General features: G+C 41.0%; 3 protein-coding genes across 6 annotated transcripts; 1 reads left to right on the forward strand and 2 right to left on the reverse strand.

The window, feature by feature from the left end:
• Nucleotides 1-7,592: 7,592 nt before the first annotated feature.
• SUGCT (succinyl-CoA:glutarate-CoA transferase) lies at nucleotides 7,593-486,240 on the reverse strand. Of its 4 annotated transcripts, none has more exons than XM_074943246.1 (14): nucleotides 485,889-486,240; nucleotides 478,105-478,156; nucleotides 477,936-478,009; nucleotides 472,181-472,266; nucleotides 471,651-471,701; nucleotides 464,374-464,494; nucleotides 428,613-428,704; nucleotides 407,635-407,778; nucleotides 379,814-379,909; nucleotides 286,009-286,080; nucleotides 275,462-275,559; nucleotides 245,499-245,601; nucleotides 69,573-69,636; nucleotides 7,593-9,621 (listed from the first exon to the last, which is right to left on the reverse strand). In XM_074943246.1, the coding sequence occupies exons 1-14, from the start codon at nucleotides 486,064-486,066 to the stop codon at nucleotides 9,458-9,460; spliced, it is 1,395 nt and encodes a 464-aa protein (XP_074799347.1). In that variant the 5' UTR covers nucleotides 486,067-486,240; the 3' UTR covers nucleotides 7,593-9,457. The 4 variants fall into 4 exon arrangements, with proteins under 4 accessions (XP_074799347.1, XP_074799349.1, XP_074799350.1 ...); XM_074943249.1 differs by lacking the exon at nucleotides 7,593-9,621 and adding an exon at nucleotides 14,401-14,455; XM_074943247.1 differs by lacking the exons at nucleotides 7,593-9,621; nucleotides 69,573-69,636 and adding an exon at nucleotides 232,975-233,301.
• LOC141981612 (uncharacterized) lies at nucleotides 393,888-395,558 on the reverse strand. Its single transcript, XM_074943245.1, has 2 exons — nucleotides 394,970-395,558; nucleotides 393,888-394,389 (listed from the first exon to the last, which is right to left on the reverse strand). Exons 1-2 carry the CDS (start codon nucleotides 395,550-395,552, stop codon nucleotides 394,040-394,042), a joined length of 933 nt encoding a protein of 310 aa, XP_074799346.1. The 5' UTR covers nucleotides 395,553-395,558; the 3' UTR covers nucleotides 393,888-394,039.
• Nucleotides 486,241-490,408: 4,168 nt separating the features above from the next.
• MPLKIP (M-phase specific PLK1 interacting protein) lies at nucleotides 490,409-497,336 on the forward strand. The gene is made up of 2 exons (XM_074945312.1): nucleotides 490,409-491,024; nucleotides 495,889-497,336. Exons 1-2 carry the CDS (start codon nucleotides 490,650-490,652, stop codon nucleotides 496,090-496,092), a joined length of 579 nt encoding a protein of 192 aa, XP_074801413.1. The 5' UTR covers nucleotides 490,409-490,649; the 3' UTR covers nucleotides 496,093-497,336.
• Nucleotides 497,337-513,726: the final 16,390 nt, after the last annotated feature.

Genomic DNA, 513,726 nt, shown 5'->3' on the forward strand with positions numbered 1-513,726 from the left:
TGGGAAACAATTTAACATTGGAAGGCATCATTGCTTATGTAACAACCTTATTTTAAAATCAACAAAATGCCCCCACAACAGAGACAATGGGTTCAATCTATGTAGAGAGATATGGTCCCCATTATCAAAGTATCTGAGCACCTCACAATTTATCCTTACAACAACCCCTTTACACACAGGGAACTGAGACAGTTCCAACTCTGGGTAGGGCTACCCTGCAATCAGAGGTATGACTGCAGCACGTATAGACCATAGGGTGATCAGACAGCAAATGTGAGAAATCAGGACAGGGGGTGGGGGGTAATAGGAGCCTATATAAGGAAAAGACCCAAAAATCGGGACGTCTGGTTACCCTATATAGACATAATCAAGCTAGCTTTGATCTAGCTTGCTCAAATAACAATAGCAGTGAAGCCACAATGATATGGGTTGTAAAAACCCACCTGGGATCCTAGCTATGTACTTGAGTGGCTACCCTGTCCTGAAGTCCATGCTTCCATGAGGTCACTGCTATTGATACCTGAGCTAGCTCTACCAAAACTAGCTCAGGTATGGCTATAGGTGCTGCTGTCACACCTCTGATAGCAGTGTACACAGACCCTATGTGACTTGCCCAAGAACATACAGAAAGATCTGTGGCAGAGCAGGGAATTTAACCTTCATCTTTGAAAACCCAAGCTAGCACCACAACCACTGGCACAGCCTTCTTCCCAGGGGATGGGTTCTCAACTGGCCGGTGTAACTCCATCAAAATCAAGGGATCTATGCTGATTTACATCATCTGAGGATCTGGCCTTTATCACTTGTAATAAGTTTTCATCTCCTTTTATTTGAATGAGTCAGGCTCCTGGCCCCTTTTCCCTATCCAGGCTGCGAAGAACAGCCATTGATTTCACCAGTAGTTACTTGTATTCTGCAGTAGGAGGTAGGCAAAGCAGTGGGCAACCGAATTCCAACCTGTAATATTTTAGGTCAGTCAAGTAATGAACACTTTTAAATCACATGATGCTTACTTTTGACAGTGTTTAATGAACATGCACCTTTACCTTTCATACCCAATGTATTCAAATGTATAGTACACAACACAAAAGAGCAGCCATCCCAAGCTCTGGGCACCCTTGAAAAACTCTTAAAAATACATCTAATAAAATACATTGACTCCAACATTTATCCACCAACAACACTAACCAAGCAGTAATATAATGCAACAGACCTTGAACAAACATTGCTAACAAACCACCACCAGAATTCCCTTCCAACCTCTCCCCAACCTCACCCCACTCCCAAATCCCTATAAGTCAGAGAGTAGAGATGAACAAATATAGGCTGTTCCCAACCATGAGGAAGCAAACAAAAGCCTGAATTTTGTGTTTTACACACACACATGCACACACCCTACACGTTGCCAGCTCTCCAATGTTAACATAAATCTCTGAATATTTGGTGTTTTTCTTAAATCCCCAACTCCTGGAATCAAGTCATCACATGAGAATTGGAGCTTTCATTTAAAAAACAAAACAGAACAAAAAGTCTCTTAATCCACCCAAATTTCTTGTTCTTGTCCTTGTGGAGAAAAACTGGAAAATGTGATTGAACTGGAAAATGTGTACCCTAAAGGCTCAGAAACTGGAAGGCAAAGAAAAAGAACCCAAAATGTTTTATTTAATAAATATCTCATAATTTTAAAGCTACTCATGATTATGTTAGGCCTGCCTCAGGATATTTGAATGCTTGGTGCTGGGAGTACTGAGCACACTTCAGAATTTGGTATGCTGCTCACAACAAATAGCAGACTTCCCCCCATTCCCAGGAAATATTTGTTAGCAGAGTCTTCTCATGAGATCTCATATTAATATTACCAGTAGTTCATTACCTCCACAAAATATTTATACAGCATTTATTAGGACTTGCTTATTTTAAAAATTTAGGAGCACTATCTGCAAAAGCATATCTTTTCCACTGACATTTAAAAAGATGTAGCTCAACATAAAGTAGTTTTGAACTTCATCCAGTTTTTACCTCTTTAAAAAAAGAATGAGAGAGAGAGAGAGAGATGCTTTTAAGGTTTCCGGATGAGGGTGTAGTACAACATTAAAGTCTTTCCCCTGGGAAGTTAAAGCAACGATGGTCTGTGTTCCTGGAATGTCTCTGATTACTGCATAAACTTCCCCAGACAGAAAACATGTTAATAGTTTGACTATAAGCAAATTACCAAATTTGGCTTAATCAAAAGCTACAAAAAATGCATGATGTTGACTTAGGGCCTGTTTCGAAGTCCACTGAAGTCAATAGGAGTCCTTCCATTGCCTTCAAAGGGCATTAGATCACGCTCTTAATTTCACAGCACTTACAGCACAGAATAGAAATGTGGCATTCTCTAATGCCTTTCAAACTCAAGGAGAACCAAAGTGTTTTATCAGCTAGAGGGTAGTTTAGAAAACAGAAAGTTTCTATAACTGAAGAAGATTTAATTGGAAATGTACAAGAGCAGCTGAAGGTGCAAAGGAACTAGAGCAGTCAGAGAAGTAGGAGGAGAACTAGGAAAGAAAAAGACCACAAAATCCTACAAGAGGGCAGACTGTGAAGGAGAAATGGTATCACAGGCAACAGACAGGTTAAGGAGCACACTGGAGTAAAAACCCTGGGACTTGGATAGGAAGTAGTCACTAGAAGTCTAGGTGACAAACATTTCCTTGGAATGGCATGGGCAAAAGCCAGACTGGAGGGGATCTAGGGGGGAATTAGAGGAAAGGAATTCAATGCAATAATTTTAAAAGGTTTGTTCAAAGAGCTTAGAATTGAAAGGAGAAGGAAGATAAGGCAGTAGCTGGACAGACAAGAGGTGTTGAGGTCAGTTTTTTGATATCGGGGGATAGAGATTTTGTGATACCGAGAAGGAGGAACAAGTGAGAATAAGAATAAGGAAGATTAGCAGCTAGAAGAGGATTGGCGTTAAGGGGACAGAGATAGAAAGTAAGGGCTGGATTTTCAAGAGTTCAGCACCCATATTTGAGAGTAGACTTTTCAAGAGCTCTTGGCTCTTATCTAGGAATTAAAATAAGAGGTCAGATTTGCAACACAGCTTGGCACATTAGCTATGAAAATCTGTGCCTAGAAAAGACAACTCAGAAGGAGAGACTGAAAGATTAAAGTATGTTGGGAGGGAAGGGATGAAGGAAGCTCAAACTGGATTTTATCAACTCCCCTGTATTACTATTTGCTACACATGCTTGTCACAACATGTGGTATACTTCATCCAGTGCACTCAATGCCCCAATAACAACTATGTGGGTGAAACTAGACAATCACTATGGTCTCTAATGAACTCACAGAAAAATGATAAAAGACAAAAACAACACATTACCTGTGGGTGAACACTTTTCACAAAGTGATTACTTTATATCTGACCTCTCACTACTCATCACCGAAGGAAACCTGAACAACACCTTCAAAAGACGAGCCTGGGAGCTTAAATTCAGAACTTTTCTAGATACTAAAGCTCATGGACTAAAAAGGGACACTGAATGTATGGCTCATTACAATATATAATGCATTTAAATCCCCTCCACACCAGCTTCCTCCTCTCTCTATGACTAGTGAGGTATTAATGAGCCACTTCACCTTGAATGGTCCCTTAAAATGTGTGTTAACTATTTATGCTATATAATCTGTTCCATCTTGTTTTTAGCTGTGACACTCTGAGTACATTATCTAGACTTCAAGAAGAGCTCTGTGTAAGCTCAGAAGCTTGTCTCTTTCATCAACAGAAGTGGGTCCAATACAAGATATTACCTCACCCACCTTGTTTGCTATTAAATCAGATGCTAATAAATGCCTATCACAAAGCACATGATGCAGTACAAGGCAAAATATACATATTATTTTTTCATTTCTATTGTGGTCCTAGAAGATACTTTTAAGCAGCTTTACAATGAGCATCTACAAAATACTGATTGGTTTCAGAGTAACAGCCGTGTTAGTCTGTATTTGCAAAAAGAAAAGGAGTACTTGTGGCACCTTAGAGACTAACCAATTTATTTGAGCATAAGCTTTCGTGAGCTACAGCTTTATTTATTTGCTTATGCTCAAATAAATTGGTTAGTCTCTAAGGTGCCACAAGTACTCCTTTTCTTTTTTTGAAAATATTGATTGTAAGTCAGCTACATTAACAAACATCTGAACAATGTTTTAAAACAAAACAAAGCAAAAAAAAAAAAAAAACCATCTCAAAACCCTCTTAGCCCCTTCAAGAAAAGAACCCAACAACTTCAAGAAAAGCCTATGTAAAAAGACAGGCTTGGTAACCAGCCCTGAATGTCCTCAAACCTAGTTTCTGTTGGACCAAAGGAGAAAACAAACTTCATGGGTGAGGTCCCATCCCAAGAATGCCTTGCATCTACCCCTCCCCCCGCAGCCAGTCAGGCAGTGCCCCTGGTTTGTCAGTGTCTGTAGACGGTCTTTCTAAAACTATTGCATGTCACCACTGAGTTCTGTGATAAAGGCCCTCTGGAGCCCAGCCTTCCCAAACAAGTCAAATCGATAGTTACTGATGGACTGAAATGACTCTGTTGTTATTCCTGTTGCTTCTCCTCCTTGAACTACAGCAAAGTCTTTATAGAGGTATTCAAAAAGGATCCCTCTCTGCCCAAAATTCTCTCTGAACAGACTGAGGGTCATACCTGCCTCTTTCAAATCTTTGAGGGGACACAGTGAGTCAGCAGAATTACTCAGCAGCATAAGTGGTCAGACAATGGGTTTTACTTCCATTGGGTAATATTTTTTATTTACTTTTCAGCAAAAAAAAATCTGAAACTGAAATTTTCCAGCTGAAAACTTCAATTCAGAAATGCCGATGTTTATGCCTCGTGTGACTTGTAGTTTAGGTGTCTCGTGATCCCATTTCTCCTTTGTTCGGATTACATTTCCCATGATGCAACATGCTATCTCCCTTTGACGAGCTGCAAATAGTCCTATCTTACACTCTCTCTTCTCACTGTAGATCAGATCATCACAAGAGCCTTTTAAGGATGACAATGTAGCACACAACTCCTCAAACAATTTACACTATGCTTCTAATGTGTTTTTTGTTAATTGAAGGTTAACTGGCACTTTCTAATTCACTTTTATTTATAACCCTAGAGAATAAAGCAAAATAAAAATTAACAATTTGGACCCATCTCAACCGATGCCCCTCTGCCCCTTAAAAGCTTGAAACAAGAAGAGCTCTTGTTGCAATAGTTTCATGGGTCCTTGGCCTATGTGATCCCAGGCACTTTCCTCACACATCTGACCCCAACACCAGTCAAAACAGACTTATATAATAATTGATTGGTTGTCAACTTTAAAAAGGTGACTACATCACCATTTACCAGTGTATTTTTTCTGACTGGTCAATAGCATGCAACCTGCATGTAGGGAGGATACTTGATCCTGCAGGAACTACTTGGGGGGTGGGGGGGAGGGAAGGGATCTAGACCACCTAATAACTGCACTGTTTAATATCACTCATATGAAATGTGAGCCGCAGTTCCAGAATTCCTGAAGTTTGAACGTACTTTACCTGTCCTCCATCTTTTGGCATATAAATACATTTTAATGCACTGCTGTAATGTCATGGAGGCTAGAGAATTCACTGCATCTTGTCACTGAGCTAATTTTAAAATAATAATCTTGGCCATTTTATTTGTGAAGCTATAGGCTCCCTTTCCTCCTTTGGCTGAACAAGCTGGGAATCTACATTGTATTAGGAGTGGGAGAGCTGCACAATGACTTAATGAGAACTCCCTCACATAAACACACTGCATGCTTTACCTTGCATTGCCTGGCTTACAGGAGATGAAGTGACCACAGGGGTAACTCTGGCTGCTATTTTAGACTTACCAGTCTTCAATAGTCTTTTGAGCCTGATCCTACTTCCATTAAGAGTCAAGGGCAAACTCACGTGGATCTCAATGGAGCAGGAGCATCTTCTTTTTCAATACCTGAGGAACAAGAAGTGGACAAAATGTTTTGCACATAAGCCAGAAGTGGAGATACTGACTTTTGCCCAGGTTACATGAAAGATTAGGAAAACATATTTTTCCTCAGTGTATTTTTGCTGATTTTATTCACCATTAGTGAAAAAGAAATGTTCACATCACCCAACATCAAGGTACATCATGTTTTGCGCAAGTTCAAGTTTGCTCTAGCTACTGGACTTGAAGCTGGACTTAATTCAGGGAAATCCTATGGCCTTTGTTAGGTGGGAGGTCAGACTAGATGATCACAATGGTCCCTTCCGGAATCTATGAAGTTTCCATGTGATTTTGGCTCAAATGGGATTTGAACATAGGTCAGACATTAAGTAAGGATAACTGGGTCAGATTTGGTCCTCCTGGTCACTACTCACAAAAGGCCCAGGCCTGAAGGTCATACTTAGGCAAAACTCCCATTGCAACACTTACTTACTTCAGTGCTTAAATTAACAGCAGTCACACCTCACAGTAGTGAACAGCTGTATCTGAGCTAAGTTTCGGACTCATTACTAGGTAGGTCTGCCTGCTTTTCTGCAAAACAATCGTGCAGAAGGTTAATCAGCTTAAAGCCAATACCATGGCAGCAGCAGGTTCCTTTCCAATGTAAGTGGAGAGAAATAAAAGCACTAGCAGCCTTGTCAGAAGGAGCTGTATACAGTCATGACTAGCTACTTACCTATGTTCAAAATTGCAGGGATCTAGTTTTATTAAACCTCAGTTCCTATGTAATGATTGATTTCTACTTTCGCAGAACAAAGGAGAGCTGTTTAAAACTATGTATCCGTTGATTTCTACTCTGCATATATTTGAGAATTGCTTGGAAGAGTGCAGTGTATTTTCATAAATAATCTTTGCGTATGTTTGGGGTCTTTTAAAAGAAAATGTTGCTACTCCAGTGACAGTGGGCAATATCAAGACAATTGTCTGATGGGACTTCAGACAACATAAAACCCTGGGGCCAGATCCTGCAAGTGTGAGCTCAAGGGTTGTAGCAGCAGACCTCTGAGGTTTATGGGAGCTTTGTGGGCTCCTAGACTTCCAACTACTTAAAGACTTTTAGCCACATCAAGTTTTCTGGTCTTCCAACATGTAGATAGTTAGTTTCAGTCTATTTATTTACAGAACCTCCTGTGACTTCTCTCCCAATAAGCAGCAGTAACAGGATTAGCACTGTCCTTGTTGAACTGACTACTGCAAGTGAGGCAAATCATGCCTCAGGTTATCTCCTCTGAATGTCTGCTATCTGAATGTCAAAATATTGGTGAGGAAAACACTTAAAAGGGGAGCAAAGAGAAACTGTGTTGGCACATTGGAGCAAATACATTGAAGTTAATGGGCCAGATCCTAAGCTGGTGTAAATCAGCATTATACTGTTCATGTCAATGGAGCTACACCAATTTGCTCTAACTGAGAATCTAGCACCTAATTCTTTCCATAGCTTGGTACACCCCTGAAAAAAGATCCCTTAGAAAGCCTTGAACTAAACTGAGTGTGATTTTATGGTATCTTATTTATGTATTCAGTTCGTAGAAAAAGGAAAAAGAATGGGCCTCAATAAGTGGAAACAACACATTTATTTGTAAACATGATTTGATAGTGTGAAATAGTTTGCAGCAATAAACAAAACTCAGTTTAATACCAGATTATCCATTTTATCTGAAGCTCACTTCAAATCAGTGTTTCTCTCAATAAACTGGCTGATCTTTTTGAACTAAAGGTGGATTACATGGTAATACCTAGCAACCCTTTTCCCAGATCCTAGTTCTACCCCTATGGTCTCCCTGTTCGTTTGGCTCTCAGTGCACACTTATTTCTATATTTATTTAGGAAGTTACTAGTCCAGAATCTCCTTATGCCTTTAACACACGAGCAGAGTGTTAGGTCTGGTGCCAGGAATGCAATACACGAAAAAAAATGACTAGGAGAAGATCTGAAAAGAAAGAACACAACAAAACAAGCAAGCAAATGAACCAAAAACACAGAGCTTCAAAAACGAGCAACCACAATATGCATTTCAACTTGGTTACATGATAACTTTTTTTTTGTTCCCAGAAAGTAATATACGGTTGTGAAGTTCAAATGTAATACAGAGGATGCTGTTTGTTAAAGTGGAAAGAAAGTGACAGTCTAGTTATAATGCCAGGCCTGTTTCCGATACGTCGGGGAAAATATGGACATTATTTGCCGAATGTCAGTTTCGGTTACTTTTCTTTAGTTCTAGGAATAACAGGGCATTGCCTCACTCCACTAATGCACACAACAAAGCTGAGAACGTTCCCAAGCAGAGTTTTCTTTAGTTGTAAATTATATGCTTGGATACTGAGGCATGGCATTTCTTCTGTGGCTGAAGAACTGCCAAATCAATTTGTATAGAAGAAGTGACTTTTATTTAATCTCTTGCTTGGTATTTATTATGGGCCAGATTCTTTCACCCTTATTCATAATAGTAATACCTTACTCTCTGAGTAGATCTACTGAACTGAATTTGACCAAGGCCAGTAGAATCCGGCTCTGTTTTAACCATAGACATAGGCCTGAGCCAAAAATCTGGATTCAGATCTAAATTTTCCTCCTAGTAAAATGGAACTGAGGTCATGGCCATTTAAAGAGATGTGGAGCAGCACACAGAGCCATACCCAAACTTCCTCCAAACTTTGGCACATGGCGTACAGATATGTGGTTCTGGTTTGGCTCCACATCCAATTAAAAATACTGAGAGCCTCGTTGAATAAAATCACAAAAGACCAGTACCATTCATTCATGTTTTGACTCTCAACTGGGCTTCGAAAATGCTCTTTACATAACTGGAAAAATGTAACAGTCAAGGTTTATTTCTGCTACACATTCTGGGATTGCCATAGCAATACTATGTAATGTAAAGCAAATATTTACACAACTAAACATGGGAATAGAAGTCAGTTTTACAATAGGCACTTCAACGAGGTTTAAATTAGAGATTAACAAAGAGCTCATGTGCTCAGAATTCTGTTTAAAATCAATCACAGGGGCCATCAATTTGCTCACAACTTTGATTTCATGCTAAACTGTTTTAAAAAGTAGCTTATGTGCAAATGGAGATCACAGCATGCAAGTGTTTCAAGGATCTGCTTCTTTTCACAGACTCTGTCTTTCAGGGGACAACCATTTGGGCAATTATCATGATTAAGATAAGAATTACATTCCCCAGACAAAAATATAGGAAATGATTAGCCACATAGGATTCTGTAATCGGAACATTTACCCCCCCCCCCACACACATTTCTTTCATACAGTAAATACCGGATTGCTTTAGTTATGTCAGCGTTAGATTCATTCTGAACACAAGGAAGAAAATTAAGAATTAAATTATGTCTCCTCCTTTGAATTTCCTTGGGAGACTTGCAGGGATCCAAGAGAAGAACAAGCAACATGAACTCAGCATGACAGATTAGAGTTAAAACTCTTCACTTGACTTCATGCTGAACAACTGCACCAGTCCTGAGAAGTTCCTCGATGGCATTATCCTCATACCCCAGTGCACTCTTCAGTACCTCCACCGTGTGCTGTCCAACAAGAGGGGGAGGCTTGGGCTTTGATGCACTGAATTCACTGTATCTGACAGCTGGTCCTGTAAAAGAATGGTCATCGGGAGAAATTATCTGAATGACTGATAACACGTGCTAGCATTTAATGCTACGTTGGACTACTTTGTGTTGCTTTATGTGATGGTTATCCAACAAATATTATATTTGAAAATAAGCTTACCTTTTAAAAATACATTTGTGTTTATCGAACAAATTCCACATTAAAAGAACACACCCGTAATCCAGTTGTATGTCATTCACATGAATGCAACATTAATTCACTCAGGGCTCAGTCCAGTTGCCCATGACTAAACTGAAAGGGAGTTTTTCCATTGATTTTAATGGGAGTTGGGAGAGGCTCCAAAACACTTGCACCTGAAGTGTCACCATTTGAAGGTAACTGGATGACTTTGGAAGTTGGCAATGGTATACCAGGGCCTTTTACTTCTACTCTCTGTTCAGTCGTTACTCTGATGATTGGTTGGTGCCCATTGGGTAGTCAAATGGTGCTCTCAATTTAGTTCCTCATGGACAAATGCCCAAATAACAACTGGCACACTTATTGGCAGTCTCAGCACAGAGGCCAACACTGAATGGGCATGAAGAACAAATGACACTCTCCCTCTGAGGCCTGAATTGAGGTGTATTTGCAGGGAAATGTACAATGGCACTTCTAGCATCTTTGTATCTGCTCTTTGGAGAAATGAAGGATGCTAAATTTCCAGATTGACCAATCCAAAACTTTTCTTCACTACAAAATTCAACAATGATTTTTTGGATGATTTCCCAAAGGACATCCTCTGTTCACAATCGTATCCTGTATATCACATCACCGTAACAGCTGACAAGCTGCATCGTGCACAGTTACTTCTCTGTTATTCTGCATGTAACACTAATGCCTCCATTTAGATATGTAAAGAAAACCACGTAGCAATTTATCACCCCAAACTCGGTCCTTTTGACTTAGTTCTGAAAGGAACATTTGCATGAGAAAGAGGAAAGACATAGTGAAACTTATTTATGAAAACTATTCCAAAACAATAATTGGACACAATTTTTCTGATGACTTTCCCTTCCCTTTTTTTGAACAGAAAGAACTCATTCTTAGGTGCACTGAGTGTGAAATCTTAAGGAAGTGTGAAGGGTAAGAAATTGGCATGAGGACACCTTTCTGCCAACTCTTAGGGCTGGCTGGGGTCTGAACCAGCCCCAGTATAAGGTATAGCAGTTACAGGGCTGCTCTAACTTGTGCTAAATGAACAGTTCCCTAAGCACTGTTCCACTCATCTGAGCTTGCCAGAGTATGGCATGCTTCAGTCCTGCTATCTTTCGCTCCCAACATGCCCCATCCCTGCCTCTGCACTATTCCAACATGCCCCTAAATGGAGGAGGATGGAGTCAGGGTCATAAAGTCAACACACTGCAATAAACGCAGCTCTCACGCTTCTTTTTAATAAGCTCAACAGATTGAGCTCTTTAAGTATCTCATTGTAAGGCATTTTCTCCAGCCTCTCAAATAATTTTGGTGGCTCTTTTCTGCACCCTTCCAAAATGTCAACATACTTTTTAAAATGTGGACAGCAGAACTCTATGCAGAATTCTAGTATTGGTCTCACCAATACGGTATACAGAGGTAAAAATCAACTCCCTACTCTTACTCATTACTCCCCTGTTTATACACCCAAGGATAACATTAACCCTTTTTGCCACAGCATCACACTGGGCGCTAATGTTGAGTTGTTTATCCACTATAATCCCCAAATCCTTTCCAGAGTCACTGCTTTCCAGGATACAGTCACCCAACCATTGTGGGTGACCTGCGTTCCTTCTTCCTGGATGTATGATATTGCATTTGGTTGTATTAAAAGGCATTTTGTTTGAATGGACCCAACTTAGCACACTTTATGACTGGTCTGTGTTCATCGTTATTTAACTCTCTCCAATCATTTTGTCATCGACAAATGTCGTCAGCAATTATTTTATATTTACTTCCAGATCATTGATAAAAACATTGAATTGCATCAAGAATAGTCCTGATTCCTGTGGAACCCCACTAGAAACATCTGCATTCAGTGATGATTCCCCATTGACAACTAATTTTTGAGATCTCTTGGTTAGCCAGTTCTTAATCCATTTAATGTGTATTTTATTGATACTGCGTAGTGCTAATTTTTAATCAGACACCTTATATTATATTACTTCTATGCCATTACCTTTATTAACCAAACTTGTAATCTCATTGAAGAATGAAATCAGGTATGTTTGACAAGACCAAATTTTCATAAAACCATGTTGACTGGAATTAATTATATGCCTTTAATTCTATAACAATTGAATCCTGCATCAGCTTTTCCATTATTTTACCCAGGATTGATGTCAGACTAACTGGCCTGCCTTTTCTGACTCCTTATTTTACCAACTTCATCTAGTAATAAACTGATACAGTTGTTGAGATTTTTTTGTTGTTCCTAATATACTTTAGGAAACTCCTTCTTCTTGTCCTAAATCTGCTAGCCATGAATTTTTCCTGGTGTCTTTAGCTTCCCTTATCAATTTTTTACATTTCATTACTTTTAGTAATATTGATTGTTTTCTGGTTCCTCTTTTCTCCATTTGTTATGGTGGCTAATTGCTGCCTTCATTTCTCCACTGAATCAGGATGGACTTTTATCCTCTTTCTTGACTGTGTAATTTTGGCTTTTGGGCCATCTAATGCAGTTGTCTTAAAGAACTCCCAATTTTAATTCTCATTTTTCTTTCTATATTTTTCTTCGAAGTCCATTTTGTTCATAAGTTTCCTCATCTTTGGGAGAGTAGCCCTTTGGAAGCACCAAGCATATATATTACTGAATGGGACTATCTTCTGTTTGCCTATATTAAATGTAAAATTACAGTCCAGTGATTAATTAATATTTAGCCATCATAATGAAGTTCAAATAGAATTGCCTCATGCTAGGAACAATACCTTTTGTATTAGAAAATGATCATCATAATTTTTAGAAAATCTTATGCTGGCTCAAACTCTAACCTGGCCTTATGGCATGTCGAAAGAGCATTCACAAGCAATCATGCTGATTTAAATGTCCAAATGTGGGATAGGAATGCCCATTTTGGTTACACATTGCAAAACTAGGCTCTTAATTATGATAAACTGCACTAGGTGAAAGATATTTTACGGAAGAGAAGAGTGATTATATGTGTGGGCATGAAAGATAACCAGAAAGAACCCAAAGTGATATTAATCTAATGTGCTTGATCAGAGAGAAGAGTATATTGCATACCAATGTCTGCTTTTAATTTCTTACAGGTTCCAGATGTTAGACAAATGATCGATCCTAAAATAAGTCTTTGAGTTTCAGTAACTACATAATTGTTTGCATGCAAGTATACCCTTCTCCAAATCCAGCCCTAAGGCCTTTCTAGCCCCACATAAATCACGCATTTTTCCCTTCCATTTTATCAGCTCTCATCCATAAACACAGCAAATACAAAATGTTCTGATATGTATAGCAAGAATAACTACTTAAGATTCTAAGTATAGTTCTCCTCTGAAAAGTGATTGTAAAAATGACGTTGGGGTTCTATATTTATTGTCTCTCCATGACTTCCAGCAGGACAGTTTGTACATTGTGTTTTTGGATCACAACTGACTAAAAAAAGGGAGAAAAAAATGTAACATTTTTTCACTGACTTTCAGGGCAAATGTACTCAGTTGACAAGTAGCTAGACTTTTATCCTATCTTCCAGCCTTGCAAATTCAACTTGGAGCTGAAAGTCAACCAGAGTTCTTTCCTTCCTGTGCATCGTCACTAGTAATAAAGGTTCTACAAACAAATCTTTGCTGTCAATGACACCTGTTCAAAACCCAAAGCCAGCAAAGGGTGTGCAGAGATGTTGCTGAGTGGCCCTAAAATAAGAACATAATAAACTGTCTGACTAAATTTACTGAAGAAGAAATACCATCCGGCTCTGTTCTGTAGGGATAACAGAAGTGGCAAGCAGCACTGGTCAGGAATTTTCCAAAAAAACTGTTTTTAAACAGAACATGCCAATTCATCAAAACTGAAATGTTTCATGGAAACGTTTCAATTTTGACAAATGTTCACCGAAAGACAGGCAAAGATTCCAACAGAACTTTTCCTACCATGCAGTTTCTGTCAGAAACCTGCCTAGTTTCCTACAGCTTGCCTGGTGGGCTGTTGGAGAACCTGGAGATTCCAGGGTCCGCAGCTCTGGAGAATACCCGCTAGGTGGACTGCCTTGAGGCTGGGGACCCCAGGACTTACAGGCTCCCAGTTGCAGAGCCGGGAGCCTAGATGCCTTGGCTCTAGCAGGGGTCTGCAGGACGTACTAAAGATCCTGAAAGCACTGAGAATCCAAGCCAGAGAGAGGAGTCAGGGCAACCTGGGGTCTTCACAGAAGTCGGGGCAGCTGATTGCATCATTTCAAAAGAAAATCAAACCAAAACTGTCTGATTTTTCTTAAATTAAACTATTTTGATATTGGAAATTTCAAAATGGCTAGTTTGATTCTGAAACAAAATCAAACCTTCCTTTAAATGTCAGAATTTCTCACAGATAGTAAATTCCAAATTTTGACCAGCAAAAATTATAAGTAGCAAAAAATTATTTCTCTCACTTATGCCAACAGTTCTGATTCTGAATAAACACATGAGAAACATAGGAAGATACTAGTTTTACATTGCACTTTTACATAGCAGAAATGCCCTATGACTGCAAAATTTCTTCATGCACAAAAATCTGAAAAGACTCATAGGACTTACGTAGTTAACTGTCTTCTGTTTTCACTTCTGTTTTTTGTCTGTGTAAATACTGATGATATTTTAAAACTGTGGTAGTCTGCATTGACATCAGTGGGCTTTATATAAGAACCATAAAGAAAGAAAAGAAAATGGATACTGACTAGGGCTGTCAATTAATCACAGTTAACTCACGCAATTAACTAAAAAAAATTAATCGCGATTAATTGGACTTATAACAATAGACTACCAATTGAAATTTATTAAATATTTTTGGATGTTTTTCTACATTTTCAATATTGATTTCAATTACAACACAGAATACAAAGTGCACAGTGTTCACTTTATATAATTATTTTTATTACAAATATATGTACTATAAAAACGATAAACAAAAGAAATCGTATTTTTCAGTTCACCTCATACAAGTACTTAAGTGCAATCGCTTATTGTGAAAATGTAACTTACAAATGCAGATTTTTTTTGGTTACATAACTGCACTCAAAAACAAAACAGTGTAAAACTTTAAAGCCTACAAATCCACTCAGTCCTACTTCTTGTTCAGCCAATCGCTAAGACAAACAAGTTTGTTTACATTGACGGGAGATACTGCTGCCTGCTTCTTATTCACAATGTCACCTGAAAGTGAGAACAGACATTCGCATGGCACTTTTGTATCCGGCGTGGCAAGTTTTTCTAGTCGGCGTTTACCTGCCACATATGCTAAACATTCATATGCCCCTTCATGCTTTGGCCACCATTCCAGAGGACATGCTTCCATGCTGATGATGCTTGTTAAAAAAATAATGCATCAATTACATTTGTGACTGTACTCCCTGGGGGGAGAACTGTATGTCTCCTGCTCTGTTTTACCCACATTCTGCATATATTTCATGTTATAGCAGTCTCGGATGATGACCCAGCACATGTTCATTTTAAGAACACTTTCATCGCAGATTTGACAAAAACGCAAAGAAGATACCTATGTGAGATTTCTAAAAATAGCCTCAGCACTCAACCTGAGGTTTAGGAATCTGAAGTGCCGTCCAAAATCTGAGAGGCATGAGGTGCGGAGCATGCTTTTAGAAGTCTTAATAGAATAACAGTCTGATGCGGAAACTACAGAACCCAAACCATCAAAAAAGAAAATCAAACTTCTGCTGGTGGCATCTGACTCAGATGATGAAAATGAACATACATCAGTCTGCACTGCTTTGGATTGTTATCAAGCAGAACCCATCATCAGCATGGAAGCATATCCTCTGGAATGGTGGTTGAAGCATGAAGGGACATATGAATCTTTAGTGCATCTGGCACATAAATATCTTGCAACGCCAGCTACAACCGGGACATATGAATGCCTGTTCTCACTTTCAGGTGACATTATAAACAAGAAGCGGGAAGGATTATCTCCTGCAAATTGTAACCAACCTTATTTGTCTGAGTGATTGGTTGACCAAGAAGTAGGACTGACTGGACTTGTAGGCTCTAAAATTTTACATTGTTTTATTTTTGAACGCCTTTTCTTGGTACATAATTCTTCATTTGTAAATTTAATTTTCATGATAAAGAGATTGCACTACAGTACTTGTATGAGGTGAATTGAAAAATATTTTTTTTTATTTTTACAGTGCAAATATTTGTAACCAAAAATAAATATAAAGTGAGCACTGTACACTTTGTATTCAGTTTTGTAATTGAAATTAATATATTTAAAAATGTAGTAAACATCAACAAATATTTAAACTAAATGGTATTCTATTGTTTAACAGCATGATTAATCACACAATTAATTTTTTTAATCGCTTGACAAACCTAGTACTGACATTAAATAATATTTGTTGTTATTATTATTATTTCCATAGTGCCGAGGGGCCACAGTACATGCTAGGCACTGTAGAAACAGACACCAGAAAGACAGTAATCAGTTTGATGACAAAGGAGTTTAAAGGTATTCCTTAATCCCAGACACAATCTAGTCATCATACGAGATTTTTACAAAAACAATATTCTTTGGTGCAAAAACCCGCTACATTTCTGAGCTATTCTTAAAAGTGGCTGCATGCCTGATTTCAAGAAATTGTATAAATGCATTTATTTTACATAAAAACAGGCAAATTATATACTTAAAAGTTTCATGTGATTCTGCAGATTACTCTAAAATAATTCAGGAAAACTGGTACCAAACCAGAAATTCTAAAGCCAAACCAGATATAAGCAACACTAAATTGTAATATATACCAAGTTATAGCATTTTTAAGGATAAAAGGCGGCGCTTTCCTCTAATTTGTAAATAGGGACTTCTATTCTCTTTTGCTGTGCAGTCAAATTGTAATCTAAGAATTTGTAAAAATCAGATGTTCAGTATAGAGAAAACCAATATATCTCAGTATCTTCTATAGAAAGTTACATTACAGACTAGGACTACACAAGAAAATTACACAGTAACCATAAAATATATGCATTCCTTGATCAGTTATTATTTGGTACATCATTAGTCATATGGCATTGCATTTTTATATTGTTCTAAATTTAGCTACATCCATTCACAGGGGCTACCTATGATCTATCATTAATGATCCCATGTTCTTTCCTCATGTAAAATTCCACTTGACTTCAGTGTCAGTTAAGAGTGGGTAAAGGCTGCAGAGTTAGGCCTTAGCAATCCTAGAATCCTAGTGGACATCGTTGCCAACTCTTCAAAGAACTAGATTCCAGAAATCAGACCATCAAATGCTATACAAATGTTAATTAAACTCACCTCTGAGGTAATGATTACTACCCCTTGAGGCACAAACAGGTGAATTGTCTTGATCAAGGTTACACAGCTTCAATGGGTGCTGTGTTGGTGGGTTGCTGTGCCCAAATGCAGCAGAATGGACACACTGGATTGAGGTCCAAAAGGGAGCTGCAAGTAGAATACAGGAATCCTGACTCCCAGCCCCTTGCTCTAATCACTACACTACACCTCAGTGGACTAGTATTGTGTAATAAATGGACAAGACCACGTGAAGAAAAGAGTGAAGTAAAAAGAGTTGCTTAGAGTAGACTTTCTTTTTTCTTTTAAATTAGGATTTAGGTGCCACATTTTCAGCCTCATGTAAACACAAACTAACCATTTCTTTTACTACATCTGAAATTCTGCACTACAGCTGCTTTATTTTGACTTCTTTGGCACATTGCTAAGATATACGCTGAAGATACTGCTTAATCTTCAAGGCTTAATAATGCAACAATTAGTCAAGCTTTTATATCAGTTAAAATTACGATAGCTACAGTACTAAGCTGTCTCACAGTCCTCCCCAGTACTTGAACTCAACATCACCATAATAAATTCTATTTATTTGACGCCTATCTGCCATAGAATTCCAGGCGCCAAACAAAGCAATAAAGTTAAGACACATCAAACACATTAAAACATAAGATAAAAACAGATAAAACCACTGAAACATCATCATACCATAGAAAGGGCCTTAGAGATTTAAAATTAAGTGTCTATTCAAAAAAGGTTAAATATGTGGCACTCCTTGGAATTTGTCACAGGGCATTTCTGAGATGAAGGACTGCAGAAGCAAAGATAAGACCTGTCTAAGTCATAGTTTGAGCACCAAAAGCTCCATTTACCTGTATTAGTGCAAGCAACAAGAGATAAAACCCTTCGCCATTCTGAGCTGGTACACTATATAGGCTGCTGGATGCTCAGTAAGATAATTCTGACTCAATTTATTACTGGTATTAGAAGTGAAAGTTAGATCCTTAAATTGAAATCCCTTCAGAGATGCAGAGCAAAGTACATAGTAGTTAATAAACAGAATCACCTTCATTTCTTCCCAATAAGTAACCATGCTGTAGCATTTTGCACCAGCCACAGGCACCGTATAAGAATTTTTCTGCAGCCCAGGATACAGCATATTGAAGTAGCCTCAATTGCACAAAGGCAAACATAACTGAAAACCACAATGCCACAACACCAAACCACGAGCGAGAACTGTACAATAGCAAGCATAATGAATATTCAGCTCAGGTATGGGCTACAGTCTGACAATATTTTTGAAGATGGTAAAAATCAGCCTTGACTGCATTTCAGTATCTAACATCTGCCCATGATCTAGATATTATACTGCCTTTGTTTCATATTGATGACCCAAACCTTACAGAAATATAAGAGAACTAAAGCCAAAACAGGCTTGAGGAACACTACACAAAATTCCATGACAGGACTGTAACACCATGACACTACACAGGAAAGCAGGCCTCTTCCACAGAATCACCTTAATGTCAGGTTTTAGAACCTTGCACTAAGACAAATAACTTCATAACTCAACAAATAACTCATGCTGGAAGGTGGGTCCCACTAACTCCAACCCAGGATGTAAGAGGAGTCAGAGCGTTTTTGAAGCAAAGCAAATCAGTGCCTGGGACAGCCAAGCTTAAGAAAATATTTAGGTTGAGGTTTGTGATTATTTGTTATTATTTAACCGAGCAATAAGGACAAAGGCAAGAGAGGGCCAGATCTGGTCCACCAGGCCTTCTGTTTGGCCCACCAACCTGTTCCATCCTGCTTCTTGCTAAGGGCTCCGCTATAGGGATGGTCCCACTACCTGGCTCTGGCTCACCCTCGGCTCCAGCCCCTGCACTCTCTGCTGGTCCCAGCTGCACCACCCCCAAGTTGACCCATCTCTGAGTGCTTTCCCCTAGCCTCCACCCAGGCAGGCACCTACTAGCTCGGAGGACGCTCTGCAGCCATGGTGAGAAAAGGGCTGCGTGGCAGGGGAGCACAGGGGACAGAGCCACCAGCAGCCCCTGGCCAGCTAAAGCCAGGAAGTGAGGCCACCCTTACAATGGCGCCCCCAGCAGGTAGCAGGAAGGAACAGCTGACACCCAGCAGGCCAAACAGAAGGCCCTCACTGAAGGCAGCTCTAGCAATCCCTTGCCAAGTGGCCCCTTTCCTGCCCCGGGCCCCTACTGCAGAGTGTCCTCTGAGCTGGCAGGTGCTGGCCTGAGGAGGTGAGGTAGGATGGGGAGGGGCGCTAAGGTGTGGGTCAGAGCATGATGATGATGATGATGCAGCTGGAACTGGACAGCAGAGCTCAGGAGCTGGAGTTGCCAGGAGCCTGAGGCAGAGCCAGAGCTGAGTAGAGGGGCCATCCTTAGTCAGAGCTGGAGCCAAGTAGCAGGGCTGTCCTTACAACAGACTCCAGCTGGGAGAAGGAGCCGGGTTCAGGCAGGAGGAGGCAGGGACAGGATGGACTCTGCGGGGAGTGACCCTCTGCTGCCCTGTGCCTCTCCCAGCTCCCCCACTGCTCCCCTCTTCCTCCCATCTCTCCTCCTCAAGCAGCACTAAGGAGGCTCTTGTCTCCTGCAGCTACTCCCCTCCCTCTCACCACCTTTGGGACTGAAAATCCTGACTACCCAAATGTGCATGAGGGACACACTACTCATTCGGATAATCAGGATTTTCAATTAATTGGAATTCGGATAAACAGACTTTACCTATACATAGCATGATGATAAACTGAAGGAAAACAAACTGAAGTGCATTTCCAAACATGTCCCTGATTGGCCTAGCAGTCTGCATGCCATGCAAAAGTCAGCCAAAGTGCCATCTTTGGCACACGTGGCATAAATTGCCAATCCTTGCCAGCTAGGTGAAGAATTGGTGTGCTTTCATTAAAGAGCAAGCACCTGGCAAGCCTTTTGGCCATGCAAGATTTGGACATTGCCTTATCTGGACACCCAGAAAATGTAATTGAATACCATTGAGCTAGAGTATCAGAATCTGCAGAAGAATCTACCAACTGCAAAAACTTCCTCATTACTCTGCTTGCACAGAGTGAGCACAGCATTTAAGACACTGACAAGGTCAGTCTCAGCTCGGTATCCACAACAAAAGCCCAGTGAAAACTGTCATCTATCTATATATGATTTCTGTCTACACGTCCCTCAACTTCACACTTAACCTTGACCAAACAAATTATTAACTTATAAACAAATAAGCTTATAATTTCCAAAACAACAAACTTGCAGGATGAAACACTTTTCAGTAAATGAACCCGAATCATGCTTGCACCAGAAATTAAAATCCTCAAGATTAAGGACCCACAGGAAGTCCAATATCACAACTGGGATGAATTCATCAAACTGTTAAAAAAAAATTCCCAAATCCTATGTAGTGGTCTCAACACCAAGAATTTCTGAAATTTTGGTTTAACATTTTATGCAAGGGACAGGTTTCAGTGGGCCTCATAAACACTGACCACTGTTGGAAATGTAATGCCTTTGGTGTCCCTGTATCAAGAATTTGGTATGAGGTGGGTCAAAGGACCAATTTCATATTGGATGCTAAATTGGAGCCCTCCACCCTAAGTTTTGTTCCTAGATATATTCCTGATACATGGAGGTTACCTGGTAACAAGATGATGTGATTCCATCGTGTAGCTTTGGTTGTTAAAAAATTAATCCTGAAAAAAAGGAAAAGTCTCTCTCCACCAAACATTGACGACTGGCTCTGTGATATGGCTGACCTCAGAGCTAATGAACGACCAGGATTCCACAGAAAGGGCGTGCCCAAAAAATTCAAAATGGCAGATGTTTAAGAGGTCTATGATTAATGCAGATCCTGCAGATAGATATATCACTTCCACTCCCCGTCCTTTATCCTAACCCTCTTTACTTACATTATGTATTATGATGAATCTTGTACTTTGGTATATTTGTTGTATTTGAAAAAAAAATAAAAATGACAAATAAATAGGAATAGATGCTCAGTGCAAATAATTTACCCATGTTGGGCACATTCTCCACACTCAGGAATGATTGCCAAACAAATGGATAACCATATCATCCACTTTTCAGACATGAATGATAGATTAATTAAAAAATCTTGGTTGGGACCAGATGGAAGACACTGGGCATTCAAAGTAGCTCAGAATACTGAAGACTCACCCAGACTAAGCTTGGGTGCCAGAACATGTCTTTTTTTCATTCTCAGCTCTGGGCTTTTTTCTTTGTCGACCGTAGAGTTGAAACCCACTCTCTGACCAAATCCATCACATCTTTACACTCACTGCCTTAAAATTCACTTATTCCAAAAGTCCTTCCCCTTTAGTCCTCTTCTTAGGCAAATGCTATCAAACTAGATCACTGAAAATCTCAAACCCCTGAACTGAGTGGATGTGAAATCTGGATGCAAATTTAGTGTCTTGCACCCATCTCTAATATCTACTGAGTATGGATCACTGGTCCCCAAACTGTGGGGCACACCCCCCTAGACAAACATTCGGGTAGGGGGGAGGGCACGCAATGGAGTCCAAGCCAGCCCACAGAGGGTGGGGAGGGAGTTCCACACAGCTCCGCTCTGCGCCCAGCCCAGCTCCAACCCCAACTGCAGCTCCACTACACCCCGCCCCCTGCCCAACTCCAGCCCCAGCCACAGCTCCACTCTGCCCCCAGCCCAGCTCTGCCCTCATTCCCTCTCTGCCCCCTGCCCAGGTCCACCTCTAGCCCCACCTGCTCCCCCATCCCCAGTTCTGCCTCTAGCTCTGCCTTCAGCCCAAGCTCCACTGCGGAGGAAACCTTGGCTGTACAGTAATTGTCGGGCAGGGGGCGCAGCCAGATAGTACTGGTAAGGTGGGGTATGACAGAAAAAGTTTGGGCACCACTGTTATAGATTGTTCAAATTGCAAAACCATAATTAACAACACAGCGTTACTTGAAAGAGACAAGTGAATCATGAGTTCTGATGCAGCTAGCATTGGTCATGGTCAGACACAGGACACAAGGTATCAGACTAGCTAGTCAGATCATTTTTGGATGCCTCCATCACACAAATTTCAAGACATCCATAACACCACGACCAGACATGAAATACCAGCAGTTATATACAGTATGCATTGTGGTACCATCCATAAATAATACTGAACTGTTTCAAAAGTCATCAATTTATAAACACCTTCAGGTTTTTTTTTTATTTTTCCTCCTTGATAAAGACCTTTTTGAATGAAATGTCAGGATTTTTGCCTGTTGTAGCAAATAAACATATTACAGTAAGTTATTAACTATGTTACTTGCTTTTGGTTCAAATATGTCAAAGTAATTTCCTGTGAAAGCCGGACTTTGGTATATTGATTTTATGTCAAAAAACTTTCAACAAATACCATACACACACACATTTTTAAAATATAATTTAATTGCAGAAGTGACACAGAAGCACTGTTAGTTTTTTGAAATTGTTCCTTACAAGTGACCTGCAAAGGAAAAACAAATCGGATTTTTGCCTTTTTTGAAGATGAGCTAGAAGTTTTGGGATTTTTGTCAAAGAAAAAAAAAACTTCTCCTTTTTGTTTAGATTAGAAATTATTATTTTGTTTATGATAACATCTAGGGATCCCATTGAGAAACTGAGACAGTTCCATAAAACATTTCAATGTTGAAGAAATAGCATTTTCTGACAGAAAAAAGTTTAGTCAATTTTTTCAATCAGCTATAGTCTTCATCTGTATAGCAGCCAACAAATTCTGATCATTCCAAGTCTTCACTGTAAATGACAATCCGCCAACCTATCCAAATATGAGTTTCATGGAAATTCTTGGAACTGTATGTCCAAACAAGACAACTGAATCTGACTGAGCAGCACTCACTCTTCCATACAGGGTGGATTGATTTAAAATCACCAAATAGAAAGCCTCAATTTAAATGATCAATTTTAATTGACTTTCCCATTTGTACTTCAGTTATAAAGAAAGGTGCATTCCCATTGGTAGATATAACCATTAAAATATGTTGATTTACAACTAAATAGAGCCTTAACACTAGGCTTGGTACATCTTTTTGCTTTTTTTGCTATTTCAGTGACTGAAGATGATGCTGATGACAGTATTACGCCTTGTGAACTAAAAAGGCCAATATGCAAGTGACAGTCCTTTCCGCATGAAGTGCATAGGTAGCTTAATGCCAAGGAAGAGATCACAATTTGTGCATGCTGAGTCTGCTGCTCTTTATGACTTGGCCTCTTTGCCTCAAGGTCCATACGGTGATTAATCTCAGACTGGGTAACTCCATTGTTGACTGTTGCTGGCCAGCGTGATCTATCTGTTGTTGTTAACTCCCAGCTGTCAACGTTGCACTCTTTCAATTTATGCTTCAGTGCGTCTGTGACGGGGCATTTGCCCCACACTGGCCTGTAAGGGGTGAATGTAGTCTTAGGGAGGCTGCACAGAAAGCAGCCAATAGAAGAGGGGTTGCGAGGAGCAGCCAATCAGGGCTGGGCAGGCCCATATAAGAAAAGCTGCAGAGCAGAGCAGCTTCAGTTGCTCCCAGGATGGAGGACTGGCTGCCTTGCAGGAGGAAGAATCTTGGCGAGAGCAGTGCTGGGCAAGATTAGGGAATGAGAGAGAGCTCCTGGCTGGCTGCAAAGACTGGCATGCTGAGGCTCTGAGGTAAAGGCTGAAGAAGGTGCTAGCGCTGCAGGAAGTGGCCCACAGAAAGGTACTGAGAGTTTGGAGGGTAAGCATCATGTGGCTACCATCTACAGGGTCCCTGGGCTGGGACCTGGAGTAGTGTGGGGGTCTGGGTTCCCCCCCTCCATCCCCACTTGCCACTGGGGAAGTGGCTGGACTGTCAGACTGCGTTACGTTCCCCCAGAATGGGGGAGCACAGAGTGCAGCACAGCAGGAGGGCTGTGTCCTGAAGAGGACATTGTGGTCCTTGGAATGACACAGGTCCAGGAGCAGATGTGACATCACCAGAGGAAGGTGCACTGGCTAACAGAGCTAATCCCCAGGACAGCCATTAGAAGGTACTGCAGTGGTGAGTCACACCATGTCACAGTGTCCGTGAAGTATTTCTTCTGCACACCTTGTATGCAGTTGCCCACTTTAAGTTTGCCATACAGCAACTGCTTTGGCATTCTGGTGTTGTCCATTCTCAACACATGACCAGTTCAGTGTAACTGATGTGATAAGCATAGCTTCAATCCCTGTGGAGCAACTACATTCCAGAACCTCATTATTGGTAGCTTTATCCTGCCATTTGTTGCTCAGCGTGGCATGCAGATGTCGTAAATGGAATTTATCTAGAGCTTAATGTGATGCCTGTAGTAGGTCCAGGTCTCATATGCATACAACAGGTTGAACAGGACAACTGCTTTAGACTTTTACCTTGGTTTGAAGCTTACTACCATTTTGCTGCCAGACTCTGCCTGATTCTCTGCCAAATGATGAACTGGTTTGTTGACATGACTTATCAGCTCCTTGTCTATGGTAATATCATTTGACAATATAGCAGAATCTGTAACAGCATTCAGCTGTGTGTTGCTGATGATGTCTCTTGGTTTTGTGTAGGTGTTGTGGGGCATGAGTGCCCTGTCCCATTTTGGGGTGGAGTAAGGGTTGCTATAGCCTCGCAGCCAAGTCTGTGTGACCACTCTGGGTCTTGGGGGTAGTGTGGTCTGATGGCCAAAGTCAACACGGCTGCCCTTCTTCCGGGGTGGGGTAGCTTTATGACCGGAGTCAATATAGCTGCCTACTCTACTGGGGCTGTGTGGCCTAGCGGCCTGAGTCAATAGGATTGGTGAGGTGGGATGCTGCCCCAGGATTGGCGGGGGCCAGGGTAGGGGGACCCGGGCTCTCCACTCCACCAGGTCCCAAACCCAAGGCCCTGGCGGTGGTGGGGTTGCCCGCTACCAGCTCAGCAGGGATCCTGCCAAAACATGCCAAGTTAGTCTCCGGTTCTATAACCGATTCTTCGCAAATTTTCCCTGGGTCACTTTCTACCCATTTCTCTGCGGTGTGCCACCTTGGGGTTCCCATGGTCAATCCTTCTTCTGGGGCACCCAGACTCAGGGGTTCATGGGTCATCACCATCCAGCTGGCCTCTGCGTCCTGAAGTGCCAGTGGTCCTTCCGTAGGGGCCTGCAGCGCACCTCCTTTCTCTCCAGCTGTCAGCCCTGAATGAGCTGGGCTGCTCCCTTTTATACCTGGTCTCCAGCCAAAGCATTCCCAGCAGGGCTGAGGGGGCATGGCCTCCTCTCTCCAGAGAGAGGAGTTAACCCCTGCAGTACCAGTGAGGGGCATCTGCGCCCCATAACAGTAGGGATTCCCTGAAGCAGATTGATATATCCCCTCTGTCTTTTTTTCAGACTGTCATTCCATATCTTTCTGCAGACTCTGTGAATCTGTCTGTAATCAGTATTTCTTCTAGAGTATGTGCCTCTAGAGCACAGCCATCATCATAAAGCAGCTCATGAACAATTGCCTCAAACACCTTCATGGAAGATCACAACTGGTTCTGACTAAATAATTTTTTAGCAGATCAGAAATGTGTCCTGATACCGACATTTTGGTCTCTTGTAGCATCATTGGGCACTGATACATAGCAGAGATTAAACAAGAGTGGATCAATTACGTAGCCCTGCTTCATACCATTAGCAATAGGAAATGGGTCAGACAGAACATCATCTATGCAGACTTGTCCAAACAGTCCATCATGAAATAGCCTCAGAATGTTGATGAATTTTTCTGGGAGATCAAAGTCACGTAATTGCCAAATCCCAGGTCTACTGACCATGTCAAATGCTTTAGCCAGGTCCATAAAGACAGTGCAAAGGCACTGTTGCTGTTCTCTGTATTTCTCCTGCATCTGATAGGCTGACAAATATCATGTCTGCTGTTTCTCATGTTGGCCTAAAACTGCATTGTGATTCCAATAGCACATTATTAGCAATGTTATGTAGCAGATTAAAGAGTATTCTGGTCAGACCCTTTCCAGCAATGTAACAAGATACCACAATAGTTACCACAATTGGACTTTTCACCCTTCCTCATGTATATGGTGACGACGGTGGTTTCTTTGAAGTCTTGCAGTACATCTTCAGAAGTCCATATATTGAGGAGTCCATGCAGTCACTTTAGCAGGATCTTGTGTCCATACTTGAATATTTCTGCAGGAATGTCATCAGATCTGGGAGCCCTGCAGTTCTTTGTGACAATGGATGGGGCTGTGTCCATGTTGTTGTTACATGGGGGCTGATCCACTACTCTTATTAGTACCTCATCTGTGGTGTTGGACCTTGTGTTCAAAATATCACTGAAATGCTGTTGCCACATCCAAAAGACCTATCCTTTGTCAGTGATCAGGTTTAGGCAAACAGCACGCTTCAAAGGCACTGTAGTGGTATGTGTGGGACCACACATGTCTTTCAAAGCAGCATAGAAGTCTTTGGTCTTATGACAGTCATCATACCCCTGGATTTCATCTGCCTTGGCATTCCACCATTGATCTTGCATGTCTCTAAGCTTAGATTGGAGGTCATGACAGTTTCCTGTATGTTACAACTGTGCTTACTAGGACATAAGATATAAGAATTTGACAATGTTTTTTTTATGTTCATGTTTTTTTAGTGAGTAACTGTTGAATTTCTGGATCATTCTCATCAAACCTATCTTGATTACATCATTTTGTGGTACCCAAGATGGTGAGAGCAGGTTGATGTACAGAGCTGCAAAAAGTTGCCCACTCACTGTTTACATTAGCACTAGTAGTCAAGCCAGCAGGGTCACAAAAGTAATGTTAAAACAGAGCTGTCCTTGTGTAGCTTCATCTTTTATTCACTTTAAGTTGAGCCACCTGACTGGTTTAGATGATGACTTGCGACACACTGGTCAAATTACTAATAGAAGTTGGGAGTGAATCATGTAATGGTCTCTCCAGCAGTATGCCTGTGCATGGCTGCAGGGACTTGTACATCGTGTAGATCTTGCCAGCGGACGATGACGTAGTTGATAAGATGTCATTGTTTGGATATCCATGACGTTTTCTTTTTGTCTGGGAGGCAGAAAGAGGTATTCGTGATTGCTAATTGCTGTTTGATGTCCTCACTAAGTAGCGGAGTTCCATTGCTCTTCTCTCCCCCAGTCCCATGCTGTCCAGTGGCATGGTGCCACATTACTGCATTACTTCCAACCCTTGCATTAAAGTCCCCCATGATAATCAGTTTATCTGATGCTGATAGATATGATAAGTTTGTCTAAGTCACTACAGAATTTTTTTTTCTCATATTTGGCATTTGTCATGGTCAGAGCATAAGAACTGATGGTGGTTATGTACCACTTATGTTTCAATGGCAACTGTAGAACCATAAAATAGATGATCACCTATGCCTTTAGGTAGACTTTCAAGCTTGGAAACAATGGAGTTGTTAAGGCAGAGCCAACACCCAACGGTTGTGGCTCTGAAGATGGGTGACGCTGTCAGAAAAACATGTACCCTGCACCAATCTCTGTGAACTGCTCTTCGCAGTGAGTCTGGTTTCACTGAATGTGGTAATGTCAGCCCTATACCCGGCGAGTTCTCTTGCAACAAGTGCTGTGCCTCTCTCAGGTCAGCTGGTGCTAGGGTTGTCGCTTAAAATTCTAATATTCCACAAAGCTGTTATAACTGGTGCTGTGAGCTGCCTACTTGCAAATCTGCGACTACAACTACCATCTTCATCATGCCTGTTGCTTCACCACTCACCCATCGTCAGACTTTCCTCCATCATCAGAACACACGCATGAATTGGTTTTAATGGTAATGGCTTGAGTCTCGCCATCCATGCTCTCTCACCTATTCATCTGTGCTCCAGTGGCATGCATTCACAAGACTATTGGCAGGAGTTAGGGTATAGTCCGGGGTGGGCAAACTTTTTGGCCCAAGGACCACATCAAGGTTGCAAAACTGTATGGAGGGCCAGGTAGGGAAGGCTGTGCCTCCCCAAACAGCCTGGACCCCTCCCCCTATCCACCCCCTCCCACTTCCCACCCCCTGACTGCCCCTCTCAGAACCCCTGACCCATCCAACCCCCCCGGCTCCTTGTCCCCTGACCACCCCCTCCCAGTCCCCTGACTGCCCTGACCCCTATCCACACCCCCACCCCCTATCCAACCCCCTGCTCCCTGTGCCCTGACTGCCCCCTGCCCAAACCTCCACCCCATCCAACTGCTCCCTGTCCCTTGACTGCCCCCCGGGACCCCCTGCCCCTTATCCAACCCGTCTCTGTCCCCTTACCACGCTGCTCAGAGCAGCAGTAGCTCGCAGCCATGCCGCCACACTGCCTGGCAGGAGCGGTGGGCGAAAGCGCCGGTGGCGCAGCGCGCTGACACTGCAGGGGATGGGGGACAGCAGGGGAGGAAACGGGGGCTAGCCTCCCCAGCCAGGAGCTCAGGGGCCAGGCAGGATAGTCCCGTGGGCCTGATGTGAGCCACAGGCCGTAGTTTGCCCACCTCTGGTGTAGTCTATAGCTGTTGATGCGGAATCATTCCATGTGCTTTCTATAGTAGCAGACAACTGCTATGCCTATATCCACTTGCTCAGAGGTGGTTTAGAGGTTTGTGGGGCCCTGGCCAGAGCAAGTGGGGGCCTCTCTACACACCTTCTGCCAGCTTGCCCTGCCCTGCGCCCTCTCCAGCCCAGTGGAGTGGGTCAGGGCACAGGGTGCCCATTTTTCCAGGGAGTCCCCAATTGGTCAGGGCCCCTGGGCACGGGCCCCCTTGGCCCAGTGGCTAATCCGCCATGCGCTTGCTGCACCATTGTAGAACATAACACTCCTATTCACCATTGAAACCACTGAGGTCTTCACTACCAACCCAGCAGCTAGAGGCATGGGCTAGCGAACACTGGTGGGCATGTTCACTACACCTCTAGGGCCCCATGCTGCTCTTTTTGCTACCTAGCAGGGGACCCTATCACTCTATATAAATTTATTAAGAAATTATATAGCTTAATATTTTCAGAATCTTATTTATTGGACATTTTAGTATATGAGAAAATGGTGAAAGATATATTGCTTATTTACTAGGTAATTAACTTTTTGCTCATGATTTATATCAAGCTGCATTAGGATGGTAACTGGAATTTACATAAACACACAAAACAGCATATAAAATGTTTGTTAAACCAAACAATCTTAAATGTTTTGGATACATAAACTTCGCTTATCAAAACATGATTGACATTTGGAACTAAATTGTAATTAGCTTAGGCCGTAACATATTGTCTATCGAATTCAGATTAAATTTTAAACAGCCTTATTTTTAAAAAGAAAAACATATTATAATTTAAATAAAAAAATTAAAAATTGGTTTAAATAAAAATCCATTTTTTATTTTAAAAAAATCATTGATATTTTACCCACCCTGATTCCCACACATTTGCAGGAGAACCACACCATGTAGTACCTTCCATAGCAAACGAGGAGTGGTCTGGATTTGATGTTTTGTTTTGAATTACTTGGGCTATTGTATATTACATTTTTAGTTATTTCTGGGTAAGGTGCTCAGACTCCTTTAGCATAGGCTGCTAAAAATTTTGGCTGAGATTTTGAAAAGTGGTTAGTGATTTTTGGAAGTCTTTGTTTTTGCGTGGCCAACCTGAGATACATGAAAGGGGACTGATTTTCAGAAAGTGCTGAACACCTACCCACTGAAAATCAATCTCCTTTAAGATGTCTCAAGTTGGGCACTGAAAAATTGAGACACCCAGAATCATTAGTCACTTGTAAACATCTGGGCCAAGGGTTTCTTTTTGTTAGCAGAAATACACAAGCGGTGATAAGGTCCTTTGAGCAAGCAAAATGAAAAAACACTCAAGCAGTTCTCTCAGACAGCTTGCATTCTCCTGCTACCTCCTATTCCAAACAATCATCTGTTTTATTTTCACTTTAAATTCTTAAAAGAAGACACAACATTTGGATCTGAGCTTTCGAAGTGTGGTAGGGAAAGGACATATTCCAGATTTGGCCCAAATTCCTATGAATTTATAACTGACAATTTGGTCACTACTGTCTCAGTCTGAAGGAGAGAATTGTTTTGACTTTCCGTTGCCTCCTGCCAGTCCCTGACATGTGATATTCAGCTCATCTAGTTGAAAATATCAAAGCAATATGGGGTACAGAGAAACAGCCTTCAAACCAAGTAGCCTTCAGTTTGATTTGGGAGTGCGGTACAGTTACCAACTTTGGTTGGACAAGTTAATCACATGACATTATCTTTAATTAAAGATTAATCTTTAATTCCTGGAGTGGAGAGGCAGGAGGGGGTAGGGGTGTGCATGTGAGAGAGAGTTATAGGCTGCTTCTATATCTAAGTTCTTGCGGCTTTCAACATTTGCCAGCCTCTCTTATGTCAGATAGGGATTTCCCCTGCAAAGAGTGAAAGTCAGAAATCATCTCTCCTCACCCACAAAAAACTAGTGGGGGATTAAGAAACAGAAATTTAAGAGCCAGACACACCCAAGAAGAGGAATGAGGCATAAGGTTAGGAAGCCGTCCAAAGCTCTTTTACCTATCCCTGTATTACAACTAAAAGACACTTTGTGCTCAAGAAGACAACTGAAAAGCTTGGGAGCCAAAATTAAAATCAGATTGAAACCAGCCACGCATAAGCAATATCCCATCTCAAATACGCACATATCAGTTTCATTAAAAATTCCCCTTCCTCTGTTTTTTTCCATCTCCTGATATTTTGGCCATTTCACTTACTCCCCTTTAACTGTGAAGCACAGTGCTTTTACTTATTTTTTAATTCTGAAGCTCTAATCTTAAGCAGCAGGTGCTGGTTTTTAATACAATTTTTCCATCACTGAATGTCTGGAAGTATCAGCAGCACCTTCCTCCCACACACCCCATCACCTTTGATCCTTTGCCACTTGCACTTGTGGGTTTTCATTTTATGGTATTTCTTTTGTTCTCAAGAATCTGCTTTTTCATTGCAATCCCTTCAATCTACATCCCCACCCCACCACTTAACCTCATACAATTGGCAAATGCTTTCTCTTAAAGGTTCTAATAAATATTATTAAAGCCCTTAATGTCTCCTGCTTCAACACTAAAGGCCTAATTCTCATTTACACTAAGCTCTGGTCTACATTACAGGGTTAGGTCAAATTTATAATGAATGCGTCTACACAAGCAATCCCGTTGACCTAAAGGGCTCTTAAAATCGACTTCTGTACTCCTCCCCGGCAAGGGGAGTAGCGCTAAAATCAACCTTGCTGGGTTGAATTTGGAGTAGTGCAGATGCAAATCAATGTTGTTGGCCTCCCAGAGCTATCCCAGAGTGCTCCAATGTGACCGCTCTGGACAGCACTTTCAATTCCGATGCACTAACCAGGTACACAGGAAAAGCCCCGGGAACTTTTGAATTTCATTTCCTGTTTGGTCAGTGTGGCGAGCTCAGCAGCACAGGTGACCATGCAGTCCCAGAATCGCAAACGAACTCCAGCATGGAGCGAACGGGAGACACTGGATCTGATTGCTGTATGGGGAGAAGAATCTGTGCAGGCAGAACTCCGATCAAAAAGAAGAAATGCTAATATATATGCCAAAATCACACAGAGCATGATGGACAGAGGCTACAACAGGGACACACAGCAGTGCCGCATGAAAGTCAAAACTCAGGCAAGCCTACCAAAGATAAAGGAGGCAAATGGTCAGAGCACCATACATGCCGTTTCTATGATCAGCTGGATGGCATTCTACCACTACCCCACCACTGTCCGTGGACACCTGCAAGGGGGGGGGAGTCTCACGCAACACGGAGGAGGATTTTGTGCATGAGGAAGAGGAGGAGGAGAATGTGCAGCAGGCAAGTGGTGAACCCATTCTCCCCGGCAACCAGGACCTTTTCATCACCCTGGAGCCAATATCCTCCCAAGGTGGGATCCCCGGACCTGAAGGCGGAGAAGGCAGCTCCGGTGAGTGCACATTCATAACTACAGTACAGGGTTTAAAAGGAATAGTGTTTAATGTTTGATTTGCCCTGAAGACTTGGGATGCATTCGCGGCCAGTACAGCTACTGGAAAAGTCTGTTAACGTGTCTGGGGATGGAGCGGGAATCCTCCAGGGACATCTCTATAAAGCTCTCCTGGAGGTACTCTGAAAGCCTTTGCAGAAGGTTTTTGGGGAGGGCTGCCTTATCTCGTCCTCCACGGTAGGACACTTTACCACACCAGGCCAGTAGCAAGTAGTCTGGAATCACTGAAGCACAAAGCATGGCAGCAAATGGTCCAGGATTTTGGTCTCATTCAAGCAATATTCGGGCTGTATCTTTCTGTGTTAGCCTCAGGAGAGTGATATATTCATGGTCACCTGGTTGAAATAGGGGAATTTTTGTAAGGGAACAGTAAAAGGACCCCGTTCATGCTGGGCTGTTTGAGCTTGGCTAAAAGGGATCATCTCATAGCCAGGCAGCGAGGGGAGGGTTGAAGGGATCATCCCAAATAGCCACGCGTGGGGTGGGGGGAGGTGTGTGCTGCACATCCACCCGAAAACCACAGCCCCTCCTTTTAAACAGCAAACCCAAACGGCATTGCTTGCTTTGGGAAAGGAGGATGCTGCAATTTGAAAACATTCCCACCTGTTATGAAGGCATTAGAAGCCAAACCTGTGTACCCTTTGGCTTACCATGGCTGCCTGGAAACCGAATTCTGTTGCCCAGCTGTGTATGATGTGTCACCATACCAGCAGGTGCCCAATATAAAAGGCAAAATGTGACCTTGTACCTAAAGCACATGTGCTGTCTGCTGTGAATTGCTTGATTCACTGTGAAAGAGTCTCCCTTTTGTTCTCAGAAATGTATCATCTTAAAATTTACTCTCCCTTTTATCCCCCTGCAGGTATGAATGTTTCTATGCTCCCCCATCATCTCCATCCCTAAGGTTATCACAGATTAGAAGGCGAAAAAAACATACTCGTGATTACATGTTTTCCGAGCTCATGCAGTCCTCCTGCACTGATAGGGCACAGCTGAATGCATGGAGGCATTCAGTGGCAGAGTCCAGGAAAGCATTAAGTGAGCGTGATAAGAAGAGGCAGGATGCAATGCTGAGGCTAATGGGGGAGCAAACGGACATGCTCAGGTGTCTGGCGGAGCTGCAGGAAACCCAACAAAAGCACAGACCGCCACTGCATCCACTGAATAACCGCCTGCCCTCCTCTCCAAGTTCCATACCCTCCTCACCCAGACACTCAAGAACACATGGCAGGGTAGGATCCAGGCACCCAGCCACTCCACTCCAGAGGATGGCCCAAGCAACAGAAGGCTGTCATTCAAACAGTTCTGATTTGTAGTGTGGCTACAATAAGCAATGTGCCCTTGTCCTTCCCTTCTCCCCTCCTCCCCCACCCCACCCAGGCTACCTTATCAGTTATCTCCCTTTTTTTAATAAAGAATGCATGGTTTCAAAACAATAGTGACTTTATTTCCTTTGCCAGCTGTAATCGAAGGGGGGAGGGTGGTTGGCTTACAGGGAATTAAAATCAACAAAGGGGGCAGGTGTGCATCAAGGAGAAACACACACAACTGTTACAACATAGCATGGCCAGTCATGAAACTGTTTTTCAAAGCCTCTCTGATGTGCAGTGCGTGTACCTGTGCTCTTCTAATTGCCCTGGTGTCTGGCTGTCCAAAATTGGCAGCCAGGGATTTGCCTCAACCTCCCACCCTGCCATAAACGTCTCCCCCTTACTCTCACAGATATTATGGAGCACACAGCAAGCAGTAATAACAATGGAAATATTGGTTGCATTGAGGTCTAACCTAGTCAGCAAACAGCGCCAGCGAGCTTTTAAATGTCCAAAGGCACATTCTACCACCATTCTGCACTTGCTCTGCCTATAATTGAATTGCTCCTTACTACTGTCCAGGCTGCCTGTGTATGGCTTCATGAGCCATGGGAGCAAGGGGTAGGCTGGGTCTCCAAGGATAACTATTGGCATTTCAACATCCCCAACAGTAATTTTCTGGTCTCGGAAGTAAGTCCCTTCTTGCAGCTGCTCAAATAGCCAGGGTTTTTTACTTGTGCATACAAAAACAGGAACCAAAATAACCCATCTGTTTTATGTCACACCTTTAGTTACTTCAGTACAAGTCTCACTTTGGATTAAATGTGTCCTCTTTCAATTTAATTTAAATCAGTAGAAAATCAATTTACGTTAAATTGAAATAGGACATATTTAATCCAATGTGAGAAGGTCCACATGCAGTCTGCAAACTGAGATAACTAAAGGTGTGAATTAAATCTAATTTAGTCATTTTGGTCCCAGTTTACATGTAAACAAGCCCTTAGTGCTATAATAAGTGAACTCTAACTCTGGTTTGAGTAACAACTTAATTTTTGCCTGTAGGTTCCTCCCAAGCTCAGTTTTATTCAATGCATTAAAGTGCCAAGTATTTACTATTGTCCAAAATTATCTCCCTAGTCCTGTGCTTTAATTGGGTTTACAACTTTTTTTTAAACTTACTAGTATCCTTACAGTATCCGATTACTATAGGAAAGCTTCTTTCTATTCTTTTGCACAAACATGCAAATTGGAACATAGTTCTTGCTCACAAAGAAACAACATGCTGCAGAAATGACTATATCCCTCTCTCCTAATAGCTCGACATTAATTTGACTGAGAACACAATACTCAGCCTAATAAAATATGGACCCATATTGTGAAGCAGTATATCACAAAGGCTTAAACAACTTTCTGCTAACAACATTTTAATTGAGCTTCTCAGTCTTAACAAGGCAGCCCAATTTCAGGAAGCCATACCAACTGCTTTCTTAATTCACGAAGCACAGAGCCTATTTTCTGCATTGGGAGCACGCAAAAGTGTTTAAAGCTAACTTAAAGACCTTTCATAGATTATTTCGATTCTCAGGCTGATTTCTAAGACAGCTGTTCTCTGCCTGATTCAATGTACAGATTTTATTTTAACACACTCAATATTCCCTGGTTACTTGCCATATAACTGGATCTTACAGGTGTAGGGCATGTTTGTAATGCTTGTTCATCCACTTGCAGGGGGGAAAAATCATAAAATAAAATACTTTATGTCGTTTTCCTGGATTCTAATGTTTTCCCCCTAACTTTCAGATATTGTCTCAATTGAAGAATGCCAGGAATTACTTCACCTCTTATATATGTACCTGTTACAGATTATATTAATTTTAAAATTAATTTCAAAGACAGCTGTTATTTTTGCTTATAGTAATCCTTGATGGTATTCCTTTAAAAAAAAATCTTAAAGAGGAAGAGGGACTGCTTTCTACGATATGGGAGCATTTAAATCTACTCTGTATATTTATCTATTACAGTTCTCCTTTTACAGCTTCATTCACACTTAATATAAAAAAACTTAATAGGAGGAAAAAGGTGACCCTCTTCTGCTTTATTTCTTATGGGTGTTTCTCCATGGCAAGCTGGATAAACACAGAGCACCCAATATAAATAGAAAAATAAAAATAGCTATACCAGCACAGACCACACGTAAACCTAGTCTTAGAGGTAGTATGCTCTAGTCACAGACAGGGAACTGGCCTGGGACTCAAAAGATCTGAGTTCTACTCCTGAATCTGCTGCTGACCTGCTCTGTGACCACGAGCAAGTCACTTCATCTCTCTGTGATCCTGTTTCCCATCTTGCACTTTGTCCTTTCTGTTTAGATTGTAAGCTTTTGGGGGTAGGGACTTCCTATGTGTTTTTATAGTGCCTGACACAATGGGCTCTGATACTTATTGGAGCACTTAGGCACAAATGTCAAATGTCAAATACATAAATATAATAGTAGTCTATCTCCCAAAGTGGCCAAACCTGCTTCAGAGGAATACAAACCATTTTCCCATTCCATATCTGATCTGTTGTGTAATACTCTCCTAGGAGGGGATTTTTTTTTCTGATCCCAGATAGTCTGTCTTGTCTGTTTAGGACCTGATGCTGCAATTGATAACGTGTGGGCAGACAGCCTTACAATCCATTATCAACTGCAGAATCATGACCTCAGACTGTATGCTCTTTGGGACAGGGGCTGTTTCTCACTATTTTGTATAAAATGTACATTAATTTGTTTTTGTGGTGCCAACCACAGCGGGGTCCTTATTTTGTTTGGGGGGTTTTAAGTGCTACTGTAAAACAAATACAATTAAATAAATAATAGCAGTAAGGGATTATGGAACAGTTAGTGATGCCAACACTGTTAAGGGTGAGTTTAGTTGTTTACTTCAAACACTGATTCATCCTTTTTGTAATGAAAGAAGACAACACTGTCTCTTCTCCAAATGAGCAGCACAGAATATGTGATCAAAGAGTGAATTTGCAGAGGACTTTCAAGTAAATCTCTTAGTTTATGAGTTAAAGTAATGTAAAATGGACCTTTTAAGAAACTGTTCTGTTTGAGTATCATATTTTCAGGGCCAACTAGCCAAAAAATGGCTGGTTACTAACCCGTTAAACTTTTCATATTTTTAAAACTCATTGAAAATTTAGGGAACAGGCACATTACAAGAAATTAGGCTGTACTTAAGCGATGTTATTAAGATTACTGTATCTATTTTTTATATTTATAGTCAATAGGTTATACGTAGCGTTACACTAGAAGCCACACAACCAATCATCTTCATTCCTCTTTGGGTAATTTACATACTGCAATTTTTGGTTGAAATGCTCAGCTCCAAATATCAGAAAGTATCAGTAGGGCTAAACAGCAAGATTGGCTGTGGGAGAAAATGGAGGAGGCTGTGGAAACAGATTGGGGAGCCAGGAACAGCTGGTTTATTTGGACAGGCAGAAAGCTCTAGCTTTAATAAACCCCTCAACCTCCCCCCATGCCTTCAGACCCTGTATTCACAGAAACCTCTTCTGCTGTCCCTGCTCTACACTACCTCTTATCTTCCCATATCCCATGACAGCCCTACCAATCCCATGCCTCCTGCAGCCCCTACAGAGCTTGTCCTTCGACCCAAGACCGCCTCATATCCCTCTGACCACCACCCAATTTTCCACTCTCTTTCTGTGTCAAAAAACCCCTGCCTCCTCATGCAAACCTACACTCTTTACCCTTATTCTCCCATGTCCCATTGCACACCAACCTACTGCCAGCCAGCCTCACCAACACCCACAATATCCCCTGCTGTTATACTTGCTCTCTGATATCTCCAAAGCCCTACTTCCTTCTCCCCCTCCCAATATCCAAACCCTGCCCTATCACCCCCAGGATAGCCTCTACCAACCAATATCTCCCATATCCCCCTGCTCAGCATTCCTGCTGCCCCAGCCCTTACACGTACCCCTGTCACCCACCACCCCTTGATTCCCGCCCTTACCCACAATGTCCAACAATCTCCCTTTCCACCCACCATCAACTTCTATGCCAACCTCCCACACACCCCCTACCCAGCTCCTGAATACACAGCCAACACCCTCTGCTGCCCACACCTCCCCATTCCGACACCACTGCTCTGCTACACATTGTTTAAATAAGCCAACCAGTTTCACATTGCTCATTCAAAGCAATGTGTGAGACTGAGTGAAAGACTACCATTTCTGGCCCAAATGAATCTTATTTTCTTCATTTTTATTTTCTGGCCTACTTAGGTCTTTGTGGCTTGGACCCATCTCTATTGTTAACTAAACAGACTGTACTTTACAGCATGTACTGTAACTGACATGTCTTAAACGGGCATGGGCAAACTCACCAAAGAATTAGTGACCCTTAAAAGCGTCAGGATCATCTGAATTCATGCTGCAAGATGAAATGCCAGCTGTATTTACAAAGGCATGTTTTTGTGTAGACATCTAAAGGCTGACCTCAAATAAAAGTAAAAACAGATTCAGATCAAGAAATCAAAAGAACAAGGGGAAAACAATGGATGCTTGGATTGAGACTGGGCTGCTTTTCACACCCTTCATTTTTGTTTATATTATTTTTTGCATTATTCACAGAATAAATACTGTAATGAAATTCATTTATTCCAGACGGATGAAGCAACAATCTGTTGGTGGTACTGCAAGACTTTTTTTCCTGTACTGGGTTTGAGAAATAATATCTCCATCTCATCAGATTAATCTGATTGCTATTTGTTTCTATGTGACTCAGAGCAACAGTGAGACCCAACATCAGTATGCATTTTCTTAGCCCAGCAAATGTACTGATTTTCAATTAAGTAGTGGTTACATCAGCTGCTTTTAAGTAAGGAGTCTTGGGGCCAGATCCACAGCTGATGTAAACTGTCATAACCCCACTGAAGTCAGTAAAGCTCTGACAATTAACACCAGCTGAAGATCTATCTCTCTGAACTCTATTTCCAACAGCCAGTAACTCATTCTCCTTTACTTTAACTACCTTCATAAATTTTACCTTAAAGAGCAACTTTTTATAGTGTGTGCCTGAAATATATATATATATATATATATATATATATATATATAAATCCTACTTAAAGTGATCAAAAATGATAAAAAAGCAGATGTAAATTGTATTATTTTAATACAAAAGATTTAGTCTCTAAGGTTTTCATCAAATTAAATGAAGGATCAAATTAGCCAGAAATGGAATGGAAAGCACTGAGATATATTAACACTTTTATATTCAGGTCTCAAGTTTATTTCTTGTGACTAATTTAGTGTAAACTCTAATCTGAACTGGCACAAATATTGTGAGACTGTCACTCCCATGGGTCAACAGTTTCAAAATTGACTAGTGATTATGGGTGCCTTAACAGAGTCTGTTTTTCAGAGGGGGGGTGCTAAGGATTTCTGAAAATCAGAATGTCTCAAACTGAGCACCCAATACTGAGTGACCCCAAAACACTAGACACTTATTAACATGATGTCTTGGTATTTCCAAAAGAAATGCACTTGATATTCTACAGGAAAGGCAATATCATGGTATTTGCATTCTGAATTGGCATCAACACAATGACGCCGTTTCAGGGAGATCCTGTAGTTGCAGGTAGAGGAGTATGTGAGACTGGTAGGAAAAGAAGAAAAAGAAAATGAGATACTGGAAAGACAGAAGGAAAGAAAGAGTAGAGAGAAAGAAATAGCTCAGTAAAGTAGACTTTAGCAGTATTATTGTTGATGCTTGTTCATATCTGAATCCTGATTAAGAAATGTGAAAATGAACAGGACTATCATCCTATCTACTGTGCATATAAGATCATATGGACAGCTTCTCCGACTTCAGCTTGTGCATAAGGCTGTGAATATATTGCATTCAGCCTCTTTCCAAGATTCAGAAATCCTGAATTAAGTGAAAGAAGCAGAGGGGTCTGTGGTTTATGAGGAGATTGGCCTGCAAGATGTGATATCGCTCCTATGTGTAAATCAAATATTCTCTGTGATGTGTCCCTTATACCAACTCGCTGTCTAGAACTGCCAGAAACAACCTCAGAGAAACATAAATCATCATACATAAGAACAAGTAGTAGTAAAAGTTGGTGTTTGTTCTGGGATGAAATTAGTACAGTTTTTTTGGCCCAGTACTTCAAATATACTTAGTGAACTTTTATATTCAGTTTTGGCACAAATTAATCCTATGTCACCTCAATTTTAGAAGTTAGACACGACCATCTAACAACAACAAAACTAGGACTCACATGGGGTGTATAACGAAGCTTTAATGATAACAGAAGGGAAACTAAGAATTTCACAACCTTAACAGAGAGTATTTTTCTTTAGGCAAGGAAAAAGAGTGTTTCATAGGGCCTGCCTAGACTAGGAAAATAGATCCTACCTAAAAACGTGTTAGCCAACAAGTTTCAAAACACAGTTTTAAACACAACCTCTTTTCCTAGTCTAGACATGCCAATAGTTTGCTGACGGCTGATCTTGAGGAGCACTGAGATCAGCAAGTCCTACTGAAGACACTTCCTATTGAGAGTAAGATCCTGAAGGAGTAAAGAATTAATCTTTAAACTAGCAATAGTAAGCTATTACTATTAGATATTAGATATTAATGTTGCAAGCTAAAACAACAAAGGGACTGATCTAATCCTGTACATTGCAGTTAGGTCTTTGAACACCCACTGTTACACAGAATCTTCCTTTATGCAAGGACACATAAAACATAATACTATCGACTTCAACGCAAGCAGCTTGCAAGGGATTTGCTACAGGGATTTATTTGCAACAGGTAACGTTCATTGCAGGAACACAATGCTAGTCTTCTACAAAATACTTCCACTGCATTTTCTATCAGAGGGTCAGCAATAGGTCCTTCATGCCAGGATTTCCTAAAATTAATAAATCTACTGCCATAATCCTTGCTGCCTCTACTGACAAATTTAATAAACTACAGGCTGCAAAACTCTGGATATTATTGGGATTTCATTTTTTTTCCGTTTTGCTTGACCAGCTTTACAGAGTAGCACTTCTGAGACATGTTCAAGTGGTATAAACCTAATCCTCAGCAATTTCCTTTTTTCTCAAAAATCTTATGAATAGTGAAGGGTTTCAAATAGCAGACAAGAGTTGCCTTTTTTGTGTATGTGTCATTCTCGAGGAAATGTACTTTGATGCACTTGAAAACTAACATTTACAAGAGATTCACAGAACACATTCCTAACTAAACCTCTTAAAGTAGAACAAGGAAAGGATCCCTTCAAGTCTGAAGTACAAGACAGGGCAGTGGGAGAGCAAGAGAAGGGGGGACTTAGAAAGCTTTATCGTTAACTTCAGTGCGGCAAGGATTTCTCCCATTGTTTTTATTCCCGTTTCTGCCACAGATTTCCTGTGTCCACCTAAACAAATCACATATGGTCTGGTCAAGTGAGGTCAATAGGCCACTAGCATTTTCGGTTCTTAGTTCCCTTATTCTTAAAATGTTGGTGATGACACTCAGGTCTGGTCTACACTAGAAAGTTGTATTGGAAAAATTTGTATTTTGTTTTCATAGCCTGGCGAAAGATCACACTTAGTTTTACGTCCGACCCACAAATCCCTCCATATCTGATGGCACAGTTATTCCCCTTTCAGATGCAACATTAGCCTCTGGCTGGTGGTGTTATATTGGCACAGTGTACCAGCGTAGATGCACATATACCTGTACTGATATAATCAGTCCTTTGGCAACAATCCCACAGTGCAATGTTCCCTTAACTAGTGATCTGCCTGGTGAAAGCTTTGAACTCTACTGCCCAGGGGTCACAGTGACTGGAAGCCTGCCTCCCATTTAAAAAAAGACCACCCATTGGGTTCCTGATACCTTTCTCACAAGCACTGAAAGCATGGTTTCACCTCATCCTTATGCTATCGCATGGTAAAGGAGGTCCTTGATTTTCTAGGGATGTGGGGAGAGGAGAATGTGTAGGCGCAACTACACTATCATTTTTTATTATTCCAAAAGCAATAAAGGGATAAACAAAAACCTTTGCTCAAAAACTGAATTAAAGTGACAGAGAATTCTTTTTATGTTTAGTTGTCTGAAAGGAGGTATTGAGAAGATCTACTATCCGTCCTTAAGCAGGCAGAAAAACGGCTCCAAAATTCCTTAAACACTGTCAAGCAAGCAACACTTAAAAAGCTGATCACACGGGGATGGTTTTCATTTTGTTGCACATCCAGATTCAAGATCAAATATTACACAAGCTCCAGAAAACTTAAGAAAATGCCCCAGGACACAGAGGAAACAATTAGTGTGTGTGTGTGTATGTGGGGGGGGGGGGATTGTGAGGAAAGAGAGATGGAGTATTCAGGGGAGGTCCTCATGTCCAAGCCAAATACAGTAGAACTAGTCAGTGATTCAGCACAAAAGTTCCTTGGCAGACCAGCGAGGAAAGGCAAGACTCCAGCTGAGCCACACAGAGAAACAAAAATGCGATGCTGCATCAAAAGGGCAGGACTTGAGTTTGCAACCTTTAGAAAGGGCTTCCTCAGTTTAGTTCTCGGCATTCTGAAAATAATCATCTTGTTAACTCATGGTTCCTTATCAGACGCTTCAAGCTGAAGTTGGTTGACTCCTCAGCATATTTATTTTTCCCACCCAAACTGGTTTGTTCCTGTAGGGTTGCTCATGCAGGCTGAGCACTTTGGAAAGAAAAAAGGAGCAGCAGAGCCCTTTTTTGTTTTGCATTTTTGGGGCAGAGAAAACCATGCTACTCAAATACCCACATATTGTCGGAGAGGGACTATTATGAAACCTAGGGATGAGAATGGAGAACAAGCTAAAATGTCTACACATTTTAGTGTGTGTAGAAGAGAGGGTGGAAGACAGACTGGAGAGGTTCTCGAATGGAGCTGGATAAAATAGTATTTCAGACAGCGGCAGTAGATAGCATGTTCAATGAGCTTGGAAGCAAAAGGGACAGAGGAGAGGGATGTGAGGTGGGTATTTTTTATGATGGGGGAGACCAAAATATGGATGGAGTGTGACAGGAGGAATGTGAGAGGGTGAGGCAAATGGTAATGGAAGAGGTAAGAATGGGGGAAGGAGAATACAGGGACTAGCAGGGGATAGAGTTGTTGGGACAGATAAAGGGGGTAGAGGATGAAAGCAGCCAGAAAGCCTCAGTTTCAGTGAAGGGGAAAAGGAGATGGAGACAGTGGCAGGGTGGAGCAGATTCTCAAAATCAGGCCCCTTTAAAGGTATCTCAAGTCAGGTATCCAAAAATCGCTTTAGAAAATCTTGCCTAGTTTATTTAAAATATATTATCAACCATTTGTAAACCTGAGGCAAATAGAAAAATGAAATTTATACAAACAATGGTATTTATGCAAAAAATTGTTTCTGTCATTAGATTTGCATTAGCTCTCATATCCCGCAAGTATTAAACTTTCAACTGGAAGCAAATGAGAACAATTCTCAGCCACCTCTTTATAAAAAGCCTTCAATCATTTGTAATGTTTTCTGACCAGTAAATAACAGTGCTGCTTCACTGAGCTATTTAACTCATATTACTTACAGCTGGGGACAAATGAGGAACAGTCATTTTCTAAATGTAAGGAGGCAAAAAAACAAACAAACCCCAAACCCAAAAGAACACAATACCCGCATCCAAACCAAATTAGGTTAGGATTTCTCCCCATTGGTTGGAGGAGATAAAAGATAACCTTTTCAACTTTTACTTTGCCTTGCACTGCATTTATATTTTCAAATGGAAGATTTTGAAAATGGAACTTTACAAGTGTTAATAGGTTTCAGTCCTATCTCCACTGCACTAAGACTAAATACAGATGGAACCACTGAAATGCCGCTGCAGTTGGAACGTCTGTGCTGACTTTTAAGATAGCACACAGGGGCACTTAAAAAAAAAGATCATATGGTGCCAAATTAGGTAAACAGACTTATGAGAAGGAATCTCTGCAGGCGTTTGGGGTGGGGGAAAACCTCAAAATTCACCTCTTCCTGCACTTTCCAGCCATTTCCTTCCTCTCCCTTGGGCATTGAGCACCCTTCCAGTGGCAATATAGACCATAGGATGCAGTAATAATGGCACCTCCCCACACATGTCGGGCCTCAGACCAGTCATAAACTCATTGCCCATATTCATATCCCAAAGCCATTCCTTCTCAGACAGTGGTGTGGAGAGAGTCACCTCAGCAGCCTCCTCTTATAACTGATTGTATCTGAAACCCTAAATATTAGGCACTTCCTAGAAATAAAGAAAAGCAAACAGTCCCTGCTCCAAAGAGCTCACAATCTAAGGCTCTGTAAATAATTACACACACAAGTAATGAGGTCAGTGGGATTACTCACATGTGTAGACAAGTGTTTGCAGGTCCAGGGTCTAAATTCTGACCTGACACTGATGTCAGACAAAATTCTATTAAAGCACAGCATATCCCTGTTGCCTCCCCAAAAGCAATGGAAATTTGTCAAATAAACAAACAGTACGGCTCTCTCCAGTAATAGCTTACACCCATACTGCAATGCTTGGAGTGTCAATACTGCCGGGAGGTTTTGGAAGGGGAGCGTGTGTATGTGTTAAGGGGAAGAACAGTAGTTCCATTGTATTCAGAACCTTCTGCCTTTACTTCGTTCTCTCAGTTTCAAACATACTGCTTTCTGATTTTTCTTACTTTATATGATTATTTGCTGATTGATCATTTCTCTTAGTATTGTGCCCAGGGCCGGCTCTAGGTTTTTTGCCGCCCCAAGCAAAAAATGTGCTGCTCCAAGCGCCGAGAGCATTTTGGTGCTCTTTATCTCAAGACCTGACAACTCAATACAAAAAAAAAAAGGGGGGGACGGGGGTGGCCAGAATGCCACCCAAGCGAAAAGAAAAACAACAACAGGGTGGCCAGAATGGCACCTGGAATTGTGCTGCCCCACGCACGTGCTTGCTTTGCTGGTGCCTAGTCTTCTCACCGATTTTGTGAGGAAAATTCTATTTTTCAAACCAGAAAGGGTGTACATGCAGGTACGGTAAAACGTCCAAAATCCAGGTGGTATCAAAGAAAGGCTAGATATTGTACTGTACAGAAAAGGCTAGATATTGTACTGTACAGGCTGCCTAAAACATCGCAGAAAGCATCTATAGCCCACTCAGAATAATACAATAAATAAAACAATAATACACTGCACATGTCTCACACCTCTCACACCTCCTAGATCCTCGGATCATATTATAAGCAAAAATTAGCAAGGTACCTCAATATATCAGGGTGTCAGAGTAGTAGTATTATCCCCATTTTAAATCTTGAACATCAAGAGGTTAAATGATTTTCCTAAGGGCATGAGAAGCCAGAAATACAACATAGATCTTCTGAGTAGGGTGACCAGCTTTTCAAAATGCAAAAAATGGGACACATGCAGGAGCCACACCCCCTTCTGGGGCCCTGCCCCCTGCTCCTCCTCTTCCCCCTGATGTCCCGCCCCATGGCCAGGCCAAAAGCTGGACCAGGCCAGTGGTAAGAGCTGCCCAGGGAGCCTGGACCCTCCATGTGCCCTGGGTGCCCAAGAGCCCGAGGCACGCTGCCAAGGGTGGATGGAGGGTTCAGGGCTCCCTATACTGACCTAGGCTACCTGGGCAGCTCTTACTAATGCCCGACTCTGGCTTCTGGCCTGGGCAGGGCGGGGCCTCAGGGAGAAGAGGAGAAGCAGGGGCCAGGGCTTCATGGTTAGTGGGGGCTAAGGTCCACCTCACCCCCTCTCCGCCCCCCACTGGGAAGAGGTTGGCACCACCCCTGAGCCTCAGGCAGGCGCAGAGTGGTTCCACGGGCATTTCAGGACAAATGCTGTTTCGGAGTCATTCAGCCTGGGACCAGGACTTGAAATGTGCATTTCGGGACTGTTCCTCCCAATTAGGGGCAGGTGGTCACCCTACTTCTGAGACCTATCCTATTCTTTACTCAAGAGACCATCCTTCCTCATAACATGCAACGAAAGGGCACAGGAGGAGCCATCACTTTACTTAACACAAATAATTAGGGTGCATTGATTATAGGCATTATAGCTGCAATTTCAGTGTTGCACAACCTGCTAAAATTATAGTGAGATCCAGTGGTTTTGTATAGCTCCAGTCTCAGGGTATGAGCAATATATAAAAATTAAATGACAGCATATACTGTATACATATCCTCAGTTAATTGTGTATATCATGGTAATTCTGACTATCAGTAGAAAATTAATATCTCTCAGCTGTGGTGCTGGCTGTGGTTTTAGTTTGTTTTGCTTTTCCATTAAGGAACCTGGTATTTGTGGCTGACATTTTTATTGCATTAATGGCCGGAAACAATGTGAGAAGAATGCAGACAGAAGTGGAAAGCATTAACAGAAACATTTAAAACTATTGCATGGACACTCTAATTATGATGGTGAGTAACAGACATGTAGCTGAAGAGGGCAGGTTCAATGAATGGTTCAAGTGTAGTTCCATATATTTAGTTTGAGCTTCCACTTTCAAAAAGTGCAAATATCTCTTTCTGGAAGTTTACTGTTTGTAGTTTAAAAATGTATATAGACTATTTCCACTCAGTTTTGCAATCTACACTGTAATACGACAACAGCCTTTTCCTGTTAAGAAGGCTAAAATAATATGGGCCAGATCCTCAAATGGTGTAAACCTGTATACCTCCATTGCGTAGTCTAATTTTCAAAAGCACTAAGCACCCAAAAGCTCCCACGGATGTTTGTTGGATGCCTTAATAGCCGAAATTTAGCCTTCTATCTCTGCAAATTCTGGCTTGAGTTTTCTAGCCATTATGGTTACAATCTAAGGCACAATGAAAATTTAGGATCAACATGTCACATTCAATTTGTTAGCAAGATAAGTAGCACAATAAATACTCTAGTGATTGTGTTGATTCATTGCCACCCTTACTTCACTACAATCTACTATTTTTGATTTTTTCTTGAAGATGTGGCAGGATTTCTAGTTTGCCACAAAATACAGCGGTGGAGTGCAGCCACAGAATTTGTGAACAGCTTGCCAGAGTACCCACAACCTTGCCTCAGACAATGAGAGCCTCATGCAATAACCCTGAGAGTCAACAGGAGACTTTCCTTTGTCCTCAATGGGCATTGCATGAAGCTATTGCTTTTTTGGTGGGTCACCATTCTAGAGCAGCTGATATTTTATCAGTATGACAGACACTGGAGGTTTTTTAGGGTTTGGCGGGTAAGGGAGCACTGGTGGAGTAGGGACTGTGGGTTTTTCAGAAGCAGAAGAAACTTTTAAAGTTGTTTTTGCAGTGATTAAATTTTAGACATATCAATCTTGACAGAACCCATTCAACTAAAACAGGAAAGCAAGTAAATATCAGGCAATAAGTCACACCTCTGACCCTATACACATTTATGCAGGTGAGTAACTTTACACTCGTGAGTAGTCCCATTAAACTCAATGGGACTACTCACTTTGTGTAAAGTTACCCATGGGGCAGGAGCGCTTCCAGGAGGAGGGCCTCAATTTGTACCAGAAAGTAAACATCTCCTCTGAGGTAGCTAACAGAGGGAGAATACATGGAGAAGCAAGAACAAAAAGACTTTTAAAAAATGAGGCATTATACAGAAAATAGATGAGTCATGAAGATGCAAAAGTGATTTATTAATACCAGAAACCTAGCCAATGAGGAGTGCAGAAGAATGAAATTAATGCCAGTACTTCAACAATGCTATCAAACTATTTGCTTTTGTGAACTTATCACAGGAATTATTTCCTTTCCTCCCATTTTGAACATTTATTATGCAATTAGACGTCACTTTAATAAACTGCATGCATGCCTCTGATAACTGTTTGCTCAAAATGCTTAGAACTTTTCAGTTTTTGTTTTAAAAAAGAAACACACTAGGAACTTCAAGTCCTGCCAATTTTTCCTCCCTGCCAAGTCCTATTAGCATAAATGAATGGTTTATTTTAAGAAATGCCTGATAAATTACTCTACACAATCAGTAATGAGGGCACTGTCAGCAAAGGAGAATCATTTCCAAAATTTACTTGGCACAAATGAGTGGTTGACTCTAGCTTACAACCATGTAAAATTGGCTCCAGCCCCTCTTTTATTCCATAAATCTGCCTGACCTCTTTGGGGGTGGGGGTAAATTATTCTATCGAAAGGGAAGTTGGGGCAAATTTGCTTTTTTTCTGCATTTGCTTTTTAAAAAATGGATATATGCATGCTTCCTTTGTACAACTATTCCCATACCTGCATCTATTCAATAGCTTGAGATAGTCCTCCTAGGCCACTATAATAGGTAGCATATTAAATACACTCATCCCTGTGCTTTTAGGAGTCAAACCAGAAAGCTAAGAGTGATATACTATCTGGAAAATGAAGGCGTAAGCACTTCCAACTTGCTTTAGTTAGACTCCTAAAAATATTCCAGCAATTAAAGCCAATAATCTTTCAGCATTTCTTATAAAGATTCTCTAGTTATGGTCCTTAAATGATTTATTAGTCATTCCTGTGAAATTAGTTACATTATGGAAAACCTTTCAGATAATTATAGATGTTAAAAAGACTTACTAGATCATTTGTCCATCCCTCTATCAGTGCAATATTATTTCCTATTTTTTAAATTTTATTTTTAGGGCTTTGTGCAGTCTACTTTTACAAGTCCCAAATGATGGGGCTTCCAACACTTTCCTTGGAAGACTATTTTACAATCTTATACATTTCTATTTAAAATTTCTAAAAGATTTCTAACAAGGTCTGTGTAATGTTTGCTGCAACACTACATCAAAACCTTGTGTGTTTCTTAGTAGGAGACAAAAGTGTCTAATGCAATTCATGCCACTCATATTTTGTGTTTAATGTGAAAAATCCTTAATGTTTAGCCATACATTAAATATATGGTTAAACATTAAGATCCAGATACAGTGTCTAACACAATACAGTATGCAGGCAAGCAGTATAAAGTGCAGATGAAGAGAAAAGTCCCATACGCCTTGTGAAGTTACACAGTAAAAGGATATGCACCAACTGCTACCCCAGGGATAGGTTGTGAATCCCATCTTGCTTGTCAACACACAGCTGCGGTATTGTCAATTAGAATCCATACTACCTTTCTTTCAACAACAAGAAGAAAGGCCTAGAGAACTAAACAGATTGTCCTGAGCTCCAGGAGACTGTTACGCAAATAGAATTCTGGAACTGAAGTGCCACGCTGACTGACAAATCCAGAATCCAAGCTCCCCCATCTGTATCTGGCAGTATCTGTAACTATTATTAAATTAGTGACTGTAGAAGAGAAAAGGGCCCCCACAAATTACACTGTATTTGCCATCCTGCCATTGCAAAGCTTTTGTTAAATGAAGCAACAGGGTCAAAGGCTGCCTCAGTGCTGGTACCCCTGCGACTGATAGAACTGCTCTCTTGCAAGGTTTCGGGGGATGGTGTCATTTTTCTGTGCCTGGGATTTTTAGGCACATAAACGTGCTTGTCCAAGGAATGTATACATATTAAAATGTAGTCTGACTTTTAAGAAAAGCTCATCTCTGCATAAGTGTAGCAGTGTGAAAGAACAAGAAAAGCCCTATTCAGAGACTCTAATTCTCTCAAGCTTTTTCCTCTCCATATTAAGCAGATTCCAGGCAGCTGTCTAATGAAATGTTTCTTTCTCCAGAGTAGGGTTCTGAACATGAAACTTTTACTTAACCTGTTTGAAACATATACCACATTTTTGCCAGAAAGTGCCAAGTCAGACACCTTCCTGGGAGCAGCCTGCATCTGATCTCTTGGGACTAGAGAAAAAACATTGTTTTTCATTTGTTTAGTTTATTCTGATATTCAGAGGTACACAGTAGGTTTGAAATGTCTATGGGGAGAATTTCTGATTTTCCATATGTTTTGTGAGAGTCTATTTTAACTAGTTTAAGGGTGCATAGTTCATCTATGAATCAGAGCAAACTGTGAGCCCCAACTCAAGTACTAAAGCTCAGGGCTCCTATGAGTAGCTGTCTGATGACAGGCTCTGAAAGGGGAGGTTTTAGCTTCACAACACCTTAAAAACTCATCTTAACGTGCAGCTCTGCACTGATTTCACCTGCCTGAGGGTCTTGCTCCCCCAGAGTCTGATCTTTCTCCAAACCCATTGACTTCAATGGGCTTTGGATCAGGTCCTACAGAGATGGGGCAGGATTTGTTATAATGTACCAAAGATGCAGATTTTCCAACAATTTAAAATTATTTATGCAGAGGAACATTCTGAGATTATTCTTTGCAAACACCATGAAAACTGAGTATAAGAGAAATTATGGAAAAATAAGTCCCTGATAACAAGGCTACTATACAGACAACTTTGTGTCACTCAGTAACACTACATACTGGCCTCGCTCCTTAGGTCTGGCTGAGATGTTCATGGTGCTGACTGTTAACAGCTCCTAAAGCAAGAAAAAAAATACCAGAAAGATAACTGCCCTTTCCCAGATATTTCTGCAGAAGTCTTTCCTGTAGGCCCTGATGACTTGTTTCTATGACCTCCCAGTCCATCTAAAATTATATACCTCTTGTTGGCTGAAAGGGCCATCTGCCAAGCGAACGTAATTTCTTTACCACTGCTGGTCCTGGGTAGATCACTACAGTAGTGAGAGAAATAGAGTTTTGTTTCCAGGATTGATCTTGGATCAGATGCTTTCCCAGTGCAGACGGACACCACTCCCTCTGAGCACCAAAACTCCAGTATGCCTCCTCACTAGTGATAAACTACTGATTTCATACACATCCAAGGGTGGTGGGCATTCAAATACAACAGATAAAAATAGTCCAATCAGAGGGGGGTGTAAATGAAGACCTTTTATATTTCTAGAATAAAGGAAGAATTAGAAGAAAGTTTGAAACTCTCAGAATTGAGAGGTAAAGAACATATCTTCTGATGTAAAATTAACCACTTTCCTGTTGACTAATTTGCACGTATGTATGTCAGCCAAAAAGAACCTTTGGTGCTGCCCCAGTGCAATGATGGAGTTCACTGGAATGTAATAATATAGATGTAATGTGTCTGTACTACAGATGTTAGAATTGAAGAGGATTAAAGAAAAAACCTTACTGAAAAGGTTGATAATATAAAACTTTTTTTCAACTAAAAAATTATTAACGATACACAAGTGTTAGGGGTCAAATAGATCCATCTGTGGAAAAAAATGGTAATTTAAGAATACGTACCGTTTACTGAGAACTGAACCAAAAGTGTAAATAAGTTCTACTGTTTAATAGACTTTGAGGCTAAAGTATAGATGACCTTAATTCACACTGTATGTGATTTGGATCTCTCCCTAAAATATATATAGTAGGAATAGAAGAAAAAACCCATTGATAGGAATTGGATGTAGGTTTTTTATCATTTTTGTGCAGCATGTACACTAGCATAAAAAAATACTATTAATGCCATGTCCCAAATTTCATTGCATGGCAAGTGGTCACAAAAAAGTGTTAAGTGCTCTTGTAAAATGTACATTATCTTAATGATTTGGCTTTTTTCCACTGGAAAGCTTTTCATTATTACGTAGATATGAATCAATATAGTTGTCTTTTTTTTTTATTGCTGACTAAATATTACTAGTAGGAGAGCACGGCTGGCAAGCAAACTGTATATCCATTATATCTTGAAGTTTAGGACAAATCTGCATTCTCTGCCAATGTGCCTCAATCATTATGTTTCAAAGTTGCACTATTTAGAACAGATTGGAAATATGAGACTTGTGGAATAAGCCAACATATAATCAAAACTCATAAGCATGCACAATATAATGTTCTTCCTCCCTTAAAATGATGGTTTAAATATCATGACCACTGGATTTGCGGGGAGGAGGGGGGGAGGGAGAGCTGGGTACTGATTATGCTATGCAGATATAAATCTGAGTTTCATATGACAGAGTAGTATTAGTGCAGTATTAAGGCTGAGAAATTAAGTACTCAAAAATTGAGAAATTTCCAACTCAAACACTCAAACCAGTACTCTTGTCTTTTGTGTGAATTCTTTAAAATATGGTCCCTCTTTATATCACTATGTAAATATCAAACAATACCATATATAACGCAGTGTATATTATTTTATATGTATATGCATACTGTAATTTTTGTACCATACTGTATGACTCAGTTAAGTTCATCACTGAATATTACTTCTCATTAACTTGTAGCTAATTTAAAAATTCAATCATATGTACAAAACCATTGAAAACGTTGCCTTAAATCAGCCAAAAATTCTACTACAAAAAACATTTTTCTCATATATATATATATAGTCTACTGAGGTTATTTTTTTACAATACAATTAGCCTGAATTTGAAACTTATTCGCAACTTTCTCGGGCAACTTTCTCTTCAATAATGCAATCTTTAAAAGCCAGTAGCAGCACATGTAAGTTCCTTGATGCTATTTGGTGGTGAATATTTGAGACCCTGTTTGTAAATGAAGCTATGTCAAATTATATGACAAAACCCAATTCTAACTGGATTGATGAGGCCTAGTGGTCCAATTTCACAGCTCTCTTCATATTTCACATGCACTAATGCTCTCAAGCTGAAAGACCAAAAGAAAAAAGTAGACCCACCAGAAATAGGTTGAAGAACTAAGACACTGGACTGAGGCCTGGTCTATGCCTAAAACTTAGGTCAACCTAGCTACATTACTCAGGGCTGTGAAAAATGTCATGCCTTGTGTGACACAGTTAGCGCGACCTAACCCCCACTGTAGACGTGGAGGTTAGCAGAATTCTTCCTTTGACCGAGCTGCCACCTCTTGGGAGGGTAGATTTACTACAACGATTGGGGAAACCTTTCCATCGCTGTAGTAAGTATCTACACAGCAGTTGTGCTGCTGTAGCACTTGTAGCATAGACATGTTCTACCACTGACATGCTATGTGACTTTGAGCAAGTGGTTTCATCTTTCTTTGCCTCAGTTACCTCATCTGTAGAAATAGGGATAATTATACTAATGTCTCTTTATAAAATGTTTTGCCTTCTATAGATGAAAAGTGCTATATCTGATATGAGCTAAGCATTATTATTGTAAGTATAAATGTAATCTTTTTATATAAAACTTATATTATATGATGAAATAAATGTTTGTAAAATAAAATATGTTTCTGTTTTCTGAAATGCACAGCTGTCACCATCATCCAATTATCTGCATTATATACACCAAGAGCACCTAATTCTCTTCTCACACCAATGTCACCCTGAGATAATTCTCTTGACATCATTGGTGTTACCCTTGATTTGAATTGGTGTAAGTGAGAAGAGAATTATGCTCAGACTTTGTAAATATACTTTATGTGGCACTTTGACTCACTTCTGGGTGTTCCTAGGGAAGAGAACAGCAGACTTTTAGAACTACTTAAAAACCTCTAATCATATTTCATGCCCTGCAACATAGCAACTGCCTGCAAATCATCCCCATTACATAAGAGACATAGGACATGTCTACACGAACACTTACTGCATGGCAACCTGAGTGTAAATCTATAGCGCCTGACATCCCGTGTGCTAGCTGTCCGTGTGGACCCTGCTGCTATGCACTGAAAGCTCCCTAGTGACAGACTGATATAACAGGATAATTGACTGTCAATAATTTCTATTTCAGAGTAGCAGCTTTTTCTGTGAGGTAGCCTCTCTACATACCCACTTATGAGATGGGCAGAGGTGAAAGTAAGCCGGTCGGTCCGGTATGGCGTACTGGTAAGAGCTGGTACACAGCCAACCATACTGGCTGTGCCGCTGATGAGTGGGGCCAAAAGGGGCAGCTTCCCTGGGCTGGCAATTTAAAAGGGCCCCAGGCTCCTGGCAGCGGCTGGAGCCCCTGGCCCTTTAAATCGCTGCCAGAGCCCCAGGGCTCCTGGACGCTGCTACTGCTACCATGGGGCTCCAGCGGTGATTTAAAGGGCCTGGGGTTCCCGGCTGCCGCTACCGCAGCCAGAGCCCTTTAAATCATTGGCAGAGCACCGGGGTAGCAGTAGCTGGGAGCCCCAGGCCCTTTAAATCGCTGCCAGAGCCCTGGGGTAGCGGCAGCAGCCGGGAGCCCCAGGGCTCCAGCGACAATTTGAAGACCCCAGGGCTCCGGCCCTTTAAATTACTGCTGGAGCCCCGGCGTAGCCTTAGCAACGGCCAGGAGCCCCGGGCCCTTTAAATCACTGCCGGGCCGCACTGAAGGGCTAGTTGGGGGAGTCTGGCCCCAGCCCAGCCCCTTCCACCTGAGGCCTCGCCCCTTCTGGTTGACCCCCCACCACCACCTTGCTCAGGCCCTCGGCTACCCTGTGTACCAGTAAGTCACTTAAGTTACTTTCACCCCTGGAGATGAGATTCTTAGGCCCTGATTCTGTAAACCCGTTGTAAGGGCCTGTGGAATGCATGGATGAGAGTGGCTTCCCCAAACCACCAGCAGGTCATAGTGCGCATGAACTGATTTCAGCTTCTTACAGTTGCTTTGGATAAATTACAGGTGCCTGTCTCAAGACACCCAACAGTACTGTGCTGCCTATGCTGCCATAGACAATAGCTGCAGACAACCACTAACAAACAAAACCGCTCCATACCTAGGGTGTGGTGGAGGATGGTGATGGGCTGAATGGATGACCAGTTTGGCAATAAAAATCTAGTAGTGTCAGAGCAGGAAATACAGTATAGCTTTCCTCTTCTAATTCCTGTGGGAGTGTCACAGGGCAACTCAGTATCTACGCAGTGTACTTCACTGCCTGGCCAGTTTATATGCTCTCACAGTCACAAATACACACCAGGGTGTTACCCTTTCACCACGTGTGTATTTATTCTTTTTTTCTGATAAAGTATCATAAAATCATAGGACTGGAAGGGACCTCAAGAGTCATCTTGTCCAGTCCCCTACACTCAAGGCAGGACTAAGTATTATCTAGACCATCCCTGACAGCTGTTTGTCTAACCTTAAAAATCTCCAGTGATGGAGATTATACAACCTTCCTAGGCAATTTATTCCAGTGCTTAACCACCCTGACAGTTGGGAAGTTTTCTCTAATGTCCAACCTAAACCACCCTTGCTACAATTTAAGCTCATTGCTTCTTGTCCTCTCCTCAGAGGTTAAGGAGAACAATTTTTCTCCCTCCTCCTTGTAACAATCTTTTATGTACTTGAAAACTGTTATCATGCTCCTCTCGGTCTTCCCTTTTCCAGACTAAACAAACCCAATTTTTTCACTCTTCCTTCATAGGTCATGTTTTCTAGACCTTTCATCATTTTTGTTGCTCTTCTCTGGACTTTCTCCAGTTTGTCCACATCTTTCCTGAAATGTGGTGCCCAGAACTGGACACAATACTCCAGCTGAGGCCTAATCAGCACTGTGTAGTGCGGAAGAATTACTTCTCGTGTCTTGCAATGTTTGCTTTTTTTGCAACAGTGCTACACTCTTGACTCATATTTAGCTTGTGATCCATTATGATCCCCAGATCCCTTTCTGCAGTACTCCTTCCCAAGATATCCCTCAAATTGTGCCAGCTTCTCGGAACTCTGAAGTTAGCTGTTTGCCAGCTCTCAGGCTCAGAACTCTTTGAAGGCGAAGGATTCCGATGAAAGTTTCAGGGATTCACCACTAGATTCTCATGCTGTGATAAGGGACTCCCTAGGCATTAGTTACAGTTTCTGTATTTGTTTTCCCTACCCTCCTTCTCAGTATTCCAGAAAGTACTTAAAAAGTAATGAAATTCAGGACAGAATGGTGTCACCTGATTCTACACTATTGTCCATCCAGACTAGAGCTTCACTCAATCTACCAATTCTTGATACATTTCCCTATAGTCTGTGGAGACTGGAATCAATGACTGAAATGCAGGGGGAGGAGAGAGGCAACTCAAAAGTCAAAAGAAAAAAGAAAAGGAGTACTTGTGGCACCTTAGAGACTAACCAGTTTATTTGAGCATGAGCTTTCGTGAGCTACAGCTCACTTCATCGGATGCATAGCATATCCGATGAAGTGAGCTGTAGCTCACGAAAGTTCATGCTCAAATAAACTGGTTAGTCTCTAAGGTGCCACAAGTACTCCTTTTCTTTTTTCTTTTTACGAATACAGACTAACACGGCTGTTACTCTGAAACCTGTCAAAAGTCAAAGATTCTCTGATGATCGCATGCTTGCTGTCAGGAAATCCTAGCAAAAAGCAGGATTTGAGGAGCAGACCATTAAACTCCTGCTCTCAGGTTTGAAATAAAACAACTAATAAATCCTACAACAGGGTTTATAGGGACATTGATTTGTGGGCATAATCAAAGCCAGGAAGTAAAATTCCCTTTCAGGAATTAAACCACTAATCCTTGATTAGCTATCTAGGAAAGTAGCAGAGGTAAACATACTACCACCATTAAAATCCATGTCTCATCCTTAGCTTCTGTCTTCCCTGGAGTGGCTGGAAACAGAGAAATTGGAATACTTGCCAGAGCTGCCTCCCTTGTCAAAATTACTGAGCCCAAATATGACTCCTGTTGGGAAATTAGAGCCAGATTTTAAAAGACACGCATTTAAAGGTGAATGCACAGAATTGTGCACTGCTTTTATTCATATAAATACCTTGACTGTATGTGAAAAATAGGAATTGGTGCATGTACATGGCTAATGACTTGCTCTGTCATTAAGGAAAAGTCCAACAGAATTTAATAGAAAAGGATCCCCTTTCTATAGGTTTTTTAAAAATCTATTCTAAGTGATTTAAGAATTACATCCCTGCCATATAATTCTATGAGACAGTTCAAAAAAACAATGGGTAAAATTTTCAGATGTGCACAAGTGATTTGAGTCAGTCTCATTTTCAAAAGAAATTTAGGCAATTACGAGTCTCAGTCTCACTGAAAGACAATGGGACTGAGGCTCTTAAGTGACCAGGGGACCAGGCCAACTGGGCACTTTTGAAAATTTAGTCTCTCAATCCCATACATTTGTACAGTACTTTCTTTTAAATCCTATTAAATTACTATAGAATCTTACAGATTTAATTCCTATTAATTTCTGTCAGACTTTTTCAAAAGGCTGTGCTCACACAACAGAAATATCCGCTTGGTGCGCACAGTTGTGGTCTTTATGCACAAATTAGGTCTGTCAATTGAAAATGGGTATTTGCACACATCCATCTTTGAAACTCTCTCACTTAATGTTTTTTTAAATCAGAAAGCCTCTACTGACAACTATTCTTGCATTTATAGTTTCTTACACCATGTTTCTGAAAACAGCTGTTACCCTGCAGGAGATATTAAAATCTCATTCTGTTTTACAGGCTCCTTAGTCAGATTTAGTCTTTACATTAGTTCAAATACAGTGAAGTATTGAAGTAAGCCCTATTTATAGGGGAAACCAGCCACAAACTTTAGGTGAAAAAGACATAGGCCCTAAACTGTTTCAATTTTAAGGGATAAGTGGACACCAACTTGTGAAATGTAATGGGTCTTCATTCCCCTCAAATGACCTGAATCATCTGCTTTAAAATCAAGGGTAAATTGTTTTTACCATTGTTCTCCTTAACCTAGTTTTAAATATATTAAAAAAACACTATTGCATAGTCTAACAGATCTCTCTATTAAGAGAAACATTTTTTCTCATACAGACCCTGATCCCATGCCCAATGACTTTCAACCAACTTTGGATCAGGCTTTTACATTTTTGTCTTGATTTTATCCCTTTGCACATTGTTATACTTCCTTTTACAAAGCTAAATAATTCCTCATCGTTTGCTAGTATTTAGATACTTTGAATATTCGTAGACAGTGGTGCTGGTGCCCAGCGTGACTGGTAGGGCTGCAAGCTGCCCTACACCTCCGCTCCCATATTCCCCTCCAATGCCCTATCTTCCTCTACAGGATGGTCATGTATTCAGAGCAGAAAAACTGGGATACTGTTCAGGGTATTACTTGGAAGCATTTGGTGAGGGATAAAAGAGGTTGGTAGGGAAGTAGGAGAAAAGAGGCCTGCGCCTTTGTCCCTCTCCCATTTCTTCCCCCTTTCAACATGAAAAACTAGAACCCTTTAACATAAAGAGTAGGGTGAGAGAAAACAGTATTTATCCCTCTGTGTTCTCTTCACTGTCTCTTCTAGCCCCAACCTCTCTCCCTTTATCCTAACTTTCATACTACCATCCCCCACCGCTATCTCTCACCACTCCAAATCCCTCCACACCCTTGTTCCACATTGACTCCAACAACAACCACCTGTGCACTCCCTAAAAGCCCACAAAAAAACCCAAAAGAAATGACAGTTAAAAGTTATACAATGCAGAGCTTCCTATTCTCAAAAAAGGAGAAGTGCTGACGACCCCAGGAATTCTGTTATGGGCCTTTCTATGTCAATCTAATGAATGTAGGAGGCACTCAGATATTACAATGGTAGGTGCTGTACAAAACTGGATGGATAGATGGATGGATGGGCGGGCATAAGTACAAAACATTGGGTTTGGAGTTGATAGGTGGGTGGGTAGAATGAATGCATACAACTTGATCAAATCAAATAATCAAAATTCACTGGACCACACAAAGCAACCTAAAGCTTAGAAGCATGAGCACATGATCTATTCTTCTATTCATATTAGAAAAATACACATCTAAGGAAAAATAATCTGAAACACAAATATTTATGGGAAAGAAAAGTCCAGAAAATAGTGACATTGGCATAGACTTTGTGATGACACTGGAAAGCAAATTAAATGTGAGTTTGAAGTGCAACATGACAGCAACACAGGTCAATGAGATTTTTAACCATGCATGCAGAAGCATCTAATATCACCATGCTAGGCAACAATAGTCTTTCTTAACTCTGCTCTGATGGAACCACACCTGGGATTCAGTTTCAGGCACAACATTAATAGAAAAAAGCTGTGGGGAGTACAAGGAAGAACAGCTAAAATGATCGGAAGTTTTGACTGACTGACTAGGAAGAAGGATTTCAAAAGTTAAGTATGTATAACTTGGATAACCAACAAGAAGGGCATAAAGAAGTATGGACAAGTAATAGCTTCTCCACAATTAAGGACAAAATCTGAGCTTAATTTATATACTTGATATTGCCCACCTCTTCCCTATTCAACCAATTTCTGCTAAATCCACAAACATGCCGGATTAACTCTCCTGTGGGCCCGAGGCTATTAGATTTTGTGGGGCCCCTTTTTCCTAATTTAAAACAAAATGATCACCATTATGGCATCGACGCTATTAGTGCTATACTAAATGTGCCTTTTAATTAACATAAAGCCATTCTGTGGTTACATTTCAGTCTTAAAACATGTAGAATATAGTTAAGTTAATTCAAAATAGCTTACTTCTTACCTTAGCACAGCTGTTATATTAGTTTCGTGGGCGCGGGGGAGTTTGGGTGCAGGAGGGAGATCTGGGTTGGTGCAGAGTGTTGGGGTGCAAGAGAGGTTGAGGGGTGTGGGCTCTGGGAGGGAGTTTGGTGCAGGAGGGGATTCTGACCTGGGGCAAGGGGTTGGGGTGCAGGACAGGGTGCGGGACCTGGGAGGGAGTTTAGGTGCAGGAGGGGATTCTGACCTGGGCCAGGAGATTGGGGTGCAGGAAGGGGCGTGAGGTGCAGGCTCTGGCCAGGAGGTGCTTACCACAGGCGGCTCCTGGCCAGCAGCGCAGCAGGGCTCAGGCAGGCTGCCTGCCTGCATGCCATGGCCCCACGCCACTCCCGGAATAAGCCAGTGCTGGCACATCTCTGAGAGCCCCTGGGAGGAGGGGGACAATGTGTCTCCATGAGCTGCCCGCAAGTGCCACCCCCACAGTTCTCATTGGCTAGTTCCTGGCCAATGGGAGCTGTGGGGACGGTGCTGGGGGCAGCATGTGGAGCCACCTCCCGCCCCCAGGGGCTGCAGAGACGTGCTAGCAGCCGGCCACTTCTGGGAGCGGTGTGGGGCCACGGCATGCAGGCAGCCTGCCTGAGCCCTGTTGCACCACTGGACTTTTAGCGGCCCGGAGATCGCAATCGACTGGCAGAGGCTCCAGGATCGACCAGTCGATTGTAATCAATGGGTTGGTAGCCACTGAATTGTATATAATTATGGATTTATTTTTGCAGGGCCCCCCTTAGCCCGAGGCCTTGGGCTGCAGCCTCTAAAGCCTCTGCATTAATCCAGTCCTGTCCACAAATAAAGGAATGTTGTCTTCAGATATTCTGTAGGTCGGGTTAGGTGATGAAGAAGAATTTTTCTATCTGTCTAAGGTAGTTACATCACCCATCATTGCAGTATCTGAGTGCCTCACAATCTAATGAATTTATTCTCATAATATCTCTGTGAGGTAGGTCACTGCTATTATCCCCCAGATGGGGAACTGAGGCATAGAGAAGCAAAGTGACTTGTGTATGGTCACACAGAAAGTCTGTGGTGCAGCAAGAACTGGATCCAGGTATGCCAAGTGCTATGCCAGTGCCCTAAACACTGGAACATCCTTCCTCACCACCTATTAAATGTGAGATGATGTAAGCAAGAGGTTCTTAAATTATGACCCCTTAAAAATAGAGAGGTACCTCATAGTCCAAAATGTCTTCTTGCTTTTTTTATTCTTTTCAAGATAAATACAGAAAGAAAAGAAATAACCTTAGTTTAGTGGACTTGTCCAGTCAAGAGTAAATACAAAAAGGCAAAGTATAATTATTAACATTTTAAATAATAACCTCAGAATGACAAACTGGATTCAATAGCCTTAAATTAGGGTGCCAAAAAAGCTTTCATTCAAAAAAAAGTCTCTAAAATTATTCTATCCAGAGATAGACCTAAACATATAACCAATCACTACAGAGGCCTGTCAATGGAAAATATTAAGACCAAAATGGAAAATTAATCAAGAGAAACAGTACTGTCAATTAAGACACACAAAAGAAATTGGTCGTTCTTTTAATGCTTTTTAGTCAGATTCCAACCTGAGAATAAAAAGTCAGAGAAAATTAAAATCAAGTTTATTTAGATTCATCTAGATGGCGTGAAGAACACTGTACTGCTTTGCCGCTGATTCCAACCTCTGCTAGTCCCTCTTATGCCTCTCCTGTGGACTTCCTAACATGCTCATTTTGCTGCTCAAATCTTTATATTGTACCTCCCCATTATGTAACTTCTATATAGGAAAAACCTCTCTCTCCATTGATACTCTGTACTCCTATAACTTTTTGCAATTAAGTGTAAAATATATGTATGGAAGTGTGTATATATTGTGACAGGGTCAGGCCAGATGGCTATAGGAGAGTAATAGAAGGCAGATACATGAGCCCCAGGCTAAGTAGGTCCCTTTTCCCTGGGTAAGGTAACAGGAAAGGTTCCAGAACAATCAGGAACCTTCTGGAGACAATTAAGACAGGCTGATTAGAACACCTGCAGCCAATCAAGAAGCTGCTAGAATCAATTAAGGCAGGCTAATCAAGGCACCTGGGTTTTAAAAAGGAGTTCACTTCAGTTTGTGGTCTGCGTGTGAGGAGCTGGGAGCAAGAGGCACTAGGAGCTGAGAGTGAGAACGTGGACTGTTGGAGGACTGAGGTGTACAAGCATTATCAGATACCAGGAGGAAGGTCCTATGGTGAGGATAAAGAAGGTGTTGGGAGGAGGCCATGGGGAAGTAGCCCAGGGAGTTGTAGCTGTCACACAGCTCTTCCAGGAGGCACTCTAGACAGCTGCATTCCACAGGGCCCTGGGCTGGAACCCGGAGTAGAGGGTGGGCCCGGGTTCCCCCCAAACCTCCCAACTCCTGGTCAGACACAGAAGGAGTCGACCTGGAGTGTGGGTTCAGAAAAACGGCCAAGCTGAGGGCTGCCATGAAGCTCCAAGGCAAGCAAATCCGCCAATAAGCGCAAGATCCACCAAAGTAGAGCAGGAACTTTGTCACAATATACACACACACACATTTTATATGAAATATAAAGATTTAATCAGTAAAATGAGCACTTTATATAAGTTACAAACACACATACACTTACACCAAAGGACTTAAAAAGCTCAATCTATCTTGCTTTTTGACAAGAAGAGTAAGAAGTGCTTTTGTTCATGGGGAGAAAACACTGCATACTAAAGAACTCTTTAATCCAGAGGAGAAAAGCATACAAAACCCAATTGCTGAAAGTTAAAGCAAGACAAATTCAAATTAGAAATAAGGCACACTTGGGGTATGTCTACAAAGCAAAAAAAAACAAAAAACCAACAACCAAACATGCCAGTGAGTCTCAGAGCCTGATTCAACTGACTTTGGCTTGCACTATGGGGCCAAAAATACGTGTAGAAGTTCAAGTTCGGGCTGGAACCCAGGCTCTAAGGCCCTCCCCTCTCACTGGGTCTCAGAGCTCAGGCTCTAGCCCAAGTCCAAATGTCTACACACACCCCACAAACTCAAGTCAATTGATCCAGGCTCTCAGACTGACTGCTGTAGGGTTTTGTTTTCTGCTGTGTAGCTGTAGCCATATTTAACAGTGAGAGGGATTAACCATTGGGCCAAACTACCAAGGGAAGTAGTGGATTCCCCATCTCTGTATGTCTTCAAATCAAGACCGGATGCCTTATTGTAAGCTATGTGTTAGTCAAACACAAGTTATTGGGCCCAGTGCAGCGGGTAACTGGATGAAATTCTATACAAGAGGACAGACTAGGTGATCTTATCGTCACTTCTGGACTTAACATCTATGAAAATATGCTCACTTTTAACAATTTAAATCCAGCCATTCACTCCACTCCTGGGATAGGGCTGTGGAAAGCTCCTTTTGAAAATGGGGGAAGGGCTTGTTTGTTAGGAAGACATGTGGTGGGAGCATGCAAGGGGACTCGTACAGTCATCCCAGTGTTCTAGGGATTAAGGAAAATTGTCTAAATGTTTAAAACATATTCTGACATTTAATTAAACTAAACTTTTGAATTGACAGTGGATTCCTTTTCTTATCCAATAATTATTAAAGATCATAAAGATATACTTGCAATTTATGGGCGCTGAAGTAATTTGGCTGTTTTACAATGCACCCGAGGCACACATATATATCTTTACAATCACACACCCTGTGCTGTGTGAGCACCTGGCTGTGCTTGGTCACAGAGGAAGGGGATAGGAAAATGCTTTCTGAGCTATTTGAACAGGCAGAGGTGAGGGACTATTTTGTGCAAAACAACAAAAATAATGGTTTTTGTTCCTAAATAAAACTGAATTCCAGAGACACATATGACAGCTGCAATAAATGTTACCTCTGGTGAGAGGATAACACTTTAGACAAAATGGTTGCCTAAATAATTCCGTTTCTTTTGTTTGATTCAGATGTATGACTGAGTGCAGAAAAGTGATATTTTTGTTTATTTGTATCATTGGAAAAGTTTCTAGTGTAAAACAAAGAAAGCCAGATAGTAACTCACTGAAGATGGAGAAAAAAATAAAGAAAATCTTTTCATCCTTAGAAATAAAACCACTGACTAAATAATATGCAGAGTTACACTCATTCACAGGTTTTATTTTACTCAGTACTGTATCATACAGAGTAGGTGGGAGTGCTCTCTTTTGTTTTAAGAAAATATCCGTCTGTCATTTTGACTTCAAAAGCAGAAAGAAACGTGCTATAAAATAACTGCTTTGACTGCCACATATGCATATAACCTAAAGAGAGACTTCAGTAAAAACTCTAAGGTTTGCAAAGAGCAACTTCCAGCTGAGACAAGCTTAACACAAGGGCAGACTCACTACTGGCTCAGCTGACAGAACTGCTGTCTGCAGAACACAAAATTCCTAGTTCCAGTCCATGCCATAGTGATGCGTAGGATGCATGCACAGCCAATCTGGATTCAGGGAAAGGTGTGATGGCCCCCGAGGATGGAAGTCACAGCAATGGGTAAGAGTAGAGTGACCAGATAGCAAGTTTAAAAAATCAGAACATGCGGTGGGAGGTAATAGGTACCTATATAAGAAAAAGCCCCCAAAATCAGGACTGTCCCTATAAAAATCGGGACATCTGGTCACCCTAGGTAAGAGGCAGCTTACTTCTTCTTCCCTAGTAAGTGGGGAAGCATTGATTAAGGTGCACAGGCCATTCTACCATTAGGGGTAGGGGTAGGTGTGTGTGTGTGTGCATTGATTAAGGTGCACAGGCCATTCTACCATTGGGGTAGGGGTAGGGGGTGTGTGTGTGTGTGTGTGTGATCACTTTATAAAATGCTAAGAAAACATGCTGGAGGAGTAAGGAGATTTGCTATTTATTCTTCACTTTAAAAGAAATGCCATCACATTCCAAATTAAATTTTTTTTAAAAAAATCCTTTACTTTTCTGAATAATCCCCAAACTCAGAACATATTCCTTACCTTCCCCACTACCTCATTTCTGGTTTTGCAATCAGTACCAATCTACTGTTTATATATATATTTTAAGATTTTTTTAAAGTATTTTGTGGATAGCCAAGTGAGATGACATACATCATTTCTGCGGAGTTCCTGCAATGGTACTGAATTCCTCAAAATTGAAATCAGCTCTGCAAATGTAAAAGACATAAACAGTCCGTGCCGATGACTAAAAAAGGTGAATGAGGTAACGGTAATGCTAGTGAAGCTGTTTGTCTCCAATGTGCCATAAATAGTGAAGTGAAATTAAAATTTTTCAATCAACATTAGCTATGCACACGCGCACACACAAAAGCACACCAAGAATGTGTGATGAAAAGCAGACAGGATCAGAAGTTCAGGCAGGGGTTCTTGTAGAGAATTGCTGGGATGTTTTATTTTGTTGTTGGTCCTGTAGTGCGAGATCTCCTAGCTGCAGGAAACAATGTATTGTAGCACAGATTTCTTTAATTTCCTGCAAAATCCCTCAATGCAGGACAACACTTTTCAATGAACAGTCTCTGCCATGTATCTAGTCCTACTGAACCTTCCCCCCTTTCCCAACGCTAAAAGATTGAAAAGAAGACGGCATAGTATACAACATTCTGAGGTTTCTGGCAAGTTGATTCAATACAAGGAAATCCCATCGCAGTTTTCTTCCTTTATAATCATCCTGCCTTGTTTTCCTGGGCAAAATAAATAAGTCAAAAAAGCACTTGACACTTCAGTATCACCTTCCTTCTGAAGACAGCAAAATGTTTTTCAAATGTTAATAAATTAAGACTCACAACAACACCCCCGTGAAGTATGTTATTATTTTGACCCAAAGTCGTCTGTGGCACAAAGAAGAAGACAATCCAGATTTCCTGACTCCCCATCCTGTCCCTTAACCAGATGTCCATTATTTTCCCGTAACTGTGATATAACAATTTGGTATCATGGAAGCACCTGTGATGTAACCAGTCCTAGACTATGACACCAATGAATGAATTGGACAGTAGGAACAGGCTGATTATGAACAAAAATAGTCTTCTCTTCTTTTCACACAATATATTTGTAATCCACAATGACAAGAGAAGAAATACAGGAAAAAGGGATAGTTCTACATAGAAGGTTGGCTAATCAGTGTAGATGCTCTGAACATAGCCCCAGATTCAAGTGGGAGGAGCTTTTGTCCTGTTTCATGGAAAAGATTAACCATAGGTAAGGTGACTTGGTTAGCCCACAGAGGCTGAGTCTGCACCAAAAAGGAATACTGCAATGAGTCTGGATCAATCCTTCAAACGCATATAAATGATCTCAAGACACTGAAGGAAGACTGTGCCAGAATGCATGATATAGGACTGTTTCCCTTCACTCTAACTCCAGCCCACTCAAAACTAAGTTGCCACTGTTCAAAGTTTCAAACATATAGCATTACATCAGCAAACAGCATGTTTCAAGGCGCCCCTCCTCATATACTCTCACTTATCACATCCATGATATCTCCAAACACAATGGGGCTCAGTGTTGAACCTGTTGTAGGCCAGCGTCTACCGGAAATTCTCTACTGTAGCCCCATTTAGTTTGACTACAGTATTCACTTCATCATACATATCCTTCTGGCATGCTTCTCCGTTGCAAACTCCACCCAACTAATTCTCCTGGTACACAACTGCACACCTTCTCCAGATCCACAAAGACCACATCCAATTGCCAACTCTTTTCTGTGAATGTCTCTATGAGAATCTGTAGCACAAACATGGCAACAATTGTGATCCTTCCTGGCATGAATCCCTACTGACCTTTCCAGATTTTGACCATGCCACTTAGGCCCTATAACAAAGATGTTCAAGGCAAATAAAGACCACCTTAAAATAAATCTTGTTGGGAAAGTAGGGCTCATCAACCTTGACAGGCAGCTCATCTAGGAGACCGAAAACTCCAATTTCAAACCAATGGTGTCAGGCTTGGACAGCTGACCTGCCAAGCTCATCCAACAGATATGCTCATGAGTGTTTCTACCTTAAAAGGTTAATAAAGTGGACTGTATACATTTCTGTCTGTCCGGTTTAGGTTTTTGTTGTTGTTTTTTAACTATTTTAAAAAAATAGTGATAAAAGGCAAGTTTTTACAGGCCAACACTGTATCTTGGATAATGCAGATGTTGGGAAAGTTGTTATTTGGGCTTTCAAAGTCATATATGAAATATACCATAATTGGACAGATTTGGACAATAGTTCATGCTATAAAAACAAATAGGGGTTGGTGTATATTATACCCCATGTAGCCATTAAAAATACATTGCCCAGTGGCCCACACAAAGCAAGAGAAAATGCTGCTTTGGTGGCAAATGAATTGATGTTCTTCACCAGAAGAGTTTAGGATTAAATCAGATTCCAAGGCTTCCTCAACTTTGTTCACTAGTTTAATTTGGCTGCCCCAGTACCATCCAGTGAGATTTGGGTTTTCCCTTATAGCTAACCTCTCTCTTCCATTATTTTTCTGTCCTCAAAGGGTCTGTAGTGCTCTCCATTCAGAATGATCATTCATTTTCTTAAACATATTTAACTCCTCTTCCAGATCTCTGTGTATCCATCCATCTCACTAGATGCGTATATGGCATCTATGGCTGTGGTAGCTGAGTGCTGAATGAAGATGTTAATTAAGACCAGGTAAAAACAATCAACCTGCAAAGAACCACACATATTTTTATTCATCTTTTTAAAAATTCTCTTACAGCCTTCTGCACAGCCATCTTTCCAGTCAGAACAAATGAGCTTCCTTCTTCTATATCTAAGATATATATCTAAATCTATACAAGAAGATCTTAACAATACTTTTACTAATAGCAGTAGCATGTATGTACAAAGACGTCTTTAAATAAATAGTAATGTTACCACCTGTCAAGAAGTAGAAAATACCAAACTATTAAGTTATTTCTTGACTAAAAGCAACATAAGTGAATACAAATAGATTTCTACCAATTTACCTCCTCCACCACGAAAACCCATCAACACCTGATGTGTTGTTCTAAGTCTTAAATACCTAAAGACCATGGGAAAACATAGAGAACTAATGCCTGCCACCTCTCATTGGCATACAGTATATCTCAACTGGGGACTACAACAAGAAGGAAACATTCAGAATCCTGACTTTAAATGGAAGAAAAACCAAATGTAGTAGCCCTATAAGCAATATTCAAAAGATAATTAAAATCAAGAGATGGGCCTACACCAGGGGTTCTCAAATTGGGGGTTGGGACCCCTCAGGGGATCACGAGGTTATTACATGGGGGGTTGCGAGCTGTCAGCCTTCACCCCAAACCCCGCTTTGCCTCCAGCATTTATAATGGTGTTAAATATATTAAAAAGTATTTTTAATGTAGGGGGGGGCGCACTCAGAGGCTTGGTATGTGAAAGGGGATACCAGTACAAAAGTCTGAGAACCCCTGGCCTACATCAAAAAATTCAAAGGTGAAATCCTGGCTTCACTGAATTCAATGGCAAAATTCCTATTAACTTAATGGAGCCAAGATTTCACCTCAAATGAAGACCCAGATCTGTATTTGAACTCACCCACAGTGTGGGGGTGTGTGGATAAGGGTGTTGGTTCAACCCAATATATATGGTTCAACCCAATATAATAGAAAGACAGAGGCCAGCCACAAAATTCAATGATAAAAATCTTCTAGCATGAGTACTCACTTCTTCCTAATAAGTGTATTGCTGCATTCAAAACTTTGCTTAGCAACACAAAAGACTATCAGTCAAGAACTTCAGGTGTGATGTCTGCTTCACCCATTTTATTTACTAAAATTTGTCTAGATGTGGATCAGAGATAACAGAGATAACACTCCAGTTTGGTCTAGGGCCGATAGCCTCCCCCAATACTATTATGGATATATGTTTTTGCAATATAAGACTCATTGTCCAACATCTATATTGAAAACTGTCTTAAGCAGCTTCAGGTAGAAACCACTCATACAATGGAGGTGGTCTCTATCTAACAGTTGAATATAATTGCACTGGAAACGTCTCAGAAACACTTTTTAATGGATATTGAGGACGGAGTTGCCTACTGGAGGTTGCTTTAGTGCAGTTTTCATTCCAAGCCAAAGATATATCTCTGACCTTAGTAATTGGAGGATGCTCCTAAGGTCTACCACCAACAGTAATCAAGCTCTTAATTTCATTTCCAAGTTATGGGTAGAGCCATACAGTGTCATTATGTTTACCCTCATTCCCCTGCTCCATGCCAAGATAGGAAGTAATTCTGCTTTTCCTGCTCAACTGTCCAATGATCATTTCAGCCATCTGCTTTAATACAAAAAGCCCTTCATAGAAGCCCATCTAAATGGCAAACCATTAGAGAATAAGATGATTTATTTTAGTTTCACTGCACTGTCACGAGTTTTTAGTTTTAATAAAGTCAAAAAAAACCTAAGGATTTGGGAAGTGCTGTAGCTTACCTATGTGAAAACTTTCTTTCTTGCCAGTGCTTTCTATCTCTGCTGACAGACATTAGAACATTCCTTTCATCTCCTTTCTCTTCTTGCAGTTTAACTTTGCCCCTGAAGGAGTATTTTCTTTCCCAGAGATAGATTATGTACTGCATGCAACATGAAAATTTACACACTTTTCCTGTTGCCATCTGCAAGGCTTTTCTACCTGTTTTTTTTTTTAATTGAAACCAAAAACCTTGCTTGCCTTTTCATTTTAGACAGACAAAAGGGATTTAATTTTTTTCATGAAGAGTAAAATATTAAGAGGTACATTTTCATAAATGCTCATTTGAATTGTGGAAACATATCAGAGTATTTTCTCCCAAATTTCTCAATCCGGTGAGGTCCAAATGTGGGACACAATGTGTGACAAAGACCAAAAATGAAGTATACAAAAAAATTATTCATGCAGGAAAACATAAAATGATATGGGGTTCATTCCTCTCAAAAAACTCTTTTCTGTAACCCAGTGTGACTCCAGGATGTGCAACTTAAGAAAAACTTTATGGGTCAAATTATTCCTACAGCTATGTGTGTGCAACTGAGCTGAAATTGATGGGAATTGGATGCATGTATCAGAGGCTGGTATTTGGCACTGAAAGTTTTTACATAAAGAGGTGACATTATAAAAATAAAGCTGAAAGATGCTCTTCATGGAGGGGGGAAAGGGAAATTTGTGAGAAAGGAAGGTGTACGGAAGCAGCAAGATTTGAGTGCTCAGCATTGACCTAACTGTTCCTATTGAAATCAATAAGAGTTTACCATTTACCTCAGTGGAGGAAGACTTAGGCCAACTATGATAGCTTGTCCAGTCTCAATTAGGAAAAACACAAAGGGACTTTTTCCATCTCCTATAGACCTCAGAAACTCCTTGGTAAAGAAGTTAAGAACAGCTAACCAGACTTTTTCATTGCAGAGCCTCTGTCAAGCAAAAGACCGTGCTTCAGGATGAGTGGACCCTTTTTTGTTTTGTTTTTACAAAAAAAAAGGCCTAAAAGCAGAGTTTACGCAATACTCAGAGTAAACCTAAATCAAAAATATATTCATATAGGTGCTTTAATGATTATATTTCTAACAGTGGGGGTTTGCAAACACTATCAAATTCATGTTCATATTTTAGGAGAAGCAAACTACAAAATACATGAACTCGTCCCATACATACCCATTTCCCTGCTACTAGAACAAACATGAGCACAGGTGTCAACTGTCAGTCAAACATCCATTCACAAGACTGAAATGCCAGGACACATCACTTCATTTTTTTTTAAAAGTTCTATTTAGAAAGAAAAATTAAATATTCCAACCTGGGACAGCTATCTTCCCTACTGTTGGATGATCCATTTCCATGATAAGTCCATTGTGCCGTACCTAAAAAAGCACATATATAAACCACAAATACAATTAATTAGTAGACTCAAGAGGAAAATAGGCAACATCAATACTGTCACAAAAAGACATTATGAAAAATATTCATTCACTAAAATTTTCAATTACCTGCAGGCCAACATTGTCAAAATGAAGTACCTTAATGATAGACACCTAAAACTTACTTATATATCTAAATAAATGCTTGAATAAGGTTTTTTGTGTCTAATGTTAAGTACTTCCATTTGAAAATGTTGACCTTATTTTTTTTTTCAGTTTAATCCCCAAGTTGTAATATTATTGAGAATCACTAGAAGGCTTTACTGCAAATATTCTTACTGAATGCACAGGCATTTAGATCTTGGCTCCTGGTGTGCAGAGTTAAGTCCGAGTAGATGAGCTCCCACCATCTTTAGCTTTTAAACCCTTCGGACAGCGATTGGTTCTTTTCTGTGTTTGTATAGCACCCATCACAATGGGGCCCTAAGCCTTTGGGTACCATCATAATATAATTATTTACTACTAATAATAAATAATAATAGGCAGGGAGTGGACAGGAAGTGGACAAAGCCTTGGCTCCGCCGTGACACTCACCCCTTCAAATATGCCAGACAGCAGGGCTAAATCTGCACCAAAGAATAGTAACCGGACATGATAAGCCATGGATTTGACAGGTGGCTCTGCATAGTCACAGATTCACTGGCACTCCCCTCAAACCACCCTCCATGCAGCTGTGGATGAAACCCCTAGTAAGCACGTTTTTAGCCAGTATAGACATTGAATGGTTTCACACGCCCTTGATTATTTTCTTCAGTTTTAAAGCAATTAAGTTCAAATAAGGTATATAAATGTTCGAAAAGAGAGTAGTAAATAGCACCACATTTTTAAGCATTTACCTTACATAAAGATATTAAAGACTTATGGGTAACATATACTCTCCTGTTTTTTCTGCCATTATTCAATTGCTCTTGAACTTGCTAGGGAACAAACTATACAGTGTTCTGCTATTATCCTTTAAGAGGGCTAAATGGGTAATTACACGTTTTTTGGTCTCTGTGTGTGTTTTATATGGCGTACATGACATATACTCTGCCAAGGGTATATCTTCAGTGGACCTGTCATAAATCATAAACAGAATTTTTGTTTTTCCTTTTTATTTTTAATCAAGAAACAAATATCTAATTACCATTAACATAAAACGCTGATGGTTTTTCTAATTCCAAATCCCAAGTAGATGTGTATTTTTCCGCTGGCTACCCATTTATATTTTTTCCATTGTTCTAACACTGGTATGTTAATGACATAATCAGAATTTTTAGAACCATTTATTTTGTTAAAGAAAGTCTAAATATAGATAAGCTCCTGTCAGCCAATTTTTAAATTTCTGATGTATTGACCAGTTTGGTAGTGGATTATCTGTTAGGGTGTGGACAAAGTTATGGTTATGGTCATCATGAGGATGACTAGGAAAATCTCATTGCTAAACAATTAGTGTCAAAAAGTTAGGCCATCTATTTCTCATTTTCAGAGGTTACTCTGTTTAGCTGGCAGTTGGAAGTGCAAAGCATATTTGATGGAAGACATCAGAGAAGGAAAGGCAGTTAGCTACCCAATAATATTCTTGAAAATTCAGCCTCTTTTCTTCTTACTCTTAATAAGGAAGATTTTCTTGATCCATGTTGATTTTGTTAATTCTTTTAAGTCCAAATGCAGCAAAGCAGGTAAGTACATGTTGAACTCAAAGCCAGGAGAACACGCATGTGCTTAAAGTTGAACATGTGCTTGGCTTTATTGAACTGAGGCCTAAATGAAATGTTTAGAAAGAACATTAGCAGTCATAAAATAGCTATAAAACTCTATAAGAACTAGTCAGGGCTAAAGGATTTTTCTCCTCTTCATTGTCTCTAATTTCTTTTTTGGTTAACACAGACCGCTGCTTATAGCACTTGGCAAATTCTTCTCTTTGTGGAATCATATGCCCCTTTTTGCGCTTACGTTAAGTAATAAAAGCTTTTTTCTTTGGTATCAATCTATCTAATTTGTTCTCACTCACACAGGAGGTTTGTTTGAGATGTAGTCATGTTTCCCCCTCATTTTCGTAGTTGATATGGTGTTGATTTTATTATTATTATTTGTGTTCTTGTCACACCTAGGCATTCCAGTCATGGTTGGGGGCTCCATTGGACTAGGTGCTGTGCAAACACAGAACAAAAAGACAGTTCCTGACCCAAAGAGTTTATAATTTAAGTATAAGAAAATTAATATAAATTAAGTATAAGAAAAAAGATAACAGATGGATAGATAGACTGACTTAGGGAGGAGTACAAGGAAACAATGAGATAACAACAGTGAGAGTAATTAATCACTGGAACAATGTATCAAGGGGCGTGGTGAGTTCTTCATCACTGACAATTTTCAAATCAAGATTGGATGTTTTTGTAAAATAGATAGTCTAGGAATTACTTTAGGGAAGTTCTATGGCCTGTGTAATACTGGAGGTCAGACTAGATGACCACAAAGGTCCCTTCTGGCCTTGGAATCTATGAATATTGGTCAGTGTGACAGGCAGTGGTTTCAGCACACCAGCAACCTAACCATTGTCAAGTTTTTTGTAAGCTTCATGGCAAAGGAGAGTTTTAAGGAGGGAGCTCTTCCCAAGTGTCGGAGCGGCAACGTGGGAGAAAGCATGAAGTTGTTCGTTTGAAAATTTAACAAGTGCATGATGGAGGCTGACATCATACGCCTATCAGAGGCAGGAGTCAACATCTCAATACTGAATGACAGATGGCAGGTAGGGTGAGGATAGGCCATGAAGGGCCTTACAAGTGAAGAAAAGTAGTTCACCTTTCATGTATGATACAGAAGAAGGAACCAGGGGAGGAATGCAAAAAGAGGGATGACATGGTCAAAGTGATGGTTTACGGAAATGATCTTTGCAGCAGCATTCTGAATGGATATCAGTGGAGCAAGGTTGTATTTGTAAAGACCAGAGAAAAAGATGTTTCAGAAATCAATATGCAAGATGATTATAGCCTGGATGAAAGTTTTAGGTGTGTGGATGGATAGGCAAGGCCATATCTTATGCAGAAAGAATATGCAAGATTTAGACATATCCAGGGTCCTAGAGAGAGGTTCGAGTGAAAGATGGGCCTGAGTGAGATGCTGAACATCCATGCAGAGATGTCAGCGAGACAGGCTGAGAGTTTTCCCTCTCGGAGTGATGGTTTGTCTAATATGCTGGAATCCTTATCACTCTTATATTTGCTTTCCAGAGTTATTAATCCTCACACCTGCATATTTAGTTCCATCCTCTGTCTCTTTTTTTGGAGTGATGCAATGCTTATCAATTAGCCCCAAAACAATGGAATTGGCCAAAGAGTTGATTTTTTTCTCACAAAGAAATATTGGGGTTTCCAAAATAGAAAATAACAAGGAGAATGACTGAGTCTTCATGGTCTCTTCCCTACAAGCATCCTATCAGTTTTGAGGGTGATCCTTATGGACACATTGTCTCATGAAGCAACAACACCTATCCCCATACCATCCTAGTGAAGGAGCTAATGTTTACTCTCATTATCCATCAGGGAAAAATAAATTATGGAGAAGGAACAAAGGGCCTAATCCTTCACTACGTCACACCTTGCTGTGCTCATTTACGTCTTCTGAAAATTAAATGCAATGTGGATGCCACTTGCTACCATTCTGATTTTGGAGAGTCTTACCCACACTTTGTATTCACTTTGCATAGTTTAAGGCCATGGAAACCAGGCCCAGAAGACATAATTTGGTAGGGTGCTGCCATCCTCAGGCATCTACTGAGTTAATATTACAGTAGAACCACAGAGTTACGAACACCTCGTGAATGGAGGTTGTTTGTAACTCTGAAATGTTCGTAACTCTGAACAAAACGTTATGGTTGTTCTTTCAAAAATTTACATCTGAACATTGACTTCATACAGCTTTGAAACTTTGCTATGGAGAAGAAAAATGCTGCTTTTAACTATCTTAATTTAAATGAAACGTACAAAAACAGTTTCCTTAACTTGTCAAATCTTTATTTTTTAAACTTTCCCTTTTTTTTTTATGAGTACTTTATGTTTAACACAGTACTGGATTTCATTTTTAAGTAATTTCTCTTGCTTCTTTTTTAGTGGTTCATCATCCATAAAAAAAATGCCAACACAAAAGCCCACAGATTTACATGTCCATTCAATAGCACTAAAAAAAATGCTCCAGCAAAACTTACCGGCACTAGTCTTTACAATGATTAAGTACAAAAAAAAGTATCCAAACTTAACTTTCCTGCTTAAGTACAACAGGATAAACTATGTAGACTTGAAAAAATCTTTCATGATACTCTGTCTGAGGTTGCTAACAGGCTTTTTGACTGCCCAGGTGTGTAGCTCTTGAAGCATCATTAGATTTATCGGTGTAGCTTCAGGCTGTTATTCAAGCCATTGAAGACAGGTAGCGAAGCACTCTTCTGCTTGTATGTGTGGAATCTTCTTGATGTTCTCCCCCTCCCTGTCACCATCATTTTCAATGTCACTGTCCGCTTATGCTGTTTCTCGTACCAATTCAATTATCTCATGGTTGCCAAGAATAGGGTATCCGTTCCCACATTTATCCGCGTTTAGCCATTCCTCCTGTTCCTCCACAGTGATATCCAAAAGCTGTCAATCTTCAGAAAAATGTACTTGATTAATTTCCATCTGATCATTATTTTCCAAATTACCTGGTTCAGTGTTATCAATACCGGGCCAAAGTGCATTCCATGAGTGTCTCAGAGACTCAGAGCCAATCTCACTCCAGGACTCAGCACACATGTAGACAGCATCTTTGACTATCAGCTGTTTACGAAAATCTGTGCAAGATTCAAACTGCATTGATCCCAGTAATAATCGTCATAAGAGGTTTCGCTTGTATCAACGTTTCATGTTGTGCGTAACGCCTTGGTCCATTGGCCGAACGAGACTTGTGATGTTTGGAGGCAAAAACAAACACTGAATGCTTCCATCTTCCATCAATAGCTTTTCAATGGCAGGATGAGATGGAGCATTATCCATCAGTAGCAGAGCTCAAATAGGTAAAGATTTTGATGTAAGGTAATCTTTCACAAGTGGAAAAAAGTGTTTAAAAAACCAGACAGAGAAAATGCCTTTATCCATTCAAGCTGTAATAATGGATAGGTAGAGTTGACGTAATGAGGTTTGCAAAGCAGTGAGGTTTTGCACTTTTGTGAATGAACCACAGTGAAAGATGGAGATTCCCCACTTGCATTAGCAATAGCCATCAGTGTGACTTGATCTTTACTGGATTTGAAATTCTTCGCCTGTTTTTCTGAACTGTCTGCCAGAGTCTTGTCTGGAAGCAGACGCAAGTACAGGCCTGTCTCGTTGCAGTTAAACACTTGGTCCCGGGTAAGTTCATGCTGTTCAATAAATTATTTGAAAGTGTTTTTAAATTCACCAGTGGCATTCGAGTCAGCTGTCAGAGACTCTCCTTGCATCCCCAACTGCCGCATTCCATGCCAATTTTTGAACTGACAGAGCCACCCTATGCTTGCTTTAAAATGGTCCTCACCTTTGTCTGGATACATTTCTTGGAAGAGTAACTTTGCCTTTTCTGTAGCCATCACACCACTTATAGGAGTGCCTTTTGATCTCTCTTGCAAACCACAGGTGCATTGCCTTATCAAAAGTAGCAGCAGCAGCATCTTTGCATACAATACACCTGCTTTTTACTGCTCCACTGTCTTTGGCTTCTTTTGCAAATTGCTTTATTTCTTCCTGGCTTTTGTGAATATCAGTGATTTCCCGATGCCATATTCTATTGCTATTTTGCTGATGCTAACACCATCATTGAGGTTTTTTTTAGTATTTCTAGCTTTGTGTCAATTGAAAGTGTGACACATCTGCGCTTCCCACTACTTGCCATTTTGCTTAATCATACAATACAGTGCTTGAAATCATTTCAGAGGCCAGAGAGCTGCCCTCAAATGTGTTTTTACTGCAAGGCCAATAACATGTCACATTAAACTTCCCAAGAAGCCTCTAAATACAGGATAAGAACTAAGGGTGACATTTTCAAAGAAGCCAAAGAGGCTGATTCAGTTGAGGGGATGCTCTTCCATTACTACCCCTGTGCTCTTATTTACCCTATAGTCAGTGCCTTTCAGCTGAGGTAGGGAGAGCTCTCTGCAAAGATGGCACCTGGCACTCAGGAACCTGGGAGCAATACCTGGTTTGCAAGCAGCTCCCTGCTCTACTTCTGTGTCTTACCTTTGGGCTGAGCTGGGCGGGCCTGACCCACATCCTGGGCACTACAAGTGCCAGCCCACAGCTGCCTTTCTCCAGGGCTTGCAGAGGCAGTGGCTGAGAGTCCGCCACCAGTGACCCTCCCTCCCCTGCCCCTTGTGCTCCCAGGGGTGCTGCCAAGACCCAGGAGCACAGCCATGGGCAAAGCTTGGGCCACATCAGTGGGCGCGCGGTGCAGGCTGTGGCTCTTTAAAACAGAGATGTTCCTTGAGAGCACAGCATGACAGCAGCAGCTTGGCTTCAGCAGCTCACGCTCCAGGCCAGGCTCCAGCCACAAGAGCAGCAACTCACACCCCAACGCTGGCAGCTTCCTTGCAGCATCAGCACTTCCAGCTGCGGTAGTTTCTTTCCTGGGCTTGGACTGAGCCATACAAGCTTGTCTCCATCCCAGCTGAAGGGGGGGTGAAAAGAGCGTCTGCGGCTTATAGGAAAGCAATGTAGACCCCAGCGCTGCTCCTGATCTGCCTGCTCAGGCTGCCTTGGGCTGGCAGCGGGGGGTTGGCATGCCCCACTGGGAGATGGCAGAGGGGTGATGAGCGAGGCAGCCCTGAGGCCGATCGTGCACCTGGAGAAACAGTACACAGTGGGCTCAGATCCAGTTCAAAGAGAATGTTGTGAAAGCCCAGATGTGTCTACCTTTAAGATGCAATACAGGTAAAGTACAGTATTTACTTTCTTTGTCTCCACTGCTGCCTGATTGTTTACTTCTGGTTGCTCACTTCCAGTTCCAACTTAGGTGTGCAGTTGACCAGTCACTTCTCAACTCTGGTGTTCGTATCTTTGAGGTTCTACTGTATTTAATATTTTTTGGAATTTCTTCTTCATAGTTTGCTTGCCTGGATCTAAATGTTTTCATATTTTACTACACTAGATGTCAAGTTAGAGTCCTAACCAACTTTCATCTGACCTTTTGCAAATCAAGCTAGTATTAGGAGGAAATCCACTAAGATTATGACTTGGTCAATGACGGATTTTCTTGTGATCTTCTGGCCTTTAGCATCAGCCATTTTATCCCTCATTTTCATAGATTCAGAGATGCTAAGGCCAAAAGGGACCACTATGATCACCAAGTCTGACCTCCTGGGTAACACAGGCCCTAGAACTTCCCCAAAATAATGCCTTTCATCTACAGCGTACCTTTAAAAAAACCATCTAATCTTGATTTTAAAATGACAAGTGATGGAGAATCCACCATGACCCTGGGTAAACTGTTCCAAAAGTTAATTACCCTCGCTGTTAATGATTTACACCTTATTTCCAATCTGAATTTCTCTAGATTCAACTTCCAGCCACTGGATCATGTTATACCTTTGTCTATAGACTGAAGAGCCCATTATCAAATTCTTGTTCCCCACGTAGTCCTATCTAATGGAAATGTGGTAGTCTTAGAAATTAAAGTGTCATCCTCTCTTCTCTCACTATTAGCTGATGAGACGAAAGCATGGTCTCAACATGTTTTTTCTTGTGTCATTCCTTATACCATTTGTCTTGTATCAAAAGCAAGTCTTGTATTATTGCTTCTTTTGCCTTATGTTTAAAAACAATGACTGTTCTTTTTATTTTAATATGAAGGTTTAGGTCATTTGTATTGACCTATATAGTTAAGCCTCTCCCATTGACATGCAACAGTATTATTAAAAGCGAATGTGGCCTATTAATCAGTAAAGGCAAGCTTTGAACTTAGATAAAACATACAATAGATATTCAACAATTCTGCACATACACATTGACTTCAATGGAAATTGGGGTTCCTGAGCATCTCTGAAAATCAAGCCAATTATCAATACAATTCCTGCATTTTTTGTATCATCCCATTTGGCTGAATACGTGTTTTCCTCCGTTCTTCACTTATATTAGTTTTATTTTGATATACACTCCTTATCATTGTACAACTCTGACGCTATGTCTACATGTGGAGCAGGGTGTGTTCAGGGACTGTGGGTCTTGAACCTTGTTCCACAGAGCTCTTCAGAGCTAGCAAGCGCTAACCTGCCACCCAGTAACAAGATAACTGTTGTCAGAATAGGAACTGAGCTCTGACAGAAGACCCCAGTCCTGGAATCTAATTGGCATAATGCTTGGCATCCTGATTGGTTCACAGCTTCTATATAAACCAAGCACAGGAACAGGAAGTTGTCCATGCAACTGGGTTCTCCCTGCTTTAGACTTCTTCCCCTGCGATGCCTGCTGCTGATCTCCTGGCAACCTGACCTTGCCTGCCTCTTTGCACCTGACTTCAGTTTGCCCTCTGGCTTGTCCCGGACTCTGACCTCCTGGTAACCTGACCCTGCCTGACTCCCGACCACTACGTCAGACCACCCACATCCTGGTTGTGAAGGTTTGTGTTGACCACATAGACCACAGGAGTGGTCCTGGAGTCAGAAGCATAGACCTGGCTCACCCTTTGGGAGCACCAGACACGCTTGAGTAGGTTACCCACCTTCAGGTAGATAACCAAACCCTAAAGGCCCATGTCATCCAGTTGACCTCAGAGAACCAATTTTTGCAGGACCATCATGCAGTTGCTTGCTGAAAACACAGCTCATGCAGCTCTATTCCCCAATACCAATGCCATAGGGTTGCCAACCCTCCAGGATTGTCCCAGAGTCTCCAGGAATTAAAGATTATGTCATGTGATTAAATCTACAGGAATATGTCTAACCAAAATTGGCCAACACTACTGCTAGAACGGTTTGATGGCAATACCCAGTGGTCCCAGGGTTTTATAAAACAGTACCGCCTCCTATTCATGATGCACCCACAGTCCTATAATACTGATCATGCAAAGGTGAGCCTGGTTATCAGCTGCTGTTCTGGGAAGCCTTAGACTGGGCCTCCCACTTCTTGGAGTGTGATAGCCCAGTAGTGTCAAACTAGGAGGTCTTCCTCCAAGGCATGTCAGTACTATTGGATAACCACATTAACCACAAACAGCGGAGGCTGCCAAGGCAGGGCACCGTAGCCTCTATGCTGCACAGCTGCGATGCCTCGCAGCCAATACAAATTGGAACAAGGCAGCACAGAGGTACTGTGGGGCCTGCAAGAAGAAATTAAGGATGAATTAGCCCGAGTAGACTCACCCACAAGTCTGGATGCCCTCATGGATCTCGACATCCATATAGACAATCAGTTACTGGAATGAAGAGAGGAAAAAATGGGGGTCTTGCAACTCTCCAGTGCAGGTACCTTTTCACCGCTGCCTTTTGCCATCGACTGCTCACCACCACAGAAAAGGAATGATGATGCCAGCACAGTTTCTGCTTCTACAGCAGTTAGTAGACACCCCTCCATTCCTGACTGCCCTGTTTCCAAGGAATCAGCAAAAAGAGCTCCCCCGCCCATTGGTCTTGACTGGAACGCACCCAGTTTTCCACCCAAGGGCTCCCCATTTGCAGGTGCCAGTCTAGTTGCACATACCCGGGGTACCCCTGCAAAATCCCATTTTAGCAGCCCTCATCAACTCAGGCACAGCTGACTGCTTCATCAATGCAGAGGCAGCCCAAACCCTGCGGATTCCCTGCAATCCAAGATCACTGTTAACCTTATAGAAAATATTAACAGTTCCTCCTTTTCTTCTGGTCCAGTAACAGAGGAAACAGCTCCACTGAAGGTCATGATTCAGGGCACAGAGAAATGTTACAATTTGGTGTGATCCATTCACCACACTTTTCCCTGATCCTCAGTATCTACTTCTTGGACCTCTACGGTCTGCTCATTTAGTGACAAACATAGGAAGTCTGTTTTCCATTGGATTTTTGTAGACTGCAATGCTGGCAACCAGGGCCTCCTGTCCCAGCATCCAAACCTCGAGAGGCTCAGATGGGGGCAGCTATCCAGGCAGAATCTTCCTTTGAAGCTACATCTGAACTCCTCTCAAAATACCAAGACTAGTCCGATGTTTTGGAAAAGAAGAATGTGGAAACTCTACCTCTGCACTGGGACCATGACTGCCCAAAAATACCCTTCTGATGAGTTTATGTTATGTCAGAACCTGAGCTGACAGCACTCTGAGAGTACCTCCAGAAGAATATGGCCCAGTGGTTTATCCGCAAGTTAATCTCCCTGGCTGGCGTACCAGTACTTTTTGTCAAGAAGAAACATAGCAGTCTCCAACTCTGTATTCATTTTCATGCATTGAATCAGATAACTATCAGGAATCGTTATCTGCTACCCCTGATTCCCAAGTTACTGGATCGCATGAAGACTACCCATATATTCACTAAGTTCGACCTACGGGGACTGTACAACCTCATGTGAATCAGGGAAGGGGATGAGCTGAAGACTGCTTTTTGAACCCACTATGGCTACTGTGACTATCTTGTAATGCCCTTCAGATTGATCAACTCCCCAACCACTTTCCAACATTTTATAAATGATGTGTTCCAACACATATTGGACCAATATGTAGTCATCTATCTAGATAACATTGATTTTCTCTGACTACTCTGAACAGCATACAGCTCACCTCCTAGCTGTTCTGCAACGCATCTATCTAGATAACATTGATTTTCTCGGACTACTCTGAACAGCATACAGCTCACCTCCTAGCTGTTCTGGAACGCTTATGGCAGCATGGCCTTTATGCCAAGCTCAAGAAATATGCCTTTGATGTGGCCTCCATGGAGTACTTGGGCTTTCTCTTATCCCCAGAAGGGGTCCAGATGGACCCATGGAAGGCCCAGGATGTCCAAGACTCCCCACAGAGTACATGACCTGCAATGCGCCCTGGTAATTAGCCCATTTTTATCAACGATTTATCCTGAACTTTTCAAAACAAATTGAGCCCCTCACTGCTTTCATCTGGAAAAATACCCAATTCCACTGGTCTCCTTAGGCCCAGCATTCATTCAGCTGAAATTTTGTCTTTCCTACTGTGATGCTGTATGATTGAAATATGACTATGTATATCAATGTTGAGATCACTGTTATACAATTGCAACAAATCTTGTACAAAGTATGTCATCTAAGGTGTCAATGGAAAAGTTATGATTTGCTGAGTATGATTATCCTGTTTATAACCATGTATAATTTTTATCTGAAGTTATAAATATTGACTATGTACTGGCATCCTATATATGTAGTGTATTCCTGGGCAACAATCACCAGATAAAATCTACACTGAAGCCAGACAGCTTTGTGTTGATGACCCATCAAAGGCAACTGACTCTCACAATGGCCCACAGAAGAAACTCGTTCTTCCCAGATGGCTCTTCCTGCAGATACCTTTGCCAGAACATGGATAATAGCTGCTCCGGTGAGTCATCAAAGCAAGCAAGGGCATATGACTGCTCATGTGACCTTGGACTCCATCTTGCACCTGTAATTTTTTACAAATTAAGACAGAGAACATTCCCCACATGGGAGAAGGTATAAAAGACCCTGAAAGCATCTCCATTGTGGCTCTTTCCTGCTCTGATCTCTGGACTATGGACTTACGCTAAAAGAAGCATTCCGATCAATGGACTGAGGACCTTCCTATCTCTTGGAAGTTATCGGAGACTTTACAAGCCAGTAGTCTGTAACATCACTGCTACAAACCTTATCCAAGAGCAAGATCTCACTGCCACACAAACCTTCATATAGAAGCTGATGCCTCCAGTATAGCAATCAGGGCAGTCCTCTCCGAGCAAGTTGGTCCCAAACGAGTGTTACATCAGTGCACTTATTATTCAAGGAAATTAACTCCCACAAAATTAACCTATGAAATTCTTGATAAGGAACTCCTAGCGATAAAAATCGCCTTTGCAGAATATCAACACTACCAGGAAGGAGCTCACCACCCAGTCCAGGTATTCACTGACCATAAAAACCTGGAATTATCTACTTCGTGCAAAAGCCATAAACCAACAGCAGCGTCGGTGGGCCCTATTTCTTCTCACGATTCAATTTTATTATCACCGTGCCCCAGATAAAAAAAATGACATGGAGGATGCCCTGTCACGAAGACACAGTACCAGCCCACAAGGCCCTGTCCAGAAACCATCCCTCATTCTCAAGTTCCGTAATTTTCTCAGTTCAGTTCATCACCAGGATATACTCAGATTGATACGCTCAGCCTCAGGAATTCCGCTTGATGAACAAGCTATTATCCACAAGCAGCTGCATAACTCCCGGGAAGGGATCACATATGTAAGAGACCATATCTATGTTGCCCTGGACCCACAATAGTTGCAGTCCTGAAATTATGCCATGATTTTCCTCTAGCGGGACATTTGGAGCACTTCAAAATCCAACAACTAATATCCCACTCCTTTTGGTGGCCCCGGATGCACCTGATGATGCAGTCATTCGTTGCCTCCGGCAGAGTTTGTGCCCATGCCAAGATACCACACCCTGCAGTCTCTTCCAGCCTTTGGACACCTTATCTTGACTGTGGGCGGCCATTGCTGTAGACTTTATTGTAGAATTACCAGAGTCCAACAATTTTGACAGTAATGGATCACTTCATTCCTTGCACAGGCCTGCCCTCTACTGAAGAGACAGCCCACCTATGGATTATCCATGAAGTCCACCTCTGGAATACATTATTTCCGACTGGGGGGGGGGGGGTCCAATACTCAGCATAGTTCGGTGGGAAGCCCGTCATCTGCTGGAAGTCAGCACATCTTTCCTCTGCTGACCATCCCCAGTCCAACAGCCAAATGGAAAAGGCCAACCAGATCCTTAAGCAATATCTGCACTGCTACATCACTTGCCCCCAGGATGATTGGTCTTAATGTCTCCCCTGCACATAATTTGCCTACAACAATGCAGACCATGTGCATACTGGACAAAGCTTCCCCTCGCCTTTTTTTTTTTTTGCCTACCATGGGTACCATCCCTGATTCCACCTGCAATTACCCATGTCGTCTCCCAACCCAGCTGCCTCAGACCTGATACAGCAGATTCACTGTGCCAAGGAAGAAGTGAAGGAACACCTGGGAAAAGCAAGGGCAGACTACACATGGCATGAAGACCTGCATCAATAGCAAGGCCTCACCTACTCTGTGGCTTTCCACAGAGCATCTCCACACAGACAGACCTGCTTGCAAACTGCACTTTCAATTCCTTGGCCCTTTCAAGATCCTGCGACAGGTTAATTCAGTCACTTTTGAGCTACAACTCTCTGAAGGTTCACCCTTTGTTTTATGTATCATTTTTGAAACCCTGCACAGAAAACACTTTCCCTCACAGGACCTAGCCAGGTCCAGGACCATGAGGAATATGTGGGTCACGAAATTCTGGACTCTGAACAGAAATGTGGAAGGCTTTGGTACCTTCTTGACTGGGAGGGTCCTGAGGCAAACACACTTGGGAACCTGCGGAAAACATACACATCCCCCGCATTTGTACAAGCATTCCATACAAATCACCCCGAAAAGCTTGGTAAGCACCAACCTGCCACACAGTGACCTGCTAACTGTCACCAGGATAGGGGCTGAACTCTGACAGAGGACCCCAGTCCTTGAATCTGACTGGCAGAATGCTGGGTGTCCTGATTGGTTCACTGCTTCTATGTAAACCAAGCACAGGAACAGGAAGTTGTCCATGCAACTGGGTTCTCCCTGCTTTGGACTCCTTCCCCTGAGATACTTGCTCCTACTGCCTGCTGCTGATCTCCTGATAACCTGACCCTGCCTGCCTCCTGACACTTGACCTCAGTTTACCCTCTGGCCTGTCCCAAATTCTGACCTCCTGGTAACCTGACCCTGCCTGACTCCCAACTCCTGCTCTGACCACTAGGTCTGACCACCCATGTCCCGGTCATGACAATGTGTGATTCCCAGCTCATGTAGATATACCCATGCTAGCTCTGCTTGAACTTGCACTAAAAATAGGAGTGTGGTCAGGGTAGCAGGGGCAGCAGCTCAAGTATGTACTTGGCAGATCTGGGTTTGTTCAGTTCAGTGAAAGTACTTGTCACCGTTAATGTTAATATTATAGATCCTAAATTTGTTATTTCTCTTTTTAATTGCATTTTAAGTCTTAACTCTGTGTTCACTCAGTTAAAAAAATTAGTTGGCACATAGAGAGAAAGAGAATATAAGGAAGTTTAAGGGAAGTACCATTAATATTAAAATATTGTACAGCTACCATAACATAAGGTTAAAGTTAACATATATGCAAGTGAGTCATGGCATTCAAAATTAAGGTTCCTATAGGAACTTTCTCTCTGCTCTCTTCTGAGGTAGGGGTCTTTCACTACAAGATTGTAGTGCACATACAGTAATGCAGCATGCCACAAGGACTTTCATAGGTCATCTCTGGGGAGCAAATAAAACATTTATGGTGCCATGGTATTGACTTTATATTTGTTGAGATACTTAGACAGACCCTCAATACCCATGGCATTTCCTATTTTAAGTACAGGAAATACTGAAAACAGCACAGTCAATAAAACTACTATCATGCAGTAAATGTCTCCAAGTTGGTTTGAAGGATCCACATTGATCCTCTTAGATCTTCAAAAGCTCTTGAGAATTTTTGATGCCCAAAGATGGCTTAAGTAATTCTTCAGGGAAAAAAACCCACAAAAAACAAAACCCCTTGGGGAATCAAATATCAAGTATTGAGATTTGTGAGAAAGAAACAAATAGTCAAGGGGTTACTAAGGATCAACAAGAATTTGTCAGAAACTATAAGTACCATGCGCATTTCTTGTTTCGACTTTGGTCCATCTCAATTAGCATGTAATTAGGAATATGATTATCTAAGCAAATGGAGCTTCTCTTTGGTTCATAAACAAACAGCAAGGTCCCAAATTCATCTTAGCTGATTTTTACTTGAGACACATAGCACCCAACTTCCAACAATCAACCACAGGAGGTATAGGAATCAGATAGACTGCAGAATGTAATGCCAGAAAGAAACGCCCACGGGTTTTTTTTGTTGTTTTTTAAAACAGTGTTCAATATGGAGTCATATGTGCTCTGATAGTACTGTTTTATAGTATCGTAAGTTTAACAGAAGGGATTATCAGTGCCACAAAGGAAATGATGTAACAGCCCACTTCATATCTCTGTAGCCACAATATAGCTGGTTGTGAGTAAACGTAATTATTACTCCTAGCTCCAAACCACAAGGAAGTAATATAATTGATTTTCCTGGATCTGCTAAATGAAGAACCATAACCAAAATTACCCAGGAAACAAGTAACAACGTATGGTGTGATCTGATACATCATAACGATATTGTGTGATACACTCTAAAAAACACTTCTCAAAAAAAAAAAAGAATAGGCTTTAACTGATTTGAAATCAACAGTTTTAAATGTCTCACCTTTCCATTTCATTGATTGGCCCGCTGGGTTTTGTATTAGCACAAAGGGTCAACAGGAACACATTATTTTTCATATCTCTATCAAGTCCGTCTTTTTGTCTATGCAGCAGTCCCAAACTTTTCAAATCTCTCTTTATACAGTTCTTTTGTGCATCTAAACATTTTAATCCCCTGTCTTTAAATCTCCTTTATTTCCTTTTTGAAATAGTACCTATTTTTATGAGACTGCACGTTTTTGTTAGCAGCTGGCTCACTTTATTAAGCTCTTTTGGAACTCCTGAACAAATGCAATCTGGTCTTTTTGCTTGTGTCTTGTTACTCTTTATCAGTTTGCTCTTATTTTGACACATCAATTTCTGATGATACCTCATCTTCACTAACTGAAAGGAGTAGGTATAGAGTAGGTATTTCCCTAACATCCTCTGTGACACAAACTGATGAAAAAATCATTGTTTCTCTGCAGCGTCCTTATTCTCCTTAATTGATCCATGTTAGTCCTATTACTTACTTCCCCTGTAGATTTCCTGTTTCTGATATACTTTTTATTTTCCTGGGGTAGGGCCTAGGGTTCTTTTTGCTAATTGCTCTTTACAATCCCTCTTAGCCCTCCTAAAATTCCATCTCACATTATACTTGCCATAGTTTATGCTTCTATTGACTTCACAGGGTTGAATTTTCACTTTCTGAAGGACACTTGTTTGGCTCAAAAAATCCCTAATGAATCTTGCCATATAACCATATTAGATTAATTCCTGCCTTCCGACTCCTCTTTCTTGTTTTGTTCCTTTGTTCTACTATAGAATGCTTAAACTTCCTCTCATGCCGAGTCTGAGGATTTTAGTTTCCTTATTTTTTATTTTAATCTTTTGACTGACTTCTTAATGTTGGGCACTCCTCTCACAGCATTGAACTTAATTATTTTGTTATCATTACTTTGACTTTCAGTGACCTTTAGCCACCATTGTGACTCAATATCAGTTATTTTAGACCAATTCCTATGTATTATTTAGGACTAAGTCAAGAATAGCCGCTCAATGTGTGTGCTCTAGAACTAACTATCCAAAGAAGCAATAATTTAATGTGATGATTTGAGAAACTATTTCCCTTAAACTTGTCCCACTGTGATATTTGACCAGCTGAAGGTAGCTGAAGTCACCCATTATTACTGCCATATTAGACTTAGTTGATTCTTTGATCTCGTTCAATATTTTGCACTCAATATCCGTTTCCTGACCAGACGGCCAGTAGTATAGCCCCTAAGCTACTCCCCCAGCTCTATGACCTAATCTGTCCTTCCTGTACACTTCATAGCCAGGCATTACAATATCCTATTGGTTTTTGTCTTTCCACTATTCTTCCATAATGCCTATGCTGCCAATATCCTCTTTTCTTGCCAAGAATTCTAGATTTTTGTTTTTTGCTTTACACTTCTCGTGTTGGTATATGATCACCTGTAGGATTTGTCTGTGTGTGGGGAAAATGTGTGGTGAGGAGGGGCAGATGTTGGCCATCTGCTTCTTTTTTATTTAACTCTTTAGTCTGACACCCTGTTAGCTTTCCAGAATTTCCCTCCTTCATTTTTGCTGTGATTTCTGTCCCATACTTTACTTAATACAAAGATGCCTTTTGTTACTGATCTCCCTACCAGAAGTCTTTGTGCCACCTGAGTGCTCCTCAACCTCTGTCAGCTTTCCCCAGCTCCTATCTTAAAAAATCCACAAAACCTTGTTAATTTTTTGCCAGAGTGCCAGCAGTCTGGTCCCACTTTGTTTAAAGTGAAGCCCAACCCTTCTATACAGGTTCTCCCTTCACCACAATCCCCTCTTCTGGACACCACCTTTTCATCCATGAACTAAAGTTGCTGAAGTTCTCCCTGTGGTGCTAAACCTCCATATTAGTCCAGAAGCATTTTAGAGGAATTTACCATCAAGATCAAGGACCCAAGAATTCTCCATGTTTCCAGGACCGCTCTCCTATACCTCCCTACTTTATTAGTCCTAAACATATACCTCAACTGCAACCATGAACTCCTCCCCAGTACTCAGAAGTTTATCTAGATGTCTCCTGAGGTCCACCACCTTTATACGATAGGAAAGTCAGCGAGTAGTTCTCACAGTCGAGAGGTACCCAGTTATTAGTATTTCTAGAGATTTAATTTCCTAATACTTCTTTCAAATTAAATTACAGTGGGAATATTTGATTAAGATAATATTTAAAATGTTTTCTGGGTTAATTTTTATTTTTCCTTTGTACTCACTTCTACAAAATAAAAACCAATGAACAAAAGACCCCACACCAAACCGCATCACCAACACTAAAACACCAACATGACAAAACACTAAGAAGTCAGATTAAGTAATCAAAACAGTGCTAAACAATGAAAATCATTCATAACAGTTATAATAGAAACACCTTCACCATTGTCTACTGGGCAAACACATACTTATTCTTAGAGAAAAAGTCCCGAATTCCATTTATTCTCACAGTAAATATGAGACAGCTGCTAAATACGTCTATATAAATCTCAGATGTTTTCATCAGATGTATTGGAAAATAATGATAGTGAAAAGAGAAAGTGTTTTTACTCTAACAGCAGATGGCATACAAGCAAAGGGTCAGTTGTGGAATTCTTTCAGAGAAGCAAATATTTCAGAAGGTTTTGTTATGACAAGCCATAATTTGTTATGACAAGCCATAATTAGTATCTGTGGGGAATTAGAGGGATTTGGAAAACAGGAATTCATAATTTAGGCCAAAATTTTCAAACCTGAATGGCTAACATTAGTCTCACAAATCCATACTTAGTCACCTACATAAAATGGCTTGATTTTTGGGTGCTCAGTGCTTCTGAAAATCAGGACACTCCTATTAAAGCACTTAAACTTAGCTACAGGCCAAGACTTTCAAAAGTAATTATTACAGAGAGTGTCTCATTATTCAGGATCCCAACTAGACACACCTTAAAAAGGCTTGATTTTTAGCAGGTGGATGCTCAGCACTTTTTGAAAATTTGGCCCTTTTGAAGTGTCTCCAGTTGGGCACCCAAAGACTGATGCACACAAAATCACTAGTCACTTTTGAAAATCTTGGCTTTGGGAGCCTAATTTTAGGCATCCAGAGTTGAAACTTTTTTTAAAAAAACGAACATCTTTGGCCAGATTCTCTGTCCCAGTCTTCCCCTTTGGTAAGACTCTGGTGGTACAAAGGTGATGGAATCTGGCCCTGTATCCCCAACTGGGAGTATCTAGCACAAGAGTTTCCACAACAGAGATAGAAATCCAGGGAGGTAAGTGAATGTTGGGTGAGGCAGAGACATGGCCAGAGTATGGTGTGCTTCAGCTATCCTTAACTGGCAGTCTCTTGGGGAAGGTTGCCAGCTGGCACAGGTTAAATCAAGTAAGTTGCTCTAACTTGGACCAGGGAAGGGCAAGGAGTCAGGGGCTGTAACTGGCTCCCTGGTGGACTCCCACGTTATAGCACAGAGTGGAAACCTCGTATAGCTGAGAATCTGGCTTAATAAGATTAAAAATATTACATTTTTTTTTTTACTTTTGTTATCAACACAACCTTGGAAACGAAAACTAAAATGTGATTTTAAAATCACATATGTGCTTCTCTGCTTGTAAATTCTATATTCATGGTAGTATTTATGCAAAGAGAATGGGTTTGTTGCCATCCTGGTACTTTCTGGCTCATGAGTGCCAGCCTGAGAAGAAGGAGGTATTTGCCATCGAAGCACTGGACTGACAGTCAAAAGATTGGAGTTTTATTCCCAACTTCCTGTGTGGCTTTGGGCAAAATCATTGAGGGCCAAACTAAGTCACTCCTACTCCATGTTAAGTAGTACTTTACACTGGCAAAAGTCCTACTGAAGACTGAATTCAACGGGATTATTGGGGAGTAAGGGACTACTCAAAGTAAGAGTAGAACCATCTGGTCTTTAATCTCTCTAGACCTCATTTTCCCTACCTATAAAACAGGGATAATGATACTTAACTACCTCACCGGGCTGTTGTGAGGCTTAATTTATTAACACACATAAAGTACATTGAGAGCCTTGGATGAAAGATGCTATGAAAGTAAGTAGTTGTTATTACCGAGACAAACAGGAACAAATTCTTGTCCAACTGTTGTGTATGCCTCTTTCAGTCATAAGAACTAATAATTTACTGCCACTTCTGGTGGCATGATTCACAAGTTTCTCACATTCCATCACCTGATTGAAATCATTAAAAATATTACATTTAAAATTAAAAGCTTACTTTTACAGTTTGTGTATTTTAAAAGAGTCAACAAATCTAATATAAATGGTAAAAAACAAAAGCCAAGCAAAGAAATACATGCACGCAGATGAGCTGGAGTGGATGAATGTCAAAAATAGCACCATGAAAGGCTTTCATTTTATTTTATTTTCATTCAGATTTCATATTAAACAAAAAATAATTTTCCAGATGTTTTCCTTGTGGAGACAGCCTTGGAAAAGTAAATGGATATAAATGTATTGCTAAGGCTGAAAGGACCCTAGGCTCCAATTGGGCTTCACTCCTGCAGCAGGAGACTGGAAAGGAAGGAAGATAAAGAACCCTGCCACTACCACCACCACCACACATCCTCTGTATGTGCAATGTGTCAGTTACATCTGGGGTGTAGCCCGATGTTTTATAATGCTACTCCTTCCCCAAATCTTCTAACCAGCCATGTGCTGGTCTAATAACGATGGAGATGAATTTATTATGGTTTTTGTGGCGAACAAGGGTTTTCTATAAATGAGATTTTCTGAAGTATCTGCACCGTGGGATATGTCACGTGTTGTTGCGACTCTGAAGTGCAAACTTTAAGGTGTGTCTGGTCAGATACAATTTAGAATAACTGTTATAGCACAATATGCCTAATTTTCCAACCCTTACTCACAGTGAGTAGTCCCAGTTAGTAAGTGTTCCTCTAATAGCTGTTCTGTTAAAGAAATCATATGCATCTTCTTATACGCACATTTATGTTATGGAAAAATATATTTGTAAAAGAAAAACAAGTCTCAATAGTCAGTGAGCCTTGAATACTCATGAACTTACTGCCTGGGCTAACAGTAAGCAAAGGAACCATTAACAGCAGCATTGTACCATTCATGCTAATATTTCATTCTGTTTTTGAGGGTCCATGGGGGCCTCACCTGTTTCTCCATGAACACAGTACATAATCAGTATAGGTTTTCCAATCTTACACACCACACTGAGTTCCCGAGAGCCTGACTTTAAGTACCCCATCCATCTTTCACCTGCTCTGTAACTGTTGTGGTTTATTTACATATCATTCATTGTTTTGTTAGAGCTGGTCTGTCAGCTCAAGGTACTCACCCCTCCCAGAGCTATAAAGCTTGCTCACCCACAGAGGAATGCCACTTAACACTGGCACCTGCTTAGCATTGTAAAGTAAATCCAGATGGAACTGTCTCCCTGCAGACTGTAGTCCTGCTGTGGAGAGAAGACTTCTCTACCTTCCCCTCAGAAGCAGTTCATTCCTATAGAACCTTGAAGTGATCTTTACAGCCCTTTAGAAGACGATCTCTGTGCTCTTAGTTGGAACCTTAGGGTTTGGGCCTAAGTTATAGGCATCATGGAGATGACTGCAATATAAAAACACAGATAGATGAGCTAGACAAATTTTGTGTGGCTCAGCTTGAGTTGTTTGTCTTTTTCTCTGTACTCTGTCTCCTGTTCAACCATAGGAACCAACTGGAACGTTCATAAAACAGTATTTGGTGTGTTATGACCATTGTGGGGCCTGATTTGTACTGTACTTCACTGACACTGACCTCAGGGTCAGCAAGTCTTAAGAAATAGGGGACTTCTGTCAATCTCATGTTAGGTTAAGACCCAGGAGTGAGAGTCCTGCAAGAAGCAGAATTAAGAAGCAAATAATTTCCCTTTATATATCAAAACCTTTCACTCCTATTCATTCTAGCAATGCAGTTCTTATCTGCAGAACTAGTTAAATTTGTAATACCATTTCCATTATAAACCTCTAATTTCCAGGGTTTTATTCCTTAACTATGAAATTTTGTTTCAAATTGCAGTAGGACATATGAGCTCTAAGGACAACCAATGATTTTAGACCTATGAGCATATACATAAGAGGTGATTTTCTGTTTGACAAATTTTTTGAGCTTTACAAATATTAACATTTTAAAAATATAATGGCTTTAAAAATATTAAATTGTATATATATTTAGTCAACAATCTGGACTAGATACCCTATGAGCACTTAATATCAACAGAAAAAGAAAAACAGATCTATTGTTACTATTGGATATTTGACGGCTGAGTATGTAATATTAACGTTTTTTTGATAGATTTTTAAATACACCAGTTCACATTAACTTTTTAGTAGCTCCAAATTTTTCCTACTTCAAAGTCAATGGGGGTTATGCTATTTACCTCAGTGAGACAAAGACTGGGCTCAGGATGATCAAATATGACCAAATTATCATTATTTTGACCATTTCAGTATAAACTAACCAAATAGGCAGCAATAATGTCATTGGCTGTTATAACACACATTTAATATTCGTTCCCAGGCCAAAAAGTCATTACATTGGAGAACATCTATCAATTACTTAGCAGAAAAAAACTTAAGAGAACACTGTTGTTTTCTCAAACCACCCAGATGTTAGGAAGCCTGGAAATTCAAAGTTAATTACATATTTTTAAAACCCTTTGAAACATTCAAAAGTTTGGAAATGAACAATTCAGTTCCCCCCCCACACCTTCCAAACTATGCATCCAGCTACAATTTTGTATGCATGATTCACCATGCTATGCTACACTTCTGCCATATAAGATACCTACTTTTGTTCTATCCTTTAAGAGATCTATAGCACAGACTCACAACCACTGCATCTGGGGCTAAGACTCACAATATTACAACAGCTTACATTTGAACTCCCAAATACTTTTAGGAAATTGTTCTAAACAATTTTCCTAAACAGAGTTGGGCCAACTTTTCCACAGAAATAATTTTTGTGCTGAAGAAATGGTAGCCTCCACTACTCCATGTGGCATGCTCTCTCTCTCTTTCAGGCTAGGCCTACACTCAAAAGTTAAGTCAACCCAGCTACATTGTTGGGGGTGTGAAAAATCCACACCCCTGAGCAATGTAGCTAAGCAAACCTACTCCTGTGTAGACAAGTGCTGAGGTGATGGAAAGAATTCTTCTGTCGATTTAGCTACTGCTTCTCAGGGAGGTGGCTTAACTACGCCAATGGGAGAACTCCTCCCATCGCTATAGTGATTGTCTACTCTGAAGTGGTATGGCAGTGCAGCTGCAGCTGTGCTGCTGTAGTGTTTCAAGTGTAGGCAATCCTTCTCTTTCTCTCTCATTCCCAGTGTACTTCCCTGCCTGCTGCTTCCCCATTCATGGCTTTCCATGTCAGGAGCATGCACAGTTTATAAGATCTACCTCTGGACCATAATTTATATAGATACCACTACTAAAAGATTAATGATTTCACCAATAAACTCCCTTGAACAATGGCACCACTGCTCCCCAAGACCAACAGATTAAAACAAATTTGAAGTTTCTAAGACAAGTTGTACAGGAGTTATGATGGACCAAGGAAAGGCAGGAAATTATTACAGACCTCTTCATTTTTTGAACCCTCAAGCCTCCTGATGTCAATTTACATGAAAATTCTCACAGAATTCTTCTATGACATAAATTCACATATGCAAATTTTCTGATCAGTCTGTTTGTTTTTGAAGTTAAGTGGGTGGTGATTAAATCGGATTTATAATGAAAGACTACCTTCAATCTTAACGATGGAGAAACTAGCCTCTCTCCCTAATACCACAGCTAGGCCAAACACTATGATCAGATAAAATAAACAGAATTGAGTGTAATCTCTCCTACTGAAAGGATTTTTTTCACAGATCAATCTGACTTTAAGCAGAGGTTCGACATAACTGAAATTGCTATTTGTATGTAGCAATTTTGAGACATTTCAGAATTTTCATCGTTCAGTATAACTAGGTTTGGCAGAATTGGATTTTTATTTTTGTATAATTTTGATGAAAAACATCAATGTTTATTTTTAAGCTTTTTTAGATTTTTATCGATTTAACTTTTCACAGTTGCAGGAAATTATAGGGGACAATTATTTAATGAAGTAGATGTTGAGCATCAAAAAGATAAAGTTTTATAAACCGTTAAAACACAAATTGTCAATATCATGTACAAATGTACAAATATCCTTAAATCAACAAAATCATACCTGTCTTTACTATTCATTTGCTAGTCCATTTATAACAAGTCTAATCCAAAGTCCAAATCACTGCGTTTTGACTCTAGTAGATTTTCAAATAGCATCTTTCCTACTTTGCTGATCTGTAAATTTCTATCATTACTGATGGAAATATATAACAACGTTTCACTACATCTGAGTTCACTTTAAGTAGATTCCACTGTAATAAATATCTAGCGCATCTGCCAGAAATGGTTTATCATGTCAAGTCATATGCACTTCTTTAAATATTTCCTTTCCATAATAGCTTTTCATTTTAAACACTGCTATATGGACAGAAAATGATGAAAGAGAATTGAACCATAAAAATTGTATAGAAATGAGATCTCATTTAAACCTGCCAAAGTAAGGGAAATTTAAAACACTGGCCCCTATCCTGCAAATGGTTTCAAAAAAGAAAACCTCTCCTCTGCTGAAGGGAGCAATTTTCAGGATTGGGGCATATGACTGAAATTTCATGAGCTCAACATGTTGTCACAAGGTACAGTAAATATCATCTCTAAACAATAAACTGAGGTACTAGCCTCTGATTCTGCAAAATGAATCTTCTGTGTGTATCCACAACCCACGTGAAGTTCCTTTAACTTCAGTGGGATTCCACGCAGACCACAATGGCTTGTGCAGATTACCACTTTTTGGTATCAGGGCTACCATACATAGACACGACCATGTGAGTAAAGAATGAAATAGCATTAAATCTGAATGTTGTGGTGTCTGTAGATTAAATACATCCCATCAATATCATTTGAATCTGTGGATTTGTATTTTGTCCATTAATGAATGCAGTCTATAAAGCTAATTTAGTTTATCAGATTGATTATCACATCTCAAATTATAATAGGGAAATTTGAACATGAAAAAACTGTCACCCCAAAGGGGAAGTCCTATAGAGCTTTGAGATGTGTAACTGTGTAACAAATATTCTACTATAATAAAAGTGTTCAAATATTAGAAATTGTAACTTTTAAGTGAACCATCACAAAAGACACTGACACAAGAGGAAATATATTTTAATTGTTTATTTTAATTAATGCACTGACTAATAAATATTAGCTACCGCTTAGAAAATAGTCTTAATATAAAATTTGCACTAATGCATTATAAAAGCTCAATATAAAATAGGTTCTAACCCCAGTGCGTCCCTAATGCTATCAAACGATCAGGAGAGTAATTGCCTTACGTGACTATCCTGATGCTTCGTATTGTACATACTCTTGGATCATATACATGCTTCCAAAGAGTTATTGAATATTATATGATGTTACAGGGTCGGGCCAGATGGCTACAGAAGAGTAATAGAAGGCAGATATATTAGCCCTAGGATAAGTAGGTCCCTTTTCCCTGGGTAAGGTAACAGGGAAGGTTCCAGAACAATCAGGAACCTTCTGGAGACAATTAAGACAGACAGGCTGATTACAACACCTGCAGCCAATCAAGAAGCTGCTAGAATCAATTAAGGCAGGCTAATCAGGGCACCTGGGTTTAAAAAGGAGCTCACTTCAGTTTGTGGTGCGCGTATGAGGAGCTGGGAGCAAGAGGCACTAGGAGCTGAGAGTGAGAACGCGGACTGTTGGAGGACTGAGGAGTACAAGCATTATCAGACACCAGGAGGAAGGTCCTATGGTGAGGATAAAGAAGGTGTTGGGAGGAGGCCATGGGGAAGTAGCCCAGGGAGTTGTAGCTGTCACACAGCTGTTCCAGGAGACACTCTAGACAGACAGCTGCACTCCACAGGGCCCTGGGCTGGAAACCAGAGTAGAGGGTGGGCCCGGATTCCCCCCAAACCTCCCAACTCCTGGTCAGACACAGGAGGAGTTGACCTGGACTGTGGGTTCACGAAAACGGCCAAACTGAGGGCTGCTGTGAAGCTCCAAGGCGAGCAAATCCGCCAATAAGTGCAAGACCCACCAAGGTAGAGGAGGAACTTTGTCACAATGAGCATATAAATGTCTTGGTAAAACTGAAATGTCTTTTAGAATTTTTCTTCTCAAAGGCAAATCATTTTCAAAATTCAATTCAATTTCAGAACATAAATATTTAGGTTGGGATTTTCAAAGGTGCCTAAGAATGGTAGGGGCCAGATTTTAAAATATATTTAGGTGCCGGAAGCTGCAGATGGGCTCCTGGTGGGATTGTCGTTGGTGCTTTGTATTTACAAAAGCACTAGGGGAAACCCACTAGGCACCTATCCACATCTTCAGGGACCTAAATACCTTTAAAAAACCTGTCCCTAAGTACCCAGATCCCACGTGGGGTGCCTAACTCCCTTAGTCACCTCTGAACATTCAGCCTTATTCAGTTCAGCAGCTTAGTTCCGTTAATACTGTCACTGCAGAGTTTTGGTGAAAGTAACATAGGACAAGACACCCTTTCCATACTCCAAACCTTGACAAATGAACCAAACACAATCCTCCTGACCTAAATGAGCTCAATACCAAGATAATTGCATCATGAAATAAATATACTATCCCTGTCAACAGGATACAAGAACACTCAAAAATGTTCTGGTCTCCTGCAGGTTTATTCCAGATGGGTTTGAGCATTAAACCAAAGGGAAAAAATGTAAAATTAAAAATGATTTATGGTCCACTAACTGAAGGACGATTTAGCCAATAACTTGAAAAGTCATGAAGAATGGTAATAGTATCTTAATTGTTCCGAATTTTTCCAGAAGTTGTCAGGCTTCCTCTTCATTTACATTTTTGACTTACATCTAATTGAAAATATCAAACTATATGTTACTATCAAGTGTTCAGATGACATTGTAATGTCACAAGGCAGAGTTTCTTTGCATTACAGTAAATTATTGTATATCTGCTTTGGTGGTTTTTTCATAGTCTCTTGTTTGATTTTTCTTTTCATTTCTTTTTCAAAGATCAAAGGAATGTAGAGCTCATGAGACGTGTTGACATGACTAACTGCAAAAGAAGGTCTTTTGTTTCTTAAAGAGGCCAATGGATGCTAAGGCAAAACAAGAACCGACTGAAACTTTCACCCAAAAATCTCCTGGAGCTAAAACCATTTTGGGGATTTAGAAGCAGTTAGTTCATATTTTGCTTTTTCATTTTCAGATGTCTGTGCACTGCTTGGTTTCAGTGGGTATCAGAAAGAAAAGTACCAAAAAAACAAGTGCAATACAATTGATCAGGGACCAAAAGGACTGACTTATGAGGAAATAATAAAAAAGTTGAATTGGTATGGCTTGGCTAAGCGACAGCTTGGGGAACAACTGTAGTTTACAAATACTTGAAGTATGTCAACACCAAGGTTGCAGAGGAATTATTTAGTGTGCTGCATTGGCGTATAGCTAAAGTTAATGGGATGAAAACAAGAAAGGGAAAATGTAGGCTGACTATTAAAAACTTCCTGATGCTAAGACCGACTAGGCTTATTAGTCCCTTCTCCTAAGGCAAGTCACAGGAGCCCCAATGATTTGGATTTTTAAAACTAGAGTAGACAGAACACTATAAAATATACTATATGAAATAATCCCGAGCTGTCAGGAAATGGATTGGACAATCTAATAAATGGTTTCATCTCTAACTCCTAGAATCTATGATTATATGAAAGACCAATACCGCAGTCATTCCAATCAGGCTGAATCGAGATGCATCAAAAATCTTGCAGGAAAACCTCTTCTCATGAAATGCCTAGCCTAAGTTCCACAAAAACAGGTTCAAATAAATTTTGGATAAGGATGGCTTTTGGGATGGTTATCAGAACCAACTGATATTCACCCAAACACCCATTGCTACTGTTTACCAGCATAAATGGTAAATAACTGTGAATAGCATCCCTACATTGTCACTGTCAGGGGAAAGCTCCTTCTTCATGGTCACGTGTTCTCCGGTCTCCCTACTGACACTGCCAATAAAATGCCAGCAAGTCACCAAAGTTGCAGGGCATTTTACAACATGGACTACATTTAATGCAGACCATCAGTGGTAACGACTTCCAGTTATTACTGATGTGGGCTGCATCTGAATCAATGACCTAGAGACCCAGGCATCTAGGGGAAGAAGAGTTTTGTGGCTAAGGAAATGGACTGGGACCCAGGAAACTCAGCGTCAATTCTTGACTCCATCGTAGGTTTCCTGCATGACTTTAGGAAAGTAACTTAATTTCTAAGTGCCTCACTTTCTCATCTGTACAGTGGGGGAAACAATATTCCCCTACCAATCAAGAACATTGTGAGGATAAATTAATTAGTGTTTGTGAGGTTGTCAGACACGGGGAGTAATAGGGTATATGTAAATAACTGGATATATGGAGGTGGTGGGCCTATTCTCTTCAGAAATGCCTCAGTTTTATCAGTATAAGTCATCTGACTTCAGTGGAGTTACTCTGGATTCTCAACAGTAGAGGTGAGAGGAGCCCCCTGAATAAAATTACACTATGCATAGGGCCCTTCATTTTCAGTTTTTATTTTATTTAGTTTTCCCCGGGAATTATTACTAGTGTTTATTACCACCACAACAAAAGCAGGTGAAAATTGGTGCAAAAAATAATTTTTCTGGGTAAATATTGGGGTTTATTTTGGTGTACGGAAAGACGGGGGGACAAGTATTCAGTAGATTAATGCTCTGAATTCCATTCATCAATGCGGTATGCTGCAGAACTAAAACAGAACTCAAAACACAATGCCACCTCTGAGTTTAAGAAAATAATACATCTCTAATCCCCAAATAAAATGTTTCATTTGAATAAACAGTTTACTGTTGTAGACTTAGAACTATTAGCCTATAAATATTTACATTTAATAATTGGACCACACCATTTGCAGCGCATACACTCAATTCATCCTTTTCTCCTGTGTTTTTTTTTAACTTTCGAATACTTCCTAGTGTTCTGAAAGGTATTCTGATACAGATTTTTGTTTTCTTCCCATTTTAGTGTTTCAAATCTTTAAACCGTTATCTGCTAACAGCTTGAAATGTATGTGGTCGGTATGAGATTCATCAGTACATTCAGATGCGCACGCACTTCAGAGCTTGTATGCGTGCCTGTTTGTTTGTTTGTATCTTCTAGACTAATACATAGCCTTACTTAAACAGGCAGCTTTGCATGTACACACAGACTAAAGTATTATTGTAATACATGTATCTCATGCAATGCATTGTATTTTCCTAATAAAACAAGTTATTTTTTATATATTTGAATGATCCAAAGGTAGAATAAAAATCAGAAAAAAAATGACTAATACATTTTGTAAAACACAGAAATTTTTCTATGAAAAATTTTATTTTAAATGGAAAATAAAGGGGCTTAACTATCCAATAAAACTCCATATATTACAGACGTTTGCCATCACTTTTCCCACATTTTCAGTGGCATAGATATTCCTTAGCAGCTTTTCTTTCTACAGACTGCAAAATATTCAAAGGTTTAAAAATAGCATGCAAAGGGTGGGGAAGGAAGGCAGTAATACCTTTCAGAAAAAGGAAATCCCAGTCTGAATGAAGGTTAAGTGAATAAGGTATAAAAGAACAGCTCAGACATATGTTAATCCAGTTTCCCCTTGTAGCACTGAGAAATAGCCCATCTTTAGTCAGGGCTTTCTTGGTTATAGGCAATTGACAGCTAGGGACTGTCTCACTTCTCCCTTAATCCATCAACATATACTGGGAAAGAAAAGAGCTGCCACAGAATGTGTCCAGCAGAAATCTGGAGCTTTTTCAGGAAGGGATCACGGAGGCAGCCCACTTATTTGTCTTGCATAAACTCCTCAATGCAGAAAAGAACATCAGAAGAGTAGGTTGTCATAAGGATATGTCTTTTTTTAATTTGTTCAGGTATTTAAGGCAATTAAGCTTTGCTGAACTTCATGCAGGTAAACCATGCTAAATTGAAAGATTAGTAGCTTTAAGTCACATGGTACTACGAGAAAATCTGGGTGGAAAAGTGCCACATATTTAAGCAATGTCTATGTATTTCTATACAAAGGCGAGAGACAGCCTTAACTTACTTTACAGACTTTTAGATGGTGTTTTGGTGATTAAATTGTACAGGCCTAATTTGGATAGCTGATCAGAGAAGGTGAGATTGAGCTAGTCTTCCTACTCCCAAACTATCATGCATTAACTGCTTCCAGTGTGGGTTAAAATGCCCTCTCTCATACAACCAAAGAATGAGGGTTGGCATCCTTAGCCAAACCTCTCCTACCAAATTCTTGATTCTACCCACTGCTAAATACTACACCCCTCCGCCCCCGAGGAGTAAGGATACAGGCGCGGGATATTTCTGTCTATGAAAAGTTAAGAATTTTCCTCCCCTAACAAGGTCTATCAGCCCTTCTTTTGGCCAGTGCTCAGGTTTACACCAGGAGCTGGCCTCTGGATGACTCTTACACTGAACAACACTGCACTGAACAACAGCCACAAGTTCCTGCGATATTGATGTTTATTGTCACTCTCTTATTTTATTTATTTATTTATTTGGTATGATCTCTTATCATTACTATCCCCCCACTTACCAGGCCTCCAGGCTGCTGTGAAGAAAGTGAAAAACCACTGGACACCTTGCCAGTCTTGATCAGAAGAAAAATGCCTTCCTGATCCCAAAGTGATCTAGCAGATCCACAGCAAATCTGGAAGCCAGATGGGAGGCGGGGGGAACTGTACCAGGGCACTGAGCTCAGGGGAGCCCCCAAAACATCTGTAACTGGGGTGAAATGAAAAGGAGTGGGGCCCAGTGAAAATGATGCACAAGGGTCCCACATTTTTCTTTCTGGGCCTGGTGACAGCTACACCACCTTTAGGACAGGGCAGCTGAGCAACATGAATGGTTGCAACATGCCTGAGAATATTTAACCAGATAAGGAGGGGATATTTGCTGGAGTCAGCTGGCTCCCTCATCTTCATGAACAGTCCAATCGGAGCTAGGGGAGGCAAAGACTCCATTCATGCATTTTGGATAGGAGGAGGGAACTGGGTGGTGGAGCACTCTGATGACTGAAGGTAGGCCTTTCCTTGGACCAAAATTCTGGGGCTGGTCATCCCCCTGCCAGACTGATCAAACCCCTTCTCCACCCTTCAAATATGGGGAGGGAGATTTCAGGAGAGAATGACACCAAAACATATTTTTTTGTTATTTCTTATTCTATTAATCCTCATCATATGCGGTGGCATCTAGAACTGTACTTTATAGGTTGTAGTTTCTGGAACTAAGTCGTCTAAGTTCCTTGGCTACCGAATCGGACAAAAATAAGTCTTTAAAGTTAGATATTTGCTTAAGAGGTTACGGTAACAAAGCTGATATACCTTTAAGAAAAGGGGGATTATGGGTAGATAAAGAAACTGAAGAAGTGGAATGTGAACCGTGGAGTGTTATTCACAGTCTTCCTGTTGACCAAACAGCAAGACAACAGGTCCAATCCTGCTTCCATTGAGGTAAATGAGAGCAGGAGCAAGTCCAGGAATGTGTTGTGGTGTCTCAGTTCAGTCATGTTTTGCAGTTTAGTGTGTTAACAAAGAATATGAGATGGGCTTTTTTAGCGGTATTTTTAAAATTTGGAGTAATAAATAAAATAGATCAAAAGTTCCATTTCATTCAGCAGCAATCATTTAGACATGAGTTTTAAGTGAAGGGTTAAAATATGGACTTGGGGTATGCAGAATATTTTTATCTCAGGTGCCAGGTCTTGACATTAGACTGGAGTGATTCCTTCAGACTGGTCTAAGCTAACCATGACCTGAGTGAAACAACTCAGCAGCCCAAATCCATTTTCCAAAGTACTTATAATTTTCTTTTTGCAGAAGCTGCTGAAATGGTCAGTGCTTACAACCACTGTTAAGCACTGAAAAGAGTTATCCCGAAGTCTAATTAGATCAATATTAATTTTCCAGGGCTTTAAGCCACCCAGCTATTTCAGCTTGAAAAAATATAACTGCAGAATCATTTGATATTTTAAATGGAAAGAACACAAGAAAAATCCCAAATGAAACTCAAATCTACCAATTAATGAGGAGTGAGAAGCAGTCTGAAAGCATAAAGAAACTTTTTTTTCAATCGCTGGAAACTAGCCAGAAATGCAAACGTTTCATTTTTCAGAAGAAAAAAAACATCATTTTTGATGGATTGTGATTTGGAGAACTGTTACCACTATATTTTGAAAATGTATACGTTTATATAGTGAAACACATCACACAATAATTCATCAGCCTCATGTTACTGCTCTGTACTTGTGATGACTTTAGAAGGCCTTTTTTCCTTTTTGTTAATTAAAGCCAAAACTTTCAAATGAATCTGAGAACAACACGAAAACCATATGTTAAAATTTGACACTTGTGTTCAAATTACAATATATAATTTTTCTCTTTAGCTTTGTAGTTATCTGTTAAAAATGTTTCTCAAAAGCATCACAAGTATCAACAAAATATTCTAATACATAAAGGAGACAGGAGTCTAGAAATCAGCAGTGAAAATGACATTAATGGATTTAGCAAGCAAAGGGAGAAAATCTCTAATGGAGGACGTGCAACCTCTCACAAAATATGATTTAAACACAAGCCATGTATCAAAAATTCAACAGCATAATCCATCCATTTAATTCAATTATAAAAATTAAGTACCAGCTAATACATTTAGGTCAAATCCTCCCTTACTAAAGCCATACTCCCACATAAGACAATACATAAAGATTCCAAGATTTGGCCTGCTGCTTTTTTAGCAAAATCTTTTCTTGCTCCTTGAATAACATTCACGAATCCTGAAACACTCCACAGTCATGTCTGCCACCTGTATACACTGACACTTTTTTGGGAGAGTCTTTTTAGCCTGACTTGACATTTGGGTATGAAGCTCTCTCTGAACTCCCAGCACACATTCCAAATATCAGAGGAATTACACTCCGGGGCAAAATCTTAGTTCCGTTGCAGTCAATAGCAAATTCGCACTGGGGTTGTCTATTAATTTTTATTGTCAGAAGGGGTCACAGTGCAATGAAGTTTGAGAACCCCTGCCCTAGTGTCTATGATTATGTGAAAAACCAATTTTGTAGTATTTCCAATCAGGCTGAATCAGGTTATATCAGAAATCTTACCTTACTAGGTCAGGTCAATCTTGTTTAAATTAAATATACTTATCAATAGTTGGGCTTTAGCATGGCTTCCTTGAGAAAGGCAGACATGGATTTTCTTTTGGGAACCAAGAAAATTCTTGGAAGCTTCTAGGGACTTTTTTTCACTTATACACATACACACAACTTTCTACAGATTGGTAATGTTCCAAATATGAAGCTTTATGCATAATATATTTACGGCTTAAAACAGGATTGGTAGAGATATGGGACTTAGTGACCATTCTGAGAGAAGGAAGTTGGCAGCTTGTCCCTTCAGCAATTTGAAGAGTAAACATTTCTGTATCATTCTGCAGCCCTGAAATGATGAGGTCAGCAGCTATTGGTGAAATACTCTGAGACACAAGAGGACCTGCAATATTGGCAGATGTCCTCCTGATTCCTGCTTGCTAGTGCCTGTTGTCACAGTTTTATGCACAAGCACACCAAGGTCATGGAGGAAGTTCGTGGCTATTCTAGAAATCTTTTCCTCTCAAAGGAAGAGTCACTAATGGCATTTAAAAAAAGCTGAAATAATTTGGACAATATACAAAAACATATTACTCTGAAATTTCTGGCACTGGAAGTATTTGAGAAACAAATTCAAAATCAGATCTTCCATTCTTGCTTTAGAACTGTGGGGTTTTTTTTTTAAGAATCAAACCACGCAGTTTTCATATTTGTTCCTTTATTTAGGCTAACCTCCCTGTGCAGCAGGAAAGATCATTCTAACACAGCTTTCCAAATTGCGCAAATGGAGAATCTACACACGAACCTTTACATGTTCCATTGGCATATCACACTGTAAACTTGCCCATATTTCAGTTTGTTTAGGGAGGTTGTGTTAATGTGGGCTAATGTGTAACAGACAGTGTTAACTGTGTTTTAATTCTACGAATTCCTGCAAAGTTCTTTAAAGATAGAGAGGAGTTCTGGGGTGGCAGGGGGAAGAGGAGGCAGGAAGAAAGAAAGAAAGGCACATGGTTTTCATTTTCGGGGGGGAGGGAGGGAATCTGTTATGAAATTCACTTCGCTGCTGCAGGCAATACTGGAGATTAAATGGAAACTGGCTGAACCTTACCTTCAAGTTCATAAAGAACACTCACTCTATAAAGTTTCCTTATAGCACCTTTTTATATAATAAGATTTAAATTCTGTCAGCACGGAAAGCGGTTCATATGTTTTAAGATGTGTCTTACTTTCATGACTTCAGATGCCTTTCCTCCCAAAGGCAGAGATTCAGCTTTGAAGGAAGGTTTGTGTCTGAAGGATGCTGGAGGATTGCCCGAGGAGGAGGACGGTGCACCTTTCTGATGCTTCATGCTTCCAGCCATGGACGTGAAGAAATCTATGGCTGGAAGCATGAGGCATGACATCTTATTTATATCAACCCCAGTCTTCCCAGGCCTGAATATGCAAACAGGACTGAGCACAATCCTTATTATCATGAGTCAATGGGATACTCATGGCAATAAGCACTATACTTCTTCGTAGCAACTGTTCGAAGGATTGGGCTTCATGATGGGTTTTCCAGTGTCATTTATATTTTTGAAAGTTTTTATTGGCATTTTATAGTGTGAACAAAAACAGTTTTAAAGTGTAGTGGCCAAGAGTTCCCTTTCCACGAATCCACCTGACTCACCAGTAAGCTGCCTCTTCCCTTCTCTTCTTTCTGCACCCTCCCAACAACTCACTGAGAGCTCAGTCCTATATGTTGGTGAACACCCAGTGAAGTCAATGGGATTTGAGAGTGCTCAGCACCTCACAGGAGCATTGAGCATCATGCAGAATTGAGACCTACTTTTTAAAAAAATATAAAGACTACAGACACCCATATTAATTATTACTTTTTGGTTATGGTTATTATGGTAATGCCCAGGGACCAACCAAGATTAGGGCCCCATTATGCTAGGATTTGGTGGGCAAACTATGGTCTGAGAGCTGGATCTGGCCTGCCAGCTGTTTTAAGCCAGCCCTCAAGCTTCCGCTGGGGAGGGGGGTCTGAGGCGTGCCCCACTCCAGCTGGAGAGCAGGATCGGGGGCTGCTCTGTGCAACTCCTGGAAGCAAAGGCATGGCCCCCCTCTGGCTCCTACATGTAGGGGCAGCCAGGGGGCTCCTCTCTGCATGCTGCTCCCACCCCAAGCACCACCCCTGCAGCTCCCATTGGCTGGGGATGGCAGCCAGTGAGAGCTGCAGGGGCAGTGTCTGTTGACAGGGCAGTAAAGCTGCCACTTGAGGCAAGTGTCTCCTGGAGCCTGCACCCCTGAGCCATCCCCCCTTACCCTAACCCCCTGCCCCAGTCCTGATCCCCCTCTCACCCTTCAAACCCCTCGGTCCCAACCCGGAGCACCCTCCTGCACCCCTGATCCCCAGCCCCACCCCAGAGCCTGCATCCCCAGCCAGAGCCCTCCTCCTCCCCACCTCCCCCTTCACCTCTCCACCCCGACCCCTGCCCCAGCCCAGACACGCCCCCACACACTCTGAACTCCTCATTTCTGGCCCCACCCTGGAGCCCACAATCCCAGCCAGAGCCCTCACCCCACCCCAGCCCCAATTTTGTGAGCATTCATGGCCCGCCATACAATTTCTATACCCAGATGTGGCCCTCGGGGTAACAAGTTTGCTCACCCCTGTGCTAGACACTGGACAAATACAGTAGTAGACAGTCCATGCCCCCAGAGCTGCTGACAATGTAAACAGACAAGAAAGCCACGTGGCTTAATCCTACAAAAACTTCTCCATGTGAGCAACTTTACCAATGTGAGAGGTTCAATGGGACTAAATTACTTCCACGTTCAACTGGGGCTGTGCCCTTGTTTTTAGAACAAATGCAGGAAATCAAGAGAATTACAGTAACTATTTCTTTTCTCTCACTAAAATCTTTTCTAAATAAAAACCATGCGGATTGTGATGCATTCACAGATAAGGGTTAGTGAAAGCAACACCCAGCTGATGTGAGAATGAAAGGATCTTGGCATAGTAATGAACAATGCTCTGCTACACCTCTAATAAAATTAATGAGGAGCCTGTGTAAGGAAGAACTTCACATTTTGTCTTTAAAAATCTCTTTTACTTCGTTTTACAAAGGCGTTGTGATTCAAATGAATATTTGGTAACAACAAATTAGTAACAATGCATCTTTTGGCTAAGATTTAAAAGCAGGACTGTGCACACCTATGGTCATTAAAGATTTTTTACAAGAATAAGGCTGTTACTCCCTGGACTAATTCCAATTTTGGCAATTACACTAAGCTGACCTAAACTTCCACCTGTCCTTCAACTGGATACAGAAGCTTGCGCTCAGGCTGCCTCCCAAGCTCTGGGACCTTCCCACCTCTCAGGGTCCTACAGCCCAGGCACCAGCCCAAGCCGAAACGTCTACATCGCAATTAAACAGCGCCTTAGTCCAAGCCTGAGTCTGTTGGAATGGGCCAGCCATGAGTTTTTAATTGCAGTGTAGACATACCCTTAGTGTTGACATAGTGTTTTGAACCAAAGGTAGCTGCCATTCAGTTGTGGGGAAAGTGATCCTCCACATAACAGCATATGATTCAGGGAAGCATCCCACTTCAGAACAGCACGTAAAGCACATTTTTCAAGTTAACCACAGACTTATGCCCAAGTGAAGTCAATGTAATGTAAGCATGTGCTTTAGGTGCTTTCTGAATAAGGACTGACTAAAGCACATGCATCTGTGCTTTGCTGAACTGGGATCTTAAAGAACTTTGGGATTTCTTAAGATGAAGAATTGTGCATAAATGTAAGGAATTGTTATTGTCAGGTATTATAATGAGCTCTTTCTGAAGATCTATGCACATCTTCACACAATTAGTGATTCTGTGTGTGGTTTTCAACAAATCTCAAAATTATTTGTTAGGACTACGCTAAAGCAATTTAAAGATTGCAAAGCACAGGCAAATTCGCACTGCCAAGCAAAACAGTTAGGTCAATACTTACTCCTTGTAAAAGTCAAAATATAAAATCAAAGGGCCTGGTTCTGATCTGATTCACACTACTGGAAATTGAGAATTACAACAATGGAGTTACAAACAATGTAAACCAGGTGAGAGTGAATTTGGAATCAGCCAAAAAGTGTTTTAACGATCCTTATAAACATTTTTTTAAACTTGGCAGTCAGAATTGTTTCCTTCAACTGCTATCCTGGTATGCTACATCAATGAAGGGAATGGAAGTTACCAAAAAAAGGAAGAAATACATTTTACAAGTGTCATGTAAAATGTGATATTTATACTGCTTTCTAGCAGCAATCAGCACTGTGCAATGTGCAACTAATTTGCTGGATGTCAAAGATGCTCATGTTTGGCTAACACTTGTTGGCTGATTTTATTGAAAGCTGCATGTCATACCAGGAATCTGTTTGCTTTAAAACGACTGATGTGGGAAGGTGGGCAGTTTGCTTCCACAGATTGAACTAATGATGGCTCCTCTGAGCAACAACTTTCCCCTCTTTTCTAAACGTCTGTGTTCTGAGAGAGCCTAACATTTGAACTGAGAGGGAAGAGTGAGATGATTTATCTCCTTTTAAAATATCTCAGTTCTCTGATAAATTAACCAAAGTAAAAAACAGAAGAGGATGAAATCATACTCGCTATTCAAATTATTAAATACTAATTCTGATCTGAATAAGAACTGCACTTTGCCCTTCCAGCTGAGGATCTGAAAACTCTTTGCTTGACAGAATTAAGCCCCAAAACCTCATGTGATGTAGGTAATATCATTCCTATTTGATTTATGGGGAGAGCAAGGAACGGCAATATTAAGGGGCAGATTGAATCATAAATATGCTGCCCTAGCAGGAACCCTGGGAAGGAACTGTGTTACCAAGTGAGTCACAGTTCCTTCCCTGCTTCCCCCTGGAGAAGAAAGCTCCCTATAGTCCTCTCTTACTTCCCTCCCCATGCAGCCTTGACTCAGCTGATTGACACAGTGGAAGGAGGAGGGGTGAAGCTAAGGCTCCATCCACTCCCCATCCCAACTCCACCCCTACCATCTTGTGGGAAGGGAATACGGGGGATATAGCTGCTATTCCTGTCTCTTTCCCACTCTTACACCCCAGCACCTAGAATTGCAATGAGGGGAACAATAATGAGAGGAGGAGTTGTCTTGCTTCCCCGTGTGGATGCATAGGACAAGGTCATAATCCAGCTCAGAATGAAATGCCAGAGGCCACACAGGAAGTCTGTAGCAGAAGCTGGAATAGAACAAAGGCCTCCTGCTGCACAGGCCTAAGCCTTCACCACAAGACCATCCTTCCTTCCTTGCCCTAATTCTGTGTGTTATTTTCAGGAACATGATAGATTCTAATCTACTCTGTGACCCCATTAGTGCTGCATGCCAGTCTCCCACCCATCTGCAACAGTCTGCCCTGCACTCCCGAAACCACTTCAGATGGCACTTTTTCAAGAAACGCTAATCAAAATGAAATCTCTCTCAATTAATTATCCCTCTAAACTTGCATTCCGATCCCCTTTCAGTAACTGAAAATTACTTACCCTTTGTTCTTCACAAAGCCTGGATTCGGTAATTTTAGCATTCGTTTTATTTGGACTGCTCCTAAATTTAATGTGGGAAGCTCTTTTTTCCTTCTTCTTCTGTTTTGCTAAAACAGGTTAAGTTAGAACCATCTCTTTTCAATCAGGTTTATATCAAGAATCGGGAAGATGAGTGGCTCAACTGTTTATTGATCTCATTATTACAGTGTGTATGTCGTTACTTCTGATACCTAACCCTGTGTCTTACATTATCACCTGATTGAAAAAATTATGATACAACATTTAAAATCAAGAGACCAAAAGGCTTCCTCTCCAAGTTTTTCCAGCTCAACATGCTCCAAAAATCTTTCCCAGTTCCCATTAGATACACATGAGAGTGTTTGCACTTAAGATTAGGAATCAGCTCTTGACCTTCCAAACTTGTATTGTTCCCCGAAGAGTGCTCTCCTTCAAATTCCCCAAAAGGCCATGACCTGCTGTCTGCCTTCGGTCATTTAAAATTAAGACCTTCACGTTTTTTCAAATAAATTCTAAGACTGTTCTTCAGACTGATAGGGTCACATTGTCAGGCTATTTTTTGATATTCTGTATCAATTTTCCTTTTCACAATTTAAGGCCACTGCTTCTGGATTTACCCTCTTAAACGCCCATGTTATCGTTCCCCTGTAATGTCACCATTCACATATTTGTAGATGACTGTCACATCTCCCCTCCAGGAGTGTGTGAAGGAATTGGAAAGGCGACTAGCTGGGCAACTATAGATGAGGCTAGGTGGGGAGAAGGAAGTGAAAAGGGGTTCAGATCAGAATCTGTGTGCCCAGCTCAGAGGGCAACTGCCAGAATTTGTGTACACAGCCTCGCTGGGAACTGAAGAAGTGAGGAAACAGCTGAAGAGCTGGACAGAGAACTGCAGGAATGGACTGAGGAGCTCTGGAGAGCGGCAGCTGGAGATGCTGTTGGTCTGGGAGCTGCAGAAGCAGTTGGTGCAGAGGGAGCTGAGAAAGCTCGCGACCATCCTTGTCCGCTCAGAGAGTGGCAGTATTACAGGAGTACTGCACTGAGAGTAACTGTGTGAAGTGGTGGGTCAGGGGAAAGGTTTACACCACACAATGCCCCTAGGAGTAAGTAGTATTATCTCAATTTTTCAGATGGTGGAACTGGAACAGAGAATTGACTCCAGTACACCACAGGCTTTCATTTTCAGAACTGGGATTCAAAGTCAGAAGTGCTGTACTCAGATTATGACTCTTTCATAGGATTAAAAATATAAAGCACGGGATGTATTAATTAATGTTGAGTTTGTACTAACATATTTTGAATATAGCATATTTATTAATGTGCAACATATATTACTTAAGGGGACATTGCCAATCTGAACTTTTTGAAATTGACTAGCTTTTTAAAAAATATCATTTGTGACAGAGCATTCTTTAAACATTATGGGTGAAATCCTGGCCCCACTGAAGTCAAAGGCAAAACTCCCAAAGACTTCAGTGGGGCCAGAATTTCACACAATGTCCTGAAATATTTTCTAAAATATTTTCTTCCATTTGTATAAGGATTTTTATGCTCACCTGGTTATAAGGATGTTTTTCAGTTACTTAGTTTGTCCCCTGCTAAGTGACCATACAGAAAAAATGTGGGAATAACTACATATATTTCAAATTGTCAAACGAACAAAGTAAACAAACGGCAAAAATAGAGAATTTTATCTGTTAACGTCTTTCAGTTATAGTGACCTTAGGTGCTACCTGCAACCACAGATGTCCAAGATGTTCAGACAGAAGTGTAATTTTGAAGTTGTGGATGATACTTTAATGTATAAGAACATTTTAAAAGATCAGTTTTAGCTTTAATACCTTGCAAAATAACATTAACATTAAGCGGGAGGAAATACCTACTGGGATATTACACTGTGATTTTAGTTAGAATCTAGGTTAGCAATAACCGTCCAAATAATTCACTTATCTATACAAATAGTCAGCTGGCACACAAGTGTTTGGCTTTCTATTTGCCAGTTAAGCAAAAAGCCATCAGAAGCTTCTTTCTAAGAAATAATAGGAGTGTAGAAGAAAAGAAAAAGATCCACGAACACAGGTAAAATGAAAGATCTATTGTCTTTGCTTGCCTATGTGAAAGTTCACATGGTGAGAAGCATTTCTTTTCAGGTTTAAAGTGTAAATATTAATATTATGTTGCACATACTGTATATTGTATAAGGCCCTTCACCCAAGAATCTGAAATCACTTTACAAAAAAAAAAAGCATAAATTAAATTAAATATCGGTTCTCTACGAGGTGAGTAGTTTTACAGCTGGTAAACTGAGACACAAAGAAGTTAATGGCCTGACTTTCAAATGTGCTGAGCACCCAATGCTTTCAATAGGAGTTCTGGGTGATCAGCACCTCTGAAAATCAGGCCATCAGTGATTTGTTCAATATCTCGCAGTGAACCTTAGGCAGAGCTAGGAACAGAACTGATGGACTGAATTCTGATCTGTTACACCAGTGTAAAACCAGAGTAACTCAACTGACATTAACTGAGTCTGGATTTACACTGGAGTAACTAAGAATCTAGAGCCCTTTACCTCCTGACTCTCAAACTCCTGCCACAAACAACAAAACACAACCCTTTTGTGCAGTAGACTCACTGTGCCGATATGTGCCATCTTACAACTGAAACCCTCAAATGTTTTTGTTGTTTCAGTATCCTCCCTTCATCTGCCCCATCATAGCTGCTGTCCAGCATGAGGCTGCTGGTAACTGTAATGAAGTGATGCCGCTGTGGACTTCCCTGCAGCTAGAGATTTTCCAGCACGGGGCAGGTGACTGCAATTTCCATCACATCAGGACAATTACTTTTAGGAATGGAAAGAACCTTCTCCCCCTCCCTCCTTTTCCTCTACCCCTCCCTCTGGTTAGTTTGCACGTTGCAATGCAGAAACGTTCAGATAATACTGTGACTGTGATTCTCAACATAACCGGTGCTACAGGAAATTGAACTGCAAGACAGCAAAGTATTTTCTAAAGGAAACGCTATTTGAAAAGCTAAACCTGGGAAACAGATCATGGAAAATCTTATGAATAAACTCTTGATTCTTTACCTCTTGAGCAGGGAGATGGTACTGTGGTCCCTGTAGAATAAGCTTTCAGAAACAGTCCTTAAACCATGTTAAAATGTAGGGTTTAATTTAATATGAGCAACACCCTCCCCTGCAAACAATGGAAACTGAGAAGTAGGAAAATTGAAACATGCAGTTAAACTGTGTGCACTGAAAATCTCCAGAATATCACAATGGTATTTATTCTTATGGCATTTTCAAATGGCATGGAAGGTTTTCATTTTCCTGAAGGATCTTCCTAAGCCAAAACTTGCTAGAGTAATAAATCATAACTGAAACCATTTCCATCAAGAATAAAAACGTACAAATGAACATAGTAACAGAAAAGGAATATAACACCAGGCATTCAAATGTTCCAATTATCAGTCTGTCAGCTACGACTGACCTGACTCAGTTCCTTCACTCTCATCTGAGACAGATGTGCGCTCATCCAATCCATACTTGAAATGCCACAGTGACACTCATCACAAGATGATTAGAACAAGGATGGCTTGACTACTGGGATCTATTTCTAGCATTGCCACTGACTTGCTACATGACCTTGGACTAGTCCCTTGACCCTTCTGTGCTTTAACTTTCCTATCTATATAAGAAGTTGTGACAACACATGTCATAATGTGAGGCATAATGGAGATCCTTTTATAAAAGGCACAATAATACTGTGAAGTACTATATTATTTTATGCTGGACAATAGAAGATTTTAATGTCTTCACACATACTGTTTTAATGAAAAAAAAGTTACCATTTGTTTATACTGGAATTTTTTTAACAAGCTTTACACAAATATTGAATTGCAAAACACCACAACCATAAAAGAATGTAATGGTGCCTATAGGCGAAGCCCATATCAATGGCTTCTTTGGGAAGTTAATTTATAGCACTGACATCTGGTTGTCACTGAGCTAGTTGCAGAGCTCACTCCAGCTCTGATGGATGTGGATTCACATCTCCACAAATCTTGTAGAACAGGTTACTGCACAGTAGCTGACCTTACGCAATGTGTATGGGGATGTGCTCCCCATATTGAACAGCAGGAGACAAGCTGCTAACACTATTCTAAACTACATCCAAATGGAAAGAGCAGGGGAGCACACGGGAAATATCACCTTTGTATTTAAAACCAGTTGGTGTGTCACTTCGGGAAAACCATCAGCACTACATAACTGGCACCATTGGTTATCTCAGCAGAGATTACAAGTATCACATGAACTGGAGATGTAACTATCCTTTCTATGAGGTGGTCCTTCTAGAACCGCATTGAGGCTCACTGATGGGGTAGCATTGGGAGGCTTGCCCTGCCACTAACTATATGCAATACTGTTATCACACAATCATAGGACTTTTCCAAAGCACTGCATTGTAAAAGATAAAAGATTTACATTTAAGAACAGTAAAATAAATTTAGCCTATGGGCAGATTCACCTGTCTGTCCTTTTGCCCAAGTACGTACAATGCTTCCTTAACTCAGAGGAGTACTGTGAGGCATAATTAAATTTGAAAAGTGATGTTAGAGCTTTGGATGGAGGGCAAGCACTGCTGTATATTACAACAAATATAAAAACAACAATGTATGGATGGCTCATTGCAAATTCATCTTGCTTAATTTTTCAATAAATGAAGAAGGAAAAGGTACAGACTATATATGGCCTTGATTTTCAAGCATAATTAATGAGCTTGGGTGAGCAAAATGAGACACCTTAAAGTGGCCTGATTTTCTGAGGGAAGTTGCTCAGCATTTTCTGATAATCTGGCCCCTTTCAATTACCCTTCCCCCCCACCCCCCCAAATAAGACTCTCAAAATCACTAGTCACATATGCAAATCTTGTAATACACACAAACACACTGTGTATCGTGCATTGGGAGCAGGAGAGGAAAATCAGGCCTTCAGACCCTGCTTGAGGTGTACCCTGATTGCCTGCTAAGGGTCAGGAGAAAATGTTTTCACCCAGGTACAACATCGCACAATTGGATGGTGTAATACGGTGACAGTGATGAGGGGAGGGTTCATTTGCCTCTAAAGAATCAAGCACTGGCCACTGCAGCAAGGTTATTAGACTAGATGCACCTCTGGTTTGATATGGTATAGCAACTCCTATGTTTCTAGACTGACCTGGCTTTGAAACCTGGAATGTCTGGGATGTGAGAGCGAACTAATTGCATAAGTCTAAGTAAGGCCAATACTGCTTTCTCCAGAAGAGCCTCCTATGACCACAGTGAAGATCTCAATTAATCCAAAGGTAGAGAGCAGGTAGGTAAATTAAAGGTAGACAGAGCCAAGCATTTAAAGTACTTGGCAGTAACAGCAGGAATATATAGCAGGCATAAACTGAAATCAAATGGTGGCCCAGAATGACAGGACAAGGTAAATCTGTAAATGTTGTTGTTTGTAATACAAGCTGAGGAGGGAGGATAATGGATAGACCAAGCTCTGATGCCTGGAACATTTTTATAATCAAGAATTAAGTGATACTATCATTTTCCTTTGTGAAAATCTGAAAAAGTGCTATGGTTTCAAATGATAGAGAATGTATCTGTTAATATAAACTCAAGAATTTAAGTGAATTCAGTGCTGGTTAAAGGTGCCAGATTGCCAGTCCTAGAAATACAAGTGCTCTGTTTATCTATGGAAAGGAAACCCACCCTGGATACATTGGCCAACTAACGCCCTGTGTCAAACCTCCTATTTCTGAGCAAGCTTATAGAGATGGTAGCCAAAGGCCAACTACAAGCTCATCTAATTGAAACTAGACAGTCTGAATTCAGTCCAGGAAATAGAACTGAAACTGCTCTGGTAACACTGACTATGAGGCCCTATGGGTCTAGAACACAGGCCAGCAGAGCTACCAGGTAGTTGGCATTGCCAGGCTGCCACCCAACTCCAGCTACAACCAGCTTGCGCTCCACTTCCCATGACCCACTATGGACACAGACCAGGGGACGTTCCACCTCAAGGGTCTGACAAACAGCAGCCCCCTGGCTCCTGATTGGCTCCCTGCCCTACAGAAACCTAAGGGACATGCCAGGAAGTGTCCAGGCAACAGATCCTGTAGCTGCCATGACTGTTCCTGCTCCATGCTCCACAATTCCTGGCTTGAGCTCAGCTTGATTTGTACTTCACCTCTTGACTCTGACCCTTGTTATCAACCCTGGCCTGGAACCTGATTACAAACTCCTCAACTACTCTCAATCTCAGGTTTGCCCTAGCTCTGACCCTTGGCCCTGACTTCCCTTGTTGGGATCCTGACGCTGATGGATGATCTCCTGTTGACAATGGATGAAGAGCAAGCATCCATTCTGATCCTCCTGAACCTTTCCGTAATAACCAACACTCTTCACCATGAAATACTGCTTACTTGCCTGAGAGAGGTGACAAGGGTCCAGGGTAATGTGCTAAAATGGTTTAAAACTTTCCTGGAAGGAAGCACCCAATGAGCAAGGTTAAGGTTTTGTCCTGGTTATTTTTGTCTGTGACTTTTACAAAAAATAACTGTGGATGGGAGAGAAAGGCGGGGGGTCAGGAATGACAGCTGGAGCCCTGTGTGGGGGAATGACCGCCCAAGTCCCACCATGGGGGCGGGGGAACTGACAGCCTGAGCCCAAACACCACGGGGCAAGGGGGATACCGCCCCAGCCTTGGCCCAAGCTGCAGAGTGGGAATGCACAACCCCAGCTTCTGCCCCGGTGTAATCTGCCACAGCCACGTGAGGTGGGGTGCACAGTCCTGGCTCTGGCTGCAGCCATGGGGCAGGGGCCCACAGCCCTGGCTCCAGCCATAGCCATGTGGGGAAGGAAGGCGGTGGCACACAGACCCAGCTCTGGCAACAGCCGTGAGGCAGAGGCCCACAGCCCCGGCTCCAGCCCCGTTTAATCCGCCGCTGCCACAGGATGGGGGCATGTAGCCCTGGCTCTGGCTGCAGCCATGGGGTAGAGCAGGGTGGCACACAGCTCCAGCTTCAGTCACAGCTGAGGGGCAGGGACGCACGACTCCTCCTCTGACTGGCTGTAGTTGCTGACAACTGAAGCCGAAGAAGTTACTGAGGTATGGTAAAGTCACAGAATCCATGGCTTCCATGACCTCCGTGACTAAATTGTATCCTTACCAATGAGTAATAATGGGAAATTGCACCTCCACTATCAACCCCCTCACTTATGGAGCTGTCACGCTGCCTAGAGTGGCTCACAAGCAAGCTCAGGGCAGACTGCTCAGAAGCAGGGCACAAACCCCAAACTGGTTGTGAGTTCTATAATTAGATTTCACCAACCCAAAAACAAGTGTGAACAACTAAAGCACTAAAACAGTCTTGCCATGGAGTCACAGATAGTCCCCTTGGGCATTCCAGTCTATTTTAGCAACCAGGCAAGCTGGACTATGTAATAGATGGTCACTTTACACCATAAATCACAACAATATTCAGGTAACACCCAATCCCAAAGGACCACTCACTAATCCAGGGGTCAGCAACCTTTCAGAAGTGGTGTGCCAAGTCTTCATTTATTCACTTTAATTTAAGGTTTCGCGTGCCAGTAATACATTTTAACGTTCTTTAGAAGGTCTCTCGCTATAAGTCTATATATTATATAACTAACTATTGTCGTATGTGAACAAGGTTTTCAAAATGTTTAAGAAGCTTCATTTAAAATTAAATTAAAATGCTGATCTTACGCTGCTGGCCCACTCAGCGAGCTGCCAGCCTGGGGTTCCGTTCACCTAGGCCAGCAGCAAGCTGAGCGGGGCCTGCGGCCAGGACCCTGGCTGGCAAGGGGCCAGCAGCCAGAACTCCAGACTGGCAGCGGGCTGAGCGGGGCCGGCGGCCAGGACCTCAGACCAGCAGTGGGCTGAGCGGCTCAGCCCCATGCCACTCAGCCTGCTGCCGGTCTGGGGTTCAGTCCATTGACTCCTGCCAGCCAGGGTTCTGGCTGCTGGCCCTGCTCAGCCTGCTGCCGGTCTGGGGTCCCGGCCCTGCCCACATACAGTGGGTACCTACCTTCTCCCTAGTTCTAGCCATTCTCTTCCTCTCTCTCTGCACTGAGCTGAGGGTGGAAGTGCACTGAGCACAGGGCTGGGGGTGAAGGAGCAGGCTGGGGGTTGGGGTGTAGGGTCTGGCCAGGAGCTAGAATGAGGGAGGGGGCTCAGGGTTGGGGTTTGGGTGTGGAGTGTTGGGCAGCTCCTATTTGGTGTGAGGGGTACAGGAGCTCCCATTTGGTGCTCAGTGTGGGGGTGGGAATGTGGGGGGTACAAGAGTCAGGACATGGGGTGTGAGGGGGCTGGGTATGTGTGGTGGGTACTGGAGTCAGGGCATGGGGTGTGGGGGGGGGCTGGGTATGTGTGGGAGGTACTGGAGTCAGGGCTGGGGTCGCGGGGGGGTGCAGGGGTCAGGGCAGAGGGCTGGGTGTTTGTGAGGGGCTGCAGGGGTCGGGGCAGAGGGCTGGGTGTGTGTGAGGGAGGTGCAGGGCTCAGGGCAGGGGGCTGGGATGTGTGTGTCGGGGTGTAAGGGTCAGGGCAGAGGGCTGGGATGTGTGTGTGGGGTGTAAGGGTCAGGGCAGAGGGCTGGGGGTGTGGGCTAGGGTCCTGGGGGTGCTCCCAGCCCCCTGTCCAGAGAGGCTCATGGCAGGGGGCTGGAGGCGATATGCCCTGATTCCCTTCCCCAAGGCCCCGTCCCCACCTTTTCTCCTCCTCCTCCCCGGAGCAGCGAGTGCGCTGAGGCTCTGCTTCTCCCGCTCCCTCACAATGGCCATCAGCTGATCGGCAGCAGGGAGGGAGAGGAGGAGGGGCAGGAACCCTGCATGGCTGAGGGAGGGCGGAGCTCGCCTGCCCTGCAGCAGCAGCCGGCAGAACCAAGCTTCTTCACCCTGCCCCGGGGTGGGGCAGAGAAGAGTGGGCTGGGGTGGGCAGGATTTTTAATGGCACGCTGCTGCCTGCCGGGGTCCCGGCCTGGGTTCAGCAGCGGGCTGAGCGGGGCTGGTGAATGGGACCCGGCAGGCAGCAGCGTGCAATTAAAAATCGGCTCGCGTGCCATAGGTTGTCAACCCCTGCACTAATCCCATGTCAGCTGTACTCAGATCTCAAACCAAAGACAACACATGTAGCCAATTTTGGAATAAACTAACTGAAGACTTATTAACTAAGAAAAAAAATTAGAGTTATTTATAAGATTAAAACAAGAAACATACACACATAAATGAGTTCCAGTCTTAGATTTATAAAAGGTAATATAAGCTTCCATAATAAGCAGCTCTATATGTCCTTTATGGCTGACCCATGGCAAGTAGCATGGGGATCTCTTGCTTAGGTTTAGGAATCTTTGTCCCTCTGAGTCCAGACAACATAAAAATCCTAGTTTCTCCTTGTCAGGGATTTTTATCCCCTTCATCCCAGAATCCAAGCTGATGGGATGAGTTCATGTGCAGACCTCCCCTTCCTGGAAAGAGTGAGGAATGCACTCAGAGGTCCCTGTCCTCTCTTGCCTTTTTCAACACCTACATGCAGCCATCAGGTGAACTGGTCAGATGACATGACAGCGCCAGCAATACGCCTACAACACAAGGTTCTGCCTATTCTTCACCAAATACAACCACATCATTACCACCAAGATGGCCCAGTGCTTGGACACGATTAGCTCACTGAAGAAGAACGGCTGGCTGAAACTGAACCCAAGCAAGGCAGAGGTGATGTCTGTGGGAAGAGGAAAGAATTTTGAAGAATTTGCAACCTTAGTGAAGTATCCTTTGGTTGAAGATACAAATCCAGAAATGAAGGTTACTCATCTGTAACTCATCTCATCTCAAGGTTCTTCAAGATGGACTCTGCATATTCACACTCATGGGATGCTCCGGACCAGTGCAGCCTGAATAGTAGAGCTTTAACTAGCAGTAGTTGCTAGAGTGTTCATGCTCCTCCCTTGCCCCTCCCCTCAGAGAACTTTGAACATTCCAAGGCGAGGGTATAGAAGGGGCATGGTGCTCCAGCTGCCTCAGTGCCTTCCCCTGTGACCCCAAACTCCTTGATCAATAGGATTCTGAGGTAGTGAGGAAAGGTGGGCAGGGACCATGAATATGCAGAGTCCATCTCAAAGAACCTTGGTTACAGGTGAGTAACCTTCATTTCTCCTTCGAGGGTCCTCTGCACATTCCCATTCATGGGATAATTGATAATCAATAACCCAAGCAGCATGGTGGGAACAGGGAGTCCTAATTAAATAAGGACTGTAGAACTGCTTTTCCAAATTTTGCACTAGATCTATATTCTAAATCTAAGGAATAGTGTTTAAAGTAAATGTGTGGTTAGAACTCCACGTTGCCACTCCAGATATTTCTATGAAGGGAACATGCCTAGAAAAAACCATAGACACTGCCTTTTGACTTAGTAGAATGTTTCTAATTCTTTCAGGAAAGGACAGCCCTTTTGATTCATACGTGATGTTGATACACACTCTAACCCATCTACAGAGCGTTTGTACAGAAACAGCTTTTCCCTTATTTTTAATTTCGTAAGCAATGAACTATTTATGGGATTGTCTAAATTGTTTGGTCCTGTCTAAATAAAAGACTAGAATCCTTCTAACATCCAGTGTCTGCAGCATAGGCTCTCCATTGTGAGTATGAGGTTTACGAAAGAAAACCAGCAAAATTATAGACTGAATTACATGGAAGTCTGAAACCATTGTTGGTAAAAAATGTAGGGTATGTAAGAAGACTACCTTCTCTTTATGAAAAACTTTGAATGGTGGAATCAGACATCAACGCAGGCACTTCACGTATACATCTCACAGATGTAATGGCTATGAAAAACAGTCTAAATAGACAAATAAAATAAATCACAGCTATCCAAAGGCTCAAAGGGAGATCTCATCAACTGCAAGAGCACTATATTCAAATCCCAAGGTGGGATAAGGTGTCTTATTGCTATGCTATTAGTAAAAATTGATTTTCCCTCCACACATATGTGGTATACAGATATGACTGAGAGATGAACCCTGAAGACAGTGAGAGATTTGGTTTTTTCAAAGACAGCAGATATTGTAAAATGTAAGTAATAGGTACTGTATATGGATCTATATCGTACATAGAAATCCACAATAAAAACCTTTTCCATTTGTGACTGCAACATCACCTTGTAGATTCCTTTCTAAAATGTAGCAATACACCTGCACCTTCAACGGGCAACTCTTTTCTAAATTCCTACCTGGAGTCCTAACCCCCAGGCTATTAGATGGAGAGACTGAACATCTAGATCAGGGGTCGGCAACCTTTCAGAAGTGGTGTGCCGAGTCTTCATTTATTCCCTCTAATTTAAGGCTTCACATGCCAGTAATACATTTTAACGTTTTTAGAAGGTCTCTTTCTATAAGTCTTTAATATATAACTAAACTATTGTTGTATGTAAAGTAAATAAGGTTTTTAAAATGTTTAAGAAGCTTCATTCAAAATTAAATTAAAATGTAGAGCCCCCCAGACCGGTGGCCAGGACCCGGGCAGTGTGAGTGCCACTGAAAATCAGCTCGTGTGCCCCCTTTGGCACGTGTGCCATAGGTTGCCTACCCCTCATCTAGATGATAAATCATGCTGTGCTGCTGTGACAACAAGTCTGGTACCAGATGTAGAGGTTCCATTAGACCTTTTGACTAAGTTCAGATACCACTGCTGCCTTGGCCATGCTGACACTATTAAAATTACCTTGGACTTGTCCTTTCTTATTTTGTTTAGGAGGGGAATTGGGGGAAATGCATACATCAGGCCAGAACCCCAACGAATTAGAAAGGCATCTGATATTGATTCCCTGTCCCTGCCTACTCTCAAGCAAACATTTTGACACTTTTTGTTGTTGCTGTGTACGGGGAGACTTTGGCAAACCAGTAAAGTGCCTGAAACCACTACGACTTATTGCTAAAAGCAGCCAAGTCACCAGGCTGTAAATTAGCCAAGAAAGCAGGCTTAGCTTAACCAAGGCAGGAGGGCAGGGGGATTTTTGGGTGCCACAGAGAGGGCAGCTTGACCCTGCGTACTTCCTGATAAGAATTGTGTTGAAGTTGCTGATACATTCATCTTACAAGAGCAGGATGTGCCCCAGGAATGTCTATGGGGGCCTCAAGGCTGCAAACTCTGGAAAAACCCACATCTGGTTAATCGATAATCAGAAGAAGCCTCTTGCTTGCCCATTGGAACTGCTTGCTTAACAAGTTTTCTTTAAGGGACATGTCATTCTATTACTTATGTATAGATAAGGGGGAAAAGTTTGAGGTAGTGGGACTCTTCAGGACTGGACTCTCCCTCTGGATGCATCTTGTGTTCCCCATTAGCAGACGGGCTGTCGCTGTGCCACTCGAGAGCCACACTCAGCTTTGGTCATTATCAAGGGTTGGGGGTGTTTTATTAACCTGTTGTGGACGTGTGTATAAGTGCTTGAGACTAAGTAAAGTTTAGCTTTAAGTGAAAGTGCCACTGAGTGTTGGAGGTCTCTCATCCGAAGACGAGGACATGGTGTCACAGATGTGGTTGAAGCCAATACACCCAGTGGTGACCTGGAGCCGGTTCGCACCAGTTCGCGGGACAACCGGTTCTAAAAGGGCTTCTAAATTTAACAACCAGCCAAAAGTGGTGTCTTAGGTGCCGACTCCATGCGTGCTCCGGGGCTGGAGCACCCACGGGGAAAATTTGGTGGGTGCAGAGCACCCACCGGCAGCTCCCCGCCCCGGGCCCGGCCACAGCTCACCTCCACTCCACCTCCTCCCCCTCCCCTGAACGCGCCGCCCCGCTCTGCTTCTCCACCCTCCCCTGGCTTCCTGCGAATCAGCTGTTTGTGCGGGAAGCCGGGGAGGGCTGAGGAGCAGGCGGCAGCTTTGCGCTCAGGCCCAAAGAGGTGGAGGTGAGCCATGGGCGGGGGGGGCACGAGGAGGGCCGCCCGCGTCGCAGCAGGTAACCCGGGGGGGGGAAACCGCTCCCCGCCCGCCGCTTGCTTCTCAGCCCCACCCCCCGGCTTCCTGCGTGTACAGCTGATTCATGGGAAGCGGCGGGGGGGGGGCGCGGAGAAGCAGGGTGGGGTGGGGCGGCGCATTCAGGGGGGAAGGCAGTGCAGAGGTGAGCTGGGGCCGGGGGCGGGGAGCTGCCAGTGGGGGTCTGCACCCACCAAATTTTCCCTGGGGGTGCTCCAGCCCCAGAACACCCACGGAGTCGGTGCCTAAGGCACCAGTTTTGATGTGATCAGTGGGGGGAACAGCCGCTCCCCCTGCTCCCCGCCTAGCTACGCTACCCCACCCCTAGGAGCCAGAGGGACCTGCCGGATGCTTCCTGGGAGTTCCTGGCTCTTAGGGGTGGGGTGGGCACCCACTACGGTGGCCCATGAGACCCTCCTGCCCGGTTCTGGGGGCAGTCAGGGGACAGGGGAGGGGGGTGGGATGGGGCACGGGTTCGGGGGGGGGGGGCGTCAAGGAACATGGGGGGGTGGATGGGGCAGGAGTCCCTGGGTGCGGGGGTGGGCCACGACCCCCTCGTGGGGTGAGGAGGGAACCTGTTGTTAAGATTTTGCAGCTCATCACTGGATACACCTAGCAGCCACAGAAAAATCAATACTGTTTTTTGTGGCGATTTATGGCCTACTTTATAAACCTGTCTTCTGGGAGAAAAGCCTTTACCATAGTCAAATCTAGCGTTGCCCCAATAAAGGGGATCCTCTGAGTTGGGATCACAACTGACTTCTCCCAGTTTACTTATAATCCTAGATTGGCAAAAGGACAACATATTTGTTTTACATGCAATAGGATATCCTCAGTAGACAATGCTTTTATTAAACGATTTTTCGGGTATGGTTAAAACATCCCTTGTCTTCTTATGTATGCTGCTACTATGGACATTTCATAAAAACTTTGGGTGCCGTAGACAACCCAAAAGAGAGGACCATGTACTGAAAATGGTCCTGCCCAACCACAAAATACAGGTATCTCTGATGACAAGGTCTAATTGGCACATGGAAATAATCCAGAACTGAATGAGAAGGCATTAGAGAAGTTAGAGACAACATACGGAAACGATATTTTTTTACGTGGGTGTTTAATTTTCTTAAATCCAATATAGAGCAAAGACCCCCATCTTTTTTTGAAATTATAAAATAATGGGAGTAAACCTTTCCCACTTTAACATTTTATCTGTGTGTACCTTACATAAACATTCCCTTTCCAATCCTCACTTTTGCCTCATGAGGGACACTTACTGATCTGAGCCTTTCATGCCTCCTTAAAGTGATGACTGATGCTACTTCCTGAGCAGAAACATCCGAAGAGTCAAATGATGCTCTCAATTGGTGTTTGGGAACATTCTGTCCTTCCGTGACCAGAGCAGTCACAAATTGCTTATGTTCCTTTGGTAGTGTATTAAAAAAAATAACATCTTTCCCCCAGGATGGTACTGGTACCATAACTGCATCATAGTTTGAAATATGCACAGCTAAAGGGGTGGAAAAATATTCGTGTGGTGTGTCCTGGATGGAAGCTGGAGGTATGTAGGTTAAGTATAGCAGTCAGTAGGTTTCCGGTATAGGGTGGTGTTTATGTGACCATCGATTATTAGCACAGTAGTGTCCAGGAAATGGACCGCTTGTGTGGCTTGGTCTAGGCTGAGATTGATGGTAGGATGGAAATTTTTGAAATCATGGTGGAATTCCTCAAGGGCTTCTTTTCCATGGGTCCAGATGATGAAGATGTCATCTATGTAGTACAAGTACAGTAGGGGTGTTAGGGGACGAGAGCTAAGGAAGCGTTGTTCTAAGTCAGCCATAAAAATGTTAGCATACTGTGGGGCCATGCGGGTACCCATACCACCCAGAAAACACCCTCCAGGCCACTATGGATGTAGAAGCGCTCTACACCAACATTCCACACAAAGATGGACTACAAGCTATCAGAATCAGAATCCCTGATAATGTCATGGCAAACCTGGTGGCTGACCTTTGTGACTTTGTCCACACCCACAACTTTTTCACATTTGGGGACAATACATATCTTCAAGTCAGTGGACTGCTATGGGTACCCGCATGGCCCCACAGCATGCTAACATTTTTATGGCTGACCGCTATACTTACCTACATGCCTCCAGCTTCCATCCAGGATACACCACACGATCCATTGTCTACAGCCAAGCTCTAAGATACAACCACATTTGCTCCAGTCCCTCAGACAGAGACAAACACCTACAAGATCTCTACCAAGCATTCTTAAAACTACAGTACCCACCTGCTGAAGTGAAAAAACAGATTGACAGAGCCAGAAGAGTACCCAGAAGTCACCTACTACAGGACAGGCCCAACAAAGAAAATAACAGAACGGCACTAGCTGTCACCTTCAGCCCCCAACTAAAACCTCTCGAGCGCATCATCAAGGATCTACAACCTATCCTGAAAAATGATCCCTCACTCTCACAGATCTTGGGAGACAGACCAGTCCTCGCTTACAGACAACCTCCCAACCTGAAGCAAATATTCACCAGCAACCACACACCACACAACAAAAACACTAACCCAGGAACCTATCCTTGCAACAAAGCCCAATGCCAACTCTGTCCACATATTTATTCAAGTGACACCACCATAGGACCTAATCACATTAGCCACGCCATCAGGGGCTCGTTCACCTGCACATCTACCAATATGATATATGCCATCAAGTGCCAGCAGTGCCCCTCTGCCATGTACATTGGCCAAACCAAACAGTCTCTACGCAAAAGAATAAATGGACACAAATCTGACATCAGGAATCATAACATTCAAAAACCAGTAGGAGAACACTTCAACCTCTGTGACCACTCAGTAAAAGATTTAAGGGTGGCAGTTTTGCAACAGAAAAGCTTCAAAAACAGACTCCAACGAGAAACTGCTGAGTTTGAATTAATATGCAAACTAGATACCATTAATTTGGGTTTGAATGGAGACTGGGAGTGGCTGGGTCATTACACATATTGAATCTATTTCTTTAAATTAAGTATCCTCACACCTTCTTGTCAACTATCTAAATGGGCCGTCTTGATTATCACTACAAAAGTTTTTTTCTCCTGCTGATAATAGCTTATCTTAACTAATTAGCCTCTCACAGTTTGTATGGTAACTTCCAACTTATCTGTATATATATATCTTACTATATGTTCCATTCTATGCATCCGATGAAGGGAGCTGTAGCTCATGAAAGCTTATGCTCTAACAAATTTGTTAGTCTCTAAGGTGCCACAAGTACTCCTGTCCTTTTTCCTCCCAATGTCACCTAGTCTCTTCCCTTCTTTGTCAGATGGAGTAGAGTGTAGTGGGGCACATTTTGATGTTTGTAAAGTCACTTCTACCACTAAAGAATTTAGAGATGGATGGGTGTGGAACATGGCCATACCCTCTTGGGGAAATGGGTGCAATTTATCATCCTTCTTTGATAAGGGTTGAGGACATGAAGGATTATTCCAGATGGCTTTTGCTGGTTGGCTCAATACCTCCAATAATGGAAGCATAATCCTTTGTCTAGTTGCTGTTCCCAAAATATCAAACAGTGGGTGAGATGTCTCCTCAACTGAAACTGAAGGAATATCTAGAGTGCTCACTGAGCAGTTCAATAACTCATGAAAAGCTGCAGAGTCTGGAACTGACTTAACCCCATCAGTTCTTCCTCTTCTAAAAAAATTACTTCCATGCTATAGGAGACTTATCAGGGCTCACAGATTCTATCAGATCTGTGTCTGTCAGATCCGGAGTGTGAACTTGATCTACACACTCACTTGGAGAAGCCCCATTCCCATACATCAGGAATTGTTGATAAGGAACCAGGGACGGCCAATAAGGCCAATTCATCCACAGTGCTATCTGCCAATCTGGCCAAAACCCCATATTCAGATCCGAATGCATATATCTTTGTTCATATGGATCCACGTCATACAGGTGTCTTTGCTCATAATACTCCTTCCACAGATCCGGACTCCAAATCAAATTCTTTCTCTGATCTGAAATCGTTCTCAGTTCCGATGGAACTAGAGACAAAAATACCCTTGGCTGAACAAGGGAAACTGGAGAAAAAAGTTCTTTTCTGGGAATCCAGAGGGTGTCCTTGGAGTTGGAGGAAAAGCAGAATCCCCCAATCACTCTACATGTCCTTTCCCTTCTGAAGACAGCCATATTTGAAACGATTGGAGTATGATTTCTCCTTGCTCCAATAACATAACTGACTCCACACCTGGTGGATCTGAGGTCAGATTTGATCTATGAACCTGTGTCTGAACAATTATGTGCTGAGGTGCCGTACTATCAGTCACCGGTGTCGCAGCATGCCCTTGCTTCACTGGCTCATTTGGATCCGAGGGTAATGAATCCAAGGAAGATAAATTTTGTCACCTTTCCACAAAGCAGAATATCAGTACTCAGTTCCTTAAATTTGGTTTGTAAACAGAATCCTTCACTCACAGATTGGCTCTCTTAAGAGAGCCTGACACTGTTGAGGGCTGACTACTGACAGCTTCCTGGGTAGATAAATCATTATCTAGAGGATTGGCTAGACACAGAGGCTGACACCTCAGAGGTTTTACTCTGTTTCTGGTCCTGGTCACCAGACCTCTTACAGTCCAACAAAGATGGCTTCTCTTTTTTACCCACAGAACTGTCCTGGACCAATGACGGTCTACGGATCATCTCAGGAGCCTGTTCCCTGCCAATTCCATATGGCTTCTTTCTTTGTTCTTGAGGTAAACATAGAGAAAACTGAGCACTTGGAGGGTGAGTACCCTTCCCCTAAGCATGACAGGCACAGAAAATATGTGTCAGATGCTGGGAACAGTGCTGGACAAGATACACATCTTTTAAAACCAGGTTTCTTTTTTTGTTCCATTAAAACTAACTATACTATTACTAACTATAATACTAAACTATCTATAACTACAACTACTAACAATTACGATTTTAAACTATGTAACTAATCACAGAGCCAACAGGATTCTTGAGCTCCTCACAAAATGTTTAGCTGGTCATGGTTAGAAGAATCTGAAGGGGGAGGAGCACCATGCCCCTTTTATACCCTCACATTGACTATTTAATGATCTCTGAGGAGAGGGGTGAGGGAGGAGTGTGATCACTCTTACGACTACTGCTAGTTGAAGCTCTACTGTTCAGGCTGCACTGGTCTGGAGCATCCCATGAATGGGAAAATGCGAAGTCCAACTTGAAGAACTGATCAGTTTGGTCTATAGTTTAGCACTCTTTGATTCTTCTCACACATTAAGTTTCACATAACAGCATCCACAATAATGTTATCATCTCTGGTTGGGTAGGAAACTCCATCCCATCCTGGCAGACAATGACCTTACGTCAGTTAGTCACACTTTCATCACTTTTTGACCAGACTACAGCAATGCAATATACTTGGGCATGAAGCCTTCAGCACTGAAGGATCTCCACCTGGTACCGTATGCTGCAGCATGTCTCCTCAGCAACAAAGACTACAGCGAGCACATCATCATACCTGTCCTCTGCTCCCTACACTGAGCTTCCCATAGAATTTTGAATCAGGTATAAGGTCTTAGTCCTTTTCTTCAAGGCACTCAATGATCTGGGCCTAGGGTATCTAAAAGACCACCTAAAGTTCCAGGATGAAGACCATGGTCAACAACTTTGCTCCTCTGGCACAATGGAACTCTCAACACAAGAGTAAAGCTCATCTGTGCAGGAGACAGGACTTCTTGGAAACTGGTCCAAGACTGGGGAATGCACTCCCCCAGGAACTCAGGGTCATCAAATCTCACCACTTTGTGCTCCAAGTGCAGACTCATTTCTTTGATATTGCCCTTTTTAACATGAATACATAGCACTACATTTATAAAATCCCCCAAACCTAAACCCTATCAAAACACTCCACTGCACACGGTTCTCCCCCTAAGGAGAGGAGGAGAGAACAAAGAATAAGTGACAGATGTTAGTCACATTGCTTACAACACTGTAAGAAGGTGCTCAGATACTGTGGTAATGAGTGTGGAATAAGAGCCTATATAAAACAGAACAGAACACAAGGGGTAGCAGTGCTAGTTTCCCTATACTACAATATGTCCTGTCTCACTTATGATTAATGAATCCAAATGCACTTTTTAAAAAAAATCTGCATTCCAGCTCTAGCTCACGAAGATCCCAGAGATATTTCCTAGAAGGGAAGCATTGTGTGTTTGTCAGGTGGGTTTGGATCTCATGACCTGCACACCTTTGAACTCTTACACTTATTCTGCACAATCTCTTGTAAATGTTTATTTTTAGTTATTTACAACCATATCTTTATATCACCACCTAAAATCAAGAGTCAGGTAGCACATTAGTTTGTTCTTGTTTACAAAAAAAATAGTAATGAAGGTGGCCCATACATAAATAAATATATGAGCTCCACAGTGTAAACTGCTAAATGATCAATTTGAAACATTTGTTGGCAAAGTCCAGAAAGCCTGGGATATCCTATATGGAATTTAGACAATGATACATGCAAAGCTTCATTTATGAATGTTAAAACTATTTTAGTAGAGTGGAATCAAGAGAGACATCCTTTAAGATCTTACAGCAACATTACACTACTCAGACATTAAATGTATACATGTTAATAGGGCTGATGCATTACATACAATATATTTGGACAGAGTTGTAAGCTAACGTCATTTCTGGTGGACGTGTCCTTCTATCAGATCGCACTGGAAAGAGCTATGCACAAATCCCACCAGTATTATTAATATTAGGGGGGAGTTGGCAGGAGGGGTTTAAACATTCAACGTGTGTGTCTGTTGGGAGATCTTACACCACTACGGAATGTTTCAGGTGAACTTCCCAAATGCTTAAACTTAGCCCTCTTCTGCAGTATGCAAATATATCCTGCTCTGCTGGGTTGGATAGATGCCCTTCTTTGCTCACACTGTGGAGCCCGTATCTAACTAAAACTCTGATAATGGAAAAGGTGACTGCTATGAATAAAGGCCACATACTGGATTTTTACAACATCTGGAGACCCCTCCTGAGAACAATACCTGACAGAGGAGGCTATAGTGCAGAGTCTGGGCTACATGAACTTGTGTGGGAATTTGTGAAATGCTGGATAATATATTTTACAGAAACAGATGTAAGGATACTGACTGATTTAATTTGTCAGAGCTGTGCAAGTCCTTTAGGGGGTCTAGAAGCAGGTACGGGATGGGTTTATGTGAGGTTGTTTGTTTGCAGTTCTTTGCAAGGAATGAAATTATTTTAATTAGACACACTCTCTTGATCAACTACCATGCACCTCAGTTAGAGACAGAAATAGTAAATACTCAGGATATATGGACTAAGAATACAGGGAGGTGAGACAGTACTTCAGTTGTTTTATCAAGAAGACTGAAATTCATGACCAATAAGAACATGTACAGCTATGTGAGCAGAGATTAGGGTAATAAAAACTCATGCTTCACCCCATGCCTCCCAACGGAAGGCACTGCACAACCAGCACATATATACATGCACAGGCATTCTTTTGTGATGGAAGGGAAGGGTGACCAGGAGAAAAAGGGGAGTGAAGAGGAAGTTTAAGCTGTTGCTGACATTAGCTGAAGGGAGGGAGAGTGAATATGATTTGGGGAATAATTTACTTTGGAATAGGAACAAGGCTTGCAATATTAGGCTAAATGTACAGGATGTGTGAGAGAGGTTGCCCAGAGGACTGGACCATACACCACAGCAATGTACATGCACCTCAGAGGTTTTATTTAGCCCAGTGCAATGAGTGCCCAACCCTATACTCCACTGACGAAGAAGGCCAGTGAATACATGCACCTGTGGTGTGAGTATAGCAGCAGAGCTCTGTGTAGCTCAAAAGCTTGTCTCTTTCACCAACAGAAGTTGTTCCAATGAAAGATAATACTTCACTCACCCCGTCTTGCTAATATCCTGGGCCCAACATGGCTGCCACACTGCAAATAGCAACAGTAAAGGCAGAGTTACACTGTCCTTCCACCTGAAGGCCCAGCCAGGATCCTTTCCTAAAGCATTCCCAAATGTGACCTGTGCAGGCGTGAAGATAAGTACATAAAAGCTTAATAAAAAAAAATATTGTGTGGAAGTAGCAACAGCTGCTTACCACAGATGCTTCAGATAATAAAGTCAGTTAACATGACAATAGATCAAATTAAAGTGATCTGATGTGTAATATATAAAATTAAAGTGATGGGAACCAACTAGAAAATTAAGCTCTCTCTCCCACTTACAAGTAAATGACTTTCCTGGTGCAGATGAATACAATGGTTGATCATTTACATAAGAGTTAGAGATGGGCTGTGACAAGGTGGTCACATCCCATAAAAAATACAGTGTTTTATACACCTTCCAATTTTCCCCTTCTCAATTGTGACTCTCAAACTACAGTAATACTTTCCTTTTTCTTCTTTAAATAATTTTCACCCTGTTTAGGACTACATGACTGCTATCGTATAAAGACCTATAATAAAACCTCTGCATTAACAATCAAATTAAAAGGTATATTGGAATTGGAAAAGGTTCAGAAAAGGGCAACAAAAATTATTAGGGGTATGGAACAGCTTTCGTATGAGGAGAGATTAGTAAAACTGGACTTTTCAGCTTGGAAAAGAGACGACTAAGGGGGGCTATGATAGAGGTCTATAAAATGATGACTGGTGTGGAGAAAATAAATAAGGAAGCACTATTTACTCCTCCTCCTAACACAAGAACTAGGGATCACCAAATGAAATTAATAGGCTGCAGGTTTAAAACAAACAAAAGGAAGTATTTCTTCACACAATGCACAGTCAACCTGTGGAACTCTTTGCCATAGGATGTTGTGAAGGCCAAGACTGTAACAGGGTTCAAAAAAGAACTAGATAAGTTCATGGAGGATACGTCCATCAATAGTTATTAGCCAGGATGGGCAGGGATGGTGTCCTAGCCTCTGTTTGCCAGAAGCTGGGAATGGGTGACAGGGGATGGATCACTTAATGCTTACCTGTTCTGTTCATTCCCTCTGAAGCACCTGGCATTGACCACTGTCAAAAGACAGGATATTGGGCTAAATGGACCTTTGGTCTGACCCAGTATGCTCATTCTTATGTTTAAATTACACATAAGAGCAGACAGCAAACCAACCTCTCCAGATATGTAAAAATTTCAACAGTGGAAAAACCTATAACAAACAAGGAAAGGGGAAATTCAGTTCAAATAAGCACAGAAAAATTGGAATCCTCATCTGAGCTATCCAAACTTATGGAAGCCACAAGACCCAGCCACAGAAACGTCCTATTTACCCCTACATAATACTGAGCCTTGGGGCCGACAAAGCATTTGTTTACTTTTGTATCTTGGTAACATAGCACTCTACCCATCTTTGGCCCCATCTATCCATATTGTCTCCAACCTCCACAATCCAAGTGGCTATAAACAATTTTTTCCTGTCCAAAACATTATTCTTTAGAATACTAAAATGATTAATAAGAGATGAATGGATGCAGCTCAGCACCTTGTCTGATCAAATGTCACCTTTTGTGGTGTTTGGCAGTTCTCTTTTCCTTAAGGACACAAGAGGCGACCGTCTTGATCAGACAAGAGGCACCCATGTGCGCATGTTGGCACATAAACACAGACACTCGCAATTTTCAGTTATATAAGTTAGCCAAAAACTGGTTTATTTCCTTCTGGGAGAATGTGTAACTCAAGCCTTTCTGTGTTTGTGATGTTACATTTGGCTGAACACCATTAATTTGAATGATTGTACATGTTACATGTTGGGTGATTAAACATTTTCATGTCAAAGAGGGTGTCTCGTTAATGCTGTGTGGAGGGCTTCTTTCTTCCTGCTGAAACTTGATCTTGACTAACCCTTCACATAAGTAAGGCGCACTTCGTATATGAACGTCTGGGCAAAGTGAGGATGTCTCATGTCTCACAGACTGCATCCAGTGAGTTATTAGCCTATTTATGGCTCAAATGTGATTTCCCATCTGGTATTTATGGGAAAACGTGTTTTTGAAGAACTAACAGCATTCTTAGGTCAGAATGTAACTGCACAAGATTACCATTGCCCTCCAAAAGGTAACACAGTTATACACATACCTGAGGAACTTAAAAAGGTGTGACTTAACTAAAAATGGGAGGTTTTAATGTAACACTGCAGTTATTCACATAGGGCCTGATACGGAGCCCATGGTATTCTGTGGCCCTACTGTTTTCATATCACTAAGTGATAAGGGGGAGCAAGCCTGCCACACAGCAAAGACTATGGTCAGGGGTAGCGGACCACTGTGCTTCATGTCACAGTTGAATAGATAAGTCAAGAAGATGGAATGGAGCCAATGGTTTATGGGTCTGATCCAAAGCCCGTTGAACTCAATGAAAAGAGAACTAGAAGGGGATCATTAGAGCTGACCACATAACAACAATTCCGAATTTATGTTTGTTCTGGAACAAAACAAAATCTTTTTGAATGCTTTTGTGAAAATGAAATTGTGTTCAAATGTCCATTTTTGGATCAAAACCTGAGTTTTTTCATTCAGTTTGGTGTTTGCCTGTATGTCTCTGTTGCCTGGTGGTTAGGACACTGGCTGGGGCAGACACGGGTTCAAGTCCCTGCTTTGCTTGATTCAGAGCAATGTTTTTCATCCCAGATCACTATGAACCTGGCAGAGTAGACACTAGAACCTGGGTCACTCATATCGCTAGCCACCAGACTGTACAGTATGAGAGACATTCCTCCCCCACCCCCAAATGAAATCGTACTCAAAAGCAGTACATTCTGATAAGACAATAAAATATTCCAACACACTATTATCTCCAACAGAAATAATTCTGCATGATACGCCCTCTAAATATGAAAGGATGCTCAGAAATGATGGGTTGCTGACAGCAAGTTATCCTATAGCTGGAATTTACCCTAGCATTTTCTGCAGTGGTGAAGTCAGAACTGGGAGCAGAGTTATTCAAAACTGTGGGCAAAATTGTTACTAAACCCAAAACAAGTATTGGAGGCCTCAGTGCTAAATGGAATGCTACAATGCAAAATAGGGTATCCTAATTTCGGTGCCCCAATTTCAAATTGGTTTTATAATGTGGACTAGACAAGAAGAATGGTATAATATTTGGTTGAACTTCTCTAAAGAAGGTTCTAAACATGTTCTACATATGCAAAGAATTAACTAGTCTACACCCGCAACAGGATTCTTGCAGGAACCATATTACATAGAAAAAAATGATCACTGGTTTGCGATTCACTAAGCCACCAGGTTGATTCCCCTGAACCATTCTAAGTATCTTGAACAAAATTTACTGGCTGGCACAGTCCCTTGCATCAAGACTGGCAGTGTTGATTTTGTATATGCTACACCACTGATACTGTAATTGTCTGAAATACTGAATTAATGAAAAAATAGAAGTTTGAAAATAAAAATCTTATATGCAAGAGATACTCTTGGCAAAACAATGAGGGCTCACATGAACAGCAGGGGTGAATGCTGATAGCCTGTTCTAGTAAAATGATTTATAATACATATAAAAAGAGCACTGCATCAATAAAAAATAAGTTAGCTAAATAAGCAAAAGTCCCATGAAAACTGTGATGTGCACAGACAGACAATTTTATAATTCTGTGTAGAACTAACTATTGTGAAGTCTACTTTTGGCATGTTCTGAAAATCTTTATTGAGCTCTATGCTCAACTGTACCATAGGCAAATGTCTCAAACGTTTTCCTGAATGGAATCTTTAATTTTTCAGTTGTACCTATATATGTATGTGCAAGAAACCAGAATGGAAAAAAGAGAGACAGTGTTATAAAACAACAATCATAAAGACAGCCAAAGGGGAGTTATTCCACTGAGTTAATCAGCCAGGCTTTCATGCCAAGCTACACATGTTTCTGGTCTCTCCCAGTCACTCAACAGCAAGGGATCAAATATTATGGTTCCTTTTCATAGCTATCCCAAACAAGCAAAAGCATAAATCCAAATAAAAAAGGTAAAATAAAATTTAAAAATTGGAACTCTCAGGTTGTATGGTGACCATATGCATCAATTCTCAAAAACACAAAGCAAAATATTCATTTCCTTTTTCTGTTGGAATACTTTCGATTTCTGACATGAGGAACTGTTCCCAGTAAGTGGTAATTTACAGTGACTTTTTATTGCTTAATGTGGAAAATCCAGAGGGGTAAAATATGGGAGTGTAAAGATATTATTCCCAATAATTTGTACAGTTAATCCTAAAAATTTGAAAGGTCTGTTTTTTTTTTTTACAATTAAACAAAGAATGCCATATGGAGTGTTGGGTGCAACATCACCACCACCACAGCTAATATATGAAAAAAAATAACCTCCTGCCTCATGGATGAGCCTTAGTAATTATGGCTTTCAGAGAACAGAAACAGTGTCTTTGTGATGGCACAAGGGAATGGGATGTTTTGTCACAGAAGGATTAAATCTTTATTAAAAACCAAAAGGCTGGGCCAATAAGATTTTTTTAAGAAAGCTTTTCCACTGTGATTCCCAAGCAACATCTTTTCCTTTCTTCCCTCAGACTTTGCGTAGAAGTGAAACTTTTCTTCTGCATGACAGCAGAGTTCTTGGAAAAAACATATAATTCTTCTTTCACTGGGAAATCTGTGTTTCCATCTGACTAGAGACATAAAGCAGATATAAGGAATTAAGTATTCATCCAACTACCCCAACCTCCCCTCCCCTCAGACCGACCTAAGTTTTTTGGGTACACCATTTGCCATTCAGTGCACATCTGAGGCTTCAGCTCCAACAACGAAGCCTATGCTAGATGTAGCTGGATTTTCAATCATTCGGTATGCTGAAAATGAATAAAAACAAGAAAAAAATTCTGTATGGAATGATGGAATATGTATTAAGGTAGTTCATGGCCTTCACCAAATGTCCCACTTACAATGAGTTTTAAAGAAAACTTGAATTTGGGTCTCAGCACCATGGAATAAAAACAGCTTATTTTTTCCCCTCCCGGTTGCCAAATATGAATAAAGCAGATACTATGTAAAAATCATATTTCAGCTCTACTGCTCTTCATGCTGACCCTTTAATGAATCCCTCCTTCAAAGAATATTTGTCCCAAATTCCACATCACATATATCTGGTTTGTTTAGTAGTTTTGTTCTAAAACACTCACCTCAGGTTTGTTTGGTTTTCTTCTTTACATAATTATAACATTGATTTCACCCCAAATAATCCAGTTTAGTTTTTAATTTACTTAAATCAGACAATTTATCTCTCACATGTAAAAGACTGATCATATTTTATTTGGTGAAACGATCCATTTCATCTGGATCAGAAATCCCAGCAGAGGAGTGAGTGCATCTGTTGGAAAGAAATCATCTTCCTTCTATACTAGAAATCATTTATATTATCTGTCTGCACTGCCAATCTAAAGGTCTAAAATGATCACACGCTGTTTGCACCAGGTCTGCATAATGAGGACATTTTTTCATAATTAGGAAAGTTATCATTTAAGGTCAGTAAGCAGCTAATGAAAGGGGAGCTTTTTATTCCCCTTTGCAAACTGTATGCCAGCACTGTGAACAAAAATAGATTACTTTTGTTACTTGATTTATTTCTCAAAAGGAGAGGACAGATGTCAAATATGCAAAGCATGTCGGTAAAGGGCTAGTGTCAGGCCCCATCAATTTTTCAACGAATACAGCGAAGGATTTTGGGGGCTTCCCTCCCTTACCCCCTTTTTTTCCTATTTCTGAGCAGGCAAATGGGGTATTCCTCTGAGTAAGAGGCCCAACCCCAGTTGTCACATTGTCTACTTAACCCTGTAGCTCTATTTCTTTTTAAAGAACTGATTCAAAGAAAACTTTTTTTGGTTTTGCTATGTTCTGATGTCATTTTACAGCTTTGTTTTATTGTTGTACTGCATTGGCTGACATCTTGTGCATGGTGCCAGCAGTCTAATTAAGAAGCAATCTTTTTTCACTTTCTTCTTTATAAAGAAAGAGCATTCAGAGCTTTTGGCCTCTTCCAGAAACCCACTACACTACAACAGTCCTTGCATTTTATACCTCTGATACATGAGAAAATACTTGCAACTGTATTGACCCTTCCAACAAACAAAAGGAGTGCAAAAGGTCTTATGTAACATTAGCAGCAATAGGAAGAGCAGTACTTTTTAGTGGGCCAAAAATTTATAATACACAATTCTTTTAGACAGAACATGTCCCTTTCTCATGTGATGACAAGACTTGTCAGAATTAGATACCATTTGACAACGTAAATTAGCAATTTTTAGAACAAGTCAAAAGACTAGATCTACTCACACTGCCAACTAGCTACCTATGTGGAGGAATAACTTTGTATTTCTTTTACTTCTGCTTTATTGAAGTTGAAGGTAGACTACAGTCTAGTGCATGAAAGACCTTTACAATTATTGCAAATGAGAGGCACTTAGGTACTAAAAAGACACTGGCTGATTGCCAACATCTTGCTACTTGCCAATAACAGGCATGGGACTCTAGTACTGTCACCACACCATATGATAATCCAGTTTAATGCCTGTGTTTAGCCCTATTCTAGGTGTGTGTCACTCCAGGAAGTATGAACTTCCAAGGTAAGGTCAGAAAGTGACCTGAGTTTGTCATTACTCTCACTGGTAACTATAATGTTTTACTTATACAGGATTATTTGCACTAAGCATGCTATATTTTATGTATTCTATGAAAGATCAACATGTCATGACCATTAATGATTAAGTACATTACTGTGCATCTCATAAAAAAAACAAAAAGCTTCCACCATCTTTAAAAGCCTCTTAGAAGGACACGTTTGGGATCTGGGTGTATAAGAATTTCTTCATGTGTACCATGGTAGACAGTTTGAAGATGAAAAAATTGAGGAACTGCATTCTCTTTTGGGGGTGAAGAAAATGCTACACTCCCCTTATCAACTGTTTCCATGAAAGTAGGATAGCATGCTTCAATGGGTCTCTGAAAATCAACGAGGAGCATGTTTCCTAAGAGAGTCATCTCAGCCAGTTTTAATTTGAGACAATACTAACAACATACAGTGGAAAGTCCCAAAGCCCATTTGCCTCCTATTGTCCTGCATCAACTACAGTTTCATACATTTAAATTACAAAAAAATCAAAAATATTTTACTTCTTTGGGGGCAAGGACCATCTTTTTGTTCGGTCTTTGTACAGAGCCTAGCACAATAAATAAATAATTACTACTACCACCACTACCACCACTACAGGATCACTGGGACAGATTTCTGCTCTGTCAGGAAGTTGATTAGATCTAGCTACAATACAACCTCATAATACACATATACACTTCTAGAAGGGGTCTCTATACAGCCCTGATGGTGACCAGTGAGGTCTTATATCAATTTAGAGACTACCATAAAAAAGAGGACCCTCCACCACGACTGCCAATCTAGTGGAGAACCTAAAATGATAGAAGACCTAGTTCCTCTCTGTCCCAAAAGCCACAAGACACTAGAACTTTCTAAGATAGCCAGACTATACCAAAGCTGGCCCCAGTGGATCTCCTTCCCCCTCTCTCCTCCAATATTATTAGGTATCCTAATCCCATTGTCTAAATCCAAAACTGGTGTTCATGGGTAAAACTCTATTGAAGTCACTGGTGTTGCACCCGCTTACATGAAGTCTGAATTTTTTCAGGTCAGCCACATCGAAGCAATAGATAATTTTCCATGAAGTCCTGGAGTGAAATCCAGGTTCCACTGAAATCAATGACACAACTCCCATTGACTTCAATAAAGCCAGGACTTCACCCTGGTATCCAGAATTTGCTGCACTTTCAATGAATAGTAGTGGGAGTGCTGAACCTATTATCTAATGTCTCCCACTCATGAGGCTCTAGAGGGCAGCAGCTTGTAGGCAACTACATCCCCACTGAATGAGTGTACTGTTCTGTTACAGAAAATCCCAGATGGCAGGATGAATCAAACAGCAGAATGAATACCATACGGACTGAGAGAACTATCCTCTTATATTTCAGTCTGAAGGACTATTGTAATCTTAGTTTACAACAAGCAAGAATATTTCCTTTTCTCCTTATGTTATTAATGCTGGACAGTAATAATGTTAAATGTTCAAACAGGCATGTTTTGCACAATCATACCTGCTTAGACAGGAATTGTCTAGAGTCTTGCATAAGTATACAGGAAAAAGAACAGGTTGGTCACTGTAGGCTGAAAAGGGGCAGGACAGTTATGAACACAGAGTTGGAGACAGATTCAGTTTCATTTCTTGAATGCTGTAGTCCAGTCAGTGAGTGTATGGATATAGCCTTACTATTGTCCGTAAATGCTGATTATCCTTATCTGAGGGCTGCTTCATGAGGAGTATGTGCTGCAACTTCCATCAATCAAAGGAAACAGTCAAGAGAGAGTCTGCACTTCAGCAACTATAGTGACTCTTAATCTGTTCCATACCAGGATCTGCCTCCTCCTTTCTCACTGGGATCTAGCCAGCTCATGTGGCAATATGGGAAGGGCAAAGTGACTGTGTACTGGAAGGGTCATAACGCTCAGCCGAGGAGAGCCTACTGCACTCAGAAAGGTCAAACTGCCATTGTTTTACAAAACCAGGACAATGCATTAAATAAAGTACATTTAAAAGTACCAAAATATTTTCATTATGCTAAAGGCATTTTCACTCAGTTAATGGGGGATTAGGTGGCACAATAGGCTAACGTACTACTTCTCCATGGGCAGAGACCTGGGCTCAAGTCTGAACTCAGGAAAGAAGAAAAAACAAATGTTACGGTTTCATTCTATCCCTAGTAGATATGTATCTGTATCACAAAGCCATCACGTAGCTTGATACTATTTCATACCACTGTCAGCTTGTGCTCATAGATTTGACCCATGAGTTGCACAGAATAGGTGTTATAGAGGTTCACTGGTAGAGTTGCATGGGAAATTTGGCACAGAGACTGCCAACTCCATAACTGGCTCTGCTCAGCACTATTGTCAGCCCTTGTTTGTCATGAATGTGACATACCCCGTTTGGCCTTTTTAAAAAATTTTATTTTTTTTTTTTAAAGAGGGCAGTATTTTATAACCACCTATATTTTGTATTTATTAGGTGGCATTCTAACCTTTGTACCTGCACACAATCATGGAAATACAGCTTTGGAAGGGATCTCAAGAGGTCATATAGGTCATATATACTCCAGACCCCCAGACCAAAAAAGCATTTGCCATTCAAGCTTCCATCTGATTTTTGCAAATAGCCCCTATTGTTTGGGTTTTTTTTGTAATAACAGGAAGAACTGAAACCTCATATCCAAACACCTCCAAAACTCTGGAGTGTCTGAAACCAGGATCTAGATATAAATTTTGCAGCTTAAAGCCATTTCCAATTAACAAATTTTATGAATCACTGACAGTTTCTGCTCCGAAAAAACAGCCTATTACCTTTTGATGGTAGCACATGCCCTCAATATTTCAAGGTAAAGGTATTGGACAATATTTTAAACCTTTTTTCTATCTATGTTTTGTGAGTGCAATATCTTCTCTAAACATTTGGTCTGCATATGGAGCGACCTGAGAGTTAATACTGGCTAAAGTGCATCAGACAGGCCTTTAAGTAACACACACAGATGAAGGAGCCAAGGCAAGGACATAAGAAAACTTAAAACCCCTCCTTTTCTTTCTCCATATTGCTCTGGACAATCTGCAATTTCTGCCTATGTTAAGTTAATATTTATTTAATTTAAGGTACACTGAATATTTTGCAGTTATTACATAAATAGAACCACTCCTGAACAATACTCTAAAAACCTTCTTACCTCCCCAGTCTAATCAGGTAAATGCAGCTAATTAATGCCAAGCCTTTCAAAAGTAACTAGTGTTTCAGGGTTCCTTCATTTTAAAAGGGCCTTATTTTCAGAGAATAGGTGCTCAGCATTCATAGCAGTCAAGTTTCAGTTGAGGTACCAAGTGCTTACTATTAGTTCATTATCATTCATCATGCTTTATATTACATCATACTCTCCTCATACATATTGCAATTTCCTATCCTTTTCTTCCATGTGGACTGTGATTTTTTAAAAACCTGGTAATCCCCAAGAGTTGTGTATGTATTCTGCATGAAGTAGCTAAAATTCAGGGCTGACGGGGCCAAGGTTGTTAGGGTTAGATTTTATCTATGGCATATGTGAAAAGGGGGCATTTATTAATTGCACACATATCTCCCCCTGAAAAAAGTACCCAAAACACCTGAGAACCAGCTAATAACAATGCACAAAGCTTCTGTAAGTGGCCTAAATTTTTAATGAATAATTTTTTGGAGACTGCAGTGGCCAGATGATTGTCTTGCTCTGGGGAACAGGGCTGGATTACCCCGACCTTTGCTAACTTCCTAGCCATCTATGAATCCAATTCACAACTGCCTTTCTTGTTTTTCAAAACTCTCCAAGAACTCACTCCACCCTATCTCCCTGACCTCATATTCACCTACTTCCCCACTCACTCACTCAGCTTTCTCCAGTTTTGGCCTCCTCTCTATCTTCTCCCTATGGCCTTGCACAGTTGGGTATCTCTCTTTTGCTCCATCCATCTGGAATGCTCCCCTGAACCACTGAGTCACTTCCTCTTTAAATCTCACCTTAAAGCCTTCCTTTTCTCTTCAACTCATGACTGAAGCATTTTGTGATTCTGTGCATTTAGGACATGATATAAATAACATTAATTGTATAACTGTCCATCAAGATTTGTAGTAAAGTACAACATACAAATATGGGATGTAAAAAGTCACAGGCAACTTTTGCAATCACATATCACATGATAAATGTGAGACTTAATCTTAAATATTATCATAAATGCATATAGAGCATAGAAACTCACTGTCAAAGCTAAGTAGTTTTCTCTACCTTAGAAGATATTCTGAAGACCACAAAAATTAGGGTTGTTTTTTTTTGGAGCGGGGAGGGGGATACAGAAAGATGCTTTTAAATTCAAAAAGGAGCTCTCAACACACACACACATATGTACATAAAGACTACATTAGATTCAGTGGAATCTACATTTAAAAACTTTATTGTATGTTTTGGTGGGGGGTGGGATTTTTTAAATTTGTAATTAGCTGTCAAAGAACAAAATGCCATTTGTGTTTGGAAAGAATGTGTTACTTACAGAGAGTGACTCCTTAAGAAAGAAGCTTTCATCACAGGATATATTCTGTGGAAACATACAGCTTACCTTGTAGCCTGAGCTCGATTACTGCAACTTGATTCCTGTCTTGACACTCAGCTTTCAGCAAAAATTGCCTATTACTACCCGCCGAGCAAAAAACAACACGCAAGCCCTTCAAAAGAAATTTGCAACTATTTTTAATTCACATTGATTTAAAGAATTATAGGACAAAAGCCGAGAAGTATTATTTTCCAGTCACACCACATCATGCAAATACTTACTTTAAATGATGGATTGATGTTATCATGCATTTGGGGACTTTTTACAGATCACACATAACAATCCCTAAACATTTAAAAAGCAACAGTCACCATGGTATCAAGGTGTGATGTGTCAGTTTCTAATAACTGTCCCTTGAATACAGAAGATCAACTAGAGAAAATTCCCATCCGCATAAATATCAGCATTTTCTACTGGGGGGCATTGTTGACATAAATTATCTGAATTTCCATTTAACCTGGATACATGGGATTGCACTGAGTGCAGTTGCTAGAGTGTATTATGTAATTCTCATTTTAAGCCACCTGGTTTCCTGAATCTGAGAGCAATGAGCAGTGAGCAAAGTTTATGGGTCAAACCTTGGTCTCTCTTGTACTCTTGCAAAAGTTACTGAGCCAAATTCTCTCCTGCCAAGATCTGGTTGGAGCTGGAGAGATGGGGCTAGAATCTGGAAGCCAGATTCTGCGAGCTCACCTACACCAGGCTGAGAAATGTATCAGAGGGGTAGCCGTGTTAGTCTGTATTCACAAAAACAATGAGGAGTCTGGTGGCACCTTAAAGATTTATTTGGGCATAAGCTTTCATGGGTAAAAAACCCACTTCTTCAGATGCATGATGCAGATGCATCTGAAGAAGTGGGTTTTTTTGCCCACGAAAGCTTATGCCCAAATAAATCTGTTAGTCTTTAAGGTTAACAAATGGTGGAGCACAGCTGCATTCCACCCTGACACACACCCTTCCTGCCTCCAAAATGGGACTTGGGATTGGCAGGTACTGGCAGATTCTGGCTGCTTTGAATTGCATGAGCACTGCAAAGGAGACAGTTTTGGGGAAGAGAATCTGGTCATACTGGAGTCAGTTGTGTCTGCATGGATGGGTTTACTTGAGGCCAGCGGGTGGCCCTCAACGTATAGCCCAGGGGCAGGCAACCTATGGCACGCGTGCCAAAGGCAGCAAGCAAGCTGATTTTCAGCGGCACTCACGCTGCCCGGGTCCTGGCCACCGGTCTAGGGGGGCTCAGCATTTTAATTTAATTTTAAATGAAGCTTCTTAAACATTTTAAAAACCTTATTTACTTTACATACAACAATAGTTTAAAGACCTCTAGAAACAGACCTTCTAAAAACATTAAAATGTATTACTGGCACGCGAAGCCTTAAATTAGAGTGAATAAATGAAGACTCGGAACATCACTTCTGAAAGGTTGCCGACCCCTGGATAGCGAGAACATACACAAGAATGGATGTTTTTTGTAGTTTGTCCTGAGTAATTGTAAAAGCCACACACAATGTAGTTACTATTTGTACTATGTCATTGCACTATCATGAACCTATAGCTTCCATTCTGAGAACTATATGAAGCACCCTTTCCTCCCTTGCCTTTAAAAACAAGGTATTTATACCCTGTTAATAAACATCTGACATAGCCATTCTCCTTTTTTCTGTTCTTAAAACATTGTAACCCCAATCTATCGTTTCCCTAAACCCATAAACACACCTTCAGGTTGTTGTTTAACAAAACAAAACGACTGGTGGAATCACAAAAAAAGTAAATGATTTCAACCTTTTTATTCACTTTACAAAATTTCCCCAACACGAACCTGAGACGGTGCAGGTGCATACAAAATACTTCTGTTCCGACAAGAGCAGTGTATCTTCATAACCAGTGCTTCACCTAATGATGTGTGAACTAAATGCTAACTGGAATAAAATGAACAAGATATAACAAAGTCCCAGATGAGCGGCATGTGTAGAAGAGGGACTAAGCCATGCGAGAATAAAGAAGTCACAAGGCTGGCGGTCCATGGGGAATCACCATTCCCATTCTTCCTTCAACTTCTAGTGTTACAGGAGCAGGGTTTGCACATAAGCTGGATTTCCAGTTCACAGAGATGCATTAGGGGGTGTGCATCTTAGGAAGGGCAATGGGCGGTCACCACACCGACTGTTGTGACTACAGGCATTCTGCCTACAGAGAACACATATAGGCAAAATGCCTCCAGGAGCATTGAGATGTACATGCAAGAGCAGCAACTGTCAGACCCTTTTAAAGGGTACAGCTTGCCCGCCCCACAGAACCAGGCCACCAGCCTTTGGGGTGTCTAGTGCCACTGAAGGCCCTCCCACTCCCCTGTCCATTCAAGCTGGAGGAACAAACCCTTGTGTAACTCCTCCAGCTTCAAAAATGGGGCAGAATTTGGCCCAGGAAGTAAAAAGTGCAGGATTCACAAGGGGCTGGGCCCTGTATCTTCTCATCCCCTTTGGGCACCAGAATACAATCCTTAGCACTTATACAGCATGGCTCCATACAGCTTGATTAGCTAACTAGCCCACACAGCACCCTTTGGGATAGCTGCAATAGTTACTATTATTATCCCCATTTTACAGACAAGGAACTGATACAGAGAAGCAAGTGACTTGGACAAGACTACACCATAACAACGGCAGAGCTGGGACTAGAATTTAGGAGGTCTGGTTCCCAGACTTGTTTACACAGAGTACAGTAGCTACTTGGAAAAGTTGAATTATCCAGTGCAGTGTATCCAAAATTATGCAGATAGGGCCAGAACAAGCCTCTCATTTGTAGCTTCGTCAATTCTTAATGCCACGAAACCTGATTGTATTGATTTTCTTTTTAAAAATATTTTTAAAAGCCACTTTATATAATAGAGTAGAATTGTCTGTTTCTGTCAATTATGTTTAAAAAAAAAGAAGCTAATCCAAATCCTTTTATGTAACAGTCACTTTGTGGATAGCTCTAGTCTATCTTAGAATATGCCATGCATTTACAGGGCACAGAAACCACAAGGATAAGAATGCCCATACTATGTCAGACTAAAGGCCTATCTAGCCCAATATCCTGTCTTCTGACAATGGCCAGTGCCAGGTGCTTCAGAGGGAATGAACAGTACAGGTAATCATGCAGTGATCCATCCCTTGTCACCCATTCCCAGCTTCTGGCAAATAGCGGCTAGGGACACTATCCCTGCTTATTCTGGCTAATAGTCATTGATGGACCTATCCTCCATGAATTCATCTAGCTCTCTTTTGAACCCAGTTATATTTTTGACCTTCACAACATTCTCCGGCGCAGAGTTCCATGGGTTGACTGTTCTTTGTGTGAAGAAATACTTCTCAGATTTAAAGTTCCCAGGTATCTTTTTCCCCATGGCTTCAAGCTCCCTGTTTGAAGCTTCTGTAGCTGTCTCTGGGATTCAGTCTGTATCTTTACTCACTTCATGCTTCACCCAGCAAAGTAAAGTCTCCCACTTACGGCATTCTGTGTGAGTGGCACCTGATGGTGCCAAGAATACACGCAAGAAACACGAAGCAATAGACCTCAGCCTATTATAGGACACACAGGTGGTGGTACATTTTAATTTATATGCCCTTTCCTCTTACCCAGCTTGATGCTGACTCTCTAACCTGGTGTTTATTTTCAGACAAAAACTGTTTGTGAAGTTCATTATTTTGCTTATTGTGCAAGAAATAATTTAGATTTGCAATTAAAATGTTGAATGCATCCTAGGACTTGTGAAGTTGGTAACAACATTTCACTCTTGAGAAGCTGGGTTGTGACCTTTTAAGGGAACTTCAGCCAGAACTTTTACATCAAGTTAACACTACTGGGCAAAAAAACCCGAAGTAATTATTTTTGCAATAGCCATACAGTAATGTTTTCTCACTGAGTCACCCTAGAAACCTAAATTAATTTTCTGCATACTTGTTACTCTATGCCTTTGACTCTTAACTTTTTAAATCCATCTAAAAAATAACCAAAACCTTGGCAGACATGATTCTTTAACTCTTTGTTTTGCAAGATCCTCCACAACTTGCTTCAGAAATAAAAGTTTCTTGTTAAAGCTGAGATAAGGTGCAGTGGAAAGGGTGTGGGGAAGGGGGGAAGGGAGATGACATTTAAAAATGCTTTTTAAAACACCAGATGTTGCAGAACCAACAGAGTGGAACAATGTATTTGATTTATCAAAAGAAAATGGTTGTTTGTCTACATTTTTAAAAACTCATGGGATACTTTTAAGGCACTTAGTTGTGGTCTTTCTGTGTGTGAAGAACATAGCAAACGCCCTTATAGATTTGATATTTAAATGACATGCACGACAAGGGAATCGCTTGATGTGGTTCAGCATTTGCTCTTGTTACACTCTGTTCTGTCTATAAACATTCCAGCTGTGTGAATAATATAAAAACTATGTACAAGCCTTTTGCCATTCTTAGTGAATCTCTCTGGTGCATTTTTCAGTTCTATAAACTTGCCATGGACATATCACAAAGCAACAGTGAAAATGTACTATTGTATAGTTCCAATGGCAGATGTGGGCAGCTGATGAGAAGATTCTGCTTCCTAACCATACTAGCTTGTGCCTAGAATTTCAGCTTAAGAGAATTTAGCTGGAGCCTGACAGTTATTTAAACTTTACCTCTCAGAGGTCTGAGGAGAATCATTTCTCATATTTTTGTCAGTGGGAGAAAACCTCTTTCTCCACATATGCACGTGCATACACAGCCGTTCCCTCATATCAGTAAAGAAAATAATATGTCCATTTAAAACCAATCCATTCTTGCAGGTTTTCAGAGCTGTGGCTGACATTTCATGGAAAACTAACAGATGTTTTGTTTGGAAACAATTCTGCTTACATATTATACCATTTCTATATTTCTGTAGGAGCATTCTGAAGTGGTTAGGAGACAAGAGTCAGGAATTCTGAGTTCTATGCCTGCTCTGACATTAACTCACTATGCACCCTTAAACATATACTTAATCTCTCTGTGCCTCAGTTTCCTCATCTGTAACTCATGGATAATAATAAATACTTAGCTATCCCAGGGGCATGTCGTGAATTTCAACTGTGAAATGTGACTACGCAAAAACTGCACCTTCTTACTCAATACAGCTACTCATACATGAATTCAGATGGACTAGGCACCACATGAGCCGTATTCTGAGGGTTTAATGGAGATGTAAGTGGTAGCATATGCTGTGCTTGTGTGGAGTAGTGAATTTCACCCCCTGAGGATATTGGCCACGTGCGCTAACTTTAGTGGCAAAAATTAATTTTTCCTGATTTTGCTCCTATTAAGTGTACAGAACCAACATAGATAAGACAGTTAGATGAGGATTCCATTCCATCTTGTCCTCCTTCAACACATTTATTTATTATGTTTCAATCAGTCATCCCTATTCAACTACACTCGAACAAATGGGATTGCACGGCTATCAATGAGGACATAATCTGAAGGCAGTAGGAGACAATGAAACTTGAAGAAAATTGCGTTGCAGCAGTGCAAATGAGGGGTGTTAGCAGGACCTTTCTGACTAGTGACGGATCAGATGAAAAGAACCCAATTAGCTCTCAGAGCACAGGTTCAGTTATCAAGGAAACAACCCCACATACTTTTACTTCTAAAGTGAACACATTTGATTAGGAGTCGCTGAGGGAAGCAAACATGAAAGTTCCCAGTACCATTTTTACGATCACTTTTCAGAGTCCAACTGCACTTAACCATTTGTAAAATACTGGGAAATTCTGAGATCAAAGGGAATGCAGAAGGTATTATGATGCCCCTTCTTCGGTTTTTAGGCCATTTGCATGAAAACTATCTTCATTTCTTAAGAGATCATCTCCTGCTTATGCCCCCAAATGTTTGTGTTTGTAGCATAATCATTTCCATAGCAAATTATGAAAAATAAAAGGATTATGGCATAAGATGAGGATACAAGAAGGAGCTGGTGAAAGATTAAGAAACACAAGATGCTGGGGTTTTTTTAAACAAAAATCTCCTACCTTAATAATAACGAGGAAAAGAAAAGAAAGAGATACCATATGATGCATATACGAGTTGAATTTCTTTAAATTGAGGGGGCTGGTTTTCACTGGATGCCAGACTAGATAATGTATGCATTGGCCTGTGCTGGAGCTGCTCATGTGGCTATGCTCATGGATGCACTGTGCCACGTGGAACTTCCTCACCCGCAGAGGGAACAATCCTGCTGCTCCATCCCCTTAAAAGGGTGCCCCATGGTCCCCCTTTGTACCCAGCCATTTCCACAGGCGGGTGTGGAGGGAAGTAGGGACACTATCTTCTCCTGTCACTTGTGGGGTGGCTCATGCCCTCGTGGATACCAGGAGTGAACTCCTGAGTGCTGAGACTGTAACTGTTTGGCCTCAGGTAAGCAGCTGGCTTTGGGTGCCACTCCCTAGCACACTCATACGGGTCCGATCAAGTTCTGATATTAAGGCTTTGATTCTCTGCTAAGAAAGAGCAGGGTATAGATGGTCTGTCATGGCATAGATGGTCTGTCATGCCCTCTTAATTCCCAGTCTCACCTATGCCCTGTCCCCCACATTCCACCTCCTTCCCCTCACACCAGGGCTTCCCCCACCATGCTCCAGCTCTTCAGCAGCTCCGCTGCTGGCAGCCTACTGAATCACAGAGGAGAAAGTAGCTCGGTCAGGGGTCTCAAACTCAAATGACCAGTACATTGGCCCGAGGGCCGCATCACTGACCCCCGCCCCCTGTTGCCCCGGCCCCGCCCCCACTCCACCCCTTCCATGAGGCCCTGCCCCGTCCCACCTCTTCCCACCCCTTCCCTGCCCCCAGGGGGTGCAGGAGGGGTGCAGGGTGCGGCAGGGGGCTCAGGGCAGGAGGTTGCGGTGCAGGAGGGGTGCGGGGCAGCAGGGGCCTCATGGTGCAGGAGGAGTGCAGCAGGGGGTCGGGGTGCAGCAGGGGGCTCGGGGCAGGGGGTCCGAGTGCAGGAGGAGTGCGGGGTGCGGCAGGGGACTCAGGACAGGGGTTTGGGATGCAGCAGGGGGCTCAGGGTGCAGGAGAGGTGTGGGGTGCAGCAGGGGGCTCAGGGCAGGGGGTTGGGGTGCAGGAAGGGTGCAGGGTGTGGCAGAGGGATTGGCTGCAGGAGGGGTTCGGGGGGCGGGCTCTGGCCTGGCGCGCACCGCAGGCAGGGCAGGCTCCCCACCTGCCTGCCATGTCCCTGCGCTGCTCCAGGAAGAGGCCGGAACCTTGGGGGGCCCACAGGGGTCTGTGTGTTGCCCTGGCCGCGCCTCCAGGCACCGCCCCCCGCAACTCCCATTGGCTGGGAAAGGGGAACCGCGGTGAATGGGAGCTTCGGGGGAGGTACCTGGAGGCACAGCCAGGGCAACACACAGACCCCTGTGCCCCCCCTCACCAGGTCCCAGCCGCTTCCGGAGCAGTGTGGGGGCAGGACAGGCAGACGGGGAGCCTGCCCTGCCCCCGGTGCACACCTGGCCGGGCCGGAGCCACTCTAGGTAAACGCTGGGGGGCTGCGGGAAGCTGATAGGCTGCAGAAAATAACCTGCGTGTTTGAGACCCCTGAGCTAGGTCCTACGCTGCTTGCTTCTTTATCCAGGTGTAGGACACCAGAGAGAGCAGGAGAGGAGTGCCTACCAAAGCATGTCTTCTCGCCCACAAGCAGCCAGCCAGCCTAGCCCAGGGGGAGAGAGGGAAAAAAAGAGGAGAAGCTGAGAATCAACCACCAGTTAATGGTCCCTGATCTGGCAACTGCCCCCTATATCTGCTGGATATAGCTAGAGCACAGCACACTCCAGCCATTTCTCTTTCTTCTCCCCAATACACTCCTTTGTGCCAGGGGCTGCAGGGAGTGGAACACAGGAGCTGGCAATGCCTGCTGGGGACACCTCCCCCCTCTCCCTCTCCACCCCCCGCCACACACAGTGGGAATCCAGGACTGAGGACTTGTGCTCCATTCCATTCTCCGTTGCACTACCTGAGTGACACAAAGGAGGGTAAAGAGCAGAGAGACTGTGGGTCCCCTGATATTTTTGTTATCAAATGTTTGGCCCTCAGGATGAAGGGGTTGGACATCACTGAGTTAGATTAATGTTTGTTCTCTGAACCAAATCCTGTTCCAACTGAAGTCAATGAGAGTTTTGTTGTTAACTTTGGTGGGATCAGAATTTGCCTGCTAACCACAAACATGTCAGGAATAACTGTATCACCCAATCTCTTATGTAAAATTTAGCTATAGCTAGTACATGCCACAGATGACTTCTACAGTTTGCGCTGGCAAATGCTGCCTGCTGGAAGGTGAATAACAAGAACCTTAATGCTGTGGGGTAGATAAGTCAGCTCAATGTCGTCACAGCAGTGCCTTTCTCAGCCACACTGGAGACAGAGAATTGGAAAAAGTCTCAGAAATTCTGCACTTTTGGGTTAGTGGAAATTGATTGACAAGGCTACGGAGACACCATGTATGTTTTCCTGGAAGAAGGGCGTTGGCTGCGTCACGTAAGCAGAGCCCTTATTGGCTGATCCACAAAGGAGCATTAGAATCAGCTATAGAGACACCAAACTTTGGGACAGATGCAAGTCATTGTGATGGTATGTACCATAAGTGGGGAGGAAAGGACACAAGAAGTGGGAGAGAAGAACAGAAAGTGAGAGCCCTGGAAATTGGGTTCCTTCTGTAGCTGCAAGGGGCTTAAAATAAACACATGCCAGGCAGAGTCTGCCTTAAGAACTTTGCCTACTGGCAGCTGACTCTAAGGGAGATGAAACCAAGAAAACAATTGAACAAACAGGGTATTAAAAATAAAAGGGCAGGACTGGGTTGGGAGGCTGAGATCTGGGGAAATGGAGCTTTTTGCTCTTGTTAGCCTACCAGCATGACAATGTTGGGTCAGGAAACACAATGATTGCAAGCAAAGAGCGACTGGTTCTTTGGGTTCACCAAACATGTAGTTTTACTTCTTGAAGCCATTTTCAAAGTGATAGGAAATGGGAACTAGGTTGTGAAAAGTTCACCAAGGTACTGCGCATGCATTTGCGTATTGTCACCACTAGTGAATGTTGCTTCCTGTAGCAATATGAATTTGGAAAGGCCCATTCTTCCATCATTGTGCAAAGAGATTTATACAGAAAGCTCCTGTTAGCATATGCCAATCTGAAGGGAAAACAACACGCTAAGACTCTCAGGCCTGGCCTACACCTAAAAATGTTGCCGGCATAGCTATGTCAGTTAGGAGTGCGAGAAAACAAATCACACCCTGAACTGACACAGCTATGCCAGCAACAGCTCTAATGTAGATGCAGTTATACTGGCAAAAATGTCCTTTTGATGGTGTAGCTTATTCAGTTCAGGGAATTGATATAAGCTATACCGACAAAAGAACTCTTTTGCCAGTATAAGCTGCATCTCCACTAAGAGGGCTTGTGGTTATAGCTGTATTAGTAGAAAATGCCTAGGAAATGCCTTAAGACATTCCACCAACAATGTTAATTAAAATGGGAAAAAGTCATTGGGAGTTTTGCCATGGGCATTAGCAGGGCCCAGAATTTCACTCAGTAAACCCCACTAACAGTACCAACACCCAGCTCAATGTAGGTAGTTTGTCCCAGTTTTCCAGAAATCCACATGTGCAATAGCACATGCAAAAATATCCCATATTTGCATGGATGCATTTGCCCCAACTGTGATCACAAAGATGTCAAATGTGCATGCATTTTTGTGCCCTCCGCTCTAAATATCAGGGCCTTAATATTTGTACAACCCTTTGAAATTCCAGTAAGCGCTATGTAGGTGCTGTGTATTATTATTGTATTGATTTACTTGTTACAAGCCTAGAAAGATACCCAATGTATGTCCACTACTTCACAAAAAGGTAGTTTGTTGACTGAACTTTTGTTTAGTGAAGTGGTAGAATGACCATGATAGAATGCGTTTTGTGCTGTGATGTGGGTGATTTTCAAATGATTTCTCTTCCTAAAAGATCATGGATGTAAATATTATGCTTTTGAAGGTACCATATTGTGAAAGCACTGTGAGCTGATGGTTTCTATTTATCCACTAAAGAGAATATGGCACTATATTCGGTTTCCCTAACTAGTCTGACTAACAGAACTAAGGGCTCTTGGTTTCTAATTCCTATTGTAATGTGGACACCTGTTTATTCTGTACTGGACAGAGGCCATTTCACTTAAGCCAAACAGATGATAGACAGTAACAACTTTTGCTTACTACTGACTCAGGATGCAATCTTTGTTTCATTGATGTCAATATGAGTTTCACTGGTGGCTTTAACAGGAGTATGTTTGGGCCGTAGGATTACATTTGTACCAGTCACCTAGAAGCTAGTGGTTCCATATCCCAACACAAATTACCCTAAGCCTTACAGTTCTTGCAAAAAAGATTTTAAACACAGTTAAATAAAACACAGACCTCTTCAAATGATATCCTATGATTAATCACAGGAAAGGTGAGCTATGGTTAAAAAGAACTGTGCCGGTATCCTTGGAAATTTTAACATGGTATGCTGGCAAACCAAACATCATTGAATTTGTTTAAAATAAATAAATAAAGCCCCTAACATCAAACAGTCCTGTGCATTTATCTTCAGAGCAGTGTATTACAGGTGACCTCTATAGATTGGAAATAGGATTACATTAACAAACCTTTCACTTTAAAGTGGTGGATGATGCGAGATGAAAGGGTGCTCTCCCTAACGTCTTGCAGTGCTACTGGCTCAGGTTTAAAGAAAGTATGCAACCAGGTATTTGAGTCACATTCTAATCTGTGATACTGACATGGATGTGAAAAGCAAAAGCCTTTGAAAACGATACTTTCATATGATGAAAAAAATCTGGAGAGCTCTGTGCAAAAGGGTGTGAGAAATGTGAAGGGGAGTAAAGATAAGGAGATAAAGGAAACCTTTACAATGAACACTGCTGCATACTTATGCCATCAACAGTAACTCATGTCTGTAACTGTGTGGATTCAAATCAGATAAATTGATATTGGAGTTTGAGGTTTAAATTAAATACCAGTGCTCAGTGCCTTCTTGTTCCTGTAAAGGTTTTAAGAATGTAGTTGTGTTCACTCCGGGAAAGGCATGGAGTTACATGACTGCACTGTGTTTGCTGAACTAAATGATTACTTATTTGCAGGTTTCGAAAAAAAATTAAATTAAAGTATGCTCAACCCTGATATTTCCTCTTGACCTGGCCATTTACCCCACTGCGTTTGCTTACATAGCCTTGTGTGTTAATGTCACAGAACTCAATGAATTGAATCTCTTGTAGTCAGATTTGTTTTTTTCCATCACTGGGAAATGAAGGACGTGTTACCCTGCATCCATCCATCCATCTTCTGGTTTATATTGTGCTTATCATTATTATATAGTGCTCATCACCATCCCATCAGAGTGCCTTCCACTTAGGATCAATAGCAACTGCAAAGCCCCAAATGAACTTCATGGAATCTCTGGCTCTTCTCCCTTCTCAGGGTCAAAAAACTGCTTGGGGTAGGGTTGTTTTGTTTTGAGTGGAGGAGGTGGTAGGGGGTTGGGAACAGAGATGGGTGATATAAATCTATTCCTAGACTAATTCTGCCCTTGATTACACTCAGTTAATCCTAATGAAGTGACTTTGGATTGACTTCAGTTTGGATGTATGGTGTAAATGACAGGAGAATTTGGATCCACCATGTTTCGGAAACTGATCTAGCATCACTGAAGTAAGCAGAGAATTTTGCCATTGGTTCCACTGGGAGAAAGACTGAAGCCTAAATTATGCAACAAAATATCTAAAGAAACCAAAATCAAATCCAGAATATCACATTGTTATTTAACCTTCTGTGCCTACAATAATAGGCACCAAAATGCAATAATTATATGGTCATGGAAACCATGCTGTGCTATCAATCTAATGGAACTATTTAAAATAAAGAGTCTAACACAGAATTATCCAGCTACCCTCGTTACCCTCTCTGCACAATACATCACAGCACAGAATGGGTTAAACAAACATTCAGAATCAACATCAGCTCTTTGCTGTTTACCAATTATATGAAAACCAGTTCTTAACAGTATTATACAATACCATTCAATATTTTTAGAGGCTTTGTAATGTCCCATGCTTCAGGTTCTACAGTAACTTGGCAGAAAGCCAGTCTCTGGTTCTCTTTAAAAAGAGATGGGACCCTGTGTTGCCTGATGCTTCCTTAATTCTTCATAGTTTGAGTTTCCCTGGCAAAGATTTCAAATCTGACCACAACAGTTAAGGAAAAAAAGCTTACATTCTACTATAAAATATACAAATCAGGAAATATAGACAACTAACAAAAACAGTTTCAGTACTACTTGATGAGAGGATATTTTTCCCCTCCAACATTCCAGTAATGTAAAACCACTGTATAGAAAATCATTTTTCAATTTCAGGAAACATTGTTACTGGCTGCCAAAAGTCGATCCATATAATAAGAACTATTTGCTAAAGCTGAACACCTGCAGTTTTATAGAAGGCCTCTCAGGACAGCTGTAACTAAGTATTCCAGTCTACAGCAGCCAATCACAACCTTAAAACTTTGTCTAAGAAACAATGCCTTTTGCTAGATGAGCTGTGTGTCTGTTTGTGAGTGTGTGTGTACATGTGCATATACACACCCTTTCTGAAAATGACAGAAAGTGCCCAATAAGTGAAAGCCTAGGCTAGTGATGCAGGCCTAAAACAGTCCTAAGAATATGGTTGCTTGCTCTTAGAAGGTTCTTGGAATCACGCCAGAATGCTAAGAGTTCGCACCCTACGAAAAAGGCTGTCAGGCAAATATGTGTACATTACATGCATTCCCAATGCTAAATTAGGATGTAATTGTTTTTAATAGTTCAGGTGAAAATGACCAGCATAAATTAAACACCTCCCCACAACATACACAAATCGCATACCCCAAATCAACCTGCTCAACTAACTCTACTGGGTTCCACAAGTGAGAATCCTGTCAAGCCGAATCTTTAAAATTTGACTAGACTCTTTCCTTATTCAACAAGTGGGTGACTGCATTGGCACAGAAAAACAGTAGTAAGGGTGAGGTGCTACCACTCCTTCATACACAATCTGATAACGCGGTTTTATTTTTGGGTAACATTCAGTCCCAAGCATCTAAAAACCCATGCATGCTTATGCATTACCAACATGCTCCCAAGCCAGAGAGCACACACAAGCCCACTTGGACATATGCATCAGCATGGGGTTGAGATAAGGAGAAGCAGTGAGAAGGACAGCTCCCTTTTCTCACCTTGGCAGGGGAGCAGTGACCCTTCTGCAGCTCACCACCCTCTTTTGCCAGCACGGTGAGAGTTCTCTCTTCAGTTTCAATCTACTTTCACCGTTAGTCATGAAGTATTTTGCATGCACAAAGTGCATGCACACTTGGTACACAGATGTTTAAAAATGTGGTCTTCATTGTTTTCTGAGTAACTGAGCCACAGAGAATCAATACTTTTAAACTTGCCAAGAAAGAGAGAGATGTGTAGATAACTAATGGAGACACTTTTCTTAGATTTTGCTCTTTGGAGATGAGCTGAAATGACAGTTGCCACTTGAGGCATCTGATCTTAGACTCTCACCACCTGCATAGGAAGAGGTCATGAGTAAAGAAAAGCTACAGTGCCGAGGGTTATTTCCACCCTCCCACAGGGTAAAAAAAGAAAACTAGCTTTGAAAATATGTTTCTGAGAGCATACAATTTTGCCAGCTGCGACAAGGCTGCATGTCACACTAAGGACATTTAGCATGAATTTCGGATAAACTGGAATTCAACCTGTAATAACACACTGTACAGAATTCCCTGCAAAGAGGAGGGTCTGGAAAAATCAGTTGAGAAAAGCACAGAGAATGAAGTTAGACTTAGACATACACACACAATGGTTTGGGAGTGGAAACAAAAAGAAAAGAAACCCAAAGAGCTTGAATCACCAAATGGTTTTAACGGGTGTTTACAAAACCACAAACAGCATAAATTCCTGAATTAAAAACATAAATTCTCCATGATTTTACTTCTATGTAAACAAGACCAGTTCAGCTCTTATCTCATGTTAGTAGACTGAACATTGTGCAGATCTTACTAAGTTAAAGTCTGAAATAAATGTTAGCTGCACTGAAAAGAGCGTGGTCTATTCCTTGGTTGGCTGGAAACCTGAAACTTCAGACGCTTGCGGATCTCAACCAGCACTCCATGAGCCAAGGGGTCACTTGAGCCAATACACATGGTGTGGTTAATGGCAGCATTTGAAGCATGAAAACTGTTTCAAGGAAAGTTTCACTAAGTTCATACCTTGACTGAAGGCTGGCCTATCAGGATTTGCCCTGAGCTCAACCATCAGCTGCAAATCGATAGTGCAGACAGGATAAACCAGATAAATTGTGATTTGCACCCAAAAACCTCATCCTAGTTTCCAGCAGGGGTAGGCTCTCCACCAGTGGAAATCTTGTTTATACCATGAGCTTGTAGCACTTCAATTAAACTGGCAGCTGGCCATTGATGGCTGAAATTGGGGCAAATTCCCAGTACAGACAAGGCCTGATAAGCAGCTGAAGACTTGAAAAGAAACCACACATACAATTGATTCTATTTTGTAGATATTTTTCTTTGCTATTTATTTCTCTAATGTTCAGCAACTGTTCATAAGCTGAATAATGCTGCCGCTCTTCAAATGATGTAAGATCACATAGTCTAAGTTTCAAACTAATCACTTGAGATGAAATCTTGGCCCCACTGAAGTCAATTGCCATTTTTTTCAAGGGGACCGAGATTTCACCCTTGATATTTAGGAAAGGTTCAAATTCAGGCGACAGTGCTACTCCAGATAGGCACTGGTGTAACAAAGCATAGAATCTGGAATTCAACCTGAATTAAATAAATACGTCATTTATCATTTTACTGTATAAGTCAATAGTTTCTAGTGAGCTCTTTTTTTTATAAACTTTGTGTGTATGTACATATTCAGTCCACCCAGCTCCCATATTGTTGTGCAGTGTGTGGTACATCTGTTAGCCACCACTCTGTGCTTCTGAGGTGGTTACACTTTTTTTTCTCTTCTGAGAAAGGATCACAGAATTTAATAGAAATTTTATTACTGTATTATTATTATTAAACATTTATATTGCCTACAGGCCAACCAGAGGAGGGCTCCACTGTGCTAGGCACAGTACAAACACACACAAAATGAGAGTCCTTGCCTGGAAGATTTAAAATAATCATCTCTATAGATTTTCTTTTTAACAATTACATCCTTGCTGTGGAATCCTATAGGCTGGTTCCAAAAATCCACAAACCACCACCACTATAGAAAAGATATATTCTATTCTATTGGTTACCCCAGAATCGCACAGTTGTAAATTAACATAAATCATTGTCATTTATTAATTTTGTGTACGCTGTCCAATTATTTTCTCTCTGAAAAGAAATGAGCCACTCCTTGAGTCCAAGTGAAGTAAGAGCTTGGTATGTCATTATATCAAACAAAATTAGAGAGAAATCTACTCACAAATGGCTCATTATTCCAGAGACACGTGTGTCTGAAAGGTTAGGTTTAAACAAATTGCTCTTAACTATGTACAAAAAACCACCTTTAATGAAACATTAAGTTCTATTTTTTAATCACACCAAAGACAGGAAATTCAGAGCTGATGTTCCCACAGCAACCTTAACTCTGTCCCATTGTGTACATTCATTACAAAAGAGTCTTTCTTTATATGATCACACAATATATGTGAATAGAAAGTGATAGAACAACTACAGTTTGAACAAATCAGGAGCACATTGTTAAGATTCACTATTGCAGTGAAGCGTTTTGAACAGTTCTCCCCATGAGTAAGAGTTCTGAATGTTGTCAAGTGTACACATTCACCGCATGGTAGTATAGAATAACATCAGTTTCCTTCAATCAGTACTACTTATTCTCTCTGCCTGTGTCTGATCGCTAGTGCATGTAAACATGTGTATGACTATTTGGAGACACATCTCTTACAAAATCTATCTAAAGGACAATGCACAGCCTATGTGATTTTCAAACCTTGAGAACTCTTTATTTCAAAGCACCTTTCTTCACACTAGGCCATATCACAATTCTTCACTCGGGATTAAGATATTCAGCAAGGTATTCATGGGACTTCCATGACTTCAGTGGGACTACTTCTGTGCTTATAGTGTAAGTACTTTGCTGAGTTGGGGCCTAAGTACATGTGATGCGTGAGTTGAAAAACAAAGCAACTTTTGACTACTCCAAATGAAAAAATACATCCAGCTGAATTCTGTAACAAAAGAAAGGCTTTTTTACATCCTGAAAACTCAAAAGTTACCTAAGACATTTCATGAACTATTTAGAAAATGAGTTGGGCTGAATCCTCAGGTACGCAGAATCTATGCTCAGAAAATCTGGATTCTGGGGAGGAATGGAATAAAAGTGGCTTTGAGAGACTTTATACCTCCCAATGATGGGGACAGCTGGGAGCAATTTTGGTCCCTGGTGTAAGAGAGAGCAACCTCAGAGCCATTGTCCTAGTGGGAATTGCTGCTATTCAGCATGGTCTGGTCAGTCTCCCAAGCTCCAGCATCCCTCTAACATGGGGTGGAAAGGGCTGGAAGGGGATGAATACCTGCTGAGGATTCCTCAGCTGCCTAGTTCAAGAAGTTTTAAGTTCTCTTCATGCCTCCGGAGTCATGTAAAGAAGACTTTCTGTGGGCCTGGCCTGGCCCCATATGTCTGGAGGACATGAAACTCAGCATAAGTTTCAACGTAATAGGTAATTTTCCTGAGAAAGTTCAACGGAAACAAATTGTTTAGAATAAAATTTTAACAGAAGTGCCCATGCTATGACATACACTATCTGTGAGGACTTAAAAGGTGATCTCAGGGGGAAGAAATATTTTGAAAGTATTGAGTTGAAGGATCTCAGCCCATAGCACGAGTGCTCAACAACTCACATGATGGCGCCCTCGTTTATAGAATAAACTAAGTGACCATTTCCTAGATAAAGGAAAAGAGATATGCCTGGCAGAACTTCCTGCAGTGAACTATTTGGCTCCCTCTTATACTCAGTAGATTTTTACAGCCCATTGTGTAACAGCTTGTCATTAGAAAACACAGCCAGTAGTGCAGCATAACATGAGTCGCTCAACGATACACATGCAAAAATGTGCTAATTTCAACTACCTTTAGTCATTTGGAACCACACAGTACATTTTTCTTGACCTAAATATGGAACTCCCTTTGACCTTTGTGGGCATTCTATGCACAGCTTGAGGGCCCTTCATTTGTTTTTTATTCTGATATTTCCATTTACTTCCACAATAAAATCCAATACAGACTGAAAAACTAGCCCCTGATATAAATATTTTAATTGATGTCTGTATTCCACCATAGATTATTAACTTGTAGCTGGTTTGCCTACAGAGTCATTATTTGTTAAGCACTGTCAAAGCACTGTACAATACAAAAGGAAGGTGCAGTCCCTGCTCTGAGCAACTTACAAAAGGCAGACAATACAGTTCAGAGACATGGATGGCCAGGGTTCCTGAGGCCAGATATGTCTGGAGAGAGAGAGAGAGCAGATCTGGGGTCTGATTCCACTAACTTCAATGGGCTTTGGATCAGGCTATTGTTACACAAGGGGGAAGAGGCTGTTCTAGGCATAGAGGATGGTGTGAAGACAAGAGTTCAAGAAAAGCAAGTAGTTAGGAGGGAGACATAAGCAGGAAAAAGGAGTGAGAGGAGGATGCTTAGGTACCCAAAAGGTAATCAGGACCTAATCATAAAGCGTCTCTGTGTCATCCCTTTGCCTGTTTCATTTAAGATACATTTACATCTGAAATAAGTTATCTGTAAACTGAAGTGGACCAACAAGGCTTGCTTTAAAGTATTTGATAGTCACAGAAAGTTGTGTGTGTGTGTTTCCTCTGTGGTGACAGTCACCAGTTTTCTGACTCCCTGAAGTGAATCCAATATTAAGTCAAAATCTATGTAACACCACACAGAAAGGTAACAATCAACAACATTTACTATTAAAAACCCCCCATCACATTTAGAGCACAAACTATAGCAATTCAAGATAAGTGGAACAATTTACTAATACTCAAATCTGTTTTAGTATCCTTTTTGATTTTTACAATATGGAATGAGGTTATTTTTAAAAGGCAGAGTTGTTTTGTTCCTTCTTTTATGTTCTTACTAACATGTCTGCCCTACACAGTTCTGTGTTCGTGTGCATCCTTTATAAGTAGTTGTGGCGTAGTAGTTTCAAGCTGTATGTGCTTCAAGGTAGGGAGAGTGTCTTCATTTGTATTTGGCAAGAGGTGAGTATACTGCAGACCCTACTGTCATCTAAAAACTAAGTCGGAGAATGTTTAATACATGGGACAAAATACAAGCACACTAGAAGCCACTAACAAGTTCAGGCAAAAGTATATCCATGTTTTTAGAGATATCAGAAATTTAGTGAGGTATTCAATGTGCCTATAGCTTGAAAAACTGAGGTCTTTACTCAATATTTACTTTAAGCCATTTACTTTATTTACTTTAAGCCAAAACTAAGTAAATACTGAGAATCAGGCCCATAAAGAATAAACTGAGTCCTTTATCTACATAACATCTTGCATTAAATCAGCCTCCTCACTGCAATCTCTAGGTTTCAATTCAATTTAATTCAATAAAAGTGTATTGGCATGACAAGCTCTACTAGTATTTCCAAAGTGTCAGAAAATGACAGACCCTCAGGTGTCTATCAGGGTTGATTCAACCTACCCAGGACAGGATCATAGACAGACTCATAAGCACTGGATCAGCTTGACACTGGGGGAATACATTTGTTGATCACTGTTTTTTTTCCTACCTGTCCGTTCCACTAACAAATGATTGGAATGATTTTTCAAAACATTAGGTAGATACTTTCAGGCTTTGAAGACTGAATTCCTTCTCAGAGGAAGGACAAGAGGATTTGCCTATAATGAAGTCTATTGACATGAAACCAGATATATATTTCACTGATTGCCAAAATTTCTATTAAAATGGCTATTTACTATTAATTTATTCCTACTCACTTGTGATTGAATCATAAAACTCCAAGTAGGAACAGACAGACTAAATAGTAAATTGAGTAGCTTGCTCAACCTTACCTTTGGCCCACTGTAATGCATTCACCCTTTGGGCAATAAAATATTAACCACTTCACTCCTGGTAAAGGTTCTGACTTCCGTGGGCACTGGATCACATTTTAACATCGCAGGAATATCGGGCGCAAACACATATCCAAAAACTGTTCTGAGATACAAGGTATGTGTTGATATGAGAGGAAGAACTGTCCAGTGGTTAGAGCACTAGCTGGACACCGGGGTTCAAGTCCTTGCTCCTCTCTAGACTGCCTTAACCAAATCATTTAGCCTCTCTGTACCTGTGTTCCCAATCTGCAAAATGGGGATAATAGCATTTCCCAACCTCACAGAGCAGTTGTGAAGATAAATACACCAATGATTGTGAGGTGCTTAAACACTATGACAATGGGGACATATGAATTTTTAGTCCACAATCCCTGTACCTAAGTGAATTCATAGTCACATGATTTAGAATGACATACTAAAGGGGCTGGGCTGAATGAAAATAGAACTTAAAAATAAATTTATTTTCTTGCGGAACTTTTTTTATATTTGAATAATTTTTAACAGAGTAACAAATGTTGTATACCATTGTTCCCTGAACCTCAAAGAAAATAATTAATCCTCTAATAAAAGTTAAAGTGGCTTAAATGTGGAATACTTGCCTGCTAAATATTTTTTGAGTATCCTTCCTAGTAATAAAATTTACTTTCTATAAAAGGAGATGTTTGGATGTCTACAGATGATTTGTAGAGGTTCATAAAACAATACATTGTGCTGTGATTGGATAATGAAAGGGCTGGCAGGGAAACTGGGGGGAAAAGGAAATATTCATCCTTGTTCTACATATTGCATCTATATAAAATCTACAAGCTGGTCCTGCTCTGTCACTTCTGTTTTATATGGATGAACTGGCATCATATCTCATCTGAAGTGGAAGGAGGAGAGGCTGGTTTTATTGAAAGGCAGTTAAGAAGGTATTCTGGTGATTTGGCTCAATAAAAGAACAGCAGGAAAGTAGCTTGAACCTATCATTACCTTGCATCAAGGACAGAGGAAGGAGAAGGAAGGAGGAGGAAGAGTAGGTTAACTCCATACCATCAGCTGAATTATCAATAGTAGTAAATAGAGTAGTGCTCCTAGGTTCCAGCTGGGATGGGTCCTGCTGTGTTGGGTGCTGTACAATTTCCACCTTGGAAAGCTTACAGACTAAAATACAGACAGATAAAGGGTCTATATCATGTGCCTTTACTGGCAGTCCACTGAGAAAGCTCATATCCCCTTAATGAGCAGTTTAAATGGAGATGACAAGTTGGAACTTGGCAGCTTGCTAACACAGCAGGGTTATGAGCTGATGAAAAGTACCACGGAATCTTTAAAGACCATTAGTAACTACCACCTTGGAGTTTTTTTTATCTCAACAGAAAAACAGTACAGCTATACAGTGTCCACTGACCCCACACCGGAGCATTGATTCAGCACTGACTCAGGGCAGGAGAATACTGTGTAAGGAATCTTCCAGAACCATTTTCTGCAGCTACTAGATGTTCCTTGGAGCTCTTGTGTGCAAGCCCCGACCCAGCTCAACCCTGTTTATCAAGTGAAATTTAATGGAAAAGTGGCATATGTGACATGGATGCATACTACTTAGTGTGCTGACTATGGAATCCAACGTTCTCACTGAACAAGAACTATCTGCTTGTTCTTTCTTCTGGGGACTGTACTACACATACTTCTAATGAAAACTGCAACAATATTCTGGAAAAGCATGCACTAAAGCCCTCTAGAATTTATGATTTGGGGCCCATATTATAAACTGATCTGGCACGTCTGCCTGACTTACAAGCTATACTTCTGTTGTTCCTTTGTTTTGGTTTGGAGGTTGGGGGGGGGGTTTGGAATTGCTTTAAACCCTGTGCTAAGGTACAAAATATTCAGCATCTTACCTCTGGCTCAGACAGAGGAGAAATGAGAGTAAAGTCCACTCAAGGGCTTTTTTAAAAAAGGAAGAATTAAACAAGGAAGCCGGTGCTCTGATCTCAAATAAATCACTAGATCACAGTATTTGAAAACTCTTTTCCGTAGTGGTCAGAACTAATGCAGTGTGTAAGTAAAGGTGGGAAAATATTGTAGTTCAAATAATAGAAAATGTGTTGAGCAAATGAGATCTACAGAAGAAAAGGAGAATGGACATGATGGAAAAATATGTTCATATACATATATTGAGTCTGAACAAATGTATAGATCTGAAGGGAAGTCAGGTAATTAATTATGTGTTAAGATTGGGAAGGGCATAACCAGATAAGGATTAAGACAAAAAAACAGTATTGTTTATATTCCACAGAGAGTTTGGTCCTATTATATTTTAACGTCTGATATTTGTTATTAATGTTATTATTGCAATATGAAAAAGTAAAACATACTTCAACTCTTTTTTTCTGAATCCATTTTTTAAATATTAAGAATAACATAACACACAAAATCATTTAGTCAGGTCAGTAGTACCGCTTAAATGAAAATAAGGCAAATTGGATACTGGGATGCATCCATGGAAAAAGAAAAAGCTTATCTTTTATTCTGTGAATCTATTAAGCCTCATGTAGAATGCTGGGCCAACAGTACTGTGTCCATTTTTACCAGCTAAGGATCTGGTCCATTGTGTTTATCTGTAGCCACATTTTCATAGGGCAGCAATTATTGCCCTAGCAGAAGATTCTATGTATTGGGAACACTGGATGAGTGCAAGGAGCTGCCAAATTGTGAGTGGCACATCCAGGAGGAACTCTGGCTAAGTCCTCATATAACATTGTACTGGTTCTTGTGTGTAGGCAGCCACTCCTGTGCCCTCTTTCAAGACTCTACCTGGCAGCTGGGTCATGCGAGTGCCACATGACAACAACCTGGAAGCAGCACCACTTCCTTTCAGAGAGAGCCCCAGCTCACCCCATCCCACTCTCCTTACATAGATAGCAGCTGTGTAGGTAGGCAGCAGCAACTGTGTAGCAGGCAGAGTAACAGGGAGCAACAGCTGTGATTCCCTAATGGGATGCTGATCCTCTGTGCAATCAAAATTCCAATTAAAGAATACTTGACTTGAGGAAACTACAACATAACAGTGCATGCAATTCAAGGAAATACTTAAGGTGACACACAATGACACAGTTACTCAAAATCCCGAGGAAAACGAAGAAAGTGAAAAGCAATAAACAGTTCTTGCTGGAAATTGGGTCAGGTCTGCAATGTAAACAATAAAGCACTGAAATTAAATAGGGAATTAGGGTACAGCTTCTGCATGGTATATCATTCAAAGATTATTAAACAGATGGAATAAGTTGCCCAGTGAAATCATCAAAGTAAATGATACAGATGAGTGTAAAAGATAATTAGACATTTTTTATGGAAATTGGGGGTAGGGGCGAGGACTCAAGAATATAGTAAACACAAACCAGGCAAGTGGGGTTATACTAAACTTAAAGGAGAGGCTTCTTGTTCAAATGTGCTTTTCCTGGCCAGAAATTCCATTTGTCCATTACTGGTGATTAAACTGAAACTAACTCCTTATAGTCTGAGAATCTATTGGTACACATTATAAGCACAATAATCATTACCCCTTAAGTTAAGATGATCCATAGCTGCACACAGAAAAACCACCACAACCATCAACCAACTGCATATCGTATGTGACTAAGAACAGAACCCCCAATATTCAGTTTCCAAAGCACTGGCTTCTCTAGCCACTAAGCCAGTAAAAGGAACCTTACCACATGGTAATATAGACATCCACTGCAATATTGATACCTAGGTCCAATGTATTCCATCTCATGACTGTAGTAGAAATGTATAGGCACCACACACAAGCCAGTATATATTTCAAATACCTTGATTCTGTTCCCAGCTGCATAAAATATCTTGAATACAGACCAGCAATGGCTGAGCTCCCCGAGCAAGCGACCAAACAGAAAAATCCTTCCACTTGGCGAAATAAGTTGCCCTAGTAAAGGGCTTCCTGCTGCTTAGTAACACCTGCCCAACAGCATCAGAACAGTGTTCCTCCTCCTCATCATTTAGCCACGTACCATCCACTCTATGAGATGTTGAGTGCTGAGCACTGGATGCAAAACTCAACCCTGTCAGTAGGTCAGGATGAAGAGTAAAAGATATGGGAGGCCAAACTGATAGACTGAGAAAGCTGGAGAACCAACACTGACTAAGCTAGAACAATGAGAATCAGTTTGGCATGATCCAGCTTTGACTTGAGAATGCCCTGTGGGTTGATTGGGATTGGAGGGAAGCCATACATCGGACTTGACTCCCAATTAACGTGGAAGGCATTGGTTAAGGAGCCTGGACTGAGACCCGCTTGACAGCAAAACTGATGACACTTCTTGTTGTCTCTTGTTGCAAAGAGATTGATAATTGGAATATCCCATTCTGCAAAGATGGACCTCAGCATACTGGACTTCAGAGACCTCTCGTGATTCTGGGAGATATTCCTGCTGAGGTAATCTCCCAAGTGATTCTCGAGCAAGTGAGTGCCAAGTGAATCTCAGGCAAGTGAGTGGCTGTGGGGATGATGTTTTTCCTGGTGCAGAACTGCTACAACTTTATTGCCTCTGGATATAGCTGGTTGGAGAAGACTCCTCCCTGCTAGTTCACAAAATACATTGTAGTGGTACTGTTGGTGAGTACATGAACTGCCGTGTCCCTAATGTGATTCCCGACAGCATTGTAAATGGCACGGAGCTCGAGAACATTAATGGGGAGGGAAACTTCCTGTTCCAACCACAAGCCCTGAATCTTCAATGCCCTTAGATACACGCCCCAACCTATTGATGGGACATCTGTACTATTGTCCTGGTTGGCGGGCAACGCACAAAGGGAAAACCTGGGCATACATTGCTCTTTGAACTGTCCACTCACTGAAAGAAGCCAAAATCTCCAGAGGCATTCAGGCAGACCTGTCCAACAAATGATGGGTGACAGACCAACTCCAACCACACCATGTTCCGCCTCAAGCCCCGCCCTCCCTCCCCATCTATGCTGAAGCTGGCAGGCCCGCCACTGGCGGACAGGGCAGCCTAGGGTGGCAGTTAGGCTGGCTGTGGGGAGGGTCCAGCACTCAGGCTGGCCCATGGGGGAGGGGGCGAAAGAGGGTCTGGCGCTTGGGCCAGCCCAGTTAGGCTGGCTGGGGGTCAGGCCAGCGGCCTGGGGCCAGTGGCTCGGCCTGGCACTGGGGCCGGCCCAGCACTGGGGGGTCTGGCTGGGGTGGGCGGCCTGGCACTGGGGGGGGCTGTCCGGCACACCTGGGGTGGACGGGACGGAGCTCCTCTGGCCATGGGGGCGGAGGGGGTGGAGTGTAGCTCAGGGCTTCTCCAGTTGCAAGGGATGTGGGGGGTAGCTCAGGCATCCTCTGGCCATGGGGGTGGAGCCTCAGATCTGTGGGCTAGCCTCTCTGAAGTGGGGATTCACCAGCTGCCAAATCAATGAAGTCATATCTGGACAGCAGCGCCTGCTTATTTGTAATGCATGTCTGCAATGATGAAGACAAATTTTGCTCCCCATTAAATCCAGATTATTGGACTCTTTGTCCTTAGGTGTGGATTTATATCTCCTCAGTCATGGCCTGTCATTTACTGCTGTTATCACAAGAGAGTTAGGAGCTAGAAGAGATTAAAAACACTCAAACCCATCATGGGCATATAATACAAGTTTTCAGAATGCTTAGCTGTAGGTGGAAATGAAGTTAGGATATTCCAAAGGGACTTGGAAGGCTTCAAAAGGGTTTAATTTATCAGGAGACCCACTCTTCCTGGAGCTGAGGCCTGGAGGATATCCGGCCACTTATGCACTTCTACACAATCTCTGTCTGGATCCCCAAAGTGAAGCCTTATGCCTGAAAAAGTCCTGGAATGACTTAATGTGCTCAGGCACCAGAGAGGAAGAATCTGGTATTGCACAGTCATTCAGAGAAGAAGAAGAAGGGTGCAGGGCCAGTGGAGGCTTCTATGGGGAGGCAGGTTCCTGCAGGAGAGGCTCAGTGTGGATTGGCTCAAGAAGAATGACCTCAAACTGGGCCTGTACTAAAAAAGGCTTGACATAACTTTTGGCAAGTCACTTAAACTCTCTATGCTTCAGTGAAGGATATGAATGCCTATGCATCTTTACAAAGCATTTTGAGGTCCTTAGAAAAATAAAATCTCTACAGCGCATTACGTGCAAAATGTTATCTTCATGCTGTATTATTCTTCATGTATTGTTATAGTCAGAAATTATATTTAGATGCTGATAATTTCATCATTTCTGGTACAAATTCAGTCACATGTGGTAAAGCACATACAGGACCTCATCCTGCAAATGCACATTAACAAATTATGCACATGCTTAACTTTACTAATATGCGAAGTCCCATTGACTTCAATGAGACTACTCTCATTAAAGTGGTAGCACATTTACAGGATTAGGGAATTAGTTTCTTTGATTGACATTCACCCCCACAAAGAGGATCTCTGCACAAGACCTATGCACCATATCCCACTTAAACCCTCAAAAGAGGTCTTAATTTGGATTTCAATGAGGCAAAGGTCCTGTGGAAGCCTTCTGCAGGGGGTAAATTTCACCCTAATGTAACTATGTGTATGCTAAGTCTCCAGCTAAAAATTCAGGTCATTTTAAATTTTTCAATGTTAAAACTTTTATTTTCAATTGCTATTTTTTTAACCAATTGAACCCTCCTTTCTCTGGTAATACAGCAATGTGAATAATCCAAATTCAAGTACTTAATTCAACAACTGTAACCTCTTTTTCTATCCTGCAAATTTCAATGAACAATAAAAAACCTCTCAAAATTCTCCCCTACTGAAAATTATTTGCGAGAAAATTCCTACATGAGATGTAAATCATTTGCTAGACATCCCTTGTGAGTATCTGGCACGTGAAATTTGAGATGTGGTTAATTTTGATTGGACTCCAAAGTCACATGGTTTTGTTTCTGTTCCCTAACTGAAAGGTGCAATTCTTAGCATCCAGCACAAATACTTACATTTATGTGTTCAAATCTTACTTTCTAGGAACACTCTCCTAGGCCTAGATTGGGAGTAGGTCCTGGACAGTTACACAGAGGGTGAGCAAAAAGTTTCCCCCATTTACACAGCTGCTCACAATAATCTGATCCAGGGAACACAGGAACTACTTGCTCCTGCTTCCCACCCACTGGCCCTGGAGCTTGGAAGGGATGGGACAAGGCCCCCCCCCACCATCTGCACCAGCCCATTGAGCAGGGCCAGCTAACACAAAGTCGCACACCACATCTCACCCTCCCATCCACGTGCTAGCATTTACATGAAAGGCTCACTCTCCTCGAAGCATCATCTCTTTCAGTGCTTCTCCTCCGTAGTACAGTCCCACACCACCCCCTACATAGGGCGGTGCTTTAAAATCTCAAGTTTGTCCTTAATATTATGTTTGCTTAGAACTCACTATTTCTACAAACATTCCTACAAGTCAGCTTGCTGAAAATGAACATTAAAGGGGCAAGGGAATTTGGTGTTTTATTTAAATGAATATTTTTTTCACTGTCCCTGAATGGCAGCCTCCAAAATATCTGAGAGATTCTATTAGCAACATTGGAGACTTGCAGAAACGGATGCAGAAAATAGAATCCAGAAACTTCCATTTCAAATGCCTGCTCCATTTCATGTGAAACTGCCAGTACAATCGTTTAATCCCTCCAGCACTTCAGTGGAAAAATCACAGCATGCAGCTGGATGCAACATCCAAGGCCGCTCCTTCTTGTGTTTTTTCCATTTCTGGCAGCGGACTGTCATACATACAGCATCTGTCCATTTCTACAGACCATAGCTGTACATTCAATTGTACTAAAAGGGAAAAAGAAAAGGAAAAAAAAGAAAGAGAAGTTCAAAGAGCAATGAAAAGCCAGGACTCCTAGAATGTTGCAGGTGTGGAACTCCAGATCACAGCTAGCTATCCATGCTGCAGGAAAAACTAAACTTAGTTGCAGAATTCTGATATCTGTCTACTTCTAACGGAATGACACCTGAATTACAAGAGTTTGATTATGCTACCATCAAAGGTTCTATAAAAGTGATCCTCAGTCTGGTCCATGAGCCTGAGATTTGCGGGTAGGAGGGGGAGGAATAGCTATCCTTCAGGAAAAGGCATTATTATTATTAATACAGCAGCATGAACGTGGGTTAACCAGACACAAAATACTGTATTCAAGACATATATGTATGGATAAAGCATAATTTTCCTTTTCATGTGACAGGCACATTTTTTCCAATAAATATCCAAATGTCATATAGTCCAGTCAAAAACCTCCTTTTGTGTATGGTGGAGCTTTGACACACTTGAGAATTATGGTCAGTAACTTGTAGGAAGTTATACAAAGAAAAACAAGTAGAGAAGAGGTCCTTAAAAACTTGTTAATTATTTTAGAAAATTAACCAAAATTTCCAGTTATTCTAGTAGCAACTAGAGAGGCTCCAACTAAAATATTATCCCCTTTGTCTGAGGCACTGGGCAAACACATAGCAAGAGACAGCCTCTGCGGTGAGGAGTTTACAGTCTAAATAGATGAGACAGACAAAAGGGAGGGAGAAAGGAAATAGGATTATCCCATTTTACAAATGAGAAACTGAGACACAGAGAGAGTAAGAGACTTGCCCAAGGTCACACAGGAAGTATGTGGCAGAGCTGGGAACTGAGCCCAGATCTTGGTCCAATACTGTAACCACATGACCATCCTCCCACCCTAATGTCCACAGCATTCATATTATTTCCTATAGCAACAAGAGGGAAATAACAAAGAAATTCTGCAGATGCTGAGGTAACTGTATTTATTTTATCTTAAGGAAAAGTGGCAACTATTTCAGTGCTACGACTCTGGTAAATGATGAGGAAGATAAAAATGGCAACCAAGTGCCAAAAACACATGGATGTCTGACTGGTTATTGTGTATTGTGCCATGTTTTGGTGATGATGCAAAGTTTAAAAAAATCAGACCCCACTATATCTTTAATACTAAAAATGTAACTGATGATTTACCAAACCCAGCTAAATGTAACTAACAGGAAAATAAAAGCAATTAAGAGTGTTTCTCTTAAGATTTCACTTGCTGGTAGAACTTCCTATGGCTCTAAATGAGTATCCAAGTTAGATCAAAACAACCTAAAGCTAATGCAATGACAGCCTCCTGTTTAGTGTCCATATACAGATCCAGCAGCAGTCTAAATCACATACCCTCTTTTTGCAGAGAAATCAGATTATGCCTGTTACTTTCTGCTCAGAGTTGTTGGCTGAATGTGTTTCTGTAAACCTAAAAACTTATCCCACTGCCTTACGATAATGAATAACAAATAATTCATTTTATTTATGTAGTGCCTATCTGCCAATGGCATTCTTGGCACTTCACATAAAAACAAACATACAGATTAAAGAGACAAAGAGTCACACATGATTAAAAACAGACAGCCAATTAAATGCAATTTAAAACAAACATGCAGCCATTGTGCCATGGTGAAGGACTTAAAAAGGTTTTAAAATGTGATTTAAAATTCCATGATTTTTCTTAAATCAAGAGGAAACACAGGGCTGCAGAAATTAAGACCCAACTACTACCCACTCTGCTGCTAGATTGGCTGAAATAACCAGATACTCTTTGACCTTAGATAGATGTAGGAAACCTAAAGCTCAGAGAGGTAACCAGAAATCAGTCCATGAGGGAGTTGGAAACTGTATATCTATGCTTGGTAAAAATGGCACCTTCGCAGTCAACAGATCTGCACCTTGTGTATAGGCGGATCATAGCAACTGACTTCAATAATGAACTAAGCTTGTACTATTTTTTTACTGCTGTTAGTTCAGCAGAGACAATACAGCTAAGGGTATTTCTTCTCTACAGAGTTAGCTTAGGTGACTGGCACCTTGGCCTGAGCACCCGGTTTGCCTAGCTCAAAGCTCAGGTATGAACAGCTATGCTGCAAAGTCATACCCAAGTAACTCTGTCTTCACAGGTGCCGCCCTCACCCATGCATGTCACTCTGCCTTCTGGGGGCACTCCCAGGTTCTTTGTGCTCTGGTAAGATGAGCTGCTCTGTGATTCTTTCCCAGTGAAGACCTACCCTAAGAGGGTGTGTGCTGGAGCTTTTCTTTATTATGCATCATTAGCAGACTTGGTTAACTAAGTGACAACTGACAAGCCAAATTCTGCCCTCAGTTATGTGCACTGTAAACAGCGGGGGTGCAGATGTGTAACTGAGGGCAAAATCTGAAGGCAATTGGGCTACACAGAGGCCTGGAGAATCCTTACCATTTGTGAAAATGTGAAAGAAGCAAAGATCCCAGATTGACAGTCAGGACCCACTTTCAGCTTAAAGGACTGCCAGTGAGGAAAAAAAATAATCTTTTTACTTCTAAATGGAGCACATTTGAATACAATGTTGACTGGTCTTTAGCAATTCACTATGTTTTCTTCAACATGGAATCTTATCATTTCAAAATCAGCACTGGTTTTTCAGAGTCCTTATAAGAAAGTTAAGGGGTGCAGGATTCAGAAATGCATATCTATCATACATTTTTCATGGAGGTGAAAAAAAGAATCCACTGTACTGCCTGAAACCTAAAGGTTTGTAAAGAGGACATAAAGGATCACTATTCTCCAATTACTTAAATAACTACAAAATCCCATAAGTTAGCTAATTCACCAGTGCTAAGTGGAAAAAGAAAGACTCATATTTTACTCAGAAATAACCCTGGGTGGTTACCTTGAGTAACCCAAGGTCTTCAGAGCACTATCTTTCCTGTGTTTGCAAAGCCACTGAGTTTGTTTTAACTACTGAAAGTCAAACAAACCCGATGCTCAAGCCCAAGCAAAAGGTGAACCCTTATTTCTTTGACAAACTGGGAAATTCTTTTCAGTACCATGGTGTTTTGGGGCCTCCGCACTTCTTTGCATTTCCACTATACTCTCATTACTAAACTGTAAATGAAGGACAATACGTTCCTCTGAAAATAAACTTTCTAAACAGAAAAAAGGAAAACAAATTTAATCTGAAAAACAAAATCAATAATCCACAGAAAATAGGTTGGTAATGAAATAGGACAATTATTACTCTGTTTGCTCATTCCTACCAAGACTTGTACATAGCCAACACTTCAGTAAAAACTTCAAGAAGGAACTGGAGATTCACTTCTTGATAAGAAGTGCTGGTATTGCCATAGGTACCTGAAGTATAATAAAATAGCAATAAATAATATTTTATACTTCTATAATATCCTCCCTCCAAGACTCATGTTGTCAAACAACTGTAGTTGGATTTAAAAGGTGGCTGGATAATTTGATGAGCAATGACAATGTTGTGGGTCAAATTTCCAGGGAGATTGAGCGGGATCTCTTTTTGAGAAAGCAAATATTTTCATGCATATTTTTGAGAACTATCACCTGAACACAGAGATGCTGGATTCTATCATTTGTTCTTTCATTCTATCATTCTATCTTTGTTCTCACCTATGTAGGTGAGAAAATGCACACTTGTTAGTCTCAGCGGAACAAATGGGACTGGTGTGTAAAAGTGAAGGAATCTTTCATCTATATATATATATATGCAGAAATGTACCTGTTCAGGTGTTTGCATATGCAAAGCTGCAATCACACAAAAGGAGAGTGAGTTTTGAATATCAGACCCTAAGAATTGTGTACACTAAAAAAAGAGTAATCAAATATCACATGTCAGGGGGTCAGAGATGATCACAAAAGGGATCAAGAAGGGATTCCATCCTCTCACCTTCCCAAAAAACTATAGTAGTATATACCTGGCAAACTCCTGTGAAAGCAATTGTCACTTTCCTCTGGATCATGAGTTATGGGTCACTGGCAGAGGCAAAATATCAGACTCGATAGAATACTGGCACAATGTGGTGCAACAAACCATAGTTCTGATGAACTAACTCTGGCTCTCACTAACATTGGTGTAAAATGATTTACATCACCATTACACTTACTGTGAGATCAGAATCAGGATGCTTATTTTCTTAAAAAGAACAAGTTTACTTTTTCACTTCGGGCGGGGGGGACATTATAGACCAATAAGAAGATTTAAATTAGGAAACCCATACACGCTTCCTGGAGCAATCCCAAAGTATGTCTGGTGCGGGGAGCTTTTACTTCCTTTTTCTAGCCTTTTCCAGTCCCTGTGGATTAGGATGGGCAACGAACTATTTTGCTTTTTAATGGAGGGTGTTGAACTGAAGAACTTAACCATAAAGACCAGCTCTTATTCTTTTCAACGGATAATTGTGCCCACTTAAGAGGCACCAAAGGGACACTGCGGGGAGGGTGGGAGGGAGAGCAGTAAAAAAAAAAAAAAGGAGTGAAAGAGAAATATATCCCTTTTCTTTTCTGAAAATCACCAATGCTTCAGAGTTGTTGTACTGAATCACCTCTTGGTAGCTAGACATTGTTGCCAAAAAGGGCTGCTCACTGAAGTGTTTAAAAAGTGACTCTTTTGTAACCAAGCTTTGAATTATTTAGTCTGTCCCCCAACAGAAACAAATGAGCAAAGGGCAGTGGTTATTTAAAATAAATGAAGACAAAGAAAAAGATCAGCATAGGAGGATTGGGTCACTTGCCTCAGTCAGTATCTCATACCACGTCAGCTCATAAAGGGAGGTAGGGATCCCCCACACACCCCACACCCAGCAACCTCTGTGAGGGAAACAGAGAAGAGAATGTAATTGTTTCCCTTCTCATTGTACTTGTTGTTAAATCATGATGCCAACCACATGCTGATTATCTCTTGTGTTACATAAAGTGCTCTCCTATGGTGCCAGTTGCCTGCCGTGTTGTCTGTATCCTGTTACATAAAGTGCTATCCTGTACTGCCATGTGCTGTGCCAAAGAGCCGTTCTCTGCTACCATGCTCCCTGTCTTCAAAGCTCAAATGCTCTTTGTTTCCCGGTCCGCCTCTGCCCACATCTTAGCAGCCGCCTAATGATTCAAACCAAACAAGGCAACTTCTCAAGAGTGATTTTTCAGTAATGCTGAGAAATAAGGAAGAACAGAAAATAATTATTGTTTGGTTGCAGGAGGGGTTGGGTGGGAGGGGAAAGGAGCTGTGAGAAAAGACCTAATAAAGGCAGAGCCATTGCATGGCCCTTATAATCTAGATAGATATGATTATGATATGATAGATATGATAAAATGATTAGGGGTCTAGAGCACATGACTTATGAAGAGAGGCTGAGGGAGCTGGGATTGTTTAGTCTGTGGAAGAGAAGAATGAGGGGGGATTTGATAGCTGCTTTCAACTACCTGAAAGGGGGTTCCAAAGAGGATGGCTCTAGACTGTTCTCAATGGTAGCAGATGACAGAACGAGGAGTAATGGTCTCAAGTTGCAATGGGGGAGGTTTAGATTGGATATTAGGAAAAACTTTTTCACTAAGAGGGTGGTGAAACACTGGAATGCGTTACCTAGGGAGGTGGTAGAATCTCCTTCCTTAGAGGTTTTTAAGTTCAGGCTTGACAAAGCCCTGGCTGGGATGATTTAACTGGGAATTGGTCCTGCTTCGAGCAGGGGGTTGGACTAGATGACCTTCTGGGGTCCCTTCCAACCCTGATATTCTATGATACTATCAGTTTTATATAATTTAAGGACCTTTCTGATAATAGCTATCTCAGCACTAAACAAAACCTGTTCACAGAGCAGCCATTCTAGTTGATCCGGGTGCCTGCCATATCATCAAAATGACACAGGAGTGTTGATATGTTATGGGAATGAGAGCATCATTCAAGAAAGAACACATCTAGAAGCAGATTTCACCTGACTGTAGGCGAAGAGCCAATTCACACAGTACAGTATAATGGAAACTGCTCTTTTGGGTGACCTAGAAAGAATGAGACCGTTAAATCAGCTGCTCTGGCACTACTGTTTCTGGCAACTTAAAATTGCAAGTCAGATGAGTGTGTGCTAATCCATCTCATGCACACAAAGACGAAAGTTAGGCAAGTTGATTCCCAGTTGAGGAGAGGAAATGGAGAAATCACATTATCAATTATTATCTTTGATACAATATCAGCTTTCATCTTACAATATCTTCCAGAGCCCTCGCTCTCCTCCATAGGGCTTAGCGTGCACTGAGAGAGGACTGACCCCCTACAATGCTAGGTTGGGGGGGTGGGGTTTACTTCTTGAATTAACGTGTTGGGGGGTATTTTGGCAAATCTTTCAATCTATAATTAAATGTGTCTTTAAAGTATTAAAACAGATTGTTTTTATTTTTAAAAAATTCACATCTGGATTGGAGTTTGTACGCCAAGTTTCAGCCTGACAGAGCTTCAAAGAGCTGCGATACCAAACCCAAAAATCAGGGGTGGAAATGGACATGCCAACTCAAACTTAACGACAGAGGTGATATTTTAAAATTCTGGGCCCCAGAAATCCTGGCCCCACTGAAGACGATGGCAAAACTCCCATACATATTAGTGGGGCCAGAATTTCACCCCTGGGGACAGATCCCCAGCTGGTGTTAATTGTCATCGAAGTCAGCATCCCCTGATATCTAATTAAGGAAATGCAGGGCGAAATCCTGGCTCCAATGAAGTCCATGAGAGTTTTATCGCTCCCTTCGGTGGGGCCTGGATTTCACCGATAATCCACCTACCACTGTAAATATCAGTCCCCTTGCAGTTATACATTTAGCTTAGAAGTCAAAAGAGGCTAAAAAAAACCACCTCTCAGTACCATCTTTTCACACCACCAGACTTACGGCTTTTAGCAAGAGCTATTGCTATTAATGAATCCTATAATCCTGAAACATGCATTCCCTACTCACCCAATAATTCCTACTGATATCAATAGAACCTTTAACTTGCACAGAAAATTTGAGCTTTGGTTGAAAGGAGGTATATTAAGGGTCAAACTGCATTTGTAAAAAAACCAAAACACTGTGTAACCTTGCATTTCCATGGTGAGTAGATGAGATGGACCAGCACAGAAATATTGCCATGAAGGCCCTGATCTAAAGCCAGGTGAAATCAATGGGAGACTTCAGCAAGCTTTGGATCGAGCCCAAATTGCTCAAATGTTTATATTTCACATACTACCCCTTACAATAATCCAAAGAAATATAAAGGGTTTGGAGCAGTTTGTCAGAAAAAAAATTTCCAATAATACATAGTAGCTTCATGGTGCAAAAATACCATGCCAACAACTTTTTAAGTGGAACTAATATAACAAATCTGTCTTTTGCAGATAAGCGTTTTAGAACCAGTGAATCAGAGAAACTTAGGGCTGGAATGTACCTCAAGAAGTTATTAAGTCCAGACCCCTGCACTGTGGCAGGACCAAGTAAACCTGGACTTTATCTGACAGAGATTTGGCTAACCTATTTTTACAAATTTCCAATGATGGGGATTCCACAGCCTCCCTTAGAAGTCTATTTCAGAGCTTAACTATCCTTATAGTTACCATTTTCCCACAATATCTAACCTAAACCTCCCATGCTGCAGATTAATCCCAGTTCTTCTTGACCTACATATTATTGGCGAACAATTGATAACCGTCCTCTTTATAACAGCCCTTAACATAATTGAAGATTGTCATCAGATCCCGCTCGGGCTTCTTTTCTCAAGACTAAACATGCCAAGTTATTTTAACCTCTCCTCATAGGTTAGGTTTTCAAAACCTTTTATTATTTATGGTGCTCTCCTCTGGATTCTTTTTAATTTGTCCACATCTTTCCTAAAGTGTGGCACCCAGAACTGGACACAGTACTACAGCTGAGGACTCACCAGCACCGAGTAGTGAGGGACAAATACCTCCCGTCTTACATATGATGCTCCTGTTAATATACCCCAAAATGACATTAGCCTTTTTTGCAGCTACATCACATTGTTGACTCTTGTTCAGTTTGTGATCCACTATAACCCCCAGATCCTTTTGAGCAGTACTACTGTCTAGCCAGTTATTCCCCATTTTGTAGTTGAGCATTTGATTTTTCCTTCCCAAGTGAAGTACTTTGCACTTGTCTTTATTGAATTCAGACCAACTCTCCAGTTTGTCCAAGTTGTTTTGAATTCTAATCCTGTTCGCCAAAATGCTTGGAAAATTACATTTCCTGTATGGAATACTGTGTCGTGGCATACTATAGATTCTTCATTCCTCTTTCAATCACATCCCATGAGTCAAAGGTAGAATGCAAAAGAATTCCTGAAATACTATCCCCAATAAACTACTACTAACCATTATAATTCAATGTGGGCATATAAACGGCACTTTAAAGAAAATTGAATTTGTTGAAAATTAAAGCTAACCCAATGTTACTTTGAACAACGGTCTGGGCTGATTGTTTTCAGATTTCCAGTATAAAATAGGCTTTTTGTTTTATATGTTATATACCCTCTGAGGAAAGGAGTTGTACCTCAAAACATATGGGCATTCAAAATTTTTATTTTTAAACACAATACACTATGTCTATAAAACTTTGCTTGGAAGCCAAGGAATTTATAAAAGGTGCATAACAGCAAAGCTTAGAGAAGTCTATTGGAATAGAAGCCTTGGAATAAAGATGAAGAGTGCTCATACTAATTAACTGAATTAAATATGAAGAGCACTTCCAAATGAAAATTCCTTTACTTTGGAAAAATGTCTGTATTTTAATTTGCCATTTAATAGCTGTCTGTTAATTCTGAGCAAGTGTTAAAATGCTTGACAAGACAGACCATGTTTTTAAATGAATGTTTATACTGAGGAGTAGCCATATCACTTTAACAAGCTGCTATATGGTGTTTCTATTTTATTTTACTACTGCAACATATTACACAAGGACCACAGAGACGATCAGTCCTACAAGGATTTTAAGAAATACTTTAACACAAAACTTTTTAAAAAAAGCACATGCTCTACTAAAACAGCAAGCATATACACTTTTTGTTTTACACTACAGTACCATATAAAGAGAAAGGTTATTAAATATTCTCTGTTCTTATAGCATAAGCCATGAAAGAGTGTGCATTAGTAAAATGCAGTGCATGTCTTGCGTGTGTTTAAGCTTTGTGTCTGCAAAACGCTTGTGAAAGCCTGCTAATGCACACCCATGAGAATCAGGGTATTAATATTAGAGTCTGACTCACTTAATTTTACATTTAAAAAAAAATGTAAGTACACAGTTTTGTGTGGGTTTATGCAACATATCCTTCCAGCATGAAAAGTAGTTTCCAGTAAAAGATAAGAGCAAAGAAGCAGTGAAAGAGTACAGCTGTCTTTTCACTAATATTTCTAATACCTTTCTGTGTGAGTTAATTTTTTCAAAAACTTTAATGACTTCCTGATTGGTCACTTTCCCCACTGCCTTTAGCCCCAGAAGATTTACTTCTCCCTCAGCAAGAGTTGCTTGTGACTCAGTGACTGATTTTGCTCTCAATATAGCTTTTCATTAGAATTTGAGTTAAAAGTGCTGAAAGGACCACAAACTGCAGCTGAAACGTAAGCCTGACATGTTGGCGGGGGGGACAGTTAATGTCCCTTTCCCCTACAGTTCCCACACTCCCTCATTCTCTGACACAACTGACTCATTTCATCCCTTCAGAATGTCTCCCACATGCACACACTTAACATGCTGGGGTGGTAGGAATTGCTTCTGTGCGTTTCAGTGAAAATGCCCAAGCTGGGCAAAGCTGTGATGTACACAAAAAGGCCCAACCAGTCAATCAGAATGTGGCTTCAAAGCATCAGAATCCACAGCTGGATTCTGATTAACTATACATCCTCTTTTTGTATATGATTAGTTTCTGATGTTTCAGGTTTATTAAGCAAGTACTGTATGGCCACCATATTCCTGACCATAGTAGTTAAATACTAATACGTTCTAAGGGAGATGTGAAACCTTCAGGGTAAATTTTTTCTGCATTGATTCATTTTCCATGCACCACTTAGGTGCTGCAAGGGGAGAGGACACTGGTCCTCTTCTGGCATTTCAAATGCCAGGTGGAGGGGGTGTAGCTGGCACGCAATGTTTTCTAGCAACACTCAGATTGTACAGATGGACAGACACTCAAAAGTCTATTTTCAGGCACAAATATCTAGTGTGCGTATACAATGAAATTAATTGCACAAGCAGTCTGTGTGCACAGTCCTACACACATTTTTACAAACGGCCTTGGACTTCTCTAGTTTTGAAAATCAGCCCCACAAGTAAAAACTAATACATGTGACAAATAGTAGTAGTATAGGAAATAAACTATATTTAAAACAGAATACAATGAACTATTTTTCACTGCTTTTTAGGTTTACTTCCCTAGAGCTACAAAATGAGCTTCTAATGAGCTTTGGGTAATCACATAAATAGAAAACCTAATGTTGCAATGCTTGATAGTGATCTCAACTACTTCGATATGTTTTGTATTATGCCACAAAACAGTGGTTTGTTCATGAAATGGAACAAAATTTCATGTGTTACTTGTACTTTGGCCCTAGGCATGCATGTGTTGAAACCATAATCCCCAGTGCATTTCAGAATATGTTTAGACAACCTGAGTTGCTCTGTGAAAGCCACCCAAAAGGAAAACCCCTATCCCATTAAAAACACAAATTACCAAAAGCTAAATTTTTTAAGTGTCGCCTCTAGTACAGAAAGAAAGATTTCCAATACACTGCTTATTTTCCCTGTTTAAAAAAAAAAAGGGGGGGGGGAGATGATGATGCATTCAGACACCATATAGGAAAGCTGCAAATTAGCTATAGGCTGATCCACTGCATACACATTATATTATATTGTCCAAAAGAAACAAAATATTCTCGGCCAAGACAGGAAATCTCTCCACTAAAATGTCTTTGCACGTGACTGTACTGATGTGTCCAAAACACAGAGATGGGTCTTTCCCTAAGGTACACAACAGGCACATTCTCTTTTTCCCTTGTGGGGAGGTTAAGACCAAAAGCCATAGGTGAAAGGTGCTAAAAATCAAATAACTCTTTTCTTCTGTGTAAGTTATTTACAGATATTACATGTACCCTGGCATCACAGACATTAATGGTGTTATCCTCACAATACCCCAGCGAGGTAGAGAATAACTTTCTATAGATGAGGAACTGAGGCACAAAGAGACAAAGTCACTTGCCCAGAGTCACCCAGAGAGTTTGTGGCAGTCGGGAATTGGACCCAAATCCCCTGAGTTCCAGTCTACTGTTTTAAATACAAGAACATCCTTCCCAACCAATATTAGCTTACCAGATGTTAACTAATAAATTTATACTACAACTTGCTAGCCTAAGATTTTATTTGCACCAGCAGGAGTTTAGGAGACAATTCTGCAGCCTGAGAACAACGTTTTCTGCAGAGATGGACCCAGAACTGGATGTGAAGTTCCCCCAAAAGTCTGTGATTGTTCAGGTCCACCTGTTCTTCCCAATAACTTTATCTGAAACTAATTAATCTTGTATTCATTTATGAATTTCCATCAGTGAACAATTAAATCCAACAACACTTAACTGTTACCCCAAACAAAACAAGTACTAAAGAAATTACATTCTGTACAAATGCTTGGACTAATTTCTTTTGCCTGCAGTCTGAGTGATTCCCTTTGGTGAAAATGCATTTCACAGTACAAACACCTTTTTGCACTGCTTACACGAGCATCAGTATGGGGATGACTAAAAAATAATTCACATTTGATTTGAAATTCATTGAAAGAGATGGCACAATTGACAATCTATAATCTGATCATGAATGAAGATTTGGTGACCACACAAGCAACCAATAAAGCTGGAAGCAAAAGAGTTACTCTAGAAAAATGTTCCTTCGCCCATAAAAAAAAAAGTTCACTAACCCTTCACAGAGTATTGTATTATGTTATATTAGCAACAAGGCATGGTATTAATTAATTCATGAAAAAGAAGAAAAGTTACTATGAGAAGTTCTACTGTCAATGAGAAAGGTAAAAAGATAAAGAGGAAAAAAACTGAAAATGTCACTTGGGGCTATATACATGGGGCCTGATTTTCATTTACATTAAGACTCCTTTTATACAGCTCTCTCTGTGTAAAAGGATCTGTCATGTAACTTATGCTGATTGCAAGGCCCTACACAGAGCCAGAGTGATGCCTTAGTGTAAATTAAAATCTGGCCTATGAAGTGAACACTACTCGAAGTCAGAATTTTTTTTACCATTTAGAAGATTAGTTGCACCCAGTATAAAATATGAAATACGCACTTGGTAAACACATTGGACCAAATTCAGGTCTGATGTAATCATGCACAAGCCCAATTACTTCAAAAGGGACCAGTTTTGGAATACAGTATGACTTAGCATGAGGCCACATGGCAGAATCTGACTCTAACTGAGCAGCTATGTTAATTTAAATGGGATTGAGTTGTAAAATATTATTGAATATGAGTAAGTGAGGTAGATTTGGGCCATCAATAATCTCCTGAAATAGCTATCAGGAGAGCCACCTCTGGCATTAAAGGAATAGAAAACCGCACCCCAAGAGAAGTAAAAAAGAAGGGATGTTGCAATTCTGAAATGCAACATCATAGCAAGACTGACCATCATCAACAAGACAAGAGAGAAAAGGGAAGTCCAATTATCCCATCCACCAATGTTTTCTTTCTGGAAACAGGAATGACTTAAAATCAAAATATAATACTGATTATAATACAAAATATGCTGATATTACTTAGTTCTGCCATGAGTGCAGGGGCCTGGATTAGACAACCTCTTGAGATCCCTTCCAGTCCTATGATTCTATGAAAACTAGAAATGGACTTTCTGACGCATTCACATCCAACACTAGATTCTGACAAATGTGGAGCACAGCAGTTCTTCCCTTGTGGTCTGCGGAGCACCCTTGGTCCCCAGAACACTTACAGGTGGCGTGCAAAGTCCAGCTCCTCCTTCTAGTTTCTATTTGAGAGTCCACACACCAGTAGAATACTCTGAAAAAAGGTGAAGGCAGCAAAGCAGCCTCTAAAATGTTCTTGGCCGCTATCAACACACACTTCTGGACTAGATGGACCACATCTCTCTCTCCTGATATGGCAATTACTGTGCTCACATAAGAAGAAAATAAAAAGGTGCAGGCAGCATGGAGAAAGGAGAAGGAGCCAACAGCCAGGAGAGAGCCAGCTGAGTCAGGGAATGGAAGAAAAAGATTAATCAGCATGTGAAGAGAGAGGAAGACCAGGAAATCATAGACAAGGGGAAGACCATACTGATCTCACATACTGTTCTGCTATTAACCACTGAAATGCTATTGCTTTCCTCTTGTGGTTAAAAATGACAGTTTTCTTTAACTCTTCAAATTACCTCTGCTCCACCTTCCAACTGTACTGAGTGTCAAGGATTATTAACTGTATACTTACCAATCAGAAGTGCTTTTGGGAAATATAAAAGGAAGTAGCTGTACAAACGATGGGATGCAGAGACAGACAGAAGAAAGCAGCTACAAATTACTTTCGTTTTGATTGTTTGTTTTTTTTTTTTACCAGAACTCCACATAGACTCCAGGATCATCCGCGGGTGACACAGATGTCTCATTAGTTGAAGACTGGTAGCCTGAACCAAAATGCCAAAGAGACTGAATCAAACAAGCCACAGGTCAGCAGCTCTGCTGGAAAAATATCTTCAAGAATGGAAGGAAAAATGAGGGGCAAGAAAAGCTATGTCAGACAAACGTATGGAATCTCCAGATGAGCCACATCCATGCCATTTGTTGCAGAATATTAGCCAACAAAAGCCTCCAACCAGCAACGCTACTGCAACATGAAGAAACAAATCTTTCTGCTGTGAAGGAGAAGCTTCCATGGGTTTTTTTTCCCTGTGCAGCTGAATAAATTAATGATCAACTCCCCAAAAACTCCCAAGGAAGTCTTTATTCTAATTTCACAAGCTTTGGAGGCATCTTATCTTATGATTCTTCAAATTGCAAAAGTAGGAAAACCTCATGATACTAGGGAGTAGTTAGTTCTGTCAGTAGCAAAGGAAATGATTTAAGTGATCTTTAGTGTCAAGATAAATAAGTGGCTTACTTAGTATTGTACCCCTGTCAAATAAAATAACAACAAGAGGAATCTGTGACATGGCTTAAAATGTGAAAGAACAACATTCTCAAATACCCTTTTGCAACTCAGCTTGGTAGATCAACTAAAGTGGCTTCCAATCCACTTTTCAGTTAATGTCAGATATATTTCTGTTGGCAAAGTACAAGAGAACCCAGCATTTGCCACCTGGTCCATATCTGCAAAGGCTATTTTTCAAATCCTAGATGGATTCATGCAAGTGAGTGGCCTTGAGTGACTATGCTGTGCAGGGAGCATGACACATGAATATGTCCAAATGGGTGGGAAAACCCACCTCCTGCTCTCTTGCAATGAAGTTTGTTCATTTCAGGAGGGGAAACACTGATATGACTATTTGACAATTCCGAAATATAAGCCTTCCTGTCTGATCACTCATTTGTGTGGTCCCATGCTTTGAAGACCTCTCATGCTGTGTACAGCTGGCTTACTTATCAGATACTTTTGTCAATTTGAGTGTTGTGAGAATGTACAACGAAGAGGACAAGACTGAAGCCATGCTTTTAAAATTTGATCTTATGGACTCTGCAAGTAAATGAAGATAGTTTTGACATGTTTCCTGCCTTGGATGGATGCCAGTGAACACTTTCCATTTAAAATGAATACACATATTATTCAGGAAAATTTGACACTGCTGAAATAACTTCCCTGTGAATACCTCTCCGAAGACTAATACAGTGATGAGTAGATCAGATAGTCTTTCATTGCAGCAAGGAGTGCGATTTAAGGCTTGTCTTCAAAAGAAGTCAATCACCTCCGAGAGACACTAAAGACCTCATGCAACAACTAACCTCTGAAATAAAAGGCTGCAGCTACAGATAAATATCTAGCACTTATAGATCAAGCACTGAAATGTGTGATGCCTTTCATATCAACATACCTATGGGACAATGAATTTTCAGTGCTTGTGATATTCAAGATAATGTACAGATCTAAAACTTCAAGCTGGCAAAGATCTGTGACCACAGTCCATCCCAGCATCACAGCACTATGTCCAAGAAAGCAACCCATTCATCACATTACAGGTATGCACACACAAATTGAGTACTAATATTTTTCCATGTAAGCAATTTCTGTAGTTGCCACAGGGATGCTGCGTGTTCGCAAATGTGAGGGTAATTGGGAGACTGGAAGAGACAATGAGCACCACCAAAAAAAAAAAAAAAAAAAAAAAAAAAAAAATTGAGAAGCCTGGTCTTATAAATATACCTTCCCGAAAATTTTATTCAGCTAAGACCTAAGGTACTGTAGTAACAATGAAACTGCTGTAACTTGAATCCTGTGTATGAGAGTAGCCCGCTTGTAAAATGAGGTTAACATTAAAATACTAAATACCCAGTATTAACTAGATTAAACTAAGATTCACATATTTGCGGATATGTGATGATTTTTTAGGAATTCGTATTCATGTATATTAACACTTTGCCTATGCTGAACCCAATCTCTAAATTCCCCACCCGCAGAGATCAGGTTAAAAAGGTAGTAGTGGCAGCAGCAGCGTCTTGAAATATTGTAATACTAAAGCTATGAAACACCTAGGAAAGAGGAATCCTAGGAAAAGCAATTTGATTTGTTATTTTGAAATGCACTGTATTGAATGAATGATAGGATAATGGTTTAATTTGTAGAAATCTTGCTTGAAATCCAAGGTACCAAAAGGGTTTCTAGTTTTTTAATAGTAAAAGATAAAACAAAAATGATCTTTTCCCTTCACAATTGGCAGTAATAAAGTAAAATGTAGTCTACCACACTTAGGACCCCAAGTTCCTTATTTTGAAAGAACATAAGGGCAGGTTTTTTAATGTAATAAGACAGCCATCTGCAAAGTAATTTGCAAGATTTTATCTAAGCTGATTTTAAATTATGTTTAGCTTTTACATTGAAGATCAAGCCCCAAGAGGAAAAAAATGGAAGAAATTAATTTGTTACTACTTGTTACTTGTTTAGGGTGGTCTCAGAAATGACTCTTTCAATACATAAGCTGTGTTGTTCAGGCCACAATCATATCCATCTGGAACATGCAGGTAAGGGACATATGCTTAAAGTATTATTATCATGTACTGTCTGACATCACCAACAACGGACGGCCCTAAGCGTCATCACATATATGATAAACAGGAATTAATCAGGTCATGCTTTCCCAGAAGGAAGCCTTATACATTGCTCTTTCCAGCAGAGGGAGCATCACCACTGATATCTACTGTACAAACTGCACCACAAAAAGCAATCCTGGCTGGAGTTGGAGCACTAGCTCAACAAACTAATACATCTTAATCCAGGTCACTGCACTGACATTCTGTCCTCTAATGCTCTATGTTCCTTTGTTGTGCAATTCCAGCTCACAATGAGGTTTCAGTCGACTTTCAGATCTCAGTCATACCAGCTTTGGAAAAGGAGGGAAGGAGGAAGGAAAACGAGGGGGTTTCACTTGGGGGACAGAATGTGGCTGCTCCCAGAAAGGGGAAACTTTAACCCACTTGTCTCTACTGAATGCTTTGATTGCCTATGCTGTATGCTAAACCCAACATATATATTCTCCAACAGAGATCACATTTAAAAGGGTGGCGATGGCAGCAGCACTGAAGAGGTGTTCTTCAGCTAGTCCCTGGTTCTGTAAGCAGTTTTTGCTGTAAAAATGTATCTGGCTAAACACTTAAAAAAAACCCAAAAACACTGAGCAGGCATCAGCAGTATAATATTAAAGTCATCAGACTGCAGCTAAGAAGTTGACCATGCCGAACTCTTTTGTATAAAAATAATCCTTAATGAGTTATTGACTCAGGTCAATGTCTGGATTCAGAACAACTTCATAGAACTATTAGAAGGAAAGGAATGGAATGGAATGTTCAATCTCTGATCAGATTCCGTAAAGTCAGAGGAAGGAAAAATGTCCTGAAAACTTTGATATCCGGTGGTGTGTCCCAGAACTATTTTAAAGGTGTATTTCAATTTTATCTAACGTGCATTCCTATGCCACAGTCACCACCGATCTCAAACACCACCACCACCCGAATTGTCTTTGAAAAGCTTAAAAGCACTAGGCTTGTGGAAAATAAAACACCTAAATGGTACTACGGTGGGTTACCTGAATGCAGTTCTTTCACTGAACACTCCTTTTAATTTCTGCATCTGCCTTGGCTTACTGGACTGAATGAGAGATGTTGTCCTTCGCAGGAGGAGTTCCAAGGCAGAGGCCAAATTATGTAATGTCAACAAAGGATGGCAAAAATATTAACAACCATAGTTGGACTGGACTTGAAAGACTAAAGATGGGCCAAAGCCATTGAATTGAACAGTCCACAGATTTTGAACAGTGCAAGGTTCAGAGATGTCCAGATTTGGGTGTTTCCTTTAGGCCTTTATAAAGATAGGGGCCGTTTGCAAAACTCAGGTCAATATCTGGATTCACAACAACTTCATAGTGTGAAAGTGTTTGGAGCCAGAGTTTTGGTTCAGGCCCCAACTCCATTAAAACAAGAACGACTGTGCACTGTTTAATATGGTTACAGTGGAAATACACTTGCTTTATTGTATCATGTTTAAATAATTAAAGTCACTGTAAGTATCAGATCTTATGGGAGAGCATCCCACAGTGTAATACTTCTTGCCATTAGGAATTTTTACTTGACAGTCAGCCTAAATTCCTCCCTAATTATAATTCCCTAAACCACCCTAAACAATTTCTCTTGTTCCTTGATGTTTACATCCTTCAAATACTTGTGCTAAACACAGCCCCTCTTAATCATCATTTGGGCAAGCATAGTGTAGCAGGATTTCTAAATACTGTCTCACAAGCGTTCTCAGGCCAAGCAAATACTGGCTAGGAGAGGGATACAACCTAAGCTTTGCAAGCAGATAGCCAGGGAAAGCTCCCTGTCTCTGAAGAGTTGGTTGCTGAACCTTTAGGAATGGACCAGTTGTAGAGTCTGAAGAGTCAGCTCCACCACCTAGAGAATAAGCAGGGAATTCACCCTCCTAAAGCAGCCATTTTCTGTCACCTGGCAGAGTGTAGGGTCATTTGCATGGCGGCTTAGTGACTCTACATTTCCACTTGGCTCCTTCCCCACTTCCTTCATCCTGCAACGGAACCATGGTCCCTTCGAGTCTTTTTGGCTGGTAAACTGAAAGCGTTGTGGGGTCATCAAGGGAAGTTTAAAGCTGATTCACCTAGCAGTAACTTGAAATCCACCCAGACATGAAGGGAGCATGGCAAGAGCACTGTCTACTCATCAGCTCCTCCCATTACTTGACTCTACCATTTACTTCCCTCCAGAGCATACCACACTCAAAGGCTTCCGTAGTGTCTGTAGGCCAGAAGAGAGAGTGCAGCAGAGCTGATGCTCTCATCCCACTGTGCACTGGAGAAATATCCGGCCATAATTTGCTATATTCTGCCTGCAAAGAAGAGGATAGAATGATGGCCAAAATGAGGGTTAATATGAATCTTTTAAACATGGGGGAGGGGAGTCAGGAAAAGACAAACATTTCTGGACTCTAGGATCATTTGAAAGTCTCGAGACCCCAATACCCAAATTAATTGTGTTTGTCTGTGCATGCGCGCACACACCTTTTATGAGAGCTACATCAGTGATGATGAAAGCTGTCAGACTGGTAGCCCTCGAAAATGTTTCTTCTACCAACAGACCAAGTGTAGCACAGGCAACAGCAGTGCAAACTCCTCAAAATGCACAGCCAGAGCGATTCAGACCTGTCCTGGAAAAAACAGTTCTAAAGGTGAGATGGTACTCTACCCTACATGTTTTTTAATCATCAGGTCTTAAGTTTCTTTGCATTGCCAGTAGGTGGTTATTGTGGTGGTAACTTTTGTGATATGGACACTAACTCTCTAGAATTACAAAGAGATCATCATTTCATGTTACAATAGTCCCCAAGCATCCACCAGATAGCAACATACTAGACCTGAACAAGGGGTGTCAATCTACTAGTGGGTGCCAACGTATTAGGCCTGAACAAAGGGCCAAGAAGAAAACCTGCTATCCCATTATCAATCCTCTGAACTATGAAGACCCCATTAAAAACAAGAAGTAGAAAGAGGCTGTAAAAGTAGTGATCATTGTAATAGGTGAATAAATGGATTCTAGGATATTTTAAAAATCTCTCTCTCAGCACATAAGTCAGTATCTTATGAAGGGACCAATTGCTCATGTAGGGCTATATTGCAACAGTTATATACTGACCAACCTTGCACAAAGGGGAATGTGCCTGCTTAAGAGAGTGCAGTGCATACTCCTCTCTGAAGGAGAATACAGGATACACAGAGTCAGAAATTGTGGCGGGGCCACGCACAGGGTGTGGAAGGGACAAAGCTCCATGTACCCTCCCTTTCTCAGACACTTGTGCGGGTGCCAGTCACAACTGGCCTATTGTACAGATGGGAAAAAAGACAAAACTGTTTTAAATACAAATCAACGGAATTCCTGCTGAAATGAGAAACAGATCAGATCTGCATGTTCTACTCTGCATTAGGAATTGGTTTTCCTGAAACTAAAAGCTGGATGTTCTTAAAAACACATCATAACAAAATGACAGGAGAATAATGAGAAGTGAGAAATGAGATACTGATCTGGCAAAAGTCTATCTCAAACCGGCTTAGTGAGTGCTCATTCTCTAGCCCACATATGAATGAAAATACAGAGAAACTGCTGGGCTGAAATAGATCTCAGGAGAGGTTTATGCCTGATAAGATGATGTTTGGTCATTAGTGGACGCAGAAGGACGATTGTATGCACACGATAATATCATTTAACTATAAAGTTTAGTAGAGATACTGCCCTGTATATCTTCCTCTCAAGTACCAATTTGTCCTTCACAGAAAATAGTGAAGGGAATCATTTAAAATCTTTTAATTAAAGAAATAAAAGAGTTTTTTTCTTACTGAGTAATGAAACTTTGAGTGATGTAGCTTTATTTTGATTTGCTCATTGTTCCAGTGAATGTGTAATTAATTGGTAAACTCTTTTAAATCATTGCAAAAGGTTTTCTGTTGATTGATTATTTTGGGGGTTTCAGTTGAATATCTTTATATTTGCAGCTGTCTTATATCATGGACACATTCTGTCTTCTGCTTGGTAAACTCTCTTAAGAGAACATTGTCAAAGTAAAATTATTATTTTATACATGTGTACGCAAACACGTGTGTGAATTTACCTTGAACCATTTATGGTGTTTGTTTACTTTTGGCAGGTTGGACTGTGAAACAAGACAGACCAGTTAGTTTCACTCACCAGTTAGTTATTTTCACTTTCTGGTTCTCATGCTCTGGCAAAAGAAGGTTGTTGTCTTTGGCTTTCCAATTTTGGAGGGGAATATTTACATTATTTTAAAGTACCAGTTTTAATTAACTTACTTTAAAATAATGTAAACAGCAGGTGGCTAAGAATATGGACTCCTGGGGTAAAATCCTGTCCCCAGTGAAGTCAGTAAGATTTCCTGTTCCCAAATCTGCTGTGAGCAGGTTGCGTGATCTTGGACAAACTACTTAACCTTGTTAACATTTACACAGTGTTCACACTACCTTTGGTACAGACATGCAGGAAGACAAGTTCCTTGCTCCAATTAGTTTACAATATAAGGGATCTTTACAATATAAAATTTTCAAATGTTGAATATCCAACAGTGCTCATTGAGTTCAGTGGGTGCTGATGAGTGCTCAGCACTTCTGATAACCTTGCCAATTATTTAGATACCTAACTATGGACTGAACAGCCAAACTTTAGCCTCCTGTTTTTGAAACTCATTGGCCCAATGAACAGCCTTCTCTAAGGCATATCAGCTAACAGAAGGGCTGTTTCCCCAGTCCCATGGTAACTTTAGTAGCTTACCTCCATATCACACCTGATCCAGAAATTTACTCCTGAAATCCTAGAAACCAGAATTTTCAAAGGAACTCAGCACTCAGGAGTTCTCAGTGTGAGCAGCTTGGTGAGCAGCACTCAGCCCCTAATCTCTGAGCTATGCTGATGGTAATACCCAAATACACCAGCCTTTTACAAATTAATTCAGAGGATCACCTACAGTACATTTGGAGGGAGGCACTGAAAAAATATTACACTGAAAGTGAAAACTATTTCTTACTTTTTTATTCTGCCGTAATTATTGTCCAGTTTTTGTAAATTCTCACAAACAGGCTATGTGAAACCTTTTGAGCATTCCCTTCTTTAATTGCTAGATACAACAGTGATCAGCTTGTATCTAACTCATAGGAAGGAGCTGAAACCTTTCCACTTTGGGATCCTGAATTTACCAATCTGATTGAGTGAAATAAGAAAAGTATTCTATGTTGACATTAATGTATTCTGCTTCCCCCTAGAAGATTTTCTGTGGGTTGATCTTATCAAGTTATCTCAGGAGGTAAAGTCCTAAACTCTCTTGAGGTTTATTAAATAAATAAATAACTATATAGGATCATATTAACTTTATTCAGCAAAATGATGTAAAAACTCTAGGGATTACACAGATGCATGGAGGTTCTCACATAAAGCTCATATCAGATTTGTGGTAACAAAAACTGAATTTCATATCTTGGACACTTATGGATTGATTCTACATCCTCCTTCTCATGGGAACGGTCTCCTTGACCATTGCATGAGCAAGAGCTACTCATGTAAGAATTTGCATGGCTGCCCATATACAGTATGGTCAAATAAATCTAACCCCAATATATATTTAACAAGAATATTAGTGGAAGTGAAGGCCAGGATGATTTTAGCATGCTTCCTAAACAAAAATAGGAATGAACCAGCAAGAAATAAAAATTACAAGAAGAAAAACTGAAACCAACAAGAGAGGGGATAGATAAGATTATCTATCTGAAAAGGCCACTTCAACACACTATCACCCACTCATATTTCTCAGAAAGGGAGCGCTGACCTATATTTGATAAGGCTAAATTATTTCCAGTTTCCACACTGGAAATTTTGGAGACTAATGCACGTTTATAAAATAGTTACAATCCTGAGATTAACTTCAGCACCAAAGCTGGCCAAGTCAGACCTCTAAAGGCTTTTAAGAACAGGCTTAACAGTGATTCTGTGCGAACAGCCCTAACCTTACCTGCTAATTTCCCTTCCACAGCAACCTCCTTCATGAAAATGTTTTACTCTACAACAGTGGTTCTCAAAGCCGGTCCGACGCTTGTTCAGAGAAAGCCCCTGGCACAGCAGACCGGTTTGTTTAGCTGCCGTGTCCACAGGTTCGGCCAATTGTGGCTCTCACTGGCCGCGGTTCACCGCTCGAGGCCAATGGGGGCTGCGGGAAGCGGCGTGGGCCAAGGGACGTGCTGGCCGCCCTTCCCGCAGCCCCCATTGGCCTGGAGCGGCGAACCGCGGCCAGTGGGAGCCCCAATCGACCGAACCTGCGGACTCGGCAGGTAAGCAAACCGGTCCGGCGCACCAGGGGCTTTCCCTAAACAAGTGACGGACCGGCTTTGAGAACCACTGCTCTACAATTTACAGAAAATAGTCTGTCTTGCTTCTTACTATTCAACAGAAAATTCTAATGAAAACAACAGAAAGCTGGCAAAACAATATAGTTCACCAATATTAAAAGAACATCAGCACTCAGGCTTTAATGGTTGGTAGGTATTATGGGCCAGATTCAACTTCAGGTATGTCAGTGGAAGTCTGGAGTAACTCTATTAACTTTAATGGAGTTATTCCAGCTTTGCATCAATGTATCTGAGATCAGATTCTGACCCTGTACGTTTGAGAGATATATTAATTATAAACATTATATTAATCTTTTTGTAGTGCCCATCACTATAGTATCTAATGACTCCTGAAGAACACTGGTTGTAACCAGTCCCCATTACAATTATTAAAAACAAATATTAAAGGCACAATGTTGGCCCAAAACTTAGGTTGTGTTGCATCTGTGAAGCACAACTGTTTTGGAATGTTTGGATGATGAGGTCTCTGAGATAGCCAGATGAGAAAGAGAAATTAGCCTTTTTAACTTTCTGGGATACATCTAAGAGGAATGAGAGGATCCCCTGTAGTACTACCTCATGACGAGAAATCTAGCAATATGAGCATGGAAGTTTGTATTTTATCCAAAGTTAAAAGAAGGTCATATGTCAAGTTCAATAGGCAATCTCTACTATGTGGTGGTGTGAGGTCCTACTCAGAAGGTTCAAGGAAATTGACAGAAGACAGGCACTATACAAGTTTGGTTGCCAACACCCTGTGATGGTCACTATTATAATAATCTTTGTACAAGTATGTCTTGTGAGGTATCATTTGAAAACTCATAACTTGCTGTTCAATATTGTCCTGATAAAATACGTGTGGCAGCATTGTATGTAAAGTTATAAAATTCAATTGTATGGTGTTTCTTAGAGACATTCCAAATCTGGGGAGTGGCCAAACCAGTTCCTCGGAGACAAAAGACTAGCCGATGCCTCAGCCAAATGGGCCATCAACTGTTAAATGGCTATTCATTGGCAGGAAAAGGACATGGGCAAAAAATCTTCATCTTCACAAGAAACAACTTGGAGTTGCTGTACACACAGACTTTTTGTCTCCTGAAACTTAGTTGGTGATGCTTCTCGAAGAAGGGAAAGAAGTATAAGAAATTATGAGAGATGCCCCAAATCGTTCCTCCCTGCCTCTTTGCCCATGGCATCCTCAATACCTGAAGAACAAAGGAAGCAGCACTGGACTCAAGGAGGGATCCTGACTGAAAGAAGTTCAGCCAGTAGGACTGCTGAAATGTGGTGAGAGAGACCTTGCTTTGCAATCATTCTAGTTTGTTAGGTTAGGCATTAGTTGCGTTTTACTTTTATTTTTCTTGTAAGCAATTCTGACTTATGCCTCATTACTTACATTCATTTAAAATCTATCCTTTTGTAGTTAACAAACTTGCTTTATTGTTTTATATAAACCAGTGTGTTTGGTTTGAAGTGTTTGGGAGACTCCATCTAGGATGACAGGATTTATGCATATCATTTTCTATTAATAAAATGACAGACTTTATATAAGCTTGTATTGTCCAGGAGAGATCTGGGCAGTACAAGATGCACATTTCTAGGGAAAGTCTGGTACTGGGAGTTTGCTGGTGTTGTTCAGTAGTGTAATTCAAGAGTGGCTTGCTGTAGCACTTATACAATATAACTGGGAGCAACTTACATGCTGGCGGCTGTGTGCGAGCAGACCAGGAGTAGTTGCTCTCACAGCAAAGCAGTGTAAAAGGCACCCCAGGTTAGAGGGGGAGGGGGGACACAACTGTTCATCAGTCCAGATTGTGCCCTGGGTATGTCACACACCCCTCAACAATCTTGTCCAGAAAAGGGACATTTAAAAATGTGGAAAACGTGGGGGGGGACGGACGGACGACAGTGTAATTTGTGACGTCACTGGTGTCAAGTGTGCATTTCTTCAAAATTGGCTAGAGAATTGCACTCTTCAGGGTGGGTGGAAGATTGCCTTCTCTGAAGGAGGCACTGATAATTTCAGTTACAAGGAAGGCCGGAGAGTCTTTGTAAACTTTCATCAGACATGCTGGACCAGACCTACCTCAGTGCTTCCAATGCTTTTTCTCTCTGTGACTGGTCCAAAGTCAGTCAAGGCAGGTGGGTCTGGGATGCTAGCTTTTTGATTCCGGTTCTTGTTTCCTTGGTCCTAGCAAGATACTCTATGTTTCTGATCATTTGACTGGCAAAATCAGAGGAGATAAAAGATGTGAAGGGAGGCATTCCAGGTTCATTGATCGGTTTCCGTACAGAACTGTTTGACCCATTATGACTTAATAACCTCAATTGTGGCTTTTTTAGTTTACTTATGAGTTCTAAATAAGGCATTGTAACTGATTACAAAATGGACTATGTATTTATTTGCAAATCATGATAACAAAGTAGCTAATTACAGCCTAGCCAGCAAGTATATCCTAGACTCTCAGGCAAATGCTACATTCTTGACTGACTTCCACCATCTTTTTTTTAATTAAAAAAAAACAAACAAACAACAAACCAGGAACCAAATACAAAGAAATGCTAATGGTGCAACACAGACAAATGGCTGACCCTGAACCCTTAACTCACAGTGCCCTGCTTTCTTTCCCCTAGCGGAATGACCTAAGGAAGGAATTAATTTAACTATACATTTTCTGGCTTTTGTTGGTCAAAGTCTTAAGGTTACTTAAATATGGAGAATGATGGGTGGGGGTGAATTTAATAGTTAATAATAATGGATTTTCCACTAAATGCAATGACCACAGCTAAACAGATTGACAAATCATGCTGTGTGGTAATCATTTCTTTTCCAGCAGCTCATTTAAATTCATTTAACTACAACAGTCTGAAAACTTAGCTATGTATTCGTGTGCGTTTATACACAGCACAGCGTGCACAATTATTTGTACCACCAGAGATTTACTTTCAAGCCAGAAATAATGTTAGCATTCTGATGCAGAAATAAGAGTTTCTCCAGTTGATGTGAATTATTTATTTTAATACAGGATACTAAATCTTGCTATAGGACATGGCAGTCATCAGTTGAGAGATTATGTACTGGAAAGGCCAAACTAATAATATTTACAAATATAACATAACATAACAAGCTTACGAATGAATAATGATTACACAAGACAAGTGCTCTGCATTCAACCAAAGTGAAAACTAGAATCAACTGAATGAAATCCAACCATTCAGAGTTAATACACAGGTTTTGACCAGCTTCTCTCGTATGACAAAATAAATAAGACACTCAAAGTCACTTCTGCAAAAAGAAAAGGAGTACTTGTGGCACCTTAGAGACTAACCAATTTATTTGAGCATAAGCTTTCGTGAGCTACAGCTCACGAAAGCTTATGCTCAAATAAATTAGTTGGCAGTATGCATCCGATGAATTGAGCTGTAGCTCACGAAAGCTTATACTCAAATAAATTGGTTAGCCTCTAAGGTGCCACAAGTACTGCTTTTATGGAGTGGAAAAAAAGTCACTTCTGAAACTCCTAGCCACTGACTCTACTTTTTCATAGATTCCAAAGCCAGAAGGAACCGCTGTGACCTCCTGTATAACACAAGCCATAGAACTTCCCCAAACTAATTCTTAAAGTATATCTTTTAAAGGAACATCCAATCTTTTTTTTTAAATTAATCTATCTATGCTAAAAAATACCCTCATATTTGAGCATTTGCTTCTCTCTAAGATTGTCATGCTTACAAAAAAGGCTCAGCACATTTCATATTTACATGGAGTTCTTTGCTTACACTCCCTGAGGCACATGCTTAACACAAGCTGTGAAGGACAGCAGACTCTTTCTCAAATTAGGACAACATCAGGGCTTGGATGTTTCTGCTTATTTTCCCTTAATCCAAGGAACTGACTTCCCTTCATAGATTAGGCTCTTTATGTCATTAGCTAAATCTCAATCACGCCTAAAGACTCACTTCTTTGGCACTGTATTTTCATATCCTGTTTGGTTTAATATTTTACATTTTTTTTGTAAAGTACTACAAGATGTTTGCAAGAAGGGCTCTCAATAAATGGGAGTGTCTCCGATATATACTGCACAGAGCATAAATACACGCACTCATGTACCCACATATGCCAATTCATATGCACATACACACACATTCTACATTTCATGTAAATAACGGAGAAACATCTCTACTTGGAATCATACCATAAATAGCTGATGCAATTCCCAGCTATTTCTCTGTTGTAAAACCCCTAATCTTTCCAGATGGAAGTATGAGGGTGGGGAGGAGGGAGAAATGGGGGTCCTTTAAAGAAACCAGCTCCACAAACTCATAAACAGAGAAGATAAAAGTGTTTAATTCAACACAGAGACAGTATTTTCAAGCAAAAAAAGCATCCTGGCAAGAAAGAAGTCCCCAGTGCCTCAAACTCTCACAAGACAATAACCATCAGATCCTGAGCTACTTCTTATAAGCACAATTTCTTTATTGTTAGCAGCTGTTCATTGGTCAGCATTGCACAATTGGCCAGGTGCATTAAGAAAGGAGAGAATGAGGAGGGAGAGGGATTTTGCCTTCCTCTGAAGCATCAGATGGACTAATAATTTGCTCCAATACAGCAGTTATTGGCCTACATCCTTGGCTGCATTTGAATTGTTCAAAGGTGGCTTTAAGCCACCTGTATGCCACCCACAATCCTGGGCAATCTGTGCATGATCCTTAGAGCTGCTCTAATTTGTGTCCAGTTGTTTATGGCACCAAGCAACCATTCTGGAAGTTGGGGATCATTAAGATGTAGTGACACACTTTCCTTCCAGCCACCTAAAACATTCCCTCATGCCTGGGAAGTCTTAGTCGAGCCAGATCCAAAGGCTTTCCATCTGCTTTGGACAGCTGGAATCTGGCTCCTTATGTTCAAAACTAACATATCACACATATTGCTACTTATACTAAAATGGATAAATAAGTTATCTTAGGTTAAAAAACTGTTTTAAAGTTCATGATCAGATTTTTGGTGAATTTTATTTCCAAGTCTTTTGTGCAATATTTAACAGAAGATTACATGTGACAGCATCCAAGGAAAGGATGGTACCAAGGGTTAATAGAAAGCAAAAATATCAGATATTTCCATACTCACTCTCTCTGCAATATAATACAAAACCAATTAGAATTTAATTTTTTCCATGCTGGTTGAAAAAGAAAAATGGGCCCCTTTTTACAATAATTTTGCCAATATATGTGAATTTTCAAACAAAAATGCACCCTTTCTCACTGGGAGAGTCTTTGACAGATGATCACTTCTGCCTCAAAAATCAAGATCTTTTTTATTTGAAAATAGCTGATTTGTTGAAATTATAAATAAACAAACATAAATGATGCAATATTAAGCACAAGTCTGTGAAATAAACTTTTGGAACATTTTGACACACAAGTCTATGAAATAAAAATGAAGTTGACACAGCTCTAGGGTTTGCTATACAAACCTTAGAACTGTCAGGGCCTGAATGTGGGAAATGAACTTTAAACCTTCCTTCTCCCTGTCAATTACACTTAATATTAATTTCTGTGGGATTATTTTGTGTCAGAGATAATGCAGATGTATGTTTAGAATTCAATGAGTTGTTACGTGAATGATATACTAACTAGACAACCATACTGATTTCATCACAAGAACTGTACTCATTGAGCCAGGCAGAGAAAGAATGAGATATCACATGGAGTGGGTATGGACAGAAGTCCCACCGTGGAGGTTTCCAAGAATGGAGCATTCAGATGACGATCTTCACTATATACATATTTTAGACCTGTTCTATTGCTTTGATCATTACTGCAAATATGGATACATACATTAGGATTTGGCAGTTAACTGCTGTCCCAACCTATAAATGAGAGTACATAATTTATCATAATTTATAATCTATTAATAGATTTAAGAAGTCTAAATTAAAACCTGTCCCTTGAGGAACAATATATCAACTAAATATATCAATAAAACAGCCACCCTATTCTTCTTCTCTCTTTCATCCCCCCAAGTCAAACACGTAAAGGACAAAATGTCTAAATAAACCTGTAATAGAAGGAGAATCTGGATGTCCTGATACTTTCTGATTTTTATTGGGACTTTGGACAATTTCCTCTTGTTTGAATTTCCCTGGTTGTATTTTGTTTCTAAATCCTCTTATGGGCATGTTTAAACAACAGACTCCCATTGCTATTACTGAATGATTAATGACCCTGTCTGTGTTCAAGAAATCCCAAATAGTGATTCACTAGTGATGATAACCAATAAAAAACTGCTAACAACAAGGAATTTGTACTTTTTAGAAGTAGATAAACATCTGATGGCTATTCTCCTGAGAACAATAAAAGCACTGGGGAGTATTTCCTTGTTGTAATATTTGCGTCCACTGAAAATGCTGGGCCAGATTCATCCCTGAATACAATGGAGTTACACCAGGAATGATTTTGGCCCATTGTCTCTAAGACAAATTAAACATTTGGCCAACATTTTCCAACCTGAGGGCCTAGAGTTAGGCTCCTGAGTTAATATTAAACAAAAATTTCCTGATTTTCAGAAGTATCAAGCACAAATCCCATGTAAGTTACTGTTCAGCACTTTTGAAATAGAGACTATTTTTATTATAGGACCTAAATATGGACGTATTAGCCTAACTTTCGACATCCAGGTTTAAATATTTTGAATTTTATCTTTATTTCAGACACATTGCACCTGATTTTGATCTCGCACTAGCTTTCCTAGCTCAGTCCCACTCTGTGGACAGATGCCACTTGTGAGTGGATCCAACCACTGAATCCCATGGGCTTCTAAGCCTCCTGCGTCTGGATAATGACTGATCAGTGTTCCTAGCTCTGGGTCTCTCAGGCACACTCCCAGGTGAAGAGTGTGTATTTGACACCCTTCTTGGGCAGTGGGACCCGGCAGTCCAGCTGCCTAGACCCCAGAATCAGCGTCTCAGTCCCCTGAGACCCCTGTTGCTTATACATGCTCCCTCAGAGTTTCACTTTGCTGTGGGAGCTCTGAGCTTCTCGATTAACCCCTTCAGAGACAACACAGCCGGCAAAGAAGGAACACAGGCTTAGCAAAGGAATTTCCTAAGCACAGGAACTTTACTCATAAAGAGCACTAAAATGTCACAGATTTTTGGAAAACAAACAGTCCTGAACATAGCCCCTTCGCACCCCCGAGTCCGATTTCACCCCTTCTGTGAGTCCTGGGTTTGGTCAATGTCCTTAGGGTAGGCAACCCTTCCTGCCTTCTCTCTTCTCCTGCCCCTTCTTCTGACATGTGGCAATGGACCTTTCAAAGAGAGCATTACCACTGAAATATAGTCTCTGATATCTTTCGGCATATGCCGTGTTGAGACACTCCAGCCCCTGTGCTCATCCAGGCTTCCGTCTCAAGAGTTAATTGTTCTTGTGGATTGACCAGTAGTTGAGAGACAGAGTTGATGGCCCTAGATTGCTCTGTGCCAACTTCTCAGACTCAGTCATTCAACCAGGTGTCAAGCCCCTACTGCAGAATGGATGCTTTAAACCACAGTGGAGGTTGCAACACACACTCCAAAATGGAGGCTACAATACAAAGCTTGGAGCCCCTGAAATAAAACAGCCTTCACACATTGATACAGACATGTCCCCGCAATTGGTCATAGGGTTCTCAGCATAGTTACCATTCTTATATCTGAAACCATACTATTTTGCCAGTCTTCCGCAAGAAAACATTTTTGAATTTAAAAAGAATTCTTTTTGTACAAGCAGGTAGCCAGCCACAACCAAATATAGTATGTGAAGTACATATGGATGGCAGCTCAGCTCAACCTGTAAGCAAATCAAACATGCCTGTAAAGGGCTCTCCAACAGTCCAAGGAAGACAGACAATGCTTGTGGGGGATTCAATACCCAGAAAAATCAAAAGAACTTTCTGCAAGGGACAGGCAACCAAGGCACAAGACATCATTCTATGACTGGATAGGCTTCTGAAGTCAACAGGCAAGGACCCATTGGTTCATATCAACACTAATAACACTGCATCGCAGGATACACTGCAGATAGTAGATGACTTCAGGGAACTTTGCAGCATGCTGAAGAAGAAGAAGGTCCAAGCAATCTTCTCTGAAATCCTTCCTGTCCCATGATCAAAGGAAGACAGAAGGCAGAAGTGAATCACTGGCTAGGTAAGTGGTCTGAGTGGACAGTTTTGGTTTTGTGGACTGTGATACAGCACAGCCAGAGGGCAGCAGGAGAGGGTTAGAAGGGAGCCTTATTCCCTGTAGAGGGAAGAAAGTTTGCTATAAATTAATTAAAGCACCTGAAGCCAGTCAACGTGATAAAAAAATCCTGCTTCAATCAGACAATGAGAGGAGTTGAAGCACAGTGGATTGGTGTTGGAGCAGAGAGCAGTTTGGAAGGCAGCAGAGGAGAGTTTGGAGAAGTACTGCGGTGGGCTAAGAAGACCAAGACCCTACGTAAAAGGACACCTGGTTTGTGCAGAGGGAGGGCAGGAAGCCCCACAAGCTGAAGGGCAGGAGAGGGAAGTAGCCCAGGGGAAGAAACCGCTAGTTCTAGTGGTTTACTGCTATCCCTAGGGCCCCTGGGCTGGGACCTGGAGTAGAGGGCGGGCCCGGGTCCCTCCCTCTCCACTCCCCTCCTCTAGGACACTAATAGGGGAGTTAATACCCCAGTTCAGGGGCAAGAAATGGTGCCCTGAACCCCCACCCAAGAAGAGAAAGCGCGAAACCCATCATAGTAGTGCCGGCAATTTGCCACAGGACATTGGTTGAACTTTTATGGAGAGAGGAGGCTGCATACTTTGGATGGCCTCCACCTCCGCTGAAGGGGGGCCAATCTTCTCGGAGACGGGCTGCCTATAATAGTCAGGAGGGGGTTAAAAACTAATAGCAAAAGGGGAAGGTAAAAAGAGGGAATAAATGAACATTCAGTTAGCAAATCGAGCTGTTGAGAATAAAATGAATCAAGGAATCAAAGGACATGAAGAGAAGAAATTCTTGAATTGCCTATACACCAATCCTAAGAGCCTGGGTAACACACAAGAGGAATTTGAATTGTTCATTTATGAGCGTAAATGCAATATAGTTGGTATTACTGAATCTGACAGGATGATTTGCACAACTGGAATGTAAAAATTAATTATTATAACCTATTTAGGAAGAATCAAGCGGGGAAAAAGGGTCAGGGGAGTGGCACTCTATGTTAAAATTGGCCTTATCTGATTCCAAATCACTGATAACTTGGAAGAAAATTATCTTTAATGCTTATGGATCAATGTACTAATAGATAAAGCACAAGATAGGGTATTAGTTGGTGTCTGCTGCAGACTACCAAAACACACAAGGGAACAGGATTATCTCTTCCTTACATACCTAAAATGTGCAGGAAAAACAAGCTGCACAGTGATAGGGGACTTCAATTTGAGTGACACATGCTAGAGGTCTCATACTGCCAGTACTAAAACATCCTTGGAATGTAACATTATAGATGACAATTTCCTAACTCAAAAAGTGTTACAGCCAACATGGGAAAATTAGACCTTGTCCTAAAAGATAAAGAGGAACTGATCACAGAACTAAAAATTAAAGGTAGCTTAGGTACAAGTGATCATGACTTGATCACATTTGTAATGTGAAAGCATAATAAAGTCCAGACCCATAATATATATACTTGGTGCTTTAATAGGGCCAGTTTCACAAAGCTGAAAACAATTATGAGCCAATCAGCTGGGAGGAAAAATGTAATCAGAAAAATGTGAATGCTAATTGAGAGTCTTTTCAGAACACCTTGGGAACCATTTAAGATCACCCTACGAGGGTTCAAAAAGCCACAATCTCAGAATCAAGGAAGAAGGCAGTACTGGTTAAAAAACCAAGCTGATTTAGAGGGGAAGTGAAGGCAGCTGTAAAAAATAAAAAAATAATATGTAACAAATGGAAGAAAGGGGAAGTTGATAGTAATAAATATAAATCAGAAGTTAGGAACTGTAGAAAATTGATAAGCGAAGCAAAGGGCACAAGGAGAAATCTATGGCCAGCTGAGCAAAGAACAATGAGTTTTTTTAAATATATTAGGAATAAAAAGAATCCTGATAATGGTACTGGTCAATTACTAGATGAAAATAGAAGAATTATCAATAATAATGTAAAAAAGAGCAAATGCATTAAATGAACATTATTGTTCTGGATTTGGGGAAAAACAGATAATATAGTCTCCTAATACAATTATGATAACACTCTTTCCATTCCACTAATATCTCTGAAGGATGTTAAACAGAAGGTACTAAAGTCAGACATTTTCAAATCAGCAAGTCCAGATCACTTGCACACTAGAGAGTTTTACGAGCTGTCTGAGGAGCTTGCTGGATTATTAATTCTGAGTTTTAATAAGTCTTAGAACACTGGGGAAGTTTCAGATGACTAGATGAAAACTAATGTTGTGCCAATTTTGAAAGGGTGAACAGAATGACCTAGGTAATTATAGGTCTGTCAACCTGACACTCATCCAGGGCAAGATAATGGAGCAGCTGATACGGGATTCAATTAATAAAGAATGAAAGAAGGGTATTGTGATTAATGCAAATCAACATGTTGTGATGGGTTCCTGCCAGGGTGCCACCTGGAACTGGGGTACCACTGAGCCCTCTGACTCACCAGCCTGGGCCCCCTCTCATACTGTGCTGCTGTGACAAGCTGCAGACCCACTCCTAATCCTACATACTTCCACCAGCATTCACACAGGTAGGGACACACCCAGCTGCAGTTACATGCAGGCTGACCAGCCACTGCATGAACCAACAATAGAGAGGCTACAGCCAAAATAACCACCAGCTTCCCAGCCTAGGACCCCAGAGCTGTACCGTCCTGCCCTGGTCAAAACCCCGAGTAGTATGAATTTATTATCCAATTTGCCTCCCCCTCAATGTGGAGAGGGAATGCAACAGCCTTTGCTCCTTGAACTAAGATTTCCAAGCACTTCATTCAAACTCACTGGTTTAGATAAAGCAAAAACATAAAACAAGTTTATTACCTACAGAAAGATAGATTTTAAGTGATTATAATTGTCTGTCACGGAGAGGGCAATGGAAAGAAGAATTCTGGGAATTTCAATCCGCAACCGAGTTCCCAGTGAAGTGATCAGACAGCTGAGCGGAGTCGCTGTTGAGAGCAGGCATAGTAAAATGCAATGGGCCAGGCATATAGCGAGGCTCACTGACAATCGATGGACTGCAGCTGTTACTGAGTGGTAAGCACGCGAACTGAAACGACCACTTGGCCAACCTCCAAAGAGATGGGAAGATTTTATCGTGAAAAGACACAGCCGCACATGGAGAAGGAAGGCCAAGATACGAGACGAATGAAAGACGTGTTGTGATCGGTGCAATCTATACAAGCGCTGAAGGACCGATCGATCAAGGTGAGAACAAACAGATCAAAGTAGGTTACCTAGTAAATAAACAAAAACACAAACTAACCTTAATATACTAGAAGGATAGGATTTGAATTAACAATCTCTCACCCTGACTTGCAGATTCTCAAGACACAAGCTGCACTTGCTTTGCAGTTTGGGATCCCCACCTTTGTTCCAAGTACTTTTCATTAGGAGCTTCTCTCAGGTGTCCAGTTGTGGGGCAGTGAAGAACAACCGATGATATCACTCCCTGCCTTACACAGCTTTAGCATATGGCAGGATCCCTTTGTTTCAAACTTGGTTCCCAGACCAGTTTGTGGAAAAATACAGACATCCCAAAATGGAGTCCAGAGTCATGTGGCCTGGTCACATGCCCTTGTATACCTTGCCGAGTCACGACAGCCATTACTTACAGGCTGTTTGGAGCATTCTCAGGAAAGCTTACCAGGTGGGGAATAAGCCTCTCCTAAGGCCTATTTTTTTTCCTAATGGCTCATTACCTTGAATAGGCCCTTCACAGGTAGCTATCCAGACTGGAAGTATTTTGCCTAGTGGGAGTCACCCAGGTGTGACTACATGTGAAATACAGATACATGGTTAATATTCATAATTTCAGATACAAAAGCGATACATGCCTATAAATAAGATAATTCTATTCAGCAAATCATAACTTTTCCAATGACACCTTACACGACCCATCTTGTACAAAATACATCATAATTATGTCATAATAATATCATAATCATACAACTAGGAAGAACTGATAAAATTGATAAAAGTGACCCCAAAATTGGGGGAGTGATAAATAATAAAGAGGACAGGTTACTGATTCAAAACAATCCGGAACACGTGGTAAACTGGGTTCAAACAAACAATACACACTTTAATACAGCCAAATGAGAATGTCTACATCCAGGAATTATGAACGTAGACCATACTTACAGTACGGCGGACTCTATTCTGGGAAGCAGTGACTCTGAAAAAGATTTGGGGAGTTGTGGTGGATAATCATCTGACCATGAGTTCCCAATGCAACGCTATAGCCAAAAGAATTAATGTGATTGTGGAATGCATAAAGAGGAGAAACTCAAGTTAGGAGTAGAGTGGTTATTTTACCTCTGTATTTGGCACTGGTGTGACCGCTGCTGGAATACTGTGCCCAGTTCTGGTGTCAACAGTTCAAGAACGATATTGACAAAATGGAGAAGGATCAAACAAGAGCCATGAGAATGATTAACAGGTTAGAAAACATGCCTTGTAGTGACAGACGCAAGGATCTTGGTCTATTTAGTTTAAGAAAGAGAAGGTTAAGGGGTGACTTGATGACAGTCTATAAGTACCTATATGGGGAACAAATATTATAATGGGCTCTTCAATCTAGCAGAAAAAGGTATAACACAATTCAGTGGCTGGAAACTGAAGCTAGACAAATTCAGACCAGAAATAAGGTGTATTTTTTTAGTGGTGAGATTAACTAACCATTGAAACAATTTACCATGGGTCATGGTGGATTCTGCATTATTGACAATTTTTAAATCAAATGTGGATGTTTTCCTAAAGATCTGCTCTTGGAATTATTTGGGGGAAGTCCTGTGGTCTGTGTTATACAGGAGCTCAGGCTAGATGATCACAATGGTCCCTTCTGGCCTTATAATCTATGAAGTAGTAATTTATTTTGAATAATTATATGCAATGGAGAATGGACAGATCAGGGGATTATTAAGATGATAGCAATTATTTTCACCTATAGCCCATATCTATAATGACCAAAAGTTGCTATCATTTTATGGCTGTTTGGTGACTTATGGTTTGGTGTTCTCAATCAATCTCCCAGTGGTCAACTGTCCATGTTGCAAAACCACAACCACCACAATAGGTACTAATTAGATCCCCTGATGGCAGTTTCATAGAGTGGCCAGGGACTGGATGTATTTAAGAAATGTCACGATTCAGGCACACTGGAGCACTTGAACTGCTGCTGCCTGTGTTGTACCTGTTTCATGGCTAAACCAATTGATTTTAATATCAGGAGTAGGCAATCTGGCACCTGATAGGTACAGTAAGTTCACCTGAAGAAATGTTACATAGAGTATGTTTTAAAGTTCTATGCATATATCTATTCCCATATAGCCACACTGTGTGTAGCCCCGGAGGTATACAAGGGAGGGAGAACTTCTAGAAGATTTCCTTTCTTCTTGGATCCTGTACATTGGTCCTGTCATCCTCTCAGAGGGCAGGGAGGGGTCTGGTTATGATTTTCCCCTTCCTGCTCTGGTCAGCAAAGTTATGAAGAGGAGTGGAAATATTTCCCCTGCATACCTGGGAGCTCCTTATAGCACAATGCTTGCCAGTGCTCTCCCAAAGTGAGGCTGTGGCTATTATCCACAAATACAGCCCATCATGTGTCTGAGTCCATTTAAGGAAGACCCTACTATTTGTTCTCTCCAATTCATGTCAAATAAAATCTCCATCCTGTGTTTGTCATGATGTTTCTACGGAAACAAACTATGACACCACACAATGTTACTCATATGAAGTCTGTGCAGAGAAAGCACGACAAAGCAATACTGCTGTGGGGAAGAAACGTTAAAGGGGAATAGTGTATATTTATAGTCATCATCATGAAAATACACAAGAATTAATGACAAATGGAAGACCAGTGAAATACCCTTTTAAAGTGAACAGGTTCAAAAACATTTAAACTATACTACAGTGGTCTTTAAAACAGGATGTTATACTTAGGAATAATGTAATATGTTTGTCTTTCACAGACCAATTAATCACTGGATGGAGGAGTTAAGACCCAATCAAAATGTAAAGGTGTTTATGGCTGCAGCTGGTCATTAAATTATTTCTATAAAACTTAAACACTGGATTTTATTGTTTTTATTACAGATCCGTTCCTATAAAAAATACATTCAAACTTCCCTTTTTAGTGTTTGTGGTTTAGGCTCTTGTGCTTCTGTTAACCAAACTTTTCAAGTGAAACATGAATGTACCTCCCTACCTCCCAACCAAAACAAAGAAAAGAGCATGCCATTCTAGTACCAGCAGAACTGTGACAAACAGTAGGACTCAGAACTACAGGAACAGGTTCACTCACACAGCTGTATGTGACACTGGCCTTTTCAACGTGTGGCAAAAGTCTTAAAGGAGGGACATGACCCAAGAGAAACAATAAAATTATGTGGGGCTCTTTTCTTTGATAATCATACTTTAATCATTAAGAAATAAAGCAAAGATAGACCACAATAACGAAGATGCACCTAAGAAGGAGATGCTGAAAAAGATTTTCAAGATTCTCTATCACCAGCAGGCTGGATGACTATAGTATAACGTGATTTTGAAGAAGCTGATCCAAGCTGTGGCATTAAAATTCAACTTCATGTCCAGAGCTGTACCACTTCATGTGAACCTTCAGGAAACACCATGACTCCCGGAGGTTCTTGGGAGTGCAATCACTATCACTTCCTAGGAGGGTGCAGTGTGCATGCCTCTGCAGCAAGACAACTTTGCTCTCCATTTACAAACAGGTTGGACAAACACCTGACAGGGAGGGTCTAGATTTACTTGGTCCTGCCTCAGCACAGGGGGCTGGACTTAACGATTTCTCCAGGTCCCTTCCAGCCTATACTTCTATGATTCTGTGATTTCTTCCGACCATAGCTCTGCTTCCACTTTGTCCCTTTTTGGGAGGCAAGCTCCCATGGGCACACTAACCTTGAGCTGTTCTTGCATTCAAGGAAGTGCAAGGGCTGTAGTTAGGGCTCATCTCTCTGCAGGTGTAGAGAGAGAGAGAAGCACATTATGACCTCTTCAAATCATGCACTCTTGCAGTGCATACGTAGAAAGTTAGGGTGGGATTTTCAACAACACCTCTGGGATTTGGGAGAATAAATCCCATTGAAAGTCTGATAATATCTTCCTTAAAAGAAAACTACACATATACAGCTCAGCGCATCCATCAAAACGTCTATACTGTAAGAAAGATTTTCCTGATACTTATACACTGAAATCCAGCTGAAAACTTTTAATTAAATTTAACAATGTTAATATAATGACTAGTGTCAACCTTTCTGCTCAAAAAAGTGATGTTCTTTTCCCACTCCACTGGAATGAGAGCCTCCTCACCAAAGACAGTGACAACTATTTTTATCTTGTTTTACTACTGAACTGCCATAGCAAAAATGTAATCTTTAATGTAAAGACAAACAAACAAAAAACAAACAGCTAAAAGCCCCTTTGGTGTGAACTTTTGAGAATCACTTCCATTAAGATTTATATTTCATTCTTTTAATTTTCTAAGTGCTTTCATTAAACATTTCACTCAAGAAAGCCAGAAGAGTAAATTCAATTATATTTTAGAAATTACTTCAGTGCTTTGTGATTAAAGATTTCAAGCGTGTTATCTTTTTATCAGACAGATTACTGGAAGCCTAAAAATCTTTTATTTCAGTATTAAATCCTTAATTCCTTTCTTCAGCATCTGAGTACAATTTGCTTGCCTTGTCACTGCTAAATATTTGGAAAATGATCCTTAAATATAATCCTTTTAGTAATAAACCTTTAGTTTCATTCACAGACAGATTTTAAGCAGGCAAAAAGCATATGAAAAGCAGAATAAGGAAATGAGAATAGCTCATGATGTGATAGTTTGAAGAAAATGTCATTTCTCAAGCCATCAGCTTTTCAGGATGGAGGCAGGCAGGAACATAACTTTAGGGAAAGGAAACCCAGTAAAATCTTCTCTTCATTGCAAAAAGCATGTCTCTAGCCTTTTGGAAACACTCTTTGCAATATTGGGAAAAAGTTACATATTGTACACCTTATTACTTATGGGAAAAATAGACTGGATTAAGCCACACCTGGTTAAAGGGGGGAAAACAGTATTTTGAAATGTCTGCAGAGCTCATTAGTACCCTAATACCAAATGATTCAAAGCTATCTTTGGCTTTAATTCAAACTGTTGTCCTGAGCATTGCAACATGGCGACAATTCAAAAAGCTCAGCTGATGTTCTCCAGAAAATTTCAGTGTTTCATCAGTTACTGAAGTAACAAACCTGCTAGATGGGTTCTTGTATACCAGAGTATTGGGGGTGGCGGGGGAGGGGGCGGCACAGGGGAATAAACATCAGAGCACAAAACCCATGGAAACAAATGGGAAAAAATAGAGTAGCCATCTCTTTCCCTTCACTTTGCAAGTAGCAGTGAGTTGTTAAAAGAGTAGCTCCTTCATTTAAGGTTAGGCTTCAGCGTTTGTATCATTGCGCTAAGTTTTATTACAAATGTACTATTCTGACTTTATCTGCAAGGTGACAAAAATTTCAAAGAATATAGAACTCATGCTTGGCCAACCCCCCGGGCAGTGTCACGTCATGCACTAGCGAGGGCAGGATCTTGGTTGGTCAGAATTGTGGGAATTAGAAGGGTCTTTGTCAAACTAGTATATGGATTCCATTATAAATCAGCACAGCTACGCAACTGTTTATCCATTATAAAAGGCACTTTTAAAAGTATTTTAATACCAAAATATTAGCACTGCCTTCCTCCCGCATATTCTGCCTTTGAGGGCCAGATCACAAACTGTGGCCAAGCCGCACTTGGCACAGAACACAGAGTGAGGGAAAAGGTGGCTCCAAGTGTAACTTAGAGCAGTCTTAGCATTTTCTCAGGTGGTTAAAATTTCTGCTGGCTGGGAATCACCCCCTCCAGTCTCTGCCCACACCTGTGGCTTCCCAAGAATGCACTTTACACATAAAAGGGTGATGGTAAGTGGAGTGGCTGGTGTGGAACTGACTACATTGGCTTTATGATTATTTTTTCTATATCACAAGACTCCCTAGTTGGCCAGTTAGGGTAGCTCTCTGTCCCCTTCATGCCACCAGAGCAACACAGATGGGATGGAACAGGAAGCTAGGCCTGTCCCTGAGTCTTTTGAGATGGATTTTTTTCCGCTAACCTTCTTTCAGGACTTGATGCTAAGTACCCCAAATCCTGTTGAATCTGAGTTGAGGTTGTCCAGCATCTCTCTAAGTGAGGGTGGCACTAAAAATATGTAGTATCACATGCTCTGTGTAAGATCAAACATTTGTTTCTTTCACCAAACAGAAGTTGGTCTAATAAAAGATATTATCTCATCCACCTTGTCTCTCTAATATCCTGAGACCAACATGGCTACAACAACGCTCCAAACCACATATGGTGAGGGTAAGTCTAGGATATATATTCTCATTGATAATAGATTATTTTTTCCCATTTCCTTTCGAACTGGTCTGAGTTCTGCACACATCTTATTAAAGGGAGTGACCACATCCTCAGTAAGAACCAACATTGCAAACAGCCTGCAGCCTGAGTGTAGAGGTTATCAAATTCAATGGAATTGCTCAGTGAAAAGCACTACACTTGGGAGTGTTTGCAGGAGCAAGTCTTAAATCAGGATTGAAACACAAGTTTCCTGAAAAAGAGATTAAAAATACAAAGGACTACAGTAGAGATTAGAACTACACAGGAGACTGAAAGATTGCATGTACTCTGGTACATTTAATACATATAATTTACCAGTTTTGCAGCTCCACCTTCAGTAGCAACAGTGGAGGGCTGCAGTATAGCAAGGACCTGGGCATGTTTACCACTATGTTGTCTAACCCTGTCTACACAGTGGCCTCCACCTATTACAAACACCAATTGAACTGCGAGGTTGGCAGTCATATTTTCCTAGTGTTGACAATGCCTAAGAAGCTGGACTATGTCACTCAGCATTTCCACAGTTTAAACTGTGGCTTTCAAGCAAACCACCTGGCATATGATATGGATCAAGACCATTAGTCGTTTTCCCCATCCTAGAAAACCTTGACAATACTGCAAATTGTAATTAGAATCTGTATAAACAATGCCTTTGCAACTAGCTGGACAAAATTAAACTATGGGAGATAAGAAGTGAAAATGCATTAGTCTTGTCGGATCTTCAAAAGGCAGTTCACCAAGTGATTGCACCTAAATTACTGAACCATCTGGACTTCAGTAAATGCTATTTGTAACCCTATGCCACAAAATCATCAGTCATTTATCAAAACATGTTTGCTCAGCTCCAGCCTTCAGCATTGGTGGCTAGAGCACTTCACTGCTGTGCTGCAGTAAACCAGGAGTATTACTTCATGGGACTGACTGTTGCTGGGATTGACACAAACCAACAGCAAGACAACCAGCCTTTGGCATATAGCAATTAGCTTTTTAGATGCCGCTGCTTGCACAAGAAGGGGAAACAGCTTTTGGTGGAAAGGGACGGCAGCCCAGGGTAGGTTGTTTACAAATCAACAAAAAGAGATTGATAATTCCTGAGTTATTTCCATTTACAGCAAGGCAGAGGAAAGGGAGAAGTCTGTGCATGGATGGAAACGTTTTCATGTTGCATTAATAATTTCAGTAACTTCTCAGATAATATCTTAGAAGTTTAATGGTTACAGTGTGGTCAGGAAATGAACAGTAATGAACGGTGTTGAATCATTTCATCTTTAAATACAGAAAGAACAAAGTCTAATAATTATCCACAGCAGCTTAAATCCTATAAAATGCAAACGGATTTGCCATTAGAGAGAGAATATATATATATATACACTAAGAAAACTTGTGGCCAAAATCTTAAAGAGTTAATTTGGGGAGGCTGGTATCAAAACCCCTGCTCTAAGCATTAGTTCAAGAGCTCTTGATTCAAGTATATGGTAGAAAAGCCAGTATGCTTTTATCAGATATCAGTGTTTATAGAAACAATACAATACAGCATTTTGTTAAATGTATATTTTACACCAGATCAAACTATAAATTGAAACATCTGTGTCCAAGTTAATCTCAGATATAACATAGAGATTATCTGAATTGCGTTTCCTTTTGTGACCTTTTTAGATGTGGCTTTTTTAAAGGGGGGAGGGATAATTTTCTTAAGCTTTTATTCCTATGCAACAATGCCAATGGTTCAATGTAACAGAAATATCTTTAAAATCACCCAGATGCATTGCCAATGACATTTAGTATTTTTCCAATATTGTTATACTGGGAGCTCTAAAAAAATAAACTATAGTCATTTAAATAGAGGCATGTAGCTCTAAGCAAGTTACAGGTCATTCATGACACATTCAATTAAAACTATTTTATGAGCAATACTCACATTCTGAAAAAAAAAACAAAAGGTAGATGGCTCATGGATTAAGCCATACTGCTTGGAAAATTAACTTTAAAAAAATAGATAAACATAGCTTGGTTTCTATGCTTTTTAAAGAAGAGATTTTAAAACTCCTTTGTTCCAGTCTTCAGGATACAGAGGAAAGAAAATAGAAGTAAGGACTGAAGACTTTTTTTTATTATTATTATTATTTTTATTATTTATTGGATCAGATTATCTATAAATCAATTTCATGTCCTACTGAAACAATTGTTTCAATATAGAAATTTTAACCAAAAAAAATGAAACAAAATTATTGTAGTAGCTATCGTAAATTAGGCTGACTGGGAACAGCTGAATGTCTTAGGGGATTGATAATAGGGTACAGAAATTCAACTTTACAGGGCCACTTCACATCTATTGATGATCCTTAAATGGCTTATGACATATATGTTTAGTATTAGAATTGACTACTCTAGATACATTTACCATTCTAAGAACTATTCTAAGCCTCCAGAATAATGATTCTCAGACTTCTTACCATCAGGCCTCACTTTTAGGGTTAGACGCAGGCTTGCTGATGTTCCTTTGCATAAGATCTAACTGGTAGGATCTTATTCTCTATTTCAAAGTTAATGTCAGTTGGCTGGAATAGAGTATCTCTGTACTGGGATGTGACAGAGAACAAACCACATCTCTACAAAGTCAGCTGCTCAAGAAGAGATGAAGATCCCACTTCCCCAACTTGCAGCAGGTACTGAATCATTCTACAGTTTACAGCCATGTGCAGTATACAACCGACTATGTCCCACCTGCCAGCAGAGCTACTTTTGTATTATAACTCCATAAAAAATGTTACAATTGTTAGCACTGTATACTGTACTTTACATCCCTTGCTCTTTAATAAAATGTCAACCTGAATGAAAATTTTTTCTTATCTAATATTTATTTCATGAACTCTTAGCAGTTGTAAATGAAGGTTATTAATCATTGGAACAACTTCCTAAGGATCTCCATCACTGACAATTTTAAAATCAAAATTGCATGTTTTTTCTAAAAGAGAAGTCCTAGATCAAACATGAATTAATTCAGGGAAGTCCTATGGCCTGTATTATGCAGGAGTTCAGAGCAGATGATTACAGTGGTCCAGTGGCTTTATAATCTATGAGTCTATAAGTACTATAGGTGGCAAGCTGCTGTACTGTGTCAGTGTTGACAAAACAGCTTTAAAAAAGTAAATAGCTTAAGGAATCAATAGCATAAATAGATCAACTGGCATTTTGATGCTGATTGACTTTGGTAGAACAGTTCAGATCTGCATCCCATTTCCTCTCAGGGGTTTCCTCCTGGGAACACACCACTGCCAGAGGGGAGCAGTGTGCAACCTGTCACCTCCTCCCAAAAAGGACCTGGTGCCAGACAGAAAAAGAAAACCACCAGTGAGGTCACCATGTTTTTTGCAGCTCTTGTTTGTGGGAGTGGGCTACCAGTATCTGCCCACCCCATCACCAGATACCCTTTGCATCTTTGGTGGGGATAGACAATCAGGCTCCCGAGTAGTGCTGGTAAGGGGGAAACAAAACTTTTTTTCTTCCATGAAAAATTTTGGTGAGAATTAACAAAAAATTCACGTTTACATTTTTCACAAAAATTTTAGATTTTTTTTGGCAGAAATTTTAAAAATGGTTTTTGGCTGAAATTTTTCAAATTTAGGATATTTGTTGAAAAATCAAAATTTCTGCAGAAAGCAGACACTTTCAATGAAAAATTTTGTTTGGTTGAAAAATCAATATTCCATCGAAAAACAGTTTTGACAGAAAAATGTTGACCAGCCCTATTCCCCAAGTCTCTGCATATCTAGCAGAGGCATCAAAGAAGTCTCCCACTGGTGGCTGGGTGAGAAGGGGAAGGAAATGGCCTCTGACAAGCTCCTGCTGAAGTTGTACTTCCTTATGTTTGTTTTAAATCTGCTACCTATTCATTTCATTGGGTGACTCCTGGTTTGCATTATATAAAGGGTAAATGACACTTCCTTATTCATTTTCTCCACACCAATCATGATTTTATCGGCCGCTATAATACTCCCCCTTAGTCATCTCTTTTCTAAACTGAACAGTCCTACTCTTTTTAATCTTTTCCTCATACGGAAGCTGTTCCATACTCATAATCATTTTTGTTGCCCTTCTCTCTATTGTTTCCAATTCTAATATATCTTTTATGAGACAGGGTGACCAGAACTGCATGCTGTATTCATTGTGTGGATGTACCATGGATTTGTATAATGGTGTCATGTCTTTATTGTCTTATTATCTATCCCTATCCTAATGGTCCCTAACATTGTTATCTTTTTTGACTGCCGCTGCACACTGAGCAGACGTTTTCAGAGAACTGTCCTCAATTACTCCAAGATCTCTTTTCCTGAGTGGTAACATCTAATTTAGAACCCATAATTTTGTATCAATAGATGGGATTTATGTATTCCAATGTGAATTACTCTGCATTTATCAACAATGAATTTCAGCTAACATTTTGTTGCCCAGTCACTAAGTTTTGTGAGATCCCTTTGTAACTCTTCGCAGACAACTTTGGACTTAACACAATATTACTCAAGATGGCTATCTGCAACCTTTGCTCCCTCACTATTTATCCTTTTTTTCCAGGCCATTTATGAATATGTTGAACAGCACTGGTCCCAGTACAGATCCTTGGGAGGTACCCTCTATTTATATCTCTCCACTGTGAAAAGTGACTATTTATTCCTACCCTTTCTTTCCTTTCTTTTAACCTGTTACTAATCCATAAGAGGACCTTCTCTCTTATCCCTTGACTACCTACCTTGCTTAAGAGACTTTGGGGAGGGACCTTGTCAAAGGCTTTTGAATGTCTAAGTACATTACATCCACTGGAACACCCTTGTCCACATGCTTGTTGACGCCCCCAACCCCCCATGCCCTCAAAGAATTCTAGTAGATTGGTGAGGCATGATTTCCCTTTACAAAAGCCATGTTGACTCTTCACCAACATATCATGTTCATGTATGTGTCTGATAATTCTGTTTTTTTACTGTAGTTTCAAACAATGTGACTGGTACTGAAGTTGGGACAAGTGGCCTAATTGCAAGGCTCACTTCTGGAGCCTTTTTTAAAAAATTGGCATGTCCTCCTGTTCTAAGCATGTTGTACTATGGACCATCGACAGATCTGTCTATAAGAATCCTAGGAGCAACTTGATCAAAGATGATCCTGCCATTTATCCTTTTGATGCGTACCAGGAAACAAATATCCATATTATTGTATACTGAGAATTGATGGGAAGCATTTTGGACTTCAGTAAGGTTGTGATCACATCCCTGAAGTATCCTAGTTCATTTAAATGTGATCTTTCAATAAGCAGGGAGTCAGGTTCAGAGATCCCAGGTTGTGATTGAATAGACAGCCCCGAGATGATAAATCCAGAGCGGAGCACCATGGTGGTGAAAAGGCCACAGACATATCCATGAGGTCTGAAAACCAGGGGTCCCTGGCCAGTGTTGTGCAATCAGAGTCACTGTAGCCTGTTATGTCCATATGAGTTGGATGGTGCATGTTATCATGGGAATAGCAGAGCCCATGGCCATACCTGGGAGAAGGTGTTGATTTCCTTGGCTCAATGATCTCTCCTCCTGACATAGAAGTTGTTCATTCTGGTATTGGAACTGGATGCAAAGAGATCCCACGCTGGTTTTCCAAAAGTCTGGACTGTGCAGTCGAACTCCCTCTGGTGGAAACATCACTTCCGCCAGCCTGCTGTGGCATTCAGTTTTCCTTTGGTATGCACGCTCTGACTGACAGAATGTTTGTCTTGGCCCACCTGAAGAAGGTCATGGTTTCTACCTGTAACAAGCTTGGCTGCATGCCCCCCTGTCTATGTATGCCATTGTTGTGATATCAGTGAATATAAAAGTGTGTGTCTGGATTTCAAGGCAGGGAAGAATGCATGAAGGGCCAAGTGAACTGCCCACAGTTCCAAACAGTTTATGGTGTACTGGGATTCCGTTCACAACCACTGACCTATGTCATGTTGTATTAGCTCCCCATCCCTCACAGTATGGTGTCTCTCTGCAGTTCTGCCAACTGGATATTGTCTGTGAATCTTGTTGGCTGGAACCACCATCTGAGGGACCTTTTCACAGTGGAGGGAAGTCTTCCAGTGTGAGAACTAGAATTGTGAATGTGAGCAGGGAAGCTCAGCAGGTAGTACTGCAGACACCTGAGATGAAACTTTGCCCCTGAGACTAGATATATGCATGAAATAAACATGCCTAGTAGGTGAAGTAAATCCTTCATAGGGGAGTGTGGACTGTGAAGGATCTTGTATGCTTGCTCCAGAATCTGTGAGTGACTGGCTCTGGAGAGGAAGGCCCTGTGGAGTGCGGTGTCCAGCCAAACCCCCAGGTGTTCTGTTGTCTGTGTGGGGACAATCTGGCTTTCCTCCAGATTGATTATAAACCCATGTTGCTGAAGGGTGTGTGTTGTCAGTTGTGTGTCCCTGACTGTCTTCTGTGGGGAAGGGTGTCTTACCAGGATGTTGTCAAGAGAAGGGTATACATGTTCCCCTTTTTCGACATAGGGATGCCACTATAACCCCTAGAAACTTTGTGAATACCTTGGGAGCAGTGGCAATACCAAAAACAAAGGCTTTGTACAGCATATGCCAAGCGCCATATGCAAACCTCGGGAACCATCTGTGGCAGGAAGGATGGAAATATGGAGAAACACCTCCTTTAGATCCACAGAGGTTAGGAAATCCCCCTGGGTGATAGACACTATGCTGGAGTGAGCAGTCACCATTTTGAACCTGTGGAAGTGGATGAGCTTGTTGAGAGTCTTTAAATCCAGTAGCATCCTATCCACCCCAATTTCTTCAGAACAAGGAAAAGTATGGAATATAAGCCTGGTCTGGAACAGGCTCTCTCACCCCAATTTGGATAAGGTGATTGATTTGCCAGAATATAGCCTTCCTCTTGAATGGCTTGAGAGAGAGGGGAGAAATCTAGAGTGGGGGATCCTTTTAAATTCTATGGCATCGTTTGGAAATGATGTCTCTCATCCATTTGTTTATAGTGGTGACAAACCAGGTGGGAACAAAAAGAGACAGGAGAGGCCCCCCCCCCCCCAGGAAATGTTGGCGGGAAGATGGTAGTCATTGATTGCTCTTAGGGGCATTCCTGGAGTAGAAGTTACCCCTTGGTTTATTGGACCTGACTTTACCCTTTCTACTCTTAAAGAACCTGTTGTCTCTCCTATCACATCTATATCAGGTTCCATAACCCTGAAAGGACTGTCTCGGGTGGAGAGAAGGCTTAAAAACTCTCTTTAGAGTTTTGTGATCATTACCAGTGAAGAGAGACTTTTTGGTTTTGTCCTGTGCTTTGGAAGAAGCTTTTCCTATTGGCTCCCCAAAAAGTTTCTCTCTCAAGTTTGCTACCGAAACCTGTACTGTGAAAAAATCTGCCTTCCATGTCCGTAGCCATAGAAGTCTTTTAGCTACTGTTTTGGATGCCATCGATCTGGGGAGAATCTGAAAGCATTGATCAAGGCATCTGAAACTAGAAGAGATATTAGGGAAATTGTCTTTAAAGAGGCCCCAAAGCCCCAACCCCCTTCACTCTATCTTTTCAGGGATGTCAGAGAGCAGGGGCTCAAGATAAGCAATACTTCTTTGGCAAAAAAAAGTGGCTATTGCTGAAGCTCTGAGGGATGCTGAAGCCATTTCATAGCCCCTGCAGAGGGCTGGTTCCACCCTTCTGTCGAGAGATATCTTTGGGAAGGAAGTCCCCTTCAGCCAAGAAGATAGCGTTCTTGACATGATTGCATCCATTTCAGGTAAAGCAGACAAGAATGCTTTTGATTGGTGGATGTTATAGAAGGTTTTGGCTCTTTTGATCTGATGCTTTGCCTCCACTGGGCTTTCACATTGCATCTTTGTGGTCCTAAACTGGGCACCCAGGATGAGAATGTAAGGGTCAGGGTTAGAGCCAGCAGGAAAATATTGTTAGGTGTTTTCTGACTCCTTGACCTCCTCCTCATCCCCCTTTTCATCCTTTATAGCCAAATGCCCAGGGGAGATAGGCAATTATTTTCTTGGGTTTCTCTGAATAGATTTGAAAAAACTGTGCAGGGAACAAGAGCTCCTGGGGATCTTTTTGGGTTTCCTCTGCCTGAGATGCTGAAAGTTTACCCTGACCCAAGGAGGAGTGTCTAGACTTACAGGAGCTGTTTGCTTTATGTCTGTGCTTGTGACCCTTACTCCACTTAGAGCGAGGACTACCAGGAGAGACAGACAGAAAGATTCAGAGTAATAAGAATCTGAGTGGGCACGCCTATGCTTGTGCTTTCTACTCTTATGTCTTTTGCAAGGTCTGATCAGATCATAGACAGAGGAAGAAGAGAAAGAGGGGAATAACTCTTCGGATAAGCTCTCTCTCCTGTGACTCCTTGGGAATCTGTTCTGGCACTTTTCGACCTTTTTTCCCCTGCTTTGGCTCTGGAAAGCGGGAGGGGGAAGTGGATGAGAATAACCTCTATGTAATTTTTTCCTGTGCCTCATTTTTTCATTGGATGCCACTGTGGGGACTATAAAATGGCTGCCGAGGAGGCAGTGCCAGGAGTCTGGGGTAAAATGGTTACCTGTGGAACATGGGATCCTGGCTCCAAAATGTCCACCATGACCCTGATACAAAGGAAAGAGGGGCATTGGCGGGAAACTGTTGTCTCTGGACAGCTGGTGGTTCTCAGGACTCCCGAGAAATACAGGATTGTCCTGACCACAGCTTGTCCACTGGCAGGGAGGGGAGGTCCCCAGCAACTTGCACAGCCCCTGTTGTGGGGCTTTAGCTGGTGGAGAGAAGGTAGCCAGAGTCCCTGAGGTTTTCCCCTGCACCAGTTCTACTGACTGGAGTTCCCAAGGACCCCATGGTTCATCCTCCTGGGTTGGCACATCTAGCAATGGTGCCAGTCCATGTCAGTGGCCATGGATTGAATTCCCGATGTCCTAAGCGCCTGGTTCAGCGCCTTGCCTTTCTGAGCCTCTTGCTTGTCCGCAGCTGCTCTGTCCTACTGGCGCAGGCCAGAGGCCTGCTTTTAACTGCAGTTGCACCAAGGTTGGGGGAGCAAAAGGAACACATTTCCCCTTTGATGCACTTGGCCAAGCCAGCTGAGCACAGGGTACAGAACCTTCTCTTTTGCTTTTTCAGCCATCATCGGGGGCTTAATTTGGGGGAAGCGCTAGGTAATGGTCCCCACAATTACGCAGCATTCCATGAGGTAAATTTTAATGAGCCTTAAAAAGCCAGTAACCCCACACTAAAAAATGGAGAGCTGAGGGGGTGGAAAAGACCTAGGAAAAAATGAATCAGGTTACGGACCGTCTACAGAGGATCCAACTCTGAGCCTGCTATACTTTTGGAGGCAAAAAAAATTCTGAAGGGGCTCTGCACTGGGAGGAAAGTCAGCCTAACCAAACAAAAACATCTGACTCTGCCTACTGCAGAGTGGGGACTGAAGAACTCATCACTACTGAATTTATGGACCATCCCCTGCAGTGAGAATGTTTAGGAGGATGTTTATATCTTCAGTCTCTAAAGAGTTAAAGGAAAGCCCCTGTTAACTGCTAAAAATCTATGTGAGATGGTGAAAATATTCTTAACACATTTTTGTTTATGACTGACAAGCTTTTTTTTCTGACTTCAAGAGAAAAAATGGCTAATGGGTTGTTTAAATGTTTCACTTTCCAGTCTGTACTACCCCATTACTAGGGCTCTATATTATAACTAATTCTACCAAGATTTGCAGTTTTTACCCAGCAGCCTTAGGGTTCTAAGAATAACTTATTATTTACGTGCATAGAGTACAAATGATTTAAATAGGGGCTTTCTGGGGGGAAAAGTGGGGACAGTTCTCTTCACTTTTACCATCTTATTCTGTTTAATGAAGCCACCATCCATTCATCCATCTTAGGAAAGTGTAAGCACCCAAATAAAAAAAATTAATTGCTTGTCCTGGACTGAATCATTAACTCAGTTCCTCCCACATGCAGAAGAGAATCTTATGGGATATATAAAGTGCAGGAAATTATTAGGGGGAAGTCTTTTTTAAAAAAAAACAGTGGGGATGTTTATAGTCTCCTCACTTTCATTTATTTCTTAAATACAGAACACAAGAGACTGAGTCCATGTCTTAACGGTGTTCCACAACTATCTATCCAGGTTCTTATATCGCACCCATCTCTAGTATCTTTATCAGCAACAAGATGCACCATGCTAAACTAGCTGCAGCTTTCACGTGATTTTCTGTCACCCTTAGTAGTGTTACTGAAGTTCTAGTCCAGCCTATAGATGTGAAAGGCACGTATCACTATGGGCAGGTTTGCATCTGACACAAACATGTCTAAAGAGAACGTTACTGATCTGAAAAGCATGCAGCATGGTGCACTATTGATACCTTAGGAAAGAATTTCAGTATTTATCATTGAATATAGTTTTACTCTATGATATAATATATAGCTGCATAAAGGGATCTGAATGCTCCAGGGTTTGTGCTGGCAGAAAGGGATAAGAGGTAGTGCAATGAAAACACTGACCTTCCTCCACCAGAGGGTAGGCAACTATCTAGCATAGGCCCAAAGTGAAGCATTGGACAGGGAAGGCACACAGCAAGGCACTCAGAGGATGCTCCACCTCAGCTCATCTCTTCATCAGAAGCAGCTTCTGCCAAGTGGGCTCTTTGGTGCCCCAACCACAATTTAAAGCTGCCATCCACAGGCAGAATCTCTGGGAGAGTTCAACAACACAGGCACAGCTTTCTCTTCCTATCAGTCAATTTGCATGTTGCATCTCCCTGCAATACCACAGTACTCTAACTCCAAACAATATTTAGAATGAAGCAGAATCTAAGACTCCTTAAAGAAAAAACTTTCACCCAAAACTTAATCCCAGCTATTTTTGGAGATTCAGAAATATGATGATTTTGTTTTCCACACCTCTGCATTTCTTGCTTCCACCCAGGGCTAGAAACAGAATTCCCAGAATACCAGAAGAATGGCTGCTATGGCTCAATCAAAAGTAGGAAAGGTCAGAAACTTTACAAGAAAGCCAATGTAAAACTGAGCTGGAAATTTCACAAAACTTAGCTAATTCAAATACTTTGGATAGGGAGCCAAACTTTTAATCATAATAAAATATTAATACTTAAGACTTATTCTTTGGGACATGAACAATTATTAGAACATACCAAGGAAGAGGAAACCTGAAATACAATGCTTCTCAGTTTTGATGCTGGGTATGAATCTAATAAAACATAATTTTCAAATTATTTTTAGGGTGCGTTTTTTGTTTGTTTTGGGGAGTTTGGGGTATTTGGGTTTTTTTTTTAATCCTTTGCACTGAGATGCAGATAATAGATTCTGGACATTCCCTTAAAATGATTAGATTACTTAGCAGTTGCAAAGCTGATATGCTTCCTGCTTTGCAAGGGCAGTTGCATGACCTGATTTTTAGGCAGGCCTTAACTAGGCCTCCATTTTTGTGCCTGCAATTTTGAGCATTCTAATAGATACATGGGCAATTTGGGGCCTCTAGATAGCTATGTACTAGATGTGAACTACACCTAAAAGTAAAAAAAATAAAATAATTAAAAGTCTTAAAACTGTGAGCCTTTATATTTGGTTGGTGGCTGACAGCCAATCACCTAGGAACCATTTTTAAAGAGACCATAGCCAGAAGATGGAAGTATTTTCCAGGCCGATGGCTCAGATTTGGAGGCCAGATAACAGAGGAACAGCAATGAGCTTCAGCACAAATATAAATACAGACACACATATACACAAAAGCCCAGGAGAAAGGAAAAATACTCCCAAACCACACAATAGTAATGGGGGAAGGCAGTTTCCTGCAGTACTCCTCATTGTCAGGAAAGGCAGAACTCCCTTTGGCCACACACCAACATTATTGTTTTGTTGCTGGTGAGTTTGTTTGCATGTTATAATATTCCCAGCACTTCAGGTAGATCAGACCCACCTTCCCCCATTCACAGCCAAGTGGTGCAATAGTAAATCCCATGGACACTTCAATTTCAATGTTTGGTATTGAAGGCAGATGGAGCACCAATGGAGTGTGGGTAACTGTGCTGTTGTCGAGGCAAGAGGCTCTTTTTTATTAACTCCCCTTCACTGCCTCCTCAACTCCCAGCAGTTGCAGAATACTCTGCCAGCACAAAGCCCTCCTTTGCCTTGTCTTCCACAGCAAAATGACCTTTCACCTGGATTGGCTGGCCAGCCACAGAGCACAATCCCCAAGGCCTACTGGGGCTTGCACAGCTTGGAAGGCCCTATATGCTTTGCTGGATCAGACACTTAGCAGGCAGAGACACAACAACAGGCTGTCAGGGTAGGGGAAGAGAAGAGGATTACATAGTATTTATAGGGATAAGAAAAAAAAACACAAGAGAAATCATGTTTCATTACAAATATGCTACTCAGATTAGCCAAACTTTACATTCTTAACTCAACCAATTCCTTGTTGGACATTGTTTCATAAAACAGAGCACCCCTCCTTTATATTTCTCTATTTATGATACAAATGAGGATAAACTGGAACTTTAGAGGGGGGCGGAAAGAAATCTTAACCAATATGTGACCTTAGCAGATGTAATCCAATCTGATTTCCACTACTTTAGCTTACGGATGCTTATGCAACTGCATAGCAGAGCAACTGAGAGACAAAACAATGGAAGTTTTAAAGCTTTATTTATTGCTGGTTCTCAAAACATTCAATCGCCATCATGCTTCAACTGCCAAATCTAAATTGGAGAGTTTAAAAAAAAGTGCTCTTCAGGGGAGCATTAGAGCTCTATAGAGAGGTGTTAGCTCAAAGAGATGGAGCATCTGGCCAGAGACCAACTTCCCTATGAGTCCAGACCGAGTGGACACATGTGGATAGCTTTTAGAAAATCACAAATGGTAACAAGCACAGAAAACTCCCTCCCTTACATGTCCAGTCTCCTTGTTTGGCATGCACAATTACACTGTACTTGCTGCCATTAGCAGATTACAGTAAATTCCGCCAGACTCTAAACAATTTTCATATAATCTAATCACTTCCTTATTTATTCATGTTTATCTGCAATTTTTCCTCCTCTTTCAGCTGGATCACTATTTGATATTACAAAGCATTCCAACAGCAGTTTTGCTACTAATTAAGTGCTCAAACGAAGTACATTCATCCCTACTTCCTAAAACACAAGAAAATGTGGTAAATGTCACCCTAGAAGTTTAAGGCATGCTGGGATTAGTAAAATACAAAGTGAAAATCATTATTGCATAGGCTTTCTACGCCCCACATCTACAAAGAATGGAGAGCACACCATCTCACCATTTAAAATATTTGTGCTTTTGCCTACTCTATAAATGGTCAGCTATTAGTTATAAATATATGCTGAAGTCTTAGTCTTCTCTAAAATAGCTCTGGTACAGACAATACATCTACAGACAAAACTTACAGACAAAAACTTACATCTGTAAGTTTCATGAATTTTCTTGCTATAGTTCCGTATCTGTTCATTACAAAATTATGCAGTGATATGTTTGGCATTACATGTCTAATGCATCCATCCACATAAAGTCAGCTGTTACTGCTACTCAGAAATCATCAACACAAATATCTCAGATAGATTTATTATTAAATGAATATTTTTCACCACTGGATTCTAGGATTTCTCAGCATTTCCATTATGAACCTTTATTTACAGGATTATACCTTTAACTTGGCTTTAAAAAGTCACACTAGTTAAAACTTAGCATAGGAAGTAATAGAAGTGAGCAAACATGAATGCTACTCCAGTTCCGTGCTCTACCATGGACCTCTTCCATAAAATTGGACCAATATGTTGATAGATTGATATTTTTCAATTAAGTTTTGAACAAAATATTTTTCACTTTCTGGATATTTAATAAAAAAGGCAATGCTATTTTCTTGCCAAAATTCACTATACTGAAAAGGGAGCTGCAAGAGGAGGATGAGGAGAAGGGGATAATGGTACCCTCAATAATCAGATGTTCTGACATATTTAGCATGAACCATGAGGTCCTGCGTTCTTTCCCCTCTACCACTGACTGTTCTTAATCATACTTGCTACTTATGTAGCACTTTACAAAATCATTGTGTTATGAAGTAACTAACATTAACCCCAGATGGGGAAAACTACAGATGGGGAAAACTACAGGCTGGGTCTTGTGTTCACTAGGAACAAAGGTGTGTTCTTAGCTCGTGTTAGCTAACATGTAGTAACTAACCTGAGGTAAAATCCTTGTGAAGACAAGGCAGCTGTAGTATTAACACATATTAGCAAGATGAGATTTACCTGAGGTTTAGATTTACCTGAGGTAAACCTCAGATTTACTCTGAGGTTTACCTTGACCTGCAAACAAATGTCAAAACTAGAAACCTGTCTTTCAGAATTAGAATCCATGTTTTCAGACTGCTAGGTCCATGCCTAATCTGTTAGATGTCAGTGTCACCCAGGCAAACTGGCGCAATAAAAAAAGGGCATGTACTATTAATCTGTTCATATTGCTAAGGAGAGATGAAAGAACAAAGACAATCATCGGATACAGAATAACAGAAAAGAATATATAGGGGTAGAAATTCCTCATTTATTCTCAATCTAGTTAGGCACAACGGGGTAAGGATGGGCTGAAATCAACATTTCCAAGAAATTTCAGTTCCCTGACGTCAATGAATAATACAGCTTTGATGGACTGAAGAAGAAAAGCAGGAGTGGAAAGCAAACTCAATGGGTAGCTAGGCCATGACTGAGAATTAGGGTTGCCAATTTTGGTTGGATGTATTCCTGGAGACTTCATCACATGACAATCCTGGAGGGCTGGCAACCCTACTGAGAATGAGATGTTCTCCTCCCTCTCTACTTCCTGTAAAAAGAGACTATTGCAAAAGCTGGCATAGATAGTAGGTCTATACATTAGAGTGAAGTTCTAGGTTATAGTTAATTATCTTGCTACACTTGGAATCATTTAGCCATGCTGATGAGGCAAAAAACAGAAGAAACAGGCAAAACCCGATGATGCAGTCTGACCATGAGAGATGAACAATGATTTGAACGTTTCCATCTGGGCAGGAGTCTCATTGCAGCATCATGTGATATACTAGCCAAATGCCAGTTTTCAGTGCCAATCCAACAGAAGACAGCCCTGTCAGCTGGTTTAGGCATTGGCTTACTTATGAAAGTGGACAATGTGAAGGGATAGACAGAAAATTGTAACAAATTCTGTCACATTCCACAGCCATTTAATCATGCTCCTCTTTCATTCACTCCAGGACAGGAGATGGAGAAGGTGGAATTCTTTATTGGATAACATTCCTGGCTCACCCTCATACCATCTGCATTTTCTTTACAAAATAATAAGGTGTAATGGAAAACTGAGTGAAAGTTGGTTATTTTTATTCCCAGGGGTTTGCTATAATTTTTTTTCACCCAGTATTTTGCATTCCTTGAATTTTGCTTTGAGTTTCAGGTTTGAGCAAACTCAAAAATGCAAAGCGAAAAACCCCCGCTGAAACTGCCAAGTTTCATGTTGAGACCATGTTAAATCACTGAAGCTTTGCATGGTTTCAAACTGAGAATCATCTGTCTGACCTAGTTTGCTTGGAAGTTGGCCCACGTTTGCCTGAAACTATGCCCAAGTTCACCGAAAAATTCTCCCAGCCTTTGCCACATCAAGAAACTGAAGAAGACAGAAACCAGTTTTAAAACTACAGACTTAAATCCAACACATTATAGAAGGCTACAGTGTAGCAAAGGAGATGATTATCTACAGTCTTTAGATAATGGAGAATAAATAAAGCACTGTGATTTACTTTTATAATTCCCCTTGAAAGCTTCCATCAAGTTGTATTATAATCTTGTCTTGATTTCATGTTAACACATTTTTGAAAATTTGTTACAATTTTTCAATTTTACAGGAAAGTGTTTTAAGTTAGAGAACTTGATTTGGATCAGACCCCTCTCTGATTTATCAGTGACATTAAAAAAGGCCTTTACTTCCTTTCAATGTCCAGCCTACCCCGCTGTGGATCAAAAGCCTCACAGCAGATTCTGATGGCAACTTCATTTTTTGCAAGGATGATCTTGTGCCTTGACAACTTCTCTACATTTGGGATCTATGTGTGAATCACATGAAAACGAGAGACTACATTCAGAGGTGACAAAATGCTACTGATATGCTTTGTCCTCTTTTACTTCCTTAAGTTATCTTTTATCTGAACATGTCTATCTCTTTTAACCTTTCCTGATTAGACCTTTGCTAAACACTTCAGGCCTGATTTTTAAAGGTGCCGAACACTGGCAGCTTCCATTGACCTCAACTGTGGATTTGCATGCATTCTTCACCTTTGAAAATCTGATCATTCATCTTTTTTTTTTTAAAAGACTCCTTTGAACTCCAATATAATTATGTTTTTTTCAAAATGTACATCTTGGCTAAGTCTATATATGATATGGATATTTTACTGCCTAACCAAAATACCAGTCTCCTGGATTTCAAGGATATGTCTATAAAACCAGGCACTATTGTATATCTGAGACTGATGGTAATTCTTCTCTCCTCCTGTCTACCCCACTCACCTAGTCCAAGCTCCAACTTACCCAGAAGATGAGAAGCTAAGCTTTATTTGACCTAGCACACCATGCACTCTGACCAGACAGAGTCTTTTTGCTGTTATATAATTGTTACAATCATAATAATGCACTTGATTCTGATGAGCGGAATCTACTCCTGCACTGTATACAATGGTAAAACCCATTCCTATCACGGTCACACCCTGACCTAATACAACACAAGTTACTTGCCCCCACCTCCCAAAATTCACCTCTTTGGTTTTCACACTTTCTGGAATGTTTGGTAAACACCTCACCTTTGCAATGGGTTCTGTAACTGACAACATGTCAAAAATCTAGCCCTGATTCAGGAAAACTTAAATCCATCCCTATTCAGGAAAGCATTTAAGCACATGCTTAAAGTCACACTGAAGTTATGCACATGCCTAAGTGCTGTTGCTGAATAGGGATGCTTTCCTGAACAGGGGCCTATAACAGCACATTTATTTTAACAGCTAGTGGCCTCTCACTTGTTAAAACACAACCATGAACAACAAGATAGTGGCTCTTTTTTGAAAGGTGATTTGTGCTGACAACACAGCAAGAGCAAAACAGAAGAGATTTATCATGAGGAATGCGCAGAAAAACGTGCAAGAATTATAACAACTGCCAAAGATACTAGACAAAAACACTTCGGATAAATGCAATAAGGAATCAGAAGGCCTTGAGGTAATTATAACTTTCAATCCTTGGTGTGTGACCTAGTAGTGAAAGACTGTGAATGCAGTTAGTCCCCTAAGCATGGCACTGCAGAACCTGTGAACTCCCTACAAGCACCATATACACCTAGATCTATCATTATGATGATGGAAACTGGGGGGGAGGGGCATGTGTTCAACTTTATAAAAAGTGTGAGCATTAACAGGCCCTTCAGGAAAATGCAAGAAGCAGTGCAGGGAATGCACGCTCCAGGTGTGTTACATGCAAGCTCCCTGAACAGCAGCACGCAGGAGGCAGAAAGAGGCAGGATATGGGCATGCTGAGGGAGAGGCAGGGCCCAAGTATCCACCAAACCATGGGTCCACTTGTACTGACCCTCCTGGGTGTGCTTCCATAAGGGCTCAGAGAGCCTACTTCCTTTACTGGGAAGAAGTAGCCGCTACAATGTGGCTCCCCCCGTATATCAGCTTTGCATCCCATATAACTAGTCAAGCCAGGTGCAGGATCCTGGATTTGCCCAACTGCAAACTTACATAATAAAACCCCATTTCAAGTCGAGTGCAATAATTGTCCAGAATTGTTACAATGCACCGCAACATGCAACTTGCAATTGCTCCTATTGTGAACCACTCTGCTCAGAGCAAAGTTATGTTAAAAAACAAACATCATTACAAGAGGGTTCCACCACATTCCTTTGTCCAACTACATGCTGCCAATTTAGGTTTATGAGCTCTAGCATCTGAATAATAAGGGAAAAAACCAACAAGAAAGGTTTCTTTTTTTTTTAATATGTAATTTTTTCCTGTTTTTACACCAATTGACTTGCTCAGTCAGCTTGTTTTATTTTATAGCAATCATAGAATATCAGGGTTGGAAAGGACCTCAGGCGGTCATCTAGTCCAACCCCCTGCTCAAAGCAGGACCAATCCCCAATTTTTGCCCCAGATCCCTAAATGGCCCCCTCAAGGATTGAACTCACAACTTTAGGTTTAGCAGGCCAATGATCAAACCACTGAGCTATCCCTCCTCCCAATCATCATGATCCACTGGGAATACACCTAAATATATATGGGTGTATGCATGTTTACCTACATGCACACACTACAGTAAAATTAGAATACATGTGTAAACTTCAGCTGTATTTACTCATTTGTTGTAAGCACCATCCCTAATGGAAAATAGACCATGTCTCCTTCTTAAGGGGTTGATTAGGACCATATGTTTCACTGTGTCTTATGCGTTTGAGGACTTTGCAGATATTTTCAAAACCAAATTACTAACAGTTGACTAAACTTATTTCCCTAGTGAAAACTGCTGGCTACTAACTTAGTGAATCTGAACACACTTGTCCCTAAATATGCAGGTAATCACCATAGAGCCATATGTCTGAAGTGAAGGGGCAGAAGGGAGCGAGTTTCATATGTGATGGTAATGTATTCTGTAGTCAAATGACTTTGTTTACCCAAGTAACCCAGTATTACATCACTTTTCCTACAGAGATAATTTAAAAAGTAATTTTTTTAAGAGACAGTTACTTAATGTGCAACTTGTCACCACCATCAGCTTCAGAATAATAAAATACATGTGGAAAATCCCTTGCAGCAAGCCTTCTGCAACACAGATTCTTCCCTAGTCTGTGTCAGAGGGTGTTTATGTCTCTGAAGGAAATGCTATCTCTTCTTCTTTCACACACCCACTCACTAAAGGCCATGCAGCAGAAAGCTTTTTTGTGATTCGTCTGCTGTATGCATGGCATCAAACTACTTGAATTAAGGAAAAATTACTGTTGTTTCTTAGGTAGGCTTTGTGCTTTTTTAAAAAACACCAAAATACTTATATATATAATAATAGTATTATTATATATATAAATAATAATAAGAATGTATAATAAAATACATTAATATAATGTATTATAATATATATATAATATATTATATAATGTATTATATTATATATATAATATATTACATTATATTATATATAATGTATTATATTATATATAATAATAGTATTATATATATATAATAATAGTATTTATCTCTATAGCTATCTCCAACCTAGGATCATAAACTGCTTTGCACATACAGTGAATTAAAGTTTGCATCACACCTGCCATATAGGTAAATATGATTAACCATATTTTACAAATAAGAAAAATGAGGCACAATGAGGTGAAATGACTTGCCAAAGGTCAGTCAGAAAATCTGTGGAAGAAGCAGGCTGTCAGAAACTGAGAAGCGGATAGTCATGCCTAGTGGTTCATAGAATCATAGAATATCAGGGTTGGAAGGGACTTCAGGAGGTCATCTAGTCCAACTCCCTGCTCAAAGCAGGACCAATCCCCAACTAAATCATCCTTCAACTAAATCATGGTTGAAGCTGCAGCAGTCAAACCTGGTGTTTGGAGCAGTGGCAGTCATGCCCAGTTGTTGGGCTGGGGACCAGAGCCAAGGTCAAAGCAGGAATCAGGAACCAAAAGCAGGCTTGGAACAAGGCAAAAGCATGTGCAGTCTGTCCCAATGAGGTTGCAACATTGAGCAGACTAGAGTGGCTGCTCTCATTGGGAGCCGATATCCCTGGCCTTTGGGTCACCAGTTAGACCTTCGCCTGTGAATGGGCTGAGTCCTGGTTGATTGACATGGAGCCCTCAGGTTTCAGGCTCCAGGATGACTCATCAGACTCAGCACCAATGATCAGGCTCAGGCTCAAACTAGCGGTGCAGGGGGTGTGGCAACAGCCCGTGGCTTGAAGTGGTTCCCATCATATACAGGGTTTACAGTTTGATTCAATGGCTCTCAGCACCCCCGCTATACAAATTGTTCCAGCACCCCTGCATCAGGCTCAGAGATGACTCATTACACTGGCATTGAAACCCAAACTCCAGACCTCCTATCTACCGCTTGAACCACAGAATCTTCCTTTGACTGTTAAATGGGTCACTTTTTGTGCTCACTAATGGCCTGGTCTTGCAAGGGTCTGGGTAACTCCTGAGAGGAGCTCAGACCCCTCATGTCCCTTTAACTTCAATGGGAAGTAATGGTGCTTGGCCTCGGGCCCTAATGTAGAGACTGTACACATTTTCTAAAGCTATGGAAATTGCTCCCTAGCATAGTAAAGGTTTCCTAGCACAGCTCTGCCAATGCAGCTTATGATTCACCCACATAACTTCTACAACTAGTCCTGGGCTTCTTGTGTGCAGATATTGCCAACTGTGTTGAACAGGAAGCAGTAAAAGGGCCTGTTTCTCCACTCGGCTATGCCAGTAAAACTCCAGTGAAGACAATGGAATTGCATCAGCATAAAACCTGTGTAATGGAGAGAAGCATATATTGGAAATAAAGATTTAGCCATACATTGGGTGATTTTATCGTCACTTGGTAATTACAAACAAGTTGTCTAATGCCTACTTAGGGATCTTCAGCGACATCTTGAAAAAGTTATTTTCCAGCGTGCTCGAATATTAACAAACTCATATTTCTTTTCATCAGCAAAGACTCCTTCTTAAAACACCTGGCAAAACACAATGATGGGCCAGCAGCCGCATAGGGGTTAAAAAAAGAGGATCCACTAGTACATAAACCTTTTCCAGTTTGCATCTGAAAATCCTAACATAACCTTTTATGGGACAGAACATTTTCAAGGCAGAATTCTTGAAACTAAAAGATGTTAAACAGATGTACTGTACAGTCTTCCAGGTTTAAATCATGAAAAGTGCACTTGCAGTCTGTGTGTTGTAGCCCCGATTTTTTTAAAATAAAGTTTGGATACTGCAAACAAAAAATATCTATATTATCCACTTTATGGGGGTGGGGGGACAACACATTTTAAAATGATTCTTTTTTTCTATCAATAGCTATTTAAGTTATGCATTTTAAAATAAGTCTTATAGTCAGGGAGACCTCTCTCTCTCTCTCCACGTGCTGCAGGTGCTGGCAACCTGATCCCAGATGTTTGTGCAAGGAACCATCCACTGTAGAAAGAGGCAAGAATGGCAGCAGAAAGCAGAAATAAATAAAAACTGACCTCCTGACATTTCAGCTCACGTGTGCCTCTAAAATGTTTGAAATATTTATAATCCTTCCCCTCCACCCCTACGCCCACTGATGGCCTCAGTTTTCACCATTGTTTGTGTTCTGCCAAAGCCCAGGGCTCGGAATGTCTGTCTTGCTATACAGATGAGCTGCACTGCTTTGTCAATCATCACAAGCTTGTACCCTTTGAAACATACAACATTCCTTATGTATACTGTTTCTACAGACAGTGTCATATATTCCAGGCAACACTGCATGAATTAATTCAAAGGTGCATAAGCAGATTCTCATCACAACATATACTGCATGAAAATGCATAATTTCAAACAGTTCTGTAGTAATCAGCATGATATAACTGCTAGAACCCACACTGCATCATGGAGTCATTTCTTAGCATTGATGTATATAGAATATCATAGAATATCAGGGTTGGAAGGGACCTCAGGAGGTCATCTAGTCCAACCCCCTGCTCAAAGCAGGACCAATACCCAATTTTTGCCCCAGAATATCTCATAACTGACATGATTGATATTATTATTAGTTATAAAGTGATGTAGAGGTATATGCTATTTTAAAAAGAGTATGTAGGAAAACTCATTCCTTGTTCCAAAGTGTTTAAATCTACCTCATCTGAATACAGAACATGTGACCACAGTTTAGGCACCATGTTGAGACCTTAATGCATCTAGACATTAACACCCACCCATTGTCAACAGAAAGTTTCACTGAAAGAGCGGAATTGAAAAGAAGACACAGAAAGATGGTGCCTGAAGCATGGGAAGTGGAAAAAGCATCCATAGAATCATAGAAGATTAAGGTTGGATGAGACCTCAGGAGGTCATCTAGTCCAACCCCCTGCTCAAAGCAGGACCAACACCAACTAAATCATCCCAGCCAGGGCTCTCTCAAGGCAGGCCTTAAAACCTCTAAGGATGGAGATTCCACCACTTCCGTAGGTAATCCATTCCAGTGCTTCACCATCCTCCTAGTGAAATAGTTTTTCCTAATATCCAACCTAGATCTCCCCCACTGCAACTTAAGACCATTGCTCCTTGTTCTGTTATCTGCCACCACTGAGAACAGCCTAGCTCCATTCTCTTTAGAACCCCCCTTCAGGTAGTTGAAAGCTGCTATCAAATTCCCCCTCGTTCTTCTCTTCTGCAGACTAAATAATCCCAGTTCCCTCAGCCTCTCCTCGTAAGTCATGTGCCCCAGCCCCTTAATCGTTTTTGTTGCCTTCCGTTGGACTCTCTCCAATTTGTTCACATCCTTTCTGTAGTGGGGGGAGCCCAAAACTGGATGCAATACTCCAGATGTGGCCTCACCAGTGCCGAATAGAGGGGAATAATCACTTCCCTCAATCTGCTGACAATGCTCCTACTTATACAGCCCAATATGCCATTAGCCTTCTTGGTAACAAGGGCACACAGTTGACTCATATCCAGCTTCTCGTCCTCTGTAATCACCAGGCCCTTTTCTGCAGAATTGCTGCTTAGCCACTCAGTCCCCAGTCTGTAGCAGTGCATGGGATTCTTCCATCCTAAGTATAGGACTCTGCACTTGTCCTTGTTGAACCTCATCAGATTTATTTTGGCCCAATCCTCCAATTTGTCTAGGTCACTCTGGACCCTGTCCCTACCCTCCATTGTATCTACCTCCCCCCAGCTTAGTGTCATCCGCAAACTTGCTGAGGGTGCAATCCATCCCATCAGCCATATCATTAATGAAGATGTTGAACAAAACCGGCACCAGGACTGACCACTGGGGCATTCCGCTTGATACCAGCTGCCAATTAGACATCGAGCCATTGATCACCACCCATTGAGCCCAATGATCTAGCCAGCTTTCTATCCACTTTATAGTCCATTCATCCAATCCATACTTTTTTAACTTGCTGACAAGAATACTATGGGATACCGTATCAAAACTTTGCTAAAGTCAAGATATATCACATCCACCACTTTCCCCATATCCACAGAGCCAGTTATCTCATCATAGAAGGCAATCAGGTTGATCAGGCATGACTTGCCCTTGGTGAATCCATGTGGATTGCTCCTGATCACCTTCCTCTCCTCCAAGTGCTTCAAAATGGATTCCTTGAGGGTCTGCTCCATGTTTTTTCCAAGGACTGATGTGAGGCTGACAGGTCTGTAGTTCCCCAGATTCTCCTTCTTCCCTTTTTTAAAGATGGGCGCTATATTTGCCTTTTTCCAATTGTCTGGGACCTCCCCCGATCGCCACGAGGAGGTTTTCAAAGGGGAGGTTTTCAAAGATAATGGCCAATGGCTCTGCAATCACATCAGCCAACTCCCTCAGCACCCTCAGATGCATCAGATCCAGGCCCATGGACCTGTGCATGTCCAGCTTTTCTAAATAGTCCTTAACCCATTCTTTCACCACGGAGGGCTGCTCACCTCCTCCCCATACACTGTGCTGCCCAGTGTAGCAGTCTGGGCGCTGACCTTGTCTGTGAAGACCGAGGCAAAAAAAGCACTGAGTACTTCAGGTTTTTCCACATCATCTTTCACTACGTTGCCTCCCAAATTCAGTAAGTGTCCCACACTTCCCCTGACCACCTTCTTGTTGCTAACATACCTGTAGAAACCCTTCTTGTTACCCTTCACATCCCTTGCTAGCTGCAACCCCAATTGTGCTTTGGCCTTCCTAATTACACCCTTGCATGCTCGAGCAATATATTTATACTCCTCCCTAGTCATCTGTCCAAGTTTCCACTTCTTGTAAGCTTCCTTTTTGTGTCCATATATGCCAAGGCACTATGATGATGGCTCCATAAAAATACCATAATAATGATAATAGCAATTCTTATACAGTCAGAGATTACACAAATGAGATAAGGTAGATAGATGCAATGGGAAAGAAGATGTGAAGCAAAGGCTGGGAGAAGACAGCAAGGATTGTAGGGAGAGAGGCTTCAAGGGAGTACATAAGGAGAAAGGATGGAGGAAGAAATGAGAACAGAGTTGTAGGCATGGTAGAGTTGTGAAAAACCTTGAAGCAGAGGATATGGAATATGGCTTTAAGGTGGAAGGAAATAAGCCTATGACATTCCACTTACATAATATCACTTTCTTTTTCCATACACACTTCCTTTTGCTCTTTATGGAAGGAAAAAACCTTATAAAATGGGCAAATCTTTTACACCTAGAGTACTACAAAATAACAAGAGTGTAAGTAATCCCACTGTAGTCAATGGAATTGGGACTTCTCAGGATAAGCACATGCTTAAGTGCTTTGAGGGATTGAGATCAGAGTGCTCAGCACCTTGCAGGTTCAAGACCTTGGAGCTGTTCCGTTTATGACAACTAGGGCTGTTGATTAATGGTCATTAACTCACGCGATTAACCCAAAAAAATTAACTGTGATTAAAAAAATTAATCGTAATTAATCGCACTGTTAAACAATAGAATACCGATTGAAATTTATTAAATATTTTAATGTTTTTCTACATTTTCAAATATATTGATTTCTATTACAACACAGAATACAAAGCATAAAGCACTCATTTTATATTATTATTTTATTACAAATATTTGCGCTATAAAAATGACAAACAAAAGAAATCGTATTTTTCAATTCACCTCATACAATTACTGTATTGCAATCTCTTTATCATGAAAGTGTAACATACAAATGTAGATTTGTTTTTGGTTACATAACTGCACTCAATTAAATGAGAGACTGAACTTCTTAGAGAAGAATTAAGTCTCCTGTTCTGTTTTACCCACATTTTGCCATACATTTCATGTTCTAGCAGTCTCGGATGATGACCCGGCACATGTTTGTTTTAAGAACACTTTCACAGAGGATTTGATAAAACACAAAGAAGGTACCAATTTCTAATGATAGCTACAGCACTCGACCGAAGGTTTAAGAATCTGAAGTGCCTTCCAATATCTGAGAGGGACGAGGTGTGGAGAATGCTTTCAGATGACTTAAAAGAGCCACACTCCAATGCGGAAACTACAGAACCCGAACCACCAAAAAAAGAAAATCAACCTTCTGCTGGTGACATCTGACTCAGATAATAAAAATGAACATGCGTTGGTCCGCTCTGCTTTGGATCGTTATTGAGCAGAACCCATCATTAGCATGAAAGCACATCCTCTGGAATGGTGGCTGAAGCATGAAGGAACATATGAATCTTTAGCACATCTGGCACGTAAATATCTTGCGATGTCAGCCAAAACAGTGCAATGCGAATGCCTGTTCTCACTTTCAGGTGACACTGTAAACAAGACGTGGGCAGCATTATCTCCTGAAAATTGTAACCAAACTTATTTGTCAGAGCGATTGGCTGAGGTAGGACTGAGTGGACTTGTAGGTTCTAAAATTTTACATTGTTTTGATTTTACAGTGCAAATATTTGTAATCAAAAATAAATATAACATGAACACTGTACATTTTGTATTTCGTGTTGTAATTGAAATCAATATATTTGAAAATGTAGAAAACATCCAAAAATATTTAAATAAATGGTATTATATTATTGTTTAACAGTACGATTAATCACAATTAATTTTTTTAATTGCACGATTAATCACGATTAATTTTTAATCGCTTGACAGCCCTAATGAAAACACAAAGTAATTGTACGCAGGTGGAGTTTCTAACATGTTCTGAACAAAACATACATAAATTGTATATTGCCATACTTACCTTTTCCTTGGCATTTGGCTCTGCTGGTAACTCAAAAACAAGAGAACATATACCAAAGTCTAAACTTTCTCCCCGCAAGTTTGGCCGTTCCAAGAGTTTTCCCCGCAAGACCGCCTCTATCCCAGCTTCTAGTTTCCTCTGCCTCTTCTGTTCCAACCCTTTTTATACCCAGGTTGGAGTTAACAAGATGCATCTGCCACTGTGACTCAGATGCAATTTCCCTGCACTTTTTCAAACGACTCAACAGACAAGCCCTCGATCCCTCTGCAAAGTCTGCCAGCCACTCTGTTACAGTAATAAAAGTATGAACCTTGTGAAGAAAGCAACTTAGCCCAAACCGTCTACAGCTCTTTGCCTACAAAATGGATGTAAACTATATTTTTCTTCTCCTGCTGCTTACTGTTACTAAAATAGTTTAAACTTAATCTGAAGCGTCCAACCAGTTAAATTGTTACTAAAAATCTACTCCTTGCTAATTGGTATGGAAAAAGTTATATTAACTGCTGCTTTCTTTCTTTTACTACATATAAAAATTATTTGTTGGTCATTTTGATTATATTAAATGTAACAGATGGACATTAGACCCATCTTGACATAACAGTACAGTATACTTAGAATAAAAAAATTAAAGGTTCCTAAATATGTATTAGTTAAGTGGAGCCTGAATCTATCAAATAAATAATTGCAAATACTTTAAAACCATGTTATTTACCCAGCACACAATAATGGCCCAGTGATTAAGTATGTATTCATACTCTTTTTAATACTAATACCTAGTTCTTATATAGTATTTTTCATAAGTAGATCTCAAAGCACTTCACAATCAAGTATATTACTATGTACATAATTAATAATTATTTTACACAATTAAGTACACTTCTTTATTGATATTATCAATCGACCAGACCTGTAGCATAAATCTGTATTAAGAATTATATGTATGCATCATCTGTGTAGTAACATTACTAATACATATATTCTGAGCTATAGATTAACACAAATTTCCAAAACACTGAACTTCCTGTCTTGGTTCTCAGCTAATTTTAAAATGACTAAACACAACTTTGTAATGAAAAATAAAGTTGAGACATTGAACATAATAAGGTATTAAAAATCCGCAACAGTAACAGAATTTCATCTTGACTAATGCCATTGCTACATTCTCCTATCAGACACATGGGGAAGACCTCGGTAAGCAGCACAAATAAATGCATATCTTGGCAGCAATGAAGAAAAGTTGATATGTTGGAGGGACTTACATGACACACTCACCAAGTTGATTTTGGGACATATAGATCAGCAAAATGCTCCTTTGGTTTGGCCATTGCGGGTGCTTTTAGCTCAATGTAGATATATTTAGCATTTCATTTCCTTGACAAATGGCTGCAATGAGGCCAGTACCAGAAAAAAAAAAAGGGGGTGGAGTTACCCCTTAGCTGAAATAACTGCCATATTGCAGCCATCTCCTATGTGGAGCCACTAAATAGAGGGAAGAAGATGTGTGTTTTCCACACACAACAAACTAGCAAGAGATTTCAAGCAAAGAGGACATAGCGGCTTTGGGGGAAAATACAGCATTTCCCTTAAGTTAGCATGCTGAAATTTTAAAAGATAGACATTTCTCAGCATGAATAATTTCTAAAATGTCTATCATTCTCTATCATAACTGCAGAGATGATCACATCAGGTTACAACACATTTTCTATAAACCTTTGCATCTTTTCAGAGATAATAATGCAAATGTGGTCTTTTATTGACTCCAAACTCATACAGGCTGGGATGCTGTGGTTGCACCCTGCAGTGCTGAAATAGTTCTCAAATATGTTTTACAGTGATGAAGTAAATGAATACATTACAGGTTTAAATTCAATTTTTTTAGTTAATAAAATCCCAGACCTCTTATACAAATTGTGCAATATGTCTTATTATATGGATTTAGGTACAATACTTGACAAACGTTTAGATAAACAGTATATTATACTTCCTTAAAAGAACGGATTTATCACATACTATCACATATTTAATTCTATTGTAACCCTGCCCTGATCAGTAGTGACCAAAGCTATTACCATCAAAATGAATGAGAAAGAGTTGGTGGTCTCAGCTCAACCCCTAGTGACCAGGTTTACACTAACCACCTGCATAACTGGCAAATCTGATGGTGTCTCAGCAGAATGACATGGAGTAAACTGGCAGGGGACTGAATTATTCATCCAAGCCTAAAGCACGTCCTCCCAGGTTAGATTTGAGGCACTTTGGCAAAACAGTTTGGGCAACATTGCATTGCTGCTTCCTGTGAGGTACCATAACTATTCTCTTCAGGTTAAAGAGGAGACTTTGGTTCCCAAGGCTACCAATCAGGCCTTTCACTGAATCATTCTACCTCTCAGTGTTATTGGGTTTTTTTTAAATGCCTAGATCACTTACACACACACACTTTACTATTTAATATTAAGAAGTATATAATCAATTATAGGCCCCATTTCATACTTAAGTACATGAGTAGTCCCATTGACTTTAATGGGACTACTTAGTTGCTTAAAGTCAGGAAGACGCTTAAATACCCTGCTGAGTTAGGCCATAGCACTGATTTTTGCCTTTAAGGGGCCAAATTGCTGGAAATTCATTGATTTCAATTAAGTTACACTTATTGCAGGATGAGTTCCTCCTCTGCTCCTAGTGAAGAAGTGAAGGCTCATGCCCACATGACTGGCATGCTCAAAATGAAGTTATTTAAAACAGCTGTGACACCTTTTCCAAATTTCCTGTATTGTGAAACGACAGCAGTGTCTGTTTCAACATTGTCTTCCAGTCAACTTGTAAAGAAATAAACCATCTCCAGATGCTCTTATTTGGTGTTTATTTTTCCATCAGTCGTCTATAATGAGAGAGAGAGAAAGCGTGTGCAGTGAGAGTGAGAGTGTTTGCGTTTAGTTCTACTACAACGAGAGAACTGACAGAACTGAAAAGAAGAAAAATTTTGTGACAGCAAATATTTCTCAAAGAACCAGCAATTTGCAGCTATTTTTGCAAAGTTTTGTCATATGGGATATATCCACACATTTACTTGATTTAAAAATTGCTTCTCATTTTTTCCTTTGATTTCATTTCAGTTATAATGGCTACATTTAGTTGATCACATTTTAATTTTTAAAATGGTGGGACGGCATATTTAGGGGATAAGGACATGAAGGATTGTTATATTGATTTCCAAGTATTTTAAACTTTCATAGAAGAGATGCTGAATGTCATACTGGTTTGATTAGTATTAAGAATATAACTGATGCTATTTCTAACAGACTAATTACTGGGTAGGTGGGAGCCTATCGAAAAAAAAGGCAGTTCTAGAAATCAGTCTTTAACTTAATGGCTAGATATATTATTGAGTGTCAAGTTACAGGACCAACACACTGCAAAAATTTAAGTGTATATTCACATTAACGGTACCTAGGAAAAGGGCATGTAACAATGAAAAAGGAACAAGTCCTAATAATCAATAAGGGCTGGTCACAAATACAGAAGGTTCCTAGTATGGATTGCGTGTTAATAAGGGTCAGTTTTGGGGGGCCCAAACTCCTGCAGAGGGATGGACAGGCACTGAGCCTGGGCCTTTGCATTGCAAGTTGGGTGTAATCATCAATGTTTTGCATAGCTTGCAGCATCCCTTGCCTAGTCTTTCAAATTTTGGGTGAGATAACAGTGAGGGGGAAAATTTAGCTTTTAGCCCCTTTTAGCTGGCTGAGGTGGCTAAGAGCTGGTCTCACTCTTTTTTTTTTTCTTGATACCTGGCAAACAAATTGGGATCCACACTGTAATATCTTCAACCCAGTAACTGTTGCAATCCTGCTTTGGACCTTCAGGAGTAGGTTAAGTTAACAACATTACAGCCTCCATTTTTTGCCATGCTCATGTGTCTGTCTCTCTTTCCACTGTTGAGCTAGAGTCAAAACTCCTGAAATATCACCTTTGCATCTTCTCTCTCTCATGTTGCCCAAGAGTTCCCTTTCTAGTGCTATTACTGGTCGGTTTTTGTTTGACATCCTCTTCCTAAGGCTATTTGTGAATTATGGGAATATCCCCTTTTATGGGCCATTACACATAACACAGGTATGTATGAAACGACAAACACCTAGCAAAGTGTCCCCAGTGTGAGCTTCAGTGCACCTCTAGCGCTGCCCTAAACATCTGAAACTCATCTGGGGCATCCCGAAGGACTCTTTAATCGCTGATCAAGTGTTTGGATTTTTTAAATGAGATTCATATCTCTTTTGTGATTTTCAGGGCTCAGCTGAAAAACCCAGAAAAGGCAGCTGGAGAGTAGAAACACACTATAGCCTTGTCCACACAGTTATTGTATTATTATTTTGGTTAGGGATGTGATTTAAAAAAAAAAAAAAACAGAACAGGTAAAGCAGTACGTTCCCTAGCGTGGATGCAGCTATACCTCTATAAAGATCCCTTATCGCCAGTATATCTTATTTTCCTAAATTTACAGGAATAAGCTATACCAGTATAAACACCATTATATCAGTATAATGCCATCCACATTAGGGGGTTGTAAAACTTTAATTACTCCAGTTTCAAACCGATTTAGTTAAAGGAGTATAAAAACTGTGTGCAGACCAGCCCTTTTTCCCAGAGAAGAAGCCCAGGCTATCTATCTTCACAGGAAATTCCTGGACACAGTCTGACATTGAAATTAAGAAATTCAAAACCAAGTCAAAACTCAACTACAGTTACCTGAAATCATATATTGAAAATTGGCTTTGAGCGTCCAAAGCTTTTGCCATTGATATCTGTGCAGACTCTTTCTATCCTAACTTCACTTAATTTAGTTTGGATACATGTCTACTTCATTGTGATATTTTGAAAATGAAAGATAGAGGTTTTTCTTTATCTAAAAATCAAAAACCTTCTTAGGCTGATAAGCAATGTACATATTACTTTCCACAACTTTTAGGGGAAAGAGTATACAACAAGTGAAGAAAAATACTATCTTCAACTGAAATTGCTGAGGGAATTTAAGTTGGCAAAATATTAGTTCTCAAGCTAAAATTTGATCAGGACGCTACTACTATTATTATTAAAAACTGCCTCAGGATCTTTAGTAACCAAAAGTGCATGCAACTATCAATGTATAATACAAGCAAATGACTGCATCCGGCAGCACAGTGTCTACCACAATTACGCGGTGGCACTGGTTCAGTACAGACTTTGTGGGAAGAATGCCACGTACAGAATCACCAGCACCAACTCCTCCAAGCACTTAGATATACCTTAGAAGACAGACAAGGACAACCCCACTTACCTTGAATGTGATGGGATTACAATGTAATAATTTAAGGATGTGTATTATTACGTATAATGAAACCCATATTCACCAAACTTTGATAAACTGAAATTCTTGGGGTAATTTCAGCTCGGTTACGACTCCAAATTTGCACTGTATCCAAGAATGAAAATGCCAGTCAGATTAACATGCTGTTAGGAACTTCAAAGAAATTACACACCAGCAAGCACTGTTCCTTGAAAGCTCAATGGCATGGCCTTCAGTGCATTCCAAGATTGCAGGACCTTAAGTACAGACTCTTTGAAACTGACTGGCATCACTTCACTGAGCTCCAGGATTAGCGAACCAGTGAGCAACCTCTCTAAAGAGAGAAACCAACCAAAGGGCTTTGAAAAAGCTGTGTCATGAATTGCTAATGCTGGAGCATAGTGAAGAAAGACAACTGAAGTTTTGAAAAGGTCAGTGAGAAGCTTCTCACTAGGCTCCTGAACTGAGAACCCATAACGCAACTTTTTGAAAACGTCCTTGCAGGCTCCCTCTTTAATTTCAAAACCAGTTCAGGAAATTTATGATCTTCATAAAATGGGAGTCTATAATAGAAGGGATTGCTCTTCATAACACATGTAGGCATATGTATTACTAACATACACGCGCACACACTTTTCAGTAACAGCGTGCTGTGACACTTTTGTATTTTTATGTCTGATTTTGTAAACAAGTAATTTTTAGTGAAGTGAAATTTGGGGTACACAAGACAAATCAGACTCCCAAAAAGGGTACAGTAGTCTGAAAAGGGGTACAGTAGCCACTGTCCTAGAGTGGGCAGGAACCATAATTTTGTTTCAACGGGAGTTTTATAATTCTGAAATCTCTTTGGTTTCAGAACAGAAAGAAAACAAAAAATTCAAATTTTTCCACAAACATTCCGGAAAAAATTGCATTTTTGGACAATCAACTTGTTTTATTTTGACAAAATTAAAAGTGTTCATTTGGATTTCAACTGTTGATATCATACTTCCTAGTGTTAAAAATTGAAATGAAAAGTCATTTTGAAATGGAAAATTGGAACATTTCATTTTGAAAATTGTCTAAATGGAATGTTTCAATCATATTGAAAGATGTGGGGCATTTTCTCCAATTTTCACTTCAAAACAATTTTTTTTAAAGGCAACATGTTCTCACAAAATGCTTTGCTTTTTCTGGAAAAACATTCCATTGGAAAATTTCCAACCAGGTCCAATACTTAAAGAGATAAATGCAAAATGTAATTCCTCTCTTTCACTTCTCTACTAGACATTACTTCCAGAAACACTGTATAACCTAAAGGCCTTCATGAACTGTTTTTCAGTCGCAGGAACCGTTTTATGTAACAAATTCTCTGCAGTATTATAGACAAGAATATAATTTCACTTGACTTGAATAACCCTTAGTGGACTGCAAAACTGTTTCAGTAAATATTAACCACTGAAGTGATTCAAAACATGGTCCTTAAAGTGCATCACTTTAAAAAAAAAAAACTAAACACATTAGAATACATTTTGTTTCTTGAGTTGCTTTTTGTGTTCATAACTTCAATTGTGGAAGCTTTTACCAGATGCTAGGAAATTTTTGCCAGGACGTGTTCAAATGAAATGATTTACAGAATATGATATAGTCTAGAGATTAATAAAACCCACCAATTTCACAGGCTTTCACAAATAATAAGATGAAAACATCAGATAATTTCCAACTATCAAATATTTCAATTCTTAACTTTCTGGTTTTGAGGCATATTCAGCAGAATGGCTAAAGGAACTGTATTAGTCTTCTGGGACATGAAAAATAAGGTTTCTGTAAAAATGTTAAATTAATTTTTATAGTGATGCAAAGTCAGGAAAGGGTTGTTAAGGGATGGCCTTCTGCCACAGGGTGGAGTTTTGTTTTGGTATCCTTTTAGAGCTTGCAGGTGTTTGGCATGAGCTGAAATCAGAGCCAGCTGTGATATTTCAACTCTGATATTTCCCTCCCAATACTTCTCAGAAGTGATGCATCAGGATGATGTCTTACACCTGATGTACTCAACTTGTGTGGTATGTCTGTAACTGTTCTGCTAAAAAATACCATTTCAGGACTTTCATTTTTATTTTCTGCTCACAGCATTGATATGATAAAATGTATCAAGGAGTGTGATTTTAAACATTAGCTATCAAATTATTAAATTGTCCATAATGCAGCCATCTTATTCTTTTTTTAAATTTCTGCCAGCCATTTGGAAACAACAATGGCGTTGTACGATGACTGTAAAAGACAGAACACCTAATGAAAAAGGTAAGAAGAATACTTTCATTCCCCTTACTTAATAGCCACAGATCTTTATGCTTTCATGGCCTATCTGCAGTATGGTGCATACCTGCTTTTGTTTTGTTTTATCTTTTGGAGGAATTTGAATTGTTTCTGTTAAAAAATACATATTCTCTTTTAAGTTTGTATTGTTTGAAAAACCTCAAACCACATTGTATTTCATACACATGTTCCCAAGGGTATGCTAAATAGGACCACACTGAGGTCATCCAGTAAATTTTTAAAACTTTTAAAGAATTCTTTTAATGTACTGTATGATCTTGGCCTGATTAAAAGAACATATTTTAGAAAAAGTCTGAATATAAAACGCTGCAAGCAGATAGCCTATACAGTATCTTTATAGGACCTTCTATAAATACACTTTTCTCTCTTTCTCTCTCCCTCTCATTTCTTAGTTGTCCCTCTAGCAGGTTAAGAATGTTTTCTTAACTACTGTATAAGTGTCCCTTAAAGAGCAAATGCCTGTCTCTCAACCCTTTTAACCTCTGTCTCCCTCCCCCTCAAAAAGACACTGATTAACTTAGCAGTGAGAATGCCTGCAGTATTCATTTTAACACTACAAATGAATAAAAGATTATAATCAGTTGGGAAAAGGTAGACAACATTTCATTCCATTCATGGAAAAAATGTATCACCTGGCAATCCAGCTTAGTCAAAAACTTCATTTTTTTGGCAGCTCGGTTAGAGTATGATTGAAGCTGTTAATGATGTTAACAAAAAGTCCCAGGGTCAGACAAGTTGTTGTTTCAATCTGAGTTTACAAAAGAAATTATATGGGCCCTTTTTGACCCCCATGGTTCCATGGTGGGTGAAAGATTCACACCAATAGTTGATTAAATTGTATCACCCTTTTAGACTTGCTTCCCTTTCCCTTCAGTCTTGCTTCCATTCCTCTTCAGTTTTACCCCACGTGCTTGGTCTTTGGCTGTTAAAGGCCTTGTGGTGCACCGTAAAGCATTTTGCAGCATTGCTAACAGCTGTGCTGGCATAATGCTTTGATGGTTGTTGACGTGCAATACATTGTGAAGCCTCAGTCACCAGTGGTGTGAGCCCACATCTTATGACTGCTGCTTTATATTATGAATGCCAAAAAACTGAAGATGATTAGGAAACAATGGGGATGAAAATTAATGAAATTGTTTCAAGACTTAATGTTGCTGAATATATATATTATATATATTATATATATTTTAGTTCTATTTCTAGTAAAAGACAGCCAGGGGAAGAACCTTCATAGCATGTGGATTCCAAAGGTATCCTGGTTAGAGGTAAAGGAAAGTCTATCCACATCCAAAAGCCACTGGTTTGGGTATTGCTTTTGGTTCTCTATGAGGCAAAGCTAGTGGAATTTAAAAATGTTAGCTGATTGTGGTAAATCCTTGAGTTTGAAATCCTACTGCCTTTGTCTACATTTAGGGCTAAGTGGTGTTTAAAAATGTGTTTATTAACGCAAGTTAGCTAACGTCTCCTAAATACAGATTTTCCTAGTCTAGACAGATCTTGAGAGAAGATGAATGAAAAAGAATTCTTCCATTATTTCAGTGATCACGAAGTCCTTATACTGTATATCAATAAAAGTGGGACAAGCTTTACATATCTGATACTCTGACTATGATTATGGTATGGTCTTGTTGGGAAATATCTTCTATTCCTGTTATAAATGGGATTTGGGAGTGTTGGGGATATTTGGGTTACAGAACCTGAGCGATTGGTGGATTTTCTGTTCTACCCAGTCCCAGACCACTGTAGTACTTTTTGTAGTATAGGAAGTGAATTGACAAGGTCTATGAAAGGGTAAAGTTGTTGTTGAAGAGTGAGAATGTGTATAGCATATTGGTGGTTTATGCAGACACGTGAATGCTGATGATGAAACCCAAGGACAGTGATTGGATGCACAGGTGAAAAATGGCATCCCAGAATAAAGGGATAGATGCAAATTCATTAACTGTTTCCTTGAACTGGCCCTAAACTTCTGAGTCCAAGTCATTTTTGAGATACTGGATTGGGAAGGGCAATGGAGGACCCATCTACAGATGTCTGGAGTACTCGCCACAAAAATATAAAGTGCAATTACAAATGTAAACAAAATATCCAACACAAATGGAAGACTGAGCTTACTGCTCTCTGCACTGGTCCTTTCTCTTAGATTCACCTCTCAGAGAGATAATGATGTAGAAAATATATCTAAACCAGTGATGTGATGCTAATATTTCAACAAGGGATTCTAGCACACATTTCTTCCCATAACTATACGATAAACCCCGAGTTCCAGGGAAAAGGGGCTATTCACTTGTTTTCCCATTTGAGCACAAGCATTTTCTCAGAACTATACTCAGGAAGTGAGCCAATGCCACTTACTAAACAAACCCATTAAGCCGCACTTCACTAGAAATGCTTACATTTTGTTCCCAAAAAGTGATGAGAACAGAGAGATAGTGCAATATTGAATTCAGAGAAGTGTGTGGAAGTAACACAATTTTTCAGGAAGTTCTATGAGGGAAGTTGGGAATAAGCATGCTCCTTAATGGAAAAACAATTTGAAAAAACCAGGCAGTTGGTGCAATCTGGTCCATTTCAAAGGCAAAGGCATCATTATGTGTCTCATGGTAGAGATGATTTAACAGAATCCAGAAGGACAGCAAACTTTGTCAGAAGCAGGGAAACTACAACAGTCCTCCCTTCAATTTGGTATGCAGTTTTCAGCAGGGGCACTTTAGTGATACTTTCCCCCCTCACCTCCCTTTCAACACATCATCGTTTTAACCTCTAAAAAATCCTCTCTCTCATATCATCATTGACTTTTTTAAATTTTGTGGCCCATTGAACAAAAAGTGCAGGATCTCCTTTTCAGTATCACCCTACGTATAACTCCCCAAACCAACTAACCCCTGAGTAAAATAAAGCCTTCTGCAATGTAGTGTACAAAACCCAAGCTTAATCCCTGTGAAAATTATGAAGTGAGAAAGCTGGCCTGGTTATCCTCCACAGGCAAAGTCAGCATGGTGCTACCTCATTTCAAGGAATAACAGTGCATTAATCTACCAAAACTTCCACTCGTATGCAGCAGTAGCTTTATAAATGCAGGCCCCTGGTATACAATAAATGTGTGCCTTTATCACACATTCCTTTTCTGTTCTTTTATTCTGGCGCACAGTCTTGGTATATACTGGTGCACAGCAGACACTACATACAGAACAGATTCATTTATTTCAGTTATCAATTCTATTTTACAATTTTTAGTGATGCATTTTGATTCCTTGAACACTCTCATTCCTTTATCAGATATTTGATTCAGAGGATGTTCACTCTGCATACATTTGCACTCAAGTAGATGTATAGTCTTTATGGAATAGGTTTATTCCAGCATCAGAAATTCATTTAAATGAGATTCACTGAGTAGCAGAATAGGGGCAAAATATAGCCTGTTAACTTTGTCTGAGACAGCCGGTTGAGCTGGCGAGAGAACAATCAACCCAACAAGCTCCAATGGGAAAATCAGTGCAGTGCCCAGCTTTCATATGTTTATGGGCATAAGAAGGTAAAAACATTTTAACCAAATGTATGGTATCTGTTATGAATAAAGAAACATTTAACTTTGTGAAATACTAAAAACAAAAGACAAATTCCGCTTAGCTCTTGGGAGTTCCTAGCCAAGAAAAGGCTCAAAATATTTCTGCATCATATTTTCATTCAACTGTATTCAAAGTTTGATAATTTTATCAATATACTTTGTAGTTACACCTGCGATAAAGACTAGGATGATTGCTTGTGAGAGTGAAGAATTATTTTCCCACATTGCAGTATTTGCATAGAAAAATGTTATGGATTCTTGCCCTCCTGTCCTCTGAAGAATCAGATATTGACTACTGATGAGAGCAAGATATTGTACAAGACTTGATGTATCAATGGCCTGATGCAATATGGAAAAGGCTATATTTCCAAATGTGCAATCCATTTTAGGGTCATCAGTTAATGATTGTTGTAATCATACCATGTTACTAGCCTCATACTCAACACAAATGACTTGAATCACATTTTTATAGGTAGTTGAAAGCTGGTGTGGAGGAAAGCAATTGTTATTTGAATATTTGTAAAACATGTTACTAATGTATCACAAAGGCTCCGTGAGAACTGACCTGAGGATCCGAGAATACTTGCTGCATACTGTTGATTGGACCATATGGAACACCACTACCTTCAAAGAGTTCAAGCCATTTGGTGGTCATTTTTTCTGAAAACCTAGGAACAAACAAGGAGCATGTGGTTTAAACTCTCCGTTTCAGATTCCAAAGAATGCACAGCAACCCCACCCCCCTCACTGACTTCTTCCCAGGCAGTCAATAATACAACAAAAATGTGCTGCATGTGTTCCTTGGAAATGCAAAGACTACGCCTTAGGGCCAAGATCATGGTTAGACTGACTTATAATTCTATCTGATTGTCTGATGCAATCCAGCAATGATGCAAACCAAAATTATCAACATTTCCAAATATGGATCAATGAGTTTCCTTGAGTCCTTAATTACAGTAATGTGCTTCACATTTTATTTATTTATTTAACAACAAAAGAATAGACATGATGTGGGTAAGAGTCCAATGTATGAAAGTGTCCTATTTTTGATCATAAAGATCACTGATTTAAAGCAGTACAATGTTTTTCCTCCATTACATTTGAAACATATGTCAGACTTAACAAAACACAATTGTTGGTCAGATAACAACATCAACTACATATTTATTTGCTGTACGATTATATAATCTGTCCTCAGGACATCCGGTTGAGCATATGTGTGCTCTGCTTATCCTGTGTAATCCAAAATTCCAAGTCTTTTTATACCATTTGTAAAGCTTAGCTCATTTCCTTGAAAGCATTCAATTTTCAGTGAGTCGGAAGTCCTTCTCTCTACCGTATTTCCCTCTTGAGATATTTCCATAAGTGTAATTCTATTTCTTGTCTGCGAGGCAGAATTACCGGTGTCCAGGCAGCACAAATGGTCCTGAAGCAAAGGCAGTAACTAGCAAGTATAAGATGATATTTTCTATTGGTTTCTGAATTTCTGAAGCAGAAATGAACTGACATGGATTCCACCTCCTAAATTTCCTGAAGATACATAACATGATAGTCTGCCAAGATATTGGACAGGTTTAAACCCATTGAGGGGGGACAATTGGCATACTAGATTCAAACACACAAAGGAACTGACATGTCGTATATTTCCTGTTAAGTTTTCCTGCATAACTGGCATTCTCTGTTTCACCATTTCCAAGTTCCTGAAGTCTAATAATCAACAACATTAACAACATTAAATTTTAGTTCAAGAATGCACTGTTCCCAAACATCTCTGGATGTCTAATAAAAACGTTTAAACAAATATTAAACACAAAGGCAACAGAGACAACTATATCAGAGTCAAAGAGACCCTATGGATAACTTGTACACACTATTTGTATTTTCATGTATAATCTGTAACTGGCTGCAAAGTACTTTGTGAAACTTGGGACTCAAAATGCTAGGGAGATACGCTATGCTGCAATGTTCTGTATTGCATATTGTAAATCATATTGCACTGATTGCCTATCCTAGCTTCACTTACAATTCTCTTTTCTGTACAGAAGGGGTTTTATCCAATTTTCATGAAGTAAATTTAAATTTACTTTATACTACAGGCAGTGATAATTATCCAACATTAAGGTGAAATTCACCCTAGTACACAAGGCATTTGCATTTCAAAGCAGTGAGACAAAAGAGTTCTTCAAGATATTTTGTTCCTTTGGGTACTTCATGCCAGGATCTGCATGGGCCCATTCTCATTTAATGGGAGATACTGTCAACAGTGTCCACACCTGCACACTACACATCATCCTCATTCTCTGGTACAAGGATATATATGGAGGGATGGACCCACCACCACTCCAGTTCCTTCTCAACCATGAAGCCTTCTTGGGAAATCTAGGTTTCTTTCTGGGAAGTTCAGTCAATCTCATGGTTTGGTAAATGGGCAGGACCATTGAGCTGTTTGAGACTTGCTGTATTTCCTTTTTTTCACAGGTGTGTAGATGCCAAGGTATTGAGCAAGTCTTTGGGGGGAGTAGAGGGACCCATCCAGGAACCACAGAAGAGTTTCAACCCCTCAAAGGGAAAGTCCTCCACAGTTGTTTTGTATTTCCCAGGGAAGGCTGGAGGATTGCAGCCAAGATACTCAATGCATGGACTATAGTGGTAGCCACAGAGGGCAAAGCTGTGACAGTGATGCTGAGTGAGGCCTGAAGGGAAGCCTTGACAATCTCCTGGCCTTCTGTGATGAGATCCTGAAACTGCTCCCTCTGGTCCTGTGGCAGATGTTGAGAAAACATGAAATAATTTGTAAAGTCATATTTTCCCATTGAGGCATAACAGCTGGCCACCATGAATTGCAGAGCAGCCGAAAAGTAGTTTTTGCTGCCAAGAAAGTCTATGCATTTAAGTTGCCTGTCAGAAGGGACTGATCAAGACCAATACTGTCTAGTTCTTACATTAATTGCACTGATGACCAAAGAGTTAGAGGTAGGATGGGAGAAAGGATACTCTGAACCCTTGGAAAGAATATAGTATTTTTTTATCAGTCTGCTTACAAGTGAGTGGTATGGTCACTGGTGTTTGCCACACCAAAGGGGCTAGTACTAATGGACACTGAAGGGCAAAGCAATTTTCTCCAGGGGGAAAGTATGTAAAATGTTCAGCAAACAATGTTGATCTCCTCCAACAGAACCCATAAGGATTTGAGGTCTGGAAACATCTTGAATCATCCCATAGGACGGTGGGGTGTGTGGGCAGGCATAACAGCCTCATCCGGTGAGGAACAGGATTTGTACAATGGTGGTGTCTCCTCCTCTGCGCCTAGCTCCTGCTGTTCTGGAGGTTCTTCCTGTGGAAGGTGGCCCACTGGCAGCGGCTGTTGTTCTTGACCAGACCTCTTGCATGAGAGCACACTGTATAACTGTTCTCATAGAGGTCCCATGGGTTCCAAAAAGCCGATTGTACTGGGCCATAAGGAACAGGGCAGGACCGCAGGGAGCCCTTTCCAGGGTTGATGGGCCAGTCGTCTGCTGGTGGTCTCTTCCTCAAGACACATCTCAAGGAAGGGAGGCTAGAAGAGAAAGATGGGGGAAACCTGTATGGACACATCTGAGTCAGACGAGGTATCCTTACCTGTGTCCAGTGGCAGAGCAAGAGGCATCAGTACCAGGGGTCACGTCAATACTGGAAGCCTGGGAGCGACCAGTAACTGAACAGTTTCCAGTGGTCAAGTCTTTGTAGAAGGATGCAGTAGGATCAGAGGATAAGTCAGCTCCAGAGGGTAAGTTGGTACTGGTGGGAAATCCCTCTTGGTACTCCTCAAGAGAGAATTCATGCTCTTCCAGATTTGGAGATCCTCCTGAGACAGGAACCTGGATGGGAGTGGAGAATCTGGATACTGTTGCGAGGTACTGGGGACGGTAAGGAATGGAGGTCCATATGCTCTTTACTGTTATCTGAGAAGGATAATACTGAGGACAATTACTTTAAGACCTTGGACTTGGAGGAATCCTTGTGTTTAAAATGCTCAAGTTCTGGTACTGATGCCGGTGCTGCATGAGATTACTTGCCAGGAGGCATCTCAGTGTGTTGCATGTTGGGATCTTTTCTGGTGGTACTGTGAACTCAGTTCCAGAGGAGGTAGAAGCCTCAGTGATATCAATACCGGGATGTGAGAACTCCTTGTTTCTGATCAGGAGAGTGACTTTCTTCTTCTCTTGGTCTCTGTTTCTGGAGACCGTGGTCTCAAAGAATCTGAGAGCCCCCAGGGTCTTTGCTTAATGAAGTTGGGGCTGGTGCAGTACCAGCGCACTCTGAGCAGTGGAGGCTTGAGAATGAGGGGCCTGGACCCCATGGGTCTCAGAGAATGCACCACCAGCAGCAGTTTCAATCTGTCCCCTTTCTGGATCTGCTTCTGAATTCACTTGCACTTAGAGAGGACATGGGTCTCTCCAAGACAGCCAAGGCAGTTGGAATGCCTGTTGCTGAAGGGGAAGAATCTGTGGCAGGTCTGGCAGGGTATGAATTCCAAGGTCTTGGGCATAACCTGCCAGGAAAAGCTGGAGATGGAGAGGGCTGAATGGAATGTAGGCCCAAACAAACTGAAACGGATGGGGGGAGCACAAAGTTGTGCTAAATTCAATAGAAAAATAACAGTAAAATGAAACTATAGCAAAGAAATCAAAAATAAAAAAATAAGAAAGAAAAGTCAGCAAGCTGCATAGCTAGCTAGAGGACACAATGACCCTCTGTCTCAAGCTGCAGGCAGCTGAGAAGGAACTGGAGCAGCAGCAACTCCACCCCTCCCTACATAGCTTTATACCAGAGCACAAGGATGTGTAGACAGCAGACCTGTGGATACGGCTGACAAAATCTCTGATCAAGTGTGCACAGGTGCACGCACATCCTCACAAGGAGCACCTCTGGGGACAATAACTTGAAGAAGAACGCTAGTGCATAGGCCTTGTGTTGGCCTTCTGCAGAGGAGGAAATTTCACCGTTAGTGAATACGTTTAACAAAATCATAATGGTAGAAACGGAGTAGTAGTAATACAACGACTACTACTACTAATAAACAACAACAGAACTAATTTGTGGTCATGGGATAGAAATATTAAACCCGTATCACATGGTTAGCTGCAACCACCTATTCGCAATACAATGTTTGATACAACTTTTTTATTCTTTTTTAATCATTTAAATTATATATTTGATTAATATCAAAGTAACGTCCTGGCAAAGATTTGCTTAGGAACATAGGTGCAGGCATAAGGAATCTGACTCTTAATCCATCCAGTTCAGTATCCCCTCTGACAATATCCAGAACCAAATGCTTTAGAGCAAGAAACCCCACAATAGAGAGATGTGGGGAATCTCTCCCCCCTTGATGGTCACATACTAGTCCCTAACAGAAATTGATTTAAGCTCTGATGTATGGAAAGAAGAAGAAGAAGAAGAACTGGGAAGGCAAATGCTGCATTTGGAAGACTCAAAAACATCTGGCAACTCAAAAATATCTCCCTCAAGACAAAACTGAATGTGTACAAAGCAATTGTTATCGCCATCACAACATATAGTAGTGAGACATGGCAACTTACCAAGAAAGATACGCAAAAGCTGGATGCATTTCATCACAAATGTCTGAGAAGAATATTGGGAATAAAATACAGAGATAGGAAGATGAATGAAGAAGTCAGAAAAATTACTGGACAAGGTACCCTCTCACAAATAATCTACAAAAGAAGACACCAGTGGCTGGGACGTGCTGAGAATGGAAAAACAATGCTTACCAAATACTGCCCTTGAATGGAAGCCGAAAATGCAAGAAGAAAGAGGGGAAGACTGTGAATAACATGGAAATGAACAGTTCTGAATGATTTCAAGCACGACAACATGTAATGGGAAGATTTGGAGAGAAGGGCAGTTGACAGGTAAGGATGGCAAATGTGGGTAGCCCAATGTACAGCAAAGCACAGGATGGACTGGTCTAAGGTACGGGTTTTATCTCCCTTCCAATATTCTTTTTTGTTTTAAACTATTCTAAACCTGCATATTCTTTTTTATCCACATAAATGTCCAATCTCTCTTTGAATCTTACTACGTTCTTGGCCTCAAAGACATCCTGTAGCACTGAGTTCTGCAGTCTAATTACACACTGTAGGTATTCACTGAACTTTCCACAATGATGCAGGTCCCTGAACTGATACAGTTAATTTAGAGCTGTGTAAAGTGTATGAGTAGTTCACAATTTCCCCTCTAATGGCATTACTTTGCCTTTATCAACATTGTTTTGATTTGCCATTGTGCTGCCCATTCACCTAGTTCAAGTGTCTCTGAAGTTCCTCACGGTCCCTCTCTGGTCTTGAGTAACCTAAATAATGCGAGTCATCTGCAAATGTTGCTCCTTCCCTTTCCAGATCATTCATAAATATATTAAACAATACAAGATACAGTATGAAAGCTTGGTGCACCCTGCTGCTAACCTTTTGCCAAAATGAAAACTGGTAATTTAACACTACTCTTTGCTTTCTCTCACCTAACCAATTTCCAATCCATGACAATACATGTCCTGTCTTCTTCTGCCTACTTAGATTTTTTTTAGCAGCCTCTTGGGTGAGGAATCCTGTCAAAGGCCTTTTGAAAGCCTAAGTAAATTATGTCAAGCAGTTCTACTGTACCCACTACTTTTTTGACACATTCAAATAATTATAATAGATTAGTGAGAATTACGGTTTCTTTACAGAAACTGTGCTAATTAGACCCTATCGTATTGTTGTCTTCAAGGTGTTTTATTATTCTATTTTTAATTACCGTTTCAATCAATTTACTTTGTACAAACGTAAGATTACTGGTCTGCAATCTCACAGATGACACGTAGAGCCTTTTTTAAATATACACAACATTTGCTACTTTCAATCCTCTAGTACAGCAGCTGTTTTTAATGAGTGTCCGTATATTTGCTAGTACTTTAGCCAATTCCCACTTGAGCACCCTTATAAGTCATGGCCTAATGCCTAATTGCACTTTAAATTAACAGTTTTCCAGCGCTACTACTTCTGACATCTTAATCTCTGCTAGTGCCTCATCTTTATTATCAGGGAAAAGATCCATAGTGCCGATCTTCTTAATATCCTTTGTGGTGAAGATTGATGCAAAGATATTTAGCTTCTCAGAAATGTTCCTATCTTCTTTAATTACTCCCATTAGCCTTTGGTGATCCAGGGGACCCAATGATGATTTCACAGGCTTTCAGCTTCTGATGTACTTCAGGAATTTCTTGCTGTTCTTGCTAACAAAATGAATATAGATGTGCCCCACAGTAAAACACGGATGGTTATTGAATGAAAAGGATACTCTGAAATTGGAGTCCTTTCAACAAGAGCGTCAATTACTTAAGGCTACATAAACATTATTCTCCCATGGCAAGTCTGATTAATTTTCAAGACAAGTACATTCATCATCATTGGAGTTACACAAGTGATCTTGATTATTCTGTGAAGTAAATGCCTGTCAATTTCAAAAATATACTCCACGGGCTGCAGGCCCTCCAGCAGCAATGGGAGGAGGCCTTTAGAAGTTTTAGTATTTTTCTATGCCTTTTCCTGTCCAGCAACATAGGAGAACTTATTGAAATTTTGTGGAAAACAAAAGGGGCAGTCTTTTAAAAACACATAGCTTAAAAAAGAAAATCCCATTTTGATCACGTTCTTGATCTTTTTATTTATTTTTTGTGGGGGCTGGAGAGAAGTCCTAAAAGCATTAAATTCAATCAGTCAGAGATGTACCATCTCTACATTCCATCATCCCTAAAGGAAACGTCCATCATTTTCACCTGCAGTTGAAGCTCTTGACCTAAATCTGATGTGGGATATCTTCCTATATCTGTGCTGAAAAGCAGTAAGAGCATATTTTTATTACACACACAGAGGCAAAACTGTTTAAAATAATGGTCTATATTCAGCCTACTGAAGCAAGAATATACAAGCTACTTTGTCCTCAGATTTCAGAGTGGTAGCCATGTTAGTCTGTATCAGCAAAAATAATGAGGAGTCCTTCTGGCACCTTAGAGACTAACAAGTTTATTTGGGCATAAGCTTTTGTGGGTTAGAACCCACTTCATCAGATGCTTGGAGTGAAAATACAGGAGCAGGTATAAATATATGAAAGGATGGGGATCGCTTTACCAAGTGTGAGGTCAGTCTAATGAAATAAATCAATTAACAGCAGGATACCAAGGGAGGAAAAATAAGTGGTAAGAGAGTGGTCCATTACAGACAGTTGACAAGAAGGTGTGAGTAACAACAGGGAGAAATTAGTATTGGGGAAATTAATTTAATTTCTTAATTTCTTGAATTGAGATGGTTGATGTTGAAAGTGCTGAATACTATACAATTTTGAGATAACAGAAAACTAATGCTTTCTCCATCAGGAGCCCAGGGCTGCGAAATTCTCTCCCCACAAAGGTACTTCTGTGGCAATCTTCAGGATTATGTGCAAGATTTTTTTTTCCTTTGCACCATTTTAAAAAAATACTTTTTCTCTTTGTTGTATGGTTTCGTATTGTTTGTTGGGGTCCCCGACTCTGTATAAACTCCAATTTATTAATATTTGCCAAATTACAGTTTTCATTTTTTGTTTTTTTGCTATTGGTTTTATTATTAGGGCACCCAAACTCTTTGAAAACGGGCACCAAAAAATTAAGCAATTATGATTTAATCTCTCTGGTTTCTAAGAGGAAAAAATGGCACTCATGAAACACAAATTACTCAAAACAATGATCTTCATCAGTAATTAAAAGAGCCAGCGACACAGTAGACTATAACATTGTACTGAGTAGTGCCGCAGTTCTGAAATGTGATTGTGAAGGTGAACCCATCCTTTGCACCTGGGCAGAGCCTCACTGACTTTAAATGGCACTTGGTGTGGATGTCAAGGGTTGCCTACACAACTCGGACCACAGGAATGGTGTCTAATTGTGTATTTAGAGAGAGGTTTTTTTAAAAATGCTTGTTCTGCCTTCAGATATGTGCACGCTTCAGCTGAAATCAATAGGAGTCAGCGCCTATTAGTAAGGGTGTGAATGGGGATCAGAGCACAATCTGGCCATTAGGAATTATCTATAAAGGTATTTTTGATCCATTACTGTCAATCATTTCCCTGTATTTGGACACTTCTGAAAAAAGTGGAATTTTTTTGTTTTATTTTATTATATATTAGGGCTGTGAAGCGATTAAAAAAATTAATCATGATTTTAATCACACTGTTAAACACAAAAGAATACCATTTATTTAAACATTTTTGGATGTTTTCTACATTTTAAAATATACTGATTTCAATTACAACTCAGAATACAAAATGTACAGTGCTCACTTTATATTTATTTTTTATTACAAGTATTTGCACTGTAAAAAAAGCCAAACGAAATAGTATCAGGGGTTAGCTGTGTTAGTCTGCATCCACAGAAACAACACGGAGTCCGGTGGCACCTTAAAGACTAACAGATTTATTTGGGCATAAGCTTCCATGGGTAAAAAACCCACTTCAGTGTTTTTCAATTCACCTAATACAAATACTGTAGTGTAATCTCTTTATCATGAAAGTTGAACTTACAAATGTAGAATTATGTACAAAAAACCTGCGTTCAAAAAAAAAACTACGTAGTCCACTCAGTCCTACGTCTTGTACAGCCAATCGCTCAGACAAACAAGTTTGTTTACATTTGCAGGAGATAATGCTACCTGTTTCTTGTTTACAATATCACCTGAAAGTGAGAACAGGTATTCTCATGGCACTGTGGTAGCCAGCGTTGCAAGATATTTACGTGCCAGATGCACTAAAGATTTATATGTCCCTTGATACTTCACCCACCATTCCAGAGGATATGCTTCCATGCTGATGACGAGTTCTGCTCAATAACGATCCAAAGGAGTGCAGCCCGATGCATGATCACTTTCATCATCTGAGTCATAGAATCATAGAATATCAGGGTTGGAAGGGACCCCAGAAGGTCATCTAGTCCAACCCCCTGCTCGAAGCAGGACCAATTCCCAGTTAAATCATCCCAGCCAGGGCTTTGTCAAGCCTGACCTTAAAAACCTCTAAGGAAGGAGATTCTACCACCTCCCTAGGTAACGCATTCCAGTGTTTCACCACCCTCTTAGTGAAAAAGTTTTTCCTAATATCCAACCTAAACCTCCCCCATTGCAACTTGAGACCATTACTCCTCGTTCTGTCATCTGCTACCATTGAGAACAGTCTAGAGCCATCCTCTTTGGAACCCCCTTTCAGGTAGTTGAAAGCAGCTATCAAATCCCCCCTCATTCTTCTCTTCCGCAGACTAAACAATCCCAGCTCCCTCAGCCTCTCCTCATAAGTCATGTGCTCTAGACCCCTAATAATTTTTGTTGCCCTTCGCTGGACTCTCTCCAATTTATCCACATCCTTCTTGTAGTGTGGGGCCCAAAACTGGACACAGTACTCCAGATGAGGCCTCACCAGTGTCGAATAGAGGGGAACGATCACGTCCCTCGATCTGCTCGCTATGCCCCTACTTATACATCCCAAAATGCCATTGGCCTTCTTGGCAACAAGGGCACACTGCTGACTCATATCCAGCTTCTCGTCCACTGTCACCCCTAGGTCCTTTTCCGCAGAACTGCTGCCTAGCCATTCGGTCCCTAGTCTGTAGCGGTGCATTGGATTCTTCCGTCCTAAGTGCAGGACCCTGCACTTATCCTTACTGAACCTCATCAGATTTCTTTTGGCCCAATCCTCCAATTTGTCTAGGTCCTTCTGTATCCTATCCCTCCCCTCCAGCGTATCTACCACTCCTCCCAGTTTAGTATCATCCGCAAATTTGCTGAGAGTGCAATCCACACCATCCTCCAGATCATTTATGAAGATATTGAACAAAACCGGCCCCAGGACCGACCCCTGGGGCACTCCACTTGACACCGGCTGCCAACTAGACATGGAGCCATTGATCACTACCCGTTGAGCCCGACAATCTAGCCAGCTTTCTACCCACCTTATAGTGCATTCATCCAGCCCATACTTCCTTAACTTGCTGACAAGAATACTGTGGGAGACCGTGTCAAAAGCTTTGCTAAAGTCAAGAAACAATACATCCACTGCTTTCCCTTCATCCACAGAACCAGTAATCTCATCATAAAAGGCGATTAGATTAGTCAGGCATGACCTTCCCTTGGTGAATCCATGCTGACTGTTCCTGATCACTTTCCTCTCATGTAAGTGCTTCAGGATTGATTCTTTGAGGACCTGCTCCATGATTTTTCCAGGGACTGAGGTGAGGCTGACTGGCCTGTAGTTCCCAGGATCCTCCTTCTTCCCTTTTTTAAAGATTGGCACTACATTAGCCTTTTTCCAGTCATCCGGGACTTCCCCCGTTCGCCACGAGTTTTCAAAGATATCAGATGCCACCAGCAGAAGGTTGATTTTCTTTTTTGGTGGTTTGGGTTCTGTAGTTTCCGCATCGGACTGTTGCTCTTTTAAGACTTCTGAAAGCATGTTCCACACCTCGTCCCTCTCAGATTTTGGAAGACACTTCAGATTCTTAAACCTTGGGTCGAGTGCTGTAGCTATCTTTAGAATCTCACATTAGTACCTTCTTTGCATTTTGTCAAATCTGCAGTGAAAGTGTTTTTAAAACGAACAACATGTGCTGGGTTATTATGTGAAACTGCTATAACATAAAATATATGGCAGAATGCAGGTAAAACAGAGAAGGAGACATACAATTCACCACCCCCAAGGAGTTCAGTCACAAATTATTTAACACATTTTTTTAACAGCATGGAAGCATAACCTCTGGAATGGTGACGGAAGCATGAAGGGGCATAAAATGTGTAGCATATGTCGCATGTAAATAGCTTGTAATGCTGGCTACAAAAGTGCAACGCGAACACCTGTTCTCACTTTCAGGTGACATTGTAAATAAGAAGCAGTCAGCAGTATCTCCTGTAAATGTAAACAAATTTGTTTCTCTTAGCAATTGGCTGAACAAGAAGTAGGACTGAGTGGACTTGTAGGCTCTAAAGTTTTACATTCTTTTGTTTTTAGAGTGCAGTTATGTAAGAAAAAAAATCTACATTTGTAAGTTGTACTTTCATGATAAAGAGATTGCACGACAATACTTGTATGAGGTGAATTGAGAAATACTATGTCTTTTGTTTATCATTTTACAGTGCAAATATTTGTAATAAGAACAATAATAATAAAGTGAGCACTGGGCACTTGGATTGTGTTGTAATTGAAATCAATATATTTGAAAATGTAGAAAAACATCCAAAAATATTTAATAAATTTTCAATTGGTATTCTATCGTTTAACAGTGTGATTAAAACTGCGATTAATCGTGATTAATTTTTTTAGTTAATCGTGTGAGTTAACTGCAATTAATTGACAGCTCTATGTAGCAGGGTCCTGGTGCAAAAGCACCTAATTAGCCCCTGCTCAGCCAGCTCCAATCAAGAGAAATAGATTGGGGCTGGTGGAACAGGCCTGATGCCTGGCCGGGGGATTGGCCCCACCTGCGAGCCTGACAAGCCAGCAGCTATAAGGGCTGGGAGCCAGTATAAAGGGAGTAGCCAGAGGGAAAGGTCAGGCTCCTGGCTGCGGGGTGACTGCTAGCCAAAGAGGGAACTAAACCTGTAAGCCTTGTAAATAGCTCAACACTGGTGGTGGAAGAACTGTGTGTGTAAATAAAGCCACAGGTGCTGCATAACTGGAAGCCTCTCTGAGCGTTATTGGGGCAGTCAGCAGACCCTAGGAGGAGGGGATGGCACTTCTGGGGCAGAGGACCTCTCACACCCTATTATATATATTTTCTCTTTACAAGAGACACCATCATGTAACATTAGTCTGTGGTAAGGAACCTGGGATGCAGGCTCTTCTGAATCCCAGGGCCTAACAACTAAAGGCTCAAGAAACAAAGAAAGAAAGACCTAGACCCTTTATTGCAGAACTTTGCAGGTCTTTACCTCACCAGAGCAGGATCCAGTCTGCACTCTCTCTGGTAAGTTTTTTGGAGAAAGCTCCCAGCCCTCTCTGCATTTAATCACACACCAATTACAAAGTTTCTACAGCCAGGATATTAAAGAAGTGCATTGTAACCTGGAGTGTTCAAAATTAAAGATATTTTAGATTAAAAAAAAATAATCAAAATATCCTAGTAATCTTTATGGTTTAATGGTCTAAATATGTGGAAAAAAAATAATTCCTCAGTGCAAATAACCCAACTCTCACTGCAAAATTTCTTTGATATTTGATCGCCTGTAAGTTAAAAGCTAAAGCCTGATCCAGCAGCTTTCATGCACATGTGTACTCCCACTGAACTCCTGCATTTATGTAACCATAATTATACATTTACAAATTCAATAAATACACTGGAGTAAGAAAACCGTTGCTGCTTGCAACACTGCATCCCAAGTTTATAGCCTGAACAAAAATATTCACAGTTTAGCGGTGCAGTCAATTCCTAAAACTAAAGGTAGCTCAGCCTTATATCGGTACTAACATGCACCATGATTTTTCAATCATTCACTCTGCAAGCCAATGCACAAATATTGCTTGTTTCAACACTGTACAGGAAATGTCTAAAATTCAGACTAAAATTGATCAATTTGGATTATCAAACAAAAAGGATAACTCTCTCCCCCCCGCCGACGATGCAGTTTGTTCTTTTAAAAAAAAATCTCTGCTTTTCATTTATTTCTACTGAAAGTCAAGAGGCAGCTTTTGCCTGGCAAATCTCTAGCCATTAAAAAGTCTGGATTTCCATCTCGATTCTTGGGCAGGCAAGGGTCAGAAGAGCTGCAGAAACACACTCAGTCCCTAGAGGATGTAGGCTGGGGAAAGCTAGGAAATGCTCTGCTGTGCTCCTTTCTCAGCCAGTTAGGAGGCAACATCAATGCTCTGAAGAATGTGTCCTCAACCTGGGGGTTGCAAACAGGTGTCTGAAAGTCACGACCACCCTGCATCTCCCATTCATTTCTTAAATGCATGAAAACATTTCCATTCCTATTAGGCTCTGTAAAAGCTTGCTTCTACCATATCCAAATTTTGGGCCCACGCTAAATTACACTGATAACGCGCCTTTAAATACAAAACATATGTTTTTAACAATGAAGGGCAGAAGCAGAACTACCACCACAACAAGCTGGTTTCAAAGAGAGCCACATGAGCAAATCATAAATCCCCATCACATCTGTGAAAAATCAGAGAGTACAACCACCCATCAATCATGTGCTTTCTGACTACCCAAAAGCATTTGATACCATCCGATACGACCCTCTTTGGAGGACACTGGCAGACATGGGGAATCAAGCAAATTGAAATGGTCCTGGATTATATGAGAAGGGTGGAGAAACAGTGCTTGAAAGAGGGCTTACGGTAGGTTGCAAATGATGAGAGCACAGGGTATTGTAGGTGAGCTACTTCAACCAACCTTGTAATTACAAAAATGTTTTAAATGATCAATCAAGAAAGCCAGAGACAGTAGCATACAGCCTCTCTCTTTCTCCAGAGAAAGGAAGGAGATAGGAACCTGAGGAGATAGATAAGACTGAGAGCAAAGGGCACTTTGTCTTTCTGCTATGCACTGGCATTCACACAGTCATGTTCCAGCTTGTCTGCAAGCTATTTCCACAGAAGTCCAGAGCATAATGTCTACCAATGGTTGCTTGAGAGTTTTGTTAAGACTATCTTTCTTCTTCAATGCACTAAAGCTTTCTAATAGCATGAACAAAACTACTGGACAGTTTGTTAACGTGGTTTCTAAATATTTTGTTTGTTTTTCATGGCTCCCATGCGCTATTATTTTCACATAAACAGTGCTAATAAATGCTATAATTCCCTGATCACATCTTTATTTAAAGTTGTATCCTCCCAAAGCATGACCCAGGAGAGAACCACAGTTGTTTTGATCCTACCGTTAGAAAGAAAGTGCAGTGTTTATAAACACCTGACACAGAGAAAACAAAGCTCAGGAGGGGAAAAGAGGATTGGGAAACCATCCTCTCTACCCAAAACAAGCTTAGAAGCTGAGAAGACTGCACCACTGAGGCAGACACTTGAGTTTTCCAGATAGAGCTTCATGCTGTGTCATTTGGGTGACTGCTGAATGGATACAGTGTTGCATACAGTGTAGGAGTCTCTGACATTTACTATATAAACAAATGTAAACCATTATCTCTAAGTGACATAAAATGCTGAATAAAGCCCATCAAAAGAAGGAAATTTCCAGTTACGGCTGAAAACACTTAATACTGGAAAAATAATTTTAGGCAAAACAGAATTTATGAGATGGGTTTCAGCCCCAATTTAGCCTTCTAGCATGCTTTTTTCATATGAATGGCTCAAACCATTAGCATTAGTTAATTGTAGATTTAAAATACGGAATTACTTAAGTGAAAAATGGATTTTTAAAACTCTTCATGGATCTTCTCTAACACTGCTTCCTTCCTATCTCATACACTCTTCTGTTCATCTTACAATGATCTCCTCTCTCTTTCCACAAAATAACCACTTTGGTGCAAGAGCCTTCTCGTCTGCAACTACTGCGATCCAGAATAGTGTTCCTGCATCTCTCTGCTCCATCAACCATGCATCTATTTTCCAATATGATCTGGAATCTTTTCTCCCCTGCCTAAAAATTCATAATTTCTCTCCCACTTCACCATTAATTATCTCTATAATTGCAGTTAACTCAGTAAAGAATTTTGGGACACAGCTTGAAACAACAGATCATTAGTCTGAGTGTACCGTAAATATGTAATTAGACTTTTCAAAATGACTACTAGAGTATCTATTCCAGGGGTCGGCAACCTTTCGGAAGTGGTCTGCCGAGTCTTCATGTATTCACTCTAATTTAAGGTTTCGCGTGTCAGTAATACATTTTAACATTTTTAGAAGGTCTCTTTCTATAAGTCTATAATATATAACTAAACTCTTGTTGTATGTAAAGTAAATAAGGTTTTTAAAATGTTTAAGAAGCTTAATTTAAAATTAAATTAAAATGCAGAGCCCCCCAGACCAGTGGCCAGGACCCGGGCAGTGAGAGTGCCACTGAAAATCAGCTCGCGTGCCCCCTTTGGCACGCATGCCATAGGTTGCATACCCCTGATCTATTCCATAGTCTGTAAGAGTCTCTTGTGTTAGTGCCTAATTAGACCCTTCTCCTCTGAAGCCCTTAATGTCCATGGGGGCAATGCAGTTGCTCTTGACATATTTGCAGATACAATTGGTGATGACAAGCCCATCTTAAAAGATTTTTTTATTGTCTGTGGATTAAGGAAATGATAATCAGACAAAGTTTGTCTATGACATAAATGTAAGCACCAATGGCCCATGCTGAAACTTTACAATATTGTCAATGTGAAAACCTCCCAACTTTATACCCAGTAAAACCTTTTGGAACAACTGATTGGTTTCCTCCCCATCCTTAACATTCTAGTTCATCTTGCAAATTTACAAAATATGGAAACTACTAATTACTCTCTCTTTTTTGCTCTTACCATTCAAAAAACAGCCTAATGGAGATCTCTGCCTATATGTAGATCAGCCTTGTGACTCAAGAGGATGGTGCCAGGAAGTCTGCAGGCACCTAGCCTATCTTCCACCCAATACTTTTTGTGTTTGTTTCTTTAAAAAAGGATGGGGAGATTGGCCTTCTGGTGACTCCAGCAAGGGGCAGTCGCAGTCCCAGGCACACATGGACTCCCTCGCTACTCATATGTGTTAGCACAGGCTAAAAAGAGGCAGTCTTTGGGAGCAGGAACCATTCTTGTTCTTTTTCCAACAGTTTGAAGACATTCACTATTCCTGGAGAAAAGAGGAAGGAGGTAGAACAAGCTGTGGTGGTGGTGATGTTTCTGAACATAGTCCCACAGTAGGGCTACGCTTCAGGTTGCTTCACAACAAGTTAGGGTGACCAGACAGCAAGCGTGAAAAATTGGAATGGGAGTTCGGGGTAATAGGAGCCTATATAAGAAAAAGACCCCAAAATCAGGACTGTCCCTATAAAATCGGGACATCTGGTCATCCCTACAACAAGTACTTAACCCAGGCCTTGAAGGGAATTATTGCAGAAGTGGGACCTGAGCACTGCCGAGGATATTCTTGACAGAGAGCTATCTCAGTAATGTGTTGGTCCCCACTCCAGTCCAACGTGTACAACAGAAGTCAATGATGAAATAATGTCAGTCCTGGAACACACTTAGGGTACTACTTCTCTGCTCTTTCTAAGGTCCAGGAGGATCAGGACCAAGGTGGAGGGGATGCAAATGGTTTATCCAAATACATTAGCAAACTCTGATTCGAGCTGGGGTGCATCATCTTGGATCACATGCCCCACCAGCAGACCTCTAGGCACAGCCAGCAACATGAGCTCAGTTGTGTCAGTCTCAAAATAGCAAGGCTGAGGAAGGAAGCTTAGCCCATTGAGAGGCAGCTTGGGGATGGAGACAGCACAAACAGGATTCCAACATGGAAAATGCACGGTCTCCAATAAGGCTGGAAAAGCAAAGGTCAGTTTATTAGCAGTAGGAGAAAGCTACTCAACTGGGTTTCCTGTTCCTAGAATAATGCATGCTATGGCAAAAACTTTATGTCTGCCTTTGAAGTAACAACAATTATATCAAGGGAACGGCAAGTGCCCAGACTAACACCCTACTGGCAAGTGTCCCACTTCAAATTTGCACCTAAAATTCCCTCGAAAAGGGAAATGAAAACGATTTGCATCAAGAAAGAGAAATAGCAACACACTTAAAAAAAAATTTGGAGCAGCATTCAGAGCTGTGAAACACGTAGCACCTATTCTGTATTCTTAAACACAGATGAAAAAATGGGAATTTAATGAATGCAAAAGCTGATACATTTTCTTTTCTTTTCCATATGTGAATATCAGCTATCATTACAATTTAACAACAGGACATGTTCAAACTACTTCTACTTGAAAGTTAAATGTATATTCACAAAATTGCAAGAGCAGAATGTTCCGGGGGGAAATGTAGGCTGACAGACTGCATATCTTATTCCAAAGGTAGCTCTGTAAACAGCTTTATTGATTTTGAATTATGTTCAGTCAGGTGTGCTTTTTTCTATTCTGCCATATACATAATGAGGACATATGGGAGGATTAATAGTCAAATGTGGCACTAACTAGAATCTTTCTTTTTTTGAGAGGAAACCACGGAGATTTTGATGTGATTGATTTTTTTCCCCTTTGACTGTCAGTTTTGTTGGTGATGCTGACAAATTCTGTTGCCTTTTTTCCCATCTTTGGAAAAACAATCAAAATTGTCTGGAGGGGTCCATCTATTTATGATGGCACCCACCATCTGAATATCTGTATGGATAATGATGAGGAAAAGGAAGCTGGACTAGATGTCCTACTTCCTGAACATTTGTTTGGTTGGTTACAAAGAATCAGCAGCACCTGCTGTCATCTTTTCAGGACCTGGAGAATAAACTGATTATAGGGTCTGTCAGGGTTCCTTCCCCACTCTGAACTCTAGGGTACAGATGTGGGGACCCGCATGAAAGACCCCCTAAGCTTATTCTTACCAGCTTAGGTTAAAAACTTCCCCAAGGTACAAACTTGCCTTGTCCTTGAACAGTATACTGCCACCATCGAGCTTTTTAAACAAAGAACAGGGAAAGAGCCCACTTGGAGATATCTTTCCCCAAAATATCCCCCCAAGCCCTACACCCCCTTTCCTGGGGAAGGCTTGATAATAATCCTCACCAATTTTTACAGGTGAACACAGACACAAACCCTTGGATCTTAAGAACAATGAAAAAGCAATCAGGTTCTTAAAAGAAGAATTTTAATTAAAGAAAAGGTAAAAGGATCACCTCTGTAAAATCAAGATGGAAAATACTTTACAGATATTCAGATTCAAAACACAGAGGATCCCCCTCTGGGCAAAACCTTAAACTTACAGAAAACAGGAATACACCTCCCTCTTAACACAGGGAAAATTCACATAAAACAAAAGATAAACTAATCCGCCTTGCCTGGCTTACCTATACTGGTTGCAATATTGGAGACTTGGATTAGGATGGGTTGGAGAAGATGGATTTCTGCCTGGCTTCTCTCAGTCCCAAGAGAGAACAAACACGTAAACAGAGAGCACAAACAAAAGCCTTCCCCGCCTCCCAAGATTTGAAAGTATCTTGTTCCCTTATTGGTCCTTTGGGTCAGGTGCCAGCCAGGTTAGCTGAGCTTCTTAACCCTTTACAGGTAACAGGATGTTGCCTCTGGCCAGGAGGAATTTTATAGCACTGTATACAGAAAGGTGGTTACCCTTCCCTTTATATTTATGACAGGGTCCTAGTCAAGAAGAATACAGAGGAATATTCATTTTCACCTTCCAAGACCCTTAGATATCATGGCAATTGGAGCCTTAGGAAACGGGATTAAATAAACTTTGCCAGATCTTCAAAATTCCTCCCACAGGGAGCATCACTTCTGCCTTGCGCAGACTGAGTTTAGGTCCACATATCAGAACTTGTGGCCTCATTTCCCAAAACATAGGCATAGACTGGGACACAGTTGGGGCTAAGAATGATGCGGAAAGGCTGGTGCTATCAAAGAATGGATGCCCATGAGCAAATATATTCCTCCCTGATACCAGTATGTTTGGGGTGTTACAGCTTCTGGCCCTTATCTCACTGGTGTCCAGGAAAAATGTTGGGTTCCTTGGGTTTTCTGATTAGGATTATTAGGCTTAGCGGCAGCCAAGTAACACATCAGACTGCATAATTTCAATAAAGGTTGAGGTCTCGGTGTTGTCTTACATTTCTGCATCAGCCACATGTTCTTTTCTCTCCCATTTGCTTTCAATAATTAACCATATATGCTAAGTTTCAGCCATGAATGATATTCCTGTGGCCAACTTATGAACACCAACAATATGGGCTTAGAATAGAAATAGTACCAGATCCTGAACAATAGCAGTGTAGCTTCATAATAGCTAGCTTATGGACACGCAGGTTCCTTTAAGATGCTTCACATGGTAATTGTTATAAAAACTGTGTATGTTTTATTCAACAACATCATAAACAGTCATGTAAAACATGCAGAAATTGTTAGTGTTTTCTTCTACTCTAAGGCAGCAGTATTTGGTGCACTGTCTTTTATCAAAATGTTCCAGAATTAGGTTCTTTTGAAAATGCTTAACATTGAAAACACAGGAGCTAGAAACATGCCCCCCTTTCCAAGCCTCTTTCTCCCTACTACTCAAGCCAAGAAAGAAGACTGCAACCCAAAGATAACTTTTCTGTGTATAGAAAAGAGAGAGTGGGGCTTAAGAGAAAATAAATGTAATTTATATTTGCAAACAGTACAGAAAGAAGCCATTTTGAAGTTTTGCAGCATACGTAACTCAAGAGTCACGGAAAAAATAGTCATACTTTTGTTGTTATTGTTGTTTTAAGGGCTTGTCACATGGGGTTTAGTCCACACTACCTTGAGGTAGTTTGGTGTGAAAACTCCTGCATACACACTATGCAATTCCTCAGAGTGAACTAACTCCGCACTTACCGCAAACTCTGGAGTATCTGTCAAAGTGTATTAAGTTCAATGTGAATTGAGTTAGTGTGGTCTACCATTTTGTGTGCATGCAATGTAGCTGCACACTACTTTGACAGTCCTCCACACAGCTTTTTGGACATCTGTAACTGACCTGTCTGTTCACTTGTGTACCCTTCTCTGCTCTGTGGCCAAGTTGACCAGATGGCCCTCACCCACGTGAAAGTTGGTGTGATGTTACGACCGGCTCATTTGCACCCCAGATTCCAATATATAGGCATTACAGTGATATTACTCCAGCAGCCTTTACAACATGCCTCAAGCAGCACTTGAAGTTGTGCAAAGAGCCTAGATCTCATTGCCATCTGGGGAGAAGTGTCAGAGCAGCAAGCTTTTGGGGCCAGCTACCGCAATAAAGATAAAGTGTTTGTGAAAACTGCTAGTCAGATGTCTGAGAGGGGTCACAACTGGGACATCAACCAGTGCTGGATAAAGAGTAAACAGCTCAGGAGGACTTGCATTAAAACCATGTGTCATAAATATAAAGGGAAGGCTAACCACCTTTAAATCCCTCCTGGCCAGGGGAAAAAACCCTTTCACCTGTAAAGGGTTAAGAAGCTAAAGATAACCTCACTGGCACCTGACCAAAATGACCAATGAGGAGACAACATACTTTAAAAGCTGGAGGGGGGGTAGGGGGGAACAAAGGGTTGTCTGTCTGTCTGAGAGTTGCCTTTGCCGGGACCAGAGCAGGAATGCAGGTCAGAACTCCTGTAAAGGGTTAATAAGTAATCTAGCTAGATATGCGTTTGATTCTGTTTTGTTTAAATGGCTGATAAAATAAGCTGTGCTGAATGGAATGTATATTCCTGTTTTTGTGTCTTTTTGTAACTTAAGGTTTTGCCTAGAGGGATTCTCTAGGTTTTGAATCTGATTACCCTGTAAGGTATTTACCATCCTGATTTTACAGAGGTGATTCTTTTACTTTTTCTTCAATTAAAATTCTTCTTTTAAGAATCTGATTGCTTTTTCATTGTTCTTAAGATCCAAGGGTTTGGGTCTGTGTTCACCTATGCAAATTGGTGAGGATTTTTTATCAAGCCTTCCCTAGGAAACGGGGTGTAGGGTTTGGGAGGATTTTGGGGGGAAAGACGTTTCCAAGCGGGCTCTTTCCCTATTATATATTTGTTAGACGCTTGGTGGTGGCAGCAATAAAGTCCAGGGGCAAAAGGTAAAATAGTTTGTACCTTGGGGAAGTTTTAACCTAAGCTGGTAAAAATAAACTTAGGGGCGTTTTCATGCAGGTCCCCACATCTGTACCCTAGAGTTCAGAGTGGGGAAGGAACCTTGACACCATGGATGCCAGGAAACAGTCTGACTGTGGAAATATAACCTATCCATTTTTTGAGGAGATGGTCAGGATTTTATGCAATTACACTACTGCTGAAACTTCCAGGGGAAGCAGAGAGGATTACTATCCAGCTCGCTCCCAGGTCTCGCCTGCTAACTCCTCCAACCCATATAAGCACCTCCAAGGTACGACCTTAACTGCAAAGCCAAACCAGGAAAAACAAGTCTCAATCCTCCACAATCTCCAAGGTACAAGTGCAAAACCAAACAGCATGTACTGCACACTCAAAACCCGCAATGTATCCCTCCTCGTGTACACACCACTTACCATCTCTGAGGTCCCCCCAAGACTGCAAAGAATCTCAGGGAGAGGAAAGCAGAAATCATGTTAAAAAAGCACTATAATAACCCCTCTGGAACCTGAACAACCACCAGTTTTTTTTCTCTGTACTCCCCCAGGCATGGCACCTGCAGCAGTCCAGACCCTCAAGGACAGGGCCTTCAGCAACAGTTGAGCAACTGGCTAACTGAGGGAGAAGAAACAGGGAACTTGTATGAAATATTCACAGACCTCATTGCAGACTCCCCAAAAAACTGAAAACAATGGAGAACTGACGGTCGTATTTGAGGTTGGAAAGAAATAAAAGACAAGGAGCTATCCAGACAGAGCGATAAAGTGGCCAGATACAGCATGGCAATGTCCAGAGATAGCGCTGCCATGGCAAAAGATACACTGCAGAGAAAGACAAGGACATGCAAAGTCAACTCTTGTAGGTGACACAGGAGCAGAATGCTCATCTGTAGTGCATGCTGCTAGCAGGCACACAGAAAATCCAGTGCCCTAAACCAGGACGCAGCCATGTTCTGCAGCCCATGGACAATACAGGGTAATGGGACACCAGCATATGTTCCCTGCTGCATTTCTGCAACCATGCTCCCAGATGTCATTGCCCTCCCCAGCCCAAACTCAGGGCAACAAGAACAACTTCAGCTGGGAGCCTAGATTTTTCATGCCATCTAACAACGCTAATAAGTTTGAGCCCCAACACTCTACACCAGAATGCCGATGCAAGCCGTATACTCGACTGTGAATCGGAGCCCCCGCCCTGTCCCTGTATCATTGTGTGCTGCCCTCCACTGCATTGTGTCACTTTAAAGCTACGTTTCATTGCTGGTTTAATCAAAGGTTTATTTCTGGCTGCTACAGAACAGATTGAATTTTTAAATGCATAGTACACAGAAAAATAGTGAATTTTGCCTACTTATATATAATAAAGAGTGCCACAATGGGACATTTCTACCACCCATCAAAGAAACTGCAATGCCCACAATCCAATCCCCCTCCTCCCACCACCACCCCCTGAGGATAACAGCTGGATGTGTAGCTGCACATTTTCAGGCCTGAGACACAAAGTAAGAGCAACAGGCATCCCTAACAACACTGTCCTGGCTGTTTCCATTCTTCTAATGGACATCTTGGTGGCTGCTCAAACCACTAGGCAAGTCTCCTACCCATCTTTCAGCCTTTCTCCCTTACTCTCATAAATATTGTGCAAAATACAACACACTGCTATGATCTTAGGCAAGTTTTTTTTTCTGCAGCTTCCAGCCTGGCCAAAGGCACAAGTCACTATCATTCTGCAATGACTGAGGCAATAGCTAAACAGTTCCTTCATGCCTTTTTGTCCCAGTGCCCTGTGAATGGGATAAGCTGGGTCTCCCAGGATAATCAGAGCAATCTCCACACTATTAACATCCATAATAATCGTGGGGGCAAAGTCTCCTTTATTCACGATGGTAAATAGAGCTGAGTTCCACAATCGCATCCTAGCATCATGGCCTTTTCCAGACCACGCTGCATTTACGTTTGTGAACCTGCCATGCTGGTAAGCCAGGCCATGGAGTATCATGGAGAAATACTCCTTTCTGTTTATAAACGCTGAGCCCTGGTGTGAGATGTGAATGATAGGTACATGGGTCCCATCAAGTGCCCCAACATAGTTTGAGAACCCTTTTATCATCATCTCCTGAGCTCTACCAAGCTTTATAACCCAGTGCAACAGTACCTTATGCACGGCATCATACATCTGCATAACAGTGGCCCCAACAGTTGATCTGTCCCTGCTGAACTGGCTAGCTACAGACCGGTAACATTTGAAGGTGGCTTGCTTCTAGATGGCAATGGTGACCTGCTTCTCCAAGGGTACGGGACACCACCTGTTGGCATGTTGTCACTGCAGCTTCAGGGCTAGTTCAACACCGAACTCCAAAAGGCTGCCTTTGCCCTCCTGAAATTCCATCACCAATTCTGATCATCCCAGATCTGCAGAAAGATGCTTTCCCACCAACTGATGATGGTCTCCTGAGCCCAGAAATGGTGCTGTACTGTGTGAAGCTGCTTCAGGAACAGCTCATGAATAGAAGTTGCTTGGTTTCATCCTCTTCTTTCTCATCCTTGTCCTCCTGCCTCAGTTGCTGCTGGAAAACTCGTTGCTGCGGCCACATCATCTGCCTGGTGGTGTGGCGGGCACAGTCCAAAACGAAAGCCATGGGGCTCCAAGAGCTCAAATAAAGCCCAAACAGCCTCTGGGTACTTGCAGTTGCCAGCACAGCAGAGCACTGTTGGGTCCATACTGGCTAACAATAATTCATAAATGGTGATAGCCCACCCAGAAAGAGAGGCAGCATGGGACAGAAGGAACAGAATCATGGGATTTTGTTTTGTTTTGAAGTGTTAGCATAATTGGGCTGAACTGCAGAATGGTCTTATAATGTGTGAATCTCTGTCACATAGGATGAGGGAGCAGCTTTATGGAAATATTCTATTGCATTCTCAAATTTCTATTTTCACACCTAGGTACCAGAGTGATTAGGAGTTTTTTAAATGGAGAGAAAGAGAGAAGACAGACACCAAATGTTTGAGAGCATTCGACTCTTTTCACTTGCAAATGACTGCAAGTATCCTAATGAACACCAGAAGTGTCGATCTCCTGAGTTACCTAGGTCAACAATCTGAACTGCTATATTTTTATTGTTTTATTTGAATGGAGTCCTGAGACTTAAACACAGACATTCAAAAAAGAGAGTTCTGCAAAATGTTAAGACACTTCCCAGGAAATTGTATTTGAAACTTTTCACCATTTCATTTGGCACAACTTCACACCCCTGGAATCTCACGCTTCCTCAAAATTTTGGAGCAATGTTTTATTTTGTTTCTTAATCTCTGAAACATGAAAACATTAAAAAAAAAACTCACCTTCTGCTTAAAAAATTCCCTTGTGACAAGCATCCTGGATTTTCACTTGGAAAATCTCAACACTCTAAGCAAGGGATGCAAGTTTGCTGTGCTCCATGACAAGTGCAAGACCATGCATGGTGACAAGTACTAGCAGCCTGATTCTCTGATTCTGCAAACAACTACCACCAGCTACCTCACCCTCAAGATTCTAAAGCGGAGGGGGGGGGGGGGGAGAGAGAAGGGATGGGATGTTGCGGAGAATGGATATGTCTTATCAGATGTCATCTTAAATGTGCTCTTCAACACGCAAATGAGGCACTTCAATATGCACTTCTCTCCTAGGTGCTCCCCTCTTGTGACCAAGTGGGAATCTTTTAGCAAACCTCTCATTAATGGAGGATTATGTTCCTCTGTACTTCCTTCCTGCTCATTTCTTTTCCTCTTGCACTTTTATATGCAACATTCCACAGCTGCGGTGTCCAGGATTAAGACTGAGGTGACTAGAAGCTTAAAACTGTAGTGTTACAAAGCATGTGCTACTAGTGTACATTCCAGACCTAACAGTTCTGATTCTAAGTCTGTAATATTTTAAGTCTCCAGATGATGTGAATTTGTTTAGTGATTGCTATGGGAGCCCATATCATGATGAACTGATTTTCTTTTTCACAAAGATTCTCTTTGGTTTGTTTGTTTGTTTTTTTTAACACAAATGGAAGGCCTCTCTGGGTTGAAATTTTCCAGTACTTATGAACAAGACCTGTTTACTTAACTCTCCAAGTACCTACATTTCAAAAGCTTAACATATCAAACTTGGCCACTCTACAAATAACTATCCAATAACAAATAAATGTAAAGTTTCCATGGAATGTGTATAGAAACACATGCCTACGACATTTGTTACAATCAGTGTTTCAACACTGAATGCCAGATGACTTCACAACAACATCACATAATAAAGTACTATGGGAGGCATCTACACTCAAAGTGCGTGTACAGCAATAGCTGTACTTGCACATAAATTACGTGGAAATTCAGCCTAAGACTACACCTACACTATGAGTTAGGGGTGTGGTTCCCCAGCCTGTGTACACATACTCACGGGAGCTCAGTGAGAGCTAGCGTGAGTATAAATAGTAGCAGAGCCATTGTAGCACAGGCAACAGTGGCATAACTTAGCGGTGCCAACCACAAACCTGCCCAACATCCCTAGCTCGTAATGTAGACAGAGCCTAAGTGATGCCTAATAGAAAAGAACATAAACTTTGGCGAGCAAGATGTAAAACAGTAACTGAGACAGCAATGAGATCATCTGATGAACTAATAAATAAGGATATAAAAATGATTAAGAAAAGACTTTCTGTAAGCAGATCACAAGTCAGAAACTTGCAGGAGAACCAATGGGTCTACTACTTCCCCTAGATGTAATGTGGGAAATAAAAGAGGATACGGGGATAGCACACAATATCGTTGCTTTCTTTGCAACCATCTTTACCATTAAGGGTGATGGGAAAATACCTGCATTGGAGTTACTCTATATTTACCGAATGTGAGAGATTGTCACAAAAAGAGGTAACCAAAAAAAAAACAAAAAACCAAAGCTGATGAAACAACTTGAGAAATTAAATTGTAAAACATAAGGACCTTTTGGCATTCAACAAAGACCTCTGAAGGAATGAAACACCTATTAACAAAAAAGAAAGTTAATCACCAGCAGCTGTTTTCCATCCAGTAGATTGTCAACACAGATCTACCGTTCTCAGGAAGGCACATGTGCCCTCGGTGCCAAGTCAAACACTGTAGATTCCAGAAGGCAATAATGGGGTTGCACACATGACCACTCATGGAACCAAACATTCATTATGAAATTATATAAGAAGCCATACAGTCCCAACTCCACCTCAGCTCCTTTCCACTTAATCTGAATTCAATGGAAAAAGAGGAGATGTCAGGAAGACAGGTGGGTAGTATGAATTTATGCTAGGAATCTACTCAAAGAATAAGCATACCTTGAATGCTAGCCTTCTTTCTTCTTCAAGTATTGTGCCTATAGCATCTACATTCAAGACCAGCTGCCAGCAACAACCCATTTAAGAAGCTGGTATGAGGATTAGTAACTAAACAAAGATGGCAGAACAGTACTCCCAAATAGAGCACCAGATCTAGCGACCAAAACAAGTTACTGATGCTGAGATTAAAGGTATGAACTGAACTTTAGGTTACTACCTTACATATCCTCGTGAAACTGTGATTCCAGCAGCTTTGGATGCACTAAAATTAAGTCCCAAGAAAGCAGTGGCTCACAAATAAGTGAGAAAAAATGAACTAGTCCATTTCAAAAACATATTAATGATAGACAGTGTGGTGACATCTTTGCTGTTTCTTTAAATCTTTACCAGGAAGCCAGGCAGAAGAGGGCTAAAGAAAGTTTTAGGTAGAAGTCCTGAAGTGAAGAAGAAAGACTGACAGACAGGTGGGCAAATTATTTTTAGGGATAATATTGTCTTCCTTATACTAATTACATATCTTGTTCAGTGCTCGTGGCTCTTTCTGTGATTCTTTACTACTGTCTCATGAAAGAATGTGCACGAACTGAAAATCTTTGCACTGGAGCTGATATGGCTGCCAGACGAACTTAAAAAAATCCTTCTGTTTTCAGATGATATGGCTGCCAGATGGACTTTGACAGTACTCCAGATAATTCAGGATGCTTTAGTGGTAACAAATAGTTCAAACTTAGAGAGGCTGTGGAAGTGAAAAGATGACAGTGCTCATTAGAACACAAGGAAAAATTTCTTCCACTTGGAGTCATAAGTCTCTTGCTCTGAAGGCTCCAAGTGAGATGTGTTAAACTTCCTGGGAAGAGCCCAAATGGGAACTTGACAACAAGCCATGAGCCAGTCCACTCAGAGTAGAAATACTGAATCTGTATCAAGAGCCTATAGAGCCCACATCACCCTAATATCAGAGTACCATGACTTTGGCCTTGTGACAGGAGATGTGGCAGACCTAGGAATTCTGAGATCGAGAATCAGTGAACCAAGGGGAAACTACTAACATTGCATGAACTCTGTGCTGTATGAACTTCCTGATGACCAGTACGGGAGGGAAGTACTCTAGTCCAACAGAAGGACTGCCAGAATCTGAGCCACGTCTCAAACACAATCAAAGAACCTCCATCTTCTCTTTTGTGGCAAAGAAGTCTAAGACATCTTCCCCACCTGTAAAAGACAAAATTACCATAGTTCCCTTGAGAAACTATTTATACTGAGCAGTGAATTTCTGGCTCAGATAACATGTCAAGATGTTGTTCATCTTCCTGGAAAATGGCAGAGTTGGACAGGATGATGCACTCACCGTTTGCAGAACCTGAAATCCCCCCATCAGCGTGGCTGAGAATGAGCTCCTCCCTGCCAGTTCATATAGCTACATACGCATGGCTTAAGTATTGTCCAGGAAGATATGCATCAGCCTGTTCCTCATTTAAGCAAAGAAAGCGTTACAAGATAGCTGAATTGCTCTCACCTATTTTTATATTAATACTATATTTATTAATTAATATATTATTTATTATAATTATACTTAATCCCTTCAGATTTACATCATGCCTGTATTGGGGGATGATCTAAGTGAGCCCCATCCATTATAACCATTACAATGACAGACAAAAGATAAAAGAGAATTGGAGGCATACTTGGGTAATTGTCTACCATATCAGAAATTCTTGACTGTTTCAGGGTGTGATCATCAGAGATTGCTGTGACTGATGTGTCATTCATACCCTACTGCATAGGTATCTCAACTTGAGTCTGGACAGTTAAGAATCACAAAAGGACTTGAACCAATCACTGAGGTAAGGATAAGTGTGAATATACAGACCTCTTAAGTGAGCTAAAAGTACAGCTAGGCAATTAGCAAAAATGCTTGGAGCTGCTTTGAGTCCAAAGGGGAGAACTCTGTATTGGCTGTGATCCTCACCCATACAGAACCTATGGAATTTGTGCCATATCAACTTGATAGATATATAAAAAAAGATACTGTTTAAACTGAGAGCTCCAAACCAGCCTTGTGGCTTTACAGCGGGGAATGCAGAATCTGAACCTTTGGCTACACATGCGTAACTTTCTTAAAGCTAGTGGGGGATGCAACCCTCATTTGGTTTTGGGGGTGGAGCTGGAATAAAGGAATAATGGGAATAGCACACCTTCCTATGATATTGCAGAGGAACAGTAGAAGAAGGAAAGTTATTTTGTCTCTCAGTATCTTGGCAGGCGTGGGATACCTGAAAAAGGATGGGGAAGGAAGGGTCAGAAAGCTTCCACAGAAGGCAAAATTAAATATTCTTTAGGATCCCATGAGTGCAAGGTAATTCCATTTCATTACAACTGAAAAAAAAGCTAGTTGGTACCAAAACATACAGTAACCAGGTGAAGTGGAAAGGAGGTTCTTTAGTGCACAAGTAATCTGCTCTGTGGATAATAGAGAATTATAGGGATTGATACATGCCCCAGCCTTAAAATATCAAAACATTGGTGGTGCCTTTTCTTGGATCATTGAAAGCTGAAAACTTAATGTCTCTGCTATTCACTCCAAAAAGTCCTGAGAGCTGTTGAAGTTATGCGTGTGTTGGGTTACACAGATAGGTAGCCCACATTCTTATCCAGAACAGGACACAAAGCAAATAGCTGGTCCTGGAAGTCTTCCTCCTCCTATTTTTCATAATCACCATCCTTTTCATCTAAGTAGAGGAGGACTCCACAGACATGAGATCTTAAACATACCAGAATGACCTTCAGATCTTTTAGAAAAATCTGAAATAAAAGGCTGCAGGTCTTTCAGGAACTCTAAGAGAATTTTTCTTAGGAGGGTGACCCTTAGTTGTGGGTCCCACATAGACCAATGAGGTCAATGAGTGTGGGGTTCAAAAGCATAAGGTATAAGCCAAAGAGATGTCAAGAGAGACAGAAGTTAACTTAATGCAGAAACAGTAGATTAAGATCTCCAAAGTAGATGATCCCTTGGAACTGAGAGCCCTCAGAACAAACTTCAAACTACGGGCCTGAAGGCAGCAAATTCAACACCAAGAGCCTTCTGTCCAAGAGTGACCCTTATCCACAACCAACCAGAAGTGCAAGTGGAAAGCAATGCCTTCTTAAATGAGATCCAGGTTACTGAAGGTATGCTGTGATTTTAATGTAAAGCTATTACTTAGCTGCTTGCTCACTGACTAGTCCGATACATGAAACCAACATTTTTAAGAGCAGTAAGGGTCTAAATAAATTACAAAAAGAAAATACTCCAAAAGATTAAAAGTAGTAACAAACTGGCAAATGATGAGACAATGTTTTTGTACATTACCATGTTGATTAATGCACTACAATAATTTTTTCCAGTTTAATAAACTTACCGGGCTGATAATATTTCAATAAGCTCTTTCCTGTTCTGCACTCGGAGTTTGTTAGTTTTATATCTGGAATCTTTACTAATTTCAAGCAAATTCAGGATCTAAATGAAAACAAAAATACAGTGAATAAGAAACACGTTTAGCAGGTAAATGTAAAGACCACTTGTGCAGCCAAGCAAATTCATAGGGACATAAGGTAACTTGCTAAACACCCTCTCTGTTAGCAAACTTTTTAAAAACAAAACAGCAATGAGGAAAGAGAGAGGATACATTACCTACCCCAATGTCATCAGCAAGTTGGGAAAGACATGGGAAGAGAACTGGAATCCCAAATCCCAGTCCATCGCTCTGTCTATTAACAGTGTCTCTAGGCATTGACACGATACATTCTAGTATGTTACAAAGATTGCAAGTAACTGTGGTCAGGGTGGGGAAAACAGTAGAGCAGGGATTGGCAACCTTTGGCATGTGGACCGTCAGGTAAATCCGCTGACGGGCCGGGACGGTTGGTTTACCTGCAGCATCCGCAGATTCGGCCGATCACAGCTCCCACTGGCCGCGGTTTGCCGTTCCAGCCCAATGGGGGCTGCAGGAAACGGCGGCCAGCACATCGCTTGGCCCACGCCGCTTCCCGCAGCCCCCTTGGCCTGGAGCAGCGAACCGCGGCCAGTGGGACCTGCGATCGGCTGAACCTGTGGATGCTGCAGTTAAACAAACCGTCCCAGCCCACCAGTGGATTTCCCTGATGGGCCGTGTGCCAAAGATTGCCGATCCCTGCAGTGGAGACAGAGAAGACATATGCACATAGCACTGTAAAAAGAGTCAGTTCTGTGGGACCATGCTACACTGAGTTGTGTGTCACAGGATCACAGAGAAAGATATGCTGATTGTATTTGATAATTCTGGTAGACAGGGGAAATGCTATGTCTAAGTGGACTTTTTTCCATTTCAGTGTTTTGTATTAAAACAACAGTAAAAAGCAAACATATTTTCCTTTGAGGTGTCATTTTTCTTCATTATTATTTAGTGAAGTAATAATGAAGAAAAAAGGTGGTGTCACCTCATAAAAAGGAAAAATAGATCTTGTAAAAGTAACACCTAACTAACATCTTGGAAACTTAACGATAATGCACCGACAAAGTGGAATTAGACCGAAAAAGGACTTTTAAAAATGTGACAACAAAATCCTGGCAGTTTTATAGGAACATTAATAGGACAGAAGAAGACCATATGGGTTATCAAGACCTACAACATCTGTATTAACCTCAGCATTCGTTTGGATAGACAGATGAATAGATCAATGTTAGTTAATGGGTTGATTTGTGTTCCACAAGACAAAATCAAAACAACTCCTATATCATAATAAAGGGAAAGGGAGAATTCCTAAAAATAAAAGGATAATATGAGTTTTCTCTGTCTTGCTTACAGAGAGAGAGAGAATGAATTCTAGTTTGCTGATCCTGGTTCCACTTGGCCATTGCAAGGTATCACCATCTAAACATGATAAATATTTTCAAAGATGCCTCATATCTACCACCATAACAAAACTGACTCTTGGATGGTGATGCTATCTCTAGATCTGACCTCTAACCTTTAATCTCTAATAATCTAGTTTGCCAGTGACCAAACATCATTATCATTTGATGACTGTTTAGTTGTGTGCTGTGAATCAGGTGTGGTCACAGTCCAACTCTGAGTGAATGACTGTTCATGTGAGTGATAAAAACAAGTTCTAGCAGTTATCCTTGTATCTGCAATTCATCCTGTCTTTGGACATGTCTACACTTACTGGGGATCGCCGACGCTGCTGCGATCGATGCAGCGCGGGTTGAATTAGCGGGTCTATTAACCACAGAGTGCTTTCTGGTCGACTCAAGAGGAGTAAGGTAAGTTGACGGGAGAGCGTCTCCCGTTGACACAGCACAGTGTAGACACCACAGTAATTCGACCTAAACTACATTGACTCCAGCTACCTTATTCAAGTAGGCCTTGTCTACACTACCACGGTAAGTAGACCTAAATTATGCTACTCCAGCTTCATGAATAACGTAGCTTAGGTCAATTTACTGTAATGTATACACGACGCTGCATCAACAGGAGATGCTCTCCCTTCGACTTACCTTACTCTTCTCGTACCAGTGGAGTACCGGAGTTGACCAGAGAGTGCTCTGTGGTCGATTAAGCAAGTCTTCCCTAGATCCAGCATTGATCCCCAGTAAGCGTAGACATGGCCATAGCTGGAGGAGCGTAACTTAGGTTGACTTACCCCAGTAGTGTAGACAAGGCCTTTATGTGTCATCCTGCCATTGTTATTTTGTTTATTTCACTATGATCATTTTAAAGTTAGACTGTTTCCCTCACTCCCTAACTTCTCAAGCACACTTGCACTAGAACTGCCCTTCAAAATGCTTAAGAATGAACGTTTGGAGATTATACATTTGGGCTATTCTTTTCCAAAATGTGTGAATTTTTCTTTTGTTATATACATTGGCCCATTCTTGAAATGTGTCTTTGTTTTAGAATTCACATTTAGATCCAAGTAGCCCCACGTAAGAACACATTTTTTAAAAATTGTTGATCAATATGAAACATGTTGCTTCTATACTTGTGTGTAAAAAATAGAGAAGTTTCACAGAAAGTCTTCAGCAATTAATCAAATATCAAAAGATCTAGCTCAACAAATAATTTGTGGGTTTTCTCCTCCTTCTTCTTCTTTAAGATTACTTGTCCAAAAGCATATGGTTCAGGGAGAAAGTCTGTAATCATTTACCACTCTGAGCTGGCTGCTACATCTCTGTAGTGAATGTCTTCACAGGCAACAGCTTCCGTATGTTCCATATTTTTAGCACTGACCCTTCATAATAAGGCTCTTTGATACCCGTTCAAATATTTGAATTAATGTTCTCTGTATTTACTGAAGGTCCTTCTTGCAGCTTAAGTATTTTGAGCCTTCTGGCAATTAAAGTACTCTTAATTTATCACCTCTTCCCTTTCCCTACGGTTTTTAGTTCCACAAGTAACCTTCATCTTAAAGTGGGACAAACCTTTAAGAGTTTTAACAACATTACATCTCGTTCAAAACTAGGCATTCCTACTGAGCTTCTGGGCATCTTAACCGCTTCAGTCTGTCTCTATAATTATTCTTTAAGAGTAGCAATGTTAGTCTTTCTAAATAAGGATATGAAAACTGATTTAGATGAAAAAGCAATGAGAACTGTTGCTCAAAACTTGAACCAACATTTCTTTCCCCTTCTGTACAGAAAACTTTAATTTTTGCACATCTGTGGCAGTACAGTACTGTGGATATTTTGAAATGTCTTGCATAAATCTATTCTAATAGTATTTATATTCTTAGGGTGGGATATAAAACCAAGATCTAGAGCATATGTTACAATTGAAGTTCTCATGGCACTTTTCATAGAAGTAAGCCTGGTTTTATGGCTTAGTTGCAACAAGGTAATTTACATGATGTTTATCTAAATTCCCCTTACTGTTTAAACTGGTTGAAGTCCTCTTTTTTAATTTTAATCTTCCTGCCTTAAACTGTTGTGTAGCTTTGCTGTGCACCATTAAACACCTGTCACGTATCAACTAGAAGTGGGTGGATTGATCCCTCTATTGCCCTTACCTATTTTATTATTAGATTTAAGTTGTTAGATTTAAGTAATATAGTATAACCGTGATTATTCAAAGGTCTCAGCAGACTCCAAAACCTTTGAGTAACTGGGATCTTGACTAATTATGGGACCTGCTTAGGTTTGAAGTCTGCAGGCTAGAAGCCTATGTTCAGGGTCTCCAGTGCCTCCTGACTCTGAACACAGATTTCAATGCCTCCTGAACCAGCTCCCCTATTAGAGAAAGCCATGACAACTTACTCAAGGATGGCCAGCAACACAGCACTTCAATGTATAGTTCTTCAAAGGCTGACATTTCATAAAGACAAAGTTCCCCCACTCTCTGGAGATGCAGAGAGGCCCCCTCAAATGCAGCTCCCTCTTCTTGGACAATTAGACTGAGAGAAGTCCCTGCAGTGGTACTGCTGTTGGTCACTAGAGCTGGACAACATTTTTCAGACAAATTATTCATCAAAAAATAAAGTTTAAGATCAACCAAAGTTATTAGTGAATTCTGGTTGAAATTGGTAAACAGTTTCAGATGAAAAAATGATTTTTTTAACGGCAAAACATTTCATTTCAATACCTTTGAAATGACACATATTGACTCATTTATTTTTTAAAAAGTAAAATGCTGGTTAAGCACAGCCAAAAGCCAAAAAATGACTACTGAAAATGAACCATTTCAGGTTGACCCAAATCAAAAAAATTGGAGGGCGGGGGGGAGATTTTTCAGTTCAGCTACCAAACTGAAAAATCAATTATTCACTCAGCTCTGTTGGTCACCCTAAACTCTGAAGAGCTGGCTTATTCAGTCATCCATCTTCCCCATGGGGCTTATGTATTTTACAGTGATGAAGAGATTACAAAATCATAGAACCTTGTGTGCTGAAAACCTGTTGAGATGGCCAACCCTGGGGAAGTTGGCCAGCTGTCTGCGACTAAGAGAACAAACCCAAGCAAGAGGAAGCAGGAACCTGGGCCAGGTTCAGCTACAGTTACCTGGAATTCAAGGGAAATAAGACCCAGTTTTTAAGTACAAGGGGTTTTGGCTAAGTGAATTTCAGATAATTGTGACTGCTTTGCACTTCGAGATACTTAGATATGAGGCACTATAGAAGTGCAAATTATTAGTCCAATATAGTCAAAGCAGGAAAATAATGGAAGTCTTGTGATGAAGCCCGATCCAATGAGATTGCCAGCCCAAAAAGGTCTTCATAAGTCTTAGGATAAACATCCAAGCTTTTGGATTCACATTCAAATTGAACGTGTAGATGTTCACAAAGCACTAATTTAAAATTGACTAAATTGGTAATAAACTTTACGTTTGTGTGCTCATTTATAGTAGGAATGTGGCAACTTCATGAGCCTAATTTCTAACCCATTTAAACATCATAGGTTCAGAAGTTTGACTCCAACCCAGATGTTACTAGTTTTGCATTCTGCTTATAAAAGGGCAATGAACAAGCAATGACAAAAACAGACTAAAAGAGGAGCAAAGAGAGTGAGCAAAGTGACAAACAAAAAGGAGACTGTGAACAAGGGGGAAGGAACACTAGCCAAAACAGGGAAAACCTGGCTAAAGAATATTAAGATAAATTAGATGTATTCAAGTCAGCTGGGCCTGAATGAAATTCACCCTAGGGCACTTGAGGGTAAAACAATCTCAGAACCATTAGTGATTATTTCCAAGAACTCATGGAGGATGGGTGAGATTCCAGAAGACTGAAGAAGGGCAAACATAATACCTATCTTTTAAAAGGAAACAAAGGGAACCCGGGGACTCTATCTATGAATTATAATCCACTCAGCCTAAATTCAATACCTGGAAAGATAATGGAACGTATTATCAAACAATCAATCTGTAAGCATTTAGAGCAGTTGTGGGCAACCTGCAGCCCATCAGGGTAAGCTGATTGCAGGCCACAAGACATTTGCGGACATTGACCGCACGCACGCACGGCCCCCCCGCAGCTCCCAGTGGCCGCGGTTCACCATTCCTGCTGGATCAACGTCTGCAAAATGTCTTGTGGCCTGCAATCAGCTTGCCCTGATGGGCTGCATGCAGCCCGCAGGCTGCAGGTTGCCCACCACTGACTTAGAGGATAACAGGGTGATAAGTAATAGCCAACTTGGATTTGTCAAGAACAAATCATGCCAAACCAAGTTAATTTCTTTCTTTGACAGGGTCACTGTCCCAGTAGAACAGCAGATGTGATATACATTGATTTTAGTAAGGCTTTCGATATAGTCCCATGTGACTTTCTCACAAACAAACAAAGAAAATGTGGAATCCCCGCTACTGGAGGTTTTTAAGAATAGGATAGACAAACAACTGTCATCAATGGTCTAGGTATACTTCGTCCTGCCTCAATATGGGGAATGGACTAGATGACTTCTGGAGGTCCCATCTAGCCCTACAATTCTATTATTCTAAAGGAGCAGAGGGGAGAAAAGAGAAAAATGATAATGAAAAACCAAACAGTCTCTGTATCACATATAATCCACCATTTGTGCCAGCTAGATTTTAGTCATGTTCTTCTGTCTTTAACACTGTGCCATGGCACAAACTACTCTCTAGATAGAATAACTTTGCTTTCTTTTCTTTTTTTTCAAATTTATTCATTGGGGGTGGGAGGAACTGTGTTTAAAGACAGGTAATAAAAGGTTTGAGATCTCAAAAGTTAATCTAAGATTCTCCTGGGAACTTTCAATAGAAACAGGAGGTAGAAAATAGATGTATTTTTCTTAGGCCCAGATTCAGTGAGGTATATGAGCACATGCATAATGCATCCGATGAAGTGAGCTGTAGTTCACGAAAGCTTATGCTCAAATAAATTGGTTAGTCTCTAAGGTGCCACAAGTACTCCTTTTCTTTTTGCGAATACAGACTAACACGGCTGTTACTCTGAAACCTGTCATTATGCAAGCCACTGCATTTAGCTGTGTGGAGTGGAAATCTATCAACTGCATGAAAAAACTTGTACAGATACAGACAGACATCATCTTCCTTTCCAAATGCAAACAGATGGACATCGTACCAAAAGGACTGAAGTAAAAAATCCATTACAATTTACATACCACACAGACTATGCTGACAGCTTGTGCCACACGCTCTCAAAGAAACTGCGGAATCACCTGATCAACATCCTCTACACAAACAGGGAAAGATTAAGAATGAGCTCTCAAAAATGGATACTCTCATAAAAAAACAACCTTCCACACAAACTTCCTCGCGGCTGGACTTTACTAAAACTAGACAAGCCATTTACAACAAACACTTTGCTTCTCTACAAAAGAAAAAGGACACTAAACTTTCTAAACTACTACATGCCGCAAGGGGCCACAGCAATGGGTCCCTCAACCCACCCAGCAATATTCTCATCCTATCCAAGTATACTCTTAGCCCAGCAGAAGCAGCTGTCCTATCTCGGGGCCTCTCCTTCTGCCCCTCCACCCCTACAAACATGATACAGTTCTGTGGTGACCTAGAATCCTATTTTCGACGTCTCCGACTCAAGGAATATTTCCAACATACCTCTGAACAACATACTAATCCACAGAGACCTCCCTACCAACACTACAAAAAGAAGGATTCTAGGTGGACTCCTCCTGAAGGTCGAGACAGCAGACTGGACTTCTACATAGAGTGCTTCCGCCGACGTGCACGGGCTGAAATTGTGGAAATGCAGCATCACTTGCCCCATAACCTCAGCCGTGCGGAACACAATGCCATCCACAGCCTCAGAAACAACTCTGACATCATAATCAAAAAGGCTGACAAAGGAGGTGCTGTTGTCATCATGAATAGGTCGGAATATGAACAAGAGGCTGCTCGGCAGCTCTCCAACACCACTTCTACAAGCCACTACCCTCTGATCCCACTGAGAGTTACCAAAAGAAACTACAGCATTTGCTCAAGAAACTCCCTGAAAAAGCACAAGATCAAATCCACACAGACACACCCCTGGAACCTCGACCTGGGATATTCTATCTACTACCCAAGATCCATAAACCTGGAAATCCTGGGCGCCCCATCATCTCAGGCATTGGCACCCTGACAGCAGGATTGTCTGGCTATGTAGACTCCCTCCTCAGGCCCTACGCTACCAGCACTCCCAGCTACCTTCGAGACACCACTGACTTCCTGAGGAAACTACAATCCATCGGTGATCTTCCTGATAACACCATCCTGGCCACTATGGATGTAGAAGCCCTCTACACCAACATTCCACACAAAGATGGACTACAAGCCGTCAAGAACACTATCCCCGATAATGTCACGGCTAACCTGGTGGCTGAACTTTGTGACTTTGTCCTTACCCATAACTATTTTACATTTGGGGACAATGTATACCTTCAGATCAGCGGCACTGCTATGGATACCCGCATGGCCCCACAGTATGCCAACATTTTTATGAAAAAAGAAAAAAGAAAAGGAGTACTTGTGGCACCTTAGAGACTAACCAGTTTATTTGAGCATGAGCTTTCGTGAGCTACAGCTCACTTCATCGGATGATCCGATGAAGTGAGCTGTAGCTCACGAAAGCTCATGCTCAAATAAACTGGTTAGTCTCTAAGGTGTCACAAGTACTCCTTTTCTTTTTTCTTTTTGCGAATACAGACTAACACGGCTGTTACTCTGAAACCTAACATTTTTATGGCTGATTTAGAACAACGCTTCCTCAGCTCTCGTCCCCTAATGCCCCTACTCTACTTGCGCTATATTGATGACATCTTCATCATCTGGACCCATGGAAAAGAAGCCCTTGAGGAATTCCACCATGATTTCAACAATTTCCATCCCACCATCAACCTCAGCCTGGGCCAGTCCACACAAGAGATCCACTTCCCGGACACTACAGTGCTAATAAACGATGGTCACATAAACACCACCCTATACCGGAAACCTACTGACCACTATTCCTATTCCTCCAGCTTTCACCCTGACCACACCACAGGCTCCATTGTCTACAGCCAAGCTCTGTGATACAACCACATTTGCTCCAACCTCTCAGACAGAGACAAACACCTACAAGATCTCTATCAAGCATTCTTACAACTACAATACCCACCTGCGGAAGTGAAGAAACACATTGATAGAGCCAGAAGAGTTCCCAGAAGTCACCTACTACAGGACAGGCCTAACAAAGAAAATAACAGAACGCCACTAGCCGTCACCTTCAGCCCCCAACTAAAACCCCTCCAATGCATTATTAAGGATCTACGGCCTATCCTGAAGGATGACCCAACACTCTCACAAATCTTGGGAGACAGGCCAGTCCTTGCCTACAGACAGCCCCCCAACCTGAAGCAAATACTCACCAGCAACTACATACCACACAACAGAACCACTAACCCAGAAACCTATCCTTGCAACAAAGCCCGTTGCCAACTGTGCCCACATATCTATTCAGGGGACACCATCACAGGGCCTAATAACATCAGCCACACTATCAGAGGCTCGTTCACCTGCACATCCACCAATGTGATATATGCCATCATGTGCCAGCAATGCCCCTCTGCCATGTACATTGGTCAAACTGGACAGTCTCTACGTAAAAGAATAAATGGACACAAATCAGATGTCAAGAATTATAACATTCATAAACCAGTCGGAGAACACTTCAATCTCTCTGGTCACGCGATTACAGACATGAAAGTTGCGATATTACAACAAAAAAACTTCAAATCCAGACTCCAGCGAGAGACTGCTGAATTGGAATTCATTTGCAAATTGGATACAATTAATTTAGGCTTGAATAGAGACTGGGAGTGGCTAAGTCATTATGCAAGGTAACCTATTTCCCCTTGTTTTTTCCTACCCCCCCCCCCCCGCCTCAGACGTTCTTGTTAAACCCTGGATTTGTGCTGGAAATGGCCCACCTTGATTATCATACACATTGTAAGGAGAGTGATCACTTTAGATAAGCTATTACCAGCAGGAGAGTGGGGTGGGGGAAGGTATTTTTTCATGCTTTGTGTGTATAAAAAGATCTTCCACACTTTCCACAGTATGCATCCGATGAAGTGAGCTGTAGCTCACGAAAGCTTATGCTCAAATAAAGTGGTTAGTCTCTAAGGTGCCACAAGTACTCCTTTTCTTTTTGCAAAAACAGACTAACACGGCGGTTACTCTGAAACATGCATAACTTTAAACACATGAGTAATCCCATTGAAGTCACATGCTTAAAGTTAGTTACGGAAATGCTGAACTGCCTTGCTGAACTGGGCCCACAGTCCTATAAAGGGTGACGATGCCCCTTTTTCAATGTTTGTTGGCTTTCACACAAACTAAACTGTGTTCCAAAGGAATCTGCACTATACTATCAGTGGAATGCCACAAGATTCCCCCATCTCTAGCTGTAAATCCCACCTGTAGCATGTTCATGGCTGTATTGAGCATGGATTGAATGACACAACTCGTCTGGTCTTTGTTGTTTACAGGGGCCCAAGTGTGTGACTCAGGGCGTGTCTACACTGGCACTTTACAGCGCTGCAACTTTCTCGCTCAGGGGTGTGAAAAAACCAGCACTGGGAGCCGCACTCCCAGTGCTGGTAGCTATTCTCCTCATGGAGGTGGTCTCCCAGCGCTATGCCGCAACTACACAAGTCACGTCAAAGCGCTGCTGCTAGTGAAGACATGCCCTTATATGATGCTCTGTACTCACAAGGCTAGGAGTATTTCTGGTCAATTTAGAACCCTCCAAGCCTTATGGCTTGGTTTTCAAATGCGTGCAGCACCCCCAACTCCCACGGACATCAACTGGAGCTATTGGGGCCTGAGCATCCCTGAAAATCATGCTATTAATCCACTGTAACCATGTTCAGAACATGCAACATTAAAAAATAGTTATTCCTATTTGCTTTTCTTTACAGAGCCGAAAGACTAACGTCGTGCAAATACCACACATTGTCAATCTTAAACATCATTACCTTGCACACGGTGACAAATTGCTGATCATTCCCAGCTCCCACCACCAGGTAGCCATCCTTAGTTTTGAAAGCCTACAAAAACAAACAGAGATGTCAAATGATGACTAAAATATACTGCATGCATATTTTTCAAGTTCTGGCCCTGTAATGAATTTCCAAAGGTCTTTCTCAAGTGAACCATTATGTTCAGATTCAATTTATGGTTTTATAAAAGCAGTTCAAAGTGATCCATGGAGAAAAAAAATCAGTAATTTAAAGAAGGTCCTTTGATTTTTTCCCCATTCTGGCAGGTCTTCTTTTAAAGGCTGACAATGCAAACAGATTTATTTTACCTGCTACTCCTCTCCTTAGTACAAAGATATGTAACTTGGCTATAAACCGTTTGAGTTACATCTATGATTTGTGAAAGTATGTGGAAAAGCCTTTTTCACAATGGATATGACCTCTATGCAGAGGACTAGCACAAACTTGGGGCTTAAATGGTACATAGGCCTTCTGCTGGTTTAATGCACAGGGGCAAATTTCAGTATATGTTCTTAGGGAGCAATTTTCATATGCAACATTGCATTATTAACATATGCAATTTTCATATGCAACATGTTTACACAGTTTTTATACCAGTATAAACTATTTTAGTTGGAGGGGTGATTTTTTTTAAACCAAATTAGTTAAATCAGTACAACCCTTAGTGCAGATCGAGTTATACAGGTGCCTTATCCTGGTATAGCTTACTCCCCTCCACACAGAGGAACCAGTTATAGTAGCATAAGGCTCTTTTATATCACTGTAACTGCATCCACTCTCCAGACTGTGTAGCACTTTAACTATAACAGTATAATTAAAGTGTTATAATTTTTGTGTGTAGACAAAGCCTAACCTGCTGACACACGAGTGACAGTAAGCTACATTTAGAACAACACTTGCTTACTGTCTCTATAAAATGCACTTCCTAGCAGAAAGAATTATACAGGTCAAAGCGAAAAGTATGAAAGCAATTTTCCAGTTGGATAATTAGCCACTTGACTGTAAGATTCTCACTTAGAAAATAAGGGCCAAATCCTGTAGGCTTACTTGTTCGCAAGCATTCAAAACCCCTGTTGATTTGGCCCTAAACTAATAAAAATATACAGGCATGCAGAATATATATAACTGTTTCTACTGCATTTTCAGACTGAGACAGAGACAATGAACACAGAGAAACTTTGGGAAGAAGAACATAGAAAATAATTATGCAAGGCTAAAGGGTTCCTTAACATTTATTATGTAAACATTTATTTATGCCGATTTTAGTCTAAAAGAAACACTACAGCAGTTATCGAAGACTAACCTAGCAATATTTAACCACTTTTTTGCATACAAAAAAGTATAAATAATTGAGATTCTGACTTTTCTAGCAGTAATTGTGTCCAATACTACTGTCACTATAAAAAAAATTCTCTTCAGGAGACAGGATGAGTCTATTTCAGTCATGTCTCGGTCCAAATAGCAATATTTCTTCATTGATGCTATATACTCAAAAATAGGCCACATACACATTACACAAGTTAATGTTTAATTTCTGTGTGCTCTTTTGTGTGTATAGAATCCAGTCATTTTTATTTATATCATCACACACTATTTCTCTATTAATGCAAATTACAAATTCTTCTACGAACCTTCGTGCTTTGCAATTTCTAATCCTGAGGTCTCCACTGGTTCCACCATTATTAGATACAGAATATGTACATACACATGGAAAGAACTTTTCTCATTAAAAAAGGTACATATTGCATGAAAGATGACACAACTGCTATAAATACATATTCCAAAATATTCTCAAAATCAGCATTATGGCTTAAAACAAAGAATTTAGTACTAATTAGCAATTACCTCTGAGGCACATGCAATCTCTGTAAGAATTGCAGTCACATGACAAGCCACACAGCAGTATTAAACATGCATTCATACCCGTAAGCTGCCAAAATGGCGGAAGTCACTCAAAATGTAAGGGGTCTGGTCATTAGCATTTATGCTTCAGTGGCTTTGTGGTATGTGTGGGAAAACTGATCATTCTTAATTGCATTGTATATTTAAAAAGCAAAAACAACAGTCATGTCATCCTTACTCAACAAAAATAGTATCATCATAAATGCAGCAGTGTCTTTTTGCATGAAGCTTACTCAACTTCCTTCAGCAGCTATTTCTGAGCGTCCCATTACAAAATAGCTGATTATTTGCCAGTCATTGTTGCTGATAAAGCAGAAACTTTCAAATGTTATTAGCACAGCATTGATGCCAACATTTAAGAATGATAACAATGGTTTTATTCATCGCTCACAAATGTACACACACCGCAGGTTACCGCAGGTTACCGCCTGGTCACAGAAAGCTTTACTATCGTATTATACAAAGGAGATTCAGGGCGAAGTGCAAATAGACTTTAATGAGATTTTGTTTTGATAAACTGCTGTCCATCACATCGAATCATTTCAAATTAGTGCAATAAAAGGCATTTCATACAAGGCACACAAGGCAAAAGTCTTTTTTCCTCCCCTATTTTTGGAAGAGTGAAGGCTTCTGGTAGGATACCTGACAGCATGACAAGAATTACTTGCAAACTGCTACTCTAAGTGTCCTGAACTCTGGGGCATATAGTAGGTAAAGACAAAAAGCACAAAATTACTAAAATATAGACAAGAAAATTATTTCACAGCTTATTCATGGAAGCATAGAGATGGAAGATGGGACATCCAAATGCATGGTTTCTCTGCACTGTCTGAGAGGCTTCTATGCAAACAATCTATCAGGAAGGAGATTGTATGTTCAGTGAAATAGTTACAGAGCACATTTCATCAACACACGTAAGTTAAAGGCCAAATCCTAAAAAGTAATGTGCATGTATCCACAACTCCCATTGACTTAAATTACAGGTACTCATGCAAGCACTCAGCACCTTTCAGAATCTGACCCTAAAAGGCAGTTTATGCTAGAAATATTTACTATACCAAAAAATAAAATAAAATAAATAACCACATATAAACATGTAACACACTTTGTATCCATACATAAGATGTTTCAAATGGTTTACAAGCATGCTCCAAACGGCTACATAGACTATATGTTCAGGATTCAATACCAGTTCAGTCTGAACCATTTCTGACTGAATCATTTTAGTGACGGTGTGGGTGCAGACTTGCTGACAAGTTCTAGTCAGAACTAACCAGTCCTTCCACTACTGTCTTCCAGTGGCCTTTCAAAATGTATCAGTTACTTGTGAGGAATTTAACCAGAGAACATGTCTATCTATGGTATCTAAGTCTACCGTGTTTATTGGCCCCTTCATACATTTCAACAAAATGATGTACAGCAACAGTCATAGATAAGGAAAATATCTTTGCAAATGTTTCTTATCTGGTGTTGGTTTCTACAAACAAATCTGTTGGGCTTAAGGAACCAAAAGATATTAACTACTACTAGAGAGGGACAAGATGGTTGAATTAAAAGAAAAACTGACCCAGGTTTCAATCAATACTTTAACTGCACCCAAAATACAGAGGTCAAAGTGGTTAGTTAGCTGTTGTGGTGGTGTTGGTGGTGCTGATTGTTTTCATTCCTGTGAGCTCTGTAGTTCCTGCACACACACACACACACACAAAAGTTTTGTTTGGATGGAGAAGCAGGGGTGTATTGTGAGAATGGGTGTGCCTTCATTGCTATTTCTAAGGCATTTCAAGACAATTTCTAGACCAAAACAGTTAGGGTAAGTTTAGATAAACATTTAATTTTTGCATGCTTTCCTGAACCAAACCACCAAAACTCTTGGGTGATTGACCATTATTAACTGCTACTTGTTTGTACCTTTCACTTTTTAAGACAGAGATACCTACATGATTGTACTGGGATTTTTTTAACATTTTTATGAAATTATTAGTTACTATTACTAAATATAAAGTTCTTACAACGGAAAGCACTTAACTACATGCTTCAGTCTGTCCCTATTCAGGACAATACTTAAGTACATATTTAAGTCCCATTGACTATAAATGACTGATGGAGATACAGTCACAGATGTAGGGGCATCTTAGTCCACTGATGGCCCTAAAAATCAGGAACAAAGCCTTAAAGTGACACTGAAAGCAGATTAGGAGACAGATGAAGGAAAGGAGGATGAGGGAGACATACGTTACTGCAGCCTATCCTGTTGCACCAGCTGGGTTCATAGCAGTGCTTCCACAGACAACACTGAGTACGGTAAATCAGGATAATCCAGTTTAGAAATGAGAAACACGTGCACCACTGTGGTCAAATCTTCATCAGAGAGGAAGGGGCAAGGTTCCTAGCAAGATGAAAGCGGAAGAAAGGTATTTTACAACCAATGCTATCTGGTTGTTTAGGGTTAGTAAGTCTAAATAAGACCATAAGGCTTCGCACTAAATAGACAAACAGGGAAAGACCCCCTTGATGGAAGGAGTGGACGGTATCCCAAATCCCAAACAGATCCTCAAAGGGTCTTCCCCTTCTGACCTACACTACTTGCCCAGGATAAGTCTGAGCCAGCCAGTATTAATTATTTATTATTTGTATTACAGTTTGTATTGGGTATTACAGGCCCAAATTGAAATCCTGGTTTCATCGTGCTAGGTGCTGTCTACATACATAGTAAGAGACAGTCCCTGCCTTAAACTATGGCTACATTAGAGAGCTTGTAGCTGCGCCGCTGTAAGCTTTTGAGGGTAGCTGCTCCATGCTGACGGGAGAGAGCTCTCTCGTTGACTTAAATAATCCACCCCCAACGAGCTGTGGCAGCTATTTCAGCAGGAGAAACTCTCCCGCTGACATAGCTCTCTCCACACCGGCGCTTAGGTCAATGTAACTTATGTCGCTTGGGGAGCTGGCTTATTCACACCCTAAGAGACATAAATTATACTGGCATAAGTGGTCGTGCAGACATAGCCTCAGTAAGAGGCAGTTGCTGTGTGCACGAATGCAGCATTTGACTGCTGTAAGTGGGTGTGCTCACAAATTTTGCAATTTTGGAGGCTCCTTTGAGAATCTGGTTTCTAGTGATGTGGATCATGGAAAAACTACCATTTTGCCTTTAATTTATCGCAGAAGCTGTCTCCAACTGCAGTTTTAAGTTCCCATTGCAGTATTTCAGCCAAAGAAGCGTAGGTCATTTATGGACTAGTGCTCTCCAGTCATAGTGCTATGTAAAGGCTGCAATTAACAAGAAGGTGATGTATTCAGAAGTTGGCTGATCTATGCAGGAGCACTTTTCAGCTGCCAGCCAAAAGGCTTTTCCTCTCTCCCCCCCTCCAACTTCATTTCCAAAAGTTATTACACAGCAGAAGTTTCTCAGTCTCACTTCAGACAATAACTGATCCAGAACTACGGTAGCCCTTCAAAATGGGGTAAACCTGCCACATCTTTTCCACACCTCTACACATTTCTTTGAATGAAAGCTTCAACTATACTTCAGCATCAAGGAGCTCCCTTCTTTCTCTCTTATGGAAAGGGCACCATTCTTGCTGCTAAGTGATACCTAATTACACTGTAACAAATGGGAATGAGACCAAGAAATCTGGTTAATGGTAGTTCTGAGCAGTATGTATAAATTATATGGACCACACAGTTTGAAACTATTTGCCTACATTGTGCTCTCTTCTAGTAAAAGCAAACAGCCAAAATAAAAAATGTAAATTTCACAGACTTGAGCAATGTATGCTGAATGCCCTCACTTAGCAGACTAAAGCAGGGCATTCAGCATATAAACAAAGAACTTACCTTTTTCCTCTTTAGATTTCTTAAAATGCACCACTTGGTTCCCACTCCACTGCCATAACCCAGCACAAACTATAGTGTCAGATCACAGCTACCAGGATAGTTTCCTGGATTAAGCATAGCACTGAGAATCAGGAGGCCTTACTTGCTGAGAATCAGATCGAATTGCTGTGTAGCCACTGGCAAGCCACTCAGGCCCACCTTTCTGTAAGAGTGCACCAATTTTATGGGCCTCAATCTTTGGGCGTCCAGCTTGATACACCTGTTTATCCAGAGTTAGTAACTACCACAATTCCAAGTGAAGTCCATGGGAACTGCAGGTGCTCAGAACCTGTGAAAATCAAGTCCTACATTTCTACCTACAGTATATTCTGCACAAACAACATCTTGCAAAATTAAAATCCTTGTAAATACTAGGTTTGGTTCGCCCTTTGCCCCAGGCTTCCCACCACCCTGCACCACTGTCACATTTGTCTCTATTTTTAGACATGCACAATTTAGAGAAAGAAACTTAAAATCAATCTATCCCTTTTTTGTAATGTAAACATCAGTAAAGTTTTAACAGTAGTAAAGATTGCATGTGACATAACAGTTGGTGTACACAAGTGTCAATGTTTTATCCTATGAGGGTATGGCTATAGATACAAAACTACTACACTCAGGTGGATGGATCACTTGTATTCAGAATTAAAGCACATTTACTGAGAACAAGAAGAAAAAAGAGAGGGGAACCACTGATTTCAAGCTCTCAATCAAGTTGTCCAATCAAAGCCTCTTTTAATGTTCCTTTCTGTTTCTATCTCCAAAATGCACATGCAGTACTGCCAGCCCCAAACATTCAAAAATCACGAATCAAGTCCACAAAATATTCAGGAACTGGCTTACAAATTAAGAGATTTTTTAAAACAAATACATTTGGGGTTCTTTTTATTTGACTTCTTGGGTTCTGAGTGTTTAGGATTTACCTGGTTCACATTTTCAAGCATGTCTCCACAACTATGAGTGTTATTTGTTTATTTAACTAAAGCTGAGATTCTCTGCTCCAGGAGCTTTAAGAAAAACAGTAAATATCATGAGCGTCACAATAACATCACAAGAGTTGGTGACACTGCACATGTAATAACCCGACATGTGTGAGTCAGACAGCTCAGATACAGACCTGAACTGCCTAAGATCTGAGGTTTTAGTTCAGGCCCATTTCTAGCAACAGCAGAGATTAAATGTGGTGCTACCAAGACAAATAATTTCAAAGAAAATGTGGAAGTAGAAAGTGAGACAACCTCATTGCCTTCGGTAATATATGTCTTATGGGCAGTTTTCTTAGAGTTCAAAGTTTGCACACAAAAGAGTTGTAACATACTGTTTACTAAATTAGTTTTCAATGCCCTAAATGATTTATCTCAGTCACTTCCTCAGTATTATAAACATGTCAGTTAGGAAAACTGCTCACTGAGGAGAATTTCATAAAGGTTACTTTATAATAGTTTTATTGATGCAATGGAGATATGTTTTGGGCTGTATATCTGGTTTTAAGCTGTACAACCACTTTGGGGAGAAATCTGTTGGCTTTTTTTAAAATATTTCGTTCATCCAAAAAGAAAAATACAACAGCCCAACTATAAAATTAGATAGAGAAGCTCATGTTCATGCAGCAGATTTTCCCCTTTTCCCAATTCTGAATGGAATATACTACTAAATTCACCAGCCACAGTAGAGTGCTGCCAGGTATAAACACTTTATGAAAGAACAGTGAACAGCTTAAAAGTGGGAAACCTGTTCAGTTTCACAATGATTTCTAAATTATTAACATGCCTAAATTAAAAATAAGCTCTTTGATATTGTAAACATGCACCAACTGTTTTCGATGGCCAAGAAATAAAACACTCTGCACAGGATCACATTCTCCATTGCCACATTAGTTTTCCATTAGCTTTTCAACAATGAATTTACACACACACACAGACACACATGCATATGCAAAGTAAATAAACTTTAATCACAGTATCGTGCTGGAGCCAATGTAATTAAGGTTATGTCAGCATTTCCATTTAAGCCTCTATTTACAGGAGGTTTATGGCATGGCCATAAAAATTCAGTTAGGTTGAAATTAAGCAAACAGGGTCTTATACAGTAAGCAATATTTAAGAAAAAAAGGCACACACACACACACAGCAGCCATTTGCTACTTATACGGGAATTAAAACAGAAGTTTACTGGTTTTACAGGGCACAGCTGAGCTATTTTTAAAATAATATTTTCCTCAATGTTTACAATAATCTCTCAAAAGCCTGAAACCAAACTCTGTTTCTTTACCTTTTTATCTCTCATACAATGGTTTTTTAGAACTTCTCATGATGTTTTGGCCTGATGACATTGCTCTTTTTGCTTTAAAAACAAAACAAAAACCAGTGAAACATTTATGTTGAAAAATAAAATACATACGAGAACCAATCCTGACTGGGGCCTCTAGGTTCTACTGCAATACAAATAATAATAAATAGTTCCTGGACCCTGTAAACTGATTTGATCTGAAATTATACAGGTGTAACTGACAGTAAAGTTTGGCTCATTATTTTTGTCCCCCACCTCTGTTTCTTGGCTTTCTACAAGTGGGTTTGGAATTAAAAACTGACCTTTTGAATAGATTTTAATACTGAATACGATTCAAGCAACCCATGTTCTGCCAACCAGACTGGCATTTCAAGGTGGAAACCAGATCCTAACACAAGCAATCCAAAACTCACAAAATAAGCCACAGCCAGTTCAATTACCTTAAAGGTCCTACTTAAAACAGACCCTTTAGGAAGAGGTGCTGAGTGCTTTGTAGGCTTCTCTGCCAGTCGACCAATCAAGAACAGCAGCACATTAAGTGAGACTGCTGCATGAAGGCAGAGGAATCAGAATGATAACCAGGCTCCTCTCAATCTCGTTAAAAAAATGAGTAGGTCTTTTACATGAGACCCCACTTAAGTTCACAGAGAATTTACATGAGTGTGTTTTCCAATCTGGCCTTTTCACAATCTGGTCTAGGAGATTTTTAAACTAAATAGTGCTGAAGATTGAAATCCTCCATTTAACTCAGAGACAGAATGAGGAAAGGCAGAGCAAGAAACACCCACACCACCCTGCAAACGTGCCTCTGCCCTATTTTACAAATCTTTCAAATTGTAAGTCTCTCAAACAATAAATGATCTTACATACCATTCTGTAGACACAACATAGTGAGCAAAGGGATGGATGTTCATAAAATTCAACCTTGACTCCAAATTTCCTTGATTTGTGGTTTTAAGTCAGACTCATTACCATTTATTGCATGTAGTTTGTTGTGGTTTAAAATACTACTTTATCTTTAATCAGGGATTTAAAAGCGGCATTGGTCAGACATTCAGGATGCACACTATTAAATCCTGAACTTGTGCTGAAAAAGCACTGCCAGACCAAAGCCTCAGTGCTAACGGGAAGGATCAATAATATCGAGTGAACTGTCAAAGTAACATTTGTAAGATGAAAATTAATGATTTAGGCTGGAGTTTTCATATGGAGTTTCAGGGAATTAGATGCTTACCCCTATTGCATATCCATCCTAAACCATAGTAAAATTGAGAATCCCATTTTTTCTCTACAGTATTTCATATTTATTGGTCTCTAGTACTTTAAGAAATATAGAATTTTAAAATATTATTGACTACCATCTTGCCTTCCCTCTCCCATATCCATTTCAAATCCAATATTATTTTAATGCCAATAACTGGGGAATCACTGGAATTAGAAACCAAGGTGTTATACCCTCTGAAAGCTTAGAATGCCAACTTTCAAATACTTGAAACATTTATCTTTAACTCCTGCACTTAAAGACCGAAATACCATTTTAAAATGAAGTGGGGAAAAATGTATATACACAAGAAAAGAATAGGCATTAACAAAGATTTTTCCATCCATAGAGCTCAAAGTGCTTTACAAATATAGTTAAGCAGTATTCGACCCATTTTACAGATGGGGAATTGAGGCAGACAGACTGAGGCCTTGTCTACAGTAGGACAATTTTGCCAGTATAGTTATACCATTCTAGCTGTGCCAGCAAAGCACTGTAGCGAAGATGCAATTTTAACAGTATAAAAGTGTTTATACTGGGAATCAGCATAAGCTACAGCAGATAAGCAAAGTTATACTGGCATAACGTCATCTATAGCAGGGCTTTTACCAGCATAGCTATGTCAGTTAAAAAAAAAAATCATATCCCCTAATTGACATAACTATGCCAGTAAAACTTTTTAAAGAGTAGACCAGGTCTAAGTATTTCCAAGGTCACACTGTAAATCAGGAGCACATCTGGAAAGAGTACCCAGATGTCTTTGTCTGTAGCTATCCATAGTTCTTTGACAAAACATATCTGGTTTTATATTCACTTCTGAGTGCAAGTCAAGTTGCTGTCCATCTATAATTTTAACCTCATCTTCAGAAAATCTTTTGATGCTGACAATCTCACAAACTAACACTCTGTCTTTAATCTTCCTTATTGGGTAAGATTATTAAGAAGATGGTAGACAGACAAGCGTGGAGCCAAACAGAAACCTCAGATTTTCTTGATCCCTTTCAGTTAGACTTTTGGGCTGAGTTTGACATTAAACTGCTCTTTTTCTCATTGGCTGATGATCTCATCCACGTGATGGACTAAGATCAGGTGTCTACACTGATTCTTTTCAGATTCATCAGCAAACTTTGACACTGTTGACCACAAGGTTTTTGCGGAATCTCCTGTAGTTCCCAGCTTACAAGTGGTTCTGCTATTTTCCAAGAGATCTCATAGGCTGATTTGTGGAAATTGCTTGTCTTCACTGAGCAATTTCTTGTGCAGCGTATCGTAGGATTCAGTTTTTTCACCCATATGATCAACAGGTATGTGAGGCTATTTTGGGAGCAAGTGAGTTGATCTGGATTGTGATGCTATCTGTACACAGAAAACAAGCAGACCTGGATGAGCAGTCTATTTGCTTTCTCAATGCATGCTGAAATTAGGGCATGGATGACAGCAAAGTTAATCCAGATAAAACAGAAGTGATGGTACTGGGTTGCACGAATGATCTTCAGGGTCACAGGTAATTTCAGCTGCCATTTTTGAGGGTTTGGCCAACCCTTCATTGAAAAAGTTCAAAACTTGCAAATGTTACACCCTTCTGCTCCTGAAGTCAGGGGTGGGATCTGCAGAAGCCTGTAATTATCCGTTATATCCAGACTTCGACTCTGAAATACATTCCCTTTGTGACTTCTAGGTTAGATTATTGCAATGTAAGGCTACACCTGAAGATCAATCAGAAGTTTATAATTGGTAGAGAATGAAGATGCCTATCTGTTAGTTTTTATCAGACAGGGAATGTCTTAGACCACTTATTAACTTCCAGGAGAAATTCAAAGTGTTCATCTTGATCTATACAGTTACAAACAATTTGGGATCTGACAAGCTGAAAAACCGCTCCCTTTGTGAGCTGCCACAGAAAGTGCAGTTAGTAGGGGCACTTGAATTAACAATCCCCAGATTTAATCATGTTGGAGAGAGAGACGCTGGGCATTCTCAGTGGCATGATCTTGACTCAGGGAATCACTTCCTGATTGGTCCAACAGAGTCAGCATTTGTTGACATTTAGAGTACATAGACTACTACAGAGACATGTGGCTGGTTAGACAAAGGCAGCTGGAAGACTAAAGGAGTTAGCTAGCAGAGTTCACCTGAGGAGGAAAGCATGGAGATTGGGGCGGGGGGGTTGTTTTTGTTTTCCTCTTTTAACTTGCAGATATTCTACAAAGAAGAACCCGCAATGGGAGGAAAACAGTACAGCGCCAACAATATTGCTAACTCTTCCTCTGCCTGCACCTGTGGGGCACCTTGCCAGACAGGCATCTGGACCCTGGAGACTTCTACTCAGATCTTGGTCTTCACTTGCTGGGAATACAGCCTGAATGTCCCTGCCAAAGAAAGCCAGGAAGGGGGAACCACCCACCCCCGTGTGAGAGGTATCTGTGGAATCCCTCAGGAAGCAGGTCAGAGAGCTGCAGGAAGAGGTGGTTCATCTGGGTAGCATCTGGGAGCATGAGGATTTCATCACCAGGACACACGTGGAAACATCTGGGACAGAGGATGCTAGCTAACTATAGATGACAATAGCAGCACCAGAGAGGAAGCAGAACTGGCCACTCAGGAGACTGGCTGTTCGCCACCTTAGGCAGCAGACTGTGCTCCACTCCCCACCCAGGTGCCCCATCCTTTGAGGTCAATAAGTTCTATGCTGTACTGTTGACAGGAGGTGATAAGCAGACCCCAATGGCTGAGAAAGAGGAGCCACCTGCTCCTAAGGCTAAGAAGCTCATGTCCATTGCACCCCAGATGAGGAGATGAAGGGTAGTGGTGGTTGGGGACTCCCTTCTGATGGGCAGGGAGGCATACAGCTGCCAACGTGACCTGATGTCCTGGGAGTTATGCTGCCTGCCTGGAGCCCGCATCCAGGACATCATGAAAAGGTTGAGGCTCATCTGCCCCTCTGACCACTAGTCTATGCTGCTCACCAATGTGAGCACTACTGAACAGATCAGCAGTGACTACAAGGCTCTGAGAGCAAGGATGAAGGAGTTGGGACTGCAGGTAGTGTTCTTGCCCCTTGTACCAGTAAGGCCCCAGGCAGGGAAAAGTGCACCCTGGAGATAAATACATGGCTGTGCAGATGGATCTCGCTGGGAGGCGATGGCTTTCTCAACCATGGGATGCTGTTCCAGGAAGGAGGACTGCTTGGAAGAGATGAGGTCCATCTCACCAAGAAGGGAAAGAGCATCTTTGGATACCAACTCGCCAACCTAGTGAGGAGGGGCCTAAACTAGGTTCAAAGTGGGGCAGGTGACAAAAGTTCACAAATAAGCATGAAAAGGCAACCTTAACATAGGGCTAAAGGTTGGGGGATGGCAAATGGAAAATTTAAATATGGACACAGGCATAACAACAGGGAAAATAGTGAGGAGGGAAGAATCTGCTCAACAGCTTAGATATCTATACACAACAGCAAGGAGTCTGGGGCATAAATAGGAACAATTGGAAATATTAATATAAAAGCTAAATTATGACTTAACTGGCATCACTGAAATTTGGTGAGATAAATCTTATGACTCAAATATTGGCGTAGAGGGGTAATGGCTTATTCAGGAATTCTATAGTTCTATAGCAAAGAACAGCATTATCAGACACATGATTGGGGAAGAGGAAACATGGCTTTTGTAAAGGGAAATCACCAAACTTAGAATTCTTTGAAGGGGTCAACAAATGGACACGGGTGATCCAATGGATATGGTGTACTTGGACTTTCAGAAAGCCTTTGACAAGGTCCCTTGACTGCCAAGAGTTACAAAGGGATCTCAGAAAATTGCGTGAGTGGGCAACAAAATGGCAGTTGAACTTCAACATTAATAAATGCACAGCAATGCACAATGGTAAATATAATCCCAACTATACATTCAAAATGATGGGGTCTAAATTAGCTGTTACCATTCAAGAAAGAGCTCTTGGAGTCACTGTGGACAGTTCTCTGAAAACATCTGCTCAATGTGCAGCAGCAGTCAAAAAAGCTAACAGAATGTTAGGAACCATTAGGAAAGGGACAGATAATAAAACAGAAAATATCATAATGCCACTATATAAATCCATGGTACATCCACATCTTGAATACTGCATGCAGTTCTCGTTACCGCCTCACAAAAAAGAAAGATATATTAGAAAACAGGAAAAAAGTACAGAGAAGGGCAACAAAAATGAGTAGTGGTATGGAAAAGCTTCCATATGAGGAGAGATTAAAAAGACTGGGACTATTCAAGCTTGGAAACAAGACGACAAAGAGGGGATATAATAGAAGTCCATAAAATCATGAATGATGCAGAGAAAGTGAATAGGAAAGTGTTATTTACCCCTTCACATAACACAAAAACTGGGGCAGGCAGGGTTCACCCAATGAAATTAATAGGCAGCAGGTTAAAAACAAAAACAAGGAAGTACTTCTACACACAATTCACAGTCAACCTGTGGAACTCATTGCCAGGGGACGTTGTGAAGGCCAAAAGGTATAACTGGGTTCAAACAAGAATTAAATAAATCTATGGTGGATAGGTCCACCAATGGCTATTAGCCTAGATGGTCAGGGATGCAACCCCATGCTCTGGGTGTCCCTAAGCCTCTGACTGTCAGAAGCTGGGACTGGATGACAGGGATCACTGGATAATTGCCCAGTTCTATTCATTCCCTCTGAAGCATTCTGTAACCAGCCACTGTCAGAAGACAGGATACTGGGCTAGTTGGACCATTAGTCTGAAAGGCATGGACCATTGGTCTGAAAGGCAGGAAAAAAAGGGAGAAGGTGTTGCATTATACATCATGAATATATATACCCAGTGATGAGCTGCCAAAATCTTAACAACCGGTTCCTTCCTCACCCCACGAGGGGTCGTGGCGCACCCCCACCCCCCGGGACTCCTGCCCCATCCAACCCCCCACATTCCTTGATGCCCCCTCCCAGGACCCCCGCCCCATCCACCCCCCTCCCCTGTCCCCTGACTGCCCCCAGAACCGGGCAGGAGGGTCTCGTGGGCCACCGTAGTGGGTACCTGCTCCGCCCCGCCCCTAAGAGCCAGAGGGACCTGCCGGGGGGCAAGGTGGGGAGTCCCGGCAGTGCTTACCTAGGGCAACTCCCAGGAAGCATCCGGCAGGTCCCTCTGGCTCCTAGGGGTGGGGTATTGGCCGCTCCCCCCACTGATCACATCAAAAGTGGCGCCTTAGGCACCAACTCCATGGGTGCTCCGGGGCTGGAGCACCCACAGGGAAAATTTGGTGGGTGCAGAGCACCCATCGGCAGCTCCCCACCCCGCTCCCAGCCCCAGCTCAGCTCAGCTCACCACCGCTTCCTCCCCTGAACTTGTCCGCCCCGCTCTGCTTTTCCGCCCCCCCACCCCCCGCTTGCCGCAAATTAACTGCGCGGGAAGCGTGGGAGGGCTGAGAAGCAGGCGGTGGCTTCATGTTCGGGCCCAGGAAGGCAGAGGTGAGCTGGGGTGGGTAGCGGTTCCCCTGCACGCCGCCCCCCTCCCTCCCCAGGTTACCTGCTGCAGTGCGGGCAGCCTTCCTCGCCCCCCCCCCCCGCCCCAGCTCACCTCCACTCTGCCTCCGCCTCCCTAGGCCTGAGCGCGAAGCCACTGCCAGCTTCTCAGCCCTCCCAGGCTTCCCGCGCAAACAGCTGATTTGCAGGAAACCGGGGTGGGGAGGTGGAGAAGCAGAGTGGGGCAGCACGTTCATGGGAGGAGGAGGAGGCGGAGGCGGAGTGAAGGTGAGCTGGGGCCGGGCGCAGAGCTGGGAGAGGAGCTGCAGGTGGGTGCTCCAGCCCCGGAGCACCCACGGAGTTGGTGCCTAAGGCGCCACTTTTGGCAGGTTGTTAAATTTAGAAGCCCTTTTAGAACCGGTTGTCCCTCGTGTGAACCGGCTCCAGCTCACCACTGTATATACCTATTCTGAGGTCCAGAAGGAGGTTAGAGGCAGACCAGTTGGAAGTTTCTGGGGGAAGAGAAAAAGGAGGGGGAAACAGGGGCAACACCATGTTAGGGGTCTACTACAGACCACCTAACAAATCAGAAGGAAGAGGTGGATGAGGCATTTCTAGAACTAATAACAGAAATCCCCAAAACACAAGACCTGGTCATAGTTCCAATAAGTTCTTGGAATGTATCAGGGATAACTTTTAGTTTCAGAAGGTGGAGTAAGAAATCAGAGTTACAGTCATTTTAAACTTGATTCTGACTCTCAGGGAAGAATTGGTTATGAATCTGAAGGTAGAAGGCAATTTGAGTGAAAGTGGTCATGAAATGATAGATTTCATGATTCTAAGGAAAAGGAAAGAGTGAAAGCAGCAGAATATGGACAACAGACTTCGAAAAATCAGACTTCAACGAACACAGAGAACTAGTAGGTAGGGTCCCAAGAGAAAAATAGCTAAGGGAAAAAGGTGTTCAGGAGAGCTGACAGTTTCTCAAAGAGACAAAATTACAGGAGCAAACTACTCCAATGTGAAGGAAAAACAGGAAGAATGGCAAAAGGCTACTATGCCTCCATCAAGAGCTCTTTAACGCCATCGGAATCACAAAGGAATCCTATAAGAAGTGAAACCTGGACCAATTGCTAAGGACCAGCACAAGTATTAGGGACAAAATCAGAAAGGATAAGGCAAAAAATGAGTTACAACTAGCAAGGGACATAAAAGGCAATAAGAAGTTCTGTAGATATCCTAAGAGAAAGAGAAAGACAGTGTAGGTCCACTACTTAGTGGAGAAGTTAAGCTAATAATGGATGACATCAAGAAGGCTGAATTGTTTAATGCCAATTTTGCTTCAGTCTTCAATAAAAAGGTTAACTATGACCAGATGATTACACAGTTAATATTAACAACAAAGGGGAAGGAATATAAGTGAGAATATGGAAAGAACAGGCTAAAAAGTATTTAGAGAAGTTAGATGTATTTAACTCGGCAGGTCCTGACAAAATTCTCTCTGGGGTACTTAAGGAACCTCAAAACCATTAGTAACTATTTTCATGAACTCAGAGGATGGGTGAGGTCATGGAGTACCAAAGAAAGGCAAACATAATACCTATTTTTAAAAGAATAAAGATGACCTAGGGAATTATAGACCAGCCCGCCTAACTTTGACATAGGGAAAGATACTGGAACAAAACAATTTGTAAGCAAGAGGAGGATAATACACTGATAAGTAATAGCTAGCATAGATTTGTCAAGAACATATCATACCAGACCAACTTAATTTTCTTCTTTGACAGGATTACTAGCCTACTGGATGGGGGGAAGCTGTAGATGTGATATACCTTGAAGGCTTAGTAAGGCTTTTTACACAGTCCCACCTGATGTTCTCATAAGTACACCAGGGAAATGTAGTCTAGATGAAGCTACTATGACAGATATGACAATTTCCTGCAATATCCTTGGAAAACCTTATTGAATTAAGTTTAAGTATCTCTGAGGTCCATTGTATTAATTAAAAGAATATTTTAGTATTATTGTGGGCAGGGACTGTATGTAACCTATAGTATAGTATATTTTAGGTGTTGCACATGTGAAAAGATGCCTGCTTGTCTGTCAAGGAAAGGGAATAGCCAGGTAAAAGCTTGGTCAGCAACCTGGTCAGGCAAACAACTTGGTCAGCATTCCAATCAGGTCAACAACTGAGTTAGCAAACTAATATTAGTGTTAGGCAGAAAAGTGTTCATACACTATATAATGAATAACTTTGTAACAATGTATTTAACGTGAGCACCTGAATGTGGCTGTGCACCTGAATTTAACTCTATGCTGTGCCCTGTTTCGGTAGACTGATCGCTCACTGAAACAGAAATGATATACCTCTTCAACACAAGAGTCTGTCTGTGAACCTGTGATTCTGAGTAGCGGGGAAAAGAACCGGTCAACTCAAGGGCAGAGATGTGACACAGGTGAGATCTGGGAGTTCAAAGGACTATATTGAACAATGTGCTAGACAAGAATGAACTTTTGGAACAAAAAGCGTTAAGTAGTTTTTCTGGGGAATATCCAGAGGAGGTGAATGCAAATTTCCCACGTCCAGCTATGCAAAAACCCAGCTTGTGGAAGCTATGCCCCGAAAAAGGGGCCATTCTCTGCTGATCATTTGTTACATGAGGCCAATATCAAAGCCCCCAGATGAATACAGGAAAGACTGAACTACTCGTGATTGTTCTGAGACAGTTATGAACTTGTAAACACAGGGAAATGTGGGTTTTGAAGGACTGACACCTATCAGAACCAAAGACTGGAGTTGGGGTGATCTCGGGTAAGCTTTTAACATGAATGTATGGTTTTTTTTGTTTTTAGTACATTTTCTCTGTAATGCTTTCATCTTAGGAATAAACATGCTTACTTAGAAAAAGCTGTGTGGTAATTTGTAACTGCATGCAATTATGCTTTGATAGCCTCTGGAAAGAAAGCAAAGCGCAGACACTGGACTTCTAGGTGGTCTGGTTTACTGTGAATATCAAGGGTAGGCAGAGAATTGTGCAGCCTGGAAAAATCCTGGTCAGATGAGAGAGAGATGTGGGTTTCTAGCCAAAAGAGGCTGATAGCTGAAGAGCTGGAAGTCTAAGTGGCTGGTCTTAGCCAACCACAGCAATGGAGGGTGGGGATGGAATACAGGTGCAGTTACCCTGAAATTGTGACAAATACTATAAGGTGGGTGCATGACTGGTTAAATACCCATACTCAAAGAGCAGTTATCCATGGTTCTCTGTCAAAATGGGAGGATGTATCTAGTGGGATCCAAGTTGTCCTGAATCCATTACTATTCAATATTTTCACTAATGACTTGGATAATGCAGTGAAGAGTGTGTTTATAAAATCTGCAGATCTCACCAAGCTGGGAGGGGTTGGAGGACAAGATTAGAATTCAGAACAACCCTAACGAAATGGAGACTTGGTCTGAAACCAAAAAGATGAAATTCAATACAGACAAGTACTACACTTAGGAAGGAAAAATCAAATGCACAAATACAAAATGGGGAATAACTAGCTAAACAGTAGTATGGCTGAACAGGATCTTGGGGTTACAGTATATCACAAATTCAATATGAGTCAACAATGTGATGCAGTATATTAACAGGAGTGTTGTATTTAAGATACAGCAGGTAACTGTCTAACTCTAGTTCAGTGGTTCTCAACCAGGGGTCTTGGGTCCTGGGGGGCTGTGAGCAGGTTTCAGCGGGGCTGCCAAGCAGGGCCAGTATTAGACTCTCTAGGGCCCAGGGCATAAAGCCAAAGCCCCCCTGTATGGGGCTGAAGCCCGGGGCCCTGAGCCCTGCCAACTGGGGCTGAAGCCGAAACCTGATCAATATAGCTTCTCAAGGGCCCCTGTAGCGTGGAACCCCGGGCCACTGCCCTGCTTGCTATCCCCTAATGCTGGCCCTGGCTTTTATATGCAGAAGAACAGTTGTTGTGACACAGGTGGGCCGTAGAGTTTTTATAGCATGTTGGGGGGAGAGAGGGGAGCTCCAAAAGAATAAGGTTGAGAACCCCTGCTCTAGTTGACACTGGTGAGGCCTCAGCTGGAATACTGTGTCCAGTTTTGGGTGCCACCGTTTAAAAAATGGTATGAACAAACTGGAGAGGGTCCGGAGGAGAACTACAAAAATTATAAAAGATTTCAAAAACCCGACCTATAAGGAAAGGTTTAAAAAAGGTTTAAAAGTTTCTCTTAAAAATAGAAAACTGAGGAGGGATCTGATAACCATCTTTAAATACATTAAGGAATGTTATAAAAGAGGACAGTGATCAATTATTCTCCATATTGACTGAAGGTAGGACAAGTAGCAATCTGCTTACTCTGCAGCAAGTGAGATTTAGGTAAAATATCAGGAAAAACTAAGGAGAGTTAAGCTCTGGAATAGGTTGCCAAGGGAGGTTGTGGAATCCCTGTCACTGGAAGTTTTTAAGAACAGGTTAGAGGGAGGTCTGGGTATACTTGATCCCACCTCAGTGCAAGAGGCTGAACTAGATGATCTTTTGAGGTCCCTTCAACCCTACATTTCCATGATTCTAGGAATTTTCCCATTTACATGAGCAAAGAATTCAACACAGTGATTTTTTTTAAGAAAGGAAAACCAAATGGCAAACTGCAGTTCCAGCTTACCAAATTAAGTACCACACCTAGCCCCATCAATATTAAGTATTATGACATTGGCAAAAGGCAATGCAGCATTACTGCATTCCTGTCACAGCCAATTGCCACAGCCAAATCTTCAAAGTGCAAATAAGCATGAATGTATAAGAATTGGTTTGGTTTAAAGCAAACACCCTTTTGTAAAAATTATATATATTTTAATGTAACCCTTCTGCCAGTCAGAGTTGGCAGCAACAAGGGCTAGGTTCAGTACCTAGGGGTTCCTTTTTAATAATACTACACAAAACTGGTTCAAGCCCCCACCCAGTGACCCAGGACAATTACACACCAGTCCTTTCCACCTGCCGCCCTGCTGGTCGTTTGCTGCGCCTCTCCACTGGCCGCCCTGCCAGCCAATCGTTGATCCGCCAGGTTGTCTTCAGGTCCCACCACTTAACACAGTTCTCAGTGATTTCAGCTGTTAGTAAGGGGAGCCTCACTGCTGATGCACACGGGGCAGTCTCTTGCATCAGAGAAACTGTCCCAAAGCAGGTCTAACGCTTAGACTGAGGTATCAGTGATTTCAGCTTTCTGGTATGTAACAAGACTCTCAATTGTGTCTAAATTAGCTCTTTTATTACACAGTGGAGAGAGGAAGGGTCAAATGGTGTCTAAAGCCCTTGAGAAGGGTCCACACCACCAGGTACGTACCTGTCCCCACCCTCACTCAACTCACTGGGCTTTGGAACCCATGTCCCCTGCCAAGCGAGTGCCATTTAGTTGAGAGTGAGTCCCTCAATCAGGGTATGCCAAGTACAGTTCTGCTGCCCTTGATTCACACAACAAAGATAACCACTCTTTATTACCCTAATAACAAGGAGACTGGGGATCCAACACCAGCCAAAAGTGACTATTTGGGCAAGCAAACCCATCAAGCTGAGCACCTAGGCAGGGTGGGTATGCCCATGCAAACAAGATCAGCTCCTGAAGTCCTCTTCCATAGCTCATCACTAGATCTCAGGGGAGAGCTCATTCAGACTCTGCTTACATTAATAATATACAATTATAAAAATAAGTACATATAAATATAGTAATTAAATTACAGGATACCAAAGAGATCCAGTCAAATAACTCAAATGTAAGTGATTGTTATCAACTACAAACATATATTGTAGCATAAACACGTTACACTCTACAAAACAAGAGAACAAATCTGTGTTAAGGATGATAATCCTAGTTAGTGAGTTATGATCCCAGCTATCATGGGGATCAGCCTGGCTATGGCCCAAAGATGGTCCCAGCAAGTCTGCAGGGGCTGCTTGGCATCTGGCCTGTGTTCACTCACTCACTCACTCACTCACTCACTCACTCACTCACACACACACACACACACACACCCCTTCTCTGTTTATCCATGGATGTCAAAGGCTTGGCCTTCTGGTGACCCAGTTGGCCTTCTGACCACACTCGGGTTGGCACCAAGTGGGCAGCAGCAGGCGCAACACACAAATCACAAAGACCCTCTCTTGTGTTGCCAGGATAAAATGGGCTCTTGGCAGCAGCATTCTTGATCTCTTGCTGAGAGAGCATGAAGTGCTCCCCATTCACTATCCTCTGAAGTTGACTGAGGGGTGACCTTTTCACTATGTTAAACAGAAGTAATGTTGTTGGCCCTTGCCCAATGCAGAGATTGATTCTGACTGCCATGTTTGAGGATTGACAGAGATTTTTTTTCTTGTATTGGTGAAGTTAATAGTTTTTTAAACCTTCCCCCGGAGAACTGTGTAGGGACCATCTGATGGAAATGTGAAGCTGAAGAGTAATACCAGAAAGCCATACTTGAAGAGGAGTAGTGAAGGGTTGAGGTGGTCGGTCATGCTAATTACAGATGAGTAGGTGACAGCTTTTTTAACAGTAGCATACAGGTAATTTCCCTTTTTGGCATACATTGGCTTCCATTGTTACAAAGCCTGAGCTATTTATTGTCCGCTAATAAAACTTTGCTTAGAAGTAAGGAGAGGCCATCAGAGTTAGTGCACATCAGCAAGAAAGTTACACTACTATTCTCCATCATATCAAATTCTGTATTAACAACCTGATTGAAACACAAATGCTATTTATACACACAATATATTTGTTGAGATGTCACCTGCCCTTTCTCTCGGAGATCCATTAAGATTAAAAAAAAATCTAAGCTGCTACTAAAATCTGGCTTCAATTTCATCACTGATTATGATTTCACACAGAAACGACCTGGGTATAGGAAGCAATTTCAGCAACTAGAACTGGCATGGAAGGAATTAAGAGCAATATAAATCCAATTGGTATAAGTAAGCAAGCCCAAATATCAACTGGGCTAAAACCTTTGAAGACAAAAGGTTCTGAGCCTTATGGAATACAGGCTTATCCCATTCTAACTGGCAAGGAAAGCCACACTGTTGAAAGGTACAAAAGTGGGTAGGAAAGATATTACAACACCTTCCCAACCTAACAAAGTTTAAGCATCAAGCAAAATCTGGTCAGTCTCCACAGAGGGTAACACAACAGCAATTTCTAGATTCCTAGAGTGATTTTCAACAGAACTTGTGTTCCTAAAGTCACTTAGGTGCCTCTGAAAATCCTATTCAGTAAGTCTGCCAAAGATAGCACTGGAATCAAGAATCATCAACATGGGAAGCAAGGGTGGGGAAACCTAGGGATAGTCTGAGCTGGTATAATTATTTATCATGTTACACCTATTCTAACAGAACAAATTTCCATACAGTAAGATTGCCTAGCTCCTTTCCCTCAGTCACTTAAAAAGCAGAAGAGAAACTTGAGAGTTAGAAGAGCTATATTAAATGGGGCGAGGGGGAAGGATTATATAAGAGGGGATGTAACATGGTGGCTAGCCCCCAAAGGGCTAGAGGCCTGGGGCCAACCAAGTCTACTTACTAGGCCCAGCTGAGCAAGGATCACCTGATTTCCCCTAATAGGGGCAGCAGAAGCTGCAGAGAGGGATCCAGGATGCTCAGGGAGACCAGAGTGGAGCACAGAGGCTGCTGGGAGTGAGTAAGCTCTAGCAGAGCTTCCTATCCAAAGGTAATAAAACTCGCTGTTACAAGTTACCAAAAAGCTTTCTAAGCAAGTACATTTATTCTTAAGGTGAATGCATTTTACTTTATTAAACATATTAAAAACAATATAAGAACCTACCCGCATGCTAAAAAGCTTACCAGAGGTCATCCCAACTCCAGCCTCAGGCTCTGGTACGTGTCAGTCCTTCAAAACCCTCAACTGGGTTTTCCCCTTGGATAAATAAATGTCTAAGATTCAGAATCAGAACAACCATGAATAGTTCAATCTTTCCTTTACATAATGTGAGCCTTTGACCTTGGTCTCACGAAACAAGTGATCAGCAAACATTGGGCCCTTTCTCAGGACGTAGCTTCAAAAGGCTGAGGTCTTGTATAACTGGAGGTGGAGAATTTGCAATCATCTCCCCCTAGATATTCTCCAAGAAACCTGCTTGACACCTTTCCTTCCAAAAGTTCATTCTTGCCTGGCACATTGTTCAATATAGTCCATTGAAGCCCTGGGACCTCACATCTGTCACATCTCTGACCTTGAGGTTACATACAATAATACATACACCATTATTTTAATACACTGGACCTAAAGGTACTTAAACTTAATACAGTAAGGTCTCCCAAGGATATTATAGGAAATGGCCAGATCTGTCACAACGGCCACTTGGAGAGCCATCCTGAGGACATGATGGCACAACTTAGTGCAGCGCTAAGAACCATGGGATATGCCTGAAGATATCCTAGTGTCTAACCTGGTTTAGTGTCTAACCTGGCTACATGGGTATAACTTAAGTATGGTTTAGCAGCATTGGTTTCGGTAATCTGGGTTCCAGTACCCAGATGCCCAGACCCAGGATAACTCTACAGTGAAGACATACCAAAGAGAGTTAACAGGCCCTTACCTGTCTCCATAATAATAAAGCAAACCAATCAACCTAGTGACTGGAAAAGAAATACCTCGGCAGGCAGACCCACCAGTGAAAGCACAGAAGAAACCATTCTGATATGAACGGGAGAGCGTAGCAGATAAATAGAAGGAAATCCCTGGTCCTGGAATTTAGGATTAGATGAAGGAAAAGGAAAAGCCTGAATGGCACATATTCACTCAAGAAACACTTGAGAATTACCGGGGGTGGGGCAGTGAAATTGTGGCAAGAGAAGGCCTACTTTCCCAGGGCCCTTCACTCAAAGGGAAACACCCCTGGAATACCCCATCTACGCTTCATTGAGTGAGCTGCAGGAAAGCTTGGCTCCAAGGTGCAGAGGGAGCTGTGAAATTCCCAGCACAGCCATTCCTAATTCCAGCAATTCTTCATAGCAAAACCATCATGTATGAATGGTGCTGTGGGCCATCCACAACCCCCATGATTCACTCTACATACACATGTATAATGTAAAATCGTCCTCTCTCCTCTTTTTAAACTCATCCAGACGTTTCAATTTCATCTGTAAATCTTCTTTAATGACACATTCAGTCAGTCTGCAGAGTGAAAGATTTATTATTGAACACTTAGGCTCTCTCTGTCTCTTTGGCTAGAATTTTTCAGACTATGGGTCAGGGACCTTTCAGCTTCACTGCAACACCCACGGGACTAGTTTATCTGGAATCTGAGTTTCCCATACCTTCAACAACCTCTACTAAGATAATATCACCACTATTCATGAGGGAATTCAAACTACCATTCACAACTGGATAGGTCTCCATCTGTTACAGAGAAGCAGCATAAATCTTTGTAATATCAATGCTTTGCCGCATGATCTCTCTCCCTTTCCCAGTGCATCCTTCTCTTCCTCAGTTAAGATAAAAAGGTTGCCATTGACTTAGACACTTGGTTTTGTTTTGTTTTGTTTTGTTTTTTTAAAAAGCCAAAAACATAGCTGGGAAAATGGCAACCATCCTCTTCTCAAGACAGCCTCATATTTTCAAACATTAGATTTTATTGCTTCGCAGGTCAATTCAGGATTTTGGAGTGGTGAAGACCTTTCCCTGACTTGACCTGGGGACTAGCAGAGGCAAAGACATGTTGATCCCTTCCTTTGGTTTCCTTGCTCTAATGTCTTTTGGGTACAAGACGTTACTGCCAGTCCTCCTCTGCATTTTGCACTGACAATCTATTGTAGTGTTGGGTGTAGCATTTCTGCTACCCTCATTAAAATTTCGAAGAACTGGGTGATTTTGAATAATGAAATTGAATTCTTTAAGCAAAGCGAGACAGAACTTCAGTTCATTACAGACATATCTAAGACACATATGTTGCTTCCATCATCCAAAAATCAGCAGTAGCATCAGTTACTCAGTTTCACTAACATGTTGGGGTGGGGAGGAGTGTCTGCAATTGTTTGCAGTATCAAGGCTCCTACAAAATGCTTAGAACTTCTGAACACTCCTGAAGTCCAAGTATGACAGTGGGTACTCTTCACAATTTTCCGTTTCTATTATGACAAAATCTTGCATAGCACAGAACTTCAAGAGTAATTTTTTGAAAGTCCTGTTTATTAGGGATGTGTTTCATTTCAGTTGGCAAGAAAACGTGAAGGAAACACTAAAATCATTCTAAAAAGTCTATTCACCAAACAAAGGCAAACATTAAAATAAAATTATTGCTCTGGCTTACACTCATATGAGCAATGAAACTCATAGTTCAGGATCAAACCTCCAATATCTATTCACAACAGGGTGCAGTTGTGTAAAATTAAGGTTGGCACTACATTGTGCCCAGATATTTGAGGTTTGGATCCTTAGTTATGAATTTCCTTGCTTGTATGATCTCAAGCCAGAGAAAAACCGTTGTATTTTAATCTTGCCTTTTGTGAAATTATTTGGACTTTTAAGTGTTTACATACAACCATACAACATTGACTATGGCACAAAGTAACACCAATTCCAGCTGTTTACCACACATGCTATGATATCATTCTAGGTTGAATAATCAAAGTTTTCACATGGAATTACAATACAGAATCCACAGCAAGGAAGTGGTATTTAAAAAAAAAACATGTCACATGCTACATCAGAAAATACTGCATTAAAACTTTTATGACTTGAATTTAAAATGTGGTTTCCCTTGCTTATTTTAAGTTATTGTCAAATAGAGGGAGAGAGTAAATCTCTGAGAAAACCTTCCTCAGCATCATCCAATTTGTTTGGCTTTCCATTTTATAAATACTGTAAGTTCTTAGGGGCAGAGAGTGTGGACCAGGTCCTCAGCAGATGTAAACCGGTTTCGCTCCACTGAAGTCAATGGTATCTTTTAAGTGTTTACATGGCTTAGCGCCACTGAATTTGCATATTAACACTTAAAAGATATCACTGACTTCAGTGGAGTGAAACCTGTTTACACCAGTTGAATATCTGGCCCCATGTCATCTTCTGTGTTTTCTACAGCACCAAACTCATTATTAGTACTTAAAAAATAAGTAAAAATAAAATTAACAACTGTTAAACTAGGACATAATCTGATCACCTATCGATGTTGAATATGTCAATCAACAGGGTTTTAGAATTACATTTGCGAGAGAGACTGGAAAAAAGCAAACTTTTTGGAGGGAAGCTGCATAAAACTTGATGAATTTTCTTTTTAAATTTTTGGCTGCAGGGGTGGGAGGTGTACAAGAACTCCCTCCTTGATACGTGCCCAGTTTCACCTTCAGGGAACATTAATGGCCAAGAAGCAGACCTCTGAAAATAAAATTTTATGATGGAAATACTAACAAACCATTAACTACATGGCAGCTTTAGCAGATAGAACTATACTATTTCTTCCTCTTTTTATTACATACATTAGATCTATTGAAGCTGTTCCCCATACTCTTTTGAACGCGTGTATGATGGATTGTATATTAGTTTCCTTATTCTTGGCAATGCCCTCTTGTCTTATGGATTTGGAACCAAACTGCCAGTGGTCTTCAACAGCATGTTCTCTCTCTCTCTGTCTTATAAGTACACCTATTAATAACTTGGGAGAAGCTTCCCATAGTTGAAACACAGTTAAAGTGGCTTAGGGTCAGATCTAAGAAGGATTCTAGGTGGACTCCTCCTGAAGGTCGAGACAGCAGACTGGACTTCTACATAGAGTGCTTCCGCCGACGTGCACGGGCTGAAATTGTGGAAATGCAGCATCACTTGCCCCATAACCTCAGCCGTGCAGAATACAATGCCATCCACAGCCTCAGAAACAACTCTGACATCATAATCAAAAAAGCTGACAAAGGAGGTGCTGTTGTCATCATGAATAGGTCAGAATATGAACAAGAGGCTGCTCGGCAGCTCTCCAACACCACTTTCTACAAGCCATTACCCTCTGATCCCACTGAGGGTTACCAAAAGAAACTACAGCATTTGCTCAAGAAACTCCCTGAAAAAGCACAAGAACAAATCCGCACAGACACACCCCTGGAACCCCGACCTGGGATATTCTATCTACTACCCAAGATCCATAAACCTGGAAATCCTGGGCGCCCCATCATCTCAGGCATTGGCACCCTGACAGCAGGATTGTCTGGCTATGTAGACTCCCTCCTCAGGCCCTACGCTACCAGCACTCCCAGCTATCTTCGAGACACCACGGACTTCCTACGGAAACTACAATCCATCGGTGATCTTCCTGAAAACACCATCTTGGCCACTATGGATGTAGAAGCCCTCTACACCAACATTCCACACAAAGATGGACTACAAGCCGTCAGGAACACTATCCCCAATAATGTCACGGCAAACCTGGTGGCTGAACTTTGTGACTTTGTCCTCACCCATAACTATTTCACATTTGGGGACAATGTATACCTTCAAATCAGCGGCACTGCTATGGGTACCCGCATGGCCTCACAGTATGTCAACATTTTTATGGCTGACTTAGAAGAACGCTTCCTCAGCTCTCGTCCCCTAATGCCCCTACTCTACTTGCGCTATATTGATGACATCATCATCATCTGGACCCATGGAAAAGAAGCCCTTGAGGAATTCCACCATGATTTCAACAATTTCCATCCCATCATCAACCTCAGCTTGGACCAGTCCACACAAGAGATCCACTTCCTGGACACTACAGTGCTAATAAGCGATGTTCACATAAACACCACCCTATACCAGAAACCTACTGACCGCTATTCCTACCTACATGCCTCCAGCTTTCACCCTGACCACACCACATGATCCATTGTCTACAGCCAAGCTCTACGATACAACCACATTTGCTCCAACCCCTCAGACAGAGACAAACACTACAAGATCTCTATCAAGCATTCTTACAACTACAATACCCACCTGCGGAAGTGAAGAAACAGATTGACAGAGCCAGAAAAGTACCCAGAAGTCACCTACTACAGGACAGGCCTAACAAAGAAAATAACAGAACGCCACTAGCCGTCACCTTCAGCCCCCAACTAAAACTTCTCCAACGCATTATCAAGGATCTACAACCTATCCTGAAGGACGACCCATCACTCTCACAAATCTTGGGAGACAGGCCAGTCCTTGCCTACAGACAGCCCCCCAACCTGAAGCAAATACTCACCAGCAACCACACACCACACAACAGAACCACTAACCCAGGACCTATCCTTGCAACAAAGCCCGTTGCCAACTGTGCCCACATATCTATTCAGGGGACACCATCATAGGGCCTAATCACATCAGCCACACTATCAGAGGCTCGTTCATCTGCACATCTACCAATGATATATATGCCATCATGTGCCCGCAGTGCCCATCTGCCATGTACATTGGCCAAATCGGACTGTCTTTACGTAAAAGAATAAATGGACACAAATCAGAGGTCAAGAATTATAACATTCAAAAACCAGTCGGAGAACACTTCAATCTCTTTGCTCACTCGATTTCAGATCTAAAAGTGACTATTCTTCAACAAAAAAACTTCGAAAACAGACTCCAACGAGAGACTCCTGAATTGGAATTAATTTGCAAATTGGATACAGTTAACTTAGGCTTGAATAGAGACTGGGAGTGGTTGAGTCATTATACAAAGTAAAACTATTTCCCCTTGTTTATTCCCCCCCACTGTTCCTCAGACGTTCTTGTTAACTCCTGGAAATGTGCTGGAAATGGCCCACCTCGATTATCACTTCAAAAGGTTTTCTCTCCCCGTACCCCACACACCTGCTGGTAATAGCTCATCTTAAGTGATCATTTTCCTTACAATATGTATGATAAACACCCATTTTTTCATGGTCTGTGTGTATATAAATCTCCTCACTGTATTTTCCACTTTATGCATCCAATGAAGTGAGCTGTAGCTCACGAAAGCTTATGCTCAAATAAATTGGTTAGTCTCTAAGGTACCACAAGTACTCCTTTTCTTTTAGGGTCAGATCTGATACCCATATTCACTGTGAGCAGCAGACTTAACTCCATGAATGGTCCTATGTGACTTAAAGGTATCACAATCTGGACCTTAATTAAGATTATTATTTCTTTGTTTTGTAGCCAGATGAATGTTCAGGCCATATTGTTAGGATCATCTGTTTAGCTGGGTTTTATTGTATTTGAAACAGTCTTCATGGAAAAAACTGTTTTGTTAATCAGGATGATTTTGACACGCACTTATAAAAATTACATATTGTGGCTATTTCTTCCTTTCCAATACACATAAGAACATATATTCATTTTTGCTTGGCCTTTAGTATTTTATAAAGTGAATTTTGTGTTTACGAAAAGTGCCAAACAGCAGCCCTGGAATTGAAATCCTCTATGTCTACAAAGCAGATGTCAAATAAGCTGTAACACTGATAGCTTTCCCACACTACCACACCAATATGCCTCAGCCAACCCCAACCTGGAAGTATCGTTTCTAGGATTGAGATGGCAGTTCAGTTCCCCTAAACCTTTGGCCAAGCTATTAAGACTACAAACAAGGGTGCCAACCGTGGTAATTATGTTTGTGATGTTATCACCTGACTGCTAAGAAGTGCTCTGAGACCACCAACTTTTTTCACCACCTGAGCTGCTGTCAGATAGTAATAACTCACCTAAGTCCATTTTCAAGTGGTGACCTAAGGAAGATGAACATTCTACCACATTTCAGATGGTCTTTAGTGTAATCAAGTATTTTGTAAGATGTTAGAGTTCTCACTTAAAAGTCAATATTTTCCATTATTAGATTTCATTGTTATTTCAAGAACCCTCTTAAAATATATTAAACAAACAAAAGAGGGTTAAATAGAAGGCGGATCAGCCTCTCAGCAATAAATTATAGTCTAACACAGCCTCTCTCTTACTGAAACCCACTTCAGGATAAGCTTCGTTCAGTCATTATTCCTAACAGGCATAACCAATGGTACATGTGGTAATTCAAAAATTTGGCAGGAAAGCCTAAAACTATTCTCTTTATTAAGATAAATGGGGCCATGAACACTTGGTGGTCAGAATGAAGAAAAATATCTAGGGGAAAAGTCAGAATTCAGAATTCTTTTAACATCAGTTTCTGCTAATAAGCATTTTATATAAAGATATTACATCCTGTATAGCCTTCACCAGAACCTCTTAAATAATTATTTTTAAAAAAAATTACTGTCTTCTATTATAATTTTAAGATTGTGAGTACCAAGACGCTAAAAATACTTTGGGGGCAAAAAGGGGGGGGGGGATTTCTGTTCTTTAGACTGTAAGACTTACAAGGCAGGTATTGTCTCTTTTCTATGTTTGACTGGGGCCTTTTGGCATTACCATAATATAAATATTCACTACTAATAATACTAAAAATTAGGAGTCCTTGTGTCACCTTAGACACTAACACATTTATTTGGGCATAAGCTTCTGTGGGCTAAAACGCACTTCATCAGATGCACGGAGTGAAAAATACAGTAAGCAGTACAAATATTATAGAACATGTTTATACATGTATTTTTCACTCCATGCATCTGAAGAAGTGGGTTTTAGTCCACAAAAGCTTATGTCCAAATAAATTTGTTAGTCTCTGAAGTGCCACAAGGACGCCTCATTGTTTTTGCTGATACAGACTAACACGGCTACCACTCTGATACTAATAATACTGTTTAAGATACAGGGTCAGATTCTCAGTTGGTGAAAAACAGTGTTGGCCCACTGAAATCAATAGAGGTATGCCGGTTTACACCATCTGAGAATCTCTCTCACAGTGCTTCTATTCCATAGTTAACATAACAGAACAGACTAAAGCCTTGTCTACACTAGAAAGGCTTTGCCAATGAAAATCTAGCAAAAATCCTAGTGAAGCGTTCTATTATTGGTATAGCTTATACCCGTTCCCCAAATGAAATAAGCTATACCTGGAAGAAGTTTTTTGCCAGTGTAACTGTTTCTACAGTTCGGTTTTTAAGGACATAGCTATGTCAGTTACGGCTGTAAATTTTCAAATTCCGATCCATCAAACTCCTATGTCAGCAAAACTTAAATATAGAGTAGGCTGAGTCTGTGATGCGACTGTAAAGACCATATTTTCCAGATCCCTATGCAATATGACAGTTCTGGTGAGATGGAAAGGTTATTAAAAATCTCTCAACTCAAGTCACCTGTTTATCAATTGTAAGAAAATAGCACACAAGATGCATGGGACAATAGTCAGATGAACACGTTGTCTCATTTTCATCACATTGGGTAAATGGGAATTAGGTAGTGTCTTGTAAAAGATATTAAGATGTCTTGTTTGCATTAATTACAAGAACATTTGAGTCAACTGTTCCTGGCTTGTATTAATTTCATGATTCAAAATATCCTGACAACAACACATGTATATGTTTTTCATATTGGGACAGTTTTAATCTAAGTAAATTAAGAGCTGCAATGTGTGTTTCATCTTGCTGAATTTCATTACACTTTGTTCCCGTATTATAATTACCCACCAGGATTCAGAAGGCTTATCATATCAGCCAGCAGTTTAAAAACAAAAAACACAGGCTTCATTAGGGTGCATTACACAGTTGGAATTCCTGGTCCTCTTTATTCACTAAGGGAGTGCAAGTGTAGTCTGGGGAAAACTCTGGTTTACACATTTGCACCAACCTTGGTGGAAAATATTCTGAGTGTTTTTTCCCTTCAACATGTGTCAGATATGGAAGGAGTGGGAATTGCTCAATACAAAAGTAAAATAAACTGTCTACAGCTGCACATAGCCAGTTTGTAATAAATACAGAAAGGTCAGAAACTAGCAACATTTATCTGTGTGTGCAGATCTTTCCTATGAATATTTCCATTGGCTTCACATATGCTGCTTCCATGATTTCCCGTAATATGGTGGCTATGACATACTGTTACTAGGAAATTAGAACGGTGTTTGTGGGAGGGGAACGTGCGGGGGGAAGGGCAGAAGCTTTTTTTCATGCTAGTTCATGTATTCCTAGAGAAACTTCAATAGTAAAATTAAACCACAGAACCTCTCTGTTAAAATTCTAAATTAAACAAAAGCCAAGAAATGCAGAATTCAGCCTGAAACCCTTTCCTGAATGCACTGCCTTGTGCCTATCCATTCTGAAAACCATTCATTCACTCACTATGGGCCTGAGTTTGACTTCAGTGGGGCCTCAGAAAGTCTTAGGATGAGGCCCTATCAGAGCCTACCCACAAAACTTAGAGCTGCCACCCAGCCCAAGCCATTTATCATCCCCAGATTATTTTCAGACCAGCAAAGCGTTATCAGGACATGACGTTGCGTGGTGATGTGATATTGTACAAAGGTCATGAAGTTGAATGACAACATGCATGTGTTTTTGGAAATGTCATTATACTACCTGGCCCCAGGATGTTGCTTACAACCACCATGCTGACACAAGTTGGCCTGCAGGAAAAATGTCAAATGGCAATAGACATGTATGGCTATGATAGTTAAGGGAATATTTCTTCAACTTATGAATTCCTTTTTGTTTTGTGAAACCCCCACGAAAAACAGGGGCCTCAGGGAGTCATCAACGGCCACTTAGTTCCACCCGGGTAGAACAACGGAGTTGCGATTGGCAGAACCACTGACTTTTACAGACTGTATGCTCAACAATCCCATATGGGGTTGGAGCATGGAAAAATCACCAGCGGAAGAAGAGAAGCAGAGAAAGGTGTCAAAGACTGCTCTTGGAAGGGACATGCTCTTCTAAGCAAGGGGAACCATTACAAAACTGAAACAAAAGACATTCTGGAGGAGTTGGGGAGGAGAGTCTTTGCTTTCCCCCACGGGCACTGACCAAAGGACTTTCAGGAATTATGAGGACCAGTGGAGGGGAGTGGCGGGAAGAGGGAGATAGTGTTCAGGCATGTATTGTTCTACATAGATCTGTAACTCTCCTTTGCTGTCAAAGAGTAAAGTGTGTGCTTGCCCTGTGACCCCAAAGAGATGAACTGTAAACCAGTGTCCACAGAAGGGGGAAACTCTGGGGGAGCATGCACATGTGACTGGGGAGACTTGAAAAGTTCAGCTCCGGTTTTAGGGTGTCAGAAAGTTGCACGGCAGACTCCCACCTCCTAAGGAAGGGGACCAGAGCATGTGTTGGAGGCCTAGAGACAGAATCAGTGACTGGACCCTTCCCAGATCCAACTGGTTTCTATGCATATGGGATCCAAAGGCTGAGTTTGATTTACAGATTCCGGTGACTGTCTGTTAGGGGGACTCATCCAGGGCTGTAACAATGACATGTCAGCATTAGATCTAATCATTTCTCCTGGAGTCATCATCATTCACCAAGTATGATGAATGGCTCTTTTTCCTTGTTGTTTAAACTGAAATGTATTAGGAGGCAAAAGTACAGCAAGTTTGGGGGTGGGGGAATATAAAGGAAAACAAGAAAAGATATAGCTGTTCAGATTTAAATGAGAACTTGTTTGAAATCAATGCCATGTATGAGATTTGCTAGGAAATCTTTCAAACAAAAAGCTGAAATAGCTTCTATCTTCCAAGTAAACATTTTCTGTACTAATTGGTAAATATTCTTCCTTAAATTTTTTTTTTTTTAATATTTTGAACACTGCCTCACGTTTTACTTGCATCTCTCTTGTGTGTTGTAATGGCATAGAAGTTACCTGACAATAAATTCCACAAGTTAACCTATTTTCTGATGTCAGATGTTCTTAACACAACCTAATTCATTCAATTGCTTCAGATAAAATCAGAGTTTTGCATGCAGATTTTACTTCACCATACAGTACATATTTTTAATAAACTGCACCATGATATACCGGATAAAGGTCCACACACAGTTTTGTTCAAGCTGACAGGTCCTATTTTATTTATTAGTGAAAAAACCTTGCATGGGACTTCCTAATTTTAGACAGAAGGGTTTTAATGTTGTCTGGCTTATCCACATCTTTACATTTTCTGCCAGGTCAGCAGCTAAAGGACTTGCACTTTTGTACAAAACCTAATAAAATTATGGAAAATGACAGCGAAGAGAAAATTAATGCATTTAAAATGTATTTTATAGTCTAGCACAGCCCAAAGGGAAAAAAGAAAATGGGAAAATGTATGTAACAAAAATGCAGGCCACAAGGAACAACAAGAAAAAGTATATTAAAAAAATGAATAAGTTACACAGACATACAGACCAGATACATGATTTGTGAACACAATCATTTCTTGGGCTGCAGCTTCCTGAACATAGCTGCCTCTGACCTATTGGAAAGTGGTTGAAGTCCAACCTGAGGTCTCAAGTGGAAAGACTGTGGTGTTCTCACCTCAGTCCCTAGAAGACAGTAGTCCTCATCACTAAAACCACATATAATTCAGAAAGTTGGCAGTCTTTGTTCAGGAGAGACCAGGTCTTAAGCTGCTTGGAAATTTGAACTTCCTCTCACCCTGAAGAGGGTGGGTTGTGTCAGATGAGGGTGAATCAACATGGAGAACTTTTACAGCTGGTCATATATATATATATATATATATATATATATATTTTTTAACTAAAAACTCCAAAATGGACTTGTGCTTTCAGCTCTACTTACTCTCCCTTCCACAATCATTTACCATAGCTATTAATAAACTGTATCTATAAATTTTTTTCTATTTGAGATGTTTTAGGCTAATAGACAAAAGCCAGATGCACTTGTAAAATGGTATTTTAACTAGAAAATGAAACACGTGTGTGACAGTAAGAGACCTATAGCTGGAAAATAAAGCTCATTGTTTCAATGGCTGGAAACAAGTTAAAACCAACTGCTTGTTTCACTAGGTATTGGTGTTGGGGTTTATAATCTTGCTGTCAAAGTCACACTGTTACTCTTGGATAATTTTCTCCCCAAATTATACAGTTTACTTCTTATTTCTTGCTACATAGCCAGTGTAACAGTAAAAATCATCTGGTGCATATACTCGTAAGTCGAAGTGGTCTGAAATTTTCTGACAATGTTTTTCTGTCCGAAAATGCCAATTGTTGACAGCAAAATGTTGTTTTGGAAATATCTCGCCTTCAACAAAAAATATTTCAAAACAAAAAGTGTTTTGATAAGGTCAAAATGTTCCATTTTGCCTTTTTTGGAACATTGTTCTGATTTTCCATTTGGAAAGACAGTTACCTTCTCTGTAACTGGTGTTCTTCGAGATGTGTTGCTCATGTCTATTCCACAATAGGCGTGCGTGCTCGCCACGTGCACTGGTGCCGGAAGTTTTTCCCCGAGCAGTACGCATGGGGGGGGGAGCACCCCCCGCAACCCCTGGAGTGGCGCCTGCCTGGCGCGATATAAGGGGAACTGCGCGCTCCCCCCACCCTCAGTTCCTTCTTGCCGGACAACTGTGATGGAGGGGAAGGAGGGTGGGATGTGGAATAGACATGAGCAACACATCTCGAAGAATACCAGTTACGGAAAAGGTAACTGTCTTTTCTTCTTCGAGTGACTGCTCATGTGTATTCCACAATAGGTGATTCCAAGCTATATCTGTTGGAGGTGGGTAGGAGTTCACAAGTTCCCAGGATGGAGCACAGCCCTGCCGAACCCGGCGTCATCCCTGGTTTGGGGGATGATCGTATAGTGCGAGGTGAACGTGTGAGCTGAAGACCATGTGGAGGCCTTACAAATGTCCTGGATGGGGACGTGGGCCACGAAGGCAGCCAACGAGGCCTGCGCCCAAGTTGAGTGTGCCCTCACAATGGGTGACGGGGGGACACCCGCTAGCTCATAACAGGAACAGATGCACGAAGTGATCCTATTAAAAAGCCGCTGAGTGGAAATCGGCTGGCCCCTCTTGCGCTCAGCCGAGGCGACGAACAGTTGCGAGGACTTTCTGAACGGCTTGGTCTGCTCAAGGTAGAAAGCAAGAGCCCGCCACACATCGAGCGTATGGAGATGACACTCCTCACTGGACGCATGAGGCTTGGGGCAGAGGACCAGTAGAAAAATGTCCTGACCCATGTGGTAGGCAGAGACCATCTTCGGGAGGAACGTGGAGTGTGGGTGAAGCTGGACCTTGTCCTTATGAAAGACCGTGTACGGTGGCTCCGAGGTCAGGGCCCTGAGCTCTGAGACTCGCCTGGCCAATGTGATTGCAACCAGGAAGGCCACCTTCCACGAGAGGTGAGACCAGGAGCACGTGGCCAGTGGTTCAAACGGGGGCCCCGTGCGACGAGCCAACACCAGGTTTAGGTCCTACTGTGGGACTGGGGGTCTAGAATACAGAAAAAGACAGTCCAAACCCTTAAGGAACCGGCCAGTCATAGCATGGGAAAATACCGTGTGACCTTGCACCGGCAGATGGAAGACCGATATTGCTTCCAGGTGCACTTTGACTGACGAGGGCGCCAGGCCCTGGCCCTCAGGTGGAGGAGGTAATCAAGGATAAGCTGGATCATGGCGGCCACAGGGGAGACACCCTGGTCCACCACCCACCTAGAAAACCGGGACCACTTCGCCAAATAAGCGTGGCAAGTCGAGGGCCATCTACTTTTGAGGAGGACGCGCTGAACCTGTTCTGAGCACCTCCTTTCCTCTCCACCTAACCACTGAGCAGCCACGCCGTGAGGTGAAGAGCCGCTAGGTTGGGATGGAGGAGGCAGCCCTGGTCCTGAGAGAGCAGGTCCGGGCGGAGCAGCAACGTCCACGGCGGAGCTATTGCCAGACCCAGGAGGGTCCCGTACCAATGCTGCCTGGGCCACGCTGGGGCAATCAGGGGGACCCAGCCTTCTCCGTCTTTATCTTCTCCAGGACCCTGCTGATTAGAGGAAACAGGCGAAAGATGAAGAGAAGCCAGCCTGACCAGGACAGGATAAAGGCATCGGAGATGGCACCCCTCCCCAACCCCCGCCCCCCCCCCCGGAGCATTGCTGGTTCTGCCAAGTCGTGAATAGGTCCACCTGGCCAGTTCCCCACCTTCGGAAGAGCCGGTGAGCCACTCGTGTTGAGAGAAAAAGTCCCTGCTCAAGTGATCCACCCTCTCGTTTCAGGCACCCAGTAGGTGGAAGGCCTTCAGGTGGATGTTGTGGGCTATACAGAAGTCCCACAGCCTGCGGGCTTCCCGGCAGAGGGCAGAGGATCGGGCCCCGCCTTGCCTGTTGATATAGAACATTGAGACTGTGTTGTCTGTGAGGACCCTGACTACCTTGCCCTCCAGGTGCGAGCGGAAGGCCATACACGCCAGCCACACCGCCCTGAGCTCCTTGATATGTAGGGTCAGGTCTTGAACTGACCACAGGCCTTGGGTCTGAAAGTTCCCCACATGGGCCCCCCAACCCAGGTCCGACGCATCGGACACCAGCTCCAATGACGGGGCCCTGTCCCTGAACGGGACCCCTTGAAGCATGTTGTTTGGGGTAGACCACCACCGTAGGGAGGTGATCACAGAGTCCAGCATGGTGAGGACCTTGTCCATCCTGTCCGTGGCCTGGGAGAACTTCGAGGCCAATCAGAACTGGAGGGGCCTCATCCTGAGTCTGGCGTGACGGACCACATACGTGCATGCCAACATCTGACCCAAGAGCTGCAGGCAAACCCTGGCTGATGTCACCAGGAACCTTGTGACCGAGTTGATGAGACCTTTCAGGGTCTCGAATCTGACTGGCGGGAGAGAGGCCCTGACCGATGCTGCGTCCAGAAGTGCCCCAATAAATTCTGTGCATTGGACCGGGACTAACGTGGACTTGGTGTTGTTTACCAACAGGCCCAAGGCGGTGCACGTGGACAGGAGGAGCGCCATATGCTCCCTCACCTGGGACCGGGAGGTGCCCTTGACAAGCCAATCGTCCAGATAGAGAAATATCTGGACCCCCCTCCATCTGAGATAGGCTGCTACCAGCGACATGCATTTTGTAAACACCCTGGGGGCAGTGGAAAGACCAAATGGGAGGACCGTGAATTGGTAGTGATTCTGTCCCACCACAAAACGGAGGAAGCGCCTGTGCCCCTCGAATATGTGGATGTGGAAGTACGCGTCCTGTAGATCGAGGGCAGCGTACCAGTCCCCAGAATCCAGGGAGGGGATGATGGAGGCCAGGGAAGCCATGAGGAACTTCAGTTTCACCATGTACTGGTTCCGACCTCACAGGTCCAGGATGGGCCTGGGCCCCCCTTTGGCCTTCAGGATAAGGAAATAACGGGAGTAATACCCCTTGCCCATGAACTCCTCAGGCACTGCCTCTAGCGCTTCTAGTCCTAGGAGCCGCTCCACCTCCTGCTCGAGCAGAACTTCATGCGAGGGGTCCCCCAAGAGGGATGGGGGCGGGGGGTGGTTGGGTGTGGAGGAAGTAAACTGGCTTGTCAAGGGCACCTCCTGGTCGCAGGTGAGGGATCACATGGTGCTCCTCCCTGATGAGGACTGTCGGGGTGCCCCTGAGCATCCTGTCAAAAGCTCCTTTTCCCTGCCTGCTTGCCCTTGGAGGACCCAGGTTAGGGGACAGGCCGAGACTGCCTCTGAGAGCATCTCTTATGGTCCCACTGCTTCTTATGGGTGGTCTCATACTTCGGGAGGGCGGCCTCGGCGGTAGTCTGCTGCAGCTTGAACTTTGGTTTTGCCAGAGTCAGGACACAGAGGCTCAGAGTCTGCAGGGTTGTGCAGAAATCTTTCATGCCATGCAGCCTTGTATCTGTTTCCGCCGCAAACAGAGCTTTCCCGTCAAACGGGAGATCCTGCATGGAAGACTACACCTTGCTGGACAGCCCAGAGAGCAGGAGCCATGACGCCTGTCTCCTGGACACCGGGGAGGCCATGAATCGTGCGGCTGTGTCCGCAGCATCCGAGGCTGCCTGCAGGGACGCCTTAGTGACCGCTGCCCCTTCCTCCACTAGCGCCTTGAATTTCTTCCTATCGCGCTCCTGGAGGGAGTCCTCAAACCTCGGCAGGGAGCCCTACAGATTGAATTTGTAACGGCGCAGGAGAGCCTGATGGTTTACCATTCATAACTGGAAGCTCAAAGATGAATAAACTTTCCTTCCAAAAGAGTCCAGTTTCTGAGAGTCTTTGTTCTTTGGGGTCGGGGCTGGCTGGCCCTGCCATTCCCTGTAGTTGACCAACTCGACCACCAGGGAGTTGGGCGCCGGGAGGGTATACAAGTACTCATGTCCCTTAGTGGGTACAAAGTACTTGTATTCCGCCTTCTTAGAGATGGGGGCCAACAAGGCCGGTGTTTGCCACAGGGCATTTGAAATCTTAGTCACCCCTTCATGGAGGGGCAAGGCCACCCTACCCGGTGCCGACGGGGACAGCACATTAAACAGGGAGTCTGAGGGCTCTTCCATCTCCTCTGCCCGGAGGTGGAGGCTTGCTGCCACCCTCTTTAAGAGTTCTTGATGGACCCTGAAGTCCTCCTGCGGGGCGGAAGGGAGGGTGAGCAGGCCAGTACGGTGCTCTGGGTATTGGCCAGCACTGGAGAGTCCACCACCTGGTCGGTCTCTGGGCACGGTGCTGACAACGTACGTCCCACCAATTCCTTTCTCAGGGGTCTGGAGAGGGAGGCCAATGGTGCTTCCGAAGCTCCAGGCACTGAGCGAGCTCCCACGGGGGGCTGCGCCGGAGGCCACAGTGCCCACTGGTACCATTGGGCCGGCCACGACGCTCGGTGCCACTGCACCTGCTGTGGCACCAGCAGGGCCGGCTGTTCGGGTTGGCTGGCCTGGCCCATCAAAGGACGGCTACAAATGGAGGCGGGCTGGCATAAGATCTGCTGCTGTCTCTGGACCAGGAGGAGCGGCAGTGCCAGGATGTATGTCGGCCTTGGGACAGCAATCTCGACGTGGAGGACCAGTACCGACGGTAACAGCTGCTCCGCGAACAGCGTGAACAGGAGGACCCACGATGGCAAGACACCGGCGATCGACTCCCGGGGCTGCGATGTCTTGGCGGAGACTTGGAGTGGGAGTCAGAGCAGGAATGGCGTCGACGACCATGCCATGACTGACTGCGGTCCCCCCTCCGAGAGGAGGACCATTGGTGACACCTGCCACGGTCCCATCAATATTCACTCCTTGAGAACAGGTAGTGCTGGGAGTCCCAGATGGACGGAACCCAGCCAGTCTGGTCGGCATCGAGGCAATCCACATGGACTCTGCCCTGAACGGTCACTGGGCGTTGAACGGCATCAAGAACGTTCCCTCGACCGAGACCGGTACTGAGCCGGAGGCAACTACGGAGATCCCAGCAGCGGCTTGCCTCTGGAGCATGGGGCCGACATAATGTCCCGGGCCGCCTGGAGGGCTTCAGATGTGGACGGCATTCGGACATCCAGAGAGGCCTGTTCCGAAGGGGCCAAGCTACTCCACTCAATGTGAGTCGGAGGCCTGGGGCCCAGTAGAGTTCGAGGACTGCCCGACATGGGCCTAGCCTCTGTCCCAGACTTCCCTCGGTGCCGCTGCGAAGAGGGAGTCTTTCTGGCCCTCTTGGCATGCCCCATGGACGGGGAGCGGTGCCGACTGGTTGATGGCACCGGAGGGTCACCACGTACTGACGCCGCAGTGCTGGGTACCGGTTCTGAGCGGCGTGCCAGAGTCGGGGTCAGCACCAACTCCTTCAGGATGGCTCGGAGCCTAATGTCCCTTCCTCTTTTGGACTGAGACTTAAACGACTTGCAAATCTTGCACCTTTTGCTGACATGGGTTTCTCCCAAAGAGTGCGAACAGTCTGCGTGCGGGTCACTTCTTGGCCTAGAATGCCTACATGAGCCGCACGACTTAATGCCTGGGGCATGCCCTGGCCCGGGCTCACTGACTAACTAAACAGCTAACTAACTACAGGTACTAACACTAAACGAACGAACAGTTCTGGGGACGATCTACAGCAAAGCTGAAGCAGAGCAGTTCCGATGCTCCTTCCCTGGCGGCAAGAAGGAACTGAGGGTGCGGGGAGCATGCAGCTCCCCTTATACCGCGCCAGGCAGAGGGCACTCCCCGCCCTACGGGTACTGCTAGGGGAAAAACTTCCGGCACCTGTGCACGTGGCGAGCACGCACACCTATTGTGGAATACACATGAGCAATCACTCAAAGAAGAACAAGACTTTTCATTTAATTTGTTGTAACACTTATCTATGATAGAATAGAATATAAAATGAAAAAATGTCAAAATTGGAAAAAAATATTTCAGTTTTGTTCACACTAGATGTTTCAATCAACTCAAAATGGAATTTTTTGGCATTTGCGTTTGTGGGAAATTTATTTAGTTAGTCCCATTCTGGAACAGAAGAAATTTCAAAATTATGAAACTCCCATCTGGTACCCACACTGCATTATTCATAAATTATTATCTCCTACCAGTCAATGCTGTTAAAACAACCTCTTATGCAAAATCCGAGTAAGTGAGCTTTGGGCAAAAGACATAAAACGGTCTCCCACAACCTGGAAACTGCATGTGGAATAACTGTATATCTCCTGAAGATCCCCTACATGGCAGTTTAGACAAGTGGGTTGAACCGCTTGCAATTCACCTCCCTCTCTACTGGTCTACTCCTACCACAACACCAAGCCCTCCCTCCAGGCTGTTTCAGAGAAAGACATCACGAACAAGAGCTCTAAGGTGCACAGGGATTGCGGTATTACCTTGTACAGCCTGCCCTCATTACACAGTGGAATCACAGCATCCCTGCAACATCCATCACCATTTATACCAATGGCCCTCAATCATTGTACGTTCAACCAGGATGCACAGCTACACTGGAGCAGAAGCCTGGTTCACACCTCATATAAAAGCTGCTCTTTCCACTTTATTGCATTTTTTCCACAGGGCAGGAGTTACCATTATTTCCCATTTGTTCTCTATAAAGACTCTGTTCAAAAGTGCATTACTGTAGCATTGTCATGGAAACCCCAAAGGCAGTAACTTTATTTAGGAAACACATTTAAAGAAGTTTACAAAGCTCTTCTTGGATCAGTTCTGAGTAGAAATATCATTGTATAGCTAATTGCTATATATTTTTCAGGAATAGCCATAGCAGAGCTCACTGTTGACTAGAGTAGGCCATTACCAACCTTGTTCGCACAGCATGAAAACATCATTCTAATTAGGAGGATACCAGAACCAGCTTTACGCTATCACCACAACTGATGAAAAGCTGCTCTCCCGTAATAGGTCAGACCAGTTCTGGTCCCTTGACAACTGGACCAACTATTTTCCTTTTACACAAAGGAATCTTAACAACATTGGAAATACCAGATCAGATCAGATCCAAAGCCCATCTAGTCCAATATCCTGTCTCCAACAGTGGCTTGCCCCAAATGCTTCAGAGGCAGACCTAAGAACCCTGCAGTGACAAATGGGGGATAATCTTCCCCCAATCCAGGTCTCCTCTGGGTCTCTCAGGCCACGACTATACTATGAGCTAAAGGTGTAATTCTCATGCTCACATACACATGCTTGCACACTTGCTCAAGCCACTGGGCACGTACTTGGCTCGGCTCAGCCATGCCTCCATTGCTGCTACCTGTACTGCTAGCACAAGTATGTGTATGTGAGCAGGGAAATCACACCCCACCTCATAGTGTAGACATAACCTAACAGTAAAGATTTTGGCATCCAGAAGTATCCTCAGTACCAAAATGTAACCACTCCTGGCAAGATCCAGATGCCACACTGTTAGGAATAAATATGAAACCAGTGTTTATTCAGGTACCTGATTCTATTAAGTTATCAAATAAGTGCATTCCTTAAAACCCAACCCATTTCAGCCCAATTCCTGTGCACAAAAGCAACCTGGCAGCAAATCACTCATCTCTTTTGGATAACAGTATTCCATCCTCAGATTATAAATATCATTTTTATCCTATATCTTGTATTCCTAGATGGATTTGTTGATAAATCAAAATAAAAAAATAAAATGTAGATTTAAAAATTTATCTTTTAGGGTGCTGGCTTTAGCCTTCCACGTATACAAATATAATCCCACTGTCTTCCCCTTCATAATGGCTCTCTGAAGCATCTTTCCCTTCTCCTGTTCCTCCACGTGCTCTTATCACCTCTTGATTACTCTCATTTTAATTAAATCTCCAATCCTATGATAGGATCAGCACAGGTACACCTTTTATCCATGATTTTCATGGGACTCCATGAAAACATACAAGCCTCCAAAGACCCTGCTGTAGGATAAAGGATCTTAAGTTGCAAGCTCCTTAAGGCAAAGAATTCATCTTTACCTGTACTGTAAAGTTCCAGGAAAATCTACAGCACCATATGGGAGGCAGTGTGTCTCGTGGACAGAACACTGGTCGGAGACCTGGTTTCTATTCCCAGCATTGCTATTGGCCTGCTGAGTGACCTTTAGCAAGCCACTATGCCTCTGTTTCCCTATTTGTAAAATGGGGATAATGATGCTGACCTCCTTTGTAAAGTGCTTTGAGATCAACTGATGAAAAGTGCTGTATAAGAGCTATGTATTACATTGCTACAATAATAACAATAAATAAAAATTTATACTCACATATTCATGAGATTCCAGCACAGCTGTGGTCACCCCTGCATGAAATAGCCTCTGAATAAATCTTGTCAGTAGGAGCTAGATTTTTTTCCAACCTCAAATCCCTCCTGAATGAGATGAAATTGTGAAGGCCTTAAGAATAAGCCTGCCCACACATTAGCAGCAAACCAAATCCCTTTTCATTTCTCCTACCCTGGAAGAACCCAAGGGATTCTAGAATTCTTCATTGTTGTTCTTTAGGTTTCAGTGCCACTGAAAATAAGGAGAATCAGCATTCCTGTGCATGTATCCATCCTTAAAAAATGTGTGTGTTAAATAAGGTATTTTAAAAACAACATCATGAATAATGTTACACCATGCTGATTGCTGACTTTTTAAGTGAAGTGTCAGATTTCTGGTCAAACCCTTCAGCATGATGAACAGATACAGTGCAAGGCAAGTTTTTACCCTGCAGGGGGTTAAGCTGATGATGATCTAAAGAAAATGTTAATCACTTTACACCCCTGTATAAAAAATATTTGTTTCCAGACTGACAACCAAGGTATCAGCTAGAAGTCAAATGAAGCAGTCAAAATACTGAATGATGAAATGGAGCAAATTAAACCCTACCATAACATTTAGTATAGAATCACAGTGTGAGATTCTATAAAGAATACACAAACACTGTTCCTTCACTATAAAATATTGTTTTATGCGTAGACCCCTACCAAATTCACAGTCCATTTCGGTCAATTTCATGATCATAGGATTTTTAAAATCATCCATTTCACAGTTTCAGATATTTAAATCTGAAATTTCATGGTGGTGTAACTATGGGGGTCCTGACCCAAAAGGGGGGCGGCCTTAGCGGGAGTCACAAGGTTATTATAGGGGGTCGCGGTATTGCCACCCTTACTTTTGTGCTGCTGATGATGGCAGTGCTGCCTTAAGAGATGGGTTTCCTGCATACCAGGGAGGTTTCCAGAGATGGGTCGACACTGCCCAAGGAGCAGCCCCTGCAGGGGAAGAGAAGTCCCATCACTCCCCAGCGCAGCCGGGACTAGCATCTGGAGACCAGCACATGGTAAGAGTCCCCAGCCCTGCCCCTCCCCTACACTAGCCAGATTTCACAGGAGAGATCCGATTTCATGGACCTTGACACATTTTTCATGTCCTCGAATTTGGTAAGGCCCTATTTATAAGGTTAACAATAAGCATGGGATTATATACTCTGGTTCAAAAAATCTAGTGAATTGCACTGTATGGCTTCTATACCATTTATGTTGTCCAAACCTTATTACTGTACACAAATAACTTACCTCTAAGGAACATCTACTGCATGTGAGAATGCGTGCTGCATAATAACAAATTACATTTATACAGCATTTTTCATCCCAAAGAAGCACAAACTGCTTTACAAATTTAAGCTTGCATGTGAACTACACACAGGGATCACACCCTCAACAATGGATATGCAGCCACCGCTGCAGTGAAATATTTCAACTATTTAACTAATCACAGAAATGCTATCCAACATTACTGACAGAAAGAGAAGAATATTGTATGGCAGGGGTCCCCAACGCGGTGCCCACAGGTGCAATGGCACCCGCCAGAGCAGTTGTGTGAGCCCACAGGACACCGCACCGCCAAAATGCCACCGCCGAGCGCGGCCGCCAGAGAACCGCCCGCCAAAATGCCACCGAGAAGCGTTACCGTTTCTCAGCAGCATTTCGGCGGTGGTGCTTCTTTCCGCTGCCGGTTCTTGGCGGCATTTCGGCGGCAGGGTGTCCGGCGCCTGCCACAGTCTTCTGGGAATAGGAATGTGCTATTTCCACAGAAAGGTTGGGGACCACTGTTGTATGGCATCTAACTGAAATGCAAGAAGGTATATAGTTAGGCCACACAAATGACCCAGGACACTAGAGTTAGCTCTCCTACTCTTAAAAAAGTGCTGTAGTAGCTTTTTAAAAAGAAAAAGTGTTCAGGCTCATAATTTTCATCTCTCATGCGAAGGAATGCACCCCACCCCCAACATCACAATAACTCTCCAGCACTGTGCTGGCACCCTGCTTGAATAACAGTGCAAAGGAAAGAGCACCACGCACTGAATCATCAACTCCACTCCCCCACCCTATAGCACCTCTGTGTTCTTCAGAGGTGTCTCATCCAAATAGTGTGGACTCAGCCTCACCCTACTTAGATTGTGCGATCTGGCAGGTTCATAGCAAAAGGAGGTACAGCTGCATTACATGCTGTGCATTACATGTTGTACATATTGTGCATATGTTCTGCATTACATATTGTGCATTTTGTGCATTACACTCGGAAAACATTCGGATCCCTCTAATAAGATAACTAAAATGTCAGATGGAACCTAGTGTCATGAGAAGATGTTCATGTGAGAACAAGGATAGAAACTGTAGCCCATCATTTTCAAACTATGGTTAGGCACCTAAACAAAGGTGACCTGATTTTGACAGGCTTTTAATACCCACACTCCCAGAGAAGTTCGTGGCAGCTACAGGTGCTCAGCATCTCTGAAAATCAGGCAGTTTTATTAAGGTGCATAAATGTGGTACTCACGTCTGGAAAGGCAGGTTGTGTCATTCCTACAAACTGATCCGTTTGAGTAAATGGATAGAATTTGGACAAGTGAGAACATTTGGATAAGTGTTTCCCAAGAGAAAATGGTGGAGGAGCAGAGTGAATCTCAGGAAACTTGGGAGGGAAGCCCAGAAAGACATGGAAGGGGAAAGGAAAGACACAGAGTTCCAGCCAAGCACTAGTTAATGCTTCAAACATGTGCCTGGAATTGTATATATATATATATGCTAGCATAAGAGGGAAATGACCCAGAACAAATAAAATTGCAAAGCAAATGCTAAACATGTTTTTCTTCCCCACCTCATAGGAGAATATACAATTTATCCTACTACAGTTCTATTATTTACCTTCTCCATGCCCCATGCAATTCGGAAGTGAAACTGTTAAGTCTTAATGTCAAGATTTAAAGGAACTGTTTCATTTTGAGTTCAAATGCTTCAGTTTGGCAGTGGAACATCTGCTTCAAATGTTTCAAAGGATCCTGACATTTACTACAGTATGGCCAAAAAAATACAAGTAACCTTAGACCATTACTGTGTACATTGTAAAACTGAGCATTCTTTGTATTCTGTTTTCTTTCTACAGTGCTTGTCATCCAGGTGCAGAAATGACATGGAGTTCGGCAATAAGAACTTTATTTCATCAGTGTAGTTGCAACACACCTTTTATTAGGCTGATAAAAATAACACTTGTTTCTTAGTATAAAGAAAGATGACTGAAATAGGTATACAAACGGGGGTAGGGGAAATGTCCAGAAAATCATGTGACAAAATCAATCAAAAGACTTCATTGTAGAGCACTTTTTCTTTGTCACTGTAGGACTAAAGTTTAGTGTTGCAGTTATTTTCTGATGAATGCCAACAAAAAAAATTTACTATAAATCATCATTTTTCCATGTGTTTTATGGCGGTTTCTTAGAACATGAATAAAATAATAGTTGTAGTAAGAAAGGAATTCTCTCTCACTGCACAGTATTGTTAATTTCTTTATATTTGGATTGAAAAAATGCTAACAGCCCCCAATAAATAAAAAGCTGTTGAAATATTTTTAAAATTGGAGCTTTTATACAACAAAAATGATCCAAAGGATCAAAGGAAAGCAAAGTCTATTCCTGCAAAATTTACTGAATATGCTTATATTAAGTAACGAAAACCATATTGTTAAATTTCTTGAAATTAGTGGATAACAAATGCAAAGCACAAATCACAACAATAGCTCAGACCAAACCATTTACTAATGTGGCAAAAAAAAATGCAATATTAAAAGAACAGGGCACTTCTCAAATTTACACATTCTGAACCTACTGTATTGGTCTAGAGACTAACTAACAATATATGGGCTGTTCAGGTTTCATGCCGAAGTCACAGTGAAAAAAATACCTGGACTGAAAACCACTACCTATCTTTCAAGCTCTTTTCTTGTGTGTTAACAGGAAACCACAGGAAAACTCAAATAATCAGTGAACCTGGACATACATCATTTGGTGGAATATATTCATGCAAATATGGGAGTAAGTGAAAAAGCTGCTGAATGAAGCTGAATCATCTTTCCAGAGAACTTGTAAGCAGCACATAGTGAATATGATTTCGGTTTTCAAGAATATTTGCTACCTGGAAACGCTAAAGAAGTTGAGTTTAGTGAGTTGATCTAACAGAAGTTCTGTATGCTAACAGCTCTATTATGGCAGCTTAACAGGTGTGTTCAGAGATAGCAAGGTGAAGCCTGCCTCTTCATCTCCCCACTCAGCATAGCTACACAAGGGCCAACCCTAATGCTGCTGCCTATGCACTGACAATGCCTGCCCCAAAGAGGACGTCTTAGCTGCGCTGGGATCACCATATGGATGACATTCAAGAAAGGGCATACTATACCTGCTGTAAAGTGGTAGCAAGTATTGCCTGTCAAACTCCTACCAGAGCCCAAGGTAGCATTGTGCCTCTTTTCCTAGTGTCTCGACATTGAAGACACTTCCCCCAGCTCACAAGAGCCATGATTTGGCCTTAAATTATAAGTGGAGTTAAATAAAGGAGATCATTTAACAGCTTCCTCTGCTTAGGGGTTCACAGATTGGAGATCCCAAATTCTGTATTAGGAAATGGAGAGCAAACAGTGCCATAAGTGTTCTATTTTACTTCTACATGGAACATGGTGAACCAGAGAAATACACTAGTATTTTGGCAATCCATGATGCCAAAGGAAATACAGAGTTAAACAGTTGTCCTTTAGTGTATTGCTCAGCCATTCATTCAACCTATATAAACAAAGTAAAATGCTTAACCTAAAATAGCCTGATTTGTCCTAACAATTTTTTTAAATACAGAATTCAAGCAAAGCTATTTTACTCAAGGCAGAGACAAAATAGGCTTTGGCTTGCATAGGGAACACTATTGACTCTAACAAGCTCCCAGGTTCTGCAGATTTTAAAAGAGAGGGTAGCATAAATGAGAATCTCTCTTAAATTAAAACCTCAGTAATGCTGGGCCCAGCTCAAGTCACATTAAATTTGGGCAAGCAGATACAGTCACTTAGAAAGGGAGAGATAAAAATGAAATAGATAAGGCCTGTCACAATTTTTTCTATAGCATGAACTGGTATATTGTGATTATTGCAACAGAAATTCCAGTCTCCACTTGTGTCCAAGTTTCCTTTGCTTTTCTTACAATAATATAGTGTGTGTACAGGATTGTAGTGAAACCCCATATTTTATGTGATGACTCCTTTTCAAGATTTAGTCGAGAAAATGGTAACATATAGTAATGCCCAGAATTTCCCAAGTTTAGGCATTACATTTATTTTCCTCTCCTTATCACAAGACAATCTAGAAAGACTCTAGACTAACTGTCGAAGTGTGTGTCACATAAGTACCAATTGACACCATCAAAGGCAGCAGTTCATGGGGCAGCAACACAAGCGATAGCATTGGTAGATGTACAAGGAATCTCTCTGACTCTTTGGATTGAAGACAGTTTGTCTATGACTTTTACAATAACTGGATTATTTTTATGTTGATGAATATTATTTTAACATAGAAAATAAAAAAAATGCTTCTGTATATCCATATTTGGAATATACCCACACAATCAAAAACTTTCCAGACGATTTTCTATGGATAAGTATTTCTAAGATTCATTTGGTTGAACATTTCATAACTAATTTACTGGTCTAGCAAATACAAATAAAATGTATCCATGTAAATCAAATACTAAACTCAAGTATAAAGTTATTATTAATTTAACAATAATACCTAGCTCTTAGTGCTTTTCATCCATAGATCTCAAAGATCTTTACAAAGGAAGTCAGTAACTTTATCCTTATTTTACAGATGGGGAAACTGAGGCACGGAGCAGATAAGTAGCTTGCCCAAGGTCACCCATCAGGTCAGTGGCAAAGCCAGGAATAAAATCCAGGTCTCTCAAGTCCCAGCCCAATGTTCTAGCCGCTATGTCACACTGCCTCCTTATTAGAGGGTCGTGCTCTGACTGTAAAGTAACCTTTGTGGCTAAAAAAGTAACAAACTTTTTGACACCTAAAATAACATGCACATTTTGACTACAGAACACCTTGCAAAATTAAAACACCCCATTTATTCTATGTAGGAATATATGCTGGGCCAGGTAAAACCATTTGCCGATAGACCTGTCACCTGAATGAATTCCCTCCTGCAGTGACCAATATCTGAAGTGTCACAGAGAGCTGGGAAATTGCTTCCCAACTTCTGTCACAATCTACTATACCATGGGACTGAGATGTGAGTAAAATTTATACAAGATGCTATTATATTACAGTGGCATTATCTCAATAGCCTTCTGTCCACTTGTAGATTTAGAAATCTAGGAATGACATGACAAAAGCAGAACAACATTAGGCAAGCTTACATAGAGTTTGTCTACACGGCGAGTTAGTGTGCACCAACTGGGATGTAAATTCTAGTTCGCACCAACACGTGACATGCTAACTGTCTGTGTGGACCCTTCTGGTACTCATAAAAGTCCCTAATTTGTATTGACATAGCCCCATTTCAAATAGTACTATGTCAATTTACAATTGGGAATTTTTAGTGTCTGCCAGCAGGGTCCACACGGCCAATCAGTATGCCACATGTTGGTGTACACTAGAATTTACACATGAGCGGTTGAGCATTAAAACATCATGTAGACCAGACCATCGTAACAGTTTAAATCAAATCTCCCATTGTCTGCCATATGAAGTTTATAGGTTTCATAGCTATTATCCAGTCACGTTACAGTATTACAAGCTACTCCCGAAAACCGAGGGATTCGAATGCCATAAGAGGACATTCTACAAAGGAGAATCTGCATTTCAATACCATTGGGAAAACTTTGAAAAATTATGGTCACACTCAAAATAAAATACTTTTTCACGGGTTTCATACGTGTCTACTACTTATAAAGGTCAATTTCTATTACAGTATATTATAGTCAAAGAAGAACACAAAATCTAAGGCCCTGATCCTCCAGTAAGCTTGACACCCACACAGAGCTCACTGCAGGATGAGAGCCTAAAATGAGACGTACCCATGCAAGCTTTGGAGCTGTTCCTTAAGGACCTGAGAGCCCTCAACTCCCACTGATGTCAGTGGAGCAGAAGGCACCCAACACCAGCTTCTGCTTATTCAAAAGTAGAAGTTGCTCCTGCTACCAAAGGAAGACAAACAGCTGAAACAAAATTGGTTTGTCTCTAAAATAGAAAAAAAATAACTTCTGAACTGATGGAAAAACATATGGTCTACTACAAAGTTTGGACTAAATTTATCTTCTGAACATACCAAGTACTTATCTGTGACATAATTAGCAAAGCTACACAGGGTAACCTATTTGTATTCTCACTTGGACCCCAATTCTGCAAAAACTTATGAAAATGCTTAACTATAAGCACATGATAGTCCCATGGAAATCAAACTACTCACGTGTTTTAAGTATGCATATATGATTTGCAGGATTGGGGTCTTCTTTGCTTTTAAGAATCCTTTAAAAAATAATTTAAATTCATCACTACTGAAGTCTTTTTTTCTGTTTTAAGAAGATTATGGACTCCATCAGCATCTCATTATCCTAACTACTGTAGGAAACTTTACTATTTATTAACAATAGAAGGCCCCAGTTTAAGATAGCACTATAGCACATGCTAAAAATTCATCCCTAATGATTTCAATGGGACTCTAGCACAAACTTAAACTTAAGCAAATACTTATATCTCCTGAATAGGGATACTTTCTTGAATCAGGCCTGATGTGCTCCCATTTTTCAAAGAATTTTCTAATTGGCAATTCAACCTTCTTTATACCATAGAGGGAATAATTCTTCAGTTCAGAATGCATGCACACACACCATATTTACATGTCAGCAGTGCTTATGAGTGAAAAGCTCAGAATTTAATCTTCTGCATTCATACATGTTAATAAACTGAACACAAGTTTCTCAATTACTAATTTTCAGGACCACAGAGGCCAAAAAGGAAATACAGGCATCCAACAAAACTATTTTCAGCTCTTGGGAACACATATTCACCAAGGAAAATACTTTGAAAAATGTTCCAACTAACAGGTGCACAAATTAATTCAGATGGAGAAAAAAAGCGTATGCATGCATTACTCTCTATCAATGTTGTACTTCAACTTCTTTTAGGACCCAATCATGCAAACTGTACCATAGAATCTCTATGGATAGTAATTCCATGCTCTAATAACAAGAATATAGCAGTAGGGATCTATTACCTGACAAGGATGATGACAGTGACTGTGAAATGCTCAGATTAGAGAGGCTATAAAAATAAAAAACTCAATAATAATGGGGGATTTCAACTAACCCCATATTGAGTGGGTATATGTCACCTGAGGATGGGATGCAGAGATAAAGTTTCTTAACACCTTAAATGACTGCTTCTTGGAGCAGCTAGTCCTGGAACCCACAAGAGGAGAGGCAATTCTTGATTTAGTCCTAAGTGGAGGACATGATCTGGTCCCAGAGGTGAATATAGCTGGACCGCTTGGTAACAGTGACCATAATATAATTAAATTTAACATCCTTGTGGTGGGGAAAACACCACAGCAGCCCAACACTGTAGCATTTCATTTCAGAAAGGAGGACTACACAAAAATGAGGATGTTAGTTAAATAGAAATTAAAAAGTACAGTGCAAAAAGGGAAATCCCTTTAAGCTGCATGAAAACTTTTTAAATACACCATAATAGAAGCTCAACTTAAATGTATACCCCAAATTAAAAAAAACATAGTAAGAGAACCAAAATGTGTCACTGTGGCTAAACAACAAAGTAAAAGAAGCAATGAGAGGTAAAAAAAGACATCCTTTAAAAAGTGGAAATTAAATCCTAGTGAGGAAAATAGAAAGGAGACTAAACTCTGGCAAATGAAATGTAAAAATATAATTAGGAAGGCCAAAAAAGAATCTGAAGAACAACTAACCAAAGACTCAGAAAGTAATACCAAAAAAAAAAAATTTAAGTCCATCAGAAGCACAAAGCCTACTAAACAACCAGTGGGGCCACTGGATGATCAAGATACTAAAGGAGAACTCATGGACAATAAGACCATTGTGGAGAAACTAAATCGGTCTTCACAGCTGAGGATGTGAGGGAGATTCCCAAACCTGAGCCATTCTTTTAGGTGACAAATCTGAGGAACTGTCCCAGATTGAGGTGACATTAGAGGTGGTTTTGGAACAAATTGATAAACTAAACATAATAAGGCACCAGGACTAGACGGGTATTCACCGGAGAGTTCTGAAGGAACTCAAATGTGAAATTGCAGAACTACTAACTGTAGTCCGGAACCTATCATTTAAATCAGCTTCTGTAACAAATGACTGGAGGATACCTAACATGACACCAATTTTTAAAAAGGGCTCCAGAGGTGATCCCGGCAATTATAAGCCAGTAAGCCTGACTTCCATACTGGCCAAACTGGTTGAAATGACAGTAAAGAACAAAACTATCAGACATCTAGATGAAAATAATTAGTTGGGGATGAGTCAACACTGTTTTTGTAAAGCCTCACCAATCTACTAGAATTCTCTGAAGGGTCAACAAGCATGTGGACGAGGGAGATCCAGTGAATATAATGTAGTTAGATTTTCAGACAGCCTTTGACAAGGTCCCTCACCAAAGGCTCTTAAGCAAAGTAAGCTGTCATGGGATAAGAGGGAAGGTCCTCTCATGGATTGGTAATTGATTAAAAGATAGGAAACAGACGGTAGGAATAATGGTCAGTTTCACAATGGAGAGAGGTAACTAGTTGTGTCCCGCAGGGGTCTGTACTGGAACCAGTCCTATTCAATATATTCATAAATGATCTGGGAAAAGGGGTAAACAGTGAGGTGGCAAAATTTGTAGATGATACAAAACTACTCAAGATAGTTAAGTCCCAAGCAGACTGTGAAGAGCTACAAAAGGATCTCACAAAACTGGATGACTGGGCAACAAAATGGCAGATGAAATTCAATGTTGATAAATGCAAAGTAATGCACATTGGAAAACATAATCCCAACTATACATACAAAATGATGGATTCTAAATTAGTTGTTACCACTCAAGAAAGAGATCTTGGCGTCATTGTGGATAGTTCTCTGAAAACGCCCACTCAATGTGCAGTGGCAGTCAAAAAAGCTAACAGAATGTTGGGAATCATTAGGAAAGGGATAGATAATAAAACACAAAGTATCATATTGTCTCTATATAAATCCATGGTATGCCCACATCTTGAATACTGCATGCAGATATGGTCGCCCCATCTCAAAAAAAGATATATTGGAATTGGAAAAGGTTCAGAAAAGGGCAACAAAAATAACTGAGGTCTGGAACAGCTACCATATGAAGGGAGATGAATAAGACGGACTTTTCAGCTTGGAAAAGAGATGACTAAGGGGGGATATGAAAGAGGTCTATAAAATGATGACTGGTGTGGAGAAAGTAAACCAGTAAGTGTTATATACTCCTTTTCATAACACAAGAACTAGGCATCATCAAATGAAATTATTAGGCAGCAGGTTTAAAACAAATGAAGGGAAGTATTTTTTTCATACAACACACTGTCAACCTGTGGAACTCCTTGCCAGAGGATGTTGTGAAGGCCAGGACTATAACAGGGTTCAAAAAGGAACTTGATAAGTTCATGGAGGATAAATTCATCAATGACTATTAGCCAGGATGGGCAGGGATGGTGTTCTTAACCTCTGTTTGCCAGAATCTGGGAATGGGTGACAGGGTATTGATCACTTGATGATTACCTGTTCTGTTCATTCCCTCTGGGGCACCTGGCACTGGCCACTGTCGGAAGACAGGATACGGGGCTAGATGGACCTTTGGTTTGACCCAGAATTGCCATTCTTATGTTCTTAAACATTGTGTTACTTTCCCTGCATGTGTAATCTATTCAAGACAATGTACATCAATGTTTGTAGGATCAGACAGAACCTTAGAGTGCAAACTCTGGGCTTCAAATTCTATCTTTACAGACATTTGTACTGTACTCATCATGGGTAGCATCTGAGCACAATACAATTATTTCATGAAAAATGGGAATGTATCTGATTTTGGGCAGGAAATCTACATTACTTAGGACCACATCAGCCTGGCCTGATGACAAACAATCCAGGAATGCACAATTTTAATTTTACTATACAATTACAGCTAAATAAAATCAAATTTGTGCTTGAAAATGGATATTAAATTTTATAAATCATTAACCAGTGACATACTGAAATATAACATTATTTTGTTGCTTTTTAAAGTAATTTTTTAAAAGTAATTTTTAACAGTGGTCAGTTCAATGCAAGACTCATTTTCTTATTACAGCATATTAGACACTCGCTATCCATACAAATAGATAGTTTGCCTTACAACAGTGGTTTTCAACCTTTTTTCATTTGTGGACTCCTAAAAATATTTGAATGGAGGTGCGGACCCCTTTGGAAATCTTAGACACAGTCTGTGGACCTTCAGGAGTCAGCGGACCACAGGCTGAAAACCACTGTGCCTTACAACAGAGTCCTCTATCACTGCCTTAAAGAATTGCAATTAGTCCATTATAAACCACACTTTTCAGAAGTATGTAATTCAGACATAAAGCCCCTACTCCACGCTGAACCTTGGCCTTCAAAAGTTTCAGCCCAAAACCAATTTTTTTTTGTTTAATTTGGTTTAAATTAGTCTTTTTATGTTATAAAGGGTAAAAAAATAGGTTTATGGTTTTATTTTGGGCTCTTGTAACTTAAAATAGCTTTGATTTTTATCCCTTCCTGTTTGATTTACTTTCTTTTAAAAGAAAAAACAAAAATTAAACTAAGGAATGAACAACAAAATAAAGCAATCCTTAACGTGGATGATTTGTGTTGGTTCAGTCCCCATGCAATCTCAATGAAGTCAAATGGGTTGCACAGGATGTAAGTCAGCACAGAATGTGTACTAAAAGCCTTTGTGTATTAAAACACTTAAATAGTGATGATATTCAGATGTACGAAGACTGTTGACCATCTATAGCAATTATTTTTCCCTTAAGTGTCTAATATACCTTATTGTGCAGATTCACACTATGTTAAGTGTGCCTTCTACCCTGTGAAGCTCTTTGACTCAGCTGTGATCTGCCATCTCAATGAAACCAAGTAAGAGCTTGAACAGCAGTGAACACAATGGGGGGTTACCACCTCCCCAGGTTAGCCCATCAGTCTGTGAGGCTATGTCATCAACGACAAAAGAGGTATGTTTTTACCTCAGAATAACTAACATGCCTCAGCTATCCCACTGTAAAATCTTCATGGAGACAAGCCACCATAGCTTTCCTGCAAGGTAAACTAGGCAAGGTCAACCAAGGGTAAGGGTTAGCTGACTTTGCTTCACTACCTGGCAGTAAACACAAGTGCCTTGTTTCCGCTTAGGATTTTACAGCAAGATAACTATGAGGTGTTTGTTATGCTGTAAAAAAGCAACCATTTGTGTCAGTGAAGACAAAGCCTGCATGTATACATTGTAGGCAATGACCCAACAGCATGTAACTGATCTGTAGGAGTCTTTGTGGTATGTTTTGTGAATAAGTTGCAGGTTAAGTACCACTGAGATCACTGTGGCTCCTTCATCTGAAGAGCTAATGATTCCACTAGAAAAAGGAGGATTTCATGGAGAGCATCTCAAGTGTAATTTAAGTAAGTTTTTAAAAAAATATATACAATTTAATCCAAAATTAAAGCCAATGTTATTTATTCAGACCTCTATCCTTACGTTTTAGAAGGGTTCAACAACTGTGCTTAACTTCAAATATTAAATCCAATCCTACATAGAGCGGTGTGTATAAAAGGCTATGGGTAGAGATTTTATAATAAATTCACAAAATCTTGTTGTATGCCACCTTGTGTTTGCATTTATACAGGGCTCAATCATACATTTCTTGGCAGAAGTCCCAGTGAAATCAGGGTTTTGTCTGAAGTAAGGACTGCAGGATCAGGCCCACAGAATGTTCTACTTTTAGAATAACTTAAACATCAGCCTATGAATCACCTCTTTCTTTATTTTGTGAAGAAATGAGCAGGCCCGCTGACATATACAGAAAATGCTCGTTTCCTCCTACAGAGAGCTTTTTGTGAATGGGGACCTAACACGAATGATTAGATTTTAACTTCTCCTTTTAGTTTTACTTTTGCAGCCAATAAACCTTGTGTAAGCACCTGTTTCCACAGGGATCTACTCAAAATAACAATTTTTGGACTCCCACACATTAGTAGAATGAGCCTGGCTATATGCAACACTTTTGGTGCCATATTATGTATCTTTCATATTTTCTTCAATAAGAATGTTTTGCTTTCTGCTATACATCGACATTTAAAGCCAACTAAGCTTCCCTTTGCAAGAACAACTTAGGGTTTGGACAAGCTAATAGCCATCTTTCTAAGAGATTAAAAGAGATCCTACCCATCTTTGACTTTATTATTGCTATTATGATAATCAGCAGCAGGAGAACAGCACTAATGCCATATGAACGTAAATATATTCTGCTTTCTTATGCTGTATAATTACAATATTTTGCTCTTGTGGTTTATTAAAGCCACTGTACTTATGCTCTTGTAATTCATATTGACCTACATTTCTCTCAATATATTTTTCTCTACATACATAAATATGAACATGAATAATTATTAATTAATAATTATCAAGCCAGTCAAAAACAAAAGCCAGGCCCATGGAGTTCCTAATGAACATTTAAAAAAAAAATCCTGCTGACCAGGGGTTTATTTCCTTACAAGTCCTTACAAAATAAATCAGAATTGCATAAAGAAAAGAAAGGGAAAAAGAAAGTAGGTTTATTTGCCCATAGCTTCCTGGAGAGACCTCTGACACCTTTCAGGTCTCCCCAGTCAGTATGAAGGGTGATGGTTATATACCCTACCTTATTTCCCACCAGTCTTGCCCCAGCCCAGGACTTCAATTATGCCTGCTAGGATGGACTAAATTTCCCAACAACCTTGGCTCTCCTGGATCTCAGGGAGAAACAGGGCTGGGAACTTCCCTGACCCAGCCTTGTCCCTCACTATGGAGGGGAAAGAAGAGTTCCAACCCATCCTCCACATAGAACTCTGGTCTCTGTCACTAAAAACAATCAGAAGCATGGATGTTCCCCAAACTGCCTACCGGAGACCACTTGCTTTCTTTCAGTGACAGCATCCCCTGGCTCAGAGGGCTTGTTCTTTTAACAGGATAGTGCTGGCCCAAGAGAGTTTCCCCCTTAAAGGACCAGTACACCTGTTACAAATATGTAGACATCTATATCCCACTACTAAATCTTGGTTTTAGTGAACTCCAACTCCAAGCAGAGAGCTAACAATGATTGCATCTGAAATAGAACAAAGAATTACATGACACAGAGCAGGAGAAAGTTTCTACTGGTTCCCTTTATTTTTCTTTTTATGCACAAATAACTAGCAATTTTAAATGAATTTTATGATAAATAATGTGCTTAGAGATGTCATTGTTTAATAAATTCTTTAAATATAATATATCAAACTCTGATAAAGTGTCTATTTTATAATGTCATAACACTTGACTGGAATAATAAAGAGGCTTCCTGTCAAGTAGTATCTCTAGCCTGTTTTAGTTCTGCAGCCCACCCAGGAACTTGGGAAAATAATTTGTTGGTCATGTCTGAGCAAATATTTTAAGAGATGGCTACAACTAATATTCATAGTTCTCTTTTTACTTCTTATTCACACAGTTATGTTAAGTGTATTTTCCATTTTGCATCCTTTAATCTTTGACATTGCAATAGGAATTATGTCGTCATAAGTGAAATGACTGATGTAATGACAGATATCTTACATCTTTTACCCAGACCTGATATATAAAGTTTGTCCATTTTCCCTTCATTTGCTCCTTCCTGTACACCTGGGTCATATTCCCTTCATTAACAGAGAAAAAATGACTAGAACTGCTGACTTATAAATTCTTCCTATCCAACAAACAGAAGTAAAAGTGCCAAGTCCTTCAGTCTGATGACCTCTCCAGGGGTCAGCTAAGAAGATGGATAAACTCACTTCCACTCTTAAAATATTCCTTCCTTTCTACTTCACAATTAAAAAAAAAACAAAACAAAGATTTTTCTTTTTATAGCTCCAGAGACTACAGCTGCAGTCATAGCACAACCAAAATCCCCTTTTCATAAGGCCAATATTCATGACTCCTTTTAGCTTCTACTGGCTGCTTCAATTACTCCTTCAATCTATCCTCAAGACAAACGACAGACTAGTGCTCACTTTGTTTTTCATTTACATCAAATTACCCCATATCATCTGTCTTGCTATGATTACAACAGCCAAAGTTTCAAAGGAAGCCATAGCACCCATAGAAGACACAGCAATGCAATTTCCTATTACTGGGCTTATACATAATGGTGGAAATCATCAAGCAATCAGTCAAAAAAAAAAAAAGCCATCTCAGCCTAATGGAAAGGTGGAAAAGTATCTGTTTATTTCCTCTAGATCACAGAATGCCACAGCGAGAAACAAATTTCATGTTACAAGCATGCTGTTCAGTGCCTTAAAGGGTTAAAGAGTCATTAGACGTAACTCAAGTTACTACTCTATGGAGAAACCCTGGGACCTCCAGGTACTTGATTAGCATTCCATATGAATATCAGTATTCCTAAAAAGTCAGGACACACTGTAAAATACTCTCCTGATATTTGGGGACAGACACACACACACACACACTATCATAATTGATCAGATAAGAAAATCAGGGTAGAACAAACAGAGTTAGTTAAATTAAACTGCCACTCTACTATCCAATGACATTACACCATATACAAGGTTTTAAATAATGCTTCTTCTACAGAGACAACTAGAACCAAAAAAAGATATTATTTTCATTCACATTAGTTCAATCAAATTAGTTTAACAGGATTGAAAAGCTCTGTCAAAATATAGGCTGACTCGTTTGAAGCCATAGAAACACGCCCTTTTTGCTGGTCAGAACAGCACCTAATTGTCTCTGTAGAAGAGTCAATACATAAACCTTTGTTTATAAAATAAGATCAGTGGATAGAATGGCACCATAATGGAACTACCAGAATCATCTCTGTTCTCCCTCTGATTTCTTTCTCTGATAAAAGCTAGCTGGACTAAGCTAAAACAATTAAAAACACACCCTTTTTGCACATCAAGACAAGGACCTAGGTTTTCAAGCCATTTAAATGTTGATGAAAATGTCAGTTTTTAACAACCATTGTCCCCACTTTCCAGCCTGGCCCCAGAAGATATGTTCTCCTTTTGCCTCTAAAGGCACTCAGCCGGCAAGCAATAGCCAGTCCACCAGCTGCGAATTCTGGTTTAGCAAACTACCTGTAATATATCGGACCAACACTTGCAGAGTACTGTCACTTGAAAGCACCAGATTCACAAAAAAAAGTAACAATAAAATGATCTAAAACACTAATTCCGATCATCTTCATTATAACACCTAAGCAACAATGTTTGAAGGAGACTAGTGTAATGAATGCAACATTTATCTAAATTCATATAAGCCTAAAGACCCAGAAGGGGAAAAATACTTTTACATACACACAGACACACCATATATATATAAGAAATATATAATGTGTAGGAAGGCTCTGTGCTACAGAAGAAAAATACATGTCATGTGATGCAAAATGATTATGGTAAGTATTGTTCCTGTAAATCAAATTAGCAAATTTAACATGATATGTTGGCAGGAAATTTACAGTACTCCTACCCCTGGACTGCTGTCCCATAAAATAAAACTATGATTTATCAAATACATCAAACCGACACGACTGAATTCATAACATCCCTCTCTTCAAATTGGATCCATGTCCTTAAGAATGATTTGCCCTTTACATGCATAACCCTACATATCATGAACAACAAATTTTGCAACTGACACAAAAGTGCACTTACAAGGGTTTGAAAATGTATATTCTACAAAATATTATTTAAAAAACAGAGCTGTTAAAGAAACAGAATCTGAGTGCAGGTTAAACTTGTTTAATAGGTTTCTACTGTTCTATAAAAATAGTCACTATGGCCCTGATGCAGCAAGGTAATTAAGCATGTGCTTAAATGCCTTGATGAACTGAGATCTATAATTGCCTGCAGCTGTTTTTGCCAATTTTGCTGTAAGTAAAAAAGCAGTTTTTGCCAGTGAAAACATACTATAATGTGTGCATCACAGCACAAGTTATCTTGACTCCACCTTTCTGTGTTTCTCACTCAAATTCTGTAGGGCTTTATTTATACTCAAGTTTCTGTAGGGTCCCTGGTTTTATTTGAGGACTTTATAGAGACTAAAAGGGAAAAAAGAGAATTATGGATATACACTAAAATGAGGTTTTTGATATATTTTCCTTTTTTTTCTGTTTAATTGATACAGAAAACTTGCTGGAGACTGAAACTTGGCAAGGACACAAAGGGTCTAATTCTTCAAACCCTTGATACTGAGCATACTGGTTATTGCCATGATGTGATGGATGCAGTATAAGAAATAAACGAAAAGAACAGAAACAGAATTTTGATTTCTAAGGGGGTTTTCAAGGCAGTAAAATCTATATCAAGTGGTGCCTGCGAGATTAGACCCTTGGGTTTGACCCAACTCCTAATGAAGTCCCTGCCAAGTGTCTCAGTGACTTCAGTAGGAGATGGATCAGGCCCTTAGCCCTCGCAGGTGATTAGCATCTTTCTTGCATTGGGAAAATATAAGTTCAGAGGGTACTTGCTAAGAGTTAATTTTTTAATTGCTTTTAAACATAACAGGTAAGAAGATAAAGCAAATCAAAGGAGCATTAAAAAGAAATCACCCTATTACCAAACATAGGACTAGAACAAAATCCTTGTAAAATAAGGCTATGTCTACACTACAGGTTACATCAGCATAATTTCTCCCGCCAACACAGCAACCACCGTTCTCGGAGGCTGGAGTAGTTAAGCAGATGAGAAAGCTCTCTACCACTGGCTTAGAATGGCTACAATAGAAAGCTTACAGCGGTGCAGCTGCGCTGCTATAAACTCTCTAGTGTAGCCATGCCCAAATCTCCGAGATCTGCCAAGTTTACTTTTTTTAAGCAGAACCGAAAGAAACTCCATCTCCTTTAATATCACAGGGCACACTCTTATTGCCTGATCTGACCGAGGACACAGCAGACAAAAGGGATGCTGCTCTCCAGCTATTGTTGGGACAATCTGCATGAGGGAGATTATAGCAGTAGCAGTCAGGAGAGAGTCTCCAAGATATAGCCTGTCATCCCATATGGGCCATTAGCATTCAAGAATCATCAAGACAATCTATTGCTGGCAAAAGTAGTGTGCTAGTAATGGAGAAATGCAGAGGAAAGACATCATGGAACATAAAACTGATTAAAATGCCGAGAAACATAAACAAGAGCTCATGAACCAAACACACTGAGGATTCTGAAGTGAAATTATCTGGAAAAACACCCAAGGACCAGCAATCATGCTAGATCCACGGTTACACTAGCCTCCCTTCCTGCTTGTTTTCTCCTGACATAAGTTTTTAGAAAGGGAATTCTTACTCCTGTCATTCCGTCAGACAAAAACATTCCTTCATGCAGACTTCTAGGAAGTCACTGGATTTTCCTTCTCTGCCTGCCTTTTCTCGGCACTTCAATATAAAATCGGAGGGCAAAATGGTTATGGTCTACATTCATCCCTGGAAGTTCCACTGGTTTTAATTGTTACTCATGGATATACTTAGCTCTATATTTAGGCCTATGTGCAGTTTTACATGCCAGTTCATTCTGTAAAGTATAGCCACGGTCCATGAATAAAATGACTTTTCATGGATGGATTTACATGCAGAGAAAAAGATACAGGTATTATCATTGCTCTACATAGAAAGTACGTCTACACTGCACACTTCTTATGGCAGCACGTAGAATACATACACTGCCACACCCCGTATGGGTAAAAATAGGAGTATAGACAGTGAGGCACTGCTCAGGTAAGTAAAGGCATGCCTGAATCCTTAGGGCACTGGTGGGCAACCCGCAGCCATCTGGGTAATCTGATTGCAGGTCATGAGACATTTTGCTGACATTGACCATGCACAGGCACAGCCCCCTACAGCTCCCAATGGCCGCAGTTTGCCGTTCCTGGCCAATGGGAGCTGCGGGAAGTGGCGGGCAGCAGGGATGTGCTGACCACCGCTTCCTGCAGCTCCCATTGGCTGGGAACAGGGAACCGCGGCCACTGGGAATTGCGGGGGGCTGTGCCTCTGCATGGTCAATGTCAGCAAAATGTCCTGCAGCCCACAATCAGATTACCCTGATGGGCCTCATGTGGCCTTCGGGCTGCAGGTTGCCCACCACTGCCTTAGGGTATGTGACCCTGGGAGCCCTTTAACACCAACTAGCAGAAGGCCCACCACACCGTAATTCATATCAGGCCTGATGTACTCCTCACTACCCAAAACACTGTTATCATAATATGTATCAAAAAGGTGGCATGTAAGTTATGTAAACTGGTGACACAGTGGTCCTGAAAATCACTGTGCGATGTACGTATGGGTTGTGCTCAAAGAGTTATATATGTGTGCTGGAAATATGTTCTTGAAGTGTGTTTGGGAGGCAGCGCATAAAACCAGACTGCCCTACGCAAAGGAATGTGGATTTTCCTGTCTAACCAACTTGACTAAAGGCAAAAGACAGTGAAAGTACATTTACACAGAAGTTACACAAAGCAATCAAGTGAACAAGCAGTGGAGGATACTGGGGGGCAGAATCTGCACCACCAGATGCCTTTCTGGCCCTTGAGACAAAGCCAATGGGGAGCAAAAAGACATTAAATTATCTATCCCTTAAGAGACAAAAAAGGCCAAAGCTCTTGGAATCTGTGAAGGATGGATCCTTCAACCATGTGTGTTGAAGACTCTGGGATCTGACATGGGTGAGAAGTTGCATGAAATCAAGACTAATCTGTTAAGCTTTAGACACTAGAAAGAGTGTTTTATTTTGTTTCGTTTGTAATCATATCTTCCTCTTTTCTCTTGCTTATATCACTTAAATCTCTTCCTTAATAATAAACTTATTCTTGTTTTATTACAAAACCATCTCACTGCTGTGTATTAAAGTGAAGTGTGAGTCTTCAACTAACTTTACAGAGTAGTTTGTGTTCCGTCTCTTTGGAGGCAGGGAACTTAATTTTTGTGAGTTTCCAGTCTCTGGGGGAACTTGGGAACTAGGGTTCACTGACCGTCATCTGCAAGGCAACGTTTTTTTAGATTGGCAGAGTCTCAAATAGTTTGCTGGCCAGGCAGACAGGCTGGAGTGTCAGGGAGCTGACACAGCTTAGTCGCAGCAAAACTCTCACTTAGGGAGGCAGAGGGTAACACAGCAGTTTACAGTTCTGGGTGTCCTGAGCAGAACATTCCAGGGTATAGACTTTACACAGCTCCCTACACATCCAAACAGTGCCTTCCCCATCTGCACTGCTATTTTTGGCAGCGCAGTGTTCCACTGCCAGAGTCTTTTGCTGCAGGGAAAGGCTCTGGCAGTGGGGAACGGCTCCAGCAGAAGGAGGCAATGAGGAAAGGCACCTGCTACTGGAGCCTTTTCCCACTACAGCGAGCTGCCAGATCCTTTCCCCACCGCAGGGAAAGACTCCGGCAGTGGGGAGGCAACAGGGAAAGGCTCGACAAGTGGGAGGCAGTGGGAAAAGGCTCCAACAGCTCCCCTCTGCCAGACCCTTTCACTGACACATAGTGGCACACACCAAAGTGTGAGTACAGCCTGCTTTTCACAGTGGCATGTAGCTACACCTACCCTGCACACCCCCACCAGTGGTGTGCAGTGTAGATGTAACTAAAGAATAAACAGACCAGTTTGTAACTAAAAGGCCCAGTCCTGTTCCCACTGAAATCATCAGAAAAGCTCCCACTGACCTCATTGAGAACAGAACTGGTCACAAAAGAGAAAGTAGAGAACACTAAGGGCCTTGATCTGCCCTTAGAAGCAGATGGGTATGGCTCCCACTGACTTCAAGTCAACACGGGTCATTGGGATTTAAAGGCAGATTACAAACCCCACCTATGTGCCAGCCAGGAAGGGTGGGAACACATGCACTTGCAGTTACAGGAACCTCCACTTGCAAAATGAATGTAATACGAAAAACAAATTACAGATCGCTCTGTGGTAGCTTAACCTGTTCACCCATAACAACATGAACTCAGGTAGGTAAATGTGTTTCTAATCTAACTCAAATATGACTTCACCATGCTTAAGCTTCAGACTGTATTCCACTCTCACAAGAATATTCTCCCACTGCCAACTCCCCTAGATGTAGATACATAAAAAAGGATAGAGTATGAGGTTCGTACCTAGTGTAACCTATGGACACACAATAAATAAAATTCTGGGTTTACTTGCTAGTACATTTATTTTTAAATGATTATTGGTTAACTTTGTTCCAACTGAGTTAAAAATTTCCATTGTTATATTAATTCTCAGTTCTCCCATAGGTAAATCAAGGGTGGAAACTAACTTAATTTTCCACTTGAAACCATGTTCTCCTAATAACTTTAGTGTTAACATTTCTGCTAAGACAATCACTGCTTTCCATTTTCCCCTCCAGCTATGACTCTTCACAGCCACAGTTTATTAGAAGGACATACTAAACTTCAAACTTTTATGAAAATGCCACAACTCTAATCCACAAACTAATCCAAATAAAGTTAGTATGCACCTGCTCCGAAACCTAATGCTTCTTCTATGTATTCGGTGAAGTTGTCCTGTTCTCTTGTTAGTTATTAGTCTGAATCACATCCTGTTTGGTTGTGGGGGTTTTTGTTTTGTTTTTTGGGGTTTTTTTAATTCAACTATGATACTCAAAAAATCTCAGGGTTTTTATTTCCAAAATTTTATAGCTAAACATGGTTCACTTCTCTGAATACCTCTGCAGATTTCTTTCTAAACAAACCCACACATAACACACACACCAGCCTTACTGCACAACTTAGACTTAAAACAAACATTTGTAATGCTGTTTTCCAACACAGAAACAAATCAACACTGTGAAGAAGTGTAGAGTTTATATTAACTCCAGAGAAAAAAAAAGAAGTTCAATATATCTTCATTAAAAAGTAAGTGAAATATGAAAAAGCTAGTAAGGAACAGGAGGGGAAGTTCAACCTTTAGCTGAACTATTACAAATGGCAAAAATAAATTCAGAGGGAGGAGGGTAAGTGAAGGGGAGGATGTGAGAGCTGAGATCTTGCAGCATTTTTTGCAATAGTTCCATCAAGTTTGTTCACTTCCAGATGACTTATAGTGAGTTTACAGACAAGGCAAGAACACCTGACAGAGGATATTACAAAGACATCCTCACTGTGAATCTGTCATCTCTTCAAGTCTTGCTTCCATCATTGAACTTGAAAGAAAACAGGAAGGACGTCAAAAAAACAACAAACCACCAAAAACAAGCTTTTTAAAAAACTCTGACTATTCAGACCATGACCAAAGAGAAACATCTTATTTGAAACACATTTTCCTGTATTCTATAATCTTTTTGTTAACGCATTGAGTTCCTCAACCTACGCTATTTTAACAAGCGCGTGCACACAAACACACACACACACACACACGTAAATAATTACTTTTTCTGTTTACTTAAAATAATTATGCAGGATTTCCTGAGAACATGATTTTCAAATTAGGGACAAACCAATCTGAAGATTCTTTGTTTCCTTTACCACAGGAAATGTAGTGGATTTGGTTTTAAACTCAATTTAAATATCAATTTAAAAACTGGGAGTTCTTATCTGTGACTGAGCCATGGCAATTAAAAAAGTTGGGGAAAGCAGTGCGCATAGCTGTTGAAAATATCTTTTAGAAACGTTACATTTAATGACTCTCCAGTGCATGTCTGGGATTTCTTTGTAATCTTCTTGAGCAATGTGTAATATTTTGGCAAGATCCCAAACCTGCTCAGTTAGCAGTAGTAGAGAAAAAGAAAGGCAATAAAGGGAATTTGTTGTCTTTTTTTATTATTAGTTTCAGAAAATTTAAACATAAAGAAAATCCTGATCTACATTAACTTCACCCTGTTGCTGCATTCCAGAAATTTAGCACAGATTTGCATCTGCTTCTTTCCATATCAGCCCTTACCTGGCCTAAACAATTATTGTGCATGTGCTGACCAGCTGCGAAAGAAATGGGGTGGGGAGAAGCTACAGAGCTTTGGATTTGGAAAAGCAGAAAGCTGAATTTCCTGGCTCACCCTGTGGCCCACTTAATGTCTTCAGTCAGATGACCAGCAGAGGCGAGTAAATTACACAGAAGCATATACTGAATGTCAAGTCGTAGATTATACCCATATCCAGTCTCTCTTTCTGATCATGATAGTCTTGATTTAAGAGAACTGCATTCTAGCTAGACAAATCTTAGTTTTTAATTCTCCCCATGGCTCATGTCAGTAGAAAGACAGATTTGTGTATGCAGCTAAGAGTCTGCATAAAAATGCTCCATTTTAACAAGTTGGTATTCTTCGTTTACAAAGCTGACAATACAATATTGACTTCCTTTCATTTTTCCTTTCATTTTAACATATAACTGGGATATATTTTAATGTAGCTGTAAAATTTGATAGAACATCCAAACAGATATACAGTTAAATGAACAGCTTTTTTGGATTTAAAAAAAAAAAAAAGACAGATTTAGGTTCTTAAAAAGTAAAAGCTATGACAAATGAATAATTTGTCTAGATAGTGTAATGGGATATACTTTTCCAGACACTGAAACTATTATTTTTTAACATTTGTTTATAAGGAATGTGTTTACAGAGATGTGCTCTTAAACGGAGTATCAAACATAAGCTTCAGAGATGTTACAGGATTAGAGAAAACCATATGGTTTGTTTTTCATGTTTGCTCTAATTTTTGGTACATATATTAGGGGGGGAAATTATACTTTACAACTAGAATGGCTGAAAACAAATTCTTGACTTATTTCATCTTTTTAGGTTATTGTTTCCAGATTTGCTCTTCCTTTAATCCATTTTCCCATCCCATCTTCTGTTTGTTTGTGGCTAATGCTCATGGCTGGGGAACAACATTAAATGAAAGAGGGGGATACAGTACAAACCACAGCTGATCACGAAAGTCTTGCCCAAATGGCACACAGACTTTCCAGTCCCATCCTTTCCCCTGTAACACACACACTCTCTTTTTGTTTGATTGTTTGGAGGTCAGCATTTTCACCTGGTACAGTAAAAGCCCTGTCACATTCAATGTTATAATTTCAGATCTGATGCTTTCCAGCAATGGTAGATTTTGAATTCATCGGCTTGTACAGCAGCTGTCTGCAATATGGGTTGATCTACTGTCCTTGTCTTACACTTCAAAAAATTTTTAAAAAACTGTGATAATCCCCCTAAGAGTGAAGCTGAAAAGCAGCATTACATTAACTCACATGTGGCAAGCACAGCATACCCTCTGCCTGTGCTAAGGATGCCATTATGTCACTAACTTAACTAATCATCAACTTCAGTCGGTTATATTGCACTCACTTTCACAATGGTGTGGAGACACCCAGTCTGTGTTATTTTTATTATTATGACAACTATTCTTACATATTTATTTTAAAACATCTGCATGACAAACAAATGGATTTAAACAAAAAATTTCTGAGATAGAGTGAATATGACACTTGCCACACATTGCTTATTTATCTACGTTTTTCTTGGGGGGATGATGGGGATCCTGAGAGGCTGGGATGGAAAACTGAACCTTCTGTTGCTGGAAGTACAGAAAACTATGGGAACAATCTGCTGTAGGTGGGGTGCAAAGTCTGATTAATAATGTCCAGTCTTTTGACTTGCAATTGTACTGATTTTTTTTGTTTGTTTTTAACAGTGCACAGAACACTAGATGGATGCTACATCAAGACAAAAACAAATAAACGTAGTGTACATTGTAGCATATGGTAAATGCTTCTGTTGCGGCAACAAAGTTGAATGAGAGAGCAAACACACACATTTCACTTAAAATTAGGGGATACATCTAAAACAGCCGAACAAAAACATTCAGATTGCAGGTCTAACCTCAGTTCATCCAATCATAATAGGGTGTTATAGCTCATATATTCCTCTATTAATGATCTCAGAAGGCGCAGGACTCCACACATCCAGAGGGATTCACAGTAGGATACCCAAGGACTATACAGAGAGTTTAAGGATGGAATAGTAATATCAGCTGTGAAATTAAATCATAGAATCATAGAATATCAGGGTTGGAAGGGACCTCAGGAGATCATCTAGTCCAATCCCCTGCTCAAAGCAGGACCGATCCCCAACTAAATCATGCCAGCTAGGGCTTTATCAAGCCTGACCTAAAAAACCTCTGAGGAAGAAGATTCCACCACCTCCCTAGGTAACGCATTCCAGTGATTCACCACCTTCCTAGTGAAAAAGTTTTTCCTAATATCCAACCTAAACCTTCCCCACTGCAACTTGAGACCATTACTCCTTGTTCTGTCATCTGCCACCACTGAGAACAACCTAGGTCCATCCTCTTTGGAACCTCCTTTCAGGTAGTTGAACGTAGCTATCAAATCCCCCCTCATTCTTCTCTTCTGCAGACTAAACAATCCCAGTTCCCTCAGCCTCTCCTCACAAGTCATGAGTTCCAGGACCCTAATAATTTGTCTTGCCCTCTGCTGGAAGTTTTCCAATTTTTCCACATCCTTCTTGTAGTGTGGGGCCCAAAACTGGACACAGTACTCCAGATGAGGCCTCACCAATGTCGAATAGAGGGGAACGATCACATCCCTCAATCTGCTGGCAATGCCCCTACTTATACATCCCAAAATGCCATTGGCCTTTTTGGCAACAAGGGCACACTGTTGACTCATATCCAGCTTCTCGTCCACTGTAACCCCTAGGTCCTTTTCCGCAGAACTGCTGCCGAGCCATTCGGTCCCTAGTCTGTAGCGGTGCATTGGATTCTTCCGTCCTAAGTGCAGGACTCTGCACTTGTCCTTGTTGAACCTCATCAGATTTCTTTTGGCCCAATCCGCCAATTTGTCTAGGTCCCTCTGTATCCTATCCCTACCCTCCAGCGTATCTACCACTCCTCCCAGTTTAGTGTCAAATTGCTTGCTTCTGCACAGTAAATGTGGACCCTTAATTGTTTCAGATGTTTGGATAGTTGAATTTCCCGATGAATTATTTTTTAATTATTTAAAAAAAGAAAAGGAATACTAGTGACACCTTAGAGACTAACCAGTTTATTTGAGCATAAGCTTTCTTCTCTAACTAACTAACAGCTAACTTCATCGGATGCATTCAGTGGAAAATACAGTGAGGAGATTTATATACACACAGAACATGAAAAAATGGGTGTTATCATACACACTGTAAGAAGAGTGATCACTTAAGATGAGCTATTACCAGCAGGAGAGCGGGGGGGGGGGGGTGAGGAGAAAACCTTTTGTAGTGATAATCAAGGTGGACCATTGCCAGCAGTTAACAGGAACATCTGAGGAGCAGTCGGGGGTGTGGGGGGGGAATAAACATGGGGAAATAGTTTTACTTTGTGTGATGACACATCCACTCCCAGTCTCTATTCAAGCCTAAGTTAATTGTATCCAGTTTGCAAATTAATTCCAATTCAGCAGTCTCTCGTTGGAGTCTGTTTTTGAAGTCTTTTTGTTGTAATATTGTGACCTTTAGGTCTCTAATCGAGTGACCAGAGAGATTGAAGTGTTCTCCGACTGGTTTATGAATGTTATAATTCTTGACATCTGATTTGTGTCCATTTATTCTTTTACGGAAACTTATTGACCACTATTCCTACCTACATGACTCCAGCTTTCACCCAGACCACACCACATGATCCATCGTCTACAGCCAAGTCTACGATACAACTGCATTTGCTCCAACCCCTCAGACAGAGACAAACACCTACAAGATCTCTATCAAGCATTCTTACAACTACAATACCCACCTGCGGAAGTGAAGAAACAGATTGACAGAGCCAGAAAAGTACCCAGAAGTCACCTACTACAGGACAGGCCCAACAAAAATAATAACAGAAAGCCACTAGCCATCACCTTCAGCCCCCAGCTAAAACCTCTCCAATGCATCATCAAGGATCTACAACCTATCCTGAAGGACAACCCATCACACTCACAAATCTTGGTAGACAGGCCAGTCCTTGCCTACAGACAGCCCCCCAACCTGAAGCAAATACTCACCAGCAACCACACACCACACAACAGAACCACTAACCCAGGAACCTATATTTGCAACAAAGCCCGTTGCCAACTGTGCCCACATATCTATTCAGGGGACACCATCATAGGGCCTAATCACATCAGCCACACTATCAGAGGCTCGTTCACCTGCACATCTACCAATGTGATATATGCCAGCATATATGCCAGCAATGCCCCTCTGCCATGTACACTGGGCAAACTGGACAGTCTCTACGTAAAAGAATAAATGGACACAAATCAGATGTCAAGAAGTATAACATTCATAAACCAGTCGGAGAACACTTCAGTCTCTCTGGTCACTCCATTTCAGACCTAAAGGTCACAATATTAGAACAAAAAGACTTCAAAAACAGACTCCAATGAGAGACTGCTGAATTGGAATTAATTTGCAAATTGGATACAGTTAACTTAGGCTTGAATAGACTGGGAGTGGATGTGTCATTACACAAAGTAAAACTATTTCCCCATGTTTATTCCCCCCCACACACCCCCGACTGCTCCTCAGACGTTCCTGTTAACTGCTGGCAATGGCCCACCTTGATTATCACTACAAAAGGTTTTCTTCCCCCGCCCCCCCGCTCTCCTGCTGGTAATAGCTCATCTTAAGTGATCACTCTCCTTACAGTGTGTACGATAACACCCATTTTTTCATGTTCTGTGTGTATATAAATCTCCCCACTGTATTTTCCACTGAATGCATCCGATGAAGTGAGCTGTAGCTCATGAAAGCTTATGCTCAAATAAACTGGTTAGTCTCTAAGGTGCCACAAGTACTCCTTTTCTTTTTGCGAATACAGACTAACACGGCTGCTACTCTGAAACCTTTTTAATTATTTAGTTTTGCTTTGGTATGAAAGTGCCGTATACCAATATTGTTTATTTCCCTTCCTTTACAGGCACAAACTATACTGGTATAACTGCAACCACAATAAAGAGAGTATACCACTTTAAGTATAGTGGTGTAATTAAAGTTGCAGAGTTTTTGTGTGCAGGTGAGCCCTAAATTCCAGGTGCAAGATAAACGGATTTAAACTGATATAAATCCACATGGGTGTCTGCCCAGGTTTAAAATCACACCTTAAATTAAACTGGTGGAATCTTGTATGTAGGATTAAGTTCTTAGAGACAACTGACCAGAAACTAAGTTGTGGTGAATGTGTCTCAGCTCTATTTTTGTTCTTTTTATCATTAAAGTATGGAAAGTCCCTTTGAAACCACAGGTACAAGCTTCCTCCATGTCCCGGAGATACTCAAACCCCCACTCCACCCGCACCACCCTGACCTCTTCCTGCAAGCCCCCACCCTGCCTCTTCCTGTCCCTGCTCCGCCCCAGGTCCCACCCCCACCCTTTCTCCCAAGCCCCTGCCCTGCCTCTTCCCGCCCAGTTCCGCCCCCTCCCCAAGCATGCCCTAGAACAGCTGATCACAGTGGGCGAAAGGCGCTGGGAGGGAGGGGGAGGAGTTGATCGGTGGGGCCGCTGGCGGACAGGAGGCACTAGGCGAGTGAGGGGGGAGCTGAGCACCTATGGTAGAAGACAAACTGAAAGACCCAAAAGTTATTATTTTTTAATACTCTCATGATTTTGAGGGACCTGACACATGATTTCTGAAAGCTTTGGGGTTGGCAGTACCAAAGTAGATAACTTGCACATCAAGATTTACTAACACATTTGTTGTTTAGTAGCTATTTTTCAAACAAATATCTGAACCTCATTTCACAATGTCATTAGTAAAGATAAGAGTCCATCACAGAGGTCATGGATTCCATGATTTTTTGGTGATTTCCGTGACTTAAGTACCACCCCCCAGGCGGCAGGACTCGAGCTGTCAGCCCCCTGCCCATCACCACCCTCCTGGGCAGCAGAGCTGGGGCTTCCATGAATTGTTGTTTATTGACCACAACCTGTCTATGACATTTACTAAAAATGATCCTTGCAAAATCTTAACCTTAGTCATTAGCAAGTCTTTCATTTTAAAGTTGTACTGATACCTCATGGAAAAGTTTGAAAAACATTCTTCAGAGACAGTTCTGCTTTTTATATATTTTATATATATTGTCTGCTTTCTCCCTTTCTCTTTTTTTATTACTGAAGAGTATTTTCCATAAAACCAAAACATTGTAGTTTCTTGGGAGAGCATGTGTCGCTACTTCTTATTCCTTATGAAATTCACCCCTGTGACACTCAAGACCTTACACTGTACTCAGGTTACACTGAGGTCTTGTTTTAAAGTCTTACATGGGACTTGAGTGGTGAATTAAGCCTTTTAAAGCCTTTCTCCTAGGGAGTCAACTCCACCCCAAATGACATCCTAATTTTCCATCTGGGACATCATATGAACATCCATGAGCTCCCTGGGACAGGTCCTGTCCTTTAATCATTTGTACATCACCTAGCACAATGGGGCCCTCATCCCCTAACTGAGGACTCTAGGCACTACAGCAATTCAAATATAATAATAATAATAATAATAAACAACAGCAATTGATTGTATTATCACAAACAGATATTATGACTTCAAGTGCAGAACAATAAGCAAATATCCACACAGGACAGGGCCAAGAGGTCCCATTTGGTTTCTGACAAGCACAGAGTCTGACCCAATAACCCCTTTATCCCAGATGGCAATGTCCTGATCCTGGTATGTACATTCTGGCTCACCAAAAAATGTCACATGAGGCCTTAAATGAAAGCCGGGGTCACAGTGCTCATTAATATCATTGTGCACTGTTTGTACAGGTACTATGTAAAGAGCTAGGTATATATACTGAAAATACTTTCTCAGTGTCTGCATGAAGGGGTGAGTCACCAAAAGAAGTGGAAAAAAAAAAGTTTGCTGTCAGATAAGATATATTTAATCACCTGTTTCTCTGTTGGGAGATTAAGCACTGTAAGCTAACACACTGGATGCATATTTGCATATGAAGTCAACAAAGAGATGTGAAGTTAACAGGGAAGAGGCATACAGGAAAAATAGGCCATGAGTGGTTATCCTGTCTCTCAGTACTAACAATGAGCTTTGGAGAGTATAAGCTGAAAGCAAAGACGACAATTTCTTAAAGTAAACTGGCACTGCGTTTATATTCATGAAAACGGGATCTCAGCCAATTTTGGTTGAAATACTGCAGAGGACTTTGGGGGTGAGATAAACTTCTTTAGGCAGGAAGTTAAACTGATAGTTAAGTTTAGTCTCTAGAAAGCTTGTTATGATTTTGTTTTACATGTAGCCATTTGTTTCCAATATTCTTATTCACTGCCACTTGAACCTTTGATAACAAACTTATTCTGGTTTTCACTATAAATATATCTAAGTGCTGTGATATTAAGCAAGTTGCTGATCCTGCGTTGAATCATACAAACTCATGTGTACACTGTTCCTCTGGGGAACAGCAAACCTGGTATTTCTGTGATTGTTCAGTGGATAAGGAACTGGACTCTACAGGGGAATGGTTCAAGGGGGCTTGGGGACTGGAGTATACCTATTGTTAACCTGCAAAAGCAAAGTAAGGGCTGGCAGAGACCAGAGTGTATGGGCGGCTAACAGGCTGGTGGTGTCAGGGAGCTGGCACCCAGTTAAGCACAAGCAAGACTCCCTCATGCTGGGGTGGAGAGTAACAAGGTGACTCATAGTCCTGGGTACCCTGAGAAAGGTCTCACAGAGTTATTACTGTAATAATTTCTTATTATTTGTATTAAAATAGTGCTTACAGGCTCCACTGTGTAAGGCACTGTACAAGTGGATCAATACAGTCCCTGCCCTGAAGAGCTTAGAATCTAAACAGACAAGATACGCTAAGGTAAGAGAATGGAATTATTAGCCCCATTTAACAGATGGAAAACTAAGGCACAGAGAGAAACTAAAGTGACTTACCCAAGGTCACACAGTCCAGTGACTTACCCAAGGTCACACACAGTGTCTGGGATAGATATGGGATTTGAGACAATATCTCCTGAATTCCAGTCCAGTCCCTTAACCACAAAATCATCTCTTCCTCTCCCTTTAGTTCCCCTCCTTCTTAGCTCTCAGAGATGTACAAGGTTTTGCCAAATCAGCATTTTCTGATGGAAAAATGTTCCATCAGTAAATTTGCACCCAGGTTGACTGAAAGTGACATAATTTTTGTCAGTTTCACTGCTACACACCAGTGAATAGCAGTCATGAAACTGATTTCCAAAAACTCAAATCGTTGCAGAATGTAAATTCGGTTTCCTAACTAGATTCTCTCTCTCTCGCTTACACACACACACACACACACACACACATTATATACAGTGAATAAACATCAGTCTTTCATGATTCACATAGAAATGCTATTATACTTTTAATTGTGTCCCCCCCCAACTTCATTTGACAAGGATATGAACTTAAACTGAGTTGTCTTTATATAAGAAAAGCACCAAATCAAATCCTATAATAATTTTAAAATACTACAATCTTATATTACAGAAAGAAACGGGGGTGTACAAACAGAAAAATATAATTCATTATTATGTATTATTTGTCTTCCAGTAGAGCTTAGAACAGAATCAAGCTCCACTGTGCTGGGCACTGTACAAAATTAAAAGGCAGCCCCCTTCTCCAAAGAACAAACGTAATTACTTGTATACTACAAAAAGAAAAGGTTGTTTTGTTAAAATTATTATTCATGGCCAGAACTCTGTAATCATTATCATAACCACACAGCCCAAGGATAAATTTGACAAGGTCAGAAGAATTCTCTCTATTTGTATGAAACATTATCAGACAGGATGACTTTGGCATGCATATTTTATATTCCTTGTCTTGATGCTACATTTGAAAATGCATTATAACTCAGCTGATGCTTCTCTACCTAACACTATATCACCTTGTTGTTTGTTTATATTGTGGCTAACATACATCACAGAGGATTGTTACAATACAGAATCACACTGAACAACAACTCATTACAGAACCATTAAAATGGAGAGTCTATTAAAGGTTGAGTTTATGCCCACTTTTATTTGTGATATACTTAAAAGGCCTGTTTTTTTTAAGGAACCTAAGTTATGTTTTTTACCCAGACTGATTTTTAACCTCAGAAATACCATGAATATCAAGCCTGGTCTTTCATAATTTTGCTGGAAGACCTCTTGGGTGTCTCAGAAATGTGTAAGCCTCAAATATTCGCTGAAGATGAATTTAACAAAAATATCCCAAACTTGCATTATGCTCTGGAGTCAATTTATTATAAACAAAATGGGTTTTCTAATTTGACTAAAAAAATCCCATCCTCTCTCAGTCTCTTGACTCTTGGGGTGTCCTAATTTCACAGTTTTCCAGTCACAATAAAGTCTTCCAAGGTCGATAGAACCTGGATTTTTAATTTAAAAATAAAAGGCAGAAAAAAAATAGCCTTTATGGTGACAAAAATCTTTCAGGTCTTCTTTATACAGTTTAAAGAAACAGAAGAGAGACAAACTATTTCTTTCCCCTTTGCAGCTCACCTGTAAGATTCCTTAATGATCCCATTCTAATGCAAATATACCTATGGTGAAGTAAGACTACTATTACTTTATAATGATAAAACCTAGTTTTTATCTAGTGTTTTTCACTAGTAGCTCTCAAAGCAATTTACAAAGGAGGTCAGTATCATCCCCATTTTATAGATGGGGAAACTGAGGCACAGAGCAGCGACATGACCTACCAAACACCACTCAGCTAGTGAAAGAATCAGGAACAGAACCCAGGTCTCCCAATGCAGTATTCTATTCACTAGGTAACACTGCTTCAACGTATCTTATATCAGTGTAATCTGTGTATGTGAAAACACAAGAGGAGTTAACTCTCAAACAACTAAGGATTAGATTCAAATATAAGTTTTTTAAGGAATTTTTTATTTTTAAAAATAAGGCTGTCTCCCTTCCCTAACAATTTTGTTGTTCTTTCTCAGGTCTTACAATACTAAGCTCTCTCCAACAGCAAGCTCTAAAAAGTTAGGGTACATCGAAAACGTCTAGACTAGGAAAAGAGACTTAAAAAAAAAAATCATGTTAGCTAATCAATTGGAAACACCACCCACCACTATGCCTAGAAGCAGTTTCCCTTGACAATCATGTTAGTTGGTTGGGATTGACCCTATGCTGCCTCCTTGCAAAGGTGTTAAAACTGCATCTAAAGTAACAGGGGCCAGATCCCCAGCTAAAGTAAAGTGTATTAGCTCCTCTGACCTCAACTGCTACAACAATTTACAGAAGGTGAGGCTCTAGCCCTAGGGGTATGCCTAGGTTAGAGTTTTAGCTCCTGTTGTAACTCAAACTCAAATTGCTTAACACTTTTGTAAGTGCTATATATACACCAATATAGTACAAGCTCCTAGGATGGATGCAAATTATAAGGCCTTTATATTGGTAGCGATTATTTCTGTCAATTTATGGAATTCTACATGCTTATTCTAAATGGTAATGCATGCCACTTGTTTAAAAAAACACCCTTAAGAAGTACGAAGAGTTTAGAAAAGAATGGTAGATATTAATTACAGGATAATTTGGTCTTCATGCATTGTTTGATAGTCACTATACAGGTCAATATGAACTGTCTCTGTTTCTGCACTCAGCTGCCCACCAGTAAAATTAGAGGATATTCAGAATCCAGTTGGGTGCAGTTATATAACCAGTGAGCTCAAGCAACAGGGTAGTTACAGGTAAAAACATTAAAAGAAAAAAAATTTATTAGACAAAAAAAATTACACACAGAGTAACAGGATGTTACTTTGCAAAATGCCATATATACTGTACCGCATTTATCTGAAAAAGCAGCTTATATTCTGATAATTTACTTCATTCAGCCTAAACAGCAGCTCGGAAATACATGCTGCAACATTACTAGATTACATGAATGACATCTAGTGGACAGACCTTTTCATAACTATTAAGAGCTTCTAAACAAACTTTTCAGTCTTCATGCTCAGAAAGCAAGCACCTGAACAACAGTTAAACTGAGATCAGAGCAAATTTTCCTGTTATTATTAATTATTTTAAATTTTTTCCTTTCCCACAAACACAATATCACCACGCAGACATCTACCATTCCTCTCTAGCCCTAAAATGGAGAGATATTGGCCACAGATCACAGTGTTACCAGCTCCTTACATTCTTATTATCAAAACTGAACATAATAAAAAAAAATGTTTCCAAAATTGTGTGTGTTCTTAGACTTTGAGATGCATCAGTTCATATTCATTTCAGTATCTCATCTTTATTTTATTCACTAGTGTTCTTCCAAGTTCTTTTCTCCTAGTGTTTGAGCAAGATTTGACTCTTAGGAAGACATGCTGTGTTGCTGTTAGTTACTTGCAAGGCCCCGCACACGTTACCACTCAACAGAAGGGCAACAGGGCACTGGTGTCAAAAGAAGGGATAATATATCAGAACTCTCTCATTTCTCACTGGTTACACGTACCATAACAAAAAAAACTGATAAGGAACTTTAAGCCATTATAGGGCCCTGTTGAGCTGCACATGGAGGGGATGATCTGTGCATTAATTTGTTCCCCTCTACCTGCAAGCAGATGTGGGCCAGCCACATCTGCAGCAGTACTCACTCCCCAGCATCCCACCCCCTAGTCACTGCAGGGATTCCTCCATGAGTCCAGAGGACCACGTAGGAAGGGCCAGGGTCAAAGGGATGTGCACCAGCCCATTCCACCAAAACCCGCCACAATTATGAGAAATCCAAAAGGAAGTCATTTTATGTATATATATCTATATCATGGAGCTGAGGAGGGCAACAGGGGGCCATAAACCGATGTGGTTGCACAGGGCCTGCATGCAGGCAGCCCTGTGCCTCTGGGAGAGCTCCAAGATCTTCAGATTTGGAAACCAGGCATGTGGCCTTCTTCCATGGGTGTGTGCATGTGGGGGGGATACAATATAAACCCTGTCCTTCACCCTACTGATGGAACAATTTGGATGAAACCATGAATGACATACCACTTACAATATAAAAGGAGGCACTGCTCTTAGGGAGGGGCCAACCATCACCACTTGTAAGCAGGATGTGCAGGAGAGAGAGGGCAGGAGGCACTCTACACAGCTTGAAATGCTGAAAAACCTCAGACTCACAGAAGGGGTGAGATCAGACATGCAGAGGGGAAGACCCGGGGCTATGTTATTTTTCAAGGGTCTGTAACTCTCAAGTTTACTCCCACAGTAAAGTTTCTGTGGTCAAGAAATTCCTTTGTGTTCCTTGCTTACCTACCACATCGTCCCCAAAGGAGTTAAACTAGAAGCCCAGAAAGCCCACAACCTCAGGAGCACACTGGGGGAGTATATGAAAGTGATTCAGAAGTTTGGGGAAGTCTGAAGCACTGATTTTAGAGTTTAGGGTGGTTGGACTGCAGAGTCCCATGTTCCAAGGAAGAGAATCAGACAAGAGGTTCTAGCCCAGGGATGTGGCCTATAGACCAAGAGCTTAGGGTTGCCAACTTTCTAATTCCAGAAAACTGAACACCCTTGCCCCGCCCACTGCCCTGCCCCTTTGTGAGGCCCCACCCCCGCTCAGTCCATCCCCCCCTCCCTCCGTTGCTTGCTCTCCCCTACCCTCGCTCACATGCTCATTTTCACTGCAAGGCCCAAACAGGCATATTTATTTTTTTGACAGATGTATTATGCTAATTTCAGGTTTTATTTGTTACAGGACGCTAGAGCTGACAGCAAAATAGTCAAAAGGGCAATTTTTTTAAAAATGAAATTTCACAAAGGTTTTCATGATTCTTTCCCATCTTTTGTAACCAGCTCCATGATTTTTGTGTACTAAAGTTATTGTAATTTTTAGGGCTGTCAATTAATCACAGTTAACTTATGCAATTAACTCAAAAAAATTAATCGTGATTAATCGCACTGTTAAACGATAGAATACCAATTGAAATTTATTAAATATTTGTGGATATTTTTCTACATTTTCAAATATATTGATTTCTATTAAAACACAGAATACAAAGTGTACATATTATATTATTTTATTACAAATATTTGCATGGTAAAAATGATAAACAGAAGAAATAGTATTTTTCAATTCACCTCATATAAGTACTGTATTGCAATCTCTTTATTGTGAAAGTGTAACTTACAAATGTAAATTTTTTTTGTTACTTAACTGCACTCAAAAACAAAACTGCACAACTTTAGAGCCTACAAGTCCACTCAGTCCTACTTCTTGTTCAGCCAATTGTTAAGACAAACAAGTTTGTTTGAGGAGATACTGCTGACCGCTTCTTATTTACTTCACCTGAAAGTGAGAATAGGCATTCGCACAGCACTTTTGTAGCCGGTGTTGCAAGGTATTTACATGCCAGATATGCTAAACATCCATATGTCCCTTCATGCTTCGGCCACCATTCCAGAGGACGTGCTTCCATGCTGATAACGCTCGTTAAAAAAATAATGCATTAATTAAATTTGTGACTGAACTCCTTGGGGAGAATTGTATGTCTCCTGTTCTGTTTTACCCACATTCTGCATATATTTCATGTTATCGCAGTCTCAGATGATGACCCAGCACATGTTCGTTTTAAGAACACTTTCACAGTAGATTTGACAAAATGCAAAGAAGGTACTAATGTGAGATTTCTAAGGATAGATACAGCACTCGACCCAAGGATTAGGAATCTGAAGTGCCTTCCAAAATCTGGGAGGGATGAGGTGTGGAGAATGCTTTCAGATGTGTTAAAAGAGCAACAGTCCGATGCGGAAACTACAGAACCCAAACCACCAAAAAAGAAAATCAACCTTCTGCTGGTGGCATCTGACTCAGATAATGAAAATGAACATGCGTCGGTCCGCTCTGCTTTGGATCATTATCAAGTAGAACCCGTCATCAGCATGGACGCACGTCCTTTGGAATGGTGGTTGAAGCATGAAGGGACATATGAATCTTTAGCGCATCTGGCACGTAAATACCTTGCAATGCCAGCTACAACAGTGCCATGCGAACACCTGTTCTCACTTGCAGGTGACATTGTAAACAAGACATGAGAAGCATTATCTCCTGCAAATTGTAACCAAACTTATTTGTGTGAGCGATTGGCTGAGGTAGGACTGAGTGGACTTGTAGGTTCTAAAGTTTTACATTGTTTTATTTTTGAATGCAGTTATTTTTGTACATAATTCTACATTTGTAAGTTCAAGTTTCATTATAAAGAGATTGCACTACAGTACTTGTATTAGGTGAACTGAAATATACTATTTCTTTTTTTACAGTGCAAATATTGTAATCAAAAATAAATATAAAGTGAGCACTGTACACTTTGTATTCTGTGTTGTAACTGAAATCAATATATTAGAAAGTGTAGAAAATATTCAAAAATACTTAAATAAATGGTATTCTATTGTTGTTTAACAGTGTGATCAATTGCGATTAATTTTTTTAATCGCTTGACAGCCTCAGTAATTTTATGTGTGGCATTAGGACCACAAATTATCACAGCTGCAATGGATCCATTAAAGGCCCACTCCTAAAGCCCAAATACAAATCCATAGAGCACAACCACAAAAATGTACACCTGTCCAGATACCTATATACATAAATCTGTAGAAGCGGACTCCCACACCTACATGCAGATACACACGTGTATTCATGTGCACACATCTAGCATTCACTAACACATATACTTCCACTTTATTTATTATTGTTTAGTGCCTAGAGACCCCAACTAAGCTCCAGGCTCCAGGATGGTAGATGCTTGACATACACATATAAAGAGAGCAACAAAGAGTTTATAATGTAGCTAGACAAAGGTGGGGAGAAATGTATTACACATTGGCTCTTCCGCAATTATTAGTCAACAACATTCACTTTTTAAGAAATAATACATTTCTTTTAGAGTTCCTGTCTCTTTTAAAAACTTGTTATGAAATGAATACACACATATTTTGTCATCAATTTTTTGTGTGCAAGCCAGCAAAAGGAATAAAAGTCAAAGAGTTAGGCTGCAAATTTTATTCACACAGGTATACACACATGCGGTAATACAACATCTCCCTATACAAAGACACACAGTCTCTTACACACATACAATGCATGCATGCACACACTTGCCTACACAGAGATGCCCAGGAAGGAAGGGAGGACAGTGGGCTGGAGGGGGAAAGATGTGGGGGGAAGAGATCGGGGAAGAGAGCAAGGTGGGGTGAGAGGGGGCAGTGAAGGAGATAGGAGGGGTGGGGGACATGTGGCGTGGATGGGAACGCAGGGGGAGGCAGAAGGCTACAGGTGCATGAGGATGTGGGGGGTCCAGGGGGGTATAGGGACATAACTGGAGGGCAGCAGCGTATGGAGGGGAATGGGGTGCAGTGCTGGTCAGGGGTGAGGGACATGGGGGTGGCGGCTCTGGGAGGTAGAGAGGATGGGTGGGAGAGCATTATAAGGGGTAGAGGGCTGGGATGAGTAGGTGTCAGGGGCAGGGTGGGATGCAGCCCCATTCTCAGCACTCAGAAATGGTGATACATACCTCCAACTCCTGGGTGCCTGAGACGGGGCGACAGACACACGCTGCAGCTCAAGCCCAGCTACAAGAGGCTCGCGAGGAGGAGAAGCAGGCCAGCAGCAGTGGTAGAGGAACGCGCCACAACCCCTCCACAGCTGCCTGCTTGGTGCGCTAGTTCGTCCCCTGCCCTTCCCTGGCCAATGGGAGCTGCGCCTGCGGGCGGGGCAGCACCCAGAACCTCCCCCCCCCCCCCCGGCCGCCCCTAAGCCTAGGAGCCAGACATGCCGACTGCTTCCTGGGAGCCGTGCAGCACAGCAGCCAGCAGAGAGCCTGCCAGTCCCGCTACGCGACACCGCCAACCAGTCAATGGGCCAGTCAGCAGTGCTGACCGGAGGCGCCAGGATCCCTTTTTGGACTGGGTCGAAAACCGGACACCTGGTCACCCTACCAAAGCTAAAAACAGTGACTAGACTCTACCCAGACTCAATTCACTTGGAAACACGTGGAACTCCTTGAAGGGGTCCAGTTGCAACAGATTGCCATCAACAGAGGGGGGTACTAGGCCAGATTGGAACAACTTCTACACACACCATGGTGAGATTACTTCTCAAGAAGAGATGGGAGGTTCTGCCACCAGCCGCAACTGCTGCGAGCTTGTTCTAAAACATCTAAACAAGCTTGTATAAGGACAACACAGAAACTTTGTGATCATCCCTCCTCTATCTCGGAGATAAAATTCTTTCTCTGGGAAGTTTCTGTAACTCTTAGATTCAGCTTTTGGGTATGGATCATTTACTTAACAGGAGGTTTAACTTTTACTAAAAATTGTTTGACCAATATGCGCTAACCACACCCTGCTGCAGGATGATCCCCTTCCTTCTCCCAGAGCTTTTTGCCTTTGAGCACTTATAACGATGCCTTCAATCAAAGCATGGATAAAAAAATATCTACCATTTTCCTGGGAGCAATCTTTTGCAGAATTAGGTGACTTCTTATACCACAGTTGGATTACCTTCCAGATCGTCTAATAGCAGACATGTACAGAAGAAGAACTTCTAGGATATTGACTTCAATGGGGCCAGGATTTCAATTCTAGATACAGTATTAAGAGGTTTCAGAGTAACAGCCGTGTTAGTCTGTATTCGTAAAAAGAAAAAAGAAAAGGAGTACTTGTGGCACCTTAAAGACTAACCAGTTTATTTGAGCATGAGCTTTCGTGAGCTACAGCTCACTTCATCGGATGCATAGCATATCGTGGAAACTGCAGAAGACATTATATACACACAGAGACCATGAAACAAAACTTCCTCCCACCCCACTGTCCTGCTGGTAACAGCTTATCTAAAGTGATCATCAAGGAGGGCCATTTCCAGCACAAATCCAGGTTTTCTCACCCTTCCCGCCCCCCCCCCCCCCCACAGAGACACATACAAACTCACTCTCCTGCTGGTATAGCCCATCCCTCTTTGAAACCTCTCTTTATAATGCGCATGATAATCAAGGTGGGTCATTTCCAGCACTAATCCAGGTTTTCTCACCACCACCACCCCCCGGGCGCCCCATCATCTCAGGCATTGGCACCCTGTCAGCAGGATTGTCCGGCTATGTAGACTCACTCCTCAGGCCCTACGCTACCAGCACTCCCAGCTACCTTCGAGACACCACTGACTTCCTGAGGAAACTACAATCCATTGGTGATCTTCCTGATAACACCATCCTGGCCACTATGGATGTAGAAGCCCTCTACACCAACATTCCACACAAAGATGGACTACAAGCCATCAAGAACACTATCCCCGATAATGTCACGGCTAACCTGGTGGCTGAACTTTGTGACTTTGTCCTTACCCATAACTATTTTACATTTGGGGACAATGTATACCTTCAGATCAGCGGCACTGCTATGGATACCCGCATGGCCCCACAGTATGCCAACATTTTTATGGCTGACTTAGAACAACGCTTCCTCAGCTCTCGTCCCCTAACACTCCTACTCTACTTGCGCTATATTGATGACATCTTCATCATCTGGACCCATGGAAAAGAAGCCCTTGAGGAATTCCACCATGATTTCAACAATTTCCATCCCACCATCAACCTCAGCCTGGGCCAGTCCACACAAGAGATCCACTTCCTGGACACTACAGTGCTAATAAACGATGGTCACATCAACACCACCCTATACCGGAAACCTACTGACCGCTATTCCTACCTACATGCCTCCAGCTTTCACCCTGACCACACCACACGATCCATCGTCTACAGCCAAGCTCTGCGATACAACCGCATTTGCTCCAACCCCTCAGACAGAGACAAACACCTACAAGATCTCTATCAAGCATTCTTACAACTACAATACCCACCTGCGGAAGTGAAGAAACAGATTGATAGAGCCAGAAGAGTTCCCAGAAGTCACCTACTACAGGACAGGCCTAACAAAGAAAATAACAGAACCCCACTAGCCGTCACCTTCAGCCCCCAACTAAAACCCTTCCAACGCATTATTAAGGATCTACAACCTATCCTGAAGGATGACCCAACACTCTCACAAATCTTGGGAGAAAGGCCAGTCCTTGCCTACAGACAGCCCCCCAACCTGCAGCGAATACTCACCAACAACCACATACCACACAACAGAACCACTAACCCAGGAACCCATCCTTGCAACAAAGCCCGTTGCCAACTGTGCCCACATATCTATTCAGGGAACACCATCACAGGGCCTAACAACATCAGCCACACTATCAGAGGCTCGTTCACCTGCACATCCACCAATGTGATATATGCCATCATGTGCCAGCAATGCCCCTCTGCCATGTACATTGGTCAAACTGGACAGTCTCTACGTAAAAGAATAAATGGACACAAATCAGATGTTAAGAATTATAACATTCATAAACCAGTCGGAGAACACTTCAATCTCTCTGGTCACGCAATCACAGACATGAGGGTCGCTATCTTAAAGCAAAAAAACTTCAAATCCAGACTCCGGCGAGAAACTGCTGAATTGGAATTCATTTGCAAATTGGATACTATTAATTTGGGCTTGAATAGAGACTGGGAGTGGCTAAGTCATTATGCAAGGTAGCCTATCTCCCCTTGTTTTTTTCCTACAAACCCCCCCCCCAAGACGTTCTGGTTAAACTTGGATTATTGCTGTGCACATTGTAAGATGAGCTACTGCCAGCAGGAGAGTGAGTTTGTGTGTGTGGTTTTTGGAGGGGGGTGTGTGGGGGGGGGGGGTGAGAAAACCTGGATTAGTGCTGGAAATGACCCACCTTGATTATCATGCGTATTATAAAGAGAGGTTTCAAAGAGGGATGGGCTATTACCAGCAGGAGAGTGAGTTTGTATGTGTGTCTGTGGGGGGGGGGGGGGCGGGAAGGGTGAGAAAACCTGGATTTGTGCTGGAAATGGCCCTCCTTGATGATCACTTTAGATAAGCTGTTACCAGCAGGACAGTGGGGTGGGAGGAAGTTTTGTTTCATGGTCTCTGTGTGTATATAATGTCTTCTGCAGTTTCCACGATATGCTATGCATCCGATGAAGTGAGCTGTAGCTCACGAAAGCTCATGCTCAAGTAAACTGGTTAGTCTCTAAGGTGCCACAAGTACTCCTTTTCTTTTTAGTATTAAGAGGGTCTCAATGAATATCTGAAATCCTCTTGTAGTCAAGGGTTAGTCTTTACACATGAATAATCAGGGTAAGGATCTGAATGTCTTGATGAAGGAATGACACAGAGCTATACAACTGGATACATCCAGAAGGACCCTTATTTCTATTCACAATTAGATCAAGTCTGCAAATGAGGTCCTTCTTGGTCATGCAGAGTCCAGGAGGATGTCTTATGCCTTTGTGTATTCTATCTTTCTGACCAGCCTCTAAGGAAGGGGATGGAAAAGGAATAAAAAGACCCTAGGACTCGCAGATCAAGACGACAAGCTAGGCAACTGAAGTATCTGGAGCAAAACCTGGGGAGCTGAGCATTTACAGAACAAGAAGAGACGCATATGTTGAGGATACCCAACCTGTTCATTAGGGACTGAAATCATTGTGGGGAAGAGACCACATTTTCCTAGAGGAACAAAGTTTGTACTCTGTCCATCTGAGCCTAAAATTTATTTTTAATGTGAAATGGGCAGCTCCTAGAGCAGTGAGGTTTTTTGTTGCCCAGAACAACATTTGAAGAGGAATGAGGAACCGTTGGTCTCCAGTGGTAGTTTAAATAGCCTGCAACTGAGTAACTATCTGGGCTAGCACAAGGTTGCCTAAGAGAAGCCCTGTACAACTAACAGGACTTTTCTTGTGTTTCCTACCTCTAGAGTGCTTATATGTTGCTTTGATTCTAAGCAGGGCTATTTCCTCTGACAAATTCTATTCCATACCAGACCAAGTCACATCTTTTGTTAGAGTAGTCCACTGAGGATCTGAAAAAGAGGTGCCCTTTAACAGAATGAATGTCCAGAACCACCAAAAGGAAGAAAGGTTTACTCAAAGAAGGAAACTTATCAGATTGTCTAAGTTCTGGTCTTTTCTGATTCTGACTCAAAGTAGTAAAAACTGTAGGGTCACAGGATGGAAGTGATCCCAGATAAGACGAGTTCAAAGCAGAATAGAAAACAGCTGCATAGCTGCATTCTCCGGTGAAGCAAGCAGTGCTGCGCAGTTTGAAATTTCTGAATGGTTGACATTACTTTGGTTGTCCTGCCTACAGAGAAAAGCCATGCCAAGTACAAAAAACATATCTCCAGATAAACAAAGTTCTAGGGCGGGATCTGACATAGATTTAGCGGTGTGCACCTTCTGGAGAGAACTGCCCCAACAAGCCAGTCAATGAAGTAGGGGATTACTTTGATCCCTGTTTCTTGTGGAGTGTGACTACAGTACAACTGATGTGAGTTTTGAAAGTTCTCTGAGTTGTAAGACATTCCATAGCACAGAACTGGAGATGTAGTTGCCAAGGAAAATGTAGCAATGCTGTTGGTTAGATGGCTGGTATATGGTGACAGCTGCTTATTATGCTGATCATAACAGTCTCATTGTTATCTTTGTGCACCTTCCATCTGTTTGTTGTATCCATCTATTATGTCTTAAAATATACTTAGATTGTGAGCTCTTTAGGGCAGGAATTCTTTTCTTTTTTGGGTGTTTACAATGTCTAGAACAATGGAGCTCCAATTCCTAACTGGGGTCTGTGAGTGTTACTGCAGATACAAATATTAATAATTTTAGTCTTGAAGAGTGATCAGAATGCACAAAGAAACAGCTTCCAGATCCATAAAGGGCAAGAAATTCTGTGACGCAACAGACACAATAACTGACCAAACCTAAGGCAGCTGGAACGTCCTGGGGCTGACACAATGGGTGGGACCATTCAGAGTGCTCTGAAAATTGATATAGATTGAAAAGGTCCTATGACTCTTCCATCTGAGGAAAATGATGTTACTGGTAGCATCGTAAGGAGCTGCTTGACTGCAACTATGTGGAGAGACAGATGAATGAACAATATGGAGTAAAGGGAAATTGGAGGAAATCTATATAGTAACTGCTTGTGAAAGTGGATCTTACACAACAGAGAATGCTCCTCTGGATTTAAAAGTGAAAGTGGGTTTACTAATTAAAAAAGGGTAGTGATCAACATTTCAATGTCTAGTTGGCAGCCGATATCAAGCGGAGTGCCCCAGGGGTCTGTCCTGGGGCCAGTTTTGTTCAACATCTTCATTAATGAGCTGCATGATGGGATGGAATGCACCCTCAGCAAGTTCGCAGATGACACTAAGCTGGGGGGAGAGGCAGATACACTGGAGGGTAGCGATAGGGGCCAGAGTGACCTAGACAAATTGGATGATTGGGCCAAAAGAAATCTGATGAGGTTCAACAAGGACAAGTGCAGAGTCCTGCTCTTAGGACGAAAGAATCCCATGCACCACTACAAGCTGGGGACTGACTAGCTAAGCGGCAGTTCTGCAGAAAAGGACCTGGGGATTACAGTGGACGAGAAGCTGGATATGAGTCAACACTGTGCCCTTGTCGCCAAGAAGGCTAACGGCATATTGAGCTGCATTACTAGGAGCATTGCCAGCACATCGAGGGATTATTCCGCTCTATTTGGCACTGGTGAGGCCAAATCTGGAGTACTGCATCCAGTTTTGGGCCCACCACTATAGAAAAGATGTGGAAAAATTGGGTGCTTTATTAAGATCCTGGGTTACTCCTGGCTACTCTGGTAACAAGTGTGGTCGAGGGCACATTTCCATCTGAGATTGGCTAGAAGAGAGTGCCTTTTCTTTTTGGATACAGCCATTGCTACAATTAGATACTTCTTTGCCACTTTGACATTACATTACTGTAATGCTGATGCTACATCAGGAGGCTATATGACTGTCTCACATGCTGACCTACTTCCTTGTACTCCCGCATCGGTCTGTCTGTATCCATCTGTTGTCTCTCGTCTTATACTTAGATTGTAAGCTCTTTGGGGCAAGCAGTGTCTTTTTATTTTCTGTTTGTACAGTGCCTAGCACTATGGGGTCCTGGTCCATAGCTAGAGTTTCTAGGTGCTATGGTAAAAAAGATAATAATAATAATGATGATGCTACATTGTGAAACAATTTGGAAACTGAAGCTTGTGCAGAATGTAACTGCCTAAATATTGAAATTTGCTTCATTCAGGGAACACATCACATCAGTGCCCCAGAAACTGCACTGGTTGCCACTAAGGGTGTCAGGATAGAATTCAAGGTTTTGACTTTAACATATAAATGTGTCAACAGCTTACAAGAGTGGTGGGCAACCTGCAGCCCATGGGCCACATGCTGCCCATCAGGGTAATCTGATTGCGGGCCGCGAGACATTTTGCTGACGTTGACCGTCCACAGGCATGGCGCCCCGCAGCTTCCAGTGGCTCCCATTCCCGGCCAATGGGAGCTGCGGAAAGCAGCTTGCTAATTACATGCACGTTCAAATGTTCTAATTAAACAGGACTTGCTTTGGTCAATACTGTGATGCGACTGTGGTCAGAATTCTAACATGCACAGAGATGCAGATGTTGTAAATTGCTTACATTTTGGCTTTTTAAAATCCTCAACATCTGTTGAAAGAGAGACTTCCAAGGTTTCCTAATGTGCCATGATTTAACAACATTTTTATAGTACTGTAACAAACTCCACATCACTTCAAACTTGTAATTTACTGCCTGTCTAAAGACATATATGCCAAATTAAAAAAAAAAGTCCATAGATTCATAGATATTTAGGTCAGAAGGGAACATTACGATCATCTAGTCTGACCTCCTGCACAACGCAGGCCACAGAATTTCACCCACCACTCCTACAGAAAAACCCTCACACCTATATCTGTGATATTGAAGTCCTCAAATCGTAGTTTAAAGACTTCAAGAAGCAGAGAATCCTGCAGCAAGTGACCCGTGCCCCATGCTACAGAGGAAGGCGAAAAACCTCCAGGCCCTCTTCCAATCTGCGCTGGAGGAAAATTCCTTCCCGACCCCAAATATGGCGATCAGCTAAACCCTGAGCATATGGGCAAGATTCATCAGCCAGATACTACAGAAAATTCTTTCCTGGGTAACTCGGATCTCACCCCATCTAATTGCCCATCACAGGCCATTGGGCCTATTTACCATGAATAATTAATTACCAAAACCATGTTATCCCATCATACCATCTCCTCCATAAACTTATCGAGTTTAATCTTAAAGCCAGATAGATCTTTTGCCCCCACTGCTTCCCTTGGAAGCCTATTACAAAACTTCACTCTTCTGATGGTTAAAAACCTTCATCTAATTTCTATTCTAAATTTCCTAGTGGCCAGTTTATATCCATTTGTTCTTGTGTCCACATTGGTACTGAGCTTAAATAATTCCTCTCCCTCTCTGGTATTTACCCCTCTGATATATTTATAGAAAGCAATCGTATCTCCCCTCAACCTTCTTTTAGTTAGGCTAAACAAGCCAAGCTCCCTGAGTCTCCTTTCATAAGACAAGTTTTCCATTCCTCGGATCATCCTAGTAGCCCTTCTCTGTACCTGTTCCAGTTTAAATTCATCCTTCTTAAACATGGGAGACCAGAACTGCACACAGTATTCCAGGTGAGGTCTCACCAGTGCCTTGTATAACGGTACTAAAACCTCCTTATCCCTACTGGAAATACCTCTCCTGATGCATCCCAAGACTGCATTAGCTTTTTTCACAGCCATATCACATTGGCAGCTCATAGTCATCCTATGATCAACCAATACTCCAAGGTCCTTTTCCTCCTCTGTTACTTCTAATTGATGCGTCCCTAGCTTATAACTAAAATTCTTGTTATTAATCCCTAAATGCATGACCTTACACTTCTCACTATTAAATTTCATCCTATTACTATTACTCCAGTTTACAAGGTCATCCAGATCCTCCTGTAGGGTATCCCTGTCCTTCTCTAAATTGGCAGTACCTCCCAGCTTTGTATCATCCGCAAACTTTTTTAGCACACTCCCACTTTTTGTGCCAAGGTCAGTAATACAAAGATTAAATAAGATTGTTCCCAAAACCGATCCTTGAGGAATTCCACTGGTAACCTCCCTCCAGCCTGACAGTTCACCTTTCAGTAGGACCCATTGTAGTCTCCCCTTTAACCAATTCCTTATCCACCTTTCAGTTTTCCTATTGATCCCCATCTTATCCAATTTAACTAATAATTCCCCATGTGGCACAGTATCAAATGCCTTACTAAAATCTAGGTAAATTAGATCCACTGCGTTTCCTTTGTCTAAAAAATCTGTTACTTTCTCAAAGAAGGAGATCAGGTTGGTTTGGCACGATCTACCTTTTGTAAAACCATGTTGTATTTTGTCCCATTTACCACTGACTTCAATGTCCTTAACTACCTTCTCCTTCAAAATTTTTTCCAAGACCTTGCATACTACAGATGTCAAACTAACAGGCCTATAATTACCCGGATCACGTTTTTTCCCTTTCTTCAAAATAGGAACTATGTTAGCAATTCTCCAATCATACGGTACAACCCCTGAGTTTACAGATTCATTAAAAATTCTTGCTAATGAGCTTGCAATTTCTTGTGCCAATTCCTTTAATATTCTTTAATATTTAATAGTCCACCGTCCCAACAAGGAAAAAAAAACAGATTTTCTTAGAAAAAAACAGATTTTCTGAGACAGAATGAAATTTTTGGAAATGGGCTTTTTATTATTTAACCAAGTTATATTTAATTAACTCAAAATGTTTGAAAAACAAGCATTTCTCTGGAAGGATTAACAGTTCAAAACTTTGCACATTATTCTAGGAAGTGAAAGGCTGTATTTCTGATAGTTAAGACTGGGGACCAAAAATCCAGGTTCCGGCATTCTACTCCAAGCTCCGCCCTAATTACCTGTGTAATCTGGGTCACTTAACCTCCCTGTGTCTCAGTGTATCCATCTGTAAATAATATGCAATAAAATTTACCTCACAGCGGTAAATGGTATAATTAATTAATATTTCTAAAGCACTCTGCAATCCTTGAATAGAAGGAGCCATGTAAGTGCAAAGGAAAGTTCTACAAAGTAAAAATTCTCATGGTTACAACCACAGTTGTTCACTAATGGAAAGTTAGCAGATGATCCATCTAAAGCACTGGAAAACCACAGCACTCCCACCATAAATTACTAGCTCAAAAAATAGAGAACTCTAATTAGATTAAGATTTTTTATAATATTAAAATATTATTTATAATTATACAGTTAATCCACAAGAACATTCCCCAAATACTTTTTAAAAATTGAAAGTAGACCAGAATATAACTCTTCCACTAATATTTTAGACCAGATTTAAACAAAATCCATATTTATCCTATGATCATGGCATCCTAAATAGATTAACTCTGTGCTCATAAGTGAAGAGGGATAATAAAACTTCTCTTAGTCTTTATGCTCTGTAGCCATGTTTGTGTCTTTCTTTTGTAAGATCTCAGTTAGGCTTTGGCTGTGCAAAAGCAAGAGCAAAACTAGGTGAATGGATCCAAGTTCCATTTTATCCAAAGTATCCTACCTCAGGAGGGTAAAGAAAATGTTTTAGGTAGTCAGGTTTTGGTTTTACTTAAGTAAACCCAGTGTCATTTGGATCGGGTTTTTGTTTTTATACTGCTACCCCCTTTGACCCAAGTAGCTTGGGTTTTGCAGGTTTTTTTCCAGTTAGGTGGAGAAACTGATGATGAAGTCAGGTGTTTCTTTGATGTGATACTTTTTATTTTAAAAGAATGTACAAATTCCTGTTTTCCTGAACACAAAAGAAATCAAACAACAACAGACCATTTCTTCGCTCATGGCTCCAAGCCCCTTTTCACCAGAACTCTACCCAAAAGCGCTCCCTCTTAGCTTTTCTCACGGCCATGCTCCCAGAGCTTGTTCAGGCTGCATCTTATGCTACCTTGTCTCTCAGCATCTCTGCTCTTATTACCATTCCTCTCACAGACATACCACCTTCACAAAACAATAGCCAGCAAAAGCTCTCCACCCATCTGTGCCTTGCACATGCATATGTTTTAGGCTGTGATATATGCCTGTCTTTGAGAATGGAGTCCTCTTCTGTTTCAGCTACCTGGTTACCTAAAGGAGCTTACTGGCTTCTTACAATGATCCTAAATGAAGGGTGGTAGTTACACTCCCCAGTATCAATGAGGTTTAACCCAACCCATAGCAATATGAACTGGAGTTCAGAAGGGGTTGGATCAAAAGTTACGGGTTTGGCCAGCTCTATAAAAATACAGAAGGATGTACTAATGCTCTACTGGTATATGGATAGGCTGATTTATCCATAAAAATTCTCTGTATTTCTATTTTTAAATTTTCCATTTGCAGTGGATGAGTGCAGGGAAAAGTCTTACCATTCAAGCCCACACAAGCACTCAGGGCATCTACAGTTACACCTTAACCACAGAATTTGTTCCCAGAGCTGAGACAGCAGATCCTTTTTATTAAATTTAAGTGCTGATCTTCACATTAGTACTGCCACCAAGACAAGTAAATGATCTGCTAGCAAATGGTTATTCTGTGATTACTGGCAGAGTTCTCAGCACTGGACAGATGCAATTCTTAGAAAGATCAGAGTGTGCTCATTTATGGAAATGGCATTGTGTTATTCCAAGTATCTTCAACCACTAGCAAAATACCAGCAGCTTCTGAACTCCCAATAAAAAAAATGCCACACATGGGCTCTTATTCCTCTTCCTCCACCCCCTCAAAACACACACAAGATACAAGTAGCTGTTAGCAAAGTCAGTGGAAGCTACCTAAATGTTGTGGGACCTCTGGACCACCCTAACCCCTTCATATCACTCATACAGAGACACAAGGAAAAGATACTGGCATTCAGTGGTGATAAAGTTTGGTTCAATAATTACCACGCAATACAAATAATCTTTTTTTTTCTTCTTATAAATAGCTGTGCTTAGTGCCTCTCTCAGGTGAAAAACAATCGAGTTTTAAAATCATACAATTTCAGCAAACACCTTTGATCTTTTTCAGTATCCTGTTACTAATCTACCCTACCACTGATGAAGAAATATGCAAAATCTAAAATGAACAACAAAGCCTTGTTCTAGCTGGACACTGATGCATTACAGAATACTGTAGGTCACAGCAAGAGTAAATCATTTCCCAATACCATATTATCCAAAACCACAGATTACAAGCACAGAATACATCCTCTGTTATCCGCTTACCTGATAAGGAACAATACTGCCGTGAGCAGTACCCCACCGCTTGGCTTCCATTTTGCAATTAAGGTAATTAGCTGCTATATGGGTAAGACATGCAACCTGCAAGAAGAGGTAAAGGACAAATATTCAGGGAGACATCAACCTTTCCTGCCATTTTTTTTTATTTTTTTTCCAGTCTGTCAGACAACTGTCATCTTACTTTAATTCACATTTCATATAGATTCCATATATTCAATAGTATGACTTGTGTGAGTAAGTGCTACTCAATGAACAGGCAAAGTAACCAATGTGCATTAATTCTAATAAACAACACTTGGTGCTTCTATAGCACTTCAAGGTAATTTAAAAGCATGGGCAAACGAAGCATCACACAACCCTGTGAGGTCAGGCAGTATTATCATGACTATTTTACAGCATGATCAACTGAGGCAAAGAAAGCTGCAATGACTTGCCCAAAGCCAGGCAGGAAGCAATGACAGAGCTGGGAATAAAACCCACATTTCCTGACTCTCATTCCTATGCTTAAGTCACAAAACTATCCTTCCCCTATCACAGGATTATCCTTTTATCTTCCCCATCCTTCTTCTACTATACAGGCTAAGCCAGAGAAGATATTTCAGGATTCTACCACTCACCACATGATCTGTAATATTAATTATGCAGCAAATCTCAATAAATCATTTGCCATCAGAAGATGAGGAGATTTATCAAGTTGTTACTCAAAGACAAAGTTGAAAAATATGGCATGCTAAATTTAGTAACCAGAGTCTGAGGGGGTGAATCTGAAAGTAATCTGCACTTTATAACAGCAAAAGTGTATTTTAGGGGGGAGGGAGGAGAAGGTTAACATCTATGATGTGGTCATGCCTGAAAATCAGAGGTTCTCTTGCAATTAATGGCAGATTTGCCACTAATTGGAAGAATGCAGGATGTGACTGTTAAGTTTGTAACTATATGTCTGCAAGCCAAACAATACATTAGAACATTACTTTCATCAAGGTAATGTGAAGGCTATGTAATTTCAGACTAACCTTTTCAAAAAATACTCTTTAAATTACTAATAATGAGTCATTTTAACAACGGTTTATTTTAGACAATAGAGCATAATATTCTTTGGGCCAATTCTGATTTTCTGCAGATTTCTTCCCCGGATGTGTGCAAATTAACACTGTTTTCAAAACGGTTATAGATATTTTGAGTCTGTATTCCAATGACCATGAGCCCTCGGCAACTACCCATACAAATTACAGCTAAGAGAAGCAACAGGAAGGGTGTGTAAAGGGGTTGCAAATGGATTAGTACGGTCTGCACTAAAGCACATAGCTCATGATGATATTTACCTCAAGCTCCACCCAATATAACATTATGCAATACCATGAATTATAGAGTGCCTGAAAGCAAGATGCCACGACTCTCTACCCAGTTACTCTTCTAGTTGCCTCTTTTCCCACACACCCTGAAAGGACAGCTAGTATCTGTCCTTTTATATTTAAAGAGAGAAGCAACAGAATGGTGAAATTGCAGCCCAGGCGAGACACGCAGCCCTAATTCACTCATAAAGCAGCCCAGCAGAAAACACAGGAAAATATAAACCAGCTGAGTGTTCAGTTACCTGCCAAAAAGCTTTGGTCACCCACATAAATCCAACTACAAATACAATACAATTCTCTATACATTTCGTAAAAGACTGTGTTTTTATTATGCATGTGCTGTCCAGAAAGGATACCAAAACTAGATTTCAGCTGCAACCCACATCATCTGACTGTGACCTCAACACGTCTAAAAGGCAAACAAAACCTAGTCAGTATTTCAACAGGAGACAGACACCCTGCCTCCCATGGAAAACCTAGGTGATGCACAAATTGACACTGGTGATTCAGTAGGTGGTACTCCTCCCTTTGGTTCACAACTCATGTCCCAACAACATGTGAAGAAACACTGTGTTGTTACAGGTGTCTTTTGGATGAGACATAAAACCAATGTTCTGAGGACTTGTGAAAAGTAGGCATTTTAGCCCCAGTGTCTTGGACATTTTCCAATTTCCCTAGCAAAATTCCTTCTGCAATTGCAAATGATTATGGACTTCTTACCATATTCTTGTCCCAAAATGTTTTATTCTGTTATGGTACAAAGTTAGACTTTTGCAGTGTTTCACCCCGAGAGGTGTCTGCATTTCAGTTGTAGGTGAGATTATAATACGGGCCAGGACAATTAAGCTTGCAACCAAGACTTATTTTACACACAGACATTTAACTTTTCCCAGAACTAACATTTCCCTCTGGAAACTATCTTGTTGAATTCTAGGTAGCACATTGTGAGTTAAATCCTGGCCCTGCTGAAGTAATTAGGGATTCTGCCTTTGACTTTAATGGAGCCAAGATTTCAATTCCCCCCTCACCCGTAATATCAGTTTCATAAAACAAATATTTTTCAAGTTATTGGAAGTTACAAAAGAGAGAGAGAGAGAGAGAGAGAGTGCTTTTAAATTTTTTTACAATGTCTTCCAATTTTTCCCAGCGAATGCCAGTGAAAATGACGTATGGTCAGAAGCTAAAATAGGGAAAGAACGACTTAAAAATTACTTAGACAAGTTAGATGTATTCAAGTCACCAGGATCTAATGAAATACCTCCTAGAATATTCAAGGAGCTGACTGAGGAGATATCTGAGCCTTAGCGATTATATTTGAAGAATCATGGAAAACAAGAGAGATTCCAAAGGACCGGAAAAGGGCAAATATAGTGCCAAACTATAAAAAGGGGAATAAGGACAACCCAGGCAATTACAGACCAGTCAGCTTAACTTCAGTACCCAGAAAGATAATAATTAAGAAATCAATTTGCAAAATAACCGGAAGATAGTAAGGCGATAAGTAACAATCAGCATGGATTTGTCAATAATAAAAAAATGTTAAACCAACCTAATAGCTTTATTTAACAGAGTAACAAGCCTTGTGGATCAGAGGGAAGCAGTATTGATGTGGAACACTTGACTTTAGTAAGGCTTTTGATACTGTCTTGCATGACCATCTCAAACAAACTAGGGAAATACAACCTAGATGGAGCTACTAGAAGACGGGTGCATAACTGGTTGAAAAACCATTCCCAGAGACTAGCTAACAGTGGTGCACAGTCAAGCTGGAAGGGCATAATGAGTGGTGTCCCACAGGGATCAGTTCTGGGCCCAGTTCTATTCAATATCTTCATCAATGATTTAGATTATGACATAGAGAGTACACTTATAAAGTCTGTGGATGATACCAAGTTGGGAGAGGTTGCAAAAGCTTTGGAGGATAGGATTAAAATTCAAAATGATCTGGACAAACTGAGGAAATGTCTGAAGTAAATAGAATGAAATTCAATACGGACAAGTGCAAAGTAGTAAGTACTCCACTTAGCAGGGAACAATCAATTGTACACATATAAAATAGGAAATGATTGCCTAGGAAAGAGTACGGCAGAAAGGGATCTGGGGGTCAGAGCGGATCACAAGCTAAATATGAGTCAACAGTGTAACACTGTTGCAAAAAAAGCAAACATTATTTTGGGATGTAGCAGGAGTGTTGTAAGCAAGACACGAGAAGGAATTCCTCCACTCTAGTCTGCGCTGATTAGGCCTCAGATGAAATACTGCGTCCAGTTCTGGGTACCACATTTCAGGAAAGATGTGGACAAATTGAAGAAAGTCCAGAAAAGAGCAATAAAAATGATTAAAGGTCTAGAAAACATGGTCTATGAGGGAAGATTGAAAAAATTGGGTTTGTTTAGTCTGGAGAAGAGAAGACTGAGAGGGGACATGATAACAGTTTTCACGCACATAAAGGGTTGTTACAAGCAGGAAGGAGGTAAATTATTCTCATTAACCTCTGAGGATAGGACAAGAAGCAATGGGCTTACATTGCAGCAAGGGCAGTTTAGGTTGGACATTAGGAAAAACTTCCTAACAGTCAAGGTAGTTAAGAACTGGAATAAATTACCTAGGGGGGTTGTGGAATCTCCATCATTGGAGATTAAGAGCAGGTTAGGGATGTCAGGGATGGTCTAGATAATACTTAGTCCTGCCATAAATGCAGAGAACTGGACTAGAAGACCTCTCAAGGTCCCTTCCAGACCTGCAATTCTATGATTCTAACAGATAAATACAACTGTTCTAGCACTAGCAAATTCACACTCATTCATGTCCACAGGCACTTGTGCTCACTACAGTAGAGAAGAAAAAGAAATATAAAACACAAGAAGGACTATTGACAATCTTCCTCAGTACTGACTGGATCTCCACCAGCAAAGCTGCTGGGCAAAGACGTTTCTGTCAGCAACAACAGGCAACGAGTCCAAGGGGGAGGCAGGAACCCTGTGCAGCTTAGCAGAGCCTCAATTTACTTGGAGCTAGACGTTGCCCCCACACCAGCTGAGGCCCCGATTCAGCAAGGTACTTAAGCACATGCATAATTTTTAACACATGAATAATCCCATTGAACTCAAACTACTTTTAGGGTTAAAGTTGCACAAATGCCCAAATACCTTGCTCAATCGGGGCTTGAATTACTTGAGACTGGGATTTTCAAATGGGGCCTATGGGAGTTAGGTGCTCATCTCCCATTGACTTTCTGTATGAGTTGGGCACCTAACTCCCCGCGGCCCCTTTGAAAATCCTAGTTGAAAGTTTCATGATTATACAAATAACGTCTTAGAACACATCCAATTTAGCTCTTCAGTGCTTTATGTCTTATGCAATAAATGTGAAGTGTTTAACTGCGTGAGCTCCTAGCCACTTTGCTACTTCAATCAAATATCTTTAACAAATTCATTAGAATTAAAAGCTACTCCTCTCTTAGAATCATAGAAATGTGGGCCTGGAAAGGTCCTTGAGAGGCCATCAATTCCCACCCCCCATCCTGAGGCAGGATCAAGTATACCCAGACCATCCCTGACAGGTGTCAAGGCTGGCCTTAGGGGTGGGCCACCTGGATAACCGCCCAGGGGCACCATGGTCAAGAGGGCGCCATGCCACAGCACAGAAGTGCTCACTGCTGGTATAAAGTCAGAAACTACTCCTGGCTGGCAGGGAAGTGCCATGGGGGTGGGGGGTGCCCACTTCCTGCTTTTCTCTGCCTGCTTCCTCCTGACAGAGAAATGGGGGTGGAGAGGGGCAAGTGGCAATACACAGATACTGCTTCCCCCCCCAACACACATTCCTCCGCACCCCACTAGGGGGCTGTGAGGGAGGGAGCAAGGAGCAACACCAAGCGCTCCGTGCGTCCAGGTCACTTTCCCCAGCTGGGCTATGCTGTGAGGCGAACATCAGGAGCTGCTGCTCTGCTGTCCTCCCCATACGCAGCCCAGGTGGGGAAAGTGACCGGGATGCAGGGAGCCCTGACATCGCTTCTCACTCCCCACCTCACAGCCCCCTAGGGGTGCGTGGAGCAGCAGCACTGGAGCGCGGGAGTGAGCAGCAATGCCAGCTGCTCCATGCATCCACATCAGTTTCCCCATGTGGGCACAGGCAGGGAGTGCAGGGGTTGGGGTGCAAGGGCCACAGTGTAGGGATTAGGGCACAGGGGGTACTGGAGTAATAGTAATAGGATGAAATTTAATAGTGAAAAGTGCAAGGTGGGATTAATTAGGGATTAATAACAAGAATTTATGTTATAAACTGGGGACACATTACTTGGAAGTAACAGAGGAGGAGAAGGACCTCGGAGTATTGGTTGATCACAGGATGACTATGAGCTGCCAATGTGATATGGCCGTGAAAAAGCTAATGCGGTCTTGGGATGCATCAGGCGAGGTATTTCCAGTGGAGATAAGGAGGTGTTAGTACCGTTATACAAGGCACTGGTGAGACCTCATCTGGAATATTGTGTGCAGTTCTGGTCTCCCATGTTTAAGAAAGATGAATTTAAACTGGAACAGGTACAGAGAAGGGCTACTAGGATAATCTGAGGAATGGAAAACCTGTCTTATGAAAGGAGACTCAATGAGCTTGGCTTATTTAGCCTAACTAAAAGAAGGCTGAGAGGAGATATGATTGCTATCTAAAAATATATCAGAGGTATGGTACCATGGAGGGAGAAGAATTATTTAAGCTCAGTACCAATGTGGACACAAGAACAAATGGATATAAACTGGCCATCAGGAAGTTTAGACTTGAAATTAGACGAAGGTTTCTAACCATCAGAGGAGTGAAGTTCTGGAACAGCCTTCCAAGGGGTGCAGTGGGGGCAAAAGACATATCTGGCTTCAAGACAAAGTTTGATAAGTTTATGGAGGAGATGAGATGATGGGAGAGTCTAATTTTAGTAATTAACTGATCTTCGACTACTAGCTGTAGATATGCCCATTGGCCTGTGATGGGATGTTAGATAGGGTGGGATCTGAGTTACTACAGAGAATTCTTTCCTGGGTGTCTGGCTGGTGCGTCTTGCCCACATGCTCAGGGTTTAGCTGATCACCAAATTTGGGGTTGGGAAGGAATTTTCCCCCAGGGTAGATTGGCAGAAGCCCTGCGGGTTTTTCGCCTTCCTCTGCAGCATGGGGCACAGGTCACTTGCTGAAGGATTCTCTGCAGCTTGAAGTCTTTAAACCATGATTTGAGGACTTCAGTAGCTCAGACATAAGTTAGGGGTTTGTAACAGGAGTTGGTGGGTGAGATTCCATGGCCTGCGTTGTGCAGGTGGTCAGACTAGACGATCATAATGACCCCTTCTGACCTTAAAGTCTATGATTCTGTACAGTGTAGGGGTTAGGGCACAGGGGGTACAGTGTAGGGGTTAGAGGCACAGGAGGGGACAGAGATTAGGGGTACAAGAGGGGAGTGCAGGGATTGGGGCAAAGGGGGTACAGTGCAGGAGTTGGGGTGAAGGAGGGGGTGCAGGGGTTGGGGAACCTGGGGAGCTTTGGGGGCCAAGGGCAATGGGGGGCTGGGGTGCCAAAATACAAGTTTGCCCAGGGTGCCATTTTCACCTACAGCCGGCCCTCTAACCTGTTCTCAAAAGCCTCCAGTGATGGGGATTCCACAACCTCCCTTCGAAACCAATTCCAGAGCTTAACTCCCCTTATAGTTAGAAAGTTTCTCCGACTATCTAATGTTAATCTCCATTGCTGCAGATTAAGCCCATTACTTCCTATCCTGTCTTCGGTGGACAAGGAGAACAACTGATCCCCATCCTCTTCATAACAGCCCCTAACATATTTGAAGATCGTTAGCAGGTCCCGACCCCCCATATTCTCCTTTTCTCAAGACTGAACATGCCCATTTTTTTTTAACCTTTCCTCATAGGTCAGGCCTTCCAACTGCTTGTGAAGCTGCGATGCTTTGCATGGCCCCCAGGCTGTCTGGCTTTTCTTCATCTCTCTCTCTCTCTCTCTCCCCCTTGCATACTTAACTATGACCAACAAGACATACTCACAAAGTCTTTCAGAATATACAAGGCTAACATATGATTTACGTAAAGCACATAATTAGGCTGGAACAGTATACCCATTTATCTTGTTGATCAAAGTTAAGGCTGTTAATAAGTACATAAAGTGGATTTCCTCATCTATATTATTGTTAGCCAAATGATGAACTGTAAGCGTAATGGAATAATTATTTAAAATTACCTTAACTCTACATTTCCATACATTTTAACTTTCAGTTTTATGTGTTTTGTATAAACACTATACTATTGTCATTACCTTTATCGTATGTTGTTTAAGTATTTTGTGTACTTTATCTATTATCTATCTATCTATCTTATTATTATTAAGTATTTTTGTTTAGTCTGTACTTAAAGTTGTTTTCTTAAAACACTACAGGCCTGTTTCAATTTTAATAAGGAACAAACCCACAAGAGCAACTTCTGTACCTGTAAACACTAAACCAGATGTAATTCAATGATAAAGTAATCACTGTATTCATTTGCCTGCACAGGCAGATGTACCTACTGTAAATGTATATTATCAAGTGTCTATACAGAGACTATTTTTTTTTTAAACTCAGCGAAGGGAACACACACATTTACATTCCTTTGCAAAATTACTAAGGATGGTCAAGTCATATGTTTACTTTACATACCTACCTAAACCAGAAAAAAAAAGAGCTACATTAAGGTTTGAAAAACTATATTCAGACAGAGACAATCAGACAGATGAGGAAACTGGATACCAAATGCCAGAAGGTAAGAGCAGACAGCGAAAAGAGACAGAGTTTCAAAAGATATTTTTTTAAGACAGCACATCAAACAAAATGTATTACAATGAGTTCACTGACTCAATCAATCATTTATGTGTAAGCTCAATAAGTGGGCAGGAAAAACAGAAAAATGTGATGAGTAAGTAGAAAGATGAAAAAACAACATTTTCAGTTAGACTGTTTCCTTTCTTATCCTTCCAAAGTAGTGTCTATTTTATTTTCATACATCCTTATCAGGCTTTGATTCATATCCAAGTTAATTTTATTTCCTCTCTGCCTTTGGATTTGTTGGGGGAAAATGTAAGCTGCTTTATAGAAACTTTGATACAAGATACAAAAATCCATATAATGCCTTATAAGTTTTATTAAGGCACTTCCCTATGTGCAGCATAGATATCCTTTTACAACATACTGTGAAACCTGCTTATAGAATACTCAGTTTTTAATTTATAGCATTGTAGAACAAAATTGTTTCCTTGTGTTGCAGTGGAAAAATGCTAATGACTCTGCTTATGCCTTTACTTTATTGCTCTGTGAAAAAGTATCTTCCTCTCACTTCCTAAAAGGCTACTAAAAAACCGTCCAATTAAGGGCCTGACCCTCAGCCAGTGCAAATCAACATAGCTCCACTAAAGTCAAAGATGGTACGCTGATTTACACCATCCAAAGATCTGATCATTAGTGTTTTATTGATCATCAGGGTGTTTTTCCCCACTACCTGCTGCAATAATGGGCCTTGAACCCAGTAAGCTAACATACAGGCTTGATTCTTCTGGGGAGGGCGGTGTGAAGGAGGGAAAGTTCATTCCTTTCTCTTATCCCTTTTCTGAGTCTCAGTTGTGCTTAGTTCTGCAAAAAAAGATTCCTTTGGTCAGTACATTAAAAAAAAAAAATTCACCTAGAAGATCCTGAACCCACTTAAGTCAATGGGAGTTTTTGCCATTGAATTCAGTGAGAGCAGGAGGAAGACCTTTAAAAGTTTACTTTCATTCCACTGCTTACAGGTACAGTACACCTGCTTAATACTGTCATATTACTCTAAAGGAGGAATGTATTCTTGCCTATTAGGCTCATTTCTCATAATAAGGATATCCAGTTCATGTTCACTTATCCACACTGCAAGGCTGATAAATTTTAGCACTGAATTGCCTCCCGCAAATAAGAAACGGTCCCGACCACAGAGGCAGTCTTCTCAAGATGGTAAGCTCATTAACACTGATTAGACCATATCTAGATATAATAGCGTAAAGAATAAGGGGGCATTTTTCAAAAGGCACAAAAGGTAGTTAGCCCTCTTTAAAAGTCAAAGGGAGTTGGATGTCTAATTCTCATTTGTCCATTTGAAAATCCCTTCCCCCCCCCAAACTTGTAGAAAATCTTTGAAGAAAATTTTCAACAAAAAAGTGACAAAATGTTGCAAGGTTTTTATTATTATTGTTGTTTTGTTTTGGCTGTTTTTCAACCGCTCTAATAAAAATATAACTGACACTTCATAGAATCATAGAATACCAGGGTTGGAAGGGACCTCAGGAGGTCATCTAGTCCAATCCCCTGCTCAAAGCAGGACCAATCCCCAATTTTTGCCCCAGATCTCAAATGGCCCCCTCAAGGATTAAACTCACAATCTTGGGTTTAGCAGGCCAATGCTCAAACCACTGAGCTACCACTTGTACAGGTAAGAGGAAATTTTACCTCTCAATCAATCTGGATATCAATAAATCTAGAAGACGCTACTGGGAATTCACAACCCATAATGAAAACTATCCCAAAAGAAATAAAAGGGTTTGAGGCAGGTTGGAGGTGACTGAAAGCTGTTGCCACCTAATGACTGCTTGGCAACCTGTGTGAAATCAGTTAGTGGGCTCAGTCCAGTTCTTACTGAAAAGGAGCTTACATCATAAAAAGCACCCTCAAAATTGGCAGCACTGCTAGCTATCTCTGCAGAGATCAAGAGCTTTAGTGGTATGGAGACTGAGCTGGCCTTTCAACCCTTCAGACTGTCCTTCCAGAACATAGCATAGGGAAAACTGGAGGGGCAGGAGAACGGACACTTGAAGTGCTGATATCTGTACAGTACCTGTTCTATGCATAAAGGATTTTGGTCTCAAGGGATATCCATTCAGCAGCTTGATAAAATAGAACTCAAAAAATTCATTCAGTCTCGCTGGGATCTTCAAATGAGATTAAGGGTATGTCTACACTACGGAATAAGGTCGAATTTATAGAAGTCGGTGTTTTAGAAATCGGTTTTATATATTCGAGTGTGTGTGTCCCCACAGAAGTGCATTAAGTGCATTAACTCGGCGGAGTGCTTCCACAGTACCGAGGCTAGAGTCGACTTCCGGAGCGTTGCACTGTGGGTAGCTATCCCACAGTTCCCGCAGTCTCCGCTGCCCATTGGAATTCTGGGTTGAGATCCCAATGCCTGATGGGGCTGAAACATTGTCGCGGGTGGTTCTGGGTACATATCGTCAGTCCCCCCCTTCCCTCCCTCCCTCCGTGAAAGCAAGGGCAGACAATTGTTTCGCGCCTTTTTTCCTGAGTTACCTGTGCGGACGCCATACCACCGCAAGCATGGAGCCCGCTCAGGTAACCGTCACCGTATGTCTCCTGAGTGCTGGCAGACGCGGCACGGCATTGCTACACAGTAGCAGCAACCCATTGCCTTGTGGCAGCAGACGGTACAATACGACTGGTAGCCGTCCTCGTCATGTCCGAGGTACTCCTGGTCGCCTGTGTGAGGTCGATCAGGAGCGCCTGGGCAGACATGGGCGCAGGGACTAAATTTTTAGTGACTTGACCAGGTCATTCTCTTTAGTCCGGCAGTCAGTCCTATTGAACCGTCTTATGGTGAGCAGGCAGGCAATATGTCCTTCTGCACCGTCTGCTGCCAGCCAAAGATGTAAAAGATAGATGGAGTGGATCAAAACAAGAAATAGACCAGATTTGTTTTGTACTCATTTGCCTTCTCCCCTGTCTAGGGGACTCCTTCCTCTAGGTCACACTGCAGTCACGCACAGAGAAGGTGCAGCGAGGTGGATCTAGCCATGTATCAATCAGAGGCCAGGCTAACCTCCTTGTTCCAATAAGAACAATAACTTAGGTGCACCATTTCTTATTGGAACCCTCCGTGAAGTCAACCCTGTAAGCCGTGTCCTCAGTCGCCCCTCCCTGCGTCAGAGCAACGGCAAACAATCGTGCATCTGAGTTGAGAGTGCTGTCCAGAGCAGCCCAATGGAGCACTCTGATTGGGCTAAAACATTGTCGCGGGTGGTTCTGGGTACATATTGTCCGGCCCCCGTTCCCTCCCTCCCTCTGTGAAGGCAAGGGCAGACAATCGTTTCGCGCCTTTTTTCCTGAGTTACCTGTGCGGACGCCATACCACCGCAAGCATGGAGCCCGCTCAGGTAACCGTCACCGTATGTCTCCTGGGTGCTGGCAGACGCGGCACGGCATTGCTACACAGTAGCAGCAACCCATTGCCTTCTGGCAGCAGACGGTGCAGTATGACTGGTAGCCGTCCTCGTCATGTCCGAGGTGCTCCTGGCCATGTCGGCTGGGAGCGCCTGGGCAGACATGGGCGCAGGGACTAAATTTTTGGTGACTTGACCAGGTCATTCTCTTTAGTCCTGCAGTCAGTCGTATTGAACCATCTAATGGTGAGCAGGCAGGCAATACGGATTGCTAGCAGTCGTATTGTACCATCTTCTGCCGGGCAGGCAAGAGATGATGATGGCTAGCAATCGTATTGTACCATCTTCTGCCGGGCAGGCAAGAGATGACGATGGCTAGCAATCGTACTGTGCCGTCTTCTGCCAGGCAGGCAAGAGATGAGGATGGCTAGCAGTCGTACTGTACCATCTTCTGCCGAGCAGCCATGAGATGTGGATGGCTTGCAGTCCTTCTGCACCGTCTGCTGCCAGCCAAAGATGTAAAAGATAGATGGAGTGGATCAAAACAAGAAATAGACCAGATTTGTTTTGTACTCATTTGCCTTCTCCCCTGTCTAGGGGACTCATTCCTCTAGGTCACACTGCAGTCACTCACAGAGAAGGTGCAGTGAGGTAGATCTAGCCATGTATCAATCAGAGGCCAGGCTAACCTCCTTGTTCCAATAAGAACAATAACTTAGGTGCACCATTTCTTATTGGAACCCTCCGTGAAGTCCTGCCTGAACTACTCCTTGATGTAAAGCCACCCCCTTTGTGGATTTTAGCCCCCTGAAGCCAACCCTGTAAGCCGTGTCGTCAGTCGCCCCTCCCTCCGTCAGAGCAACGGCAGACAATCATTCCGCGCCTTTTTTCTGTGCGGACACCATACCAAGGCAAGCATGGAGTCCGCTCAGCTCACTTTGGCAATTAGGAGCACATTAAACACCACACGCATTATCCAGCAGGATATGCAGCACCAGAACCTGGCAAAGCGCTACCGGGCGAGGAGGTGACGTCAGCGCGGTCACGTGAGTGATCAGGACATGGACACAGATTTCTCTGAAAGCATGGGCCCTGCCAATGCATGCATAATGGTGCTAATGGGGCAGGTTCATGCTGTGGAACGCCGATTCTGGGCTCGGGAAACAAGTACAGACTGGTGGGACCGCATAGTGTTGCAGGTCTGGGACGATTCCCAGTGGCTGCGAAACTTTCGCATGCGTAAGGGCACTTTCATGGAACTTTGTGACTTGTTTTCCCCTGCCCTGAAGCGCATGAATACCAAGATGAGAGCAGCCCTCACAGTTGAGAAGCGAGTGGCGATAGCCCTGTGGAAGCTTGCAACGCCAGACAGCTACCGGTCAGTTGGGAATCAATTTGGAGTGGGCAAATCTACTGTGGGGGCTGCTGTGATGCAAGTAGCCCACGCAATCAAAGATCTGCTGATATCAAGGGTAGTGACCCTGGGAAATGTGCAGGTCATAGTGGATGGCTTTGCTGCAATGGGATTCCCTAACTGTGGTGGGGCCATAGATGGAACCCATATCCCTATCTTGGCACCGGAGCACCAAGCCGGCGAGTACATAAACCGCAAGGGGTACTTTTCAATAGTGCTGCAAGCTCTGGTGGATCACAAGGGACGTTTCACCAACATCAACGTGGGATGGCCGGGAAAGGTACATGACGCTCGCATCTTCAGGAACTCTGGTCTGTTTCAAAAGCTGCAAGAAGGGACTTTATTCCCAGACCAGAAAATAACTGTTGGTGATGTTGAAATGCCTATATGTATCCTTGGGGACCCAGCCTACCCCTTAATGCCATGGCTCATGAAGCCGTACACAGGCAGCCTGGACAGCAGTCAGGAGCTGTTCAACTACAGGCTGAGCAAGTGCAGAATGGTGGTAGAATGTGCATTTGGACATTTAAAGGCGCGCTGGCGCAGTTTACTGATTCGCTTAGACCTCAGCGAAACCAATACTCCCACTGTTATTACTGCTTGCTGTGTGCTCCACAATATCTGTGAGAGTAAGGGGGAGACGTTTATGGCGGGGTGGGAGGTTGAGGCAAATCGCCTGGCTGCTGGTTACGCGCAGCCAGACACCAGGGCAGTTAGAAGAGCACAGGAGGGTGCGGTACGAATCAGAGAGCCTTTGAAAACCAGTTTCATGACTGGCCAGGCTACGGTGTGAAAGTTCTGTTAGTTTCTCCTTGATGAAACCCCCCGCCCCTTGGTTCACTCTACTTCCTTGTAAGCTAACCACCCTCCCCTCCTCCCTTTGATCACCGCTTGCAGAGGCAATAAAGTCATTGTTGCTTCACATTCATGCATTCTTTATTCATTCATCACACAAATAGGGGGATGACTACCAAGGTAGCCCAGGAGGGGTGGTGGAGGAGGGAAGGAAAATGCCACACAGCACTTTAAAAGTTTACAGCTTTAAAATTTATTGAATGACAGCCTTCTTTTTTTTGGGCAATCCTCTGTGGTGGAGTGGCTGGTTGGCCGGTGGCCCCCCCAACGCGTTCTTGGGCGTCTGGGTGTGGAGGCTATGGAACTTGGGGAGGCGGGCGGTTGGTTACACAGGGGCTGTAGTGGCAGTCTGTGCTCCAGCTGCCTTTGCTGCAGCTCAACCATACACTGGAGCATACTGGTTTGGTCCTCCAGCAGCCTCAGCATTGAATCCTGCCTCCTCATCACGCTGCCGCCACATTCGAGCTTCAGCCCTCTCTTCAGCCCGCCACTTACTCTCTTCAGCCCGCCACTTACTCTCTTCAGCCTGCCACCTCTCCTCCTGGTCATTTTGTGCTTTCCTGCAGTCTGACATTATTTGCCTCCACGCATTCGTCTGTGCTCTGTCAATGTGGGAGGACAGCATGAGCTCGGAGAACATTTCATCTCGAGTGCGTTTTTTTTTCTTTCTAATCTTCACTAGCCTCTGGGAAGGAGAAGATCCTGTGATCATTGAAACACATGCAGCTGGTGGAGAAAAGAAAAGGGACAGCGGTATTTAAAAAGACACATTTTATAAAACACTGGCTACACTCTTTCAGGGTAAACCTTGCTGTTAACATTACATACATAGCACATGTGCTTTCGTTACAAGGTCGCATTTTGCCTCCCCCCACCGCGTGGCTACCCCCTCAACCCTCCCCCCCTCCCTGTGGCTAACAGCGGGGAACATTTCTGTTCAGCCGCAGGCAAACAGCCCAGCAGGAATGGGCTCCTCTGAGTGTCCCCTGAAGAAAAGCACCCTATTTCAACCAGGTGACCATGGATTATATCTCACTCTCCTGAGGATAACACACGAACGGATGTTGCTTGAACGCCAGCAAACATACACTGCAATGCTTTGTTGTACAATGATTCCCGAGTACGTGTTACTGGCCTGGAGTGGTAAAGTGTCCTACCATGAAGGACGCAATAAGTCTGCCCTCCCCAGAAACCTTTTGCAAAGGCTTTGGGAGTATATCCAGGAGAGCCGCAAATGCCAGGGCAAAGTAATCCTTTCACATGCTTGCTTTTAAACCATGTATAGTATTTTAAAAGGTACACTCACCGGAGGTCCCTTCTCCGCCTGCTGGGTCCAGGAGGCAACCTTGGGTGGGTTCAGGGGGTACTGGCTCCAGGTCCAGGGTGAGAAACAGTTCCTGGCTGTTGGGAAAACCGGTTTCTCCGCTTGCTTGCTGTGAGCTATCTACAACCTCGTCATCATCATCATCTTCTTCGTCCCCAAAACCTGCTTCCGTATTGCCTCCATCTCCATTGAAGGAGTCAAACAACACGGCTGGGGTAGTGGTGGCTGAACCCCCTAAAATGGCATGCAGCTCATCATAGAAGCGGCATGTTTGGGGCTCTGACCCAGAGCGGCCGTTCGCCTCTCTGGTTTTCTGGTAGGCTTGCCTCAGCTCCTTCAGTTTCACGCGGCACTGCTTCGGGTCCCTGTTATGGCCTCTGTCCTTCATGCCCTGGGAGATTTTGACAAAGGTTTTGGCATTTCGAAAACTGGAACGGAGTTCTGATAGCACGGATTCCTCTCCCCATACAGCGATCAGATCCCGTACCTCCCGTTCGATCCATGCTGGAGCTCTTTTGCGATTCTGAGACTCCATCATGGTCACCTCTGCTGATGAGCTCTGCATGGTCACCTGCAGCTTGCCATGCTGGCCAAACAGGAAATGAGATTCAAAAGTTCGCAGTTCTTTTCCTGTCTACCTGGCCAGTGCATCTGAGTTGAGAGTGCTGTCCAGAGCGGTCAAAACGGAGCACTCTGGGATAGCTCCCGGAGGCCAATACCGTCGAATTGTGTCCACAGTACCCCAAATTCGACCCGGCAAGGCCGATTTAAGCGCTAATCCACTTGTCAGGGGTGGAGTAAGGAAATCGATTTTAAGAGCCCTTTAAGTCGAAATAAAGGGCTTCATCGTGTGGACGGGTGCAGGTTTACATCGATTTAATGCTGCTAAATTCGACCTAAAGTCCTAGTGTAGACCAGGGCTAAGGAAATTAGGCACTCAACTCCTATTGACAGTCCCGTTTAAAACTAGACTGGACAAAGTATTAGAAAATGTGCTATACAGGGAACAAACTTTGACAGGGAAAGTAACTGGGGACCAAAAAGGTCTTTTTCATCTCTATCTTCTATACAGTACTTAACTTTGTTTCCAAGAAAAATTTAAAAAATTAAAATACAAAAGTTACAACTAAATAAAAAAATTTAAAAAATTTATATAGCCAAATACAGATTTCAACGTAAAACAGCAACACCTCAAAGAAATGTAAAGTCAGAATTGATCTTCCTTTTATTTATTCAGTTGCGTCATCAAGTGGAGGGGTCCTGATACGTACCTGATACATAAGCACGATATGATACGTCCAGGATGGACGTCAGTCCTAGCTTCAAACTCTTTTTGAAATCTGAAAGTTACTTAAACCATAACTTTTTATTACATAATTATATTATTGTGCTGATTTCTGGTTCCCTGTTTGACAAGACTGCTCAGTTTCATGAAATAAATCAGAACTGATTTCTTTCCAATGAGCTCTATCTAAAACTAAGGTAAATTCAATTTTACATGCTTTTTTTTTTTTTTTAATGAAGATTAAGGAGCAACAGAGCCACCACGGGGTGGCTTAAATAAGTCACAGGTATGCACTGAATATCCTAAATAACATTTAAAAACCCTACCTTAAGAGAACATTATTAAGGTTGCAAACTCAAGCACTGGAAAGTTAGGAAATGCCAGAACTAAGGTTGCCAGTGCAATCCTAAATTGGCCACCTTGTGCATAAGCATTATGATACAGTTTTTAATTACACAACCACATACTATTTTTTTCAACGGGATCGCTGTCTCATTCAGTGAATGGATACTTACTCAATATTTCCTTTTATCCATCTCATTCAATATGTGGCCTCAGGCATCCCTGACTACCCCCCCTCCCCATTTCTTGCCCTCCACCCCTTCAGGCCTTTCCTTCTCTGCTCCTATCTACCATACTACCCAGGAACCAGTTCCTGACTCCTCTCCCTGCCCTTCCCCCCCGCTCCCCCTCCCCCCGCCATTTCCCCTTACCTACTCCTGTCTCCCTCTGATCCTCCCAAAAGGCAAATCCCTGACACCAGGCCGACCCTCCTGCCAAATTTCAAGTCCTTGCTCAAAAGCAATCAAACAGATGTAATCATTCTTTTCAGAGGGCAAAACAATGTATTTTTCGCTAGCCTCATTCCTGAAAACAGCTCAACCATTTTAGCTGAAATTGAAAGAAAGAAAAAGAAAAAGAAAAGAAAGAATAATTAAATAAATAATTAATTGTTCCTCCAGTGGCATGGAAAATTTCAGCCAAAACTGTTGAAGACTGGCAAAGCTATAAGCATCTGAAAACAGGGTCTTAAAATGGAAAGTGGTAGGCAGCCTTAGTTATCTGTGGTGCTATCTGCTCCACCTACAATGATTTGTTCAAGATTGCTTCTGTTTAGGATAGAAAAGCCACCAGTAAAAATATCATCAACGTTCCTGCGTTCATTTTTATAGTTTCGCCAAATGCAAGTCAAATGTTTAACTCTGCACAAGAATTTTTTCTTGTTCAGTTTATATTCAAATAGCTATTTTACTGAATATAAAAAGTGTTTTCTTATCAGAAGTTGTTCTTGTCAACAGAACATGATTAGAACTTTTATGCTGGGTCTTATTTTCTATTCTTTGGACTGTTTTTAAAAGCAGCTTATTGTGTGCCACTGACAATTTAGAAAATAACGTGGGCTAAATTTTCAAAAAGTGGATTCCATTTCTTTCACAAAAAGAAAAGGAGTACTTGTGGCACCTTAGAGACTAACCAATTTATTTGAGCATAAGCTTTTGTGAACTACAGCTCACTTCATCGGATGCATACTGTGGAAAATACAGATGATGTTCTTATACATACAAACCATGAAAAAATGGGTGTTTACCACTACAAAAGGTTTTCTCTCCCCCAACCCCACTCTCCTGCTGGTAACAGCTTATCTAAAGTGATCACTCTCCTTACAATGTGTATGATAATCAAGGTGGGCCATTTCCAGCACAAATCCAGGGTTTAACAAGAACATCTGAGGAACTGGGGCGGGGGGGGGGGGGGAGGGGAAATAGGTTACCTTGCATAATGACTTAGCCACTCCCAGTCTCTATTCAAGCCCAAGTTAATTGTATCCAATTTGCAACCAAGTGCCACAAGTACTCCTTTTCTTTTTGCGAATACAGACTAACACGGCTGTTACTCTGAAACCTGTCATTTCTTTCACATGATACAGCTGTGTGTGCAAATACCTACATGTATATTTCTAGAGCACTAACATGAGCACACAGGAGTGCCTGAATTTGACACTTTAACAGTTGAGCACACAGGTAACAGAATCTATTAATGCAAGACTCAGACAAAGAGATTCTGTTCACGAAAATTTTATCGTGTGCAAGCACTGGCGTTAAAACACATATTAATAGTAGTATTGCTTGCATTAAAGTATTGCCTGAAGGCTCCAGGCAGGGATTAGGGCCCCTAGGTACTAGGTGTACTAGGTGCTGTGCCACACACATAATCAAGACAGACCCTGCCCAGATCTTACAAAGGTATTTTTCCATGCCAAGTTCCACACACACAAATGGAAACTGTGGTAGGGCCCCTTTCAGTTTTGGTCCTCTGTTTAGAAACAATGCCATTTACAGTATAAAATACACACTCCGGGTAAAATTTTCAAAAAAGTGCCGAAGTGATTTAGAAGCCTGCATCCTATTGACTGTCTAGGCTTTTTTAGGGCTTGTCTACACAACCAATACATGACATGGTAGGGTGTAAATCTACTTCTCACTAGCCTGCTGCATGCTAACTGTCCATGTAGACTCTGCTGCTGTATACTAAAAGTTCCCTAGTTTTGATCTGCTCTGAAATAGAAGTAGATAGACATTCAGACTCGGGCTGGAGCCCAGGCTCTGGGACCCTCCTCTTGGCAAGGTCCCAGAGCGGGGGAACCAGCCCAAGTATCTACACCACAATTTTACAGCCCAACAGCTCAGGCCCACAAGCTCAAGCCAGCTGAGACAGGCCAGCTGTGCAGATATACCCTAAGTCACTTCTGAAAAGTCACTATTTGCTATTAAGTCACTTAGATGCTTTTGAACACTTTAACCACTTTATTTTTTTAATCCTCGCACTTTTTATTACTGGTATTTTCATGAAAACAGTTCTTAAGAATTCATCTGCACCTGCTTATTATTCTCACCCTCTCTTTGAGAAGACTAGCACACCTTTGCAACAACTAACAGTTCTGCCACAGGTTTGTGCTTTCAGGTTAGGAAAAAGCAGCAGGAACAGAAGAACTCTTAGGTCTCTGTCCTATAAACGGCTATGCACCTCTTGCATGGTGCTGAGCGTATAAGGGTTGGGGCAGTGGGGTGCTAGAATTTCCCATCATTGCTGTCACAGCTGCTTCTCCACTGGCCATAGCAACCGTGCGAGTAGTTATTCATGCAGAGCTTCTGATGGCCATCAGTCTCTTAAGTACTATATCATTCAGCCCAGGTCAGAGTATGTCCACACACCACAGTGTTTAAATGCTGGTAGCTGCCTGGGGCCTTGCCTACATGAGGACTCCCACTGTTGCTTCCACCAGATGAGCTGGATGTTGTAGCAACAGTAGGAATTTTTTAGGGCAAATATCCTAATGTAGCCAATGCCATTAACACTGGTTGGAACTGGGGGTGTTCAGCATCCATATAATCATCCTCTTCAGAAATAAATGTCCTATTTGGAAATAATCATCCCTAGCAATAAAAAGCGAAGTTAGAAACCACTCGGACACTACGGTCATCTGATGACCAGATCTGTTCTGGAAGTGGAAATGGGCTGTGTTTGACTGTCAGATCTTAAAGGGGATCTTCCCATTAAAATATTGGCAATATATCAGTAATATGGGGCATCAGTCTTTAAAAGAAAGGGGTCATACTACATAAAATAATTTTTAAAGAATTAAATTAGCATACACAGCAATGTATAAGTATATGGGGGTAGAAAGTTTACACATTTTAGTGCGTTTCGGGTTGAATTGATAAGCAGCTATTTTTAGCAATGAAGAAAAAAGTGTTAAGTGAATTGTATGAATCCATTACAGCCGGACTGCTGAAAAACCAGCAATTAACTCATGGGAACAGTAGTGGGATTTTACAACACACTCATTCATTTTCAGCAGGACGCTTGTGAATTCCCACAAACTATCCCCCAGGAGTCCCTACTATAGCATCTACACTTCTAAAAGAATATTTATTAACACTACTGATGCTCTCATAGGGCAGCACAGATAATGTTCAGCAAAACACAGAAAACTGTCACCAAAATAAACTCCAGGGTGAGTGGTAACAAAATATGGGGTGAGTAGAAATCTACAGAATCCATAACCCTGATATTTTTGATATATATAATGTCTTTTGCAGCTTCCCTTTGCAAAGGGGTGTGTTTGATGATATGATGGGACTTGTCCATAAATAAATGATAAATTTAACAGTAATAAGTCACCAGGACCAGATGCTATTCACCCCAGAGGTCTGAAGGAACTCAAACATGAAATTGCAGAACTACTGTGGTATGATCTGGAAAATGGGATAAACAGCAAGGTGGCAAAGTTTGCAGACAATACTAAATTACTCAAGATCCTTAACTCCACAGCAGACTATGAAGAGTTACAAAGGGACCTCACTAAACCAGGTGCCCGGGCAACAAAATGGCAGATGAAGTTCAATACTGGTAAGTGCAAAGTAATGCACACTGGAAAAAGTTATCCCAACTATACATAAAAAATTATGGGTTCTAAATTAGCTGTTATCATTCAATAAAGAGATCTTGGCCTCATCGTGGATAGTTCTCTGAAACATCTGCTCAATGTGCAGTGGCAGTCAAAAAAAGCTAAACAGAAAGTAAGGAACCATTAGAAAAAGGAATAGATAATAAGACAGAAAATATCATGATGAAATATAATTTCATGATACGTCCACACCTTGAATACTGCCTACAGCTCTGGTCTCTCCAACTCAAAAAAGGTATATTAGAATTGAAAAATACAGAGAAGGGCAACAAAAATCATTGGGGTATGGAACAGCTTCCATACGAGGAGAGACAAAAAGACTGGCCCTGTTCAGCTTAGAAAAGAAATGACTAAGGGGGGATATATTAGAGAGCTATAAAATCATGAACAGTGTGGAGAAAGTGAATAGGAAAGTGTTATATACCCCTTCACATAACATAAGAACCAGGGGTCACCCAATGAAATTAACAGGCAGCAGGTTTAAAACACAACAGGAAGTACTTCTTCACACAGTGCACAGTCAACCTGTGGAACTCATTGCCAGGGGATGTTGTAAAGGCCAAAAGTATTACTGGGTTCAAAAAAGAATTAGATAAGTTCATGGAGGACAGGTCCATCAATGGCTATTAGCCAAGATGGTCAGGAATGCAACCCCACGTTCTGGGAGCCCTAAACCCCTGACTGAAGGAAACTGGGACTAGACAACAGGGGATGCTCCCTTACTAATTGTCCTGTCCTGTTCATTCCCTCTAAATAAAGAATCTGGCACTAGCCACTGTTGGAAGACAGAATGCTGGGCTAGATGGACCATTGGTCTGACTCAGTATGGCCATTCCTATATTCTTATTTATGATCTTGTAACTTAAAATATCCATTTACTATAGCAAAACAAGTTTACAGAGATTAAGAAAATGTGCAATCAGAATTTCTACACAACAAGTGGTTATATCTACCCAGGAGCTTTGTTGTTCAATGAAGTCAAATAGCTTTTCTGATAGCAGAGAGATCTGAACTTCATCAAACAGCAAAGGGTCATTTTATTTTACTAGTAATATTTCTTAGGTAAAGCTTACAAAAAGCACTTTTAGGAGAGAGGCCTGCTTTCAACTGCTTTGGCATAGGCTGCAGAAACACAAACTCCTGGTTCATATACCAGAAAAAGAGAGAGATAAAGAGAGTAAGAGACAGTCCTGCATTGTGTTATCTCAATGGAAGAACACTGAAGTAGCTGTAAGGCTAAAAAGCCTTTGGAAATAGCCCATTAAGCTCTTTGGTGCTAATGCACTCTGGGAATGACATACGAAACAAACCTCTGCAGGTGAGTGAAATGTTTGAAATAGCACACATTTTAAGAGTGCTAGATTACATCTTTGTCTCTGCAACATTAATGAGCACCCACCGTTCACTCATCCATTGTGCCTTCTTTGAACTCTTTATGTTGTCTTCAGCACAAACAGGGGTTCATCTATTAAGGTGTCAAAGTGTACAGCTCAAAAGAAAAATGTGGTCCAAAGTTCTGTTTGATTTGGGAAATAAATGGGTTTGTATTAACCATCTGGATGCCTGGAGCCAAGATATGGCATTTCTTGCTGGCGATGCATTTTGCATTTCTGGCTCGCCCCAAAATTTCTTGACTCTCAGCACTGGAAAATGAATGAACCCAAAAATATAACTGATTTTTCACTCTAAAGTTAAAAGACTTTTGATAAATTATTTTTAATTAATTAATGAAGAACTGAATAAATACAAAATGCAGGTGTATGGTTCTCGACAGAATAATGATTTTCTTAGATAGATCCAGAACGGAGTTTCAGCTGAAGTTATTCAACAAGAAATGGAATGATACACAATTGTAGTCTAGTTTTAATCAGAGGAGTCCAATTTGGTTAATAATCCTTCAAAAACTTCAGGCTCTTTTATGACGAACTGCAACCTACACTTTAGTCTTCTTTTTGTACGCATGTTTGATTTTGTTTTTAACCATATAACACATTCTGATCCTTGTTATTTATATAGTATCGTACTTTAACTGAATTTGTACCAAACAGCAGGTCTGTGAGGAGTTTATAATTTAACTGCTGTGCTGGAAACAATGCAATACAGAATAATACAAACACAGAGTGCCATATGGTCACTATGTAATTACTTCATCAGATCAAAGTAATCAGAACATGACGTTTCAGCATCACGTTTTTCTTTCGCCCCTCTTGAAATTACTCCTATGGGACATATTCTAATCAGAGCAACATTGATGCTGCAGAACTACTATAATAACCACCATTCCAGTCCTGCCACCATTCCATCAGCATCTCCAACAGGACAAGCTTGTGGGGGTTATTAGACCTCCAGAAGTTCGGCATCACACACAATTCAGTTCTTTTACTCACTTACTGTAACTTAACCTTGGCATATTCCTCCATCAAGTTATAGTCTGTTCTCTCATTGTTTCTATAAATTACTACACCATACAGAGGACCTATGGGCCTTATTCAAAGCTCACTCCAGTCAATGGAAAGACTCCCATTGACCTCATGGAGTTTGGATCAGGGGAGCACTAAAAATCTGTTTATTGCCCTGTTGGTTACTCACACTTCTTCATTTCTTTTAATCTGTTAGCCTGAACTCTTAACTTTCCAGTTTTGGAGGTTGCACTTTTTCTTCTAATCCATAAAGTGATTCTGATAATTGGTACATTGGTAACAAACCATAGTAAAACTTTCAGTTTCATATCCAGAGTCATGTCCATAATTCAAAGACCATCTAAATCAGGGGTCTCAAAGTCCCGGCACACGGGCCATCTGTGGCCCGACAACCTCCACACTGTGGCCCGCGAAAACTTTTTTTAAAAGTTCTTTCATCCAGCCCTCATGGCTGCCGGCTGGGGGGGGGGGGGGGAGAGATTTACATGCCCCTCCCACCAATGTTGCTCCATACTGCTGCTCCTGGGACCTTCCCAGGGGTTGCACTCGGCAACGTGTCATTCACCTCAGGCAGCTCCACTCCCTGCAAGCTGTTCCCTATCCCTGCTGTTGCCAGCGGAGCCGCAGAGGAGAGACCCATGCAGCCACGCTGTCTGTCAGCTGTCTGCTACAAGCGCCATCCCCCACCCCCCGCAGCTCCCATTGGCTGGGGGAGAGGGACTGATATACCATCACTAGTTGCTGGGCAGAGTCAGCCATGGAGGCAGCATCACTAGTCACTGGGCAGAGTCAGCCAAGGTGGCATGAGGCCAAGGGAGCGATGGAAAAGGGTGGGAAAAGGGCTGGGAGGTGGAGTGAACACCATCTTCAGTGACATTATTGGCCCACTGGGAGGATTTGAGGACTGGCACTGGCTCTAAGGTAAACTGAATTTGAGACACCTGATCTAAATAGTAAACTCACTGTATTGACTGGAGCTAATGCCTATCTTCATCGTCAAGCTCTCTCCTTTCCCTGTTCTAGCATATTCCTATGTTTTAATATGTTTCCTATACTTTTTAGAAAAGATGGGTTTCTCCTTCCCTCCTTCAGCTAGATAATAAATCTTCAGCTATCATTAGTACAACTCGTGAACCCATTCAATCCAAGGTCAAGGTGGAGCATAATGTACCAATGACTTTATGTATTACTAATGATTCGAAATAGCAGAAACCATACGTAATATCTGAGGCCAAACTCAGCTTTTCTTTTAAACACATTAATATTGCTCTTTCAAAAATCTGTATAGCTCAAGCAGAAGCATACAGTGCCAAAATCTGCTGCCTCTTATGCTGATAAACTCAGTGGAATGATTCAGAAGTTATACCCTTGTAACAAACAGTAGCATTTGACCCATATTTTTTAGAACAATTAAAATAACTTAGCATTCGTTTTTGCTACCTCGAAGACACGTAGTGAAAGAGAAAACACATTTCTCCATGTAGTGTGTGCAAAACTTTTTTATCATGTGCAAAAGACAGAGAGAATTTACTGCTTTGGAACGCTGGTGCTAAATAGCCTTCAAAACAGACTCCCTTGTTCATCCACAGGCTAGATAAAACATGGATAACTGTGTGAGATTCCTATATCCTGCCCTACCAATGTGCCTCAACTCTCACCAGCAGTAACCACCTCTAGACAGGATAGGTTCATCCTCTATGTCCATTCAAACCATGATCTCTCCAATTAACACACAGACAACACAACATGGCCTAGTACAGAGGAAGGATTGCCTAGGAGTTATAGCAGTAAGCAGTGAGTCAGGGGACCTGGATTTCATTCTTAATTCTGCCACTGATATATACCATGTGACCAGGGCACATCACAAACGTTCTGTGTCTCAGTTTCCCTATTTGTAAAATGGGGATAATGTTTACCACTTTTGTTAAGTGCTTGGAGATAATAGAATGAAAGTTACTATTCAAACACAAAAGTATTATCATCATCAGTTTATGGGTATGGTTTGTGTCATACCTGAAGACCTGAACTGAGACAACTATATCATCTCACATAAACAACCATTAGACACTATCAATGTGGGCTGGATTCGAACTGGACACCTAAAAGGCAAAAGTTTCTAAAGTTCACTGCTAATCCCATAAGCTATCCTGCAATTTAAAACACATTTACCAATAAAGATATGAGTGAAGAAAACAATGTCTTCTAATTTGCTATATTTTTCTAGTCATTTAACAATTATGAGAATATATTGTGTATCTTTATAACAAATATAAACTGAAACTCAGTAATTAGAAGCAGAGAAGTGACTTGAGATAATCATACATTACAAACAATATTAACCACATTATCCTGTCTGTGGAATCTGAGACAATACATAGTAAAAATTGTTAAATGTTAAAGAAGTAGAACACTTCTTACAGTATTTTAGTCCAAAAGAAACTAGCTCGCTACAGTATATTTTTATTTTTTTATTTTGTGTGTGTGTGTGCCTGGTTGCAATTAAATACAGGAAGGATATTAAAACTTCCAAGAGATTTTTTTTTCAAGCCACAACAGAAGAATAAGTGCAGTTGCATAATTGGAACCAAATCCAAAACCCACTTCCTTCTTATTTACTAGCATCAGCTAAAGGACACTATTTAGATGCTGATGCTAAAAGGTCTGGAGTTGACAACTATAAATCATCTATGGGGAAATTTTTTTCAAAAGAATCTTATGCCAAGGGTTAAAAGTTTATAGTTGAGAGACCACAGAAAGTTAGTGCCCACTGCAAAAACTACATCCTAGCAGTCATCCTGTCTCTCTTCAATAAAGTCCTTGAATTTTGTTTTGTTGTAGGGAAAGAAATCTTCACCAGTTAATAATCAGCTACTACTCTCCTACAGTGTAATTTGGAGGAGAGACAGAATCAGAGGTCTCTTTTACAGAATGCTAGGTCACAATGACATTCTATTTTACAAGCAGACATTTGTCATCTATACATAGAAGAGCTAAAATTAGAAAATATGCTTCCTGATCATCATGCTATATATCAGGCTTTGGGTCTTTTTCATTGGCAGCTGAATTTCAGTTCAATGTTGCCTTGTTACCGGCACTGACAGATCTGTGCAGAAAGTTTATTATTAAGGTGATCTGGGAAAAAGAGGGCCTCTTGCATGGCTTTAAGATAAGCATAAGAATGGCATCTGAGGATAATGATGGAAGCTTAAATGTTAGAATGTACGGATTTGGGGGATAAAACAAACCAAATACTATTTTTCAGCACTTTCAAATTATTTCAGGTATTTAAATAGCTCTGATTCTTCATGTTCTTAGATAAAGATCCCACACATTTTATCTTGAGTACAGTGAATGAAAAAGAAGTCCTCTCACAGGCGTAGTGTAGCCCTGCCTCTGACTTCATACCCTTAATTGCTGTTTGTGTTGAATGGAAAGGTGGGTATTTTAAATAAGGCAAGGCTGAAGGAAGGAAGAAAAAGTATAAGCAGGCTGCAATGTTAGCTTGGTGCCAGAAAGTGTAGCAGTTGGACGCAAAAAGCTCTCCATAAAGGTCACTGTTGCCATAACAACTTTAGTAAGAGTGTCCTTCAAGAATGCATTTGGTTTGCCATCCAGGAGAAGCGATCGCTCCCTTCACACTAGAAGAATTACTAAACTCTAGCCTGAGTCAGGTTGGAACGAAATTTATCATCGTCAGTCTGTTTTGGGATTGCTAATTTAAGGCCAAATTCTGAAGCACTTACTCAGACAATATTCATATCTGAACCCAACTGAGAGCTCTGCTGAGTAAGGACCTAAGGATTTGACCTTTATTCAGGATACAGCTACAAGGAAACAAATGCTATCTTTGAAATTAACAACCTAAATTTTCTACACTGCAACTAAACAGCGCCTTAGCCTGAGCCTGGTTAGCCTGAGTCAGCTAGCATGGTCCAGCTGCAGGGTTTTAACTGCAGTGTAGACATACCCAGATTATATACTGACTCTGACATTCAGGGTGATCCTGTGCAAGTTACTTAGAGCTGAATGTTCAAAAGGAGTTAGGCTTCTAACTTCCATTCATTTCAATGGAAGTTAGCACCCTAAATAGAAGGTAGTAGTCTAACTCCTTTTGAGCATTCAGCCCTTAGCCTGTCGGGAAGAAATAAACCCCAGTGCTAAAAGCACACTATCCTAGGGTGATTTCATCAGCTGTGTTTTTTATCCATACATCACAGGGACATTAAAAACACTAATTAATCAAGCCTCAAAGTGCTTTGAGATCCTCACTAAAAGATGGTATTTAGGTGGCAGACAGAAGTGCTGTAGTAATAATAGTCATCAATCAAAATAAATCAACCACTACTACAGAAATATAAACTAGGAAATTTGTCTCTAGTATTGCTTTCAATGTCATATGGCCCAATGCACAAAAACCAATAAGAAAAGTAAATCTACATCAATAAGCTAAGTAAAACATTCTTTAAACCCGTACCTGAGATGACAATAGATTGCAGTCAATGTGAAGTCCCTTCCCAGTTTTATATCTTTGAAGCAGGCCGGCCATGATTGCTCCATACGTGTACAGCCCTGTAGCAAGGTCTGTCATGGCTACTCCTGGCCTAATTGGACCACCATCCTAGCAGAAGCGAAAAAATGGGAACGGGGAAGAATTAATATTTTGTTACGGTAAATTCCATATAAGACAAGGGTTAAAAAAAAATTTTCATATTACGCATTACAGAAACATGCTAAGAAGCTAAAATACCTTCTGAGTGAATTAAGTTGAAAAGTCTGCCACTGAAAAATACATATTCTCACAAGTATCTACAGATAACCTGTTCCTAGCAATTCTGTAACCTTACAGTGCTCTCTCCTACAAACAGTGGTAAATTGTGAAAGAACTGTTGTGCTATTCTACCCTTTATCAACACTATCGCTTTCATTCAATAGTTTCAAAATGTCTTTAAAAAATAATAAATTGTTAGAGGCAAAATTATTCCAAAGGAAAAAACAATTTAATATACCTGGAAAACAAGGTACTGTAGGACTTGTCATACAGGTTGTCAGTGGCACGAGTGACTGAGGAGGACGGCAAACCACCCCCCTATTAATTTTCTTGCTGTATCTTAAAACATTCATCAGCGGTTTCCAGTAGAAAAGATTGTTTTATAAAAGGAAGGCTTGAAATGCCAGTGGGGATTCACAAAGGTTTTATGAAACGAGACACAATTTGAGACTCACTTTTTAAGCATATTTAATCTTCAAACATAAAAAACATATATATCCAAAATGAAAAGCTTGTGATTCTGTTACTAAAATGTAAGAACACATAAGAGTCCCATACAGCTAATTAGTTAGGCCTACTAGTGTTTTGTATCTGCCCTTCAATACAAAAACACTTTTACCAATGTTTGCTTTCTCATCAGCTAACATATTACAAAATTACAACCAAACCAATCTGAAAAGTGCCAAAATAATGTCTAGTTAATGTTGAGCTGACTGGCTGGAAGTGCAGGTGGTTTAAAAATATTCAAAATTCTGAATCCAACTGTCCAGTCCTCCATGATTTTCCTGTCACATGCAATGTGATGCAATGAAGTGTAACAACTTCTCTTTGCAAATATGTATTTGGGACAAAAACCTGGATCTTCAATTGTAAATACAAAAAGAGAAGGAACAAAATCAGGATTAGGTTCCATCAGCCTTTTCTAACTGTTTAAGGTTCAGTGTTTGAGATCAGTCAATCTAACTAAGTAACAAAGATTTCATAGCTTCTCTGAATCATTTTTCAATTGTGTCCTAATAAATAACAAAGAACTAGAACCACACAAAACCACACAAATGCCAGATTTCCACTGAGAGTGAGACAGTAACGTCATTGGCCTGCAACCTTCAAATCCCTCTAAAATCTTCAATGGCTTTTGTAAATTTAGTGCTTCTCTATAGAGTTCCTTGCCCAAAATAAGTGCCATGTTTTGACCAAAGTTCTCCTTAGGTTCAATGCAAATTTCAATGCATTCACAGTAATTGGATCAATCTAGGTACTTCTGTGGACCCCATCACTGTATATCTGAATGTGACCCTAAAACTAATGAATTCATCCTCACAGCATCCATGTGAGCTAGGGAAGACCTATCTCCATTTTACAGATGGGAAACTAAGGCACAGACAAATAAAGTTTCCTGTCCAAGGTCATTCAGGCAATTTGTGGCAAACCCAGGAATTGAACCACGGTCTTTTGAGTATCAGTCCAGTGCCTTGACCATAAGGTTACCTAAAAGTGGAGAAATTCCTGAGCGTTCCATCCAATGTCATTAGGAAGCTGGGACTCAATCCTCTTTTTTTAATCAACTAACCATAATGCTGATTATGGTTGAAGAATTTTTTTGATCTTCCACCATGTGCTTCAGGATTGTGCTAGAAATTATTTCTTTCCCAACAAGGTTTATAGTGTCCTGAACACTCATATTTCAGGCATGAAATCGTGTCGCACTGAAGTCAATGAAAACACTCCCATTGACTTCATCCGGGCCAGGATTTCACCCCAGAAGTTTAAGATGACTGCATCCAAGAAGTTCTCTCATTTTGCTGTGTTTTATTTTTGTTGTCTGAGCAAAAGGCAAAGAGATTTTCCAATATCACAGACTACTCATAAACATCAGCTAGGGAATGAACAAGTCTACTAACAGAAAAGATGAGACAACCATTACTTCAGAAGCTATAGTACTTTTTACTCTAAGAAAGTTAAAAGCTAAGGCTCAAATTCTGATGCCATTACTTGCATTGAATAGTTCCTTACTCCACAAGTGGTGGCACTGAAGTCAGTGAGACTACTCTTGGAGTAATGTACTCATCATCACGAGGAAGGGTTCATCAGAATTTGGCCCGAAATCAGTATGAAAAAGGTAGGTATGAAGGTTGCATCTAATAAAAAAGAGCAGTGTTTTGTCAAACGGCACACAGACAAGACATCTTTAAGCAATTCTGGCAGACATTCAATAAAACTTGAATTTGTACAGTCACTTTAACTACTTCTCAATTTACATTGCTAAATCTAATTACGTTTTAGGACTACAAAAGAGTTATGATAATTCCGACTCTTTTAAAAGAACTTGATTTCACTCAGGAAAATAAAAAGCTGTCCTTAAAGTCAAATAGTGTTTTCCTATTCTGTTTTTAGCAGAGTAAGTTGCATATATAAATCCGATAACTAGCTATCTATGAGTCATTTAAAGGGGATTTTGTTTGTACCAGTAAGGTAATACTGCACTGTCAAATGCACTAAGAAATCAACTTGGGGATAAAAAATTGCAGGAAATTAAGCTTCTATATAGGACGGCAAGAATGGCTACTTTATTCATTATATTTTAAAATTGTCAAATGAAAAGTTAAAAAGACACAAAGTAGAAATTAAAGAAATCTTGAAAATCACCATTAAAAGTGCATGAACGACTAGTCTTCTGTTACTTTAGGCACAGCCCCAAGCAGGGGCCAGTGCGAAAGTTACTGCTTACTTCTGTGTGTGTGGGTCCAACGGCCAGAAGCTGGGTAGAACTGAATCGGTGCAAAGGGATATTTTTTATTTCCCTGTTCTATCATGTAGTCAAGATACTATCTATCCTAAGCTGTTTCATAGTGAACATCAAGCAAAACCTTTATCCTATATTTAGTGAAAGCCTTCAGTAGGTTAAGCAAAATGTATCCATCTTAAATCATAACCAAGAAGCTCGGTAGGGGCAGAGACAAAAAGGTCATAATTCTAAATTTCACCAGCTTGCAAATAAATGAGGCAACAACATTCTGAGATTGAAAACAATCTCCACGGGTTTAAAAAGACATCAATCTCAGCCTTGATGGAGAAAATTACAAATGCGAGATGATAACGACGGACGATTTCAGCAGATACTGTATCACATGAACTTCTCTCTTGGATCTTTGTACCAACATCTGCCTCACCAAGTACACCATCTTCCAGTTTTTGCTTAATAAAACTGTATCTTTTCCTCCTCAAGTAGATTTCCTTTATCTGTGTACATGGTTAATGCACTATTCTTTATCTATGATTCACAAAGAGAAAAACTTTGTTGAACGTTACTTAAGGTTGCTCTCATCAATAAATCAAACCATAAAAGAACTGGTATTTCCTAAATTAAGGATTAAAAAGGATAAAAGTGTTGCAAAATCAAGCACACTCAAGTTAAAAAATGCCAGGATGCCTTAGTTCGACCCGCTTGTGCATATGCATTATGATACAGCCTTTAATTACATGATCCTACAAAAAAAAAAAAAAAAGAGCACCCCTAGTTCATTCAGTGCACAGGAGGGACCTGCTCAAGGGAGCAGAGGTTGGGTAGTGAAGGAGTCTGTTCTTTATAGGACCCATCCCTCATTTGTTGCAGAAATTGGGAAGTTTGTAGTGAACAAGGCAGGGGAGCTAGCTAACAGGAGCAATTAAGTGATCCTTGGGGTGAGTTTGTTGTTTGTTAGCTTGTCGTTGTATGCTTGCTTGCTTGAAGTCTGTAGTGCAGTCTGTTTTGGGGGCTTTGTACTGAGCCAAGCAGTCTGCTAAACTAGGCTGAGAGTTTACTAACAAGGCTCTAGCTTGCTACTCTTCAATCCCTAATCCCTTTAGGATACCATGGGAAGGGGGTGGGGCTAACTCACAGAGAACAGGAGTTTAAAAAGCCAGCTCAGAGGCAATCAGAGGAGCTAGTGAACAGGGGAGTTTTGCAAGGGAATTTAGAGAAGGCATGCAAGTGGCAGATACACCTAACAAACACACTCTAAACTTAAACCAATATCCCACTCTATCACCAAATAGAAAAAACCCTGCAACAGTTAAAATAATGCAGGCAGATGTCCCGCAACAGAGTGGGAGGCTATTCAGCTTATTGCACTAAATGCAGCATATACAATTACCTGCCTTATGGGCAGGTTGCATACATGTGCATATGTTGTAAGCAGTTCATGGCCCTCAGACACACAGATCAGGCTCTTGAGATGATAGTGGCTGAAATGGGAGACCTAAGGGAGACACAGAAGCACACAGAGGCGCTTTCAGAGACACAGTAGGGCAGGCCCATCCCCAGTCTGACAGCCTCTGTGCTGCTGAGAAAGAAGAAAGTCTGAGTGAATGAAAGCATCAAGCTGGAGCAGACAGAAACAAACCCACCATTCAGATGAAGTCATGGTATCCTCTCATGCTGGGGATGCCCCTCTGAGGGAGGGAACCCCTGTTATTGGGAAAAAACAGGTAATAGTAATCGGAGATTCAATTATTAGAAATATAGATGGGTTTGCAATGACCGGGAAAACCGCATGGTGAATTGCCTGCCCGGTGAGAAGATTTTCAGATTTCTCGAGACATCTAAATAGACTAATGTGCAGTGCTGGGGAAGAGCTGGTGGTCGTGATACATGTAGGTACCGGTGACACAGAGAAAGGTAGGAGAGAGGTCCTGGAGGCCAAATTTAGGCTGCTAGGTAACAGACTGAAGTCAAGGACCTCCCTGGTAGCATTCTCTGAAATGCTTCCTGTTCCACACTCAGGGTCAGCTGGACAGGCAGAACTGTGGGGTCTCAATGTATGGATAAGACTATGGTGTTGGGAAGAGGAGTTTATTTATTTATTAGGAACTGGAAAATTAATAATTTATTTATTAGGAACTTGGGAACCTTTGGGAAGGGAGAAGCCTATACAGGAAGAATGGGCTCCTCTTAAACCAAAACAGAACCAGATTGCTGGCATGTAAAATGTAAAAAGTCATAGGGGAGTTATTAAACTAAGGGCTGGGAGAAAGCTGACGCATGAGGAGGAGCACATGGTTCAGATAAAGACATCTCTTGGGGGGAATTCATTAAAGGGGAAACTCCATTTTAGGGGTGGCCAAACTTACTGATCCTCCAAGCCACATACAATAATCTTCAGAAGTTCGAGAACCAGGCGCGGTAGCTGGGGCTCAGGGCTTCAGCAGGAGCGGGGCTGTGGGACGTGCCTGCTGCGGCTCAGGGCTTCAGCAGGAGTGAGGCTGTAGCCCTGAGCCCCAGCAGGCACACCCCACAGGGCTGAAGGCCCAAGACCCTCCCCTCCCCGCAGGACAGAAGTCCCTAACCCCACCACCATGCCGCAGAATGTAGTGGGGATATGAGAGGGCTCCGTGTGCCACACTTTAACTGTAAAAGAGCCGCATGCAGTTCATAAGCTGGGGTTTAGCCCCCCCTGCTCTGTATCCGAGGAGAGAGGACAGGACAGAAGTTGATAAAGCACCAGATAGGAACTGAACAGAAACAATCAAACGAAAAAGAGTCCCATTCAATTACATCACATGAAGGCAGACAAATAAGTATAGAAATGACAAATTTTATAAGTGCTTGTATAAAAATGCTGTAAATCTAAATATGCAGTGCTATTGTAGACGTTTTGGTCCCAGGATATTAGAAAGAAGAGATAGGTGAGGAAATATCTTTTATAAAGGTTAGTCCAAGAAAAAATATTACCTCACCCACCTTGTCTCTCTAGAAGTCTAAATACTAAAATGGGTAAACTTGAGTGCCTGATATTAAATGATGATATTGATATAATATGCATCACAGAAACTTGGTGGAATGATGATAATCAATGGGACATGGTAATACCAGGGTATAAAAAATATACAGGTCACGCTGGTGGGGGAGTGGCACTATATGTGAAAGAAAGCATAGAGTCAAATATATACAAATCTTAAATGAATCCTCTATAGATAGAAATTCTACGAACAATAAGACTATAGCAATAGAAATATACTACTGACCACCTGACCAGGACAGTGATTGTGAAATGCTCAGGGAAATTAGAGAGGTTACAAAAACAGAAAGCCCAGTAATAATGGGGATTTCAACTGTCCCCATAATGACTGGATACATTTCACCTCAGGATGAGATCCAGAGATAAAATTTCCAAACACTATAAACAACTGCTTATTGGAGCAGCTAGTCCTGGAACCCACAAGGGGAGAGGCAATTCTTGATTTAGTTCTAAGTGGAGCACAGCATCTGGTCCAAGATGTGAATACAGCTGAACCACTTGGCAATAGCAACCATAATGAAATTAACTTTAACATCCTTGCAGGGGAGAAAATACCAAGAAAACCCACCACAGTAGCATTTAACTTCAAAAAGGGGAACAACGAACAACAATGACAACAAAAAGGAGGAAGCTAGTTAAATGGAAATTAAAAGAAAGAGTCACAAGAGTGAAATGCCTGAAATCTGCATGGAAACTATTTATAAACACCATAATAGAGACTCAAACTAAATGTAATCAATCAATCAATCAATCAATAAATAAATAAATAAATAAGAGGACCAAAAAATGCCACCACAGCTAAACAGCAGAATAAAAGAAGCAATTAGAGGCAAAAAGGCATTCTTTAAAAATTGGAAGTCAAATGCCAGTGAGGAAAATAGAAAGGAACATGAACTCTGGCAAGATATATGTAGAAGTATAATTAGGTAGGCCAAAAAAGAATTTCAAGAGCAACTAGCAAAAGGCACAAAAACTAACAGCAAAAAAAAAAAATGTTAAGTATATCAAAAGCCGGAAGCCTGCCAAACAATCAGTGGGGCCACTGGACAATCAAGGTGCTAAAGGAGCACTCAGAAGAAAAGGCCATTGCTGAGAAACTAAATGAATTGTTTGCATTGATCTTCACTACAGAGGACATGAGAGAGATTCCCACACCTGAGTCACTCTTTTTAGGTGACAAATCTGAGGAACTGTCCCAGATTGAAGTGTCAGTAGAGGAGATTTGGAACAAATTGCTAAATTAAACAATAATAAGTCACCAGGACCATATGGTATTCACTTAAGAGTTCTGAAGGAACTCAAATATGAAACTGCAGAACTAACTGTGTAACCTATCGTTTAAATCAGCCTCTGTACCAGACGACTAGGGAATAGCTATTATGACACCAATTTTTAAGAAAGGCTCCATAAGTGAGTGTGGTAATTACATGCCAGTGAGCCGAACTTCAGTACCAGGCAAACTGGTCGAAATCATAATAAAGAACAGAATTGTCACATAGATTAATACAATATCTTGGGAAAGAGTCAAAATGGCTTTTGTAAAGGGAAAATTGTCTCATCAATCTATACGAATTCTTTGAGGATGTCAATAATCATGTGAAAGCGGCAAAGAGTCCTGTGGCACCTTATAGGCTAACAGACATATTGGAGCATAAGCTTTCGTGGGTGAATACCCACTTCGTCGGATGCATGTCATGGAAATTTCCAGAGGCAGGTATAAATATGCAAGCAAGAATCTGGCTAGAGATAACGAGGTTATATCAGTCAGGGAGAATGAGGCCCACTTCTAGCAGTTGAGGTGTGAACACCAAGGGAGGAGAAACTGCTTCTGTAGTTGGCTAGCCATTCACAGTCTTTGTTTAATCCTGAGCTGGTAGTGTCAAATTTGAAAATGAGCTGAACTCAGCAGTTTCTCTTTGAAGTCGGTCCTGAAATTTTTTTGCTGCAGGATGGCTACCTTTAAATCTGCTATTGTATGTCCAGCGAGGTTGAAGTGTTCTCCTACAGGTTCCTAATTAGGAATGATAATATACAAAAACCTGTACTGGGACTTGTACTGTTCAACATATTCCTAAATGATCTGGTAAAAGGGGTAAACAGTCAGATGGCAAAGTTTGCGGACAATACTAAATTACTCAAGATAGTAAAGTCCAAAGCTGACTGGGAAGAGTTACAAAAGGATCTCTCTAAACTAGGTGCCTGCGTAACCAAATAGCAGATAAAATTCAATGTTGATAAGTTTAAAGTGATGCACACTGGAAAAAAATAATCAATACATACAAAATGATGGGTTCCAAATTAGCAGTTGTTATTCAAGAAGAGATCTTGGAATCATTGTGGACAGTTCTCTGAAACATCTGCTAATTATGAAGCAGAAGTGAAAAAATCCTAAACAAAAATGTTATGAACCATTTGCAGAGGGATAGATAATAAGACAGAAAATATCATAATGCCAGTACACAAAATTCATGGTACACCTCTCCTTGAATACTGCATGAATTTCTGGCCACCCAATCTCAAAAAAGATATTAGAATTGGAAAAGGTACAGAAAGGGCAACAAAAATAATTAGGCGTATGGAACAGCTTCCATATGAGGAGACATTAAAAAGACTGGTCATCTTAGAAAAGAGAGGACTACGGTGGGGACAGAATAGAGGTCTATAAAACCATGACAGGTGTGGAGAAAAAAAATGTTATTTACCCCTTCACATAACACAAGAACCGAGGGGTCTCCCAATTAAATTAATAGGCAAGAGGTTTAAAACAAACAAAAGGAAGTACCTCTTCACTCAACAGACAGTCACCCCATGGCACTTGTTGCCAGGGGATGTTGTGAAGGTCAAGAGTACAACTAGTTTAGAAAAAGAATTAGATAAGTTCATGAAGGATAGCTATTAGCCAAGATGGTTAGGAATGCAACCCCCATGCTCTGGATATCCATAAACCTCTGACTGCCAGAAGCTGGGACTAGATGACAAAGGGGATGGATCACTTGACAACTGCCCTGTTCTGTTCATTTCCCCTGGTACTGGCCACTGTTGGAAGACAGGATACTGGGCTAGATGGACTGTTGGTCTGACCCAGTATGGCCATTCTTATGTTCTTATGACAGCAGAAAGAAAAAGAATAGTTTCAAGGCAAAGCAGCTGAATGCTGTCCTGGAGAACTGGATTCTATCCCTGCCTCTGCCACTTGAGTTCCTGTGTGATTCTGGGCAAGTCTCTTACACCAAACTTTTTGCAGGCAGTCACTTCTGCGTGTAATTAAAGGCAGTATTATAATGCATACACTCAAGAAGGTCAAATTAAGGTTGCATGGGCAACGTTTATTCTGGAATATCCTAATTTGAGAGTGCTTGACTTTTTCAGCTTTTTAATGCTTTCTAATTCTTAACTTTGTACTTCCTGTTTTTTATGAGACCAACTATAACTAATCTGCAAGTTTTTTGTTCATAAATTTCTTTAGATTTTTATGTGCTATTTATATAACATTTACACTGTTGTTGTCTTCAGTGTATATTTTATTGCCACTGTTATCTTTGTGAAGCTCAATATTTCACCACACAAGTGCCATGTCAACCAATATATTGAAAATAATTAAAACTGTCTTCAAAACAAAAACTTCTTTGGAATTTCAGTTTTAGTGCAACTTTTAAATTACCTTTTTTCTAACTATATAACAGAAAACTGAGCAAGGACTCATTTTTTCCCACCTTTTTTTAAAAAATGAATGTCAGTCTCCAATTTGTAACAAGCAGATAATATACATGAAAAGGAGCTGTAATTTTGTACCTTATTTTCATGCAACCCTTTTTGAGGAGAGTAACAAACAACTGCTCTTTGAAAAGAACCAGTATAACTTACCACATCGCAAACTCAAAGGAGCACAGCAGGCGCTTAGCCAAACCCATTCTGCTTCCATTACAGTTCCTCCTGTGACCCTTCTTTGTAATAACGGGTCATCTGAGGTAAATCAGCTAGCAAAGGCAGCCATTGCCATAACAACCAGGGCAATCGTGATTCTCTGCAAATATGCTAATGAACTGGACAGAGTGAGCAATGAGTGACCGATTATCTCTGATATCACAATGTTACTGTTCAGGCGGCAGCAGGGAGCATCAAACATGCACTGTGTGGGACAAAGAATCAGGTGCTCCAGTGTTCCCAAGTTTTCTACAAAAAAAAAAATCCAACAACATGCAAACAGAAAATTCATACTGGAAATCATTCCACACACATTAATGAGTGGCCAAAATCTGGTTCAAATCCCCCCTGACGTTTACAAAAAAGGGTTATAAACAAAAGTTGAGACTCTGAGGTATAGACCCAGTAAAACAGAAAAATTTGACACCAACTTAATTATTGCCTCACTACTGCAAGACCATAATAAGATTGCAAATAGATATCTTTTTTAAAATAGACCATCACCCCATGGTGTCAACATTGCTCCTGAAACCAACCATTGAATTCAAATTGTGGGTTTCCTTCCTTCTTAGCACAGAATCAAAGGCAGCATCTCCACAGTGAAGCATGTAACATACTGTACTCTCCATTACAAGGCTGATCTTGTCCCTCCTCTTCCATAACTTCAACTAAACAGCTCCTTGTCCCTTGAAACTTTTGTCTGCCAGCCAAGAAGTTTATGACAGGGTTTAGGGAGGCTCAAACAAGCAATTTATGAGATATAAAGCATTATTAAAAGGTACATTTTCAAACTTAACTCTACCCTTAAATGGTTTTGATTTGGGGATATAAATTAAAGACGGAAAAGTCCAACTAGTACATCCTATGCCAGTATAAGATAATTCCATACAATTTAATTTTCTAGTTCTAAAATGTTTCCAACACTGTCTTTTGGTGAATACACCACAGTTTAAGAGATCTAGACCGTTAATAATCCATTTTTTTCTGATGTTAACATTAAAGTTTGGTTTACCTAATTTCATCCCCGTACTACAAGTTACATATTTTTATCAGCCCAAGTAATCCCTTCCTTCTTCGGTGTTTACACCAAGCCTTTGTAGATTGTTGTAAGCTTTCACCCTGTCCCCTTAAGCAGCTCTTATCCTACACTGTTTGTTTAATTTTGCCTATACTGTCTGTTTAATTTTAATCTTTCCTCGTAAACTTGTCTATCTGTGACAGGATGCATAGTTATTACTAGTATATGAGGAGTTAATTTCAGCTTCCTTTTCCCTCCTCATAGCTTAGATCAACTCTCTGAGTAAAATAAACTTCTATCCTACGGCTTTTGCCATTATAAACACATAATGAAAATATCCTCACAGCCCCAACCAACAAAAGTTTTAAGTGTAGACTTGCCCAGAGGGAGAATGCCTAAGGCTTTCCCATCCAGACTCTGAGGCTGGATTGATCCCTGTGTTTAGGTGGTTGTTTATTTCTCTTTTTTGCTTATGTTAACTTGTTTTGATATGTATTTATAAAAGGTTCTCGCCTGCTGAAATGGACCTTCCTGTCTGTTACTGCTCAGCCATTCCACCAGTTTCCACTAACTCATTTTTGTTGCTTTTTTCTAAATTCCCTTGTGAACATCTTCTTGGCACTCAGATGCCCACATTGAATGCAGTTTTCTAGAATCCTATTCACCCGAGTCCGAACAGTGAATGATCTGCACCTTCCTGCGCCCTGACATACTGCTTCTTTGTGGTCAATCCAAATTTACATTGGCAATATAAGAATAATCAGTTCAAAAGAGAAATCATTCCATTAAATGACATGCTTAATAAAACGCTTTAATTCCAGTAGTCTTTAAACGGCTTTGAACAGGCAAAGGATGGGAAATAAGTTGCCAAAGCTAATTGGAAACAATCATGGCTAGTTTTCAACAGTTCTGAGCAATATACCATGTGTAGCCTTTTGATGAGCTTGTGTTTTGTTTGTTTTTAATCTGAAGGATGATGGCCCCTCTGGTACTGTAGATCCCAATCACGCCTGACTCTCTTTAATTCAATAAAACAAAATGTTTCTTCAGTAACAAAGAATGCCTAGTGAATAGACACACCACTACAAAGATTCTCTTAATATCCAAATTGTATGTAATGATTCACTAAGGGAACTCTTATCTGAATTGGTTTTGAAATTACACTCAAATTATCGTCTTAATGAGTCAGAGAAAATTCCATCAAAGGAACATTCATCTGGCACTGCTGCATCTGGGTACATCAAGTTTTTTGTTCCCCAAATAAGAGACTTGAATGTTGTGAGTTTCTATTAATTATGTCTTTGAAGACAATAAAAATGTCATCAGTGTAAACTAGGTCCTTTTAGCATGTTTTAAATTTATACAAAGAAAAATAGAATCTGGCCAGAGGTATCTACATTAAAGACAGAAAGACTTTGTGGTACAGCTTTAGACAAAACCAGACTCCATTCCATTGTTTGCTATATTCTATAAATACATAGTGAAAATACTACCCCAAGAGAAGTAAATCCGGAACTCCATAGTTAGCATCCTTCATTCCTAATACTGAGGTGGTCTAATGAAAGTGTGGGACCCCAAATTCCACCTGTGGTTCAGAATCTAAGCATGGCAATATGGTCCAAGGATAACATTTTATCCTTAATGCTGAATATCTTTGTTTCTGTGCAATCAGTGAGAGCCTTACCAATATTTCAATGTAGTTTTGTGAGCATTTGTATATTTGTAATATTATAGTACAATTTAGCATCTTCAACAATTGGAGCTCAAATTTCCTGGAGACTATTTCAAAACACTCAGAATGAAGCACTAAGTCATTTCAAAAGCTAGGCCTTTCTTACTGAAAACCTTCAGGATTTCTTCAAAAACAGATATACTCTGAGGATTCAAAGATTTTGAAATGATGTGCCCAATGTATAATCTTCTCTCTTTTTCAATTCCCTTCTCTTTCCATATCCTATTGTGCAGCCAAATATGATATTGTACTGTATCTTTGATGCATTACAAATTTGTATTACCTTTTTTCCTCCTACGATACTTGTATCACTATTTCTTTAAGACGACGACGACTTTGGAAAAAAAGTGTGCATAAAATTTTACCTTAGACTTTTATCTCCCCCACTGCAGCCCCCTCACTCCCTCAAAATTATAATTTTACAAGAAATGTGAGTATATAGTGCAAAGCAATGTTACACAAGGGACAAAAAGCTTTAATTAAGGCTTAGATTTTGCTCAAACTTCCCTGCTGTTTAAGCCATCGATTTCATGATCCAATAACAAGAAACAGTTCACTAACTAAAGCTGCTGTTCAGAGCACAGCAAAGTTCCAGATCATCTGTACTGGTAAAATCTTTTTATTCTGGGACATCAAGTCAGCAGCTAGATTGTTGGAGTGAATTAAAATGGACTATATGAGGTACATAAGGAAGTCCCTGTGGGCTGAGTGGGAGTATAACTTTTGCTATTAATTACATCCCTGCTTCAGAAAATATTCCAGAGTTCTGAATACAGCTCCTGAAATGTACTGTAGTATTAAAATGGCTTGGGTCAGAAACTGGAAGTGTGTGTTAATGCAGCTTTAAAACTCAACAATTTTCAGGTGGTTGTAGAAGTTATGTGGATGTTCCTCAAATTAATTCTAATTTATGTACTCCTTCGGCAGAATAAAATCTCCAGTGGTGTCCCAGAGCACACTCAATAACCTGTTCACCAGAACTTTTGGTAAATTAGGATTCCACTGTATAGTCACACAGTGATTTTCTGTGGATATGATATTGCATAATACAGAGGCCCAGTCACTCCTCATGTCTCACCCTCATTAGAATTTTTTTATAGCCAGAATACAAATATTTGTAGTTTATCCTGAGGCTGTTCCTCAGGGTAAACCACAAATGTTCACGGCCTGAAACAAATGTTTGGGGAGTGTCCAGACTGGCCGTTCTTTACAGAAGTATTAATTACAGTGAGTTATTTGGCAATCAATTAACTCAACATAAAAAAAACATGGGTAAAAACACCTTAATCACTATCATTCAAGTGTCATTAAAGATACTATCCACCAGGGATTTTCACTCTTATTTCCTAACACAAGATGTTAGAAGAGTGAGAATCCTGTCAGAATGATAAACTTCAGAGAAGCAGAATTACAACCAGTAAGTCATTTTCTCTTCTGGGTTTATCACAGTCTCTGAATTTGCCAGAAAATGTTTTATTCTGATTCAAGTATTGTATATAAGCTACTATTTTGATTTTACTTTAGTCTGTCGCACGTGGCAGTCCCTTCCCTGAAGACTTTACATTCTAATGAAACAATACACAACCAAAAGAGAGAGGGGGAAAGAGAACACAAGAATTTTTTTTTTATTTTTTTTTTTGCATTTACCCTACCCTATTACGTATTTTTAACACTGTAATATTTATCTATAGTACACACACAGCCGATAGTACTGTCACAACCTTATGGAACAAAGCAGGCATACGCACACCTACCCCCACATTTAATGAGACAGGTTTTGCCACTTTGTTTTTAATGTTGTTCAAAATTCCACATAACTCTATTACTTCTCCATAAACAGTGCCATTGGAACTTTGGGAGATTTATTTTAAAGAACAGCATATCATCAGTCGTAAATTTTCAGGCGTGCGTGAAGTACAATTCTAAACCACTACTTTAAACCATAATTTCCCCATATGAAAATGGGGATAATGATATTGACATCCTTTTGAGATCTGCTGATGAAAAAGCTCTAGATAACAGCTAGGTATGATTATTTTTATTATTATTATTATGATTATTAAACCAATTCAGAATGGATTTTCATTGCAACAGCTAAAAGGTACATCTACGGGGCTACGAAATTCACCCCAAAGCACAAGGCCTATGCACCACTTAAGTCTTCAAAATAGGACTTAAGTAGCACTTAGGCACTGCGCTGGCCCTTTGCACATGAGAGAATGTGTGTTTGGGGAGCCCTTATGGAATAAAATATGAACCAAAAACTTTAGATGAAGAAAAATAAGAGCTAAAAGTTAGCATGTTTATTTTAATCAAGCAAGAGAATGACTGAGTCAGAATGAATTGTTAAAAGCCCGTGGTGAATACACAGAGCTGTTAGCAACAATGATTAAATGATTCTAATGATTACACTGCCTGAAGTACTGGTGAGGTGATGTGAACATCTGGGTTTCCAGTGTAGATCTTAACATAACCTTTTAATAAAATCCATCTTCATAATGGCCACTGAGGAATATTACTCCCATAATACAACTTGCATCCAATTATTCAGTGTAACACTTGTACATTCTGTCATTCACATATCATTGAAAAGTTTTATTCGAGTTCTATTTTGTTAAAGTTTAACCTTTTAAATATGTTTCCTTTAACTCAGTATTAACAACATTTGCCCCTTTGTAACAGTTATTATTTCCATGGAATTTAGCTGGCAAATTTTCAGCTCAGGAAGTTGTGTGCGCAACTTCTGCCATTGTAATGGAAGCAATGCTCTTCACTTCACAGGCACTGGATCAGAATGTAAGGAATGGTTACTTTCCCTACAGAAACTGTAGTTCTTTGAGATGTTGCATTCAGTGTAGATCCAACTGTAGGTGCGTATGTGCCTCACATGGTTGGATTTTCTTTGAATAGCAGGGTCTCTCAAGGCCATGCATGCACCCTGTGCCGCCTCATACTCCCACACAAGGGCATTCCCTCATAATTCAAAGCCCATGGTGGCTGAAGACTCCAAAAAGGGGAACGGAGGGCGGGTTTGAGATCCACATCGACCATAACATCTTGAAGAAAAACAGTTACTGTATTTCTTTCTTCTTCAAGTACATGTTTGTGTGAACCTCCTGTAGGTAACTGGCAAGGAGTATCCCCTCTGAATGGTGGGAATGAGGAGTATAGCTGCATCAATCAAACAGTGATTGAAGCACTGTTCTCCTGAACTTGGCATCTGACCTGGCATCTAAGTCCAAGGGATAGTGCTTGACAAAAATCAGTGGGTTAGTCCACACCACTGCATTACAGATCTCTGATATTCCTGAAGTGGAGGGAGCCTGTTGCTCATGCTCTGGCAGAATGATGTTCAGTGGGACAGGAACACCAGTCAGATGATAACACATCAAGATACACCGTGCTATACATTTTGTTACTCTTTGCAAGAAAGTAGCTTGACTTTTAGAATCATAGAATCATAGAATATCAGGGTTGGAAGGGACCTCAGGAGGTCATCTAGTCCAACCCCCTGCTCAAAGCAGGACCAATCCCCAATTAAATCATCCCAGCCAGGGCTTTGTCTGGCTATAGCTATAAACAGACAAGGCAACACACTGAATGGTTTGGCCCTGTCACTATAATAAATCAAAGTCCTGGATATATTTAGTGTGTGTAATTTCTTTTTTCCTTGTGCTGATTGTGTCTCTGGGAAAAAGGAAAGTCGGGTGATTTGACTGGTTCTGATGAAAATCAGAGACCTCTTTAGGAACGAACTTTGGGTGGGGCTGCAGCACTACTCTGTCTTTCAGGCTATAAATGCCTGAAGCTCACTCACTCTCCTTGCTGAAGTGATAGTCACTAAGAAGGCTGACTTCCGAGGAAGGTGATGAAAAGAACATTTTGAGAGTGGTTCGAACACAGGCTCCATGAGCCTCAGGAGCACTAAATTGGGAAGGTGTGCCTTTTCCAATCTCGAGTCAATCACAGTTCCTATGAACTCTATCATCTTGAATGGTGTGAGTGACAATTTTTTGTAGTTCACTAGGCCCAGATGGGTGAATAAGACTAGCATACATTCCAGCTTGCCACCATTTCCCACTACAATCTGCCCTCAACAGCCAAGTATGATGAATGCCCTGCCTTCTCAGGAGGGCTGCCACCACTGCTAGGCATTTCATAAAAACCCTTGGTGCCATGAAGAGTCCAAATGGCAGTACCTTATACTGGTAATGATTTGATCCCATCATGAATGTCAAGTGTTTCCTGTAGGCCAGGTGGATGACTATATGAAGATATATATATTGTAAGTCAAATGACACAAACCAGTCTTCAGCCTGCAGAGATGCAATGAGGGAGGCAAGCACTGAATCTGCGGTGGTGTATATATTTGTTTGGTGTTCGCAGGTCTAGGATAGGATGAAGATCTCCTTTCATCTTCAGGAGAAAAAAAATATTAGGAGTGGAAGCCTCTTCTCTGTACTCCTGAGGAACATCCTAGATGAAGCGACAAGGCCACTTCTTTTTGTAAGAGTTTCTTGTAAGAAGGGTTTCTGAAAAGATAGGGAAAGGGATTAGGCAGGAAGAAGGCTGTAGAAATGACTGGAACATCCATGGGCAACTACGTTCAAACCATCATTTGTCTGAGGAGATATCGGACCAAGCCTGATGGAAAGGGGAAAGGTAGCTACCAAAGACTGGCTCCCAATTGGATGACAGTCAAGCATGGATGACACAGGAAATAGATGATGTGTGCATGATGTCTCAATAATATCTTTGCTCCAGTTCCCATGCCAATGCTGTCCCCAGCGGGGATCTTGACAGTTTTGTTAAGGCATACCTTGGTCCCATAATTGGAGCAAGCTGAAGGTTGGTGCTGATGTCTTTAGCAGTGCTGATGCCAGCAGTGTCAGCATACTTTGCACCACTCCTTTGGCACTGGATGTAGACATCTATCCTTAGAGGAGTGATGCCTCTTTTCCTCTCTCAGAGGCGGTGCCTTTCTATGCTCAGAGCCATCGCTGGTCTTCATTCAGCCCTTCCTCTTGGCATTGCCCCAAGATTGAGGTGGTGGTGCTGGCTCCAATGACACATGGTCAGTGCCAAGTGTTCTAGTTCTGGTGCTGAAGTGGTTGCCAGCACTAGTGCTGAATGCCCTGGTGCCAGGGTGATCAGCATCAATGTGACCAGAAATCAATTTCAACTGAGTTTTCTTCCCTGACTTCCTTTTGCTGCTGGACCCTAACTAGACCGGCACCCTATGGGGTCATCCTCACAGACAACCCTTTTGGTTCCTTGGAGGTGCATGTCTCCTCTGGGTCTGATTTAGAATCCACCATGGAGGTTGGCACGAGGCACCTTGCCCTGTTTCACAGGGAGATATATTTCTGTTTAGATGGCTCTTTTAAGGAATCCAAATTTTAAAAATTAACAAAGGTATGACGGGTGAAGTATTTCTTCACAAACTAATCTAGAAGATGAGTTTAAACCTCCGAGAAAAACAGGAGGTGGGACACTCAGTGGGTTCCATCTCGCTGCCATGGGTGGTAAGAGGGAACTGAGGGACAGTTTCACCTGCTCTGTCCTTTACGCCCTCACACAGGAGCATGAGGTGACACGAGGTGCCTGAGCTGCCCCAATGAACACTGCTATTAAAAAAAATCCAATCTCATGGGCACGAGGCATATGTGCACCTACAGTAGGATCCAGACTGAAACATACGCGAAGGAGAACCTCACATACAGGTGATCTGTTCCACATACCGTATGTATTACATAACAAGAATGGAGCAACCAGACATGTTGTCACCATCATTGCCATTACATGAACTAAAACAGAATTAGTTTTCAGGGTGCCTTTCAGCATTTATTCCACCTCCTTGTTTCTTTTCAATTCTACCACCTGTTCCTTGCCAAACTAGCCCAATACAAGTCTTTGGGCAGCATGAGCTCTCCACTGCCTGTGTAATACAAGCTGTTTGTATTCGAGTGGCATCTAGAGGCCCCAACCAAGAACGAGGACTCACAGCGCAAGATGCTTTACATACACATAGTAAGACACAATCACGGCTCCAAAGAGCTTACAATTTAAATAGACATGACAGGCAAAGGTGGAGGAGAATAGGAATATTATCCCCATTTTACAGATGAGCAAATAAGGTAAAAGGGATTTTCCCACAATCACACAGGAAGTCTGTTGCATAAAAAGGAACTGAACCCAGGTTTCCTGAGCCGCAGTCCAATGCCTTAACCTCAAGGCAACCACTCCTCTCACCTGTTACTCTTCCCTTCTCGCTTTCCCCAAAATGGCAAGTTTGTGCACATTCACATTTGGATTTAGAGAGCAACCACAGCTGAATAAATTGCTTATTAAATAGTGGCGGAAATAACTTTAAATAATGTCAACTTTCGTATTCAAGTGTCAAAAGTCATTTATGAAATCCACACACAAGCCAATACATTTTCAATTTAACTAAGAGTTTCTGCTGAAATCATGTCTATGAGACAACAGGCCCCCTCTCCCATATTCTTGTTAGTTGCTTTTTCTGCTACACCACTTTTCTTGTTGCCACTCCAGGTGCACCAAATCATTACAGGTTTACATGGCTTCATACCCCTGCTCTCTGGCCAACTTTCAAACAGACACTTCCTTTTCTGTATTTTCAGAGGCTTTTGGTCTTCATAGTTCTCATTTCGTGACTGACATCTCCAACTGGCTGTCAAACCCTTTCTTACTGAACATCTATTTTTAATTCTGAGCCTCTATTTCCAAGTCAAAATCTTCTCAAATTTCACTTCTCCCTATGGCAGGGAACTTACTTATAATTTATTATTGTAATTTTGAAATTGGTCATTTCATCCTTGTATTAATTCTGTACAGTCTATTGATTTTATTTAATAAGTACATACAAAATCCAGGCCTCTTAATGACTAGCACAGGCAAAATACTGGGGGCATTCCCAGGTTCTTGATGGTTGGATTAATCCTTTTATTACACTTCAGTGGTTAAGAGCACCTATGTTACCCAAATACCAGCCACCCCCCGCCTCCCACTCGCTGAGAGAGTGGAGGAGAGCGCTCTTGAGATATGGCTGGAGAGCTGGGAATAGATACCTCTGGGACCTTAGCAAGCATGAGGAAGGGAGGTGCCCCATCTGTAACAACAGCCTCATGCATAAGTAGAGCTTAGGCAGAGGTTGAGGGCCCTTCATTCCCACCAATCACACTTGCACATTGCAAACTGGTAACTAGAGGGGTGGGGTTTTGCCTTCCTCTGAGCACACAGGAGATCTGGCTTGGGAGGGAGTATTACAATGCTGATACTTATTTGTCACAACCATAAAGCATGTGTCCAGTACAGGTTAACTGAGGTAGCAGAGGGCCATGGGCAGAAACCCCTGCTGTGCAGCGTAGGGAGGGTGTCAATGTCAGGTGCAGAAAGAGGCATCCTTCACTTAAACCTTCATCCACTGCAGGAGGAAAAGGTGTGGAAGGGGAAGGAAATCTGCAGCTTTCCTGGTCTTGATCCCCAGATTTTGCAGGAGAGGGTTAGAGGTGATGTCCCCTTCATGTCTCCTCTGCCTTTTACAGCCATTTGTTTGGGAACTGCTCTTCATTTATCCTGCCAGAGAGCTTGTGTAGGCAGGAGATGCCTGGCTGTTCCTTCCCTACTTCCGTTACGTCATAATTAATAAAAATCACACCCTTTGCATAGGATATTTTATTCACCGCTTAATCTGTGGTGACTAAGCCACTGACAATTTATTCACACTCATGCCGATTACTTGATCTTTCAATGTTCCTTTTCACACATATTATGCATTTAAATACAAAGGGGACAGACACCTTAGAAATACTTTAGACAGACTAGTTAAATGCCTTCATTTTGTAATTTTGAATACGACATTTAAGGCCCTTAATTCTAGAATGCTTTTCTAGCTGTATACACTCCATATACACACCCACAAAGAACCAAGGTCACTTTCTAGCTTGTTTCTAGAATCTATTATCTTATTATATGCTTATTCTAAATGCCAGGCTTTTGCCAATATTGTCCTGTTGTGGGAGAACATTCTGCTTCAAAAGACTTGCATTGCTGACTCATTCTTCCCTCTTAAATCAAAGCTTATATTTCATTTTTCCAGCTACCAACTTCCTTAATTCTTTTTATTTCCACAGGCCATTTTATTAAGCACAACACAAAACTTCAGTGCACAGGAAAAGCTCTTCACTAAATTTACAATAAAGTTAAGTACCTCCGGCCCTGTGATATGCATAAGACCAGAAACAGCCGCTGCAACAGAGTCATAACCTGCTCGCTGAAACGCTGGACCAGTCTGACCATAACCTAAAAACAGAAAGAACTATTTAAAATGCAATCCATTACACATACCAAGAAGATACAGTTTACTACTTTGGGAAGGAAAGAATGCATAAAGTAAAATTTCTCATCAGTTTCTACACATGTGTTGTCTAGGTTATGCAAACAAGAAACAAATACTGCAGCCTTATATTTACACATACTGCCCTTCTTTAGACTAAATGGTGGTTCTATTCCAGGAGGTTAATAATGTGCTCGTTGGGTCAATGTGTCTCCGGATGTCTTGACGGAAAGAATTTTAACTATATGGTGAAATCCTGGCCCCACTTAATTCAATGACAACACTCCCATACTATTCACTATGGGCCTAATTCTTCCATCCTTACTTCAAAGTGGTACTTTACTCCAACTGATGTCACTGGGTGACTCACAGAATAAGATACTGTTTGATGTGATTAAGAGTGGCAAAACTGACCCCTTAGTAAGAAAACCTACCGTTTATTATCACAATGAGTTTTTGATGAAAAACAACAATTTTTCCTCAACTCTATAAATAATTATAAATCATTAGCGAACACTTCGGTATTACTTCTCTTTAGAAACAGCAGAGAAGACCACGGTGCTTTCCTCCTTGGCTCTACTTACCCCACAACTTCTCCTCTTAGCAACAGTTACAGAATCTTCCACTATACCTCATACCGGCCTGCTGCACACCAACTGTCCATTGGACCCTGCTGCTGTGCACTAAACATTCTAGTGCACTTTTGATCTACTCCAGTTTCAAAGCAATGTAGATCAAAGTGCACTAGGGAACATTCAGCATAAGGCAGCACGGTCCACACAGACAGTCGGTGAGCAGCAGGCTAGTTTGAGGTAAAATTGACTATCTGTTCATCTAAACAAGCTCTTAAAGAGATAGCCTTTGGATGTGCTATCTTTACTTACCCTTTCCTTCTTTTAGAACAGACGTCACTATAGTGTCAGACATTAGAAAGGAAGTCTTTATTATAGGCAGGGCTGGAAGCCCTGCCTATTATTAAGGTTGCCTGACACTCCACTTTAAGACTTTGTTTTCATTTTACCATAAATTGTGATTACATCCTATTGTTAGAACATAATACAATGAGATATTCGTGTTGATGCAAGAGAAATACTTCCTTTAAATGTCTACAATTATGCCTTTTACATCTACATTTCTAGGTGCCAGGCCAAGGTCTTCACAAACTGAATCTGTAGACAGTCCCTTTATAGTTCTATCAATAAAAAATTCACACAAACAAGCCCCAACAAACATCGTTATAGAGGTACAAAAACTGGGGGTAGACCAAAATGAATTTTCCCTTCCATAAATACAGAGGGAAGATCCCAGACTAATCTCTGTGGCAGCCTAAATTGCCACTGATGGGATTAGGACTTAGAATCATAGAATATCAGGGTTGGAAGAGACCTCAGGAGGTCATCTAGTCCAATCCCCTGCTCAAAGCAGGACCAATCCCCAACTAAATCATCCCAGCAAGGGCTTTGTCAAGCCTGACCTTAAAAATATCTAAGGAAGGAGATTCCACCACCTCCCTAGGTAATCCATTCCAGTGTTTCACCAACCTCCTAGTGAAAATTTTTTTCCTAATATCCAACCTAAACCTCCCCCACTGCAACTTGAGACCATTACTCCTTGTTCTGTCATCTGCCACCACTGAGAACAGTCTAGAGCCATCCTCTTTGGAACCCCCTTTCAGGGAGTTGAAAGCAGCTATCAAATCCCCCCTCATTCTTCTCTTCCGCAGACTAAACAATCCCTGTTCCTTCAGCCTCTCCTCACAAGTCATGTGTTCCAGTCCCCTAATCATTTTTGTTGCCCTCCGCTGGACTCTTTCCAATTTTTCCACACCCTTCTTGTAGTGTGGGGCCCAAAACTGGACACAGTACTCCAGATGAGGCCTCACCAATGTCGAATAGAGGGGAACGATCACGTCCCTCGATCCGCTGGCAATGCCCCTACATATACATCCCAAAATGCCATTGGCCTTTTTGGCAACAACGGCACACTGTTGACTCATATCCAGCTTCTCGTCCACTGTAACCCCTAGGTCCTTTTCTGCAGAACTGCTGCCGAGCCATTCGATCCCTAGTCTGTAGCGGTGCATGGGATTCTTCCATCCTAAGTGCAGGACTCTGCACTTGTCCTTGTTGAACTTCTATAAGCTCCCTCACAACCAGCTTCTTCCAGATACATTAGCTCCTTTGCTGAGCTGCTGCTATGTCCTCTAGCCATAAAGAAGCAAGTCAGTAGCAGCGAAGCAGCCTGGTCTAGAGAATCACGCTGGGGGTTCCTCTGTTCCAATTCCATCTCTAGCATCAATTCCATTTGTGGCCTTAATCAAGTCACAACCTTTCTATCTTAGTTTCCACATCAGTAAAACAGCATTAGATAACCTTTTCAAAGACCTACAAACATGCTAAAATTCATCAGAATGTACGCAAAATTCATTTCATTTGAATTGTGCCTTGAAAAAAAATGTTATGTTTGTATCTATGCACAGATGCCTGCAAAAGCAGTTTTCCTGAAGCAGCAGACTAGCAGGACATAAAAAGTTGGGAAGCTCACTCGCTCTCTCAACCTCTCCCCTCAAAAAAAAAAAAAAAAAAAAAAAAAAACACTACTTTTATTTAAGAAAAATCATCATTTACTTTCTGGACATACGGACACACAAATTTTCACAAATCAACCCAAAAATGCTCCAACAGGCTCCAACGATATGTGCTGTTATCTCCTGAACAGTAGCACCAAAATCATTCCAATGTGTTTGGGTCCACTTCAAAAACAAAAGAAAAACACTCAAAACAACTCTAAGTGACTCGACAGTGAAACACACTGAAAATAAGTGAGAAATTATGAAGAACAAGAAGCACTGACCTCTGTTATTAACAGAGAACAGACATCTCAACGTGTCTATTCATACAAATGTTTTCACAAACAGGAAACATCTGAAAATTAAACATTTAGGATGTAGAAAAAAACAACCATAAAAACTCCTTACGGTGCTTTTCTGATGAGGACAACTACCCAACCCCTCAAATTACTCATTCTGTACTTTTAAAGGTGACCAGCAAAGTTTTTTTGAATTTTTCTAAGAGCCTTCATATGTTAGAATATATATATTTTGAAGTTCTCCCAATAATTTTTTTTAAACCTATCATTTGTTTTCAAAACATTGCTCATTACTTTGTGCCAGGTGCAAGGTTAAAACCAGCTGGTGCAATGCAAAGTTTAACTAGTAGAAAGATATTATAATAAAAAAGGGATGTGAGTACAGAATTATATTTTGGACTTGGATTCTGAACTGGTAAAACCAGTATGAGGCCAAAATCCACTTTTGATGGAGGTGGTTTGCCTAGTCACAGGAAATCTGGGGTTTGAAACCGCCTGGAAAAGAGGTGGCTATCCAACCTTAAGAGTTAAGGGATGAATTGTAAGGTTAAAAGATCTAGTCGTCCCTCCCTAGACAGACAAGAGACAAAAGGATACATGTTTTTGTGCTAGTTAACTGCACAGATCACAAACAAATGAGGATTTAGCCATGAGCCTGAACAAATGTGCATATGTCTGAGTTTGTGCCTATACAGGAAATTTTGTTTTTTAAAATGTGTAGGGCTGATTTTTCAAAGTCGGGGCACACATCTGAGCAGACCTCATAGCATAATCATGCAAGTAATAAATGTGTTGTGAATAAAAATAGATGTTTACCACGCACATAATCAGTTTGGCCTTGTGTTTGCACAAATACCCAATGCGCATTTCCACTCATAAATTCAACACACATACACACACACCTATGTATGCACGCAATTGCACGTGCTTATCTCTGAAAATAGGTTCCATGCTAATATTACATACAGTCTTGAATGGACAAAGTTTAGACACGTTACATTTGTTCTAGGCATTTAACAAATCACTAAGTTTGTTTTTATTTTGTCCATGTGTATTGTTTCGGGGGGTTTTGGGGGAGGGGGGAGGATTTTTTTAAAAATTAAATGTCATGATTTAGGGAATTCTCAGATTTACATAAATTTAAAAAATAATTGTCAGATGTGCAATTGCTGAAGGATTTATTTCTCTGCTGATTTTGCTTTAAAACCATGGGAGTCCTTAGAGTCCTGTCAAGTGGAATTTCTAAATAAATGGGGGAAGGATGTTCCACAATTCCAAATCTCCACCCCACAGGTTACAGCTATAGGGCCTGATCCTCTGAGGCACTGCACGTCCTCCGTTCTCACTTCCCAAAGGAAGCTCAGCGCCTTTCAGGACACTGGCATTATAGGCCATATTTGTTTCATTCACACACTTCAAAGCAGTCAGTCACATCATCAACGTGGCGACAAGAAAGTAACACAGAGAAGCAGCAACCACTGCCAGTCTAGTCCCCAAGTACTGTCCCACAGTTGTCACTATCAAAGCATTATTTAATATGATTTGTACAGTACATACCAACTGTCTTACGCCGCACTGAACACAACCTCTGAACGCGCACTGGAGAACAGCTCGTATATTCAACACAGCCATTTATGTCAGTGCTGGCCACAATTTCCTCTCCCCAAGCTACAGCTGCCACTGTCCTGATTCATGCTGACAAGCCGTCCCCTATCCACTGAGGAGCCCTGTTATTAATTTATGGTCCTTCCTCTCTCAGGAGTAGGAAAAGAGACATGGTATGAAACAAGTATCGAAGAACAAGTTTACTAGTCTGCTGGCGTCAAATGCGGGCCGGCATCCATCTTGCACCATATGCAGAATGCTTAAAAAGTCTGGCACAGCTTACATCCTGCCTCAGCTGGGGATAAACTAGATAACTTCTTGAAGTCCTTTCCAACCCTACACTTCTATGATTCTATATACACAGTGAACTCCATGGTATTACTCCAGCAATCCCAGCTCCCTGCAGATGTGATGTGCCAAACTCAGGTGGAGAAAGCCATAGATCTTTACTGGCTACAATTAGCACTCTGTTTTTCAGGAAGTCCTGCACAATTACGTTTATGCAGCAGGCAAAGCAGAGTATATGACTAAACTGCTTATCACATGCAACATTCCCATCATCTCCAGGACATGAACCCAGGGTGAGAGAGGACACAATCAACCATCCATCTTTCTCTTTTGATTTATGCAAACAACTGCATGCAGTATGAGAGTGTTCAAACCCACATATGCCTACTGTACCATGCGCAGGATGCTGCTGTTCCTGGGTCTGATTTTCTTCAAGTTCTGAGGAGCCATTATGCTGAAAGTGACATATGATAGGAGGATGAGATGAAGATGAGGCTAATATGAAATAATAAAGCAGTTCACAGTCACAGTTGACAGAATTCCAGACATTACTAATACTAGAAGCTTAGGGTGTGTACAGGGCCAGTATTACATTACAGAGCAACAAGAGAGAATGCAGGTGTCAAGGAAAATTCCCCTAGCCAAACTGAAAGATAACAATTATGTCAGGATAAAACTAGTTCACTTCCCACTAGCTGGAGGAATTATTGCAGAAGCAACTGTATGAGACAGCCTTTGTCCAGGACTAGGTTTCAATCAGATGTAACAAAAGTGAATTTATATCAGAGAAAGTTTCACCTGTAGAATGCACGATGACACTTCCTGACAGACACTAGGACTGAGAGAAAGTATTTCTTCTCCCAGATTTTTCCAACTGAGTTAGTACAGAGAATTCTTTCCCAGGTATCTGCCCGGTGGCTCTTGCCCACATGTTCAGGGTCTAACTGATCACCGTATTTGGGGTCGGAAAGGAATTTTTCCCCGGGTCAGATTGGCAAAGGCGGTGGGGGGTTTTCACCTTCCTCAGCAGCACGGAGCACGGGACACTTGCAGGCATAAACCAGTGTAAATGGTAGAGTCTCTGTAACTTTAAACCATGATTTGAGGACTTCAGTAACTCAGCCAGAGGTTAGGGGTCTATTACAGGAGTGAGTGACGTTCTGTGGCCTGCAATGTGCAGGAAGTCAGACTAGATGATCACAGTGGTCCCTTCTGACCTTAAAGTCTAGGAGTTGGATCCCAGAACTCAATCAAAATACAGCAGCTCTTGTCTGAAAAACCACACGTAAACTAATTCTGCCTAGCTGGGGTGGCATTCCTGCTCATATGAGAGGGTCAACCAGTCAGGGACACAGGAGAAATCCCATCTGACCTATCTTAATGAAAGGTGCTCATCTTGAAACATCACAAGCGACAATAGGATAACAACATTTGCAAATATAAGAGCAAAAAAGTTTTGCACAATAAATTACTATTAAGAGTCCACAGTCACAAAATGTTCTAACTATTGCCACACAAGTCAAATCCCAAAACTGCTTGAGGACTTTTGTCACCCAAGACAGACTTTTTTTTTTTTTAAACACAATTCTGTTAATGAAGTAAAGGAATCCTTGAGGGTATCCAAAAAGGTAAAATTATGACTAACAAGACAAAATATTAGGAAGGAAAAAAATTAGTCTGAAAAAAATCAAGAAACACTTCATAACGGTGAACGTTATTAGAACTACAGAGTAGTGTCACAGGTGAAGTTGTCAAAGGTCTGATGTTTGAGATATTTAAAAGTAACTACAGAAGAAGCTAGAAAATACTTTCTACACTAGAGAACACTCCTGCACTGGTACGGTGAAGAAGTTGTGTATGTCTTTTCCATCTCTAGGTTTATAATGCCACATTAGCCATGAAATAGTTTTTCCTTTTGCGCCAAATAAAAGTGGTATTTTTTGCTAGACTTATAACAGACTCACTCATCATAAATGTTAAGAAAGCTGGCAAACCAAATGAAGATGTTTGCCCCCTTAAAAACCCCCATGTTTTCATCTGTGGATCTTGTACTGTTCCCGGATAGGTAGTGCAACCATATTTAGAGACTCTTTGTTTCCTTATTTAAGGGTTCCCGATGGTAAGATGACAGAATTCCTTACAGATGTATAAAAAACAGTACTCTTTGCCTACGAGTTGTATGTAAGCACCAAGGGCAAACAGATACCAGTAAAGTAAAATGTTTTGCAACACTGTCATTTAAAGGGACACCAACTTAAAAATCATGTCTGCTGAAATTTATTCTCAACTTACTATTGTTACAAATAACATCTACAAATATGATAAAGCAATTACTGAAAACATACTTTCCATGATTTTTCAGTTTTGTTTTGTTTCATGCCTTTCACAACTCTGTGTTTTGTCAAGTTTCACTGTTTCCCAAGCAGGATCAGTCATTTAAACACTGTTTGAGCCTTTAAAAAGAAAAAAATGACTTGCTTTCAAATTGATGTCCCTTTAATTAATTGCCAGAGGAAACTCTAAATAGGACATTCCTCTAAAAATGAATGTTAGCATTTCTTACTGTCAGCCAAAATATTGTCCAAAATATTAATATGCTATACAAAACCAAAACCACCGTTTCTGCACTTCTTCACAATCCACTAGCAAGATAAACTTTTATAAGATTAAATATAAAACACATTGTATTGGGGGGAGGGAGGAAGCAAAATGGAGACATGCTGTCAACAAAGACCAATTCCCTGTAGTTAGATTCCCACATGACAAATGACATAACGTCAGTCTGTATAGGATATTCTGAGCAAAACACAGAAAATGTGTTCAACACAGGCATTTCTACAAATAGGAACTAAGTATCGTCACAAATTCAATCCAGATAGATGGATATCCCTACTGAATAACAAATTAATGAGAAACACCTTTAGACTTGTTCTACTGCCAAAAGAAAACATTCAATTAAATACAGCCTACATCTTTATTTAATAAAGATTAATGAAACAAGCAGAAGAACACAAGCAATTCTCTATTATGAGAAAAGCCAAAATGTAAGAGACACATTATATGAATCTTTGTAATGTCAGAGCTGCCAGATATGTTAGCAGAAAGAATAATTACTTTCGGAAAATGCCTGCCATGTGTTGGTCAAAAGAAAAGGAAGTACAGCTTCCTGGGTCAGCATGCTTAAAGCAGATCAGAACCGATATGAAAAAGGTGAAGCTAGAGCAAATTGTCAGGAGAGATGAAAGAGCAAAAAGTAAACCTGTGACAGCAAATATAAAACTCTGACTGACAATCTTGCAAATAAAACTCACTACATTTCATCTCCCAACTGATAATTCTGGATATGTATACAGTACATCCCCTATCTATATCCATCTGCCATTTGTAGTCTTAGATTGTAAACTCTTTGGGGCAGGGACTGTTGTTTTTTGTTCTGTGTTTGTACAATGCTTAGCACAATGGGGCCCTAGTCCATGACTAGGGTTCCTAGTCACTACGGTAATACAAAAAATAATATTAATACAGCAATTACTTTATTCCTTCTATACATGTTAACTGAAATGCTGTAAGTCCCTGTTATACATAGCACTGCTTTGTGTTATAAATCTATATGTAAAGGATAAAATAATATGAGTAAACGGCATTCAAGAATACAATTATAATTTTACTGTGTTTTAGCTACCTAAAGGCTCAAGAGAGATTTTTCAAAGGGACATATGCCAGTTAAGCACTCAAAGTCCACGGACTTTTAACGGGCTTGAGGCACTCAGTGTCGTTAGGCTCCTTTGAAAATCCCAACCTCAGTTCTGGGCTTGAACCAAAGCCATTGAAGACAATAGGAATATTTCCATTGATTTCAATATGCTTTTAATCAGACCTTATAGCCTTCCAAATCATGAATTTTGGCTACTCAGCAGGCCTGCTATAATTGCAAAGAGATTTCTAGGACAACAGAAGAAGATTTTTTCCTGCATAGTCTAGGGTGCAATGATCTACAAGGATAAGAGAACGTATGCTAACATTAGCCTTTATCCCTCAGTCAGTATGCATTTTAATCAGTTACATATTGAACCTCAGTCTGGGAAGCTGCTTGTATCTTAACTTGGAGTAGCTCTACTACATGACCTTAGAAAAATAGTGAGATTTAGTAGTCCGTCTTCTGAAAAAAATTATGATCTTAAAAATAAATACCTGGAAGAGATTAGGCTTAGTATCATCATGGATTTTTTTTTTAAGATACATTGGAAATATTTTTTCCACTCATGGTTGTATAAATAAATAATTAATTTTTTTTTAAATTTTCCAGTCACAGTCTCTTAAAACTAACAATCCACTCCTGGGTTAATCAAGGTGAACTCGATATACCACACACATTTGCCTTCACTTTGAAATTACTATTAAGGTAAGTAGAGGTAACTGTCACAAACATCTGGCTGATGTTGGGAATTGGCCAAATAGTCAATTGAGGGACTCTCTGCTTGGGGCCAATGGACCACCTTTGTTACTAGCTCAGTTTTCGGTGACAAGAATAAAGCACAGCTGCTAGGTGAGTTTCCTGTGGATCTGCAAACAAGCAACATGGTTGGAAGAAGGGTCCTGGGGAATCTTTTTGAGAGGTAGGGAATAGAATTATTGAGGTCACAACTATGGAGCCAGGAAACTCAGCTTAAGTATGGAACTAGGAAAGTCGTATTTCTATGAATTATTGGTAAATTAAATAACTACTTTTATCAATTGGGTCATACAAAAACAGTTTCAAAATTTAAACTCAGCACAATAGAACCTCAGATAGTGTAAATGGAAATAGCTCTGTTGACTTCAGTGTACTCCAGCTGAGGATCTGCCCCAGTATGACCATGATGTTTCAGACTAGTGATGAATTGTTTGTGCCACACAATTATGGTGACAGGAGATGGATCACTTGATGATTACTTGTTCTGTTCGTTCCTTCTGGGGCACCTGGCATTGGCCACTATCGGAAGACAGGATACTGGGCTGGATGGACCTTTGGTCTGACCCAGTATGGCCATTCTTATGTTCTTATGTGAATTTCCCCTCCAAAATCAATCATAAATATGCATCCCCTTAGAAAAATAAAATCTTTTTTTAATTGGAAAAGTGTATCATAAACACAGAATGGCTGAAGGACTTTTCTTCAAACTCTCTAAACATGTTTCCCCAAACTTTCCGAAAAAGAAGATGCTAAAGCATGGAAAGTTTCAACCCCAAAGGGGAATTTTTCAGTAAGCTATGTGCAAATGCAAGAAAGGAGCTGTAAAGGCAACTGTTTTTACCGCTTTCGGCTTTTGCTACTAGCAAATAACCTTACTGACAGTGTTAGTGCTTTACTATCTCTCTTCTTTTATACACACGTAAGATGGGTTATATAGCTTAACCCTGACACAGCTCAAAGGAGGAGCACATTACCTCACGTTTTTGACCCATTGAACTCTAAACTAGATTTCATTTACAGTCACCAACTAAAATTAATTTTTCACCTGTTATGGTGAAGATATAAATCCATGTCTGAAGTTGCAATGAACTGCCGTAAGACCAGACACAAGTGCAAATCTGGAGTGTCTTCCCAGGATGTAAGAGCCAAGGAGAATTTTAGGGAGAGTTTAAAGATCAGTCGTAAATGTACACAATGAAGTGAACTTGTGTATGCCTGGTGTGAACAGCTGCCCTCATCATGCAATGCTGAAGTATTGTTCATTTATTGTTTACAAAGGTGTGACAAGCACAGTGATATTAAAATGGTGCTTGCATCTTATTTATGAAAACATCCAACCTTAATAACGGATTGCTGAAACTCTCCAATTTTATGCAATTTTTCTATCACAAATTCAGTCAATGGACCTGCTAGCAAAATAAATCATATTTCACAGATCATGTGGCTATCATTACATAATGGATAAACTTTGAATGGGTCTCAGCCTCAATAAGTTTATTAAACATGCTTAGCGTTAGCTTCAATTGTGCTGGTTTTAAACACTCCCTTATCCCATTTATTCATTTTCTACTCCTGTGGGAGTGTATTTAAAACAAGCAAAAATCTCAAGAGTATATGGGGGCACAAAGTAGAATATGACGCCCTGGTGTCCAGCTTTACCACCCAGCTTCACACCTCGGACTACCTAAAACAACACAAACTTTGCACAGTACAAACAAACTTCCCAAGCAGTGCATAAGCAGAACGAATCTTTGATGAACACTCTCTGTCGCAGATACAACTGTCATTCCACATTCTCAACTGCTCCTTTTTCATAATGGTATTCTTAAAAATACCTATTTTATCCTCAGTCACATTCTCTGACTGGTACAGTCTTGAAGAGTGAAGGCCTCTGATAAGATAATGTGCTCCATTAATTTTCACTAACTCCTCCCATGGTTTGAGTGAACAAATCCCATTTAACAAAAGACATGACAAGACTGGAAAAGAAAAAAAAAAAAGAAACTGGTGTTTGAAATCACTGCCAACTAATAAGGCCTTGATCTGACAAGGTTATGAATGACCTTGGGACAGATCCTCGGTTTCTGTGCATTGTCATAGCTTAATTGAAGTCAGTGGAGCTACAACTTACCCCAGCTGAGAATTTAGTTCTTTAATTCCCAATCCATGGCTTTTATTTTATTGGAGTTCTTACATTAAGAATGGTTAGGGATACCTCACAGAAGCCACTCAGGATATCATAAGGCTGTGACCTTAATTCTAAGGAAAAAGACATTGATCAAAGTTATCAGTGTTATAACTTTTTATTAAACGGGATTTCTTCATTCAAACTACAATACTAATTTTCCCCAGAACAGTCTACGGTAATCCTTTTCTGCGATGTTTATAAACTTTACTACAATATGATTCAATTATTTTTGAAAATCCCATTAACAATAAGGAGCTGAATTCTGTCCTGCGGTAACCAGTTACACCACAGCTGAATGTGACCAGTTTCTCTGTTACCTCTCGATTAAATTTGCTGTATGAATGACATTTTCAAGCCAGTAAGTGTCCTGTAGCAGGAGCCTTGTACAATCCTTTTAAAATGTATCCTTAAAAGATATTATGAATTAGTACTTTCTTCAAATACAGGGTAGGGTTCACTGCAAAAACAATTACACTATGATTGGTGAATACAATGAAAAAACGTCAATGAATAAACATCCAGACAAGGGTATTGAACACATTCACTTTGCATACTCTCTATCCTGTGCCTGGATTCTCCTCCTTATTTGTAGGATATCTCAATCTGACCCATTTTAAATATAATGGAAAACAAAAAGCTATCAGAGTTACTACTAACTCTGCAGCATATCCACAAACCTGTTCTTATTAAAACCTTATTTTGCAGCAAAACCCACAACTTTTAATGACAAAATTTTCTCCACACTGGGATATATAATGCTTTTAACGTTCAAACAAGGGGCAAAATGCCAGACACTTCCATCATTTTCACGTCCATAAATGATAAAGAGGTCTTTAGTGATCACTGTCTTTCTCCCGCACCCAAAACTTTTTATTTTATTTTTTTTTGGTACTAGAGAAATGTTTTATTTTACCACATTATTTTAAATACAGAGAATTAATGCAGACCATATGCACATTGGTTTACATTTTCAGGTCAAGATAAGCTTCATACAGCATTCCTACTAATTTAATATACTGCAGAAATATAGTACATGGACTTATCATGAACATTGCACCACAAATCCATTTTGATAACTCAGATTTATCAACAAATGATCAGCACAAGCTGAAAAATTTGCTATTTAAAACTTAAAAGCTTCCCACCCCCACATTGTACAATTCTATCATGCAAGAGAGCATGAGTATCTTAGACATATAAAATAAACCAGGAAGTTATCATGAGATCTTGTTCCCAGAAAACGAAGATTTCATTTCTGGTCCCCTAAGGAACGGTAACAGGGATTCAAATGTTTGTTGATCTTTTCTTGAGTCATTTCTATAAGAAACTTCTAAAACCCAAGTACAATAAAAGCTGTTTCACAAAATTTATTGCAAGGCTTTTAAAGCTGCCTAAAATCTTCCAGCTTTATTTTTGTTAACATAAGTAGGCACCAGTCCAAGTAAAATAGCTACTGAAAAATAAACATTAAACCATCAGTAAGTGTCTCCATAATTGTACTGGTTGCTATGTTGTTCATATCCCATAACTTCAGTGGTCTAATCTGGTTTCATTCACTGTAAACTACACCAATGTCAGATTTTACCACTCACAAGCATCTGTCTGCTATGGTATTTCTTCATTAGGACTGGAGCCAGGAGCCTACAACTTCAGATTTTATATCAAATAGCGCTTGCTGCAGGTCACTGATATTTAGATGGAAGGTCAAGCTGTGACTGTGAAACCTTGAAAAACTAGCATCTTGTGTGTGTTTGAAAGTAAATATTGAATTTTAATGGAAGAAAGAGTTATGACATTCTCATTAAACTTTGTATATACTTTATACTCAACAAGGAATGAGAATGCTGACAGTGAATTATATATCAAAGCTGCACAAATTCTGTGTTGTTTCTTATTCCTAAACTCATTTATACCTCTTTTGCTGTTCAGACAATGTGATAGATGGGGCTGAACAAGAACAGACGGGGGGAAACGCCATTGCCTTCTTGGGACAGAATATTAAATGCAAGTTTAAAAGCTAGCTCAGTGGCTTAGGATAAAGATGTGCCCTGCATGCTGATGGCGTGTTATGCAGAAAGGCGTGTTATGCAGAGAGATGCAGAAAAGTCACTCTGCAGTTGAAGCCACTCAGCCAGAATTCATCCTGGGAGTTGTGCATGCGCGTGCCAGACTGATTCACAGCTCTGCTGCCCATGATGAGGGTGCAAGGTGCTCCCTGCTCTGCTTCCAGCCAGCTCTGCTCCTCCTCGGCTCCTTTTAGATAGTTTGCACGCACTGAGGCCAGGGGAGGGAGCCAGGATTACGCACCCCAACAGGATTCTGGCCAGCCCCTATGCAGCAGTGCAAGTAGGATGCAACCTCCTTACACTAGCATACCATTGCAGAGACCAGACAGAGTTTGGCCTGTAATTGCTGGCACTTTGCATTACCAGCACATGTGAGAGACTCAAGTTCAGTTGCCAAAGATTTGTCACCATGCTGAACTTTACAGGAATGTCCTGGTCTGAGCAGATTGGTCTTGGATCCTGTAAAGCTAACTGTACCTTTGCAAGACCAAAATCAAAACACAAAACTCACCTAACATGAATTTACTTCAGACAGGAACTGGACGTACTCCTTATGTACACCCTGACAAAGCATCATAATACCATTAGTTCTGTTCCATGGGATAAATTCCCTTAAGGTTTGGTTTTACTCTGGAAAGAGACTCTGTAAAATTGACATTGTGGAGTTCCAGTTTATTGTGCTTCAATGACTTCCAATTCAAATGTGCTCAGTTTACAAACATCAAGATGCTTTTTCTTATTGCCAGTCCTGCATACACAACACGGACTCTCAAAGTCAAGTTTGAGTCTTCCCACTTCTTCATTAGGTAGAACAACAAAGATTCTATTTCTACAAACTAAATTGCACCCTCATTTGCACCCGTACAATCCCACTGCTTTCACATTCTCCCCTTCAGGTTCTATTTGTACATGGTCTCTTTTTAGAGTATAAACACGCTGGTTTCAAATGAGAGATGAGGATGCTCAGACCTGTCCTACTACAATATGTAGAAAACCTGTACACCTTTCAGGTGTACAGATGAAGAAAGCATCTTCCTCGTGTTTAATTACAAAACACTCGCGGGAACTTTGTGTAAGACTACAGTACTGCCAACCTCACACATTCTTCAAATATGAGTCATGGCCCCAAATTGTGATGATCATGATTTAAAAAAAAAGTGAGGTTTGATTATTTCCCTTCTGGTTTCTGAGCCTTTAGTTCACACATGGGTCACGCTTTACCACTTTTCTCCACACTTACAAGGGCTAGAAACTTTTTTTAAAATGAAAGCTGAAATTCTTACCTGCCCCTCAAAAATTGCATTTAGGAAAAACACCAAATATTGTGGGATTAAAATCATGAGAGTTTGCAACATTGAAACTATTACATCTAGTAGTATGCACACAGTATTTTTCATAAAGATGCCTCAAGAGAAGGTGACAGCCTGCTTCCAGATGGATCATCCATGATATGAAACAGATGGGAAGGAAAATCTGCCTAAAGAGTAGAAGAGAAGATCAAGATCCATGTGCAGCAGAAGGAACATCCAGGTTGTGTAGCTACTGTTTCAACTAGGAAACAATTAACACCACTGGTTGAGAATGAATTTAAAAAAAAAAATCATGCCTCCATCACTTTTTCCAATTAAGACAGTGACAATCTCTACAGAATACAATTGAGTTTTACCTTTAAGGCTTTTTTCTTACTTTCCCATCATTTAATTGTGGTTACTTAAGTTAACAGTAAACTGATAAGGTAAAAATGTTTCACATAATTAGGCTATTGGGTTGGGTTTTATTATTACTAATAATTTTACCAGGGGCAGGGGGGGGAATTATTACAGGGCCACCAGAGTCCCAGTTCTGACACTGTGGGCCAGCTCAGCTTCCATCGAAGGAGAAAACAGTGATGCTAAATTGGGGTATACTTTCATAGTGTTTACTTAAAAACCATATACAAGTCCTTCAACGGGGTGGCCACAGACTGCACGCAGCCAACTTCCACTTACAGAGAAAGCACTACGGCCCTTTCTCTCTTGGACTCTGGGAATCTCTCCGTTTAAACACACTGTTCCCTCCTCCTCCCTGGAGGCTGCTTCTGGAAGCAGCGTGGAGCCAGGGCAGGTAGGGAGCCTGCCTTAGCCCCAGGCCCCCACTGCCCCGCTGACCAGACTTTCAACAGCTGGAGCCGCCAGGGTCCCTTTTTGACTGGCCATTCCAGTCGAAAACCACACATCTGGCAACCCTATCCAGGCAGGTACATATTTGGAGTGGCTAGTCTGAGCCGCTGCCTGTATCACTCCAGCTACACTGCTATTTTTAGCGTTTTACTCACAGATAGCTAGCACAGGTACATCTATGCAAGCTGGGAATCATATCCCAGCTCAAAGTGCAGACATAGCCTTAGACATGCATAGCATTAGAACTTTTCACCATAAAAATATTATGTTTAATTTTAAAACAGAACTTCTGTTTAATTACTCAGAGCTAAATCATAGCTTTGCCACTCGCCCAAAGCAAGGGCCAGCACCATGGGGCATTTCCCTAGGAGCAGACCAGAAGACAGTCTACATTTCTTGCAGTCACAATCAGTCTTCCAGTTTTCCCCATACTTTTACAGGGTGAGTTCCCAGGGCCACATCTATACCTAGTGCACCATATGTTCCACAACTGCCCAGACACCTATGATGGCTGACACATTGTGTATGGGGAAGCCAAGACTCTGCCCATCCCCTGCCACCACATGCACAGGGGAGGACACACTGGCTCCATAATCACTGCTCCCCACCCCACATAGCTATTCCACAATACAGGCAGCCCACTCAGAGGAGCAAGGGGGTACTCTCCTATGCAGCCAAGCAAGTCGGGACATGATCTTGCCCTCAAAATAAAGAATTAGCAAAAAGGGTCCCTAGAAAGATTATGTAGCTAGACTTGCAATAAAAAGTCCTGACTTCACTATGTATTAGGAAATATTCCCGCCACTTCCTTATATTCTGTTTATTCAGACCTGGCTGAAATAGTGGTTATGATCATAATCCTGCATACACAGGACTTGTCTACACTCGAAAGTCACACCACTTCAGCTATATCAGTATACTTAAAATAGTACAATCCCATAGCGTGAATGCAGTTATATTGGTACAAAGGTGATTTATACCAGTGTGTGGGAAGGGGAATAAACTATACTGGTATAAGCTAACTTGTACTAGTGCAAATGCATCCACTATAACTATTCTGGTAAAAAATAAGATTGGCATCCCAAACCAAAACTGCACTTATGTCATGCCTTATTGAAATAAAAAATTCTCACCCACTCGAGTAGTCCCGCTGACATAATTTGAATACTCACGTCACTAAGGGCTACTCACATGAGTAAAGGCTTTCAGGGACATGCACTAAGAGACACTTCAAATTCTACCCCTTCCAAGTCTTTGTGCAATTAATTAAAATGTTGTTTATGAACAGAAGCAAAGTATGTACATGGGTCAGGATCACTTCAGTTTTCTACTTTGCATCTGCTGAACCCAGAAAGTAAGAATCAAGGATTTTGAAACTGTTATTTCCTGGAAGTAAATAAAAGAATTTGTCCCTTGGCCTTGATTTACACCAAACAATAACATGTAACCATAACTTATTTTGTCTAACTGCTTTATAACGGCTTTGTGAATATGGCCCTACAATTTTGGTCATGCTGAAGTGCAAATTAAAGTTTTATTGCCAGAAATTCTGAAATGCACAATAAGGTATTACTAGACTTTTCTCCTGAACAACAGGCGTTTGGAACAAATGCATTGTCAAGATACACTTGATACCTGAATCAGTTTTTATTTAATAAATGGCCCATTTATTATCAGAAATAGCTTAATATTTTGGAAACAAACTGTGGCCCAACGTTCTCTGGTTTCTACTTAGTGTGAGCAGAACCATATATTTCTAAATCCACTGCTGCATGCCAAACAAGTTAGCCCTTAACTACAACAGGAACTGTGTTTATCTAGCTGTGCCAATGTACACTCCCACATGTGTGGTTTCATTTAGAATTGTAAAGGAGCACTCCAATGCAGGGAAGAAAAGCAGCATGATGTGATTGAGTTAATTTAACTTTATTCCCACTACAGAACGTTTATTTAAAATTTAGAAGTAAAGTGTCTTCTGAACTTTTGAAAATAAATGGTACACTATTCTTTGTTCTAGATACACAAGTGATTTTTTTTGCTGATTGTTGTCTAAATAGGGCTGCAATTCCCCTTATAAACTGATGCTGCGTGCTACACTGAATTCTTGTGCATTGACAAGTGAATTTTTAAACTCTGTTTTTACCTAATGTGCATTCTATTTTTAAATTAGTCTCTCACATCTATACTAGACAGGTACATAAGGCTTCCTGCCCATCCCCTTTAACTTAAGTGTGCTAGTAAAGCTTTTTAATATTTTGATCCCATAATGTACAAAGGAGCACAGGAATAGGGTGACCAGATGTCCCGATTGTATAGGGACAGTCCCGATTTTTGGGGCTTTTTCTTATATAGGCACCTATGACCCCTCCACCCCGTCCCGATTTTTCACACTTGCTATCTGATCACCCTGCACAGGAATGACATTAGCTCATCAAGTCTGGTACTTCAGACAATAAATGGTCATCTATGGACTCGACCCAAAGCCCAATAGAAAGATTTCTTATAAATATTTGATCCTATCTAATGTAACTGTGCATGATCTCATTATCTATCTGAATGTCTAATCCTTTTTTTTTTTTTTTTTTAATCCTACTGAACTTTTTCCCTTCAGTGACACATTGTGGCAGTGAGTTCCAACAGGTTAATTATGTGTGGTGAAAAAGAATATTTCCTTTCATCCGTTTCAAATGTATGGCCTTTCTGTTTCATGGAATGTCCCTGTGTTCTTCTGGTATGAAAACAGGTAAATAGGAGTACCCAATTTACCATTCTTTAGTGTATATACTTTTATTGCATCCCCAATTTTTTTTCTCCTCTCTACACTAAAACAGCCCCATCTTCCACACTCCCATGAAACTTTTCCGTACTGCCATTCATTTTCATTACCCATCTCCAAAACCCTTCTATTTCTACTAGATGTACTGGGTTTTTTTTCATGGGGTGACTAGAACTGATCATGTAGTCCAGATGAAGGTATACCATTGATTGATTTTATATATATTTATACATATAAATAAATGGTACACCTTATGTAATATATAATATGACATAATATCGTATACACTTCTTCATACATCCAAACATTTATTTGCTTTTTGGTTACTTCTACACACTGAACAGACGTTTTAATTAAGCCATTCGCATCCTAACAGAAGTTGCTACATTGGATTCAGGAAATATTGGGTGACAGTCTTTGGTCTATGTTATGCAAGAGGTCAGACTACACAACAGTGGTTCCTTCTGATGTTAAAAATCTATGAATAATTCTATAAATTGACCCCAGTCTTCTCTCTGTGCGGTAACAGTTAATTCAAAACCAAGCAATTTATATGAGTTCAAATTATTCCTTTCAATGTGCCTTACATTTGTCAACATTGGATTTCACCTGCCTCTGTGCTGCCCATTCACCTAGTTTTATGAGGTCCATCTGGAGTTTCTCATAGTCCTTTCTAGTCTTGACTAACCTAAATAACATTGAGTTATCTGAAAATTAAGCCACACACTGCTCATGTCATCAGACCATTAACAAATACTGGTCCTAGAGTAACTTTTTGGCATGTTTATATTCCCACTTATATTACATATATTCCCACTTTTTGGTCCTCTAATGAGTTTCTAATGCATAGTAGTATTTTATCTCTGACCTCACGGCTACTTATTTTCCTTAGTAGTCTCATGATAATCTTTGACAGTCCAAATTAATTATCTCATCCATATCTTCTTTAACCACTATTTTACTGACACACTCAAAGAATTCTAATTGATTAGAGAGGCATGATTTTCCATCCCAAAAGCTGTGCTGATTTTCCCTATCACATCCATTGCATCTCAGTGTTTTATATCTTTGGCTTTTGTTTCAACCAATTTACCTGGTCTTTATGAGTAAGTAAGGCTTCCTGGCCTGTAATCCCTAGGATCCAGGTTAACAGATAGATATATTTGCTCCCTCCACTTCATTCACCCTATCACATAAGCCCAAGGCCAATCAGCAAACTTCAAGGTTTACCACCTCTGGGAACTATTCATTGTATTCTCTTGACCACACTGGAAAGCAGCAGCAAGTTGCCATGAATAAACACCACCACACCAGTACCTCAGTTAGGTACTAAGGTCTTCCTATTTAACCCACTGGGGCTTGAAGATGCTGCTAGGAAGGCCAAAAAAAAAAAAAACCCACCACCTCCCTGGTCCTCTGCCAATTGGCCTGTGGGAGAAAAATTCCTTCCTGACCCCCTGAACAGGAGATCAGCTAGATACACAGCATATGTCAGACCAGATTCCCATTCCTAGTTCAGGTGGGCTTCTGGAATGGAGCCAAAAGAGGCTCCACGTGGACTCTGTACTTGGCTAAATCCTGGGAGCTGGCGAATGCTGGCCAACCAGCACCCCTCTCCCCGAGCTGACCAAAGGGTGCCAGAGACTCCCAGAGGGAAGAGCTACCTATTTGTTCCTTTGCAAGTGTCTCCCTCCCTCACTACTGGAACTATCCCCTTGTACCACTGGCCCCATCAATTTCCCCCACCCGTTGATGTGAGTGGGTGACATTTATGGTATGCAGTAGCATAAATGCTAGAGATTTTAATTTCATGTTCTGTGGCTTTAGGGCCTTTTTTGACTTACTTCCTCATGTTAAACTATAGAAAGAGGAATATTTTTCAAGATCATCATGCTAGTTTTGCTACAATCCCAGTCATGGGCATCTTCAACTTAACTTTTTTGTGGTCGCATTTATTTAGTTGCTCAACTATAGTTGTTGCTTGAACCAACTTCAGTATTTGATTTAGGACTAAATCACAAGTAGGTTCCAGTCTTGTATGTTCCTTAACTAGCTGTTCCAAGAAATAATCACTGAAGGTGTCAAGGAATTACTTCTCTAAATGGTGCCCTGTAGTGAAAATTGGCTTGTTTATGTGTAGGTGGGTAAAGTCACCCATTATTATTGTATTAGATTCTGTTGCCTCTTAAATCTGCCTGTTGCTGCTGCCATCTAGTCTGGCCCCATAGTAAAGGGGCAAGAACTTTACAAAAGAGCTATGCAAGTATGCACCAGCTGCAGATCGGCCACAACCTGGCTACCTAGAAATAACAAGATCACCAGAAAAAAAAAAGCCTAGGAACTCCAGGTTATGTACCATTGCATAAACCAGCATCTTCTGATAAGGAGGAGGCTATAAACTGGCTCTAATGTGAAGTAATTTCACATATGCCACCACAGTTAGTTAATGAACTGGAGGATTCTAAGAACACTTTGCCAGGTATTGCCCCAACCAGCCCAAAGATTATTGTGGTTGTTTTTTCTGTTGTGAAAATATTAGAGACAAAACAGGACATTCATATGGAACAGTTGTAATTTATTAAAACACTACAAGATGTATTAGAACAGAGGTTCTCAACTGAGAGTCCGTGAGCCCTTTCAGAGGGCCGCGGAGCCCAGCGTCTGAAACCTGGTGCCCTGAGCCCCAGCGCTGAAGCCGACGCCCCCACCCCTCCACCCCAACCGCGAGCAGCAAAGGGCTGAAGCCAGCAGCCCCTCCACCCTAACTGGGAGCAGCGCAGGGCTGAAGCCAGCAGAGACCCCTGCCCCAAACGAGAGCAGCACGGGGCTGAAGCCGGCGGGCCTTCCCCCTCCCTCTCCCCAGCCGGGAGCGGCACGGGGCTGAAGCCTGTGGGCCCCACTCCCCGCTGAAGCTGGGAGCCGCACTAGGAGCCCCCCTCACCCGCACCCTGAGCTACCCCCCTGTCCGTACACGGCCCCTAGCTACCCCCTGCCTGCACCCTGAGCGGTTTTGAAACCTTTTGAACCGAGTGCCCCCTTTGAGCTATATTTGTTGGTTGCGTCCCCCCACAGCCCAGACAGGCTGGGTGGCCTCCTGAATAAGTCAGGGGGTGGAGGTGGCACTCGCTCCCTGGACCTTGCTGTGCAGAGCTGACTCAAGCTCTGCCAGCCCTTGCCCCTGCAAAATAGAAGTAAAACTATGCCTATGCCCAAGGATCCCCCCGCCCAGCCAGAGGCCCACACTTCCCCCTCCCGCAGCCGGGCCCTGGAGTTTCTATACCATGTTGAGGGGGGCCTCAGCGAGAAAAAGGTTGAGAACCCCTGTCTTAGAATGTAACATGGTCTTTTGTGCTAGCAAAACAACATTTAGTGTTACAAACAGAACGGATTCATCTGAATTGTCAGTTCCATAGGTTGCATGAGATTTAGCAAGCATTGCTGGTGGAGAAATGGATGCCATATTTAGAAATCTAGAAGTCTTACAAAAATCTCTAGGTCAAGAACAAAAAGTTGTGGATATATCAGTTCCAGTCTGGCACCCACAAGACATTTACCTATCATCACCTTAAGCACTTTGCTTATAACCAGGAACGGATTTACCATGAAACAAAGTGTGCGGTGGCACGGGACCCCCAAAATGCAGGACAAATCTCATCTGACAACCCCCACCCCAAGCGCTGACTCCGCAGCTCCCATTGGCCAGGAACTGTGACCAATGGAAGCTGCAGGGGCGGTGCCTGTGGGCAGCGGTGCACGGAGACCCCCATCCCACCTCCACCTAGGAGCCACTGCCGGAGGGGTGTGTGTGCTGGTCGCTTTGGGAGCCATGCCGCCCAAGGTAAGCACCGCCACCCTGACCCTCTCCAACACCCCAAGCCCCTGCCCCTGCCCAGAGCCTGCACCCAAACTTCCTCCCAGAGCCTGCACCCCTTACCCCTCCTCCCACACCCCAACCCCCTGCTCTAATCAAGGTACCTCACTTTATTTTCATTTACTTCCCATTACTTATAATATCGGAGGAGGATGAAGAAAAAAAGAATGAAAAATTGGGGGGAGATAAACGGTCAGTTCTCAGACTGGAGAGAGGTAAATAGTGGTGTCCCTCAGGGGTCTGTAGTGGGCCCAGTCCTATTCAGCACAGAATCATAAGATAAGACAGAATGTTCTTTTTCTTGGCTGCGTCCCGAGGGGGGGGGCCCTGAAAATGAAGCCACGCACAGGGCCCCACTAACTCTAAATCCACCACTGCTTATAAGTTAAAAGAAAAGGACTACTTGTGGCACATGAGAGACTAACAAATTTATTTGAGCATAAGCTTTTGTGAGCTACAGCTCACTTCATCGGATGCATGCAGTGGAAAATACAGTGGGGAGATTTTACATACACAGGGAACATGAAACAATGGGTGTTACCATACACACTGTAACGAGAGTGATCAAGTAAGGTGAGCTATTACCAGCAGGAGACTTCCTGAGGAAACTACAATCCATAGGTGATCTTCCTGAAAACACCATCCTGGCCACTATAGATGTAGAAGCCCTCTACACCAACATTCCACACAAAGATGGACTACAAGCCGTCAGGAACACTATCCCCGATAATGTCACGGCAAACCTGGTGGCTGAACAATGTGACTTTGTCCTCACCCATAACTATTTCACATTTGGGGACAATGTATACCTTCAAATCAGCGGCACTGCTATGGGTACCCGCATGGCCCCACAGTATGCCAACATATTTATGGCTGACTTAGAACGCTTCCTCAGCTCTCGTCCCCTAATGCCCTTACTCTACTTGCACTACATCTTCATCATCTGGACCCATAGAAACGAAGCCCTTGAGGAATTTCACCATGATTTCAACAATTTCCATCCCACCATCAACCTCAGCCTGGACCAGTCCACACAAGAGATCCACTTCCTGGACACTACGGTGCTAATAAGCAACGGTCACATAAACACCACCATATACCGGAAAACTACTGACCGCTATACTTACCTACATGCCTCCTGCTTTCATCCAGACCACACCACACGATCCATTGTCTACAGCCAAGCTCTAAGATACAACTGCATTTGCTCCAACCCCTCAGACAGAGACAAACACCTACAAGATCTCTATCAAGCATTCTTACAACTACAATACCCACCTGCTAAGGTGAAGAAACAGACTGACAGAGTGAGAAGAGTACCCAGAAGTTACCTACTACATGACAGGCCCAACAAAGAAAATAACAGAACGCCACTAGTCCCCAAACTAAAACCTCTCCAACGCATCATCAAGAATCTACAACCTATCCTGAAGGACGACCCATCACTCTCACAGATCTTGGGAGACAGGCCAGTCCTTGCCTACAGACAGCCCCCAAACCTGAAGCAAATACTCACCAGCAACCACACACCACACAACAAAAACACTAACCCAGGAACCTATCCTTGCAACAAAGCCCATTGCCAACTGTGTGTCCACATATCTAGTCAGGGGACACCATCATAGGGCCTAATCACATCAGCCACACTATCAGAGGCTCGTTCACCGGCACATCTACCAATGATATATATGCCATCATGTGCCCGCAATGCCCATCTGCCATGTACACTGGCCAAATCGGTCTGTCTTTACGTAAAAGAATAAATGGACACAAATCAGAGGTCAAGAATTATAACATTCAAAAACCAGTCGGAGAACACTTCAATCTCTTTGCTCACTCGATTACAGACCTAAAAGTGGCAATTCTTCAACAAAAAAACTTCAAAAACAGACTCCAACGAGAGACTGCTGAATTGGAATTAATTTGCAAACTGGACACCATTACATTAGGCTTGAATAAAGACTGGGAGTAGATGGGTCATTACACAAAGTAAAACTATTTCCCCATGTTTATTTCCCCCTGGCTACTGTTCCTCACACGTTCTTCTCAACTGCTGGAAATGGCCTACCTTGCTTATCACTACAAAAGGTTTTTTTTCTCTCCTGCTGGTAATAGCTCACTTTACCTGATCACTCTCGTTACAGTGTGTATGGTAACACCCATTGTTTCATGTTCTCTGTGTATATAAAATCTCCCCACTGTATTTTCCACTGCACGCATCCAATGAAGTGAGCTGTAGCTCACAAAAGCTTATGCTCAAATAAATTTGTTAGTCTCTAAGGTGCCACAAGTACTCCTTTTCTTTTTGCGGATACAGACTAACACGACTGCTACTCTGAAACCTGCTTATAAGTTGTATCCCTTTCCCCCAATCTTTAATTTATTTTTTTGTCTTTTCAGGCCACAACCTTGCCAACAATTATGCACATGAATAATTTTGATTATATGAACAGTGTCATACTCGCCAAGGGGACTATCATATATAACTGTTTGCAGGATCAGGGCCTTAAACTGTAAGCTATTTCAGGCAGAGTGCATTTTCCTATATGTCTGCACAGTACTTAATACATCTTATCTACAACTAGAATACAAATAATTAACTAATAATAATAAATCCTAACTGTTACTATAGTAGGATCTCCCAGAAGTATCAATAGAGCTATGGTCACTAAAGAAGGGAACACTTGAAAGAGCTCTCATACTTCCACTAGAACAGCAGAGAAACAACCTATACATGATGCAGTGAATGTATCTACCCCTTTTTAGAAAAAGGATAAAAAAAAAGCAATTGGAAAACAGAAAATAAGGAAAGCTACAGTTCCAAATCACCTTTACATAAGAGAAAAAGCAAGTACAAGTCAAACTAAAAATCTAAAATATAGAGAAAAACTCTTTTTAAATTAATAGTCAGGTAATTATGGGAGGAATTAGTGTTATCATTCAAAGATCAAGCAAAAATCAAACTCAAAATCTCATAAAACACAAGCAGATTTTCCCCCATAGAGTTCTGAGTTAAAAAAAAAAAATTAAAAAATCCCAGCATTTTGATTTGGAAGTAATCCTCAGCAGCGAGTGTTGTCCTTTTAAACACTGCCCCCTACTGTTCAGAAAGAGGTCCTAATTAACTTTCTCATAGTTATAACGAAGTGCAAACAAGACCATACCAACAGCATCAAATGGCCACTCCTCTGTGACCAGCACATGCATGGTTTACTTTAACTGGCCAGTTTTCATAAACTTAAACCAATCTCAACCACAGAGCTGTCAGAATATATTAAATTTAGAACTAGTTTAAGATTACTCTAATTAGCGATGAAGCCAATTTGTGAGTGAGAACAGACAATCTGGGGGGCTCAAGAGTACTCAGAAAACAGCAGGAATGTTGGGAAATATCACGAAGATTCTAGCACCATGGCAACAGCCAGCACAATGCTACATAGATTCAATCAGACTTGTTTAGATAAGAAACTCAATTTACTAATCACAAGTTCCAAAATTCCAAAAAGGAGTTAGCATTTGGCTTACCTACGTGTAAACTCTTCACCCGTGCATGACTCTGGCTTTCTGATAAGCTACTTGTCTCATAAACTGTTAACAATTGCCACTTTAAGCACAGCAATCCAAAATTTAAAAAGAGGCAGTTCCAAAGTAGTATTGCTTTTGTGTAAAAGACTGCATTAACCAAAGTCTAGATACAATACATCTTATTAATTTAGAGTTGCTCTTTCACTCTCCTGGCTTGTCAACAGTGTCACCTTGTGTGTTTTCTTCATGTTTCTACTGTCCTAAGGCTAAATAAGGTGACTTTTACGGTGACCACTACCAACCTGGAATAATAATATAATCCATTGTTTTGAGGATAATTCTGGATACATTTTTAAACATTTAAGTTTTTTCACTAATCAATTTATTTACGATACGGGAAAAACAGCACTGCAGCCACTCACCAGGGACAAATGTTGATTAATATGTCCAATTGGTATGATTTTTAATAAAAATACTGTATAGCAGCAACCTACAGGAAATTCTGTAAAACTTGCACATAAATTCTGCTAAACCAACCACCATACATACATATTCATTTAACATATATAATTTACATTACTAAGGGCCTGATTCAGCAAACACTCAGGCAACTTTATTCACATGGATAGTCCCATTGACTTCAAATCAGACTTGTTCAGATAACGTTAATGGGTCTATCCAAAAGGGTAAAGTTACACGTGAGCTTAAGCAATTGTAGGTTTCAGACCTTAATGTAAAATTCATTTTCTCACCACTAACTTTTTAGCAACACTTTTTATAAACAAAGCTTTATGAGAAAGGAGGTAGTTGAGGAAGGTTTCAAATGCGTAGGTTTTTCAGTGCAACCATTAACTGACTGATTAACTATTACCCCACTGTTAACAAACAAAATGCAAACATGTTATAAAGATCAACAAAATAGTTCTTGTAATACCTGATCCAAAGCAGACTGAAGTCAACAGAGTCTTTCCATTGATTTCAATAGTCTTTAGATCAGGTCCTAAATTAGAGGTGGTGTTTGCAGCACCTATTATTAAGGTTTTCCAACTCTTCCTATTATAAGAGGCTGTTTTCAGTTCCTTATAACTCTGCCAAACTTTAACGGTTTGGGCTGAAGTTTTTCATATTGGGTGTTTGCCTCCAGCAGAATTTTTTTGAAAAGCTTCTGTCAAAACGGTTCAACCATTTCCCAAAAAGAGGTGGCGGGGGGGGGGGGGGAGGCAGGCATTTTGCCATGTAAAATACACACACTTCCAACTGTTTTGCTGAGAAGGTCTACCATACCAATTCTTTGTAACAGACTTGAATTGTGGCAAGGTGTGGAATCTCCAAAGATTCCAGCAGTATTGATCACACTCCATCCCCTCACAGCTCCTATCTGAGACTGCCATCCCTACAGAGCAACTGAGCATGCTCCGGCCCAGGGCTACAGGCGCTCAAGCTAGACTCTCCTTGCAGTTGTTGCCCATGACTGCTGTGGGTCACGGTGGGGTCGAGCATCAGAATTAAGAGTAGGGACCCTGTCACTCCTGTGCTCTCAGTGACCTCGGCTTACTGGCACCAGGCAGTGTGGATGAGGAAGGAGCCTGACTCAAATGTAGTGACAATAAGAGGTGGATGAGGTGTGGGAATGAGTAGATTGGGACAAGGAGTGGCGCTGGAGCAGGACTGGGATTGGGAACCAAGGAAGGAAACAACAGGGAGAAAGACTAATAATGGTGAGAAGATGAGGGGGTGGGGAGATTGGAACTGGCTGAGCAAGGGGACTAGGACTGGGGATGAGGTGCGGCGGAGATAGATCTGACAAGCGGCAGGGTGTAGAGGAAGAACTGAGGCTAGCTGGCAAAGAGTCTAGTACAAGAACCAGGGTGAGGGGACACTGAGATTAGAAAAGGATCCCAGGGAGAGAGACTGGAACTGGGAACAAGTGTGGCGGGGAGAGTGGGAGGAGGAATGATGGCTAGAGAGACTGGAGGAGAGTGAGAAGAGACAGATTGGATGAGGAGTTGTGAGGAGGGAACTGGGACTGACTGGGCAAGAAGACTGGAGGTTGCCACAAAAGGGACAGGAGCTGGAGGACTTCGTGAACAGTACCAGAAACACATCCGTGCTGATGGCACGAAGGAGGAACGACCAACTAATAACCTTGGCAGGCTATGGAATCAGAGCGGAATACAGACTGGCCCACTATGGTTCTTTGCCCTCCACTGGTGGGCACAGGTTCCACCACAGAGTCGGGGCAGGATACAAGAGCAAGGAAGTGGATGGTATGAAACATGAATACGTACACATGTTTTCTGAGTGCAGCTCAGAGGCAGACCAGCTGGTTGTCACTCGGCTGACTCAGGTGGCAGGTCGGAGGATAGCCAGAGGTGAGGGGAGCTTGCGGGGTGGGTGCCAGATGACAAGTTCTGGAAGGCAATGGGTGAGGGGCGGGCAGGGAGCACCCTCCCACAAGAGTTGTGTACTTTTCCCTGCAGCTTCTGATTCTAGCACATTCCATCCTTGGCCCCAGAAAGTTGCAGTACCTCAACCTCTTGCTGGCACTGGCCAAGATGGCCATCCATTACTCCAAGATAAGGTAAGCGAGGGGATCAAGAGAAAAGGCTGTCCTCACCTCCTGGAGCACACACCTGGTGGACAGGCCCATGTGTGGTCCACCCTAGTCCTTCTGATCGAAGTCCAGGAGGTGTCCAAGTCTGGTGGTACTAGCCAGGATCAACCTCCAACACACCAAGGAGGACTCTACCACCTGCATACAAAGATGGAAGCTGTGTAGTACAGGTTCCGAGCAGAGGTCCCCGCCCCACAGCAGCCACTATGGACCTGCTCACTAAGACTAGCTTCCAGGTCCTGAGGAGATCCTGATAAAAGACCAGCAGGTGAGACCTCTTGGGTGGAGATAACAGAACTGCTGGTCGTGTTGGAGGTCTCAGCGTTGGCAGAAGACGACATGTGCCGGTCTACCTGCACTGTAAAGGAGACTCTGTAGAACCTGGAAGTGAAAGGCATGGACCTAGATACAGATCAGCCCCTGTCCGCCCGCCCACAAGGGGAGGCTCAGGACACCAGCAGCGATCCAGTGTTGTCGTGGCCAGAAAAACTCCAGGATATTTTTCTGGAGGCTGACCAGATTTCTTGTGGGCAGGCTCAGGGTGAGAAACTAGTCTCAGAGGTTGGACAGGACCAGCTGGCTGAGCACCAGCACCTTCCCCAGAAGGGAAATGTATTCATCCTCACAGTCCCCTGTAAGGTAGGACAGTGCTGTTATCTCCATCATACAGAGGGAGAACTGAGGCACTAACTTGCCCAAGTTCACACAGGGCGTCTGGAGGCTGTAACATAACTCATGGTGTATCATATATCAATTATCCTTCATGTCAGAGTCGCAAACCAGAAAGCACATGGGGAATAATCTGCTATTTGGATCTCTGGTGTGGATGTTACATAATAAATGAAATCCCAGCTTCTCTCCCATTTACACAAACACTGTTTTCATTGAATTTGTCTCAAACATTATCCAAGTTTGGTGGATTAAAGGGATAGGCTGCCTTTCTGTATTTTGGACCACCAAGTCTCCATTGAGTTGAAGAATAACTTACTTTTTGATCTTCCTCAACCCAGGCTCTTTCCAACTGTCCAGCATTTTATAAACACACAAATCTAGGAGACTAACATGTTCTCTCTCTCTCCCACTTGAAACAGTTCTGAGCTCTCAGGGATCTAACAGAGATGCTTTGTCAGCAATATACAAGATCCTAAGGCCCCAATTCTGCAATTTCCAGCACACAGGTGGACTCCTGTGCCCAATGCAGAGCCCTGTTGCCTGCAACTGGGCTCCACGTTCAACAAGTTGAAGGATCCACCCTTTACAGTTTAGTATGTCCGGGGGCATGACCTCTTGCAGATGTGCAGACCAATGTTGGTCTTATGTTCTTACAATTTCTAAATTTTAATGTGGATTTAACATTAAGTCCTTGCACTAAATCTTCATTTTTTTAAGACAAAAGGCATTGGCAAAATGATTACCTCACATGGCCTTAACCAGTTAAGGACACTTTCATTTCAGCTAAAATTGCTCAGAGCACCACCAACATCCTAGGATCCTTAAGAAAATTCATAGAAAATGTCCTCTTGCAGATGTGCAAACCAATGTTGTTCAGATCTTCATTACTCCAAAAACGATCGAGCTTGGAATGATTATAGTCCTCGTTGGAGGATGGCAAAACAATCCAAGTTTGAAACTAAAAAGGTAAGTCAAACAACACAGCATGCTATAGGCATGGAAACACACATTTTCTCACTCAAAGACAAAATATCATTCAACATACTTGCACCTATCGGGGGTGCAGACAACTAAACCAAAGACATGAGAGCAAAGATACAAGAAGGTCTGTTTACTATAGACAAAACCCTACCAAAAAGACATCCCCCTAAACAACTTTGATAGAAAGTCCTAAATAGAAGTGCCTTTTTTCCTAGTCTAGATAAGACCTTTGTCATATGTTTATATGCAGAGAGAAACCTGTTACAGCAGAATAACTTTTCCTTAGTTTTTGATTTCTACTTAAGTGTAATCAGTGGTCCAAGTGAATACAGCAATATATTGAGAAAAATTTTCATAATAGTTTTCATTCTGAAGTGCTTATTCTACAGCAGTTCAATTACAAGCCAGATTGATGGTTTCTCTAACACAGCGGTTCTCAAACTGTGGGTCGGGACCCCAGAGTGGGTTGCGACACCATTTTAATGGGGTTGCCAGGGCTGGCATTAGACTTGCTGGCGCTCTGGGCTAAAGCCAAAATCTGAGCCCCACCACTCAGGGCTGAAGCCCTCAAGCTTTAGTGCCCCCCAGGATGGCAGGGTTTGTGGTGGGGCTCAGGCTTCAGTCTCCCTTCCCAGGGTTGTGTTATAATTTTTGTTGGCAGAAGGGGGTCACGGTGCAATGAAGTTTGAGAAACCCTGCTCTAAAACATTAAACTGATCAATAGACATCACCAGCTTTAAGGTAAGAAACAAGAAGAGATACCCTTAAAGTGAACATATGCACAAGCTTCTCCAGTTGTGAGTTTTCCCACTTTAAACTAATTTACATGAATCCAGTTCTAGTTGATCTCATGTGGCCTGCTCCCTTTCACTCCCTAGCCATTTCCAAACTATCAAGGATCTTCCCCCATCTCAGCTGTCAAACAACATAGAACAGTAAAAGTAATGTACAATTTACTAAGCAGTCCTAAGAGCACAAGCTTACACTCATCTCTAAAGGGAGAAGGCATGAGACAAAGAAAACATACTGGGATATCCTGATTTGAAATCTGTAACATATGTGAATAAACATCTTGGTGTATCAGAATAATTCCCCACCACCCCCCCCAAAATTTTTTTTTGAAAATCTAAAATTGTAAGTCTGTTGTGAACAAAATACAGAAAAGGAACCAAGGGTGAAATCCTGGTTCCTCTAACTAGGAACTTAGCTACTGATTTCGGTGAGATCAGGATTTCATTCCACTGAGTAACAATCAAACAGATTATTAATTTATTATTTTTATTTTGGAAAAACCCATACTAGCAAAACACTGAATCAGGGACCTTTGATTCCAATACTTCTTGAACTTCAGTAGTATCTTCTTGGTTGGTGGTAGTCTTATTGTGAGGCCTGAAATCAAAACTTTGAGACAGAAACCATGAAATAACATTAGCCCCGCCTTTGGAAGAGTGAAGTCTAAAAAGAGTACAGGATTCAACTTATTCCATAAAGAAAAAAGTTGCCAACAAATCAAGAAGTCATCAAATCAGGAGACAAAAGTTGAGGTCAGAATGCAACAAACAAGGAAAGCAAAATAGCTAGAGCATCACATATTGTGACGTGGTCAGTCATTCATGCACTAGACAGCCCAAACTTGCTTGGCCTTTAAAAATATCAAAATATTCAGATTAGAAGAATGGACTGCCTCCTTCAAGCATCCAATCGTTACTCCCTTCAGTTGCAAGGTACAGCACTTAGACCCCCACAATTTATTCAACCTTTATATATCTTGTACATCACTGAGTTTGTTTTACTAGTGGCTTCAAAAAGTTTTAAACCACTGCACAGGTGATAAGTAGAAAAGATTAAGACAGTTACTGTGGCAAGAAAATAGCGTTGATCTAAGTAAAATATGCAAACTATTTAGAAACTATCAGAGGTGACCTGCGCCTGCCGATAGTGGGGGGACAGTGCGGGCAGCCGGCTTCAGCAGTGTTACTGAGCATGCAGACTACAAGCCAAGCAGCAAATAGGGGGGAGTGGGCGGAAAGGGAATGTGACCCTGCTTCCTCCCCGCATCCGCCCCTCACCCTAAATGTCGCCTCTGGAAACTATGAATCTCATTTTCAGAGGAACTGAGAATTCCATAGTAGAGCTGGTTAAAAAAATTTGTTATTTTCTCCAACAGAAAATTTTGATGAAAATGTATATGTTCATTTCTGTCTAAATTTAACATGGAAAAAAAATTTTCAGCAGAAATACAAGTACTAAAAACTTTTATTTCTACTAAAATATATGGGGGGGTTTTTTTGGGACATTCCGTTTTTTGACAAAAACTTTCCAAAGGAAGCTGTGAAAAAATTGTGTAATCAAAAAAACCCAATTTCCTGTTAAAAATGTTTCCCACTGAAAATTTCCAACAAGCTTATCGTGTTGGGGTGACCACATTTGCAAAATCCAAAACTGGGGTACTGTTGTGGCGACACTATTTCAGGTCATGAAGTAGTCACACAGAAAGCTAAAGGTACACTTCTTTTTAAAAATGTGTGCGGGTATCAGCGCAGCCAGCTTCTGCATATTTCTTGGACTGGAGGGTTTTTTTTTTCCCCAGTAACTTACGGTCTGAACTAGTTTATAATTAAACAGCGAATAGGTGTTGTTAATATTGACTTTGAGCAAAAGAACAGCACTGATTGTAGAGACTTTTATCTTCACTCCAAAGCCTGCTCTTCACCCCTGATGCTCATTTCAGTTATCTGTCTCAGTAAAACACAATGCCAGTTCTACTCAGTGTAGCAATAATTCTTGAAAAAACATTTGGTAGTTATAAAAAATCCAAGCGTTTTGAGCGATGACACAAAAAAGTGGGACAGTTCAGGTGTCCCAAAAGAGACATATTGGACATCGGAACATAAAACCAGAACTGAGATATATATAAAGTCACTTTGCATAGACTTCAATGGGAGACATGGATGCTCAGTGCCCCTAAAATTCAGGCCATAGATGAACACACAGCATAATACGTCAAAAGGTCACTTCACCCCCCTCTGTACATTCGTGTAGATGCACTTTCTAAAATAAAATAATGTACTGAATGTACACCATACACTATTTCCAAACATCTCTGTCTTTGCTATTTCAAAACCACATTTCTTTAAGCAGGGACCCTATATATGGTAAGCATGAAGTAGTGATCAATGGCTCCATGTCTAGTTGGCAGCCGGTGTCAAGCGGAGTGCCCCAGGGGTCGGTCCTGGGGCCGGTTTTGTTCAATATCTTCATAAATGATCTGGAGGATGGTGTGGATTGCACTCTCAGCAAATTTGCGGATGATACTAAACTGGGAGGAGTGGTAGATACGCTGGAGGGGAGGGATAGGATACAGAAGGACCTAGACAAATTGGAGGATTGGGCCAAAAGAAATCTGATGAGGTTCAATAAGGATACGTGCAGGGTCCTGCACTTAGGATGGAAGAATCCAATGCACCGCTACAGACTAGGGACCGAATGGCTAGGCAGCAGTTCTGCGGAAAAGGACCTAGGGGTTACAGTGGACGAGAAGCTGGATATGAGTCAACAGTGTGCCCTTGTTGCCAAGAAGGCCAATGGCATTTTGGGATGTATAAGTAGGGGCATAGCGAGCAGATCGAGGGACGTGATCGTTCCCCTCTATTCGACACTGGTGAGGCCTCATCTGGAGTACTGTGTCCAGTTTTGGGCCCCACACTACAAGAAGGATGTGGATAAATTGGAGAGAGTCCAGCGAAGGGCAACAAAAATGATTAGGGGTCTAGAGCACATGACTTATGAGGAGAGGCTGAGGGAGCTGGGATTGTTTAGTCTGCAGAAGAGAAGAATGAGGGGGGATTTGATAGCTGCTTTCAACTACCTGAAAGGGGGTTCCAAAGAGGATGGCTCTAGACTGTTCTCAATGGTAGCAGATGACAGAACGAGGAGTAATGGTCTCAAGTTGCAATGGGGGAGGTTTAGATTGGATATTAGGAAACACTTTTTCACTAAGAGGGTGGTGAAACACTGGAATGCGTTACCTAGGGAGGTGGTAGAATCTCCTTCCTTAGAGGTTTTTAAGGTCAGGCTTGACAAAGCCCTGGCTGGGATGATTTAACTGGGAATTGGTCCTGCTTCGAGCAGGGGGTTGGACTAGATGACCTTCTGGGGTCCCTTCCAACCCTGATATTCTATGATTCTATGATTCTATGAAGTTGAAAAAGAGGTATTTGTTTTTAATTATATAAGTGTATATATGTGAAAAAAATTCTTCAGAGGTAGAACAATTGATTTGTACAATCAGAAAACTCAAAAAAGGCTAAACGTGTTTTCGTGATTTGTTTTCCTTCTGGATTGAGCCAAGTTGTTAAAAGTTCATTCTAAACAGTAAACTTGTTTAAATCAGGGATCTGCAACCTTTGGCACACGGCCCATCAGGGAAATCCGCTGGCAGGCCGGGACGGTTTGTTTACCTGCAGCATCCGTAGGTTCGGCCGAGCGCAGCTCCCACTGGCCGCGGTTCACTGTTCCAGGCCAATGGGGGCTGCGGGAAGCAGCGTGGGTCGAGGGATGCGACAGGTAAACAAACTGGCCCGGCCAGCCAGGGGATTTCCCTGACGGGCCACAAGCCAAAGGTTGCCGATCCCTGGTTTAAATTATAATTTATTTAAAATAGGAATTTAAGGCAGAAATCTCCTTTCTACAATAACTCTAAACATCAGAGTATACATAGCAGATCTAAAGAACCTTTAGCTATCGAACGTTGATCTTACCATCTTAGGCCTGGTTTTTTAATGTAACACCTTTTAATATTGTACATTTTTTTAATTACACCTCAGGACCTGATCCTGCGAACACTTACATGTGTTTAACTTTATGCATGTGAGCAGTCCCACTCAAACATGGAACTACTCACATAAATAAAGGTGAGCATATGCATAAATCTTTGCAGGATCAGGGCCTAGGGTGGTATTTCTACATTTTAAAAAATTAATACATCAAGAACTATATCCTAAGACAATTCCCTTTACAAACTCCAATTAATACTATAAAATCAGTATAAAGACTATAACTTGCCAAACTAAAGTCCAAGGTCAAATAGCAGTAGTAAGTGCCTCTCATCTCAACCCCAAACTCACGACAGAAGGCTGTGAAGAATATAAAACCTCATGGTTCAGGATTTAAACCAATTCCTAACTATTAGATGTAACACTGAGAGCTTTATGTGGGATAGACTATTTTCCACTTCTGACTATTGTGGGGTTTCTTGCACCCTCCCTCTGGTACTGCCACTGCCGGAGACAGGATACCGGACTTGATGGAGTTCTGGTCCACTATAACAATGCCTATACTGAGCAAGTTATCGTAAAGCAGTTTGCATGGTTGCCGACTGCTATCTTCCCTACACCTGCTTTCTGGATACACGGAAAATGTCAGTCTCCAGAAATATCACTCCATTAATCTGAATGAGCATAAATGAACTAGGAAGGTTTGTATAAAATGGCATGCCTTCTGGTGTAGAATTTTGGGAAGAATAAATGAGCCTTATGAGCCTTTGCACAAGTCTGCAAAGTTAAAATACCTGTTATTGAACAGTACACAATGTGAGAAGCAATCTTGTTAATGTCTTCATACCCCAGGCCCATTTCAGCCAGTTTCCCAGGGACATAATTTTCCACAAAAACATCAGACACAGCTGCAAGCTGAAAGAAAAGACAAAGATGAGTCAGACTTCTTAATCAACTGCTGAAAGTTCAACAAGTTCCCCACATAACTTAATTTAAAATTTCAGTAAACAAGATAGTTCCTGGCTTTCCTACAGTACAGAAGTCACAAGGTAATTGTGACTGGCTTAAATAAATTTGTTATTCTGAACAAATGGCTTCTCTACTCTGGTCAGTTACAAACGAGAAGTGTTGCATGCCTAGAATGGATCCACTATACATGGCTGCTACTCTATTAAAATCTTGAATGCACCATCTATGTTGTTATATGGTGTAATCATGGCAATTGGCCAAGGGCTGTCTACATTTAATAGGACAAAACACCAACATTATATTTGTCTTTCCTAATTTTGGGAACAAGTAGGGAGAAGAGGAAGCACCCTTCATCTGCTGCTGTTTTCTTTCTGGCAGAAACTGATGCTTTTGGCAACCGTGTTTTTAATTTCCAAACTATCAACTTCACATATAGTATCTTTTAATATATTTCATGGCCCTGGTGCTGTCTATTTTTTTCTACACATAACTATCTGATGATGTTAGATTAAAACCCTAAAGGCAGTTTCAGGAATTGAATATCCAGCCCTGGAGCCTGACTTTCTGTCTCACAGCAGAAATGACAATGCTTATAAACAATGTGATAGGATGCAGCTGCTTTCTAAACCTAGAAAACTCCATGTCAGTGGACTGTTTCTCAACATAGCAAACAAAAGACTACCACCGTTTTCTCAAGTGTATCTATTTCTTATGCTCTGCAACTAAAGCTTTTGATCTGGATCTATTCTCCATATGCTTTTATAGTTGAGCCCAAGGGCTCTTACCAAGAAAGGCAAGTTAAGGGTTAAAGATACAGAAATACTCTTATTATTTTCACCTGTTCAATGAGGGGAAAGGATTTAATATGAGAGAATAGTCAAAGGTTAATCCTTGGTTATCAACATTTCCTTTATACTTTATATATTTCCACATAAAGAACCTTTGCATCAATTTAACTAAACCAGTATCCTAAAATTGATTATTGCCAACTTGTCTACACATCAATTTATCTTAAATCACTTTAGTTTAATTGGTGTAACTTTCATGTGTGGATATAGGTTTAAAATTAGTTAAATACTTTTATATAGATTTAGCTTATGCATGTAAATTTACCAACATAAATTACACAGTATAAACCAAGTTTAAATGAACAGATCAGCATCCACACTAAGTTTTACCAGTTGAATCAGAATTAAAAATAAAAAAAAATCACACCTTTATATTTAAACCACTACAATTCTGTATATAGACCAGCCCTAAATCAGTCTGAATTCACACCTTTTATTTCCATGTAAGTTTTTATGTAAACCAGCCCCCTGTTGCACAATATAGGAAATATCTATTTACTTATTGTACCGTTATATAAATGGTCTGATCCAAAGCCTACTGAAATCAGTTGAAAGACTCCTAATGATTTTAATGGACTTCAAATCAGAGCCTAAATCATACTTTCATTCATCCCCACAAATGGGAAGTTATATCTGGACATATTTATAAATGGTTATGTCATGCTAACAAAGTTAATTATGAACCTCTGGAGAAATAGGCTTATACCTGAGAAGATGGTGGTGATCATTTTAAGGAATATGAGAAACAATCCACTGACACATACATATATACACATACATTAATTAAGCACAGGCTTTGTGCAAAAGTGAACTGTTTTAGATTATTTCAAGTCGACCAGAGTTCTACTTTCTGAAGCTATCATGTATCTGGCTGATTACTATGTACAGTACATTGGAACAGTTTCCATAAACTAGTGTCATCATATCAGCAATCACAACCATTATTGTTCTAGCATGTAGGCTGTTTTACTGTATCTAAGGCCAAAGAAAAAGCCAAGCCAGCAAACATTTAACCGGGTAGACAGAAACTGATTCTCATTCAGACAACAAGGCATGCAACTTATGAATGATTGGATTGGCTGCACGGAGGAGACACTAATAACATCCACAGATAGTCTATAAGTTCAACATAAGGTAAAAGTGCATTTTAAAGCCATGAATTATATTTAAAGGGACAGTATCAAGAAAATCCAGGACTACAACGTGACTGGTTTCAAATTATTTAAAGCCTTTTGAGGAATCGTCTCTAGATTTTTAATAAATGTTGTTGAATTTTAATGGGGGAGGATTGATTGTTGTTTAATTCACCATTCCATTGCTGAGAAATGAATGCACATTATTTCATGGAAGCTACAAAAAGTGTGTGACTGGCATGGAAGGAGTCCTGTCTCTCACGGAGAACAAGGGCTCCACAGAGCTAGTGCCGCTGTCAGCACTAGCCTGGAAGATGGGAGAAGGTAGGACCATAGCCCTCCAACCTCTCTGCACAGGCTAGCAGAACCAGTCAGGTAAGATGGGGAGCACACTAAACAGTCTTTAAGGGTGTCTTCGCTGCAGAATTAACGCATGCTCTAACTAGGTTGTTGCCCCAACCTCCTCTTGTCCACACACACAAACATCTCACCAGAGTTTGGTTGTACTTCAGACACAGGCTGGCTGGCCCAGCGGGGGATACAGGCTAGAGCTCAGATACTACTTTCACTCAGGCTGGTAACTCGCCGATTTTGTAGTGAGGACATAGGCTAACTCTTTCAATTGCTGATAGTCCTCCAATGCTTTCCCGCAATTTCCTCCCCCTCTCAACCCAAAGTACCCAGAAGGAGAGACAAGTTATCCCACAACACACCAGGAAAAAAATCAGAGCAAACTCAGTTTACTGCAGCACAAAGAACCATGGAAAAGTCAAGTGACACACACAGGGAATGCAGCATCAGTGAGGACGCAATAACTCAGGTTTGGCTTTGCAATGTGGCTGCTCACACCTGGGCTAGACTAAGGCCAATCACCCAAGTTAACTCATCAGTGAAGACATCCTCTTAAGGTGCTGCACTAACTGTACTACTTGGGAGCTCTATGAGGCTTGGTCTCTCCCTGATGCCTTGCTGGTTCAATTGCTGGATCACCCTAACCCTGACATAGGGCTATGACTTAATATCGATCAAATTCCACCGTTCATGCCCCACTTTAGATCTCTGAATACAAAGTCTAGCTTTCTTATTTTGGTCTCCAATAATGAATGAGATCAAAAAGGCGCATGCACTGGAACTGTACTTAATACAGCTAGTACACTATTCTGTTCAACTTTATATCTCATTAAAAGATGGCGGTATAAGTACAAAAATACAGATTGTTTCTGTTTCTCTCTCGTAATTGCACCCATTATTTGGAAAACACCAATATTAAAAACATATACTATTTTATGAAAAGAAGAAAATTTGTAGAAAGTAGTATTAATATTGCCAATTTATCCTTTTGGGATAACATTTAAAAGAATTCCATAAAGATAAGTTGTATCCACCGCAACTATCAATTTCTCTTCTCTGACATAGGCATGAATGTGTGGGATGGATCTGCTGACTTCAGAGAAGAGAAAAGGGCCTGCCCATTAATTTCCCATCAGAAAGTTCTCCCAAAACTATGGTAACTAATATAAATTTTATGTAAGAACCACTACAAAATTATTTATAGTAAATGCGCAGGAGGAATAGATCCTACAGACTTATCCTCTGACAGCAAGTTTTGATGAATTGGGTAAGTAGGGCTGTAAAAAATATACTCAGACATATCAACACAAAAGGATGATAGGACGTCAGATAAGTGGACTTGCTACTTTTAGAAGAGAGCAAATTACAGATAAGGTTAGATTTCTCTCTACTGAGCTGCATATCCACTTATCCATCACATACTTAGGAAGCAGCCAGCAGTGAAATATAGAAAATATTAGAAAGGGCAAACAGTGATATGAACTAAGTAGACTAAGGAAGAGCAGCGTGAGTTACTGGGGCACCAAAGGGTGAAATAACCTTGTGACTAATTATGTGAGAGCAGATGTCTGGAAACCCATCTTCTATTGCTTTGTAAAAGGGATGAAAAATGGACCAAACTGCTGATTTACAGATTTCTCGTGCTGACTTGCAAGCCTCTTCTACCCAAGTTGTTTTGGCTGCATCTGTGGAATGCGCCTCAAGGTTCTCTGAGGCTACTAGGCTTTTGGCTTTGCTCTTTAACACAGCTCTGGATGCACACAGTGAACATTTCGTTGTAAGCCTTGTTTCCTGTACCCAAGATGGAAGTTTAGGAAATAAGACCATTGATTTTCTGAAGCGTTCGGTACTCTGTATATAAAATTTTAGTAGCCACATAACCTCTTCTTTCTGGTACTTGGACTCAGGATGTAAGTTAAGGATAAATTATGTCTCAAGACCTGAACTTCTCATATTAATGAATTTCCTTATGGTATTTAACGTGACTTTTTTCTGTATGGAAGTGGATAAGGCTCAGAATTCAGCATGGAGAGTGTGCCAGATGTACTGACCACTAAGATGACTACCTGTTATAAATCTGCCACTAAAGAAAAATGTATCCATTCATGCACACCCATTTGATCAAATCCAGCACTAGAAAGGTCCCATTTTATGGTCCCAATTTAGGTCCAACCATAATCTCACAAGGATAAATCTGGAAGATTTTAGCACCATATAATGCAAAACCACCAACCTGTTAGCCCCACACCAGAAACTAAATCTAGTTCAGAACCAAAACACACCTCCTTAGCCCATCTCTACTGTTACTACAACACCACTGCTTTGATTGCCATTGATTCAAGAAAAAAAAGTTACATTTATGACTGCATCTTCCATAAAGAACGGGGGCTATGGGAAATCAGAGTCAGCAAGGCCTGAATGCTTGATCTTTAAATCTGAGGTGAATGATTGTACAAATCCTAAATTTTCTTTGTAATTTCTTCTCTGTTAGGCTTTGATTTTCAGCTTTATTTTTTTGCGGGGGAAAATCAGCCTCCACTGGAATGATGGTCTCCTCCATTTCCACAGCCACTCTGGTGTCAATTTCAGGCATCTAAACTATTGGTTGGTTCTCCTTTTAGATCTTCTACAGTATCATGATTTGCCTATTAAGGCATCTGCTGCTGGAAGACTGTTTCCATTCAGACCTATTTACTTTATCTACAGCAGCACTGAGGGAAAAATCTAACTATTTTTTGCTGCTGGTGAGAAACTATTTGCCTGTAGGGGCTTGTTTGGCTTCCTCAAACTACTGTTCCCAGGCCAAGAGAGTCAGGATGACTAAACAGTGTTGTTGAAATACTCCTGAGGGAAAAACCTGGTTTGGGGAGCCTACTTAAAGTTGCCTGACTCAGAATGAAGAGGCTCCCTCCTTCAAGGGATGAAGAATCTACAGATAGGGAGGACACTAAAAAGGATGAAACCACATGTTTCCTGAGCATATGACCTTTGGTTTTTCAGTTTTTCTAACATTCCTTATATTTTCTAGATATTTTGTAACCCTTGCCTGAGGAATAATCAATTAGTTTGGGGGTAGAAGGATAGAAATGAGCCCTACCTGTCTTTTTCTTTCTAGCTTTTGGCCTTTCAGTAAAATCACTAGGGGAGGAGACCTCAGGAATGACCCATATTTTACCCTAAATACTCGCTGGGCAACAAAGTCTCTTGGGGTTTGCCTATATTAGGAAAGGCGGTTAAGGCGAGGTCCTGCCACAACCTGTGTCTACATGAAGGAAATTATTGTGGTTAGGCTGGGATTAGTTAGCATATTTAGCTACCTAGTCCCAAGCTAATCTTGATAAACCTTAGAACAGGAAGAAACACCATCAAGTGCAGCCCTGGAGAGAATCAGGAGAATGTACTGGACAGAGGAAGAAGTGCAGAGGTGGTAGGATGGGGTTCTCCAATCCCCTTCTCTGTTATGTGACTTGATAGATTCCCTGCACTGCCACTCCTTACTTGAAGAGTTTACCCTGTTTCCTGGAATCTGTGAATTTCTTGGCAAGTTGCTGTAGCTACTATGGGTGCTAGTTCAGCTCTCTGCTATACCACGAACAGTCCATCTTCTGGATGCTCAATAGATTTTGGCTCAGTGCCACGCTGCCCATGTGTTTCTGCTGAGGTGTTAGGTGCTGATATTGTGGGGTGGCAGATGGTGGGAGGGAAGCTACTAAAATACACCAATTTTTTATGAAGCAAAATTGTATAATTTTTCCAAACCACCCATATGAAATCTATGAAGTTAAGTAACAATCAATATTGCCTTGCAGTTCTATTCTAAAGTGTGTCTATGAAAATGACATTATAGGATTCTGGGTTTAAGGTCTCCAAATGATTTCCATATTAAGTGTGCTCACTTCTGCACAAGCGAAAAACACAAACTCAAATTGGAATCCATCATTTTACTTTTTTTTTCTTTGCTGTTCTGCTGCTCTTTGGTTCTATAGGGTTAACAGGAGTAACAAGTAGCAAATCTTGTCTGTCACTAAATTAAACAGGGTGAGACAGAAGTAAGGAATAGCTCTATTGAATATGATGTGCCATTTTTACATAGTTACTTTTGAGAGTAAAACCACATTTTAAGTTCTAAAATGAAAAACTGAGAGAGAGAGAGAGAGAGAGAGAGCGCGAGCGCAGAAATATGAAACCTGATCTGGCAAGTCAACAGACATTGAGGCAACTTTGCTATTCATAGGATCTGATCAACAGTAAACAAACAAAAAACATTTCAAATATTGGGGCCCAAACCTCCTCCCACAGACTTCATTGGCCCTCTGAGCAAAGCAGACATACGCGAACATTTGCTATACAAATACAACAATGAAAATATAGATGAACAGATGGTTCACCATTCCTAATATAGTGAAATACTGTTAAACATGAAGTCCATTTTTCCACATAAAAGCTTTACTCTCAGCACTATAAATGGAAGTGCAATTTCTCATTGCAGTGCACTGAAACAATGTGGGACTTCATCTGACTTCAAAGTGGATTTCACACTATCCAAACTCACTGTAACTGAGTTGCACTGTATATTGAGTCATGAAGATAAATGTTTAAGTGTATAGAAGAAAATCAGTATATTGCTGTTTAACACAACGATACAGGTGATACACATTAACGATATTATCCTGTTTTTAATTATTAATCCACCATTATATTAATGTTTATTCTTTGCTATTATGCTGAAAACAATGTAAAATGCATGATTTACATTGTACCAGAACATACCTCTCTGATTATCTTTGCTCCTTTTGGATTTTTCATATTGACAGCTATACTCTGGTAACAAAAAATACAATATTGTTAGCTATGTGAAAGTCCCTGTGTCACTCACCCTGTCATCTTCTTCCAAATGTAACAAATTATACATCCTTAATTGTTCAAAATATTCATTCTGGTTCTTTAAAAGAACTATTCACTTCCATATTGCAATGTAATGCCAATTTTAATCTTACCACATTTACATATAGTAAGGATTACACAAATGTAAACTACAGTATTTGGGGTTTGTACCCTTGTAAAGCATGCTTAAGAAAAAACAGACCAATTCTTGCTTTGTTAGTTACTGGTTTCTGCCTAATTGTTACAGTTATCTAATTTGTCAAAAAAAATTGCTTCTGTTCAATACAATCCAGTCTCTAGTACTACTATAAATATTATCTAAAGAACTTAAAAGAAAAATGTTATAAAGTTTGTTCTGAGTTCCTTGTCACAGAAAAAAACAATCCACAATGCACAATAGTGGCGTTTCCGTTTACCTTTTTATTTCGATTTACACTGAGAAAATAAACGCTTTCTGTTCCAACAAAAGGTGGCCCCCAGGCTCTTGTGTCATCACCAACTCCTGAAAATAAGAATGTCACATTTTTGTACCTGTCCAGTATTATACTGCACCAAATACACTGACAAATATGCAGAAATTGAACACTGTGTTCTTCTCCCAGTTTACCTTTAAAATGGCTTAAGCATCAGCTAGGACAGCCAAAACATCTCCTTTAATCACCATTGGTAGGCAATGGTTTAGTATCATACATATTTTAGATATTTTTTGTTATCTGTAAAGAAAAACTCCTAAACCTGATTAAGCAAAGCAGGCTTGTTTTTGCCACTGCTGTGCTATTTGAAAAATATTGTTATTGCATTCAAAGACAAAAAGTACAGAATAAGAAGGGATGATATGAATATAAAAACAACAGTTCACTTCAGAATGAATATTAACTGTTAACATGCTTGAAAATAATCTGAATTGGACTGTGTTGCACTGAGTTGACAATCCAGTACCTTCTTTAGGTTGACCTCTTGTCCTCCACACTCCCAATTTCAGCAAAAATTAAGAACATCAATATCTAGCCTTTATGATTGTGAAGAAAACCTTCAAACTGTGAATGAAGAATAACCAGTGTTATGAGTTTGTAGACAGCCTGAAACGGCTCTCAAAAGAATGAACTGTCCTGCTTATCTGTAACTTAGACGTTCAATCACAATAATTTAAATGCCAACATTATTAACTATTTCACTGGTGACCAAAACATGTAAAAAAAATAAAGAAAGGGACAATCATAACACAAAGACGTGCACAATCTACTGTGAGTGACATTTTACTTTGATGCCACAAGTGGGAGGTGCATGGAAGACTATCACCACTTTTTTTCCCAGCAGGGAGGAGTAGAAACCAGGGGGGGCCACTAAATCTTATGAAGGGGGGATGGGGCAATCCTGAAAAGCCCAGCAAGACATCCAACATCCCAAAAAGCCCAGATTCCCTCAGAGTAGCATGGGCTTGGTCTGCTCTGGTGGTGCATGTGAGACAGGGCAGCTTCCTCTCTCATTCCAATGGCTGCTGCACCACCCTCTACCAGAGGATGTCTGCAGCCTCTGACAGGTATCACTGCACCCGTTATGCCTGGGTTCAATTTTGAAGCTTTTCTTCAATCATGAGGGCTAGAATTATATATTTTTAAATGAAAATTTAGATTCAGATGTAATCACATAACTCAGGGAGCCACGGCCCTAGGCACATGCCTACTGTGCTTAGACTTTAACCCCTCCCTGTCTATGAATGAATATGAACCCTATGGAAGGGGGAACCAAGCTTGAGTAACCCAGCAGAGCTCACAGCAGTGTATATTATTATTATTATTTCACATTTATTCTGCTGTAGCACCTAAAGGCAACAACCAGGTTGAACATCATTGTGCTAGGCATTGTACAAACATATAAAAAATTACAGTTCCCAAGATCTCCACATTTTGGCATCTCAAAAGGGAGCTTGGGAAAGTATCATTACACTTTTTTCCACACACACACAGTTAAAACCATGACAGCAATACATTTCTACAGTACCTTCCTATAAGGATTTCAAAGTGGATTACTAACACCAATAATGGAGTATGTCTAATAACTGTGAAGTAGAGCTTTTGTCAGAGGACAAGTTTATTAACCCACTTTACAGATCTGGGAAGCGGACACTGAGAGGTTAAGTGACTCCTCCAAGATCTGAATTTGAAAGAGCTAAGAATAAAATTCAGGTCTCCCAAATCTTAGGTTTGTACTTTAACCACAAGACCCTGTTGCACTGTTGTACTCTTCCTCCCTATACCCATTATACTTTGAATCATAGTTTTCAGTTTCACCTACTGGTATGGGACTGTGACCTTTCCAAAATTAAATAATTTAAAAAACTAGTGAACAAAGTTGCAGGAGCAAGTCTCTGAGAGGATGATTTGTTGGCTGAAGTGGTGGAATCCTTTTCTTGGGTGTTCATTGTGGATAGATTTCCGATTTAAGTGTAATAAATGAGTGTGTGGTTTGACTTTAGTGGGTTTTTTTCAAATAATAAAAAGAGAAAAGATTTTTTTTAAATGGCCGGAAACTTATGTAAGGAAAAACACATGACATAATGTGCAGCTGCTATGACATATCTGCATGCCTCAAGTGCGTAGTGAGGCACAAGACTGGAGGCCAAATGTGGAAATACCTCTGAAACAACTGCACTCCCTGGAGTTTGTTATTCTACTTGTATAATTTTAAGAGGAGCTCAACTAAACAAATAAAATCTGCAAAATTTAAGAAATGCAGCCATTACACTAGGACAAAGCACTTGTTATTAGTATCTAAAACAACAAGGAAGTTCTTAAGAAAACTTCTTCAAATCTAAAAAATACCTGCATAGAGTGGGAAGAAAAATCAGTTGTAATAAAGTGCAATATACAAAAGTAGCAGCTTGCTGTGATCCTACAAGACAGAGATAAATTCAGGCCATAACTACCATGGTACCAGGCTCAGAGGGAGCCATAAAAAAATGCTAAAATATATTTTTTTTTAATCTAAAAATTCACTCCTGAAGTCTGTTAACCTCTGACACTTCCAGAGCTAGAAGTGACTCTTCTGTAGGAAGCTGAGAATCTCCCTTTCCAGTGGAATAAAGATCCCATTTCTGTAACAATTTTATGCACAGAAAATCTTTCACTGGTACATAATTGAATTTACATTTAGGGGAAAGAGAAGGAAACATTTCTCTGGCAGGTTGTTTTTTAAGTCAGCTACTTGAAACTGCTCAGTGATTTGGAATATTAGAATCAGCCTCAGGAAAGATGAATCAGTGGGCAAAGATATCTTTTAATCAATGAATTCAAGTGCTTGTAATCCCCATTTCAAGACGTGTAACAACAACAAAAAGTGAAGAAAACAGTTACTGTAATCTAAACATTTTATTTTTTTTAAAATGAAGCTCTAATCTCTTGTTTCTTGCCATACCAAACTGTTCAATTCTACTTCAATATCTCTGACTTACGTGCCTAATTGTGGCCAACCTCAAGAGGCAAGTAATTTGCTCAGTATTCTACCTCTGTGCAACAAAATGTACTCCTGCTTAAGTTCACACAGAAAAGCTTTAGCTCAGGGCATATTAAACTACTGAAACATAATACAGTGATGGGAAAACACCTGCTTGTTCCCCTACTGGTATGGGATGTGTCCTATGGGTGTTGGCTCTGGTACAGTGCAAAATACACTTTAAAATTGACAATTTCCGACTAATGCAATATGAATCTACATCAGTGGTTCTCAACCCATGGGCCACTTGCGGCCCATGTGACATCCTCAGGGCCATACAGGTAGTATATATATTGTGTGGATGTGGTCCACATAAAACATAGACAGCTGCCACTGATCTATATCATTTCCTTGGTGGGATAAGGTATTCCTAATTTTATATGCTTACCTAATTTTCATTCAGGACACATATTTTAAAAGAGACAATGTTAACTCAAACATTGCCAAAACTGTAAATTTTTAAAAATTTTCATTAGAAATATTTCTAAACACAAGCTAATATTCCCCTTCAGCATTTGCAACCCAAACATTGCAGCACTAAGACCCTATCCAACCTGAAGCAAATTCAAAACAGTGGGCAAACAACATAAATAGTTTCAGAGTAAAGCAATTGTTTTAAATCCTTCAGCTTTGATCATCTAGGCTTTTATTTGTGAAAGGGCATGCATTACTCCCGCCTCCAACCTTGGCTACCGCAGGAATGGCTCCGACTTTCTTATTTTAGCGTCCACTTTTTATAATTTATTCAAGTCCCTGGAGAATTTTTTTTTGTAAGGAGAGTCATAATCACTGTTCCCTCTAATTGTAAAATGTAAGAGAGGAAAGAAGCATTGGTGCATTCACCTTTCAGAAGTCAATAAAAGAGTCCTAATTTCATAGCTTCAACTTGGGGCCTAGTTGCATCAATTTATGCTAACAAGGCATTATGCAATGCCTTTTATTGCACCCCTAGTTTGGCGCCACCACTGTAACAATTCTGTGCCAGTCCTATAACCGATAACTAGCAACAATAGATCAGACTGTATCTCAAAATAAAGATTCTATTTTCATAGTATCAGGAACCTAATGTTAAAATTTTACACAAGCCCATAAATTTCTATTGCATTAATGGCAGTTACTCTTGGAAATCCTCTGTGTATTGATGGGAGAAAGGAGTCCAGAGTGACCAGTTAGAAACCTGGTGTTTCAATCAGTAACAGATGTCTGATTAATATGCCAGAGGCAAATGATTCACTAAATCCAGCTGTAAAAGCAGATGGTGTATTTTATTTCCAGGGGTCAAACAGAATGGGAGTGCTTCTGCAGCACTCCCAACCCTTGCCTAAGAAGCAAGTGATGAGACCAGGAAATCAATCAAAGGTCTTTCATGTGGTAATATAGAACAACTAATCTCAGGGCCATCAGTTTATGAGATCTAACAAGGTCACCACATAAAGTGTAATATGTTGCCATATATCAGTGATGCCATCAGTCCAGTTATACATCTCTAGGTACAAAACCTATTCTGGATTCAAAACAATTCCATTTAGCATGGTAGCTGGCACCAAACCCCCTCACTTTTGTACTAATTTTCACCTTTTTTCTCTCTTTGTTTTAAAAAAGCTGCCTTATTCACAATTGGCTTTGCAGGTAGAGCAAAGCATGTGTTTTAACTGGTAGCCTGCAGCTATCCTCTGAAGCCACTAACCATACTTAAGGATCATAGCGGTATAGAAAAAAATTAGAAGTCACAATATTTCTAATCTTATAATGAAATTATAAACCTCTTGGGGGAGGGACCATCTTGTCATTAAATGTATGTATAGCACCTAGCACAGTGAGGCTCTGCTTCTTGACTAGAGCCTCTAGATACTCCTATTATTAAAATAAATAATAAAAATAATAGATAATTTCTGGAAGGATTCTGTTTGTCGTGACATCATAGTTCAGACTGCAGCACTCTTTTCCTAACCCCTATTTTAAAAGCCTTTTCACATGATAAAGAAAACTCCCTAGGCCAAAAATACTTAGTCTGAGGCCGGAGGAGAATCTTTCTAAATAATTTAAAGGAAAACAATCCAAATTTCGAGTCACAGGTAATGTACATTTCATGTGTAAAGTCTTTTGCTAAACTGACTAACATTCTTTTCTGAATTCATAACCCAAAAATTACTTGATCTTAGAACTTCAGACTTCTCATGCCCTTATCCTTCCTAAAAGACTTAAGAACATAAGCTACTTCTGAACAAAACGTATCTACACTTAACACTAACTTACAGTTTTTAGAGGAAACTGACTAGAGAAGCTCCAGTAACTAGACCAGCAAGTATGCCAGCAATTAGTTCTCCACCAGTGAGTCTTCAGGAAACTGGAAATAGAATGATGTCCACGGGGTCCCAAAAAAGTGTCATAACTTTAGGCTACCTAGTAATAGTTAAAAAATGAAAGTTTTCCAAGGGCCTAGCTAGACACACACCACCACTCAACCTAGCATTTTCTTTCTCCTCACTTCTGCAGGGGGAGTGGGCAATGGAATTGCATTTTACATGTTCAGCCCATACTGTGCTCTCAAAGCCCCTAATGGTACTATAAATCAAAGTGACCCCTTAAAACAGCACAGAGGGGAAAAAACTATTCAAAAGTACATAGACAACTAATTATTAAACTGATCCTCATTCTGATTATATTAAGAAACCTTACCTGGTCTTTCCACTTTAATAACTTCTGCTCCTAGGTCTCCTAAATTCATTGTTGCAAAGGGTCCTGCTAGTACCCTGCAATATTAAAAAGCAGTGGGTTTTCGTAGTTGTTCTGCCAAAGCATTTGAATCTCAGAAAACTATTCTGAACTACAAACAACAAACACAAACCTTGTTAGATCAAGAATTTTCACACCTTCAAGCGGCTTCACATTATTAGCACCTGGTAAGAAAGAGAAAACCGTATTTTACGTGTGAGCTTCTTTTTTTAAGGAGACTAATGTTTCTCTGTGGAAGTCTGAAATATCTGCTGTATCACACTCTGCCTTGTTATCCACATTGCATAAAATAGAGATAACAGCAACTTCAGATTATAAAATCAGTTAATGTTTGTAAAGCATGATATAAATTATTGGTATTGTAGAGCTTTTTTAAAACCCCTTAGAATACAGTATATTGTTTTGTTCGTTATTTTTAAATGTGCCTGTTACATACATAGACATTAAACTGATAAGCAGCAGCCTGTAGAAAGATCCAATAAACTCATAGCAGTCAGTGTCAAAAAGATATATGAATTAAAACTAATGGATAACAGACTGACATGAAGTAACGACTCCCCAGCTTCAGAGTGGTTTGACCTATGCTGACAATCAAAAGTAGGGTCAGCACTTACAACACACACAAAAACTGCGTCTTCACATTTTAAAAGGCACTTGAAAATTGAATCAGATGAGCATAAACCAAGAAAATATTTGTTCTGTCTGATAGCACTCATGATGGTAAATATATGCTCAAGAAATCTATCCACATATATTTTTCCTTCCTTCTCCCCCCTTCCCTCCCAACCATAACCATCACTGAAAACTATATGAAGGATATTAAACCCCATGTGGAGGTAACAGACTTGCAGCCTAGGTCACAGGTGTCCACAGATCTCCTGGGTGATCCTGGGCATGTCACTTAACCCCTCTGTAAAATGGGAAATAATATTATTTCACTACCTCATAGGGATGTTGTGAGGTACATTAATTAATATCTGTGAGATGTTCAGATACTATAGTGATAAATGCCATAGCAAGTTCAATAAATAAATAAAAAATAAAATTAGACCTCTGCTAAAACTAGACAGGTTACACAGCATTAGCCAGGAGGAACTCATCTTTAATCATGTACTTGTTCAAACAAGGGGAAAAGACAAAGTATAAAGAAAAAGTGTATTGTAAGACTGTCTCACTTTCTCTCTAGCCATCAGTTACAAAGCATGCACACAGAGTACTAGGACGGATTGGGAATTTAAGGCCCCTGCTCAAATATTTTAATTCACCACACTGCATTCAATGAAAAAATAGTGTCCTCTCCTGTTCTTCAATTGTAAAACATTTTCCTCAATTATTACAAATTTCTGCAGAGGGATTTGGGTGGTTTGTTTTGTGGTTGTTACTGTTGTTGCCATGAGAAAGTGCAATATGCAGACTAGTCAGCATTTAAAAAAAATATCTGTCTAAATATTTGCCTCATAGTTGTTTTGCACATCATAAACCGTTCACAGGAAGTAAGGTACATATGTTTAGTACTGTTGTATTTCACAGAAGTTGAAAAATAGTTTACTAGTAATTATGCTGGATATCAATATAAAATACTTGGTGGTACAACCTCAATAAAGCCACCCATAGCTTGATGACACTTCATCAGCCCTCCATCCGTAAACTCACTTAGGCCCCAGATGAGCAAAGAATTTAACCATATGCTTAACTTTAAGCAAGTAAGTTGTCCTATTTAGTTCATTAAGACTGACTACTCTCATGCTTAATGGTAAGCATATGTTTAAGTGTGTTTTAAGTGCTGAATCAGGGCATTACAGGAGAACACAACTTTATAAGAACATCTGCAGATGACGAAAGGTCTGCCTTTCTCCAGCCCAACTCCCCTTTTCTTTCCATCCTCTCCAAAACTCGCAATCTCTTCACTATTCCACAGACCGTATGGAGCCTGATTCTCTCCCTTTCTCATACATACACTACCACAGGAACAGTAGTTTCCCAATTAAAGGCACTTCCAGCCTCAAAAAGTCCTGCAGCTGTGGTTGACAGGCCTTTAGGAGCCCCTCAGACTCTCTAAGGGAAGTCTCCGATGTATTTAGATTTCACCTGTAAAATATGCATTTACACAAAGCCATAATTAACAAGAGGATGAGTCTCCATTATTTTCATATAATTCATATTATAGTATTAACTAGGAACCCCAATCAAGGACCATGGCCCCACTGGAGTAGGGGGCAGCATAGGAGAAAGTGCAGAGGTGTTTCTGGGAGAAGCGGTCTGTTGGGTAATAGATACAGGAAGTTGAATAGGGGTGTTGTCCCACTGACAAAGAAATAGAGGCGAAGAGAAGGTCCGTAGAAAGTAGATCAAAAGCTTGGTTCAGAAAGTTTCGGAAGAAATGCCAGCAAGTGAAACTACTCTTGCCTAATCATCTATGAATTTACATGAAGCCTCAGGTTTCAGAGTAGCAGCCGTGTTAGTCTGTATTCGCAAAAAGGAGTACTTGTGGCACCTTAGAGACTAACCAATTTATTTGAGCATAAGCTTTCATAAGCTACAGCTCACTTCATTGGATGCATAAAAGTGGAAAATGCAGTGAGGATGTGTTTATACACACAGATCATGAAAAAATGGGTGTTTATCACATCAAAAGGTTTTCTCTCCCCCCACCCCACTCTCCTGCTGGTAATAGCTTATCTAAAGTGATCACTCTCCTTACAATGTGTATGATAATCAAGGTGGGCCATTTCCAGCACAAATCCAGGGTTTAACAAGAACGTCTGAGGAAGGGGTGGGGGTAGGAAAAAACAAGGGGAAATAGGTTACCTTGCATAATGACTTAGCCACTCCCAGTCTCTATTCAAGCCTAAGTTAATTGTATCCAATTTGCAAATGAATTCCAATTCAGGAGTCTCTCACTGGAGTCTGGATTGGAAGTTTTTCTGTTGTAATATCGCAACTTTCATGTCTGTAATCGCGTGACCAGAGAGATTGAAATGTTCTCCGACTGGTTTATGAATGTTATAATTCTTGACATCTGATTTGTGTCCATTTATTCTTTTACGTAGAGACTGTCCAGTTTGACCAATGTACATGGCAGAGGGGCATTGCTGGCACATGATGGCATATATCACATTGGTAGATGTGCCAGTGAACGAGCCTCTGATAGTGTGGCTCATGTGACTAGGCCCTGTGATGGTGGTCCCCTGAATACATACGTGGGCACAGTTGGCAATGGGCTTTGTTGCAAGGATAGGTTCCTGGGTTAGTGGTTCTGTTGTGTGGTATGTAGTTGCTGGTGAGTATTTGCTTCAGGTTGGGGGGCTGTCTGTAGGCAAGGACTGGCCTGTCTCCCAAGATTTGTGAGAGTGATGGGTCGTCCTTCAGGATAGGTTGTAGATCCTTGATAATGCGTTGGAGAGGTTTTAGTTGGGGGCTGAAGGTGACGGCTAGTGGCATTCTGTTATTTTCTTTGTTGGGCCTGTCCTGTAGTAGGTGACTTCTGGGTACTCTTCTGGCTCTATCAATCTGTTTCTTCACTTCTGCAGGTGGGTATTGTAGTTGTAAGAATGCTTGATAGAGATCTTGTAGATGTTTGTCTCTGTCTGAGGGGTTGGAGCAAATGCGGTTGTATCGCAGAGCTTGGCTGTAGACAATGGATCGTGTGGTGTGGTCAGGGTGAAAAATGGAGGCATGTAGGTAGGAATAGTGGTCAGCAGGTTTCCGGTATAGGGTGGTGTTTATGTGACCATCGCTTATTAGCACTGTAGTGTCCAGGAAGTGGATCTCTTGTGTGGACTGGTCCAGGCTGAGGTTGATGGTGGGATGGAAATTGTTGAAATCATGGTGGAATTCCTCAAGGGCTTCTTTTCCATGGGTCCAGATGATGAAGATGTCATCAATATAGCGCAAGTAGAGTAGGAGTGTTAGGGGACGAGAGCTGAGGAAGCGTTGTTCTAAGTCAGCCATAAAAATGTTGGCATACTGTGGGGCCATGCGGGTACCCATAGCAGTGCCGCTGATCTGAAGGTATACATTGTCTCCAAATGTGAAATAGTTATGGGTGAGGACAAAGTCACAAAGTTCAGCCACCAGGTTTGCTGTTACATTATCGGGGATAGTGTTCCTGACGGCTTGTAGTCCATCTTTGTGTGGAATGTTGGTGTAGAGGGCTTCTACATCCATAGTGGCCAGGATGGTATATCCAGGAAGATCACCGATGGATTGTAGTTTCCTTAGGAAGTCAGTGGTGTCTCAAAGATAGCTGGGAGTGTTGGTAGAGTAGGGACTGAGGAGGGAGTCTACATAGCCAGACAATCCTGCTGTCAGGGTGCCAATGCCTGAGATGATGGGGCGCCCAGGATTTCCAGGTTTATGGATCTTGGGTAGTAGACAGAATATCCTAGGTCAGGGTTCCAGGGGTGTGTCTGTGCGGATTTGATCTTGTGCTTTTTCAGGGAGTTTCTTGAGCAAATGCTGTCGTTTCTTTTGGTAACTCTCAGTGGGATCAGAGGGTAATGGCTTGTAGAAAGTGGTGGTGGAGAGCTGCCAAGTAGCCTCTTGTTCATATTCCGACCTATTCATCATGACAACAGCACCTCCTTTGTCAGCCTTTTTGATTATGATGTCAGAGTTGTTTCTGAGGCTGTGGATGGCATTGTGTTCTGAAAGGCTGAGGTTGTGGGGCAAGTGATGCTGCTTTTCCACAATTTCAGCCCGGCGGAAGCACTCTATGTAGAAGTCCAGTCTGCTGTCTCGACCTTCAGGAGGAGTCCACCTAGAATCCTTATTTTTGTAGTGTTGGTAGGAAAGTCTCTGTGGATTAGTATGTTGTTCAGAGGAGTGTTGGAAATATTCCTTGAGTCGGAGATGTCGAAAATAGGATTCTAGGTCACCACAGAACTGTATCATGTTTGTGGGGGTGGGGGGCAGAAGGAGAGGCCCTGAGATAGCCCAGCAGAAGCAGTTGTCCTAAGAGTATAGTTGGATAGATTAACAATATTGCTGGGTGGGTTGAGGGAACCATTGCTGTGGCCCCTTGTGGCATGTAGTAGTTTAGAAAGTTTAGTGTCCTTTTTCTTTTGTAGAGAAGCAAAGTGTGTGTTGTAAATGGCTTGTCTAGTTTTAGTACAGTCCAGCCACGAGGAAGTTTGTGTGGAAGGTTGGTTTTTTATGAGAGTATCCAGTTTTGAGAGCTCATTCTTAATCTTTCCCTGTATGCTGTACAGGATATTGATCAGGTGGTTCTGCAGTTTCTTTGAGAGCGTGTGGCACAAGCTGTCAGCATAGTCTGTGTGGTATGTAGATTGTAATGGATTTTTTACCTTCAATCCTTTTGGTGCATTTGGAGAGGAAGATGATGTCTGTCTGCATCTGTACAAGTCTTTTCATGCAGTTGATGGATTTCCACTCCATATGGCTAAATGCAGTGCCTTGCATAATGACCGGTTTCAGAGTAGCAGCCATGTTAGTCTACGTTATTACGTGGGGCACAAGGGGAAATTCGGCCACGAGTTCCTGGAGTTCGAGTTCCGGCCGGACAGTGAGGGCCTGGGGCCCGCGGGGGAGGGGGGCAAAGCGCATTTGGCTTCCTGGCGAAGGGGGTGGGGGGTGGCACATGGCTGCAGGGCTCGGAGGGGCCGGGAGGGGGAGAGAAAACCTTTTGAAGTGATAAACACCCATTTTTTCATGATCTGTGTGTATAAAAACATCCTCACTGCATTTTCCACTTTTATGCATCTGATGAAGTGAGCTGTAGCTCACGAAAGCTTATGCTCAAATAAATTGGTTAGTCTCTAAGGTGCCACAAGTACTCCTTTTCTTTTCATGAAGCCTCAGTTTTGCTTTCTGATAGTAAGCCAACGAGCTGCAGACTGATTTTACATGATACGCGTGATCCATGCCCACTTGATCACCAGAGAAATAACAGTTCTAATACACTAGTCATATGAACACTGCAAAACCATTCCCTGAGTCCTACTATCCCAGTATCATCCCCCATCTTCATCCCCTCCTGTGCCAGTTATTGATTTCTTAAGTAAACCAAATAGTGCCAAGTTCACTTTTTATTGAATTAATCCTATAGCTCAACTACTGCAAGAATTCCTCTCTCTCAGGTATATAACTATACCATACTTGCAGATTGTTTATTCCTATAATAAACTGGACAAACATATCGACCTCTATTACAAGTAGCTCTTATTGAGAAAAAAACAAACAGGCACACTCAAACTTTGTAGTAGTTTGTAAACTTTGTGGCATTTTAAACTGAAGTCTCCCCCACATTACATTTAGTACACTTTACACAGGCAGGATCATGTCAGGTGTGTTAGCTTACCTTATTACAACATTAACAAAAACAAACCCAGAAGTTATTTCATAGTAGAACAGATTTGTACTACTTTTAATCCTGAAGATCTTAGGGTTTTCTTTTACATTTTAAAACAGGGGCGGATATAGGAGAAAGGGGACAAAATGAAGCATTCTGTGGGCTTGATTCTTCTCTCACATCACTTTTACACCAGTGCTGCTCCACTGTCTTCAATTAAGTTACTTCTGATTTATATCTGGGCAAGTGAGGAGAATCAAGCCCTCCTCCCCACCAAATTGCAAAGTGGATATCCTCTCATTCATGCAGACTGCCTCCAGTGTCCACATTCACTCCTTGTGTAAGTAGATGTAGCGTCAATGCGCCCACTTGCACCAGCAATCAAGTTGGATGAATAGTGAAAATATAAGCTACTGCTACGGAGTGATCATTCTAGTTCAGCTGCTTATATTTGCATTTGGTATTTGAAACAGATTGGGAAATGAGCAAATCAATTCCACTTATTAAATGGCCACCAGAAGATAGGGGTTTTTTTTATTATTAAAGATAAAAATAGAGCTTGCAGGAAAGGAGAGAGTGAATCCACTAGGAAATCCCCAAACAGTGAAAAGTTTTGTTAAATAATAGGAAGCTCACAAAATGGGTTGTTTGCCCATAAAATGCAAACAAACAAACAGCTTTAATATCTGAACTAGAAAGTGCAACACTTTCTCTATATATTGCTGTTAGTAGTCTGATAATTAGTTCTTCTTGGGCTCCAGCCCCTCCCAAGATTCTCTCTTTATTTTTTGCAACCTGCACACATTCATTGACCACTCTGCAAAGTCTGCATTATAAACAGAACCTTTTGAGTTCTTCCTCAGCCACTGTGGAAAATTATACCCCTAACTCCAGATGTACATTTTCATTTAGAAAAAATAAATCATTTGCAGTCAAGACAGTTATGGGATTCGTAATGCTGCAGCAAAAGTGTAAAGTCCAATTTCAGATAAACAATAAAAAACAGAATAAATTTCCTTAAAATGCTAGGGGACAAAGAAAACTATCTAGAAATCTATGTGAATTGAGTCTGCTATAGTTGCAAGATGTTATTATTAGTGTCATATATTCATGTCCTGCATGGACATTAAAATATTTCATCATATTTTTCCTAAGAGCAGAAGTTTCCCTTGGTATCTGCAGCCCTAGAGGTAGTTGCATTTCAGTGTCTGTGGCGCTCTCAGAACCTTTGAGGACATGAAAGATTTTATTATAGCACATCACACGTATAGCATAATTCTCAACCAAGCACATATTTATGTTGGATTGTCCCTTATCAGCCTGCTCTGTAAAAGCTTGTGTTTTTCTAAACTAAAACCGCTGGGGCAGGAAACATGTTGATCGTTTGGCAAAGGTCTCTCACCTACTTACATAAATAATAGTATGAAGAGACGCTTACTCTGAGATACTTTTAAGTAAAACTTCTCCTGGACTTTGATTCCTTTCCACAGCCCTGCGCACGTGTTACATGCTACACACGACCCATGGTGTCCATACCAGATAAAACAAGTGGTTTATTAAATTAAGAGTTTAAAAGAAGTGGCTACCTGGCTGGAGAGAGCTTCCCTGCACCCCTCTGCTGCTGCTAGGTGAGGAGAGGATTCTCAGAGGGCTGGGGCAGAGGGGAGAGGCAGAGCAGCCACTGCTGCTAGGGAGTGTGGGGCACAGACTCCTCCTGCGCCTGACACAGGAGCAACTCCTCCTTCCCAGCACACCGCTCAGCATTGCTGCGGCTGCCAGCCCGAGCCGGGACAATCAGACGCCTCGAAGGCACGGTGGGCTAGGTACTGAGGTGCAGGACAGACTCACTGCGACCGCTGTCAGAGCCGCAGGCACTCGAGGAAGAGGACTGGAGGAGGAGCGCCACTGTCCAATTTGACTCGGCCCCTCCCCACCTCCGTGTGTGTGAGAAAAAGGTCCCAGTCCTGTGTACTGCGCAGTCGCAGTGCTACACCGCTTCCTGCCTACCCCTTCCCCACGGAAATTCTCCCACCCTTTTGCACTGCGCAAGCGTAGTTCTCACTGTCTCTCCATTTTTTTCTCGGAGTGAAAATGTTCCCAGCTTTGCGTACTACGCAGGCGCGACGCTAAATGTCTCCTGGTCCTGTCTCTGTGAATGCAAGCATAATCCCACCTTTCCTTGTGGTAGTGGGAAGTTCAGGAGAGGGAGGATAGGGTTTAACCTTGTGGGGAAAACCCTCACCCTCAGTCATAGTCAGGGAGTTCTCAGACTTGGTTTCACTGTGGTTTATAGCTTTACTCTTCTAGGAAAGATGGAGACTTAGGTGGCTTTCTAGTACATTTTTATCCCAGAGGCAAAATTTGTGCTTTGTATTGCCCCTCTGCTAAATCAGCCTGAGCACTGCTGCTTCACATAAACCCAGAGTGCATAAATTTTGCCCCTGTGAAGTTTTATTCTGCCTAGTTGAGCAAATAGTTAGGGAGAATCCCACTTGTACTAATTTACTTTGTGTAAAACTAGAGTTGGCATATTCATCCTATGCATTTGTAAAGCATCCATCATGAGGTTACCAGAGCACCCTTTAAAATATATAGCTCACAAATGTATTCTACTTTTCCCCCAGTAAGGAAGGAAATTCCTTACTGGCCTAGAAACTGATGATCATCCTCTGGGATATGTTGCCAGAGGATGATAAGAGGAGAGTTTCACCAGTTGCATTTAATCAGCCTGAATAAAGAGATGCATCTTATTTTTTTCCAGAGAAAGTTTACCAAGTTTCAACTCTAGCATACCTCTGTTGAGCAACTTTCAGAGCTTCTTGTACAGCAGAGGTGGGCAAACTACGGCCCGCAGGACACATCCGGCCCGCAGGACACATCCGGCCCGGCCCCTGAGCTCCTGGTCGGGAAGGCTAGCCCCCGGCCCCTCCACTGCTATTCCCTCTCCCTGGCAGCCTCAGCGCACCGCGCTGCCAGCACTCTGGGCAGCGGGGCTGCACGCTCATGCAGGGCAGCATGGCAGCATGTCTGGCTCTGGCCAGGCGGCGTGACTCCAGACATGCTGCTCTGAGCAGCATGGTAAAGGGGCCAGGGCCTGGGGGTTGGATATGGGGCAAGGGGTTCTGGGGGGTAGTCAGGGGACAGGGGGCGATTGGATAGGGCAGAGGTTATGGGGGAGGCAGGGAGAGGAACAGGAGGGATTGGATAGGGGGTGGGATCCTGGGGGATGGTCAGGGGACAAGGAGCAGGGGGGATTGGATGGGTGGAGGGTTCTGATGGGGGCAGTCAGGGTTGGGAAGTGGGAGGGGTCAGATAGAGGGTGGGGGTCAGGCCATTGGGGAGGCACAGCCTTCCCTACCCAGCCCTGCATACAGTTTCACACCCTGATGTGGCCCTCGGGCCAAAAAATTTGCCCACCCCTGTTGTACAGGGTGGGAAACAAAGTTTGTTACTGTTATTTGTACTTTTATATGTTTGAGAGGCATTCAGGTACTACAGTGATTAAACCATATACGTTGATAGACACAGAAATAGGTAGGTAAACCTATCACAGAACATATCTGCTGCTGATTCTCACAAATATTTTGTTGGAAATCAACAATTTGCGCTATTGTGGGGGAAATGAAGCAACAAAGCATTAGTTTAATACAATCTCAACTAGACTGTAAAGTTAGGACCTCTTTCACATGGAGCACTGTCATAAAAATAAAGGGAAGGGTAACCACCTTTCTGTCCCCAGTGCTATAAAATCCCTCCTGGCCAGAGGCAAAACCCTTTCACCTGTAAAGGGTTAAGAAGCTAAGATAACCTCGCTGGCACCTGACCAAAATGATCAATGAGGAGACAAGATACTTTCAAAGCTGGAGGGCGAAAACAAAGGGTCTGTCTGACGCTTTTGCTGGGAACAGATCAGGAATGCAGTCTCAGAAACTCCGTTTACTTAGTAAGTAATCTAGCTAGAAATGCGTTAGATTTCCTTTTGTTTAATGGCTGGTAAAATACACTGTGCTGAATGGAATGTATAGTCCTGTTTTTGTCTCTTTTTGTAACTTAAGATTTTGCCTAGAGGGATTCTCTATGTTTTGAATCTGATTACCCTGTAAGGTATTTACCATCCTGATTTTACAGAGGTGATTCTTTTATCTTTTCTTTCATTAAAATTCTTCTTTTAAGAACCTGATTGGTTTTTTCATTGTTCTTAAGATCCAAGGGTTTGGGTGTGTTCACCTGTACAAATTGGTGAGGATTTTTATCAAGCCTTTCCCAGGAAAGGGTGTGTAGGGCTTGGGGGGGATATTTTGGGGGACGACATCTCCAAGCGGCTCTTTCCCCGTTCTTTGTTTAACACGCTTGGTGGTGGCAGCATAAGGTTCAAAGACAAGGCAAAGTTTGTACCTTCAGGAAGTTTTTAACCTAAGCTGGTAAGAGTACGCTTAGGGAGTCTTTCATGCAGGTCCCCACATCTGTACCCTAGAGTTCAGAGTGGGGGAAAAAACCATGACAAGCACAGTTTAAACTTCTTTGAGATAAACAGGTTATCTGTTACTTTTGTTTGGTTTGAAATGGTTTTCTGCAAGGTTGGTTTATAAAATGCAGCAATTGATGGCTTACATTTGTAATTTCTTTTTGCTTAGCTCTTTTAAAAAATGCAAAAGATTAAATTAACTTCAACATTACAAATTTTAACACATAAATGATAGATAATAAAGTTATAGGCATTCATGCTGAAGCAGAAATGGGGCTATGCATTGGTCCACTCACACAGAGCGCAGCATTGAGGCCCGAGTTCTCAAAGCAATGCTAGAGTCTTGGAAGGTTCATATAAAGGGGCTACACTTCTCCATTAATTTAACCTACATTAAAGAGCCACCATAACACTGAAATGAAGTTATGTCTTGGATGGACGTTAGACTAGATGACCCTTGCAGACATGGTCCTGGCTAATCCTATGATTCTATGACATAGTTAAGCTGACCTAACCTCGAGTGTAAACCACAGTAGCTCAACAGAAGAATTCTTTGACCTAGCTACCCACTCTCCAGGGGGTGGATTGCCTACACAGATGGGAAAACTCTCCCTTCAATATAAGTAGTGTCTACACGGAAGGGCTTCAGCACTGCAGCTGTAGCATTTCAAGTGTACACAAACCCTGAATCTGCAGAGCCTGAAACAATAGCTCTGATGTGGGAGCAGCCCCATTCAACTCAGTGTGGTAGTTCACACCTCAGATTCCCAGTGATAATTTAAATGTCAATGTTGTTAACTATTTCACTAATCAAAGCATGTCTGAAAGGACAAGGAAAAATACTAGGAAGATTTGGTTGTACTGGGAAGACTATCACATTAAAAACAACAAGAAGGTGATCTATTCAGCCAAAAGGCCAGAGAGCAGGGTACCTGAGCCCCAGCAGGAGAAAGTAATCCTGAAGAGCCGGGGGCACTGAACTTCCATCAAGTGGAACCCAGCCTGAAGGAACCCACTAGGGCAGATGGGATCTTATTTTGAACCAGGTTTCAGAGTAGCAGCCGTGTTTGTCTGTATTCGCAAAAAGGAGTACTTGTGGCACCTTAGAGACTAACCAATTTATTTGAGCATGCTCAAATAAATTGGTTAGTCTCTAACCACTGGTTCAAAATAAGAAAAGGAGTACTTGTGGCACCTTAAAGTAGATTGAAGCAGGAGCGGGTAAGCTCTCAGTGCGCCAGCCAAGGAGAAGCCGGAGCAGTGATGCCTACCCAAGTGAGGGAGCTCTCCTTCTGGTCCTTTTTTCTTCCTAAATCTGTCCAAAACAGGGGTTGATCTAAGTGCCTCTGCTGTTGACATGGATTTGAATTGATAAAACACAGCTGTTCTGGGTGTGTCGGGTACGCCCAGCCCGGGAGGGTGCGTCAGCCACAGGGCACCGTCTGCTTTGGGGATGGGGCTTCATCGTCCATGCGGAGCCAGCCGTGAGAACAGGAGAGGCCTTCTCCTACGAGGAAAGCTCCACCTTCGGCGTCTTTAGCCAACCCTTGCCCACCCTGCTGCGGGGCACGGCTGGGTGCCTCTCCGCGCTGGCGGCGGCTGCGGCTGCCGCCTCCCCCGGGACCCCAGTGCCCAGACTGCCCGGAAAGCTCGCGCGGTGCACTCTGTCCCCCGCTTCCTTTCTGCCTCCCCGGAACCTCCGAACCCGGAACCTCCTGGCCGCGGCACAGGGCGCGTCGGGCCCCAGCGAGCAGCGTCGCAGCAAGCCGCGCGCGCGCGCACGCACTCGCCGTGTCTCTCTCCGGCGGTTAGGAGGGGCTGTTGCGCACTTTTCGTTCGTTTCCCGGCTCGGGGCTCTGAGGCCGCAGCAGGAGCCGGAGCCATGCACCGACAGAGCTTCCGCCCCCCCACGCCTCCGTACCCGGGCGGGGGGCCCTGGGGCGGCGGCGGCTTTCGGAGCCCTCCCTCCGGCGGGGGCCTTATGCCGCCCTCCCCGCGGGGCTACGGGAGCCCCCACCACACGCCGCCCTACGGCCACCGGCCCTACTCGCCCCGAGGCCACCACTTCCACGGCGGCGGCGGCGGGCGGTTCGGGAGCCCGTCCCCGGGGGGTCAGAGCCCGCGCAGGCCGCACAGTGCCAGCCCCAGGTACTCGGCTCCCTACGGCAGCATGTCCCCGGCCGCGGCCCAGCAGCGTCCGCCGCACCATCCGCAGCAATACAAGTCCTCGCCGCGGGGCTCCCAGAGATACTACCAGGTATGGGCGGGGGAGCTGCCCTGGCCATCGGGTGGAGCTGCTGTGTGCCTCGGTGCGTGGGCGCCGTGCGCGTGTGGGAAGGAGATGAATGGCTGGTTGAAACACGCAGCAGCCCCACCCCACCCCCCAACTTCCACCCCGCTTCTTAGGTTCCCTCACCAGATCCCAGGAAAGAGGGACTAGTGTAATACAGAGTGAATCCACCCCCACCCTGTACTAGAGGGCGGAGAGAGACTGATTCACACAGCCAGCGCTTTCCACATTTTCTGAAAGAGAGTGAAACTGACGCAAAGCAGAATCCCCTTCCAGGCCCTTTGGGGCTGCGGAAGAGACAAGGACCCCAGGAATATTCTCCCCCCCCCCCTCCTGTCCTGGCATTTGAGGGGGTGGGGTAAGAAAGCACCATGCAAGCTCATCCCTCTCCTTCCTTATGTTACTTTTCCCCCCGGTCTCTCCATTTTACTAAGTTGTTTTTAGTTTGTTTTTTTAAAAGCTGAGATGAATTTGAACGTTTGTAACTTTGGCCGGGACCTCTTACTTGAGGAGTTGACATAACTGGGAGATGGGTACAGTCAAGCATGGGATGCTGTTAAAATGACTAAAAAAAATTGTTTTTAAACAGAGTTGAAAATCTTTCCTAGTTACAAAAGGAAGTTTAAAAAGAGAAGTGAAATACTGTCTAAATAATGCTTTGTGGTTTTAAACTTCCAATTTTAAAGTGATGAATCACTGTGCTAATCTCTGAATTGTAGTTAGTTTCTGTGTGGGGCTAATAGTTAAAGTAACACCTGTGCAGGTGAAATATTTCTTAGCTAGCAATGTCATAATTTTTGTAGTTCATAACATAAGCTTTGTCATTTTTTTTAAAAAGGGGGGGGGGGAGGGTACAGAACTAACTTTACCAGAATGCACATGCACTATAGAAATGCCATGGTCATAGTCCCAATAGTTGATATGTGTAGGTGTAGAGAACGCTCCACCAAACATTGATTTACTACTTTTTTTTTTTAAACAACATAATCAGGTAGAAAGTAAACAGTGTTAAAGCCACACAAAATACAGTTCCCAGTAACTACTGAAATTAGTATTGGTTTTCAGCTCAGTTGGAAAACCTTTTTCTATTCCTACTAGAAGTTCCTGATAAGCTGTGCATGGGTCTTCATGCTAAATCACTCTGGTTTTGCCTTTTCAGAGTGGTTATTGGCATGGGACTATGCTTACAGCATTGGACACTATGGAGAGTTTGTTGAATTTCTGTAAAATTGTTCATCAGGTTATTTTGTTTACAATGTATTCTTTGTGGGAGTAAATGAATAGAATGTAGGAATTTGTAGTCGAGGAAGGGATTGAAATCTAACATGAGTAAAAGGTATGGAGGGGACAGTTAACAATTGTTCTTAAACTTCATGCTGGTAGATACTAAAAATATTTAGAAAAGTAACTACATGTAACTGTTCTTTGAGTTGCACAAGTACAGAGATCTAAATAGACATGGGAAAGAAGTTATATTGTGGCAAAGTGTAACTACCCATGACTGTGTCCCTACAACTTAGTCTCTAATAGATTAGACCCCGGCATTCAGGAAGGAGCTATTTCATAATGACCCCTGGGAAGAAAATGATGAGTACTGAGCAATTTGATTCCATTGTCTGTTCAAAAGTTTGTGTTACCATTGGAGAGAATAATATTCTCTCTCTCCTGTAAACCCATCATTGCTGATAGAGACACATCAAAACCTCTAAAGCTTGTTATACTACTGACACCCTCAAGTTTAGGGACCTAGAAAAAACATCTAAAATCATTTGTCTGGAAACAGAACTTAGAAAAGGCAATTTTTATTAACCGTATTTGTTAGATTTTTTTACTTAACACCAAATATTTGCGCTTTTCAAGCACTAAAAATGAGGATAGTTGAATTCGCACCCTCAGTTACCATAATCTTTTTTTAAAAAGGGCAAAAAGCTTCAAGGGAAATAGTATTAAGTTTAGATTTGTTATAATTATATTTTCAAAACAGTTTGAATAAATGCCGGTCCTTGTCTAATAATAGGACTTTCTCTTTACTTAGCTTTCACTTAGTTTTCTGCCATAAGTATTTCTACTTCCACTTTCACCTTGTTATGCTAACTTGATTAACTGTTTAGACATACACCGGACCCTTGCTAGAATGCGGAATTTGGGATCCATGCGCCATACTACGTTAACGCGGGGACCACGCTAAAAGGAATTGCAATTAAAGTAATTAAATTTGGGGTCCCTTGCCACAACCGTGTTATGTACGCATTCACGCTATATAGACGTGCGTTCTAGCGAGGGTCCGGTGTAGTAGTCACTAGTAAGAATTTTTAATACAAAGGCTCTATCTCCATCAGGGAATTGTCTCATTGCTGACAGGGGTGGTAACCCTGATTCCCCCATCAGTGGAGGCTGGAAAAATGTGGAGATGGGACAAAAAATTTCAGTATTATTACAGGAAGTGCAAAATCTGGTAAAATGGTATCATATCATGCTTTCTATAAAGGGTTGAAAATCCTTGGCTCCTCTGAGCTGGCAGCTAAACCTTTTCAGCATTAACTGAGAGGAAATAGGGAAGGGAAGTGACTACTGCTATCTTTCTAGGCATTATTACCACATTTAAAATCATGGCATTAAACCGTGTCAGCTAGAGACAGTTTTCCTGTGTAGACAGAGCTGTAGGTTTTCTATTCAAAGGAGGATTGATGTGAGAATAGCTTCACTGTATCATTAAGAGAAGTGTTCTGAAATTTGTCTCCATTCCCCACACTCTCTCAGTAATACAATAAAGAATTAACACTTATTTGTGTTTGGAGATGCTTGTCATGGTTAATATTTTAAGATATGAACTTCTACATACATAGGGAGTTATTTCAGAATAGTGATTTGTGATTAACAATGTGTGGAAGCTCCTCTTCCAGAATGAGTGCTTTATTTCACATTAGCTTACTTCAAAACGGGGTTCTTATTCCAAAACAACATCAACACATGGAGTTAACTATTCCTGCCTAACTCCTTCTAACTTCACGCCCCACCTTATTCCAGATTGAGTTTCACATCTAGATGAGCCTGTTAGAATTTTAAATACACTTCTCCAATGCAATCATCCCTTCAAACTATTTACTACAAATCCAAAGTCAGAGTTTTTGAGTTTGGATAAATTAGTTGTCTTCTGAATGCTGAGAATTATAAGCAGAATGTTACAAAAAGAATAAAGACTTTCAGGGTGTGGTGGTTTGGGAGCAGTGTTATAACCACTAAATTAGATTACAACATTTTAGAGAAGTGAAGCATCTCTTTGATCAGTCTTCTGAAGTCTAGCAGACACAGCTTTGCTTTTTAATGTGCATGCTTAAAGGAGTGTCTCTTAATGCCAGTCTTTGTTGCAAGTTTTTATTGGCTTGGTCCAGGGAATACTTGTAAATCTACTAATGTCTCGTGGAAGGCTTTGTGAAATATAATTAACAGCTGTTCTTTTGTTTATATATTCTTACTTTTCTTATGACGTGGGTACACTGATATGAAAATTGTGGCATCACTGTTATTCTACTTCTCTGCTGGTAGTCATTCTTCTCTTTGTGAGATCCTAGTCATAGCCACATAATTTAGTTGTGATGACATGGAGAAATAAGGAGTGGGGTGAAAAAAATCAGATGTTCTTCAAGGTGGCTTCTGCATATTCCCATTTGTGGGATGTACCTCCAGTGCCATCAAATTTCAGGTGCCCTGTGGAAAAAATTACTTATTGTGGCCACCCCTTTGCAGCAACAGATTTTTAGAATTGAGATTTGGAGAGGATGGATGGTCCCCAACATCCTCCATTCTTCCTCCTCTGTGGCTAGGTGTTGGGACCATCTCTGTATGGAAGGAAAACTTGTTGCTGTCTGTTATCTTTAGATACATAATTTCTGTACCATTGTTTAGACCATCCCTAAGCAGTTTGTCTGGTTCCAAGTTTTTCCTGCCAAATTTGAGAGTTTAAAATCTTATCTGTTGCTGTGTGAAGGGCCTAGATATACACAAAAAGAAACTAACCTTACAGAGGAAAGCGTGAAATTAATAATACCCATGCTGTGAGATTCACAAAGTAAAATCTTTGTTATAGTTCTCTTAGGTTATGTACTTGCAACAGTAGTCGGTGAGAATAATTAAGTTGGTGTCCCTTCAATGTAAATTGTCTGTGCTTTGACAAAATTCAAGTCTCAAAAGCACCAACAGACAAATAATTAGTCCATTGTAAACAGTTTGCGCTGCATTTAATTAACAGATTTATGTAGTAACTATACCTACATTAGGTTATCTAAAGAAGGGAATCTTCTATGTAGAACTTGAAAAACAACTGGTTTAACCCAAATACCATGTTCTTTACTGTAAGTGTTTTGGGTCAACTGTGTCTTTGTCTGCTTTGTACAGCACAGATTAAACCCTCAGCCCTTAAATACTTTGTGGTGTCTAGATTTTGCTGTTTGGAAATGGTTCTTTGTAAACTCTTTCCGACCTTTAATCTATTCTTAGTTTTGTTGCCTAGCTTTTAAATTAGACCTGTTTCAGAGCTATATAGTCTATTTAAAAATAGTCTCAGTTGTTTCTTTCTGCAGTTACATACCAGTATGAAGTGAACATTTACTTTAGACAAGCTTACTCTTGTATAATGGTACATCATTGTTCCCAAGAAAATATTGTGATGAACCTTGAGATACAAACTAAACTCCTGTGAGGAAGATACTCTATGGCAGTGGTAATTATCACTAGCAGATGGAATTTGAAAGGTCTGCTACATTAGAGGAAAACTTTTTTCGTTTTAATTAGTCTATTAAATGTTTCTTTACCTGATGGTTTTCTTCCAAAGGGATCACCCAGGACATCTACTCCATTTGGTACAGCGCATGGCAGAGGGAAAAGAGTGTCTAATGATGTGGAAAACTATTACAGACCTTCAATGCTTGAGGACCCATGGGCTGGCCTAGAGCCAGTTTCTGTTACAGACATAAACCAACAATACAGCAGTGAGCAAACAACATATACTGGTAAAAAAGGGAGGTATTTCAGTTAACATTTCTAAAAGCCAAATAACTCCATCTGTCAGGAAAACTTTGGGACAAAATCTTTACACCTACACAAAATGAACAGTAATCAAGACCCTAGCTAATGCTTTTATTTGTACAAATGTCCACCCTTTTATCTGACTTCTTTTTACTGCATTGGATATTTTTATGTATGGGGGAGGGAAACGTAGTGGAGGATAATATACATTTCTGGCTATATGGAAGTGCCTACCAGCTTTGAAGAACAAAGTGTTCTTTAATCACCAGCGATTGATTTGTGTCTGTTAAAACAGGTTTCCATATATTTACCTCTTCCATGCCAGATTGTTAACCTAACTTTTATTGTTAACTCCTTTAGGAAGTGGTATTTTTTTATGTTTCAACGTTTTTAGAATGAAGTGTGGAAATACAAAAAACAAAACCCTCTGTAAATCCTTGGTTTGTAATGTAAAAAAATTATTTTAGGACTTTTTTGTTAAGGTGTACTTGGCAAAGAAGTAATTAGTGAAATTAGTCATATTCTGTAAATATAATGCTTGTATTCTGTGGTTAAACTTTGATTTTGTGCACAATTTTTTGTTTGTTCTAGTGTAAAATAAGTGAAACATGAGTTTTAGCCATCTCAGGAAACAAATGTATTGTATTTGGAAAGTTTAATTTGTTAAACCAGCTCTTGAATGATAAACGTCTGTAATCATGTTTGGGTTGGGTTTGGGGTTTTTTTTTTGTTTTGTTTTGTTTTTTTGGTTGCATTTTAAAGGATTCATATTTGGAAACAAAATAAGAAATTTATGGATTATAGCAAACATATGTCTTCTGGCAAGTAAAGATTAATCTGCACATAAACATTGGATAATTAAATGAATGCAAAGATGTCGTCTTGCTCTAATTTTTAGAATAGTGTAGATCTGGTGATGAATCAAACTCCGTTTGTATGATTAGATAATTGAGTTCAGTACATACCATAACACTTCACTCTTAAATTGTCCATTAGCATTTGTACTTGGATAAAGAAAGTCTCTTCTGACTTGGATAAAGAAACTAGATTAACATCTCTGCTTACAAGAGCCTTTTTACCATTTTTTGTCACCTGATGGGTAATGTGTCATAAGTTATATGAAAGCTTTGGTTAGGGCTTATCTACACATGGAGTTATCCCTGTGTGGATGCTCTTATTTCCAGAACAAATAGGGAATAAAACCATGTTTAGACAAGCCCTTACTATGACTTGTTATGCTTGCAGTGATGTCTAAAAACTGTCAAAACACCTGAGATGTTATGGTTGGAAATATCAATATTTGATCTTAGTTATGATGGATTTTAAATATAGATTATGGGTGAGAGCTTCCTAAAGTCAAGGAAGCCTGAGGTCAATTTTAAATTGTGATACTAAGTTTGGGTGCTTCATAACATTTCAGAAAAATGACTTTGCTAGTTGTAAGATTCACATACTCTGATTTTTAGGTGTGTGCATGCATTGCATCCATGGATGTCTGCTTAGGACACTACTCAATACACCTTGCTAAGTTGTAGCTCTCAAATAATCGGAGTTTTGCTTGGTGAGGAGTGTGAAATAGCCCTTAAATGTTTGCAGAATTCTTCCATACTGTCTACTTGATGTCAAGAATACTTAAACCCTCAGTCCAGAATCAAAATTGGTTCTTGGTTAACCAGCTTATTGGTGATGTATCATTAGACTGTCCTTGTTTTTATCCACAGTGCATAACAGCAGTACTGAGATGACTTAAAAATAAACCGTGGAAAGTTTTATAGAACTAAAAACAGTTAAATGTACTCATCATGAAACATGAAATATTAAGCTTTGCTTTTTTTATTTGACAGGGGCTGTAAACCTCAAACAAAAAGGTTGTGGGGTGCTTTACTGAGTCAATTTTCTTTTACTGTTCCATACTTAATTCAGTGCAGTTTCTTTTTAATAACATGCTTTATGCTCTTGGGAAACAGATTTGGTGGTATCTGATACTCTTCAGAGAGTCAAATTATAAATATTCCCAGTTACAGATATGAGAAGAAACTGGGTTTGGGAAGGGAAAGGATTCGTAACAGAAGACACTGTAAGAGGTGGGACTTCGTTACAATAGCCCTACATCAGCTGCCATTGTACTGTGTAAAGATGCATTTCTTTCACTTTGGCTTTACAGTTCAGCCCAGCTCCCTCTGGATTTGGGTCTCAGACTTCAGAGAAGGTAGATGCTGTTCCAGAAAAAGAAATTTTCAGGAAAATATCTTCAAGTATTGTTAAACTAATACAGGCCTTTAACAGTGCCATATATTCTGCTGCTGCTCCTGTACATTTCAGCATTTTGCTGATATTTATGATAAAGTACATCAAACTGCCAGACTCCAATAACTCAGCCAAGAATTAGCAAGGAATATAAATGTAAACATAATCTTTTGCTAAACTACTCAAACTCCATCACGCTCTTAAAATGTGAATAGTTTGGTCTTACTCTACAATAAACTGATCAGTGTTTCAAAATGTCATTATTAAATAGCTGTGACTAAAATGCATGAATTCTTGTTCGTAACTGTAAACATAATATACTTAAAGACAATTTTAAGCTTTGACTTATTTTCTGTAGCTTGAAAACCCTTGTTTCACCATGGATTTTGCCGTTTTTCCATGCGGCAAACATTCTCCACCTGCTTCTAATGGAGCTGGAATACGTGACTTCCTTATTTGTTTATGAAGCTCGTGCATGATATCAGAATGGCTCTGAGAATAGTAGTTGATAGGGGAAGCCCAGGTGCATCGTCTCTTCGTGAGCACTATAAAAATGGTTCCTGTGTTTTGTTGAGGAGTGGGCTCTTCCTTTAAGGAAAAAATGAGGATATGGGGAATGTTTGTTCCCTAGCGGACTTCAGACATTTTAAGGTAAGTTATGTTTAGGTCTGTTTTGTTTTATGTTGAATTGATAAATTAATTATCTACCCTGCTGTGTTTGCTTTGTCCTTTGTTCATGGAGCTTTGCTGTTTAACTCAGTTTTTCAAGTTTTGCATAACTCCAGAGTAGTGCAATTGCTTTTCATAGATTCATAGATACTAAGGTCAGACAAGCTCTGAAGCAAATATCTAATCAGACACATTGATATTCACTATTTTAACTCATTAAAGTTAAATTGTTATTGCTCTCACTAGCATGGTACAGATCAGTGTTCCCTCTAATTTTTCCCACCCATGTGCGGAATGAATTTAGTTATGTGCACCAATATGGAGATGATGTGTGGCACATCACATTCATTTTGGTGCACATAACAAAATTTATGGGGCGGGGGTGGGGCTGAGGGGCTCTTGTGGGAGGGGGCTTAGGGCTGGGGCAGAGGGTGGAGGTGCAAGGGGTGAGGGCTCTGGCTCTGCCGCGGGTGGGGATGAAGGGTTTGGGGTGCAGGAGGGTGCTCTGGGGCTATGGTGGGAAGAGAGGACTCTCCCCGCAGCAGCACCTGGGCTGGGGAGAGAGGCACCTGTCCCCACCCTAGGAGCTCTGGGGCTGCAGGATAGGTGTCCCAGCCCCAGCAGACCCGGGCAGCGCCTGGGTCCAAGCCACACGGTGAGTTGGGAAAGGGGTGCCCCTCCTGCTGCATGTTGGTGCCTGGACGGGTTCCCTAAGCGCCTGCGCGGCACTAAATAGGCAGCTGTGCAGCTTACAGGGAATTTAGGTACAGATACCCAGCTGGTTTAATTTATCACCTCCGTTGAATGGAGTTATGACAACTTACATCAACTGAGGATCTGTCCCAAAAAAGGGTGTTTGTTACTTAGCTATTGTGCAAGTAATTCAGGTTTTGATTTTGTGAATAGGTTGTTTTGTTTTTTTAGGATATTCTTCACTTGTCATTATTTTGCGTTACATTTTATTAATAAACTTGTTAAAGTAGAACCCAAAATGTTAAGCAATTTGCAGTGTTGAATTCATTTCATGTTCGTTGTGGGATCATCAGAAAGCGTCTATTAATTTACTCTTCTCTCTGTCAAAGTTACTGTTTAACCATGGGTGAGTAATGAAATATATTAACTATATGATATAAGACAGTGGTGGGCAACCTGTGGCCAGGGACACGCTGGCCACCCCTTCGCGCAGCTCCCATTGGCCAGGAACGGCAAACCACAGCCACTGGGAGCTGCGGGCGGCCGTGCAAATGCAAACAAACTGTCTGGTGGCCTGCCAGCAGATTACCCTGACGGGCCGCAGGTTCCCCACCACTGATATAAGAGGTATTCAGTTTAGCACTTATTTAAAATGTTGAGACTTTGCAAAGGGGGAAAATACATGGGCAGCAGAGTGAAGCACCGATCTGATTCTGTTTTTTTTTTTTTAATAAAGGATACCCTGTAGAAGGAAATGAGAAGGAATATACAAAACTTAAACACTCAACATGGCTATCTGAAGTTGTTTTCCCCCCTAATAATAAGGCCTTGACTCTGAAAAGGCTTCACATGTGTAAAGAAGTTAAGCACACACAGTTTAGACTCACTAACCTCCAAAGGGATTACTTATATGAGTTAATCATAAGCATGTGTGTAATTCCCTGGGATCTAGGTTTGGAAGTTGTGCCACTCACCTGTGTTTAAACACAATTAGCTAGCTAGCTTTTTCTCTTATATTTCAATAGTTCTGAATTCAAATTCATGATCTTCAAAATGTTTTGTATTAAATAGGGCTGCCTAGAATCAAATTAAACTGACAATCTTTCTCCAAATGTATATTTAAGTCAGTCCTGTTCTGCTTTCTCCTAACTCCCTCTCATGCTGCCTTTGGGAGTGGAGGGGTCCACTGTATTATAAAGAATCATTTTTTGGATTTTATGCCCCCCCTTTTTTTTTTTTGTTTATGTATAATTCTCACAAACTCAGTTACTTTAGTTAAGGTAGGCCAGTTGAGTTTGTTTTCTTACAACATGACCACTAAGGCAAGGAAATCTTAAACTATAGCAACATTCATGCCCAATATCATTCTCCAGTCCGCTCCCAGAATAAAAATCAGCTTTTAAATCACCAACTTGCTTTCAATTTAGCAATATTCTTGCCCTCAGTGTACACAAAATCGCCTGACCTTAATTTTTGCATGTAATTTTTGTTATGAATATACATTTCACTAATATTTGCCTTTTTTTTTTTAACGTAAATGTGGAAGCAGAAGTCCAAGGGTTGGAAATGGGGTTGGGGCATCTTGATGCAGAATTAACTGTATTAAGCAAAACATCATATCTTGATCATATATTGTTATATCATTAACATTGTGGGCAAGAGAACTTGAACATCAGCTAGACTTCTCCACTAGAAGTATACAGTTTGGTGGGGGGTTTATTTTGGGCAGGAGGGTGGTGGTTAAAGCAGTTAATTGTTTCCCTAGTCCTGACTAACTCCACTCCTGAAATCTTTGGCCAATTTTCTTCCCCTGCAGTAGGTCCTAGGCAGGTGACTCCTGCATTGCCTGTCAGTGTTCATGCAATCTATAAGCACACATTTTATACTGAAATAAATTGTTGGTAATTTTTGAAACTTTTGCACGAATATACAGATTTCTGCTGTTACAGTTCAGAGGTGAGATTTTCAAAACAACATGCATTGGCCTAACTCTGCTCCTAATAAAGTCAATAGAAATTTTACTGTATACTTAATGGGAGCAGAATTAGGCTGATACAAGTGCTTTTGAAAATCTTGTCCTAGAAATTGAATTCTAGCTTTTTAGGGAGGGAGGAGGTGGTAATACAGGGATCACTAGCCAAAGGGGTTTTCACAAGGCTTGTAAAGCAGCCAGGAGAGCAGCTCATGTACTAAAACACTATGGAGGCATGCAGATTACCACGGAGGCATGGAGTTCTACGGACTTCCCACAGTCTGAGACAAGTTCTAGGAGCTGCTTCTTGCTGACAGTTCAACTGATGAAGTAGTGAACTTTATAACTGACAGCTGTAAGGCTGTCCTTTTGGATGATGAATGTTTTCTCTGCTTCTCCTAAATTGAAACCATCAGATTTATTTTATGGTCTCTTCAGCAAAAATAATGGATTGAGTATTTTATTTTACATTGAATAGTGGCATGCTAAAGTTAAAACCAGTTGTACACTGTAATATTTGCTGTATATGGAAAATGGCTATGACTACAACTTGAAGCAACAGCTTATATTTCCTTATTTTAGAATATACAAGTCAATATTCAACTTTCAAGCACCAAAAATCCCGCTTAGAGTTCAAAAAGGTTAGACTATCCTTCCCCCCACTCCCAAAAGGGGTAACTTTTAAATGTTTCAGTTCCTCAAATTACCAGATTTACTTGTAACTGCAGAAAAATTATTCATAGATATTAAGGTCAGAAGGGACCATTATGATCATCCAATCTGACCTCCTGCACAACACAGGCCACACAATCTCACCCACCCACTCCTGCGAAAAACCTCTCACCTATGTCTGAGCTATTGAAGTCCTCAAATCATGGTTTAAAGACTTCAAGGAGCAGAGAATCCTCCAGCAAGTGACCCGTGACCCGTGCCCCATGCTACAGAGGAAGGCGAAAACCTCCAGGGCCTCTTCCAATCTGTCCTGGAGGAAAATTCCTTCCCGACCCCAAATATTGCCATCAGCTAAACCCTGAGCATGTGGGCAAGATTCACCAGCCAGATACCCAGGAAAGAATTTTCTGTGGTAACTCAGATCCCACCCCATCTAACAACCCATCACGGGCCATTGGGCCTATTTACTATGAATATTTAAAGATCAATTAATTGCCAAAATCATGTTATCCCATCATACCATCTCCTCCATAAACTTATCGAGTCTAATCTTAAAGCCGGATAGTGTTGCAAGATAGGGAAGGATGAACTATCTTATTTATACACAAGTAAGAGGTTTAATTGCTGCCTTAAGTACAAATTAACTTAGCTGAAGTGTGGTAGTGGCACCTTAGTATAATAGTACTTTTCCTGTTTTAAAATTTCAGCGTTGTCGTGTGCTGCTTATTCAAGCAAAGTTTTTCCATTTACTTCAAAACGAACTCATGTAATTCAGTAAAGAGTGCTGGATGGGCTCTTTTACCTGAGAACATTTAACCTCCAAAAACAAATTATGTACTGAGTACTGTCAATGACAGAAACAGCGGCTGAGCTGGGATTCCATTCCAATATAAATTATTCTGAATTGGCATATTCCTTGGCTGCAGATATTGCTAGGCTTGTTCTTTATACATTACATTCACTAAACTAAGAAAGTAGGCAGTAATCTTGAGAGGATCACTTTCAATTTAAGGCCTAAATCTAGACTATGTAAAGGTTTTTCTAACAATAAAAATGTTTTAATGATTTGTATCCATATCTTTTAGGGGAGATATCCAGTCTTCATTTAAAGATTTCAAGTGATGTAGAAGCCACCATCCCATCTGAAGGTGTTGCAGTCAGTTACCTTCACTGTTAAAAATTTGCACCTTATGCCTGAATTTGTCTAGCTTCAGATTTCAACCATTGGATCATGTTATACATTTTTCTGCTAGATGAAAGAGCCATCTACTATCAGAAACCTCCTCCCTGTGTAGGTACTTGTAGGGCATGGCTACACTGGAAACTTCAAAGCGCTGTCGCGGGAGCGCTTTGAAGTGCGAGTGTGGTCGCGCACAAGCGCTGGGAGACGCTCTCTCCCAGCGCTCTTGGTAATCCACCTCTACGAGGGGATTAGCTCCAAGTGCTGGGAGTCTGGCTCCCAGTGCTTGGAGCCTGTTTACACTAACACTTTAGAGCGCTCTGACTTGCTGTGCTCGGGAGTGATTTTTCACCCACCTGAGCCAGCAAGTTAGAGCGCTGTAAAACGTAAGTGTAGACAAGCCCGTAGATGGTGATCAAGTTTATCCCTTAACCTTCTTTTCAGTTAGCTAAATAGAGGTTCTTAAGTCTCACTGATGCATATTTTTCAGACCTCAAATCATTTTTGGAGCTTTTTTTCCTAAACATCCTCCCATTTTTTAACATTTCTTTTGAGATGTGGACACCAGAACTAGACCCATTATTCCAGTAATGATCTCACCATTGCGGCATACTAATGCTAAGGTAAATGTCACCTCCATACTCCTATTTGACTGCTTATGTATCCAAGGATCATATTCACCCTCTTAGTCACAGCATCACACTGGTAACTCATGTTCAGTTTATTATCTGTCATAACTCCTGAATCCTTTTCAGTGTCACTCCACTGCAGGATACTGGCTCCTGTCTTATGTGACATACATATTTTGTTCCTAGATATGGCCTTGCATTTGGCTGTAATAAAACCCACCTTTACGGTTCTCCTATTTCACCCATCTAGCTCTTAAGATGTTATTCAGGATAGCAAAAGATGTTATTCAGGATAGCATTTAAAATAAACTAAGATTGATCAATATTCCATGGAACGTAAAGTTGTTAATGGAATGGGCCCTCCTCTTTTTGAGTCTTTAGCTACTGTTTCTCTGCTGTCTCTACAGTTTTTGTCCTGGCAAGTAGCATTCATGATATTCATTCCTAAACAGAGGGTTTGGAGCAATTAGTAGTTCTTTGATGTAAATTTCCTTTCATCAATTCAGTGACAAGGTAGAGATCAAACCAATCCCAGAGTTCATTCTATAAAAACAATGTATAAAAAAGAACATCTGCTTACCCTCACTTTGTTCTCCCCTTTCTTCTGATAAAGAGAAGCTTTAAAATTCAGATTCAATTAGAATGAAAGTTCAGCCTGAAAAAAAAAATGGTTTCAAAATATAATACAAGTGAAATCATCTAAGCCTCCAGAGCTAACTGACTACTTCATGCATTAAGGAAGCCTATAGTAGAGGTTTAACATGATTGATGTGAAGGCCATTCAGCTAGATGAATGGGCTGAAAAAAATCTGCCTCTTCAAGAATGAGTAACATAATTACATGATTCATTTCAGAGTAGCAGCCGTGTTTAGTCTGTATTTGCAAAAAGAAAAGGAGTACTTGTGGCACGTTAGAGACTAACAAATTTATTTGAGCATAAGCTTTCGTGAGTTATAGTTCACTTCATCGGATGCATGAACTGAAGATCTGAACTGAAGAAGTGGGTTTTTTACCCACGAAAGCTTATGCCCAAATAAGTCTGTTCAGTCTTTAAGGTGCCACCGGACTCCCTGTTGTTGTTGCAAATATTAATTGTATTAAGGAAAACATCATATCTTGACCATATATTGTTATATCATTAACATTGTGGGCAAGAGAACTTGAACATCAGCTATACTTCTCCACTAGAAGTATACAGTTTGGTGGGGGGTTTATTTTGGGCAGGAGGGTGGTGGTTAAAGCACTTAGGCTTTTAAATTCATATAGGATCCAGTTCTTCCAGGGAACTTTTGTTACAGCACACAACCCCCTTAACCACAAGCAAGCACACCATTTCTGATTCCCTGTCTGGTCTACTTGATCTCCATGCTAGTAGGCCGTGACAGAAAATGAACTGCTCTCTCAGTTCTCCATCTGGAATATTCTTATATGGCTCAAGTTCTTGCTGCTTAAGCCATACAGATTGGTCATCAGAGGCAAGGGAACTGGAGTAGATCAAGAGGGAAGAAGACTTTTCCACCACCAAGCTGTTAATTTGCTCTCTGGCGGCTACTCCAACCAAGTGGCGTGTGAGGTCCCCATTCCTTCATTAGCTTGCACTAAAGCATCTCCACAAAGCTGAGCTGAATGCAGAGTGAGCATGTTCCATGCTGGCTCTCTTACTACCTGAAATATTTTGCCTTCCCTTGCATGGTCAAACCACACTGGTCCATTGCCAGAAGTCTTCAGCACCTGCCATGAAGGAGTAATTTACTCCTGGGTTCAGATGCATGTATTTTTTTTTCTTTAGTAGCACCAATTAGGTAAGCTGACTAGGGTCAAGAAACGTTAGTTTAGTTCTTCAGTTGATACTCGGAAAGCACCCCTTAAGCAAACCATCTACTAGAGGAGATATCTCAGGCACGTGGGCTATCAATGTCTTTGTTCCTCCGTGAATTACAGATTTAAGATCTTGTATGAGGTACTTCTCCCCTGTGAATGAGTGATGAACTATGGAATTTGTTCCCTAAGATGCAAAAGTAGAATCAATAATCTCAAAGCAATGATTTTTTGCCACCTTTAGCTAGCTAGTGCCAGAAGAATAATATCAAAGGTTCTCACAAATGAGGGGGAAATCCTGTGTAGCACTAGAAATAGTTTTAATCTCTTACCCTTACATTCTTTAACTATAAATTCACTTTATGTATATAACCTTTCATCCAAAGGTAGCCAGAATGTTTTAATACTTTAAGCATCACACAGTCCTTTTCAGACTGGTCAATCCTATTCCACCATTTTACAGATGGGGAAGCAGAAAGGGTAGGGGCTAGATCCACAAAGATACTTAGGTGCCTAGCTGCCTCTTTAGGTACTTAAGTCCAAAATTTAGGTGCCACTGAAATTCTCAAAATCGCTGCTTAGCTTCCACCTAACCGTGCAGGTGCCTAAAGTCCCCATAGTGCATACATTTCTGCCAGTAGGCAGGCACAAGTCTTCCTAAATCTCAAAGGAAACGAACTGCTCAGAGCCCTAGCTCATGTCTAAGCCCCAGTGGCATTCTCAAACTAGGCATTCCCTTGTCTCTTACAGGCAGGATCCAATTTCAAAGGTATTCTCTGAGCATGCTTACAGGATTGGGTTCTGCACAAAAGATAGCTTTGGAACTCCGTGCGTGTTCATCCAGTAGCCTAGTGCTTAGGGCACTTACCTGGGATGTGGGAGACATTTTCAAATCCTTCCTCTGTCTGATCCCAGATCTCCACCTCCGAACTGAGCACACTAATGGATAGGCTTTTGGCATTGGTGAAACTTTTTTCCACTTTCTGTAAATAATTGGGCCAGAGAGAGTGAGTGACTCTATAGCCCAGTGGTTAGGGAACTCACCTGGGATGTGGTAGAGTTAGGTTCAAGTCCCTGCTTCAACTGGGCAGGAGAGGGATTTGAAATTGGGCGTCCCACAAGACATGCACAAAATCTTCAATCTGTGGTCACCTAGCTGCAGTTTTTAAAGAGGCAGTTACATGCCTAAGACCCACTGCAGTTAAACACCCTTGGCTGGTCTTTCCCTTCGCAGGTCCCAGAGCCTGGGCTCCAACCTGAGCCCAAATGTCTACACCACAATTAAACAGTCTCGTAAGCCCAAGCTAGTTGGCAGGGGCCAGCCATGGGTTTTTAATTGCAAAGTAGACAATTTCTCTATCTCTAGTCTTTGTTCTAAGGTTTCCGTGCTATTCAGTGGCAGAAGTGGGAATAAGAGATGGAGTTATTGAATTGTAGTTCCATCCTCTAATTAATTACTAGACAGTGCTTCCTCACCAGTAAGGGGTGATTTCAGGGTTTGTTTGGTTTTTAATGTTAGCTTTTTTTAATATGTTTTTCCACAAAAATACCAGCTTTAACCTGTGATATCTGATTCTGAGCATCTACATAGCACCCTCCCTAACGTAATTGCTCATTAATTGTATCCTATAGCCTTGTCCAAGCCTGCATAGCTGCTTTCATTTATTTTCCTAGGGTAAGTGATCACCATTCCTGCTGCAAAGAGCTTGTAGATGCCCTCAGGCAATCTTATCTTTTGCAAAATAAATCCTGTGGAGGTTTCTCACCTTGCTAACATGCAGTTTAAAACCATTGAGAATCTTCTTGATTTCTTTACTAAAATGTGCAATACTTGTTGACATATATGTACAACTCATCATTTAGGAAATTTGGATAAAAATAAGCCTCTTGAAATACAGAGAGTAAAAACAACTATCTACCTATTGTGCTGGATAAATGGAATTTTGTTTCTTTTTAATAAAATTAAAATATTTAAAGTGAAATTCTGGCCCCACTGAACTCAATGATAAAACTCCCATTGCCTTCATTAGGGCCAGGATTTCACCCTTAGTACCCAATTTTAACGTCTGTGCAGGAACTAAATATTACATTATTGTAATAAGACTTCTTTTGTTAATTTTGTATGCAGGACAGTGCAAAAGTTTAGGTTGCACCATAACTTTCTCAAAAATAAGGACAGGAATACTTGTACTAGTGAATTTTACTGCACCTGGAAATGATTTAGGCAGCAATCTCTTTAATTATTGTAGTTTCCACTGGAGGATTCCCAAGCAATTAGCACTGAATAAGCCAGTCATTATCAGTATTAGTCATTAATTTCAAGGGGCTTTTTTTCCTCTTTATAAGCAGTAGTTTTATAACTGAAGAAAGCTAAAGTGTAGCCAACCAATTGCTCTGTCTCATGGAAAAAATTGTTGCATTCCCATTTTCCATTAGCCTGAAAGAAAAGTCTGAGTGTTTTCTAATATATTCCATAGTCTTGAGTGTTTATTTGAAATATATGAAAATGTTGCTAACATTCCAGCACTACAGTTTAACCATTTTCTTGTCAGCGAGACCTTTCTAAAATAACTATTCTCTGTACTCCTTAGTTGCTCAGGTTAATATTTACTATACAACCTTAGGACATTTTTCTGTAGGAAAGCCTTTTTCTGAAGATAGACTGAAAACGTCAAATGTGATTTACAGTGGCCAAATTTACCATGAATTGTTGCATTAAAAGTTTTTAGCAGGATGTGTTGTTTTATACAGGAGCACACTTTTTCCCCGATGTCATAACAATAAGGGTATACAGCTTAAGTTACAAAATGGATTCAAAATAAAAACAAAAAAGCATACAGTTTCTTCTTCCTCTGTCAACCCTTTTTCTTCTAGTTACCAGTCCTTTGATTTAAGTGATATGTATACGGAAGTAATGTAAACAATGAATTGTTGCCACGTTACTCTGCAAGCCAATTAAAAGGAATTTACAATACATGTACATTAGCATTTTAGAAAATATTTAGGCCCACATTTTTAGAAGTGCACACAAGCAGTTGCACGTGCAAAATTGGATACAGAAAAAACTCTTATCCAGTCATATTAATTACATGCAAAAATCTAGTCTAAATTGCAAATCACCTGCATTCTGTTTTCATTATATAATGAACATAAAAATTGATAACAAGCACCAGATGTGTGCTATATTTAAGGTTATAACACCTTGCATGCATATTTTTTGTTTTGTTTTTAAGTGCAGAGTTGTTTTGTTTTACACGTACACTTTTCTATGTATATTGAGGGACAGATGCCCCTAACATGAGGTTCTAGTCTCAAGAGTAACTCTGTAAAAATTGTCCTCTGTTACTCAACAGACTTGCTCCATGTCTTTTTCAGTAATATCTACTTATTTTAGTAAGATAAACCTTTAGTACTTTTTATTCCTGTCAATACTGCAGAATCACCAGAGCTATAGAAGAATTGGCTGGATTCCATATTGGCTTGGGGCATAATCAAGAGAATTGTTAAGTGAGAGTTGCAAGATTATAGTCTCACCCAATTGAGGTCAAAGGAATTTGTCAAGGCTGAAAGAAAGTAGAAGTTAACATTGCAGTTGCACAGGTGTAACAGAGGACAGAAATTGTTCTGCACCATTCATTATTGACCATAGTTAACAAGATGGAAAGGAAACAGCTTGACTTTCAGATCCCAGGTTGAGTTTGCAAGCCTTGCAGGATTTCAGAGGGGAGGGCTGGATTTAAAAAAAAAAAAAAGATCTTGTAAACTGAGCAAATTTTACATGAGTTATTGAGAAACAAACATGCAACCTCACAATGCAAGCTTTAGACCAGTTGTTTTCAGATTAAACTCTATTATATATGGCTTAAGCTCTTGAAAGAGTTTACAGATGTCAGCATACATTAACAACTTAAGCATTAGCTCTACCTTAGATTTTTTTTCTTTTCTTTGGAAAAAACTCAGAAATAAAGTGAAAAAAAAAATTAATGCACTGTTAAGGTTGTTTGCTTAAAGTCACCTAAAGTCGGGAAGTGCAGAATTTAAGGTTCCAAAAACAACATGAACATAGCTACGTTGTATCTGTATTCTATTTTATGACTATTTTCCAGTTATGTATAATATTGTATGATGTAAAAAGATGTATCTCATAAGGCATACAGTAGGTGTAATGAAGCCAAGTTAAAGTTACTGTTGGAACCTTATTTCATTTTTTGCCTTTTACTGACTGCCTGCGCAGCCTTAATGTTCCACTGAATTGGACTTTGTTTTTTCTCATGTAATGATGTATTTAAAGAGGAACTTCAAGAAAGAGAAATGCAAACCACCTGCTGTTGAAGCTCTCATTTAAAAACAAAAACCCTCCTAATTGTAATTACTAAAATTCCTAATTAAAGCTATAATTCATGTCCGGAGGACTAGTCACATGCTTATGTACCTAACTGATTTGGAGCCTAAAGGAATAATTTCTCTGAATGTGAGCACTGGATCTGTTTCTCTCCAGCCTATAGAATCCTACAGCATGACAGTAAAGCTCCAAGCAAACCAATGCTGCTCTATTGAATGAAATCTTGGGTTGATTTGAGTGACTTAATCTCTGTCAGAATTAAAGCTTGGAGAGACAAGGTGGCAGAGGTAATATCTGAAGAATAGCTCTGTGTAAGCTTAAAACCTTGTTGCTTTCACCAACAGAAGTTGGTTCAATAAAATATCTCACCTGCCTTGTGTCTCTAATATCCTGGGACCAAGAAGAATTAAAACTTACTGTTTACGTTACTAATATTGATTCTGCCTTGTTAAAATTCTCAATTCCATTACAATATGCATTCTTCATCTGAAATTTCTCATGTATCTCATTGGCGGCAGCAGCAGCAGCAAAGCCTTAATTATGTCAGTACTGATCTTACTTAAGAACTATAGGTTTTGCCATGGTAAACGAGCCTCAGTTTAAATGTTTTAACTGAATATTGCCGTGGGGTTTGAATGTTGTCAGTTCCTGCATCAAGTATATAATGACATCTTACAACTACAGGACCTCACTTAACTAACAGTAGAAAGAGTTTTTATTTTCTCTTTCAATATTTTTTCCTTTGCTAGCATGCACGTGGTATGCTGATGGAATAAGTGTCACACTTTAATCAACGTATGAATTATCTGATTTCTTCTATTGCGACTATAGCTAGAGTGGTTACTCGTTACTTGTCACTGCAGGAATGGGTTGGCTTTGAATTTTCCTGCATATATTACAATGTTGGACACACAAAAAAAGTTGCATTTACAACTTTCCTCACTCAGTCACAGAACTCTCATTTGTGTCTCAGTACATATTGGTCCCCTTTGCAAAACGAAATGCCCCTTGGATACTTTAAATTGTATCCTCTAGCCCTAATGCAAACACACACATGCTTAAGTTTTTAAGCACGCAGTCTCACTGAAGCCAACATTGGTACTCACATATTAAAGTGTGTGCAGGATCAAGGTCAAACTTGTCTTTTAAAAATCTAGGAGAATAATTAATAGTATGATTTTTCTCTCCTCCACCCCCTTAAAGCTAACAAGTTTTCAAGGGAAAAATCTAGCTGTCTCACCAGAAATATTTTGCAGTTTTGCATTTTTCCCTCTGGTGATATTTCTCCCCATCAAAGAGTATGGTAAATTTCCCTTTTCCATGCTTCCATCAACATCAGAAGTGTGTGTCGACATAAATGGTAATGTTCCTCCAGTTATCCATCCAGACTATCCCTTACTTCCCTGTCTGGATGTTTGCCAACTTTGTTGTTCTCTGTACTCAATTCCTTTTCATCCTTTTCCAGAAATACTTAGTAATAGAGCATGGTTATCCAGATCTTTCCTCAAAACTGCATCTCCCTTTTATTACCATATGTAATTCCTTATACAAACACTTTGGAAGCATACACTGATAGCTCATTGATATAGTGGTATAAATAGTAGTTAATATAAGTTGCTAGTTAAAAATCCAGCTACATATTTAAAATAATTCCTTGTGGAAAAAGGCCATATGCTGCTTTACATTACAATCAGTAAAGCAAATCAGTTATTCTATTTTGCCTCAGTCATTTTTATTGGTCTAGCAGGACAGCTTTCGTACTTGGTTTCCATTTTATACAACTCCAGACACTGCAGTGCTTTCATTCTCTCTTGGAGCAAAAGAATAGGATGCTTTCTCTCACACTCTCTCTTGAATGGCCTTTCCAGCCTCTCATATTCACATTTAATGAAATCGACTAACTCAGAAAGGAAGCAAACTTCCACCTTTTTACCTTATGAAGGAGGCTGAGCTTTTAATGCAAAGAAATAGAGTTTGCAACATTTTTGTTTTCATGTTATCAAAAGGCATAAAATAATTTTAATTGCAAATGTCATATAATTTAAAAAAAAAAAAAAAAAACCTTCCTACTAGCCTGTCCTCCTGTGGCTTTACTCCAGTGTCCTGTGCTGGTCTATGACAGTTGTGATAATGCAAGCATAGTGTGTGCTTGGACATCTCAGGGAAGGAATCTGCAATCCACAACTACAAAATGGATCTAGAAAGAAAAAATAATAAAGGTAAGTTGTTTTCTACACCAAAAAAAAAAAAAGTGTGTGTCAAGTGTCATTCTTACCCTTGCTGCTACAGTATCACCAAATAACCTGAAAGCTCACTTTAAAAAAAAAAAATATTCAGAACCCCTTCATAGAGACAGACAATGTAATATATGTATAATAGGTTTCTGTTCAATTACATTCATTGTTGCAGTTCTTAGTTTGTATTTATTGTTTTTATTTTTTGACATGCACTTTTTGGGAATGTAGATCAGAACAATTCTCAGGGTTGTTGTTTGCTTAACACTAGCAGAGTGTCAGAGACAAGTTCCCTACCACAACGAGCTTGCTAATCTTAATCAACCTCTAAACCATTTGCTTGCTTGTGGCCTAAATAATAGGGGAAATTTCCCCCACGCAGGCAACCTTATAAAAGAACTGCCTCTCACCAGGCTACCCAATTAAGTGGCCAGTTGAGAAGAAGTGCACCTAGCCAATGGAGAATCTGACTTAGAGGGGAGGGATAATTTTTTTTTTTTTTTTTTTTTTTGCACTTTCACTATGCCTTTAGCACCCTCTGATGAAGTGGGTTATAGCCCACGAAAGCTTATAGAATATCAGGGTTAGAAGGGACCTCAAGAGATCATGTAGTCCAACCCCCTGCTCAAAGCAGGACCAATCCCCAATTTTTGCCCCAGATCCCAAATGGCCCCCTCAAGGATTGAACTGACAACCCTGGGTTTAGCAGGCCAATGCTCAAACCACTGAGCTAACCCTCCCCCCTTTATTTATTTATTTATTTATGTCCAAATAAATTTGTTAGTCTCTAAGGTGCCACGAGGATTCCTCGTTTTTTCTCTGGATTTTGCTGTTTGAACGCTGTATGATCTAAATCAGGGTTTCTCAACTCATAGGGTTGCAGCCCAAAAGTAGATGACCGAAATGTGTCACAGGGTCATGTGGGAGGCCTGGGAAGGGGTGGAACAGGATTCCGGTCTTGCTCCTGGTGGGCTGTGAGGACCTGGGGGGGTCAGGTTCTTCCCACAGTGGAGAAGGGAGGCCTTGGCAGGGGATGTTGCAGAGCCCACTCTGCACTCACCCCACAGCAGCAGCTCCTGTGACCGAAGTCCCATGAGGCTGCCTGGGCTTGGCTCCCCACCCCGGGCATTGCAATCTGGTGCACTGGGTTCTAGCACTGCTCAGGTTTGGCCCACCTGCCCCCATGCT

This window comes from Natator depressus, chromosome 2, assembly GCF_965152275.1.
Source record: "Natator depressus isolate rNatDep1 chromosome 2, rNatDep2.hap1, whole genome shotgun sequence".
Classification (NCBI taxonomy): domain Eukaryota; kingdom Metazoa; phylum Chordata; order Testudines; family Cheloniidae; genus Natator; species Natator depressus.

What these genes read in the sequence shown, in the direction of transcription:
- LOC141981612 (XM_074943245.1), bottom strand. Translation starts at nt 395,552, where the DNA reads ATGCAGAGCTCATCAGCAGAGGTGACCATGATGGAGTCTCAGAATCGC. An exon ending in AGGCGGAGAAGGGACCTCCG is followed by an intron (nt 394,390 to 394,969) that starts GTGAGTGTACCT and finishes TTTCTCCACCAG; the next exon opens with CTGCATGTGTTTCAATGATC.
- SUGCT (XM_074943246.1), bottom strand. Translation starts at nt 486,066, where the DNA reads ATGCTGAGCGGTGTGCTGGGAAGGAGGAGTTGCTCCTGTGTCAGGCGC. An exon ending in TGCATATCACAGGGCCGGAG is followed by an intron (nt 407,779 to 428,612) that starts GTACTTAACTTT and finishes CGCTTCTGCTAG; the next exon opens with GATGGTGGTCCAATTAGGCC. An exon ending in AAGTATTCTCGGATCCTCAG is followed by an intron (nt 69,637 to 245,498) that starts GTCAGTTCTCAC and finishes GTGCTTTTTTAG; the next exon opens with GTACGGCACAATGGACTTAT.
- MPLKIP (XM_074945312.1), top strand. Translation starts at nt 490,650, where the DNA reads ATGCACCGACAGAGCTTCCGCCCCCCCACGCCTCCGTACCCGGGCGGG. An exon ending in GCTCCCAGAGATACTACCAG is followed by an intron (nt 491,025 to 495,888) that starts GTATGGGCGGGG and finishes TTTCTTCCAAAG; the next exon opens with GGATCACCCAGGACATCTAC.